Raw genomic sequence first — 446,408 nt, forward strand, 5'->3', positions numbered from 1 at the left:
TCGGTGCTGTTCAGAGCACAGGTGAATTAGTGCTGCTCAAAGCTCTGTATAGGAATACGGGCTACTTAAAATCAGGTCCTCTTGCTGACTCCTGCTTTCTAGGAACCCAGCCACAGGCACGCATATATGTCCCAACAAACACTGGGAAACCCAAGAAAATTACCATCTAGTTTTCATCCTCACAATGAGATCTGCCTGTTCACGAGGCCCACCCATTGCATAGCCAAGAAAATCAGGATGTTAGTGGTGTTTTTTAAAGGAACAAGCAGCAGACGTGTAACACCACCCAGAATTATGGAGGTTTTTCTCTATTCACAGCAAAACAGCAGGCGCAGCACTGACTGCTGCCAGGAACTGAGTGCCATGCTCATTGCTCCGCCAGAAGGGCCACTGGCTTCTCATTGGGGCTCTGCCTGTAGCGGATGCCCAGGTCCAAATCCTAAGCCCTGTTTTTAACTAAATGATAATACTGAAATTGTCAGGGAGAAAGTTATCTTGAACAGAAAACGGGGTGAGGTTTATTGTGATGTGAATCGGGCAGCTCTGCTCATGTGCACGTTCATTGGAACTTTGCCCTCTGCTTTGGTTTGGGAGAGGATATTCTCGTTCCAAATACCCAGCCTGGTATTCGGAGACTGTTGGGCCATGCTGGCATCATTTGAAATGTGCCCATTAAAGATCATAAAACAGGTAAGAGAAAAAGAGCTTAGAAAAGTTCCTTCAGCCTTCACAACATGGCAGAGAATCTGGGCCACTAGCAATGGCATTTGGCTGTGGCTGGTAATGTTTTGTCTAAATCACTCGTCACGTCCCAGTTTCAGAAACAGCATTTTTGCTTCTGATCTTAAGTCATAGCTCAGGACATCTGAATGATGAAACGGAGACTGTGTTGGAGGGGAAATGAGAGACATATGAACACTGACTTGGGAGAATTCATGGAAGGAAAGCGCCACGTGCCGACATTGACAGGGTGCTCGTTACACGGCCTGAGTCGTGTAGTGGTGGTCCTGCCTTTGAGCACCACTGCCACTGCTGTTCACCTCAATGGGAAGAAGAGTGAGATCCATGTTTAGTTCACAAATATTTAACATAAATGGGGTTCCATAATGCTTTCCATTTTCAGTATTTTAACACCACTGAAAATAAATTCAATTTGTTTAGAACTCCAACTCTCCTTGTACTCCTGAATAATTCAGACAGTGCTCTATTGTTGTCTCCTCCTCTGTACCAAAAGAAATGGAGGGAAGGATCAGATGCTCACTGTCTCGGATCAGTTTCCCTATTCATGAACAGAGAATGCTGGATCATGGTTGCCTGTGCACATTATTCACGATGGAGCAAAATTAGTGCCACAAAAGCCAAATGTAGTCCTTCTGCTCCCTCTCAGACAACAGTGTTTGCTCTTACCTGCAGAGCAAGTGTCTTGGAGGTTCAAACATCCAGCTCTTCATTATTTCTGCAGCAGAATTGTATTCATTTTCTGTCTGTAAAACCTGAGAACAGGGCTCCCTTTCTGTTCTGGGCACACGTGTCTAATACCACTATTCAACACCAGCGGAGTAACACACAGGGAAAGACATTTGTCCCCTCAGCAAACAACTGCACTTCAAAACAGGAGTATCAGCAGACTGCCAACCACAGCGACACCATTACACTAATCTTATGAAAATGTGTATTCAGTAATGGATACTAATCCTACAGAGGAAAAAGGTAAAACACATAAACTGCTCCGTAGTGGTCCAATATAGGGAAGGGAAACAGAGAAAAGTCTGCCTTCTACGTATCCTGGTCTCCAGGGAAACAGAAATTCACTTCGTTTCTGAAATGAGGAACTTTAATAAAAAGCTAACTTTTACCATCAGTTATTCCACAAGACATCTTTGAATATAATTCTAACTGTACCTCTAAGAGGAAAAATGTGCAGCCTGGGTGACAAAGGGTTATTAGGAACAGACTGTTCTTGAAATCACCAAGAATGTTTTGAAATTACTTCTTTCTTAATTTTTCCTCTTCCTGTTTTCTATTCTTTTTGTTTTATATTTTACTCAGCAACAGGCATTTAATGAGTGAAAGTTTTGAGGATACTTTATGCATGTCTCTTTGTCCTTGGAACCCATTAACATGCCACAGATCTGATGATTTTCTTAAATGAGAGAAGAAGGGAGAGCTGGGACTTCTCCAGGCTCTGTTCTTCCTGGAGAAAGCAGGAGAGAAACCTTAAGCAGCCCAGAACCGCTGCAGCCAGCAATGTTCAGCAGCGTGTACAAAGCACACCCAGCCCCCTTGAAGGTTGCTGGCTAATGCCAGATCTTGCAAAAGGAGAGCAACTGCTCTGGAAGAGTTTGTCTTCTCAAATTTGTGTTAACTTCTGCATATTCCCTTTTTTTATCACTGATTTCAGAGGTTAGAATATTCTTGCACTTCACCAGCCACGAAACCATTCCTGCTCCATGGAATTGCACCTGCTGAGCCCAACTCATCAGGTTTGCATACATTCAGTACCACCTTTGTTGTGTCTCGTCAAAAGCTCACAGACGTGCACCAGGAAAAGCCTATATGCATTCATTTAGCTGGGAAATGTGATACCTGTTCTGCTCTAGGCCAGGCCAAACAAACCCCTTATGAAATTCCAGGATTATACTTTTAGTCAAAGGATTTGTATCAAAAATCATCATCCAATTATTCTCAAATGCTTGAGCTCTGGAAGTGAATGAGTATCCTTTGGGGTGACTGATTGTTCTCATTTCCAAGCACTGTGAGCTGCATATTTTACATTGTGCCAAAATTAGCATGAGGCAAACTGAAGATAATATTTTATTTTTTGTTTCTTAATCTCACACCTCAATTAGCTGCATGGATCCTGCAGTTTACCTCTTTATGTTATTCTCTACTGGTAGCTCTAAGTTACAGCTCCCTTTCTGTCTTTTTGCTGGATGCACGGAGCTGTGATTGTTTCCTTCTTTCCACAGTTCAAATCAGGATCAACTTCCCTAGTATCAGTGAATTTATCCTGAATAAAACCATTGTAAATAAAAATAGAAACGCCTGAAGTATCGTTAGATTCTTTACGGTTATCTGTTCTCAGTGAGCTGATGAACATTTTGAAACAAAAACGCTACCAATTTTCATGAAACTGAAAAAGAGGCAAATATTATAAGAATTGAGGCATAGACACAAGGGGCCAACATACGCTGACATTACACTCCTATTAAAAGCCCCTACTGATTATAGTGGCGAGAACTGCAATGTGTTTAAGATGATGAATGGTCTATTACTATGATTCTTAACGTTCACAGGGCTTCCTCACCAAGAAAGCCTACTGAGAAAAAAGCTATGTTTATTCTGAAAAGATTCCCTGAAAGAACACATAATTCTTTCAATAAACATTACATAGAGGGGAAATTTCATACATTTTCTCATCATTAGCATTTCTGTAAATAGTACCAATTTTGGTTTTAAAGATGCTAACAGTAATCACCAATCCAGCTGTTTCAAAGTCCTTTAAAGTCACTCCAGTTAACTAATAATGTTCTCCTGTTAGGATCACCTGCAGAGGCCTGCATTAAGCGGGAGCAGGCACCACCAGCGGTGATGAAGCCTTAAAACTAAGATCTCGTTCAGACTGGTAGAAAAAGGGTTACACATCTCATTGCCAGTGCAGGTCTCCTGCTGGTTCCACAGGTGCAGGCTGTAGTGCAGATGGATTACATGCATTTTACCAGCAGGTGTTCAAACCCTACAGAGTGATAAAAGTGCCTGCCTTCTTCCCAACTAAACTCCTTCCCTCGAGCTGGTGAGGTAGCTGTGTGGTAGTTCAATTGCTTATTTTGTTTTCCCCTTTTACAGCCTGAAAGGGGTGTTCTGTTTAGTTTTCTGTATAGTATAATGGCTTCTCTTGCCTAACTCTGCTTTCTCCTGTGAGAGAGGGAGGAATTTATTTCTGGAACTGTCTGAACAATTCAGCTCTTCAAATTGTTAATGACTTCTAACTTTTTTTCCTTTTCTTTGTTTCCTTTCATTTATGTGTCTGCTCCCTTTCTGCTTATCCATTTAAGTTAATCAACTTTTCACTAAGAAATCAAGAGCATGTGTTGATATTCTAATAAGACACTTGTAGAAATCATTCATCTATTTTCATTTACTGGAATATTAGGAACTAATAGAAAGTAATGACTTCTTTTGTATCTTTCAACATCTCTTTAGAAAAATGAAAAAAAAAACTTCCTTCTAGACTTAGTTGATGTCAAATGCAGATGAAACTTAAGTAATGTAGGTGCCTACCAATCTGAAGAAATAGCTGAGCAGGGGGAATGCTTTTCTCTGAGATTTTGTCACTTCTATGTTGAACTCTGTAAAATAATGCCGGGGGCAGTATCCTTAAAATCTGTAATCAAACAATTAATCTGCATGAGGATTTATCTGACACCACATTAGCTGCATCTCTGTGGCACAGTGGAGAAGTCTTGTTACATATGATCTACATATAGAACAGCATTAAAGGACTGTGTGCACCCCAGTTCTACTTTACCGTGCCCCAGGGAGGCTCTCCTACGTGTGCAGAGGGGCCTGCCCAGGCTCGTAGGAGCGACTCTGGTGCCAGGGCGCTCATTGCGTGGTGATGCATGGGGGCAGCTCCCTCTGTTCCACGCGTACTGATGCTCTTGAAGTGCAGTATCTCTGTGTCAGCACTAGGGAGGAAGGAGGGCTGTGATTCAGAGTCCACCTGAGAATATCTGACTCTGAGCTCTCTCTATGAAGACTCAACAGCTTAGGTCCTGACAAGAGAACAGTGCCAAAGCCTGGTCTTCCCAGAGACCGGCATTCTCTGAAGAAGACAGAGCTTGTGATTCCATCAAATGAAATGTGTAACGCTTCTCTTATTACCCAGCAAAACAGGGGAGCCTAAAAGTAAAGGCTAGCACAATTTTGGAGATGACATGACATTCATTTCAGTCTGTTGCAAATTATGTTAATGTCTCTGCAGCTGAAGGAGTAAAAAACACTCCCCAGCAACTATGGGAAACTCTTTCAATGTCCCAGCAGGTTCTCTGTTTGTCAGAAGACTGCTTTTCTGGATAGAAGAGCAGACCTACAGCTAACCCACTCAAGCTCGTTGTTTTCACTGTTCTTCCCTGTTCTGACATCGCTTCCCTGTGAAGTGCAATCACTAGGATGACTGTTCCAGATGCAGACCTGCCCTAGTATGCTAGGTCAAGATCCCCTCAAGGCTAGACAAGGTTGTTATGACAGCCTGCCCTTGAGAGATTTCTATCTGCAGAGCAATTGTATGATGTTTTTGTACTTTCACTTTGTTTTGATCTTGTTTCCAGGAGAGAATTCCTTTTTTAAAAAAAAAAAAAAAAAAAAAAAAAAGAATAAAATGAAACATCCTTAGTTATACCTCAAGATCAGGAAAAAAAAGCATACAGTTTGTTGCTTGTTTGCCATCTCGCATGCAAACTTTTTGTTGTTTAAGTTTTAGTCATAAGACAACTGAATTTGAAGGAGCACAGAAATTCCTCTTCTAACGTGATTCAGCTAAGTTGAGTAGCTTTCTAGATTCACTTTCTGTGCCTGAAATGCTCACAAAAACATTTGCCGATTACTGTTGTGCTAAAGGATTCTAAAGAAGTTTTGATCTCAATGTCCAGCTGAAAAAAACAACACTGCTTAAATTAATGTCATTAGTTTTAATCCTAATGTGTTTCTTACGTAATCTTAAAATTATCCTAAAATACTTTGGGTTTTACATAAATAAATGCAATTCAGTACTACTTTCAGTACAGCATTTCCATTGATTCCATTTTAATGTTCATAAGTTTTGCCCTCTGGTTTACAAATATTGCTCATAATTAGAATTTAATCACCTAAGTAGCCTCAAAGAATATCTGTTCCAGGAACAGCGTAATGAAATTACCAATCATACCTTTTTTCTTGAAGTCAGCAGTAATAACACAATTAGTAGAATCTGTATTTTCAAGGTGAAGATTAATTCAGGCTGAGCAATATGTGCCTTGTCATCTTCAGCCCAGGTACCACTATGTTTTCCAGAGGCTTGTGGCCCTGCAACAAAACAGATGTGGAGGTTAAGGCCTGCTTAGTTCCAAATTTAAGCAAACTGTTCCTGTGAAAATGAGAGTATGTTGTTTTGCAGTTATCCACCAGACTATTCCTTCAGATTTCCGATGTTTCCTACAAAATGGAAGTTTTTAATGTAGTCTTTGGGAGTCAGAAGCTTCTGAGCAACAGGATTGATGATTCAAGTGAGTGCAGGTAAGAATGTTTCTAAACTTTTTTTAGCAGAATCAAAGCTTTGTATTATATTAATGCTTGAGCTATTTCAGCCTCCGGCTGTTTGTTGCCAGGCACTGTGTAGGACCTAACAAGGAATCTACACTGAAATGTACACGCCTGCCCCAGGATGTTACCGCTGGGGCTGTTTGGCCGTGTGAAGGTTTCTGCAGTTGGATGTTTCCTGCCGGCTGGCAAGCCCTGTGCACGCGGTGTTCGGCCTGTAACGGGGTCCTGTCAGTGTTACTGTACAAGTGAAATGCAGCAAGGAAAGGGGCTCTGAGGGAAGCCCCATGAGATACCTGGAGAACTGGTGGTGCTGAATGCGACACCGGTAGCCTTGTTCCCCAGGGAGTTTGTCATCAAGTAAAAAAAAATCTCCCTCACTGAACGCGGCTTGTATTTCTGGTGATGAGCGCTGGCAGTAGTGTGGTAACACTGCCATCCCACCTGCTGTCATTCCTGCAGTAGGTTCAGGCACGTGAAGACCTCCGGAGCACACCGGTACTGGGCGTTATGGCCCTGGCTGCGGTGCTGTTGCCGGGGCAGCGCTGCGGGGGTGCCGGGGCCGCTGCTGGGCCTCGGTGTGGGGCCCACGGCTGGAGGGCTCAGGGAAAGTGTGGGTGATGCTGCAGCACCCGTTAAACCCGTTGGAAATTAATGAGATTTTAAATAAAGGCGTTCTCGTGCTGTCTGTGTGGCAGTGTGCCACAGCTGGGCAGGGCACAGGCTGTGGAGGGGCCCCGAGCGCCCTCGGGTCTGGCTGGGGGAGGTAAGGGAACCGCTCTCCGCCACCCCGAGAGGGTGGCCTGGTGGATGTACATACACCTTATAACATATATGTGTACGTTATAAAGTTATATATATGTGTACGCACACACGCAGTGTGCCTTTTGTGTCACAATACATTCCTAACACCGGGGACAATCAGAAAATAACAGAACCGAGCTCGCTTTGTAGACTCTCTGTTTCCAAAATATTGTGTGGTTTTTCTCAGGTCGTGACCTGCCTTCAGTTGATCAGTCTGAATTACTGAGCCCGTGTTTTTGGCTTGCAGACAAATGGATGACAGCTCTTACAAAGGGCTTAATGGCAGTGGTGATAACTCTGGAGATGAGTATCGCAAACAGAGCTCATCTGGCTCCAATTCATCAGAAGAGATCAGGAAGGCCATTGAAGAGTGCATGTCATCAGCTTCAAGTACCCTTGATGTTAGCAGAAAAAATATTAAGCACCTTACCGAGGAAATATATAAACTGCCTGATGTAAAGGTGTGTGTGCTGTTGTGCTTTAAGACCTTTGCCTGAATGTAGCGCAAGGCAGTAAAGGGTTGTGGCTTTGCCAGATGAATGGGAAAACCACAGATTCTTAGATATAATCTTTAATATGTGTTGTTTGTTTGTTTGTTTTTTTTTTTTTAATGTCCTTAAATCATCTGTGAAACTTAGAACCATGTATCCCTTAATTTCCTTTAACTGTTCTTTTTGTAAAAGTGTAGAGCAGTTTACAGTTTCCATGTTCAACACTGTGTGCCAAGGAACAGTTCCTCTATTTCTGGATTTAACACATGTTTATGTTTTTTCTCTATTAGCACTTTCATCTGGAGGGAAATGCCATATCGATGATTCCCGAGGATTTATTTCAAAAGCTGCCACATCTTGTTTGGCTGGATCTCCGGTTTAACAAGATTACAGCTCTTCCCCCTGGAATTGGTTACCACAGGTAAGACCATTGGTCATACAGGCAATTTAATAAAAAATGTATTTTTCTTCTATTTGTCCTACTGCAATTTCATTGTAACAGTCTGACTTTTACATGGTTTTGTTTGGCATTAATCTTGGTGCAGGAGAACACTATATAAGCTTATTTTTGTTTACTAAAACACAGATGAAGTGAGAGGTCCAATTAATATTATGTTAGTGAATTTCTAAACACTTAACTTCAGAAATTTACATCCTGTTAGTATTTTTCTCCTAAGACTGAGTAAAGCTTACTGACTGTAGCTGACTAATGTTAGTGCCGCATGTGAGGTGAAAACATGGACTCATAGATACAAACATCACTTCTCTTGTACATGATAATGAGGGACAGTTTAGTCAAAGAACGTTATCCATTAATCTGTTCTTGCTAGTCATCTGACATGGTATTTAACTGTTGGAAGGATTGCTTAGCTGTCACTGATTTATCTGGGGTGTGCAAAGAAGGGTGTCCACAATGTTGCTGTGACCCTGAACGATTCACTTGCTCTCGTGTTGCTGAGATCACCAAAGCTAATTTCTCACCAGTTTTTCAATGTGCTTGGACAATCCTTACTTCTCAGTTGAAGTGGAAGACCACAAACACAATCTATAGTAATTATTGGGAACAAAGGAATGATGTGTGCCCCAAGGAAAAGAAACTGACACAGGAATGCGTGCACTTCTGGTTCTAAAAGAAACTTTTCTGTGAAGAGTAGTAAGGAAAAGAAGACAATCCTTGAATGGTATATGCCATGGAATTTTCCAGAATTAAAAATGTGTGGCATTGAAATAAGATGCTTAAGGTTATTTTAAGGTCAGTTGTTTGGGAATGATTATATATTCAACTCCTGATTAGAGAAATACAGTAAACACAGGCTATGCCTCTAAAAATAGCTGAAAAATGCCGAGTCTAATGTCTTCATCTTTTAAATAGCTTTAATAAATTATTCTTAAAATAGATGGGAGTGATGTTATAGCTTGTGAATTATATGGTCATCATTGTACAACTGGTTGAAACCCTGTGAGACTAAGGTATTCACTACGTGTCTTCCTAGAAGATACCATGCCAGCCATTTGTTCCACCGTGTGATACACTTGTTTGTATTTTTTCACAGACTTTGAACAGCTCAGATTTAGGAAATACTTATTAGAAATATTCACTAAATATTACTTGAATTCCTCATGATCATCACTTCATTTCATTGTTATTAGTTGCTGGAGTGTAAAAGTGCGTTTTACCTGGTATACAGCAATGCCTAAATTATTAACGAATTCGGGGCTTGAAGTGGGGAGTCCCTTGCTGCTTCCAAGTTTGTTTTAAGCTGAACTGGATGTTTTGCTTTACAAATATGAAAATGGTGCTTGCATTTTTGACTGAATTGAAATGTCTTAAAATATTGCCACAAATGTTAATCCAGTGTTGAGCAGCTGCCAAAATGTTTGTTTTGTTTTCTCTTTACTAGAGGTAAAGAAATATTATGACAATCTACCAAGCTTTCTTCTTGATTTTGTTGAATTTTAACAGTAAATAAGTCAAATTGCAGCACTGGTAAACAAAACACATTAACTTTCCTAGTAGGATGATGCTTCATTTATGGCATGGACAGTGCTTTGTCTGTAGAATATCACTTGATCTGATACATTGCCGGATATTAAACTTAAAAGCTACTGAAAAAAAAAATCTTATTAAAATGACAAACTGAAGCAGTCAAAATTAGGAAATTCTTACTGCTTTTTTTCTAGTAGTCTCCATTTCATAGCTGCTTTAATGTCAGTACCTGTATGCTACAAGGGGAAAACAAGACAACCTCCCTGCTTTTGGACAAAATGTCCACCCTATCCTCAACGCTTGGTAGCTCAAAAGTTCACATCAGAGACGCTCTATATAGTAGTGCATGCAGCAATTCTGGACACTTCACTTACTAAACAATATCAATTGTTTTCCAAGCACAGGCAAACTGATAGTTTTTCAAAAGCTTTGGGTTTGTCTAAATGTTAGAAGACTTCCAAAATGTCATGTGTGACATAAACCCCATAAATGTTTGTATTTGAGATGAATGCCTGACCCATGCCAAACTTCTAGGCTGCTTCCAAGAATAAGAAAATGAGCTTTTAAAAAATAAAAATAGTTTATGAAATTAAATACAATTAGGGCATATTTCTTTCTAATATCATTATCAAAAATGGCTGAACAGTTTTAGCTCAAATGTAGCCTGAGGAATGTACTCAACAAAGCAAACAGTTGCAGCTCAGCAAAATCATAAACAACTGAAAATGATGAGTTTATAATTGGAACAGTCAGTATCAGAGTTTAAAGCGATAAGCTTTGCAAAGAAAGATCAAATACTAAATACTGAAGGAGTACATAGTAATTCATGGGCATAAAAGCAAACTTCAGATTGCCATACCAGAAAGCTTCGGGGGTATGTCATTTTTCAGCACTGATGGACAGCCATGGATTTGCCTCCTGGGTTCCCTTCTGTAGTACAAAACAAGCAAGAAGAAAATTAAGGAGGAAAAATATTCTCATGTTTCTGCTTAATTAAATGAACTTTGCTTTTACCATCACAACTCTTTTCTGTTTTATTGCAAAGGCAATTGAAAACTCTGCTTTTAGAAAGGAATCCTATAAAAGAGCTGCCCACAGAGCTTGGTAAGTACCCACTGATGTCATAGACGCTCGATTCTGTAGTTAGACTTTAGAATACTTTGATGGGTATCTAAAGAATGATGTTGAAAACATGGGGGTGGGGAGGGAATTAGTTTTGTTAGAGCACACATAACGATTCTCCTCACTGAGAAGGAAAAAAAGTAATCAAATGTCTAGGATTTTGGTCGAAAATGTTTAATATTGTTTCTCTGAGTAAAACTGAAGCAAAAAACATTTCAGAACTCTCAGAAATTTTGGGGTGTTCTCACAGTCAGACATTTCTAAGTGCAATTACATTTGAGAACTTCTGCAGTGGCTTTTTACAGTGTCAAACTTTAAAGTCATCTCTAGCATTATAACTCTTCTTGCGTCAGCAGTTACTACTTGGGAATCACAAGTATTTCCAAATCAAATGCTCCTAAGGAACACTGAGCAGGTTGTGTAGGTTCCTGGATTGGCCTGAGGCTGCCCCTGGTGAGCTGGAGCTGAGAATGGAGACTTCTGAGGAGGGGTCCCTACTCCTCGTCCTGCCCCTGCAGGGCGCAGAGCCCAGCACCCCTGGGACTGTCAGTCCTCACAGCAGAAGTCCTGACTTTTTGTTGCTCAGCACTGTTTGAAGTTGTCTGAGCTTTAAGACTGCTGTTGTACTTCAAAGACTAACCTCCAAAGCTACATCTTGATTCTGGGCTTGTCACCAAACAACTGGCATGATCTCAAGCTGGCCACGCAACCAGGCCCAACTTCCTTCTGCTTACAGAGCTGATGTTTGGCTGCCTTTTGCCAAGGTCGAGCTGAGAGCTGCTCGCTGTCACATACATCCTCACAGTTGTGTAAGATCAGCCACGTTGGCTCCTGTGCTTCACTAGACTCCGTCGTTCATGTTGAGTTCCCTGTACTCTCTGCACAAGGTATCCTACCTGTCTGAGGTGACATCCCTGCTAGCAATCAGGGCATTTCCAGGTCTGTTCCCACCTGCTGGGGCCAGCTGGCATGAAGTGACCTGTTCCTACATAACCACACTGCCCCAAACAGGGTGCCAGTATGCAGCACCCCCTGGGCTGGAGGTCTGCAGATTTAGAGCTCCTGGGCTGCCTGCAGGCAGTGACAGGGAGAGAGACGGCTTTGTTATTCGTATTAAATGCTATAAAAGTATGTTCCCTTCCTGCTCTTTGGGCAGTGCGTTAAGAAAACAAGCAGGCGCAGCAGAAAACACCTCTTCCTCACAGCTGTTCTGGGTTCAAGCACTGTACCTTTGCTAAGATTTTGGTGGAAAGCATTGCTGGTGCAATGCTGATGCTTTGGCTTTCTGTGTAGCAGTTACACTGGGGGACTCCTGCCACGTGCAGGGTATGTGCATCTCTCCTGTTCTCACCGGCTGAGCGACTGAGGGGTACCAAAAAGGATGCCAGCCTTCCTGCTGCATTTGAGGTCTTTGTTCAAGCCACAGCAATTGGAAGAGAACACTGCAGGTTTTTTCAGGGCAGGATTTGTTGGGCAGCAGTGAAGCGGTGACAGATGGCTGGAGGCATTCCTAGAGGCTGGCTGCAGCCAGGCCTCCCGAAGCTGTGTGCTCGTTAGCGGGCGGCGCAGCGACACCCCGACTGTAGGAGTGGCCCAAGCCATGCAGCTCTGCTCTGCCAGTTCGGGTAGCACAACTTCGGCATCGTTTGCTTAATCACTTGCCCACGTCCACGTCAGGATTTCTGAGTCGCAAGGATCTTGGATGCAGCTGGCAGGAATGTTGTGCTGGGGTGATGCTGCCCTGCCATATGCCTTGCTTTGCATGATCCATCAGTTCCCTTGGCAAAGGCTGTGTGTCCGTGGCATTGCCACCTACAGGGTAGTGTTTAGACACAGATAGATCCATACGAGATGTGCACAACTATGCCTCCTCCAGCTCCACAGCAGCTGAGCTGCTTCAGTCTCGACTCTTTACATAGTGGACAGCGTGAGACTTGGACTGGCACAGGCACAGTGGTTTGAACCTTAGCTAAAGGAGGGTGGAGGTAATTCCTGGATTTGGCTTAATCCAGGTTACTGAAGTCTTCTGCTTTCCTGCGGTGGAGCTGTGCTTCTCAGAAGTCCCCTGCATGTCCTGGGCAGCTGGCATAGCAGGCTTCCTCTCCACAGTGATGGGGACATCAGATCAGTAAGCAGTCCACCTGGAAAGCTGGGAGGAAAACCTGGGAATTGTGCCTGTGACAATGTGAGTCGTTGTCAAAACCTAGTGTATTTTTACAAAACACTCGTGTTTTGACAAGACAGCTTTTTCTTACAATATCATGTTTCATAAGCTAATTCCCAGCCCACTCTTCCTCCTACCCTTCCCTATTGCTCTCTTGTCTGTACACTTGCCATCCTAACCACCTATATCAAGAAACAGAGTAGGAGCTAATGCTGACAGCTTCAGCACTAACTTAGTTACCATCCTGCAGTGTCCATTCCAGGGCTGTTGTCTTCTCTTTTCTTAGTACGAACCCCGGGTTTCTGGTGCTTGTATCATAAATGCCAAAGTTTGTAATGTAAACTGGGATGAGTTGGGAGGATGATGCATGATAACCCTCTCAGCTGTTAAGTCTTCATCTCTTGTGTATGTTTCTCAACTACATCTGGAATGAATTTGCAGTGTTTACCCTCATTTATTGATTTTTTTTTTATTTTTTTATTCTTAGAACAGGTAGTTTTTAATTTAAAAAAAAAAAAAAAAAGCTTTGGGAAGGGAGCAGAAGTCTGAGTGGTAACAGCAGTTCTGTTTCATACCTGTGGCTGTTCCTAGAGCTTTTGTACGGATTCACCTGATCTGTGCAGAATTACCGTGAGTTCTGAATTTAGTTATCAGAGGTGAAAAATTCTTTGTCAGCCACCTTGTTCTCAGAGGTGATCTTAAACATCGGTGTGCTATGTGCTTGTTGGGAAGTGTTGTGGGGTGGCTGACACTTGGTGTACGTGCCTTCTTTTTTCAGTACTGCCAGTGGCTCTCTGGAAAATTCAGGTAGGCTCCTGAACTCGGGATAAGTCACCAGACTGCCTGTGCCTCAGTTTCCCCTGCTGTAAAATGGGTACAGTGATACTTATTTTAGGAGGCTTAAAAAGTAAAAGCATAGCATAGGAGCAAGGTAGTATTACTGCATCTAAGCATTCTTTAGAGTAATTTAGGAATACTTCTAAATAATGAAGGATCTCAGCAAGTGATGCAGGCTTAAATTTAAGTAGACAGTTTGGAAAAGGATGCTGAAAGGTAGAGAGCTGATTTGCCATCCTCCCAGTTATGCAAGTTGTCAGTGCACACTGCCACATCATCCTGTGTGCGTTGTAGCTGCATGTCCTGTGTAGCTCTCCCACTACAATCAAGTCATGTTCAACCACGAGTGGTTTTCAGCGAGATAAAATAGACTTCACTTTTCCAATACTGAAGTCATCTGTATGATTCATTTTGATAATTTGTTTAAAAATAGATTGAGTTTCTTCATACTAAACTATTTTAAATCTAATTGTATTCCCAAATAGTTCTTTACATGCTGCATCTTCAAAGCCGTTTATTCTTGCTGGTAATGTAACTCTTCCACTTCTGCATTATATTTTATAACTGTTTGAAGTAGTTTTCTAATTTGTGAATCATGATTGTATGGGAAGGCATTTTGGTAATTAGCTCTCTCAGAAAGCTTGTTTTTAGAATGGTAGAATACAGTCGATTTGCTAAGCCTCTAAACTTCCACATTGCTCACCATCACTGCCTCACTGAAAACAATCAATACAACTGGAGTGTTGGGAATGCTTGCTTTTTTGACAAAGGTGTGCTCATACACAAGTTCTTTGGACATATTTCTTTACAAAACCAACAGCAGTAATTGCAAAACAGCGTAGTCAGTCTGCAATAAACATGGATCTTCAGTGTTATGCATTTTTGTTGCTACCTAATGTAATTACGTACACAGCACTGCTCTTCTCATGTGTTCTCAGTTTGTAGTCAAGTCATTCATCCTTTACGCCATTGATCTGTAGCACCAAGTAATTCCTCTCCAAACCTTCCCCAGAAGTTTCCTCCTCCTGTGAGACGCTGGCAGGCTGATCCAGTTCTCTTCCCCTGAGTGACAGCAGAGCAATGTCTGGCAGCCAGCGCATGGTGCGCATGCAGTGCAGTTGTTTCCACCTAACCTGTTTGGGTGCAGTTTCTCTAACTCACCTTAGTTGCAGTTTCACTGCCATTTCAGAGTAACTGCTCAGGCACTTCTGGCTTTCACTGGCTCCCAGTTTGAGTTCAGCTTTAGCAGACTTCAAAACTGTGAGGCTTCTAGTTCTAAATAAGGTCTGTGGCAGGGAAAACATAAGTTTTAAATGTTTTTGGGAAGTGAGTTGAATTTCCTTCAACTCAGTAAATAATTTTGACATTGGGATGGGAAAACTCAACTTCTCCTCTGCTACTGCTAAATTACCTGCCAGCTCTGCCCCTGTGGCTGGTCACAGAAAGATTAACGATGAAAGAAGCAGAATGGAGTTGGAAAGTGCCAGGTGTTTGTTGGGCAGTTCAGTGAAATGGAAACAAATCTGCTTTCCCTGGGAGTAACAGGTTGTTGCATTAAATACTGCAGAGCTGCCATGGTCCTGCAGATAGCAGGTTGTACACACCCTCTCCCTGAGGGGGAGAACCCCTTTGTGCATGCATCTCAAATCTTCCGAGGGACCAGACCCAGGATCCAGCAGATCTCAGAAGAAATTCCATGTTCAGCAGGTTCCAGGAGAGCCCTGCCACCTACTTCAGCTGCTCATTTCCTTCCATTACTTTTGTGCTGGTTTTTAGTTTTTTTTCCTTTTAAGTGCACTTTGTCAATATTGCTGTAGTTGACTTTTCTAAAGAACTAATGTCAAATGGAGCTGTTAATCACATTGTAAAACTTGTTTTGTAACATTTCTTTCATCTTTAATTACTGGTAATTTAAAATCTAATAGCATAGCTATTAGTAATGTATTTGGTATTTCTGCAAGATTTTACAAAAACATTTTAAAAGAGCGAATACACCATTTTATGCTGTAACAAGTAAAGCAGATTTGCTTCCTGCAGGCTGACTGCGCCTAACAGATGAGGCTGGAAGGTCAAGCTGTGAGTGGAGATGTGGTGTGACTCCAGTCACACTGCAATACAGTATGGAAAATACAGACCCTGATTGACTGGGCTGTCTGTTCTCAGTGCTGCACTTCCTAAATACCTAATATAAACTGCATGTCTGTCTAAAATAAATGTCAAGACAAAATATTCCACCTTTCTTTTAGAGACTTCGTACATACATGTCTTTTTTGAAAGATTTAAGACAGGAGCTCTTGTATTTTTGCCTGGATCAGGAAGTTAAAGCAATTTTTTTTTTTTTAAACCTGACTGAAAGCATTATGTAATTCTGCAAATGTGTAGCTATTAGGGAAGGCAAATTTGTTAATTTTGTCTTACTTTAATGAAGCACAACTTTTTGGGGAAGATGATAAATCCAATTTCTGAAACTGTGCATCTTTTGTTCCTATTTGACCAGACAGTAAGCAGAATATGAAAAGAAAGAAGACCCTATCAGTCATTACCTCTTTCCACGTGTAACTTTATGCTATGTAAAGAAGTCTCTATATATAATTTTATATATATATATGTCTTGGATGCTGTGCCTTTCCTGAGAATCATAGGATAAGGATATGGGCAGATGCCCTTTTGTAAGGGATATAGGAGTAACTCATAGCACATATTTTGCTTGTGAGAGAAGCAGGAGACTGCAGCAGGCCTGCGGGATGCCTGAGCTCAGTTGCCCCTGGGAGGCTGATGATTGATGTCACGTTTCTTTGCTGTTGAGAGGCGGTAGCCCTCTGTTTCCTTGGGCAAGAACAGCTAATGGCAAGACTGGAGTGAAAAGCATTGCAAACCCAAAGATTACCGAATTAGAAAGTTAGAACATTACATTAGAAAAAAGGGAAAACTTGAAATCTTTCATACATTTCCTTTTATATATAAAAGTTATTGTTGGGTAAAAACATTGATCTATCAACACCATAAATTCCACACATTTGAGAAAGCACAAGAGCAGGAGCTGAGGGATTGTACTGGTTACCTCAGCTGTAGTGAGACCGTTCATTTTGTCTAGGCTAATCTCAGATGGGGAGAACTATTTGCTTAGAGAGAAATTAAATAGTTAAAAATAAAGAATGAAAAAAAGATCGCAAAGATGCTTAGCAACTGGAGAATATATGGACAAAAAAAAAAAAGTAAAAGAAAAAGCTACAAATAGTCACAAGAAGAATGACGATCTGTTTTATACAAGGTCATGTGAACCATCTTAGAAACCAAAGTACAAAATCCCTGCAGTCATCAAGGGGCAGAATACATGCCAGATGCGTGCTGTATTTCTGGTTCAGCTCACAGATGCATTGCCTTGCTGAGCGATGGTAGAGGTTCTTGGTAGAAGATATGATAGCTCTGAGTTTGAACTAAAAGTATATGAAATGATAAATACATGTTTGGTTCTGCATACCTCTGGTGCAAATTCTGGAACTGGGTTTGAGCTGTTTTATTTATTTTCCACACAGAGGACTCAGTTAATTTGTAGATAGTCCTATCTGAGTACATCAAGTCCAGAACGTTAAAGTTGTTAAGAATTACTTTGAAGTAGAAAGCAAACATTGTAATGTAATTCAGTCTAGTTTGTCTTAACTTTCTTGAGTAAACTGAGTATTTTGTTTGTTTTTAAAGAATAACATAGCCCCTTGTGAATTATATAAGTAATCTTAAGTATTGCAGTGTTGGCAACGCTAGGTGTATAAAAAAGGATCAATTGTAGTTCTAGAAAGAGCAAGCTAAAAATGTTTGAGTTGGGCAAGTAAATAACTTAAGGCAGTCTATAGTACCTGCATATGTGATAATGGTAATTATCACAAAATCATTATAAACGCAGTGAATGCCAGTAATTTACTCTAACGCAACTACTAGACGTGTCCGAAAACTCATCCATCTTTCTAACTGTTTGCTAAATTACGTTGTTTGTACAGGAAGCTTAACTTCATTGACAGCCTTGAATCTGAGACATTGTCCCCTTGAATTTCCACCTAAAGATGTCATAGAAAAGGGAGTAAAATCTATCCTCTGCTTTCTTCGGGCGTCTGGGAATGACAGGCTACTCTCCATGGAGCCAGCCACTTCAGGTATGTTGGGGACGCATGGATGTGTATTTACTGTATTTTGTTGTGGAAAAAAGCGTGGGCCAGGGAATGCTTCCCTTGTTGGCTTTTCGCTAGTGAGTGTCATCCTGCTCTGTACCTGAAAGGGACACTGCAAGCTGCAATGGATGAGGAAAAAAATGCTTTGTTGTGCTACAAAAGCAAACACTGAATCTCAAACCATTAAGCAGAGAAAGAAAAGGCTGTATTTTGTGTAATAAGAGGATATCTTAATTATGTGCGATGTGAGTAGAGAAACAGGACGCTTACAGCAGGGGCTGTTCTTCAGAGTCAGCAGGGAAGAAGCATGAACAGAGCTGGCTGGACTGCTTCATTAAGTTGACAAATGGCTTGTGTGCATGCCACGCACGCAAGCATAGGGTAAGTGTACAGGTAGACGACACTTCATAAGGGAGACAGGAGTAATAGAAATGTTAGGGAAATAAATTATGTAAAGAGCAGAAGGCCAAAACACACCTGCCTGTAGTCTCTGGGTAAGAGGCCAGGCCAGCTGCAGGAAGCCCTGGCAGGTCAGCTGGCTCCAGGCTGAGTTTAGAATTAGCTTTCTTCCTGTTCTGCATAGCCAGTTGGCCAGGTCCTTCGCAGGAGGTGAAGGGAAGGGGGAAATACAAATGGAGGAAGCTCCTTCTGCCTGCCTGTGTGTCATGAGGAAGGTGGGGATGTAATTGGTAAATTACATACAGTCTGAAGCACAGACCTACTTTTTAAAAAATGTAGTACAAACACACATACTGTACACCATACCTGTTGCTACAAGCTGTTGGATGCTGTTTGTCCACGTGCAGAAGTCTGATGGCATTCTCAGGATTTTCACGTGGTGTTTGAGTTCACGTTCTTCAAAGACAAGTACAGCCTGCCTTCTATCTTCAGATCACATTTTCTTTTTTTTCCCCTCATTATTGCAGCTATAAATTTACATTAGGAGGGTAAAATTTAAAAGCTGTCAGCAGAGAGGAAAAGATGCAACATCACTTGCAGTATTTATGGTCAAATAGATTCCAGAAGTCATTAATAATAGAAATACTACTCATATTCCCACAGAAGACCTCTTCTCACATTTAATCTTTCCTATAATGAAACCTAATGACTATGAATACCATTGGTATCAGATTGGAATTAGGGATGCCAAAATGTGCTATTGTTAATGGGAACTCCGTAAATTCAGAGTATGAATGAACCACTTAAAATTCTAAGCAATATGGTGAAATACTTTAAAAAAAAAAAAAAATGGTTTGAAATATCATGATACTGAAAATGAAGACAAAATATGTAAGGATGATGACTGTGTTTCTTTATCAATCTCAATTCCACATATGGTGCTACTGAAAAATAGTTCGGAGTAAGAATAAAATATCAGATGCTTACCATTCACTTTCAATGAGAATTAATGCTGCTCCTGGATATTCAAAATTATGCCTTTTATGGACATGAAAGCATTTTGTTAAGCAATCTGTGTCAGGGTTGAGATGTATTGGAATACATCAGTCCAATTAACTGCACTTTCTGTAGCTTTCAGACGGACTTCTGGTACGCAAAATATTAAAAACTGTGGCAAAATGCTCAGTAGAGCACAAATTCTTACTGATCTGAATTTGCTTTACAATTTGGAAATTAATTTCTTTGAGCATTTTTTCTTGTTACTTACCATTGTGTGTGTTTTTGTTTTGGTTTGGTTTTAATATGATAGTAACAAAAAAATGTCCCTTTGTGTGAGATTAAAGAAGTAAACCCCCTAACCACAAGAAAGTGCTCATTTAGGGACATCTGGCTAAGTATATTTAGATACTCTACAACTAACGGTAGCAGAGAGTTAGGAGTTCAGTAATGAACTAAAAGAGGTTTTTTGGTTTTATTTTTAAGGATGTGTAGACTATGCAAATAGGCTGTCTCCTTTTTATCTGTGTAAGATGAATCTCTATTATTTTTCAGTTCTCTCTCTTTACTCGGCAGTAGCAATTAAGAATTAATGACAGCTGATCACCCTTGAAGCTTGTATGGGAAGTGAGAGTTCTGCCTGGCAATTAGCAGAGTGGTTTCCAACAAGGGTGTATTGTTTTTATAGTAACAGGGACTTATACAGATGTCTCTCCAAGTTCCCACATACATTTATTATATGCTTTCTTTCAAAAGGAATAAGTAATATACTTGAAACACTCTAGTTACTTTGTTTTTAACTCCCTTTCAGTGGTACACAATATTGAAAATTTTGTGGATTTTTAGTATTCTTCAAAATAGCAGATCTGAGGCATTTTTTCTTCTGCCTTTTTTTTTTTTTTTGTCTGCATAAAAATATGGGATTGCATTATGTTCTACTTAATTCAAGCACAATAGATTATAATGACAAAAAAACTGAAGTATGGCCTGCATAGCTCTATAACTTTATTACGTTATGTTTAATGTTAGTTTAGGCAGTGGTATATTTTAAGAAAAATAATCCCATGGACTTTAATATTTAGAATCTGTGGGCATGCACATGAAGTTTGGGAACCTTCTGTAATATGCAGGAGTTTTTTACTCCCTCCCACGTGGCCCATCTGTTCGTGTTGGATGGGAGCAGTATGTAAGAAGTAGTATATACATACTTCATGCAGAGAGGATGACAGAATGTGCCTTGGAATAGTGCATTCTCTCTGAACGCGAGAAGAGGAGGGATGTGAAATCCAGAGCATTCATTCTCTAGGAGTCGGGAACCTCCTCAGCCTGTCGTCTGTGTGGAGCCAGACCTTTGTGCACCTGGTGCCATCTCAGCATCGCAGCCAAGGGAGAGCCGCGACACCAAATCACAGCTGCTGCTGGGGCAGCCAGGGCTGGGGAGCAGCCAGAGGGGTGGCTGAGGTCTGAGCTGGGCGCTACTGCAGGCACCTGGGGGCTGCTCCTGGGAGCTGCTCGGTGCCTGCGGGCTGTACACACAGGGCAGCGTGGGTATGCCCCAGAATTAACCATTGTCATAGAAACATGGAAGGTCTGTGAAAAGATGTATGAAAACTAATACTTACAAAGGGGTAGCTTGAGATAATGCTGAATTTCTTTAACCTGAAATGCCGTTTGGGATGGGCTTTGATTTTGTAATTCCACTGCATATTTAAATTGGTTATGTTACAGTCACTTCTGATTTGACTCACAGATTGCATCTGGGCACTTGTAGCATGTTCACAGTTACGTATCCGTTTGCTTTGCCTTTTTGCTTCCTATGATACATAGAACATACTTTAACCAGTCATCATGCAGACAACTCTGAAGTCAGTCATGCACAGTTCATGTAGTAGTTATTTATACACAAATCTACACTGAGACACTATAAATGCTGCAGAAAACTGTAGAGAAAGGAAAAAGTCGGGATTATACAGCCTTAATTCAATCCATATATGTACACGTATTGTATTAGTCTAAATTTCCATTTTAATTTCATCAAAGTGGAGATTTCAGTGCAAAGCAGGGTTTTACATCTTTCATGTCATACTCTATCAGAAGGCATTGTCATTTATACAGTATTTGTGGCAGGGCCATGTTTAAAACTTGCTGGGGTCTGTGGCAGGCTCTCTGAGTTGGGCAGGTTTCAGGACAGACCCAGAATTGCCTCATTCAGGCGGCTCCTGCAGTAGTAGAGTCCCCGTAATGCTGTGTGTACACAGTGCAAGCAACCAGAGACCTTCATGGAATTAGAATACGGACACTATGCTGTGAATTGATTTCTGCAAGGTGTCGAGGACACACAAACTGTTAAACTGTTAAGCGGAAAGTACAAGCCAAAAGCATGAAGCACTTGAATATAATTGCACTGTTGAATCAGCTTCTGCATACTGGTATTGACTATTTAAATAAATAATAAAAAAAAAAAGTAAAAAGCTGTCTGAAGAGTTTGCCATACTGAGATCTGTAAATTATCGGTCAGAAGGAGGCCACTATGCTGCTCGCATGTGTCAGAGACTGTGGGTTCCTCCAGAATACAGATAGATTTTTCACAGTGTTTAAAGCTAAGAGAACAGAATATATATTAAAAGAAAAAATGACCAACAAATCCCACTTCTGTTAGACTGACGCTATCTAAACACTATGTTTTTCTTAGATAAAAATCTGACGATGTAATTGATATGTAGGATTACTGTAAATTCTTTTAATCCCCGTAGAAATACCACCTGTTGAAAAGCTAAACCTAAGTGAGCTGTTGCAATCCAGTTTGGATGTATCGGATGATTGGCCTAATGAAGAGGAAAAGCTAAGATTTCAGAAGCTGAAAGAAGAAATTATAAAAGATGAAAAAGAAGAATTTCTTGCTGACCAAAGTTTAAGTACAATTCGGGATCTCACCAAAGCACAGAAAAACCATGTAAAGAACAGAGAGCTCTACCCAGAGTCAGCTGGTCTTTGCAGGTGACTAAGTTTTCGTGTAATGGTACATGGCAAGGGTCTTGCAAGTGCTAGGAAACTGCGTTTCTAGTGGAAAATGCAAAAACATTTCACTATGTGGCATTACATGCAGTGTCAAATATATATTTGAATAAATGGTATTTATGACAAGTATATAGAATGTATTTTTTCATAATTGCTGTGATTGTAAATATTTTCTCCAAAATTAACACAATCCATTTTTTATATTTTCCCATTTAATTCCTTTTCCACTTGTATTTTGTTAATTGTACCCTTGAGAGAATGTGATAATACAGAATAACAAAGAACTGTAGAATCTTGCAGATATCTTATTTTTTATTTATTTTTAATATATGTAATGTGATAAGTAAGTATAAATGCAAGATAATACATTAAACTCATTTGCATTTTGACATATTCTGTATTTGTTATATTTCACAATATGCAATTAACACAAGCCTTCTTTGAGAGAATTTGTCGGTGAATCCTTTTTGAAACATGGAAGTAACTTTTTGTATAAAGGACAGAGTAAAGACAGTAAAAATATTCCTAATCTTTTTTTGTTCAGAATGTTTCAGTATTTATGATAGGAGTGATTTTTTTCTGTCAGTATTCAGATACATTTTTATTGTTACTTGAAAAATATTTCTCAAAAGTACTTTTTTGGTAAACTGGAGCAGACCATTTTATTATTTTATTTTTTTTTTTTTAAGTGCTGGCCTTTTTCATCAGGTTTCACACTTCAACCAAGCAGGAAAAGGGATTTTTATATTAACTGTGAACTTTCCTTCTGTTTTCTCTGTGTCACTGCTTGCCCTTTCATGTTTGAATCCATACGTCTGTGATGTCACTCCCAGAAAAGCAATACGATACTGACTGTAATTTAATTAAAGCCATGTGCTTAACTAGCACTGAAGGAATAGGGGGGAAATTTAGAGTTATTTATTTCTTTAGTAAAATTACTAATTTCCCTGTGTATATGTCCATTATTGGGCCTACAGCTTTTCTTACATGAAAAGAACCTGAAGGTGGCAGTGTGTCTTCACTATATGCCTCAATGTAAACTTCTCTGAAATCTTGCATTTCCCTAATTCTCATTGTTTTCTACACTTTATGTAGACATAATTATACATTACACGGTTTTTGACACCAATATTCTCATTGGGTGCTTTTTTGTTTCTGAAAGCAGAATAAGGACAGTATGGAAAAAAAAATCTTGTAGAATTCATACTTTGTGCCTGCCTTCTTATCCTCATAGTAAATCATTGGGCTTAGAGTATTTTCTATGAAGTAATTCATTTGGTAAATTATTTAAACATGTTTGAATTTAGATATTTTTTGTGCTTATACTGAAATAAAACCAACTGCGCATATGCTTAATTAGGCAGCTCATTGAAGTAGGATGCTTTGGGAATTTGTTGCACTTGACGTTCTACCAGTTGTGATTCCTGGATTGTCTTATGCTTTGACAAAAGATCGCTAGCAAATTAAAAAGACTGTTTTTGGAGTGTATTTATAGCTCTATTACTAAATATGCAATATCTAATTAACAATATCAAACTTTACATTTTAAAAGGAGGATGTCCAGACAAAGGAATAAATTCACTGAGCTGCTGTCCTGCGATAGGATGATTCAGGCAAGGCGAGGGGAAAAGAGCAGATCAGCAGCAGCACAGGAGCTAAAAGAAGAGCAAGCTTTATTTAAGCAAAGGAAAAAGCAAGTATTATGTCACTGTTTTTTCAAAGTCATTACTTAGTTTCTTAACAGATTACTTCTTTCCTTATAAATGGTGAACTAGGCAATTTCAAATATTTTAACTTGCAAGTGGAAACTTGAGCGAGCTTTCATTTACAAAATACAGTGCTCAGAGGCAACAAGAAAGGTGTCTATCAGATTTCTTGCAGGCTTGCCCATGGAACTCCATGATTTCCCATTGGATTGAGTAGAAAATCCTTTTACAGTTAATTCATACTTTTTGTTACATTCCATATAAACATAAACTAAGGATAATGTATATTATTGATATTGTTTGTTAAAAAATTAATCTATTGGGTATTATTATAGTTGACAAATAGTTTTAGAGAGACAGTGGAAATAAAGGAAGAGAATTATTGTTTAATACCAGACAATGGTAGTATGAAGAGAAATAGTCTGAAGCTTAAAATAGAAAAAATCACCAGAGAAGCACTGTGGACATTCAGAATCAGAGTAAATATAGTTTTAATAAGATATTTACTGATGAAACTTAAAAACGTGATGGGTCAAATTGTTACCAAATAGAATTTTTTCTGGTACAACTGTGTAATTTTTCTTTATGTTCACTCAAATTTACTCAGTATCTCAGCTTGCCAAGTTTAAACTATAGGTCAGAGATGAAATGTTTACCTTGTTACCAGTCCTTTGGGCAATTTAATTACTGTGCTTGGTTTACTCGGCTTTTGTTTGAATCTTTGTCCTGCTCTTTGATGCTATATTCCTCCACTGAAGTCGGAAATGACGGTGCATCTTGGCAGTTTTCCTGCTCCTGTGGTAAATTAATATTTCATAAAGAGGCTCCTGGTTGTTTGTTTCTTATTGTTAGGGATCACCTCTTTAAAAGTTTGCTATAAATTAACTTTTTCAGCAATAAAGAAATGCGTCAGGACTCTCGAAGCTATGCAAAGTGGAATAAAGAAAAGAAAGAAACATTTAGATTTTCACCTCCAACTGCACATATGGTATGTACCAGAGAATAGCAAGGTAGGATGTTGGCAAATACAATCCATTAATTTATTTTCTTTGTAGCCTGTATACTGAAGTATAAAACTTAAGAGGAGAAAGCCAGAACTTTAAGTGCCAACACTTCAAAGTCTCTGGCTTTGCAGACCCCTTCTCAGATGTCTGTGTGGCTTGTGACTCCTGCAGCCCATGTGCAGTGTAGGAGTTGCTCAGTTCTGCACGCTGCTACTCAAAATCTGTAGTGGCTCCAATAACCAGGCTACTTGGAGGCGTTAAGACAGAAGGGCGTATGTTTAAGTATTTATTTTTTTTTTTTTTAATTATTGAAAGCCTCCAATATGAGGTGTTGCATCTGCCAAACCAAATTTGAAGTGGGCTGGATTTTCTGTAATTTGTAAGCTGGTAGGACTGCCGGGAATTTGTAAAGGCTGGTGAACGAAAGGAGGGGACCTCGCTTCAGGTTCTTTTTGAGGTGTGTATTAAAGGCCTGGCAAGATTTTTCCCCAAGGTAACAAACTTTGTTAGAAATTTTTATTTTAAATTGTGCCATTAGTTTTGCTATTAGATTCTCATTTCTTATATATATAAATATTGGAAAAGTTGAAATACTGAAAATGAATGCACAACATTTTTCCAGTGCTCTGTTATGAAAATGAACTGTAACACAGAGTAAGGCGTTTGGAGATAATCATCTAAGGAACCTGAGATGCTGTAATTGTTTTTCTCTTGCTTTGAGGAAATCTTTAATCTCAGTTTTCATGATTTCTGGGCATGCTGCTGCTTTTCACTGTGAAGGTGTGGAAATGTATACAAGTTTTGTCTGAAATTTCAGCAGCTTTTAAATTAAAATGAATTACATTCCTCCATTCTAAAAGAGATTTACTCAGGTTTAATGTTAAATCCTATTAATATCTACTTAGCAATACCTGGTGTTCAAACAGTGAAGGATCTTTATATTACAGATTACAACTTTTCTAGAAGTGTAAGAAAAATTGAAATTCAAAATTTACACAAACATTTTTCATATTTTAAAAGTAAAAACAGGACTGTTGCACTTCGAGCCTGCTAGGGTTTTTTTTGTTTGTTTGTTTGTTTTACTTTTCTTTAAACTCGTGTTTTGAAACTCAGCCAAATTACATTGCTATATGTACCAGTGCTTGGATAAATGTTGTTTTGAATTGAAGTTTATCAAATAGAAGATTGCAAAGGTTTGCCGTGTAACTATAGGCAATGTAGGGTCTTTGATTTGGCATAGAAGAGAATTGAATTTTGAATGACAAGAGAAGGAGTAAGCATATTGTTGCATCATACTTTTAAATAATCTTTATCTATTTTCTATTCAGCGTTCCTATATTTATTTAAATGGGGAGAGTAATGTTTCACTACCAGAGAATAATTCTTTAATTTCTCCTGTAAAAAAAAAAAAGGGGGGGGGGGGATTGGAGGTGGGGAAGGTGGAGGAAAGTAGTTACTTACACAACGATATACAAACGATGTGTTTAAAATGACCTTAATGCTGTGAGTTTGGGCTTTTGCAGGTCCGTAAGTGTGTGCGTACATCTGACCTGACACGAGGTGGCACTGTAGCACAACGCACACCTTGCACAGGGACGCTCCTGTTGCTGCAATTTGTATGAGTATTTAACAAATACTGAAATCAGAGCTGTGAAACGTTCTCGTAGTTTTGTGCTAACAATCATTAGTCTTTGCTCTTATATTTAGCTTCTATAGTTGTTCTCTGGTCTTCTTTGTAGCAGTTTCATACTCCTTGAGCATTACAGAGACATCCTGTATTTAACGTAAAGATTTTAGTTTTCAAATTCTCTTTTCACTAATAAAAGTGCAGTGCCAATAAAATACTTCAAATCTACCACAGTATGTATTTAGCAGTGAATTTGTCATTTAAACAATATGTTCTGTTACACCCCCTCCACCCCCGATCTTGGGGAAATGACTCCTGTAAGTAAATCTAGAATAATTCTCATTTCATCTGTGAATGTTCCAACGTCATTGAAGGCAATAAAAGCAGAGAATTACAAGGTGCAGAATTCAGTTCTAGGACTGCGACTTCAGCCAAACTCGTGAGCACAGGCGTTGTGTAACTCCTGTAGGCCACTCCAGCGTTGTTGTTTTTTTTTCTGATTCTGTTTGTACTCTAACCAGAATCTAAGTGTAAAGTGTGCAAACAGATGTGTTGTGTTTTAAAGGTTTGCTATTGGTTTTTGACTGAATAACAAAATGATCATCTAGGAATTCTCACTTCCTGGTAGTGAAGCATATAGTCCCTGTCAATAAGCCAGTGCTTTTAGGATCAGAAACAATTTTCCACAAAAAACATAAAACTATAAAACTTCTGAAAAGTAGGAGCTCTTTGCCTTTATCTACTGCAACGCACATACTTCAAAAATTGGTTGGGCTTTTTACTTTTATAAAAGTTATTTGAAAGGCCTTCATCAGAAGATGGGTTTGCAGTAAATCTGCCCTTATCTGGAATCATCTCGCTGAATGTCAGCGTCTTGTTCCTAAGGCTATTACCAGCCAGAGATTTGCTTTGGACTATCTGTTTTGGTGGAAGGGGCAAGGACTTTTTTATTATTATTATTATAAACAATCAAAAAAGTAAAACCCAATGCCATATTTGAAGGTTCACTTATTTTTAAACTGCAGCATCCTACAGGTATTCACAGATGAAAGGACAGGCACTAGCTAGCCAAAACTGGGCTTTGGATGCTGGCCTTCTGGAAGGGGTGGGGTTTGGGGGTTTTATCAAAATTTTGTTAAAACCACAACTTTGCTCTGTGAAATTTTTCTGCCTTTGCCACCTGATGTACTAGTAAAAAAAAATGGTTTGTGTTATCCTGCTCATGAAATGTTTCACCAGGCTTATCTCTAGCCTGCCTTAGCTTTACGCTCACTGTTACCCAGAAGCACTTAAATCTGTGTGGGACTTTCAAAGAGAGAGTGTTTCTTGGAACTCTTACATCTACCGTGTTTTGAACAATTTACTCACAGGTTATGCACTTGGGTCTCGGTGACTGTTGGAGCTCAGTTTTCACCCATTTACCGTGATTTTGAAAACTACTTTGCAATTACTTCCTTTACCACAGAGAAAATTCGTATAAAAAGAGATGGTACTCAAACCAAGCCTTCTCACAGCCTAAGCTTCTGCTGTCCTGGACTCTGTATTAAACCCTCCTACAGAAATGTAAGCATATTCATACTATGTAACAAATATCATAGAATCATCAATTTGGGGTTTTACAGCTTTATATCATACTCCCTGTAAGCTGCACCTGGCTGCTCGGAAGCTGCCATTGCCTCTGAGTTGCCTGAAAAGATCAGAAGGCAGTTAGAACATTTGTCCAAGTCACTGAGCACTGGCAGTGATTTCAAATGACAGCAGCCTTTACAGCATTAGAGTCTCAATATGAAACCAATTTCAAATTCCTAATGTTTCCATATAATGTGTTAGCATTTTGTTTCATTGTAGATGCCCCAAACTGCATCATATGGTACTGATAACATCAGTTACTATGCCATGAAAGAGGCACCCGAGAAACAGAAGGACCATACACCTGAAAAAATGGAACAAGGACTGCTGAAAGTGAAAGATGAAACTACAAGGTTAGTGCTAAAAAGATACAGCTGTGAACTGCTCCTGTGTAATGGTACTGATGGCATCTGCTAACTTGCTATTATGAAAACATTAACTTATTTTCTCTTCCGTGAAGTAAAATCAACAAGAATCCTAATCAATAAATTGTGACTAAAAAAAGAAATTAATACAAGCAAATTCCAAGCTTATTAAAAAAAAAAAAAAAATCACTAGCACTTCAAGATTTGTAGCTGGAGCTCTGTGCACCTGCTCCTTCCCTTGCAATGCAATACCCAGGCAAGCACACTGTTGAAACAATTCTTATCTTTTAATAGCAATAATTTAGTTTGATAAAACAACTATTTTATAGTACCTTTATATCATCTTAATATATTTTAAAACACTTAATGAGTGTGAGCCAGAGGGCTGACTAGAAATTGAGTACCTCTGATCCTTTTTGCAAAATGAATTAAACAAATCACAACTGGCTGATGTCCTAACCTTGAAAAGCTTCGCCTGGATTATAAATGTGCGTAGTTATCTGAGCTGGAAAATACTTGAAATCATTCGTCTTTGAGGGCTGCACACACACACACACACACACACATACTGAAGAAAGGGGAGAAATGTGAACGTGTTCCAAATTTTTAAGAGCATATACAATATCTGATTCGACTTTGGGAAGTGTTCAGTTTAAGTTTTTTCTTCTATTTGGTTTTAACTTTTACAAGGAAAGCTTGGAATGTTCTGAGATTCTTTTTTATTCTAATTAGATGCCATTTCATTCCATTTTGCACTCCTCAGAATTAGTCCCTCTTTATATGGGGCCGTAACTTGAGTAGCTGGCCAAGCGTGTTCCAGTTGATGCATACACCACCTTCCTCCCCGACAGATAATTTCTTGGGGCATAACCACTATGCAAATGTCTGTAAGTCAAGGAAAACTTTAATTAGCTTCAAGTAACACTACACTGCATTATACCTTCTCATAATGTGGAAAGAGATGGTTACAGGTACCACGGCTATGGCCAGACGGGTCTGATGGCCACAGAAGTAAAGTACAGTAAATACGTTTATTTAGTGATCACTGAAATTTCAGTCCTGTCTCGTATTTCCTTTCACAGTTGCATGAGTGTCTCAGTACGTTGGGAAGGGCTGTTCTATAGTACTCCTTTTCTGTGTTTCTCCTGTCCCAGCATGATTTTAAATCTACAGTCAAGACCTTTGAAAAGTAGTTTATATGTGCTGTTCGACCACTTGCACTGGAGACAGTTCCACTGCCTCTTCAAATTCTTGTTTTGCTAGCATGCCTTCCACGGTATTTCCTTTAGTTTTGCTTTCTGGCTGTGCTGAACTCCCCATCAGTGTTTCCTTCACAGTCACATACTTTGAATTACGCACTGTGCACTGAAAGGCTTCCAGCTTCTACAGCAATTCTGCAAAGGACCCACCAAAAGCAGCCTGTGCCGCTCCCACACCCTGACCTCTTCCCGGAGTACCACTGAGCTTATGGACTGAACAAGGCAAGGGTTAGATTAAAATAAGGTCCCAGTATTGTAAGATACAGTAGTGTAAGAGCACCACATGGGGCACACGTGCATATTAGCGAAGGCAAGGCCACAAGATTTCATTCATTTTGCTTCCCATCGTGCAAATACTTTTGGAGGAAATGCGTTAAATACTTGAAACCAGAAATGGAAGGCTCGGTGATTATAAAGGAACTGAAATAATACTTCCATCATGTTTACTTAGATCCCCCAGAGAAAAGAAAATGGAACAAGGCCTCAAATGGCACACGCAGATGGTGAAAGCGAGAGAAAAATTAAGAGCAACGCCCCCAGAGGAAAAGCAAGACTTGGAAGTGGTGAGCATCTTCTCTTTTGGGGGGAACTGCAGTAAAGGCAGTAGTGCTGTGGGCTTATTAACCATTGTAAATTTGTCATTTCATTAATTTCACAAGTTAATCTCAGGTAATTAATCATCTCAGGTACCAAATATTTTAAAACTAAAATCATCAAAGATGGAACATTTATTTTTATGTTAAAGTTGTTTGTGTGTACATGCACACAACATGTAAGTATATGAACAGGTCTACACATTGGTAGCACTCTGAGTCTTTCAAAAGTAAAGCCAGAATTCTAAGATAGAAGACAGAAATCACAAAAAGCGTAAGAGATGGCCAAAGGTTGATATGAAGCTCGCTAGACAAGAATGATGGTTTTTGTCATGTCCTGTGCAAGCTGTTCTATGCAAGCGGTTAATGCAGCAGAAAGTTGAAATTCAAAATTATCCATTTACAATTGGAAAGAGGACTCGTAAATCTATACCTGCCTGCTAAGGAAGAAAAACTGAGAGCTGTGTTAGTGCAGGTGTGACATTTATTTGTTTATTGCAACATTTTTAGGGATTATTTTGTTTCGACTGAAAGTATTACTTCAGCTTTCCAAACTGTGTGGCTAGTCAAAATACATTTTTCAATAAAATGAGTTAGTGCTTTGCATGTAGTTTGATTTCTGTGCATAATCAGGTCACTGCACTCAAAATCAGTTTTGCCTCGAGAGCCTAAACTGGTTTGATTCACATTTGCATGAGGTCACTAGATAGTGACTGAGCTTCTGCAGGGTTTAAATGGCATTTACTCGACAGAGACCAACTAGCCAGCAGTGGGTCTTCCCATTTTGCTTTCTTTTCGCCTTTCTGTTCTGCCTACCTCCACGGAACCTGCTGAAATGATGATTTGGTCAGATTCAAAAAAGGAAGCTGTCTTAGAAATAAGTTTACTGAGGGCAGAGCAAGCACACATGTTCGATACGTTTCTTCCGAATGTGACAGTACGTTGTGTACTTATCCTGCATTCTAATCAAGCAAGAAATCGAATTCATTAATGTTGTAGGGATATCACCTGTACTACATTTGGCAATGCCTTTCCCTAGTAAAGACTAGTGTTAGTAATAAACACCTTTTATAATGCCCAGGGAATACAGAACAACTCCAAAATTGTTTCTTACTGCAAAGAGGAGCAGCAGTCCATGAAAAGGCAGTTCCTTCACAGCTCCTCACGTGGTAGTAGAAACTTGTGCCTGCTGTCAGCCAGCTGCACCTGAACCTTTGAGTATGGGTTCCATGTCCTGAGGTGTCCTAGCAGTCACTAGGTAGAAAAATTGGAAATGTGCAAGTAGCTATAGCTGTGTAAACTGACAGGGTAAAGGCTGTGGATTTCATAGCCTCATTTTTACAGTGTTTGCACCAATTTATAGCACCCGCATTTTTAGAAAAAAAGGAAATCCTGATGTTATTCAAAGCATCTTTTGGCCTCAAAACCAGTGATGTAGTGCACATGAGGCACATTCCCCATACTATACATAACAGGGCAAACAAGCTCCACGCAGTGCGCCAAGTCTGTCCCTGTGCCAGGAAATCATGACACTGTTCTATAATTACCCTGCTGCGTAACGCCACGCACAGCCAAACGCAAACCCTGCGCTCCCAACATGGAGCTCATTCCTCAAGGTGGAGGTGCAGGAGCCGGGGATGACAACGTGACATTTAGGAGGGGACTTCTCAGGGGCTCCCCATGCCCCAAACCGTGGGCCCCGAGCGCTCCGGGGGCTGTGTGCTCGTGCTGGGGGCACAGCTCCGGGTGGATGTGGTTGCAGCTCAGGGTGGCTTGGTTGCCCTGCTTATTTCCATGGGGAATCTGCCCTTTGGTTTCCAAACATGCATTCAGGAGTCTTGACAGCCCTGACTGGCGGAGGAGCCCTATCTCCTGACTGAATTCTGCTGTCACAGTTCCTCCAGAAACAGGATTCCCCAGGGGAACTGCCAGCACTGCTGCGCGCAGCAGGAGCAGCGAGGGCTGGTTTTCATTAGGGGGAGGTGGGGGTTCTGGTGAACGGAGAGCTGTTTGTAACTCCATGTGACTATGTACCCATTCTCTATTTGTTTATTTTTAAATCCAAGGTTGCAGACCTGCAGACCAAGCTAGCACAACTACGCCAGCATCGCTTTATGGCCTCCACAGGAGAGCTTCCAGCGGGTTCCCTGGGACTGCAGACTAAGAATGTGCTTTCCAGTAGGAAGTTCTGAGAGCCTGGAGTTGCAGAAGCATGAAGTATTTCCTTCAGAAGATGGGAATGACAAAGATCTCCGTATTCCTGACTGCATTTAGCAACTTGTAGCCTCTAATGATGACAAACGCGCTCTAACTGCCCATGGAGCTGTCCCCTCACAGCGCCCCTGTGGCGCCGCCCTGAGGCCCCTCACAGCCCCCTGAGGGGGGCAGAGCCCCGCCCCCCGCCCCGCCCCCGCACGTGCGCGCGGCCCCTCCCGTCCCTCCCCTGCCCGCCCCCGTGACGCGGGGCGCGGTGACGCCATCTTGCGGCGCGGCGCTGGGCCCGGCAGCATGGCGGAGGCGGAGGCGGAGGCGGCGGCCGAGGCGGAGCGGGCGGGGGCGCCGCGGGTGGGCGCGTGGCTGGCGGTGCGCGTGGAGCAGGCGCTGGGCGACACGCTGCTGGTCAGCCTCAGCTGCGGGCAGCGCCGCTTCGCAGGGGTGCTCATCGACTGCGACAGCAAGTACGGGGCGGCGGGGGGGGGGGGGGGGGTGTGGGGGGGGGACGGCTCCCCTCAGGGCTCCCCTCAGGGCTCCCCTCCCCGCGCTGGCCGTGCCGGTAGCGAGGCGCGGCGATCCTGGGGTAGCTCAACCCGTAATGAGTTGTTTTTTTTATAATTATGCATCAGTATAGGTCTGAGGGCAGCGCCTTCCCTTCCACGGGGAGGCCGGGTTGGGGTAACGTAATCCGTAATCCGTAATCTGTAATCCGTAATCTGTAATCTGTAATCCGTGAGCCGCCTGCCCCGGGGTGGGGGTCACGGGCGGGCTGAGGGCTCGCCCAGCGCCAGCTCGGTGCCTGTGTGAGCGCCCTGCGCTGCTCTGCCCCTCACACGAGAGCCCTCGCATCATGGTCTCAGTTGGATGGCTCCTGGTGAGCAGAACCGACAGTGACTGTAAGGAGATATCAGAAGCACGCGAATTGCATCCAGAGCTGAACAAAAGGCAGGGGGCTGTGGGGAAGGCTGCTGGAACGAGTGGCTCTCCTTCAGGTAAAAGCACGCCGCTGTTGGAAAGCAAAGCGTGCCAGACCAGGCACTTCTCGGTGTGCAGGAGGCGGAGGAGCAGCAAGGGGAAATCCTCCTGCAGAGCTGTGCCCGTACGAGAGGCAGCATCAGGCTGGGACACGAGGGGACGGGACCGCGGGGCCTGGCCCCACAGCCGGGCTGGGGAAGCCTCGCACCTCCCCGGGCACCTCATGGCCACGGGACGGGCACTGCCAGGCACAGGGACTGAAAGCAGCCCGGGTGGCAGGAGGCTGGCAGGAGGCTGGCAGGGGCAGGGTGTCTCGGGGCTGCTTCAGCCCTCAGAGCTGCCTCCAGCATGAACAAAAGGGGCCGGAGGCCGGCGCTGGGCAGCGGTGACACGCGGCCGCTGGGAGCAGGCTGCTGGCCACGGCACGGAGCTGGGGGCTCACAGCAAGGCCCCCTTCCGAGCACAGGCACCCACCCTGCCGCGAGAGGAGCTGCTGGCCTGGCCTCCGAGGCCAGCTGGGCTGGGGCAGCTTCCCGCAGGGCTGCGGGACCCCCGTGTGCCGCACAGATGAGCTGCAGGTGGCGGGGGACACCAGGCTGCTGCCTCTCCTCCCCTCGGCTCCATGTGAGCCTGGAGCTGCCTGACCAAGAGGGACCGGGAGCAGCCTGCTGCCAGCCCCCCGTGTCCTTCACAGAAAGTTGCCGTCCCTCAGCACCGCAGCTGCCCCCGGTGCCGTGCCCCCACCGGGCACCGAGTCGTGGGGAGGGAGCTGGGGCAGCCTGTGGGCAGTGGGCCCCAGCAGGGCTCAGGAGCAGGGGAGGCCGGGCTGGTGTCCACCTGCTGAGCAGAGGGGGTTCCTCTCGTGCTGTTCCCTGGTGCAGCTGAATTGGACAGATTTGTTGCACGAAATAACCAAAATTTATAGCCAGAGCTTCGGCAGTGGGACCGCTCCCAGTTGTTTTATGGACTGTGCTGATATCTTTGGCTGCACAAAGTGTGCTTGCTTGGTTGTCGTCTGAAAGATACCTACGTTCTCGATTGTCTCTGTTTTAAAAGAGAAAAAATCTTACAACAAAATTATCTTCCAAACCTTGCCGTTTCAGCAGTTCAGTCCCCTCGACTCTCTAGCAATCCAACATGGAGCTCCCCGTCCGTTGGTCAGTCCGTGCTCCTGCTGTCTTACTCTTCGAGTAATGGGAAGGGGCTTCTCGTGTCAGGGTGCAGGTGACTCGCCTAACCTTTTTGTTTCAGCTGGAGAAGAGCAGTGACTTGGTGCCAGGATCAGATTAATGCCTCTGTTTAATTGATGTAAGCCTAGCCTTAAACTTCAGAGTCTTCACAGGAATGAGGTTGGTATGTGGCCATCGGTAACTGCTCTCTGCTGATGCTTCTGGGAAGGAGAGGTGTTCTCGTCTGTGCCTGGTGAGGGCAGGTGGTATTTTAGGTATTTTAGCATCTTTCTGCAGCAAAGTGATGCAGCCCAAGGCCAGGGCTGGGAAAGGTGCTGTCAGCCCCAGCACCTGGGTGGAGGGAGGAGGCCCCTCCTGCTCTGCAACCCAGTAACGCTGATTTTTAAAGTCAGGATGTGTGATTGAGGGTGCCTTAAACTCCTCTTCTCTGGGCAGTGGTTGCCAGTCTCCGGGCGATCCCCCTGTTGTTTGAGGAGGGGTCCTTCTGGGAATTACACGGAAATGACGGGAGGGTCGGTGGGGATCGTGGCAGCCGGAGCTAAAGCTGTCTCTGCTCTGTGGCCGCGGCTCGTCCATCAGCGTTCCAGTCACGGGAGGTGCTGGGGCAGCTCGCTGCGGGTCTCTGCAAGGCCCAGCCAGTGAGCACTGCCCGTTTGGGGGCTGTTTCGGGGCAGGTGTGTGGTGAAGCACTGCGCTAGCACAGCATTTCTGATCGTCAGGCTAAGACCATACGTTCCTGTGCAGAAGCCCGGAGTCAAGAAGCGTGGCTATGAGCCCTGGTGTTTTGGAGGATTTGCTTATGGCAGTATCTGGGCAAGATATGGTGTCTGGGCTTGGACAGCCCGTAATGGAACCGGGCACTGAGCAGCAGTGAGTGCAGCATCACGCTTAATCCTGCTCTTCGGAAGCAGCAGCGTGTTTCTTATTTTAACAACTGGTCAGGTGTGCAGAATACCTGGGGAGAACAGGACTGTGTACTGGTGAACCTGGGGCGTGAGGGTGTGGGATGTGCCACAAAACCAAGCTGTTGGGTTTTGAAGGAGAAGCTGAAAATCAGCCACAAAAGTGCAGCGTGGAGAAAGGAGCTTTAATAGCTGCCAGGGGGCTTGCTCAATCTGTATCACAGGCTGCCCTGTGGCTTTACCGGCCTGCTGATAAAATAAACTGCTTTGCCTGATAAAACTTAGACCTTCTTAGAGCAAAACTCCTTTTCTGTGTAAACGGTATGTGGAAAGAGATGTTGATCTCCGCACTTTGTCTGGCAGAGCAGCAGGACACCTTTCCTGAACTCAAACGCTGTGATTTCTTTCAGCAGCAGAATTGGTTGCCCTGCCCTAAAGGAGAAAAAGTTGCACTATTAGCATGTCGAAGTTCCGTGTGTTCTCGGGAGCTAGCACGCTTGTCACAGTCTGCCCCGAGAAGCGTCTGTCAAACACCCTGACTCTTTGTCTCTTTCCCTCCCTGCCCTTCTCGCCCCATTTTTAGGTCTGGGCTCTTCTGTCTTCCGTCCTCCCTCCCGAAGCAAGAGGAGCCTCCTGCCAGCGCCTGCGCTAACGGGGTTGCCGACGGCGGAGACGCTGCGCGGGGCGAGACGGAGCCGCAGCCCGGCGCTGGGAAGCCCCCCAGGGGCAGCGGGGATGAGCAAGTGCCCCCGCTCCTGCCCCCGCCCGGCAGCATCCCTCCCTACCCGCCCTACTTCGAGGGAGCTCCCTTTCCTCGCCCGCTGTGGCTGCGGCACACGTACCACCAGTGGGTGCCGCAGCCGCCGCCGCGGACTATAAAGAGGACAAGGAGGCGTTTGTCGCGGAACAGAGACCCGGGAAGGCTCATCATGAGCACCATCAGGCTGCGGCCCAGGCAGGTGCTCTGTGAGAAGTGTAAAAACACCCTGAACCCCGAGGAGGAAAACACGGCGAGGCAGAACGCTAAAACGAGGAGGAAGCTGAACAGTCAGGACAAAGAGCAGAAAAAGCACAGTGACTCCGACTACGCGGAGAAAAGGAACAAGAGAGAAAAGAGAGAGGACGAGAAATTTTCTGGGGAGCTAGTGCACCGAACACCGGTCATAAAGATATCCTACAGTACTCCGCAAGGAAAAGGCGAGGTGGTAAAAATCCCTTCCCGGGTCCACGGCTCAGTCAAACCGTTCTGCCCGGAGCGAGTACCGCAGAACGGAGAGGAGGACCAAGAGGAGATCCCCGACTCTGAGCGATGTCAAGAAACCAAATGTTTAACGGACAAGTCGGCAGGCAGCCAGCTTGCTTCCATTCCAAAGCTGAAGCTGACGCGGCCGGTGCATTCCAGCGCGGATGTTCCACCTCCAAAGATAAGGCTGAAGCCCCATCGCATCAATGACGGTCAGAGCGTTTCAATTTATAAAGCAGAACTTATTGATGAGATAAACGTCCTTCAGAACAGCAGGGAGACCAACCCTGCCGCCTTTTACAACGAGGAACCCACAGACAGGGGCTTAGCTGAGATCTCTTCAGGGAGTTCAGGAGAAGACGATGACTTCAAAAGGTTTCCCCAGGGCAAAGATGGACACGATAACCTGGCTTTCCTCATGAATTACCGGAAAAGAAAAGCAGACTCTTCTAGTTTATCGGTGTGTAGTAACGACAGTCTAGATGAATCCAAGTCCTCTAGTTCAGAAGTAACATCACCAGAAATGTGTGACTTTTTGCCTGGTGATGACGCGTCTGTCTCTTCATCTTCAAAAGATGAGCGTAAAATTGTGCCCCCCTTAACAGTTAGGCTGCATACCCAGAGCGTGTCTAAATGCGTCACCGAGGATGGAAGAACTGTTGCAGTGGGGGACATTGTTTGGGGTAAAATTCACGGATTTCCGTGGTGGCCGGCACGTGTTCTGGACATAAACCTTAGCCAGAAGGAAAACGGGGAGCCTTCATGGCGAGAAGCGAAAGTGTCATGGTTTGGTTCTCCAACGACTTCGTTCTTATCTGTTTCAAAACTCTCTCCTTTCTCTGAGTTTTTCAAACTGAGATTTAATCGCAAGAAGAAAGGGATGTATCGGAAAGCTATCACAGAAGCTGCGAAGGCAGTAGAGCATCTGACTCCAGAAATAAGAGATCTCTTAACACAGTTTGAAACATAACTTTGTCGCCAGTATCAGGTGAGTGCTTGCTGGACTAATGCTGCCCATGGAAAAAAACCTCCTTGCGTTTTTTAACCAACGTTCCACTGTTTGCATTTATTTTTCCATTAAAAAAATGAGGTCAGCAGTTATTAAACTTAAAAGCCTGGGTGTGAGTTGGTGGTGGCAATTTCAGAGGTGATAAGAGCCGTTAGCTCCAAAACTTTGGGAGGACCATGGGAACGGGAGCCCCGGGGCTCGGGGGGGCGCACAAAGCGATTGGCACTGTGAGGAAGCAAGCCTTACTGGTGTTGTAGTAACGTGTTAGGGCTGTTTGCAGTTAGGATGTGGTGAGTATCGATGATAATTCACTTGCGATAGGACTAATCCCGCGTGGTGGGAGGACTGACAGCCTCTAGGCCGTGTTTTGAACTGCCTGGTTCAAAGAACTGGAACTTCTTGGGGTTGAGATGACACGTGCCGTATGTGGGTGCTGGTACCAAGCAGTTGCCACAACAGTTACGTGCTCGTGGAGGCCCTTTGCCTCCCTTGCATTTACTGCTCCCCCGTGGTGCTTAGTTGTGAGGGAGGCTTTATCTGACTGATCAGCATGACAGCCTGTAAGCTGCCTCTGTGGGGGAATGCTGCTCGCAGCAGTTGTGTGGCTCCTGTCTGAAATGGTGGGGACTGGCCTGGATCATCAAACGCAGCACTTCTGGTCCTCACCTGCAGCCTCTGTGAGGACAGAAAGCGGGAGCTGATTCCTTCTAATGCCTCCATAGTTTGCTGTTACTGGTTGCAGGCACAGAGTGGGATGGGACTCCTTCCTGGTCAATAAAATAAAAACTGCCCAGGGTGAAAATGTGGTGCCTGTAGAAGCAGGACGTGCTGTGACTGGGAATGGGGCCACCACGTGTAACCTTAGCTGATGCTGCACACTGTGCTGCCCTCAGTGAGGTCCCCGGGGAAAATACCATCAGCTTGAGAAAGATCCAGAATGGTTTTGTTGCCTTCCAGCTGTTGGTATCTAGATAAAGCCTCATCTGTGATACTGTTAGACCAGGCAATGCAGTAACTTGTTATCTGAAAACCATAGCTAATTAGGAAGAGTCTCGTTGTCAGAGCTCTAGCTTCATGTAGTGTCCTGGGGAGGGTTTTTATCAGTTCACTGTGCTGTGCCATAAGCTTTTCCCTAAGTTTTCTCTCTCATGCCAGAAGGGCTGTGCACACGCCAGAGCTGCTCCTGCCATCGGCTGATTCACTGCTCTGTATGGGAGCAGGGCAGTGGGGCTGTGATGGCCAGTGCTTTCCTAATCCTGTCAGGGGGGAAGGACTTTCTGTACCCTCTGCCGTGGGGCTTCGCTGTTTGCTTGAGAGGGATGAAGGACTCGCTTTGATGGCGTTACTCCATCCCTGCAAGCTTGGCCTGAGCACGCAGTGAGAGTGTGGCACGTGCCTCTGCTGGGCTCACGGGGCTGGACAGCTGGGCGCTCGGGCAAGTACGAGTGTATGGCTGCAGCAGCATTTAAGCTTCATCCTTGATCCTGCCTCTTCAAATGCTGCTTAACTCCGGCTAAAGGCTTTATTTTATTGAGAGTGTTTGGACTGGGCCCAAATTCGTATTAGCTAGATCAGGAGTATAAATAAACCCGATGCCCCGAATGTGCTGTCCTTGCCAGCCAAAGAAAAATGGTCACAACCCACGGCTCCTTCCTGAACTGCGACTGGAAGGAGCAGCAGAGCTTTGTCCTCTGAGCTGACCCCGCTGGGTTTCTGCCTGCAGTGGGGCCGTGTCAGCAGGGGGATGTTGTGGCTGCTGCTGTGCCACTGCTGGCTGCTGGGGAGGACAAGGGGCAGGGTGAGGCAGCACCTGATGCTTCAGAGCAGGTTGGCCGTGCCCGTCAGTCCGTGCAGAGCGGGAACCTTGGGACTTTCTTTGCTCCTTTTGGCCGCAGCCTGGAGGTTGAAATGAGGATGCTTCCCGGTGACGTGGTAGCCTAAGGCAAACACTGCCCCTTCCTGCCAGCGGGACCACTGCCGACGTGATGCTAGCGGTGGTGCAGGGTGAGAGGTGACAAGCGAGGCCCCGAGGAGGAAAGGAAGCACTTGCTCCAGAGGAGACCTGGCTTACGGCAGGCACAGCAGGAGGGATAGGACAGGTCTGTAAAGGGAGGGGAAGAAGGTGATGTGTGAGGGAACGGTGGGATGGGCAGGGCTGGGCCAGACCCTGCCTTCCCTCTGTGCTCTGCAGCCAGACCTCCCCGTGCACCCGGCTGTCCAGGTACATTTCATGCGTATTGCTGCTTCCTCGGCCTCCTTCCTGGGCTTGCTGAGCGGGGTTTTCTGCCGTGCTCGTGTCTGAGTGCCAGCCCGGTCTGCCTGCCTGGAAATCACACAGTAATTGGATAAACAACTGCCTGCACTCAGAAGAAAACTAGAAAAGCAGAACAGAGCCACTTCCCACCTCCCGCATGTGTCACGTTTACTCAGTTTTCCTGTTAGACCAGCGAGCCCGGTGTCTCGGTACGTCACTGCCTGGCAGCTCGTTGTTTCGGGGCCTTGCCCTGTACCTGTGCTGTGCTGTCGGGAGGACTGGATGGTGCTGCTTCCCTTGGGTGTTCTGGGGTCCAACTGAGACGTTCCTACCGGCTGCTAATCGACTGCTCTTCCCTGAAGGGCGTAACTTAAGTTTTTGCTGACGTTTGCAATTTCTTAGTCCCAGGACTAGGACATTGGACATTTGAGCAACAATTAAATGTTCCCAAGAGCAGGCATCTGGCTGGCACTATTGCACCTTGACACTGTAAAATCTGCTGTGCTGCCACCTCAGCAGCAGCTGTGCGAGAAGGGCCGGTCCTTGTGAGCAGACGAGGAGCAGGAGTGCAGGAGATGCATCCAGCACCTGCGCTGGGCTAGTGCTGCTCCTGGTCCTTGTGCCAGCGTCCAGCCGGGACCTGGCCGTGCCGGTGTGTGCTTCCCCTGCTGCCCTGTCCCACGGGCACCTCCCCAGGGCAGCCTCCTCCTCAGGAGGGGAACGGGGCACACGCTGCCTCCAGATCCCAGCCTTTTGGGGGAGGCTGCGGACAGCTGCACCTCGAGGCCCCAACACACTGCCCGGAGCGCTGCTGGTGTGTGTGATCTCTTCTCTGGAAGAGTTTTCCTGACGCTTTGTGGGACGGGGGCTGCCCAATTGTGCTGAGCACAGGCGCGGTGCTGGCGTGTGGCTGAGCAGGGAGTGGGTGCGAAGCCTCCTGCAGCAGCTGAGGTGGCCTCGTGGTGCCTGGGAGGCCTCCCTGAGCCGCGGCGATGCCGTTCCTCCCAAATGGTGCTGCGGGCGGTCTCGCACCTCCCCTGGCTCTCGCAGCACCCTGCCCCGTGTCGCTGTGATGCTGTCTCTGGACATGGCTGGGCCCTTCCCTAACCCGTCTGGGCTGCGGCACTCATCTCCGGAGGGGGGGCGGTCAGAGAAGCCTCCTGAGACGGGGCGGTGCTGCCCGCTGGGTGCCCGGGGCACGCTCCTCAGCAGGCCCAGCTGCAGGACCAGCGCCAGGAGCCCGTCCAGGTGTGCTTTGGTGCTCCAGCCTGGCTGTGTGCCCTGTACCTGGTGCTCTCTGAGAGCAGGAACGCCTCCTGTGCTGCTTCCTGGGCTGTTGTTTGCTTCCTGTTCCCTTTCATGATGCTTTCTGTTCACTTTGATGATACCTCCATATTTAAACTTGCAGCTGCATAATCATCCAGTTCCTTGAGCTCCTGGTGGCTCTTCAGTCGTCCCGCGCAGTGATGCACGAACCCCAGCTCCTTTCTGGCTTTACAAGCAGCCCCGCTGCCGTAGCAAGGCGCTGAGCGTGGTGGCCAGGGAGCTGTGGCGTGCTGCCCTGCAGGCGGAGGAGGAGCAGGGCAGGAGAGCCGAGCTGTGCCCCCCCGGCTGCCCCCCAGGAAGTCCAACAGGGGCTGGGGCACTGGGCTGCCACGGGGGGCTTGCTCTCCGGCCCTCCCTTTCACGTTGCAAAGCTCTTCACAAAAATCGCCTGTTGAATTTGGTACGTGCCTCTGTTGGAAACAGCTTTACAGCGCGTATCTTCGTTTGCTTTTTCAGGCTGGAAAGCCCTTTATTCTCCCCTTCCCTTCCCCCCAGCCCCCAGGCTGTGGCTGTGAAACCATTAAACTTTAAAATACCGGCTTCTTGAAGGTTTTAATTTTACTGCTATTAGCTTAATAGACCCTCGGTATCTGTGCGTTCAGCCATTCATCAAGCGAGGCGCAGTGCTGCGCCGTGCGGCAGAAATCAGCGCCTGCTGCCCGCCTGCTATATATAGCGAGCTCTAATGCAGGGTCTGGAACGCTGGGTTATGACTTCACCTTCAAAGATGTTCGGGGCTTTGTATGTGCATGCAGCCAGATCTGCTTGCCAGCAGTTTATGAAGCAACATAAATCATTCCCTTTTTCCTTTCACCCCTTCCTGTCTGCTCTGCCAGGGGCACAGAGGCTATGTCGTTTGGTGTGGAGCTGTGGCGATTGCTGCGATAGCCGGAGCTTTAAACCACCCACCTGGTCATGTGAAATATTTCAGCCCAGAAGATGAATGCCTGAAATTTTTCTTGGCCAGGTTTCTAAATGGCTCAGTCAACTCAAAGCAAGCATCCAACATAATTACTGTTTCTCGGCCTTCCTTCAAGCAGCTCGCAGTCAGCGTCTGCGCACAGCAACGCAGGGCAGGAGAACAAGTCCGGAGCAGCCTGCACTGCGCCCTCGTGCACCCGGCGCCGGGTGCCTGGAGCTGCTCGCCTGGCGCTGTCCTGCTGGCTCTGTGCTCCTCAGGGCTCTGTACAGTTGTGGCCGCTGCCTTTGGAGACCTCTCGGCCCGTGCTGCTTCTCCTGCTCGTGGTATCTGTTGGCCCCTTCCCTCCACTCCTGCGGGCCCGTTTTTTGGAAATGCCAGCGGGCCATACATCGAGCTATTTGTAACTGCACGCAGGCTGCGCAGATGCCCAGGAATGCGATCTGCTTACGTGAGCTGTAACTTCAGCTGCCAAAGGAGCTTTGTATAAACCCGAGGGCTTAGCAGCTCTCCCTGGGAGAACAACAAGCTGTTCCCCCGTGCTGCAGGGACCTCCGTGCCCGGCTGAAGCTGCAGGCGGCCGCTTGTTGCAGCAGCAGAGCGTGCGGGCCAGGCGGCCGGTGAGCTGTGCAGGGGGCTGGGTGCCCTCCTGCCCGGCTGCTCCGCACCCAGCTGCTGCACGGGCTGGGCCTGCCAGGGGCACGGGGCAGCCAGCACCTCCAGCAGAGCACGTGGGGAAGGCAGGGCCTGCAGAGCCCCGTCCCCAGCTCTGGGAGGGAGGGAGAGCCTGTCTGTGCAGCAGAGCTGCATCTGGGTGAGGAGCCTGGAAACTCGCCTCTTAGAGAGCCCACCGATAGCGCAGCTTCCTGGGAGAAGTAAAAGGGACATGTCTGGAGCCTTTCCTGAGTGCCATTTATTTACTTTGGCTGGAACTCAGAGCTGCAGCAGGGCTTCCCTCTTGCAGTGAGCACGGCGAGGCTGGCTGGGACCCTGGGCCCGGGGCTTGCTGGCTCTGGGGACGGGCAGTGGGGGCGAAGCCCTTGCAGAGGTGGCCTTCCTGCTGCTCCGGGCAAGGTGCAGGAGTTCGTCCTGTGCCTGCTGTAGTTACACAGATGTGAAAGCTTTTAAACGTTGAAAAACGTGCAACATTGTTTTTCAGCCTTGATCCATGTTTCTGTTGGTGTTCGTTGTGTTTTTTTTCCTGGAAGTACCCAGCGCTGAGATCGGGATTGGTGTGAAAGGGAGCAGTGCGTGGGCTGAGGAACGGTTTCTCTTAAGTTCTCCCTAAAAATGCTGCAGAAGCGGCATGCCTGTATCCTGCAAGCTAGACAAAGATGAGTTGGTGCCTGGTTTATTGGTTTTAGTCTGCTTGATGGATCTGTTCCGTTCTGTACATGCCGTTAGAGAACACGTGGGCTTCGCATTAGCTGGTTTATGGGCTCCTGCGCATCCTGAGGTTGCGTACATCTGAGGCAGCGATGCCAGTGATGTGTCTGATGCCCGAGTTCCTGGCGAGCTTGTCCTCCTCACCCCTGCAGTCCCTCCACCCCCAGCCCCTACCCCGCAGCCAGCTGCAAAGCTCCTCACTCCCCGGGGCAGGGGCAGCGCGGGGTCCCGCTGTGCACGAAGGGGGCGTCCTGCAGCCCGGGAGGGCGAGGGCTGTGCCTGCCCTCGGGGCCGGGCCCTGGTGCCCGCGGGCAGCAGAGAGCCCGGGGTGCTCGGGTCCCTGCAGGCACAGCGTGGACCCCAGCTCCGTGCATGGCCCCAGCTCCACACGGGTGAGCTCACCTCGTCTCGTGCCTCGTCTCACCAGAGGGCCATAAATTGTCCCCAGCACCTTGTGCCGAAGCCTTTCCCACATCGAGTCTGCTGGCTGCCTTGCATTAGTTATACCATCATCTCTTTGGCTGCCGGTACGTGTGTCTCTGGAAGGGAAGAGCAGGGTATTTTTTAATGAAGGCTTTTTTTCATTAAGTTGATTAATTTCTGAAGGAATGAATGCTTTTAACCAACGTACCAGGTCCTGTTTGATCTGCATTGGATTTTTGCTGTTGTAGGATCAAACAAACTTGTTTTCTTTATAAAAACACATTTCCTGTGTGCTGTCTGCAGTTGAAGAAATGAATTGCAGCAAAATTACTGGTTTAATTTCCTTTATGAGTGATGACTTGCTTTGTTTTGATTCAGGCCAATAATCCCAGCTCCTTCTTCACGCGGAAGGCAGCCCTTCCTAAAAGCAGAAGGCCCTAAACCTGGTGCTGGCTCTCCGCAGAGGTGCTGGGCGGTGGGTTTGGTCCTGGAGCAGCCGCCTGCCGGCCCGCTGGAGCCAGCCGAGCCCTGGTGCCTGCGGTGTTTCGGGAGGCAGGGCTGCTGGCTGCGAGGCTGCGGCAAGCACCGGGCCTCTTTGCCCTGCTGCCACGAGAGAGGCTCTGCGGGACGAGAGAGGCTCTGCGGGACGGCCGGGGCTGTGCTGCTGGGCAGGGCCCTCTGCGGGGGGAGCGCCTCGGCTCCATCCCGTGGGACTTTGGCACGGCGTTCCCCGAGGCCAGCAGCTCTCGCGGTGCGGTGCCCAGCACGCTGTGCTTCCTGGGGGTGGGGGATCGGGGTGTCCCCGTGCGGGGGCAGGCTGCAGGGTGCCTGCGCTTGGTGACGGGAGGTGCGGAGCCTGCCGAGCAGGGCTGCCGGCAGAGCTGTGGTCAGGGTCCCCACACGCAGGCACAGTTGGGATGCATTAGCCTCAATTCAATTTTGAATAAAATCAATTTGAATTAAAAAGATAAATCAGCTGCCGGGGAGCTGAGCCCCTGGGGGCTGCTTGGCACCGGGCTTCTCTCCTCCAGATACTGCTGGTGTCAGCACAGGGAGAGACTGGCCTGGGGGCTTGCTGCCTCCTGCCCAGTGGAGCGTGGATGTTCTGCTCAGGCAAAGTCTGTCTCTGAAGGGTCAGCTTTTTGCAAAAAGCACTTGAGGAATATTCTACTAAGTCCTGAGACCTCTCTAAAAGTTTTTGGAAGATAATAAATGTGCACACGAGTTAGTTGTGTGCTCTTGAAAATCTCAGAAGGCCAGTGGATAGCTTACCTTACAAAGGTAAGCATGCGTTTATACTCTGTTAACTGTGGGTACTAGGGCCTGGACACATCCCAGTCTCTTCAGAGCAGGATAATTCTGCTGAACACTGAGTTTGTGGATTTAAGGATCGCAGTCCTCTGAAATACAGCTGTTAGGACAGGTGTTCGTGGTGCTCTTAAATGTGTAGGCAATACTGAAAGTGGTTCTGGGTGCTGGGGCTGCAGGTTGGTGTCACTTCGGTCCCAGGCTGCAGAGGTGTTGGTGCATGTTCAGCAGTGCTGGAAATGCGATCGTCTTGCTGTCTGCTGGTGGCATTCTTGGTTTAATCGGGTTCTGAACTTCAAATCACAAGGCTCTGTGAGGGGCTTTTAAGAGTGTTTGATCTTTTGCTTCCTGGCATTGATCCCGCTTGTTAGGAGCACAGATTTTAGCCTTCCGTGTCCTTTGGTTTTGACTCAGCCCGTGCAGTTGATTTGACATCGACACGTGTTGGGACTCCTCAGACTTCCGAACTGTGTCAAACTGAACTGCATTTGAAGCATGGTGCAGCGATGCTTCTGCGATCGAGAAGTACAGGTGTCGATCCCGGTGCCACCTCTCACGTCTATCACTGAGCTGTTCCGTGCATCTCCTCTCCTGGAGGACAGCCGGGTGCTGCCTTTGGACTTCCCCTCCTGATCTGACTCGCGGGGCCGCTGCCGGTACCCGCGGCGTGCAGGGCTGTGTGTAAGGCACCGTGCAGCAGGGTGCAGACGGGGACTTCTCTCACTGGAGGTTTTTTCCTGTGGCAGGCGCACCCCCCTCCAGCAGATGTTTTTGGAAGCCTGTCACCTGCCCTGGCTCTTAGTGGCTGGTGGTCAGTGGGAAGGCCAAATGACCAGAGTGCCACGTGCCAAGCGTGAAGTAAACTTCATTGCCTTTTGGTAGCTTTCTGTTGGAGTGTGTTGTTTTGCATTTCTGAATTCAGAAAGAGCATCTCCCTTGCCGTTGCTGTCCAAAGACTGCCCAGATGCGGTCCCGTGTGCTTGGTTCCAGCCCCTCTGGGTGGCCGGGTGGCAGGGGAGCCGCGGCATCGTCCTGCTGTGTGGTGCTGCCATGGCTCTGCTGTCCTGTGGAGCCCCAAACAAACACCCAGAGTGGAAAGGGGGCACCCGTGGGGAGTGGGGGCGTGCGAGGGGCAGCAGGGATGTCTCACCGCTGGAGTCAGGTGCAAGGTTTGGCTGCTGTGCCTCTTCACCTGGAGCATGGTTTGGGCAGCAGTCCATGTCTTGAGCAGCTGCGGGTACTTAGGAAAGCTTCTGTAAGGCTTGCTCTCGGGAGGGAAATAATCCTATTTTATAGATCGAGTTTGAAAAGCGGAGGCAGGACCGAGCAGATGCTCTTCACGTGGCACTCTATAGAGGGACTTGTGGCAGATTAGCCTACGGTACCCACCTGTAGAGACTAAAAGGTCTTCAAGGCAGAGACCAAACACCTTTATTATACTGAAATTCATATCACGTCTCCCTTGGAGAAAATGCCCACTTTTTCTTTAGCTCTGCTAACGTGACAAGTTTCTTCCCAAGCCGTAGGCGCTGTCCTGCCGTGGCAGCAGCAGCGTGCCAGGCTCCGCTTAGCCGGAGCACGCCTCGCCGCTGCGCTCGGCTCTGTGCGCCTGCAGTAACCTCTCCCTCTTTCACTTTCTTCAAGGTAACAGAAGATAAGAGCACAGCTGTTCTCCTAGAGTGTCACGAAGTCTGTAAACATCCTGACTTGCTCCCCAGGAGAATCTGGAGGTTGCCACGCGCAGACAGGAGGACGGGTTTCCTTGTCAGATTGCTCTGCTTACCATCGTGAAAGGTGACAGGCACCGGGACGTGGAGCTAGGTGGCTCTTCTGGCGTGAGGCTGGCAGGAAAGTCTTAAGGATCCCTTAACCTAAGATGAGAATTTGACAAGTCATACGGCAATGAAGTAGGAGAACAGCAAAAAACACAACTTGGAATGTATTTATTACCTAAAAGTTAGCTATTCTTGATAAAACCCCCAAAATTATTGCTGCTGCTTTATTTTACTTACAGATTTCACAAACTTGTTAATTTTAAAGCTACCAAACTTTTACTCAATACTGTATTCTGAGAAATGTAATTGGAGCAGGACATGCAATAGAATGGAATCATTGTAGTGTCTTAAGTACAATGGACTCACTTTTGTGTCTATTAAAACTTGGAAAATGTGCAACACGGAACAATGTGGCTGTCATTGCATATATTGAAGCTTTCTAATGTTGTTTATTGCAGAGCTGAGAGAATCAGCGTTTTGAAGTACACGAACAAGCAGCCAGCTGGTAACTTGGGTGGTTGTGTGTCCTAAATGTGTGCTTTCTAAAGTCACCTGAAACAGCAGGCAGGACAGCCTTGATTTGCTTGTGCTGTGTGTGCAGAGGTGGGTGGTTAGCCTGATGGCACCGAGTGGAGAATGAACTCTTGTGTCTACAACATCTAGTCAGTGAGTGGAAATTAAGGCCTCTTGAATACATGCTGCTGGATAGAAGGAATCCTCATCCTCACATATTACCAGAAATGACCATCAGTCTTTAAAGAAAAAACAAAAACAAACAAAGAAAGCAGCTTATAGCTTCTGTGTGTCTAACTTAGAATAGAAACTGTTTACAAACTAAAGTGAACTGTGGCCAAGCTTTTGAAACAATCACTCAATTTCTTCTTATTTTTGAAAAGTATCACTTAATTTATTTGGATTTCTCTGGCAGTAGTCTCACTTTCCTCTAGATTCCCCCAGTGTCAGAATTCACGATAATCTATTGCTTGCAGTGCTGGGGAGAAGAGTTCAGAATTGCCCCTGGTAGGTAAAATGTCGTCTGCATGTGCTAGAAGATTAACTTCAAGCTAAAGGAGCATTGCACAGATTCCGCTTCCTGTTTGTTCTTAATCTGTTGCAGCAAACACTGATTAACTATTGTTGAATTCAAAGAACACAGAAGCTCGTATTTCCTGACTCATGCTTGTTCATGATGCGGTCTTCTGAACATCAGCAAGAGAGGTCAGAACTTCCCTTTTCTGTGTAACAACAACAAAGTTTAACAAGAAAAGGTAAACACCAGAAAAACAAACCACCTTTTTCTCAGTCTCAATAAGAGCACACAGCCAGTCAAAGTTGTTTGCTTTAAAACAGTTGGAAGACTAGTAAAAAAAAACACACACAAACACCAAAAAAAAACATGCAAACTGAAGTGCATTACTAAAAGAGGACATCTGTCTCCCAAGATGAATTTTGGCCATCCCTGCAAACAAATAATTTTCCTGTTTTCCAAAAATAGATGTAAAAAGACTGCAGTGTATAGAGAAGGGATGTGTTCCTGCACCTTGTGTAAAGCCTTTGTGAAGTAGTTGTTTACCTGGGCATCCGCTGTGCCCATCCCCAAAGCAGTCTGCTTTGGCAGAGATGCTCTTGTGCAGTGAGTGCTCGTGCTCATGGAGAAAACAGCTTTGCCTTTCTCAGCTCCTGTCTGTCTGTCTTCAGAAATTCCGTGTGTTTTTTTTGTGTGTGTGTGTGTTTTTTTGTTTGTTTGTTTGTTTGTTTTCCTAGCATCTTCTTGAGCTAGGCTTAGGGTTAACTGATGGCTATGTGAGGTAGTTTCTGTATTTTATACTCACAGAGCTCTTCCTTGTACAAAGCCCCTGCCAAAACGTCGCGGAGCTTTTTGGCTGTAATGTTGCAGCAGTTAGCTGAAGGGAGTTACAAGTGGCCTTCTGTTCGTTAAAAAGAAGGTCAAAATGAAAATAAGCAAAGCCCCCTGCTCCACGAAAAGTGCCTGTCTGTTCCCTGGTGACGGGCTGCTGCTGCCCCTCTTCCTGAGCGGGAAGGCTGCTCAGTGGCTGGCGTGGCCAGGATCAGCAGGTGACTACTTGCTGCTTCCATGAGAAGGCGAGCAGATGGCACTCAGTCTCACGGACAGGCCGGGTGTTGGAGTCTCTGCTGGGTACGAGAGAGTTACAAGTCTTTGTGCCTGGTGCCAGTGTTTTTCTCTAGCTCGTGTCAGTGCTGCAAGCGACAGGAGGCAGGTCGGGAAGGTAAGATCAAGCCGTGTCCCTTCCCTGTTGCTGGCTGTAGTCCTCAGGGTAGGGTAATTTCAGAGGGGACGGCCCAATGGAGGTCCTCTGTGATCGTTGGGCTCTGTGGTGAGACCTCTGGTGCATGTAACCTCTGCCAGGTGTTACTCAGTGGAAACTGCCCGTCCTGTGCTGCAGCTGTGGTTATCACTGCCAAACGTGGGGGCTCAGGGCAGCAGCTGTGCCCCACAGGGCTGGTGGGGGAGTGCCCGGTGTCACAGGCCAGAAACCCTCCCAGTCTTCCCCTAAAGCTCACTGCGTCCTGCTGCTGCCCCGTCACCAGGGCACGCTTCACGTCTCGCAGAGGGCAGCAGCCTCCTTGCACCTGAGCGTGTGACATTCCTGAGATCGCTGGGCCCTTTGGAGAGCAAACACTTCACTACCTGGTACTGCGTGCAAGCGGAGAGGTAAAGGAAAAAGGTTGGTTTGAGCCCTCACTGGTCCTTTGCCAGCAGCAGGGACAGAACTGGTTTGGTGCCCTTTCCTGCCGGGGGGAAGGGGAGGCGCTGGGGCCATTGTCCCCGGGGGACTGGGAGGTTGCATCTGGTGGCCCTTTTTTTTCTTTCCTTTTTACCCTGGGGACAGCCAGGTGGCCTGACACCTGACACGTGTCTGTGTTAACGCCAGCTTAAAGGATGGAGCAGATGAGTGAACCAGCACTGCAGGTGAGTCACCAGGTTGTTGATCACTTTGCTAAGAACTGCTGCAGAGATTTTCAATAAAGACAAAGAAAATAGTGCTTAGGGGGCATGTGAGCGGACTGAATGTTAGCATACTGCTCTTAATCAGCGGCTCAGTTCTACAAGAGGGTTTACACACCAGCCGTAGACAATATCCCAATAAAAGGCACAACTTCGGACCTGCGTATGGGAATTGAAGAGGCTGGCTCGCTTTGCCTCACTGAAAAGATTATTCTTCAGTTTTGGCAAGGCTTAAAGTGAAAATCCAGCAGCAAATTGCCTCTTTTGCCTTGGCCATTATGCAGATAAATTACAAGAATTTCTCAGCAAATGTAGAAGCATAAGCCAGGAGCACACTGACATTTCATTTCTTATCTGACTTTAAAAAGTTTCTGTAGAAGTTTCTAATTGTCATTTTTAGTAACAGAAAGTTTCAAATGGTTTATTCAAGTCTTTTATTCCACCAAAGTAAAAGCTCCATTAGGCTAAAAGCTAAGTGGAAATTCTTCCAGGGTAGCAAGCTGTCCTTCATATTGTGTGCAAATTGTTTTTGTGCTGCCCTTTGAACACCACTGCCCAGTTCCTGTGCTCTGTGACGTTCAACTTCTGTGCAATTCCTGAGGCTTCCCTTCGTGCACTTCTAGAACTTGTACGTGGCTCGAGGAAATGGTGGGCTTTTTTTGGTCCATCTCAGTTCTTGTTACACTAAAGGCTTTTTATAGTCTCCTCTGCTCCACACTGTGGTTTTGGAGGTTTCCTCCTGAACACTACAGCTGTGCTTCAGCTCGAACAGCTGATTTCCTGAATGTGAGCCCTGCAGATTTAAGCTTTTCTTTTCTTTTTTTTTCCTAATATTTTATTCTGACTTGAACAAACACTAAACTTACCAGTATTTATTTATTTTTTTTTGTAATAAGGTGTTTTGTTAATATTCTGAACCTGTAGATCGCAGCTATATGTGCATAATCTACGTTCCTTTTATTTAGCCTCATGTCTAATGCATCTTGAGAAGTTTTTCAGGTCTTGAGAGTTTCCTTGACGCCCTTGGTATAGAAGGCTCACTCTCAGCTCGCCCTGCCTGGTAGGATTCACACCTTGTCAAGGGGAAGCTTCATGCTTTGTAGGACTGGAGAGTGAGTTTGGTTATTTTCTGTTCAAAACCAGCATTTTCTACCAAATTTTTTACCCTAGCTTCTCTGGCTTACACACAGTTACTTCTAATAGGCCTAGTAGGTGGCCTGACCTAATAGCTTCTGGTGCTTTGTGAGCTGTAGGGTGACTCAGAAAATCAGCAGGTGAGGGCCAGGGACTGCAGAGATGCTGATTTGGGAAGGGAGTGCTGGTTTAGAAAATGGCAGCGTACATCTGTGCATTCTGCCTTGGTCTCCCCAGCAGCTGGCCTGCTTAATTACCTAGGGTCGTGCTACCTCCTTTGGCAAGGAACTGGAACGGAACGGGTCTGTCACCCACTTGAACCCACTGCTGGGCACCCTGTGCCTCGTGTCCCCGTACCTGCGGCTGTGCTTTGGGGTGGCAGCGCCCGGCAGCAGGGTGCCCTGCGGCTGGGTTAGCTGACAGGAAGGGAATTTGGCTGAGCTCATGTCCGAGTTGTAGCATGTCATGGGGCACTACGTAGGTAACTTGTATATTCCAACAAAGCCATCACAGCGGCTTACAGAGTAAAAAGCCATGTGTTTTCAGTTCCACTGGGGATCCTAAGCTGTAGATGGGACTCAGCCGGTTGCCTGCCTGGCTCGTGGCTGGCTTACTGCCAGTTCGATGTGGTGAGGCCTTTGTGCCTTGCACCTTGCCCTGCCCTGCCCTGCTGCCGGCTCCGGCTGGGAGGCTGCGGGCTGGCGATGGCTGGCGAGCACAGGGCCGCAGGGGAGGCGGCAGGAGCTCTGTTCAGGCATCTCCCTGCCAGGCCGTGACCGGGGGCACCGAGAGCCCGACCCCACTGCCACCAGGGCAGCCGAGCGCCCGGCCCAAGGCCTGGGCAGCGGGGTGGCCGCAGCCATCACAGAGCGCCCTGCGGACGGGGCCGTGCTGCTGTCCCGCTGCGTGCGCCCGGCTGTGGGGCTGGGAACCAGGCGTGCCCTGCTGCCTACGGGAAAAAACCATGCCAGCCCTTTCTGTAGCATAAACTGCTCAATTCCTTGGGCTGTTTGGTGACCTGGAGTAAGCATTTTGCATAGTCTGACTGTGATATCCAGCTTTTTTGTGATGTAGTATTGAATAGAGGAAAAGAAATTTTAAAGTGAATGGGGTGAAAATCTGTTTCGCAAACAGCTCTGCCTTTGTCATTCATGACAGACCTGATGAGACCGCTTTCAGGAAGAGGATTTTGCACAGTTGATTTGTGCAGCATTCCTTAAGGTCCTCGTTTCTGAGCATTTCTCCTCACTTTTTCTCACTAAGAGAAAACTTCCTCCCCACTTCTTAAACAAAGCAGAATCACAGCCACCCAGCTTTGCCCATCACGCCCCAGCTGGCTGCTTGTGATTCCACTTTTGGTGCTTGGATAAATGTCACCTTCCTCCTCACCCTGCATCTCCATGGTACAGGGCCTCGTCCCGGCAGCACCATGGGCGTGGGTACCTCAGAGGGTGAAAGGCAGAGTGTGGCTGTGATCGTTTTTTGTGAAATTAGGCTTTTGTTGGTATCTCGCCCACAATTCTCAAACACTGCCCTAGCGCGCTTGCTTAGCGCAACAGAGGGTTCAGAAGGCCACAGGCAGGTGAGGTGTTCTGCGGACTGTGCTGGCTGCTGCCCGTGGGCAGCTGGAGCAGGAGGGTGCTGTGGGGCAAGGGAGGCCCCAGCTCCGGGGCTGCTGCGCTCCCCAAGGAGGGACCCACCGGCAGGGCAGGGGCTGCAGGCAGTGCCGGTGCTGCCATCCTTCACCCTCACGTCTGGAGGGGGCTCAGCCAGCAGGCCGCTTGCCTGCACGCGGCAGCCCCGGGGATGTGCCCAGGCCTCTGAGACGCGCCCTTCGCCGCCGCTGGTGTGGGGCCAGGCTGCCCGAGCTGCTGGGAGGGCTGAGCAACCCCGGCCGGGGGGGGCTGGTGCTGAGGGGGCTGCTGGAAGTGCGGAACGAGCCCCTGGGGTCAGGCCTTGGTGAAAATCAGCACCAGAGCTCCAGTCGTGGCTAGCCTGGTAGGGCAGCACCGCATTTGTCCTTGTTAGTTTGGTTTAGTCGCTCCTGGCACCGGTCTTGTTCTTGTGGGGTTTTCTACCACTCCCTCGGGGAAAAAAATACAACTATCTTTATGGCTGAATTCACTGCACTTCAGCAATAGTTGTTTCGTGTTTATATATCCTGCTGGCTCGGCTGCAGCCTCGAAACAGAAACCCTTTCTGGGGCTGCAGCTTCTCTTCATAGGTAGGAGAAATTGGGAACCTGAGCAGCCATCCTTAAAGGTGAAAGCAGCCTTATGATGGCCAAAGGCATGGCAGCTATTCTGGTACACAGTAATTTTCTTATTTTGCTGGGTTTTAAGATTATTATTACTATCCATTTTTATTCCTACTTGCAGCAGAGGATTTCTAAGCAGCATTGATGAGTTCTTTCCTGTGTCTAGGGATTAATGGTTATTTTGCGAGACCTGGTGGCTGTGTGGGACACGGATGGGGCCTGGGCTGCCCCTGCCCTGTCCCTTGGGGTGTCTGTGGGGGCTGCAGTGCCCGGCTCACACGGCCCCCGTTCATCAGCCCTGCAGCGGGCAGGGCTGCATCCAGCTGCAGAACCTCTGCACTTTCAGCCTGGGCTCAGGTGCAGCAGGAGGCTGGGTAAGGTGTGGGGCTGTTCGGGATGGGGTCTGCCTGTGTTAGTACAGGGCAGGGGGCTCAGCCGCACAGCCTGGCGCTCCAGCCCTGCTCCAGCCCTCCCAGTTAAAGAGGGAGCTGCTCCAATCCAATCCAATCCAATCCAATCCAATCCAATCCAATCCAATCCAATCCAATCCAATGCCAGTCTTGTACAGAAAATATTTTCTTTCCCCTGATTTTTTTTTTTTTTATATAAGTGCATATTATAGAACACAAATTTAGGCAAGATGTTTTTAAAATTATTATTTTATTTTGCGTGGGGGGAACACAAATTGTGAGTTCCTTTGAAATAGATATTAAAGGCGAGAACATTTGGCTTTGGTAACAAAAACCTAGTGTGGGCTAAAGAGATTTTCTATTTCAAATATATTCTAAAGTGCAGCTGAACTGACCCACCTGAGGGTTTCTGAGCTGAAGGTTGTGGTTGCTTTTCCTGATGGAGATGGCGACGAACCCGAGGCGGGTGAACACGAAGCATTAGCACTGCAGGGCACGGGGGGCTCCTCCTTCCTGGCACTAGGGGTCTGGCCAGGCCAGCAGCTGTCCCCCTGCCTCTGCCAGCCCCACGGCACAGCCTCACCCATAGCCTGGGGGAAGGGAACAGGGGCCGAGCCCCTGAAACAGCTTCCCCACAGGGTGCCCGTGGGTGAGCGTGGGCTGGGATGCAGAGGCAGGTTTGCAGGAGGCGGGAGGTGAGGGCAGAGCAGGACGGCACCCGGTGCTGCTGGGGGGCTCCTGCTTCCAGGGGGGCAGGCGTGGGGCTGTGGCACAGGGACCAGGATGGGGGAGCTGCAGCCCCCTGTGCTCGGGCGGCTTGCGAGCAAGCTGGACCTGGGTCTGCAGCCATACATCTACCCCGTCCCTGAAATTTGGTCTTGTTTTTCATCTTATTCCTGGTTTGGGGGTGGGGGATCTTTCTGCTTTGATTCTCTTTATGACTTTCCTCCACCCCATAATTTTGCTCAGCAATATTGCTTGCAGAAGCCTGTAATGAATCAGTATGGTTTTAATTTGCTTATGGGTGTGAGCTAATGAAGGGTTTGGGATCAGGCTTGGCGGGCTGGCGCTGTGTCGCCAAGTGCCTCTGCCCGGCCGGGCGCGGGGAGCAGCGGGGAGCAGCGGGGCCAGGCAGCTCCCTGCTGCAGAGCACCCAGGCACACACCCGCACCGCTGCCGGTGTCCAACACCGACATCAGTATCGGTGAGATTTAAGTAAGAGTCCTCACGTCGCTGTAGCCTCTCCTTATTTATAATTTCCACAGCTGAAGTTCAGTTGCTACAGAAAAAATGAATTTTCCCAGCGGCGTGGAGGCTTGGTTGGTGAATCACCGCACTTTGTTAGCTAATCTTAGATCTGCTGTGAATTACTCAGTGGCTGCTGATACAAAGTGAGCTGAGAAAATGCTTGGTTTGAGTCGTTTAATTTTAGAATTTGGGTCTCTTCCCCAGCAGGGAGGGTGTGAGCGCCTGTGGGCTCAGAGCCACCCGTGTCGGTGTGTGCAGCTCCACCAGCGGGCCTGGGAGCACAGGCAGATGTTAGAGTATGCGTGGTTTTCTCAAGCTAGATCCATGCGTGAACTTCGGTTATGTGAAGGTACTTTTAAATCCAGGAATAAACGTGTGTAATTAAGGATGTATTTAATTAGATGGATTATGTAGTTGGGCTAGAGAGTGGGAAGAAGGGGGCTTGTATTACCAAAATGAAGTGCTAAAATCTGGTGGGAGGGACCACAAAAAGGTTTTGTTTGGAACTCACTGGTTTTTAGCTCTTACTCCACAGACATTACTGGTTTCTGGATACCCTCGAAAGACGAGTGATAAAGCAAGATCACACATGTCCGCATTTGGAAAATGTGAAGAGTCCTAAATCCCGAATGCATTGCCCCGGGTGCCATGCTGCCGAGGGCTCGGCTGCCAGAGTCAGCCCGTGTCAGAATGAAGAGCTGCTGACATAGCATCCGTCTGCTTTTAAAGGAAAATGAGAAAATATACAGGAAAATGCAGAAACTATTCTCATGGACCACCACAAAATGCCCTGACTGCTAAAGGGGCTGCCCAAACATTTCATGGCTAATCTACAGCCTGAAGCACAAGGATCGACAAGTTGTTCTGCGCAGCAATTGCTGCTTTTAGCTGTAGAAATGTTTACCCTGTTTTCTGAAAGTTTTCTTTTCAACAGAATATCTTGCAATGTGGAGTTCCACAAGACTAAAGCATTTTGAGAAGGATTTTATGGCCTTCGTTTCCTCTGTTTTCAGTATTTAAATAAATACAGTAAAGTTGAACAGTTCATTACTCCCTTGTCTCAGCTGGTTTCTAATCTTGGTTGCTTAATGGATTAATGCGACAGATTTTGTAAAAAGATGATGTTGCCATACAGACTGTGTCATCAGGTTCTTCATCTGATGTTTGTTGGTTCAGGTTTCACCCCAAACCTCTTTCCATGACTGTTCCCTGCATGTGCACCCAGAGCTGGGGCAGCCTTGGAGGGGACACCACCAGCAGCACTCGGCCATGGCAGGGGTCCCCTCCACGTGGGTGCTTTCTGGGCAGTGGGGGAACTCCCGGGGGAGCTGAGGAGTTTATTTTAGTGTTGTGCTTCTTATCTTTCCCCTTAGTAGGGCTTGCGTGAGCACCAAGAATTGTATCAGCGAGTTTCCCAAGCGGCAGTTTCCGCTGTGACTGGAACTAATGAAGAAGTTTATTTTAATGTAGAAGTTTCTTTTTCTCGTCCTAGCCATGGTCAGCTCCTAATAAATGCTGTCAGACTCAGCCCTTGTGGTTTGTCCCTGACATATGAAACACTTCTTGGTATGAAAATTGCCTCAATTTCAAGAAATGGGAGTAGGGATCTGGACAGGAACTGCCATTAGAAACATCTGTTTTGCCTTTCTATCTGTATGACCCCTTTCCTTAAATAAAATAAAATAAAATAAAACAAAATAAAATAAAAAATCTTTTTTAAAAAAAGTTTACTCAGTGTGTAATACAGACGCTAGAGTTACAAGTGACTGTAAAAGTTACATTAATGCAGCTTCATGCTTACAAACTGATGCCCAATGGGAAGAAAACTCCGGGTCCTCCATGTGCAAACACTGTCCTCCAGCAACTCAGCTTTGTAACACAAGTTTTTCTGAGTTTCTCCTTTCCTGATGCTGTGTTTTCCTCTGGCGGTGTTTATCTAGCCTGTAGTGCAGCCAGGGTGCTGCCCTGTATGAGGAGGGGTGTCTCCATTCGGCGCAGGCTGAGCAGGGCTGTGGTCACGGTGAGGAAATGCCCCAGCAGCCCTTCTGGGACAGCATTTGGGACAGTGCTGCGGACAATGTGGGTGGCTGCTGGGAGGCACAGGGGCTGCAGGTGAATGAGGAGCACTTCCGAGACAAACACCTGCTCTGGGTGACGCTGCCAGGAGCAAGGGGCTTGCACGGGGCAGGTCGGTGTGCGGTTGCCTCAGGCAGACCCCGGGGCAGCGCCGTGTGGCCGGGACTGTGGCACCCAGCAGTGAGCGGGTGGCACGGGCTGCCATGGGGAGGCTTCGGAAAGGAACCACAAAGCGGGGCAGCAAACTGGAAAAGTTCAGGAAGGTGAGCACGGAGCAGCGGCACTGGGTTCTCTCACGAGAGCTGCCCCAGCTGAGCGCTGTCTGATGTCCCCGTCAGTGCTGGCTCTGCACGCCTACGGGGAGGATGCACTCCTGGTGAGGAACGGGACGTGCTGTGCAAGTGACTGGAGCAGGTAATAAACTGAGGAAATGCCGAGTCTGAAGTGTTCCCACCTGCTTCAGTTACGCATTTGTAACTCTGAAGAGTGCCCATGTGTCGTTCAGAAACGTCTCCTTGCTGCCCTGCACACTTAGCTTCTAGGTGGCAAACAGAGTTCTTATTTTCGCTCAGTTTCACTGCCTGTTTGAGACTGGAAAACCAGGAATGCAACCACAGCGCTCTTGCCAAATGAGCGTAATTCATTGCCTAATTCTCTGCTCTGTGTGGGATCAGTGAACACAGACACAAGAGAGGTTGCAAAGGTGCTTTGTGCCCCAAAGCCTTGGCTGAACATCCCTGCACTGCACCACAGGAGCAGCGGCTGCTGAGATGCGCTGGTGTGTCCATGGAGTAAAGCAGCCGAAGGCACTGCCTGTCCCTGACCATCGCCTGCTCAGCGCTCCCAAGCTCGGGGCGATGGCCAGGACTGGGAGCTGTGTCCATCCCCACGCCAGGATGTGTCCCCAGTGGGGCACTGGTGCTGTGGCTGTGGGGCGGATATGAGGTGACGGGGTGCAGACCTCCCCAGGACCCCAAAGCGCTGAGCTGGGCTTTGCTATGGAGCCATAGCCATGCCTGTGCCCCCGGGGCTGGAGGGGGCTGGGGGACGGGATGTCTGCAGGCAGGATGGGCTGGGGAAGGAGCCGTCAGGTAGGGCATTGTGTGGTGAGAATGCCTTTGTGCTGGTAGCCTGCGGAGTAGGAAGGGTGGGTGCCGCTCCTCAGGCACAACGGGAAGGGAGCGGTAAGCCCAGCAGCACGGAGCAGCCCACCCCAGCCCGTGGATGGAGCGGGTTTCTCGCCTGGAAGAGCCTGGGTCTGGTGCCAGACCCACAGCCCTGTTACACTCAGGGTCCCAAAATGCAGGAACCCCACAGCAGGAAGGGGGCTGTCAGATAGGACGGGCCTGACTTTGCTCTGCCTGCAAGCTTCTGCTGGCTTTGGCTCAGACTGCCGTGCCGGGCAGAACTGGGTTCTCCAAAGGAGCTGAATTTGGCTCTGTTTAGCACAGCGAAGGGGGAGCGTGAGGCACGGGACACCCCGGGGCTGGGGCCGAGCTCCCGCACGCAGCCCCTGCACTCACACAGTGCTCCTCGGGAGCTGCCGGCATCATCTCCCTTTGCCACCGCACCACGGGCAGGATCAGCAGCTCCCTGACACGCTGAGTGGTATCGCCTCCCTGTATGCACTGTAGAAAACTTTGGAGGCAAGCTAATGCTTGCCGGGCTTAATTAAGGCTGTTCTCTGTTAGCCTTGCTGTTCGCTGTTCCCGTCCTCCAGCCCCACCTGGGAGCTTGGTGCTGCTGCTCTCACTGCGGGCAGCTCCGTGCCTAAATTTAACTCATCCTTATTTCAAGGTTAAACGGTTCTTCCCACCACGGATGTTAATTACCAGCTGTAATTAATGCTTTGTCCTCCTCCCATCGCAGATATGGGGATTAGTTGCTCTCAGCCAGTTACGATCAGTTGCTTGCACTGAAGGATGTGGCATGCACTTCGAGGTGCTGTGCTTACCGTTTCCTTTGCCATGAGTCACTGTTGTCTCCCTGGGAGGCGCGGGCAGGCATTCTGTTTAGAATAGCAGTTTTTGTGCAGGGATCTGTGTTTTTCCCTTGGCTACAAGTCAGCAAACTAAACTCTTGCTTACCAGCACTGCCCACACACATCAGCACTGCAACGCTGGTCCTGTACCTGTGGGAGCCAGTGGCCGTGGCCAGCAGTGTGGACTTCCATCCCCTGGGATTTGATGGGTACAACAATCATTCATTTTGGAACCATTTGCATCTTCTGCAGAAGAACAACCAGACACGTTTCACCCTGAAACTGATCGTGCAGATTTTGTTTCTGATGGTCTCAGTTTAGGCTGGACCTGGCAGGTGCCAGCAGCCGGTGACCTCTGTCAGCCCTGCTGAGCGCTGACACGTGCCCATCCCCAGGGGTGTGCGATGAGAGTGCATTTTGCAGGTCTGCTTGCAGTGGGGGCCGCAAATTGCAGCCAGGACGGAGAGCAGTGGGACTGGGGGCATCAGTGAAGGAGCTTCCCCCGAGCTCCTTCAGCCTCAGCCTGCCCCCAGGCAAGCACCAACAGGGTCGTCCTTTGGCAGAGCAATGGTGGTCTTCGGTGGGAAGCAAGAGAAACACCAAGGAGCTGACATAACCGGGGCCACCTTCTCTAGTGCTGACCTTGCCAACCCCATCACCTGCTCTTCAGTGTTAGGGAGAAAAAAAAAAAAGCTTATGGGTGGAGCAAGCCCAAAGAGAAAGGTTTAGGCTTCACAGGAGCAGAGTGCAGGAGGGAAAGTTGAGAAGCTGACGTTACCGGAGGCAGAAAGGGCTGGTGGCCTGCGGTGACTGGAGGTGCACAATGGCCTGGAGAAACTGAAAATAAAGAGGGGTGAGGTCATGCAGAGCGAACAAAATAGAAACACGTTCCTGTCCAATTGTTTTTCTTCCTGTCTAGAAAACATGTTCTGAACGCTCACGTCTGATGCTGGCAGTGGGGCAGCGTGCCCCTGGTGCCAGCCGTGCCCCCCGGCCGTGCTCCTGCAGTGCCTGGGCTTGGTGCCCCTGGAGCAGGGGGCCCTGGGCCCGCACCCCGACCTGCGCTGCTGCAAACCCAGCACAGCGCGGCGAGGAGGGGCTGGGCAGCCTGCTTCTGCACAGCGGCAGCTGGCGCTCCTGCTGCCTTCATTAAATCTAGGAAACCCTTTGGTGAGGTGACAGAAGCACCTACTGACTCAGGCTTCCTCCGGTCCCCACGCAGCATGGCTGAGCTGGAGGCGGTTGGTAACCACAGGGCAAGGAATCAGTCGGGGCCAACAAAACAACACGTGGCTTCCCTGTTGTGATGCCAAAAATGGTGTGAAACCAGATGGTGAAAGCAGCAATGGAGAGGCCAGAGCAGGACTGAAATTCAAGGCAGAAGAGCACTGTGCTCATCCCTCAGGCAGCAAGAAGGGCGGCTGTGCTCGGGACCCCCAAGCCCTGGCCCAGGGGCAGCGCTGGGTGGAGGCCAGCTGCTGGCGGGGGCCCTGCCCAGCACCCAGCGGGACGTGCCACAAAGCCAGCGGCTGCTTGAGGCCCTGCAGGGCACTGGGGCACGGGTGTCCCTGTAGGGTCAGGGCACAACGTGATGTGCATGACTGCTGTTTTGCTGTTAAAGCAGTGGGTGCACGAATACTTAGGTGTACCGCTATTATAGAGCCTGGTGAATATAACAAACCTTGAACAAAATTTGAAAAAAACATCTAAATTTCTTTAAAAAAAAAAAAAAAAACTAACAGAAAAAATAACCTATTTTTCAGAAGACTTGAGCCTTTTCAGGAGCAAACATGGCTCCCAAAGGCAGGAGCAGATTAACAGAGGGCTGGAGGATCGAGGTGGGTGCCTCGCGCTCCCTGCCCAGCCATCCTCCCCATGTCGGTGGCTGCCTCCTGGGCTGCTTGTGGGCAGTGGGTGCTGCAATCCTCATCTTCCTGCGAGTCCCCTGTTTCAGTAAAAGGCCATTTCTGGGCTACCACATGGTGGAATTGTGCTAAATCTGCTCCTCTGTCATTCTGGGGGAAGAACATAAAGCTCCGAAGTGTCGCTTGAAGCTCAGGCTTTGCCACTTGTGGGAAGCCAGCACAACAAATGCAGAGGTGAGCATATGAAAATGTACGGAGAAGCCACTGGTTCCCATTAGCCAGAGAGTCACAAGCTCCACAGAAGCTGCATTGCCCTCACACCTAGGGCAAAGCTCTGCCAAAGTTTGTAAGGGATATCGCTAATTAATTACTTGTCCCTAAGAGATTTGAAAACAGCTCTGCAGTCCTGCAAAAATTGTATTAGTCTACTGCAGTAACTTGCTCCACTCCATTGACTTAAAGTTCAGCCCTGTGTAATCAAATCACTAACGCAATGCTGCAGAAATGCTTAAAGAAGAAGGTGCCTTTTATGTCAATAAGATTTTTTTCAGCAGAATTTGAAAGCCAGACAAGGAGGAAGCCTGATGCTCCAGGAATTCAGATCTTCTGTTTAAAGGAGATAAGCAATCAATTAGAAATTTGGGATCTCATCTCAGGCATTTGTTTTGGCTTTTTAATTACATTTATTAGTTCTTGCTAACTTAATTACAAGCAACAGTGACGAAGTTACCTTGCAGAGCATTCCAGATGGGGGGGCTCCAGTGCCCCCCGGTTCAGCGTGCTGCCCTCGAGGAGGTGCCCTCGGTGCTTTGCTGCAGGGGAAGAGGGAAAGGTGCCGGGAGCTCAGCCCACCAGGCCAGCATGGACACAAAATGGACACATTTCTCTCTTTTCAGCTACAAGTCTGCAATATACATGCTAGGCTGGTCGAGGCAGCAGATCCCAAATCGATCCCACAGCGCCCAGGCACAGCTGCCCTGCTCTGGTTTCACTCCTTGCACTGAGCCAGCATCGTCAGCGGTGGGATTTGGGAGGCGATGGAGCAGCACGTCAGCCTGGCAGCAATTGCCTCTGCCCTTGCTCAGGGCAGGCAGCAGCAGCACCGAGCCCGGGTGCATCCCTAGGGGCACTGAGCAGCCAAGAGGAGACACCAGAAAGCAAAGGCGTGGGGAAAGGGGATGGAGGGGTGGAGAAGCAGGAGGAAATGAGTGGGTTCTCACTAGGAGGAGACAGAAAGGTGGGGAGGCCGGAGCACAAAGCACACAGGGGGTGCAGCATCCTCTTCTCCTTCCCTTAGCAGTCAGGATGTGCTGATACGCATCCTCGAATAATCATCGTCGGTGTTTACAATTCATTCTTCCCTTTCTTCCCTCCTTCACAGACACAAATTGATCTAGGAAGGTGCTTGCTGGCATTTCCCCTGAGGGGTTTGAGCAAAGGATGGGAGGGTGGGGGGGCCCATGGGAGGGTGGCACTGCGGCACTGCCCCGGCACAGCCTCGCAGCAGAGTCCCATGCTTGTCATGGCATGGTTCGGCTCGTCCCCCATGGGACAGGAACTCAGCTGAGTCCAGAGGAGATCCTGCATTTTGTCTTAGTGCATTTATGGGTTTTTCTCTGTCCTGACACAAGGCACATATGGCAGCCCAGCAACAGCAGAAGGCATTCATGGCATTTTTCTCAGCGTAGGTGACACCAGTGTAATCTGGGGAGCCTTTTGCCTTGCTGCATCCAATGTACAAGCCCCAGCTGGGATCCATGCTGCATCATTAGTTGCTCCTTAGCTGCTGATAATTGCATATATTTCTTTATTAGGCAGCTACTTGTAATGTGTTCAAGGCTCCTTAAGTAATAAAACAGGCAGGCTTGAAGGCAGAACAGCAAATCGATGCATTATACAGAAGACTTTTTGAAATAAATGGAGTTTTCAGACCCAACCCTCTTAGAAGAGTCCTTCAAAAGTTCATGGAAATCGGCCGTCTCCAGGGCGGGGTGAGCCAAGCCTGCCGTGTGAAGAGCTGCCCTGCTCACAAAGCAGGCGGTGGTGTCTGCTTTTCCAGCTTAATAAACATGAGGGCATTAGAGATGGAGGCCAAACCCAGAAATTGCAAGGACTGTGTTCTCTGACCCCTTTAATACCTGTAAGCGTAGACGTGCAGTGCAGGCAGCCCTGCAGAGCGGGGTTGCGAATTAAAACACCCCCAGGGACGGGACGGGGACTGCACCACCGCCCCGGGCAGCCCATCCCAGCGCTTGGCCGCCCTCTGTGAGGAAATTCTTCCCGATATCCAATCGAAACCTCCCCTGGTGCAACTCGAGACCACTTGAAGTGATTCAGAAAAGTAAACACCAAGGTGCAGAGAGGCTCGGGAGTGTTCACCAGAAGCTCTTCCCTCCAGCGGGTCTCCTGAGACGCTCCTGTCTCCACATAGTCACTGTTTCCTCTGGGCTGAACCCAGGGACAATGAGGGCCATGCTCACATGTCCCTGGTCCCAGTTTCTCCTGTGGGGTCTCTTTGCTCTGCTCCCGTGGTTCCTGCAGCCCTTCGGTGGGGGTCCTGACCCTGCCAGTGCCAGGGCAGAAGGGCCGGTAGCTCAGGGAATCGCATGGAGTGATGAACCCCTCTGCTGCTGGCCTGGGAGGCTGCTCTGAAGCTTTCTGTGTGGACAGAAGCAGTTACGGGACCTATGAATAATGTTCATATGGCAGGACCTGCCTCAGGAGCAGTGGAGCTTTCCTTCAGGCAGGATCCCTGCCTGCAGCCACAGCCCCGAGCGATGCCAGCCTGCAGCTCAGGGAGGGTGTGGGGCTCCCCACGGGGCACATTTTGCACAAAACCCTTGTCCTTGCCCTTTTCTTTCCTCTCATTTTTTCCTTCCAGCAGAGGGGCTATGCTTGTGTCTTGCTGAAATGTAATTTCCAGCCTTTTTGTACCATCTGTTTCTTCCCCAAACTGTGAGCCCTGCTTTGTGACCTGCAGAATACGAGGGGGAGCTGTGGCAGTGAAAGGCCTTTGCAGCTGACCTAGACGTGAACAAGACAAAGTCAAAACGTGCGATTTGCAGCGCCTTTGTGCTGCCCTTCAGCTGCTCCTCCCCACTCACGGGGCTTGTTGGTGCCAGGTGAGTGCTGTACCTGTTCCAGACCCAGCACAATGCCTGGAGAGGCTGCAGAGCAGTTCAGCCTCTTGTTGCTGTTTAATTTTGGTTCAGCGTGCCGAGCTGCCAAAGTGAAATTCAAGGAGGGCTTTGCAGTCGTCCCCATCTCATCTCAAGTAACCCTGCCGCTGCAGCCAGGCTCAGAGCCGCCCGTTCCAGCGCTCCTGCCTCTTGGCTGCTCGCTGACGTGTGCCTTCAGCTTTTTCAGAGCAAACACGGGGTCAGTCCCAAACGTGCCTCAGTGCCTCATCACCTCCTGTCTGCAGAGACCCTGCCTTGCTGCAGCTGTGGGGAAATGCACACAAATTGTTTTGCTGCGATGCTTTTTTGGACCTCCCCAAATTTTCCCTTGCCATTTTCCCTTGGCTGCAGACGGTTCTGATTCTTGCCACAATTGTGCAGCACCGCGAGGAGGTTAAACGTGGTGGCTGTGTGCAGGGGCTTCTGGTGACCTTTCCAAAGCAGCAAGGGCGCTGCTAATGCCCTGCGCTTGCTGTGCTCCTCTGTGTATCAGCTGAGATTTTTTTTTTTTAATCAGCTAGAAGCAGGTGATTACCACAAGGGGAAGAAGGCAGCCGTCAGCAGCATCCTAATTAGCACCAGCCAAGAGGAGCGGGAGGATGGGTCACTCACACAGAGTTAACCCTTCACGGGAAGGGTCCCTGCTCTCAGACCTACATCTGCAGAGCTTTAATACCTGCACCTAAGGCATTGGATGCTCGAGCACAGGCAGCCTACGAGGGAGGAGCATGTCTTCAGATATATCTGTGCATTTATGTATGTATCATATAAAATGTGTGGATATGATTACAGTTCTTACAGCCATTTAGGGAGATAACTTTAAAAGCCATTTAGACACCCATGATTTCACATGCCTGAGTATTTAAATTACATTACTAAGAGGCCTTTAGGTTCAGCCACGTAGGGATATTGACAATTTCTTCTTGGTCCCCTCTGGAGCACCTGTGGAGCTGATGTGGGCAGCCAGCAAGGGTGTTTCTGTGTCTCCCCAAATCATGTTTCCACAGCTCCCTACATCACTTCCATCAGCCCATGAGCCACAGATTGCTGTTAAAAGGGAAATTAAGACCAGGAATGAAGATGGAAATGCTGCTATTGCCCTGGGGGAGCAACTGGCCAGGCCCCAAAAGGTGCAGCTGAGCACCAGAAAACCCATCTGGTGCAAAACCCCAGGACTTTAATGGGATACCTGCTCAGCTTGTGTTGTAGGAGAGCAAACACCTTTGGCCAGCATTTGTACCAGTATGACACATGAAAAATTAAGCCAGTCGTCTCCTCTGCAAGCCAATCTACGGCCTCATCCCTCAGACAACCTGAGCACAGTTGTGAGCTGTGATCCTGCCAGTGACAATCTCAGAAAAGGAAAATGAAATTGTCTCCCGCTGCAGCAATAGCCCCATTTATTACTAGGAGGAATAAATCACTCCTCGATGAACTCCCGATTGCACAGGCTCTTGTAACCTCGCACATTTACAGCCAGCTCTGCAGACTGGGAGCGATGTCACCTGGCAATGCGCTGGCCACGTCAGTGCAGCCACTGGGTGCCCTCCCCTCGCCGTGTCGTTCTGTGTCAGCCCCTAATTAATGTCAGCAGAGTGGTGTGTGGAGCCTGGCATTTTGGATGTTGGAAGCAGTAGTGATGGGAGAGGCTTGTGTGGTGACTCCGTTCCTACCTGCCACTTTGGGTGGGATCCAAGGTACTTCTAAAGTCCTTGGTAGGAGTAAGACTGCAAAGTGTCCTTTGTGCCTCTGAAAGCTTCCTTCTGTACCCTGCTAGTCCAGGAGCTGAAAGCAGTGACATGTCCTGATACTGCTGTGGCACAGGTCAAAATATGCCCCTGGTGAAGATGGGCACGTTGCCATGAGGTCCTGTCCTGCAGCGGCCGGGGCCTTGGATGCCCAGGAGGACTCCATCGCCCTCTCACTTAGCTCCTGTACCCGTTCCCATGCCCCTTTATCAGGGTGGGACATCAGTCTGGAGCCGTGACAAATTTTTTTGGCTTAAAATGCTTTCAACATGCTTTAGCAATTGGTAACCTTGGGCTGAGGTGGGGACAGGCGCTCACAGGGCAGAGTCACCCCCAAGGGGAGAAGGTGGTGGTGGAAGGGGGTAGAAAAAGGCAGAGGTGCAGGAAATTGGGGCTGGTGAGGCTGCCCTCCTGCTGCAACGAGGCACGGGGAGCAGGGCAGGGCCATGTGCCGGCCTGCTGGGTGCAGTGCTGCATGCGGCCAGTCAGGCCATGCGGAGGGGACTGTGCACGTCCCAAACGTGGGAGATGCTGCCTGCTGTTCCATAGCAGGTGATGCATCTGTGCAGTTTGCTTGAACTGCAATGGAAGCTCCCTAGCTACATCTGAGGCACACTTCTTTCCTCCCTGGTGCTTCCTTCCCCTGCCCATCCCCTGCCCGCCGCCCCCTGTGACCAGGCGAAAGCCCCCCGGCAGCTGGGAACCAGGGAGCAGTGCCGGCAGTGCTGCTGCCCGCTGTGAGAGGAAGCGGCCTTCCCGGCTACTTGTGTTTATTTTTCAGCCTGTCAGAATAAAAGAGAGACGTCATCAGGAAATTAGTTATGATGATTTCTCTGAAATTAAAGATTTGCTAGTCCTGCCGTCACATGGTGAGTTAATAAGGTACCAGGGCTGACTTCAGAAGGGCAAACAGGAAACACCGCGGGGCTGAGGAAGTACTTTAGGTTTATCCTTGCCTTCCTCTACAGGGGAGAGACACCAGGCATTCGCCGCTTTGGTTCATTTCCCTGAGCTGCTAGCAGTGGGAGCGCTGAGCGGAGCTACTTCGTTCTGCAATCACAACCGTCCCAATTTACAGCACCACACATTGTGCTAACGGGGCACCCTGCTCCTGCACGGCCACACCGTGTCTGTCTGTCCTGCAGCAGCTGACCCAGGGCTTCTCTGTGCTGCAGTGCACCTCACACTGGCTGGGTGCTCATTTTGCTGCCCTGGAGCCAGCTGACGCCGCGTCTTCAAGTAACTTAAAGATAAAAGCAAACAGCCTGTGTCTCTTCCAGCTTAACCCTGGCCTAAACAACTGCAGGCCTCTCCTTAGTTAAATCATCGGTTAAACAGTTTGCGCTGGAGAAAATGCTCTAACTTTGACCACTGTGGTAAAACTAAGTGATTTACTCTTTTTAAGGTGGTACAAAGCCATCATAAAGCAGTACGAAGTCGGAGCCTTGACATGTTTCAGATGTCAAGTTTTCCTCTCATATGTATAAAAGACCATGAAGTCCTTCTCAAGGCAGTTTCCTGGGAGCTGGGACAGTTGCACAGTCCTGGGAGGCTCAAGAGGAAAATATTCTGAGTGCAGGATGCTGGAGGTGCCAGCAGCGGGGCTGGAGGTGCCAGCAGTGGGGCTGGAGGTGCCAGCAGCGGGGCTAGCGATGAGCCTTGCCATTATTTCACATTTCAGCCACGGAGCAATCTGTTCCTGAAGGAGCCGTGTGTCTCCCCCCTCACAGCAGCCCCAGCCACCGCAGGGGCAGTGAGGCCCCGCAGGCTGTCCCTCCGGGCTGGGCTGCCCCACGGAGCTTCGCTGAGAGCTGCTGGAGGCCGGCACGGTGGGCCCAGGCGCTCTGCATGCCCACAGCCCAGCGCCCCAGGCTGCCCCCTGCCCCACAGAGGGGTCGGGGCCGAGCTGGGGCATCCCTGCCCCACGGCTGGCAGCCCCACTGAAGGGCGGCGTGGTGGAGGAGTTTTGCATTCTGCTCTTACAGGCATATCTGCTGGTGGGCAGGGTGCTTCGCAGTGCTCTGGGTAGGTTCTCATTGCACTTCTTTTTGTGATATTTAAGCAACAGCCACAACGAACCCATCTTAGCAGAGGGCTGGTGAGGGGACGTGAAGAGCAACGAAGCACTGGGGTGGGGGCCGGGAGAGCCGACAACTGCCATCATCCCCCAGGCAAGCAGTCAGCCCGCTGGTGATCTGTGGCAAATTGACGCTTCCTCCAAAGCGGGCATCAGATGGAGAGCTAAAATTAGACGCTGCTGCTTGGCCGGCATGGTCCATGCGGGGCTGCATGCTGCCTGCCCCCGGCCCTCCCCGCAGCGGCTCCTGCACTGCGGCAGTGTGCGGGAGCTGGTATGGGACCGGGGCTGGCGGCCGGGAAACACGCTCGGACGTGATCCCTGGGTGATGGGAGCAAAAGCACACAGGGTTTTCATAAATCACAGGTTTTTAAAGTCACGGCTCCTGAAAGGAACAGCCGCCTGTGATCAATCACCAGCAGAAGCGAGCTGGAAGCCGCCCGCTTCCCGTTGCAGGGTAGCTGCCAAGCAGCCCCAAATGTCAGCCTGGCCACAGCGATCTGCGGTGACTCACACGTGCCTCTGCAGGCAGCAGGTCCTGACCAGGAAGGCATGGCATAGATTTTAGGGTGATTTTCTGCTAACCCACGCAATATGCGTAGACCACATAGACACGTGTCGCTCCAGGAGTTAATGAACGAGGCAGTGGCAGCTGGCTGCCCACCAGCCCACCCAGAAGCTGCACCTTAGTCCCAGAACACGTGGAGGTCCCAGTCAGAAAGCTTTGTAACCTCAAGCAAAAAGCTCCTTTCCCTTCTTCTTTTGCTTCTGTTTCTGTTTTTTCCCTATTCGCTTTTTTCTACCCTTGCCCACCCCTCATTCCCTCAGCCCATAACTGCACCCTCGTCTGCACAGGGATGCTGGTGGCTGGAGCTCCCCAAATCCTGCCTGGGGCAGAATGAAGCCGGTGGCAGTGGATGCTGTAAATCCACCCGTGTGCAGCACCCCTCGGCTACCCTTCCTCCTGCGGGGCAGCCTCGCCTCTGCAGCAGCTCCAGGAGAGAGGTCTTGGGAGCAGGGCAGTGCTGTGAGACCTGCCGAAGGGAACTTGGCCGCTCCCGGAGAGGCTGATCTGGGTTGGACCTGGGCTTGGTTTTTGTAACTCAAAAAGCAAGTCAGCTGAAGCATGCACAAGATCTGATTTCACCAACAGAATGTTCTCCATATTTTGCTTTCTGGACACAAGGGATGCTGCAGTTGGCAGTCCTGGTGGTGTGGCCGTGTTGCTGTCCCAGAGGTGTCTGCATGTTACATCTCTGAATGAATGCCCTGAATGCAGAAGTAATTGTGTTTAAACAGGAAAAAGGGCCCTCTTCCAGCTCCTGCCTGTTCTGGGATTGCCCTGCCTGTAATTAGGTGGGGCGTGCTGACGAGCAAGGCAGATTACATGCACATAAACTGCTGGCAGGGCACCTCTTGTGCTGTGCCTCGATCAGAAAGCCTCTTGCTTTGGTGTACTCTGGCTTCATGAGCACCCAAGGCTTCCTCTGATCCCACAAAGGAGCTCCGTTAACAGGTGATGGGGCTGGTGTGGGCATTTGTACCTGTGATGATCCCTGCAGGTGCAGCTGTGCAATTTTGTTGGGTTTTGTTCTTTATTTTAAAGACCTGTGTTGTTTTTACCTGGCTGCCAGCACATAGGGCCCTGCCCTTGCTGAGCAGTGACAAACGGCACCTCGAGAGGCAGGCGGCCCCGCAGGCAGCTTTAGGGGTTTTCTCATTTCAATCTGTCTTTCGCTACAAGAGAAGTGTGAGGCACCCCTGGGAGCACAGGGAGATGCAGGCACCGGCTGCTGGTGAGGCTGGGGGGCTGCTGGTGAGGTCGGGGGGCTGCTGCCCCTGCCCTGCTCCACCAGTGCACCTGCAGATGGGCTGCAGACTGCCCAGGCACCCCTTTGTTAGCCCCGATAGCGGTGTTCAATGCACACTGTTCTGGGACTGACTGCAGCTGAGGGGTAGCTGCAGTGGGGTTTACAGGCTGGCAGCATGACAGGAAAGCTATTCAGAGGAGATCGTCACAGCTCGTGGGCGTGCGCGGGTTGGCACGGCCATCGTGCCAAGCAGGAATGTGGAGGAGGGCCAAGTTCTCTGACACTCGTGTTGGGTTCCAGCCTGAAGGCTAATGAAATGAGCTTTTTTCCCTCCCGATCAGCTGGAGTCGCCCATCCATCAGGTGTCTGCGTGGCAGCCCTGCTAGCGCCTCAAGCTTTCACAGACTTTCCTCTGCCAACATTTTCTGGGTTAAAGGGAACAAATATTTAAGTTCCCAGAGCTGGTAAGAATTAAAAATCCCGAGGTACGGTCACACGTGAGCTTTTAGGCAGCCACTGGCCAGGCAGCACAGGGGACCATGGGCACTGATCCCCAGCCTGGCACTGGGGGCAGCCGCTGGGTGAGCCGGGCACACGGGTACCGAGGGGCTGTGCCACCCAGGCAGGAGCTCGGTGAGCGGGCGAGGTGCTGGGTGGGCGCAGGGCTGCAGCCTGGGGCTGTCCCGGGGCGAGGAGCAGCCTCCTGCAGGGCTCGGCCGCTGCGGCACTGCCCCGGCCCCACGGGGCTGGCTCTCGTCACTGCTCACCCCGACAGGACGAAGGCACGCTGGCACTGCTCCCCTTCCAGCACGGGGCTTGGGCATGTGCTCTGTGTGCGGCTGTTTGTCACCACGCTGTGCGCTGCACAGGACACCTTCATTCCCCACTTCTTAAATCCTGAAATGGAAGCAGAAGGGCACCGCAGGCAATACACTGAGAGGTCAGGTGGGAATGCAAGCAGGCGAGTCGGGTAGTGCCACACGCCTACAGAGCCACAGGTTGGCATATCAATACCCACTGGGCCTCCAGAGGGGGGACAAATTTAATCAGAACAGGCAACAGGACTTTTATGGGAGAGCCTGTCCTTCCTTCTAAAAGAAGGCTCTCTTTCAGTAAAACCCCATTGCTCCTGAATATGATATTTAGGCCTACGGGTTACAGGTGACTTTGATATTTCAACACCTTTAATACCTTAAATAAATAAATAAATAAAAGGTTGCACAGCTTTCTAGACACACAAAGAGCATTTCCTTTATTAGCAAGACATGTTGCAAAAAAACATTTGCACTTCCAGCTGGACAAAGTCTGCTGACCACAGAGATTTAGAAGTGCATTTTAGCCTCCTGACAGAGCAACCAAACTCCTTCCCTCGCTTGCTTTTCTTGATCGTTTTATGTCATATTTTGTGTTCACACTAGACGGTACAGAAGATGATGGAAAACATCAGAGTCCAGCTCTTGCAGGGTGCTGGCGGGCTCGGTGGCTTTGTCCCTGCTGCAGCCACCCACAGCGCCTCCCTGCAGGCAGGGCCAGCCCCAAACCCTGTCCCCCCACAAGCCTGACCGATGACAGATGACATTTTAGTAATAAATCAAATGATAAACTTCATCAGTGACCAGCATAACAGCCTTCTGCAAAGTCTGGGCTTCCCTCTGTCAGTGAGCACACATCCTCCTGTGCGCTGTTCCTGGCTTTGACTCGCCGTGCTGCACAGCGCATCGAAACAGCTGCGGGGGTGAAGAGAAAAGTGCCCCAGGCCCTTGTAATTAGCCATTGCCTTGTTATGGGGTGCAGTAAATTGAAGGGGGGATTTCAGCGGGCCCAAGGGAGCTGGAGTAGCCCCTTTCACTGAAACGATCCTGGAATTGGATCCCTAACGCTTCCAGGTCTGGTTGTCACAGCACGGTGTGAGTCTTTACCTTTCGTTAATAAAGGTAGTCCCAGGCTCTGGTCTTGATAGCTAAATCATGCATAAATATTCACAGTATTAGGACTTTATTTTTCTTGGACGTTCCCTTTGAAATATATATATGGTCAGACTAATAACAGAGACCCGCTGCGATGCCTGATGCTTTCAGTTTGTGCATGCACAGAAGGGCACGGTGCCTGCAGCAAGCAGCTCGGGGCTGTTCCACCCTCTGACGGCTAGGCAGTACACTGGCACAGCAAAACCTGAGTCTGTGCAGCGCTCACGCTTAAACCACCAGAAATAATTATCTCCAGACAAGGGATGGTTTATTAGTGGTCTGTAATCACACAAGTGTTCCTCTTCCTCGGTGGGCTGCGGTTCTCACAGGGTCGGCTCCTGCAGCAGGAGCCCCCAGCGCAGCGCTACCATGGGGGGTCGGGGCCCAGGGGTCGGTTCTGGCGTAACCTGCACCATGGAACAGGGAGCCCTGGGCTGCCTTCACTGCTCTGCACCACAGTTTGGTCTCGGGGCTCCCTCCCAGCACGGTGTCCACCCCCGGACTGAGTCACTGTTGCCTTTAAGTAGATGGCAGAGCTGAAGGATGCGGGGCAGGCAGGAGCTGGAAGCCCAGCTGGTGGGTGGCACGGGGCGTGAGAGGTGAGCAGGCAGGGCAGGGCGACTTGCCAGGGTGATGAATATGGGCATATGCTTGTTTTGTCTCTTTTTGATGCATATAGAAAATCCATGGAATTTTTATTTTTTGCTTCTATTTTATTTTCTGCTATTTTTTTTTCCCTCTTTAGATGTTGAGTTTTCATCTGTCCAGGAACTTAGTGCAGAAAACTATAAATAATTATGACAGGGGACAAAAGCTGAGCAACTGAAAGCAGAAGAGATTTATAGTCAAATTGTTTTAGCACTTTGCTTTTTGTTAGCACCTATTATACTTCAGTGCCATAAAAGCATGTGGGATAAGTAAGCATTTGGTGCAGGATTTGACAGCCCTGAAAGCGCCGTTCAGAAATAACCTAATGTTTCGGGGTGTGCTCCGTCTCCTTCCAGGGACGGGAGGGGGTGACAGGCCACAATTCCCAATACTCTCATCAGAAGGAGAAGGAGGCTTTGCCATCTCATTTTGCCTCTGGAGTTTGTGCTCTTTGGCAGTAGGCCAGCAATCTCTGTGCCTGGGCTGCTTGCTGGCAGGGGGACGTGGCAGGGTGCGGGGCACAGCCAGAGGGTCTGCAGGGCGCGTCCAGGGGCAGGCAGGGGCTGCCAGGGGTGGTGTGGGGGGGCTGCAAGGGGCAGGCAGGGGCTGCGAGGGGCAGCACAGGGTGGCTGTGAGCAGAGGAGCCACCATGCAGGCACAGGGCAGAGGGTGCTGCTCTCCAGCTCCACGTCCTTGCTCTGCAGCAGCGGCCCTGGGAGGCACCCACAGCTGCCTTCCTTGTCTCTTTGATGTGCACCACAGACCTGGCTACAGCTGGGGAATGAGCACAGGGAAAGCAAGTATTTACTTCTTAGAAATGGAGTAAAAAGCACAGATCAAGGCACGGGCCTGAGAGAGTCCCCATATTTGTGCCTCAGGATATGCCCGATGCTGTTAATGCCCCATAAGGAAGATGAGCGCGAGGCACAGGCACCTGAGAGCACTGCAAGTTCTCGTCTGCCTTGGGAATTTAAAGCTTTTGTTCTTGTTAGAGTAATTGAAATGGAGGGTTTGGAGAGACCTCGCTAATACAATGCATAGCTGACATATGTGGCTTGAAAACTTACCCAGGAGAAAACCTGCACTGTAACGGGCATTTAAAGCACATGCTAATGCTTTGCCATTGCTAAGTCCTGAACTAATGCATAATTGGTCCATCTAAAAATATTGGTAGCATCTGACTGCCATCAGATGACTCGGCTGACTCAGAGGAGGCAGTGGGGAAGCCTTCAACATGCAGAGGGTTGTTCCCCAGAGCACAACATCAGCTCTAGCAGCCTCCAAGGCTCTCTCTCCATGAGCAGCTGCAGAAGGTTTTCTCCCCCCCACCTAGGCAGGTGATCCAGGGCAGCAGCAGGTCTATGCACGCCCCGTGATGTCCCTGTCCCTGGGTCACACTGCAGGGCTGGTGATGGTGCCTGGTGCTCGTGTGAGCAGCCCTGTCCCAGCTTCCTGATGTCCCGAGGGATGCTGTAGCTTCCAGGGTGAAGCTGGGCCCTTTCTGTTTCTTCTTTGTTCACCTGAGGGCATCTCTGAAGTGAGAGCGAGCTGCTGCAGAAACTGGGGTGTGTGTGGGTGTGTGTGTGAGGGGCTGAACCAAACATCTAAAGCTTTGTGGAAGCTTAGCAGTGATGTTTTCCATGGCTGGTTTCTTTTTTCCACAGATGTGAGCTCCCTCAGTCAGATGCTTGTTCATGGTAAGTTTCTTGGTTATTTTCCCCCCAGTTCTTTGTGTGTGTGTATGTGATATACTTGTGGTATTTAGGTACCACATCCAGCAGGTAGGACTTCCAGTGTGCCACCTCAAACCTTCCTAATGAGCACTTTGAAACAAGAGGAGATGGTTCGTTTGCTGGTGTCACCTTTCTGGCTGGTGCCTGGAGCTCCGGGCATGGAGCAGGTGCTGGGATATTCAGGGGGCGTGCTGGGCACAGGCTGCCCCCACCCGGGCCTGCCTTGGTCACCATGGGACCCCGCAGCCTGCTTTGCTGGGCACTGCTGGGCATTGCCCCAGAGAAGCAGACGGGGTTAGAAATTGCATCTCTGGGGCTGCAAGATAAATGCCAGCTCTGGCAACTGCTTCCAGAATGGGGAATGCTTTGGGTGCCTAACACAGCCTGAGTTCAAAGGCTCTCATGGGAAAAGTGCTCCCAATGCACCCAGGGTGAGCACTGCCTCTGTGGCAGCAGACGAAATGATTTCCCTGCCTTCCCATGAGCAGACAAAACAAGCTCTACCATCCAGATCAGAGATTTACATTCTGTTGGTTTTCACTCACGCTGCCTTCGGCTTGTGCTCAAGAACCAAGCCCTCAGGGAAAAGCTTCCCCTGGTACCCATGGAGGTGAGCTCCGACCCTGCCCTGTGTCCCCACCTCTGCCCCTGCGGCTGGACAGGACGCGGCTTCACTCCTGGCCTGCGCCTCTGTTATCTGGCAGCAGCTGGCCCTATCAGTCAAGTAAGTGCTTGGCGACTGCCAGGAGGTGGAAAATACCCTGTCATCAGCTCCCCAGAAGACCTCCTGCCTGCTGGCTGCTGAGCAGGGATGGAGGCGCCCCATCGGGCAGCATGGTCCTACAGCCCCGTTCCCATCCCTTCCCTGCCACCGGCCCCAGACACAATGCTGCTGGGAGCTGCCACACTGGGGGGAGAGATGGGGGTCCCTGGGCACCCCCAGGTGCTGGTAGCCACCCCTGGGGCCTGTCCTGTCCTGGCTTTGCTCCCATTTCCTGAGCCCGTGCAGCAGGGAGCAGCGCTGGGTGCCCGCCTGGGCACAGCCAGGACCCGCCAGGGGCATGGCCCCGGGGCACACGGTTTTGCCCATGCCCCTGCATAATGGGCAGCTTGAAACCATTTTTATGTTCTCTGCAGGTTCTGCAGCCACTCAAAGAAATGCCTGTCTTGAAATATTCTGTGGGAACTTGGGAAAGGACAGTGGCTACCTTTGTTTGTTTGTTTATTTATAGATAAGGTTGATTTGTCTCTTGGTTATCCTATGCCATAACCCACCTTGTTTGTTGCAGTTCTCCGTCAGGTGTTATATTTAGCTACGGGTATGTGGTGGCCAAATATGCTGTGGTTTTTATTTTCAGTGGTAGCAACAACTATTCCTAAACACTACATATTTGCGGACACGTACAGCGAGTATTGAAAGCCTGGGGAGAAAACTGCAGATCTTGTTTTTTACAAGATAGTTTCCAGGTATATCTTGATTAAAGAACACGGATATGCAATTAAAGTTTCTCTTGAAGCCTGAAATTAAATTTTAAATGTCTCAGCTGTTGGAGTGTGATGTGACCTATAGCTCTAACAAAAATACTGCTGTTTAAAGGATGTGGCTTCAAAGGACATCAAAAGAAAGATTTTCTGGCAAGAACAGTCAGAGTAGCCAACACAGCCAGCAGCACAGGGACTGTGAGGCTACAGTATTTGCTTGCATTATGATTAATTTTTGCTAATGGCAATACGTGTAAACTAAACATAAAAGGCACCAGGTCCACGCACTAGAAATGCACGCAATCACTCCCACCATGCTCGGCCACATACGTGTTTGTGTGAGCTTGGAGCGAGAGCATCTTAGTGCCAAGGTACAAAAACATACATACAGTTTCAGAACAATGCAAAAAGAATGGAAAATTAGCAGTTTTGAGCCCTGACCCTGCTCCCCCACATGCGGTGCCCTGGCTGTGTTACAGCGGTCATGGATGGCACGTGCACCGCAGAGGATTTCCATGAACCTTCCCCAAAGGTCGCCCCTGCGCCCCCCCTGCACACTTGCTGAGCACGGCAGGGCATTGCTCAGCAGACGTGCTGGCCAAGGGGCTGCAGATGAGGCTCGTTACTGCTGTACCTTGCTATGTGGCAGTTACATTTTAGGCTCTTCCTTTCTGCCTTCTTTTCCAGAGCACGGGACTGCGTCGCTGCTCAAGGCTCTCGGCAGAGGTCGGTGACGGGTCTGTTTCTGGGGAAGCTGCCAGCTCCACGGCCTCCTGCTGCTGCCTTGTCTCATTTCTGTCACCGTGGCATTGCTCTGCACAGGCTGGAGCTCACCTGACTCATCATGGCCATTGGACTCATAATTTTATACATAGCCTGTGCTCAAAACCCAGCCCCGTGCACTGCTGTTCTCACTTGCACTTGGAGTATTCAGCACCAGTTGTGGTGTGGTTTCTGTCGTTGTTGTTGTTAGTTTGTGTGTGTGTGTGTGTTTTCTTTGGTTGTGCTTTTTTTTTTTTTTTTTTCCCCCTACAGTACGTGTGTCATCAGATGTTGGTTGATGATAGATCTCAAGGACAGGTTTTATTCCTGTGCTGTGAGTGCAATGCAGACAAAGAATGAACCTTGTTTCAGTGAAGTCAGCAAGCCCATGCTCTGCCAGCTAGGGAGTCAATTACACTGAAGCTGCCTTTTATATTTTTCTTGTACATGATATTACCGCTGAAGAAGATTAAACATAACAGAGGTGAATTTTTCATATTTCTGAATGTGTTTGAAACTTCAGCTTTCACTGCAGAGATAAAATGAACCGAATTTTCCACATGGCTGGTGGTCTTGATAGTTATTTTTATTCACATATTCTGCACTAGATGAGGAAAATATAACTGTATATGGCATATTGATCTTTTTTCTTAGTGGTCTATTGATTTCCAAGGACAAATCAATTGAATTAAAAGATCAAAGCAAGCTAAGACAGCATAATATGTTTTTAAGTTGATTTTCAAATAATTCTTTGAAAGACTCACGCTGAAGATCCATGTAATTTTTCAAGGTTTTGCGTTACTCTTCATTCTCAGTTAAACCCAATGGTTAAAATTCAACACATTTTCAGTGATCCAGTAGTAATAATAATAATTAACCAAAGTATTTTTCAAGAGGCCACGTACAAATTGGAAGGTCAGTACATGAGGAACGAATAAATGAAACGTTCCCACAGAGTATTGTATCTCTCTGGAATTCACTTATGCAGAAGATTTAAACAAATAGTTTGGCTGGAATAAAAAGAAAGCCTTTGGCTGGATCATTTTGTGCCCATGCATAACATCTGTGTCTGTGCAGGCCCCAGCCAGTTCTATACAGCTGATGGGGCGTGCTGCCTCGGGGTGCAGGAGGGCAGCGGGATGCACTGCACATTACCCTCTGCTCTCTCCGGGGCAGGGAGCAGGCACGGGGCAGCACCACGGCCGCTGCAGGCTCCTGCTCTGCCGGCTGCCCTGCTGGTGTGTGCCCCGGCACCCCGGCCACGAGGAGATGTGGGCTCCCAGGCAGCGTGGACACGAATGCACAATTCCCCAGGGCACAGGGCAGCTGTGCCCACCGCAGTGCTGCCGGCTCCTCCGGCACAGGCATGGCCGCACAGCATCGCCCCGGCAGCCCCTGCCTTGCTCGGGGATGGGGATGGGGATGGGGACAGGGCTGGGGACGGGGACGCTCCCTGCGGGATGCCCAGCACAGCTGTGGGTGCGGGAAGGACGCTGTGCACTAGCAGCTTATCTTCTTATCCAGCCACAAAACAGCCTGGCCAGGGTGCCTCATGCGTGCAGCTACTTATCAAAACATATGCCAGAAGAAGTGCAATTAAACTGTCCTTGCAATGCTATGCGTGAGCGGCTCCTTGCATGTCTGGAGGAGCGAAGCTCCTACCAAACAAAGTGGAAGACTGATTAGCACCGTATTCTTCACATGCATTTCAACTGGAATAGGAAAAGGTGAACATTTACTTCATACAGAGCAAGCACGTTTTTATCCAGGCTACTTGCTGTAAGTTTCCCCTTTTTATCTTAATTGCTGGCCCCAGAGCTCATATATTATCAGCTAGGAGGTGAATTTAAACACTGAAAGAGAAGGAAATGGTAATAATAATAATAAGCTATTAACAAAGCTGAGAGTCTGGAAATGCTAACCATCTTCTGCTTTCTGCAAAGTGTAAAACAGATATTTTGACTAATGAAGCTGAATTGGAGCTCACTGATTTTTTATTTTATTTATTTATTTATTTATTTATTTTTGCTGTGAGATATATGTGATTGGGGCTTTTTGGAAAAAAGCAGTTTCAATTAAATCCATTTTTGTGAATTGCTTTTGTTGTTGTTTGATTGATTGATTGTTTCATTGCAATGAAATTTCTGGTGGGAAAAATCAAAATGCATCATTTTGCTTTAGGGAGGAAGTATTTCAGCTATCGCTTGCAGCCCAGAAGGCCAACTGCATCCTGGGCTGCATCACCAGAGGGGTGGGCAGCAGGGGAGGGAGGGGATTGTGCCCCTCTGCTCTGCCCTCGTGAGGCCCCACCTGGAGCCCTGCGTCCAGCTCTGGGCCCCCAGCACCAGGACGTGGGGCTGTTAGAGCAGGGCCAGAGGAGGGCCACGAGGATGCTCAGAGGGCTGGAGCACCTCTCCTGGGAAGACAGGCTGAGAGAGCTGGCGATGTTCAGCCTGGAGAAGGCTCCAGGGTGGCCTCGTTGCTGCTTTTCAATAATGAAAGAGAGCTTATGAAAAAAAGCCACTCCTCACCAGCACCACTTGGACACAGAGCCATCGACCACCACTCTCGGGGTGTGACCTTCATGCCAACTCCCTGTCCACGGAGTGGTCCTCTCTCCAATCTGGAGACCAGGACGGTGCTCAGAGGGTGGTGAGGCACTGGCCAGAGAGCTTGTGGCTGCCCCATCCCTGGAGGTGTTCAGGACCAGGCTGGAGAAGGCTCTGGGCAGCCTGACCCAGTGGGAGGTGTCCCTGCCCATGGCCGGGGGCAGAACTGAGTGACCTCCAAGGTCCCTTCCAACCCCAGCCGTTCTGTGATTCTGTGATTATATGGAAAGAGACTGCTCAGGTGCTGGGTCAGACCTGTGCCATGGTGAGGACAGCAGGGCCACAGGGTCACTGCGAGCTGTGACCAATGCCAGCAGCAACCGCAGTGGCCCAGTCCCCTGGCTGCAGTGCCTGAGGCGTGGGGGCTGCTCCCCCTGCTCCAGGCCCTGCAGGTGGCTCTGCACAGTGTACTGCTCACTTCGTGTTATTGCTAAAGGCTGTCAGCCCGTGTAACAGGGAACAGCTGGCAGTTTCCTTAAAGATGCAATGTGCAGGCCCGGCCAGCAGCGTGTGGCTGTCCGGCTCCCTGCCTCACGGCCGGCTGTGACATGGGCACTGCTGGAGGCAGAGGGGACGGGGCCGAGCCCCGCTGCCTGCTGGGGCAGGGGGTGCGTGGGGAGACTCAGCCGAACCTCGGTGGTGGCCTGGGTTGATGGACAGGAGAGTAGGTGGTCTGCTGCTTTCACGGGTGAAATGAGAAAAAGGAAAAGGAAAAAGGCTCTGTTGTTCCTGCTGTGCTCACCTCTGGCTGAGGTCTGCTGCGGGGTGCAATCTTTCCTCTCTTCTGCCCCGCTTCCGCCCCGGCTGCTGCTGCGCTGGGCTCTTTTGGTTTTATTTGCTCGGAAAGTAGCTCAAGTCTAAATGATACTTTCCTGACACGGAATGTTATATTTTTAGCAAAGTTGCCAGTTTTTGCATCAAAAACAGAATGAATTTGCTTTCTTTTTTTGTCCACAGCCTATCCTGTTCCCTGTGCTGCTACAGAAATTTGCAGCTGGTACGTAGGAAATTACAGCTTCGCGTGTCCAAAACTTGGTGGCACATCAAAGCCACCTTTTGGAAAAGTACATTGAGGTGAAACAAACCAGATGTGCATTTCTAGTCTTTGGTACTGCTGCTTTTCTTCCAACTAACCGAGTCTGGAAGAGGCAGCACTGCTGGGAAGGAGCGTGCTCACCTGCATGTGCACAGAGGCACCGGCACCGCGGGTGCCAGCGCAGGGGCAGCTGTCCCCGCAGTGCCCAGGCTACAGGGGCCAAGCCCTTGCCGAGGTGTGGGACGGTGAGAGCAGCGACCAGGGCCAGGCTCTGGTGCCCCGACTGGTGCCCCTCTGCTGCGAGGGAGCTGTGCCCAGGCCGGGGCAGAAGGGGCTGGAGGTGGAGGTGGCCGTGTGGCAGGGCAGGCTTCTCGGCATGGCGTGGTCGCTGTGACAGCAGTGGTGCAGAGCAGGCTGTTTACAGGGTATCGCGCACCCTGACAGTTCTTTGGCTTCCCTTTTTTTAGCACCACGTGGTCACTGTCCTGTATGATGGGCGAGAGACACCCGGGCACACCTGGGACGGCTCCAGCTCACGTAGTGCCTGGAGACATTTGGGTAAATCCGAGGGTGGGAATTCACTGACTCCTCAGGTGGCTGGCGGCCAGGGCAGCCCTGCCCTAACTGTCAGGCTAAAGCAAACACGACTAAAATTATACTGCCACCTGCACGCCTCGTTGCTTAGAGCTGTGTGATGCTTCCAAAGCACTGCAATTCTTGCCGGTTAGGGCGAATGTCATGAAACTTTCTAAATTAAACACGCATCAGGCTTCAAACTGTGAAGTGCTCTGCATGCCCCCAGACAGGAGTCTTGGTCTGTGCCTCTGGGGGCTCAGTGACTGCGGGATGGCAAAACTGAGACCTGTGTCAGGGCTGTCCCCGGCAGGGCTGCCCCTGCCCCAGCCCCCAGCCCCAGCCCCGGCCTCGCCAAAAGCATGGGAGCTGCAGCTCGCCCCAGGCATTCAGGTTTGTGCCGGGAGCGTCCCTCCTGGCTTCCCCCTCGCAGCATTTCTCGTGTCATTGTCTCCTCAGCCACCCCTCGCTGTTAATGGTTTTTCTTATGAGTCACTCTGTAATGTGTAATTTACACATCTGTATTTAGTGTTTGGAATAGGCATTTGGTGTAGCAAGCATGACAAAAGAAGTTTAGGATTTTTGTAGAAATAAGTCTTAAAAAGCAACAGAGGTGATATTGCTGTAAAATAAGCAGAATGAATGCCATCTTTTTGTAAATATGCAGTGCCATGTGGGTGAGCTTCCTGCTTTAGAAAGGCTTTAATTCTCCATTAAATTCAGTATGATTTTCCTGCAAGCAGAGTCCCATGCTATTCCTGCATTCCAGACTGCAAGCAGCAACTTAGGCTGCTGGCACAGGGTGAGCAATCTGAAAGGAAGGCACGTCTGAGCAGAGCTCTCCATCACCATCACCCCCTGCAACTCCTGCTGCTGCCGGGAGCAGAGGGGATCGCTGCCACTGCGCACGCCCAGCACCATGCCTGGAGCTGGTGGGTTCCTACTGCACGTACCGGGTCCTCTCCATCTTCTCTTTAACATGCACGTGAAGTACGAACATCATCTGAGTGATGAAAGCCTAAGAGCCCACCCCACTGGCAGAGCCCGTGGCAGTGAGGGGCTGAGGCAGGTGGCGGAGCCTGGGGGCGAGGATGCAAGGCAGCATGGCATGGGAGGCAAAATAAGCAACTGGGCACAGGGGAAGCGGCTTGGGATTGTAGTCAGGGATGATCTTCAGTCAGCGTTCACACTGTGCTGAGGTTCATCACCTCTCTCTGTGGCTGTACACAGTCACCTTGCAATGAGAAAAGCTGGCAGGGACTGGGGCTGGCCAGAACTGCCAGGAGAAAAGTCCAGTTTCAAACTCCATCTTAAATCGATGGGTGTTGCGGGCTTTTGTCCAAGGTGAAAATGTGTCTGCAGGCTTTCAGACTGTACCAGCCCCGCCACAGCCCAGGAGCTGTTACCCACTGCCAGATCCCTGCAGCCTGCCAAAGCCAAGACGAAGGGCAAGCTGCAGCTGGTGGGGGGCTGGAGGCTGCAGCATGGCAGGCGGGGGCACGGGGCTCACTGGCCGGAGCAGTGCTGCTGAAAGGCACCAGGAGTTCGAGACGGCGCTTGCTGAGCATCTTACCGAACTGTAGCTGCAGGGGTCTTGAGACAACAAATGCGGGAGTAAATCCAAGAGATCACCTTGCTGCAAGCTCAGCCTGTGTTTGGGGGAGGCCCTGACCCACAGCTCCCAGCAGGGCCGCTGCTGCCCCGCGGAGCAGCCCCTGCCCCACGCAAGGCACCCGGCCATAGGGCGCAGGCTGGGGATGGGCATCCCCAGGGGGTGGCAACCCACAGAAGGCCCCGTGCCAGTGCCAGAGCGGGCAGGAGCTGCCCCACCGGCAGCCCAGCTGTTCAAGAAGCCACAGTTTTTTAAGTGGATCGGTTAAGATCAGAGTGTAGGAAAAGCTACAGAAAGCTCCATGGAAAATGGGCTTGTTCTGAACTCTAGAAAATGGAGCCAGATTGGATTCTTTTTACTGCTTTGTGCCATCACCAGCTGGGGAATGAGAAGCCCTAGTGCAGTTCCAGCTTCCTTGCTGGCTCCTTTGCAGATTTAATAAAGTAAATGAATTGCTTGGCTTTACTTCTTCTGTCCTCGGATAGGCCTGAGGACTTTTTTTTGTCTTTCCTGTAGCTATGATGAGAGCTTTAGTTGGTGCTAAAATTCAGGTTTGGAATGCATCCAAAACCTTCTGGCAGTTCCCAGAGTCACAGTATATTTAGGCAAAATTTATTGGATAATTGTGGAAAGGCCCCACAGCAAGGAGCTGGACTGCTATTTCCATAGCAAGAGGCAGATGTTAGCAGGGACAGATTTGAATGCAGATTTATTTAACACACATTTTTTGCCGTTATTAATACAATTAACTTGAGGTTTCCACTGGAGATGCATCTGGCGAAAATTCTGCAGACTAGTTCTCGTGTATAATTATGTGTTCCTGCTGGGCTCAGCTTGGACTTCTTTGGACTCAGAGAGTCCAAAAACATTTCACAGCCCATGTAGAAACTGCAGGATTGACTCAGGGTTTGGGACGTCTCATCTAAGCCTTTGCTATGGACTCTTCACTTGCTTGTTGTTTCTTCCTAACTTTCTTCCTCCTTTCAATCAATAAAGTACAATATTTTGAACAACGAAAAGATGTTCCAATTCATCTTATTGATGTTCTTATTTATAGGCCCAGAGAACAAGATGACTGCATGGAAGGGCCCCAAAGCTCCATTTCTTTGCAATAAAAATAGATTTAGGGAACACGCTCTTTAAAGTTGTTTTTCAGAGCTATAAAAAGAATATGGCAATGTTTCCCTTTGGTATGTCTACATCCTTTCCACTAAATAAGTGATTTCCTTTTTAGCTTTGCTGATTAGGAAGTTCTCTTCTGGAGGGTTCTGCTTTGATGCTTCTGGAAAAAGAAAGTCAAATTAGCAAATCTACAGGAAAGAATTAACACAGCATTGTTCCCCGTGTCTAAAATGTAGGGATTAACCTTCTGATTTGATTTAGGCGAGTTTCAAACAGGCTAAGAAAATACGAACGCAGAAGCTTATCTTCGGCTACAACTGTGTTACCTGCGAGGAGTTCCTCTGCAGCTCGGCGTGGGGCTGTGTGGAGCTGTGTGGGGCTGTGCAGCTTGTTGTGGGGCTGTGTGGGGCTGCATGGGGCTGTGCAGCTTGTTGTGGGGCTGCATGGGGCCATGCTCCCTTGTGGACCCCTTGCCTGGCAGACCCTGCTCTGCTGCGGCAGCCAGCCCCTGCCAGGCCTCTTCAATGCACAGACCAAAGGCACAAAGGGGCAGGCTGCCTTGCCAGAAGCTGAGGGAAATCCCTGTTTAAGACGCATTTGCTGTCTTTCTTCTCACTGGAAAGCTCAGGTGGATTAGTCCTACTTAATGCGTCAGGGTTTCTCAAAGTTAGTGTGACACAGGTCTATGCTGTGCGTATTTCTGAATAAATACCTTTGCTCCTGCTAAAATCTGCCCGAATAGTGCCCAAAGCATCCTCTCCCTAGCTCTTGCTGAAAGCAGGTTAAAGCCCGCCAGCCCCTCTGCGTCACACAGCAGCAATTCTCTGCAGGGTGGGGCAGGAAATGCTTTCTTCTCCCATTAAATTTTTAGAGCAGGAAAAAAAAAATCCACTCAGCATTTGTGTGAAGCCCAGAAAAGCCTCGGCTGCACCCACCCCCAGCAGCAAGAGCCCCGCTTGCTCCCAGCGGTGACTGCAGCATCCTTGTCCCTGTCCCCGTCCCTGTCCCCATGCCGCGCTGCGCCGGCGGTGCAGGCACAGGGCTGGCGGGCAGGGCAGGAGCCAGCCAGCCTTCCTGGGCCTGGGCAAGGGCAGTGTGTTCAAGGTCTATGCCTTAGCTCTATTTTTCCATTTCCTTTCGCTCAGCAAAACCCTTTACCTTGTTTATCTCTGCTATAAATAGTTTCCTCTGTGCCTGCTTTCTCTCTTGCTGTGGTCAATAACATGCTGTGCTGGGGTTTGGGGTTTTTACTTGTTTAACTGATTATTTTTTTGCCTATCACCAGTGTCAGAGTGGAGTGCAAAAACAGATTAAACCAGGAGAGATTAAAGTGAGAGGAAAATAAATGGGTCTAAAAATAAACCCCGGGCTCCTGAGGCCCACGTGAGTTGGTTGCACATCGTGCAGCTCAGCTCCCTTCCAAGCAACGAGCCCCTTGATTTCTGGTGGCGATAGCAGCAACGTGCATGAGGAAACGTGCACCTGGGGAAAGCCACGCTTGGCTGTGTGCATGTGTGCACGTGTGTGTCACCCCCTGCCACACGCACACACCGGTGCTTTGCTGAGTGGCTGCTCTGCCCTGGTCCTGCTCTGCTGGGGGCTGGAGCTGGGGGCTGGGGGCTGGCTGAGGCGTCCCGCTGGGGCTCACTGCCACCATCACCGGGTGCTGCCCGTGGTGCCACCCCCAAACCCGGGGGCAGACAATGCCGAGTGGGTGCAGGCTCTTCCCCAGCTCTGCAGCAGCTCCTGGCCCCCCTAGGGCACCGGCAGGGCAGGGAGCCCCGCACCCATGTGGGAGGGACAGGATGCTGTGTGGGATGGGATGCTGCAGGACCCAAACCCCCAGGCTTTGGGGACTTCACCAGTCACTGGCAGTTCTGTAGTGACGAATTCAAAGCTTTTTTTAACCCCCTCTCATGTAAGAGATGTAAGCGAGATGCAAAACTCCTATCAGCAGGCTGGAGGCTGTAAGAAACCCAGGTGTTGAGGCTGTCATGGTTTCTGTTCTGCCTTTTTTGCCTTCCTGGTCAGGGACACCTGGGCTCAGGCAGCGGCCTGTGCTGGGGATGCTGCTGCGGGAGCCCTGCACGGGCTGGGGAGAGCACGCTGCGCTGCCGGGGTTAGGGTGGTCTGCCTGCCCCTCCTCTGGCAAGAGGGATTTTGGGGGCAAGTGGCAAAGGCAGAGCCGCTCGGGGTCATTGTGCAAGACCCGCACAAGGAGGAAGTGGAAAATCACAGATCAAGGGAGACGAAACCTGGTTTCCAAATAGGAAGGTCATGCCTGGATAAAGCAGAGGAATTTCAGCTGATGCCGGGCTCTGCGTGGTGACAGCAGCGGGGCGGGGTGACGGGCCCAGCAGGAGTGTGTGCCAGACCCTACCCACGGCACCGGCAGGGCGAGAGGTGTGGAGTAATGGAAAATGTGGGGAGCTGGCACGCTGGCTTGAAAACCAGCTGAACACGAAACGGCCCCGTGCTCCTGTAGGTGTTTGAACGAGGCGCGGCGGGCGCATAAGAGGATTACTGGGTTACAGAAGAAGACTTCTTTGTCTGGAAAAATTGCTAGCTGATAATGGAGATATTCCCCTCCCTGCTCTGTTATGTAAACAGCTGCTGTGTGTTGGCATTGCCTCCTCTCCTGTGACAGCAGAGATGCATTTCATTTGCCGGGTGTTGGTGCTGCGGCACCGCCAGCCCCGCACCCCCCGCTGCCTCCCAGCCCTGAGCCTCACTACAGCGGGGCTGTGCCCCGGGAGGGGGAACCAGCTCACGAGCCCGTGCTATCACTGCCTGCTGAGAGCCTGTGGAAGACATTGTATGTAGATACGGCACAATAAAAGTGGTCCTTCAGTATGAACGTTAATTCCTCAGTTCGATCACACTTGTACTGCCAGTGCGAGCATCGGGGTGGTGGCAGCCGTGAGGAGGTGTTTGGGACTGAAAACCTGGCTGCTTCTCCCTCCAAAGACCTGGCAGCTGAGTGCGCCCCGTATTTCCTCTGGGTGCTGGGTGCCCAAACAGTCCCACAGCCACCGAGCTGCAGCCACCACGAGCTCCTGGCCATGGGTGGAACAGGGCCGGGGCTCGGTCGGCTGCATCGCCTCTGGAACGGGGGCAGAGGCTCAGGGAGCGGGTGCACCCTGCTTGTAAACACAGCTTGCCCCAAAAAGGCAGAAATCGTGAATCTTTCCTGAAAGTCAGAAAATGTTTTGTAACTTTAATGATTTTAGGACAAACTTTCAGCACCCTGTTTGCATCCCTGCTTTTGTTCTAAGGCTATGACCCACACTCGCTGACCAGTGAGGTTTACCCCTAACTCAGGCAGGCTTGAAAACAATCTTTGGAAAATCTGGGCAAAGCAAGATGCAATTTTGACCCCAAATGTATGTATGTGTGCATATTGATACTTCTCTAGCATTCGTCTATGAGCAGGAGGAATACCTTCATTTACTCGTTTCACAGGGCCCCGCTGTGGGATTGGTTTGTATTTATAGAGAGCCAAGAGAGCGCAGAGCAGTAGATACTCACTGGAGGGAGTATAGAAAGATGAGAAAATTGCCCCCATGTGCCTGCTGCTCTGTCAGTCCCACGCCCTGTGCATACAGAACGTCAAACACTGACAGCATGCACGCTGTTCAACAGAAGCAGGCATTATTAAAAAATAAAATAAAAAAAAAAATAGAAAAAAGAAGTTTGAGTGTGTGTGTCCCTGTATATGTGCAAATATTTACATCTAACTTGCTATGGTTTTACAGAGAAATATATTATGAGAACTTCTGGCCATGGTCAGTCTGCAGTTTCAAATACCTCTATTCAGAGACTTCAGGAAATAATTTATGGCTAATTTGATGGCAGCAGAGCTGGACTTCAGTTCACCACAGGGCTTTGGCTGCCAGGCCCCACTCAGTAGATGTTGTGTTTCCCCAGCAGTGCCTGCTGCAGCCACAGACCAGGGGGACAGTGCTCAGGGCTGGGAGTGTCTGCACCCAGCCACCCCCCCACCAACCCCTGCCCAGGGCACTGGTTTGCAGCATCAGATAACCTTTAAAACAAGGCATCACCTCTTGTACTGGTTTCTAGTATTTTCTTTCCAGTTACAGGTCCCTGGAAGCTTTCCATCAGGAGCAGGTGAAATCCTGTCTATGGGAACAGACCAGAGGTTTTGGCTGCCCCTTACACACCCCAGGCTGTCGCTGTGAATCCAAAGCTGCAGTCCAGTAGCTACTCGTGTCTTGGGTAAAAAGTCCTCTGCTATGTATGATCCCCACCGAGGGGAACCTTGTTCTGCTCCAGGTTCCCCTTTCCAGATGCCGTTACTTCACCATACAAGGGCAGAAGAGCAAATATCAATTACTGAATTATGCTTCAGGAGAGACATTAGGGGATGTGGTTCCCATCTTGCCTTTCAGGCTGAGAAATAATTGCTTTGCCTAATAGACACTCCCCTGGGATTTTCCTATGCATTCCCATTAGCTGCAGATGTAGGAAAATTACCGGCGGCAGAGGGGCCCATTCCCCTGGCAGTGCTGTAGGGCTGCCACGCATACGAGGCCCTGCCTGGGGAGCCCCTGTGGCCAGGGCTGTGGGGCAGCCCCCCGGCAGTGGGTGCCGTGCCACCTTGCTTGCACTGGCCCCAGAGCAATCGCTTTCCCCCTGCTCCGCTGCAGCCCCTGCCATATCCTACTCCCTTAGATACTCCCTGTGCCGTCCCCGCAGGGCACCTCCGTCCCTGGGCGACGTGTGGCCGGCGAGGTGCAGCGGCACCCGGCCATGGGCGCTGTGAGAAGCACACACAGAACCCAGAGCTGTGCCACGCTGCAGGGCCAAGCGTCCTCTGGGGAGTTCATTACAGGAAACGTGCAGGCAGGGGCCAAGATGCACAAATCAGGGTGAATCACAGCTGCTAAAAAGAGACGAGTTTCGGTGTCCCCGTGACTTTGGGAGAAGTGTGCTCAGGTGCTTGGTCTGGCAAATGCGCCTGGGACAGCGAGTTTGGGCCAGAGCTGAGTCATTAACATTTACAAAAACTGTATCATCTCCATGTAAAGTCTCAGCCGCAGAATCCAAAGCATCCTTTGTATCAGAGGTGGGTGTTTATTGCCTTACATCAAGTCTCATACCATGCCTTATTGTCAATCAAGGTGCTGTTTCACGAAGTGGGTTTCCACACGGGAAAATGCAAATTTCATTTTTTGTGGAAGACAGCTAATGAATGCTCCTCAACACTTACCCTTGTTAATAGCTCTTTAATTCTCTAATGAATATTTATGAGTCGTTGCCTGAAAGCAATGAACCTTGGTGTGTACAGGCTGATATTTCATAGGGATTGTGTTTGAAATTAAAATAGCAGTTTAGTTTTTTTTCTTCTCGGTGAAGAGTGCAGTGAAACAGCTGAACAGAATGAGAATAGCAACAAATTCTTTTTTTTTTTCTTTTCCTTTTTTTTTTTTTCCCCTTCCTTTATGGCAACTACTGAATTATTCAGACGCCTCTTGCCAGAAGAGGTGTATTTGGAGGGTGGTTGGCAGCATCAGCAGTGCTCACCCGTATCAGGGTCCGGCCTCATCCCTGGCCACGGCAGGGATGTGCTTGTGACTCGCCCACCGCCACCCGCCGCAGGAACCACTGCTGCTGCCAGGCCCTGCGCTTCTGCTCCGCGTGTGGCAGACAGCACAACGAGGGGGCCGGCAACTGGGCCCGTTCTTGGCCAGCTGGCTGTGATTTCCTGCACGGAGCTCATGTATTGTAGCACTGTGCTGGTGGCTGGGTTGTGTTCTCATCCTGTGTATGCCATGGGCTGTGGTGATCTCCTTATCAGCATTGTAGTCATATATCATAACAGCTCTGATTCCTGTCCGCTTGCCTTTGTTCATGTGCAGACTGCAAAGATGGATTCTGAGCAAACAACAAACAAACAAGTGCAGGGAAGCATCACCTTTACTTATGTAGTGACATAATAATTGGTGAGATAAAGCAGAGTGTAACGCATAAAATCCTTGAGGCCGATGACGTTTTCAGTGGCTTCCCCTTGCCCATCTGTCAGCCTGTGTGCCACAGGAGGATGCCGTTCAGAGGAGCCCTGTGTCCCTGTGCCCACAGCACTGCCTGCAGCATGGCAGCTCGGTGTCCAAAGTGCCGTGTTTCAAAGGTCTCTCACCTGTGACAGGCATTCGTGCGACATTTCCCACACACTTCTGCATCCCCAAAGGTTCCTCTCCCATTTGAGTAAGCATTGGGTAGTTTCTTCAGCAAACCTTCACCTCTTCCCTTTGGAAAGTCTCATGCTGGTATTCAAGAAAAAACGTACTGGTAGCATCCCAGACAACTTCCCCCATTTAGTGACTGTGAGCTGCAAAAATGGAAAACACAAATGCTCCCCTCTGGGGAGCACAGGAGCCCTATGGATGACCTGGGTTGTCGCGGCTCCAGCCCTGGTGTGCAGACCCCGCAGGACCTGCCCCAGCTCCCCCGTGCCCCCAGAGCGGGCACCCTGTGAAAGGAGGTGCTGGACAGCACTGCGAACGTCATGCACCTCATGCAGGTCTGTTTGTCTGGGGGATTTTCTGCTCCAGCGTTCTTGTTTCTTCTGGGTTTGAGCATAAAGAAAGCAAAGAGAGTGAGAAGAGAAACATCAAAGCCTTTAACGCTGTTTATTCAAGGGAAGCAAGATGAGCTCACTTGCAGGAAAGCTTTAACCAGCTGGCTGTGCGAGTTGCAAATCTGCTGCGTGGGGAGAGCCAGCCCCTGCCAGCCCCTGCCAGCCCCTGCCAGCCGCTGCCAGCCCCTGCCAGCCCCTGCTTGCCCAGAGGCTGCTGGCTGCTCGGGGCGCGGGGCAGCCCAGGGCCGCCAGCATCGCCCAGCACATGGCACCCAGCCCGCTGTGCACTCAGCATCTCCAACCTTCCCTTCTCGGTGATCTCTGTCTGCTGTGCATCCTCCAGCAGACACAGAGAGGATGCTGAAGCAGAGTTCTGTTACCAGGTATTGTGCAGAGTGGAAGAGAAGCTTATCGGAGGGGGTTAGTGGCTTCCTTACTGTGTCAACTTGTACAAAATAGTAACTTAGAACATTAGTAAATGCCAGAAGCTGACACTGTGCTCCAATGCTTTGTTCCAGCGTATTCTGGAATATTCCACATGTGGAACACTTTATTCCAGAATATTTTTTCCCTCTGGGACATGACAACATACCAATTTGTATGTGGAAAGCCACTGTTTGCAAACAAGTGTGGCGCGGTTTGTAGTCATGGCTGGTACTAATCTCCAGCTTTAGATGTTCACGATCAATACAAATTAAGTTCGCAATGGGAGTTGATTAAACAGGACACAGTCAGCATTTGTGAGCATTCATCTGAATTTCAGATTGTGTTTACTGTCGTAGCATCCACCCGTATTTCCCCCAGTTTCCTTTGTCTGCACAGGACTTCATGGAAGAGAGCTGTGAATTAGCTGCTCTTCAGACGCCGAGCAGCACATTTGTGCATAACCAAATTCATTCTCTCCTGTTTAGCTCTCGTGTATTCACTGTGCATGTCAGCTGAAGCATTTCTCCCTGAAATTGTTTCAGCTGGAGGGCATAGCTTTCCCTAAATTGTTCCTCCAAAGTGGTACTTTGAATTGAAAGATTTCAAGTCAGTAGTTCAGCCTGAGATTTCAGAGTGGCAGGACAGCTCGCTTAGCTATTGTTTGAGCTGAAACCTCGCAGAACTACTCGGTGCCTCAGCTTCTCACCCTGACTTTGGATAAATCAAACGTCAAAATGACAACATTTCCCACAGCAAATTCCTTTCTCTGGACAGATTAATTCATCTCCTGCCATACATTAGCTGATGCCAAAAGCAGGTCCCTACGTGCCAGTGCAAAAAATACCAGCAGCAACTCCAGCAGCCACTGGCTGGAAGCCTCACTGGGCCATCACTGAGCTGTGGGGCCACGGCAGCCACCGGGGTCACGGCAGTGCCTGGGGTCAGGCAGCTCATGCCTGGCCTGCCTCAGGCAGAGGCACGGGCACCACGCACCCTGTGCTGCAGTGCAGGCACAGCCCTTCTCCTGCCTGACCTTCCTACCTTTCTTCCTCAGCATGTAAGAACGTGCATGGGACAGCACCACAGAGCGCCTCACACACTCACAGGACACCCAGTGTGGAGGGGCCATGGGAGACCACCGGCTGCCCTTGCTGGAAAGCATTCCTTCTGCATGGTGGGAGCAAACCCCTGATGGTGCGACTCGCACCCCTTGTCCCTGGTCCTCTCTGTGTGGCTGCCTGTGAAGACACTCAAGGAAAAAAGCTCACTTGCAGCTTGGCTAATTTGCACTGCACCATACGACCAGCTCTGTTCAAATGCTGAGTTGCTAAACTAACTCTGCAAGAAGGAACTTTTTCCCTAAAATATTAGCCAGCTTGTTAAAGTTAGCAATATGAAGGGGAAGTAAGGATTGCATTTCGTATGGAACAAGTTTATCATAGTGCTTTACAAAAAGGAAAAGAACGGCACCAGTAGCTGCAGTAGCTAAAATAAGAGTAACACATAATCATAACGGTGGTTCTTCCTGATTTGGGTCAGTAACTGCTCACCAAGCCTAAGAAAGGGATCCCTCACTTGACAAAAGGCAGATAAAGAATTTGGATGAAATGCTACATTGTGACAAGATGCAGTGAAGATCACACACAGGTGTTACCGTTTGGATGTTGTCTGTGCAGCCTCGGGCGCAGCAGGGCAGGATGCTCTGTGCCGGGCACTGCTGCAGCCGTGCTGCCCTGCTGCACGCCCGTGGTGCTGTAACGAGACCAGCCCGTGGCTTGCTGAGCTCCTGCCTTGCCCGGCTCCTCAGCCTTTCCTTCCTCCACTGGGACCTCGGCTGTGCTGGTGCTGACCCAGCACACGGCAGTGCTCTCTCTCTCCTGGCAGCAGACGGGAGCTGGTTTATGGGCCACCTTCACGGGTTGTGTGTGCAGAGGAGAGGTGGCCATGCAGGTGACTGCAGAGAGGCAGTGCTGCGGTTATCTGCCCCACCTCGGGGTTTATGGAGGGCACAGAGTGACAACAGCTGATGAGTTCAGTGACAATGTCTGGCACCGTGTGTCCGGCTGTGGAAATGCCACGCAGTGTCATGAAGGCTTTTGATACCCATCCCGTGCCAACTCAGCGAGGGGACAGGCAGTGCCCTGGCTGCTATATCCGAGCAATCTAGCAGTTCCTCTGAGGGCATGAACGTCTCCTCCAGCCTGAAGTGTGCAGAGCAGACAATGGCATGGTCAGAATAGTGATTAGTCTGCCAGTTAGTAACGCCCCCACAGCGCCTGTCACGCAGCTGATGCATTTATGACACAGCAGCTCCTGGGATGTGCAGCCGGCCAGCGCAGGCGGCACCGCGCTCCTGCGTCCCCTCCAGGCACTGCAGCAGGTCGGCGAGCCCTCACCAAGAGCAGAAACCATCCTCCTGGTGCCAAAAGGTCGCTGTCTGCATTTATTGTATTTGCTTATTCCAGGGGAGGCCTGCTTCCCGTCCTGCAGAGTCAGGAGGATTTCCTTGTTGAAACGTCACCGTAATAAACACCTGCATAATATTTATTGTAGCTTTGCTGCATTTTTAACTCTTGTGTGGCTTTTTTGATTTCTAATGACTCAGACAGGAAGTGACCCAAACTTCCCGTTCTTTATCCATCCCAAAGTATTCAAGTCTAGACAAAATTTGGAGATCTAACAAGGCAATGGCCATCTTTTATGCTCTTGTTTTCTAATCCCTTAACTATCAGGGCTCTGTCAGAAATGACAAAATCTGTTCTTGAAAAAAGTCTGCTGTAGTTACATTATATTCAGCCTGGAAATACTGTGGTACTCAGAAGCATTTTTCTCTTGTGATCCCAGAAAAGAGGAGCTGAGGTGATTTCAGTCAGGGAGGCATCTGGTGTAAATGTTCTGACTGTTGTGGGCTGCACCACTGACTTCTGCAGACACGTTTCGGACCATGAGCTGCAAGTGCCAAGGGCTGTCCTGCAGGGCACCCACTGCTGGCAGACCACGTGGGGACGGGGCAGGGTGCCGTCCTTCTGTCCCCTGCAGCAGCGACGCTGGGGAACTGCCCTGCCCTGCCCTGATGGATGCCCTGCTCCTGACCGGCTGGCGAGGGTGCTGACTGTAGCAGCAGTGGAAATTTGGGGCTGAAGGGAAGGGCTTTTGCAGGGTCAGCACCAGTGGCCAGCCGCGGGCTGGGCTGCAGCAGGCAGCAGTGCTGAGGTTTGGCTGCCCCTGGGTCAGTCTCTTGCAGAGTTGTGCGTGGGGCTGCGCTCACATTTGGGAAATAAAACATTGAGGCTGCAAGGCAGGCTGCTCTGGCATATTGCTGTCCTCAGGTCAGAAGGACAGGAAGCATTGACATGGCTGTCTCTGCAGGTACGGACGTGCAGGCCAGACTGAAGTTACTTCCAGAATCCCGGCCGTATGTGCATTCCCATCACATTGCTCGTCTTTTTGTGTATGCTCAGGACTTGAGAAATAAGCTATGACATTTAGCAAAAAAAACAAAACCAAGCAGAAATCAAAGAAGAGATTACTGATAAAAAGGAGTGAGCAGAGACAGAGGAGCAGCTGTCAGGCTAGACAATGAATGCTGCACAAAGGAAAGGACAAATCTGCTGCAAATAATGCCCAGAAAGCTAAAGCTTCATGGCTGCTAGATGGGACACAGCAGAATCGTGTTTACTGAAGCAAATAAATAAGCTGTTTCAAAATGTCCAATATTTAAAAACAGAGGACAGAAGTCCTATTTTGTTGAGCTATTTGAACGTGCTGCATTTACACGCCAGCAGCTGGTGTGGGCTGCAGTCGCCTGTGCCTGCCTGTGCTAGCTGCAGGAACACTGTCAGGGTACAGCCACGCCGCCCTGGCCAGCTACTGCTGAGCCATAGCTATCACTGATGCCAACTCATTTTGCAGAAAAAAATAGGATATATTTTTAAAAATCTATTAAAGCTGTGACTTTGGCAACTTGTTAGTTTTGCCAGGGCCTTGATGGCACTAACGATCCCTGACGTCCCTGCCCAGCCCCACCTCTCCCCGCGCAGCTCCTGTCCATGGGCAGGACCCTATTTCACCCAGCCCAGTGATCCTGCAGGATGCCGGTCCCCAGGCACATCTCATACCCACTGAGGTGTGAAGGACCCCACTCGGTAACCTCCAGGTCACAGAGAGGTTTCTGCAAGGACCTCTTTACATCCAGTTTTCACCTGGGTAAGTCAGGCATGACCATGCCAAACTGCAAGTTTTGTAGTCTGTGTCCTGCCACTCCCATCTGCGTATCTAAACGTGTCCGAGCTGGTTTGTCCTACACCGTTACAGTGTTCGCTGCTACCTGCACAAAGACAGGCAGGTTCACTGGGGGAGAATGAGTACTGGCTTTAGGATGTGCGACACCTGTGTGTGAGAGCACTGGTGAATCCGTGTCCCGCAGCTCTCGAAGTCTGTTTTAAATGCTTTCAGAAAACCAAAGTGCAGGAGGTAATGCTGCCAGAAGATTCTCCTTTTCCTGTCATTGGGTTAACTCATAACGACAGCAATACAAATATCAGATGTGAAAAATGAAGGTGTAGGAATTGCATGTTCCACAGAACCCCCCAAGAAAAGTCTCCTCTTGCTTTCAGCGAGGAAGTGATGGAATCAAGTACCTTTTGTAAAGATTATAAGGGAGACCTTATGCAGCATGTTTCTGTTTCAAAAACAGGGAAGGCTTTCCAGAGATTCATCTCAGGGGAGTCCTGGTAATTGAGGCCACCTCTTAAAACAAGGCTCAGAGCTAAGTTATAAAGTGTGTGTGTGTTCTGTGATTTGGATGAAATGCTTTAACCTGCGAGCTCTACTGTAGATGAATTTATAACATGGGGGAGACTTGTTACTGGATTTCCTCAGCCTGCCTTATTTATTAACATACTGAATCTCTGTATGAATGGCTGTACTGATTTCTGAAAATTACTTCATAAAACCAAAACTAGTTCCTAAAAATAGGAAAGCAAATAGGCGGGATGCTGGGATCTGCACAGGTAGACTTTGATAGAGATGGTAGGCAGCTTTTGCAAATGAGTTCATTACATTTTACTTTATATTTCTGTATGTTTCTGTCACTATTTTTCCACTGAAAGACTGAGTTTGCCTAATAAATATTGTTTCCAACAATGCAGTTGTAATAGCTCCCCTTGTCACTGTTCAGTGTCAGTTCTTATGAGGACAGCTGGATCCCTTTTGCATCCTGTCCTTTATTTTGTTAGCTTTCCCTCCTCTGCAGAACAAAAGCCCTTGGAAAATGTCGAAGAGCAGGCCTGCTGCATGGAGGCTGGACACAGCACAGGACTCTGCAAATGGAAAAAGGGCAGAAGTCTGGCTTACCAAATGCAGGATGTTGAAGAAGAGGTAAGTGATCTGGAAAGCTTGTGTCCCGGGTGCTGTGCCACCCTCATGCCACCGGTGATGCATGGCTGTGAGCGTCCCCAAGAGTGTGTGAGCACAGCTCCATAGGGCATCCCTGCTTCGCATCTCCTTTGTGTCGGGGTCCAAAATGCCAAGCCCCAGATTCGCTGCCTGGGAGCTGATCCACCCCGCTGGGACCTGCCTGTTCTGCTCTGCTGGACTGGCCCTGTCACCTGGGTACAGGGGTAGGGAATGGCGAGGAGTCTGGCTCTGGGACTGTTCCTGTGGCCTAAAATGGCCCGAAGCTGCCCTGAGCAGTGCCCACGACCGGGAGGCAGACTGGTGTTTCCTGCCCACTAGCAGTGCCTCATTGCCAGCCCTGTACGTGGGACAGGCACGGTGCGCACCCCTCAGCACCCCGGCACCTCTGCTGCCCCGCCACCGCAGCAGTTGCTGCCAGCACCACTTCCCCCACACAGCACCTATTGCAGCAATGCCTTGCTGAGTGCTGCTGCATCGGTCCTGCTAGAGAACAAATCAAAATGTGCTGACAAACTGGAGCACACTGGATCAGAAGATTTTGGCCTGTTTCCCAGCCAGTGGCTGCGTGCCTCTGTGTGACTCCTGGAACCCAAATGTCCCCTGCTCAGCTCACAGCTCATGAACACCAAGCATCGTTTCCCCTTAGAACAGCAACAATACCTCCTTACTGAGAAATGCTGATAGTAACCATCGCTGGATTAAAAATACCCCGAATTTCAGGGGTACCTTTCTAAAGCATGGCTTTGTGTTATGAGCACATAGCTTCTATTCTCACCAATGGTGAACTGCAGCTGCCCGTGTCCTGACCATGGGTAAAGGTCTTCACATTATGGCTCTCATGAGGATTTGGAGATGCTCTGGAGACAAAATCAGTGAGCAGCTGTTGGCAAATAAGGACTACGTGCCAGATTCTGTAAAGGGTATAAGGCAATGATGACAGGCTGCATTTTTATAGCAGTGCAAAGAACCCTACTTCTTTACTACACTTTCTGTTAGTATTCATTTTTTTAAGAGATCGGAGATCATGCAACTGTGATAAAAGAAAGAAGCTAACTGTGACAGGATTTTCATCACTAGTAAAAAATCTGTAGAGGAAGAAGTTCTATTACTAAATTTGCTGCAGTATCTGTCATGCAGGGGGAAGGCAGGGTCAGCCCTCAGGATGAAAGCCCAGATCAAAATGTGCTGCCTCTGCATTTTGGCATAGTAGGATGCTAAATATATGAACTGTCACGCAATCGTGAAATGCATTACACACTTCTTCAGTCCCATCAGCCTCTCCATCATTGTCACAATTTCCAAGGACTGACTTGGATTAATAAGAGGATTCTGATGCCAGTGCAGGAAAACATCCTGTTTTCTTTCAGCCTGGTCAGGGGTTTTCCAGCCTGCCCTTGAGCTGGACCAGAACATGAAAAGGTGATTTTATGCTGCTTCTGCCCTTCCATGGCACTAGAGCCAGGGGAGGCTGACCAGCCCCAGGTTTAATTCAGTGTGTCCTGCGGGTTTAAGTCAAGGAAGTTAAGGTGTTCTGCCTTTGGTTCCCTGCCCACACAGGGCAGCGTTTCCTGCGGCCCTGGGGCTGTGCAGCACCGCGGGGTCGGTGGCAGGAGGCTGTAGGTCGGAGGCTGGCGCTGTGCTCAGTGGCTCTGAGTGTGCCTGGCTCCTGCTGCAGTGCCCATAAAACACCTTGAAGCCACAGGCAGCAGCACTCCAACACGTAACGGGCCTGGCGAATGTGTTGGGTCACGAGCCGACACAGTGGCACTGATCTAATGCCAGTGCGGGTGGAAGGGGATGGCCTGGGTCAGGCAAACCCATCACTGCCTTTGGGCCTGACTCTGCCACTGCTTCGGTGCATAGCAATGAACCAAGTCCAAGCAGACAAAGCCAGAGTTAATTTCACTGCAGCCTGGTGCATCAATGCGCTAATTATTAACCGCTATAAATCCTTTCTATGAGATTCCAAGTAGTAGCATCTCCTGTTCTGAAAACACACCAGGACAGCAAGCAGAGCTACTTGGTAGTGCATGTGAGGGTAGTGTGCAACCTGAAATAACACCAGTAAGCTGGGGAAATTCGTGGGGAATTGGACAGTGACAGAAATGTAGAGGACCTTTTTCAAAAGGACTAAAAAGAAATTTTTCATGGGTGGTGGACAGCATTGAGATTAGAGCTGTAACTGTTGCTCAAAAGCCCTGAAAACTGTTATTCTCTTACAGATAATCAAAACGGATTCCAAACGAACAAGCTGGTTAAAAACCCACGGTATTGTTTAAGATGTGTATGTGCTTTGAGATTAAAACCCAGCATTATTCTAAGCTCTTCTAAAACAAGAGAGTGATTCAAGCAGCAAAGGGGGATAACCGCTGCATATTGCTTGGCTCCAGGCTGAAGCCAAGAACTGGCACTGAGGCTCGTAAACTTTTCTTACAACTCGGCCGGGATTCACAAACCCTGAAACGTGCGGCCCGTGTGGCAGGCCGGGGGCACACGTGCAGCCGGGGCAGCCCCCGTGCGCCAAGCGCTCCGTGCGGCCGGGAGCTGCGCTCCGCGCGGTGCGAGCCCCTCTCCTGGCAGGACGGCGTCACAGCAGCACCACCAGCCGCGCAGACCGAAAGGACTGCCGAAAGGCACTTTTTTCTTTCTTTCTTTCTTTCTTTCTCTCTCTCTTTTTTTTTTTTTTTTTTTTTTTTTTTTAGCTTCCATATAATTTTATTTCTCGGGAACATGTCACTTGCTCAACACTGAAATTTTGTGCAGGAGAAAGAGCGGGTTTGCTTCATCGTCTCACACACAAAGATGTTGAGGAAGAACTTGGGAGTTGTCAAAACCTTTTGTTCTGGCCTTTTCTAAGTTGGAAAGGTCAGTCAGTGCATTTCACAATGATTCCTGGTTTGGGGGATTACTGACTAAGAGCCCATTTGCAGCTGAAATCCAAGCACAGACCCCCTGCCAGCACATTGGGGTGGTGGGCAGCCAGCCCCAGACCGGACATCTTCCCTCTGCCTCCCCCTGGAGCAGTTCTGGAGGCACCCTGCACCTTTTGGAGGCACCCTGCACCTTTTGGAGGCACCCTGCACATCCTGTGCACTGCTGGGGCTGGGGCTTTAGCTGGGGAATCAGCATGTCGAGGAAGAGATGGCTGGGAGCTTTACTGGGATGTGGCTGCGTCCTGAGGGGAAAAGACCAAGCTGTGAGTGTCCATGCCAGGTAGGGAGGTGCCGTGGCAAGCAGTGGGTTTCAAGGCTGGCCTCTGCAGTCTGGGGCTGGGACACAACGGTGGGGTCATGCTGTACCCCAGGGACCACAGGGACAGCACCACCCCGGGCAGCGCTCAGCTCCTGCTCACCTGCCAATTAGCACTTTATAAAGTTCCTCTCGTGCTGCAAGGCCAAGTGCATTGAGCTTCAATTTTGGCACACTGAATTTCCTCAGTCAGTGGTGGTGCTGCAAAGCAGCCTGTTCCTGGGCCTGAGGAACCTGCCAGCGTGGAAGCAGAGTGGCTACCTGTGGCAGGGCGCAAGGCACCTCTTTCCTTCCCATCCCTGCAGCCTGACGCTTCCCAGTGAGCTGCCCACCTCCCCCAGATTTCCCTGCGTTCCCCACAGGCGTGCTGGGTGGGTCCTGTCGGTGGATTAGCCTGCATGCATTCAGCAAACACGGAGGCAAAGAGAGACTGGGCTTAGAAGCCCTGCCCTCCTCCCACCCCATCTCCGGGGAGGAGATGCACAAAACCAGGAAGCTGACACTGGGAGCCATAGGGTTACGAAGAGAGAGCATCACTGGTGGTCTTCATTGAGGGGTGGATGGGGACAGAAGACCATGCAAGTGAGCAGGGCACAGCTCCCATTATACGAAGCAACGTGGGGTGATGGAGAGTGCTTCATCCACCCCGGGTCTCTGACCTCATGTTGGTATTAAAGGCATGGCCTAGCTCAAGTGATGGTTTATTACATTCAGGCAACATTTTGAAAGGCAGTTTTAATGTTTGGTGAGTTTCCACGTAGGAAATCCAGGCTGTGTTTCATTTTGTCCCTATAGGAGAGTCGCATAGGGTTCCTACTCTCAAGGCTGCAGAATTGTTACACTTGAGTATAACAGGAAACACTGGATATATCAAAAAGATAGAGGGCAGGCATAGAGCTGTCAAACGTAAAGCACCTGGCAACAACCGAAACAGGGCTCTGCTCTGCTCGCTGGGGTCATTTCCCATGTTAGGCTTACAGCAGCCAGAGGCTGCCAGCGGCAGCGCTGTCTTTTGTTGAAACTGGTTGGCTTTTCTTACACTTGATCAAACAGCATATGCAATCTGCTGAATTAAAAAATCATGGATAAACTTCCAAGACTGCTTGGTATGTGAATGATTCTGCCACAGAGACCTACAGAAGAACGGAGCAGTGGATAGCTCGCTATCTGTTGCTTTGATTTACAGGGAGCTGGAGACCTGTGTGCTGATGTCAAAGCCAAGCCCCCGGCTGTCATTCTGGCAGTACTAACTCATGGCTTCTCTATAGGAAACAGGACTGACTATTCAGAGCCTTGTGTCTTCGGTGAGTAACATGCCACAAACACTAATTCCAATTGAGATGATATGTGTTTTTGAAAAAGCGACTCTCAGTATGTAAAACCAATAAATTTTTGTGTTGGAAGGAGAAAATAGGTGCAGAGGACATTGGAAGGAGCAGCTCAGCAGCAGAAGGCACAACGTGTGCTACCAGAGCTGTGACGCTGTGCTGTGTGAATGCAAACATACGATTTACAGCGCTACATTTTAATAATCTAGGACAAATGCTGAAGATCTTTAAAAAGAACAGAAGAATGTGTACACAAAGGCAAGACGTGCTATTTAGATAAGCACACCTTGACCTTTAGAGCTGCTGGCAGCCAGCTGGGTTCTGTCTGCTCACCAGATCCAGGGGCAGCACCGAGGGCTCCAGGCTGGCGGATGAGGAGCGCGTGCCCCGTTGCAGCCCCTGCTCTGCCGCCGCACGGCGGGGGCTCCTCTCCTGCAGGGCACATCCCATTCTGGGGCAGCCCGTGCTGTGCCCACCCGTGGGCACATATGTGAAGGATGTGGCTGCTCCACATCCTTCCACCACTGAAGGTGGTGGCACGGGCTCCAGCTGCACACCCCAGAGGGGAGCCCAGGGGCTGGCAGTGTGCGGCGCCTGCTGTGTGCTGGGCCCTTGCTAGAGCTCGGAGAGACATAAAGATCAGCACTAACCCACAACAGTTATTTATATTTTATTTATAGTTATTTCTTCTCAAGAGCTCGCGCTATCGCACATGCATGTCCATTTTCTTATTATTAAACTTTTGAAAGAAAAAGGCAGTTTTGTGATTGAAATGAATCACCGGTGTTATTCACAGTCACCAGTGTTACTAACAGAATCATTTAATTAGCAGGCACGGCTGGTAAAACATGATTGCTGCTTAAATTCTTAATAACTCAGTAAATCAAATATTTACCCTGTTAAAAGTGAATGTTGGTAAGTCCCATGGCAATGCACCAATTTAAGAGGCCAATAAAAACATTATTTTTTTCTACCATGGTTTTTTCTGAAGCATTACAACGGCATTCACTTCAGGCAAATAGCTTTTCAGAAATTAGGAGATAGTTTTTCGTGACCTTTAAAATACAAGTTCCAGACCGTGGCTTATCCTTCGGTCTTAACAACATCGTCTTTGTCTCTCAGAGCAGAGCCAGGGACTGGAAAGTAGATTGAAAGATTCCCCCCATGTACACAGCCTGAGACAAAGGGAATTTCATCAGCACTTTTATCTTTTATCAGACTTTTATCAGACCTTTTATCTGGGAATCTCTTAAATTATCGGCAAATCAGTATGGCTAAACCACTCTTCTGTGACTGAGCTCCTGCAAACCACAAATCCTTGCACATTTGCGGCAAAAGCTGTGGTGCTTCATAGGGGAAGGTGGTGGCAGCAAGTTCCAAAACTCAGTATTTTTGCCAGCCCAAGAGAAACATTTTCCAATTAGGAAAAGCACCTTGGACTAGCACAAGCTGTCCCGAAGCAGGGGCACGGGCTGCCGGCCCCACAGAGGAGCTCATAGGCAGAGCACTTGCAAGTGTCCGTCCCCATGCAGGACGCGGGATGGCCCCTTCCCCGCGAGCGGCAGGGACAGAGTTAAGCCAGGAAGGAAAAGCTTTTAATCTTTTCCTTCAGATGATCTTGGCTAGCTGGAACCTGTTGTTGAGGCTGTGGCTGAGGAGGGTGGAGATGCCTAGAAGGTTTTTGGGTTTTGTTGCATGCAGATTGCCATTTACGAGCTGCAGGATGGAGGCAAACTTTGGGTAGGAAATCCTGGGTCTTGGCTGGCACACCCGTGGGGAGCAGCTCGCCCCGCGGGGCAGTGACGGAGCACAGGCGGGGGAGCTCCCTCCCTGCCGTGGGGTGGGATGGGGAGGCGAGGGGGAGCAGCTCCTGCCCCAGGTGTGCTGGTACCTGGCAGCACGGGGCAGCTGCACTGCCTGAGTGCCACCTTCTGAGGCAGGGTCGGGCTGCACAGCCTGCTTTGAAAATTGCAGGTACCAGCTTAAATGGGAGTGTGGCTTCTGCCATGGGGTCATTTTCTGCCTGAGGACTGAGTAAAAGCTTCTAAAAATACAGAGGAAATTTTCAAAATGAGAAAATGGTTTATACAATGAAGCACATCACACTGAAGCAAGAGAAAACATCAGCTTTGGAGCTGAAAACATTTTGTTCCTGGAGTCTGAACACTGGCAATGTATGTACTCAGGGGGAGGTGAGATCAAGCTGCTGGGATGCAAGGATAATTGAAAAAAAAAATTAATCACTTTTCTTTCTTTTGCTTTGTGTTTTTACAGAGCTGCTGTGCTCCAGGCTCATAAAAGCCACACCGTCCTCTCAGTCCCTCTGTGGGCAGCACGCTGTGGGAGCAAGGCCGCCAAGGGCTTCGCCCCCAGGAACCTGACGGGAAGCCCACATGTGTGCAGGGGCAGCAGGCGCCCAGGGCCTGGCAGGCAGCATCAATCCTGCCCAGACATCGGCAGGGCTGGGTGCCTGTGGAAGGGCTGGCTTGGGGACCACACGGCCGTTCACTGCCCTCGCGCAGCGATGCCTAAAATCCCTTGGGAAAACAAAGCTCCCAGCGCCTTTCCCGTCTGCTTAGCCTCCTTCGTCTCAGGTTGCTGCGGGCAGCTGGTCGGGCGTGAGGTGCTGGGTCACGCCAGAGCAGTTCCTGCAGCCTGTGGCTGCTGGCCTCCAGGAGCTCGCAGCGAAGAGCTGTGCTTCGGGGTCACGGCAGCAACGGGCTGCTTGCCCTGCCAGGAGACTCCGTGTAGCGACGCTGAAGGCAGCAAACACCCTCCTTAACTAGCTTACAATTAGCACTGAGGGGAGAAAGAGAAGCGCTCTGATCTGGGAGGAGCCTGAGGCTGTTCCAGCACCACAGTGCTGCCAGTCACGTCTCCCAAAACCTCCACGGCCCGGGACAGCTCTGAAGGGATGTGGCACTGCTCCGCCGGCTCAGGGCGAGGCTCGGCCGTGTCTCCAGGAGCATCACTCAGCAGCCATAACGTATTAATCCTTCAGCAGTTCCTAATAACTGTAATTACTGCTGGTGCACTGCGCCGAAGGCTAAAGCTAATAACATCCCCGCATTCAGAGGGCACGGTGCTCTCAAACCCTGGCACGTTGCAGTGGCCACGGTGCCCAGGCAGCGCAGGATCCTGCTGCAGGCCCTGCGGGGCTCACGGCAACCCCCAGCCACACGCAGTGCTTCCAAAATGCAAAATCGGTGGGAGACAGAGCTGCTGGCTGGGATTCCCCTTCTGCTCTGCCTCAGGCATCCTCCACACAAAAAGCACGTGGAAAGTGCTGAGGAAGCGGTGCCGATAGCTGCGCTTCCCAGCTCAGCACTTTGTCCATGCAAAACTTCCCCAAAGCGTCTGGAGGCTGCATCTTGTCTGCAGCAGCTCAGTCTGGGGCTGGAAGTAAAACTGCCTTTTACCCAGCCGTGTCTTCATCAATCATTTTGTTTGTTCCGGTCCATGAAGTAGGAGCAGGAACAAGTCCCTCAGGAGACCTCCTCTTTCCCTTCCTCAGGCACGACTCTAGCAACCACAAGGCAGTGCAGATAATTAAAAATGAGCATCTGCAGGAGAGCGGGAGGCTGGAGACATACCAATTACACCTCTCTGTCCCACAGCCCACCATGCAGTCTGAAGTCCAATTGTGCCACGTGCCCCAGGACAACCACCCTGTGCTGCACAGCCCCCTCTCTGCCCACGTACCGCAGCTGGTTTGTAAGAGGTGTGTCCTGTTTTGGGAAACCTGGAGGAACAAAAATAGACTTCAAAGCATTTGAAAGTAGGAGTGGGGAGATTTACATCCACAGCTGTTTCTGCTGCAAGGACGACTTCTGGGAAAGAGGTCCTCCTACTGCACAGGCTCCTTCAGCCACCTGAATGGCATCACAGGTGACCAGTCATTTTCTGGTTACTGTACACTCAGTTTTAAAAGCCCATGAATTATCTGACACTCCTGTGACACACAGATCTGCCGAGTTTGGGCAAAATTCCATGTAATAACTGAAATGAAAACAAGCACTGCAGCTGCACGCTTGCATATAAAGATCAGACTTTAGCAAAGGGCTCTTTTAGCCAAGGTGACAGGCTTTTGCCTCAGCTGGGCTGAACTCAGGCCGTCGGCACGGAGCAGCCCCTGGCCAGGCGGGCAGTGCAGGCTGGAGCCGGGCTGGCCGTACTGCGGCACCCTGGGGCCACGCTCACACCCAGCACCCGGCGCCCACAGACCCGGTGGCTGCCAGAGAGCCCAAAATGGGGTGGAAAGTTCATTTTCTGCTTTTCTGCCTGGGCTTGTAGGGTGCTGCCTAGTCCTTCAGAAAGCTGAGGCCAGGCCCAGCTCCTGCCTCCAGCCTTCATTTTTGCCCGATTTCCATTTTCCATATTAAGTTCTTTATCAGGTGTGAACTAAAAGACCATTTCCACCCTCTCCAGTGGTCCCACAGCTGCCAGCATTATCTCAAACACTTCCAAAATGTCTTCTTTGGAGCCGCTGTTAAGTGATGTTGGAAAGAAACAGCCTTGAGCAAGGTCTAGAGCTAATTTTAACAACTTGAACCGCAGGAACGACCTCGCACCCAGAGAGGGTGAGCAGATTTCCAAGTGGCAGCCTCTGAATCCAGGCAGCTTTTTCTTCCTTAATTGTGGCAGCACACTGCAGGTTCTCTGCTCTCAGAGCACACACAGGCACATGTAAATGGGATTCCTGTAATACCATTAATGATGCAGAAGTTGTAAATGGCCCATAATGTGAGCATGCTGTGCCGTGCTGATCAGGGAGCAGCCTTCCAGGAAGGTCTACTTGTGCAGAAACGTAATTTATTGAAATAACACTACCCATTAGAGACCAATATAGCAAGGAAAAACTCAGATTCTGGCTGGCAATAAGCTAGCATAAGCTAGCTGCCCACAGGTAGAAACAGCCAACATGTTCCTCAGTGCTTTTGCCAAACAAAATGAGCAGCTAGCGGTCAGAAACACGAGCTCCTCTGGGGAAGGAAGCAGGAGGCTTGCTCCTGGTGCTCAGCAGATTTGAAAGAGAAGCAGCAGAGATCAGGGCTTGCTCTCCTGCCACTCTGTACACCATTATTTTTCTGTATTTCAAGGGCCTGCAGCATTTTTGATGATGGAAAACCCCTCCCTGTAAAACAGTGCACATCACCTTCCCCTGGTGCGTGCTCCCTTCTTCAGATTAATTCCTCCTGGTGCTCCCTAGCAGCCCGCAGCAATGTGCTGCGGGGGCAGCATCTGCTACCTGGAGCCAGCATCTGCTCACCGAGTAAACTGGAGAATAATAGCTGCTTCTGTTAATTATGAATAGCATAATAACATAATGGCATAAAAAGAGCTCTACACATGGTGAGAACCTTCTCCATAGAAATAGCTCAATCTCACAAAAGAGAAAATTGTTGAGCTTTGAGATATTAGGCTTGAGACTCAAAGAACCTGGATTAAATTGTTTTGCCATAAACCTCTCCTGTTATTTCAGATTACCCACTTACATCATTACCTTCTTCTTGCACACGGAGTGGGAAGCAGGCAGCTTCCCAGCCTGCCCAGCCTCCCCAGCCTCCCCGCCGGCCTGGCTGCAGCACCAGCAGGGTTTGTGCATGCTTTGGCTGCGAGCTTGGGTGTAAGTGTGCATTTGCTACGTGCTGCTGTAGTATGGTGCCAAACTCCAGCTGCTGCTCCCCAGTCATATGGCTAACACTAATCAAATAATAGTTGAAACTTGACCCCTGAAAGTCCCCCAGTTTCTTCTCCCTAGCTCAGTGCTCAGCTCTGAGTCAAGCAGCTCCCAGCAGCTGTTGGCTCTTGGCTCCCTCCCGCACTTCAAAGTGTGACTTTCTTGTGGCTAGCATGGCAATTGCTTGCACATGACAAAGCAATTCGGGGATGGAGCTACGTGCTTTTGAGCCATGTTTCCTATCATCATTGTTGACTGTCCCCATTTTATAGAATAATTTATCACACTGTTGACTTTTCATTTAATCTCCTTTCACAACCAATCAGTCTGGAAACATCTGTCTAAAAAAAAAACCTCCTCCAGCCTCTGGTAGATGTGATCTTTTCCATTCATTATCATGTTTTCCCTCATTTCTGTGATTACAAAACTCAGGGGTTTATTAGCACCATATGGTAAAGAAGATGCGAATCTAAATTTTTCAGATTCTTTTTATGAAATGCAACCCTGTTGAAAAAATCTGTTTCTGGATAGGACGGAGAGTGACAGCAGAAATGCAGACTTCTCACACGCGGAACAGAGCAGGCAAGTGCCAGGGCCACCACACCATGCTGCAAAGCCAATACAATGTATACTGAAATAGTTTCACATAAACTCTGCTGGAATAAGGGGACTCACCAGAGCATGTGAATAACTTACCAAATCAGGTAACACTTCTTGGAGTTGAGTAGCTGCTTCCACAGCTGTGACGTGATATACGTATGCAGCTTTCTATATACAGCACTATGAGAGGCTGCTGTGATTTATTGGCATGCGCTAATAAATCTGTTTCTTTGCACACAGGACCATGCAGGGTGGTTAGAGAAGCCGTAAAAGTAATCCCATGCAAGGAGACCCCCTGCAGCAAATTGTCACGGCTCACGGGCCGGTTCCAGGTGACTCGCAGGTGCCCGGGAAAGCCCCCACACCGCTGTGTGGGGCAGCTCGTGGCTCTGGCAGGGGCCGTGGGGAGCTCGAGGCCAGGACCTGGCGGTGCAGCTCCCGACACCGCCGCCAAGCGAACATGGCCATCAGGGTGCAGGGACCCAGCCCTCAGAGACCGCGCTTCATTGACTCACAGTGGTAACGTTTTTCTCCTTAACATTTCCAGTAACATTGCAACACATTCCACAGCATGCTATTTAAGGTCATATCCTCTGCTGTTTGGTACTAAAACCTCCCAATTGTAATTTTCCACTGCTAAGAGCAAAGCTGTTGAGAAAAGGCTTTGATGCAGGCAGGGGAGAGGTTAGGAGCATGCAGATGTTTCAGTGTGGAAAGTATTATTTAAAACACACAGGTATCACTTTGTGACAGTGTGTACTAAGCAACACTCACGGGTAGGCTGGTATCTGAGCAGGACATTTTCAGCACCTAAAATGTGGTCAAGCTCAAAATGAATCAGAGCTTGGTTTTACAACCCTTTCCCACAGTTTGCTTCTGAGCAAAGAAATTCATCTCCAGTTGCATGCTATCCTTTTATGCCTGTCATATTTAGCTTGCCCCAAAACAAAAATCATCAATGAAAAGCAAACCCGCTGCAGGCTGCCTTGTTTGACAGGCTTGACTCGTTAAAATGGGGGAAAAGAAGTGTAGGCTGCCCCATTTTTTCTGTGGTTTTCCCCCCCTGCCCATGGCCAGGAGGGGCTGGGAGGCAGCGCCAGGCTCCTCGCTCCTCACCCCAGCCTCTGCTTGGGAGCCTCTGGTGCGTGCTGCCTGTATGTGCCTCCAGCATCTGCACGTGCCCAAAGCCTTTTCTCACAGCCACTTGCAGCCTCACAGCTATTCCTGCTGTTAACCCTGCCTTGTGCCAGCCAAAGAAAGCCTTTCAGAAGCTCAGTCCGCACCCTCATCCTACTTTAGGTGTTGTAATGTAATTCCACGAGTTCCCTGGACAAACAGCAGACTACTGAATACCAGGCACTGCTCGTTTCAGCTTAGCCATTTAGAAAAAACATCGTGTAGCCACAGCCACCAATCTCTGCAGAGAAATTCGGTTCTGGAAGGCAGACGGGACATTCATGGTGCTTGGTTATTTCATGCTTTGTTCCTTCCCTCGGCCCCAAAGCAATCTCCTGCCGGAGCACCCGTGGCTTTAACATCACTTCCGACAGAAAGTGTCTGCTCTTCAGGAAAAGTTTGCACTACCCACCACAAGCTTTAATTTCTGGCATTATATAAAGCTGACTTTCCAATGTTAGGGAGATGAAATGTATATTTCTGACTCCGTTTTGCAAAAGATAAAGAGCTAATAACATGCATGACATGACAAAACCTCAAAGTTCAATCTAGCCTCCTAGTCAGACATTATTAATAGTAAATGCATATCAGGTGGTTTTCTGATGACCTTGAGAGCAAGTAAGAAATCTTGTCTACCAGGTCACAGTTCCCCAGGCATTTTAGAAAAGGAAGTCCTTACTTTGATTAACTGTTTTTTGGAAAATAAAATTTAAAAAAAACAAACAAACAAACAAAAAAAAACCACATTGTTCTGTGCACACAAAAATTTATCCAGTGTCAGAAAATGACTTACACAAAAAAGCCTGCTCATCTTGGTGTTTTACCTGTAAGTACTATATTTACTATGGACAAATGAAGAAGAAATAAAATTCAGCTTCAACCTCATTTCAATTTGCAAGTTATGAAAAATGTTTCTAGAAGGGAGCTAATAAATATGATGGATGTGCTCAGCGGTAATTGATCATTTATTTTAAAAAAATCCTGGCAAACATTTAATTCTACTATTCATTAAAATGTTGCCCTTGTGAGATGTAATCCATAAAAATGATCTATCTCGTAACTATGATGTCAGTGAACTAAGACAGAGGGCGAAGGTAAACTAGGATTCCTAAGAGGAAAATTACAAATGCTAATTCTCTTGCAGGTTAATGCAAGTGGTCCGTGCATCCATTCGGCCCCTCTATGATATATGATGACTACCCTTTCTCCCGCTTGTTTGGAGCACATTATTTTTAAATGCTCCTGCACCATTTCAGTTCTGGTGCTGGGAAGAGCAAAGCCAAGTGCTGGGAACGTGCTTTCCCTGTGGGGCTGCTCGGCTCCATTGCAGCAGGTCCTGCTGCTGCTCTCAGCTCGGCCCCAAGCCCCCCTGGCCTTAGCCCCAGCTCTGTGTGACCCAGGCGCCCCAAATCTCTGCCTCCCTGGCTCGCTGCATCCCTCCCCTGCCGGCAGGGAAGGGGCATTTGGTCACAAAGGTCCTTCTGGGCTTGGTGCCAGAGGGACCCTGCGGAGCCCAGGCTGGGGAGCACCTCCACCAAGCTGCTCCAAAGGGCTTGGAGGTGGCCGCAGGGTTACAGGTCTGGCAAAGCGAGGTGCTGCTCACACCGGGAAGGAGCAGCACGGGTGGCACAGGTACTGCGAGCAGCACCCGGGGCAAGGCTCTGGCCAGCACACAGCCATATGGTCCCCAGGCGATGCTGGGGCTGCTGTGCTGGGCTGTTCACAACGCCCGGCTGGGGGGGGGCTGGCCTGGGATTTCTTCCTCCTAGGGGAGGGAGGAGAGGAGCACTGGGAACGGCCATGTGTGCAGGATGCTTGTGCCATTAAAGAGAAAGCCCAGGCTGTGGTGGGCCTCTCTCTAAGTGCTGAGCATGTTCCCAATCACACCCACTGCTACCTTTTAAGCATCACAAGCAGAGCACAGTTTTTGTCAATTTTTCCCGTTGTTTTGCAATTGCAGCTGCCTCAGGCATCTGGCAGATTCGGAGTGCAGTAATAGGAACTGGAGCAGAAAGGAAAGCCAAAACCCACCAGTAAACTACAGCTGGAGTAGATGGTGCAAGGCAGCTGGTCAGAAAGTATTTTTACTCTCTTAGGAAATGCTGCGGGATGTTCATTGATTTCTGATTTTGGATGAAGAACAAACACAATCATCAGAACTGCCCTTTCTGCAATATTTTTTCCCCCAGCGGAATAAGATAGTGAAATGTAGACGAACAGCTCAATTGCTGAAATTAAAGTGGAGATTAAAGCCAGTAGCAAGGCTGCCTGGGATTTCCAAAGGCAGCTGGTTCGGGCCTGGGGTAATACAGGCAATCAGTGTGTGACTGCAGCCTGGTAAAGCAGCCGTCCCTCCGTCCCCCTGTGCCGCCTGGCAGCTGGGCCCACGTACATGCAGGGCCCACAGACGCCACCCGGACAGCCTGCCCCAGGGCTGTGCACCACTTTTGCATATTTAGAATATTGAGATGATTTCATGTCCGTGTGCAGTTTCCATGTTTAGTCTCATTTCTGGGCTAACACCCTCAGCGAGCTAGCAGCCTCCCTGCCACCCCACGAAGGCAGAACCGAGAGGTGGGGCTGGGTGTCCCCCCAGGCAGGGAGCTCTGCGGGGCACCCCTTACTTCTGACATGGCTGTGGGGTCGGCACCCAGGGCACAAGGCCCAGACAGCAAGGGCACAGAGCCGGTGGCCCCCCTCGGGTCCAGCCACCCCGGTGGAGCTGTGGGAGGGCGAGGCGGTGGGAGCCGGGCAGCTGCCAGACCCGCGGGAGCCTTGGGGTGCGTCAGAACGTGGCACACACACGGGCACCCGGGGTCTGCTGCCGGTTACGTAAATCAAAACCCTCATTAAAATGAGCAAGCAAGACATTTCCATCTAATTCTAATTAGTTTGAGTGACAGGGAAAAAAATAATAGCAATTAAGAACTAATTGAACAGTCGCCCTATTTTAGGAGGTGGTGATCTGTTTTTGAGCAGATAAACAATAAAGGTGAGGAGCTGATCCTCGCGGAGGAACCACAGTGAGTTTGGGAGAGATGCAGTACCTGCGCTTCAGCATCTTATGCAAAAATAAGCAAAAGCCTGCTTTAAAGTTTGGTTTAGAAAATGTGACAGAAACCCAAGTGCAGGCCTAATTAAGGACCAGCATGTGTTAGAGCAGCACGTGGCTTTTCAGTGCCTGTGTTGGACAAGAAATGCAGACTCCGCGGTGCCCACATCACCTCTGCGGCATGCAGACCCCATCCCCTTCACTGGGCACCCATGCACTGCACTGCACTGCCCAGCACAGCACAGCCCCTGCCAAGCCCACAGCTGCCCCCCATTAGCCCCCAGCTGCCCACCGTTAACCCATAGCAAGGGCCTCAGCTTGCCAGAGGGCCATAAAAGCAGCCCCACGAGCACTGCCCTCAAGGCTGCAGGGGAGACTCTGCTTTCAGGTGGGCAGTTTCAGGTAGGTTTGGCTTTTTTTTTTTTTTTTTTGTATCAACCAGCTTGTGACGGACAGAAGAGCTGGTGATGGAGGTGTGTAACTCTACGGAGAGCAAAGTCTTTGCTTGTCCCCTGCTGTGTGAGCGGCAGACCGGGGTCCCCTGGGCGCAAGGCTCTGTTCCCCGCGGGGCAGCAGCGGCTCAGGGCAGGGCAGGGCAGCCGCCGAGGGGCCGCGGGCTGCGGCCGCGCTCCGGAGCCCCCCGTGGCCTGCAGGGGGCGCTGCCGGCGAGGGAAACCCGCCCCGGGGTGGTGCGCGGGGCCGGGAGCTCGGGGGGTGCGGGGGCGCGGGGGTCCCGCAGCCCGTGGGCACCTGGTGCTGTGAGCATACCCGCTTCCAATCCCCCTTCTGCCGTGTGCGGTGCTGTGCTTCTCATGGGGGTGTTTTGCACCATGCAAAACCAAAACGCCTCCATCCGCCCCGGTGGTGGTGTGGCAGGGGGGCTTTCGGGTACTGGTGCTCTGCGTGTGCTGCTTGCGTTTTGGAAATTCATTGTAAAGGTGATGGGGTGGTGACTTCCGCCATCCTTGAAGTGTTTGTCCGCACCTGGTGACTTAGCTAACTGAAATGAGCCCTGCAAAAGCTCTTTAAACAGTGCTGTCATCAATAATCTTACAGAACTGCAGAGCAGCGGCAGATGAAATAGAAGTGAACAGCAGATGGCTAGTCAAGCACTACAAAACCAGCACTGGAGTCAGTCCCTTACAGGGCACCCAGACAGCCACCTCCCTCCCAGGACATGAGCTGCCCTGCCCTGTAACATCTTCCTCCGTGCTCCTGGCTCTGAGGCTCCTGGCTTTGTTCAAGTCTCTTGCAAATTTGAAAATTTAAATTATCATTTGGGAACTTGCTGCTTTGCATTCTCAAATCCCAGGGCAGCAAACTTGTTTTTTTAATCTGAGCTGGACAGAGCTGAGTGTGTGCAATGTGCAGGTATCGCCTGGCATGTTGGACCCTGCTGCCTCATCAAGGAGGTAAATGCATCACTTCAAAATGAGACTTTGTCCTCCTGTTTGTCCTTGTTTCCCAGTCTCCATTCCTTATGGTCATTTTTTGCAGTATACCTGTGTCAAATGATGGTTTTCTCCCATGCTGCGTCTTCCCAGGGAAGCATGCCTTGTCAGCTGTGGGAGTGGGGTTTCTGTGGCCGGGGCTTTCCTCACAGCAGGTTCTCCCGTATGGGCACTAATCACAAATGGTTGCTGCTCTCTGTTAGGAGGTCTCAATAGGCTTTTTTCCCATGTAAGAAGGAAGACAGGTCCAAGCACTACAGTGGCCTCTATATGTGTGTCAGCGTGACCCCAGGGTGCATTTAATTCCTGTTTTTTCTGTAGTTTACAAAGGCATTGTTTTGAGAGAAGAGAGGAGTGAGGCTGGACATGGCAGGAAGGTTCATGATCATTGCAGGATTTCAGACCGCACGGGAGAGTTAATTAGCTCAGATCACTGTGCAGAAATGTCCTGCAGAGTATTGATTTCAATAAGTTTTTGCTCAATTAGTGTCTCGCTCGGGGAGGATGCCATTACCCTCCCACCTCGCGGGGCACCAGGAGCCTGCCTCCCAGACAGGGGTGCTGTCACACACATTTGTTTCCCTGTGGCTCCAGGGCCCCTGGGCTGTCCCTGGCGGAGGTGCTGGGGGTACTTTTCTCATCTTTATGCACAAAGCTCCTCTGTCCCCCTTTTCTCCAGCACTTCCCCCTTTCCTGTGGCCATGCTGTTCACAGAGGTGGCTGCTGCATTCATGGTCCCCCCGGGTGGCTGGGCCCTGGGAGCTGAGCATGGCTGGGGCTGGTGCTGGCTGTGGGGAGCTCCTCATGTGGGAGCAGCTGGGTGCTCTGCCAGCATGGCTGGGACTCCCCATCCCTTAAAAGGATTTTCCAAAGTCTTTTCGTGCCGTGCTTACTGCTGTCCTGCTCAAGCACCCTCGGGATGGAGAGGTGCTGCCGGTCCCCTGCACCTCCGGTGAGCATCCCCAGAAGCTGCAGCACCGACACTGGCTGTGGCCCAGCGCCTTCAGCGGGGGGATTTCTCAGCACGGGACTCCTCCACGTGCTGCACTGAGGAGGGGAGGTGGGAAGTCATTGTGGGAAGCTTCAGGGCTCTGCTATGAATACATTTTCACTTTCTGCCTTGCTGTGAGGCAGCCAGCAACCTGCCCACAGGAGCGCTGCCCAGGTGTGAAGCCTTCACACAGGAACAGTCTTGCCCCCAGGGCTGCTCCACTAGGAATGTGCTTCGTGAAGGAATGACTTACAGGGCTGGGAGAAACTGCAGTGAGCAGGAAGGCCAGGTAATGCCCAAGCAGGCTGCTGTACTCAGAAAATGTCAGCTAAATGGGGGAGCTGAGATACGGCACTCACAGGGAGCGTGCTTCAAATAAAAGCTTTCAAGCTGAAGTAGGCAGAACCTAGGCAACCCCTGGAGAGCCCCGGGGCTTTAGGAATTCACAGGAAAAGACATCTGCTACCAGAAGTTCGCAGCCTCTATGTTCTCAGATGCTTGTTTGGCCAGCCTGTCAGTTACAATACTCCCACACTGCCTCGTCCTTGGCTGCTCACCGCTGCCCCTTGACTCATGACAATACAACTGTTCTGCCAGTTGCACTTGAATAACTCAGCCTGAAGGAGGAAAAAAAAAAAGCTGGGTTATTGCTGGGTTTTGTAATTCAGCTGGAGCTGCTCCCTGCTCTTGCTCAGTGCGCAGCCCTGGGAGCAGAGGCTGCAGGGATGGGGACAGCGAGGTGCTCCCAGCAGGATGGAAGGGGCAGTGGGAGGGGGGGCTCGGCAGGGCTGAGGCAGGCAGAGGGGCGCAGGGTGCCTGGTTTGGCTGTGCTGGCACGGAGGGAGGGCAGTGGGAGCTGTGGCAGAGGGCGAGGTGGGAAATGTCTGAGCAGGCAAACCTGAACTGGCATGCAGCTCTGCTTTAATTCCTGAATGAGTGAAAGGGCAGGCTTATTTTAACAGAATTCATTTTTTCCTTGGTTAAATTGTTATTTCAGGGCTTTATGAAAAACAAATATGAATATCCGGTTGGAGCCACTGTTTGTCATTATGCAACTGTATTACGGAGCCCTGTTACACAGATTTCATGTTTTTTTCAGAATAAATCCTTCCATATGTAGACTTAAATTCCTGATAAGTGTATTTGTTTGAAGTCATAGAATTTTCTAGAAAAACTCAAGTCAATTATGTGGATTAAGTGAATTATAATCCTGAATGACTACATGAGAACAAAGGGTGTAAAAGACCTCTGAAGAAAGCTTATTTGCTGGGGCATTTCAGGCTGAGGTTGCAATGGAAGCTGACCTAATTAGACAATTTATAGGTATTTAGTCACCTAATTTAAAATGGCTGCACTGTAGGTGCCAAAAAATCCCATTTTACCTTCTCTCTGCCAAGTTTGTTTGCAAATTTATTAGGTTTTTAAACAATACTGGAGCAGCCTTCTGGTTTTATTTTTCAAGGCTTGCATTTTAAAGTTGTCATCAGTGCACTTCAAACAGGTGAATTATGGCCTCATTTCGGGTAGCAGAAAGTCAACTGCTGTGACTCACCTCTGCTTCAAGTGAAGCATCCTGGCAAACAAGGTGTTCCAGTGGGCTTCTGCGATTTACCCTGCAATTCACGAGATGGAGATTGGGGGTGCTTCCTAGGCACCATTGCGTGTCCTGTGCTTCATGATGAGCATGAAACCAAGGCAGTACAGTGTGGATTGTATTGTGACAAACCGATCCCATCAGAAATGGAGATTATTCAGAGTGGCTCCTCAATGAGTAACAGGTTTTGCATTGCTTTTGTCTGATGTTTGGTAACCTGGGTGCTCTTTAGGGTTCTTTTGGTTCTGCCACGTTTACAAAACTCTTTGAAAATGTATTTAATATCTAAATATTTGTGTTCACCAGCAGGACTTGGTAGACTGCAGGACTGTTGAAAATAAAGGCTAATCTGGCTTTAGTTGGGCCACAAGACTGCAGCTCAGTAGCTTTTGCACCACAAAGGTGCTCTTCAGATATTAAAAATAAATGAATAAAAAAATCCTGGTATTTACAAGCTCAGCTATAGCATCATCTGTGCTGAGAAGAACCATGTTTGTGGAGAGGCAGGAAGTCAGCCTGTCCTGCCGGCACTGAGCACAAGCAGTGAATCACTGTGCTGCGTGCCCCTGGCTGGTGAGATAAAGTTGTTTTGCAATGCAGTATCTCTTGTGTGGTGTGAGAGCAAAGAAGTGTCCTCTTCCCAGAGCTGTGAGGACCTGTTCCTGTTTCAGATCCCTGCACCTATGGCTTGAGGCACAGCTGCTCTTCTGGAGGGAGAGCGCTGCCTCCAGACTCATATCCAGCATGAGCTGCGTAAGGATGGGTGCAGTCCCCCTGGCACGGAGCAGGCTGCCTGGTGCTGGGCCAGAGCCACTCCCTCCAAGATGAGCAGTCTGAGTGCCATGTCTCTAAGAAGGAGTTTATGAAATCCTTTGGGCAGCTGGGGTGGGTGGTCAGTCACCCAAAGGGCTGGCTCTGCCTTCTGTTTCAACTTTTGCTGATTTCAGCACCTGCCCACTTGATGCCACATGCAATGCTAATTCTCTCTCTGCCATCTGATGCACCTGTAAACATGTAAACACCTGTAGACTGTGGCTACGTTACCCCACAGGCTCCTTTCCCAGCTCTGTAACTGGTCCATGGTATTGTTTCAATGCCCCTTCGCCTCTTGTTGCCTCTGTTTTGTTGCTAGGTTCAAGGGGAGTAAGCTTGGAAGTCATACTGTAAATGGGCATTAGATATGGAGAGGTTTAATTTGGGAGTCCTGATGGATATCCTTGATATGAGGAGCTTAATGTGTTTTTATATTTAGCACTGGTACTGCGACTATTCTAATCTTCTTAGAGAAATTGTGTACAAAAGGGTATGATCCATATAATGAGGTGAAACAGGCAGTCTCACTGGGAAAACAGCCTGGTGCAAATGTAAATTATAGCACTTTCATTAGTCTAGTAAATTACCCCATTTAAAGGATAGCATTTTCCTCAGCAGAAGGAACTGGTGGGATTGTAGGAACGCCATTGCCCTGGATGAGAGGAGCTGCCCGCTGCCTCAGGGCAGGCAGGTTCTTCCTCCCCCCGCTGCTGGGCTGTGTGGTGCTGGTGGTCATCTCGTGCCAGGAAAGAGGAGCACAGGCAGGGGGTCCCAGTCACCCCACTGCTGTAAGGAGAACGCTGATGTGAGTGCTACGGGAGCAGTTACCCACAGCGAGTGCTGGCTAGGACACATATGATAAGCAGCTATTCTGTAATGTAATCTCTGGTGTTTAAATGCTGCGAGAGAAGCAGCTGACAGCTTGGATTAATGCAGGATTTGAGGAATGAATATTATTTCCTCTGTGTTGCACCACCTCGTGCTCTCCCCACAGGCACCAGCCCAGGACATTTGGGTCTCTGTCAAGTTAGGCTGGCCAGAGATGAAAACAGAGGAAACCTCAGCTGATGCTTTCTTATTGCAGTTCTCACACAGCGAAGTAGTTGATGGGAATGCAGTAGAAAAATCAAAAAGCAGCCCAAGGCAAGTCACAGCTGCGTTTGTGGGTGACAAAGCTGTGTGCTTGGGGTCCACTGGACACCTCCGCAGTGGGCAGCTCCTCTGCTTCTGGCAGCACAGGTGGGAATGCTCCATGCGGCAGCCCTCAGCTGAGCACTGCTGCCTGGGGACTCCCCGCTGGTCCCTCTGCTCCTTGCCCTGTCCCCGGGTGCAGAGGTGCCAGTAGCACCATGAGAAGCACTCTGGCTGCTCCTTACACCCAGTCCCTAGGCTTCCAGAGCAGTGTTTGGGTGTCAGCGGCTGGGGGCCTGCTGGGCTGTGCTGCATCCTGCTGATATTTCTGCTGCTCCCTGAAGACTTATTTCCACTGGGTGCTTTCCTCTCAGCTTCAAGCTGATGGTGCCTGCCCCTGTGGCCCTGGTGCCTGTGAAGGCCGATATGTGCAGTGCCCTGCACTTTGCACCTCCCTGGCCTGCAGCAGCCAGGGCAGTGGTTTCTGAAAAGCCCCTTCTCCACACTCTGCGTGTAGAAAGGGCACAAGAGGCAGAGCTGCAGCCAGGTGAACCGAACTGATCTCTCCCTGGTCCCACAACGTGTGGGGACGTGGCTCATGGGGGCAATCTTCCCTTTGGCCCCCGGCATGGAGCCTGGTGGGGCTGAGCGTGGGTCAGAGGAAAGCCTCCAGCCACCACCACATGGCTGCAGCACGGCGCTGCCAGCACTAGTGCTCACCTGAGTGCCTCTGGGAAGAAGCAAGGGCCTCTGTGGAAGCAGCATGTGTGTTCCCACCTCCCAGCCACAGCCAGGTGGGTCTATAAAGACAAAGGTGATTCGTTTCTATTCCCTCTCTGCTTGAAGCAGGAAGAAACAACTGAATGGAGACAGGCAGAGTGGCACATTGCAGCAGGAGAGGCAGAGATGCTAAGCAAACACCAAGGATCTAAGCATGGATTTCCATGATCCTAACTGGCGGTTTACAGGACAAGCAACTGTGTTGCTCTGATTGCTCTGCAGTAAAGCAATAAATCATAAACAGTAAATCCATTTCGGGAGGATGTTACCCTGTCTTGTGATGGTTTGGAGAATCCTGATAGCAAAGACAAATGCTTTGAGGCAGAGGTGACTCAGCTGCAGCCACTGCCAATACTGATGTGTTTCCCTTCCCAAAACTGAGCCTGAGTACAGCTAGCTCCGTGTCAGTAATCCGGTGCTGCTGTCACTGTTTCCTTTTCGGGTTAGGCAATACTGATAGTCATGCACAATCGACATTACATGGTCCTGTGCGCCAGCATCTCCATGATCCTGACGTGTTGCTGCTGGTTAGATCTCCCTGTGCTGACCTGAGGCAGGGCTGATCTGCGTAGGAAACTGAATATTTGCTTTTATGTTGCATTTGGTTTTATCTGAAAACTGACAAGCAGGAGATTAATATTGAAATGCTATGATATTTTTGAATTAGCTTTTGGCAACTTTAGTATGTACTAGAAAGTAAGTCTGTTCAGTTCTTAATGAAAGTCAGTGATATAGCATACTGTGTATCTTCAGTTTGACATAGGAGGTAGCACTTCCATATTATAAATAAAAAATAAATCTTCCTCCTTTCTTAAGGCTCTATAATCATTTAAAAATTACAGAAAGGAAGACAGAAAAAAGGGCAACCAGAGACAAAGAAGAAGCACATAGAAATTACAGGGGAAAGTGCTTAAACATCTGCCTTGAGCCCTAGGCCTGTTTCTGGAAGTACTGGGTGATCTGAGCATTAAGAAGATGTGGCGTCTGAATGAAATCTGTTTTATGGCTCTGGAAACAAAAAAGGGAAGATGCAAAAGTGGTAAAGCATGCATACTCAGATTCTCATATATTGCCCATTCTAAAAGAACAAAAAGTGACTCAGACCAGTCTTGAAGTTGGTCTAATGCCTTAAGATTGTTAGAAAATGAATTTGTGTGCTTTGCTATAGCTGAACTTGGATGGATTTTGACCACCTTTTCAAGCCTCTCCTCTGCAACCTAAGAGCTGTAATCTTGCTTTTAAATTCAGAATCATTTCCAAGACCTTACACTGCACCATCATGAGTGTGATCGCAGCTGAAGTACTGGTGATGTGCTTTCTGCTGGAAGCATAAACAGATTTAATCATCTCTGCTCTCAAATTGTTGTGTTTGCCTCAGAGGGACAAACTCATACCAGGGCTCAGATCCGTGCTGGGCTCTGGCAGGGTTCTGTCTGCATCCCCATTCAGAGCTTGGGGAGGAAACGCCTCTGCTTGCTAGATGCATTTATGTATGGCAAGCTGCGTGAGGGGGCCTGGGCTGGTATCATCGCCTGGGAAAGCGAGTGAATTCCCATGTGAGTACCAAGTGAAACATGCTGTAAAGACAAGGACTATTGTCCAGGGAAAAATGTAGGCTGAGGATGTGGAGTGAGGCCACACAAACACAGAATGAAGCTGTGGGGCTGACACAGCCGGTTCCTGCTGTGCAGCTCCCTGCCTGCACCCCAGGACGTGCCCACCTTGCCCTCTGTGTGGGCTGGATTTGGTGAGGAAGAAGGGGCTGTCATCATCAGTCACACTGTTTGCTAAATGTGTGAGTGCAGGTGTGAACCGGGTCCTTCCACAACTCTGAGCTGACTGTGGCTGAGGTGAGAACTCTTGCTGTTAATAAAAACAGCTCTGTTTTCTCGTAACGTTGACTCTGAGATGCTCTTGCTCAGCAGAACTGCTCCTCACTAGCTACGTGCTTGTAAATGAATTCACTGGTAGGGCTGTTAACTGGTGTGCTGAATTTTAAGTGGATGCTGCAGAAAAGTCATAAAGTGAATTTTGAAAATTTCATCTTATATCCACTATAACGGTTGTTATAGTCTGTATGATACAAAGATATCATGGGCTGCATGCAAGAAACTGCATTTGTTTTCTTAACTGAATAGGGGGTAACTACAACGAAATGTTCTCAGAAAAAATACAAGCATGTAGGCAGTGATTTGGGGAAGAGGGCAAAACCAGAATCATAACAGCAGATCCCAAAAGAAAAATATGAAAGTGAGTAGTTATCAGGTGTAATGGGTAATAGCATAAAGCTGAAGTCAAGCCCTCATATGGTACCTGTAGTACCCTGGTTCTTGCATTTGTTGAGATGCTGATGTGAGTTTATAGACTTTAACATTTTTTTTCCATTGAGCACAGTGTGGAAGGTTATTTTTATATCATATTGCTTCCAAATAAATGCTTGGAAATATGCAGGTGCTAAATGGGCATCTACTGGTTTAGAAATATTTGGAAAAAAATCTTGGTTGCCATTTGCTATTTTGTAGCTGCTGTTGCAGCTGCTCCCCACCAGCATTGCCAGGGTAAATAGCTGATGCTGGTCAGCATTTTACAGAGCTCAAGCCAAGGCTTCATTGTGGCACTGGGCAAAGCTCCGAGGTCTCTCTGCGCCCAGGGAGGGTCTCCTACCCTGCACCCCTGCCCAGTCTGGGATAGCAGAGCTGGCAGGGGCTGCAGGCCGGGTGCCCCTGCCTTCACACCAGGGAGGTGGCTCTGAAGGAGCCAGCAAATGGCTCTTGGGGGTTTAACAAATCGAACAATCAGTTGTGCCAGCTCCTGCTGTGCTAGTATATTTACTTGGGTAAAATGAAGGCAGCAATCGTTAAAACTAACTTTGTGTCAGATGTAAATGAACGACTTCATTACACCAGTGTTTATTTAACAGTGTTGCATTTGGGCTGCCAGCAGGCATCGATACGTGGTGGCACTGTGCTCTGTGCTGGGATGCTGCCTGGTTCCTGCTCTGTTGTGGCTGTGCTGGGAGCCAGCACACAGCTGGGCTGGGAACCACACTTAAAACTTTCTACAAAACTAATGCAGTGGGGAAAGTAGCATGTTAAATTGCTCGCCCCCACTTCACCGAATTCTAAATACAAGTCTGCCCTCACAGCCTTCCTCTCCCATGTATTTGATTTTCATGAGTGTTCATCTGCATGAAATGAGGCTAACAGGCCTGTTCAGTTGTGGGCCAGCCTCATTTCTCCAGGTGGACAGGAAAGCTTAAAGCCTGCTCAGGGAAGAGCAGCCATAGCAGTGCCAGCAGCCCACAGTTACAAAATCCCAGCTCCCAGGTCTTGGGGCATTACTCCAAGCAATTACTTGGAGCAAATAGTCCACAGGCAAGCCAATATTTGTTTGCTGAGGATGCTCAGGGTGCAGCTTATTTGCATAGAGTCTGCATTCTTTTGGGGGTATTCTGTAAACATTTAGCTGTAATTTGTCCAAATTTAGTAACACTTATTAGATCAGGTCATGCCGTTAAAAGCTGTAATGGTTGTACAGATTCCAATGGAAATGTTTCTTTTAGTCTGAAGGTGCGTTACTAGCTCTTAATTTGAGAACATGGTACATGGCAGGCCCCTGTGGAAGATGTAGTTTTAGAAAAGACCTTGAAATGTTTCCTCTGATATTCTGCCCCAAAAGGAGGTGCCTGTTTGAAGGGGACAAGGCTAGCATTGCTCATACATACTCTGCCAGCATAGTAGGGATGCAGCAAGAAAGAAAGAAAGCAGGTTTAGCACTGAAATACTGAACTCTTCTTTCTAGCCTGTGGTGTTTACCTTGATCCCCCCTAACAGTGTGTAGGGGACTATAAAGCACTTTATACGCTCCTATCAAGGAACTGATCACTTAAAAAAAAAAAAAAAAAAAAAAGGCTTCAGACCCATGGGGCAGTGGAAGATGCTTGGACACTTGGGCACATGTAAACTTTTAAAAGCCCTTCCCCTGTTGTAGAGGGAGGAGCCCACCGGTAATGAAAGTGTCTATGGTTTGAACATTTCTCTGAAAGTGGGTGTAGTCCATGAGTACCAGCCCGAAACCACCAGGCCAGTGCTGTGCAGACGAGTCTCTCTTTGGTGCCGCAGAAGCAGCAGTTCTCAGCATGCTGCATCCTACAGCTGGTTTGGGAGTTCTGCCACAACCAAAGGTATTGGATGGGGACCAGCAGCACGTGGGTCTGTGCTTCGTGTGGTGGAGGATGGCAAAGAGTAGCCTTAGCAGATACACGGTTGGGTGATGTAATGAGAAAGGCACAACCTTGGTTTTGTAGGGTGAAGCTATTTCTTGTAGGTCTGACAGTGGTCTCTGAAAGAGTCAGTGAGAGGTGGTGGGGTCCGCATGATAGCGTGCACTCAGTTTTGTACAGCTCTTAAAGGTCTTGCAGCTCATGCGTGTAGATGAATTAAGCTGCCAGCAGGAAGAGTTAGTGTAATAAAAGCAAAATCTGTAAAAGAGTAAGGAGCACGGTATCAATAGCTGCTGACAACAACATGGTATCTAGGTAGCCAAAAACTAAAAATGGCTGAGGAACTGTGAGAAGTGACTCTGCAGAAAGGAAGGCAGGTACGGCAGGTTACCCGAGGACAGCGAGTGATGAGTTGAGAGGCAGTGTGCATGCATGGTGTCAGCTTGTGGGCTGGCTGCGGCCACTTAGGGAAGAGATCTCTGCATCCATCAAAGAGCTGCTTGCTGCTGAATCATGGTCACACAAGGCTAGGGAAGTGCTGCCTGCAGGCAGGGCAGGGGCAGTGTTGGCAAAGCCCCCACAGTGCCCAGGCAGTGTGCACAGCTCTGCCTGCAAAGGCAGGGAAATGTCCATATTCTCCCTCTTTCTCACCTGAATTTCTAATGTCCTTCTGGCCGTAACACAAGCAGGCAGGGCATAATCCCACAGCAGGACAGACTCCGATTTCACTGTGGCACTGGAGAAAATTCCATTTTTCTTTGCAGAATTACTGGAAACTTACATTATTTTCAGCTAGCTTTACTACAGCCTTTTAATTTTCACAGTAGTATCTCCTGGATGGATTATTTCCTGAAAAATCTCCCAGTTACTATCTTGGCTTTTTATTTTTAAAGTTTGCATTTCTAGTGGAACTTCATTCCTCTGCCAGTCAAAATGCTTCTGGCAAGTAATCTAAGTTTTGGAGCTTACAGGCATTTATCTTTTGGCACTGTTAAGCCAGGGCTGTGATGTTGCATTGGTTGGTGTTAACATCTGGTTTGTTGCTGGACAGAAAAGGGCATGTTCTGCACACCATGACTTGCCCTGTATGTTCCTGAAAAATACAGCTTTGAGATGGTGACTGTCAGTCCAGTAATAGTAAAACTGAAAATTGCATGAGACCTTAAAAATCAATCTTTTAATCAGTATTTTATCTTGCATGCATGCTGTACTCAAAATAGCACAGGATGCTCAGGTACCTGTCTCTGTCCAAGTGCAGTAGATGGGTAACAGCGGTGGGGCGTCATCTGCACAAAGTGAGCTAATGGGGGGGGGGGGGGGGGGGGGCGGGCAGAAGAGAAAAAACTCCTTTTTCTTCCGGCCTAGCAAGGTATACAGGGATGGCTTTCCACCTATTCACAATCCACATAGATCGCTGTGATTTTTATTTGGTAAATCTTCAAAATGTCACGTTTTGTCCCAGAACATCAATCCTGAGGGCATAGCTTTATATCATCTGCTCTAGCTAGTGGCTTTGTACCATTCATAGGTGCTGGTAAGCTTCCTTTTGCAGCCATAATTTCTCCTCCCACCACAGACCTGCCACTGTGAGCAGCTGAGTCCATCACTTCATCCAGGTGTCAAGGTTGTCACTGGTACAGGCTGTTAACTCAGGGAAAAATTGCAGGCAGAGCAAGCGCTGCATTTGTAATTGCCTCACCTCTTGGCTGTCCCTCAAACAATCATTTGGCAGTTCAATTATTATTGATCAGCCATAGGCTTTTGCAAGGAAGGGGTGCAGGGGGCACCAAATAGGGGCCAGGAGCAGCAGTTCCAGGTAAGAGCCACATGCAGCCATGCACTACGAAGGTTTCAACACCCTCTGTGTTGAGTACGTTGACTGCCATGTTACAGCAGAGGGGAAAATCCAGTGAGGTCCATGCAGATTGCTTTGCACAGAGACAAATTCTGGTGTAATGCTACTGCTTTTGATTCAGCTCTTACCTGTGTGGCAGAGAATGTTACTTTTCATTATTAAATACGATGGAAATTTACTCAGTTGGAAATTTACAACCAATTGGAAGGGACCCTTCAGACTGTGGACAGGTGAGTGGTCTGGGATGATGGATGGGCTGCAGCAGGGGGGACTACACGTGTGTATTTATATGTAAGCAGGCGAGTGCTGGCTTCAGTTTCAGAGCTCGCTACTCTCTTCTGTGCAACATTTTGAAAGCCACAAGCACGGTACTGAACGCACTTAGCACCTGCTGACAGATAAAGAGGTCAAATCTGAGCAGCACGGGGAAGTGGGCTGAGCTGTACTTGTGTAGTCATTTGCATTAAAAAAGCCTGATCTAGTCATCCTTACCGCGTTCTTACACTTCTTTCAAGCAAGCATTTAAGCACTTTTGTTTTGCTTGTTTATGTAACTAAGTTCCAATTATAGGGATTTTATTAATGCAGCCGGTATGCCCGAGACATGGTATTAAACGTGCAGTATTCCCTTTCTGTATTCCCTTTCTGCATGGAAGGTGTTCTGCTGTGGATTCCAGGCTCATTCATTTGGTCACACAAGGAGTGCTTCGGGTTCTTTGGAAACTGCACTGTTTTAAGAAACAAATTTCTTTTCATCCATTGCCTCATTTTTTTTAAAAGCGTGCATCTCAGTAAATTCTACATAAAATCTATGTAGCTCGTGCATTAGACTGCTCTCCTGTCATTACTCTGCAAATCTGTAGCCTGCTGATAGGATACTTATTTCAGCTACAACTCATGGGTTGATGCAGTTGCATCACACCTTTTGCAGGAACCAGAGGTACTGTCAGTACCACTTAAAGTGCATTTAACATCTGCCATCCCACTGCTGCCCTCGGCAGCACTAAGCCTTCCTGTCTGCAGTTGTCCTGAGCAATATGTATGGCTCAAGATCTGGAGAGAAATTGTAACTGCTTCTTGTACAGGGAAATATCTATTTAGAGCATGAGGGTTGTGGCTGATACTGAAGCACGCTTACTGTGTGTGTTTAACATCTCTCCTGCTGTGACTGTGTTCAGTATTTATGACAAACACCAATGGATGCTATTTGCATGGCTGCTCTTTAGCCATTAAGAAACTTTATCAGACTGCTAATGACAAGATTGCTACTTGTGTAACAATTCCCAAGTCTTTCACTTCTTAAAATCCTGGAAGGTAAGGTCAAAACCTTGTTACATTATTTGTACAGTTTGAGCCAAGACTACTGGAAGACCACAGTGATTTGGCTTCTAGAGAATGTTTCTGAAATATTTGATACTGACACCATGTGAAGTTACCAGCAAGTGGGGCAACTTTTTCTTTTTCTGGAGCATTTAGACAGTCCTGATTGCAGAGGTGTAGCAAATGGGCAGTGGTCTTGCCTAAGGTGGCAGAACAGAGAGCGAAACACTCTTTCACGAGAAGTCACTTGATTTTCTGCAGGTGAGCAAAGAGTCAAAAATAGCCTGCATCAGATTAGTATTTGCTTTTTTCTGCCCTCACACTGTCAGGCAAGCAACAAGCCAAGGCTGGCTGCTGTTGCCTTTGAGCTCACACCACGGGGGCTGTGGCAGGGGCTCAGTGGGAGCAACTTGCATGTCCCACAGCCACTGGGCACCCCTGGCAGCTTGGTGTTTCACTTGGGTTTTAGCCCTCTGTTTCACAGTAATCCAGTAGCGCATATCAGTGCAGAAATTAGCACAGGTCTGCTGCCAGGAATGCTGTTGTACAGCACTGAGCCTTACTGCTAATCTGAGTAGCACCCTTAGACCAGAAAAATGGTGAGAATTTATGGCAAGTTTAAGTTCTTTTGTTTTTGTTTTTAAAAATAGCATTGCATTGTTCCTGCGTTCATTCTGAAGTGAGTTTAGGTGTATTAACACAATAACACATGCTAGTGAAGCAGGTTTATAGGAGAGGTTCTGTGGCTCCTGTAGCAGTCACCATACACAGAGGGAAGTTGGTAACCTGGAAGCACTGACAGAGGGGAATGAAACGTAATTTTTCCTTTTTATGGCATACAGCCCATTACAGTCACTGGGGAGCCCCATGGACCTGGCAGTGTCCTGGGATGTCCCATGGCTCTCCAGGCCCCTCATGGGCTGGGGTTTGCCCCCCAACACCAGGGTGTCCTGGTGGAGGGCAGCCAGAATCTGAGCTGCAAGCACTGGAAGAACAAGCTCCATTTTTTTGCTGAAAACTGTGGCTGAGCATGGAAGACCTCATATTCATTTCTCACAAAATCCTAGTGACTTGGAGAAAGTTTTGACTGAATTTGTTTCACATACCTGAGATGGTTTTGTATAATATTAGAATGTAGCAAAAAGCATAAATTGCACCATGCTGATAAGCTCTAAGGTTGGGTCTACTCATCTGGAAAACATGCTCTCCCTTGAAATGCAGTGAAGATCATCTTAGCAGAAAATTTTAAAGTGATACAAGTAACAAATCTGAGTCTTTGGATGCAAACATTTATAAAGTATCTTTCTCCTCTCTGTCAATATTGATAAAAGTTACTTGGGAAGTACTGAAGGTAAAAAAAACACATGACAAAACTTGAAGAATTCCTAAGAATTTAGGCTGGTTTAATTTATATTTATAGTATAAAACAACCATAAAAAGCTTCTTGTCATAATTTATTCTTGAAATGAGCCTTGCCTTGAGGGTTTCCATAGCTACAGATGTTTCTGATCCTGTAATGTTAGCACAACTGACATTTACTGCACGACGAGAACCTCTAATTGATTTTTCTATGTGTAGAGGAGAAAGCGAGCACTGGGAGCCACGCGTGGTCCTCGGCTGTCAGCTTCCAAGGGATGTGATGAAGTAATCGTGCACTAAAAGGTTGCAACTATTTGAAAAACAAACAATAATGCTCACAAATCTTCCGATGCATCTCAAGGCAACCCTATCAGCATGGAGCAGCAGCAGAGAGAAGCAGCTATGGCACTGCGTGTTGTGTTTGCGTGCCCCAGCGCCCCTCAGCCTGCTCACACTGCGCAGGGCCATGACCTGCGGGCAGCTCGCTGCACCATTGCTGTGGGGAGCCGCAGGATGCAGGTGCCAAAGACCTTTCAACATCAGGCCTGGAGCCTTCGAGCTCTGCAGGGGCTGTGAGGCTGGCGGCTGAACCATGTCCCTTAGGGAGGCAAACCCAGTGACCAGAGGCCTGGGGCCCTGCCTGCAGCCTCCTGCTGCCGGGAGGCCCTGCCCCAGGCCCTGCAGTGCTGCCTCCATGCCCGCTGTGCTGCCTGGTGCCACTGCACGGCCACTGCTTCCCTGCGCAGCAATATCCATGCCTTGCAGGCCCTTCCTCTTGCCTGAAATGCTGCCATCAAGGTAAAAAGCAGTGTTGCCATTGTTTTTACAAAAGTAGCTTTCTTAAACATTTGAGCCAAGTTAACTAAAAATATCATTGTCAGTAGAGCTATTTATAAATGTGAAGAGCTGGTTGTTTTTGTATTATATATAATATATTTTTCAGAGTTGCCTTGTTTTCATAATAATGGAAAATGATCAAGCCATTGTGGAGAAACATCAATTTACACCAAAAGAAAGCAAATCCATTCTCTATTTCTCTGACTTGTGAGATTGTCATTTCAGTTAAATATGAAATCTTTTTAAATTTAATCTCATTTTCTGGAATTGCTTCTTACTAGGACACTCTTCATCCTGATTCCTTCACTGTTCGATTATTTTGATCTACTTTTAATCAGGCAGCAACAGGATCAGGAGAGAACTGAACTATCTGGGAGAGAAAACAAGCTGGATTAAAGTGTTAAGGCTGTAGGAAACCAGGAAAGATTACAAATTTCAATTTATAGTACTGAAAGCTAATGCGCCTGAGATTTGTAAGAGCCATTTAATGGTCTGATGTGAAGAACATTAGGCAAAACTTCTTGTCTTTTTAAATCTATTTGCCTCATCTCCTGCTGTTACCCAGATATAGCTTTCTTTTACCATTTTGAAGAGATTCAGAGCATGAGATGAAAGCAAATTATGCAAAGAGACATATGGTGCAGTGATTTGTGGAATAACTCCTATTTACAGACTGCTCTGGGTTAGTCTAGTTTCTAGTAAACACATAGTGAAGTTGTAAGTCTGCCCTTCTGTCAGGTAAGCAGATTTCCTCACAAAATAAATACATAAATAAGAAAAATTATAAAAACACCTCTCCCAATATCTTCCATTAATTTTAGTTTTATTTAAAGCTTTAAAGTGTGGCAGGGAAATGCACAAACTTAAACTAGATTCTAGTGTACTTTAAGAATTAAGTTATTGAATGATAGCAGGGTCTTGTTTCCCATATAGGGAATTACTCAGGAGTCCACAACGCCCATAAATTCAGTGAAGTTGGATATTAACCACAATCTGATAGTCTAACAGAAATAATGGGAAAATGGAGATGTAATGAAGCTATTCTCTTACAGAAGCCCTGGTAAAAATTGGAGAAACAAAAACAAACAATCAAAACCCACCTAATTTCACCTTCCTGTAGTGAAATAACCACTGAAACATGAGAAAGAGCTTTATTCTGATGTTTTCCAACTCTAAATGCAAGTGAAGGCATTGAGCTGGAGGCAATTAGAGTCCATTTCAAGAGACAAAGAAATAGCTCAACAGAAACATGGAAAGCATTGAAATATTGATCAAAATGCCCATTTGAGGGGACTGAAAGGGCAAGCAGTTAGCCATCAGTGAGATTAGTGCCTGTAAGAAAAGGGTGTAAAATACCTGGTGGAAAACAAAAGTCTAAAAATAATGTTACTTGCTTAAGCAGGAACAAGCTGCACAGGAAAAAAAAAAGTTGAGCAGGTGGGCAGTACATAGAAGAGCATCAGGGAAGGTGACAGATCTCTGTTACCTGAGGAAATAGAAATGCATGCTCTGCATCAGGGAGGGGAGAAGCTGACAACTGCACGAATGGCACAAGAGTGCCCAAGAGGGCAAGTGGGGCAGCATGCTCTGAGCACACAGCCCAGTGCTGGGACTGCTTTGCTATGGATTTGGCAGCCCCAGGGTGTCTCCAATGTCTCTGACTACACAGGGCAGAGTGGGGAGAAAGTAGAGTAGTCCTTCTTAAATTCTGAAACAGACAGATGTTGGGGCCAGAGCTGTATGCCAGTGGGACCCAGGATTCAGCATCCTGATGGGCTCTGTGAGGGGTATGGAGAACATCAGAGGAGAAAGCAGCTCTCAGGTTTGGAAGGGAAAAAGAGGGAAGGGCAAGAGAGAGCAATGAGGCTGAAACATTACCTTTATGTATGTGTCCTAAGAGTCTACAGGTTTACTTATGTCAATTCCAGAGGCTGTTGCTGGTATGGTATTTGATAGACTCCTGCTTGAACTCTACATCGTGCATCTCAAGATCCGAGCTCTCAGCTACCCAGCAGAAATACTGCCAATAACAGAGGATGAAAATTTTCTACTCATTTCTATTCTGCAACTTCCATGCATCATTTGTTGCCTACAGTAATGCAAACCAGGGGGTTATTACATGAACTAGGAAAGAAACCCAGGTAAGCCAAGAGAAGCACCCACTCCCAGCACCAGCCCTGGAAACAAGCGGCAGGACCCTGCCCTCTCCAAGGACCTCAAACAGGACCGCTGCGGTACCAGCCTCTCACAGCATGTCCGTGGGACTGAGCACGCTCTGCGGAGGGCTGGCAGAAATAAATCACTTTCCAGCAGAAAATTGAAGAACTTGCTGCAGTAACAATGCTGTTTTTAGGCTTTTCCATGGCACTGTTTGGTTGGCTCTGGTCTGCTGTCCTCGCTGCTGGCTGCCTGGGCGCTGTGCTCTGGGCAGGGCTGCGTGCCTCAGCCCAGCAGCAGGGAGGTGGCTGGAGGTTTCCCAGCCTCACTTTCCTCACCAGATCATGCATCAGATGTTCGACCACTATTTATTTAAATTAGTTGATCATAGCGGAATTAATTTATTTTGAATGCTCAGCCAGAAAGTATTTGGCAGCTGGATGGGAAAATCTAAAAACAAAACAAAACCAACAAACCTTAAACTGTAAAGCATTGATTAATTCTTCAGCTTTAAGCACAAAAACACCTGAGAGGAATCATTAGTTCTGTAAGTGTAATGAGGCAAGAGTTGTTTCATTCCCAGACTATAGTCTTAGATTCAGTTTGTTTTTTTTTCATGGTTATTGCTCTATATTTGGCGTTGAGCTTATGCCTTCACTGAAATGGAGTGCCAAGGATCCTTGGATGTGGTCCCCGTGGTATTTGTTAAAAGGCAGGGTATCTGAGCAGCAACCACTGACCATCTTTGCCTCTGTATTAAAAACAACTACAAGACAAGAGAAAGTATATCCAGAGCTTTAATCTCCATTTAAAGAACATTGTATTATTTTAGATATAGATCTAAAATCTATATGCATACAAAATGTAAGTGTGGAAAAGGCCAGAAAATAGATGAAAGAAAATGTTAAATGTTTATGTAGAAAACAGCTAAAAGATAAATGCAGTCCTTTGTGAGTTTCATGCTGATTTACCTAAACTCTTTATCTGTGTACTGAGGTACTAGGAGGGGCTGAGGTGGTCAGCAAGATGGCAGAGCTTTTTGCTCCCCAGGAGCAATGTCCCAGCTGGTGTTCATATAACCACAGCATGGCAGCTCTGTTGCTGCTACTGCATGGTTAGGAAGTTGCTGTGTGGTAGGAAATGTGCCTGGAGGCAGGCAGGAGGTCGTCCAGCTCCTACTTCTGCCCCAGGGCAGGATCAGCTCTCCCTGGCCAGCCCTGCATGTTCTTGGAAAGCCCTAACAATGCTACCAGGCCCTGCGCAGTCTGTTCTGGCACTTCTCTCAACTCACCACCCAGCCACTTCTCTAGAGTCTGAGCTGAACCTTCCTCGTGCCAGGCCATGCTCTGTTCTTCCTGCTGGAGGGAGCAGACTGTCCCTCTGCAATTTCTGTTGGCATGCCTGAGGGCTGTTGTGTCTCCCTCTGAGCCTCTAGCCTACGGCCCAAGCCATGCCACCTGTCTGTTCTACCTCCGGGGCTGTGTTTAGGTCTTTCTGTCACCTCTTCCTGACCCCGCATGTTGCCACCTTCTCATCACTGTGCCCCGAGGTGCCCGGCTGTCCCAGGAGCTGAGCTGCGCTGTGCAGTGCCCGAGCTCCTCTGGGCAGGAGCAGGGGTGGCTGCCAGGTACCCTGGGCAAGCATGGCCTCTGCATGCGCATGCGTGCTGTGCCACTGGGTGGCTTGGGAAGGGTGCATGAGGAAATCCTGTGTTAGCACTGCTGGATGGGGCGGCTCCTGCGCCTCTGAGGCATGTGCCTGCTGTGGCTGGGCATGGGCTGAGCCGTGGTGTTAAGGCTTCCCCGCTCGGCACTGCCACTGATGCAGCCTCACCTGGTGGGTCAGAGCTGGGATGCCTTTGGGAGAAAAACTGCTGATGCTGCAAAAAAAAAAATTTGCCATACATCCTCATGCAGATAAATGGCTCCAGGCTGAAAATCCCCTTCTGGTTTTACTTGTGTCCCAAGACACTTGAACAAAAGTTTTCAGAAGGGAAAGGCTAATAAATCAAGACCGTGCTTCTCTGGGCCTTTGCTCTGAGCCGCTCAAGGGAGCTGTTTAAAATTAGCAAGGAATGTGGGACGGATGAGCCCTGCCTTGCCTTCGCAGCGCCCTGCAGCGTGTGCTGCGTAGCACGGAGCTCGTTCCAGCTCTTCCGAAAAAGGAGACAAACAGCTCTCGGCACAGAGGAGGTTGCTTCATGCTCCCTGCCGTAACCAAACCGGGATACTTCGGGCAGATGTGGGGCAGGTGTCTGCTGTGAAACAGAAAAGTGACTTCTCTGGCAGTGAGAAAGGAATTCCAGAGTTAAAATTCAAACTCCACTTTAAATGTTTGGGAGGGAGAGGGGTGAGGCACCTCAGGGCCCTTGTGGATTTTATTTTTTTTTTGGTAATGTTGTTGAATATTAATGGAACACTCACCCGGAAAAGGTAAATGGAGGCTAAGTGATTGATCACTGAGAGCTTGCCATGTCCCAGAAAGGAGTGTTTACTGAGGGAGCATCTTGTCCGCAGCAGCTGCTGCCAGTGTGCAGCAAGGCTGAGGAAATATCCCCTGGAGGCTGTTTCAGAGCAAGGTCCTACAATCTGAAGCACGCAGAAAAAGTCAGCACAAAACATCTGTTATCATAATACCAATGCAGCTAAAATTAGGGCTGGCTCCCAGGGCTCAGGGTGCAGGGAGCATTCCCAAAGGCTGCCCAGAAATCACTGCTCCTGCTTTTTGAAAACAGTGCGGACAAGGATGTCAGGGTACTACCTAGCTTCAGAAACTGGCCCTCCAGATGGGCACAGGTGAGCAAAGTGCCAAAGCAGGGTGTCCCTGATCACCAGCGCCTCCAAAGGACGTGCTGGAGTGCACAACACACACCATCTAGAAGCACACTGTCTGCTTCTGAGCAGGGGCCCTTCTGCAAAGCTATGTGCCAGTTTCTCTTGGTAGTTCCCAAGCAACAAATCATCTGTGCTTCAGAAACCTCCTTCTTTTTCTTAAGGAATGACCAAGGTGATGAGCGACCCACAAGGGGACAATCCTCGATAGCTGTGCTTCAGTGCTGACTGGTCAATGCGTGCTCACTTTGTAATACCCAGTGTGTCACAAAGTACCCACAAAGGCACAGGAAAAAAAATGAGAAAAACACCCATATTGCGAGGTAACCAGGCTCCTGCTGAAGGTCTGGATGACGGATCATCAGCTAAATCACTTCATTCACCTTTCTCCTGCCTTGTCCGTGTTTGGACCATAAGCTTCACACAGGTGAGACTGGCTTACCTCTGAATGGCACAGTGGAATAACAAATATTTAGCTGAAACACTCCAACATGTAGGTAGTTTATTTTTATTTTTTCCCCTGGGCCCTCTATTTCTTTATTGTAGGAGTTCAAAGCAACAGCACTCACGTGAGCAGCACTCAGTGGTAAGCCAGAAGCCAAGGGCTCTCTTTTACTATTGCCATTCTATTTTAAGAACAGGGCATTATTGTTAATATATTTCTTATGTTTGGTTTCTCTCAGAGTCAGTTTGTTTAACTAATAGGCAGATTTATTTACTGGAAGGAGGAGGAAAGCAGCAGTTAAAAGGATGCAGCAAACAAAGCAAACATTAATCTTGTCCCTGGCAAAACCACTGGCAGCACCTTGGAATTTTTTCAACTTTTCTACAAGGTCTTTAGGTTGTAGTCAAAATAATGCCTTAATCTGCACATTCCCAACTCCAAGGTCTGCTCTGAAAGTCCTCAGGAATAAGGTCTTGTGCTGGAGAAGGCTCTGCCGCAAAGAGTCATGGCACTCCCTTGGCTGCTCAGGAACTGATGCCAAAAGAAAAAGTAATTCCCATATAACCCCGCAGGAGATTCCTTACAGCTGCTCAGGGCCTACAGTACAGTCACTTTCCTGATTTGAAAGGTAAAAAACAAGAACAAAATCTCCAGCTGGAGAAAACAATTATTCAAGTTTATTTTTTTCTTCTCATTTTTATCAAATGACATAGTTCCATTCCATGAAGACCACTAAAATCAAGATTCTCCCTTTGCTGAGAGGTAACATAAACTCTAAGTTTCCATAAAAATGGAATTTGATCAAAAGAAACATTTTCAGTCTGACAGCTCAGTTTTTCCACTTGGGCATTCCCATCTATCTCTCTGAGAGTGATTCAGACCGAGCATCCCACATGGTGAAGATACACTTGAAAGAGAGAAATCCCAGTGAAATATTTTGACTTTGATCACATTTCAGTGAAATGTCATTTCCCTGAAAGTGTGCCAGAGGCTGAGGAGTGTTGAATCTGGAAGCAGATCCCTGCCTCAGGGTCTGTCCCACCCCGCGGCGCTGTCACGGGCACTGGCGGCTGGAGTGGCCCCAGGACAGCACAACCAGGCTGCACTGCAGTGCCCGAGCACAGCTCTGTGTTTTAGAGTGCCCACTGGGTTTTTGAAAATGCTCTGAATGCCAGATTAATCTTGGTGAAGTGCTGGATTTGGGTACATGTGCCCACAAATACGCGTGTTATCTGTGGATTACAGTGATGAGATATAAGAAGTAGACCATCTGGTTTTTTAGTTCTTGGTGGCCTATTGCTCTACATGCTTATATCTGTGCAGAATAGCATTTGATTTTTTCCTGCAGACCTCCTGTAGTTAAAAAATAGTAATATTTGAAATGTTAAAAAAAAAATAAATATTGCCAATGTGAATGTGAGTTGGCTGGACAATTATTTGCTTTTAACCTTAACATCCATGGTTCTTATACTGAAGCTAACACTGACAACCTTTGACCATCCTGACAGTCCCACTAAAACCAGTAAGACTATTCACATCACAGAGGATAAGAGATAACACACGTGATTACTGCAGTTTATTTGGGGGTTAATGGCTTATACAGTGTAATTTTAGGGAATAATAGAATATTTGTATGCCTTTTTCAAAGCTGTGTGAAGCCACAAGTTTTGAGGAGCTTGAGTAATTAGCAACACCAGAAATGTTCCTTATCTTTTGACTCATGAACCAACCCAAAAGGAGAATGCTTGCTCAGTTTCTTACTCATTTCCCTTGTGATCACCCCTGGACCCAGTTTTGCATCTGGGTTGAGATCCAAGAAAAGTGAGATTAATTTGTTCAGAAGGTAAACCAACACTTTCTTTGCTCACAAAAATTGTCAAAGAGCTTGCTTTCTTCTCCTTTGTTTTACAAAATGTTAATTTTGCTTAAACATCAACACATAGCATTTTGTCAAAGAAAAGCATTTTAATCTCACTACAATGTGTATGGCCACAGTGTCCTCCGCCCCCTGGAGCATCCCAAGGGTGAACCTATCTTCAGCAACAACTACTGATTGCAGTGCTCAAGCTGTGGGCATTCGTTGCCTTCAGGCCCCGTCTGGTTTCCTTGATGCTGGTCTATGCTCATCTCTTGCAGGTACACTTTGTTCTCGCCCTGCTTTGTGTGTTCCCTGCCTGATGCTGAGAATGAAAGCCGATGGATTTGGCCCTCCCATGCCTAGTCTGTGTGCCCACCAAACGCCTGCTTTCCCGGGAGCCCATCTGGCTGACAGGCCAGGCATTGTGCGCCCAGCCCACAGCCGCCCTGCCTCACCATCCCAAGACACCGCTGCCCCAAAGATCTTCCCTCAGTACCTCTCTGAGGTGAGATGGAGACCTCTGGCTGTCCCGTGTCCATCCTCTCTTCTGACACCTCCAGCCATACTAGTTAAGTTAAAATCATGACAAATTAAATAGGATTGGGTCTTGCTCTTTCTTGAGCGGGTCTCTCTAGAGATCAAGATTCATCAGTGATTCAAGAGGGGAAACATTTCCTCCTGTAACTACTAAACAGAATCTGGAATCCCTTCTTCCAGCTAAAGGACACCGGAGTGCTGATCTTTAGAAATCCAGCAACCTGGCTTGGTAATCCTGGTCAAGTGCTAATTTGAGCAGCATTTTTCTATTGTCCTCTGTTATCTTCTTGTACCCTCCACAATTTCTCACCATCCTTTACATTTCTCTCCCATAGGGGCTGTGTTGTAAGAGCAGATTAAACCTGTGTACATGTAGTTATCACAGAATCACAGAATTTCTAGGTTGGAAGAGACCTCAAGATCATCAAGTCCAACCTCTGACCTAACGCTACAGTCCCCACTAAACCATATCCCTAAGCTCTACATCTAAACGTCTTTTGCTAGTATTATAATTTACTGATTTGGATCTTTTTTTCACTTGATCCAGCAAATACTTCCTAATATCACCATATTGTAAAACAGTGGGTCAGTGTTAGCAGCTGAGAGAAAAGTAATGTGTTCCTTTTTCATAGAAATCATTAGCTAACCTTGACTGTGCCCTGAGAAGTCTCCCTTCCTTCCTAGCAATGTCTGTGAGAACGTATTGCCCATCAGCACTTTTAGTTCATCTTTCGTGAAAAGCACTGCCTGTGTGTGAAACGCAACCATCATCAGTGCAGGCTAGTCCAGCAAGTTCCATCTGAAGATATGTTATCATCTTCCTTTACACATCTTGATTCTTCATTATTTGTTTGTTTGTTTGCTTCCTTTGCTATTGGTTGTCAATAAGAGCTGATAATTGCAAAAATAATTCCCTGAGCAACAAATTGCCAGAGGGCTGGTTTGTTTCTGAAATAAAACTACGAAGTCGTAGCATCCAGATGTCTGCTGTAGTTACCCTGCTCATGACAGGCTGTTTCTGCAGAAAGGCAATGTCTGCCACAAACCTTTTTTTAGCATCCTTTTCAGCAGAAGTAATGAAGGCATCACAGGAAAGTTTTTTTAGGACTCATTCCCAGCAGCTTTTTGAACGAAAGTACTACAGCAGATCAGCAGCTGCGGGACTGGAGACATGCAAACCAGCCTTTTACAGAGTGCCCGTGCCAAAACAAATGTGCTCCTACGGTGGGAAAGCATGGGGCTGCATTCCAGGGGTGAGCCCTTCCCTTGCTGAACCCTTTCCAGGCAGCAAGCTTTCATGGCAACATAAATTTTGCTTTACATTTATTTCAATGGATGTTCTGAAAAGCCAAATTCCCTGATATTCAGGTGCAGTTAAAACCCCTCTTGCTTGTCATCATCAGTTGGTCTTCACCTAAGAGAATAAGTTAAAAAAATAAAAAATAAAAAAAAAATAAAGCAAACATCTACAACAACAACAAAACACAAAGCAGAGATGACATGAGTCTACACTAAAGTAGTCACAGAAAAGAGCATAAAAATAATCCCCATAACAGCACAGAACATCAAAGGCAGTATTTGACAAGAGAGAGGTGATAGAGAGGGAAATTAGACACAGATAAAAGCATATCTGGGGGAGAGGGAGAAAAGAGAAAACAGAAGAGCATGGTCACAGCAGGTGTGGAGTTGACTCCAGAGACTGAAAATCCCCATCGACTTAGAAAATAGTTGAAGCAGAAAAACAAGCATTCCTAACCCACCCACCATTTTTCTTGGAAAAGATGCCTGGCAGTAGGATATAAGAGTAGCTCAGTCCGTAGGCTTTCCTTGTCCCCTCTGCCACAGCTGTGCCTGTGGCTCAGCTGTGGCAGCATATTTTCCAGTACTTGCATATCTGCCATGGGAAAACCCCAACAAATGAAACGCCAGAGCCTGTCCTGCACCGTGCTGTGCCTGCTCGCTGCCTGACACTGGGTTTGGTGCTCCCTGTTTCCGATGGCTGTGGATTAAAATGCCAGGTCTCGTATGCTGGCTGGGGACTGTGCTTGTGCCCAGTGACGCTGCTGTCAGGCACAGGAGCAGAGCAAGGCAGCAGCCCCCATCGGGCAGGGGCCAGGCCGTGCAGAGCCCCCGCCGGCCGTGCCCACGCAGGGTTGGTGCAGCCGGGGGGCGTGGGGACGTGGCCACCAAGGGCAGGGCACCGCAGTCAGAACTGCCCGAAATGTACCTGCTGCGCCTGTCAGCAACTGTGCTGACTTGCCAGAAGAGTGACAGAGGCTTTCTGTTCTGAGTACTACAGCTATTGGAAGAGCACCTGTTTTGTATGAGTCAGAAAAACGAGGGAAAAGCAGAACACCAAGTTTATTTGTCAACATCAGCCCAGAAGTAAGTGCAGAGAAAAATGTAGTTAAGTCATGGTATTTGAAGGATTCAATGGGGAAATAGGAGGGCTGTGATCTAGGAATATTTGAATCTTTTATTTATTTTTTTTTTTTTTTCCAGAACTGTGGGTTGAACTTTCCTGTTTAAATGTGCCTTTAATGTCTTTATATAATTAATTTCTAAGTTGGTCACCATGGCAGCAATGGCAGACTGACATGAATGAAAATAGAAATTAGCAGAGACGAGGCTGGAGCGCAGCTGGCTGTTGTTCTTGCTGTCTCTGTTGGTCTTGGACGCGCCGGCTCCCAGGGGAGCGCGTTCCTCAGCCGAGGGCTGGCTGCAAGGCGCGGGCAGCAGAGCACCCTCTGGCTCGCTGGGCTTGCCTCCCCGGGGACACGGCCGTGCTCTGCCCACTGAGCTGAGCTCAGGGCCCAGACCCAATGTGCTGGCCAGGGAAAAGGGACAACCCTGTTGCCATCTCCCCACATTTTCCTCTGTGGCCAATCAACACAGGTAAATGTGGCTCCCATGGCCATACAAAGTACCTGCTTTGTTTGTTTTGTCTACAAATGTGTAAGAAATAAGTGACCCCTCTCACTGTGTGCTCCTAAATTCAGTGTCTCCATTTCCTGCTGTGCCTTAATAAAGCCACAATTTAATTTAAGGGTAGAGCTACAAAGTGATGCTGCCTGCCTGCATCTCTGCACTCAAAAGAGGGAACAAGCATTTGCTATGACATGCTCAGCAGTATGTTTATAACCTTCTGCTTGTAAAGTTTATTGTTATGTTACTGTGTTACCCAGACTACTTTCTGGATTGCTGTATGACTCTGCAGCTCTCATAGCCCTCTCTGCCCAGTGAATGTAAGAGAATGACCGAGCAACCTGCTTCATGTATGAGAAATGCCCTGCACAACTACAAAACCCTCTGGTGTGAGTTCTTTATGGGGACAGTTCTTTTAATGTCTAAGGACCATCATGTGAGAGCCACATCGCACCAACAGTGATTGAAGGCGTCCATCTAAGTACAGGGCTCTGGAGCCTTCTGTGGCTTTGGCATTACTGAAGAACGAAAGAAACCAGCAGCACGACAGCGTTGTCTAATGTAGTCACAGTGGTAACACTCTGGTTTGAATAACTCTTCTTATAAATTAGTTTCCGAGGTGACTTTGGCTTGAGATCGAGCAGCCCTTCTGCCTGCATGCTTACCAGTCAGGGCTGCCATTTGTCTTACTGGTGCACTGAACTCAGACTTTCTGCTTGCTGCTGCTCTCGGTTTTGCATGCATATTATTAATTTTATTAGGCATTTTTTCTTTCTCACTCACAATTAAGCTCAGTCTGTTTCGCCTCTCACTGTGGGCCCAGGTGAGCTGCACCATCCCTTTGCCTGGCAGCACGGCCCCATAGCCTGTGGGGCTCCTCGAGAATCCTCGTCCGCAGCCCAACAGAGGCTCCTGACGCAGTGCCCCCAGTCCCAGGGGGAGGCCACGAGCAGGGCTGGGATGAGCGAAGATGGGCAGCAGCCACCAGCCCTGCCTGAGGCCACCAGAGGCTGGGAGGAATTTGGTCCCGTGGGCACCCTGTGCCTATGATGGGAGGTGGGAGACTGGCTGGTGCCAGGGCTGCTGCCCAGCAGGCAAGACATCGCTTCCAAGCAGAAATTAAAACCATACAAAATCTGGGGAACTAAATTAGCTTGGACTCGCTAGTGATCACAGAATCACAGAATCACAGAATCACAGATACTGCAGAGAGCTCTCCAGTGAGAGAACTAAAATGTTGCTGTGGGCTCGTGGCACCCACCAGGGCTGCAAGAGGACAGATATGAATACCAGGCTGTTTCTTCAACAGAAAAAAGTTCCAGGTTGCTCCTGGAGTGTCATGAAGGGAACCAGGCTGGGGATACCGCGGGGGACAGCAGGGAGAGCCGTCCTTGTGGGAGCCATTTGAACGGCACAGCCAGAACGGCTTTCTCTCACTCCACGCCTTGACCTCCTCCTTGAAGGAAATTTCTGATGGAAGCATTTACATACATCTACGCTAAAATAAACAGAGAGTGGAAAAGGAAGTTTATACTAAATGGAAAGAGTAGACAGTTTTCCAAATACGCTGTTTGCTGAGCCTTATCTAAATTAACCAGCCACACTTGGCCATCCGAGAAAGGTCTGGGGAGGGAGCACTGTGCGAGCATGTATTTGCCAGACGTGGAGGGTTTCAGCACTGCACTCAGATAAAAATGATTGAGATCAGAGTCATAAGGGATTAGATAAATAAACTGTTTTCCTGCTCTAGAGAAAGGCTGGATGTTCCAGTCATTAGGCTGAAAAGGAAAAAAAAGAATAGCTGAAAAGGAAGGTTGTGTCAGTCATTTATCCATTTCTGACCCATGTTTAAAAAACAGAGTAGGAACTACATTTCCAGGCTATCAAGAATATATTTTCTGAGAGAGATGATCTTAAGAGCAAATTACTGCAAGCACCAGTGTGCTGCTCCGCAGACGAAGGAATGCCCTGGAGAGCGGGGGCATGCGGGACGCCGTGGCCGGAGGCCAGGGGCACCTGCCCCGAGCCTCCCCAGGGCTGCAGCCGGCACAGTGTGGGCACTGGGTGCACAGGGCCCAGCCGTGCAGCAGGGATCCGCTGGCAGAGCTGCCATTAGTTCTTCTCATAAGCCTCCTGTGAGCTCACAGCTTGTGGTTTTCCTCCCTCATCAGTGTCATAACTATACTGCAAACAGCAAGCCCTCAGACAGCCCAAGTGGGGCTCAGAAAGAAAATTAAGAAAACAAATTATTTCACTTGTCTTCATTTGCTTCTAGGAAGTTGAAAGACAGTCTTTATCAGAGAAGATATCTGTTTCCATGACTATCAAACTTTCTGCCAGAGGCAGATGCAATATTTCTAGGAAATGAGGTTCATCCAATCACTCTGTGGGTGTTTTTTTCCACACCCATTGCACTACTTTTTTAATCTGTTGGCCAATCCAGCGTGCTTTGATGGGACCGAAGCATATCGGCAGCGGCGGGTTCACCCGGAGGTCCCGCAGGAGCCTGCTGCTGGCCGCAGCGCAGGCCCCGAGCAAGGATGTCTGTGGGGCGCGGTCCCACTGCTCCGCCGAGGGTCTGTGGGGATGTGGGGCTGGTGGGATGGCCGCCAGGAGCCCGGGTTCTGCGGCCGAGCTTCGGCCCGACAAGTAGAGACTGAGCACCGAACTATTTATGTTCCAGTTAGGACGGCTATTTTTAATACAGCTTTAGAGACTTGCTGTATTATCCTCTTCTTTCCTTTTTAGAGTCTGCTTCTTTTCTTGATCTCATCTCATTTTCCCTGCCCTTTCTTTATCTTCAGATCAATTTCTACCATCCTTTTTATCACGGTCTAATCAGAACACACTTTGCGATTTCAGATAAATGTAGTCACAGTAATTTTCCACTCCATTTAGGTCAAGTTTAGATGAAACAACTTCTTTAAATCTTATCTGCCAACCACCAGAAATGGCTCCCTGTTAAGCTATTTGCTCTCTTGCTTTTCTAACGCGGTTCGATGTCAGTGCCAGGCGTCACTCAGCTTGGGATGTCTCTGGAGCTCGGCTCTGTGCCACAGGCTGGGCTGGCGGCCGCCTGTGAGCAGGGCACCCGGGGGGCACCGAGCATGCGTCGGGAGCCAGGGGGCACGCAGAGCTGCCTCTCTGAGGGCTCTCTGGCCAGGGCTCCATTACCTCTGGGCAACGCGTGCTATCTGAGCCCATAATAATATTATTCTGACTCGAGCAAGCTAGCAGAATGTTAACAATCTTTTCATTTGATATTGCCTGATTACAAAAATATTTATCTGCCAAATTGCCGTATTTCTCCTCTATTTTTTTCTCTCTCTGAGTATGGTGCGGGTTCCAGCTTTGAAATGCAAATATTGGTCTCCGTGCTCTTTCTTCCCTTGCAAAGGTTAAGAATACATCTATCATGCTGTTCCTGGCTGGTTTGAAAAGGGCAGGAGATGGGGACTGGGATGAGGACTCCAGCAACATGCAGCTCCCAGCTCTGCCACAGCAGGCTTTGTACCCTTACACGCTTATATTGGCCAGCTACATTTAGGTCAAATTCAGTTTATGTATGAGGCAATGCTTTGATTGAATGTTACAGCTATTGGCAAAGATGTGTACAAGCCTTATGAATGCGTGTGAAGTGAGTACAAAAGTATTCAGTATAAATATTATTTTAAAACCCCAGAGTAATTAACATGCTTAAACATGTGAACTCCTCTAGAATAAAATACAACCTGTGCTTCCCATTAGCCTGCATGGTTTAAATTCCAAGAATTATGCTATGGAAATTACTGCCTAATAATTAAAGGTGGCAGCTCAAACTAGTATCAAGAGTGCTAAAATCAAAGTGAAGGAAAGGAAATTACCCAGTGATGCTTTTATTGGGCTCTAATAGATGTCAAAACCTCAGGATAAAAAAATTGGCCTTTGTAATTTCTACTTTCAAAGTGAAACTAAAATGGAGAAGAATGGACCCTCTGAGCATGTATTTCACGCCTTTCATTGAGTTATCTAAGACACCTCAGGACACTCAGCACCCCAAACACCTCTTCTGGAGGATCTGCCAGGGCTGCACAATGATGGGACATGGGCACAACGCATGGTGACCCAGCTGTAATTTAGCCAGGTCCTCAAAGACCACGCAAAGCTGCCTGCAATTCACAGTGCCACCCATGTTTTAGTGCTTGCTTTAACACAGCCTTTGGTGTCTGTGCTTTTAGGTTGCGTTAAGGCTGTGAGGCCGCTTGTCCCCGCGGGGCAGGCAGCCAGGCTGTATGGCTGTGTGTACTGGGCCACTGTCGGCAGTCCCAAAGCATCACAGCCTGCCTGAAGACCACAGCAGCACGTGAGAAAATAGAAATGCCCCTCACCAGGTTGTGCCATCAACATCCCAACTCGCACTGGGTCAATACAAGGATCGTAGAGCAATTCTGGAGGGATGGGGCCTCAGGAGATGTGATGCCAGTCAGCTCCGGGCTCAGCTCAGGACCTTACAGCCAAGGATGGAGGCTACACAGCTGCAGCAGCTCTGCTTGACCAGCCTCATGGGGGAAAAGCTTTTCTTCGGATCCACGCTGAGCCTCTTCTGCTCCCGTTTCTGCCCATCGCTGCCGTGCTGCCCTGCGCCAGCAGGATGAGCATGGCTCCAGCTCCGCGGCCCCACAGCAGGACCCGGCTGCTCGGCACCAGGACCTGTGGTGCAGGAACCAGCACAGCTTCCCTCCAGTGCTGCTGACTGCCTAATGTGTACGTGTTGGCATGAGGACCAGCTTTTCTCCTTTTTACAGTGAAAGGCCCAGAGAAGGAGGCCAAAGCATGAGAGGGCTGCCATGTCTAGCTCTTGCAAAGCTTCCTATGCCCTGCTTTTACAGGAGAGAATAACTGCACGTTTCGTTGTGCCTTTTAGCTTTTTTTTACCACAAAGGTGTCATTTACACTTAATGTAGGGAACGTCCTGTGACAAATCTTCTAATATGGCCACAGTTACACAGAAGAAAGTCTACAGGAGCATAACTACTGTAAAGGCTGCTTTAATAAGTTTTAAGCAATTAGCTGCTTGTTTTGTTTTGTGCTTTAATAGGGAAGAAGGGAAATATTTGTTTGTTTTTTAACATTTCTTCTAGGTACAAGTTAGGAAGTAAACAGTCTTTAAAGAAATGAAGCGAATGTTATCAAGAGTATGGTGCTCTAATTATAATTACATAACTCATATTTCAATTTGATGGGAATATTAAAAGGATTCCTGGGAGAGTTTTGAGCCCTCTAAAAGTGCAACAGCATGAAAACCAAAAAACCTTGCAGTCTTTTGGAGGACATTTCCTTAAAGGGCCAGCTTCAGCTTTCGGCGCTGCAGCAGAGGTGCAGTTGCCTCCAGTGCTCTGAAAGACAAACCTACATTCGCACTGGAAATTTCTTCCGCCCTGGCAATGGAGTAATGATAGTTTTCACTGTCGTCAAGGCTGGAATCCAGAGGACTGTGCAATGAATGCAGCGCATAAATATTTCCTGTGCACGCCTTATTTGTATAGAATACAACGTGTATTTATAGCCCTTCTGAGAGCGGGATGGACATGGGTCAAGAGAGAGCTGTGCCTGAGAGCGCAGGAGCGCTCGGTGATCTGCGCGGTGGTTTCATGGGGCTCTGGGGAGGGCCGAGGGGCTTCTCCCCGCCTCAGGTCCTGGTCCCACCACACGGCAGAACTGACAGTGGGGTCTGCATCACCCCGGGGCCGTGTGGGCCCTGTGTGGGGCTGGGAGGCAGCAGGCGGGCGGACAGGCAGTGCTCCATCGGGGGACAAAGTGCTGCTCTGCTCCTAGCACCCGCTCCATTGGGGGGACAAAGTGCTCCTCCTAGCACCCAGCGAGTGCTTTTCTTGTCACCCCCAGTGTCGTGCCCCTCTGCTCAGGCTCGCCTCTTAACCAGATGCTTCCCAGCCTTCCTCCCCCCTGACTGCCAAGTACGCAGCTCATGCACCACCCTGCTGAAAATAGGAGAGGGACGGCATCAGCAGGGTGCCAAAGACAAAATATTAAAGCTGTTTCATTCCCACTAAGCAGAAAAAGAAAAAAAAAAAAAAGTGGCCTTAGTATTTGGGCTGTTGTCATCTTTTAGATGTCTTTAGATGTCACCATTTCATGATTTAGGTTTTTCGTCATTTAACTGTTTCCTATCTTGGAGCACTTTCTGAAATAAATTAATTTGGCAACCTTACCTTTCACAGACCACTGGTGTTAACATGGGATAAGACAAAGAAATCTTTGGGAATACCCTGACTTTTTCACACTTTCAAAATTATTTTTAGCTTTTAGATTTATTTTACTTTTCTGGGTTTCCAGTGATCATGCTAATGTAACTGTAACATACATCTTGGGTTATTCATTTTTATTTCTCCATGTATTCTCAATGTTGGCTCAGTCATAGTGTTATTTTCTCCCTCGGATTACCATGTCAATTAGCAGAGTTTCTGTTTAAAACCTCCATGCTCTGAGGGCTGTAACCCCTTACAGAAAAATGTCACAAGCAAAATTACCCATAATATTAAAGTTAGGATGGTGGTTCTAGTATGATATTTTTTAAACAAAATAGGGAGTGAATCTTGCTGTGCCACAGAATGTATTGCTCAGTATCAAGTTGAGAACCAGAGGACTAACTAAGAACTGAAAAGCCTTTCCTGAAACGTGCACTTACTTGTAAATGGACAGCACCAAACATAGGAACAAATGTACGCATAGGAAAATGTTCCTGTGGCATACTATTTATGTAAGCTATTGTTTGAGGGACCGGGTTTTAGACCTGACTCTGAACCCTGTTCAGCCAGAGCTTTTCCATAGACACCCTTCAGAAACCGTTCTGAGGCTGCACGGACACAGCTCACGGCTGCAAAGTGTGTCGCAGGGACACTGAGGATCAGCCTGGGGAAAGGCTGCTGGCAGGGCTGGAGCGTCGGGGCACGGGCCCTGCTTGGGCTGCTGGTTCTGTGAGTAAATAGCAGTCAAAGTGGCGTGAAAAGAGATTTCCCTGTTAAAATGCTATTATTCGGGAAACGTACTGACCTCACAATAAATGCTTTCTGCCTACAAAGCAACCACTCACACAACCTTCTGCACTTGTGCCAAAACACCTATGTGAACCCTTCTGCTCAAGTTTCCCTCTTTTCTTTCGCGTGGTGCCCCAGGCACAGCAATATCTGCAGTACGGGGGCTCTGCAGCACTGCCAGGACATGTGCCCTTCCCTCTTGCCTGTCCTTATTGTCCCAGGTTCACTAATGGAGCGGGGTGTGGTGAGCTGGCAGCACCCATGGCTCTGACAAAGCCTCACAGAGTGGGGGTCTCTGCTGCACCTCCTGGGCCCCTGAATCCATCCCCCACCCTTCCAGGGAAAGGAGTTGGAGAGCTATTGTTTAGCATGGAAGGGCAAATCCTGAGAGCTGAAGAGCACTGTTGCCTGAGAGAATTTGATTTAGATTAACTATTTTTAGCTGGATCTAGTGGGAGTTGAAGAAAGAGAGTGTCTTCCAGGAGACGCAGAATACCACGCCATTGTGGGCACTAAAATAGGAACAGATGCTTCCAATTACACTTAATTTACCTCAATTATAGAAAAAGCCAAAAAAAATCATAGTATCACTAAAAATATCTTTTTCTGAAGTTACAAATATTTGGCACTAAAAACTGACCGTGTTAAAGACCAGTGACACCGCCGGTGTCAATGAGCTGCCGTGAGGTTGGTGCCTCGTCACAGAGCTTCTGCTGTGGGATGATGGGCATGGCTGTGGAAGGGCTTTCACCCAGTGAAACCTGTCTTTGGGACAGGTTATCCTGTTCCTGTTTCCCAACATCAGCCAGCTCTGTGGTATGTTAGTATGGCTGCAAAAGGGTATTTTGTTAGGCTTTACAATGGCGTGCAGTCTGACGCTAGTCCTAAGCCAGGCAGATTCACAACAAAATGCCAGATCACCCTGTCCAGGTAACTAGAGGCTGGCATTAATTTCTGTCTTACTAGAAATCATATTAAGGCTGAAATCGGTGCAGCTCACAGCACAGTGAGAGTCTGCCCTGAGCCTGGATGCTGTGCAGTGGCGTGGAGCTGCCCCGGGCCCTCTCCGGGCTGAAGCTCTGCAGGGCAGGGAGCTCCGGGACGAAGGAGCTGGCATTTGCACGGCCACGGCTGGTTCTGCAGAGAAACAAAGGTTTGGATGGCACTTTCTTGGCTGCCAAGTTATGAGTAACTATTTCCTTTGGCTTTCCTTACTGAGTAACTGTTTCCTTCAGTTATGCTGCTCCATTTATCAGCTGGAGACCGCCACCAGGTCACGGGGCTGCCACCCGCTCCTCCCCGGGGCAGGCGGCTCCCAGTCACAGCACGGGGGAGCCGTGCTCGGCTCCTGCTTGTTCTGGGGCAGCGGGGCTGCCGGGCGGGGGGCTGTGTGCCGGCCCGGTGCTCCACGGCACCCAGACCCCGGGGCCGCTTGGCCCCCCAGGAGCCAGCTGCCCCCAGCCCCCATCCTTGTGCTGCAAGCTGGAAAGGCTCTTGGCATTTTGTTGGGCCTGAGGGAGGGAAAAGTCATTCCTTCAGTGCTAATTTCCTAATTCAGTGTAACCTTTTTGTTTCCAAGCTAAGGACAGCTTGACATTTCCTGTGCATCCCAGGGAGAGGCTGCAAAGCTGCTCAGCTTTGACACTGACGCTGCTGGCTGCACATCCCCGGGACACGTTGTGCATTATCAAATACTTGAAAACATTAAACTTGTTTTTAAAGCCCTTATTCTCTGGTTCACCCGCTCAAGTGACCACCACTGCAAACCATGATGCGTGCAGCTCTGCTCTGCCCTCTCCCTGCTGTGCTCCCTGCTGTGGCCGTGAGCCACTGGGGCTGATTTCATGGCAAGGGAACCCAGAATGAATTCCTGCTGTCTTTCCAGGCTGTGCCCTCGTTGCCTCAGCAGTGAGCTGCCAGCACCCCAGCACGCTGCCCGCATGCCTCTGGCGGTGCTGCACTGTGCCGCTGTGCCGAGCAGGCACTGGAGCAGCCCCACGGTCGCGCACATCACTGCAGCAGGGAGTGCCTCGGGGTGTGGTGGTTTTACTGTGCTGGGCAGCTAAACCCCACAACCACTCTCTCACTCCCCCAGTACACGGGGTGACACTGCTGCCCTCAGCTGCCCTCGGTTCTGGATGAAGGGGCCGACTGCACTGGCACTTGGCACTTTTTTAGTTTTTCGTTTCTTGGAGACCAGTCCTTAAGGAGACCAAAAGAAGTGCTCCCGTCCCCAAAAACTTCATGCTACTCATGACTGCCACACCAGGGAAGGAGAGACACTGCCTGTGTCTGTGAACCTGCAAGGATCCATGCATAGATTTGGAGTGAATGAACACATCGAGAAGATGCAGTGTGGCAGAAGAAGCTACAGAAGAGACTTCTTTTTGTAGCTCTTCATGGTATGAGTGATAGTTGCTTTCAGTGTCTTGAAACATTTCCCCTCTTTTCATCTTGTATTTTCCCCCATTGTATATTGTCTATTATGGCTGGTATAACACAGGATTTACACATTGGTTACTGACTGTGGGCCGTGACTGAGATTTCTGAGAGTCTGCAGCCAAGAGTTGATGTGAATTTGTGATGCTGTAGCTCCTATGCTCATTACACAGACCACTGAGACTTGATTCAAGTCATAACTAAGTGCTTGATGGAGTGGGAACACGTGGCTGTATGGTTTATGGCAGCTGCAGGACACATCTGGTCACACTTTGCCCATACCATTGCTGAATAATAAAGTCCCCAAACATGATATTTCTGATCCTGCACTGGGTGCCCAAAATCCAAAGGTGCCATCTCCAGTCCTGAGCAACCTCAGAGTAAAAGATTTTTTTTTGTTTGTTTGTTTATTTTTTTTTTCTCTCTCTAACTTAGAGAATTTCTCTGAAACATCAAAATTAATGTTTCTGGGATAGGAAAAAGAGAAGGTGGGTATTACACTTGAAGACAGCACCTAAAGTAGATCAGGTCCACTTACATAACACTGTAAGAGCTTTGTAGCAGGAAGGGAAGGAAAAGTCAGCATTCAGACATGGACAAATATTGATCCTAGATATCTTCTAATGGCTTTCAGCGTGTCCATCACTCTTCTCTCTGAGCACCCTCCAGTGACTTAACACATGACCAGTATCTGCTTTTCATACTTCCTTCCCTATTGCTCTTCCCAAAGGAAAATATTATTTATTGAGGCATAGAAGCCTCTGTAAATAATGTCTCGGATGACTTAGGTTTCCTCTCTGTGCTTGATTTATTGTCCCTAGATAATGTGATGGGAACAAGCTCTTGTCAGGCTCTTTCGTATAGTCTTAACTATAGCCAGTGCTGAAAGGGATTGTGTGAACTTAAAAGAATACCTCTGTCTGAAAACCTTGTAGTTACCATTGCTGCAGAAAAAGCAAAATTGTCTTTTGCTTTGCATGCAATTACCATGAGAAGGATTAAAAAGCTTTTTTTTATTATTATTTTTTTCTTTTCCCAGCAATTATTCTCAGGAAATTAAAAAAGAAAAAAAAAAAAAAAAGAGCCCAAATACTATAGGTTACTATACTTGCTAAGATGTATTGTTCCACATACTGTCTGGAGTTGTTTCTGTATTAATAACCACTTTTCAAGCTGACAGCAGCTCTTAAAAGTAGTCTTGGATTAAAAAGGAAGGAAGACATCATCCCAGGACTTCATGTTTCTAATTATGCTCCCAGAGAGCTTTCAAATGACTTTCATGAATTTATACCCAAGGCAGCCAATTCTCTTGCTGCTCACACAGTTTTTATACTGATACAAATCTATTCATTTTACTGGGACTATTACTGTTTTTAACAGGCTTACATAAGAGGAGAATGAGATCCAGTGGGTGGTCTCCATCTCCTCTTTTCCTTGGTTTCAAACAACCCCTGAAGGAAGAAAACGAAGTTAGTTAAAATGAGGCCAAGAAGTCACACCTGTCAGAGAAACAAACAAACAAACCAGCACAGCAGATGCCCTTCCATCACTTGTGCTTCAGTTCCAAACATGGGACCACAGTGCCGCAGGTGCTGAGCTCTCGGAAGCCAAACGACTCCCGATGGATCCCTGATGCACCTGTGCAGGGCCAGGGCCAGCAGCGTCTCGTAATCCGATAGAAATGGTGACACCGCCTAGCCAGGGACATATGTGGTCACGTTGGCTGTGCAGGACTGGAAACCTAGCCCTTCTGAGTGTTGCCAAGGGTGCTAAGCTTAATTTTCTGTTTTCACAATTTAGGAGTTGTGTCCTTGTAACAACTTCCCTTTGGAAAGCTCCATATAGGAAGAGGAACTTTGCACTTAATCATGTCCTGATCTTAGCCATTGCCATAGTTCTCCATTGTACCACCTAGGTACAACGATCCCATGCATAAAGCTGATGCCATAGATACTAGCCCAACACTTAGGCTATGAATATAGCTTCTCGTAGATCTTCCACGTGAAGTGTTGAATATTATTGTCAGATTAATTTTCATCTGCCAGGCTTCTTGGACAAAGCAAGAATGGGCTTATGGGAATATTTTTCATCTGGTTATCTATCTTTTGACAGCTACTGAAATAGAAGAATACTGCAGGTGCTTCTTTCAAAATGAAAACACAATTTCAGCTACAAGAAGGGCAGTGAGCAATAATATTTCATATAGGAATTGAAATACATCTCTGCAAATGAGTTTACATTGAGACAACTCTTCCAACAGCTTCTTGAGAGGGAACAGGAGTGGGGAAATACTCTTTGAAAATAACCTGCACCTTGAATTACTCCATTTCCTATTCTCTCCAGTTGCTGCTCTCATGTCCCAGAACAGAGGGCAGGGAAGAGCAGTGGTTGCTGCTGCTGGTCCTGTGCCTCCCCCAGGCAGTCTCCATCTCCTCCCTGGGAGCTGTTGGAAGTCAGAGCAAGCCAGTCTGCTGCCCAGCTTCTTCTCAGGGTGCTGTGCAGGCAAGCGCTGTGCAAAGTTCTCCCAGTGAGGATGAATAAACATTTAAAAGCAATTTGCAAGGTTTTATAGTTGTCAATTTTATTGCTGCTATAGTATTTGAAGTAGTCTGAGGTGGAAAATCCTGTTGGCAGACAGCTGCTTTTGCACTTGTACCTCACCAAACAACTATATTTAGCTTTTATTGCATATTCTTGGCCAGATTGTATGCATGAATAAGGATCACCCACTTTGCTCCAGGACTCGTCTTACTGACAACGCGATTCCCAGTTACTACGCCAGCTTCTAGGAAAAATGTTCTTACTCTATATAAACATGTTCCAGAGCATGAGAGACGGAGGAAGACAAAGTTAACCCTTTGGAAGATTTCAGACTCAATAAGAGATGTTTTCTCTTTGGCATGTTCCCTCATTCTCTATCCATATATCTATACAGAAAGTTTCAATACAAAGCACGTACCTGGTGTGTGTTGTACACCTGCCCAGGAGCTGGTGTGGGATAGCTGTTCTCAGATCTCATGCTGCCTAGCTTAAATCTGAACATACAGCTGCTACATCCAGGTTGGGTTCACATCAGCTGCTGAAGGAGCACAAAAATTAAATTGCAAAGGGATAGGGTGCTTGCTAGTACCCATGAGTGCTCTTATCCTGCAGGGCCTGGTAGGCTTCCCCACGCCGTGGGAGACACAGAGCAGATGCTGCAGGACCAGTGTGGCAGAGAAGAGGTTAATCTGGGTGCTAATTAACGAGTAGCTGGAAGGAGACCCATCTGCAGAGGGTGCCCTGAGGGAGGCAGGTAGCAGATGTTACTGAAGCGTGGGAGGCAGAGAAAGGCCAAGAAGAGCAGACGAGCACAGAGGTGGAGCTGGCCGGGGGGACGCAGCGAGGTGCCCGGCTGCGTGTGGCCCTGGGAGCCAGGGGCAGGAGATCCGGGCAGCGAGGGGCAGAGCTGGGGCCACCTCCTGCGGCAGCGCCCCGGGCAGGCCGGACATGGAGCCAGGCTGAAGAGCTCTTGCCCTGGCCATCAGTTTTGGCAAGGAAATGTGGTTCTGACCTGGGACGGGACAAGCCCATGGAGCATTCGCTGCTCTGCCCAGCTTTCCTCCCAACGTGCCTGCACCAGGCCCAGGGAGGAGCACGCATCCTGGGGCTGCAGCAGCGCAGTGCTCAGAAGCCTGGTCTCCGGTGGCGTGGCACCGCCTGAGGGCCCCTGCTGCTGGCCAGTTGGGGTCTGCACCGAGGGCATCGCAACCGCTCCAGTGCTGCCATTAACACACCAAGCTGCGAGGCAAGGGCTGACTTTTCCTTGCTGCTCAAGGTGTGCTCTTCCTTCACAGTGGAAAAGAGAAGTAGGAGGGAGGCACAGCAGAGCCAGAACAGAGTATGGGCCACCAAATCTCAGAGTGTCTCTGAGCAGCATGTGCTGAAAAGTGCCACTGAGCATGGCAGGTGCTATGGACGTGGGCTGCAGCACGTTGCCCTCCGCTTCCCAGCTGCAGTGTTTTCCTCCTGTCTCTTGAGCAAGGCCAGTGCCATTACAGCTCTGGTTTGGAGCTCCAGGTGAAATTTGGTATGATTTTTCAGAAAGTAAACACATCCAACCTCCCAAAGTGCAGACTGAACACAGCAACCTTTCCTCTGATGGAAGCAAATTGCCGTAATGGGTTGCCAGATCATTTCAGAAACAAGTGTCGGCAGAGGTTCTGCAGAAACCCAATGTAAATGCACCAGAAGTGAGATCTGTGACACAAAGTAATTTCTCACCCTGGCGCATTGATATGTAAATACTTCAGCTAAAATTCAAGCCCAAACTGCTGGAGGGCAATGCCCATGGAAAAATACACTGCATCACGCTTGATAGATGAAGATGTCGGAGCACAAGAAACTCTGGTCTGCCTCAGGCTGCCATAAACAGCAAGGACAGAGCTGCCTCCAATGCATTGCAGCAGCAACCTGAGGTCGGCGGCCAGCTGGCAATCACCCACCTGGGTGAGGGCACTCCATGGCATCCCCAGCCCCAGCCCCACTGTGCAGACACCAGCAGCACGCAGCCTGTGGCACCCACAGCTGGGCAGCGCCATCGCCGCTGGGCTGCCAGTGGGTGAGCAAAGGTCGGCCCGCGAGGCGGTCACCTCCCCAGCTGTCCCATTGGAAACGAAGGCTCCAGGTTTGGGCCAGCTCCTGAATTCTCTGCTGCGGAGCTCCATGGGCTGATGAAACCAGCTGGTATCGTTGCTGCTCTCTGACATGCGAGTTACTCTTTGGTTGGAGAAAGCTTAAGTATTCTACAGCAATGACACAATACAGAGCACTCCTGGCTGCGCACAGCTGCTAACCTGCACATGCCTGCATGGGCACCGTGTGAACAGAACAATCACCATGCAAGACCCAGCTGGTGTGAATGTTTGCAAATAGGGAGCAATAAAGAAAACCAATGCTGACTAAGGAAACAGTCACTCAGAACTAGAGCAAACATTTGAGAATGCTGTTTGAAGCAATCTATTGTCTCCACTATGGCTTGAATAAATAGTTTATCCTCAGCATATTGTTAAGCTATAGTGCTTTAAATAAAATTACACAAGTGAACCTGAACAGTTCATTGACATTTGCTGTCAGGATTGCTGTAATTTATTTATTTTCAACAGATCCCGCTGCAAAGCTGAGGTTTCCAGCACAAGCTAGCAAGCAGGCAAGGTCTGTAAACTTGCTGGGAGGAGTTTTCGGAGCTAGAATAGCAGTAAACCATGAGTCATTCTGGTGGGTCTCCTTTGAAGCGTGTGTCACACAGAGAAACAGATGGGTTCGATTCCCCACACGGGGAAACTTCCTGGTCGCCTCTCCTAGCGTGGCTCGCTGCTGCCGTGCCCTTTCTCAGCTTCACATGGTTCAACGTCTGCAAGTGCCTGCGATGCCTTCGCTCTCTGGTACGTGCATGGTTAAACCTTCTGGCAAACACTCACTTCCTAGTGGCTGCCCAGCCCCCTTGCTATTAACAGGATTTGGATAATTAGCCGCAAGCAGTGCTGTTCTCCCTCAGCAATGTAAAGGGTTTACTATTTTTATCTGACTCTGGATGTTTTTGGTTCCTAGGGGATTAAGGTCAGAGGGCACATATTTATTCAGGCGCTGGAATTCTTACATCGTTTTTCCATTACTTGGTTCAGAAGGAGGAGCCTTGGCCTTTCAGCTCCCTCTTTTCTTCTCCTCTCTCTCCCATCCCTCTCGCTGCACCCCAGGCGCTTGCTGCTCTCCCTTGCTCCCTCCTTGGAGCGGGAAACCAGCTCCTCTGGAAGAGGAGCCTGCAGCAAGAATGTGTTTTACTTTCACTAGTGGTGCAGAGGCATGTTAACCAAACATTTTATATTTAAACACGAGTGGTGTCCAAGGAGAGTGAAGGAGTCCTGGAGTCACTTCATACAATGCGCTGTTGTTTATCTGCAAGCAAAACAAAACTAAAAGTTTATTCTAATGCATTTTTGAAGCTATTAGCTTTGTGCATTGCTTGAAAAGAAGTGTGTTGCCTTGCAGGACAATTTTATTTTCCCACAGAACAATTCTGCTGGGTACAACCACAAAAACCTCCATACACTGAACTTGGTACTTCATATGGTATTTAAGTATTTCCAGTACTTTGAGGAATTGCTTGAAAACATTTCCAACACAGGCACACCTCTGGTTAGCTGAATCCCACCGTATGCAATGCCTTTAAGCTGGACTGCTGAATAAGGAGTAAGTTTTCATCGCTAGTTTTAAGAACAAGAAATCAAAGCATCTTCTAAAGAGTTGTCATGCTATGGTCCCTGTTGTTTCAGGACTGGTTCCCTGCCAGTGCTTAACTTACAGTTAATGAAGGGATTAACTGCTGTCATTTTGTTTGCTTTCTAGTGGAAAAATGCATATTATAAAGCATTTTCTTCTTGTGTGCACTATTTTAACATCCTCATGTGATACAACAATATAAAATGAGCAAGACGCCACTTCAGAAATACACCTCCTGCAGAAAGATGATGAGATTTGTGATGAGCCTTAGATCATGTAGGAATTTCTTCAAGAGTCTCAAGCTGGCCCCCAAAATTATGCTTTCTGCTCTTAATTTAAAGCTTTGCACATGCTACAGACAATCTATTTTGCCAGAGCAGCACAGCTGCTGATCACGATCTTCACCTCATGTGAGTTAATCTGGTGGATATGTAGATGCTAGGTAGTGGAGGGCCTTGTGAGATGACTGGAGATGCTGAGCGTGGCTGGACAGGAGCTCCCCGGAGGCTGGGTGGGACGTGCTCCTGCCACCCAGGTGGGACGTGCCGCACGGCTCGGCTCTGGCTGAAGTTTCCTGCGGGCTGATGGCCCCATGCTCAGGTATGTGACATCGCTGCAGCGAAGGTGAGCAGCAGGCCTGTGTATAACAGTGGGTATCAGTTTGTCTGTGGCAGAAGTAGCCAGAAGAAACAGCCCTGGGAGAAGGGGCTACTGAGCGGGCACAACTTGCCTTGCTGAGCAATGCTTGCATCAACCTGCTGGGCAGCCAGGCAAAGCCCTAGGTACAGACCACATCTACTGGCTGCTGTAGCACAGATCTGGAGATACCAAAGGGTTGAGAGCTTTCCCAAAGTGATTTCCCTCGCCTCCCTCCCCTCTGCCACCCGTGCAGGCAGGGCTGGGATAGGCAGCACTCTCCTCCCTGGCAGGCTCTGCCGGACGGGCGGCGGTGACGTGGGGCATGCGTGGGAAGGAGGAGGTCCGAGCTGCGTGCGGGCTCTGGGCTTTGGGCACGGTGCCTCCGAGGCGGAGGAGGGCCTGTGAGCTTCTTTTTGCTGTGGGCCAAGAGGGGAGGTGCTGGGGTTGCTCCAGTGCAGAAAACACCCGTGGAGACAGCCCCTCAGTGCGCCGAAGGCTGTAATTAGCAGCATGCAGAGGAAGCTCTGTTTGGCCTTTTCTGCACAGCAACTATTGCAATGATTTCGGCAGCTCCAAAACCAGGGATTACCCGAGTGTTGGTGATTCACAGGCAGGGCATGAGATGTTAGTGTTCCGTTTGTCTTTTGCAACACATTTTTGGCTGGAAATCTGAAACCTCAACAAGTTACGCTTAGGCAGTAATGAGCATATATGGATATCGGTCCTGGTTTTCTTTTCATGCTAAACTCATCTCCAGTGGTGAAGTAATTTATAAATTCTGACCCCTTTACTCCCACCGTCCCACACAGTAATGCACAGAGGTCAATGGTCTTTAAAGCCTGCATCAATTCTGAGCCGTCTTTCTGTGTTGTTCATGACTACACTGTAAAATACGCCACAAAATAATGTTTGGGCACAGAAGGGAGAGAAATATGGTACACATTTAACAATAACATTTCTATATAGAATTCCATAGTGTATTGAACCTATTTAATGAGTTTTCTAGATTAAGCTGAAGTCTGGGGAATTTTTATTATAATGCCATATCCCATAAAAATATCTATGGTCCTGTGAGAACAGACACCGTATTAATCTTTTTTTTTTTTTTTTTTTTTAATGCTAGGTGATTAGGTAATAGAGATTTTGCTCAGATGATATTGACACTAATACTCTTTGTGTGATTGAGTTATAAAGTATTCTGTCCCTCAAAGCCTTCTCCACCTCAGACCCATGAAAAGAGTGTAAATGCAAGTGGCTGTGTAATCTGTGGGGTGTACCCTAAAGAGAGTCCCTGCCTTGAACTATGTCAGGACACATCACATTTATATTTTGATACCAACCAGGAAGACCTCACGGACAGCTCACAGTGGAATGGAGACTGACGGATTTGTAAGGAACAGCCCACACTTTGCCAACCCACTTCTGTAATGGGCCAAGGTTTTGTGGCTCTGTCCAGCTTTGTCTTCTGCAGGAGCTGTGGGGAAGCACATCCTGGGATCTGGCCTCCTTTGGGATGATTTCAACACGCAAGGATGATGCACAGCCTGCCGCTGTGTCCTCTAACACAAGATCCCATCACTCTTTTATAACTCAGTGTTTGAGGTTTGCTTAACCTCAGGAGGTTATTTGAGGAAAAACTTTACTAGGAAAAAAAAAAAAAAGGCACAGTAAAAGAAAAGTACCTGATATCAGGTGTATCTGGAGGTTCATCTCATGCACAGAAGGGTCAGGAGCCCCATGGAAACAGCAGAACTGGCCTCATCACATGCACACTCACCCAAACCACATCATATTCCCCATCTGAAAGAAATCAACTTCTCAGAAACATGAAGTGGCATAAATTATGCATGAATTGTTTCCTTGCAAGGCCCCGCCTGAGTTGTTTCCTGGTGAGACCTGGAAAGCTGCAGCCGCGGGGCTGCCCCAGCGCCTGGCGGGGCACAGCGGGGCGGCCGGGGCCAGCGGGTGCAGGGGTGATGGGAGGTGGAGGTGGAGGTGGGGGGCCACCAGGGAGACCCCAGCCCGGGCCAAAAACATAAAAGGACCAGAGGGCGGGTAATGGTTTTCATGCTGAAAATCACTGGCCTTCTGTGATGAGGGTATTTTTATGCTCATTATGAAATTGCTTAAGATAAATGTTAATTCTCTTAGCATGCCAACATGCTCACGGGCCCCTTGTGGATTTCTATTTTGTTTTGGGTTCTTTTTTTCCTTTGCTTTTAGGAAAATGTTTGTCTTCCAAGGCATAAATATAATAAATACAACTTTTCAAAAACAGTCTTGCAATTACATTCTCCTATTCAATGAGCATTTCATGCTCAACAAGCTATGATTTCTCTTACCGCTTTCCTCCATGCTTGTCTCTTGATGCTGTGGTCTTTTTTGTTTGTTTAGTATTTTGTTTTTGTTTTGTTACCATTTTGTATAAACATGAAGGATTGATACCAGGGACCAGAGCTTGGTATTTCTTAGTGTCCCCTCTTACACCAGTCTTCATCTGCTGTTTCAGCAGAATCGGTTGAAAGTGCTCAATGTTCTTCTTATTCTTAAATAAATAAATAAATAAATAAATAAATAAATAAATAAATAAATAAATAAATGAGAGAGAGAGAGAAAAGCTAGCTATCCAGTACCCACAGAAACTTAGGTAAACTTTCAGAAAGTACCTTGTTTTTCATAAATACTTAAGAAATATATTTCAAGATGCTACTTACTGGCTTACTTCCTGTGAGAAGGGACAACAAAAGCCACATACTTCTTGGCTCCTTCAGGTAAGTGGCATTTCTCACTTCTGACCTTTGCTACAGTTGGAAATCTGTTTCATCGTTCCCAAATGGTGGTTTTTCTGTGTAGAGCAGTGAGGTTTTGCAGTAATGAAGTAAATAGTAAGTGTGTGTGTGTGTGTGTACACACGTGTTTATGTATTAAAAAAGGAGCTGGAGGAAATGGCCGTTCACGAACTGTCTCAAATATTGTTGCGGTACTCTGGGAGGCAGGTGTGCAGAAGAGTAATCAGTAGTTAGCTATTTATATCCTGCTTGCTCTAATCTGTTCCATATATTTATAAAAGCTTTCATATCACACCTTCATATACATCGCTAAAGCCATATAATAGAAACTGACCTTTAGCAATGAGAAAATAAACCTAGATTATCACCAGCAGACCAAGTGATATAAACCAAATTGAAGTAATTACCTCTGAATGATCTCCACAGAGTGACTGAAAATTAAGTCTGAGCTGCCCTCTGTGCTCTACAGGAGAGAGGGCACTGCGAGAGCACACAGCTCCTGCCGATGCTGTCAGCAAGTGCCTGCCAAGCTCCCTCATCACCGCCGCAGCACTTCACTCCTTGCAAATTCTCTGTCTACTTCTAAAACGTATTTAGCTACTGTACTGATACTCTAGCAAGGTAAATATATTTGCCTTTGGAAAGTTGCATGTCCTTACTCTTTCACTGAGCTGGTGATGGTCTTTAAATACTTTTCCATTTTTGTATCAACAAAATATTTTAGAGACGAGAACATTAGTTTCACATGCTGCCTTACAGAGGATGGAGACAAAAGCTCCAAGGTTTTCCTCCCTGTCCTAAAGACTGAGAATTTGACAGCCAGGATGCTGCATGCAGCAGCAAGGAGGTTCTTGCCCCTCTGAGTCTCTGTAAGTGATAAGCCACAGATGAACAAAAGCAGATTCGGTCCACGAGAAACAGGTTGAGGGGGCATATTCCTCTGCCACCGAGCATCCATCTGTGACCTCGCTAGTTTTCTCCAGCCTGAGGAGGTTCAGACTTGGGAAGCCTGAAGCAAGCCCCGGTGGGTCAGAAAAGCATCGCAGAGGCATTGACTCGCGTTCTTCGCGCTGGACCAAAGGCGCAGCGTGACGGCACCACAAGCCCAGCATCTCCCACAGCCTCTCCTCCCGGCTTGCCGCGAGGCCCCGGCAGCACACTGGAGTGCCAGCAGGCCTGGTAGGAAGGCAGAACGTGAAACACCGAGGGTATCCCCAAAGCAGCACGGCAGCTGTGGTATTTACTGCAGTATGGGGATAGATTACGATGCAAGTCAGACTCAGACTGAATAAATTAACGGTGCTGCAGCTTTCCAATGCTACAGGCCTAACCTTTCCCAATTCCTGTTGTTCCGAACGCAGCTTCCTGCCTCGGCGTGTGAACAATGCTGGGAATGATTCTCGTGATTTCCTGGGGCACTGTCTTCCTATCTGACACAGCTTTTAAAGGGTCAAGACCATATGATAAACAGCCATTGCGTTCTTCTCCAGGAATAGCTGCATTTCACTTGGAGATGAACTATCCTGACACATAAAGTTCATGCAGTGTTTCAGGGCTTCTCAAGAAGTGCTTGCAAGGTATGACTGTTTATTAGCTGTACGAAAGTAAATATTTGGATGGCCTTTAACGCTGAAATAGCACACCAGATGGATCTATCCAGAGCTAAATCCTCATAGGGGAAAGAACTATAGGAAGAGAATAAATAAGAGAAACAAAAATATGAGAGCTGGAAGATGGGATATGTATATATAATTGTGCAAAAAGATTAAAAGCAGATGTTGGAAACAAGTTTAAAATTATTTTTATTTTTTGGTGGTGTAACTTCTGTAATAGTATTAAGATTGTCTTAAGTTTAAAAAGGACAAAATTCTCTGCTACCTTTCTTTAGTGAATGATAAACAATAAAAGAACAAATGACTAAAAATTGCTAGGCAAAATTACCCCTCAATTATTATAAGAATTCAATTAAGTTTCATTTGGAAATTTGTGCTGTAACACTGCAAAGTCTGGTAGAGATTAAGAACCCAATAGAAATTTATGACAGCATTAATATTGCTCTAAGAACACTTGTGGAATATCTTATACGCAAGAAATAGCGCTATAATGGCAGAACTAAGCTTTAATGAAAGACATTATTAGTCAGCAGTCTAAAAGGCCTTAATCAGGTTCCAAGAAATACAGCAACAGACGTATCACTGCTGCTCTGTCTCACGGTTTAGACCCAGATCGTACTGAGGGCTGCTCATACAGTGTACCAGTAATCCTAACAGTGCTAACCAACTGATGTTTTGCTGGAAGATCCTTTGAAAGATGGAAGAACATTGTTCCTTTGCCCTATCCTCTATCTCACATTAGCTAGTCCCAAAGCTTACAGAACCTCATCCTTGTGCTTTGGAATGTCTCAGTACAGTAACAGCGGTAACGTGACCAAGGAAAGCTGGAAAGCTTGCATTTAAACACAGCTTCCTCGTCAGTGATATACAGCAGTGACACAGTGCAGTGCCACTCCATAGCAGTGCAACCAGATTCAATACGTTGTGAATCGCATGGCACAATGACTGAATAAATATTCACAAACATAGAATGGCAGTTGTTTTCTGACAACTTTTCTGCAAAAAGTCTAGACTGAAGAATGACTTTCGCATATTGTGGTCACCATGTAAACATCATAAATATCTGTGTGGAACAGGAGAGGTAGAGCATGGTCCAACTGCTTTATCTTGGATATATTCAGAGGGGGAAAGAGATGGTGTTAATCCTGTCGTATATCAAATAAAAGCAGGTGAAGATGCTCATGTACACATGACTATCAGGAACTAACTAACAATCATACACTTTCCTTCTTGTTCAAGATAATTTTGGCACAAGGCCTTTAAAAGAGCCTTGTGTAATTAAAAGAAGTCATCTAATTGGAGTTGATATTGCAGTACCTCTCTGAGATCCTGTGGCTTATTAGCTGCTTATTCTGATCTGTCTGTTACATACACACAAAAGTATATATACATGTTTATTATCTGCTAAGGCATGTTTCATACAACTTACTGCTGTGCCAACAGCAGCAAACTGACGTCAGCAATCCTTGAGAATGCCACCACAAACTGGAACTGTTCCAGGCACAGAAGACAACCCCAGTCCAATTCTTTGATCAAAGTCTGAAGTCTGCATGGCATAGAGCCATGGAGGAAACTGTGAGAAATGCTTGGTCCTACTCACTGATTGCCAAAATGAAACAAAATCTGTGCTCATCACATTGAGCTTCCTTTACTTCCCCCAAGTAAACAGATAAGTAGATAGACAATTGGTATCTTTTTGTTTTGTTTTGTTTGTTTGTCTGCTTGCTTTTTATACCAAAGAAGAATGCATTTCTCTGCAAATGAAACATTTTCTATTTGCAGTGAATAAGGAAGATTGCTAGCTGAGATTTTTCCTTGTTAAAAATGTGCTTTTTTTTTTTTTTTTTTTTTTTCCTGCAGGCTGACATAATAAAGAAGGAAGATCTTTGTGATGTAAACCTCTCTGCACTAATGTAGATTTCCTCGCACCATTTTACATGTGGCATTTAAACTGGCCATGTCCACTAGGGACTTTTCAAGCCTGCTGGCTCATACCACACCTGGAAATGGAAATGCTTTTAATTTTTGCAGTGCCACAGCTGTTCTATTTTAAATGGACCAAACTTAAAACAGCAACATGTGGTGGAGCCTGGCACATGGAACATGTCTGTTGAAGAGGCTGAAACTTTTAACACAGTGTGATAAACAGAAACTAAATACCATGAAATAAAATGTGGTCAATAAGTACTTGCTCTTTTTTTTTTTTTTAATGTTTTCTTTCTTTCTTTCTTTCTTTCTTTCTTTCTTTCTTTCTTTCTTTCTTTCTTTCTTTCTTTCTTTCTTTCTTTCTTTTTTTAATTATTCTGATTTCTTTTGCAATGTATATATTTTGATTATTAATAAAGTTTTTTCTTACACAATGTTGACATCCATTTTTCAATCCCACATAAACCAATTGATGCTAATAATGAATCTTTTTAAGCTAAGATAGTTATTTTCTATACATTCTCAAATGATTTTGTGAATCTGAAATATGTTGGACAAAAGGGAGTCACTTGGTCAACATCCCAAGCTGCTGCCAGAACAGCATCCTGCTAGGGACAGAATTAATTCGGACGTGCAGGAGCTCTCTCAACCATTCCACCTGCCTTCACTACTGGCATTCCCAAGAAGAGTTCCAACAAGTGTAAATGGTGGGTGTAATTTGGGTGCCAGAAGTGGACTAAGAACAACCATCACATGCTCTGCGGGCTTCTCTGCAAGTGAGACCACAACAAATGGGGTTATAGGGATAAGTGCGAATTGAAAAACTGAAGTCTCTTTTTTTATATTACCGTTTTCCTGGGGTATATATTCTGCTTCTCATAAATAAAGTATTCAATTATATTTTATGCAGGGCACTGGAATCTTGAAATAACACACACGTGTTGCAGGAGAAAACACTACAGCTCTTTGTGGTTAAAGGAGCAGATTTATATGCTACCAAATTTTATTTCCTTGCACACTAGTCCTATTCTAGAAGATTGTTTTAACTGTGAACTTTGTAACTGCACATTAACAAATGCTGATATTGCTGCTCGGGGTAACAGCAAAGGTGAAAACTTTGCTATTTGCACTTTGATCAGCTGTTGTACCACTGTCTGCAGCTGAGCGAGCTCCTCACTGGCCTTAGAGCATCACATTGACCTAGCTGCAAGAGGAGCAGTGGAGTGAAAGAAAGAGCTTTAGCTTATAGGAGAATGGCAGCAGAAAAGGTAATAAGGGTTTCACCTACAGAGCAGCTGCAATCTCCACCTTTCTTCTGGAAAGAAAAAACAAATTATACCTTCACTTCATAACAGTGAATTCCCCAACATACTGCCCTGAGCTTCTTTCCTTTCAGAATGGACATAAGGCATAAAGAAAATATAAAAGCAAGTGCTTACAGAGGCCTACTGAAAGGAAATAGTTTTCTATGAACTTACTTCTGCAGCTCTTGAACAGCTGAAAGAAATAAAATCTCACTGAAGATACTAGCCCATGATGTCTTCTCTGTTCTGATTTACTCCTACATCTGTATGCCTAGCATAAATTAAATTATATCCTATTACTTGCGTAAATGTGCACTGCCTTTTCTGTGATGATGTAAATCCACCTTGCTACAAGAACATGAGAACATCAACATTAAAATCAATTGCAGACATGTTGGAAAACATAACTGTGTATCTGGATTTATTTTTTTTCTTGGAATAACAAGTTCTGTAATAGCTTTTCATTTATTTGTTTCTTGAGGGTTTTTTTTGTTTGTTTGTTTGTTTGTTTTTTTCAATGCACAGCACAGAGTGTCACTGGATTTAGTGCTCGTTGGGATAAGGAAGTCCATGCCAGGAAATACAAAGAATCTTTACATCTGTGTCACAGACGGAAGACCTCTGAGCAAATAGCAACGTAACAGAATTTTAAATAAAAGAAACTGTGTCTGTAAGCATTATAGCAAATAGTTTATGGTCTGTCCAAGGCTAGAGTTGCCTGCTTCAGTATCAAAAGTAAGACTCAGTAATTATTTCCAATGGGCTGTGATTCACAAGTGGGCAGAAATGATTAGTTTGGAGGACTGCAACAGTTGTGAGGGCTGTAACAGCTGGGGCACAGACGTCCTCCTCTCTGGTCACAGACACAAACTAACTGTACGTGAGCTTCCCTCTGTCACCTTCAGCTGCTTGGGCTATGGAAGCATACAGTAATGCCAGTGCTGCTACACAGCTCCGTCAGTCTGAAAGGGAGAAATGAGAGATCTGATCGCAGTGTGACCAGCAGCACTGCGGTGACCCTCTGAAAAGCTCCTGCTGCTGCCTTCACCACTGGGCAAGGCTCATGCTGCAGCTCGCTGGCATTGGGGCTGCTGCTGTGCAGAGCCCCTGGGCCCACGGCAGCCCTTGGGAGAGGCCGGATTTGGTGAGGAGCAGAGGAAAGCACCGCACCGAGCCGTGCTTTCAGCACTGAGGCCTGGGATAGCAGCGAGGCCAGATGGCCCCAGGGCTTGCTGGTGTCCCATGGGGTGCCCCTGCCTCACATGGAGTGTGACACTGGGGGAAATTGATCCCAGGCAACAAGCTCGTGCCAAAATCCACTTGCCTCAGCCTCAGATCAGTTTCACGTTACTTGTAGCTTACAGAGATGCTTTACAGCCTTGACATCCCTCAAGAGCAAACCTGGAAGCAGCCTGCATGCGTGTGCCCATCCATTGCTTGAATAACACCCTGCCACCACCGAGGGGGTTGCTGGAAGAGGTAGACCAGGCCTCCCTCCTAGCCAAGAACTGTTGCAGTGCAGAGCTGGGCAGCCTGGATGAGCAGAGCTCAGGGACAATACCACAGCAGGCAGCCTGACCTCCAGCTCATCAGATCGCTATCATGCTTGGCTCACTAACCTTAAGAAATCTGATTGTAACACCTGCATGTGATTTAATGCAGACCTGGCTAAGCAGTTACTGACTAGGCACAGCTCTACAAAGGTGCTGCACCTGCCTGCAGCAGGCCCTGCCCCGACCCAGGGAAGCTCAGAGAGCACGTCACTCATCTGTGCCATCTTCCAGAGCCAGAACACATGGCACATATTTGCTGAGCTATTAACAGCTTGAATGTTTATCAGCTGTAATTTCAGTGCTAAAACTGATTGGCTGCAGCTGTACAGAATCACAGCAAAATGCTTTAAATGTAAAATGTAGCCCAGGTGCGGGAATGTTAGGACAGGGGCTGCTCCCTCAGATACAAAAATCCTTGTGGCTCACAGGGCAGTCCTCAGGACTGCTGAAACGCATTTAGGCCCCACAACACAACTAATCCAGAACTGCCCACCTTGTAAGGGGTCATTGCTCACCAGAAAGGTGAAATCCAAGCAGCTCTGAAGATATTTTTAGATATGCAGGAGTTTGAACATTGCAAGAATACAGAAGCTAAGGTATGTCTTAATGTTCTGTTATCATTAAAATGCCATGCAGTGTGTGGAGAGTTATCCCAGTCATTGATATCGCGTCAGCTTTAACAGCCCACTACACCGTTAATATCAATGATAGTTCCAGGGCCAATGTGACTCTAATCAAGTATAATGCAAATAATGTTTTCTTACCTATACTTACAGTTTCCTCTTCCCTTCTATTAAGGGGGTCAGAGTGTTTTTCTCTGTTCTGCTGCAATTTTCAGGATTAATGATATGGCTGTTCTCTGCTTGCTCACTTGGAAATAGTTATGAATTGCATTAATGTGCCTGCTTGCAAGATTTGCTCCCTCTCCAGCCCTAGCTTCCAGTAGAGACAGTACTTGTGTATGTAGGAGCAATGAAGTGGTTTGAGGAGCGTGCAGCAAGTCTCTGAGGCACATGGGATCTGTTTGGGCCTTGGGGGCAATAACAAGCCCTAAGGTCCCTGACCAGCCCAATGGCCTGCCCTTGGCCACAGACCTGACTTCAGCCAGCCTGGGCTGCTGGGCTCCAGCCCCACCACAATGCTGCTGTGCCAGGCTATGGGCCCTGAGCTGGGCTGTCCTTGATGCCCCCAGTGCCCTGGCTGGGGTGGTGGGATGGCCCCTGGGCACCAGGCTCTGCCCTGCCAGCAGTCTGAGGAGTAGGGGAGCCCCCAGCCCTTGTGGTGCCCTTGCAGTTGTTATCGTGTTCATAGCTAAGCATCCAAGATATAAAAAATTGGTTAGAAAAAGTCATCTTGATTATTGTGAAGTTTTCCCCTATAGGGCTCCAATCAATTTAAAATTGTCTTCCTGAAAAACTGGCAATTGTTATGGTCCAAGGTATGTATTTGAAGCCACAAATAATCTAAGAATATTTATGACTGACCTTCAAATTTCAAAATTTAGATTTTGAATCTTGGAGGCTTCTTTACAAAGAGTCTGAGTCCACATGGTGTAAATCAATACGAGATGAAGTGATGCAAGTGAAGATGCTGAGAAACTGGTACTCACACTTGGAAAGCTTATTTCCTGCTCTATAACCTAGGTAGTAGCAATGAGAGGTACTCATCAGTACTTGTTTCAGACACTTTAGCTCCTCTGTTTCTTAGATAACTGTTCTGGGCATTTACCACAGCAGCTAGATAGAGTTTGTATCCCATAATGGATACCGATAGATTCCCTTTAATAGATATAACTGGAGCTGTACTCTGGTTCAGAAGTAGTTCAGAAGAATTTCAGATAAGTTAAAAATTAAGGGTGTGTATCTAAGACGGCATTCTGAAATCTACCAAACTCAGTTTGATACCCTTTCATTAGAAACTAGCAATGTGTAGTCTAAAGTACTGTGTATCAGATTTGGGGTTTTCCCAACTCTTTTTCCCATAGTTTCAGGACCACAAAAAATTCAGGCAGCAGCCACTCATGGAACCATTCCACACTTCCAAAGTAAACTAAGAAAAGACAGCAGCAACTCTGAGAGCTTCCTTCAAGATGTTTTGTGCAGTCTAGAAAGCACAGCATGGGTCATTCAATCAAATGCTGGGATAGGCTCACAAAATCCAGTAAGGTCAATCTCAGAGAAGAACAGAGTCTGTCCCTCAGGGTTATAAAAGAGCTCTCGGGCAGCAAAATACTACATTGCTTTTAAGGGTTTTAATCTAATATAATTTATTTTGTATGTTGTTTGTTTTTCCTGCCATTATTAAAAAAATAAATAAATAAAAAATGCTCTTCTTAAAGATCACTTTAATAAAAACAATAGTCAATTAGTAAAGCCATAAAGCCAGCAACAAAAACAGGTGAAACATGATTATAGAGGAATTGCACAGCTGGCTTATGAGTGCTATATCTGTTATCCCTGCACGATCGGCACGTACCCTTTCCAGTGGGCCAGCTCCACGTGCTGCCCTCTGCGTGGCTGCACCACCAAGGGAATTTCATCATCAACAGCTCTGCTTGCTCCTGGGGAAACATTCAGAGAATTAGGTGTCCCATCTTATGGAGAGGGGACACAGTGACATAGTACCAATGACAAGCAGCATCTGTTTAAAAAAATATTCTGTGCCTGTTACAATGCATTATTTTATTCAGGTCAGAGATACATTCACATTTTTTTTTTAACCAATATCTTTTGTTTCTCAAGCATGCTGCTGTAATTAATATCTTACATATAGCTTTGAAAGGAGAACATATCAGAGTTTAAGGAATCCATAACCATGAGCAAAATTAAGTACACATTGCATCATTAAGGTTGAATGTGTTGAATCTCCTGTCTCCAGCCCTAAAGCCTAGCTGAAATGAAATCTAAATTAAACTTGTGAGCACTTTCCAGCTGCAGATCAGCAAAGAGCCCAACTCGGGGCATTGCCTTGTGATGGGTCAGCATCATGGAGCACAGCACAGGCTGACAGCCTAGTTTAATCCTGTCCTATGCCCTAAATCTAACCCGTGCTCACCTCCCAGTGCCAACCTTTTCCTGAACACGCTGTGTTATTCCTGCCCCAAGTGGGATGTGGTCAAAGAACCAGCTGAAGCTGAAGACTCAGAACTGCTGCAAGGGCAAAAGGAGGTGTGAGGGCTTTTCTGAGGCGGCTGCAGGGTCAGGGTAGAAGGCTCTGTCCTTGCATAACTGGTGGGCAGCAGGGAGAGCTGTGCCACCCGTGCTGGGTCAGCAGCTGTCAGCCTCTTGAGGGCCAGCTCTGGAGGGAGTGAAAACAAGAGTTGTTGGTGAGATGTGTGGTAGAGGAGACCAAAGGAGGAAAAAATTGAGAAATGAGACTTTCTGAGATCCAGCTTTACATGATAGGCTGCAAGCAAATCTAGCTACCAGCAGCATCGTTCAAACCAACAGCTTAAAAGCCAAGCAAACTAGAAGTGGTTTAAAACAACTTTGTTTTGTTTTTAAATATAATGACTTTATACTATAAATGGACAATGTGGTTTTCACACGCCCATGCTGAGAGCAACAGGATAAGACAGTGCTGCAAAAATAACAAAATGTGGCTTTTATTTGTCTGTTTCTACAGAATGAATTAAATCTGTTTTCTCTTAATATTCTCAGTTCTCTTGCATGGGGAGCAGGTCTGACCAAAGCTTTTAGGGGAGGTTGAAACATTTATTTATCGTGGAAAAAACTATTTTGCTCCGAGCCAAATCTTCACCAGTAGTAACCTCCACAACCGGCCATATCTATCTTCCACCCCCCTGCAGAATCTGAAAATGTAAAATCTTCCCTCTGCCTAGTCTGTAGGCTGTGCTGGCTCCACTGTTCCCTTCTGGCAGCAACTGATGCTCTTCTCTCACTGCCCGTTATTGTCCTTTTCAGAAGGTGCATAGGTAGACTTGAGGCAGAACACATCTCTTCTTGGTGCCAACTTCATCCACTTTGTCTATGAATGTGCCAATAAATAATGCCAAGTAACCCTATGTTATCTTCTACTTCCTGTTCAGTAGGGAAAGCTGTGAAAATATTGCCACTCAGGTCCAAAACGCGGTAGCCAAAACCTACGTGACAACTTTTCCACGGTGTATATGCAAGTTGTTATATTATTTTCCAAGCTGTGTAATGAAAATTCATGGGAACAGTAATGTTGTGCACTTCTCTGACCTTCAGGCTTATTTGAATCATTTGGCATCAGGACTATTTTTTCTCCTTGGAGTGGCAAGGCTACTTAGTAAAAGCTAACCTCATTCTTGAGCCATCTCACTCAAACTTAAGATTCAAGACAGGCACCGAGACTGAAAATACTCAGACTGCACTGTCTGGGTTACAAGTACTGGGAAACCAGGAGTTGTTGCAGAAAATGTTAGTTAACATCAGTTAGCGGTGGTACTTTCCCTCTAATAACAACAGCTTGGATGTTAGGAAGAACTTCTTCACTGAAAGGGTTGTGAGGCATTGGAACAGGCTGCCCAGGGAAGTGGTGGAGTCACCATCCCTGGAGGTCTTTAAAAGACGTTTAGATGTAGAGCTTAGGGATATGGTTTAGTGGGGACTGTTAGCGTTAGGTCAGAGGTTGGACTCGATGATCTTGAGGTCTCTTCCAACCTAGAAATTCTGTGATTCTGTCATTCAGTCCTTTCCTTGAAAGAAGGCAGACATCTCAGTCACCACACTGGTCATTGTTTTGCTTCTGTGTGGCTGTGACACTTTTTTTTTTTTTTTTTTGCTGTAGTGCTTCCTCTACCAAATAAATGGGCAAAGTGTATCTGCACTGCAGTTTGGAAATCGCTGCCTGTGTCCTGTCCAAGTAACTTCTTGTGGTCTACAGACACTTCCTATTGCAGTTTCCTGTTCTTGAGCACTGCCAGACTTTTCACCTGGATACCATATGGCTTGGGATCCCTTTCCAGCTGGGTGTAATTTGACACAGCTTCCTCCAGCATACCGTGACTTTGATGCAATCACTGTGGGCTGAAATGTGTAAGGCTTGTGAGCTAAACACAACACCGAATCTCTCTCTCCCTCTCTCTCCATGCCGTATCAGGACGGCATGCTTGATTAACTCATCGTTAATACCTCTGAGGGCTGCATCCAGGTACAACAATGGAGTCTACAGGGCAACTTTACACAGCAGTTGTCTTGGGAGTTGTACAAAATGTTCAAGTAAATTGTGCAGCAATAAGCAGTCCAGCAGTGCTGAGTATCTCCAGCCACAAGCATGTTCTGCATTGCTTTTCTCTGCATGTCCCATCTCATGGGATGTCGGCAAGAAAGAGGTGGATTTCCGCAACTGCAATTTGCTTTTATTTAGTTGTATTTCATTTGCATCTTCTAACAAAGAGGGCCAGCAGGCATCATCTATTAGACCTTTTGTCATTCCACTTGCATGTCCTGCCTGAGAACCTTTCCCACAGAGGGGACGTGTTTCAGGGCTCCCCAGCCCAGTGCCACGGGACAGGACCACCTCCTGGAGCAGGCTCAGCAGTGCTCGTTGCCCCAGCTGCTGGTAGCACAGAACTCTGATACGCTGATGAGCATCACCACGGTACAGCAAGGTCGGCACCTCCCTGGGTCAACAGTACCTGGCTGTGTTCGCTGTGGCACACTGCAGGTGGTTCTGCCTTGCCTTTACCAAGCAGCAGCTTTCACACAGGTGTCTGCTCACTCCTCCAGCAGCCGGCACCATGCTGCCCTGGTGGTTGTCCACCCCCTTCTCCACAGCTCCAGCAGTGCCGCTCACCCCAGCCTCTGCTCCTGAAGCACCTGTGAGGCAGGGCCTGCTGTGGCTGGCACGCTCCTGAGACCTGTCCTGTGTGACTGGGTGCTGTCAGCTTGTTTTATGCTTGGATTGTTGCTGGGATCCCTTCTTCTGATGCCTTATTTCGTGAACCATATTTTTTAGGGGAGCGTAGTTCCTCCTGCATGGTCAGAAGTTTGGGGCATTTTTCCCTGGCCCTTGGCTGATAACTTTGATTGCCATAATGATAGGGAGAATCCCCTCAGAACTGAAGGCTGGCTTTATTTAGCTCTTTTTCGTTTTCCTCGGTGCTGAGGAAGTCGTGCAGCCTCGTGCCTTTGCTGATGTCAGCTGTAGCAGTTGGGTACCAGTTCCCTCTTTGCCTGCTGCCGCCCTGCTTGGAAACTGGCTATTTTTTGGTCATGTCCGAACCATCGTTTGTGGCAAGCAGGAACAGCTGAGCTGGGCTGCCCGAGAGCAGGGGGGCTCATTAACTGACCGTGAGCAGGCTCTGTCAATTACTGTGTAAAATGCCATAATTTTGCACAAGCCGTACCTGAAGGCTGATGAGGAGACGCGTTTACTTTGCCCGCTGTTTGGAGCCTGTGGTTGTTTGCTGCCCATCAGCCACCCTGGCCCCCCGGGTGGGATGCAGCCAGGAGGGGAGGGGTAACCCGGCCTTTCTGGGGAGCAGCACCGGGCAGTCCTGGGGCAGGAGCCCGTTCCTGGCTGTGCCCCGCTGCTCAGCGCTGCCCCGGGTGCTCCGTCCCGGCGGCTCCCCCTCCCCGCTGCCCTACGGCCGGCCCTCGACTCGGTCTTCCCCGGGACGCGCGGTTTGTGCGGCTGCACGGGCCCCGGCTCGGTGTCCCCCCCGCCCGGTGCCCCGTGCCCGTGCCACCCGCGGCCCCCCTGGCGCCGCCCGCCCGCCCGGCTGTGCCCCCCCCCGCGCTGCCCAGCCCTGGCCGGGGGCCGCGGGACCCTCCGGGCCGTGCCGGGCCGTGCCGCGCCGCCCCGCGCCGCCTCCCGGGGGCGCCTCCCGGGGCCGGCGTTGCCCTTTTAAGAGCCGCGCGGTGCCGCGGTGACGTCGCGGGCGCCCGGCCCCGGCCCCAGCCCCGCAGGCGGCAGCGGCGGCGGCAGCGGCGCGGAGCGCGCAGCGCCCAGAGCCCGGCCCGGCCCGGCCCGGCCCCGCCGCCGCCCCCAGCGCGGCCCAGCCCCGCCGCCCGCCCCGTCGCGGCCGCCCCGCCCCCCGCCATGCGCCGCGGCCCGGCGCCAGCCTCCGCCGGCGGGAGCCGTCCCGGCAGCAGCGCGACGGCGGCGGCGGGCGAGCGCTGAGCGCCGCGGCCCCGCAGCCCCGCAGCAGCCGCAGGGCGGCCGGCCCCGGGCGGCGGCGCGGATGTCCGCGGGCTGCCCGCGCCGCCAGGACTCGCCGCCGCCGCCGCCCGCGCCCCCCGCCCGCCCGCGCCGCGCCGACGGGGCGGGCCCGGCCCGGCGCCCCGCTCCCCGCAGCGCCCCGCGCCCGCCCCCGGGCTCCCCGCAGCGCCGCCGCCGACACCGGGCGCGCTCCGCGCTTCCGCCCGCCCGCCGCCAGCGCCGGCGCCATGGCGGCCAAGGGGGCCGCGGCCGGCGCCGGGGTGCTCCTGGTCACGGCCAACGTCGGCTCCCTCTTTGACGACGTGAGTACCGGCGGCTGGGGACGGGACGGGACCGGGACGGGAACGGGGACCGGGACGGGGACAGGGACGGGGCAGCGCCCGCCGCGCCGCTTCCCGGCCGCCGCGCCGCGGTCCTAGCGCCCGCCGCCCCCGGCACGGCTCGGCACGGCACGGCCCGGCGGCAGGTGCGGGGCCCGCGGGCGGGGCGGCCCCGGCCGTCGCGGGCAGCCCGGCGGAGGCCCAGCCCGGCCCGGGGCTTCGCCTGCCTGGGGCGCGCGTCCGGGACCGTCCCGCAGCCGCTCCGCCCGGCCCCGCGGAGCCGTGCCCCGGTGCGCGGAGCCGGTCCTGCCGGGCTCCCGGTCCTGCCGGGCCGAGGCGGAGGAGCCCCGCGCCCGGCCGCCCCGTTACCGGCCCGCACGTGCCCGGCTCCAGCGGGGCCTCGGGGCAGGGGCTGCCCGCGGGCCGTGAGCCCGGGTGGGGAGGGTGGCGATGAACGCAGTGAGAGCAGTGATCTGTCAGGTACGGGAGCGCTTGTCCTGGTGAAATGGGAAGCACGGGGCTCACGCTGCCCACCCGCGAGCGGGGCTGCGCGGTGCCGGGGTGCTGCTGCCTGCCCCGCACAGCCCCGCGGCGATGGCCCCGGCTGACCCCCGAGGCTGGGCGCCCCGGGCACTGGTGCGTGGCACTGTGCTCCGCTCCGCTCCTCGGCGTGGCTGGCGGTGATAAAGGCAGCCGCTGCGGAGCACTGTCATTTGCGAAATCCCGTGCTGTGAGAGTAAATAATTTCCTGGTTGTTCCTAATTGCTGGTTGCGCCTTGCTAATGTTGCTGGAGAAAGGGAAGTGCGTGCGTTGTTCATCGCTCGGCGTGACCAAAGGGGGGGACGCCTGTGCTCTAGCAAGTTACTGCCTCGCGCCCAGGAACACGCTTTCTGCAGCAACAAAGACGGGCTCATTTGGATGTGTTCCCTGCAGGGTGGGGAATGGAAAGACTGCTCTGAACTTTGTTGGTGATGTTCCTGGTTTGTTGCTGGTGGAGTTTGGGCTGGGACTGCCCAGTCAGGTTTCTGGAGCCCTGCTGATGCAGCGCAGGCACGATGCAGAAGACGGTAACGTGCTCGGTGAGCTCAGCCTTCCAGCTGCACATGGGAGCTGTCAGCCGCTGTTTCTGCGGGTGGGGCTGTTCCGCCTCGGCTGGGGGTGAGCGCCTCCGCTGTCACCCCGACTGATTCCAGCCATGGACGAGGACTCGCGTGTTGGTAGCTGCCGGCCTAAGCTGGGCTGGAAGTCAGCTTTTGGTTCCTTTAGTCCTTTTTTCTGCTGTTGTTCTCAACTTTCAGCTGGTGATATGTATTTAATTAAACTTCCCCCATCTTTATTCAAGCCTTGCTTGCCCCCAGGGTAGCGCAGTGCTATGAATCTTCACCATACGGGGCAGAAGCCCCAGGCAGGCCAGGCGGCTGGGTCTGAGCGCCCTGTGCTGCTTGGCTGCGCCTCCCCTTGCTTGTGCGGCTCCTGCTGGTCCCGGGCCGGGAGTCCTCCAGGACCTGCCCGCAGCCCCGGGGGCACCACCGGGCTGTCTGCTGGCCCGTGCTGTCTGCTGGCCTGTGTCTGCTGTGGCCGCAGCCATGCGGTCCTCCTGGGGCTGTCCCGGCTCTGGCCTGCAGCAGGGGGATTGCTCCCTCCCGGCCCGCACCAGCCCTGTGATGAGTCTGATCCTGCTTTGTCTGAAGCAGCCTGTGTGCTGCTGTGTGGCAGCAACACGGTTTGTGCTTCAGAAGGGCTTGGTTTTAAAACATCCTTGGTAGGCAGCTTCACCTGGGTGGGATAGTCTGGTGCAGATCGCTGGTGTGGCTGATCGGCTATGCTTGTGCCAGGAGGAGAGAATTGCTGGTTTCTGATTTCTGCCTGCCAGAAGCAAGTTACGATAATGTGCTGGTTTGCTCCCACCATCCATCCACATCCAGGAATAGCCCATTGCAGCACTGACCTGGGAACTCATGCATAAACATGCCATCAGCACAGAGGGACCGTGCTGGGTTGGCTTCTTTCCTCAAGTAGTTCAGCACCTCCATTAAAAATGTTAATGCAGTATTTCTTAGGTCTACAAATATTGGATCAACAAATGCATTTCATAAATATGAATGCATTTGGTTTTTTGGTGCTTCTGTATTTACTTAAGCATTTAATGGTTGTCTTGCTGTAGAAATATTTCCTGTTTTTTATAACAGTCCACTCTTGCTGACAGCAGAAGGAGTTCATGTTACCTGTGGGTCAGTGCTTCTTTGAGCCAGTGTCTCTCCCCCCCCCCCCCTTCCCCTTCCCCTTTTTATTTCCCCTTTTCCCCCCTTTTTTTCCTTTCCTTCCTTTCTTTGCTTCCTCTGGCTGCACTGGCAAGATTTCGTATTGACCTTTCAAGGAGCCTGGTGGCCACAAATTGAATCTACCTGTCACTTCGCTGCCTGCACTGCATAGGGTGTTAATTACTTCCAAGTGCCTTTTTTATCTGCTATATCCTTTCTGTTCTCTTCAGTTACTTTTCAATGGCTTAATGCTGTTGTGTTTCCCTTAGGACAAAGAACTGGGAGTTGTGTGAGCTAATGGTTGGGGCTTGTGAGCGTGATCAAACTGTGAGCTCACCTTCCCCAGAGCTGCATAGGGGTGACCACGCTATTTGCTGCAGACAGAAAATTGTGCTGAAAGCCTGAATAAAACGCTTTGAGCTGAAGTGCGAGAGCTTCCTGCGAGGAGACCCCGCGTGCCCGGCCGGAGCACGTCAGCGGGGCCCTGCGGCCTCCCAGGCCTCGCACCGCGGGCAGAGCAGGCTGCGTGGCGGGGGCACGGGCACGACTTGCAGGAAGCACATTGGTCCCTTGTTCAGGCCAGCACCTAGAACCTGTGTGCAGACAGACCCCTTTCCCTTCCCAATGCATGTGCTGGGGAAACTCTCCTTAGCACATATTTAATTGTTGGTGCAGTCGTGACCTTAAATTCTGATGTAGTAAACGAGGTTTGGTTGTTTCTGCTGGTGGAGGCAGATGGTGATCTTCGGAATTTAATTTTTGTTGTTGTCTCAGAAGTTCTGTTACTGTCTGCTTCGTATTTAGCAGGGCGCAGCTGCAAATATTGAAGAAACACCTTAGAGTAGGAGGCTTATCAAAAACACATGATTTGGAAGCGTGAGCACCGTTTCAGTTTTAGATGACTAGCAATCCATGTTGTTTTAAACCTCTGTGTGTAGATTTTCAGGTTAAAAATTTCAAATGTGCCTAGCAGACTTAGCCATTTAAGTTCCAGTACTTCTGATTGGGCTGGGAAATAGTTCATTCAAACTGGAAAAAGTGAGCCCAAGTTAGGTGGGCACTTCTGAAAATGTTTCCTTCTTTCTTCTTACCACTGAATGTATGTAGTCCTTTTTTGACAGGAGATAGGTGCCGTTCCTGAATTCTCAGGACAATCCTAGGTCAGAAACAAAGCATGATGGAAGGAAAGGTAAAAGCTAAACAGATTGTGTAGTTTTATTAGTTTAAAAAAAAAATAAAAAGGTGGACGGATAGGCAAAGTCTTTAGATGATGGTGATGATACAGTTCAACTCTCTGGTTGCCCTGTGGGGAGTCAGGAGTTGGACTGAGTGATCCTCCTGGTTCCATCCCTTCCAGCTTGGGATATTCTGTGATTCTGCATGGCTGATAGTACTGCTATCCTTGCTTCTCTGTTTATTTTATTCTTTTTGTGCAACCTGCATTTTTTATGACTGTACCAAATACTGGCCTTCATGTGTCAGTGTCTAGGTAGGGCAGCAAGCTTTCACATTCCCAAGTGGCCTTAGCCTGCACTCCTGGGTGAAAGCCTCCCTCATACAGAGCGGGCGGGGGGGGGGATCTTTTGTTCCAAGTCCCGTGTGCGTTGTTACGAGTATGCTTATTGCTCTGAGTATGAACTTGGAATACCCTTCATTTCCGTTAAAACTAGAAATCTGTTGACTGAATTTGAAGTAGAAATACTTCCCATCATCATTTTTAAAAACAGCACTTCTATCTAGTGATCACTGTGCAGAAGTCTGTTTTTATCGCATCTGAGCTTAATTTTCCAATCGTGAAACAGTGGCTGTAGTTTTATTATGATATTAGATATCTGTGGACTGAGTTGGTGTTAGGTGATAGAGATAAGGGTGGTGTTTTTCTGTTGTGTTTGGTTTTGGGTTGGGTTTTATTTTATTTTCTATTATTTTTTCCATCTAGGAAGAACTATTTGAATTTTGTGAACAGTTCAAATATAACATAACGCATTTTCCATCTTGCCACAGTTTCTAAGTAGGTATCAACACTAGCATATTGCAAATAAGTTGCAAGTTAAGGCACCTTCTTTTCTTCAGATCATCTCGTTTATGGATGAGAAGCACTTACTCCATCCTTACTGTCAGGCTCTTTTGATGTTACCTGGAATGGAAGAGAAAACTAAACAAATATGCCCAGATACAGGCAATCTTTCTGTGAGATACTGAAATGTATAGGGAGTATTTCTGCAAGATGCAGCGGGGCTAACTGAGACTTTAGGCACCTTGCAGATCAGGAGGGGTTAGTGAAAACTTTTAATCTCTGGCTGAGGAAAGACAAAGAGGAATTGAATTCTGAAAGAAGAATGGTAAAGAGAGAAGAGCAAGGAGGGTCCCGCTCAAGTTTTGTTGGTGGATTCACGTGCTTTGGAATAAACTCGTCTTTTTATGGTTCTCCCAAAGCTTGCAGGTAGCTGGGCGAGGAGCCCTTTCCCTGGCCGGCGTGCAAACCTTCCCCATGGCTTCCCGCGGCAGCGCTGTGCGAGCCTGCGTTCGGCAGCTATGGCCAGCTCCGGAGGGCTCTGCGCCGACATCCCGTGTTGTTTATTGGCTTGCTTTCTGGGATGCTGTAAAGTTGTGCTCTCAAACTGAGGACTTCCATTTTAGGAATACATACTCTTGAGTGATAACATAGAAGGCCGCTGAAAAAGCCTTTTTAAATGATCTCCCTTATAGGGACCCTAAAAAAAGTCCCCTATACCTTCTCCCTACTTCTGCCTCTGTCACTTTGTATTTTCTGGTTATTGTCGTGTCTTTCTGTGTTTGTTTTTTTTGTGTGTGTGTGTGCATGCACCACTGGTAATTTCTTAAACATTGTTACCTTCTTCAGTTTGTTTGGTTTTCTATGGCAGAATCTCAAATCAACATGTTTCTTAAGCTTAAGGACAGCAGAAACTATGTAGTTTTATTGGAAGTCTTGTTTTACTCAATTCTAAATGCCCCTGCAACAGGTGAAATCTTGAGGTAGATCAGAATTCTAAAACTTCCTGAGTTATATATACAAAGATGATGATGGGGAGGAGAAAATGTTTCTTTTGCCTTTTGCAGTGCCTGTGCATTTTGGTCTTACTATTTTTATTTAACAGCTGAGGGATCCATTGTATCTTGAGAACAGAACTGTTGGTAACACGTTACCTGCAGGGTGCAGCTGTCGGCCCAGATGTGCAGCTGTACAGAGCTGAGTGGTGGCCCAGCGTGGTGATTGAAGTACGTCTGCTGATCGCCCTCACTTTGCATGTAACTCTTAATCTACTGCTGTGAGAAGGTGCCTTGGTTTGAAGGTGTCTTGGTTTGAAACTCTTTCACTGCCTCTTGTTTTGTTTTGCTTCTGTGGCTACAGGTGAGCCATGGATATCTGCCTGGACAGCCGAAGTGGCTGAGGTGGTCTGATGGAGCTGCACCAGCACCGATGCCCATGCTAGTAATTCTTGCAAAAAACCTTTTTTTCCAGATATAAGCAGTTTCAAGTCATAGCTGTATAGTCATGTTCTGAAAAAACAGTAGGATAGCTGGGGAGAGGGTTGCACCAGCTGGTAGCTTGTTCTTCGTGTAGTCCGTAGGTGACAGCGATGTACAGCAGGAGCGATGCACTCGCAAGCGTGTGGTTTTGACAGGGTCTTGCTTAAATCCTTTGCAGCCTGCTTGAAGAAGAGCTAAGTGTTCATAGTGAGTTAGTCTTCTCGGTGTGTTTCCTGAGGAGCACAGCTCTGGGTGCCCCGGCTCGGACGAAGGCCCGCTGGGCTGTGCACAGGCAGCGCAGCCCCCTGGGGGGCTCCTCCAGGGCTGCCTCCCCGCTGGGCTCGCACAGCGGCTGCACCGTCCCGCTGAGCCCTTCCCTTCTGTCCTGTAACGGGTGGGAAGCTGTGGTGGCTGGGAGCGAGCTACAGGGCAGAGCAAATTCCTATTGTAGGCATAAGATAGAAGTAAAGCAGTGATACATTAGTGTGTGTACGCATACATTTTAAACTTAAAAGCGCTTTTTGTGATTTACTGAAGAAGTTTGGAGCAATAATAATGCAGGCAATGCAGAGGGATTTTTTTTTCCTCCAAGATGGAGCTGTATGTTCAAAAATATCCTTTTTCCTTTAACAAGTAATAACAGTTTTTCTTTTTTAGCAGATTTTTTAGTCCTCTAAGCAAAAGGGTTTTAATTAGGAGGCTGTGAAGCCTCCCTTAAGCAGGAAATTCAGAAGATTATCTTGTAGACCATCTTTCCTCTCATCGTGATTAAGTGTTATCATTAGCGGCAAGAACATATGTTTACATGAAGAATTAATAATGGCAAAGTGCATTGTATGATTACAGTTTTCTGTTACTGTGGTTTTATAGCACGTGGAGTAGAGTTAGCAGTTTGTAACTTGCTGGGTTTCCACAAACTGTCAGTGTATCAGGGTGATGGCTTAAGAGGATTTAATTTCCAAAATGTTTGAATGTGAAATTACAATGGGAATTGGATACTATAGGAAGAATGTTCTACACTTGAATCTGTTAGTTCATTAGTTGTGCTAGCACTCTCGTGAAAGTATTTTTTTTGTTGTTGTTGCCTGTTTCAAAGTCCTCATCATAAATTTTCTTGCCACAGAATTTGACTTCAAAGGTTTCATGTAGAATACAAATCAAGCCCTCGGATCTTATGATTTTTGTAAAAGGCTGATTTGCCATTTATTTACTTTTCCCTTTCCTGTCATTGATATCCTCATGCTGCTTGTATTTTCCACGCCCTACAAATGTATTTCCTCTTTTCATCTCAAATGTGTTTTGCCCCCTTTCTTGTCCTGTGTATACTTACCTCCTCCTGAAAGCTCTCAGGTTATTCCTCATTTATTATTTAAAGTGAGGATGTCTCTGAGAAAAGCAGCCTTTTCATTTGCAATTTTGCTTTCTTGATGGATTTTGAGACATAAGTAAAGTTGATTGCACTGAATACGTTGTTTATTGCCCCGTAATATAGGAGCTGCACAGCTGCAGCAAGGTTTGACTGCACATGTAGAGTGATCTAATTTATTAATGCATATCCTCGGGGCCCCAGCAGCATCCGGATAACAAGCCTGGTAAAGGCAGAGCCAGAAAAACATACTACCATTGAAATCACTCCGTTGTTACAAACGGTTGCATGTTTAGTGTGGGGACTTTATTTTTGGCTTCTAAATGCCATTTCACTGCCTTTAATGCAACAAGCATCTTGCTGCCTGTTAAAATGGTGATTCCACAAGTTTAAACTCAAAGCATCGTTTCTAAAAGGGTAGACCGACACGCGATTCCTCGGCATCCATGTGAGAAGAGGAAATAAAATTACAGAAGTATCTGGAAAGATAGAGTAGCTCTCAGTATGTGCCCTGAGAGATGTCTCCTCCCCCAGCCCCAAAAGGCCAGCCTCTTTGATCGTGGCTTTACTGTTGTCCTCTGCCTCTAAACTTTTACCTTAATTTGGGAAAAAGAAAAAAGGCAGGCAGGTCTGACTGCAAGGCCGGTCTTAATACTTCAGTATGTGGAAGTTACCAAAATATGTCTTAATTGGTGGAATTCTAACACTATTTTCACTCTTTTAGTAGAGAATAAGAAGCAGTTGCAGGATGAAAAAAAGACAGGTCTTTCTGCCTTGGTCATAGCTTGAGCAGCCTATCGCTGAATTGACCGAACATCCTTTCTGGGTTTCTATTGAAGTTATGAGGAATCTTCCTCTGATTAAAGGTCTGAGGAAATATGTTATTTCAAATTGTGGGAAAGGCTACTGTAAGCACAGTAATCATCAGGCTGGGGAAGAGTGAGTATTAAAAGCAAAATGTTTCTTTTACTGCCTTTTTTCTAGTGGTACACAGTAGTTATTCAACATGTTCTTCTCAGTACTGTTTGTGTTACTTGTACATTATTTAATGTAATATTACTATTTCATCACTTCAGTTTCTAATAGGAAAAGATACTAAAATTAAACCATTTATTGGTAGCAACCTAAAGTGATCATTGCTTTTATATATTTTGAAGTCCTATATAATTAAGTCTTTTCATTAGTGCCTTCAAGTAATGAAGTGCTTGTCTTCATTAGTCAGTTTTAATAGATAGTGTCCTATGCAAGGAGAAAATTAAGTCTAAGAAAAGTAATTTAAAAAAAAAAAGACAGCACTGAAAGCTTTCTGTCATGGTATATATAGGTGATGTAAATGCTGTCTGAAATAGCTTCTAGATGGTATGACTGTTACTGATACCTAGATAATTATAAAGCTTTAGTTCAGTGTAAGGCCTGTTCTCATACTTCCAGGTGATACTTACAGCTGCAAGATGCACTTACACATTCAGAGTTGTGATTGGAAGAATTTTCACTTTAAGTTGTGGCTTGTGACTAGCAGGATTTTCCTTTCACATTCTGGCTTGTCTTCAGTATTTTCACCTCGGAGTAAATGGCCTTCTGGTCTTTTCTTGCACCTTGTCACAAATCAGGCAAAAACTCTTGTAAGGAGAGCATTTAATATGATACAAAGTTGTAGTGGGAGTAGAAAAGCCCCATAAGCGCATGAAAGCGTGGTTTCCAGAGAGGAAGCAGAACCATAACATGGTGGGATTTAAAAATCTGCCTCCAGTGTACAGCCACTTCATGGAACTGGGGCTTGGTGCTGCGACTGAGCTGGGTGAGAGCTGAGGCGTCTGGTGGAGGCCCCTGACAAACCCGAGCTTCACGACTGGGGTGCATCTAAAGACAGGGAAGCCCTGCCTGCCCCTCACACGCCTGTCCCTGGTTTAAGGCAGGTCTGTCTCTGCAGTCACGCACTTCATCACCCCGTGCTGAGGCGGACAAGGCCGCTGATGGCGGTGTTCGGAGGAGCTGCACCTGGTCACAGCTCCCGAGCCCAGCCGCCATCCCCGGCCGCCTGCGGGTGCCTGGGCCCTCTGGTGTGGGGCCTGCCACCGCCTCGACGGTCGCTCGGCAGCTCTCGGCGGCGTGTGGCAGGCTGCATGTGCCACGGCTCTTTGGGGCATCGTGGGGCCAATGCCTCTGGGCAGGAGGCCGGCCCTCACCCTTCCCTCTGGGAAAGGCTGGGGCCGACCAGACCTGGGTCATGGAAAAGTCACTGGCAGCAATTGGAAAATGTGCTGGTAAAGACAAACAGGAAAAGAGCATCAGTGTGAATAAGGAGTACTGGAGGCAGCAACGGGAGGCTGTTTGGGTGTTTTCCTTCCCTGTGGTACCAAACACAACATGTTCAGCTGAGATGCAGAAACCCAAGTCATCCTGCTTAAACTTGCCTGTTAAAGAGTTTAAAGAAAGAATCCAGAATTGCCTCCTGCTCTCAATGCCTGTCTGCTGCTTGCTGTTCCACAACTCCAGAAGCATCAGCAGCGTGTTATTTAGTCACTTGGAGGAGCCCACGTTTGTTCAAGCTTCAGAGAACCAGCATTAAAAAAAAGTTGGTATGTAATGTTTCGCTGATGTGCACACAGAAGCCGTGCAAATCTCTTTTCAGTGGAGCAGGAGTGCAGTGTACTGAATGGCACTGAAACGAGGTTCTTTGGGCATTTCTTTGCAACGCAAAATACATGGCATTAAGTGAAGCACAAGTTCAGAACCAACAGTGTTAGACCGCAGAACTCATTGCTGCAGGTTGTTGTCTGGGGACGCTGGTAATTGACAAAATGCAGAGATGTACTAAAATGGTGTAGAGAGGCTATTGTGGAATTGGCCTGAATTTGTCAGGTTCTCAAAAGAACTTAGAGAAAAGGTAAAACCCCTTGCTTCAGGGCAAAAGGCATTTTCCAGTTATTATCAGGAGGAAGGGTGGTCGGGCCGGGGAAGCCATGGCTTACTTTGTGCTCAGCCACAAGCATCCTGAGTGACCCCAGCTAGCTTGCACCCAGATCCTGCTTGTGACACACTGTGGACACAGTGTCTCAGTGCCCCCTCGGGAAACTGGAGGTGTTGTTTCTGCTTTGCTTTAGCAGGGTGCTGTGAAGGCTGCTGGGTTCAAGATGGTAAGGGGAGCAGTTCGGATGGTAAGGAGCCAGGTTAGAGCAGCTCACTGGATGAGATGGTAGGATGATCGCCTCTGACAAGGCTCTGTGCTTGTGTCTGGCTAGCTCTGTATGAGTAGGGTAACAGGACAATATGGCTCGTGGATGAGACCCAGGGTGATGATTCTTTTCATTCCCACTTACCCTGAGGAAGGCAGAGAAGCATCCCATGTTGATTTCAACACAGCTTGTACGGGCATGCACCACATTTTATTACTGCACAAGTTCCTGGCTAAACAAAGGGTTAGTTAATACAAGCTATATGAACCTCCTGTTTAGTAAGAGGTTTCTGTGGCTTATGCAAGCTCAAATGAATGACAAAATTAGCTCTTTAAATAGACTTAAAAAAATAATAAAATGGAAGAGCTACAGAAGTAAGTGAAGGCAGGGAAGGATGTGCTGTCTCAGTCTGCGTTTTAGTGAGGTTTACAAATCCTGTTAATAAGATGTTGAGTAACATTGCCTTTTTCTAGAAACTTCGTATCTCTTTGAAAGCCTTCACTAATACACCGCGGAAAGAGCGGTTGATCACAGGCATTAGGTGCCATGGGAACGTGCTGCATCAAAAACTCATTTGTTGTACTGCGTGTGAGGTAGAGATGCCTCTACTTGTTCTCTCCTTGTCTTCCAGTTTCCATTGCATTCTTGAAAAGAGATTTTTATTGCCTTGGAATATATTGGCAAGCCACTGAGTATTAATGGGTTCTGCGCGACGATACGCCATGCTGTTAGGAGAACTAGCTCTGCAGTAGATGGACAGTGAGCGGTAGGCAGGCTTTGTGAGCTCTACGTAATTCTGAATTCCTTCTTTAAAGTCCTTTAAGTGAGCCCGTGGGAGGTTGTTTTTAAGTTTTTGCATTTATGGTGTGGCTAACTCTCTAATTTTAGAGGCTTTACCAATCCCAGTGGGAAAAGCAAAACAACTTTTCCCATAGGAACATCTCAGAAATGTATGCTGAACTTTTTTTGGCAGTGTTTGTTTATGTGTCAACCAAACATTTTTAAAAAAGTCTTTCAAAAATCACTTGAGAGAATTCTGTATTCATTAAGTGCCATCAGCCAGCATCCAGCTATATCTTAATTACTTCATAATTCTAGTTTAGGGAAAGAAATGCAGCTTTTTGTAGCACTAACAGGGCAGTGAATACCTCTATAATGCTGGGAATACAGTTCTCACTGGTTATCATTGCAGTGGATTTGCACAAGCAGGGTTCTTTTTGATGAAGATATTGGCTGTTTGTGTCCATAGCATCACCTTTCAAAGCACTTTTTAAAAGTTGTTCAAAGTGAAAAAATATCTATCTGGAATTACTGTAACACTTTTTTTTTTTTTTTTTTTTACTGGAGGAAGAAATGGAAGTTGGTTGTTTTTTTTCCAGACTTCAAATGTTTCCAGACACATGAACTGGTAAAGGACTGGGTGAAGTAGTATGATACGATGAACCAGCTCACTTCCAAGAACTGGATGTGACCCAAAATCTTCTACTGGACACCTGCAGCAGCAAGTCTGTTTTCATAAACTTGGCAATGTTTTTCAGGGCTGGAGCAACACACCTTATCCAAGCTTGTTTGATTACAAGACTGTTGCTGATTCTCATTTGTTCTGTGGCATAACAATTTTTAGGAAAAAAGGCAGCAATACCTTTTTTTTTTTTTTTTTTTAGGTAACCTTACTAAATATCAAATTATTTGTGTTTGATGACTGCTACACCTTTTACTTAATCTCAACAAAGTTCTTTAATGTAATTTAGTTCTTTAATGTAATTTTGTTCTTGGTATCCTTTTCTGCAGGGTTGTTCATTCGTTGCCTCCATGGCTTGGCTGAGCCATGTATTTCCTCTGTTACTCTGTCCTAGAAAGTATGAATTCTCATGCTTCTGAGAAGCTCTTATCTCCCTCCTCAGAGAACAAAACAGGTTACTGGTTCCTGTTCACAGGAAAACTCATCTCTGTTGGGAGAACACCTCTCTTGGAGGTGGTTACACCCAGGCTTTTTCCAAGTTACCTGTGCAGTCTGAGGATATCCTTCTCGATTTGCTTGTTTACTGTCTTGTAGGAGGCTTTGTTTCTCAAAGAAACTAAGGTGTCTGTTGTGTCTGGTGTTCATTCAATGCTGGTCATAAAATCTGTTTACTGTTCTGTGAGAGGGTCATGTTGTTGCCTGAAATTTATCTTTATCAAATTTAATATTTGTGAATATACTTTGTACGTGTTTTCACAGGCATCTCCTTTAATCTTCAGCAGCTAAGGAGTAACAATATAGCTTAGTTTAAATGATTTACAAAAAAGTCATTAGGGGCCATCATGTATTCTACCCACATGATTGGTAATTCATGGCAACTAAAAATGTCTTGATGTATTTATCATAAATCATGAATCATAGAATATCCCAACTTGGAAGGGACCCACAAGGACCGTCGAGTCCAAATTCTGAGTCCCAAAAGGACCATCCAAAAAATCAGACCATGTGTCTGAGAACACCGTTTATGCTTGCTGTTAAGTCTCAAAGGAAATATGTGAATAAAAGTCTAAATTTGTACGCAGTGTGTTCATTCAGTTTACAAGAGAGTAAGCAAGAGTATGGTATGAAAAATGAGGTTGCATACCTCATGAAGTTTCCCTTGATAGACTTTTTTTTCTTCCTGGCTCTGCAACTTCCCCAAACTCTTGTATTCCCATAGAGAATTTTTAGATTCCTTTTATTGATGTTTTTCGCTCTTGTGCTGCAAGACCCTGTGTCCCTACAGAGAACTGTGAGGGTCGTGTTTCTCCCTGGCTTGGCCAGGCAGTGGTACTGCCTTTGGCTAAATGTTAGCAGAGCATTCAAAGCCGGCAAACATCGGGCTCTTTAAGTCCTCTTCTCCACGAACTCTTGTTGAATCTAGTAGTAATGGTGTATTTCCATTGCTAAACATTGGCCTGGTGTAGTTCTCCAAAGCGCACCTGATAGAGCCCATGGACTCTCCAGATGTTTTGCAGGGTGACTTAGGTCTAGGCGCCGCAGTACATGCGCTTGAAAGCAGAGGCTGTTCTGCTCCCCCAAACCTGGGAAGCACAGGCTGGGCAGCAGCTCTCAGAGCCTTCTGAACGCTGCCGCCTGTGCCTGGAGCGTGCTAATACTGAAGCCTCTAAGTCAGGATTTCAGTTTTGATTTGTCTTTGTTTTCTTTTCTTTTGACACTTCAGTAGTGAATAAATATGCTATTCTCGACTACTTCAGAACTGCTGAGGTGGTAAAAACACCAGAGCCAGAACACAACCACAAGTGACTGGGATGGGAAGAACAGTGAATGTACAGGATTCGCTGACACCTAATGAATATGGATTTTTACCCCAAAAGAAGCAGCAGCAAAGACTGAGTGATGGGAAGTGATTAGATAGCAGGATGGCTGCTTCGCTGCTGTGTTTCAGTTGTATCTGCTGTGGCGTTTGCAATGTAACTGTTACTTGAAGCATGATTGCAACAGAGAAGAACTAAGAATTTGTAGAAGGTGTTGTTGTAGCACCAAAAAAGTATTGAAAAATGAATATTCCTATTCTATTCCTTTTTTTTTTTTTTTTTTTTTTTTTCAAATCATTTGATAATGCAAAGCAAGGTAACTGCTGTTTGTATTTATGGTAATTCATGTGGCGTAGTTGGAGTTTACAGTCTCAAAGCTCAAAAGCAGTTTTGGTGTTTGCAGCGTCTCAAAGGAGGGAATATTACCAGAATCTTCATTAGAAAACCTCATTGTGCTTTTCCTTAATGATCAACAACTTGTAAACAAAAACATTTTTTATATAGCTATGTGAATTCTTTGCTGTCTCATATTTGCTTCTTGAAGTCAACAGGTGTGATTTTATCCTGAAAGCTTGGGGCTGGGTGACCCCACTGTGCTGTGCACCATAAATGTGCAGAAGACTGCTATGTTCTGAGTTGTATGCAAGTTTTAGGTTCAGCTTCTGTAGTGGGATTAAGAAGAGGGGAATAAGGGCTGGAGCAGAGAAAAATGGTCATTGTTTCTATTCAGAATCACAGCCATTTCACTGGGATGTCACACAAATACAGATATCTTAATGAATATCCTGGATCTGAGATGTCTGATTAAAAAAAAAATGCTCAGTGTTGTATAGTTTCATGCTTGGAAGGAATATTGTTAATGTTTTTTTTGTTGTTGTTGTTCTAAATAAACCTTTAGTGGGTTTCCTTTTTCCGTTGATAAAAAGCTGGCTTTGCTAAAGAAACTGTAAATACTTGGAACACTTAACTATACTCTATTGCTCCTTAGAGCTTTTGTTGAAAATCGGGAATTGTTCGATAGAATTATAATTATATTCACTTGAAATGTGCAGATGCGTTTCCTTGAATTGTATCATCCCGCGACAACTTTATTCTGAAGTTATGAGGGAAATTCCTGCAGTCACTTTAAATTTTCACAAGGTTCAAGGGTATCATAGTTTAAAACAAAACAAAACAAAACCAACCAAACAAAGACCCAACAGACTTTATTTTGAGATCCTGGCATAACTGAAGTTCGTACTTTGTCTTAACAGAACCTCCAAAACCTCTTAATCAAACCAGTGAACTCAAAAATTTTACGGACATGGAAATCGCTGATTTTTCTCACTAAATGGGTATACAAAAAAGCATGAAAATTTCTGAAGGTATATGTTGTGTTTTTTTTTGCTTGTTGGTTGTTTATTTTTAATGTGAGAATATCCAAGAATGTTTCTGGAACATGACATTCATGCAAACAACTTACTAAATCATTCCATGTCTTCTGTTTCATTTCTCAAGTTTTTCCCTGCTTAAAATGGGAATTTTCCCCCATTGGCATTTTTTTAAGGTAAAGAATGAGATGTTTATGGTGGCCATTTAGAGATGTTCTTGAGCTTCCTGTTCTCTGACATTTCAGGACAACGTATCCTTTTTATTCACATACCCAAATTGATGTATGTCATTTTTAGTATAATCATATTTTCTGTAAAATTACTGGAATTGTGCAGGTATTTTTCTCTAGGATAGCAAGTGAATCATAATGTGAAAATATAGTAGGTAGACTTAAAACACATTTGAAATCAATGGATTTCATTTAGTTCACTTTTTCATATCTATCTAAACACTGGCTATGACTTACTGGAGTGAAGTGTGTGCTTTTACAAAAGCATTTAATAAGCCCCTCCCAAAGTGCTTGGTTCAGTATTTAAGGGAAAATACAGTTTTGAGTACTAGGATTTATTGATAAAGGATCTCACACATCAGCATACATGTACTCTAGGGTGATTTGCCTGGTAATTGAACGGTGGCGCTTGGCTGCTTCTGGAAAGCTTACACCCTGTTTCACTTCCTTCAAAGGTGGAAGGAAGAAGCTGAATTCAAGCTGAATGAATATTTTGGGGAAAACAGGCGTATGCTTTTTTGTTTTGGTGTGGTCTTTGGAGTGCTTTCATGAGGCTCTAACAGCTTTCTTCTGATTACTGAACCAAGTGAGGCAAATTTGCTTCTAGAAAGTATTAAACCACATAGGCAATGGGAAGTCATAAAAGTTAGCTAGAGAGAGGCTATGCAGTTTGTTTCTTAAGACAATGCATAGAACTTCTGAAACAGTGCCTCAATTAAATGTTACAGACCCTTCCCAATTAAGTGTTACAGACTCTTCTTTCAGTTCAGAAAACTTTCTGTGAATTGCAGCTTTTTGTTGCCTTTCCTATTGGTTCGAGGGGTTTTGGTAGTGATGGTAGAAACTTGATACAAGTGCTTTGAAAGAGATGTACAGAAATAGTCTGAAAACTGGTGCTGCTCTGTGCATTTACATCTAATTTTTTTTGTCCTTAATTACATTTTGGGAATGAAGGGTACTGCACAGGCAGCTTTGCATACATGCTGTGATGTCTTGAACAAGTACATAGTGAACAGGGTGATGTTGATTACCTCCGGAGTTTAGAAACATGTTTGTCTTGTGGTTTTTAAATTATTTTGAAAGGGACTGCCTGCTGACGAGGAACATTAGGCAAATGTGACATGACCAGGTGATGCTAAATCCTGCCACGGTGAACTTCCTATGTACTACTAGAGCAATAGTACAGCTCTTCAATCCTTGTCATCCTCAGCTGGATTTGAAGGATAACGTAGATTTTGTGGCAGTGTTCTCCTGCAACAGCGCTCTTCCTTCCTGCCTCTCTTGTACCTTTTCTCTTACTTTTATTAATACCTGAACTCCAGAGATGGCTAAGATTGAAATTGTCAGCAGCTGTGTTGGGAGTATTTCCAAGGTTTGTTGCAAGATCTACTAGCCATTTAGAAATCTAAAATGGAAGTAGCAACAGACCTGCATTAAGTATAGTGACTGTGGCACACGGAGAGCCTGGTGATAAGTGTAGTTTGCACTACAAATGCATAGTAAATGGTAGTGTCTTCTGGGAAGATGGCCTCAGTGTGGGAAAACAGAGGGTTCGTAAAACCTGCCTAAAATTTACTGCCTGGTACAAAACCTGCAGTATAGTAAACTGTTTACTTTGTGGAAAAAATGCAAAGCAAATGCCAACAGATGTGGCATTAACAAAGCTCATTTAAATTTCCTGTGCACCTGACAAGTAAATAATTGCCATGTGCTGAGTTAGCAGAGCTATAGGTATCTAGTCCTGTAGAGAGTGTGCTATAGATATATATATTTATTTTGTAATAATAATACAAGGTTTTGCTTGTGTAATGTAACTGAGAGTATAGGTGAGATTGCTTCAGTGAATGGCTGCACCATCAGTAGGATGTCAATGATCTGTATCAGCAGATTGTTAGCAGATGAGGTCCAGCATGCTGTTGGCTTGGGATGTAAATATTAAAGATGGTAAGGACCAGTTTTTAGAAAGCCTCTACTCTTTGCAGGAGTCTGAAAATGGCTGCTGTGGATGCTTCCAATTAATGGCATAAAACACTGTACTATTTTTAAAGTAATTCAACAGGTCAACAGGCATACTGATAAAAAAATAAATGTACGGTTGTCTGAATTGGCCTTTATCTCAACTGCCTTATTTGTGAGAGATTTACTGATCTCTGTCTGATAAATTGCAGAGCATGAAGCCCAGGCACCAAAAAAATATGACCTTTTTTAATTTAATGGTGCTTCAGACTTCAACTGGAATTTATTGCTGCATCTTGTTCATTTACTTGCGTGTTCTCCATAAGCATTGATAGCAGCAGATTTAGTCTTAAAAACCGAAGATGTGCTATTTTTGTTCTACCTGGTCTTTATTGTTTTATTTAATTGAATGTTGTTTGAAATACGTTTGCCATCTTCAGTTGGCAAGAGCTCCTTGAATCTCTTGAATCTCTAGCCATGAGAAGCACTGCTTGCCATCTGTAAACTGTGAACTGTTTTTTTCTTTTATTTTTTTTTCTTTCCTAAGTTGCTGTTCTTTTTTAAACTCTGTGTAGACATTCCCCGCAATTATGGAGAAGTGACTTCACTTCTGACAGCAACCATACAACAAAAACTTGCTGACTTGAGCAAGTTCAGCCCTGAATGTGAGCAGCTCATTTCCCGTGAGCCGGAGCACGCTGCGTGGAGCACTGTTTCTGCAAGAGCGGTCACTTCTGTTAGCATTAGGTGCTTTCTGTCGTGGAGCATTGGAGGTGATGTGGAAATGAAAACATACGAGTTTCTGGATTTGAACCAAATAACTGCCCTTTATGCTGGTGGAACAATATTTGTGACTTGCATGCCTGGAAATCAAACTTTTTTAGTTTTTAAAACAGAGTGGGTTGTTTTTAAAACAGTCTTTAAATTAAGTTTAATACTCTGCTCATTTTTGAACCTAGCAAATAACTAAAGAGAACAGATCCCAAGTGTGATCACAGTTGGTTATCTTTCTTTGTTTTATCTGATTTTTATTATTTGGTATGTTGGAGCAATATGTAATCATTTATGCTGAAGGTAGTCCTTCCTATCGGCGGGGAAGGTGAACTGTCACATCCTTTTGTTTAGCGAGAGAAAAGCTTAAAGTGCATTTAGTTTCTCAATTTGTATATTTTCTTGATGTCCTGAACCTATTCCTCAGTGTTTTAAAACTACTGAATCTCACCATTTTCTATATGGATTTATCCGCAGATTGAGGAAGAGGAGAGAGATGTAGGTTTTTCAGTTTCCGAACTGTGGTCATCTCCAAATGTATTTCCAGGCACTTAGTTGATTGGCTCCTCAAAGCTGCATGGCTTAATGGCATTTGCAGTGTTAGGTATGAATTTGTGATGATGTTTCTTCACAGAAGGAGTGGTTAGGCGTTGGAACAGCTTGCCCAGGGAAGGGGTGGAGTTGCCATCCCTGGGGGTATTTAAGAGATGTGTGGATGTGGCGCTTGGGGGCATGGTCTAATGATAGACTTGGTAGTGTTAGGTGTCTGGTTGGACTTGATGACCTTGCAGGTCTTTTCCAGCCTAAATGATTCTATAATTCCATGACTTAAATGATTTCACATTATGATTCACATAAGTTTTGTCCTTAGCATGGCTGCCTTCATTTCTCAAGCAATTTAGTGGTTTTCATTAAATACCGCAGACACTGTGGGACTGCGTACAAGGTAAGACTGTAACAGGGAAATGTTTTTTTGTAACTTGATGATTGGCTTGAGGCCGTTACGTCCAACAACAGTTTGTCAAATAATTTGTTTGTTTTGATGAGAGATTTTGTAAGCTAAAGACATCTGTAATGTAGTGAACCCTTGAGGCTTTCAGTATGAATAAAAAGAAAAGGATTTTCCACAAATATAAATGGAGAACCAAAAATAGCTGTTTTCAAAGGGAAACAGCTTAGAATTGGGGTGGAGAATGAGAAGATGTGTATTATTCCAGAAGGAAATAGCAAGTGTTGAGAGAAGTTGTGTGTGAATTTTCACCCTTTTATGTAAGGATAACCCACAAGGGTGATGTTTCCCTATATCTGCAAATATTTATTACATTGGATGGATTGATATTTTAAACAAAGTAAATGTCCTGATGAAATTCAGTGCAAGTTTCCATATGGAAACTATGTCAAACATAATCAAAGCAGACATGCAAAGTATTAACAATTATGCTTAGTAAATCCTTTAAGGCTTTGACAAGACCTTTTCTGTGAGGGATTAATATGCCTTTTTCAGATACTCACGGAAATAAGACTTTTTCTTATTTAAGTGTGTTAATTACTTGAAAAGAGGTCTGTGAAAATGGTCAAAGTGTGGTTACTGGTTGCGAAGGACTTCTCGTGTGTTTTTAAAACACTGCTATTCCATTTCTGCACTCCATGTGAACTTCTCTTGAACATATAGTGCATTCAGATACAATTTATTGTGTTTTTAGAAATCATACGAATTTTCAGTTGATCTTCAAGCAAAGATGTTATGACTACAGTGCTATTTTAGTAGCTATTAGCTACTACTAAGCTACCTGCAAGTGCTAGTAGATTTTTTTTTTTTTTTAAATTTCCTGAGCCATCTTCTTGGACAGGTTTTTAAAAACTGTTAGACCAAATTTTATACTAATAGTTTGATATCTTTGTTGTGTTTTGCTTGCCTTCATCAAGTTTTGTGCATGAGGATATAGGACAAAAGGGAGCAGCCTCAAGTTGTGCTGGGAAGGTTTAGGTTGGATGTTGGTAAGAATTTATTCACAGAGGGGATGGTTGGGCATTGGAACAGGCTGCCTGGGGAGGTGCTGGAGTTGCCATCTCCAGAGGTGTTTAAGAGACGTCTCGACGTGGTGCTTTGGGATGTGGTTTAGTGGTGGATTTGTAGTGTTAGGTGATGGCTGGACTCAATGATCTTAAGGGTCTTTTCCAACCTAAATGGTCCTGTGATTCTATAAATGTTGAATGTAACATATCTTCAGGCCAAGGCTGTTATAATTTAAACAAAAATGTATTTATAACAAATGCATTTATAACAAAAATGCAGGAGCAAGACAGTCATTCCTTCATGTTTTGTATGGAGGTGTGTGTATATTGCCTCTCCTAGATAAAGCTGAGATGTCAAAGACTGACCAGCAAGTGGCATTTTAGGTGACGGGATGCAGTGTTTAACAGTTACAAGGGATCTTTGTTTCCCTGAGCCCGTGTAAGGCAACTGAAGTTTTCTGTGCAGGTGATATATCCTGCGTGATAGAGTTAATGTGCTTGAGTGGCCTTTCCCACTGTGCTTACCTCCTGCTTTGCTGAGGATGGGGATGAAGAGACCCCAGGAGAGAGGATGTCAGCTCAGCCATCCCCTCCTGCCACCCCCATGAAGAGCAGCCCAGTGTGACGTCTGGTCTTGTGATTCTGCGCTGTTGCCTTTCCTGCTAAAGAAAGCACGGGCTACAGGAGGCGATACCTCAACGTTATTAACGTTACTAAAATATTAACATCTTAGAGCTAATTTTGAAACCCTGTTGCTGTTAACTCGTAGGTGATGTGACGATTGAAAAATGAGGTTTCTTGGTACTCCAAGGAAATGATGTAAACTCCTTCCAGTCCTCCGGTGGGTGCTGGTGCAGTCGTCTTCTGCCTGTGTCTGCCGGAGGACATTTTGTGGCCTCCCAGCCGGTCCCTGGCGTGCTGCCCCTGTGCTGCAGGCTGCAGGAGCAGGAGGGTTGGGGCAGCGCGTGCCCTGCTCCTGCCAGCCTCGGCTCATCGCAGCGGGGGCCTTGTCCCAAGGCAGGGGCGCACTCAGGCTGACAGGGTTTGTTCTGAGTTAGAGCAGCTCACAGCAGCCCGAGAAACTAATCCAGCAGTTTCCTTGCCTTCTATGAGCGTGTTATTTTAAGTGTGTGAAGTTGGCATGTAGGGTGATGCTAAACACTGCGTGACTTTGCTCTGCTCCTAATTTACGTTCAGAGCTGCTTTTGCTGCTGGTGTTGGTTTTTACACCTTCTGCAAAGGTGGTTGTGTGTCAGTGTCTGCTGAAATCCTGAGAAATCCTTCTTTGTGGAAAGTGGTAGCAGCAGCAGCTATCTGTGGGAAATGGTGAATCTTAACAGATTAAATCTCTAGTTAAATTCTGCAAAGCAAAACTCCATATAAAACACTGTTGATAGGTACAAATGTTACCTGTTTGAGATGTGCTTGGTGTCATACAGTCTTTCTGGATAGAAAACAACCTTTTTCAGTCAAAGTCTATTTTTTCCTGACACATCTGGAAATAACATGAAGCCTTTTTTTTTTTTTTTTTTTTTTATCTTCCATCTTTCCTTCCCACTTTCTCCCTTTCTGTATTTCTTTCAAATATGAAGAACAGCCTTCACTGGTAAGCTGATTCTTTCCTTTTTTCATAGAAGTAAATATTGTCAAAACAGGACAATGAAAACAGGTCCAACTGGATATCCAGGGCTGTTTTCCAGGTTCATCCTAAGATGCAGATCTCCATGATAGTAAATACCAGTGATTGCAGAGGAGATAGGATCAAAACCATTCCCAAGGCACTGGAGAGGCAAATGGACAAGTAGTCTGATTGCTCTTTGCAAACACATAGGCATAGGAGATAGATAGCCTGAGAAGCCTTCCTTCTTGCTGACAATGGGAAAAGAAGAGTGCGTTGGACTTGTTTTACAAGACTTTCCCATTGCTACACATATACCTGTTTCTCAGATGCCTAGCCAACATGTTTTATTCACAAGTTTTGGGGTTAAATTAATTTTCGCATTTGGCAGCAGATAGGCTTTGCAAAGTTCTTCAGTGTTTTTCCCCTTTATCTGTAGCAAGGCATGTGGATTGCTTTATATGATCATCTTAATTCTTATCTCACTGAATTAATTCCCAGACATTGCAAGAGCCCTGGGCAGTGGTGATGCTTCCAGCTCTCCTAGCATCTGTTTTTTCTCAACAATCTAATCTGCTGAGAATAGAAATATTTAACTTATTAATTCCTCTGCAGCCAATATATGAGGATGTGAGTGAAATCTATCATAGGCTAGCTGTGATCTCATGGTCCTTTTTGAACGTCGTGAAAGCTATCGTGGAAGCTTTGTGTGTAGTGAAAGGAATGAGAAATGCTAAAAATAAGAGCTTCAATTATTGAAGAATGAGAATCTAACTGGAACAGAGCTGCTGGGTTTTTAGAGTCTACAGGAATATGGAAGACTGTGAAGTTTAACAGCATCATATTCAAACTATTCATACATGAAAGATTAATTTGAAAATTTCCATTAGATATGCATTTTAGTAAATGGTTCTGGATGCTCAGTTTAAGAAATCTTGGCTGTTACCTTCCAGGATAAATGATGCTGTTGCTGTGGGCAGCTTGTAAACGATTTGGAAACTAAGCAAAGAAAGAACGCTTAAAAGTGTGACCTGTGTAGCTGTTCTTCCTTGCAGAGCTGACACATTTCATGACTGTACAAGCGGGTGTTACCTAGCTTTAAAATGGCAGTTGTGATTTCCACTCCTCTATTCAGTGTTTGCTGCCACTGGATTTTTAAATGTAAGGGAAGAACTACTCCTGTTTTCAGTGTGCATAGAATATGCAGCCATGATATCTGTAGACCTATCAGGAATTTATTAAATTATCTTTTTTTTTTTTTTTTCCTTTTATCCTTTAGATGAGGAAATGCATAAAAAGTTTGGTATGCTAGGAGAATTAAAGTGATTGCCACTGTTGTTACTGATTACTTCCCTAAAACTTGACTGATTAAAAGTCTTTTGAAATCAGTGATTTTAAAACCAGGTCCAGTAAATGCAGGTAATGTACTTTCTCTAAAATTTGGAGCTCAGATGAAGGATGTCTCTGAGGAAATGCAGAGGGATATGACCTGTTAGCTCCACGTGTTTACCTGGTCAGGGTCACAGATTTGAGGAGAGGGGGGTTGATTCTGTATTTGTTTGCTTCTTATACTGTTGATCTGCTTTGAAAATCGGATGGTTTCTTCATGTAAAACCATTGTGTTGCCTACTTCTGATGCAATACTTTTGTATCTCTTACTGAAAGCTCAAATGCAAAGCTTTTTGTTGAGGCTGCTCAGGGAATATATTAATCACTTACGTTTTTTTGTCAGACTTCTATGCAGTGATTTTTTTTTTTCTCTGTTTCTCTAGGTATCCTCTCATTGTAAATGTCCTCATTTTTCTGCTCTACTATTCCTCTTAGCATTTTTTTCTGCTGTTCACTTATTAATAGAGCAATAGGACTGTAATTTTCAAAACCCCATGCTGAAATAGGACAGATCTTTCAGAACCATACCGATGACATTTTCTTATTGAACTTTAGAAAAAATCAGTACGTGTCATTTTGTATTGCGAGGAACAGAGCTTATTATATTTGTTCTGAATTTGATAGCATTGTCTGTTAGCAGCAGTATTGCTGCCTTTTCAGAATTACTGTGTTTTAACAGTAAGATAGGAGACGAAATGGGTTCTGAATAGTGGACTCGTCTCTCTGGATTGATTGTTGAGAAGAAAGGTCAGGTATTAAAGTACTGGCACTAATAACACTTCATGAAATACTTTGTTATAAAGACATGCCTGTTTTAGGGTTTGCTACTACAGTACAGAAAAAGAAGGAATATGTGTGTACTGATTTAAAAAAATAAAAATAAAAATTGCTGATACTTGATTCATCAAAGACACATGCATATAGGTGCGTGCATGCCACAAATGCACGGCTCCTCAGCTCGGGTGGGTGGGCTGCTCCTCACGTGCCAGGTGTTCCGGGTGAGAGGGGCGATTGCTGCCTGGGGCAGCCCTGCGTGCCGCTTGTGCCGCTGCAGTCACAGGGTGCCGCTGCCCCTGGGTGGCCCTTCTGTCCAGGCCAGGCCTTTGCGTTCCTGGGTGTGCTCAGAAAAGCCTTCCAGAACCTGGAATGACTGTGTCAGGGGATGATGTTGGGGAGTGGTGGACAAGGGGAATTGCACCCAAGAACTGAGCTCATGTGCCATGAGCAGCGAGGTTCCTGCTGGCTTGCTGCTCGCAGCAGCGAGTTCCTGCTGGCACGAGGACTTCGAGCTTTGCCTCGGTGATGGACACCAGTTCTGCTTCAAGCAGCTCTGGAGGAAGAGCCAGGGTACGTGCAGGGGACTTGTTCTGTAGTGAAAGTCTTGGCTTCATAAGATCGTTTCAAGGACCCTGTCCATCCCGTTCCAGTTACATAGACCAACTCCCCTCTCTATGGTGACAGCATGATAACATCTCTGTGGTAACTATAGCTATTCCTTATATGGCAAAGTCATTTTTAGAAAGTAAAGTATTTTTAGCTTTCCTTACTGTGTTTTAGCAGCAGGAAAGGTGAAGGAGCCAAAACCAGAGTCACTCGAAATCCTTCTGTGAGTTATCTGCAGGTGCTTTGAGGACACCGGGTTCCAAACTTGCCAGCGCCTTTCCAGCCCTCTCCATGCATAAACAGAACCCTTTTCGGCGTTTTCTCAGGGTGCTGGGTCCTGGACACGGCCGGTGCCTGCAGTAGCTCTGCCCACAGCAGGCTCATGCTCCTGCTGCCTTCAGGTGGGGCTGGTGCTGCAGCCGCACAGGACCCTTCAGGGAAAGCAGGTGCCTCCTGCAGGTCCAGGGTATGGCCAGCCACTTCACAGGTGGCTGAGTGCCTCACCCCTGGCCTCAGCAGGGCAGGGGAGTCATGGATGGAGGTACCTGGGGAAGTGGGATTTGTCCCAGGAGCTGTTGAAGGGACATGGGAAGGGGTGGGAGTACACGTATGGATTCCCCAGATAAAATGGGGTCCAAGGAACTGCTGGGCACTTTCATCTTGGTAAGGTTTAGTTGTCATCTTCTCCAGTCCTTCTAAGAAGGAATGAGCTGACAGGCACAGGGTGTGGATGGGGTTTCCAGGCCAACACGAATATCCGCCCACAGCATCCCAGCAGCAGCAGGCAGCCCCCTGCCCGGGCCTGGGGGAGCACGAGGCGCCCCTGCTTCTGTAAAGCAGCCTCTCGGCTGCGGGTGTTCTGGTTAGCCCATTGGCACTCAAATATTTACTCCTTCAGATGTTTTCAAGGAGGTAAGAAGTCCTCTCTAGCGCAAGGATTATTCTTGTTTTCTGATGGATCGTTTTTTAGAATTAATTCTCAGTAGTACTTGAGGAGTTTTTAGTGTCCAACTCATTAAGAAGCTAAAGCTAGCTGCCAGTAAATAAGTCTAGAAAGGATACTTCTGTTGCTTCTAGGGTATAATTTTATACTGCTGTAATTAAGAAATTGTGTTCAAGAGCTAAGATTCTCAATGTCAGATATAATTTTAAATCCAGTCTCTGACATTACGCAAAGATAGGGAAACAAAAGAAGCTGAAACTGAAACTGCATTGGAGCAGGAGTGGCTGGAGTTCCTTTGGGCAGTTTTCTTCAAGCATATTCGTGCTCAGGATGTCAAACTTTTTGCTGTTTTTAGCTGTTTTAGAGCTAAGGTTTACATACAGGAGTGTCAGAAACCATTTGAGTATAAACTGCATGCTGGATGTTGACATCACAGGAAGGGTTCTCTGTTAATGCTGTCAGTGAAAAGACACTTCAGACAAGCTCAGGCTCTGAATGTGGTCATAAAATCCAGATCTGTTACCTGTTAAGTTTTCTGCCTTCTTTTCCCTCCTTCACTGGAGGCAAAGTAAATTAGGAGGGCTCCTGAGTTCGGGGCGTATGTGATAATCTGGCTAATGACAAATTAGATTTATTAATATAATTAGTATTATAAATATTATTTATAAATTAGATCTAGACAAATTAATTCCAAATAGGGGATATTTCTGTGGGGTTTTTTGTTTGTTTGTTTGGGGGGGTGGAGGGGAATTATTGTTGTTCTTTCTTTACATGAACTGTCACATGGAATATGAAATTATTGTGAAGTTTGCATTCTCTAAAGCTAAGGTAATTTTCAATACCCAGTTTTGTTTCATTTGCTTTTATGTTGCATTCACTGTGCGATGATACAATATCAGAATATTTTTTATTGCTTATTTTATATGCAGATCTTAAAAATGTTTCCACATTAGACATAAGTATCTAACAGACACTTTATTTTTCTCCTTTCCCTTTGGAGTTCCTTCAGATAAACATGTGCGTACCAATTACATGTGCCGAGGGCATCTTTTTTTCTACTTTGGGTTTGAGTACCATCACAGAAATGTTTTCCATGTGATGGAAACCAGCTGCAGTTACAGTTGGTACAGGCATAAAGTCACTGGGTGCTTGGGGGGGGAATTTTTAGGGCAGGCCTCTTCAGCTCGTGATGCGTGCCTGTCCCGGAGGCTGTGCTGGTGGTGGCAGTGAACTGTGAGCCTGGGCCATGCCCGTGAGCGAGGCAGAGCAGGAGCTCTGGAGGGAAGGCAAAGTTGGTGGTGGCCGGCAAAGCTTGCCGAGGGGAGGTGGCCGCTGCCCTGCAGAGCTGCAGCAGGCCCGGGTGTGCGCAGCGGGGTCGGGCGGCCTGCTGCAGGCACCCGTCTGGCGGACGGGCTGTGGGCCCGAGGGATTGGTATGGGGTCAGCTGAGTGGGTGTCCTGTGGGACTAATAGAAAGCTTAAATGTTTTATGAGATCTGAAATAAGCGACTGTGGGGATTAATGGTCTTAAAGGAAGAGCAGAAGGCAAGTCTGGGGGTGTCTCAGAGCCCGTGTTTCTGTGCCTCTGGCTGAAGGACGCCAGAACTCCCTCACCTTCCTGCCTTGTGCTGGTGCCGCTCCGTTCATTTGCAGCTTGTCTGGTGGGGCTGTTCGCTTGGGAAAGGCACGTGTCGGAGGAGCACTTCGAAGTCTGGCCTGTAAATTTGATGCCTGCTCTAGCTTAACCTTGGATGCTGTTAAATTCTATGCATTTTTGTGGAAAATAACATGTATTGGATAGTTCAGGGTAAAATGCAAGCTACAACACTTCAGAAGTACCAGAGTAAGTTTGGAACCTGAGTATTTTTTTTTTTAAATTATATTAATTGCTGTATTTGCTTTATTTCCTATAGTGGCAATGTGTGTTTAATGCATAGGGCTGCTTAAAAGCTTAAATCACACTAGAAGATCTCACAGAGCTTTCAGTTAAAAATGCTGTCCTTCCATACTTTATACCGTATTTGCAAGTAATATAATAATGGGTCAGGAGAGGTCAGTTGATTTTGAGCACCGATGTTCAGAGTAGTTCTAGTTTGGCCTTGTGGGCTAAACATCTGTTTAAGGCTGGGGTGCACCTTACTATTTACCTTCATTCAGGAAAAAAAAAAAAAAAGTAGCTGCACTCCTATCAATGTGAAGTGGAAACAATCAGGGTTTGTTTATAAGCATATATATATATATTATTTTTTAATTTTTTTTTTTATATGAAAGCCTTCTGAAACTGAAGTAAAAATATAATGACATGTTACATAGCTCCAGAAGGCATTAAAACTGTAACTCCATGGTGCTTGTGTTGTTAAGTGTTTGCTAACATATTCACAGTATGTGCAAGATTTGGTCAATGTGGAAACCATGATGCTTGTCTTCTTCACTACTCCTTTCTATTAATAGCTGTTCTATTTATCAGCTCTGCTGAAGAGCTCCAAGTGACAGTCTTTTATATTTAACAATAGCCTTCTGTTAGGATATTGTTATAGGACTTCTATAGTAGGACTTCTTCCAGGATCACCTCTGCTGGAATTAGAGTGCGTTTTATGAGTGACCTTGACTTTGGATTTTAAGCTACTAAGTGAAGTGGTTTTGTTTGTGATTATGCTGGAACTATGAATGAAGTAATCAAGTAATTAAATCTTTAGTTATCCAAGTTAATTAGGAAACTGAACTTATTAAAAAGAAAAATATATTTTAAACTAAAATGGAACTATTTCATTTCATAAATATGGAATAATGGTCAATAGACCCTTTCTGCTCATACTTACCATATAAAAATCCAACCTGAAATGATGTATAACTGGAAGTAAAAATGATTTATTGGAACTTTGCCCCTACTGACTTGCTTGCCTTTATAAAGATCTTTGAAATCCTTAGCCTGGAGTTGGCAATGCCGACTGTAATACTCACTTCTTCTGTTGTTCCTTTTAAACTTTTCAAGGGTATGGGAAAAATGCTTTCAAACAAACAAACAAACAGTTTAGGCAGGGAGCATGTGCAGACCATGTACAGCATTGTCTTGCCAGAGTTTAATTGCTTAAAACAGCCTCACTGAGAGCCACAGTCATGACAACCCCTGGTGCTAGCACAGTGTGTCCCTGCTGTGTAATTAACAACAGCCTGGCAACACAGCAGTTAAACTTGTCATTATAGCAATAAGTGTCATTCAAAACGCATCCGTGGCCAAAACCACACCTCGAGAACTTAATTTTTCATGGGACATTATCTGTGTGTATATACGTGATATTGGCATATTGTTCCTTTTGTGTGAGTGAATTTGCAGAAGATAATTGAAATTCAGATTGGTTAAATCAAATTGCTCCCCCGAGAGCCACTTCTAAAGGTGTTTAGCTAAGTATTCATGATTAATTTTATGTACGTGCTAGGAATCTGTCTGTGTCTAGGTTCTGAGAATTTGCTTGTGTGTGCTCCTATTGATCTGTAAATATAACAGATTGCTTAAAATCCACGCTTATCTTTGTTCTGTAGTTCAGCTATGGATAATCTAGGCAGCTCCATTAATTCATTTTTGTCACAGCCATCTGATCTTCATGGTAAATGTAGCATTATGTTTCAAATGAAAAGCCAATAACAACAAAAACCAAGAACAGGGATACCATTCTATTAATGTTTAACTAAAAATGATATAGGAAACTGCTATACATTATAACATACTAACAGATACATTATAACATTATAAAGGCATTATATATACATTATAACATTATAATGTGTGTATATATATATATATATATATATAAACATATACATCATAACATTATACATTATAACATTATAAAGGCTGTGCTGAAGTCTTGATGCTATTTTAGCATTACAGGGCAGACAAGCCTCTCATTTCTCCATGAAGACTGGCTGGATGTGCTGCAACTCATCTCCCTAGCACCGCAATAGCCTGTCCTACTGATTCAGGAGCATCATGTGGTTCTGAAGCTTGATCACTTGCCAAAACTCAGCAACAGTTCAGGAAAGCACTGCCATCTGGGAGCTAATTAGATGCATCTCTGCCTGTTTTGGCAGAGCAGCATAAAGCAAAGCTGAGTTATTCCCATAAAAAAGAGGGATTGTGCTGATGAGAAGTCAGGTCTGAATGGTTGGGGAAACTGGGCCGGGGTTTTGCTCTAAATCTTTTGTTTTCATTCTTTTTTGACTGTAAACCTGTATGTGATGGATATGTCAGAAGAAGCCTGTCAGAGCTATGTTGTTTTGGTTAGAACAGGACAGGAATAAGCATGCATCTTTGATGTGCACGCTGCAGTAAACAGGAGCAGGGTTCCTGCGCTCTGGCATGGAGTCAGTGGTCGTCTGCTGCTGACATGAGGTGCGGCCAGGCTGGCAGAAAGCTCGGGAGCAAAACGAAGGCACCCAGATGGTGAAGGTGTGGGATGCGTCCTGAAAGGCTACTTGCAGGCTGCTTTAATGAAGAAGCTAGAAATAACCAAACTACTTCTCCAAGGGGAAATTAATTGTTCTATAATGATATCCTCGTTTTCCCTAGCCTGGTGAGATTTCCATGTCATTGTGTCCTAATTTCTAGTTCAGGGGCTGCTGCTGTCAGCTCTGAAGTCACATACTGCAGCTGAATGTGTCAGTGATAAGAGAGGACTTGAGAAGAGCTGTTGTCTCCATAACCCTCTAAGCCCTCAAGTGCTCACAACTTAATTGCGTCCTATCTTCTGTACGTTAGTACGTACTGCGGAACAGCCACTGTATTAGTTCTATTAGTTCTCTTATTCTTCTCTTAGTTGAAGGCTGAACATTGGAATATTGGACAAAAATTCAGGTGTTCCAGTACGGCTCAGAAATTTGAGTTGTCTTTTAAGGGTCTGTGACAGACGAGTTATGGCTGAAGCTGAAGGTGGGTTTATTTAGGGCCATTAAGCTGTGCCCTGCCACTTTGAGCTGTTGGCTCTCAAACTGAGTGGGAAAGCAGACGCAGCAGCGCTGTGCTCTGGTGCCAGCACCTTCATGGCATGCTTGTCCTGAGAGGACACCCGGGCTGACCAGGTGGGTGCTACATTGAGCTCCCTGGCTCTAGAAAAAGCAGTGTGAGAGAACTGATGTTTGCTACGGGGTTTGGGAGGGAGCTTGAGATTTCTTTTGATGTTAGTGTGGGAATCTCTGAGGTCAGACAACAGACCAGGATGTATGTAGCTAACCCCATTTTACCCAAACCTCCGTAAGTAACTATTTTTAGTTTAAAATAGAGATATAAAATAGGTATATAATATTCTGCATATAGTGGATACTAACTAGGAGTCCAGTTAGTTAATAAAACTAAGCAGAATTATTTATTAACCCCTAACCACATTCAAGAGTAAACGTTATGTAACTACAGAGAATACTTCGTAGGAAAAGCTAAAGGGGGAGAAAGACAATTAAACATGTAGAAGGGCTGTAAAAAACAGAGTGGGAAAAAAATAATTTAAGTCAGTTTTTAAAATACTGACTCAGAATGGTGCCTTCTTTTCAGTTTGGCTTTATAGATTAAAAAAAAAAAGTTTGGCAATCCCGTATGGGGCCTATTTTTGGGAAACTCCATTTCTCGCTAGGATCTGGAGTTATCACTTAACGTCCGGGTCACCTGTTAAAGCTTCGTGTCCTCAGAAGGCGGCCCAGACCGTGCTCCCCCAGCTTCAACATGCGAGCGTCCCTTGGGTTCCCGGGAGCACGGGGAGCGCGCGGCTGCGCTCGGCTCTGCCGGCGTCCAGCAGCCCTCGCGCCGGGGCCGCCAAGGTTTTTCTTGCTGTGGGTGTGTTTATGCAGTGTCAACTACTGGTCTCATTCAGAAAGGCCTGAATTGGTGAGAGACCAAGTTTTTAGTGCTGACCTTGCTCTGAAAGCTCTGATCTGTTCCAAGGGTGGAAACAGATTGTAGTTGTTGTTCTGTAAACCAAATTAATAAGATGCTGAATTATTTGCTGTAGGATTTGACAGCAAAAAAGCTCCCCCCTGCCATCCAGAGCTGCCTGTATATTGGTGCATGGCATCTTAAAACATTTTTCTACCATCTCTTGAGCTGCAGGCAAGGGAGAGCCATTTGTGCCTCTGGGGAGAGTTTTGAAGAAGTAAGGGCAGAGGAGTGCTGTGTTGCCTCTGTGTGTCTGTGTGCCTGGAAGCAGGGCGTGATGTGTCAGCCCAGCGTGGGCTGGTTTGTGGCCATGTGCTCTGCCACACTGGCCAGCTATCCTCTGCCTTGTCTCTTTCCTGACTTCTGTGCCGTGGGTACCACTCAGATCTCAGCCTGAGTGCAAATGAGGATGCGGATGGGGATGGAATGAGCTGGGCCTGTGGTCCAGCCTGGTGGTCTGAGTGTCTGGATGTGTTTTCTTCCTTCCTTTGCCGCTGGTCCAGCCTGCCTTGAATGGGTTGTTTTAGGGAAAGATAGGGCTTTGCTTATTGATGGGTGAGGTTTGCATGTTCATTGCAATTTTTGTTCTGGTGGGGGATGGCTTTTTTCTGCCCCCTGATGAGGGAATCACTCCAGAAACATGTGCTTGTTTGCAGTGTGGGTGGGTGATGGTGTTGGTGGGCGGGTTTCTGGAGGGATGTGGATGCTCTTCCCTCACAGGGCAGCAGCCCGGGCAGCCCCGAGAGGGCCCGGCCGCAGAGCTGTTGGCGTGGCCTGTCGGTCTGTCTGAAGGAGAGGGCCTGGGAGCGTGCTGTGCTCCGGGATGGGCCCCAGCGTGAGCCTGGGGCTTCTGCTCGGACATCCACTGTGTGAAGTCAGCACCCTGCTCCGCTTTGCGTAAATATTCAGTGCGAGTACCTGGAATCACAAGGTTTTTGCTGTTACTGCTACCTCTGAAACATGCTAGGACTGTTTATTGACGAATCTCTCTCCAAAAAAGAGAAACCGCAGTTCAGAACCGCTTGATTCTGGTGGGCTTTTTGTAAAAGTTGACTTTGAGCCTGTAGCTGTTGCGAGAAATTCAACAGAGTAAGTTTTAAATACCTAACATTACAGTGCAATTCCTTTTGCTTGTCTGCCTTCCAGCTCTTCTTTCATAATGGATGCACGATGTTAAGCTGTTCGTGCCATGCTGCAGAAGCATTTTGCCTCTAAGGGGGAGAAAACAAAATCTGTCCTTAATTAGCAGGGAGGTAAATCCCGGGAGCACATGCCCTGCCTCATCAGCCCGCTCTGCCTGGCGATGATGTCCCTGGTGGCACTGCCCGTCCCGTCCCTGGCAGTGACTGCAGGCGGGCGGTGTGAGGCCAAGGGGCCGGGTGTCTCCTCGCCGCGGGTGTCTCCTCGCCTCGGCTCCTGGGCTCTGCTGGGAAGACGCTCCTGCAGCAGGCGTCCCGCGTCTGCAGTCGTGACTCCCAGCCTTGAGCACGAGGGCAGTTTTGCTTTTGCTTTTCTTACAGCAACTCGTGTTGCAGCAGAACTATGTGTTCCCAGGGCTGTCCGAGAGAAGCATGTGAAAAATGTTTACAGCTGTCCTCTGGAGTGTCCTCGTGTGCGGCGCTCTCCTGAAGTGCATCCTCCAGTAGTGGCACCCCACAGGCAGATGCTGATCTTGCTCGAGTGGCCAGGGAAGACTCGAGGTGGCTCTTCCCACTGTGACTTCTTGCACGTTTGGAATGCTTCAAAATATGAAAAATATGTCAGGGGAAAAAGTCAATAAAAGCAATCTTTACTTTTTGTCAGGATTACTCAAGTTTGAAGCCCATTTTCCTAAACAGGAAAAGAACAATTCCAGCTCAGTTCAGAAATGTTGATACTAGGTGAAGTGCACTTCCTTGTGACAGAGAAAAATAGAGGTGTTACCTCATTGCAAACAGGATATCTCTTAATAGTTAGGTTTAAATATACAACATTTTCCATAGTGGCTTTGAATTTCTGGAGCCACAAACGCAGAGCAAATTTTGGCTGTAACAGTATTGTTACTGGCTGGCTGTCAGGAGATTTCCACCGATACCTCATGGTATTGCTCATTTGGGTTTAATGTTGAATCAAGCCTACCACTTCACTGAACGTGTCCACACAGTGTTTGTGGAGGCTGTCTAGTGTTTGCCGTCGTGTTACGTGCATGGGGCGGGACCGCCTTACCCACTGCTGGGGGACTGCAGGCTCGCGGGGGGCGGCCGGTGGCACAGCAGCCCTGTGTGCTGCGGGCATCTCCTGCTGGCCGTGAGGCAGTGCCTCTTCAGCACGGTGCTGGTGGTGAACGTCCCACTGCAACACAGAAGTGTTGGCTTTCTGCTGTAAAGCACCAAGGATAAGTAGCGCTCTGAGGGCATGTTTTGCTTGCAGTTCTTGCGTTTTGTTTAATTGTCAGGCGTGTGTTTATTCTAGTCTAGTATGCCAAACTGTACAGTAGGTCAGGAGTTCAATAATTCTGGAAAAATGTATGTAACATCAGTTCTGCTGCAGCCTTGTTTCTTACTGGAGTGAAAAACGTGTTACAGTAAGAAGAAACCTTCCGTCCCCGCAACTTCTAAATAGCAATCCCCTATTCCTGGCTATGGTTTATGAATAATTCCATAGAGCGTAGAAAACTAAGTGAGCGGGGGGGGGAAGACCAGACCTTTTCCCTTCTCGTTTGCATCAACTTCTGTATTTTACATGTATGAACAATAGTCTGTCTTCAGCCCCAGCCTTTAAGGTGAGGACCTACAAGCTGAGCAATCAATCGCTAACTGCGTAGCTCTCGTCACGTTTTTGAAGTATAATGGAGGGGTGAGGGGGCAAAGGCGGTCGGTGAGTTGAGCATACCTTCCCTTGGCAGATGGGGTGCCATGAGATCAGGAGTTTGCTCTACAACTTTACTAACAGTCACTGGCACGCCACCACTGCTTGTGTGCGCTTAGTGAAGCCTCAGAGCTGGTTCCTGCCCTTTCGCCTCTGTATCCGTGTCCCTGCTGGGAGGGCAGGGGTGCGATGCAGAGCTGTGAGCTCATTCAGAAAGCACAGTGGCTTAGAGCTTTCGCTCTGGTGAGTGTTTGGGTCTGGGAAGAATGGCCTTAGGAGGCTACAGTTTTTTGTGGAGAGCAGCAAGAAATCGTGGAACTGGGAGCAGACTCCCTTAGCGTTGAACCTCGTAGCTGGTAATCTGTGTACCCATTCTTGTGCAGGTGGGTCTGACAATAAACTGTACCCAGCGGAGATTCTGGTGTTGGGATTTGCAAAAACATTTCCAAATCCATTGCATTTTTTTATGCGTATATCTGTTCCTTTGTGTGTTGTTAACTCTAGTCATTTATATTTTCACCTCCACCTCTGTAAAGCTTTCTACCGATAGCATCTTCCCCCATGAGCTTACGAATCTTCCCTGGAGTCCAGCACAAGTGATTTTATCCACATTAATGTGGACAGTGGTTTTTCTAGCTCCTCAAGCTCAGGATCCGTCCTGATCTTGCTAATACTTTGCAAGCAGTCTGGGCTAGTGGTCATTCCTGCTGGGGAACTCTTGATCGGGTGGTTGTCCTGCATCCCGATGGCTGTGAAATGCTTTTCCATGCCTGTGATGGATGCAGGCTTGTCTTGAGTATCATCCATTCAGATTGCATTTGCACAGATGCTTTCGTCTCTTCACTTTATGAGAATAGCTGCTTGACTTTTCTGTGAAATATCCTTGTTTTTTGTAGCCATTCTAGTTTATTTTTGTTTGTTTCTTTGTTTGCTTGTTTTTTTTCCAAATAATAGTGGGAGGCTGTAGTTTTTTGTTTTGTTTTCTTTGTTTGTTTTCCCCTCCTCTTATGGCTAGAGTTTCCAGTTTCGATTGCTCACATACTGGATTTGCCAGGAAACTGTTTTTTTCTTACCCAGGATGCTTCTAAAAATCTACAAAACTTGCTTGAAACTTTCCAGGAGTCCTATAAAAACTTTACAGGGGTTGAATGGGTCATATACGAAGAAAGTGTTGATGCTGGCTTATAAGTCAGCTGATTTCCCTGAACTATTTTAAAATATTTTTTACACCTCCTGTGTGTATATATATGTTATTCGTATCTGTGTATGTGTATATATATATATATATATATATACACACACACATATATATATATGCACTCACGCTCTAAACATGTGAGTGTAAATTTCACCGGGGCACAGGCTGTCTCTTTCTCAGGTGTGTGGGCAGTGCCCAGCGTGCTGGGGTGCCGGTCCCTGCCAGCATTCCTACCAACAGCCGAGACCTGGGATTTCACACGAGACGGGTGAGCTGAGGTGTGTTGCAGGCAGTGTCTGGAAGAGGAGAATAGGAGGTGCAGCTGGGAAACGCGACATGAGAAACTGCCCTGAGTCAAAGCAAAGGTGGATGGAGGAGTGCAATCAGATGGGAAGCAGATCACAGAGACCGGGAAGGAAAGTTGCCTGGGGCAGTAGACTAGGTAGCAAAACTTGCTCACCTTCTGCTTTAATAGCTAAACTGTTTGTTGTCCCAACCACTCTGCTTCTTCCCATATCTGCCATTGTTTATGTGAGAGCAGTCTTGCTCCGTATCCAGATTACTGCCCTACTTTCCCCGTCATGACTTTATCTGCATGAAATCAGTGCTACTTAAATGTATTTCTGGCATGCTTAGTATTACAAAGCATAGTGAATAAACTGTTTTTCACTTCTGCCAATAAGAAATTTTGAAGAATAATTTTCCATAAGTAATACCCCGATCACCTCAGAGCTCATCACAGCGGTGCTGTCAAATCACTGCTCATGCTGTGAAAATAGTTTTATTTTCACGTCTGGGGGTGAAGTTGGAGGTGTTTCTATCCTTGTTGTGGACTGACAACGGGAGCCGCAGGATAGGTGGTGCGGCATGGGGGGAGTCTCCAACCCCCAGCCTGGCTGGTTGGAGCCAGGACTGCAACTGTAACTTCTGCAACAGGCGGAAAGCATGAGCTTTGCAGGGTTTTTTAGTTTGCTTTCTGGGTATTACGCTGTAGAGAACACAAGCATTATGTTTTTAAGTTTCTTTCTGTGTCTGGCAGTGAGAAGTCACTTTTTTCATAGGAATAGTAACTGAGGTACTCAGTTATTACTCCTGGCCTTTGGAGTTTAAAAGAAAAAAAATCCATGTATACCACAAGCCCAAGGCAAAAACTGCAGTGCACTGTGAGACAATCCGTACGGCCGTGGGAGTGAGCAGATCGTGCTGCTGCGCGCCTGATGCCTGTAAGCTGGTTGTCAGTGCCATGCTGCACGGCTTGAAGAGCAGCAACCGAGGTTCTCGGGTCATCTGCGGCTTTGCAGGCAGTCAGTTAACTTCAGTGGGTACGTTGTAAAAATGTTTTAACCTACTGACTAATGTGATCCTTCACTGTAACGTTGTAAAAATCTGCATTGTAGAAAGAGATAATCTGGGCCCTAATTCTGTATAAAACACAAATCATGAATGTGAAGTCAGGTGTAGAACTAGAAATGCTTTAGCTCAATTTCCATTTTTTGTAGAGATGCATTGAAAATTGCAGAAATAATACATTATTACTAAGGGAAAATTCTGCAGGACTGAAAGCTATCAGCAGTGCCATGGAACTAACGAAGTTTGCTTTCGCGTTATTCTTGAAATGTCAGTTTGGTTTTGGTAGTTCCTTTCCAGGCATTGTTTTTTCCCAGGTGAGGTAGGTATTTAATGCTTTTTACACCACTACTCACTGGTCGTGCTTGTTTGAAAACAGCTTAATCCATTGGTTAATCTGTCCACGCCAACAAGTATATTGTCAGCATGAAAATTTTATGCGAAAAAGAAGTCAATAATATATTAAAATGAAACTTTTGTTCAGGTTATGCCAAGACTGTAGATCCTCCTGAGTGAGTGATAGCTTCGATACTTCCCTCTGGTGGTAGTCGTCATAATCTTATCTCTTGTATCCATAGTGATACTTGGGGGGGGATATTTATGGAATTTGTTCTGTCCTGCTAAATTCTAATTTAATGTAACAGTTTTTGAAGTGCTTCCATGAGCCAAAGACAAGTGGAAATTGGATAAATGTATCAACATTTTAATATTAAAAGAGGAAAAAAAAGGTCTGTGAAGACAAAGCCAAGATCGTGGTTTTTAGGATGCAGCATCAGAGCTGAAAGGTACAGGTGGGAGCAGCTGTGGTGACTGCACAAGTACTCCTCCCCTGCCACACAGGAGAAGGTCTGTGCTGGAAATATTGTTGCATGTGCTGATCTGGAAAAGTCCATTATTGGGTTAAAGTGTCACATTTTAACCATATCTGGTAGAATCAGGGAACAAATTAAGCTTCATTTTGTGACCTCTGATTGTACTCTGCCACCATACTGGAGTAACTCTTACTGGACCTTTTGGGTGAGAGTACAGAATTCTGCACTGGCTCTTCGTTTTGAACGCCAGTAGGTGCTTGCTTTACGGAAGAAAGAAACGCTGCTTTTCTCTGTTTTTCTCGTTGAGAGGTCTTGAGCATGCGTCCGAAGGCTCGGGAGCTGGGGAAGGCTCTGTGCAGGGATGGGCTGGAAGAAGCGTGTGCGGCATGCAGGGGGTGCTTGGCGGGCAGGGAGGGCGGCTCTGGGCACGGCCGTGGCGATGCTGCGGGCGCCAGCGCTGGGGCAGCCTGGCAGTGACCCGACGAGTGCAAACAGCTTGCAGCTCCTGCTCACTGCTGCTGCCTGACGTGAACGTGATGTAGTGTGAGGGCAGAGCTTAAATCACCTGGTGCTGTCCACGGTGTGGGTTCACCCCCGGAGTCACACCACAGACAGCTCGCGCTGTGTAACCCAGCTACACGAAGGTTTCGCTTTCCCAAGTGAAACTGCACGTGCGCGTGTACTCGGCTGTGCTGCGACTGCGGGAGTCTTGTGGGGAAGGGGGGACACCGGTGGTTGTGTGCTGGAGGCTTGTCTTATTCAGCATGGGGGACATCCAGAAGCAGAAACAAGCAAAAAAACAAACAAAACCAAACAAAACCCACAGGCGGGTCACACAGCAGCTGCCTGCAGAGCTGCGTTAGGTGTTCAGTCTCTGCTCTGCAGCTGCAGAGCATTTTAGGTCAGTTCAGAGAGATGAGATGTTCCGTGGCCAGCCTGGAAAACGCTGATATCTGCAGACTCTATGTAAAATAAACACTGCTCATGTAAATAGGTGAACTATCCGTAAAGGAGCAGCATGCATCTGTCCAGGTCATGCAAATTAACTGTGAAGTTTCCATTTTTGGGGACAGAAATAGCTTAAGTCTGTGCTTAAAAATGTGAAGTGTAAGAAGTTTATATGGCTGTTATCACAGAGTATCGGTCAGCCTAATGAAGTGAGGCCAGGTGCCAATAAGGTATAAGGTATCTTTCTGAACTGTGCGTGCTTTTTTTTTTTTTTTTTTTTTTTAATTTATTTTAAGCTGCTATTAACTTTTTCTCAAAGTAGAGAAGTGCTCAGAATCTGTATTGTTCATTGGTCTGCAGTTTTTTGTTAACACTGCATGTGTTCTCATACTCAGGGCTTTTTTCAGAGTCTGCACCATCTGACACAGTGCACACTAATGTTCCTAGCTTTTGTTGCCTGCCTAATATTTCCTTCCTTGAGAATCTATATTTAGTACTTAAAAAGCATTCACTGTGGCATAGGACTAAACACAGTTGCCTTTCAAACGAAAGGAAATGGTTCTCTTTAGGGATAAGAGTGAACGAAGGACAGGATTTCCTGTGGAAACTCATGCACATGAGAGTAGACTTTTACTTTGAATGTAATGGCAAAAAATGTTAAATGAGAAACCTGGATAATATCCACTAGCAGAAAAGATTCCTGCTCTCCATAATCATCCCCTTAATAATTTTTTGATGTGTTTTTTGTAGCTGGAATTAGACCTTTTGGAAGACGGGGAACACCACCACTTAAAAATGGTGTTTACGACTACAGCTGTCCAGAACTAACCAGCTAACGTTGCTGCACGGTTTTATAGATGCTTACAGATCCGTAGTGCCTATGCTGAGGTTAGCTGCCCTACGTGTGCCCCACATGTCTGCAACACAGCTTTGTGCCACATAGCATAGGGGAAATGCTGTAGGGTCCCACCACGAAGGAGGAAAGTCGGCTTTCACAACGCAGGAAGACAGTGACAGGACAGGCTGCGAGAAGCAGACTTGTTGGCTGATACTGCTAGAAGTTACTGAATGTCAACTACTTTGCTCACCCTTATTAATAGCTCTGAGAAGAGTCTTCAGGATAAAATTGCTGAAATGGCAAATCTGTCCCAGTGTGGGAGAAAGGGGACAACACCAGAGGAGCTGTGCTGTCTGCCAAAGGATGAGAAGTTCTTACTTCTGCTTGTGCAGTTTCATGAATGCCGGTTGGCTGCAAGTCCTTCATCTGGGGTGGAAAATAAATCTCTCTTTAAATACATGGACCGACTGATTTGTTTAGAAAGTAGGAACTTGGGAAGTTTTGCATGTTATTTTAATCCACCCAATGGCTGTGCGTTTCCCAGCCCGTGGGTATGGCTGGAGTGACGCAGGCACGCAGGGCACTTCAGCTCTGCTGGGGCAGGAGCCAGTCACACCCTGGGGCCAGGACGAGTGCTTGGGGCAGTGACGTCCCGAAGGGAAGCCCTGTGCCTGACGGCTTTGGAATGGGGTGGAGGACGAGAAGCCAAAGGCTGCCCTTGTGCCTTGCAAGAGGGGTAGAATATGCTCCTGGCACTGGTGGCCAAGGGGCTGGCCGTCATCCCCACCAGCCATCACAGAGTACTTTGGGTAAAAAAAAGTCCTCCCCATGGGCAGGGACCATCCCCCCACCACCACCACCAGCCCAGGCTGCCCAAAGCCCCATCCAGCCTGGCCTCAAACACCTCCACAGCTTCTCTGGGCAGCCTGCTCCCCTGCGTGGTACTACGTCGTCAGGCGCTGAGGAGCAAGCCAACGAGGCAGCTCAGACTGTTCACCATGAGCCTGCAGACTGCTGAGGCAGAGTAATTTACCCCCCTACTTTTTTGTTTTGTTTTGTTTTTGTTAGAGGACTTTACGTCCTTATTAAGGCAAGATCCTCGATGCTCCTTGTGTTAATGTTTTATGGTGGCTGAAGGATGCGTTTCTTTGTATCTGTCTGGCTGAGAGCACCATGGGTTGACCTTCTTTCTGCTTAAAAAAAAAAAAAAAAATCCTTTCTGAAGGAAGCTTAGTTTTTGTCAGCGTTCCCTTATCTCTGCTACGACAGTAAATGAGCAGGAGCCAGTCTCTGCTCGGTGGTGTCCCGTGTCAGCGAGAGGTAGCAGGCACAATCTGAAACACAGAAAGTACTATTTAAAGATGAGAAAAAGCTTGTTGTGTGCTGTGAGGCTGCCCGGCAGGGCTGTGGTGCTCTGTCCCTGGCAGTGCTCCAAGCACCCAGTCGTGTCCCTGAGCCACCTGCCCTGGGGCCTGCAGGGAGCAGCATGGGACAGACCCCAGCGGTGCAGCAGGTATTAATTAATCTGTTATAGCTGCTGCGTTTGCATTGCCCCTAGTCCCTGTGGTCGGTGCTGTGAACAGGTTAAGGGAGCTTCCTAAGCCAGCAGAGCAGATCTGGGGAGAGCTGTGGTGAGGCGGTAATGCAGTGAGCACAGCGACCGAGTGAGGGGTGCAGAGAACGCAGCTGCATCAGCAGCCTGCTTCACCAGCAGTCTTTGGAAACAAACAGGAAATGGGGACCAGTGATAAGTGTCACAATATTTACTTGTTTAAACAACTGGTGGCTTTTTTCCCCGATTTAGCTTTTGTGGAGCCTGAAATTCGGGCAGGAAGAAGGAAAAAAAAAAAAAAGTCATTCCTGTGACAGCAGTAAATTTCACTTCTGCCTCTTCCTAACAACAGGAAGAGTGTTTGAATGGAAAAGCTATCTGTAAATATCTAATTATCTTACAGAATCACAGACTGGTTGGGTTGGAAGGGACCTTGAGGACATCTGGTCCAACCCCCTGCTTTAGCAAGGACACCCAGAATAAGTTGTCCAGTACCGTGTCCAGGCAGCTTTTGGACATCTCCAAGGAGGAGACTCCACAGCCTTTCTGCGCAACCTCTGCCAGTGCTCCACCACCCATGCAGTGCAGAAATGCTTCCTGGTGTTTAGTGGAACCTCTGCCTCTGTCCTGGCACTGGACACCACTGATAAGAGCCTGGCTCTGTCCTCTTTGCACCCTCCCTTTGGGTATTTGTAGACACCGATGACATCCCCCCCAAGCCTCCTCTGCTCCAGGCTGGACAGTCCCAGCTCTCCCAGCCCCTCCTCATAGGAAAAGCACCCGGAGAAGCCTGGTCTGAACTTACTGCCAGGACAGAATTTGGCACTGCTGACTCCTTTTCCCACTGCTAGTAGCAGCCCGGGAACAGCATAAATGCCCCTAGCCCCTGCGTGCCGTGGCGTCGGCTCGCTGGCACAGCGGGCTGCGGGGAGCCACGTGCCAGAGGAGCTCAGCTCTGCGTGCGTGCAGAGGTCCTTGGCCTCACCAGAGCTCAAAACCAGCTTTGTGTTTTTGGTGGTGAGGCAACAGGTTTGCCCTCCGTCTGTGTGGAAATAGGGTCCTGATACCCACCTGAATTAGCATCGCTTGGTGCCCTGTTTTTCTGGTAGATGATGGTGACTGGGACAGAGTGGCCCTAAAAGCAGTGCCTCGTGCCTGCCACTCGGGTGGCTCATGAGCCCTAACTCCACAGATGCTTTGCTTGGGGTGTCCGGTGCTGGGAATTTGGTACCACGAAGCTCTTGGGAGTCAGCTCTTGTTGAGCTCCTGATGAAGCATGTGTGGCTCACTGACCTGCGCCTTGCAGACAGATGGACTTTGTCTCGGCAAAGTGTTACGCTGCTCATTTGTGGGTGGTTTGCTGGCAGGGAGTTGTCATTCTTCAGCAAAATGCTGTCCAGTTCTAAGTACTCGCTGCCAGACTCCCTCTCTGCAAAGCCAAAACAACTTTGGCTTTTCTATGTTGTAGTTCTGAATAAAACTTTGAGTAACCTTTGTGAATTTTAGGACCACTGATCAAAGATGCACATAGTACAGAAACATTCACATCAGTTCAGGAAAAAAAAAAAGACCCACTCTCAAATTGAAATTCATTTCTAAATATCTTCTTCAGTGCTCTGTTGCTGAAATAAGATGTAAGCAGGTTTCTTACGGTCGCCTCTGCTATCGCATGCTTATGTTTAGATCACTGTGTATTTCTTTATCGGTGTGATGAACTACATTTTGGCATCTCCCATGCTTCATTTGGCAGAAAACTGACAGCCACCCTTAGGACTACGGTATTTTGGCACAAAAGATCTCTACTGATGTAATAGGATATGTTGGAGCTGCATCACTGACAGCTTGCACGTTGTTGGTGTGTTAGTCCTGGAATCGGTTCTGTAACAGTTCTAGGAAATCTTTGGACCGACACTCCCAGTCAAAAAGTACTTACCTCATAGGTGTGGGCATCTTCTCAAGGAGAGATCATGTATTGCCTGGAGTTGTTGGTGTGCTTGTGTACGTAGAGCTGAAGAACTCTATGGGCTTTACCTCGTGGAAGTTCCTGTCTACAGAAGCGAGCAATTGCGTAACTTTGCATTTTTTCTGCATGTAACACATTCCAGCTTCTTAGTTTAATCAAATTAGCCAAAATATCCATGAAGCTATTTTTAAAACAAAAAAGCTTATTTTTACAAATGGAGAAGTAGGATTTTATGTCTATAAACATAATGACTTGGCCTAATCTTTCTCATACACTGGAGTATTCAGTCCATATTTAGACTTTGGTCTGCAGATACTGTAATGTTACAACTTTTTGCTAGGTCTTAGTTACCCTTTGGATGGCAGACATGTAAAATCACTTTTACCAGCTTATGTGTTAGTTTGCTAAAAATGCCGGAGCTGAGGATAATGTGCTGTTACAAGAATTACTTCCTCACGTTTGCCTTGTGGTTGGCAGTAGTGGGATTTACGTGCCAAGGTGGGGATTTTGTGTGTTTAGAAGTTTCTGTCCCAGAGGCAATAACTCCACGTCAGAGTTACACAGCTGAAGTCAGGTTTTGAATATTTGTTTCTTCCATTTATGTGATGGAAAATACTTTTTCAAAAGCTCTATCTAAATGTTTTTATACAGCACTGTAGGTATCAATTTTGTCTTTTTTGTTTTATTTGTGGATGGGGGAACTATTTAAAAAAAATAGTCCCTTCCAGTTCTGTAATACAAAGCAGGGCACCATTGATTCAGTTTCTTCCTTAGGGTCAAATAAGATGTGGCACAGTTGGCAAAATCCATGTGATTTTGGCCTGGTATCGGCTTGGTTTGCTCAGCCCCGAGCAGAGCAGGCTGAGGGGAGGCCTGATGGCGGCCTGCAGCTCCCTCACAGCGAGCGGAGGGGCAGGCGCTGAGCTCTGCTCTCTGGGGACAGCGACAGGACCCGAGGGAACGGCATGGAGCTGGGACAGGGGAGGGTCAGGCTGGGGGTTAGGGAAAGGGTCTGCACCCAGAGGGGGTCAGGCACTGGGACGGGCTGCCCAGGGCAGTGATCACAGCGCCGAGCTGCTGGAGTTCAAGGACCATTTGGACAGCGCTCTCAGAGGTAGGGTTTGGGTTTTGGGTGATCTTGTATAGAGTTAGGAGTTGGGCTCAATGGTCTTTGTGAGTCCTTTCCAACTCGGGGTATTCTGTGTTTCTGAATGTGATTCTGTTAGTTCAGAAGACGTGACTGTAGTTTGAATAAAGGTAAAGCTAAGGAATCTGACGTGTTTGTTGCTGCAGTCTGTGTTAGGTTGGTGTGTTGTTGGTTTTGTGTGTGTGTGTGTAGGGTTCTTGTTTTGTTTTGTTTTTCTTCCTTTGTTTTTCCAGTATTGCTTCCAGTTTGCTAGATTTCACTTGTTAGTTTGGGGTAAGAGAAGTTTGAATGTTCTCAGATTGGAAATAAGCAATTCACTAACAATGTTGGTGACTAGTTTTGGAAGTGTCCTATAGTGTCTGCAAGGAAAAAATCAATCTGTGAAAGGGGGGAAAAAGTTGCTTTCACATCTTCCTGTTGAAAGGGAAGCTCAAAATGAAATTTGAGACCACTGTCTAGCATTTGCCTTTCAGGCAAGATTTTATACTAGTGTACCACTGTCACAGCCAACAGACTTTTATTGAAACACATAGGACATTCTCAAGATGCCATAAAACCTAGCCTGTGGGAAGGCCTGTTTTGGTCTTCAGCTTTAGTGGCCGTTCCCACTGTTGTGTATTCTACGCGTTAGGAACTCTGCAGATAAACATTTCTGGAGTTTTTAACCATGTCCTTGTCAGTGACCAACATGGATTTTGTTTTTCTTTTTCTCTCTGGTTCCTTTATCACTTCTCTTGCTTACCTGGCTTGCTAGGAAGCTCTCTGCTTGCTGAGCTCCTTGGAGGTCACTGGGGTCACCTGTGGCGGGCAGATCTGGTACCGCACAATGCAGACCCATTAGTTACTCACCACTTGACTGTGCAGGATCTGGCCTGGGGTGCTGGGAGCGAAGCGAGGCTCTCAAAAACTGGTGATTGACGAGTAAATTCTGCTTGCATTGCTGCTGGGGTGCAGTGGCTTTGTTTGTCGTATGTCATTTTTCATGTGGGCTTTGGAGAGAAAGTTACTGGATTATGTAGTAGATTTAACTTCTGAAACTGGTTCCTAAACAAAACAAACAAGCAAACAAAAAAAAAATACAAAACACAGCTGTTTTCATGCCATGTACAGTAATTATCTCCATAACAACTTTTTTTAAAATTATCATCTATATTCAGCCTGGGTAAATTTTTAAAGATGTAATTTAAAACAAATATACGAGATAGACCATGGTAGTGCTTATTATTGTGAATATTGGCAGAGCTTGAATTTTTTATCTATTAATGTGCAGGAATGGATTCATTTTATTTGACCTTATTTTCAGCATAATGCCCAGTTTTCTTAGGCCATTCCAAGATCAAGATACCAAATAATTGAAAACTTGAGTGTATTAATACAGTTAATCCCTTCTATTTGTTAGCAATTATAGTTTGCATGGGGTTGTAAATACAGGGTGTTGGATTAGCTGCTGTTGTTAATACTCTTAATACACCAGTTATTCAAATATCCAAGATCCTTTAATCTTTCAGTAAGATGTTGGTAATAAAAGTTAAATTTGAAACATATTTTGAGTTCGTTAGTATAAATATATTTTTAACGTTCATGGCTTTTTTTTAATTGTTTATTCAAGTCTTTGCAGTTATTTACAAATCATAGTATGGTAACTACCAATGTTCAGCAATATACTTGGCTGGATTTCTCTTACATGTGGAATGCGGACAAAGATCAGACCTTCAGTGCTGAGATCTGGTCTTTGCCTTCTGTTGTAAGCTGTGCTCAGAGGAGTGATGCACACAGAGGATGTAGCACTGCTGTGAGTATGGTGCATACATATTCACTGCCATTCCTGGCAAAAAAAAAAAAAAAAAAAAAGTCCAAAAAAAAGTTATTGAACGTCTGTTCTTGTAAGGATAAATTCAGAAGTGTGTAAGACCTGCATAAATTGTAGAGACATGGTTTAGTGGGTGACATTTGTGGTGGGGGGATGGTTGGACAAGATGGACAAGTCGGGGGCTTTTCTAACCTTAATGATTCTGTGATCCTATAAATATGGTCTTGTTGCCATCAGATATACAATATTTTCTACACAAAAAGTTCTGGAAGCCTGAAACTCCTATGTTGCTTTGTGGTGTAACACAATCTTTAAGAAAATTACTTTTTCTAGTAGAGTTAAATTACGGGCATGAAAGAATGTGTATCTTCGATTAATTATGGAGTAGGAATTTCCAAATTGAAAGCTGAGCTTTACTGGCATTGAGAGAAATCTGTTGTTGTTGTTGTTCACAGATATTGGATTAACTAAGAAAGCCGTAGGTTTAGGACAGACACCAACACTTTGTATGGAATGTATACACACGTGTGTATGTGTTTTTGCTTATCGTGCACCTTCCTGAAATCTCCTGCTTTACTAGGTTTTCATTCACATGTGTGTGTGTGTGTATATGTGAATAGTATTAGTATCGTGAAGGAAAGGGGAAATGTTTGCTTTTTTTGTTTATTTATTTGCTTGCAGCCCAGGAGTGGAGTGACTGTTGCATCACCATTGCCCACAATCAAACAGTCAAACTCTATGAGCTGAGGAGAGATGCTGTCTCTAACGGTGTTGGCTTACAGCTTATCAGGCAATTAAAAAACTCAATGATTAAAGCAGCATGTTGGCTAATTAAGTCTATGCCACAGCACACATGAAGAGCAGAGTATCAGAAGAGCGTTTTGGTGTTCGGGAGTACGGCTGCGTGCTTTCAGCACCCAGGACCGTGTTTCCAAGGGCTCGGCAGGCGTGCTGCTGAAGAGCTGGGGCGGCGCGGAGGCAGCTCAGTGCCTCGGCCCAGGGCTCGCTCCTCGCTGAAGGCGCCCTTCCCAGCGCCGCGTGGTCGGGGCGTGCTGTGGGCACTGCTCCGCGATGGGGGTGCAGCCCTCGCCTTGCCAGGCCTCAGCAGCGCCCAGAGGCTTCTGCCGGCCGCCAGGAGAGATGTGCGGGGTGGTGCCACAGGCCTTCAGCTGACAAATGGGCTGGCATGGCCTGAAACCGCTGCAAGTGGGAGCTGCTGCCCTGGTCTCCTTCTGCAAAGCACCCCAACGCTCCGGCACGATCTGCTGCTTGCAGCAGGGATGGACGCAAACTTGTTTGAAAGGAGTTGCTGAGCTGGAGCCCTGCTAAGTGCCAGCACGTAGAAATGGCACAGAAATGGCTGCTCTGTAAGGGTGCGGGTGGTGCTGCCGGCAGTCGGCGGGGTCCAGACCTGTCGGAGGGCGGCGCGGTGCCGTGCTGGTGCCTTGCTGCACACAGCGCTCGCTGCATGCTCCAGGGCTGCATTGCTGCGATATGCCTGGTGTGCAGTTCTGTTATCGTGCTCTGGAGTTACAGATGCTGTGCTGCTAGCCTGTGGATCGTTGTATGCAATTCATAGGCTTTTCCTCAGAAGTAGCTGCCCATGTGAGTGGTAGGTTCCTTTCAGTCACTGCCTTTGAATCATCCTTTATTAAATTCAAGCATTGTTTGTACGCTCATACCAACTTAGGTCACCACTTCCAAGTTTGTCATGTAAGCTATTTTCTTCTGTTGGCAACAAGTGGTTTGCCTTCTTTTTTTTTTTTTTTAAAAAAAAATCTTCTTTGAATAGTATTCTTGGCTGGACTTTTTGTTCCCTTATGCCAGTGGACTCTAGGAGGGACTCCTGAATATTCAAATTGAGAACCCCGGGGCAGGAAAGAAAATTCACAGTCCTGTTCAAAGTGCAGCGCGTTCGTGTTGCTTCCTCCCCTCGCTGTCATACCCTTCCTGTACGGAGCTGCTGTTCACCCCCTTGGTGCTGCCAAGTCACCGACTCCCGGCGCTTGTGCTTGCGGGGCGCGGAGCTGCTGCCATGGCCGGCCCCTGCGGATGTGCGGCGTGGCCTGGATGGGGCCCTGAGGAGCTGGGCTGCAATGTCGGGCCTGCCTGCGTGTCCCGACAGCCTGTGCTCTATGCTAGTTAGAGTGAGATGCGTGTGCAGAGACATGAACTGATGTATTATTTTCCAAATTAAAAAAGTATTTAAATGGTCTTCATTGTCAGCGGTCAGCTTAGGATGACCCAGGTGACCAAAATGCACTAACCTGGCCACTAAATCTTCCTCCCGTAAGGTGCGAGGGCACTGGCTAGCACATTCTAGATACCCTGGCTCCCAAAGATAAAATACATTTGGAGACACTACTGAGAACAGATGCTTTTATTCAATAAAAATCACCTATTGCCTTAACTCATGTCTATTTGAATCTTCACCTACGTCCAGACAGAGGTTTGCTTTGTGTTAGTGCTGCGTGGTGTTGTTGTAGGGACTGTGCCTGTGTGGATGAGTGCTGTGGTGTTTCTTTCCTACTCAGTGACAGCTCTGAGGGCTTTCTGGCATCCAAGCATATTCTGTATTTCATGCCAGAAGTCCCCTTCATCATAAGGCCACACCATCAGGGACCATGTCCTGTTGCTCATGAGCTGGTTTGATCTGTCCTGCGTCTCTCCAGTGATTTGGGCTATCATGCTGCTGTGATACGTTGTATCAGGAGTTTTCACATCACACTGCCTTGTGTTTTCTCCTGGAAGGATTCATCCTCACCACGGTGAAGTCCCTGTCGTTCCGTGTTCAGCCTTGTCTCCCTGCTGCATGACTCTGGACGTGAGGTGCCACCCAGGCACCGTGCAGGGGGGCACCTGCAGCTCCTCCAGCCCCAGGCCGCGTGTGGGCTTGCTGCTGCTGCTGCTGTGGGTGTCCGTGTGGCTGCTGCACCCACGTTCCCCAGGCACAGGCCCTGCGGGCGCTCGCTGTTGTGCGTGCAGTGCCGTGCTCTTGCTTTCTCTGGAATTGTGCATTCAGGCACTCAGATGTTACCCCAAAGCGGTTTTCTGCAGGTGACGGAGCCTGGTGACTATTTCTGAGAACAATCCTGGGGGCGCTGGTTGTTGGGCTGCCCAGTGGGGTTATTCTAACAGCCGATGGCAGCCGTGTGCCGGTGGCTGCTGCTGCGGGTGGCCGCATGCATCACGCGGGTCCCGGGGCAGTGCAGGGTGCTCGTTCTGGCACTGCACGAGGGCAGCGGCCCCGGGCCCATCGTCAGCACCAATAGGCACAGCGGTGCTTTCCTGCCCCGAGCGGTACAGGGCTGCCGTTCAGAGTCCTTTTAAAATCTCAGCTCACTTCTGCTGTCCAGGTATTTTCTACTTTCAGTGTTAATCCGTTCTCTGCAGAAGGCATCTCACAGCTTCCCCTTGAAACCCAAAGACTTAAGTTCATTCTTTTCTGCTTCCTGTAACAGAGACCATGTCTCTTTTGTTACCTTTCTCGTGCTTGCTGTTTTATTTCTGCACTCTGATACACGGAACGATCTCCGTTTGCGTATCGTACAGAGGTCTCCAGAGAGCGTTCCTTACAGGCCCGTGTTCTGCATATTTCACTGTCAAACTGAACCTTTGTACCTCTGAGGTCATGTTACAGTATCTTGGCAGCTGGAAGTTTGTCAAAAACCTTTGTTTTTGGCAAGTGCTCAGTTGGTTCCAGTAGGGCAAGGTGCAGTCGCTGAAGTCTAGTGTCAGTGGTGAGGTTTTTTTTTTTTGGGGGGGGAGGGGGGGAGAGCATGGGAAGAGGGGCAGTGCTATGGCATTGGCCTCATCAGCTGAAGCTGCTGAAGAACTAGAACTTCTTTTAGCTGCTGCTCCTGGGGTGTCCACTTCTAGGCTTGTTCCTGTAGAGATTTGTGGGTTTGGTTTGGGGGTCTTCTCACGTTAGATTGGTTTCAAGGTCAATGAGGTCCTCAAATTTTGGAAGATCTTGTCTTCTAGTTCTACCAGCACGTGCTACCATTACTTTTTAGTTAGAGAAGGAGCTCTTTCCCCTTCCCTGCCTTGTGCTATTACAGGTGAGGCTGATATTGATCTTGGTGTCAGCTGTAATGCATCAGTTATTACCTCCAGCTCCTTTCAGAGTGCTTGATCACTGCTTCACCACTTTCAGTTCATTTACATCATTCCTGAAGTTTCCCTGAGGTATGGCCAAACCAGGATATTTACTCTTTCTAACAGGCTACCGTTTGCAGTGGTTGTTTTAGGTTGCCTTTCCTGTGTTTAAGAGTGTGACTGGGTTTGGGATGCACCATCCCAGGCAGGGAAGCTCTGTTTCTTAGTGTCTCCTAAAATTTAGGTACATGCAGTTTCTGTTGTTATAAGAGGTGCTGGTTTCCAGTGTGTGAGATGTAGGTTGTACATAGCTTCAGTTTTTTTGGAAACACACAAGCTTCCAACAGGCAGTAGGTGTTTAGTATTTTTCTTGGAGTTTCTGATGTTTTTTCATGGGAGGTCCAAGCTCTAGGTTTTCTTGCTGTTTCTGCTGGAGATGCATGCTAATGAGTGCAAGGCTCTCTGGGCCATCCATGGTTCATTTATCTGTCTCAGGTTCTCTAGAGATCTGCTTCATCTGTTTTTCTGAAGTATTTGTCCTTGCCGAGGCTGTGAGCAGTATGGTTTCTGCATTATTCCACAGGAAGCTTCAGTTGCTTTTTGTATTCTCACCGTGTATTGTGTCTTGATTTAGACCCATTCACAGGAAAGGAGATCAGCAGAGAAGAAAGTAAACAAACGAGGGATTTATTTCATTTTTAATAGATGCTCATCTATCAGCATTGCAGGTTAGGCTGGACGGGAGAGACTGAGATTGGTGCAGTGACCTCTCAGAAAGGCACTGCCAGCTCAGTCCTTAAATACCAACCAAACACTTCAGGGCCTGGTGTTGCTGAGCGTTGCTTCATCCCATGGGGGGCAGTCATTAGTCTGTCCCACTGCACTGCTCCCCTTTGAATTCTGCCACCTTCCCCCGTGACAGCACGTACCCCTTCTTCTTCAAGCACAAGGCTGCCACAACAGCACAGACCTTCTTTTCTTCCTGGTGTTCACCTTCTGCATTGCTCCTTTCAGCAGCTGCAGGGCAACCCAGCCTCCCAGGCACTAGGAGGGGCGGGCAACAGTCTCTTCCTCCTGCCCTGTAATACACTATTTTGTCCCATCTTCTGTGTTTATTTCTTACTTATTTCTTTTAATTCAGCATTCAACAAGCCACTGCTTTTCGAAGTCCAGGTGCAAAACTGCCTTAAACTTATCTTAAAGTGTGTGTATATAAAACCCCATTTTTTTCCAGCTGTGTTAATTGATCTAATATTCTGTTACTTCTCCCATGCTTTTGTGTCTTAAACTTAGTGACGCTCACTTTCCGTGCGTCAGGATGACGGCAGCTAGAGGGGACTGTTTTGGTACTGCTACTTGGGAAAACTGCGAGCTGTCAGAAACATTGACCTGGGCGGCACTGAATTTGTACTTGGAAGTTGTGCGAACCTATGCAATAAGCACATAGTATTTAAGTAACAGTTCAGATGTGGTAGGATCTGTGCTTTACCTTAGACTTGCAAGTATTTTTTTTCCTTGTTTGATTCCAGTTGGTTTGTCTATATTGATTTTGAAATATGGTGTGGCGACAATACAAACATAATACACAGGTTATCAGCCTTGTGTTGGTCAACTATGAATGTACGCTTGGTACAAAATGCCACAACAATGCTACCCTCTTGGTGTGGATTTGCCTTAGCATCATCTGTAGGGATTGGTATTTACAGCATTGCAGTGGGAGAACGTGAAGGGTCACTGGAAGATGAGCAAAGATGAGCAAGAGATTTAAATCAAATGATAATAAATAAATAAATAAATAAAATGGCAAGGAGTTGTCAGTACACTTTTAAAGATGCTGTAGAAGATAAAAAATCTTAGTCTAAAATCATGATCTAAACAATTCTAGCAAAATATCTGTAATGGTAATATTGTTGGACCTGAAACCAATGATTTGAATAAACCTGGAAACTGTGAAACAGAGCTATATTAGAGGTTTTGTTTTCCAATTAATAAGTAGAAAGCCAAATGTAGAAATAGAGGGTATTTTTGCCTGTTTGCACTTTTTTTTCTTTTTTTGTCTGAATGCAGCATAGGTTGAAGGGAAGAGATTAAAACGGCTCTGGGTAACACCTGAGACTGCATACTTAGAATATATGACTTTAGCAGGGCCAATTGTGTTGCTATATAATGCCAAGAAACCTTTCCAAATTAAAGGTTGTGGGGAATCCTTCAGTTAACATAGGACTCTTAGAAACATTTAATTCAAGCACTTAAAATTTAGTTTGTTTGTACCTTTTGTTCAGCTCGATATGCAAAGTCCAATCAGTCAGTTCTCCTCTATGTTCCTTGGAAGCTCAGCGAGTTTTCACTAAGTGAGTCAAGAATTTTTTTTCCTTAAAAAATGAGACTATTATTAGCTAAAAATAAACTTCACAAAATAGAACCTGCTTTCTATAATTCATCTACTTTTTTTCCATTTTCCACTGAACGAAACTGAAAAGAATTTTTCCAGGCTGTTAATTTGGTTTCATTTCATTCTCTCTCCTTTTATTTCTTATCTTTTTTTTTTTTTTTTTAAATGAAAGATTTCTTACCCTGCCTAATTTTTTTTTCCTTTATTGAAAAGACTGTTTCCCTGTATGAACATATTCTTGCAACAGACTTAAGGCTTTCTTTTGGCTGCAGGGTATAATTTTGTAGGAAATGGAAACACTGGGGAGAAGAGAGACTACTTGTATGTTCATTTTGAAAAGCTGCTTGTTTTCGGGGTATTAGCAACTCATGTGGTATCCATGTGTTTGAAAGCCTACTACTTTTCCTTATAAGTCTGACCAATACAGTAACCAGTATGACACAAATAGACTTCAAATGGAAAGTCAGCATGAAAAGAGGCCTTAGTGGGATTCTGAATTCCAGGAAAAGGTCAGAATGGCTTTCAAGTGAAGGGAGCGGCCACGCGTGGTACATGTGTCCTGTTATTTTAACACAGATCCCGCATGGCTCTGCAGTCTAGACTCAAGTCAGGCTTGGTTTTGGGCGTAGGGTTTCTATTTGTGATTCTCTGTACTCAGAATGTGTGCAGTTAGATGAAATGGTAGGATAAAAATGGGCTCATGCTCCCCAAGACTTTGGGCTGCTTGTGGGGCTCAGCTGCAGCTGCACAGCCTGAAATAAAGGCAAACTTCCCAAACTTTGTGCGTATTGGAGTGGGCGGTCTGTGCACATCTACTCGGCTCATGGACGTCATGCATAAAGCAGGCAGATCTCTCGTAACAAAGCCACCCCGAGCGGTCTCGGTGCGTCCCTACCACGAGGACTGGCGCAGGTAACGCCAGGCCTGCGCCCAGGGGCTGCGCGGGGCGAGGAGGGGGGCATGACAGAAAATCCCTTCCTTCTCAGGAAAGAGAAACTTCTTCTGAAAGGATGTGTAAGTCTTTTTCTGGCATCTTTCTTCTGTTCTTCCCAATGTCAGCTGAGCACATTGCTCTTTGGCTGGATACCAGAGGCATGAAATGAGGCTGTGTGGGGATGGGAACAGAGGGCCCAGAGCAAACAGCTGCTTACGAAGAACTGGAAGTAGGAGAAGCCAGGAACGAGAAGGCTGATAAAGCTGAGTTTGGGTTAGTGAATGGTGTCCTTCAGTGAATGGGAGAATTTGCACTAGAGAGGACAAAGAAAAGATTAATTTCAGTTATATTACAAAATGAATGAGAATTTTATGAAGGGCAAAGTATGGAAAAGATGGGAAGAAGGCCAAAGAGTCTGGAAGACATGAAATGTAATGTATCTAGTTTTAGACAGAAAAATAAAACAGAGATAAATGATCTTTCCACTTGGTTGCATCTCCAGTCTTTCAAAACTCTAAATTATTTAACTTACACAGACATGACTGGGGAGAGGCTGGGGGCTAGATCACAGAATTTTCCCACAAGAGTGGTAAAAACAGAAAGCGAGGACGTGGTCAGGCCAGTGACTGCAGGAGAAGGGCAGGGTGGCTGAGGACACGATGAGCTGTGCCTCGCGGACAGGAGGGGTAGCGGGGCCTGGTCCGGCCCTGCAGAGCTGGAGGCTGCGTGAGAAGCTGGCTGCGCTCGAGGCAGCAAGGGCGCGAGGCACCGCAACAAGCACCAGCCTGGCAGGAGTCCCCCTGCTTTTCGTAAAGCAGTCCTTGCTAGCAGCCCCAGTGACCTAGTTCGATGGTATGTTCCTGCCACCGCTTCTTCAAACCTGCCTGTTTTCGTTGGGTTCCCAAACAACGTTACTTTGGAGGTTTGAAAGCTTTATTCTGCACCTATCAATGGTTTTTTTTCTTTTTTTTCTTTTTTTTTCCCCCTTGGGCTTTTGTCACCTGCTGTCATCTATTTCCAAAAAGTCTTAGCTGTGAGCTCTGGTTTATTGACTCATCAGTTCTTCCTCATGATGACATAATTAACAACCCCTTACGGAATTAAATTGCGTTCAGAACTGTCCCTGGGCAGTCGGTGTTCAGCCACAAGTCCATGCCTGGTGTCTCTTATGCCATCCCGTGGGGTCACCTGGGACAGCAAGACATGGGGACAGAGATGGCATCGCCCTGCTGGAAACGTTAGCTGTGCATCTGTGGCTCTTGCTACAGCAACGTCCCAGAACACCACAAGGACTGGAAGCCCAGGGAACAAGCCCCGTGTCCTTTCTCAGGGGAGGACTGGGTGTTTTTACTCTTCCTCCTTGTCGTGTGGAAGATTTGAGAGCTACATGGACAATTGATCTCACAATACTGCCCTCCGCCATAGGTTGTCTTTTGGGGGCTGTCCTGGGGCAAGGTGGGGTGGGAGGAGTTGGAGTGCACCCCCCACCCCCCAAATAAAATAAAATGAAGTACTAGAATTGTGTTAGCTTTGGGTCACTTTGCTCTGTGATGAGCCTCTGCAGGTTGTTCATCAGAGAGATTGCTTTTTCTGCTTGTGCTTCAGTTTGTCTAGCCAATTTTTCAATATTTGATCCGATTTCGTGACAACAGTCTCGGCTGGCATATGGGAGGTAGGTGCAGAGCTGTTGCAGGGCCCTGCAGCAGCCTTGGCATCCCTTGGATGTACTCACTGGTCTTGATGTTTAAGCTCACAGCATTGGCACTTAGTCATGGAGCAAATGGGGAGCTTCTACTGCTTAGAGTTGCATTTAAAAGCAGAAATATCGTCGCGCTTTTTATCCTCTGAGATTCCTGAAGTATGAATAACTTTCTTTAAATTTCATTACTGGTAGTGCTTCCTACTTACAGAAAAAAAAATATAGGTACTATAATCTGTAGAGCATGTTCTGTTATTTACAGATTTGCAAACTGATTTAACTTAGAATTTCTAAACATGATAAATAAAAAGTTTAGATTTATGCATAGCAGAGAGAGACAAAGTAGGTGAGGTTCTTAGCGGAGACTCCCACGCTTTGTAGCATGTTTACATCAAATTCAGGTTTGGGGTGTTTCGGATGTTGTGAGAACTTGTCAGTTAGTCACTTTCTGTAAATCCAGGCTGTAAATAAAAGTGGGATTCTCTAACAGGCTTTCACAAATGACTGTTTTCTGTCAATTTTGGATTACTTTTGAAACTTAGTAGGTCCCTGAGGCATCTTGTGACTCGTATAAATAAAGTAAAGAGAAGTTAGGAGTGTGTGGTTTTTGGTTGGTTTTCTGTTTGTTTTTAAACAAAAATTGCCTATTACCTAATAAGACCATACTTTCCATTTTGAAAACAAACACGCAGCAGTGTTGAAGTCTGCTTGTGGTCTGATGCAGGACTTGCTTATCTAGCTTTCATAACTGCCAAAAATGTTTAATTAGAAATTTCACAATACCCAAGGTCTTGCTTTCTTGATAGTTTGAGTTTAGCCGTTTTGTTTGGATCATATACAAATCATATACAAAGCATGTGTGCAAGTTCCTCATACACGTCTGTTTTGTGGACTGATTAAAAACCTGTAGATCCCGTGCTGTCATCATCATTTAAGGTTAGAAACCGGCTTGAAATCACAGCAGCTCCTGGATTGTTTTCTTCTTGTTGCTTCTATAAAAGTGCCAGTTCTTACCTATTAGTCACTGGCTTGACTCATTAAGTTCAAAATGAGTAGAAAAAGGGTTAAGTTGTGAAAACAAGCAGTTACGAAGTCAGCATTCTTCTGGAGGGAATATTTTATCCCTTGCTCGGTTGCCTACAGTTCTTATTTGCGTCTGCAGCTTCCTTATTCTGGCTCTGTGTGATGTTGTTCGGTTGAGGGGAAGGGCATGGGTGGGAGACATGGATGTTTTGTTCTGCATGTTTATTAATTTAAGACGTCCCTGAACGCGGGCCAAGATCCATCCCGGTTGGCTTCAGGCGCGGCGCAGGGGCCTCTGCTGCGATGGTCGTGGTGCCTGCGCTCAGCCGCCTGCCCCGGCAGCCTCCGCGCGCGCAGGGCCCGAGCGCAGCAGCCGGCTGCATGGGGAACGCTGAGGCGTCATCGCGAGAAACAAGGATCGCTCCTGCAGAGCGAAAACTTGGCCTTCTGGACCAGTAAAGTCTGAATTCCAGAATCATCAAGGGGTGATCAACAGAAGGGGGGCAAGGGAGAGCAGGGGACAAAAGTAGCACTTTTTCCCCCCTCAGCTTTCAAAAAAAAAAAAAAAAAGTATTTTTTGGGGTCAGCGCAGGGGGAGGCTACTCAATTCTTTAGCCACCTGTGAGCGAGACTTCATTCAACAGGCAGTCAGAATAAATGAACAATTTTAAAGTTGCATTCAACTATTTGAAAACAGCACATACGATGGGAGAATAGAGCAAAATGGAAATTTTCATGCCAGTATGTTTGCCTCTGACCGGCTGGTGTCATCCTCCCTTTAGTTAACAGTTCTGAGGCATCTCTCTGGTTTCCAGTGTAATACATTCTGCTGCCTCCAACAAACACTGTGCATTCCGGCTATTTCTGTAAGAGAAGAGGCTGATTTGGGTCTGTGTTCCCTGCTGTGATGCAGAAGTTAGCGAATCTTGTTGACAATGGAACTCAATGAATGTCGTGGCTGTTTCTGTATTCAGCATGTGGAAGTCAGCCATCTACCTTCATAATTGTATCTGTATGTTTCTTAAAAACGCAGAACTTGGTGCTTTATTATGTTTGTGCTTCTTCAGGTTTCGTAACTCATGTAGCAATCTTGAACTCTTCTCCCAGCTCGTCTTTGACAGGAGCTCTAATGTGCTTGAGCATCCTGCAAAAGCACAGTAGTGCCTCTGGGCCAGTTTGTTAGAATTAAATGCACGTAATTTGATTTAAAGCTGTATCCTCAAATTGCAGAAACTGGGTATCAGCAGTTCGTATAAAGTTGTTGATATTCAGGCAATGAGCATGTACTTTAAAAGCACATATTTTGATATTAAATTTTAGTATTAAATCAACATGCTTGATTGCTTGATAAGCTTGTAAGTACACGAACATAGTGAAGTCATACACAAAATGCACCTTCTCAGTGAAACCCTGAGGAGACTCAGAAATCAAAAAGGAAAAGTCTGTCCATTAGAGCTCCTGGAGGAACATTTAAATGCCCTTTTTTCTATAACTGTGGGAAAAAACTACTCACTTGAATGCATTGAGGAAAGTGACAAGTACTGGGGTAATATTATAAAAATACATTATTCTTATTCTTATTTTTTTGTTTTGTTTTGTTTTTCAGCCGGAAAACTTACAGAAGAATTGGCTTCGGGAGTTTTATCAGGTAAGGTAAAAGTTATTTTCTCTTCAAGTGCTATACTTGCTTGTTTGGTAGCTTGTTTACTAATGTAAAGATCTTCTGCTTTGTGAGTTTGAAGTCACTATTTTGTAGTCAAAACCAGTCTTAAAAAGTAGGTACCTTTTTGTCTTTCTAGGTAGTGAATAGTGTATAGGCATTACGTTTTCTTCTTGACAGTTGTCTAGCTAAAAAGTCCCTGACACTTTATAAAAATTACTTTAGTCTCACATGAAATGGTCTTTTAAGTCTCCCGAGTAAGAAATCTATTTGAGTAAATTCAATAAAATAAAAATGGTGACAGTCTAGTTTGTTTTTATTAATATTTAACATTTTTTTATGTTGGTTTGCAATAGATTATCCCTCCTATTTTCCCTTTATTTTTTTAGGCAATATGAAAATACTGAACTTGGACCCATATTATAAAATGTTGAAAACATAACTCTTTTGAGCATAAAAGCTGCTCTAACAAATTCTGGTTTTGCAGTAGAGATTTGTTTTACTTGTTGATCTCATGCAGAAACGAGCAAGTAAGCAATGGAAAATGAGCACTAAAGGAACACCAAGGTGTTATGCTTTCTGTTTAGCATTATTAAGTGCTGTTTCACCGTGACAATTTATATCTGCCAGAATTGACAGATTTTCAGGTTCCTTTAAGCATGCTTAAATCTCCTATATAAAAATGGTTAATGTAACAGTATTCTGCTGTTCGAGTTTTAAAGTGAAACCACATCATACAGCAAACTTGACTTTTGATATTTTATCGTTGTTTTTTTTTTTTTGTAATTCAGAACATCCTGTAATTATTTACAAGGTCAAGTACATGCAATCTGCAATATTGTAAAACAGTGCAGTTCACTTTTTTTCTGGCAAGTTTAATGTAATTACAAAAGCCTGAAATTAAATAGCCAGTCTTATATTCCACACTATCTGTCAGCTTCGCAAAAGATTAACCTGATTTATTTTTCTTCTTCCGTCTTGTTTAATTACTGCCATATGTATGTGGTGCTCAAATGGTGGAGGTTTCTTCAGCTAATTCTGATTTGAAACCTCTGCACATCTTTTGAAAAGATTCTACGAAGAAAATATAAAGTAGATATAAATAGATAAAACCCATATTTTTTCAGATCACTGCCTATTTTGTAGCATCACATTACTTCTGCATATTTACTGGCTACTGGCAAGACTCCGTACACTTCCAGTTGTTACTAAAGTGGGGTGAGCACTATGGAAACGTCTCCAAATACTTTGTGGAAAACAGGAAGAGGAGGGGAAAAAGAGAGCTGCTAGTATCCCAGAGCAGAGACCACTAATGTGTAACTGGACTTGGTCTGTCTTTGCTCCAGTGAATATCATGTGTATGAAGTTCAAAATAGGGAGAAAATGATTCATTGACACTCCCACGTGGCTGGACAGGTCCAGGATTATTCTGATCAACTGAAGTGTAACTGCAGCAGACCTGAACCCATCTCTCAGCTACAGTAGTTTCACTATGTCCTTCCTCCCTCTCCATTTCTCCGCCTTCCATATCTGCAATCTGAGAAAGCTATATTTAAAAAAAAAAAGTTACCAGTTCCGCTTGTCACCAGCAGTAGTGTGAGACAGGCAGTCCTCGGCTTGTTTTGAGGAACAGTGCAGTCCAGGAGCCTTGAACCCTTCTTCGTTTCATCCGTGTGTTCAGTGGGATTGCTGTTTATACTGTGTTCACGAATGCAGTAGGAAGTGGAATTATAGGTTATACAAAAAGCTTTTTAGGGAAGAGACTAATATGCTTGTACTAAAAGTAGCACAGCACAGTCCTGACACTAGACTACATAGCAACCTAGTAAACGTACGACTTCAGAATTTTTTTTAACTTTGTATTGTGCACGCTTGCTGGAAGCCCTCTACAAATTGAGGTGCATCAGAAGCACTGGAAAATGACTTACAAGAAGACTCTTAATACTTCTTCATAAACTCGAAACCCAGATAAACCGCAGACCACAATTTTTTTCCATTCTTCTGAGGAATTCAATTTGCATATGTAGTTGTGTCAATACAGTTTGCATAACTTCTGAGGATGAAGTCCTTTTGCAAGCAGTCAAAATAATCTCCACAAAAAGAAAGCACTCTGGTAAAAATGTTTCTAGAAACAAAACCCCATAATGGAAAATGTCTTCATCTTTGAATAGATGTCAACATATTAATGAAGGAGCATTTTTGTGGCTTGTTTTTAAGTTCCAACAAATTAAAATAGACATTTCAATTGCTGTGAAAGGTAGATGCAGGTCATAATCTGCATTATCATGGATTATTTGCTATATGCATTTCCCAGAATGTGGTAGCATGTGGAGGACTAAAATAACATTTACATGTCACATGCTGAGATCTTTAAACTTCTGTCATTGTTCTACAAATATCTAGAATTGTTAATATGAATTGTTAATATGTTAATGTGATTGTTAACATGAAAAATCTAATGCTGTTAAATTACACAGTCTGAGAAATGCAAACGGAAAAAATATTTTAAATTTCACGTGTGTTTTTAATGACAAATTACAACATAGTAGCCCTCAAAGTAGCGTGCTATTTTATTGCCTTTGACAGCACAATTGATACGGCTGAGAAATGTTGCTTTGTCTGGTCTGATTTCCTTGGATACATCAGTCTCTGGTCTTGCAAAATTGAAGTCTGCATTTTGGATGACAGCCGACTTTGTATTTAAAAATTGATTTCACTATCAAACACTGGGTAGCCTACTGCCAGTTTTCTACTATTTGCTAGTTTCCCCCCAAGGAAAAATGAAACAAAACGGAGGAGCGGTCCGGCTGAACTGAGTTCCAGATCCTCACGGGTATCGGCTCTTGGCGTGTTCCCCGCGAAGCAGTGGCGGAGCCGTTCCCGTCTGTGTCCTGTAGCACTGAACGGGCAGCGCGTTTGATGCGCCTTTGACAACTGGCTGGCTGCTCAGAGGAAAGGAATGGCCCCGGTCTCAAACTTGCTTGCTTTCTTGTTTCCCATTGTCAACTTTATAGTACAGCTTATCCTCCTCGCTATGCTACATTTTCCCATCAGTGAATACGTGGTGTTCATTTTGTGGTTTCACAACACTTCTTATGATATATGCAGCAGGTATTGTGTTCTCATTATGTGTAGATATGCAAGAAGGCTTCAAGCTGGGCTAGGTGAGCTTTCACACACACAAAAAGCAACACATCAGTGTCTTTAGTAGTGAGATATTTTAAGAACAAGAAAAGGCTTCTGAGGAATCCATCCACCTGTCCATTAATGCTTAACAAACTGGTCAAAGTACATCGTCTAATTAAAGCATAATATCACCATAAAATTCCCCAAATGACTGAGGAACACTGTGTTCCTTCTCTTCCGTGGATTACAATATTAACTTTAAAGTTAGCATATTTTAAATTACCTATAAAGTAAATAAACAAATGTCACCTCTCCTCCCGTGTTCCTCCTCTTTTCCCCCATGCTCCATCCCCTACCTGAGGCGTGGTGCCGCGGGGACCTGTGGCCCAACCTCACGGGGTGTGTGAAGCTGTAGCCAGGAATTTGGCTGCTATTTTGTGGCTTATTTTAGGACAGCAAATTATATGTTGTTGGCCTTGAAAGTTCAAGGAGCTCCTGTATGCTTTTTAAAAAAAAAAAAAAAAAAAAAAAAAAAAAAAGGAACCCCGCTCTTCCCCCCCTTTGGTGGAGAATGGAAAGTGTTTTAATGAGGCTGACAAAGGCCATGCTGATTTTTTTTTCTTTTTGTGGCTCTCTTTTTGCTGCAGTAGAGAAGGTACAAGCTGTGCTTCGCTTTTTAGCTGAACAGGAGGAAAAAGGAGCACTAAATGAGCTGGCTGCCAGCTGAGACTTTGCTTTTCTGCTTGTGAAGCTTGGAGTTGGAAAGGACAGCGAGTGGTTGTGCTTTGCTCAGTATTTAAAGCATGCTTTGGTTTGGGGGTAGGGGGCTAGGTTCAGGACTTCCAGTCTTAGGTTAAAGCTTTTCTTCGTTCATCATTGCAGCCAGTGCCTCCTCTCTGCAAAGAAGCCATCAAGATTAAGGAAATGATTAAATTCCCATTAGTAGCCATAGACATTACAGAAATCTACTTTTCTCCTCTGTGTGGTGCTGCTGACTCAAATGGTTGTGTTGCCATTCTTCATATCTATCCTTATGCGTGAAAGAGGGTATGATTTTTCTGCAGAAACGAGATCATACACAAAGCTTGCATTTTGAGTATTTTTTAGGTGGAGGTGAGGATGCGGAAGGTGATGGCAATTCCTGTAATTCTTCTTTCTTGTGGCCGTGGCAGGGAGCAGACCTAAACTGAAGTGAGAATTGGGCACGTTTCTTGAGCTGCCTTACTTCGGTGGCGAGGTCTGGGTGCTGCACGAGGCGGGGGCGGTGGGGCAGTGCCCTGCCCGGCGGCTGCTGTGCCCAGCCGAGCCTGTCTGCGTTCCCTGACAAAACGCTGGGCTGCCGACGTGCCAGCCCTCTGGTGGGTGTATCTCAGCTCCATTTGACAGTTCTCTCAAGGGTTTGTTTTCGAAGTCCCTTTCTTCCAGGGGCTGGCCACAGCTAACTTAGTTGAAAATGTCTTCGCCTGAGCAAAGATGTGCTTGTGGTTGAAAAGGCGTGGACTCCTATGTCAGAGCGAAACATTAGGCGTTGTCTGTGACTTCAGACCAAAAAATAGGTCGTATGGAAAAAAGTGATTTAGAGCAACTTTCAGCGTTACAGGTAGAACTGGTGTTAAAACAGGCAGCATAGTTTTCTGATACTGACTAAAATCACAGACTTAATGTAAATAATGTCTGATTTTTCAGCGTTAGGTTATCAGTGCACATATCAGTGAAACTTAGCTGTAACAACCTTAAAAACATTATTTTGTTCTGAGAATTAGTTTGCATATAACCCTCGTGAATAGCATGAAAAATGATTTAATATTTTATAGTCATGTATATATTAGTATATATATACACTAATATATATATAGTCATAATATATATTATATATATATATATAGTCATATTGTGGAAAGTCTTGTTATTCTTAGATACAGAAATTACAGTAACTTGCACATTGAACTTGAACCAAAGTTGATAGTTAAAACCATTATTGATTGTTTAACTGACATTAATTTTCCCCCTATCCCTATGATTACTAAATAATTCACTGTTTTTCTTCTCTAATATTGCTCTCATCGCTGATACTCAAAATCTACTAGCTTAAGCTGAAAATTTCTATGTATGTGCCTTACTCTGAGTTTTGGAGGAAACATCCAGGGGAGAAAAAAAAATCTTTATTCTGTAAATGAGACCTAGAAAAATATTTAATTTCTGATCTGAAAAAATAAACATAGTCACATGCTGGTAGTGACCGCTTCTTTACAAAACTGTACAGCCTGCAGGTTGCAGAGTAGGGACTTGGAAGCCCCCCGTTTTCAGTTTTTAGCCAGTTAAAGAGCTGTGCTTTGTCCTTCCTTTGAAGACCATGGAGGTGGAAGCCACAGGCTGGGGCTGCAGGGAAAGAGAGCCGGGGAGGGCAGCCAGGGGAGGAGAGGCACCGAAATGGGAAGCAAAGCCCCGCCTGCAGCGGGGGCTGAGGACAGGGACCAGGAGCCGGGCAGCCGGAGCGCAGGCGTCCCAGGGCTGGGGACCCCTGACCTGTGGGTGTCGCGGTCCCGGGCCCTCGGAGCACCTTGGGGAGCAGCCCAGGCGTCCCCCAGCCCTGAGCCGTGGGTGGGGAGAGGTCTGTGAGTGCCCTTTCTCCAGGTCTTAAACCTTGAACAAGTGGTAGAGGGGAGTGTATAGCTGCTGGTGATAACATATTGCAATGTTACTTTGAAGGGTTTTAAGAAAAATCTTTCAGGAGTTGCTGAAGAATGGCACTTAGGTATCGTGAAATGCAGAGAGCTCAAAATGCCGGTCATGGATTTACCTGTTGTGAGCCTGTGTGATGAGTAATCGCAGATCAGTTTCTTCCTGTCCCTAGTTTACTGTGTGCTATTAAACTGTATTAAAATTTAAGTAGCAATTGCTAGGCAGTGACTTGCTCTGCTGTGGTCACGCTGCGGTCTAATAATACCCCAGCAGTAATGCTCAGCTGTGGATATTCAAATCTGCGTTGAGGTCACGCAGCGGTAACCCCTTCACCCGGCCTTTCTTTTTCTTTCCTTAAATAGCTCTGTGCCCTCAGAGCACAGCCCTGGCTTGCAGCAGCAGCGGGGGACCAGTTCTCCCCTGCAGGCCAGACACCGACCTTTACCTCCCCCAGCAAGCGAAGAGCAGCGAGGCGCCAACCATCCCCTGCGGCAGCGCTCGCAGTCCTGCCTGGCTCCGGCCGTCTTGCCGTGGGAGCGGGGCAGCGCTGGGACCCCTCAGCGCCCACGCTCTCCTCGCCATCCTCTGCCTCGAGCACCTCGCGGCACTCAGCTGCTCCATGAGCTGGGAAGAGGGTTCACTGCCCGATCTCGTGCAGCATAACCTTTGAACAACTCGGGCTCCACAGTGTAAGAAGGATACAGAACTCTTAGAGAGTGTCCAAAAGAAGGCAACAAACTGGGTGATCGTTAAGGTCCCTTCCCACCCAAGCTGTTGTACGATTCTGTGTAGAAGCTGGATTTTCTGGATGACTGCTGCTTGGTGGTGCACTTGCAAAAATTGTATGCTCAAAAACATAAAATATAAAGAAACTGCAAATACTTTGAATGCTTTAGAACTACAGATGCTAAATTGATTGCATCTTCTACAGTGCACAAGAAAATGTAAACTACAAGAAAAGCTTCAGTTCGATACTTTAACTACATGAATAGATTTTTAAGTGATCCTAGCTGTGGAAGTTAGAGGTTCAAGTTCCTCGTTTGCCTTGTTTGAACCGAGGTGTGAAAGCAGTGCCCTCATCCCTGTGCACACAGTACCCCTTCTGTGAGAGGCTGGCCTCTCTGCTGCATGGCCGTAAGGGCGTGCGGTGCTGTGTCCTCTCCCAGCTCCCCGCAGCACTGCTGCTGCTCCAGCAGCCCTCTGCCCTGAGCTGAGGCAGGCGTGGGGCACCAACAACGCGGGGCCGCTCTCCTCTGTCCCATCCCCTCGCCTCTCTCCTGTCAGCATAGGTTAGAAATAGGAATGGGAAAAAGCATCCTATATTGTTGACCAGTTTTATATCTATACCAGTTAGATACCCATAATTATAATAATACTCGATTACCCATATCCCCAAAAAAGAACTTTTCATTGGTGCTTCCTTTACACTACTTTTGTGTATCCAGAAATTAATAATGCCCAACTTCTTAAAAATACTGTTCCACTGCAGATGCAAATTCAGTGTTTATGTGATCTATTATATGATCTGTAACCTCTGGCAACTGAGAGTTTTCAGCTCTGAAGCATTCATTATTCATTATTATGTACTGTTTGTTCTTTCATCACAGTAGAAAACTAGTAAAAGGTAATGAAGCAAGGCCAATTTGCTCATAGTTGGAGGGTATTTATTATAAGAGAGGATGTAGCTGGTATTCAGGTATGTTTTTGTGGTGTAACCTCCAAGGAATGCCACTAAGGCCTCCCACTGCTATTAAGCCACTGCCATTTCCTCATTTTAAAAAGTGGCGTATATATGTTTTTGTTGTTATTTTACCTGCTGTGATTTCAGACTCTCAGGGATTTGAATATGAACAAAAATGTGTCCTGCATCTAAGTTCAGACTCTGGAAATTGCTAGACTTCCATATTTTCTGTTGTTATTGCTGTAGCACAGCAAATAATTTCACCAGCATTTTCTCTTTGCAAGAATCCCATGCTCAGGGCTCCCCGTTACTCATCCTTAATGCATGTGGAATTGCTGATGCTTAGATCCTCTTTGAAAGCATTCATTTTACTTTTACCGTAACAATGTATTCATTTTTTTAGCTTTGTAAGATGAGATCCTAATACTATGCAAACTATTGTAGCACTAAAAATGTATCCTGTTTTGTGACAGTACTTTTTTTGCTTTGTTTGCAGTTACTAGATGTGTTACTTTGAAACAGTTAGACTTGGATTTGTTTGCTTTACAAGATTAAATAGTCACAACTGTTTCCTAATTGTGGTAACTTCATAGAGCTCTCCAAATAGGTAAGATCAGTAGTTGGAAGCCAAAACTGATTTGGAGCAATAAACTGGTTTGGACATTTGGAGCAAAACTGATTTGGAGCACATGGAGAGTTGGGACTGCATGCTGTTTAGGGACCGCAAACGAGCTCTGTTACGAAGTTTGACTTCACAGCCTGGGTTTAGTTAACAGTTATCTCCTAGATAGTACAGAAAATCAACTAAGCAATCAAACTTCACAGAGATCTTTGTTTACTCCTTGGTTGTTACTGGACTCTGACGGTGGGCTGCTGGCTCCCACGAGGCAATGCTACCCCTGTGCTTTTGGATGTTGCGCTGTTGTTACTTCTGTAGATGCTTGGTGTTTGGTTGGATGGTGTACTTTTATAGTGATTGTAAATTGGACACATCACTTTGCAAGATAATTAGCACAGCAGAAGTGTCCATCTCTGCAGGAGAGAGAGCACTCAGGAGCTGAAGCAAAAGCGCGGTGGTCCTGCCTTGCACAGCTTCAGACTGGCGGTGTGGCTGTGAAGCACAGCTTGCTCCCTGTCCTGTGGGCGAGGCTGGCAGCTCCACAGTGTGTTATCCTTGGGAAGAAAGGGGCAGCCGCACGGGCTCGCTCGTTTTACCATGTGTGCTGTGCAGGCAGAGCCCCCAGACAGCCTGGTCAGCTCCGCTCCCTCCTGCCATTGCCCACCACTCGCTGGAGAGGTTTGCCTGAGATTTTGGTCTCCAGAGCCTTTCCAGAGCCTGGCATTACTGTCTAACTGGTCTTCTAAAAGGAAAAGCAGATATTCAGACTTTTGGAAACCAAAACCTGTCTCCTGAGTGTTGGTAGCTGTACCGAGAAGGAGCGTGTTCACAACCATGTTGAAAGATGCGTGTCCCATTCAGCACCAAGTGTGGTGTTGGACAAGATAGATGAAGAAAAACTTTCTCCGTGAAGCTTTCTCTTGTAATTGTAAATCTATAAAATCAGCTAGTATTAATGTAAGCTTTCACAGTTACATCAAATGTACATCAACAGAAAAGTAGGTGCATGTGCCGAGTTGGTTAAAACTACACGGGCTCTGGGTATTTTTATCTATCCTATCTGAACTTTGCTTTTTTTTTTTTTTTCAGTTGAACTTTTTATTGGTGCCTGTTGTAGTTTGTCCTCAGTCCTTGCTGATGACAGCCTGTTTTTAAAACAAGATTGCTGTGTAGCACGGTTTGTTCATTAACGCCAGTTTGTGTCCGAGTGAAGTGCACGAAGATCCACAAAATACATGTGGGAGAGGGCATTTACTTCTCCCCTTTACACTTGTCAGTACCTTACTTCAAAAAGCTTCACAAAACAGACCTACACCAAGATTTGTTTCAGTTAGGGGGAATCTCAGGTTTGGAAGAAGAAGTGACTTGTCAGAAATCACGAAGAAGCCAGCAGCTCTTCTCATCTTGGTTTTGTGAGCTGAGGCTAGCAGCCTGGCTACTTGAGTTTACGGGGCGACCTGTAAATGGGTGCGTGCTGTATTCCCACCGGCTCTGCCATTTGTAAGCCCCTTTGGGCTTCTTGCGGCCGCCAGGCCTGGTGCGGCCTTCACCCTGTGGGGTGAAACGGGGGCCTGACGGACGGCACGGCACGGTGCGTGGCATCGCGTGGCCATGGCACGGTCATTGCTACCTGCCAATGTCCCCTGCGTGCCTTTTGGCGAGTCGCTGTGGCAGCAGTGCCCGTGGGCTGCAGTGCAGTTCGGTGGTCGGTCCCTCGTGGCACGGTTATCTTGGTGCACCGAAGGGGCGTTAGCTACAGGTACAGCAGGAATACAGCTCATCTTGCTCGCTGGAAGGGAAGGCTGCTGCATTTCAAATTTTGCTGCTATTTAATTTATTTTGATTTCTGATGAGGTTATTTGCATAGTCAGGAATTAAGGAGTTTAGCTTCCTGTCATCAGATCAAAAGAAAAATTGCAACGTGGTTTAAGGGAGAAACATTTTTAAAGACTCTTTACTTGTTGGTCATTGTTAGTTTGCACCATTAAAATCACAACGGCAAAGGTTTATTGCCTCGTTCCCTTTTCAGAGTTGCAGGGTATCAGCAGCAAAAAAAAAAAAAAAAAAAAAGTCTGAAAGGAGGGATTTCCCTGATGTTTTTTCAGCTACTTACTGCACCGAGTTGCAGTCGGGAGGCCCTGCAGTAGTCGTGTGTGTTTGCCTGGCACCGGCAGCCCGGTGCCAGAGTGGGGCAGGGCGCGGTGGGCTCTGCGGTGGGGAGGTGAGGCCTGGCCGGCAGCCCCAGCAGTCCCAGTGCCAGCGCCTGGAGGGACCGGAGGTGGCTTCTTGTTCTGCTCCAAGTGGCTCGCCGAAACCAGGCCGTCCCGCCACTGAATGGCTGTGCAGACAGCGAGGCCTTTGTGCCGGCTGGGACCTCCGAGTGCCAGCGAGTCAAAAATAACACCCAGTCAGATTTTTAACTTGTTGTTTGCCTGGTGTGTTCGCATTGGTGCGGACTTGGCTAGTTCATATTTACCGCTTCAAAAAATTGAAGTGGTTCTGTAGCTTGTGCCCGTTATTTTGCAAGATGATAAAATGTTAAATATGAGTTGTAGAGACTTAATACCAACACAGAAATGTTTTTTAAACTGGTTGTTTGCAATGCTGGATGGAGTTAACACAGAGAAAATTTACAAGGGCAAAATAATGTGTTTCAAACAGCAGCAAGCATATAAATGCTGCATGTTAGACTTGATGCATAGCAAAAAAGCGTATGTTCTACTTCTTTAAGCATGATTGTATCCTAGGGCTGACAATTTAATATTGAAGATACTTGTGGTACACAAGACTAGCTTTTAAAACAGTGTGATGGCTTTATGTGTCTCCAGTGTTAAATATGTCCATATATATAATTTCCACTCTGTGCTGCGCTGGTGTGGCCTTGCCGCAAGCACCGTGTGCAGTTCTGGGCACCACAGCACAAAAAGGGCGTGAAACTGTTGGAGAGCGTCCAGAGAAGGGCTACTAGGATGCTGAAGGGCCCTAGAGGGGAAAACTTAAAACATTTGAGATTATTATTGTGTATTATAAATCTTTTATGTGTACTAACAAGTGATGCTCCACTTACTGCTTATTACTGCTCTGCCAGTTGCTTCTCAGATAATAGCTGATATTCCTACTTTCAGAAAGAACACATCTGGATTTAGATCATTTGTTCTGTCTGTTAACAGTTGTGAATGCATTTTTTTAAAGATTTGTTTATCTGTTTGTTTCAGGTTGTACATACACACAAACCCCACTTCATGGCTTTACACTGTCAAGAATTTGGAGGAAAAAACTATGAAGCTTCCATGTCTCATGTGGACAAGTTTGTTAAGTAAGTAGCTGCAAAGTTGCTTTATATTGCTAGCATATTATTCCAGGCAGAAGTCATTAAGTGTGCAGAGCATTTCAAAGTGTATAGACTGAAATTTTGACGTCATATGACTTTGCAGGAGGAAGTTACTAGGCATATGTGCTTCTATGCAGTAGTTGGGGTAGATGTTTCCCAGCGTCTTCTCATAACGGTGATGTTTTAAATAGCTGGTGACGGTGGGAAATTGGTGTGAGTTGGACAGAAGTTGATATAAGGCAAGCAATACTGAAAGCACAGATGATTTACAAAAATATGCAATGTTTATAAATCAGGGTGAATAGAGTCCTAACTTGAGCATTTAGTCAGAAGGAATCCTGTCAAAATCATCAGCAAATCTAATGTGCAGAGTTTGAGGAAGTAAGAAATAAAAGTCAGAAATAAGTTATTTGTTACGTGTGTAGACTGGGGATGAATCTTAAGGCCAGACTGTATTAATTTGTTAACTTTCAGTAACTGCTGTTGCTGCAGCTCCATTAGAAAGTTCTCTGTAAATGAAATAATTTTCTATAAAAATACTTCATGGATGCAGAGTTAGAAAATATGGATCAAAAAATTAAGTCACTGAATTTAAAATCCTCGCCTGTTCGCACTTGCTCCTAGATGCAGGAGGCAGCAGTGCTCCACGCCTCCTGCTGAAGTAATATAGCCTGTTGGTTACGTGAGTGATGTCAATAGCTCCAGTAGTCCTTTCTTAGCTTTTCTTTATCCCTCTTTCTGGTATCCAGAGAGGTGCAGCATATACTTGCAGAGGGTGTTTTTACAGTGGGCACATGCGATGTAATTAAGCGTGAGGATGGGGCTCGTGGCGCCCGGCTGTGGCAGTGACAGCGGTCCAGCAGTGCCCTCTGCTGCTCCTCTTCTGCGGGCTGCGCCAGTGGCTTGAGGAGTAAATGCCACCGAGGCAACCCTGCATTTGTAATGTGTACGTGTAGCATAAGTTTGTGTAAAAGCTGTCTTTCTTTTCTTGACACCTGGTCTATTTTACGCATTTACAATGAAATCGTGGTTTGAAATGAGCAGACTCTCTAGCATGTGAGCTGATGAAGTGCGGTGTTGTTGCATGAGTTCACGTGCCAGGCTGTCAGCTTCCTTTGTGTCAGACAGAGGTGGAAGGAGAGAAATGTCTCGGGCCCCTCCGCTTGCTGGGGGATGAAGGGCCATCGTCCCCACGGCTGCTGTGTGCCAGCCCGGGCAGGGGGCAGCAGGGAGCTCCTGCAGGCACCCTGGAGCAGCCCACCCACCTGCTCGATGTTCGCTAGCTTGGAGCATGGCTCACCAAGTCTAGCACAGAGAAAATCACCCTTTGGGTCACAAGGCTCAGCAGAAGCCTGCCTGACTTCCAAAAGATAGCTGTACCAAGGGCTTGTTTTGTGGCATCAAAATTCATCTGAATACTGGAGGATTGTGTCCCTTCATACTCCCTAACCACCTTCAGATGAGCCTCATTTTCTTAAGTCACCTACAAGAGCACCTGGACCAGCATCATGTACCACTCCAAGGCACAAATGGCAAAGTCCTCAACGAGCTGCTTTTAGAAAGCCAACTTCTATCAAGTCAAAAGACTGCTTTCACCCTGCAAGTAACGGAGTTGAAAAAAACAAAGCTCTTAAGGTTGAGATCATGGAGTGGTTAGCACAAGTTGCCCAATTTTATGTAATTTTCAGGTGTCCAGAGACTTGAGTCCTTCACGACAGTGTCCAAATGGCACTTAGACATTTTGGGATTTTGTGTTGAAAGTGGAGGTGATGTTCTCAGCATGTAAGCAAATGGCCGTACCACAGGAAACTTTTATTCCAATATGGGTTGGAAGCCGGCAGTTCCTCTGTGTGATATTGAGGACATTTCAGTACAGAGAATGATGCTAAGGCAAGATAATATGTTTGCATGTCCTTTCATATTTTCAATCTCTTGTCTTTTAGAGAATTATTATCAAGTGATGCAATGAAAGACTACAACAGAGCTCGAGTTTACCTGGATGAGAACTATAAATCACAGGAACATTTTACGGTAAGTTTCTTTATTAAATAAGTTTAGTTCAACAGACAGTGATTTTATTCTATTAAACTGTTGAGGTTTTTAGGTTGGTGTGTGTATGTGAGCAGTTTACATCATGATGAGGATTACATCTTTACTAAAAGTATTTACTCTAAGATATGTAAATGCTGCTTTCACAGAAGTGCATCCATTGAAAAGTACATAGAATAGTATGATTCACAGAAAGTCTTTTCTTTTGTTTAAAATGATTGTCTTTTTTTTTTTTTTTTTTTTATAACAACCTTCTCGGTGGATCAGAATTACCTTCTGTTGAAGAAGCTGTTTGACTGTCTGACAGTTAGGTGGTGCCAGATCTGGAGCACGATTAGCTGGGAGCAGAGCTTGCAAGTAGTCCAGACTTGTTGCAGATCCCTAGAACTGATTCACAGACTGGCTCAAGTGTGGGAATGTGAGAAGAGAGCACAGGTTTCCACTGGTATGAGAGTGATGTTTAGGTGTAAATGTACACATGAATGAAGCATACGTGCAGTCGCCTGTTACACAGAGCAGGCAGGAGTGTATGGTCATCACCAGGATTGCACAACATGTAGATAGACCTAGTGTTCTATTTAGTTAATTGCTACTAGATTGTACAAGAAAGAATGGTCCTTTAGTGGTTAATTAGTGACACCTCCCTTCTATCCAGTACAGCAGCTTCCTTTTCCCCTGAGGTATTTCTCAGAAACTTTTGTCAGGCCCTGATGTCATCTGGAGCTGGGCTCTCGTGTTCAAAGCAAATGACAAAAGGGCAGGGGGGCAGTGGCCAGATGCAGCACTGAGGACATGGAGTTCAAACAAGTAAACAGCACCCCCCATGTGCACATAAATCCCAGTGTGGTAGCGTGTGAAGGTGAATAGAAACTAATAGGAAATATTTTTATTCATTTTTGAATGACTGTGGCTAGAAGCCCAGGGAAGCTGGAACTGGAGGTAGGATACTTAGATTTATTTTTTTTTTCTCATTAAAGAGGGAGAAAAATAACATTATTGGCTTTACTGAATCTTAGTGGACAGATCTCATGTCAGTAGCATTAAAACTGTGGGCAGGAGGTGTTCAGGAAGCCCTGGAAGATAAAGAGCAGTGGGACAGAACTGTGTTTTGCAGTTGCTTGTAGCTCAGAACCATGACCTAGCAAAGAGCCCCTGGAGGAGCTGTCACAGGGCTGTGAGGACCCTGCAGCGAGCACCTCCCGCGAGGGCAAGCGGAGTGCCGGGGCTCCGCAAAACGGATCCACTTCTAGTAGGGGGTCTGACCCCAGGGATCCCTGCCAACCTAGGCTTTTCCATGATTATGAGAAAAGGGAATAATCATCAGTGACTTGAATTTGGGAAAACTGCAGTGAGACTAATGCAATCTATAACAAAGTACCTGTAACTTTCTTCGTTTAGTAAAGATGGCCATGATTCTCTATAGTGTTTTAAGTTTTTGTACATAACATGAGGTATGCTCTTTTGATGTCCCTGTGGCAGATAAAAGGTTCATAAAGTGGTTGACAGCAATCCTAGACAGAATATTTGTCACTTGTGTCTCTGAAGAGCTCTGTATTTTACAAAGGTCCAAATTCAAGAAATAACATGGTTTCTTCTTTCAGATACTAGCAATTTTTTCCAGGCACGGCTTTCTTGCAGGATTCCATAGCCACCATTGTAACTCCCCCTTTCCTGTCATAAACACTACCTTGCATATCTTTTTCTTTTCATCCTGTATTTTATTAAAACTAGACCTATCTGGAAAAAAAAACTTCTGTCAAAATAGTCGGTCAATAAAGGAGGGAGGGAAATAAGTAAAGGATTGCTTGTACCGATAGTTTCCAGTGAAAATAGGCTAACCAAGCAAGTGTGTATTTATAAACCGATGAAATTACTTTGTTGAACTAGTAACTAAATCTGTTGAAAAGTAAGATATAAAACAAATTTCTTAAACAGTGCATGCACGCTGTTTGTAAATAATGCTACACGTGTCTGCAAAGCAGTGCTGAATGGCTAGGAAGTGGCTAATCAGTTTCAAATGGAGATCATCACAGTAGGAAGGAACCCTCAGATCTTCTCCAGATTTAGTATCTATCATCTGTATTAGTAACCTGGCAGTAAATGTAAAATTAGTGCTGATAATCTACAAATAACAAAAGTATTGGGAAATAACAATGAGTGTAGGACAATTGCATGTTGGTATGGTGTCTGCAGTTGAGAGTGGGACTCCCTGACTGGGAAGGAACAGTTCTGGAAAAGATTTAGAGGTGATACTTTTGCAAACAAGAAATGAACTCCCCTTGCATGCTGTGGCTCAAGAAGAAAAGCAGTCCTTGAAAATGTAAGTAGTAGAGAAGGAGTATAATTCAGATGGTGATTTTTGCCTCTGTATACAACCACAGTAAAGTCAGCATGGGTGTTTTGGCATCCAGTTCTTCAGTGGAAATTTTAAAGCCTATTTAAAAGACAGAGGTGATCCACAGAAAGATATTTCTGGCTTTTTTCTGCATGTCATTCTTTCTAACCCTTGAAGAACCTTTTAGAGTTGAATGAGTTCAGTGTGAAAAAGGAGTAAAACGAGGAAGGAGAGGTGATTTAACTACATTGTATAATACTATAATCAGGAGAAAGTACGGCCTGATAGAGCGGTATTTTATACCTTCCTCATTGGATTTCCAGTAGCAGTGGCATGGAATTGAAGCCAGAAAACCTAGAAAAGAGCAATTGGGATGCACCTTCACGCTAAGCTTCATAACCTTTAGATTTCTTATAGTCTGCTTGTTGGTGTGTAATGTTGACCAACCATGTACATACTTCTTAAGACTACTGTCTTAAATCAAAGATTCATATAAATGACGTTTTACACATGTGATTTGAACTGGCAGTGGTTCAGCTCCTAGGTTCAATGTTTGTGTGCGTGTAACTTACAGACTGGGTGACTATCTGAACAGGGATTTTACCACTGTGTTGTGTCCATGTAGGGTAAAGTTTTATTCTTATCTCCAGTGTGGCTTGGCTCACGCAATGTTATGCGTCTCCCTGTTTCCTCATTAGTTCTGTTTGATTGCAAAGGTCTTATAACTTTTGTGGGCTTTTTTTCCATCCCTTCTAGGGCATGGAATTGGCAACAGACGCTACCTTATAATTATGTTGTTACCTCTCTCTCTTTGAAATATAAACATTTATCACATATATTGTTGCATACGTTTTCTTTAGAAGTGGAGAAGCCCAAGTAGTTGTAGTTTGGCTAACCTTTAGCCCTGCTGCTCTAATATCCCCTTTTCTAGAAGTTTTGGCAACATTTCTTCCACAAGACTTTCCTTGGCTTGGCTCCTTCAAAGCTAAATCAGGTTTTGCTGCCCACAGTTACGCTGCTTGTCCGCACTAGGACTGAGAGTGAGGAAATGTATTCTGTAGTCTGTCCCTTCAGCACACAGCCTCTCTCTTCCAGTTGAAGGGAAGCAGAGGGTGCAAGTTCCACAAGAGTCCTGTGAGACGACAAAAGAATGTGATATCAAAGTGTCTCTTGGCAGTGATTTGATTCTGAAGACTGCAGTAACTCACTATGTACTAAGGACTAAAATGGTGCATCCTACATGCAAAACTTAATAGAAGTGTCTGTTACTTATGGTCCTGGATGTCAAATCTAGTTTTAAAACGGGCTGGTTCTAGGCTCAGGGTCGTGGGTGCTCTCATGACGAGGGAGAGAATGTGGTTTGGTTGGCTGGCTTTTGTTGTCCCATAGGTGACGGGCTGAAGCTGCTGGGAATTTGTTCCACTCTTATCTTAATTAATGTGCACCAAAAAATTGAGATTGCCGTAGAAAATAACAAATAGGGTGCGCGGGGTGGAGCGGGCTGGGTCCCGCTGGCTGTAGCTTGTGGGCATGGGGCTTGAAGCCACCGGGCAGGGCTGGGAGGGGAGCCCAGCCCCAGGCCTCAGGGTGAAGCTCGGGAGCCTCCCAGCAGGAATCGCGCCCGGCCTGCGGGGCAGCACGCGCGCATATGTGAGCCAAGTAAGTCATGTCACGCTTCAGCGATGCGCGGTTTTATAAAATTTTAAAATGATCTGGAGATTAATCTCTTGGCAGAAAGCTGCTACATTAGAGCTAATGCATATCAGCTCTGGGAATATGACAGTGTCAGAGCTGAGAGCTCCCAACAGTTATGAATGAGGTCTGTGGGCGACAGCCTCTGCAGGCAAAAAGATGGTTTCTCAGAAGGTTCAGGTGAACCAAAGGGGCAGCTCCAGTAGTCCGGTTGTGACTGGAAATAGTGAGAGCAAACCTACGTGGACAAAACTGACTCATGTGCTAGACAGAAATGTGCAGATAACCAAATAGCTTGCTAAATGCTATTTGCAGCCTCCTGTACGTTTCTTTTAAATTCACCTAAATTTTTAAACCAATGATTTTTTTTTGTCTCATAAAATGTAATCCAGAAGGTACAATTTATTTTCTGCTATAGACTATATAATTAGTGAAGAGAGAAGGCAAGTCAAATACAGAGATTGGTAAAAGCCTGGAAAGCTAAGAAGTTCAGTACAATTGTTCTATTTATTTCACAGTCTAAGCATATCCAGTGGACTTCACTCCTAGTTACACAGATCTCTACAGTTGTGTTGATCTTTTTTATTTTTTTTTATTTCCAGTTTCCTAGCATCTATCTTCTGGGTTAATTTTATTGTATATTTCATGTAAGGGGTAGATTATAAATTTTCCAGCTTCTCCACCAGAAGAGTTACTCAAAAATAGTTGGTTTTGATGAGCTCCTTGTCTGTGGATGCTTCTTAAATAGTGTAAGCTAACTGTGAATAAGGCACTTTTATTCTGGAATAAGAGCATTCATGCTGAAGCAACATAAGTTGATGAAGTTTCAGCTGAAAACAAGTTGATGTTTTCATCAAATCAATAATTATTTTTATGGGAAAGCATGTCAGTATAATCGGTGACATTTTCTATTGTAATTAGATCAAAGGTAGCTTTGTTTGGTGCTCTGTATTTATTGATTTCTGGAACATTCGATTACAGTTTTATACTGCTTAGCAAATGCATTTTTTTCATTGTTAAAGGAAGGCAGAAGAAATCCCTGAACATCTTCAAACATAGTTTCTTTGTTCAACACACATTTCAGTAGATGGAGAAAGAATCTTCATTGCAGTAAGTCAAATCCTGAGGACTCCCAGCAAAGCAGACCTCAGAGAGCAGGCTTGTCACCAGCTCGTGCCTCAGATTTGCAGGGAGCATATTAAGAGTTGTGTGTGGTTGTTATAGATCTTGCCTGATTTGTGGAAGCATCTACCGAGGAAGGTGGGTGCTTTACTTCTCAGTATAGATTTATTTTAAAAAATAAACAGAATCCTCAATTACCTGTCTGCTTGTCATCTGCTCACCCTGATAGATAACCTTGCAATGAAAAAGATGCTGCTGGGCTATACATTTGACATGTTGAAGTTTCAGCTTGCTCCTCTTTGTAAGGATGTATTACATAGCAGACTTTCTTTCAAACTAAAACAAACAAACCAAAACAACTTTTTTTCTGATATTAGGAAGAACTGTTTAAACAACACTGAATCCACAAACCACTAAAATATTTTGCATGGCTAATGTAAATAAATTGAGAGGAGGGAGAATGCTGTTCTCACATAGTTGCCTTCTTCCAAAGCTCAAGTTCTGTGAGGGAAATTGCTGAAATTAAATTTCCCTTAAATAACCACCCAGGAAATCAACAAAGGTAATAATTAATGGAGAAGACAGCAGCTAAGTTTGTGTTTGTTTTTTGTTTGTTTGTTTGTTTTCCTGAAAGGCATTAGTCCTCTGCCCGTGCTTTGTGCATGGGTTACTGAGATTGATAATTGCCTTTCTGAAGATAATGAAAGCACGTGGTCGGTCAGGAATGTGTGTGTGGGTCTCCTGGTGGGCAGATCTCTAGCAAATGCTTGGGGCTGCAGCGGCACCATCTCTTTGGGGCACAAATCCCACGTGTTGCACAGGGGTTGCTTGGGCTGTCTGCTGCCTCCCTGCTGTCTCTGTTCCATGATGTCCCCACCCGGCTGTACACGAAGCCAGCTTCTTGCCCCCCGAAGCTTTCCCAGGACTGAGGCGATGTGTCCCAGCTGGGCACAGGCAGCTGCAGCAGTGGCCCTCACTACAGACTGCCCTGGCACTGGCTTGATGCAGGCGTGGGTTGCAGCAGTCAGTCAGGTGGAACAGCAGAGAGAAAGTGAGGATAAACAAGCTAAAAGAGGTGAAATGCTCAAATGCTGCAGGAACACAGACATTTTCTCTTGGACTATGTAAATACATACGTGCATCACCATAATGTACAGATGGTGGTTAAGAATATATTCCTGATTGCTTTTACTTGGCTCTGTGCACTCTATACCAGTAATTTTTAGTTGTAAAATGACTTCTAAATTAGGTGAGATAGAATCACAGAATGGTTTGGGTTGGAAGAGACCTTAAAGGTTATCTAATTCCAATCCCCTGCCATGGACAAGGACACCTCCCACCAGCCCATGCTGCCCAAAGCCCCCCAGCCTGGCCTTGGGCACTGCCAGGGGTGGGCACCCACAGCTTCTCTGGGCAACCCGTGCCAGGGCCTCACCACTCTCAGAGTAAAGAATTTCTTCCTTAACATCTAATCTAAATCTCCCCTCTTTCAGTTTAAAGCCATTCCCCCTTGTCCTCTCACCACCCACCCGACAGAGTCCCTCCCCAGCTTTCCTGCAGCCCCCTTTAGGCACGGGCAGGCTGCTGTAAGGTCTCCCCGGAGCCTTCTCTTCTGCAGGCTGAACACCCCCAGCTCCCTCAGCCTGTCTCTGTAGGAGAGGTGCTCCAGCCCCTTCATCATCGTCGTGGCCTCCTCTGGACTCGTTCTGATAGGTCCCTGTCCTTGTGTTGGGGGCCACGGAGCTGGGTGCAGGGCTCCAGGTAGAGCACAGGGTGTTGTAAGGTAGGTTCTAAAGAGGGAGTTTTGGTCAAGTCATTACCCATAATAATAATAACCTGATTTACGGTGACTCAGTGGGATCCAGTGGCAAGCAGTGATCCTAAAAATAAAGGCAGAAAACATTTTATTAAAATTCATTATTTTACCTTAAAATTATATCACCTCATTACTAAGAGAATAGTAAAGTTAATTTTTGTTAGATTAATGATACTTGAGTAATATTTTTGGTTGAGCTGAGTTCGAATAATTGGCCATTAATTGAAAAAGGAAATTGAATTGAATTTATCTTGTACATAAATCCTGTCATAGTTATTAATGGGTCTTAGAAAATATCGGCCTGTTCCCAGAAATGAATGGTGTACACTGATTCTTCTGAGCTTATTAGCAGTGGCAGTTTAGAGTTTTGTTAAATAAAAAAAAAATGATTTAGGAAGAGAGACATAATTGAATTGAATATAGGGGAAATTCACATGCCTGATTAGTTCTCAGACCATTTTTCCATTAATAATTTTTAAGGAGTTTTTAGTTTTGCAAAAATGCAGATTTTCTCCAGGAGGTGGAGCTGAAGTACTAGTTTGCATTGTTAACCCATGTCTCACTGTTGAACGAGTTTGTGGGGAGCCTCATTTGATAAGGACACTTTTGCACCGCAGCAAAACGTTTAAACTTTGCAAGCAAAATACTGTGAGTGCACACTGAAACCTACACACAGTACGTCTGTCCTTTGCAGCCTTGGCTGAGAAGAGCACAGCTTTCTGGGTTACGGAAAAACCAAGAGGATGCCTTTTTGCTACTGTGATGTTGAGAATAATCTTAAATTTATTGCCAAGCGGGAGATTTTGGAGTAGGTTTTCTAGCAAGGCACATCTTTTACTCTAGTCTTGCTTTGAATTTTCTTGTTCCTTATGTGAGCATCTTCCCATCTTCTAATTTTCTTCCCCTTTATCCTTTCCAATGGACTTTAGTTTGTATTTGAGTTTGTTTTCTTAATAATATTTTTTGAAAAATAAGTCAAGCTGGGGAAGTAAGACTTCATTTCTAGTCTTAAGCCATAGTATTGTAGTAAAATGAAATCTCCCAGGCACTAATGCACATGTTTCTGGAGGTATGATTACAGCCTTGCAGCTTTTCCTTTCCCTCTGTTGGCGTTACTGTTTGTAATGGGACTCGGCCGTCCACCTCACTGGTCTTGGTGTGTTAAAGGTTAGAGGAGCCAGGATGCTCCTTTGAGGGCTTCCTTGGAATTCCCACCCTGTTTTTTCAAAAGGTCTGGGCATATTTCAAGCTTCCTAAAAGCAATACCTTAGTACTGTTGATTGTGTGGTGGTGGCTTTCCGCAGTGTGCAGCAAGGTGTGAAGGCAGAAGTGGTGTCTAGCAGACACACTGCGTCTGGGGGTGCATGAGAACAGGGCTGTTCTGCAACAAAAGGTCACACCACGGGAGGAGCCAAGGGGGTGTCATGCAGCTGCTTAGGCTTTAGCCTGAAATTAATGCTGATGAGGTTCACCTGGGGAGCCATCTTTGAAAAATCCATGGACGACTTCTTAAAAAGCACAGGCAAAAAGCTACAGGTATTTTCAGCCATACGTCATTTTTAATCGAGTGTTTCCCTCTGCTGCCTCACTGGGTTTGTTTTGGTTGCTTGCTTTTTCTTTCTCGGAAATGAATTTAGTATACCCTTTTTTAATTAAGTAACAACTTTTTAAAACAGATTTTCTTATGCAAGTCTTTTGGGATGTTGGTTTTAATATTCAAGCACATAGGAATGTGTGTAATAGTGGTGAGCTGCAGGATAATGCCTGGGGATGCCCTCTGGTGAAATGTGAGGCAAGCGTCTGTACAGCAAGCTTTTGAGAAGCAATATGAAGGGAAAATACTCAGTTTTGTGTTGTTGCTTGGTACTCAGATATTATTACTTTCTGCTAATTCTGCTAAACATGTGAGAATAAAAGGAGTAAAACAATTTAAATATATATGTTAATCTTCCCTATAAACACCCCTACAATGGCAGGAGCAAATCTACAGCAACGCATGGAAGTGCCTTCTCATGAGTTGTATTTGGTAGAAAAAGTGAGATGGAAAAATAAAATTGAGACGGTATTTGTATGGAAATACCTGTGATGCAAAACCAGATAAAGCCTCATGGTGGCAGTGTCTTTCAGTGATTAGATTTGCCTACTGCGCTTGGTGGTGTACCTGGTGAGACACGTTGCTCCTCCTCGTTTTCTTGCAGTCTCTTTCCTCAGGTTCTCGGTTGTAACACAGGATCTAGTTCCTTTACAGCCTCTTGGTTTTTGACAGTTCTTGATAAAATACAACATTGTGATGTGGTTCTAAAAAACTCCCAAAATTTGACCTCTTCATTTGCTCTTACCTTTTTTTAATTGAAAAAATGAGTTCATGAAGTGAGTTGGTGAATGTAGAAGTTAATCGTACTGCTTCTGACAAAATTGTGAAAAAAATGGTGTATAAGTATTGTCATTTTGTGACATGGACATGTATTTACAACCACCTGAAATGAAATTTCCCACTTAATTTCTTAGGGAATGAAGATAACTGTCGGGTAATTGCTTCCAATCTCTTCTGGATGGGAAATGGAACCTAAAAGGTGTTGGGTGCCACAGCATTTGCTCCATTTTTGACTTTTATTTATGCATTATTTAAGTGAATCTTAAAGCCTATAGACTATATAGAGTTATTGTAAGGAATTTCATGTTTGTTTTTTTTTTTCTTTTTTTCTCTTTCACCTGCTTTCTGACACTTCTATGTGCTTGGGAGAGGAGGAATAATTATAAACAGAGAAATTTCACAAATCAGTCTTTTCCAACCTTTATGATTCTATGAATAATGCAGTCTTGGGTTAACTTCTGTTGTATGCAGATTTGCTAGTGCTGATAAAATACATTATATGGCAGCTTTGTTATATGCAGAATTACTATACTGTTGTTTTCATTAGCTGTGGATTCACAATTTATGTCAAATTGCATTTTCTATGGCTTGTGGATTTTATGTTAAGAATTTCATACTGCAGTCATGCAACAGACTGAATGTGTTTTAAAACGTGGAATTATTTGCAAATAATCAACTATTATAGTAGAAACCCTTACATCTAAAAAAAAAAGCTGAAATATTTGAAACTATAGTATGTAAGCACAAAGGGAAATAAACTATTTCTAAGGGTAAAAAGAAAGGACTTTATAGAATTGCTAATTACAGCTATAAAGGTAAGGATAAAATAATGAAACTTTTTTTTTTTTTTTTTATAACTATAGCTATCATGTAGTGCAGGACATGCTGTAGTTACTGTCTACTTAGGCAAATATCTTCATGGCAAGCGACTAACACTTGCATGCCACCATCCTGTGCGCTGTGACTGATGTTTCAGTCAAGTTTTGGTGAGCTGGAGTCCTTGAAAATCATCTGTATGAGCTGTTGTACGTAGCACTTGGGTATCAGCTTATCGTTGCACAGCTCCCTGGATGCTGAGGCTTATCAGGAGAGCCTGGCTGACATTGTGCAGCTGCAGACTACTGGAGAAGCCTGCAGCCTGGTTGGGGGTGCCAGGCCACCCTGGTGCTTGTGGCCAGAGGTGCTGGGCGGGGAGGCTGCATGGCGGGGAGGCCGTCCTGCACCAACAGGCAGTCCCGCTTTGAGGACAATGTAGGAGAGAATAGCAAATTGGTGGTAAATTTTTTAAAAACCTGGATTGGACCTTTTCAGTTGTGCATATTGCGTCCTTCCTTGCTTTGCAGGAGTTTTCCACAATGAGCAGTTCCTGGTGTTTTGCTCCCCGTGGTGCCCTCCAGAGCCCCTCTCCCTGCAGGGGTTGAGCCAGGACATGGGTCAAGCAGCGAGCTCTGCGAGGTGGCGACCACGCTGCGTGGCCCCATGCTGGCGTTTGGTGTTCCCTGATCTGGGAGAGTGAACCATCAGGAACTAGCTTTGTCTCAGTTTAGGAGCATGTTGCATTTTTGTTTGCTTCTGCTTTGTTGCATATTTAATTGTTGTGTGTTCTTAAAGGAATTTGTCCAAAGATTTATAGAAAGAATTATTGATTGGCTTGACACATACATCAAAATAGTAAATTTTCACAATCTTGCTCCATGTATTTGACGACTCCGCTTTTGACAGTTCAGTGATTCTGCTGAGGCTTTAGCTCCAAACCAGTTGCAGGTTGGTGTTTGCTACCTGCCTTCTGTGTGACAATTTGCTCTCAATTTGTATTCTGTTTCTTTCCCTTTACTGTAGTAGTTAACGCTTAGATTTTATTCTCTTCAATCCTGTGTCTCAGAGAGTGAATATAATTCAGCGTGAGCGATAGATAAATTTGTTGCACGCGAGTAGTAAGGACCTCTGAGAAATGAATGGCTAATAGGGATTTTCACTTGCTGTGAATGTAATAAGGGTCCCGCTTCCACGCCCTTGTTGAGTTTCCTTCTAGGAATGCTTCTTTAAGCCTGAGCGTGCCGCAGACCCGCGCTGTTAGGGGGAAGTCCACCCCCAGTGCTGCAGCGCCGAGGCCGCGGGCAGGCCCTGGCAGTGCCCGGTGGGGCGGTGAGCGTGGCCTGCAGTGGGGGCACCCTGCGGCGGGCACAGCAGCGTGAGACATGGGGTGCAGGCAGAGCCCAGCTGGTACCCGTCGCTAGCAGCTCATCTGTGGCTGCCTTTGTGACTCACAGGCAGCCGCGGGCCCTGTGTAGCCCTTTCCCAGCCCTGCGGCTGCTGCCCGGGGCCTTGTGTTTGGGCTGCGGCCGCCTGGAAGAAGCGCGCTGGAAGTGGTGTGTTCCCACAGAGAGAGCACGGGCACCACAAACACAGGACGTGCCTCGCTTTGGAGCTCGCCCAGTCCTGTGTAGGTCACCTTTAGAAATGTCGGGGCATAGTCGCTAGTTCTTTTTTTTTGTTGCTGTTGTTACCAAATAATTGAATATTAAAGCATTTGGCAGTCAGATGCCGTTCGTGTTTATATGTGGTGGGGCTAAGGGCAGGGCCGTTACACACAGCTCTAGCGTGGCTGCAACTCCAGTAGCAGCTCTTTTCAAGTAATGTGTGTGAGGAATTTTGTTTGTGTGAGTGAAATGTTTGATTTGGAACAGCCTTGAGCTTCAGGAAAAGATGTGAGATTGGAAAATGTGAAAACAATTGCTTAAGAAATTATAAAACGCTGTTTAAGGAACTTGCTAATGTGTTTGCCTGAGGCATTGAATTCGTTCTTAAATAAGAGCAGCATGACTCTCTAGAAAAATAATATGCATGCTATTTACTGATATAAACTAATGGGTTTATGAATGTTTGAAGTAATGATATAATGTAGTATTCATTCCTGAAAGTAAAGCAATACATGAGTCTACTCATTCCCTTCTGCTAGTATCATATGGCAGTCCAGTCTCACTGCATAGCTTACCAGTTTTACATTTCAAAAAAGGCTTGGAAATGCATCTTGGGTTTTTGTGATTAAAAACAAATGGATAGAAGAAAAAGCTTTTGGTTGCATTATACAATCATAATCTAAAGATATTACTATTGATGTGAAAAGGCAGAAAGCTTCCCTGTTTCCAGGAGCGGAAAAAAAGCAGACAAACTGCAGAATCCCCAGTGAAGTTGAGCTGGGCTGAAATCTGCAGGCTCTGCAAGCGAGAGTCTGATAGATTTTGGCAGTGGGGTAATTGTCCAATGAGAGGAGATAGTTAAAAACCACCCAGTGCTGACAGAGGCAGTGGTATCTCCTCCCATAAAACCATCATCATGGTGGTAATGGCAAATGCATACCAAATATCTAATGGTACTTTTAAAGTAAAATTGACTTCCTGCGATTTTGATGCTAGTATTAAAATGCCACAGACACACACTTACTACTCTGTTAAACTTAACAATGTTTGCAATGTACAAACCCAAACTAGAACCCTTTGACACTGAGGGAGTGTTTCCACTTAGTTTTAGAGGGCTTTCCAAGTGTCTATTGATCAGTGTTCTCTAACAGCACAGAAATAATGTGTCTAATTTAACTGGCCACATGGAGGAGTATAGAAAAAACATTAGTTATCCTGTGAAAGGCTTGGAACATCGATAGAGGACATAACATTAATGACTTTCCTATACACGAGCCTCAAAAATGGCTAAATGAGGAAGAAATTACAAATTTATTTTCCTATAATTTCAGCAGTTGTCTTGTTTTACTGCACTAGTAAAGCATTGACAATGAATTGTCACACAAGGAGTATTTTCCTGATAATTCTTCTGACATGCAAATAATATAAAACAAAGTAGAAAAAGATGGAAGTGTGGACTTTATTCATTTTGACAAATTTAGTGATTTTTGCTCCTGAAGTTTGTCCAAGAGTCTGCGGCATCTGTCCAAACACCTTCAAATATTGCTGTTCTCTAAGTGGCTCACTGTATCAGGAACATTTTTGTTGTTCAGTCTCTACCCCGAACACAGATCGCTAATTTTGTGGTAAGTTATTATCAAATAAATGTATGCCAAAGATGACTCAGATCTTAAACTCTTTTTGTTTTTCAAATAAACAGGTCAAATGCCAGGTCTCCAGAGGTGAATAATGACAGTCTGGGTTGAGAAGAGACATACTGTTACCGGTTCCTTTCCTGTACACTTAAATATTGCGTCAACAGAAGTTTGTGGTTGGCTTCAGTTTACTCCATCCATCCTGCCCCATTCAGTTAAATTGAAGATTTCTTAGGGAAAAATAATTACAAACTCTGTTTTGTGAATGGACTAAAATAGCCTTGAATGTTCATTCTCGAGCTGACTGGCATTACTCCCAGATTGTTCACAAATCCTTCATATACTGGTGTTTCCTATACAGGATTATCTTCTTGTCAATGAGTGTTGAAGCTGGAGGCTAAACACTTCTGATTGTTGATAAGAGTAGATTTGCATGTGGCATTCAGAAGTGCTTGCGCAACAGATGCTCTTTCTTTGTTCTTCCAGCTTGAGTGCTCAGGTTGTGTATTTTTCATGTCAGGATGTTTATAACATCTTTGTGACAATGAGTGGGTGTACAGGTACTCCAGTGCTAGTGCCAGAAGCTTGGTGTGTGTTTTGTGCCTGCCCTAAGTCTCAACCTTGGAGCAGGCTGAAACAGCTGGTGGTCACAGGCAATACTGCACGTGATGGAAGATAGGGGAAAGTGGGCTGTCAGAAGCGGGCAGGAGATCGGGTGATCTTCATGTTAAAAGTTCATAGATAAAGGTTTCAGCACTTATATTAGGGCAGTTAGGGGGTCTAGAGCACAGAGAAAGACATTGTCTAAGGAAAGAGAGTTTGAAGGGATGTGTAGTTGATGTCAGAAACAAATTACTAACAGGGAAAATATGGACCTTGCAGGTGGGAGAAGACAAAGTGAATGATAACTTTAACATACAAAAATTGGGGAGGAGGGAGGACTGGGAGAGGAGGGGGAGGGCAGCAAGAAGTTATGACTATCTCATCTCAGCTAATTATTATAATGAGTTATTAGTGATATGGTTTAGTGGTAGGACTTGTTAGTGTTAGGTCCGAGGTTGCACAAGGTGATCTTGGAGGTCTTTTCCAACCTAGATGATTCTGTGATTATTAATTTCAGGATCATAAGACCAAAACCTAAAATATCTTGCATTCCTGAAAAGGTCTCCAAAAAAGATGATTATTTCTCTGTTGGTTCATTCAATTGAGAAAGCAACTGCACTCATAAATCCTACATTCAAATATCACCATTACTTACAATCTTCTTTTATGCAAATTTTCTTTTAAATGACAGTTAAACTAATGCTAGATCATTTTAAAGCTTCCTGTCTCCTTGATATCTGATTACCAGGTAAGAATTTGAAAACCAGTCACTTTGACCAGAAGGAAGCAACTGCACCAGCTGTAGGTCTGGATCTAGTTGATCTCCTACAAAAGAGAAAAAATACTTCAGTGCATCCTAACCTTTTATTTCTCAAGCACACCATGCCTGGTGTTTTCACTTTGTTTTGTTTTTAATGCTGATGCTGAATGGTATCAGCACACCAAATCCTCCACTGAGATACACGTGCACGGATACAAGTGCTATCAGATTATATGCATGTCTTCTTTTGACACACCACTTTTCAAAAGCTGCAGTCTAATCCCTTAGTTAATATGGTACATGAAAGCAGATAATACACTGATGGATTTTGTATGTGCATGGGGGGAGGATTTAAGGTGTGATGAAAACAAAGCATGGAGTAACATTTACAAGGTACTAATGGCATTCTGGATATCTAATAGGATATTTTTATATTGCAATTATACTTCTAGAATTGAAAAACAGTATTTCCTCCAAACACAGAACAAAAATCCTAATGTAATATAGAAATAAAAGCGGGGATTGCAGGGTGGGGGGTGGAGAACTACAACTGTCATTGCTTTATCACTAAGTGAAAGTGAATTTACAGTATACAAGCTTCCCTGCAGTTGTTTCCTGTAGCAACTGTGCACTCAGCCATCGCACAGCCTTTGCACTTCTACTCTTACAATAAGTTCTGAATTCAGTTTAGATCCCTTGCACTTAGTGTAGGCCTGTGCCCAAGGTATGTAGTTGCCTGAGACTAGACACTCTGTAGACAGAGGGCGAGAGTCGCTTTCTGGTGGTAACCATACTTATCTTTTGACAGTAGTAAGAGAATATTCTGTGTGTGTCAGATGTCTCAGATGTATGGGGCAGGAAGGGATGAAAAATTAATTTGGAGGCTGCTGTTTTCCATGGTCGGGTTGAGTGCAGAACAGCTTCTGTGGTATAAATTCATTCTGAGTTATTTCTCCATATAGATAAAGATTATTCTTCTGTCTGTGGAATTGATCTTTTGAGGGAGAGAGGAAAAAAGTGCAACCACGTTGGGCTTGGAAGAGTGAGAAAAATCTGAGCAAAAAACTTAAAGCACTTTGAAAATGTAATCTTAAATAAGCTGATTCATGTTGATAAGTACTGGCATGTTGCTCTGAGGTCCCTTTACAGAAGATAAAGATTGACCTCTGTGTCTCAAACAGTACCAGAGTTGGAGAAGATGCTGGGCAGTGTTGGGCTGTGTGGGAAAGCATGGCTTGTTTTACACTGACTGCAGTAAGCGTTGCTTCAGGGTTCCCCTGCCAGGGTTAATAACCAACAGGCCAGGAAGGGGTCTTAGAGCACCTCTTCAGGAAACGGGCATTTCCATAGGGAAGCAGTTGGCTTTAGGTTGTGAGTTTTGGCATTCCTGGTAGTTCTGGTCCATCTGTGAGCGGTTCTGTGGTTGAGAAAGAGACCCCTCTCTCCTAGGAAAGAGATACGACTGGGATTTCTTCCTGCTGCGATGGCTGTCACAAGCCACATCCGTGTGCTGTGTTTATTGAGACAGCTGCTTTCAGCAGAGCTGGCTGTGTCAGAGCAGCACCTCTCCCGAGCAGGGGCAGAGCCACCTGTCGGGTGCTGAGCACCACACTTGCCGTCGGGACTCTAGTGGTCTTGCTGCTCTCATGTCCCTTGCCTCTGTGAGCTTCATTGGATATTTAAAAATTTACTATTATTACTATACTAACAGTAATACTTTTTTCCAGTTTGTTTTCCTGCATGATATTTTAATAATGTACGTATGTATGCAAAGAGATAGGCTATTACTTCACGGTAGTAGAAGCCTTGGTGTATAGGTTTGAAGATGCTCTCTGCCAGAGTTGTATCTCTTGTGGACTCCAAATCATTATAAAGTCTAAGTGGGTTCGATGATGTGAACATTATTTAAGCAGAACCTGACCTGAGTAAATCTATTTCCCGTTCTGCAGTTGTATGTACCCTTGTATTTATACCATTAGTTCCCATGCCATTGCAATTCATGAAATAGAGTGCAGAAAGCTATCGCAATGAACCACGCTTAACAGAACGATTTGCTACATAAGAGACATATTTTGATGTTTGCAAAAAGAAATGTACCTAATATTAGGTACAGCTCCCCATTACCATGGAGTAAATAAAATATATTTTAAATATTCAAACTCTTAAAGAGAAATGAAGGCAAGTGAGGTGTTAAAACAAGAGAAACAGCAACTTCTATATGCAACCTTGTGAACAGTTTCTCAAGTCAGTCATCTACTATGACTGTGACATTGATAAGATCAGAACTTGGCAACAGTTCTTCAGTTGGATAAGTATTTCTCCTTTTTATCATTTACCAGGAGTTTCCAGAGTCTGAGAAACGTCCCATTCTGTGTACTGTTTACACTTGTTTACACTTCCGTGTACACTTGTTGGCATCTCGTAATGCATCTTTGGCTGGACATCCTGTTAGTCGAGTGCCTGGAAAATACTCTGTTTGTGGTTGGTAGCAGGTTATTGAGTGGTCTTGGGAATTCACAACAGGCTTGAACCACCAGGAGGGCTATGGCTGTTCTCTGCATAATCCCGAGAAATCATCAGATGATGAGAATTATCATCTGTATTTTGGTCCCTGTGTTGGCTGTCTTCCTCACTTGGAATGATTTCTGCCCATTTTCAGGTTATTTTTTCAGACAAATGAAGTGGGACCCTAAGCCAGCAGAGGAGCACATGCTACATGTCAGCCTTCACAGCCAAGGTGGTCCAGGTTGGCACGGAAAAGGTTCAGACTTCCAGCGAGAAATATGTGGTTGAGAATTCTCAGTCATTTAAACAAAAGCAAACAAAGGGTTGGGGAAAAAAACACAGGGCACTGTAAGTGATATCGTAGGGCTCTGCATCATTTCAGCCCAGAGTAAATCCAGTTCCGTAGGATTTTGTAGGCATACTAAGAACTGGAAGCTTACTGTTGTGCTTTAGTATGTTTGTAGTATGTTTATATGCTGACAGCCTATCTGGTAGGGTCAAACAGTGAATCTGATTAAGTCCCAAACTGGTTTGTGGCTCTGGAGACAACATCACTTGGAGAACGTTCCTTAAAATTGCTAGTACAGTAGAGGTCTACTTACTTTTTTTTTTTTTCCCATTAATTTTGTACCAACAAAATATCACTTCCATAAAACTTCTTTAGAGATAGCAGTGGATGTTCAGACACTTTAATTTTACAGAGATGCCTGACTCACAGACCAGTAAAGCGGTTTGTGTTTATATTGGCTGAGTGGGGACGGTGATGTTCCAATCCAACTGCGGAATGGTAACGGAGTGGTGAAGTCCGGAGAGCTGCTGTCCAAGGTTTGCATCTTCCTCAAATCATATCCAGACCTATTGCTGTTTTTCAAGGGGGCGTAGAATTTGTCTTGAGTCCTAGGCCTTCTCCCAGGTGAGAAGTTTCAAGTCAGTGCTTGTTCTTTCTAATCCTTCTGTCAGACTTCCCAAATAATCGATGAGATAACCAGGATGCTGTAGCAAGTCTCATCCAGCTCTTAAAGTATTTGTTCACCGATTTCCTAATATTAGAGTTAACTATCATTCTTTGACCTGCATCCAAAGTTGCTGTTTTTTTTTCATGATAGGTGCTTTGGTTTGTGATTGACAGAGATCAAAGACAAGGAAGTTTTCTTGAGTTGTGGAGACGTAATTGTGAAATTGTGTGTTTAGGAGTGAAATGAGAGGTGTATTGTTTCTGAACAGTGTCACGAAAGCACAGATAACTGTTCGTTCATTTGGATCATTTGCTAGTCAGCCGCAGTTCTCTGCTGTTACCCTTCCAGACCTGGAATTTAAAAGCAAGCGTCTTCCCTTCTTCATACAGAACAGGCGTGTCAGGAAGACTGCGTGCTTGATCACAGTGCATGTCCCTGTGAGTGCGAGGTAGTCTCCTTACCCTGACTTTGCAGTGTTGTTGTCAGGAAGCCAGGAGCTGCTTGGCTTTCAGTTAATGTCATTACATAATGCTGCTCCTTTAATATGACCTTTAGCTCTGATACATAATTTGGAGAAATAGTCCTGCATTTAGTTTTCAGTTAGTATTCTGAAGCATATTCCAGGAGAATGACTATCATTTATTGCTCTTCCAAGCACAGGGCTTCATGAGGGTGATTTTTTAAAAAGCATGAGCTATTAATTATACCAAGAAAAGAATAAGCTACTTTGAGCAGCCTATCCACAGTCACATTTCCTCCTTGTCTCTGCTTCTTGTTGTCTAGTACACAGAATATTGGATTTCCTGAGAAATCCTCCTTACTTGTAGGTACTTTTCTCATTTTGGTATCTACCGAGTTTCACATGAGTTTTCCTTTTAAGGAACTGATTACAGGGCTAAATGGAAAATAGCACCTATTTTATGGAATTGCCAATGACTTCCTGGGGATAGATGCTAATGTTTTAAGAAGTCCCTCTGAGGTGTGCAATTTTGTTCTTCTTTTTGAATTGTGGTTCCTTGGCAATGGGAATAGTCGGTCCATTGTTACGACATGGTCTGACCAAAGCAGTTACGTTACGTATGCAGTGCTCCCACGTGAAGGTGAGCTCAAGTCTTCCAAGCCCTGCTGGCTGTGAGTCCCATGGCTGATGGACTTCGTCCTTGTGCTGCACACCTCTGTTCCCTAACCTCCATGCCACTGGCTTACGCACAGTAAAACCTGCAGGCATGTTCTTCTGACTACTTAGAAATAATCTTCCCTTTTCTGTGATGATGTGCTGGTGCTTGTGTATGATTTCGGTCATCTTGTCCTGGAAGGATGAAAGCCATTGTGAAAGGGAATTCTGGAGCACTAAGGCTGTATGTAAAAGGGGCCTTTCAAGTCAGTGCATGATAGTGGAAAAGAGAGAGCTAAATTCAGACCGGACCGAAGTTAGCTGTGACAGTGCAGGACTCAGTACGTGCCTTTTTGTATGGCTCTTGGAGAGGCAGCACGTCCTTAAACTGCTGCAATGAAAGAGATGTCAGGGCAGTGATCCACTGGCTGGGTCCATAATTCTCCCTGCCTGCCTCCATCAGCCTCGGTAGCGGCGATCAATAGAGCCACCGGAGCCCAAGAGTGATGCCTCTTACCGCAGGAGATCCTCCCTCCTGCTCTCCCCGCGCGCTCTGCCCCTTTCAGCTACCAGAACAATATTTTGAAATTTATGGAAAATTAATTATCGATTACAGATGTGCCTTGGTTGAAGGAAAGTAAAAACGAATGGATGCATTTACGATGAGAGACGTAATCTGCTTTACGAAACTGATTGTCTTTTGCTCTGCTCCTTCCCTCCCTCTTTTTCTCTTCTCTCTCCTCCTGCCCCCTCCCCCTTCCCGTACCCTGGATAAAAGACAGGCCTGATAAAGTGAGAGGAACAAGATTGGTTTTCTAAGGGCACCAGGCCCTTCATGATCAGCTAAATCATGGGCTGTCTGGCTCTCGGGCTGGGTGATGACCTGCTCCCCGTGCCGTGGCACTTGCACCCCCCTGCGGGATGTTATGATGTGCACCCAGGCGACTGCAGGGGGCTGCAGTGAAGGTGAAACTGTCATATCGATCTTTTTAGCACTAAAATATGAGCCACTTTACTCCACTCCCCGATGCTGTGATGTGAAAAATAATAACTCGGATCCAAATTAAAAATATTGATCTCTGGAAGGTGTTGAAAGTAAATAAACACCTTCCGAAGTTTTCGGGTCAGCCAAGAAATGGTATTCAGCAATAAATGTGTCGGCATGTCAGAATCCAGGGTTCTTGATCTGTTTTTCCTTTTGAATTGATTTTTCATTACTTACTTCCTAAAAGTGTTGGAATTTGGTCCTCTACCGTTAAATCCCAGTGTTTGGGCAAATTATTTCTTTGGGGCTTATGAGGTGCTCCTAATCCACTCACTCATTGATTGATTGATTTTTGACTCAATAAACTTGCATTACCCTTCCTTTATTTAAGGCTTCCATCATAATTTTTTGTACATTTAGGCTTGACTTTTTTATTTCCTTCTAACAGATGAGCTGACATTGGTCTATCAAACATGTGGGAAAACAATTGCCACAAGGTTAATTTTATTGCTAGCTCCATGCATTTTAAGTAGGTGCCAGGTATTTTCCACTACAGGCTGATAAATTGCAGTTGAACCACTAAAGCATAAGAATGAATAGAAGCACTGTAACAACAACAGAAACCCCATACGAGTGCATCACATAGCATAAGCATTAAATGGATTATTTTTGCTTCATTGGTTTAACTTCATTTTCTATCCAACCAGAAACAGGCACACAGTAATGTAATGAGCTCTTTAACTGTTACTCTGTTCATGTGCTAATGCTGCAGTGTTATGAATTGTGTTGGTGTAGATACTTCTGAGTAGTGGAAACAATAAAATTACAGTAACTTTTTTTTTTTTTTTTAAGTGGTTTTCCTTTACAAAACAGTCAGTTTACTTCTAGACAGCAAAACATTATTCAGGAACAGAAATACGGGCATTACTATTCTCTGGCAACTTTTACAAAGCTGCTTTTTAACGTTGTAATAAGAAATGGCAGTGTGCCTGCTCTACTATTAGAGGTGGAGGAAAAAAGAAAAGTTCTGATGAGAACGAGAGTAGCTTCTTCCATTAGTATAGAGAGAAGCTTTATCAATGTGAAAAAGCGTGTTAAAAAGCCACTGAAGTGATTGTGCCTTTCCTATAGATTCTTGAATGTATCAGCTGAGTCAGTACTCATACTTTTGCAAATTTCTGTGCATGTGAGTTGTCGTCATACAGTGTTCCTTTACTCACTGGTTCCTGTTGGTTCATAAATAGTGAGACTCATGTTTATTGTGCTTAATACAAAGAGATATAATCAATTAAGAGAAATAAAACTAGAGTTCCGTAAATTACTTTACAGAGCCGATAGCATTTTAGTCATTGTCCACTTCTCTGCATAACTACATTTCCTCGGCCAGTCTTTTGCTTTTGTTTATGTGTGTCTTGTTAATGTCCAAATACTCCTTGGAAGCAGCCAACAGATTTATGGTTTTCTTAGTCGTTTTAGTCAGATGCTCTCAAATGTCTCCACATGCAGGGGTTTGATTAAAATCCATGAGGTTCACGCTGTTTTTCTTAAAGCGTGGATCTGGTTGTCTAGTGTTCATGTGGTTTGACATGTAAGGATGCTTCTTAGCTCCCAGGACTATAACATGTATACATAAAAATATGTACATACTGTCACCTGTTCAGTGAATACTGACATAAGACAGTTCCCATAAGTTTTGAGTGTTTGATAGATTTTTTTTTTTCTTTAGTAGTGTCATAATTATTCCTATAATAAATATGCATGTGTATATTTTTATAAGTGTAGCAGTCAGGTTGTCATGAAAATGGGGTGGCTGTAGCTATTCTGTTTCTAGTGACCCTGGGGGCAGGAACAGCAAATGAAGAGCCTGAAATACCACAGGTTTTTGAGCTCTCAGGTGGAGACTGCTTACTGGCCATTATCAGCTCACTGACAGTTCACCATATCTTGGAAAAGCCATTTTGTAACCTGCAGAATGCTTCCTGTGCTCTCAGATCACCTGTGATGGAACGGGGCAGGGGGGTTGGGAAGATGCATTGACTGATAGCAGTCCTGTAAATGCAGGCTGTAAACCTGACATCCTCCTGTTTAGGGGTGCTAAATAGCAAAGATCCTGCATTTACTTCCAGGGTAAAAGGGCTACTTAAGTAATCGTAAAAATGGAAAAGGTCCAGTTTTATACAAATGTAAGCCAAAAACAGTAAAATAGTAAAAATACAGGTTAAAGTGCTTTCTTAGTAAGTAACACAGAGATGTAGAAGGAAGAATTAGTAGTAGTCTTAAACACATCTTCTTCCTTCATACCTTTAGACATTTTCCTGTGGTGGGCCTGTTTGTTGGCCATGTCTAGCACAGCAGTCACTTAGACATTCTTCCTTTCCTATTCAAAAGTATTTCCAAGTGGAAAAAAAACAAAAACAATATTAGATATTTTCTGACCTCTCAGAAGAGTCCTTTGTGCCCTGCACTTCAGGAGGAGTCACACAATACCTGCTCAGCCAGGCTCGACAGCCACCCAGCCCTGAGGAGGGCCAGGATGCTGTCTGCACTGGTGCCCTGCTCAGCACGTGCATTCACTCGTTCACACACCGCAGTCAGTGCTGAAGGAGGAGCAAACTCTTTACCATTCGTGGGGGTGGTAAAGAAAGAACTTACTTGAGTTTTCCTCTTGGAAAACTATCATTTTTTTAATCCATTAGTTTGCAAAACAGCAAATGCCTTATGATCCTGGCCAAAGTGCAGTAAAATTGTATGATTTTGTGATAGATAATTTCTTAACATGATCAGGATTTACTTTTTTTTTTTTTTTTCTTTCTGTTTTGCTGGTGGCTTCTGTGGGTCACCGTATCATCTGCTGATTTCTGTCTCACAGGAAACATTCACATGATGTGTCAAGACTTTTAAGGCTTTAGGGGCAGTTTCCTCCTCAGATAAGCAACCCAACTGAAACCCAGGGTGTGAGCAGACTGTGTCTGAGCAGTGCCTCCTCTTTCTGAAGTGGCAGTACTTTTGTCCAGAATTTAGTTTGAGGAGTTTGGAGAAGAGCAGCGAGACTTACTGGAGCTTGAAAAAATACCGCTGTGAAGGGAGATAATACTGGGGAGTAATACTGGGTATGGCTTCTCCATATAACAGACAATTGTGGGAGTTGGAGGGAATAAACTTAAACCCTTAATCCCTCTCTCAAAAATAAATAAATAAATAAATAAATAAATCCTTCAAATTTCACACTGGAAGCTTCTTTGAGCACGTTTTCCAGGCACCAACTGTGAATGACTGGCATACTTTTGGCCCTGCTGTGGAAGCAGGGGATAGACTTTCGAGGGCCAACTCTCTCTTTTTTCATAATTCTGTTTTATCTTGAAAATTAGAGAGCCTCGTATTTATCTCTGTGTACAAAAGTCTTGTGTTTCATTGGAGAAAAGTAGAACTTTGAATTTCATCAATTCAAATAATCCGGACACTTGATAATACTTACTAATTGATTCTTTTAAAGAGCTTGTTCTACAAGAACATCAGAAGCTGCTGTAACACTGTCATTATCTTAATCACCTCATGTTATCCTGGGCATATTTCTACTCATGTTATTTAATGCAAAAAAAAAAAAAAAAAAAGTCAATAGCAGTTTTAAGTATTACTAGTTGCAGTCAATTTATCCTTTCAAGTTAAAATGAGAGTTTTGGCCAGAATGTCTTTTAACTCAATCACTTGTCGCTAGACTTTTTCAAAGAATAAAACAAATAAATAAATACATAATAAAATAAATGTAACTGACACGTTGGCAAAGGTTTGACCAAGCTGTATTGTGGCTGAACTGTATATCAAGGTGAAAGACAAATATGATCAAATGCTATGTCATAACGCCACATGTGGGAAACAAATATTCTGCAAGAAATCTATTGGTGAACAAACTGAAAAATTGGTAAGCGCTTAAAGGCTTGTTAGCATTTTTTGACAGAAAACCACTGAAGCAGTGAACATAGACCAAAAAATACATAATGGCTGATTCAGAATTTGGATTTGTGTTTCTGTTCGTTCAACATACTTTCTCTGTAAGGATCTTTCTTTTGCTGGAATTGTTAAGGAAATGTCTTCTAGCACATGTGAGCCTTTTTCCTGCATAGTTTGATAACCACTCTAATTACTCAATTTTCAGTTGTGCTCAGAGGATTTATCAAGTCAGCTTTTGTCAACACCAAAGGAAAATGTTACTAAGGCTATATATTATACATATACCTTATACACCGCGCAATACCTTGTACAAACTACAGTTTACCTTTGGGTCTTTAGACGAGTTTGCTGATGGGACTGAGCCCAGAATGTCTGGGCCTGATACGATCATTTAGGACCCAACAGGATGGTGTGTTTGTCCAGGACTGGTATCTGATGCGAATAGCATTTTGTGTAGGTACCAGTTTAGGCTAAAGACTTAACTGATCATCAGGATGAAGCTCCCCTTACTGTAACGTTGTGTGTGAAGCAAACATGCATAGGAGAGATGAAGTTCAGATTGATAAGCTATTAATGCACTTAAGTTTTGTGTATCTTATCACAGCTTGACAGAAGCATAGTAGAAAAAAAGTTATACGATACTAGATGTAGTATAAAGCAGAGAAGTTATTTTCAAACAGAATAATCATGAACATAAATATGAATCAACTCTCAGTAATGCTGTTTTTATTCCTACTAACATTATCTCTTCAAAAGCTTATCAAATAAAATTTTTAAAAGCAAAAAATTGAACGCTTATCCTACCTTCAACAGTAACGATGTGTTTAATAATTCTGAATGAGTCTGTCAGTTGTGTAAATTTTACTGATGCTTTCTTAAAGCACCAAGATCACTGATAATTAATAAGCTATGTTAAGCAAACACAGGTCAACTTGTGCATGATAAATGGAGCTATTATTGTACATAGGGAAACAATTAATTTGTTGCTCCATATGGTCTTATGTCCATTAACATGCCCTATTAATAATGCAAACCAGAAAAGCTGTAATAGAGTTTACACAGGTTTTAGATTATGTACAAAGGAAAGTAATATCTATTTTAATATCTATTCAGACACTAATTTGAATGAAGTATTTTTCTTTCTTTCTTTGCAGCTAGCAAGTAATGATTTCATTCTTTGACAGCTAGGTTAGACAGCTGTCGTCATCTTTACTGCAGCAGAATTGCTTTCTACTGCTCTGCCTTGAAAAAGGGGGCAGTTTTCTCTTTTGCATTGAATGCCAGGAAACCCGTGCAAAACATCTGCCTTATTAAATTCTCTTAACATGTTACTTTTCAAAAATACACGTTCTATTAATTTGGTCAGCTGTAGAATATATGTAGTAGAATATAGTCAGTACTAGTGTCCGACTTAATTTCTGGCACTGCTTATTGGAGAAATATTTTGAGATGTTAATGCATATACCGCATAAAATTGTCAACAGTGATAATTTTGGTCTGGTGTGAGAACAGTGTTACTTCATGTTCCCCAGCATAATTAAAAAAAAATCCTTTCTGAATGTCCATTTGATTTCCTCATCAAAATGTATTATACCTGCTTATCGTACGCTGTGGCAGTAGTTCAGTCTTTGTTTCTGTCATTATAAAGAAAAAAAGAGTAAACGTTTAAAAAACCACGGGAATCCTACAGCAACAATGCTTGCTCTAATTTGCTGTGGTTTCTAAACTTCTTATAAGGATAGCAGTGTTTGGTTCTGTTCTGGCATGGTAAGTGTCTGTATTAACTGTAATTTAATTTTTTCATAACTGTAAGAGCAAAATATTACTCATAGTCATATTTAGTGTTTTGAAATAATAAAAATCCCGTTGAGTATAGTCTGCTCCTTCTGAATGTTTTCTTCTGAGTTTTGAATCTGCTGCTATCCTTTTAGGAGGAAGCCAATTTTAATTAACAATGAAGGGACGTTAGGGTTTGGATTTGACTTTTACCATGCTATCAATTCTTGTGTTTACGGAGTTGGCAATGAAACTTCAAGCCTATGGCATCTGGCTCAGCATTCTGTAATTTTCATACCAAAATTCTGTTTGTGCTATAGTTAGTTAATACATTTTAAAAGTTAAACTTCTGTTTAAAGTTTAGTTATTTTCTTCATTGTTTTTGGGAAAAAAAATGGTCTTTTGTTACCATTTTAGGTAACAGGCCATCTAAAAAAAATCTGTGATTTGATAGATTTTATGATGAAATACACGAGACACAGTAGATATTTTAATTGTCCTGAGATATATTTTTCTTGTGTCTATGGCCATCTTCAGTCTGCTTTTTAGAAACATTGATTGATGAATTCTGCTGTAATTTAAACTAAAAGTTAATAAGACAGGCCTACACGGATCTCATGCAAGTTATTAGACCCACAAGGCACTTTAATATACACCATTTATTATTCAAAGAAGTGCAAGCCAAAAATGTTTCATGTGCTCTAATAAAAATTGAATATAATTATTTCAGAGAACTTCAGGAAATGCAACCGCTCAGATAAACTGAATTTATCACAAACAGCATCCAGCGGCAGGACTGCTGATTGACCCTGTTAATGACAGCACAGTAGGCTTCGCTTTGAGCTGTTGTCCCTCTTTCAGCTGGAGTTTGTTACTCCTTGAACTGACTTGGCTGAAGGAGTTTTCCACTGTCTTTTATCATTGAATTAAATCTGTGACATTCAGTGTTTCACTTTTGCTATCTGCTCCAAAATGCCAAATATTGATAGTTCACTCAGTGTTTTGCCTAAATTGCCATGTTTTTCTGTATCCTGGAGTCCTACAGATGAGTTCAAATAAAGATAGCATGGCTACATTTTCAGCTAGTCAGACTTGAAATTCAAACCAAATCCTATGGCTGTCTCATAAAGTTTAGGGTTTTCTATTATTAAAATCTTCCTTTGAAATAATAAATGACTACAGGCTGTCATGGCAGGGTCTAGAAAGGCCAGCACATAGAGCGGGCTGAGATTTCATCTGAGCGTAGTTGAGTTTTATAGATCTATTTATGAGATCCAATACTGTAATGATGTAATTTTACTTGTCTAATAAATGTAGCTGTACAGGCAAAGGATAGCAAACATTTCCATTGTGACCAAAATCCTTTAAACTGCAGCCACTTTGATCTTAGAGCTCATGCTATTTAATAAATGCTGGCTATTCTTCTAACAATCACAATTATTTAAAGGGTTTTCAAAAGGGATAGAGCAAATCAAATAAAACAATTACTGTTGTATCTCATTCTGAAGTTAAGTGTATTTTTTATGTGGGTCTTGTTTAGTGTCTCCTCCCAGTTTTCATCCATTATCACAATAATTGAGTTTGTAGCTAGAATTAAATTTATCAAATTGTGTTATCCTCTTTTGAAATTGGATAGGTATCCTGGCAGTGGGAGCTAGAAGTTAATCTGCTTTGCTAAAGCCTCCAGTGGCACAGCGGCAACAGGATTGAGAAGGCTCAAACATTTTCCTGTCACCCTGGACACGATGTAATTTCTCCTCAATCCCTTGTGCAAATAATGACATTTGAATCGAGCATTAACAGGCTTAATTACTTTAAAATTGTCATTTTAATTTACACTGATATAGTATTGATCATACAAGCAGAGATTAAGCTGTTCACTGGAGCAGATGATGGGGAATTAAACATTAAAGGGTCCTCGTGGGGCTGAGAGGCCGCCCAGAGAGTGCCAGAAGAGGAATGATATTTCTCCGTAATGAACTGGCGGCATGCAGGGACATGAATCTTTGGCCTACTGGAAAAAGGGAAATAATGGGGTTTGGGAAGCATTTGCAGGTTATTCATTCGCTGCCATGCACCAATTCTCCAGTGATTCATCCACCTCACCAACATTTATTTATCTAGCAAATTCAGGAGCTCTGACCTTTCTGCTAAGTACATTTAACATAAGACGGAGTGAAATATGTTAGGTGTAACTTTTTATAAATATTAGTTATTGTTTCTTATTTCTGGCTTATATTAAACAGATATTTAATCTGCCATACATATCCGTGCCCATTTCCTCTATTCATGATGATCGCGTGGACTTCATAAAAAGATCTAAGCATTGTGGGATTAAATGAGGTCTTCCAAAGTCCTTGACCTCATTTAGTTACAGTCTGATTTTCTTCTTTGGTAAACCTGAATTCAAGTTAATTTAAAGCACCCTGACACAAGTGTACATGGAAGATTATACAACATGTAATAATAAAAGTTACGACTGTTCCTTGTAAAAACTTGAAGCTAAAACTGTCACTGATCTTGTAGGAGGTATACTTTATCAGTCCAAGAAGATACAGTGAATAGTTTGACCAAAGTTTTTATTTCAGTGTTTTGGATTCACCTAATAATTTGTTTGAGATATGATTAAGAAACAAGTATCACTAGTTTGATAATTTACTGATTAAAAATTCACAAATGCATATTTTAAATAATAAAAAAGTGATGTCGTATATTCCTATACAGCAGATACATGTTTATTTTTTTTCGACTAGTAGGTTAGTTTTTCTAATATGCATTACCTTTTAGGCTATTTTGGACAGAATAAACAGTAGTGTGACAAAAGAGGATACTAGATGAGTCAGAATACTCGCAGTCGTTACAATTTAAAATGTCCTTCATAAAAATTGACGTTTTCCCATGTTAGAGAATGTAGGACCAGAACACAGGCTATTGATTACAAGTATTAAACTCTGTTCGGTTGGTAAATATGTAAATTCTGGAGGAAATCCACTGAAGTTAATAGCTTCAAGTTAATAATCTGCTTGAAGTAGCAGATAAATTATTATTAAGCTATTAATAATATTATTATTATTAAGCTGTTAAGCTATCAAGCTATTATTAAGCTATTAATAATAGCTTGAAGTTAATCTGTGGATTTGTTAGTGCAACTTTCTTAGGGTATCATTTTTCATGCATATAACTAGGGGGACTGTTCGCTAAAACTGATGATGATACAACATGAGAAGTTGAATTTCCTCACTACCTAAAATTTTTGCTCTTAAAACAGGAAAATCCTTTGAATAAAAATCTTATCTATTGCTAGATTCAAAAAGACATGGATTTGGGATTCTGAAATATATATATCAATGATTTCTATGTGTTTTTTTTTTTTTCTTAATTAAATAAATTACAGCTGTTCAAACGTCTTTTTGCATCAGAAAGGATGTTTTGATTAGTTTTGTGTGGGGAAGATTTTAGGGCTTTTTGTGTGTGTTTTTCTTTTTTTTAATTACAGCCTTATGCACATACTTGTTCGTTTCAATTATTTTCTTTTTTTTTTTGTTTCCTTTTTTTCCCCCTGCTACTACAAGTCTAGTAGTTTTTATTTACAAATATTACCATTTTCAATAAAGATTTTTTTTTTTTAAGTCTTAATACTTCCTGTGTTTTTTTTTACATAGTAGTATTTGTTTTCATTTTGCAATCCTGCTTTTTGGCTGTTTTTTACTTCCAGATGCAGAAATGCAAAAATGTTGAGCTATGTAGAATGACGTGTACTCTGTGTGAGAAACTTCTGAAGCGTTGCACAGCCTGTGGCTGACATTGCCTTAGGAGCTGAAGCAACTGAACGGGCATGAGAACACACAGAGTCATTGCTGTTTCAAAAATGAAAGATAAAACCAAATGGCTAGTTTGGAAATTTGCATGCAAGTGAGGAGGTCTTTGCAACAATAAAGTGTAGCATGGCTGGAGGTATTCAGCCTGTATGAGTGGAAGCAAAAGAAAATGAAAGGAATTGGCAGTGTATGTAAGATGAAGTGGAGAGAAGGAAAAAACTGAGATAAGCATTGGGAAGATGTGTACTTTAAGAAAAGCGGTCCAAAATATGTTGAAGGCTCATAAGGTCTGTGTTAATTTGGACAAAAATGTCCTTGTACCAGTGTCACAGAATAGGAAGGTGGTTAACTTAACCTGAACCTATGCAGAAGAAGCTACAGTATGTTTTATTTCTTTTCAGGATATTTTTACATTTACAGTTTGAGCCATCTATTTGGAGTAATATAAAAATGATACCCTAGGAGAAAAATGAGTTGAATCATATTTTGAGTTGTATGTATTTGATCACAACTACTTATATTGAATATAAACATCATCTGACATAAATTTTATAGGCTGTTATCTTACACCACTATGTACATTTTTAGTAACTAAGACAAAATAATAGTATTGCAGATATTTGCTGTGTTGCAAATCAGGTTTGCTGCGTTTGGTAGATGTGTACATGGCCACTCTGTCTTCCTGGGCTCTAGTTAGCATCCAGAATTTCCCTGGGAGCGTGAAGGAAGTGTAGTTCCCCACTCTTCTTTTCCCTCTCGCACTCTTACTGATTTTGCATGTATGTACGTGCCCATCCTCCTCCTCCTCAGTTACACTGAGTATCTTTAAGAAGTGGAGGAAGATAGGAGGGGTTTTTTTGTTTGTTTGTTTGTTTTGTTGCATTGTTTTTTCCTCCATAATGCTCTAATTTTGTTCTTTCTGAAAAAGTAGGTATTTGGGATTATATTGTATTCTTGCAGGAGGCTATTTTCGTTTGGAGAGCTGTAGTATGTATATGACAGCACAGCTCTGTGCAGAGGTACCCCAGCCAACCCAGAGAGGAGAAGCGCTGCCCCGAGCTGACCCCCCCCTGCAGAAGCTCCCACTGTCTCTTCCCAGCCAGCTCAGACTGACCTGTCTCATGTGGATCGTGTGTGCTCCCACCAGGGGAAGCGTCCTCCCATCTCCTGCTGCAAGGAAGTAGGCGGGAGGTGGCCCGGGGAGGTGCTCCGACAGGAGCTCACCTTGTTGTTGGGCTTGTTACTGGGTCACTGCTCCGCCGCCCATGCGGGTTTCTAAACCCAGGTTGCTCTCTAGGTGGATTATCGGTTTCTGTTTTAACAAGGTAACAGTCTATATCCAGTTCTTCGTCTGCTAATGTATCATTGCAGACACTGATACAGACATTGAAAATATAATTAAATGGCAGGAATGCTCTATTTGTCTAAACAAGACAAAGCATGGGACTGGTTCATTTGACTTGAAACATGTAATTAACATAACCCTTCTGGATGCTTGTTTTATCATTTGCAATATAGTAAAAGATTGATTATAGTACTGTACCTTTTGAATTTCATTAATAGAATTGTTTTGTCCACTTGATTAATACGTTGCCTCAACCCTAGAATAATCAGATTAAACTAGGTTGCCTTGCTCCTTTTGACTTGCAGCATTCGTATTTCTATACGCTAACTTTTCACTAAGGCCCTTTGTAAACTGTTCTTTGCACTGCGTTTCAGCACACATCCAGTCTTGAATCTCTCCTGATGGTTTAGAATGGCCTGTTCACATGTAAGCTAATGAACTGATGTCTTTTAAGTTTACAGGCAGGGTGTCTTAACTATGGTTCCTTTGACAAACCAAATGTCTGGTATTGATATATGTAAAAGTCTCTCAGATGTGCTAGGTATTATTTCAGATATTCACATCATGGATCCCCCGTTATTAATTTCAGTAAGTCATGAGACATTAATTTTTCTGAAATTTTTAAATGTAATTTGTAATTTTATAAAAGCCTCTCTCTTCTAGTGCAGTTAGATTATTGCAGTTAAAGCGCTTTAATTGTGAAACAATTTTTACCATTTGCATACTTAACGATTTATCAGTTGTCAGCTGCATCAAGTCAGTGAGACCACAACAACTGAACAGGTTTTCTTGTACTGAAATTTGCTGATCCTATTTAAAGAAATGTTTCATATTGTTGAACATACGTATTTTAAGATACTTAGAAATAGTTTGCCTATTCAGTCATTCCAGAATGGTCCAGGAGCACCAAAGCAGCTCTAAAAGGACAGGTAGTGTGCAAAGCAAAAGCTAGACCATAGAAAAACCACCAACCCGTACCACTTTATTTCCTGAGCTGTCCAAAGAGGAATGCAAACACTTACTTTCAGGAGAACGTTATGGACACAGCTCACAGAAATCCTTTTGTTGAAAATTATGTTTCAGTTCTGAGGAACTTAATGTGAGGAACACATCTGTATGTACATGTACGTACAGATTTCACTTGAAACTGTCACCACCCACATAATGTAATAAAAGCTTTCAAATTCGAAGGGTGCATTTTCTTCCCTTACCTTTCTTGCACTATTTTCCATTTGCTCAAAAACGTTCTTCTGCTTGATTAACAATATGTAGATTTAGTAACAAATCACTAATGCAGCAGCGCATTTTACAGTCCTCAGAAGAGGCAGGAGGGCTGACTGGTTTGGTTTTGCTCAGCATCTAGTAGCTCTGCTGCAACCCTGCAGACTTGGATTTCACCATTTTGTTGGTAACCTACAGAATCCAGCAGCTTTACTGTCTAGTGCAGCATCCAGCTGTAATGTTTTATTTTCTGTCCTCCCTTCCTGCCGGGGGCTGCCTTTGGGTTACATGTCCTTAGCCAGCTCCCAGCAAGAAGCTGCAGCCCAGCCTGCCACCTTGCACCTCTGCACAAGGACAGCAGTGGATCAGCAGTCAAACCCTGCGCCGCTTGTAAAGTTCAGATCTAAATGCACAGCTTATGGTGTTTAGAAAACAGCACAGCAGTAAATGCGGGGGCAACACAGTTACCTGTAGTTTTCTGCCTTCTTTGAAACACTTGAAGATCTGTGAGGCTTTAACTGAAGTGCCTGGACATCTTGCAGTATCTGGAACTTAGAAAACACTTAAAAAGGATTGATCGCAAATGTTCTAGTGATTATGACTATGCATATTGATTTTTTAGCTATTAGCCATATTTAAGAGTTTTTGTAGAGTCTGGGGAATCAGTATGAATGGTGTTTTGCAGTAATGGAATTAACAAAGACCTATTAAATTTCAAAGCTCTTATCTGTGCTGTGAAAGGAAGATTTCTGTGTTAAATTTTGGTTTTGGCAGTCTGGCAGAAGATGTATGTCAGAAGAAAGTTACACTTTTTTAAATACATTCATGAAGTTTTCATACAGCCGTTCCCAGCTCCTGAAGGAGTACCTGTTTTGGCCCTATTTGGGCAATTCTGTGACTAATATACATGTATGACTAAACAACATCTGTGCTTTCAGGATGATTGTTGTTCGGCTTTTGCTTCTTCTGAAGTCATATATTCATGAACAATACTCATAATTCCTGGCCTCAGTGAAAGTATCCCTGCCATGTTAGGCAGCATCACTATGTTCCTTATGGAACTCTTCATTGGCTTCTTACGTTCTGTATAACTCCACAACTCAGTATACATTTTCTGGTAGCTGCACTCACGTAGCTTGTAGCAATGAGCTACAAACTCTGGGTTTCTCCAGCACGCAGAACCCTCCCAGCTGGAGGAAACTCCTTTTGGTGCCTCTGCTGCCTCTTTCACCTCTCCTGCACCAGGGGACTTTCAGCCAGTGGGCTGTGTTCAAGCCAATGCGAGATGAGACTAGTATCATAACTAAGCCTTTCCAAGGCAGTAAATAAGAGATTTCCAGATGAACAATGCTGCAAGTTTCGGAAAGAATTTAGGCATCAGCAATGAGCAGAAGTGAAAACCTCTGCCATTTTATCTATTTCAAAGCAATCACCTTGGCCAAAACTATCAAATGGCAGTACACTGAGAAGGCATATATCTGATGGTGAAGCCCATCTCCTCTGCCCTATTCTACATACCCCATGGTGTGCAGTCTCAGAAGTCAATGCAAGTACTACTGGCATCATCATAAATTCTCATTACAATTAACTGATGGGTACCAACTGCAGGTCCTTTGTATATCTGCATCCTGATAGCCTGTGGATACTGATTTTTTAAAAATATTTTTATTTTTTGTTCATATGCTCTGTTCATATGCTAACACAAATATGGAGGAAGTTAAATTAAAATTCTGCTGGTCACGAGCATCTTCAAGTCTACTCATCATTTTATGATTCAAGTGTGAGATAATTCAGTCAGTGATGACAGTGTGCATCTAAGTGAGGTTGGCAAGTATCGGGCTCATGTCAGATGGCCACTGCACTGCCTAAGAGTGTGAGTTCAGAATGCTAGTTGTGAGAAACATCGATGCTCAGGCAGAGCACTGCTCTCAACAGCAGATCCAACTCGTCAGTCAGGGGAATGCTTTCCAGTTGTCTGCCATGAGTGCTGGTGCTTACAAACCCTGAACAGGATTCTGTGGAAAAAAATTCAAGTTTTCAGCATGATATTTTTTTAATTTTTCATTGCAGAGAAATCTGAAGATGGAAAAAGAAATCTGCTTTAGATTTGCCTGAGCACCTCTCTATTTCTAATCAACCGTCCTGAGAGGCACGGCATATCATGATAAAAGGTGCTTGCTTTGCGTCTTTTCCCATGGACATCTCGCTACATGAAAGCTGTGTACTACATATAGAGATTATATATACGTACATGCATGCACGTATATATGTAAAATATGTATGAAAATTCAGGCTTTCTTAACAAGATGTGAATGAAGCTTAAACCTGTGTTCCAGGACTAAGATTTAAGTTTCTGTCTACCTGGGTCAATGTTTGAGGTTACTAAAGTGTTTGAGTCATTGAACTTTAAGACTGCATTCATCACAGCTTCTTAGACTAATATAAATTTCTTCCCATTAAGTCAATAAGCGTGGTTACATCAGACAGCAGTTCTGTCTGGAAACTAAGATTAATGTTCATCATAAAAGTGACATGAAGACACAACTTGTTTGATTTATACAGACTATTTTTGTCTTCTCAGTTTTAAAATAAAATTCAAGTTATGACTTTTATCAATATAGAGTTTTTCTTTCTTGCTTTTACTATTACTAAAACATTTTCAAATGGTGGCTCCTCTTGAATTCAAGTATTCAGAGTTCTGCCTCTGTAGGTAGACTAACAGCACAACTGATTAATATTTTTCACTTCTTTGGAAAAGACCATTTTTCACTAGAGTCTCTAGTTGATCTTTTGATGTTTTCTGTGAGAAAGTATATTCCTGCTTAGAAATGGAAATTGTTTTTATTTGTAGTCAAATACAGACATAAAAATACAGTTTATGGTACTGCACCAGCAAAGCATGGTTCTTGAGCCTTGCTGTAACTCAGCATCATCTGAATAGATGTCCTGGGCTTTCGAGTTCTTGTCAAAGACATCCTCTAGCCCTTAATTGTCCCACTTCGTGCCATGGGGTACCATCCTCAGCTGCAGCTTCATTCAAAAGTGATCACGCTCAGAACCATAGGTCTCTTCCGACTCGAGATATTCTATCTTCAAGTCCAGCTCCTGGCTCCACACAGGGCCACACAGAAATCAGACCGTGTGTCTGAGAGCGCTGTCCAAATGCTCCTTGAACTCCATCCAGCAGCTCGGTGCTGTGCCCACTTCCCTGGGGAGCCTGTCCCAGTGCCCGACCCCCTCTGGGAGCAGAACCTTTCCCTAACCCCCAGCCTGACCCTCCCCTGTCCCAGCTCCATGCCATTCCCTCGGGTCCTGTCGCTGTGCCAAGAGAGCAGAGCTCAGCGCCTGCCCCTCCGCTCGCTGTGAGGGAGCTGCAGGCCGCCATGAGGCCTCCCCTCAGCCTGCTCTGCTCGGGGCTGAGCAAACCAAGGGACCTCAGCCGGCCCTCATATGTCTTCCCCTCTAGACCCTTCACCAGCTTTATAGCCCTCCTTTGGATGCTCTGTAACTCTTTTATCTCTCTCTGAAATTGTGTCTCCCGTAGTGCCCATACATAGCATGCATATATCTTAAATTAATTACATTGAAAATTTGTAAGGCAAGTTTTGCAAGTTTGTACAGTTTTCTAATCTTATATACTACCTTTTAGCAATTTTCATATGGTAAAAAGCCATGTTACAGAGCCATGCACTTTGTCTCCACAGCGATCTTTTTGTTAAGCATTAACTTCACAAAGTGCCTCACGATGCTATGCTTTTCTTGAAATGCTTAATTAAATTTTCTTTCTACACTCACTAGCTCAAAGCTAGACAGTGATGGTAATATGATGATGCCAGCAAGGCCAAAAACAGGATATAGGCATATTTTCTTATGTTTTGTTATTTTTTATTGGATATTTTCTTATGTTCTATAGAGACTTCTGTTGTTGTTAAAGAAAAAAAAAAAAAAAAAAAAAGCAGGGATATTCAAATGCTGCTTTTGTAGGGAAAAAACAAAAACAAACAAACAAACAAAAAACCACAACAACACAGTTTTAAGCATTTCAGCAGAACTGTGTTGTGCTGAAGGTTCATCTGAGACTTTGAAAGGTAAAGTATTACTAGAACCGATGAATTACAAGTCCACGTAAGATCGGGCAAACATACTTCTAACAGTTTCTATGTCAAACTGTTTATGTTGTTTACTTTGCGAGGTGAGCTTTTGCAGCAGTGTCATTCTTCCAAGTTTCACAAAGCTGGAGTCCAGCTTTATGATAAATCAAGAGCTGGCATGCACAGGTTGTTGGTGGGGTAAGGTGCACTCATCCTAATCTCTTGTTCAGCTCATTGCTTTCTCCAGTAAAAAATGTGAGCCAGCATTTACTTTCTTATGACTATTTATCTGATGTCTGTCTAAATCTTGGGGTAGCCGCATGAAATGAATTTACCTGGTTAGGAACAGAACATCAGCAAGCATCTTACCTAGTCTAGCAGAATTGATGAAATTTCTTTTATTAGCATAAAGTAAAGTCTGAAGGATTTCCATGTGGAAAATAGACCTTTGCTCAAGACCAAGCCTCTCCTTCATATTTACTTCTCATTTCCAGGTTTGAATCAGGTCAGACCAGCTTTGATCACAGGACTGTACTGGTCAGATTGCCTGAAATGACACCCAGAACCAAACATTGTGGTCTATGCTCGGAAATTTAGATTCACAGAATCACAGAGTTGTAGGGGTTGGAAGGGACCTCCAGAGATCATCGGGTCCAACCCCCCTGCCAAAGCAGGTTCCCTACAGCAGGCTGCCCAGGTGGGTGTCCAGACGGGCCTTGAATATCTCCAGAGAAGGAGACTCCACAACCTCCCTGGGCAGCCTATAAATTCACACCCACATTGCACCTAACTTACAGAGCAGTAACTGAAATGTACTCCCTGTAAATGGAGAACCTGTAAAATGAATGTAATATCGTTTCAACTGCAATAGTCATAGTGGCTGGAGAACAAATATAAGGAGTGTAAACATTTCACTCAACTTCAAATGTAAGCTCTGCACTATTCCAGTGGTTTGCACTGGTGGCCCCAACAGCTACTTCAATTCTAAAAATATGAGTACATGACGAGTACATATAGAGTACAAAATATATCATATTATTGAAATTTTGAAAATCAATTAAAGCTTTTCCGTAATTGTCTACAGACACTGAATGCTCCAGATGAATGACAGTGGGTAATTTGTAAACTGTTTAGGTTCATTGTTGGCCATCTCTTAGAATTGATTATACTTTAATTAACTTATATCTATCATGCATGTAATGTGATTCCAGATAAAAATTACCAAATTTTAATTGAAATTGAAAAGTTCTGAAAGGTAGAATTATAAATAGAATGTATTATATGTGCACATAATCCAACTTACGTGGGCGTTCTGAAGGGATTTTAATAACAAGGCAGGTTTTCCACATGATTTAATTATCAAAATACTTTATGGAGTATTTAGATTAGTTGAGTATAATTTAGTCTGTTCCATAAATAAATGCTTTACATCTTTCTCTCCTTATTGATTCACTAATCCTATTTAATGAGATTCAATTCACAAAAGTTTCATTAGTCAAAATACATTTTTTGAATTGGTCAATGTAGCTTTTGGAAATAAGGCCACTTGAAGGAAATACTGAGCATATTCTAACATGAATCATCACAGACTATTACTCCTAAGTGTACATGAAGACATGCAAAAATGGCAGCATTTTTTTACATACTATCATCACAGATAACTCCAGGAGAACAATTTTCCTTCAAGTAATTCTGATGTTTTCTTGTGTTTGCTAAAACAAGTATTCTAGAAATATGTTTTCATTTATACTCTTATTTTAGTGTGTATGTACTGTATATTTTGGGGGGATTCTTGCTAGCTCAATTTTCAATATTTTTAATGAACTTCAACAAGTAAACTTAATGTATTATTGCTGCTTGGTTCAGTATCATATCATCTATGGAATCTGTGTAGCAACTGGTACAAAGGGTACAAGGGTGTATAATATTTAATCACATAAATCATATTGCTCTTCTTGAGTGAAATGAAACCTATTAGGTAGGAGATACTGGGTGTGCCCCCTTGTTAACAATAATGATTTACAAACTTATAATATGCTGCTTCGTCTCTTGCTGAAATGGCAATGTATGGAGTAAGACAGTGAAGAATCATCGCACTGAATCAGATTTATCTGCTCAGCATGTCAGTGAAGTAACACTTCTGATTTTTAATACCAGCTTTTTGCAGCATTGGATAAAAGACAAAAGATGAGGGAGAGACTTTTCTTCCTAATTTTTAAGGTAAAACGTGAAGTATTAAGTCAGGTAAAAGCCAGTAGAGATTGTTTTCCAAACGTGGGTAAATCTCATTGTATTTGTTGTTCGATACATAACCACAGTGATATAAATAGGTATTGAAAACCCTACTTTTTTGGTAGCATTTTCAGAGATTTCTGACTTTTTCTGCACATTGCAGTGAAGCCTAAGAGTGCAGGTTCAGGCAGGGTATAAGATGAGGGTTGAGAGCACGTTGCGCTTGGTGCAAGTGCCACTGCCGTCACACTCTGTGTTACGGAAACTCAGCTTTCTTAAAACCATGTGTCCTGCAGGCCTCCCAGCTGCAGCACGGTCATCATCTGGGAGACAACAGTTAGAAATGTTTAGGGCTGCTGATTTTAGATAGACTGACTACTGTGGCATACGTCATGAAAGGCTGCTTCTGACTGAATATGAAAAAGTACATTTGAAAATAACACTTCCATGCAGGGTGCTTTTCTTGTAGTTTCCACTCAGCCACATAGTTATTTTTTTCTCACACAGCAGGTAGTCTTTGTGCTTAATTCTAGCGTTCTGCTCATTTGATGGCTTCAGTGCTGTTTACAGCAGCTTCCCTGGGCTTGAGAAGTGTGCTGTTACAGCTACTTGATTTGCAACTGCATTATCCTTATGATTGTAAGGATGCTTAGAAAGACTGCTGCACGGGTACTGCATCTTTGTGTCTAGGCCAAAAGTGCAAAAGTAGTATAGTTTAAATTATTAATCTTTGCTTCTCATCTGGTTCCAGTAGATTGCCATGTCATTATGGTTTCCTTCCTCCTTTCATGCAAGAACAAGAATACGGTGATTGCAGTGTCCTCAAGGTTGATGCCCTTGCAAGAAGCAGTTCTCTCCCTGAAACCTGTGTCCCTTTTTTAATGCTGTCTTGTTATACTGCAGTTCATCTTTGCTATGGTAATTTTAAAACTTAACAGGTTTATTAATCCTACAGAATTTATTATAGTCAAACATGAGATATTATTAAGTTGCTATTGTACAAAGCATTTACCCTCGCTGTTGGAATGACTTGTCCTCTGCATTGGCAGACATAGAAACATTCATTTTGTTTCCTAATTAGGAGAGCTGCAATCAGGAACCATGACAGAGTTCAGCTCCTCAGTGTACAGCATGCCAGGTTCCATAGTGCAGGCTTTATAAAATTCTCTTTAATTCAGGAACAGAATATCATTAACTTTGTAAGTGGATGAATACAATGGACAAGCAATTTAATTAACTTCTAACATTGGATGTTGGACAGGAGACAAAATGAAATTATGCACATATTTCTTATGCAGGCAGTCAACCTTGAAAGGGGCTTGATTGTGATGGGTCAGACAGGGGGACAGCTTTGTCCAATTATTTGATGTTTAGTCCTAGAATATGAAATTTGAAATTTGGTACTTTGTAAATCAATCATCTCTTATTTTGAGGCAGTTACAAAGGTTCTTTGAGATACAAAACAACCGCCAGTGACTGTGACATGCTAAATACAACCTTTTACCACATGGTACTGTTCCTATTTGGAGATGGCCTGTATAATACTAAATGAAATGGGCATTAATGCCTCCTCATCAAATTGAATTTGCCATCCTGAGTGTATTATGTAAGAATATATCCATGAAATACTGAATTGACTTAAAGGTTGGGGAATTTTTTAATTACAATTATTTAGAGTCAGCTAAATGTGGCAAGAGTCATCTAGCTTACCACTTTCCTACAAATAAAGATTTTTTTTTTATTTTTTAAGTAGAAGAAAAATACGGTAAAATGTTAAATATTCAGCAGTCTCTTCCCATCTGACCAGAAGGCATCCAGGTTGCATCCCAGTTGCCATAGCACTGCCAAAGCCTGATCATAAATCATGTACTATAGCTGGGAGGGATTGGTCACTGATCATGAAACTACAGTGCAGATCAGCTACCTTACCCAAGTGCATGAGCAGTGAGAGACTGACGCAGAGCATTTCATTTTTTGCCTCCTGGCCTGGAATAGCACTTGTCTCCCTGAGTTCAGTGGGAAGATCTCCTGTGTACAGCTCATTTATTGACCTGAGGAGTGTGCCAGGGTTTGTCTGGTAGTGAAGGAGACGCTGGTTAGCAGGAGCAAAAAGATAGAAAGAAGTTGGCGTGGCTTTCTTGCTGGACTCAAGGAAACCTGATATGTTTCACATTAAAACTTGTTAGGATTTTTGCCCTCATAGCATCTCCCTTCTGACCCTGCAGATCAGGGTAATGTCCCTGGAAGGATATTCCACGTATTTAGTCTCTTAACGGTTATCAGATACCTCTTAATTAGTCTAAATTAATTTCTGTTCAGTTTGGATCCATTTTGTCCATGCGTCAGTGTTACGCTTTAGTTTACATACATGTAGTTCTTTCCGTTCCCCAGTGCTAGCCACCTGTGATTTATTTGCAGCTTTCTTTTCTCTTGTTGGGATACAGAGTCAAGCTCTTTTAATCTCTTCTTGTGTGACAGGATTCTGTTCTCTCACCCTAATGGCCTTTTTCTGTGTGGTCAAACTTCTACATGGGAGATCCAAATTGTTCATGTGGTTCCGGATGATGCAGCAGCATCACACTGTATGGCTGCGTTAATGCTTTTCTAACTGCGTTGCTGTATCACATCTGCCTTTTTCATGGCTCAATCCCTTTGCTGGTTTGTGCAATGCACTCACTCATGCTGTTCTAGGAGGACAGAAATATATAGGAATAAAGAATGAATTTCTGGAAGAGGTGAAGTGCTACTTTGGTCTCTGTTGCTATTGGTTGCACTCCTAAAATGCTGACAAAAATAAACAGAATATAGAATATAGCTAGCTTTCTGAAAAATAATATTCTGCCTTTGTGTATTCTCTTCTGCAGTCTAAGGCTCGGTTTCTCTCAGTTCATGAGCCATTACCAATATCCACTGAATAAATATGCCATTCAGGTTCTAGTTACAATATTTTGAACTCTGTTTATCAAGAACATAAAACTGCATGGGGAATACCTTTGGTTCTGCATGAGGTTTAACTCTGAAATAAGCATTTAGTATTTAAGCACTTAACTGCATGCCTCTATCCTCAGTTCTGCTTACAAATAGAAACTAGATTTTACTTCTGTTTCTTCTCGTGCTGAAGAGCCCGTGCATATTCGGAGCAGTGCGATGGACTTTCTTCCGGTTTTGAATCCTACAGTGGCGTCCTTAGCAGACATTCTGGCCTGTTGAACACACACGCTTCTTGTGGTCAGTCCCACTAGGAAGTTGCTAGGGCAGAATTCAGAGTGTGGCCCTGAATTATAGTTCTGAATCCTGTATTCAGACAGCCTGCTTTATATTGGTGTGGAGCCAAGCTGTGTGCCTCTTACTGTGATTGGGGGCCTCTAAAGTGCTCGCGTAATAGAAATATTAAATAACAATGTGATTAATGACTTTGTGAAGGTTCTACTGTGTGTTCAGGAATATTGATAGTTGGCATTTTTCTAACTGTTCACCATACATACTCTTTTCTTAACTCATGAAAATGTGTTCTTTGTTGTTGTTGTTCATTTGCTTTATGCTTTTTTTGTTGGCTCCTTGTTCTGTTTTAGGGAAAATAAACTGCATGTTTTTTTAATTGAATTGATTTATAATTAAAATGTTAAATATCTTTGTGAAAGAAGTATCAAAAGCAGTACTATATTTTCTTTGTCAGCATGGTAGGTTACACATAGATGATTCATTTACTTACTAGATATTTTTATACATAGCTCACATTTTGTATTTGTTCTGTTCTCCTTAAATTACGTAGTCCCAAAGAATCTTTCAAAAATAAGATTTTTCATTTGCTCTGTTGATGCATTAAGCAAAAAGAGAAGGTCATATAGGTGGATCACGGTAACATAACATCACTCATTTTGTTAAGTCTTCAAAGTGAATGAGAGATGGGACTTTTTTTTTTCTCTAAAAAAATACTGTTGGTGGTTGCTGCTAGCCAGAGAGACATCTCTGAGGTATCTGTAAAAAACACGTTTGTAAACAAGTTATTTTTATCATTGTTTCTGGATAAAGCATCTAAATGACGGGATTTTTAAAACAATTAATCCGATTAGTCATGTAGACAGATTGCAGCCTTCTTAGAAACCTATACAGTTAAGCCAATCTAAAAATATCTAAGTCTTTGTAATGAGTCTAAAAATAAGTAATACAAGCTATAAAACTGTATAAAAAACACTCAGATAAGCAATTGTTTCCTGAATTACATTTAATTTGACTATTACAGAAACAAAACTCAGAATTCATTTTTGAATGGTTAGGGTTTTTTTTCAGTAAATGTATAATGACTATTCCTCTTCATAGCTCAGTTATTACTGGTTTCACACTTAACTGTGTTGAAGAAATAAGGGAAATAAAGTGACGGAACACTGTTAAAAGTATGTTAAAAGATGTTTAAAGTATGTCTAGTACTGCTAATCGAAAATTTAGCAGGAAAGATTGTGGCACTAAAAGTTAGTTAAGGATGTTTAGAAATGATACTGCATGTTCTGACAGCTCATTGAAGCTAGAAACATGGAAAATGAGAGGTTATTCATCTGGCATGAAGTAGGCAGAAGTATAATTTCACTGCCTAGCTGCAACAGTATGGCTCAGAGAGTTAGTTTGAAAAATGGGCAGGTCCATAAAATAAAAAGATTACAAACAGATTAAAAAGGTTTAAGTCAAAACCAGCATGTGGAAATTAATCTAGAAGTATGGAAGTATCTTTGCAGGCAGATATGGATATAATACAATTACAGTAAGCAAACGACTGGGATTTGGGTAGACCTGCTTGATAGCCTGTTTTTCTGCCAGCTGTACCTGCAGGTTTCAGGTAACAGACATCTCCTCTGTTCTTGCCATATTGACTTAATTGGAAATGGTCACAGGAGAAACTGTTAAGATACCAGCAACTATGTAAGCAAGTTGTGGTACTACAAGCTGTCTCTTTACCACATGGGTATGTTTGTATTATAATAAGTAATGTTATTTTAGATGTTAGAGAGTATGGGAATCTTCAATACCAATTCTGCCAATGATTTTACATTTTTCAAGTAATTCCATTTGCCTTAATGAGAGAATCGTGTGTGTAACTAGGCATATATTTCTAATGCGCTGTAGACCAACTTTTCATAACCAGAAAGAGTTTGTTTTTTTTTAAGAGTTAATACAATTTGAACACTTACTCATCCTTAGATGGTATATGAGCTGTCTTTAGATAGGGTAACAGCAGCTCAGCCTTCCCAGCAGTGTGCCTATGGCCAAGAGCCAGAAAGTGCTTTGGCTGTTTCAGAAAGGTTGGCAGCAGGAGAAAGCTACGACTTTCTGAAATCCTGTACCATTGTGACCAGGGCTGCTTTGGGCATTCATGGATGTGCCACAGACATGTCAGTGGATGGAGCGGCAGTATGAGTATCTGTGTACTGGAAAGCCATCTCTCACATCGGCTGGACAGGAGAGTCCTGCTGCACGTCACCCACTGTATTTCTGTATCGAGATCAGGAGGTCTGTTACCTCTCATCAGCTTCTTTGTGCGGGAAGCTTGTGCATCTTGGGCTCAGAGGAATCGGAGGTGACCAGTGACGCTCATTGCAGGTACCAAACAGCGACTGAGCCCATGCCGCTTGCTGGCCCCTCCTCATCTGCTTTCAGGGCATCCTCAGGGTGTTTAGGTCTATCACTGAATATTTGGAGCCCAGTCACTTTTACACTTTTGGGTGTAATTTTTCAAACTGATGAAATTACGCTGGTATCTGTGTTTGAGGTATGAAGCTGCAAAAGCACTGCGCAGTTGTTTGAGGCAGCATGGGCTGTTCAGGGCTGGCTGCCTGCACGTCAGGTGCACGGGGCCTGTTTGGGGGGAAGCTCAATAGCCGTTTAATTGTATGTACTTTAGCTGATAAGTCTAATTCAGGAAATGATAAATGGCTGGACACCTGATTTGTTTGCAAATAAAAAGTGATAGATGATTTTATAATGAGTTGATCAGTGTACCCAGCCTGGGTTTTTAACCTTGAATGAATAATAGACATTTAGTGTTAATTTAGCTATACTGGATCAGGTAATCTATGAACAGAGTTGACGAGCATATGCTTTAACGTTGTTCGTTTGTAGCTGCTTTGTCGCCTGGTGCTCAGATGTGCTACACCCAGCCTGGCCTCGCATCGTGCCTTCTCTTCATTTCCTGGGAAGTGGAAGTTGTATCAAAGCTAAAATTTCAAGCGAGTTAAAGGCTGGTGTTTTCAGCGAGCTTCTCGAGGCTGTCGCGGCAGTCCGAGCCGGCCCGCGGCTCCTCTCCGCGGGGAGCTCCAGGGCCCTGCTGCCGGCGCCACCCCCTGGTCGCGCCGCACGCCAGCGCTCGGCGGCCGGGGCCCGGCCGGGCGCCCCGTGAGCCTCGGCCGGCCTCAGGCACCCGGGCAGCCCCGCAGCCCGCCGCGGCCCCGGGCGGGCAGGCGGCGTCCCCCCGCCGCAGGGCTGCGGGGCCGGCGGGGCGCGGCCGGGGGTCCGCGAGGGCCGGGCCGCTCCCGGCGGCTGGGGCCTGCCTGCCCCGGGCCGAGCGGCCTGAGGCTGCCGGCGCGGGGCTTCTCGGCTGCGGGCTCTTAAACTTCGTTGCGACGTAAATGAGTCTGGATAAGGCGTCCCCGCTTAGTACCCGCTAACAGCGCTCGTGTGTTAAAATTATTGTCTTCCTGTCTGAAGCTGCTGCAACTTCGCGTTTGCTGCCTTTCCCCTGACTGAAATGTGGCAGCTAATAGACTCCATTTTACTAATGGAAAATTAATACGTGCTCTTGATGTTCGGGTTTATAAATATGTAAAATATTTTTTAATTGTTGTTAGCAAAACAGGCAGGGAATCAATAATATCAGGCGTGACAAACACCCTGTTGACATGCAGCACAGCCAAAAGCCCTGGTAGGAGATAAGGGCTTCCTGACAGCAGTGCCCCGCGCTAATTAATATTCAGACATTGTCATGTTCGATGATAAATGAATTCCTTGAACTATATTGATATAGTAGGTTAAACATTGAAAAAGTTGGGTTGAACTTTGACTTTAAATATTCATTAAAGCTAATTATGGATTTTATGACTACATGAATTACAGTTTCTGTGTCATCATTGGCAATTTATTTCGAATTTATTTAAAGCAATCTTTATATATTAGCCTTATCACATCTAGTGAGGTAATGCAGTAAATGTTTACTCTGTATAGTAATTAAACTTTTATTCAGGTATTTCCTTTATGCGTTAAATTTCCACAATTGAAATGACGCACTTCAAAAAGAAATTATGTCAATTAGCTGTTAAAAGAAAATACAGCTATTTAAATCTGCAGACTTTTGTGGCAAGATTTCTGTATAACAAAAGGCATAGTGGTTTTAATGCCAGATGTGTAATGCAACAGAGCCAAAGTGTTTATGTTGCTATCAATAGCAGTTTTCGCAGACGAGTCTCTCAGCGTGGACTTGGGTTGGAGGGGACCTTATAGATTGTCTAGTTCCAGTCCCTGCCCCCTACCCCCCCTTGGGCAAGGATTCAAATAATGAAAGAAATTTCCAGCGTAATACCGAATATTATTCTAGAACTTAATTAACAGTAATGATCATTTAACTTCAGTTTGTTAACAGGTAAAAGATACCTAGTTTTTTCCCCAACAGTATATTCTTTGGGAGATACGTAGCTTTTCTGATTAACTTGTACAAGCCGTAAGTTAAATTCTACCATCTGTTTCTACATCTGGTGATACGGTTCTATAGGAACATGGGGTAAGAACAGTCAGGTACTTCATCACTCCTAAAAAAATGCATTTTGTTAATTACACCATTCCCATGAGCTAATTACCCAGCCTTTTCACTGAGTTCCTGAATGTTTTCCTAAGGGCCAGTCTCACAAAAGCTTTCAGCAGATAGGATGTATTTGACTGTGTACACTATAATTAATGGTTGCGATACTGAAAAAATTTCTAGGAGTCCACAGAGGAAATGTTTCAGAGCTAGGAACATGATACAGAAAGCATTGTGTGTTGAGAGCAGAGCACAACAACCAGTGTGCACAGGGGAGCCTGCTGGTTCCCCCAGGGCCATGCTGCTTTCCACGTCCCTGCAAGCACTGGCACCCTTTGCTGGAGGCATCAGCAGCAAGGCCCTGGAGCGCAGTGCAGTGCCGTGCAGCTCGGCCTGGCAGTGGCTCTCATTTTAGATGGTGCTTTGTGGAGTCCAGCACTCTTCTTTCTATTCATCTCTCTTGGTTTCTCTCAATCACTTCATGATAACTCCTGCTTTAATGGTTTACCCTACCCTACCTTTGGGATTTTCTGTGCAGGTCTGTTTGATTTTAGAGTGTTAAAACAAAATAGTTTAGTTTCAGTGTGGAGGGAGACAGAAGAATAATCAGGAATCAGTTTTAACATTCTTGTGCATTTCTAAGATACTTGTCCAGCCTAAAAATTACCATCATTCATGTCTGTCCTACCTGACTTTTCACTTTGACACTTGCCGCTATTTTATTTATGGTGTATGTGTGTTTGTGCCTATTCAGAATACTGAAACTTCTCTATAAACCAAAATGTGAATAAATTTAAATTGTAGAACCACCAGCAGTGATTTTGTAGTATTTCCTCATGGCCACCAGTATTGTTTTGAATTGTGTATACATTTATGGGAGAAACTGAGTAACTCAGAATCTGGTGAAGCCCTTTCCCTTTATTGTCAGCTCCTCTCTTTGCTAGTAGGGGTAGAAAGCCACCTAGCTCATCAGTCCAGAGAATTACACAGACTGTCTCTGTGACCGACCACCTGAGGTCACTGGGCTGTGCTGATCTTACTGAACTTTAGAAACTTCTGTTACTGTTGAATGCCAGTGATGTTCATAGTTACAGACCCGTGTTATCAGGTTGGCCTGGCAAATTAAGAACTTTCTGATCCAAGCCTACCTGTGAGCTATCCATTCACTTATCGCTCTGTGTCTGCATTTGTGAAATACAGCGGCTGTGGCTGTTCCTGTCATCTGTGTTCAGAAAATATGACAGAGCGTATAGCATCTCCTAGTTTATTTCCTGGCACAGTACCTCTAGGGTTTGGGTTCAGAGTGGCTAGCAGGGGCTTGTCCTGCTGTGTCTGAGATCGCATTTTAGTAAAAATACCTGTTTACAGATTGTATAGAATTAGTGCTTATAGCAGAAGTAATACATTTAAATAATCCTTAAAATTGAACAAATAAGGAATTTTCTTCTTTACATTTAAAAGTTGAATAATTTGGGGAAATTTTATAATTGTCATGTGTTTCTGTATTACATGGCTTAGATACTGTATATACTACTGCTACCGTATGTAGCGCTAATACTTTTTACGAATAGTATTAAAAATATGAGTAACAAAAGTAAAACAAAGTTCTGGACTTTGAATTGCTGTCATTTAACTTTACTGTTGACATGGCCTGTAATTATATGAGAAATAAATTGAATTAACATAATCTTCTTAAGAAAGGGGCCTAGGCATTCAGCCCTGGAAGTTTTTTACTTTTGTTTCATTGTATTATAGCAGTGGATTATATCTGCACTCCATCATTTTACAAGTTAACATTTATGTACATAAACCTGATTAAGTCTGTAACAATGCGGAAGATAGTGATAGCTGTAATTTCCATTCCATTAGAGTTGTACTTCTTTTCAATAATGTATTTAGAATTACACAGCAAAAGCCTATCTTTAATGTCGGTAGCAGCAGTTCCTGAAGCTGTACAGAGTTACCTAATGACTATGTCTTTGTGCACAATTAGTTGACACTCAATGCTACAAATGTAGACTATCAAATGAAACTTTTGCTGCATAATTCTTCAAAATTAGTTTGGGGAAAAAAAAAAAAAAAGGAGATATTAAAATTTTAAAAAGTAAAGCAGCCAGCAAATCAGGTTGCCCAGAAATAAATCTGGAGCTTGAACACAAGTGATAGTATTATTTTTAATAGAATTACGGCATCTAAATAAAACAGATTTTTTAGAGCACTTCATTTCTTCTTGTTTTAGTGATGCATGACATACAAAAGCCTCAGGATTCACAATTCTGTCACAAAAATCCAAATTTTCACCCATCTTTAAAATTATTTGTGCCTGGCTTAGATAGATCACTTATTTCCAAATTTTTGTTTACCCTTATATTTCCATATCAACTAGAGTTGGACTCAATGATCCTTGTGGGTCTCTTCCAACCTGGGATATTCTCTAAGTGCGTATGAATGAACTATGACAAGGGAAATTCCAGTTTGAGTAAAGAAGGAAAAAAGTTTACCCTAAAGGCGGTCACACAGTGAAACAGACGCTTCAAAAGGGGCAAGGGGGTGCAGTCTCAAGCTTGGAGATTTTTGAAGCTCATCTGGGCAATGGCCGGAGCAGCCCCGTTGTCAGCCCTGCTTTGGACAGGGGTTGGCCTGGACACGCCAGAGGTCCCTTCCAGCCTACGTGATTCTGCTATCCTAGATTATGAGAAAAAGAAAAGTTCCCTTGAAAACTGTTTTTGAATGTTATAGGTAGGCTGAATTATCCACACATTACTGATGTAGTCCAAGATTTCCCATTCCAGGATTCCAGTTTCATTTGCTTTTACATTTGTCAGACTTCAGGCATGTGGGATGTTATTTTCCAGGTACTTTGCTAGGCTTTTCTTTCTTCCTGTAAGGAGCAGAAACAAAGCTGTATCCTTATACTAAGTTCTTAGAGTGATATCACATAACAAAGTGGTATCCTTATACATGCCAGATTTTGGCCTATGCATTGAAGAAAGATGTAGGCCAGCTGGGGAGAATTCAGAAAGAGCAAAAAGTGACTCAGAATCTAGAGAACATGACTTTAATTATTTCTATTAAGTTAATAGAAGCTTCTGGTAAAACAATCATGTTTAACTGGATTTTATAGCTGAGAACATATTGAGCTGTTGTTTTTTTTTTTTTTTTTTTTTTTGTAGCATGCATATATCAGATTCAAATAATTTAAACTTAGTACAATACTTTTGTTGTATGTTTTTGTTTAAAGTCAGCTCTCTAAATAAATGTGCAGGTAACAGCTCACTTTCTAGAATCCTTCCACTCAGGTACTTTACATAATTGTTACCACTGATTTCAGTAGAATAAAGTCTGCGTATGTATAAAACACCTCGATGTTAGCAATAGTGGATGCTTATGCATAAGATAAAATGCCATGATACAGAACTGTGCAGTGAGGTGCCCGCTTATCTGAGCATTTACCACATTCACTGCCTTTCCAAGTCAGTGTGAAGCAAAGGTACCGCAGCTGGGCCCCATGTGCCAACCCCATCTGAAAATAATAACAACTTTCTACCATCTGTGTTTTTAATCAACGACGATGCCTATGAGTAGTGCCTGTGTGCGTTCTAAAAACAAGACACTTCTAATATAAGATTTGCCACTTTTCTACAGGTGTAGAAGTTGTGGCAGCATATATTTTTCTTTCTTTTTTTGAATTGTGGGCTTTCTAAGTGTAGTTATTTTCAAGTACAACAGTTGAATTTTAACTGTAACTTGCATTAAGACTTTTAAGCACTTAAGACTAATTACTAAGTCATTTTAAGACATTTATCTAGTTTTATCTAAGAGATAAAATGTACTTTCCCCCCCCCAACAATACTCTCTATATATCATGTAAATATTTAAAAATAATCACTTACATTTTTAATAACCAAGGGTCAGAGTATAATCAAAGTTTAGTTAGAGACAGCAGAGCTTTATTAATTGCTAATAATACTGTATTCAGTATTTATTATATTCAGTTAGTTATTAAATAGCAGGTTGCAATACTTTTGTATTGGGATTTTTTTTTTTCTGGTGGTGTGTCCTTGTTGCAGGATAGTTAACCTTGAGTCCTCTGCAAGAATGTCTCTTGTATTTTCTTATTTGCCTCCTCCATATTAATAAAAAAAAAAAAGAGGCAAACCAAAAACGGAAAGCAAGCTGACTGGGTCACAGGGAAGTTACTCATCAATTAAATGTGTGACAGTGTTTTCTGTTGGATGGACTAATATGTCAAGGAGAGGGGCTGGACCTCATGTTTATGTTTTTGACAAATCAGCAAATGTTTCATCTCTGGATGTGCAGAATCTCATAAATAATGCAGCAGTCACAGAACCAAAACAGTATTCTGCCAGGAGGGTCTCTAACATTACAGGGGTAAAAAGACAGAAAGAAACAAAATCATCCTTTTTGTTTAATGCATTGTTTCTTGTATACTTCTCAGTAAGACTTTATGTAGACACAGGATACTGTCTTTTCTCCACTTCAGCTGCTTCTGTTAGGTGAATCATATGTGTTTAAAGGCTCATCAAATTTTCATTTAAAATTCATTCATTTTTATAGTATGTTATAAGCATGTCTCAGAAACAGTCCAGCTAACGCAGGTCTAGGACTTGCTGGGTCCTGTCTCAGTGCCACGTGCTGGTCTGGAGGAGGGCCGGCCAGCTCATCGCACTGCAGCAGGACACACAGCGTGTGGCCAAGGGCAGCAGCCCAGGGCCCTTCACCAGGACCATTGCTGGCAGCTGCTGGTGTGGGACCATAGGCATTTCACCAGGTCTGAGAGCATCCTCTGGTCTCTTGCACTTCAGATTTTCATTTCTTTATTTTTCCTGCATAAGACATTGTGATTGCAATAAGCATTATTTTCATTCTGCTCTCGTTGTCTGAGTGTGGAGCACATTGCCATGAGTGCCTGTTGCAGCAGAGTTCACTCAGCCCTTCTGTAAACTGGATTGCAGCCATCTGAGGCTGGGTACCTGGAGAATGAGAGACATACAATTATTGGACATGGGAAGCTTGGAGTGGGTTACTTTTATCTTAGGGGAACTCTGTGGCAGGGAAAAAGGTCCTCAAATCAATGTCTATAAATACCCGAAGGGCTGGTGCAATGAAGTCAGAGCCATGCTCTTTATAGTGGTACCCAGTGCCAGGACAAGAGGCAATGGGCACTGACCGGAGCACAGGAGGTCCCACCCAAACCTCAGGAAGCACGTCTGAGCTGTGCGGTGATGAACCACTGCCACAGGTTGCCCAGAGAGCTAGTGGAGCCTCCTCCTTGGAGATCTCCAAAAGCCTCCTGGACGTGGTCCGGGGCAATCTCCTCCGGGTGGCCCTGGTGGAGCAGGGGTTGGACCATATGGACCCAGAGGTCCCTGCCAGCCTCAGTCAGTCTGTGGTTTGGGGATTCTGTGAATCCATAGCAAGCTGGCCCCCTTTTTCACCAGCTAAACAACACAACCTGCATTGCAGTCAGTCTGAAGATAGATAGCATTTCACCCAAGTGCTTTAGCCTGTAAAAGTAAGAGGTATGCTTAAGTGGTATCCTGAATAAAGATGCTTTCTTTAATGAGGGACACAATAAACCTTAAATAAAAGCTTAAGATCTCAGAAATCTGCAGAAACCAGTAAAGTACTTAAGTATTTGTAAGGGAGAGGTACTAATATCGTGCTAAATATGGGTGGACTTCATTATGCTTTTAAAATCAATTTGCTGGGATGGGTGGGAGTTTATATGTTTTTCTGAACATAGTAGATATTACTTGTATGTTTACATGCTTTATTCAGTCATAGACTGAATCATGAAAACTCTTACATAATTCCACAACTGGATTAAGTCACTGTTTTGAAAGAAAATAAGGAAAATAGGTGCTCAAGACTAGATCAGCAGAAGGAGTTATGATTACACATGCTGTATAAATCCAAACTATTAATGCATAATGCATAATATTTTAAGTGGTAGCTCTTTATTTGGGGAGGGAGGAGGAGAACAGGATGCTAAACTCTACTTCTGCTTATATGTAATATGACACGCCAATCATGCTGGTGTCAAGAAACTTAACATGTATTCAAGCAGCTAAGTCCCTGCTAGATATTTTTATATTCTTTCTCTTCAGCTCAGTGCATCATAGGAAAATACTTGACTCTGTAGTCTTCACACTGGCAATAGTAGTAGCACTTGTGCTACCAGGTGTGACTAGCAGAGGACATACTGTACTGTTCAGTCATTGTAACTATTGTCAAAACACTTTTTCACTAGGAAAGTTATATAAACATGTACAAATATTCCCAACATTCTTGTCGGATTTTCAGTTTTACGCCCACTCTGCAGTTGGCAGCTATTGAGTCTGCACAGCTTAGTAGGAAGATGGAAATCACAGAATCAGAGAATTGTCTAGGTTGGAAGAGACCTCAAGATCATCGAGTCCAACCTCTGACCTAACACTAACCAGTCCTCCACTAAAATGTATCGCTAGGTTCAACATCTAAACTTCTTTTAAAGACCCCCAGGGATGGTGACTCCACCACTTCCCTGGGCAGCCCATTCCAATGCCTCACAACCCTCTCAGTAAAGAAGTTCTTCCTAACATCCAACCTAAAACACCCCTGGCACAACTTTATCCTGTTCCCCCTTGTCCTGTCACCAGGCACATGGGAGAATAGACCAACCCCCACCTCGCTACAGCTTCCTTTAATTCAGCCGACTATCCACCATCACTCCCAGGTATTTCTCCACCAGGCAGCTTTCCAACCATTCCTCTCCCAGTCTGTAGCTCTGCTTGGGGTTATTGCACCCCAGGTGCAGGACCCGGCACTTGGCCTTGTTGAACCTCATGCAGTTGACCTCATCCCATCGGTGCAGCCTATCCAGATCCTCCTGCAGAGCTTTCCTACCCTCAAGCAGATCAACACACGCACCTAACTTGGTGTCATCTGCGAACTTACTGAGGGTGCACTCAATCCCCTCATCCAGAAGAAATGAAATCACAGAAATCCTGTGACTCATGCTCAAAGGCAATTGACTCTCTCAAGCCTTCCCTTGTTTCTGCACTATGCAGTCTCCTAAAGCATTTGTTTTGCACTTGGTGTGTAACAGAAATTGTCAGAATTGTCACAATTCTTTTTATTGTAAAAGAACTGTGGGGAAGCGATCTGTGTTTAGAAAGGTGCTTGTCTGTGTTACTAATTATGTCCATTCATTTAGTATTTCTAAAAGTATGCCTGATAATTATGTCCTTACCATGCTTAGTCAAATGTTAATGATCTTTATAATAGTATACAAAGCTTCAGAGAAACAGCTAAGGAAATTAATATTTTTATAGATTTTATGAAATGCAAAAATCATGTTTTTATTGCAGAGCATGATGCTTTAGTTTTTGTAAGCCAAAGTAGATATTTTTATAATTTCCTATTTTATTGCTTTTTTTACAGGCTCTAGGAAGTTTTTACTTTCTTCATGAATCTTTGAAAAACATCTACCAGTTTGATTTTAAAGGTAAGCAAAGGAATTAAATGCCATTAATTGTCTATTGGCTTTATACACGAAGGCAGTTTTCTTGTCATCTTTTCCTAATAGTGGTACCTAGCAGTTTTTCCATGATATGCAAACTTCTGTATAATGCATGCAAGTCTACTGATGGTAGGATTTCCTTTTCTTACCTTTTATAGACCTCTTAGAAGAAGTCAATGGACTGGCCACAGGTTGAAAACTGGTGCATTAATCATTCACATGCAAAAGGGACCTTTGGGTCTATAGAGATCCCTGATGATTTCAAAAGAACTCTAAATACCCTCAAGGTTCTTCTATGTAGATCAGATGTAGGACCAAGACCTTAAATGTCCAGCAGTGATGGTCATTCTGCAAAGCTGCTGAGCTAGATTTATGGCTCAAATTACTTTGGAGCAGTACAGGTCAGTAGGAAAGTGCCACCGTTTCTAACCCGCATTGATCCATCAGGTTAGAAATCTTGCTAAATCTCAGAAGTTTAAAAGTAATGCAGACTAGGTACATTAAATATTAGAAATATCATAGGTGATTATTGAATGCTTCCTGAAGATGTATATAGCAAAGACTACACAAAACGTTTTTACAAACATATTTCAGTTCAGAACTGTCTGTACATGTAATACAAAAATCTTGCGAGCTTCATTTAGCTTACTGAGCAAAATCACATTAACGTTACATCTAGCATCCCATTAATTTGAGACACTGTTAAAATGATGGTAACTATAGAGCGAACTAATTGTCTTAATTATATAGATTAATTAGTTTTTTTCTCAGTAGAGACAAATCATCTCTGCTCATTTAATCAAGGGTACAGGGTCTTCCTTTCTTGAAATAGTAGTTCTTGAATTTGGTTTCTTGAATAGTAGTATCTTGAAGAGTAGTTCCTTGAATGGTAGTTCAACATATATAACAATTAAAGGTTTAACCAGCGTTATTCTGTCTGTCATCACTGATTTCAATGCTGAAGGAAAGTTTTAGATCTAATATCATAGGCAGTCCAGAACATATTTTATTTCTGAGCGAGCATATTGGAAAAGTCAATAGTGATGTAAGGACTTCTAATAAGCGGTCAGCCTGCATGTCTAGTCTTTCTCCCAAACCAGAACAGTTCAGCAGACACTTAAGTAATGACTTATAATAACTATGAAATAATGAAATAATAACTGTGTGCAGGGTTTAAATATTGGAGGAAATCGACTTTGTTCATGAAACTGGGTGTCTAAGATGTTGCCCAGTCCCCAGATTGAACAACCTACTGGTCCACTGTGTGTGTGAAAGAGAAAGAGCCAGTAAAAGAGGCAAAGAAGCATGCATTTGTGTCCAAGATGAAAGCATTCATGAATGTTCATTCATTTTGCCTTATGAATGGCTTTGTGTTATAATTTGTGAACTATATCTGCAATTCCTGATTAGGTGCCACCACAATTTCACAGCACCAGTGCTGGAGGACTTAGCAGTTTCTCTCTGAATTCCACCTAAAGCTTCCTCCCCTTTTATCATATATGAGAGGTGTCCAGCTCTAGCAACATTTGACAGAGTGAAATGATGGTTGTGTTAGGAGAAGGGGAGCATTCTGGGTCTATTCATCATTGATTGACAGCTTATTTTGCTACTGTAGAGCTTTTAAAAGAAAATGTAAAAATTAGAAAAAAATGAGAAAACAGAAGACAAAAGTCTAGATAAAAATAATAGATGTAAAAAGAATAAACAGGTACTTGTTCCAGAAAATAAACATTTTAAATGTTCAGTGCCTCATTTTGCTGAGCAAAACCTGTCATACACTCTTTAGCAAAGCCAGTTGAGGTGTGAACCATGGACATAAAGATGCGTTTGGCCAACTCATAACTTGGAAAAAAAACTCTTAAGAAAAATCAAAGGAAATCGGGTGCTACACTGGAAAAGTGTTATAAGTCACCTGCTGTTCTCCTAATGTAGAGTAAAATCAGTCTCCCAATGTAGTGTTTGTAAAATATAACCCTGAAGGCTCCCATCTTTCAGGCAAAATGTAAAACTTGCCTCCTCTCTCATGACTATTGACATTTTCACGGTGCTTTAAGCTCTTAAATCAGAGGTAAAATCCAAATGGATACAAATGTTCTCTGCACAAAACTCACTATGAAATTCTGGTTCTACTCAAAAGCATGCAAAAAATCCATGTTTAAATACAATTTAATGTTCCTGTAACATAACTGTATCTTTTCAAAATTCACTACCTGGTTAGATGTGGCTTAATACAGCCTTTAGAAGAATATAGATTGTTTCTGGTTTTGAGTTCTCAAGAAGAAATATTTGAGTTTAAAAGTAAGAACAACTTTTTCCTACAGCCTCATGCATTAATTCTACAGCATAGAAGGTGTTGGACTATTTTTACAGTTGTCAGAGGCCCAAAAGTTTGCCCACAATTTAAACTACTGAAAAGCTGTGTGCTCTGCAGAGCCATCATGTAGCAGAGGAGTTTGCTGACTGGGGTGTTAGGCTGACTTCAGTCCATCTCTCATCTATTCAACAGTGCCACAGCTTTGATTAGCAGAACAAATCTTGTTTTCTCTGGTGTGAAATCAGAAACAGTGTGAAAGTATTTTTACTTGGAAATTGATTAGAAGGCACGCTTCTTTTCTGTTGCACTGGTTTATCAGCAGTCATGTAAATGAATCACTAGTTCATATTTAGCATTGATGTTAACATAACTTGATGGTAAAATTCCTCCTTTTTGCCAAGTGCTACCTTTTATTTAGGTTCTCACAGAAAAAGCCTTCAGTCCTTACAGATCTGCCAAATGTATTCTGTATCCTGAATGACGTCAGGATCTTTTTGCTGACACTGTTAAACTTGTGAAAGAGGCACATCCATCCATGATCTACTTGGAATGATGCTGCATTAGTTTATCGGGACATTTGTTTAGTCTTCCTATGGGAGCCAGATCTCAAAGTGATTGGCACATAAAGAATGATTTCTTTTTCCCCTGAAAGAAGTATTGCTACATTACAGTAAATGCTTCCTCTGATGATATAAAATACTTTATCTAGACAACTTAAAGTGACAAGTTTTTGTGTTGCTTGGTATTTTCACCAGATATCCAGTAGAACTAGGCCATTCAGGGCTCTTGACAATAGCGGTTTGGGAGTTTTTCTCTGATGCATACCTAGTCAAAACTCAATCCAGTTGGATAGTTCCAGCTTATTGTTAACTGTCAGATAGCTACCCAGCTTCCCATGTCAGAGGAGTTTGATAAATTTGGTCAAGTTCTCACTTCTAGAGATGCCAGGACATTGCCCTGATCAGGAGAAAGGCTGAGTACAAAGCGGTTCAAAAAGCAGAACTGCTTGTTCATGGTCCATATAGATCCATAGATTGTTCTTTAACGTTGAAAAGTCTGTGTTATTTCTATCTGTGATGCAACCGTTCATTAAAAAGTTCTAAAGAGCTTTGCTTTACCACTAAATCTCTTCTACAAACACAGTACCCATTCCAGCTTTAAATTCACATGTCAACCTTGTGCTGATAGCAAGAAATCGATAATCTGAAAGAGTTGGGTGGCTACATTGTCACAACACATACAGGATTTGGATGAAGCGAGTCTCATTCATCTTCTACATATTCCCACATTAAGATTTTTATTTTCTTGGTTTACAAAAGACCTATTTGTCCTGAGGTCTGATTTTTATTTTTTTAAATAATTTTCACTCTCTGAACTGATTAATGGGCATCAAACTAAAACTAAAACTTGTTGATTACATTACTGGCCTTCTTGATTGATGAAGGCTGGCATGTAGCAGTAGGGACGTTGGCAGAGTTGGAAACTCTTTCCACCTATGCACATAGGGACTGCTGTACTATATCAGACCGGTAACTGTTTTTAAATATGGCAGAGATTCAGAGGAAGATGAAGGAAATCCTCTGGTGGGCAGCTATAGAACAGTTACATCTCAGGAGTCAGTCAAGGTTAGACCTTAAAGTTTAACAACAGTCCTCTCGAGGGCTCTGCTCATGCATGTATGATTTCAGTTGTAATTCTGGGTATTTAAACAGTTACGAATATCCAGTATTTTTCAGGATCTTGCTCAAGTCTGACGGTCTGGGATAATAAGATGCCCATCATCAAAATAATGCATTAGGTAGAGAATAAACTTCACATTTATATTGTGTTTCACATAGCTATTTCTGAATGTAATTGACTGTTCCCATTCCTGTCTTGGGACATAACAGAAGAAATTTCTGATTTTCCTGCTGTAGGCCACTCGGTATTTAGTTTCAGTGCAGTTTTCTGCCTGCTACTCTCACTTCTTTGAGGAAAAACATGCACTCTCTCCATTATAAGTATTTTTTTCCCCATTTCTTGTTTTATCTCAGAGTATGGTAGTGCTGCAGTGACTTCAGTGGATTGCTTGACCATGTCACCTTTCTTTGCAGGAGAAATTGTTAACCAAAAACAGATTTAAGTTTCACAGAAGAAGCTGCCTACCTGTTTTTCAATTTCTGCTTTTCTAGGAGGCGTTTGAGAAAATAGTGAGGAGGCAGTTGCACACTCAGGCTGGTCAGATTTAGATATTAATAAGGAATTGTACTAATGCTATAAGAAAGACCTGGACATACTGGAGCAGGTCCAGCAAAGTGCCACTAAGATATTGGAGCATCTTCCATGTGAGATGGGGATGAGAGATCTGGGACTGTTTTTGTCTTGTGACATGAAGGCTGGAGAGGGACCTCATCAGTAAGTGTAAATACCTGCAGGGAGAGTGCAAAGAAGAGGCAGCCAGGCTCTTCTCAGTGCTGCACAGTGACAGGACAAGAGGCGACAGGCCCAAATTTAAATACACCACTTAAATGTAAGAGAAAATATTTTTGATAGGAGGTCAGACACTGGAGCAGGCACCCCAGGAAGGCTGTGGGGTCTGTGTTCCTGGAGAGGCCCAATCCTGAGCACCCTTCTATAGTTACCTGCTGGGAGCAGGTTGGGACGGGGATCTCCAGAACTCCCACCAGCCCCACCGACCTGTCTACTGGTGACTTCTTCCCACCTTGCTACAAAACTGAGGTGTTCATACTTAAAAGCAATTCACTAAAAGATTTGTTGACCTGAACCCTGAAAAATAGCTTTCTTTTTTTTTTTTTTTTTTCCCTTGAGAGTTTGAGGAGGTGGTATTTGGGAATTACACATCCTTCAGTAAATCCTGGTATTTGTACTCATTCCTACGAAGCTTCCTGCAATAGCTGGATTATTACTCCTGTGCTAGTCAGCTCCTCCAGACAGACACAGCTTACTGTCTAGTATCCTTTATTTTAGTTTTTTAACTGACACAGCTAGCCAAGCAGCAGACTTAAATATGGCCAGACTCTAAGTAGATGGTAATTGTCAATATTGTTGATTTGAAGCAGCAGGCCAAAAGCTGAGATAATTTTAATGACTGCATACTAGTTTGCTGTGTAAAAGTTGTGATTACAGATGTGTTACAAATGTGATGACAAATGTGTTAACAAGCATAAGTTGATGTTCAGATAGGTAGACTTAAAATCTGAAAAAAATAGTTGCTAGATAAACCATGGAGATAATCATCACTCATAAGTAACACTTTTCACCTTAATGTGTTTTTTATTAATTTTCCTGTTAATTATCCAGTGTGAATTGCTGGATATTGGCTGAGGATGCAAATAGGTGTTTCTCTGAAGAGCCATGTCAGGAAGTGTGAGTGCTTGAGGATACAGAGGCTGAATTCATAATTAGAGCTCCAACACTTCACATCGCTCTGAGTAGTAAAAATAATAATAACCCTAATTGTATAGCTTGAGAATGTCAGATGTAAGAGAGTATGTTTATACGTTTTAGTGGTCTCAATTTTGTTTTGTTTTGTTTTTTTCCCAAGAACAACTCAGTGCTTGCCTACTTCTGCTAAGACCTTACCTATTACACAGATGCAACAGCTTTTCCAATGAGTGCTGTAAGTTGCTTGTAACACTGAATATATGTATGTTAAGTTTGTTTTATATCTATTCCTAGCTAAGAAGTATAAAAAGGTTACCGGGAAAGAAATCTACTCAGACACTTTAGAAAGCACGCCCATGCTGGAAAAAGAGAAGTTTCCACAGGATTATTTCCCTGAGGTATGTACATTCCCAGATACCAGGTTTCATTCTGATTTGCTCTGATTACTTGAGTAACTGTTCTAAGAATGTAAATAAGGTCAGTATTGAGTCTTGATTTTTTTTTTCTTTTCTTTTCGGTGTATCCGTTTCTTATAACCAGTTTCTTATATAGATGTCGGTTTCTTATATATATGTTTTAAACCAATGCATGAATTTACTAAGTTCAAATGGAGTTCTTTGTGTAGCAGAAAATGGTTGTGAAGGATGGAGACAGTGATGAAAAGTCTTGTTTATACATTTAAAACCAAAGAAATAGCACACAGTGCCAATTGCAAGCCTGTTTCAGGGGGTCTTAACTCCCTGACAGGGTGAGACACAACTCCGAATTGATTCCATTTGTATTCAGCTGTTGCAACTCATGGTTGCAGTGATGCTGGCTTTTCTTTGGCACTGCTAGGTACTGCTGCAGATATAGGGGGAATTCTTACTGGCACAAGAAAGCACACAATTTTCAAACATACAGATATTTTTCTTCACACTGCCATTGTATTCCCTTCTGTTTCTGCTCTCCTAAGAAGAGCGTACTGTGCGTCTGGACTAAAGCCTTTTCAAACCCAGAAACACAGGATAACCTGATGCTTTCCTTCCATTGCAGCTGCAAGTGCAATTGCACGTGTGACTTTGCATGCAGTTCTGGTACTTGATGACCTTAATTTCTTCATTTTTTAATTTTAAGAACATCTAGATCATGTCTAAGTGTTTGACAGTTATTGTTCACTACAAACCAGGTGAATACATTTGTTGAATCAACGTACCATTTGTGGATTAAATTGGCTCACTTTAATATTAGAAAGAACTAAGTAAACTTTAAAAATTACTTAGAATGTGTAAATATCCACACTTACAGACACTGAAGTAATACATGTGTGCTTGGAACAGGGTTGCATAAATAGTTTGAAGCTGCTGGGATGTTGGTTATTCTTTTTTCTTTTCTTGGATGCTAACCTTATTTTTGTAATGTTTTTTATCTCTCTGCTGGAAGGGAAAACTGCCTTTGATGTAATTTTACAAGTTTTTACTTCTTCTAATAAACATCTTAAATATTTTTTGGAGTTAAGTGTTACATCATGTTGAAGGAAATTCAAGTGGTTACTTGGATATTTATTTTTCTCCTCTATCAGCAATAAACTGTAGCAGTATGGGTCATTGACAGCGTAAGTAGGACATGAACACTGCTGTTGAATGATTTTATTGTAATACTGAGAGCACTGAACAGCAGCATGATTTCTGTTAACACATGTAGCAGGAATAGGCCAAATTAGGAATTGTTCATTGATACCTAGGAAGAATTATTTCCATCATTACTTCAGTACTGTTGTTTAATCATGAGACTGGCAAATTTGTAACTTCATAGAATCATACAATGTCTCGGGTTGGAAGGGACCTTAAAGATCATCCAGTTACAACCCCCTGCCACAAGCAGGGATGCCACCCCCTGGGTCAGGTTGCTCTGGGCCCCATCCAGCCTGGCCTTGAACACCTCCAGGAACGGGGCATCCACAACCTCTCTGGGCAACCTGTGCCAGTGCCTCACCACCCTCTGAGCAAAGAATTTCCTCCTAATCTCTAATCTAAATCTCCCCTCTTCTAATTTAAAACCATTCCCCCTTGTCCTATCATTATCTGATTGATCAGAGTCACTCTATCTTTTTTATAAGCCCCCTTGAAGTACTGAAAAGCTGCAATTAGGTTATCCTGGAGCCTTCTTTTCTTCAGGCTGAGCAGCCCCAGCTCTCTCAGCCTTTCTTCTTAGAAGAGGTGCTCCAGGGTACCTCTCATTTCCTCCTCTCCCTTCTCCTCCCTGTCCTGCTGAGGACGGGCAGTGTGGTACTCAGCTGCTTCCTGACATTAAACCGTGCTCACTCGTAACTAAGACATGAACAAATCCTTGAAAGGTCTGTTCTCGCACACAGCACAATACCTGGTAATAGTGTTGCTTGCAGGACGTATAGAACAGCCTGGGGGATTAATTTGTTTTCTTTCAGAGCTTCACACAGTCAGAGAGGAAGCTGCTAAGGGCTCTCAGGAACTGCATTGATGAAGATAGCAGCAGCATTGATATCTACAATTCTGTGACTTTTTGTGGTCATTCAGTGTATAACCAGGCACGCATCAAGCCAGCATATTTTTTGTTTGAAAAATTAGAAAACTTGAAAAATTAGAAAACAATTGTGATCATTTTATACTACACTGTTTTTCATTTTGGACTAAAGACCAAGGAGTCTCTCAAGCATACATAAGCACAGCAAGAACAATAAAAAAATAACAGTAACATAATTTTGGTTCTCTTATACACATTTGATAATATTTTTAAAGCTAAAATTAATTCCTGATATTACCTGTTTTATTCCTAGCCAAATGCTGCTAATAATGATACTAATTTAAAGACCACAAAATAATTTGTATTTTGAAAATGAGTTCACACAGCAGAATGCATGAACAGCATATCACATCAGATACTACATTTACATGCTCTTGCATGTTTTAGCCAGACTTCTCATATCACATTTACAATATTTTTGTGTGAAAAATGGTTTAAGACTGATTTCTTTTCTTTTTATTACTGCTGTTTAAGGATGATCTAAAAGTAATTACAATGATTGAGGCATAATGCAATTCAAAATAATTACAGCCCACTGCATATAAAACTAACAAAACTTTCTGTCTTGATTTATGGGGCCTCTTGGCTAGGCATAAGACTCAAATGATGCCTCTGGGAGCAACACTCCAGATAATGTTAGGCCATTTTAAAAAAAGCAGATTTGTGTAGTCTATCAGGCCTGAGTAATTTTTTTTTTCCCATAGTGAGAAATTGGTTGTTATCATAGATCACAGATACTGCTCAAAGCTCTTATGAAAGATGAATTAATTTCACTAATGCTTTAATGCAAACCTTTCATGGAGAAGGCTGTATGGTGATAACCTTACTGCGGTCTCTCCTTTCTCAATGATGATTTATGTTGTCTTTTAGTAGATGAAACTGCCTGTATTCACAATCCATCTGCTGGCTAAAGGAATCCTATTAACAGAGGATCTGAGAAGAGACTTAATATTGTAAGGTGAAAGATGTGGTATCCCCTTTCTGGGACGTGAAGTTGGATGTTTTTTTCTTATTTTAAAATGTAGATACCTCTCTTAGAGCACAGATGATCTATATCATCTCTACCTGGTTTTATGTTGTTTTACAGATGGTGGATCAGCTAGTTAATATATGTTACAGTCAATATAAAGATAATTTCTTTAAAATCTGGAATATGAAACAGTTTTTTCTTTTTGCCTTTCTAGGCTATAGTTCTTTACATTCTGTTTCCAAAATTTTCTTCTTTCCAAGCACTGTATTTGAGAATATTAAAGCACATCAATGACCCAAAATATGTGAGGCACGTTGCTCATCTGCAGTACGTATCTAAGGTGAAAGACAACATTTTTATATTTAAGTTAAACAATTGTTCACCTATGGGGCTGTATTTGGTCCAAAGCCTACTAACTTTTCCTTTCTTAATGTTAAATGAATTATTAATGTCAAGCATGTGAATTATTTATTGAAGCTAAAGGAATTAATTGTTTTCAATCTATCAATATCTAAAGGTAATTTACAGGTTTTTGTGTGGAACACACAAATTACACACTAAAACAAACGCCATTTGATGAAGTAGAGGCATAGGTGTCCTTGCTTTATTCAGCCTAGGCTGAGTAACGCATTCATCAGATCTCCAGCGCAAGCTGAAGCACCTCCCCGGTCTCCTGTGCTGGCTTTCTCTAGGGCTGGAGTCTTTTGATTAGGCCCAACCCATCATGTTTCCATCCACCATTGCTGTTTTTGTAATTATTTTAAATCATATGTTCCAGTAATAATATAATTTTTCTGTATAAATACATCCAAAAGAAAGTCATACGTGGTCAGTTGCTGAGTTAGGCTTATCCTAACATTAACAGCAAAGGCACTGTGAGATAAGAGTTCCAATTTTGGCATTTGGGACAAGTCATGTCACCTTGTCATGACTGGCAGTCTCATGTATAGCTGTCATGTTATCACCATGCTACTATTACTTTAATAATGTACATTTTGTTATGGTAGTTATCTACCTTTAGTAAATACTGCATTCTCAGGATACTTCAGGTGAAATGAGCTTCAGAGTTGCTATTGTATTTTGGTTTGGGGGCCTAAAATTTAGGTCCTTTGTTTATACTCCCATCAACCCTAAATTCTGCTGTTTGAGAGAAAGGAACTCCTGTAGATTTAAATGTTATTTGGAGAGTTTAGTAAAATACGGGAGAAAAAAGATGTCTTGAAAGAAAACAGAATAAATTGTATCTCTGTGGATATGAAGTGTGAGAACAGGCTGGTGGTTTGTGTTACTCTTTCTCATCATTGTTTTATACGTATACCTGTACCCATTGCTTCCACAGGCCTTCTGCCAACTTGACATTGTAACTTAAAACTTTCTTACAAGTAAATACTTAACTCTGTCTTAACATCAAAAGCTGCATATTATTGTATTTCTGTTTTCTAAAATAACTTTCAGTGAACAAATTATATATTGCTACTGGTTGGTTTCTTCACTGGTGATGTGTATACAAAAAAGCCAACAGCAATAACGATTGAAATGTTACATGGTGTTGTATGTGAAAATAAGTGGAGCAAGTGTATGTTTTATCATGTATTTATTATATTTGTTTACATCATACACAGACTTAAATTTGGTCTTCTGGTAGATATATTATTAAGTACAACTCTATGCTGTATTCTGGTAAATAAATGGTAATCAAAGCAGTATGTCAAAAAGCAAATTATCACTTAAATTACTGATATTACACTACGTAGTAGACTTTGTCACTCGATGATTAACTTCACATTCTTGAGGTCTCCTTATACATTTTTTGATAAGTGAACTTTAAATTTATATAATGGCTCTTAAAAATCTTTTACCAGTAAAAATATGACTGAATAGTGCTGTTCCAATATTTGTTTAGTGTTCAAAGGCTGAGTTAGGGTTGAATTTGCCATGTACTATGCAGCATTCTGAAATACAGGACGATCAGAAAGAAACTTTGAAGAATTTGTATACGAACTAATAAAAACACAGTAACATAAATTCTTTAATTTTGTGAATTGATCTAAGGAAAGAAAGAAAGTCATTTGGGAGCACGAGCTGCCTTCCACATGGTTTTTATGGAAAGTTGCCCCAAAACATGCCTTTTCTGCTGGTCAGTAAAACCTTAAGCATTTTATGAGTACATGAGATGCAAGTTTCTGCATGAGTTCTCATTGCAGCGACACAGGCCTGTTAATACCGAACAGTGCTAGGTGTGTCGGTTGTTCTTCCTGTTCAGTGCTTGGCTGGCTCACATAGGAGATTTCCCATCTTCGTCTGTGAGCTGTGGTGTCCCTTTAAGAAGCTGCAATTACACTGCAGTCATTGCCACTTTAATATGTCTTTCCTTCATGCCCCTGTTTTGTATGGTTGAATAAACCCTTGCTGGGTCAGTATTTAATTTGATATGGTCCCTCTCAGTAAAATGATGGAGAAAAGATGAATTAAAGCTCTGTGCTAGTCATTATCAATCATGGTTTGTGTGCATTACTTATTGCTCACAGTGCTTTTTGACATTAGCCCTCTATAACCTCTCTCTTCATGTTAATGTTGTCTGGAGGTCCTTTTACCCGATGTAGCAGAGGTTATTTATGTAGGTGGTGTTTCTAGGGGGTTTTAAAAGGTCAGCACGATCTCCTGAGAGACTCTATTCACAAAGAAAAGGCTGATGGAATGTAACTACAAGTTTTCAAATTGTAATTTTTCTTAAGGACTTCTAATACGGATTTGCTGGAATTTCAGTTACACTTATTAAAGCAGAAAAGTGGCAAAGTAACATCTACGATATACTACTGCCCTTAAAACGAATATTCGCAATGCATGCATGAGGAAACGCCAAACTACAGTAAGAGATTCCTGTGTTTTACCATGTCATGAAACAAATTGTGTAAATACCTTTTAATTGGCTTGTATCAATGAAGGCTTGCACGAAACGTAAGCTCTGCATCAGAGCTAAGGGCTGGGCATGCTTTATTACTGGTATTGCTTGTATTGGTGTGGTAGTCGGTGACAGAGTCAGCGTGAAGGCCTGTGGGATGGCCTGTTGAAGAAGTGTGTGATGATTGACAGCAAGACTCTCAGTCTCATACGCTATGGTTACACAAAACCTTAAGCTAATTGTACATACTTGAGTCTATGGCAGCAGGCAGGACACATCCCAGGGAGAAGGGGATCCGGCTGATGTCGTTGTGAGGCCTTTCTTTGCTATTGGAAAAAGGAGAGCTTCTTGAGGGCTGGGAAAACATGAATGTCACCGCTGTTTTCAAAAAGGGCAAAAAGGAGTCCCAGGCAGCCAGCTTGACCTCAAATGTGGGAAGATGATGGAGCAAACCTTTCTAGGTGACCAGTTGCGTGGACATAAGGGAATGCCCCGAATGTTGTTTACACTAACACGAGCAAGGCTTCTGATAGTTTCCCATAGTACCCTTGAAGCCAAACTGGTGAAATGTGTCTGGAGTAGACGGACTACAAGATGACTGGGAAGTTGGCCATCAACCAGCCTCAGAGTGATGATCTGTGGTGCAGCTGGTGGCTAGTTGCTGGTGGTGTTCCTCAGGCTGATTCTGGGGTCATTACTACTCAACATCTGTGTTAACAGTTTGGACAGTAGGATGGAACAAATGCTCAACTGCAGATGATGTCAAGTTGGGGTAGCAATAAAGGCGGTAGAGGGCAGGGTTGCTGTTCAGAGGGACCTCAACAGGCTGAAGAAGTCATTTGATGGGTATGTTTGGCAAAGGTCGATGCCAAGTGTCCCCTAAAGGGATGGAATAACCTGTAAAGCAGTACAGGCTGGAGGTGACTGTCCAGAAAACAGAAAAGGACCAGGATCTTGTTGGACAGGAAGTACATGACCCAGCACTGTGCTTTGGCTGCAAGAAATGACAACAATATCCTAGTTACATTAGGTCCCAGGAAGGGACTCTTCCCCTCTATTTGGCATCATGTCTCCAGTGTTTTGTTTTTGGGAACCCCTGGACCAGACAGATGGGGGCAAACTGGAGCAAGCACAGCAGAGGCACCGAGCTGGTTGGGGCTAAACTGGGGGATGCTGGAGGAGGATGAGAGAGCTGGTCTGTGCTGCAAGGAGAGGGTGGTAAGGCGTACCATGGCGCTGGCTGCTGTGGCCAGCTGCTGGCTTTTGAGGGGTGCAGCCAGGCTCTTCTAGGTGGTGTACAGCAGAAGCACAAGGGGCAGTGGTCAGCACTTGCAGCAGGGGAAAATCTGACTAAACGGGGGGTGGGGGGGTAGGGGGAGACACAACACCATAAGGATAAACAGATAAACAGTAGAAGAGAGGCAGGCCCAGGTGGGTTTTGGAATCAGTGTCCTTGGGGATGCTCAAAACCCGACTGGATATGGCTCTAAGCAACCTAATATAATTGGCCCTGTTTCTCTTTTACATCTTTTGAAGTACCTATTGTGTTGCCAAAGAGGAAAACAGCAAATGAAAAATGACAGCTCAATTTAAAGCATTGTCTTGGACCACATTATAGGCTTGGACTATTTGATTTTAAGTTCAATGTATTATTTTTCAGTAATTAGGAGTTTGATACAGTTATTTTTAGGAATGAGATGACAGAAGCCCCTTTTCCAGTGAGATTATGTTTAGTGCAATGTTGGATGCTTTTAGCATTTAACTTTTTTGAGTGTTTTCATTTTGAAAAAAATGTTGACATTTTGCCAACTCTCAACTTGTAACAGTATTGCCATGGTCATCACAGCAACCCTGAATGGAAGGGACCTTATTGGGTTATGGGATTTGTAGTTCAGATGTGAAGGCTGAGCTGTCAGGAAGAATTGGTATTATCCCTCCAGCCTACCTTTCAAATTGACCAGTGACTGCAAGAACCACAGAAAACATTTAAAATAAAGTAGATAATTATTCGTAGCTACCACAGAGTTCTTTTCAGGAGCTGCAGTTTAAGAAAAATTAAAAATTGGGACCTCTTAAGGGAAAATAATAGAGATTTAGATTAATTATTTCATCTTTGAATGTATCCATTGACTAGATTTTAGAATAGTGAACTGTTGGGGTTTCCTCCCTAAATACAATACAATACAATACATATTTTTTGAGTAATGCTAAAGATATGTATCCCAAGCCATATGATTTCTTTTTCTGTTTCTGACCAGAAACCATATATATGGTTTTCTTTCTTTACTACAATGCTTCAGTTGTACCTTCACCTTCTGTAATGCTAATAAATGAATATGCTTGGAAAAGGAAGGCATAAGAAAAGATGAAGTCTCTAAAGAAAGTGGAAGAAAACATGTCTTGACATTCTGGAGTTCTTTCCAGGGAGGTCATGGACAGGGAGATGAACAATTTTATTAAAAAAATCAAAAATATGAGATTTTTGCAGTCTGGGGTTATCACAACTGGTCTCGTCAAAAACACCTATTTCAACCTTGTGTGGAGTTGCAGAACTGATGCAGTCAGCTGCCAGCAGTCACCAGGTGGTGATCTGCATGGTGGCACAAGGGATGAACTTCACGTGGGCTCAGAGGTGAAGACCATTTACTCTGTACAATCTCTGTTTATAAAATTTTTCTCTTTTTGTCTGTAGGAAATTCTTACATTTGGCAGAATATTTTTTAATTTATTCTTTTCCGTCTTATATATGTCCTGTGATCACACTGAAAGTTAACCAAGTACAGACATAAGTCAAGAACAGAAAGTTCATTTTGTCTCTATGGTATCAAATACAAATTTTGGTTCACTGGATAAAGGACTTTGTTGTTAGCCACTGGTCTTGGACTCAGCAGTGTCAAGAGGACCATTTTCTTGTGCTGTCCATTGCTATAGTAATGCAAAGCTGATAAAACTCATTCAGGAAGAGCCTTGGACCCTCCTTCAGTGGGGTCAGCACAGCCAGGTCCTCAGGTACACAGCCAAGCTGCAGTTTTTCCTGCAGCTCTCATAGTAAAATTTGGCTGTAGAAGTCTGTGTGGGAAGGTCATACAAATCTGCAGGAAAGGTGGTTCTGTAGTTACCACCTGAAGTAACAAATACTAATATCAGGTTTCCCAAAGTTATAATACATAAATTTGGATAAAGATATGCTCTCGATTTTTGTAGACAGTTGTTTACTTCTTAGTTTTGTAGCATGCAGGTAATTTTTTTTTTTTTTTTACAAAATTATAAGCTCTAAAGTTGAGTGTGGTCAATGAAATACGCTGTCATTTACAGATAATTTTGCACATTTTTCTGGGTTTGAATAGAAGAGAAGAACTGTATATAAATGGTTTTCACATTCAAGCTTTCAAGAATAAGTCATTTACTCAGTAAAATAAACATTCTTATATCTTTGTAAGCATATTGTGAATCTAGGGAGAATCCTCATGGAAAAGGGGCCCTGGCAAAGGAGTTTTATGTCTGGTTGGTCTTGATTGCAGTTGCAGAAACGAAGGAGGTTTTTTGTTGTTACTTTGTTTGTGCCTAACAAGGGGAGGAAGAGGTAGAAGATACGTAACTGTTATCTGAAAGGTGATTAGAGAACAGTCCATTTAGATTTTACAAGGTAGTTCACCGTCTTGGGAGGATTTTGGACCTTGACATTTCATAAGGACTGTCTATTCACAGTGAGACAGATAAATACATCTGGCGAGTCTCTGAAGACTATAGGCAGTGCATTAGGAGAGGCTTAGGGAGTGATGCTCCTAACTGTGGGAAACACATTGCTGTGGCTGATGTTTTATTAGTAATAAGTGGTTGGAGTCTTTTGCTACAGAATCATTGGCATCATTATTTAGGCCTGTCTGGGACAGCAGTCGTTACCAGTGAAGGTTTACCTAGCCCCACATTCATTGTTGGTGAATAAAAAGGATGCAGAATCATGTCTTTTTGTGGGATGTTGTAATTCATGGCAGCAGTTTAGGAGTGGTGCTGAAAAAATCCTTTTGCTGTACCAGAGGTATGGTATATTGGCAAGAGCTGATGTGTGGCTTTCTCACAAATGTTACAGTTTTGATAAATGTAATGTTTTACCATTATTTAAATTCCCTTTAACTTTTATAGAAATATTAGGTGGGTTGGCTCAGCAGGAGAAATAGCTTTCTAGCACATCTCATTCATTTTAATTTAATGTAAATCTCTGACGACATTTTACAGGTCAGGTAAAATTACAAAGGAGACAAGACATTTATGCATAGGCAGTAAGAATTTGTTGTTTTAGGACAAACATAAGTATAAAAAGCTATCCTAATTGGTTATCTAAACAACTACCAGGGCTTATATTAATTTTACACATAAGTTTATAACTGTATTTCAGAACCAAAAATGTAAGTAATTCCAGGAGATGATGTATGTTTTCAAGCTTCTTCAGTCAGTGTGTAGTGCTTTTTAGTTATGTTGTATGATGAACTTTGTTTTACTTGCTTCTCTGTGTAAGTACATTTCACTTTCACAGTAATCCTTTGCTTAAGATGACTGATTCTTATTTGCTTCTTTTTCAGTGCAAGTGGTCCAGAAAAGGTTTCATTCGAACAAGGTGGTGTATTACTGATTGGTACGTTGCATCTTTAAATTATTTCTGATGATGTGCATTAAGTGTATTTTTATTAGCAACTATTATGGAGAAGGTATTCATATACATAAAGAATTGATTAGTTCCAAAGCAGTTACTTGAGTTTATTGAGCACATAACACTCAATAAGTCATAATGATGCACGACAAGATGTGATTTGAATATTCGTAGGTATGTGCAATTAACACGGGATAATTCAGGTCATAAGCAATCTCTTGATCAAGCATAATCAAAAAGGTCTGGTGTATGTGACTAAGGAGACAGGTATGGAGTCACAGTGTGCCACCTAAACGCATTCCCCAACCCCTCCCCATCACACCTGATACAGCCAGGGGTCTACAGCACATTGCACAGGTCAGACACTGGTCCTGGGTGAATGCAGCCCACACTTCTTGGATTTGTGAGAAAAAAAATGTTGTTCTTTGTGAAGTCTTTAAGCTGGCCATTTAAGGCCCCATCAAATTTCCACTGAAGTAGGTGGAGGGACCCTACCATTAAGGAATGCAGCACTGTTACACCAGTTCTTACTATATTATTTTTACTGGAACAAAACTTTTTATCTCTCATATTCAGGTCAGGATTCCCATTTTAAATCTAAGGCATGGTCCTGTTCTCTGTGAGCTTGCTTATTTTCATCCCAGAGCAAAGTAAAGCACCTGGCAGCCCACCACTCTCTAACCAGGTTTGATGAAGGGGCAGCAGAGAGCTGGTAGCACACTTTTCATCTTTGTGCTCATTCAGTGCTTAGGAAGTGACTCATCAAACAGGTAGAGTGTAACCTGTCTGTTATGAATACGGAGTCACATGTAAGATATGCTGTGAAAATCTGTGGAAGAAACAAATGGTTTTTGCTCTTAGAATTATCTATCAGCCTAAACAAACCTTAAAGAGGGTTGAGGGCAGCAGACAACTGTATGAATATAAATGTTGAACATCATTATGATGTTGTATGTTAGAAGACTTAGGAAGAAGCAGTACCAACCAGTATTGACAAGAGGAGTTTTTCATAACCGAAGATATTTAATGCGTTTGAAAATTCAGATTGTATTTTGTATTCTGTATTTAATAACAATAGTAGTAATAGTATATGTCAGATGGAGAAGTTCATCGTACAAAACATTATATATGAGAGAGCTTGAATATTTTCCTTGTCTTAATACAAGGAGAGTTCAATAAATCCACGGATAGTTCAGATTTCTCTAGCCCCACATGGAAATCTGACCATACCTTTTTACCATTTAGTCACAGTTTTGGTCTTTATTGCTTATTTTTGTTATAGCAACTGTAAAACGTGTGACTGTACAACAGTTTTACATTCTTCCTGTAGTCATTTCATGTTTTAAAACCACAAGTTTGATCTTAAAATCTGATAAATGTTCATACAGCTTGACATCTGAGTGATTATTAGTGTTCTTGCTTGTTTGCATAAGCATGTTCATTACACTAGGCAAACAAATTGTGAAAAATGAAAGAGCAGCAAATTTTCTCCCTTTATAAAATTTGTTTTGACTCAGAAACCAGGCAGGCAGCTATTCAGTAATTTAGGTTCTTGTTAATTTTTCTGGATCCATATGACATAGCATGTGACTCTACCCGTAAAGATCTGCAGAAGTAGGTAGCATTGCAGAGTCAATAAAACCATAAAATCATAGAATGGTTTGGGTTGGAAGGGACCTTAAAGATCATCTAATTCCAACCCCCTGCCATGGGCACAGACACTTTTCACTAGACCAGGTTGTCCAAAGCCCCCCCAGCCTGGCCTTGGGCACTGCCAGAGAGATGGGGCACCCACAGCTTCTTTGGGCAGCCTCTTCCAGTGCCTCACCACCCTCATAGGAAAGAATTTCTTCCTGACATCTAATCTAAATCTCCCCTCTTTTAGTTTAAAGACATTTCCCCTTGTCCTATCGCCACACTCCTTGACAAAAAGTCCCCCCCAGCTTTCCTGTAGGCCCCCTCTAGGTACAGGAAGGCTTCTGTGAGGGCTCCCCAGATCCTTCTCTTCAGGCTGACCAAACCCAGCTGTCTTAGCCTGTCTTTGTAGGTGCTCCAGCCCCTTGATCATCTTTGTGGCTCTCCTCTGGGCTCGTTCTAGTAGGTTCATGTCCTTCTTGTGCTGGGGTCCCCAGAGCTGAATGCAAGGCTCCAGGTGGGGTCTCATGAGAGCAGAGCAGAGGGGGACAATCACCTCCCTCACACTGATGGCCACACTTCTTTTGATGCAGCCCTGAATATGCTTGGCTTTCTGGGCTGCAAGTGCACATTGCCAGCTCATGTTGAGCTTCTTGTCAACCAACATCCCAAGGTCCTTCTCCTCAGGGCTGCTCTCAATACCTCTCTGCCTAGCTCATGTTTGTGCTTGGGACCTTGACCTTGTCCTTGCTGAACCTCATGAGGTTCACACAGACCCACCTCTCAGGCCTCTCCAGGTCCCTCTGGATGGCATCCCTCCCCTCCAGCATGTTGACGGTATCACAAAGCTTGGTGTCATTGGCAAACTTGCTCAGGGTGCACTTGATCCCATAGTCCATGTCACTGACACAGATGTTAAATAGTGCCCATACCAGTAATGATCCATGAGGAACACCACTCATTACTGATCTCCACTTGGACATTGAGCCATTGACCACAATTCTTTGAGTGCAAGCATCCAGCCAATTCCTTACCCACCAAGTCATCCATCCATCACATCCGTGTCTCTCCAGTTTAGAGACAGTGGGATATCATGAGAGACAGTGCCAAATTCTTTGCTGAAGTCTAGGTCAACAATGTCAGTTGCTCTTCCCCTATCCACCAGTGCTGTAACCCCATCATAGAAGGCCACCAGATTTGTCAAGCATAATCTGCCCTCAGTGAAGCCATGTTGGCACAATTTGCTATTCTGGCCTGTTGTCTTATATCATGGGAGTTTTCTCTCAGATATCTCTCTCCTATCTTCTTGGATTTCCTATTTTTAAGAAAAAAAAAAAAAAAAAAAGGTTTTGAATTTAATTCTAGGCCTTTATGAGGGAAAAAATCTCTTCAGAGATAGCTTTAAAAGAAATGTTTACTTGTGGATTGATACTGCAAAGGGGTAGTTCTTGGAAGGAGCAGTGTGTAGCTAGATGTTCAGATCAGAAAACATACTATGCTTACTTTTCACAAGGGTATGTTGCAAATTAAGAGTGGGGATTTTTCTCATCTATAATGAGGTGAGCTATGTTGGTAGTTTCCTGTATGGAATAGTCTATGATGATGATCCACATGACCCAACAGTACCTCAAACGTTTCTGAGGATAAGTTAAAGAGGCAAGTTACTGTGAACAATTGCTGGAGAATGAAAGTGAAATATTATGGAAAATATATGGGTTTAGAAAGTAAACCTTATTAGATCTCAGTGTATAATATGTCTATTTGTGGTATAAGTGTTTAGACCCTGTCTATACGCATATACATATAAAATAAATAAATGATTCATATAACAAAGTATTTTTTTCATTTATATTTGAGGTGAGCAAAGTTCTGGCTGTTTTCATAATTGTGACTTTTGATCTATACATCTCTGTGTGCTAATAGTTGAATTAAAATATATCCAAGGGATTTGTAAATGCTTCCTTGTGAATCCTTGAATAGAAGCTATTAACTTTCCCTTCCTGGGAAAACATCATCATAGAGTGTACCTCATGCCAAAAACAGAGGTGACCTTGAAATATTTCAGAAAAAATGTCCTCTTTTTCCTTCTTTTCGATTTGGTGATATGCCCCAGTTGAGGTCCTCTGTGGGTCCAGATTTTTCACATCCATTATTCTTCATTATCTTATCTTTAGAGTAAACAAGGAGCTAAGAAATTCTCTAACAGGAATTTATGGGGCACTCTGAGATTTTATTTCAAGAAAAAGATAGAACACTTCATTTTTTAAACTATTTTGAATATAATCAGTTTGGGGTTTTATTATTATTTTTAGTTGATTTCTATTCCAATAGTTCTTAGTCCTACTGTATTAATGAGTACAAGATAGCACCCTGCATACATTACAGTCTAAGTACAGATTTACATGTGCAGTTTATGTTTGCTAATGATGATGGAGTAGAGAATGCAGTTATCAAATGTAGGTATGGCACCAATCTGAGAAGAACATCTGCAAGTACATCAGAGGTCAGAATCAGTAATCAAAGTTGTTTTCAAGTTTTAGATAAAGTAGGATTGCAAGCTTAAATTCAGGGAGGTGTAAAACATTGCTCTTTGAAAGGAGAATTCAAAAGCACTGATACAATATTGGGAATAACTGACAGATTATCCATACAGTAGAAATAGATTAAGGGAACAGAAATTGAATGTAGTTCTTTCTGAGATGTGTTACAAGATACATCAAGGGAAGGGCATGAATGGGTGAAGGTATGGTTATTATTTAATTCAGCTCCACCAAGCCCTTCGATAGAGTATTCTGTCTTGTTTTGAGTGCTGTGCATTAAGTAAGTTGGAAAAAGAACAGTAGAGTCCAGAGTGGTGAAAGTATTTGAGTTGGAGTTGAAAAAATTGAGCTTGCCACATCTAGGAGACTAGTTGTTGTCTGTCTCCCCTGTGGAGATGGCAGATGGAAATCAGTGTCATTTGCAGGAAAACAGACAATATGATGAAAAATAAATTAGGACAGGACAGGTAAATTGTAGATGGAAGGTCCTTCAATAGCAAATTGTAAGAACAAGTGGTTTTGGACAGATGGTGATGGGTTAGAGGAACCTTCACCTGTGACACGAGGTTTTTCCCATCGCACAGGAATTCTTTTTGTTCGTTTGTCAGGCAGACAAGAATGAACATCTCCAGCCATCATCTCCAAATCATGTTTTGTAGTTATGGACTAATTATATCTAAATACAAAGGTTAGTAGGACTACTTTAGCATAACCATGAGTTCATTCAGCAAGATACACTGTTGCCCATAGACAAGAAAAAAAAAAAAAAACAACACACAAACAAACAGAAAACAAACAAACAAACAAACAAAAACCACCAAGAATATCTTTGGAAGAAGCCTGTATGCCAGCTGCTTGGTGACCAGTGTGCCTTTATCATACCTTTGTTGATTTGACTGCCATTAACTGCTATGTCCAAGTACAATTCCTCACTCCATCGTTATCTGGGGTATTTCCCTGTGCAGCAGGGGGGTTCTGCTGGACACTGCTAGCTGACAAAATCCATTCCCATGTTCTTGGTGGCAGGCTGCAAACTCTTTTTTGTAAATGAGGTACGTTTGCCATTTCTGTTCCTGTTTACCCCCATGCTGAATTCTCAAACAGAGCAATGGCAGTTTCATTTTGCCTCCATTCTTCCCATAACTTTTTTTCTGATCTAAGTGCTGGCTACTTTTGACCAGCTACAACCAAATTTTATCAGCCTTTTTTGTGAATATGAGAATAAAGCATTTTAAAAGGCACAGGTGGAGGTTCACTGACGTTGGGAAAAATTTCTTTACCATGAAAGCGGTCAAACACTGGAACAGGCTTCCTATCAAAGTGGTTGATGACCCATGCCCATCAGTGTTCAAGAGGCATTTGAATAATGCCCTCATTAACATGCTTTAATTTTTGGTTCTTCCTGAAGTGGTCAGGCAGTTGGACTTGATGGTCTTTGTAGGTTCCATTGAACTGTACTGTTCTGTTCAGTTCTTTTCTATTCTAAAAAGTCTAGTTTCTTACAGCAGTCCTCTAGGATAGACTTATGTCTCTGGCATGTAATTTCAGTTTCTCTATAGTTTAAAACATGTTTAAAGGAATCTATTCAGTTGTATTCAGGAAATAGCCCACACTTCTCAGACACATGCTACTGCAATAATTACCATCAGCGTTCATGACCTCAGATGGTATGAACCAGCGTTCATACCCAAACTTTATTTTTTTTAAACACTAAGCAAAATTTCAGCACATCACAGTATTTTGCATGTAGGAGCTGACAGGGCATGCCACATTTCCAAGGTGCTAGAGAGGCCTCCCTTCCAAAACATAACATAGCCAGTACTATTCTGTAACTGTTCTTGGGAGCTTTGTAGGAACCAATGCAGGATGCAGGAATTTTTGCTTATACTAGTTTGTTTTGTGGGTGGTTTGTCTGGGGGGCACAGGTGTTCTATGGGGAGAGGAAGGCTGGGATTGTTGTTGCTTCATCTGTGGGCAGAGTATTCAGGGTTTTTTGGTTTCATTGTGACTCACTGTGGTCAATCACCAAAAGATCTTAATCGCAAAGCAGTGAGAAGGTGTAGTTTTTTAATAATACAGACCAGGTCTCTAGAACACAGAAGGGCAAAAGTAGAGCTGAATGCCAGCTTGAACATAACAGCTGGATAGCTTCCTGTTTGCCACTCAGGTGGATCCTTTCAGTGAGCAGTGGAAAACCAAAGTTCAGAAAGACAGCTTGCCTTCCAAGTGACTGTTAGCCCTCTAGAAGTGACACTTAGTATGTGATTAATGTAGTAAAAATCATAAATTCCTCTGTGTGGTCATAGTTATAACAGCAAACTCCTATGTGAAGATTTTCTGCCACAGTGAAAAGTGGGAGTGTATGAAACAATGAAATAAATAATAATAAAAAAAAAAGTTTCATACAAGTATGTTGTAAGGCCATTATCAGCCAAAATCAGCCAAGTGTTGTGCAGTCTTACAGCAAATTCCAGTCTGTGTCTCAAAGAACTTAGTCTGTAATACTGGATATGTAGTTACAAATATCTGTCACAAGTGGACAGGAAAACAGGGTGGACACATAGTGATCAGAGGAAGTCATTTATCTTTTATGCAGAGGGGCAAAGAAAGGTATTTCTGTTTCACGGGAAGTTGGTTTCATTCACTAATACCCTTATTTCTCCTTTTCCCCCACCCAACCCCAAATCCATAGATCTTCCCTAGAAGGAACATGCTTCTATTCAGAAATCTCCTCTGTCAGATTTTGGCCATCCCACAAGGCAGATGCTGGGCATGGTAACAGCAGTCCTCAACTCCCACTTTTTCCTCCTGGAGGACAGGGGCTCCCAAAGCCCAGGCAGTGTTTCCCAGTCTGGTCTGTTTCCTCCCAGAACATGCTACCCGTAGCTGGTACAGGATGGCAATGCCATGGGCTTCTGGCTAAGCCAGCCCACAGGCAGGTGAAGGGACTCACTGCAGAGTAGCAAAGGATGAGTTAATACTCATGTCTTTCAGGTTAAAAAGCAAAGCAGTAAAATTTTACAATTTTTACAGGTTTTCCGAGGCCAGATCCTCATCCTGCAAGCACAGTCTGAGATGGACATCCTAGTGTCCTTTTCCTAACTGGAATTTGTGTGCAGATTGACCACTATTATCGTGGCATTCTCCATGCAGGGACAGAGAAAAAGTTACAGTTGTATGATTTATCTTTTAATGTCAGTAAAACTATGCAGTCAGTAGCTCTTCATTTTGTTAATTAAAAATTCACAGTTCTGCTAGGTGTTTAGCTACCACTTCTAATCATGAAGTTGTTTGTTTACACATGCAATTTTCGTCTTTAATCATTTTAGTGAGAAAGTACTGCTTAATTTATATGGATTGTAACAGTTGAATAGCTTTTCATTTTCATATTATACATGTTTTAAGAGAAGCCTTGATTCAATCTTACCTGTTTATGACTTAGCATAAGTTCAATGACAATTTTCTGGTGATGATAGCTTAATTTGCACAGTCAGTGAGAGTAAATATTAAGGTAACAGTAGAGAGAATATAAAAAGTGTTATCATGTTGAATGCTTTGGTGAATGTAATAAATGTTTTTTTTCTTTTACCCTGAGTCATTTTATTTTTTTCCTTTTTTTTTTTTTGTCATAGTGCCTTTGACTTGGTAAACATTCATCTTTTCCATGATGCTTCCAATTTAATTGCTTGGGAAACAAGCCCATCGGTTTACTCAGGAATACGGCATAAGGCTCTTGGCTATGTACTTGATAGGTATGTATTAGCCTTTACTAGCCTCTCTCAATCTTCTTTGTTCATAAGCAGTTTATAAAATATGTTTCAAAAGGCACACTCAGAAATGTAGAGATTTTTATTCTGTGAACTGAAAATGGTCAGTCTTTATAAGAATTTTCTACACAGTACCAATTACAGATCATTTTATAATACTTACTCTTTTAACATAAATTACTGAGTTTGGATAATCCTTCTGAAGTCACCAAAAGTTGTGAAGAAGAAAGTAGATTTATTTTTATAATATGTTAGCTTAGTTTCTTTTTAGTCTACATTGAGTCTAATAAAGCTGTCATTTGTGTTTTCAGTTAAGGAATAATAGAATAAGATTCGATATTAGGAGGACTCTCTTCACTGAGAGGGTGGTCAGGCACTGGAACAGGCTCCCCAAGAAAGTGGTCACAGCATCAAGTTGCTGGAGCTCAACAAGTGTTTGGACAATGCTCTCAGACATATGGTCTGATTTTCAGGTGGTCCTGTGTTGAGCAAGGAGTTGGACTCAGAGATCCTTGTGGATCCCTTCCAACTTGGGATATTCTTTGATTCTACAATCCTAACAGCTGTGGTTGGAAGGGACCTCTGGGCATCTTTTGTCCATCCTGTTCAGAACAGTACTGACTTCAACATCCAATCAGGTTGTGCAAGGCTTACCCAGCTGAGCTTTGAATATGTCCACATACAGTGATTTACACTCTCTTCAGGCCACTCATTTCTGTGTTTGACCACCTTTTTTGTGTCTTTGTTTTCCCTAACTCAGTCAGAATTTCCTTCAATGCCATTTGTGTTCGTTGCCCCTTATCTTTTGGTGTACGTTGCTGAGGAGAGTCTGGGTCTGTCTCTTCTGTAACCATCAAATAGATAAAGCCAGCAACAAAATCCTCCCGTAGACTTCTTTTCTGTAAACTGAACAAATCCAGCTCTTCCAGCATCACAGGCTCAGTCCCCCTCAACATTAAACCCTGTGGTGTTTCAGTCTCAGTACCGGCTCAGTGCAGCAGGCAGCTAATCTTTTTAAAGTGACAAAACAGCATTTGTATGCAGTCATCATTGTTATTAATAACATCACGGTCTATAAGAGTGTTACAGATTTGATTCATATGATGGGTGATACAATACAGAGGACGGCGTATTCGGTGGTCCCAAAAATACCCCAAAATTTACAGCTGCCCTATTTAGCAGTTATAAAGTCAGAAATAAAGACCACTTTCCTTGAGAGAGAAAAAATGATTTCTGCATGGGCATACACGTATTGGTAATATAAGCAGGTATTTCTCTTCCAAGATACTGCTTGACCTCCTGTTTGTCTGAGAAATGGAACTTTAAAGAAGCCATGGCATACTTATAGCACATGCTGCCGTGTGTATCTGTGGCATAAAATGATGCTTAAAACAAACCACATAGGCTGGGAAAGATAAAGGCAGAGCAGTTTGTGTATTTTTTTAAATGCACTCCTTGTATCTAAGCATTTAATTTTCTTTAAGTACATCTGAATGGTTTGTGGCATCTTTGGAAATTGTGTATCACCCTCTCGTCATCGTGCCTTGGCAGTATACCTGTCTCCCTTCTCTTAGATTTTGCATCATCACCCCAGTGTATCTCCTTTTACAGATGTATTTACATGAGGAAAAATGTTGCATTTTAACATGAGATTTAAAAATATTACGTGCTCTGAGGATAACAAAGCAAGCAATAGCTTCCAGCACGTGCTAATTTGCTGACTGCACTGAACATAGGGATTTGGATCAATAAGGGTGAAAACTATTACATGCTAGTTTGTCTGCACTGAGACTTCAGGATGTGCTAGTTGGTACGTGGAACCCTTGCTCCGACAGCTTGGCGTTGTGTGCACTTGCTGCTCATCCCATGAAGCCCCGTTCCCTGTTGTCCCCAGGCAGCTACCGCCCGCACCCCAGCGCCATGGCTCTTGCCCGAACAAGCCCGGTGCCTGCCTCCATGGCACCGAGAGCCCCTGCACGGCCACTTCCCCCATGTTTTTTCCAGGGACTTCCACAACCCCTGGCTCCCCCCGCGTGGCGGGGCTGGCCCGGCCGAGGTGCTGCAGGCTGTGGCCAGCCACCGACAGCAACCCGAGGCCAGGCCTGAGGGAGCAGCAGGGCTGCTGCCGCCCATCCCCACAGCACAGCCATGCCTCCCAGCCCCACACATTTCAGGTTAGCAGAGGGGAGGAGAGCAGGTGAGAGTTGTTGCTCAACCTCAGACTGTGGCCAAGCGGGCTGAGATGAGGGACATGTTGACGTGCTCCATGTGTCTCTTCCTTCTCACGTTTGCCTGTAACCTTCCCTGCATGCAGTACATGCAGCATCTCCCCAGAGAGGGCTCCTCACCAACAAGTTACAGTTTACTCTTCTGGCTGTCTCTTGCAGCAGCCTAGAAATTAAGGCTGCTCCTGAACCAAAGTTATGCACTGAAAAATGTCTTTGTGTATGCAATGTTGTCATTGTTCAGCCTGGAGAAGAGGAGGCTTAGGGGAATCTTGTCAGTGTCTATAAATACCTGAAAGGAGGGTGCAAAGAGGACACAGCCAAGCTCTTTTCAGTGGTTCCCAGTGCCAAGACAAGAGGCAATGGGCACAAACTGGAGCACAAGAGGTGTCATCTAAACAGCAGGAAATTTCTGTGCTGTGCAGATGACAGCACTCTTGCACAGGTTGCCCAGAGAGGATGTGGAGCCTCCTCCCCAAGGAGGAGACTCAAAAGCTGCCTGGGCACAAACCTGGGCAACCCTCTCTGGATGTCCGTGCTGAAGCAGGAGTTGGACCAGATGACCTTCAGGGGTCCCTTCCTACCTCAACCATTCTGTGAATCTTGGATTCACTATCCAAATTTTCACTGAAAAAAACATTCTGAAATGTAGTATGGGGTATAAATACCTTTGCAATCACTTTCTATCTAAAGGTTTACTTCTTTCTAGAAGTCTTGTCTTAGTTAGGATGATACTTAAACAAAAGATACTGGTTTTTTTTCCCACTATATATGTGCTTTTCCTGTGTACCCCAGCAGAGGGCTAAATATGAATTTCTCCAAAAATAGACATTTATTTTCACTTTGGGGGGATAATAAAAGGATGAAGAGGAATAATCCAGTATGTCTGGTCCTGTATCCGTTTTTCTGTGATACCACAGGTAAAAGCTGTTCAAATCATCAGAAAACACTAGGCTCTTGGAAGGTTTGTAAATAGGCGGCAAACAGTAGATTACAGTAAAAGATCTTTTATTTAGAGGACAAAGCCACAGTTAGTTCAGGTTCTACTTCCAGTAGTTTGGGAGATTTGTGTGTTCTGTTACATACATCAGTGTGAAAAAGGCCTTTTTTTTTTCTTTTTTTTTAATCTCCATTGGTCTCCTCTCCTTTTCGTATGCTTTGCACTAGGGAACTTTAGCAAACCTGTATAAACCTCTTGCATTATATATTGTACACTTGTTTACAGCATACAGTGTGCTTCATTAGCTAATTTTGGCTTTGGACCTCCCACGATGCCCTGGCAGGGGTAAGGTAATACGACTGTAGTATTAGTGTCAGCTGTGGGTCAAAGATGTCATGATGGTATATCACTAAAATGTGACACTGCCAAAAACTGCCCCAACTCCCCTGTCCTTAGAAAAGAAAACCTTCAATTTTAGGTTGCACACTAGTACTGTGAGTTTGCATTCAGATGAATTGTTCATTTTGAGAGAGCAGCCAGCCGCAGATCCGGACCTCCATAGTGAAATGATGGGCTGACTCGCACAAAAGGGGAGTTCTGTAAGAGCAGTGAATAATGGGAAACCCCTTTCATCGGCATTGCTAACCTTTTGGCAGCCACCAGCAAACTCTATTCTGATCTGCTGATTGGGGAGGACAATACACTGAAGCTCACTTTGAATGCATGCTACCACCAACAGTGTCCCCATTCAGAGGGTTTTGGGAACCATCTTTGACCATTGTCTGCCATCACTCCTTCAGACAGTAGGAAAAGGGAAAGTGAGAACGTCTATAGGGGGAAAAGTACTTCTTTTCTTGGCTTTAATCTCTTTTTAAAGCTTCATAGATCTACATTTCCAGCTGAGCTACTGGAGCTATGCAGTGTCAGATAAATATTGAAGAGAGAGGTTTCAAGCTGAGCTTTTAAATCCCCTTATCTGCATGAACTAATAATGCAGATTTAGTGCTGTTAAAAACAGAGACTGATAAGTCTTTTCCTTTAAAGCCTTTAAACTGCTAAAGAGCATTTAACAGAAATGCAGTTCAAACCCAGAGAACAATGCTGAGAAGGAAAACAGTTTAATGAGCTAAACCTTCACTGAATGAAGCAAAAACACCTTCTCACAGTTGATTTAGGTCACTGTGGGAGTAAGTGAAAGCTAGGTTCTGTTAACTCTGCATCTTCATAAACATGAATTAAGTACAGCCTTTTCATGTAAGGTAAAAGCTATCACAGGACTTTGAAACACAAAAAACAAGAAAGTTTGCAAATACAGCTTGGATAAATTACCTTAACTATTAAAATCAGAGAAGTTGGTTTCCCAAAATTATTTTAACACAAGGTTTTACCACATAAGCATGAAGCATCTCAGTATATCTAAATTACTGAGAAGGGGAAGTGTTAGAGGAGAAAAAAAAAAAAAAAAAAAAAAAGACAAAAGGGAATAGGTGCAGAGTGAATGTTTTAAAGTTGTCTTTAGAAGTTTCCACTTGAGTGAATCTATTAATAAACGTAATAACATATTTAGAGAATAGAAAGGTTTAATCTCGCAATGGTGTTATGAAGTGATTTACCTTTAAAATTAGCTTTTTTGAAATTAGAAAATGAATAATACAGCAAGGAGAATGTTTTTAAAGACAACTAGCTGGTGTATGCTGGGCCAGATTGTTTTTATCATTTGCCACTTAGCAAATGTGAAGAAAATATGGTGATAAATAGATTCTTTAAGAGAGCTAGAATTACATCAGTGATGAGCAAATATTTGTTTATTTACAAATACATACACAGTGTATATGTATAAAATTGGTCTCTGTAATGAGTCGATGCTGATGTAAACCCAAACTAAATTCCCAGAAGTCAATTATATTGTTCCAGATACAAATGCAGTCAAATCTGAAGTTGCTTTATAAATCAGAATATAGAACACCAGTAGTGTATTTTCTAAGACAAAAAGAAATTCTTCTAGACCCATTTTGGTTAATTCACATGTACCGTTATCCCTATTTGCATCATACTTGCATCTTTTTATTTTCTAAAGGTGGAAAGTTCAAGCTATATAAGAGATTAAAAAAGGAAATTATTTTATGTTTTACTTCAGACTTCCATACATCTCCTGTAATTAATGCTTGTGCATGTGTATATTGCTGTATTAGTCATATACTTTAGATCCTTGCTAGGGAAAAATGTCTGCTAAATTTACAAATTGAGTAGAAACCATAGGATAGGGTCCTTTAAAAGTATTAGAAAATAGTATGTGAAGAATAAGAATGTCAGATATTAGCCTGATAGCTGTCATTTTTGTTGTGCCAGCCATTTAAACTTCCTGAAATTATCTAGAGCATTCAGATCCATAAAATGAATGTTTTTCTTTCTTTTTTTTCTTTTTTTTTCCTTTTTTTTTTTTTTTTTTTTTTTTTTTTTAAGAAAGTGACAGTGCTCTTCTGTTTTCCTATTGAAATGTTCCCTGGCCTAGTTCAACAGAAACATTTTTACATTACAACTGTGAAATCTTGGCATAAAGCTCCCCTTTGTGCCCTTCATTATTTTCTCACAAATATAGTCCATTGTCACATAGCTGAAGTTAATTTGATCAACATTGGGACATTTAACTTTTATGTCCGGTCAAAGGAGCTGTTTCATGCTCATTTTGGGTATTCAAAAGAAATGATTGCCAGAAAAATAATGTTACTATTAACAATTCAGAGCAATTAGTTTCCCAGGGAGAGGCGATGTGATGCACCGGCTCCACACAACTATTCTTTGTCATTTTATGGATGCTCATCAGTCAACTGTCACATCTTCTCAAAGACCCCTCCAATCTAAATGTTTCTTTTTGGGCTTTTCCCAGAACTAGCAGCTGAATGAGCAAAAGAAAAGCCACTTAGTTTCTAGGCAAAGGAAAACTTCACTCTAAAGATCTGGGTCATTTGAGAAGATTCTAGGAGTAGCCTGCTTTTTTTTTTTCTTTTTTTTTTCAACAGTGATTTTAATGTCAAGTGAAAACTCTCTGTAATCATGTGTCTTCAAACATTTAGTGATTTTTTTTATGTATTCAGAAAGAATGCACTCCCAGGGCAAATAAACCTTCTATCCAAATGTCGTCTAACAAAGGTTTAAAACCCTAGATCACATTCAGAAAGACAGCTTTTCATTAAACACCCTGAGGCTCATCTCATTAATATTTAATCATCCCCCCCTTAAAGTAAGGTTAAGTGCTCTCAAAATTAACGTGTTTGTATAATATGCTCGTTAAAGAGCAAATCCAGCAAAATTATCTTGTTACTTTCAGCCTGTCAAATAAAGTCGAAGACACTTTTTCCTTGCTTTTTTTTTTTCTATTGGCTCAAACTTTTACTTGTTTGATGTGGTTGTCAAAAAATTAACTCATGTCCTTCGTGTTTACACAAACAACTTTTGAATTTGATTTAGGTTATATTTTTAGCAGAGAAATGATTTTCTACTTGTATGCATTGTAACAAAAAATACACATGGTTATAATTTTAAGGACATGCTAAACATTTATACACTACATGAATGATGATTTTTGATAGTCCTAGTCGGCAAGTTTACCTTCATTCAGTTATTTTCTGTGTTTGGGGCTTTTTTTTTTTCTCTTAATAACTAAACAGGTCCAGGGGTTTAGATTATCAAGACTATTATAACAAGCCTTTCTGGTGTTTGTTATTCATATTGTAAATAAAAGATCTCTTTTTTTCTCTCATGTCAAACATAAATCTGTAAAAGCAGAAACTGGTTTTCAAGCAAAGATCTAATTGGAAAATTAGCAATCCAAAATCCAGAACTTTAGTAACTTCTAGAAACATGTCACTTAAACAAAAAAATGTGTGGATATGCTAAGTCACACTTCAATTTGCCTACCTAATGTGAGCAGAATTGTGTCTCTTTCAAAAGAGATGTTAAAAATATAAAGCACTGAAACTTCCTGGAGTTTTTTTGTTTTGTTTTGTTGTTTCGTTGTTGTTGTTGTTCATGTGTGCGTGTGTTGTTTTTGTTTGTTTGTTGTGTTGGTTTTTCTTTACAATAGTTTTCACAAAGACAAACTCACTGTCTAATGCTGTGGATTGCAGTAAAGGATTTGCCAAGTCTGCTTGTGAGGACTCTTAAGACTTCACCTCATCTTTTGTAAGGGTTTTGCTCCTTTGTACCTGTTTTCCATTAATAGGTTCTCCTGGAGCTGCCTCAGCTGTGTACCCCGTCTCTCTAGCAGAATACAACTGATGTAACTACAGGCTAGACTGGATGTAGTATGAAAAGATAATTTGTGTAATTAAACAGAGACAATTGAAGAGAAAAGATAAAAACTCTTAAAAAAGAAACCTGAAGCAGTGGCTGAAAATAACTTGTGGCCAGTTTGATTTTTCTCTGAAAGTGCCTTTATATAAGAATTGCAGGGCATGTCACATTCCCATTGGATTATTTTTCTCTTTTTACTGTAATTTGTTCCTTAGAGATTTGGAGGCTAGATAAAGAGCAGTCATTAGTGTCTAGCTAAAGGTGACACTCACATCAGCATTCATTGTGGTTTGTGCCTTTTGAAATGTTCTATCGTATAGTCATATAATCTTCCAGGATAGCTATGATTTAATTAAAAAGAATCTATATGGGCTGTTGATCCAATTTTTATTCATTTGCAGAGAAATGAAAATAAATTGCTATTGTGATTTTATTTACAAGCCACTGAATGCTCACTGTAAAATGATGCTATGAGCTGATAGTTATAAAACGAAGAAATGGTTGAAAGAGCTCCATTCTGCTACCATTTGAGTCTATGGGCACTAAGTGAATAACCATCTTTCATCGTTTTTACTCCCATAGGGAAGGTAGGATCACTGTAGGAGAATGGTTGTTTTCTTTTGTGTGCTGTGTTCTGGAAAGATACAGATTATGTTTTACAGGTAAATAACCATATGCAAGTTGCAGCATTTTTAGCTGCTTGTCTGTGTGTCTGTACAAGTGCTGAACTACCTGTAGATGGACTTTGCAGAAGTTCTTCGTGAACTGGCAGGTAACTGCAGTAACTGCTTCACATTTAATGAAAGCCTCTTTACATTTCTTCCATCAGTGTATGGTTTAAGTTGCAGTTAAGATGTTTCAGTTTCTTACTGCAAAGAAGGATTGGTCCTGCAATCTCTGTATCCACCAGAATTTTCCTTGGCCAAATGCTAGCAGCTCTGATTTTTCAATCTTTTGAAAGAGAGGATTTTTCCTTCTCTTTAGCACTTCAAATATTTGTGTCATGTCACCCTTTGTTTTTTTCCTTTAACTAAGTAGTCCACTGTAGTGTGATTTTCAAAGGATTAAATGCCCAAGCTAATAATTAAGTATGTAAAATTTGTTACTTGTTAGCTTTTTTTCTTTTTTTTTTTTACATCGAGCATTTCTGAGTCCTTTGCAAGTGAAGACTTTCTGTGTTTCTAATAATTTGTATTAGGCTTTTCAAGAGCGGGGTTGTTTTTATTTTTGATTCACACTCTGTCTGAGCCTAGTTGGCTCCGCAGGCAAGCCGATGAGAACATGTTGGTTTCAGTTGCTAGCAATGCCCAGTGGTGTGATATGGCTGGCGTCCTGTCACCTTCTGCTGCCCCCTCTACCCATGTAGCCATCCCCCGGAGGCTGGACAGGGAAAGGCACCTGTGGCCAATCTTGGGAGGGTATGGCAAGGTACAAATCTTCCAAGATTTCGTAATTATTCTGCCACTGTTCCCACTGGTGAACTGTCTCAGAGGTACAGTGCCTGTCTTTGGAATTTTTCTAGAGTTATCATAAAAAATACTTTTCCCAGATTTTAAAGAGTTAGAGGATCAGTATGCTATTGCCGTGGATCCTAGTTATTTTAAGGCTTGCCATTAGCACTTTCAACACTAAGTGAACACAGGGTTTGTTTTACTCTACCACATCCAAGCTGTGCAGAACTGTAAACAAGAATTGCTGTGTGTCAGTCTTTACGCAGATGAAGACATGGCAGTTATCTGCTGTCTGCTTATGACCACGTGTTACCAACACTGAGGGGATTCAGAAGTTATGTGTAAGAATTTTAGTCTTCCATGATAAAAGATTCAAAAAGACATGTGGTTTCTGTTTTTTTCTTGTTGTTTTCTTTTACATCAGTTGGAGAATGAGAAAATTTCTTTGTAATGGAACGCCAGTGCCGTAGTATTGTATTTTCCTGTAGCAAAATTGACAAGTACTTACATCATTATACATGGCTGCTATTTCATTAGGCGAATGTCAGTGTCAGGTAAGATCATGGTTTTATCAATATAATGAAAATACCAGTCAAGTGAGGAAAAAGTCACAATTTTCCAGCTCTAAAAATTGATTTTTATTGCTCTTCTTGTAATCCTTTCTTTGGATTAAGTATTTATTATTGATGTGGTCTTTCTTTTAATCTTAATAGATGCTGACATTGTAATTAATTAAAAAATACAGCATTTTTGCCCAAATGGCACTATATTGAAATTAAAAGTGAACATCACATATTAGTTAAACAGCCCTGGCAAATGCCTTGAGTGCTAAGATGATTGCCTAAGCTTCTTGACAATTCCCTTCATCTTGCTGTATGCTGCTTGACCTTTTGAGATGTTTTGGTGTTATTAATAGGTTTGAGCCATTATATCCGAAAGAACAGGGCACAAAAATATGATAAAGTTTATCTTTCTAATGACAGTGCTACAACACCTTAGGCATGCCAATGAAGTCACTTGCTTCCTGTCTTTTGAGGCACACTTACACATTACCCAGGTAACTTTTATTCAGGAAATTATGTTTTTTTCTGGAATTCGTCTCTCAATACGTACCTGGGAATGCAAGGTGATGCAAGCTGAGTGCTGACTGTACTGCAGAAGGGAAGCAATGCTCAGAAGAGCTGACAAGGTCCTGTCTTTCAAAGTTCTCTCTAAAGCTTTTGGTGGAGAGGTTGCGATTGTTTACTGAGAATCTCCCCAGGCCACTTCTCGAGGTGTGGATGTGCAATCTGAACTTTATGTCCAAAACTTAAATGGAAAAAGTAACAAGGATAGGAATAACAGAAATCTGACAGACCAAGTAGCAATCCTGTGCCTTTTTTTGTTGTAGCCAAAACCTAACATTTCCAGTCTCTTGATCTTCAGTGTCAACACGGCGGTGTTGTAGAAGACAATTTTCACTGTCGTCGTTCCAGGCCTTTCCACCAGAAGTCACTGCAGGAGTTGTTATTACCTCTGGCACTGTAGATCTACGTAAAAGAAAGTGCATATAACCTTCTTATCCATAGTTCTCCTGCTGCTTTCATACTACCTCTTAGCTTCCACCAACGGGACAGTCAGGTCACTTTCTGCTTTTATTTTATCCCGTTCTAAATGTTCTCCTCTGGGGTAAGATCCTTGCTTGCCATGCAAGTTGTGCATGCCCTCAGCCAGGTGCAGGGCTCCACGGAGGGGCACAGGCCAAGTGGCATCCATGCTCCCCAGTGAGCCTGTGGGCAGCCCCACGGTGCCAGGCTCCTGGCAGTCCCTGGGCACTGCACCCATCCATCAGCTGAAGCATGGAAAGGTTTTACTGTCTCAGGAAGAGGCTCAGGTATGCCAGTATTGATTTTACTGAATTTGGATCAAAATAACCATTGGTCCAGAGCTGTGCTTAGATTAACGGTTAACAATATGAGCAGTTTAACCTGAGAAATGATTGCTGCAGCTAGACTGAGCTGTCGTGTACATAGCTGTTTGTGATTTTTATCATCCTTTAGTTAGGAAAGGGCACTATATATAGGCAATCACATTTTCCCTGTAAAAGCAGCTTTCATGTCTTTAATCCTTCTGAATGAATAATATGCCAAAATATAGAGATTGCAAAAGGATAACTTCTTACCTCATAAGTTGTATGAGAGATACGGAAGCTTTCATACGAGTTAGTATTTAGCTTAAACGCATTTAGTTATTACATAAATGTGCTCACTGAATAAAATATGGGTTGACCTTTGGATTGTTTCTTCCCAAACAACGTGACAGTGTCCCTCCTTCTCCTCCATTCAGCCTGCTTGGCAGAGCTGCGAGTTTTTTTGTTTTGTTTTGTTATGTTATTGTTGTGTTTTGCTTTTTTTTTTTTAAAAAAAAAAAAAAAAAAGAAAAGAACCCTCAAGCCCTTCTTTTCAGTGGTGTCAAGTCAGGATGAATTGGCCAGGGAAGCATGTTTATAGACTGTGTGAAGAACTTTGTCTTTGTGTGGGAACGCTGGTGACACTGGTATGGCTTGCCTGAATGAACTGCGATGACGCGGCTAATAAGGTGTCCTGCTGAGTGCCGCCACAGCCTTTCTCAGACCTCCCACTTAATGCCATTCAGCTCCAGCTCAGTGTAGCTAATTTTTCCCATTCCCTCAATTCTTTAGGCCCCCTTACAAACAGAAAAGTCAACTTTCACACCGTGGAGAAGATAAGTGCTTTAGGAAATAATCGTGTAAACAGAATGTTACCTTCTGACCTGATGCTGATACCTTGGTCTGGGACAAAACCCAGCTGGCTATTGCATTAGACATGGCTATTAAAGGAATAATGCTGCTGATCCTCCTTACAAAGTGCCCTGAGAAATGGTTTAGCCAAATCACAGTGCCTCTTGTCACAGTGAATCATGTTCAGCTGCTCTCTTCCATGATCAAATTGCTGATATTTAGATGCTCCCTTGTCTTCTCCTTTCTGGTGCCAGTATGGGAGGGGGATAAGTAGGAAAGGAAGTATAAGTCTATGCTGTTTCTGCTTGCCCTAGTATTTTCTGCCTGAATTTCAATGTTGTGAAACATGCATACAGTACACCATATCACTTTTACAGAAGAGGGTACATTTCATAAAGTATCTTTATTTGCAGTGACTGTGAGTACTTCAAAATGGCAAAACTAAATTACAGAAGGATTTCAATGATTCCAATAACATGGAACTGTTCATTTTAAGATCACACTAACAGATTCATTTAGGTATTTCATGTAGAGAATAAATTTAATAACTAGTCCCAGATCTCCAGGAGTATCAGGAAGAAGAGGAACCTCTACCTCTTATTTATTTGAGTCTTGATAAGAATATGATATCCTCATAAAGAGCTTTGAATCAACTTAACCTTCACAGTCCTTTTACTTGATACTGTCACCCAGACTTAGAGGTACACCCTTTCATTGAAGTAACTTGACATATACTGGGTTCTAAGACCAAATCCATTTGCTTTTACTGTGGCATTTGTTTGACTTTTTTTAGGTTTGCCAATTGCATGGGTCTGTGGTCTGAACTGGGAGGTGTGATCACTACAGGCAATTTAGCTCAAACTGAAGCTGTTAAGCTTCATCGCTCAGATGGTTTGAGCATTTTCTCATAATTCTCCTGGTACATCCGAAATAACAGGTTTTGTCAGAGATCTTTTGGAAAATGTGTGAGGGGGCTGCTGGGCTACAAAGCACTGCTCAGTAGTAGGTAGCTTTCCTAGAAGTCCTACTGAGAACAGAATGACTACATGTCCAGTGTAGCACCAGTAACCTTTCTGGCTTTGTAATGTAGTTGCTGATAGCCAGTGTAAGACAAACTGCAGTTATTGGACCACAAATAAAAAAGAAAAAGGAAAAAAAAAAAAAGAGTTAAACATTTATTTTTCAGCAAACAAATTGCTATAGTAATTTCACATTAATTTCTACCCTTACCAGTGAAGTTTACTCCTTCCTTATAAACAGAGTGAACCATGGATCTGAGACATCAAAACGTTTAAGCATGTGACTTTGACTGGAAACGTTACTTGAAAGTTACAATTGCTTGAATGTTTTATTCTTGTGTCATGTCTAAAAAGCTATTCATCACTGATTCAGAAACCATCTGTGGATTGCTTGTCTCTTCTGAAAATACAACAAATTTTAAAAAGAACCAGAGAATAGTCCAAGCAGTCCAAAAGACTTTCAGTGTTGCACCATGACTTAAAAATGTAGAATTAGTTGGAAATAAGCAAAATAGTTAAGGTAATGTGTTCCAAGTGTGAGGAAATGCTCATCTGATGATATTATCAAGGAACACCAGTGACAGGACCCGTGGGAACGGGGTTAAGCTGAGGCAGGGGAAATTTAGGCTTGACATCAGGAGGGGGTTCTTCACAGAGAGGGTGGTTGCACACTGGAACAGGCTCCCCAGGGAAGTGGTCACTGCACCGAGCCTGTCTGAATTTAAGAAGAGATTGGACTGTGCACTTAGTCACATGGTCTGAACTTTTGGGTAGACCTGTGCGGTGTCAAGAGTTGGACTTGATGATCCTTAAGGGTCCCTTCCAACTCAGGATATTCTATGATTTCCTATGCAATTTTAAGCACTGTGTATTTGGAACTAGTAGAAGAGAAATAATCTATGGCATTTATTTTTGCACACTTTAGAGTTTAAGGCGGTCAGCAATAAATCCTGTCATAGGTGGGAATTTTTTCCGGTGGTCTGTATTTACCATATTCTATTTGTTATTTTGATTTCTAAATTGCACAGAAGTTTTTGGGTTTGGTTTTGGTTTTCATGTTATATATGCAAATAAACTTTTTTCATAAGCAATACTTTCTGCAGCAAGAACAAAGGATTAGAATAGCAAAAATGTTCTTCAAGCCATTACAGAGGAAAGACATCTTTCTGTAAGGGAAGACTTGTAGTCTGTTTGAAAAGTTTTCTGTATTATTTGTGTTGGGTATGTCATGATTGCCTATAATCTCTTAACAGCCTGGTATGGTCACAATAAACAGCACAGTTAGTTGACAAAAGTTAAGTACTTGTTGGTTCTCATAAGTTATGAAATTTTTAACTGAAAGCCACCTATTTTATTACAAGCTATTTAGAAGAGTTGTACAGGAATGTATAGAGTCTTCAAGAACATTGAAGCCCTTCTGGATAATCTAATAGTCAGCAAGTGCAAGATAAAAGAAATAGCGCTAGGTACTCCCAATAAAAGCATTAAATTAGTGCTGGTGACATAGGTTGGCTGCTTTCTTTTTATATGATTCAAATTTATCACTCCATTGACTGATTCATGGCAACATTTTTAAAGGATTATTTGATTCATGGTTAAAGCAAGGGTATTGTTTTAGCAACGAATAACAAAGTAAATAGCATAGATTTTGAAGCCTTCCTACTTCATTTGCAAGTGCTCTTTCTTAAAAAAGCAAATATAGTCTTTTGAGTTCTCATTTACTTTTACACTTTATCAGCTATATATTTGTGGCTTAGAATGCAGAAACAAGGAATGGAACTTTTTTTTTTTCAGTTCTTGCTCCAGTCCTAACACCTTCTTTGTGCATCCTTGGTCCTGGTGAAACTGTTTTTCACAGTACAGTGCACAAGTTCTATCCAAATCCCCCTAATGCTGGATGTTATTCCTGCATTGCTGCTGGGAGAGGAAATATTGCTGTACTTTTCTTTATTGCTGTCTCCTTTGCTAACTTGATTCTGATTCTAAAAGCATAATTGAGATAGTTCTTGTGCTATTGATTCAATGGAATTACAGGCACCAGTAAGTATTTCAAATTAGAGCTATCAGAGTACCACACTGCTGAAATAATTCTAAAATTCGGGAATTCTTGAACTAATAATAAGTCCCAGTGTCCAGGATAGTATGTGACAAACATAAACATCTAGTTGAGTCATTTAAGGCATTTTTATTGTTAGGTATCCCAGATCATTTAATAAGTACGTATACATGTATATGCCTTGTACCACTGTTGTTAATTTTACTGTACACCTAAATTTCACCACTTGTGAAAAGGAGATACATCGGAAGCCACTTAAACATCATTCTTGAGAAGTAATATTTGGACTATTTTATTTCAATCTGTAATGAGATACTTTTTCTAAAATATCCATCAAGAGAAACTACAAGGGGAGCTACTGGTTAAAACTATCCATTTTAAAGCTGGCATTCATTTGTATGCAAATCATGTGTAAATCAAGTAATCAAGTAATGTGTAAAACTATGAAATGACTGAATTTTAATTAATTGTTCAGGAGCAGACTAATAAGCTGTTTTGTTCATCAGTAACTGTTTGAGGTTTTTCAAGTTAATTTGGTTAGCAGACATTTTAACTGGCTATTTTTGGAACAGACTGTTTATTTGGAAAATCTGTCTTTGCATAATATAATCTCAGACATCATCCTCATAATATCAATTTGCTTTGAGAGGCCTTCTCTAGACCTTGATGTCATTCCTGCAATATCTCTCAGGTTTTTGTCAGCAATAAATGGCAGTGGGCAAAGGGATATGAATCAGGAAAGTTGCTGCAGAAAAATCAGTTTTTCTTATGTACAAGTTGCATATCAGATCTAGCAATTGTAGTATTAGCAGATTAAGGTAAAGTAAATGGTTTAACTTTTAAGTTCTCGTTTTCCTTTAATGTGCCAGGAGGGCACTAATCAAACTAATGTTACGTACAGGTCAAGAATGACAGGTTTTTCTTGATGCTTGCTAGGAGTTGACAGTAGACAGTATTTATTAACAGTACCTGCAATAATTTGTCAGCTGAATGGAGGATTTGAGATTTTCATACCAGAAAAGTCTTTACAAGAGTTTTCACTTCAGATGATCACTACCTTAGGTCCAATGCACATTAATTTTTCAATTGAATAATGTTCCTTATGCAATAGATTACAGTGAACTAAAAATGTGAGATAGTATAAACGGAGATAAAAGGAGTAGTATCTCACTGTAAATCCAATGTTGTATCTTTCTTTACAGCTTTGAAGTATCTAAATGGATGTAATACATTGAAAGGTTTAAAACCATTTAAAATGAATGCCTCCTTTCTGGGCAATGTTGTTCCAGAAGGCCTGCTTACTGTGTACTGCTTTGTCATTATTTACCTATCTATTTGCATTTCTGCCTCTTTCTCATTTGGGGTTTCTGGCATCATAGTGCTTACATATTTATATATTCCCAGAATGTACATAATGTATTGCCTTGCATTTGTTCCTTATTTCTTATATACTGTGCATCTAGTGTGTCAGTCCATTTTTTGTGGGTTTTGTCTGTGTATTTTATTTGTAGCTGTAACAGTCACATTTCACTCCATATCGTCCTTGGCTACTGATGGGAAATTAATTGTATTGATTCTTGTTTTGAAATTAAGCTTGACTCATTGGATTTCTGAATGTCAAGATCTCTGGAACCAAGTAAAACTGTACATTGTTAGGAGTACCAAACAGGTGTTACTAATAATAGATAAACTAATAATACAATAACAATTTTTAGTAACACAAAATTTGTAAGATGAACAATAATGCCTCATTTCCTTGTTTATTACTGAGCAAAGGCTTGAGAAAAGAGTTAATCTTTATTCTGCATCTGGAAAGATCACCTTTTAGGGGTTAGCTACAATCTCAGTGAAAATTTGCTTTCAAGATAAGAGAACTGCCTTTCAGAGAACCATAGATAATCTAGGAAAAAATGTGTAGTTTAATCAGCATCAGTAATGTTTAGCACTAATAAATCACTCTTTTTAAAGTCCTTAGAATATTAACAAACACTAGTAAATGCTATGATCACAATCTTACAGATACATAAATACACAACACAGAATTGAAGGTAGGTGAATTCTGAATTTACTACCAATTTGGAGTTTCTAATTTAGTTGCCCATCCCAAAGCACATATACTTAACTTTTCAAAGGTGTGGAGTACCTCTAGGATGCCCTCAAGGTTTCTCTCTTGCCCAAGTGCTGGTTTTGTATTGATTTTTTACTAACTTCTGCAAACTAGCATTCCTCTAGATTGTTCTTTCAGACAGATAGGGGAATTCAAATGCGTTATTTTAATGGGGTTGGACACAATTGCCTGAGCAAGGATGATCAGTCCAAAAACATGGTTAATGTATTGAGAAGATTGTTTCAGTATAAGCTGATAGTTTTGATCATTCCAATAATTATTTCTAAGGTAGTACTTAGAAGTAAGATATGCGCGTTTGTACATGTTCACATATACATAAAGCTGAATGGCAGTTCTGTTTGTGTTTTGTTTTTTTGTTTTTTATTTTTTTCCAGAATTATAGATCAGCGGTTTGAGAAAGTTTCATATTTCGTCTTTGGAGATTTCAATTTTAGACTGGATGCCAAAGCAGTAGTAGAGGTAGGACTTTCATTTTTCATTTTCATTTTTGTGGAAATGTTAAAAGTGACTTAATGAACTAATCTTAATGTTAACATCAAGCTTGGCTAAGAATACTGTCAACAAGAACATCTGACAGGTACCTAGAAATGACTGTGCTGGGAAACTGCTGAGGAAATTGAGAAAAACATAGTTAACATCAGCATTTTTTCTAAGTAGTGGTGTGTAAAGTGTTTCTTACATGTAGAGTGAGATGTAAATGCGAATGGGCTTAAGAGTCCATACTACCTGTTTATGGTCCTGTGTATAGAAATGGGAAAAACATGGCTACCCATCTAAGATCAGACTTGGAGTCTTCACATTGCATAGAAGAGTCTCTTTCATTGATAGGCATCTTTGAAATCTCTTTTAGCTTCAGCAACGGATACCACATTTGTATTGTATGTTTGTGACTTTTGTCATACATTTGGAGCTCACAGTGAATCTCACAATCTTTTACTGTAATTGGTGGGGGAAAAAATGAGAAATTTCCTAAATTTCTGTAATAGAATTCAACACTTTAAAAATAAGAACAGACATTGGTGCAAACCTTTGTGACAGTAACATCTGAGTGTGGAAGGGTGAGTGGAAGATTTGTATAAAGGCAAAGGGAATATAGTAAACCTTTTTCATCATGAGTTGAGATTACCTTGACCTCACTGCTAAAGTTCTGCTCCAGGTAGCTTGGGGTCAAAAATAATATCCATGTTGAAAAACAGTTAATCTCATGGATTTCCCGCTTTTCTCAGAGTAGCTGCAGTGTCTTTTTGGTGTCCTTGGGGATAGGCATGTATCTTCTAAACCAAAAGCTTTTATTTTGTAAATCAAGTAGCAGGAAGTAAGTAAGCAACCTGTATGTCAAAGGCTGGATACCTTTCATACAGGTACAGTACAGCTCTCATTCCTTACATAATGATTAGTCCTTCATCTGTTGAAAAATACGAGTTTGACAGCACAGTATATGTAGCTAATAACTTCCTTCTCAGAATCCTTTAGACATTGTAGTCATTTAACCAACAAACGTAAAGCATAACTGAACATGAACTCAAGTCAATGATTTAGAATATGCAGCTTCATATCATGAACATATAATAAAGACTAAATCCTGCCCTCTGACGCTGTTGTTCCCATAGTTATCATCAATGTTATAGGCAACTTGTTTTTGAAATGTCTGGTTTTTTAATTCACTAGTAGTGCAGTATTATTGAGAATGTGTAGTCTGAGAACATCTCTATCAGTCATGGTCCAGCAGAATTATCTTTTACACCCTGCATTGACAAAGAGCACTGTAAGTTTTTCCAAACTTTGTGCATCGCAGTTTGCAGGACCGAACCTGCAGAGAATGCTTTCTTTATTAACAATAAATTAAGACCTCTACTTTTGTATTTGTGAGCTTCAAAGCAGTCTGCTCCTAACAAAATAACGTCACTAACCACATAGGATGCATACTGAGTGTATTGCACAATGGTAAGGTGGTAAGGGTACAGGAGATTCACAATCCTGACACTGCGCTTTTCATCTTACGAAATGCTGCACCAATGTCAATTAATGTTGTTATACATGAGTACACAAGGTTATGTAAAAGGTGTGATTTGAAGATGAATTAAACTCTCTTACCCATTCTTCCTAGATAAAATGTATGCATGTGTGAGTTCAAAAAATGTTAGAGTAATGCACATTTTCTGTTGTTTCTGTTGTTTTATTTGACAGGTAACATATCCCGTTAAACAGAACTTGACTCAGCTAGATCATATAATGAGAGACCAATTGCAACATCAGTTAAACATAATTAAAGTTGGTCTAGAAACTTCCACTTCCACATATACATATGTAATTAAAGTTGCATTAAGTCTGCATTTGGTACAGTTTATAAACTGGTATGTCAGAAGATACAAAAGATTTAAGAAACGTATGGCTCATGCAGTTTACTACACAGAAGTGGTGGTACAAGCTGAATGTCTTTGGCAGCATCTTGACACCAGAACTGTCATGAATGAATCAATAGTAAGTGTGTAGCATACTGTTTTGACAATAAAGTCTTGGCACCGATGAAACAGATCAGTTTCTAAAGTATAATTTGGAAGCTTGGAGTTACATACCACCTCTAGTAGGTATTGTACCAGATAGGACTTAATGGTTTGATTGTATATAATATGCAATCCCAAATCACTTTACAAACTAGTTTACGAATGGTGCTTCTCAGCTGTGCCATTTTTCCAAAGTCAACAGAGGGCGCAGTGCCTTGAGCAAGGCCATAGAATTACAGAATCAGAGAAGGTTAAGGTTAATCACGGTTAAGGTTGGAGACATCTGTGGGTCCGTCTGGTCCAACCCAGAGAAGGTTGCCCTGGACCATGTCCAGGCAGTTTTTGAAGATCTCCAAGGACAAGACTCCACAACCTCTGTGGGCAACTTCTTCCAGTGTTCCATCATCCCCACCATAAAAAAGTGTTTCCTAATGTTTAGATGGGTTAGAAAACTTGGTTAAGGTTAGGGTTAGCCTTATGTAATGCTTAGTGCAAGCCAAAGTGTTAGCCTGTGCCTGTGCATAGACAGATCGTTTTCCTGGCCCCTTCTGTCATTTTAAATGTGTGTCTGTGCAAACTGCTGATATGAAACATCTATTTGACTATCAGCAGTGGAGTTAATGCTAGGAATTTTAAGGGTTAATCCATTGAGCTATCATCTTTGTGTATATATTACTAAATTTATCTCTGCTTTTCTTTTTGACCTTTTGAATTCCCTCTTGAGACCACAGTGTGCTGAACACTCGGACACTGGAAGATGCGTTGATAGATGTGTTGTAGACTGTGCCTATACCAAACACAAAGAATGAAGTATATTTCTAAAGAATTTCTCTCTTAAGCCATTGAAAGGGAGAATCTGGGAGCTGTGGAGTCCAGACACTGAAGGACTGGGTGCTAAATCAGATGCTAAAAATGTTGCACGTATTAATTCACAATTAATAGATAATAAATCATTAATATATAATTTATTAAATATTTTATGGGAACTTTAATTTAAAGTCATTGATTTCCTTGCTAGGAAAATCTGCTTTACTGTTGTTGGAGTAATCCAGGGGGGATCAATAAAACAGGTAAAGGCTTCTGGCAATTCTGAGATCCATATGTACATTAACAAGTGTGTTGTCCAGAGGGATAAACCAGCAAGAAAGAAATACGATGTCAGTAGCATAACAGGCATAGCAAATACAATTGTTTTACAGTATATTTGAATTATAACTTGAGCATAATTTGCTGCTTGGTATGATGGTGTTCAGGGAACTACCTACAGCTCAGCATATTAAAGCATTTCAAAGTTGTCCTCATTCTGAAACAGGCCAATGAGAAAGTTCCATTTTAGTCAGGTTTTCTGGGGAAGAAGTGTATGGCCAAATGTGGGCTTGAGGAGATTAAGTCCTGCTCAACGTCAAGCATGTGGACTTTCCCGGCTCCTGTCAATGTGCATTTTAAACCTCTTGGAGGGTCTCCGACCAGGTTTTCTCAGGTTTGTGCAAACAGGAGCTGCATGGCAAGAAATGGGGAATGCTCTAGTCTGTCTGCGTGTTCAGCTTACAAATGCCTATCTGACGCTGCTGGAAGATTCCTTTCATCTGTAATATGTCTAAAGCACTGACAACATTGTCATTGGCCAAGCAGTGCTGAGGTAGCATGAGTGCATCTTCCTAGTAGATGTGCTGAACCAGTTCCCAGTGTGCTCTGGTCATTTCATCTGGGGGCCTGATCCTTACACGTCCTGGTGTTTCTACATGGCTGAACTGTGATGTTCATCCCTCTGCCTAAGGACAGACAGAGCTGATAAACGCTACTACTGTGTTACTGGAAAACATCCAGAAAATCTTCTGTTTGTAGTTTGTAGTCAAGCCTCTTAGTAAGTACCACTTTTTTGAAGATCAATTGTAGATCAGTTCAGAGCAACAAATTACACTCTTGCACTGCTGCTTGTCATATGTCATGCTGGCATTGCATTCTTTTAGTGCTAGACATCCTCAGCTCATCATCTTTCGTACTCTAAGCATTTCTAAAAATAAGCCTAGTAAGTAGGAAATTCCTTTACCAATGCAATACATACAAAAGAAAGATTTAGTTTTCCTCAGGTTTTAATCCTTTTAAGGTATGCACGCACAAAGACTTTATTTTTTTCTGATTTTTTTATGACTTTTTTTTCCTAAATTTATTTAATCCTACACTTACAAAGTTGACCAAGTTTTAGTATTTTACTGATGTTTAAATTCAAATATTTGCCTACTGATTATTTTTTTTTTTCAATGCCAGATCTCTTGGATGAGATAGAGTATTCTAGTTATTTACCCACTGCTTCTGGGTGTTTTCTAGCACTTTTCTTACCAGCTTGTTGTAGATGTGTTTACAACATATACAAAATTATTGTAAGCTTTTATATCTGATCAAATTCTAGTTTAAATCAGCTTGTCAGTGTCTCTAATTCAGGCATTGTCACAACATTTCATAGAAACATGATTTTTTTTTTGTTTCTGTATGTAGGTGATGGTTCTCCTATACTTTTTCTGGAAGTTTTGCTCTCCCTGTGTTTTAAACATAATACAGATAGGCCATTGTAAGACAATGGTTATCAGAAATGCAATGCGTGTATGTCTCTCACCAAGAGACACAAAAGCATGTGTGTGACAAAGGTAGTTTTTCTGTTGTTGAGAAATTATCTTCTAAAACTGAATTGCAAGGAGGCTTGATGAGGCTTGACTTGAAAGAAATCTCCAGCAGCAACAAGGTGTACTCCAGGCTGACGTTGAAGAATATTCTGGAAACATAAAAATCATGAGTTAGTGTTCTGGTTCTTCAAAAAGTGTAATAGGGTAAATATTAGGAGGTTCTAAAATGAAGCAAGACTGGTTGTCTATCAGCTTCATAAAATTAGGATACTAAAATCTCTAAACCACATTAAGGGTGAAGAGGGAACTAATGTTTGTGGAGGGATAAATGGGGTATTTTATTACTAAGAATTGAGGAGGATAGATTCTTTTTGATGATGTGAGAAATTAAGGAAATTAAATTACTATAGGTGAATGAAATAAAATGTCTAACTGCAAGCAGTAAGTTAATTCTCTTCTGTCAGTCCCTAAGATCAAGCAGTTTATCACCTGCGACCTCTGTAGATGACACAAGGCTTCAGGCTGCCAAGGCCATTCAAATCTCCTCTTTTAGCATTTTTATATACATATGTATTTTTTTTTAATTGAAATAACTGATTAGCATCTGTTATTTTCTGTAAGCTCTACAAACACTTACTAGAATAAATGTGGAAGCAGAATTGGCCCTATTAATCTCTCCTTTCCTCTTAACTCACATAGATCTATGGAAATGCAAGTGGGAGGGTCTTGACCCCCGTTGGTAAATTTGTGGGGCTGCCTACACACTGGCATCCCACACGGGCTGTCATTTTGTGTCTTTAACATGCCGAGGTGCCCTTTCCCCTTTGTTAGGGCAGATGTTTAAAAAGGAAAGAGTTCTCATTCGTACTAGCCTGCCCACTTGCTAAAACTTGGCGGTTTATGCAGAGCATCATTCAGGAGATAACTCCTGTCACTATTTCACTGCAACAGCCAAGAGCATCGCAGATGACAGCTTTGGTCAGGCTGTTGGTAGAGATATTTCTCCTTCTGTTCTTTCTAACTTCATGAGAGACAGTTTACCAGGGTTGTTTTATTTAAATCACTTTTCAAGTGTTAGGTGGTTCTGCCACTAGGAAGAGTATTTTTGCTGTCAGTTGGCCACAATAACTGTCTTTATTAATCTTTAAGAATTACTCTATTTTTGTATTTAAAACAAAAAAAAAAGAAACAATAAAACAGGAACAAACAAACAGTTATCCACTGAAACTCTTGCCTATACGTCTAGTTAGTTGTGGGCATGGACAATTCTGCCTCCCTTTCAAAATCCAAATTAGACATCATATCTTCTAGGCAGTAATGAAAGTCAGATGTCTATACATACAGGATCTCAGCTATACCCAAGTGGTAAACTCTTGTAGGTCTTGCTGAATTCTTCAGTGCAGGATAAGCGAACCATCTGTAGTATGGCAGTGGACAGCATAACACTACTGAAGCACTAAAGTATTTTTAGATCATGTTCTATATCTTTGGAACATTGTTCTCTTTAATACAATTTATTTTATTTCAGAAAACAAACTTTGCATATGGCATTTCATCCAGCTATAACTCTGTTTACATACATGTATTCTTAAGCAATTTAATAAATTGAAACAAAAAATTAGAAACCTTTTTCTTTAGTAAATCCATATGATAATGATACTTATTACATTAAGCGTTTTAGAATATTTACAGAATATTTTTAGAATAGCTGATGTTTCAAATCTGTAACTTGGGAACTAAAAGGCATTTTCAGAAATGGAAGTAAATATGTTCTGGAAACCTTTTTCAGAAATGGAAACAAATATGTTCAGGAAACCTGTTCTTAGCAGATGTGCTCTTTCAAGTTCATGAGTCTTTAATTATGGTTAAAAATCACTATGTTAGTTCTACTCTTCCAACTAGACTATGAACCTGACTACTAGTGCTGGTCCAGACCTTACTTGTATCTTCAAACAGGCTGGATCTTCAAACAACTCTAAGCAAAGAACCACAAATTGTTTACAATGGGAGGGACCTCTTAAGATCTAGTCCAACCCCCTACTTAAGCCAGGTCACTTAGAGCAGGTTGTTCTGCACCATGTCTAGTTGGGGTCTGAATATGCTCAAAAATGCAGACTCTTGGGGCATCCTATACCAGTACTGGGTCCCCATCACAATTGAAACATGTTTTCACATGTTCAGAGATAACCTCCTGTGTTCCAGTGTGTGCTCATTGCCTCTTGTCCTGTCACTGGGCACCACTGAAATGGAGCCTGACTCCATCTTATCCATTCCCTCCCATTGGGTCTTCAGACCATTGATAAGGTCCCCCTGAGCCTTGCAGTTCCAGGTATCTCAGCCCTTCCTCATATGAGGGATGCTTCACTCCATCATCATCTTTGTGGGCTTGTTCTGGACTCTCTCAAGTATGTCCATGTGCCTTGTGTGCTGGGGAACCCGGAACTGGACACAGTGCTCCAGAAGTGGCCTCACCATTGCTGAGCAGAGGGAAGAATCACTCCCCTCAACCTGCTGGCAACACTCCTCCTGATGCAGCCCAGAATGTTATTGGTGTCCCAAATCATTCCTAAATAGTAGGGTATCACCTGTGCATTGTAGTAACCACACATCTGGTTTATGTGAACAGCTGAGACGTCTCAAACTTTTCAGTTGGATCCTTTTTCAATAGAAAAATGAAAATACATCTCAAGTATGCAATCCGCATCACAGCTGTCTGGTGCTGGGCAAGTAAAACCATTTTAAGGCATGAAAAAGGGCCTTTATCCAAAAAATCCTTAGCCAAAAAATATGAAAAAGATGAAAGTCTTTCTTTTCCCTGCTTTAATTATGATTTCTCCCACTGCAACATGCAACAGAATGAGAAAATGAATAACTGCGTAGTGATTTGGTGCTGCAATTACAGAAAGTCTTGGCTCATATGAGAAATGGACAATTGCTAGCAGAAAGCAGAAATGTGTTTAAGAAGGTGAACAGGTGACATCTGAAGCACCTCAGAGAATGACAGCTTGAGAAATGACACAAGGAAGGAATCTTCCCAGCAACTGGATCAGATGTGGCAGTGAGATTTAACTAAACAACTAAATCAGTTGTTGCAGGCTCTTGCACAACTAGAAAGTGCAAGAGCCTGCAAAGATCATTCTGTATGTTGAGTCAGCTGCCTGGGTAAGGATTCCCCATCTCAGCCCTCAACTATTACTGTTTACCTAGGTGCTTTCTTGTCCCAATCCTGAACTGGTATATTTTTCTGCCTTTGGGGCCACGAAAAAATACACTTTGCTTCTCTCAAGACATTTATTTTGTTTGTGGCTGTGCTCACCCAATCTTCTCTCTAGCTCATTTGTTCCTTTTTTCTTCATCCCTCTTAAGGTTTTGCTCCCAATTCCACAGCTCCACCCCATCTCTCCATTTGCTGGATGGGATATGAAGAACAGCTGTATGTCTACAGTTCTCCACTAGTTCTTATTTAACAAGTATTGAAATTAGGTCTTAAAACAATAAAGTATATGGAAAAGTCTTCTTTTTTATTGATAGAATATCAAAAGCTATACTCAAAAGTTGCTGATGTAAAGTTATTAATAGTTTGGATTATGAAGTGTAACTTCACAACTATGTTTCAGTCTTTGGTGTTTATGCACATAACTAGATGATTTTATTCTCCTTACAGCTGCAAAATCTGCAAGAGAAACTAACCTGTTGTACACATTTCACAGTCTATTTTGTGGTTCCAGAACAGATACTGAATATGCACACAGCAATAAAAATACGTTTTCAGATGCTTTGTGCGTATTTTGATGCTGATCTCAAACTTTATTGCTCTTTAGTGATGACTTGTTGAATATAGTTGGGAGGGTTGGAAAAACTGATGAAATGAAAATTGTTGACAGCTAAGAAAACTATTTCTGTCTATTCTAGGCTTACACCAACATTTGACAGTCCAATTTTTATCTTTTCTTTCTTCTGCAAGAACTGAAACTGATTAACAAATCTTTTTAGACAAACAAAGGTGTCATTTCACACACAATAAAACACTGCAGTAATGCTTCTAAATGGCTCAAAATCTGACTCGGACAAAAAAGGCCTCTTACATATTTCTGAGACAAGGTTATACATGTATGTCTTCTGGCTGACTGCAGCACTGAAGAATGCTTAATTGTGCTGAGAAAAGACAGACGCTCTTCCTGTAGCTTTTACAGCAGGACAAAATAAAGAGGTACAGGTATGCAAATGCTGTCACAGACAGATCCCTTCTTACAAAAGCAACAAATTAATGAAGGCTTGCATAAATCTGACTGAACCAAGACTACCCAAACTTCATAACATCCTATTAAATCTTCAAGTAGTTAGAAGAGCTTCTAATAATGTGCTACAAATCATGAAAAAGAGCCCTTTTATGAAAGGAATTGTTCTTTCTTTCTTGTATTTTTCAATTAATGTGTTCCTTGCTCCATAATGACTGTCAGTTTAAACTGTAACAGGATTCCCTTCTTCCTTTAGTTAAGTGATACTAAGCCATCCTTACAAAAAGAAAAATCACATTGCTTTATTCTTAAGATAAACCTGCATTTAATTAAATAAATTATTCTTAATAGCTTGCAAACTTCAGATCGTGTTTTTATTCTAGTTAGAAATGCTTAAAATGCTAGATTCTTTTTCTCTTTTCAAATAGGTCATTGTAAATAACTGGGTCTCAAAGCTTTTAACTTTCATTACAAGTTAAACTGATTCTATGACATCTTCAAAACAAAATCAAATGTAAAATGAACATGTAATAAAGATTTATTAAATTAAAATGCATAAAAGTTGGGGTCTAATAAGGACAGTTTTATTAATGAATGTAAATTGCAGCAACCCATCTGAGGCACCTGCTAAACGTTCATTATAAATTACTCTCATAGACATCGTGATGAGTTTCATATTGTAGCCAGACTTATAAAAGCATGTAGATTGCTTCCCCAAGGGACTTTATATTTACTTAACAGTGTAGTTAATTGCAATTATTTATTTTCCAGTGATCGCAAATGGCTTCTGTATTAAAGATATATGTGGCTATTAGGAATTATTCAATTACCTCTCTTTTTCTCAGTAGTCTAAGTCAAACCTGAGCTTAGATTCCCAGAGGTAAGTCAGTAGTATATTAACTCAGTATGTTCCTTTGCTTTCTGCTGGGGCTGTAACACTGTAGTAGTCGTAAGTCCTCTCAGCAGAGCTAGCTTGAGAAATACTGATGACCCATCTCTCCAACTGATTTTTCAACATTTCCAGTTCCATACTGATGCTGCCATGCTTATTGGCAAGATTCATAGGAGGTTAATTAAATCCATCTTCAAAACAACGAGGGGCCAATGAGCCATATCCCCGTTGCAATAGTAAATTAAATGATGCAATTGTTTCTACTTCCATCATGGATAAGGGGAGGGATGAGTGAATGAATTGTTCTCTGGCTGCCTTCTCTGGGGCCCTAGAGGGTCTAGTAGCATGTGGTCGTAAACCTGCTTTTAATTTGTGGCCACAGGAAAAGATGACACTGTTATCAGCAGGCAGAGGTCTTGCACAGCGTCATGATGTGAAAGATGGCAGTGTTTAAAAACTAAAAGGAACACTATTCCCAATAGGGTTTAGCAGCTCCTCCTGTTTCAGATGCAAATTAATACAAACATGGTTACAGAGCAGAACAGAAAAGATGATACGTTGATCAAATTTGGCACTGCTTGGGCCATAATTAAAACGTACACAAATTAAATACAATTATCTTGTGCTTTCTAATAGGGCTGAGCGTCATTAGACTAATTAATAATGCAGCCTATAAGCTCTGCTCTGCTGCTGTGATTGTTCAGAGTGTATGTTTTATGCCTTGCGTGGCAGCAGCTGGGAGACTCAGCTGGCACTGGCTGACGGCGGGTGACAGCGGTACCAGCAGCGCCCGTCTCCGCACAGCCCGGGACAGAGCTGGCTGCTGCCACACCTGCCATTCATCACCTAGCTTACAGTGATGGTGATGGATGACATTTTGGGTGTCTGAAACCTTCTTTTTCACTGGTTGCAGGATATACCTACTGGCCCGTGGGGCTGTTTTGGGAGAAGTGGTGGTTTCTGAGGACAAACTATTACTGAATGGCTCAAGTTCATAGATTTGTGCTATATACTAAATGGTGGGGAAAGGTGCAGGGGGAAGAAGAAAGTTTCTGGAGAGGGCATATCTTTTGTCATGGGCTTGCGGATCACTTTTAGCACAAGGATTATTGTTCCTGGTACAGAAGAGAAAAATATCCAAAGGGAAACCTTGAAGCTTTACTCAAGCTGTCTAGTTCAAGAGGCTGAAGCTTTCTGCAAATTCACATATAAAAAATGTCGTAGCAGAATGCCAGATTCCAGGTCTCCATTGCAACTTTCCAAGATTTAACAATGCTCATCTACCTGATGGGATTGCAGGTTACTTCCTGCTTGATGACATGCTAATTACAAAACAGATCCTGACATTTGCTTGCCAAATACTTTGACAGTGCCCGGGGTCTTGTAACACATGAAGCATTTGAATCAGAATACAGAAAGCACTTTATTGCATGCTTACCTTTCACAGAATCACAGAATCACAGAATTTCTAGGTTGGAAGAGACCTCAGGATCATCGAGTCCAACCTCTGACCTAACGCTAACAGTCCCCACTAAACCATATCCCTAAGCTCTACATCTAAACGTCTTTTAAAGACTTCCAGGGATGGTGACTCCACCACTTCCCTTAAGAGTTTTAGCAATCAATTGCTTTTTTCACACAGGGCAAGAGGGTTTATCATATTGCAGGGGCTGTAGCTAGAAAAAACATACATATAAGTAAACATTAATAATTTCCTGACTTGAAAATTATTTCTATAAAAGAAGCAATAATTTAAATAATTAAATGAAGTATTATAATGCATAGTGAGAACCCTTAATGTATATTTAACTAAAGCCAATTATGATTTTTTTTTTCTGCTTATACCCAGTATAAAAACTTATCAACTGAGTTGAGGCCAAATATCACCCGAATAGATGCCATATAATATTTTTTGACCATCCCAAATTTATGTAATTTTTGAAAAAAATTGGTGTACCTGGAAAAAAAAAGAAAAAAAAGCATTCTTTTGAAATACGTGATTATTACTGGTTCTTACTGTGACACAAAGTGTTAATGTCTATGGACAAATTACACACTAGTATCTAAAAGGCACCCATTCATAGAAAAAAAAAAAAAAGTGTACATATATGTATTGTGATTGTCATTAGTAGAAGCCTAGAAGGGGAATTTGGGAATTTTCAAAATTACAGCCTGTGATCTAGAATGATATTTTGTTTGCTTATCAAAAACTAAATGAAGAAAGATTTGGGCATCCATATGAAAATCAAGGAACAGGATCATATCTGCCTCTATAGGATACACAGAAACACAGGAATCAAGATTGATATTCAATCAGGGTAGGGAGGAAGATTTTTATTTTGATTTAGGCACAGATTTAGTGCTGGGGGATAGGGAACTGTCATTACTATAATGGGAACAAAAAAGTTGATAGTAGCACCCCCTTGCCACTAACTAATGCTAAATGTAGTATTTATAGAGAGTGGACAAATTGTAATGTTCCAGATATACAAAGCTTATTTGTGTAGGCCATTTGTATGGGGTAGGCAGCAACCACCTTTGTGTACAGACACTTGTTTGCTGGTGCACTTGGCATTTAACTGTAACCCTGGTCACTTTCATTTCCTGTTGGGACAGATAAAAATCTTTATATTCATATGGCTTTCTTTTTCTTATGTAACAATGGTACCTGAGCTTTCAGAGTAAAAGACAGATACCACATCTTCTTTCACAGAGGCCCAGTTAATGCATCATCTTCCCACAGGACAAACTGGTTTGTGTGAGAGCTGCAAGACACAGTATTGCTCTGCATCCATTGTCACACCACAGTGCTGCCTTAAGGCCTTGCTGCAGCTGGAAAGCTGCTCTGCTTTGTTCAGCTCAGAAGAGCTTTACTGTGAAGTTTAATGGTTAGAAAGGTATTTATTGACTCCAATATTAAGTAGTTTAAGCACTATTGCTGTATCAGTGACTAATGGCCACAGGACCCCATCATGACTTGATAGTATAGTATATGACAAAAATATACTACTATTATCTGTAAAAGCTGTCAGGGATAGAGTACCTCAAGTTTCAGCTTTTTGAATGGTTACAAACCTTATTCATTCTTTCTTTTCAGGATCCAGGTCATTGCCTTAAACAAAACAAGATATTGATAAGGTTTAATTGAAATAAACATTATAAATAAGAGCAAACAACATGTGCAGTCTTCAGTCAAAAAATCTTCCAATTTGAGTTTAAAAAAAAACACATACCAGAACAGAGTAACTTTCCAGAATAAATCTTTCAACTGTGGTAATTTAAGCAAATTCCAGTAACTCAGTAGACAAATTTCTACTAAATTCATTGTGCTTCAGTATATTTCCTTTCCTTTTATTAACACCTTTCTAAATATATAACTCCATAAATCCATTTTGATATTATTTCTATTTGTTTCCATCCCACTCAGACTTGCATAAAAATTACAAAATGCTCATTTCTGTTTGTATATTTCCACAGTTGTATATTTACTTATCAGCAAGTTATTGAATCGTCCCTTGCAGAGAAGAAGCAAGGTTCTTCTCTGAGGTTCTCCTGAGTTTGGTTCTGAATGGAATTTCTGTCGTGAAGTCATTAAGATAAAGGTGTTGACTACATTGTATGTTGGCTTGTAGCCTTACAGTTTAGGCCTACACATAAAGCACTTGGGCAGTGTTAGATTTTTAACTATTTCTCTTTCCTCCAGCTTCTTCAGAGCTCTCTGCATCAAGATTGCCATACAAGCGAATGTTATTTAGTTCAAGCTTTCTCGTCTCCCCTGAGCAGGGAATGCCTCCCATGGCATGAGCACCTGTCCCCAGACAGTGCCCAGCTCCCTCTCCTCATATTAGTGCCTGGACCGTTTCCTTCCAGTCTTGCTCAAGCATCTGTGCAGCATAAAGGAGATGGACTGTCACAGAAATTATGTTGTTCAGGAGAACTATAGTTTTGTCCCAGCCAAGGGCAATGATGTCTATCTGGCAAGGAGCAAAGGCCAATCTGGTTAGCAGGGAGTGTACCTGTTAAGTCCTGCTGAGAGATGGGGGCTTTGAAGGAGGGACCCATCTGTTCTGACTTCATAAACATGTCCAGTGTCTTCTTGTCGCTTGATTCATATAATCAGCAAGTAGTAAATTGCCTTATTTTAAACTTCATCCCTGAGGCTTAGGAGAGGAGATCGACAGTGCAGCATTAAATGTTCCCCTCATCCAAAGGCCATTTGTTTTAGCTACTTACTGAAAAGGTAGAAGGATTGAAATTATGTTGGGACCATTCTGCTTTCCATATGTCCTGTCTAAAGACTGAAGGACCACTAGGAGTATATCTTGTGCAAGCTGCATTTGTGAAATAGCATCACCTTGGTCTTGGTAATACAGTGCCATAGAGGTTCTGTATATCCTGCACTGCATAAAACATCTGTTAAATTTACAGGCTGACCATGGAAATCAAATTAGTTCCTTCTTACACCAAGCCCTACAAATAGGCTTTCTTGGTGAAGAGGGTAGGAGGTTGTGACAAGTTCTTGGTGGTGACTGATACCTTACGTCTTGTGAAAATTTTTGCATTTAATATTTATGTTATTTAAAATTTAATCATGATTTTTTGCATTACTGCTTACATAAGAGCTCTGTTACGATATTATTTAGAGCTACTAAAAGCCTTTGCAGGGCTCAATAACGTCATAATTTAATATATAAAGCCATTAAAGAGTTAAAATGAATTTTATGAAAAGAGATTATAGGATCTTTATCACATGTTGTTTATCTGATCAACAGTTAACAATTTAAGACAGCATTATTCTAGTAAAAAGAAGATTTGTTTCAGACACTGACATAAACATCCCCTCATAATAGTGGCTTTTCATTTACTGCATTGCAATGTACCATAAGCTTAAAGGCACAACAGCTCCTTTGTGTGTCTCAATAATGCTTGTCCAGAGTGATGTCAGTCAATTTTTGACCTATACAGTCTGATGTTATTCTCAACAATCATATAATAGATTTTTTTTTCCTTTAATGAGTAAAGAGTATGCCAATAAAATACTCGAAAATTATCATATTCCTTTATGGTGTCTTCCTATGGAAGAACAAGGTAAATTGCCCAGATGGACATTTCTGGAGAGTCATTAGGATCTTTCATCTGGCTTCAAATGACTTTTGCCATTTCCTTGGATTTTTTTTTCCGTGTCATTGGGTAGTTAGAGGACCACTTCTCTGGTGCTGACTTTGCAAATGCTTTTGTAACTTCCTGTTCCAGTGGGATGAATATATGTTAACAGCTGCACAGCACTTTCTAATAGAGGTTGAAAAAAATGTATACATGAAGTGGCATTGCGGTAAGAGTGAATTCTGAGTTCAGGCTCTGTTATGGCACTTTTAGTCCCATAGAATAGCACCCAAAAAGCAGGTGAAGAGTCTGCCCCTTTGTGCTCCCCAGAAACTGCTCCTCCAATGTGGAAGAAATGCTGTGTGACGGGCTGGGGCTGATCAAGATGCACGTGATGCCACGGGTGTGGGGGCTAGCCCTCCCACCGTACACCATTGCGGAGCCAGTGCTGCCTCAACCCCGTGGGCTCCCCGTGGGCACAAGGTGGCAGAAGGGCTTGGAATTGGATGCTCCTTCAGGTCCCATCCAACCCAAACTGGTCTGTGCTTCTGTGATGCTATGAATTCTGCTCCCTGGAGGAAAAACTTCTTCCTGATCCCCACTTAATGCAGCAGAGCTCTGAACAGCGTGTAACTTTGCTTCAGTGAAGTTTAGGGATGATGGATGGTGGCTATAGGAAGACTCGCATCATCTGTCAGTGATACCCTACCCATGTACTCTATACCAGCATGTAGCCCTCAGACAAGTAAAAGTTTTTAGTTTACTCTCCAACCTCACTAAAAGGTATTCTTTACAAAGTCTGGTATAGATTATGGTACCATTGTTGATAGATTAAATTCCTGTCTTCTAGCAAGTCTTTTATGTCGCATTCAGATTACCTTGCTTTCATAGAGACAGTAAAGAAATGCACATACTGGATTAACCTCATGGAAATCTCTCTGTTTCTGTAATGCTATTTCTAGATTACTTTTATTCATACAATACTAACATTTTCCTGAAAATTTAAACAGTTTAATTTTTTGATTTATTTTCAGCTGAAGACAGTGTACCTGTAGTACTGTCATTAAGCTTGAGAAGCACAAATATAACCTAGATAGATTTGGTCTTTCATATGAATACCGTGTTTCCTCATCAATGTTTTTTGTTGTTGTTGTGGGTTTTTTTTTTGAGTCATGCAGTCCCTGTGGCATTGCCCTGAGCTCCCCTTAGAGGCACATCTCCAGACTGTAACTGCCATTGCTATTCTTTCTGTGCCCTTCAGTGTGAACCATACAAGTATCGCAAAAGATAGCATTATGCAACCCAATCTTCACTTAGCATTGGAGTAGTCAAGTATATGCTAAATGTTGAAGAGTGACAACAACTGAACTTAAGCACGCCAAAGGTCAAGAGTATACAAGAAATTTGAATTAGAAATTGCCAAGGTGAGATGGAATTTTTTTTTTCTTTCTGTTTAGTGGATATTTTACATCATATAAAATGAATACCAGATAATTGCGAATCTGGTGTCTTGTATTGATTTAATTCAATAAGCAGCTTCACCTCCACCTTTTGCATGCACTTGCCTTAAAACATATGCATTATGAAGACAGTGATTCAAAGTCTTTAGCAAATCAATATCAAGACAGGATTCTGTTCTTCAAATATTGACAGCAGAGTAACTAAGAAACAATGACAAACAATAAAAGCAGGGATAGATAAAATAAAGGCTGTAGTTCTACTGTAGTTAGGCTCTGTAGAAGTCCCAAACAGTTGCCTGGTATTGTGTATTGTATGTGCTTTAGCAAATAGTTTGAGTTGACCATTTGCTGTCAGAATTTCTAGTTGAAAACCTGTGACCATTGAAATGAAAGGCTAGTTTTGACAATGATCTTTATATAGTTGGCTGTTTTGCTTGATTTTTTTGCCAATAACTTGCACAATAGTTTTTTCAACTATGAATGTTCACTGAAGATACGGAAGGGTATGCGTAGGCTGCTACCATTAACTTTGTTCTTGCCTTTGATAATTTCCTCAGAAGTAAAATAAAATTTGCACTGAAACCTGTAATATTACAGTATTTAAACTAAGCAACTCTGTGTGCTAATTTATTGTGGTTTAGTAATGGTAATTTTAAAATCCATGAACACTGACAGTTGAATTTCCTGCACATTGAGTATCATTCCAAGAATTTATAGGTGTCTTTTGTGGAGTAAAACGTGTTACAGTTAGTTCAAAGAGTACTGGTTGCTTAGTTGATACAATTCTGAAATCAAATTATTATATATAGTTCAGTACTACAATGCATAAATATGTATAGTGTTAATATCCATCAAGAAAAAAATATTTTTAAATGCCATTCAAAACCCTGATCTGTTTCGATTTTCTCTCTCTGAAATATCCGAAGACAGGCCCAAAAGTCTAGAATAATGTATAGTGAATATCCTCTATGTAAATATGAGAATTTTTTACTAGGTGTTGGAGTGAAAGTATCAAGTATAACACTTTCAAATATTATCTCCTTGTAAATGACATTGAATAAAACAGCAAGGTTTATTTTTAATTGTCTTTGGTTTTGCAGTTTTAACAAGCGCTAAATTTCATGCAGATTATCAGTGTTGGACACAAGTGAAATGTTTGAGAGTTCTGTTTACATCTAACAGTAAAAAATTCAGAGTTGATGTTTTCCTTGGATGTGCTGAAAATCTCTTTCACTTGACGTGTTTCTGTATAATTTAAAGGAAGAAAGCTTTGCGCCTCCTGTCCCCTGGGTGGTGTGTGCTTAACATTAAATCAGTAAGTGGGAGTTGGGTGGCTCACTGTCTTCTGCTCGTTGTCCACCTTCACCATGGCTGTGACAGCAGCATTTTGAGAACACACAGGTGTGGTCACAGCATGTTGGCTGAAGCAAAGCTTTTGTGAGATTTAGAGAGGTGCCTGAACAGGTTGTAGACAGGAGACGGTCATCAAGCAAAAAAAAAAAAAAAAAAGTGGGTTTGATCAGTAGGACATTGGGTTCTTCCTGTCTTATCACTCCTGCAGTTTTGTTGTTCTTCATTATTCTTTACTTTATTTGGGAGGGCTGTTTGCTATGTGCATGACTTTTAGGCATTTACATCCGGATCAGTAATTCACTATATCTAACCAGATTCCATTTAGAAAGAAGAACAAAAACCAGTTTAAGTCTTTTATTACATATACTTGAACAAACTGAAAATGGTGTTTCAGAAATACCAGACATGTTCTGTATGTATTTCTGCTCGATGTACTAGAAGAAACAGTTGAATATGCTCAGCACATGAAGATTATGAAGCGTATAGTAGTCTTACTAATAAGCGAGGATGATTTTAACTAGAAGGACTGGACAATTTTAATTGTCCATCTTTAGCCTACAGTCTTTAATGGTGATTGAGAAGAAATTGGAGTACCTGGGGCATTGCAGAATGCTAAGAGAAGGACAGATTTGTACCTGTGGTTAAGGGTACAAGACTAAAGGAGGGAGCACCAAGCAAGCCCCTCATTAGCTAAAAGCTCATTAGCAAGACATTCATTTCAGACAAACTAAAAGAAAAGTTGCTAGTGATAAAAGAATTGAAAGATACAATAAAGTCAGATAATGAGTCTGACAAAGAAAGTTTGTAATGAGATTAACAGCTTGGGTGTAAATGATAACCAAGTAATCATATGGCAAAATAAGTTCATCAAAAATATTGTTTAACTTTGCGTTTGGTTGTGTTTACATGTATAGAAGCTCTGAGAAGTCATTAGTCATAAGGACATTAGGTCTTACTGAAGGCAAACAGGTCAAACTCAGCTCCCATGATAATGCCATAGCATATATCATTAATGCATCTTTGGATACATTTTAAAAAAAAGTAACACCAACTGTGAAGTTGATTTTACATGCGGATGCAAAGCTATTACAATGAATTGCATCAAGTTTCTTCGCTCTGTGTATTTAAAAAGCATGATTTGGCATGGGAGGAGAGTGAGGGGCTCTGCATTTTTTCAGAGACCCTAGGCAAAGTCTGGATGCCACAGAGGAATTATTTTCACAGGTAGCATCAGGTTTGCTGTACCTGGCTTCCTTAGATAACCATTAAACCTACCTTTAACAGCCCTGGCTGATAGGTCAGAGAGGGTGTCCGAGGAGATTGTAGTTAGAACACTGGTCTCCACAGTCTGCTCTATTTACAACAATGATCCTAGTCCTATCCCAGATAATATTTAGGAAGTGGTAGCAAAAAATTTTGAATTAAAAATCATGCATGAGGAATCAGCCACATAAGTGATCAATGAGAAGTTTCTTTCTTGGAATGATTGAGGAATTGGTGGATGCTCCATGTCTTATCAAGAGCTAATGTCTTTCTGAAGATTTGTTTTAGTCAAAGATGATATTTGCTTCAGTTCGGGAAGAACTTGGTGCAGCGTAATGATCTGTTCTTTGTATGATTAGACAAGAGAAATGCATGGTTACTTTTGGCTTGAGATTTGACTGATAATTTTTTCAAACTTGCTAAGCAGATTTAGATACCTTCTGTCTCAGATATTCTTTTAATTAAAATTATTTCTCCAGATTTCCATGTTGGTGAAGTAAGATACCATTTCTTTATTTCTTTATCATCTGTATTTCATTGATGCTAAAAATTAACAAGTTAAATCTGCACCTGACCACATACAGATGATGAAACATTTATTTGAGTTATCCACTATATTTTTGATGCAGACAATTAATAGGTAAAATCTATGCAAATGTGCAGAGTTCAAGTGAGGGCTATCCTAAACAGGACTTAAGCTATGCACCCGCTTTTGTGCCAATTTTTTCAGTTTTTTTTTTCTTCTGTAGTGAATACATGTATTTTGTGCATTGGAGCATGGCACAGGCCCTTTTGGATGGCAGACTCTTCAAGAAAGAGGAAGAGAGTTTTAATCACAAAAGCAGAAACTTCAGTCAGACAAGTGACTCTACACTTTGTTTCGTTTGTAAATGGTGCATATTGGCTTTTGTGAAACAGAACCCTGGTCCGATTCAGGACAGCGCTTCATAGATTCTTTACGTGGGTTTTTTTTGAGTGTGAAATAGTGCACATGAAAAGAGAAGGAGATTGAACATAATTTGTTCCAAGAGGTAGTCTAAGATTTTTTCCAGTCAAGATTCTTTCAGCATATTCCTCTTTGTTGAGCTATAAGCAGCTTTTGAAATAATAGCATTAGCCTATATTACAGGACTTCACTGGGTGTTCCCAGCTAAAGTGATTAGTTACAAGAAACTAAAAATGCATGCATTGTAACCTTTTAATGAATATGGGAGACTTGTAAACTAAGATGAGGTTTGAGCTATTTCAAAATGAGCTGTAGAGTTCACTGAGAAAAAGAAAAATGCATCATTGAAATTCATGGTACCACTTTGGTTTTCTTTGCTGAGATTTATCATTGAAAGCCATATTGCTTTCCTTTTGCCTTTATTTAAAGCTCTTCAATGCATTGTTTTTAAGGTCCATTTCTTTTACAAGCTTTTCCTTTCAGCTTGCTCAGGGTATCAGGACCTACGAACATCTGTTTGTGGCTAAAATCAGCCAGGACCTGGACTGTATCCTGCCTCCCTACTCCCTTTTGTTTCCAAAGGCTATTGTTTCCGATTTCATGCTATCAGAGGGGCTGCATGTTTTCCTGTGTGAAGTTGTCAGACAGATAAAAGCACAGGAGCAGGGTCACATTTCGAGGGATGGGCATGAAAAATTGGTAAAATGTATCTTGAAGGCCACCCACAAGACTTGCTTGAAGAAATTCAGAAAGAGGGAGCAGAATTATAACTTTAAAATTGCATAAATTCTGAAGTGGATGAAATGGTGATGAAAAACGTGTTTAACTGGCAGAAATCTCCTAGTCAGATTTATGCTTAGTTGACTTAGTCTTCTTGAGAGTCACCAGTTGGACTTCCTTAGAAAGAAAATACCCTCATCTTCATTACAGTGCTTGTCTTTTCAGTATGGGAATGAAATGCCAGAAGATGAAAAACAAGTGTGTTACACCTATCAGTCATCATTGCACACTGGGGAAAAGAGAAACATTAGTAAAGGTAGGCCTTTACTTTGTACCTACCTGTCCAAAATTACCAATATGGTACCAGACCTGTGAAGGTAAAATAAGGATGATAATGATGTGTGGACAAATATGAACAATGAACTTAATTAATGGAATACATGGTCAGGGAAGAGAACACAGTACTAGGCTTGTAACTGTGGCTGTGGTTTACAGTGCTGTAAACCACGGTTAGCCAAAACATGCTTCTCCTTTTGTCTCATATGAAGTCCAGAAGTGACATCCTAGTTTTAAAGGATGGAAAATTAATTCTGTTGGTGGCAGGAGCTACGCAGTTACAGATACAGCTGATTTAGACAGTTCAGTAGAGCATCCTCTCAGAACTGTGTATTAACACAATGGTAAGTTTATGTGTATTTCTCTGAAAGTACTAAAAAGTATCATATGATCTTAACTGTTTTCATTTAGGTATTGACAAGATAAACATGAAAAAAATGGTTTTAATAGTACTGTTTTAGGTCAGTGATTCAATAAGATGTCTACTTTTATTTTAGGAACTGCTAATGACAATTTTGTTGAGGAGTGTGACAAGAAAAAAAAAAAAAAAAAAAAAGAGATATGTCAGTTGTAGCTTTTTCCACAAAAAAAAATAATTGTAATTTTTACAAAAATTTTTACAAAAAGTTACCAAAAAAAATACAAAAAATTTGTAATTTTTCCTCAGGCAATTGGATAGATAAGGGATATCACACAAGACATCATCTTACTGCCATAAGGCTTCCAGTTTAGTAAATAATGTTCAGTATGCAAGTCGGTGTAATACTGGAATTTTAAGGGATTTCTTTTATATAGCTTTTATCAAAGATAAAGTCTGTTATTTTTCTTAAATGCAGAAATTATTTGCAATTTAATATAAGAAACTAAATATATATTTTGATTTTTGTTGAATTTAACAACATTCTTGGCTATGGAAATTCAGAGGGAGTGGTAATACACAGGTTTTTTGCACTTCCTTAATATATCAGAAGACAACTAAATATATTTTAAAATTACAGTAACTGCTGAATTTATATCCTCTGAGGTAGTATTTTTAGAGATAAATCTGTTTATAAATAGAAAAAGAATAAAGCAATAGGTTAAGAAAACTCTGCAAAATGTTTAAGAGTTCTGTAGGTGCACTTAATGAAGAAGTACCGAGTGGGTATTTTTAAATGCAAATATCACTTTTTAGCATTCATATTTAGGGCTTGTGGTAGCTTCCAGTGACCTCGGTCACATTTTGGGTCCCGGTGCAGAAGCCGCATCTGAGGCAGCGTTTCTTACCCAGGCGTGCCCCTTAGTACTGAGAGCACCTTCCCCTTAGGACTGCAGGATCAGCATCCTCCCTGTGAGGTTTCTGTTGAACTTAACAAGGGCTGCCATAAGGGTCATGCAAGACCCACTCGAATTTGATGTGTGCCTGTGTACACATACGTAAGGTAGGAAGCAGAGTATGCACGTCCTCAGGCTGGCCAGCACATGTGAGGAGGCAGATGTGCAAAAACTCATACAAGCACAATTTCAGTTTTAGGGGGGAAAACCATTATACATTTATTTAGTTGCCACAATGCTGACAACCATACTGTCATATCTCATGTTGCCTCAAGGATTTTGGAGAGGAACTTTAGCTTCTGTGGTGAATGTTGCTGATAACATCCCTTTCTGGTCTTACAGGTATACCTTCTTTTTGAAATTGTAGCCTTTTTATACCAGCGGTTTTCTCTGGCATACCTGTCTGATTTGGATGGGTAAAAGAATTTACTTTGTCTCAAAAGGGAGAAGAGTAAAAGCTAGAGTAAAAATTAATAGCACATCTTAAAATCCATTACAATATCTCCCCTTTTTTCTGACTAAAAGTGAGAGAAAAAGGCCTCTCTAGAGGAAATAAAGAAGAAGTTATTACAGCTTTCACTTTTTGTGGAGTATGAAAAAGCTTTCTGTATGTTAAACAGTCTTGTGGACATCTGGCATGATTGGTTTTAATCTGCTGACTAAAAAGTCAGGATTAAATCTTGCTTTACACCTCTTTGTATTGCAGTCAGTAAAGTGACAGAGCTGCTCTGAAACAATGGCTCTACTTATTCCACCCAATATGCCATGTGGTAGATCACCCCCTTTTTCAGCACCACTTCTCTGAAAAGACAATGAAGCATCTGGTGGGGTTTTCCTGTGTCCAAGATATTTTTTGTCAGTAATTTCACTCAGCCGGTCTGCTTAGTTCTCCCTTGGTGCTACTTTTTGAGACAGGGTTTGCCAAACCCAGTGGCAAGAGGTCAGGAGGCCAAAGTGATGAATTTTTATGTGCCTGTTTCTTGTGTTTCTGCTCAGTCATGATTCTTTGCGCGCTGTACTGCCTCTGAAAGGGAGCCACAGTGAGCAATTTGTCCTCCTGGGCTGGAGAGAATGGGGAGGCAGATGAGTTAAAATAGCATGTATGACTTCGGACAGAGACACACACAAATGTTGTCTTATGGCAGAACAGAATACTCCTGTCACTATTCAGCGCGAGAGGTGCTTGGGAGATTTGTAGCCTGCTGGCTTTCCATCAAGTGACAAATGAATTTAACAGCACTTAAAGATACAGCGAAAAGAATGGCACTTCACTAACTAGTCCACAGCTGTTAGCTTTAAAATTATGTTGCATTAACACTTTTGAACTTGCATTATTCCATCTCTCTCCGTAATTGGGACTTCTGTATATTTCTCAGCATGTTTGAATACTGTTTTGCTTTAAGAAGAAAAAAAAATATCTGTGTTTCAGAATTTTGTAAAATATGCTTTCTGGTTGTTTGCCCAGTCAGGCCCCCATCCCCTCCAGATGGATCATTGATCCACACGAACAGGAGGACTGTGGAAGCTGCATTTCTGGCAGTGCTTTCTGTTCTCTCAGTGGTGCTGCGCAACACCCAGTGGTGTCAAATGAGCCAGGGATCTGCATTTGTTGCTGCATTAAATCCCTCTGGATCCCCAGCCAGTGGTATGAATATGCTCTTCCTCCAAACCCTCCTCCTTCTCTGACCAGCAGTGTCACTCTAGTTGGTCAAGGGCTGCATTCAATTTGTTCTTGGTCAGCAACTAAGTTTTGAACCCATTCAGTGAGGGTGGTGTCCTTGAGAAAATTCTGAATATCACTGCAATGCACAAACCATTCTTATACCATTGAAGCCTCACTGAAGAGGATGCAAAGCTACAGTGCAGCATGAAGAGAGACACCCTATTTCCTGCTCTCCACATTGTCTGTTTTATCCCACAACTGTTCTTTATGTGTTGCCAGTCTTTTATTGTGTGCAGTATTTATGTCATGCACATACTGACTCTGCCAATACATCTTAACCTTTTATGAGCAAAAACATGGTAAACCTTGGGTCCGTACCTTGCACGGTATTTTACCAAAATTTCCTTCATTTGTTTTATCCAAAAGGCATTTATTTTAATGTGTGAATAAGATCTTCTGGAAATAGGGGTACTTTGTGATGTCTGAGTCTTGCCAATGACAAATGAACTTGCTGTTGGGCAGTGTGGCTCCCCCAGGACCTGCCGCAGCCCTGGCTTCTCAGCATCTTCAGAGACCAGGTGCTGCTGCAGCCAACTGCTTGCAGGCTGCGTGACAGTCATGATGGGAGAGGAAGACAATTCAGCAGTCCCTTGCCATCATTCTTAGAGCTATTTGAACATAAAAGTGGCTAGAAAGGATTATTTGAATTTACAAGCTGTTGTATTCGTATTCCATTTTCAAAAGTGAATAAAGGAGCAAATGGTGTGGAACCAGACAGGGAGCACAACCAGTGAGAAGTGAATGAGATATGGCAGAGTGAAAAGAACCAAGTCAGGGAGACTAGACAAAACGAAAAAGGTGAGGAGTACAGTAAGGAAGTAGTACATGTGCCACATCAGCAAGGCATCACCTGATCAGCCAAGTTTTGTCTCATAACACTGTGCAGCACATCACAGTTATTAACACAGTGAATTTCATTTTGCATTTGGAAAACATGTGCAGGTCAAAAAAATGGATGCAGTGAACTGAGCATGATTTTTGTGTTGCATTTGCTGTACGGTAAACTCAGAGAAAGGGTGTTCTTTTCCCACAGAGAGGAAACAGTAGGGGAGCATGAACATCTCTCCTACTTCACAGTGTGTATGCTCATGGTCATTTGATGAGGCGGAGGATGGATTTCCGTCTCACATTTGTGCTTAGCCTTAGCAAGAGCACAGCCCTGAGGTGCTGACAGCCTGAGATGTACGCTCCTGCCCCATGCTGTCACATTCATTCTCCAGGTCTCAAATTCCCTCTTTGTTTAAGGGACTGGTTATTTTTGCTGTTATGCATTATAGGAGAGAAAAACAAAACAAAAAAAAAGGCTTCATACTTCTCTATATTTACCACTTTGTGATTAAAAAAACAAAACTTTTATCTGGCTAATGGCATATAGATTTTAGGTAGTTTTGTAGTTTGATTTCAGAGTCACCCAACACTTCATGTTTTAAAAGTCAGCTCCAATTCTCATTTCTGAGGATAAGCTCAATAGAAGTCAAATGCAAAAATGTTGTTGAACAGTATACTCCATAGATTACATAGATGATACCCTCTGTGTAAGTCTACTTTTTTGGAAGCCAAAGGTTCACATTCTTCAGAAGCTAAGTCTGGATCTTGATCTGTGTCACACCATTGATTTTGTACAAAATGCCCTGTATATTTAAAGGGCAAATTTATTCCAGAATTTGCCTTTTTTGGCAGTGCTTGTCGGTGGAACAGAATACTGCATGGGAGTGTTTCTGAGACACACTGCTCATTCCTAATGAGACAACGTGGAAGTAGTCTCCTGTGCAGATCACTGTGCAGCAGCTGTGGTCTGGTAGTAAACGCTCTCGTCTGTCCCCAGCAGGCTGTATCAGTAAGCGTACTCTCCGGAAGGGTTAGGAAGAATAAAGCTGACTGTCTCCGGTTATTTGGAACCCTGCAATGTCCAGGTTTTCAGATAGTGAGTCAAGAAGCACCAAAGAATTTTGCTAGATGTTGGCTTACATTTTTGCTACTTCATGTTACTGCTCTGAGATTTAATTTCTTATGGCTGTAAGAAGCCATTAAATATGGAAGTAGCAGAAACAATAACACCATCAGCACAAACAGTGGCAAATGTTACTACTCAAAACAAAGGCAATTGCAAGGCACAGAGGAGCAGATGGGGCTCACTGGCTATTTCACTCCTAAAATGAAAAGAAATAGAAAGCTCTTAGTCTGAAAGTTAGATAAAAGCAAGCTTAGCTATAAGGAGAGAAGCTGTCTCTTATTATTTCTTCTGAACTCAAGGGAAGAGGGGGTTTTACATTTCTCTGCAGAAACAGATTTACATTAGAGATCTTGTGTGCTTCATCTAAGTCTTTGCTTAATGGAAACAATGTGTACAGTCCTCTGCTTAGTCAGTTGGAGTAAAAAAAGAGCAAGCACTGTGAGGGTGTCCAACAAGTAATGTTTCAAGCAGGTATTCCTGCTTGACCAAAGCAAGAAAAAATAATGGGATAAAAGGAATAGAAGAATGTGTGAATAATTCCCAAGAGGTTCACAGACTATGGGACAAGACAACATATTTTCAGAAGATTTCCATAGGAACAATTGACTCTTCCAGTTCCTATAATTATGGAAAAGTGAGTCATTGTCTTTGAAAACTTCCCTGTGACCCTACTCAACATCAAGTGATGATGCTAAATAACTAGGAAGATGGACAGAGGAGAGAAGAGATATTTCTAGCAGACCACTTCAAAGTTCCAGATTTTCTGGTGTTACAGGTTTTATACAGATCTAATGGAAGTCCTGAATGAATTTGAAACTTATTATCTTTTATTGTCTGTGTCAGGAAGTCAATTTAAACTGAGAGCTTAAATAGCAAGGAAGAATAGGGTTGGTGGGGACAGATGACACAAGACCCTTCACCTGAAAACTTCACCTTTGTTTGCAGAGTACTTTTTGTGTTCCTGACGCATGCAGGTGACAAAGAACTCAGGGCAAATTATGAACCAATGTGTAGGTGCTCAGCTGAACTCAAACTTGGGGATCTCAGTCAGGAAAATAAGAGAATCCAAAAAGATGGAACCTGACCAGAAGGAATCAGGTAGAGGAAACTAGAAGCTAATTACCATGCAGGTGAATACATGTGATGGAAAAGAAGTTCTATCCTGATTTTTGCATTTCTAGAGATATACTTGACTGAAAAAGCAAAAGCAAAAGCAAATAAATAAAAAGAAAAATAATAAATAAATAAAGGTTCACTTAACACCAGTATTGAAAAAAATAGTTACAAAATGGGGGATGACTGTTAAATTTGCAAAACTGTTCAGGACAGAGCACCACAAACTATATAACGAAAGTTTCTTTTCCAGTTTGAAAAAATCAAGTGGTAGAAGATGCCATGGGGAAAAAATTAGGAGTGTGAGAAACTAGAATTTCTTAATCTTTCTCTTTGGACATACATAAGTGAGCAAGTAGTAATCAAGGTCCTGTATTTGAAAAAAATGTATATATTAAATTGGCATGTACAAAATAACAGCTGGCTGAATAAACTAGTTAATTTCAGACTAAAACACTGTTTAGGATAGTTACATAGCCAAAAATTAGATAAATCAGATTTAAACATCAGAGGTTTATAAATTGAGCACAGTGTCTAAGTGGCTGAGTTGGATTATGCTGAGTATCTCATAAACAGGCTAAATTTTATTACGGCTAAACGTGTAACAAATGCCAAGAGGGATTTCTTTCAAGTGCCATCAGAAGCATACATTCCAGATGAACAAGACGCTAGTAGGCAGCTCTTACCAGCAATGTAGTAGTCATGTCACCAGGGACAGAGCTGTACTAGCATATTCTTTCCAAGAAAGTAAGGTTTGGCCTTTGACAGTTTCTTCAGGATCTGTAATCTCAGAAAATCTTAGCGTAGGCTTTTGAGCTTAATTCATATTCTTTTCTGATGAAGAGAATTAAAAAGAGAGGTGTCGTTGCGACCAGCTGTTGGCACAGAGGAGAGCTGCAGGGGCAGGTCCGATGTCTCGGGGGACCAGAGGTCCCAGCCCTCCCACTGCTCGCTCCCACACCTCCCGCAGCAGCCTGGGGTCGCTTGGGGCTGTCAGTGGGCAGCAGAGTTCTGCTGGGACCCTGCCCCGCTGACTCCCTTGCAAATGCAGATACAAATCTTACCCTCTACTGCCAAAGGTAAGTTCATAAGAGCCAGGTATTGTTTTCATGAGTAATAAAGCAGTCAATGGCAAGAGCGTGCACCCTGCAGAGCAGGCAGTTACATCTACAGCTGGACAGAGGTTGTGCATTAAACCGAGGTGTCTCAGTCTGTTCAGCATGGTGGTACCTTAAAAACAAATGGATATGGTTTTGCATTGCCTAGTGTTACACTTTGATAACATTGTCATGAATGATCTAAGGTTTTGGACAAGAAAATGCACTTAATAATGAACTTCAGACAGCTAATTTGAAACTGAGCCCAAGGAAATGAAAGTTGTTCCCAGCAGGGATCATTTGTTTTAGGGACGGAGGAGAACTTTGGAAGCATGAAGGTAGGGTCTTAGTGCTGAGAATCTTTTGTCACAGACAGTACCCAAAGAGGTATTTAAAACCGAAATACCCCTGTGCAAATCAACATAGGGGTCCTACAGTGGAGACCAGCATCCTGGTGTGATTTGCATTGACTTACCATCAGAGGATGTATTGTACACATGCTACATAAGAAACATACCAAGGAAAGATGGGAGTGGTGCAACAAGCCTTTGTTCTCCATCCCACCCAGCCCTCCACCATGCCTGCTCCCCTGGACATGAGCTCGCTCCTTGTCAAATATTCAAAAAGAATGTAATTTTTCATATCGATACTTAATGTCACATCTCATTAACACTTTTTCATATTTCTTCTTCATTCAGCTGATGTTTATCTCACTACTGAGTTAAATTCCTGCTCCTGGAAGCTTATCAGTATAAAGAGCACAGATACTTCAAGATACTATTGCTATCTCTATGTAGTTAATGTTAACATGAGTTAAACTATAATCTAAGGGATATTTTTTTTCTTTTTTTTTTTTTTTTTAAAAAGTGTCTCCTGTTTCAGGTGGGTTTTTATCACCTTACACTGGGGAAATTAGCTCTGTGATTTTCCTAACTACTTGCAGCAGCTGAGTGGGTGAATACCACTGCACAGTTGTGAAAAATCAGCTAAAATGAGTTTGCATTTCAATGGCAGTTTAAAAAATATGGTGTTAGTTGTCCTGTAGCTAAATGCACATCTTTTACTGACTCAGGTACATCTGACTTCATTTTCTCACTTGCAAATTTTATTTCTCTTACACCATGTGATTTGGTGAATTTAATATTTGTACACTCCTAATACCCAGAAAAATATATCAACCCTTTCTAAAGTGAGGAGGAGCCCAAACAAGACAGATGTTCCTGTTATTCCCAAAGTAGCAAGTCTTTTACTTGGCTGATTGTTTCAAATACAATTTGCATCCAGTTAATAATAAAAAAGCATTTGATTATCCTAATTTAATAAGTGTCAGGTTGATTTTGTTTTTTGAGCAGCATTTCAGAGGAAGTATTTCACTTTCATAATTAGATGATACATGTTCCTCTGTCTTTTCCATCTTGCCAGAATGCACAGAGTATCTAACTGGAATAAAATTAAATATCTTAAATTTAATTGATTTGGTCGCTCATGTGTTCAAGACTTTGCTTCAACCGCCTTATTTTAGCAGTCTTCAGACTCTCTCATGTTCATTTTAGCAAGAAATACTTCTGCTTCAATCCATGTGGCTTACTAGAAATTGCAATTGCAATCACAGAATCACAGAATTTTCTAGGTTGGAAGAGACCTCAAGATCATCGAGTCCAACCTCTGACCTAACGCTAACAGTCCCCACTAAACCATATCCCTAAGCTCTACATCTAAACGTCTTTTGAACTTTGTCATCATAAAGTAACAATATATTATTTTCTTTTTGTTTAGATTTCAAAGTAATAATAAGTTGTAAAAAGATTTTTCAAACCATTGGGAAAAATAATACACATCTCTAGATTCAGTAGACAAAGGCAACTGTAAAGTTTTAATCACTGTGTTCTTGGATGCCCTATTTTTTTTTCAAAACAATTTTGTTGAGGTAATTGCAAGCATGCAATAGTTCAGCTCACACATGAAGAGGTGGACTCAAGTCTAAAGAATGCTCAGAAACTGGGTGTGCAGGATGAAAAAGCTGCAATTTTCAACAAAGCACTAACAGTAAACAGTAGTGTACTTCACAGCAGTTCAATGTCTCCATACACGTGCAATATAAAACGCAATTATATAATATACGATGTATTACATAACATAACATTGTGTGTGTATGTAATACAATTTTGTTTTAATACCTTTTAAATATAAGTATGCAGAAATACAGTCAAACATTTTAATGTGTTGTGTATGTGGTGGAGCAGATCTGTTTTGAAGGCTGCATTTATCTTGTAAATTAGAGGGTTTTCAATATCTAAAGACTGCAGAGTTTAGAAGAAATTCTAGATTTGTCACTATCAATATCAAATACTTTCTACATAATACGACATTTTTATTATGTTCCAAGGCAATTATCAGAGGAGTTATTCCTGTGTTTTACAATTCACTACACATAAACTATTGTAAAGCATTATTAAAAAGATACTATGAAGTGTTTGCCTGCATGGACAGTACATGTGAAAACTGTAATAAGACATGTCTGTGTTTGCTAAGCAAAGGCTGAATGCTGAATTCTCTCTGAGCTCTGAATTCAGTTCTGCTGCAAACGCTTTAGCCAAATTTTGTTTTTAAAAAAAGTGTAAAAAAAAAGATAACTTGGGTAGAAGAGTTTTGACATCTAATTCCCATATTCTAACTTTGCAAAAGAGTACTTTTGAGGGAGTACCTAAAAAGAAACAGTGTGTTTTCATAGCATTTTAATTTTCTTTACCAGCAACAAAAAATCCCTTCATAAGTAGACTTGTCTAAAAAGGCACATGTTCCCGAAAGTTTTCTGCTTGGGTGACTACGACTTTGTAGAAATTGAAAGGAGGAGGAAAAAAGGAATGCTCCAGCTTGTATAAGAAATGAACCTTTGCCCAATCACTTTTTGTCTGTGAATAAGGTAACTTTTTGTGCATGTGAAATTTGAAAGTAATAAGGTATGTGGGTCCTTTCTCTTTATTGGTTCTCAAGAGTCGATCGCGTTGTTTTTGTTGTTTTTTGTTTTTTTTTTTTTTTTCTTTTAGAGCAGGCCTGAAGTTGTGAGATAAAGCAGCTCAGAAAAAAAAAATGTTCTCAAGCAGATGCCTTTAAGAGACAGAAATCATGAATTTCTTGAATTGCAACCACTCCGGGGGTGGCTACAATGACTTTTTGACAGTGACAGTAACTCTGCCTTGTCTTTTCGAGCCCTTCTTTGGCCCATTCACTCTGGAAAGCTGCTTAAGCGCACTTAAGCGCATTAGCATTTGGATGCTAGGGGACCGTATTGACCCTCATTTGGAAAGTTTAAATGAGTGAAAGATGGAGCGATTTGTTAGGGCTTTAGAAACCAGCTTTAGAGAGCGGTGAGTTTTCCGCTTTGGTTTGTTCGGGTGCTTGTTCTAATCTGGTGTGCTTTTTAAAGGCGACCAGACTGATTTGTGACACATGAGCCCAAAGCGCTATTTTTTGGGGTTTGACCCGATTAGCTAATCTGTGCTTTGAATTTCAATAGTGGTATCGGAGGGAGTGCACATTGGGAATGGCTCGCTTGTGGATTACCTCATCGGGAATTGCTTGCGGACGCAGATGGCAAAACGATAATTACGTGTAGAAACAGACAAAATGGGTCCAAAGCTAAACTGGATATGAGAGAGAGAAGCGATGAGGTCTGTCCTCAAAGCAAGGGACAGCAGCAGCGTGCTCCCCAGCAGCTTGGTGTGCCTCTCCGCTGCCATCCCAGCCGCAGCAGGTCAAGCGAGCTATTGCCAGCACCTTCACTTTCTCCTCCAAAGCTATTTGGAAAACACCTCAAAATTCTGCTATGCAGATGAAGCTTTCAAAGAGCAGCCCACATCTGCATTCATGTGACCAACACCTTGTCCTCCAGCGAAAGTTGTGACTCCACATGCACCCGTGGCCCTGTTTGGGCCTTGGTTGTGCCAGGTTTCTTAGGATAAAACTCGGAGGTAGATCTTTGTAATCTGTAGACGTGGTGCTGCTTGTTTGGGAAAGAAACGATCAAGAAAAATCTGTAAGGCAAGGGCATAATCTCTTCAGTAAAATGGGGATTCGACACCTGTTCAGTTCACAGACATGAAGAAAAAGATGAGATTTGTATTTCGCTTTTACTGAATCACACTCAAGTTACTATCCTTTAAAAATGGAATTGCTCACCTTTTCACTTTTTGTTTGTACTGTGGCAACACACAGAACCCTTTATCAAGGGTCATTTTAATACCTTTTTGTCAAATGGAAAGAAAAAGTTTTTGGACAGATAATTCCCACTCTAGCACTGATAACCTCAGCTGAATTTTGGATTATTTGGAAGCAGGTGGACTTTTTTTTAAATACATGCTTCGCATCTCCTTCAAAAGAAATTCAGAATGGGAAATGAGAAGTAAGCTCTAATTTCATGATACTGTGCCTGATAGATACTGTACTTCTAATGATGAATCCCAATATATGTTGTTATATTTTTGAAGGAAAGAAGGATGCGGTCAGATGTGAAATTCTCCATTACCAAAGGAAATACTTATTTTATAAGGGAATAATATCATACAAAATGACAAACTGTTTTCTGGTCATTAAGAAAAGGAAGAGAACACGCAGAGCAGGGAAATCACCTCTTTCCCCATTCTTAACCTAATTATATTCCTTGAGGAAGCTCTTTATTCAGATGGATATTCTTTACCAAATCTTATCCAAGGCTGTGCACAGATGCTATCCATCATAGGTGGTTAGACTAAATCGAGGAAAACTGAACAGCTTCCCATGTATGAGTGCCCATCTTAGCCATTTTCTCTCTGCCTTGGAGTAATAATAAGCTTTCCACAATGCCCCTTTTGGCCTTTTGCTTTGTGGCTTCCAGAAGCCCAGGCAGATGGGTTGGAGAAGCATCAAACACCGTCTGGAAGGTTTGCCCATGTTGGATAACTGCAGAGCACCTTGTGAAGCCTGCTACCCCACAGTGGAAACAGTCTGTCTGCATTATAAGCATTTACCATAGTTATCATAGTTAAAGTTAGCTAAAAGTACAGGTTCCGTGTATCTAAAGTACGATTTTAGGTTAAATACATCCTTAACCGCTTTGCTGAGGGCTTCAGACTTTCACCTCTTAAAATGTAGCAGAGCAAGCCCTTTAAACAACAAGTTCTGTATTACTCTCTAGGTCAGCCTTCCTTACTGTTAAAACTGGGCCACAACTAGGTTAATATCTAATAAATCATGGCCTGACTCTTACTTTGAAATTCACACCTTGAGCCCATTGAACTGTTGATTTATAATACATCTTAGACACCCAATCATCAAAATATCTAGAGATACGATGTTGTCTTTTTTTTTTAAAGAATGGTGTATGAGCAATTTGCTATCAAGAATTAACTTTGAAACTTGATGTCAGATCATTAATTAGTGCTAGGATTTTCAAATTATACTTGGGGCACTAATTCACAAGGCCGAAGTTTTGGCAAATGAGTTAAGCTGCAAGACTCTAGTGCCAAGGTACTTATCAGCTTTTTAAAATGTGATACATAAATAAGCAGTGCTGTGGAGTCATTAGCTGTAGGAAGTGGCTTTTGTGAATGTTTACAATAATGTGTGATACAGTGTCAGACCTATGAAAGAACCTATGCACATGGTAATAAGTTAAATGAATATTTGCTTTATTTGATTGATACTTTCTTAATATCGTCTGTTTCTCTCCAAACAGTAATTCAGTGTATTATTTTAAATCCATCATGAGAGGAAGTCACTTAAATAAGCAGTGCTTCATATTTTGACCTACAACAAATCATACTTTCAGATGTCATTGGATCAGCACTTGAAGACACAAAGATTGATCAAGTTCTATAAAATGTGGTCTCATCTTTTGTTTAAACCTGTTTCCCTTTCTTCCTTTGTGTTTTTTATTAGACACTATGTGCGAAGGCTACAATGCAGACTATCCGGGCAGCTGACACAAATGAAGTAGTAAAGCTAATATTTCGTGAATCTGATAATGACAGAAAGGTAAACAACTTAATGCCCTCTATACCTCCTGTGTAAATAGAAACTCTGTTTAACGTTCACTTTCTTTTCTACAAAGAATGAATATAGTTGTTTCAAACTGATGATTTAAAGGGAGGGGTGGGATATAGATTGTCACACCTAATGCGCAGTTAATTGGATTTTTCTAACTGATTGCCAGTCAACCAAATGGCCAAGCTGACGAGGAGCTTTAGACACTTAGAGACATGTAGTTTTAAAGGGCTGCATGTATCTAAAGGGGTTGCTTCCAAGAGCAGTGTGTTAGATACCTGAATCCCAGAGCTTTGCTAACCTTTCTCCTCTATTTTTTTAGGTTATGCTACAATTAGAAAAGAAGCTTTTTGACTATTTTAATCAAGATGTTTTTAGAGATAACAATGGCACTGCGGTAAGTTCGTTACTAAACACTGTTGAAGAAATAAATTGGAAACTCTCATACAAACTGTGTTTTTATCATCCCTTTATCCTTATCAGTCCTCCTGTCTACAGAAAGAAAGGCTAATTCATCCAAGATGGCAACTGCTCCAACTTTGTTCCTTAATTAGCCAGTTATTTTGATTGCAGCTTCTTAATATCTTCATAACTTACCTTGGCCACTCTGTCCTCTGTTTCCCATTTCTTCAAGCACACTTTCTTTACTCGTTCTTCTCTGTGCACTTCCTTAACTTAAAAAAAAAGCCTTTAATGCAAAACTGCTCTGAAAATATCTGTGTCTTCTGAGTATACAAAGAGTATACTCTTCTGAGTATACAAAGAATAATAGAAATATGTGAATAAATAAAATAGAAAGGTCAAACCCTTCATCAGGCTAGCACTGTTTGGGCAATCATATGCAGTTTCGTAAGCAGAGAAAGCAGAAAGGGACCACTAGCCTTTTGATTTGTAACGAGGACTAGATTTTTTCTGTGGAGAATGACTTTATATCTTCTTTTTTTAAAAGTTATTTTATTTCAAAATATAGCCACTTCGTTTTGGAAAATCTCTGTATCATTACTTGGAGTTTTCTCAATTTCATTAAAGTTTCCTAAGAGTTTTGTATCTAAAAGAAAAACATGAAGCACCCATAATGATAAGTGAAAAAAAAAATAGATGAAAAAAAAATAGATGAAAAAAAAAAGATGATAGATACCTACTGCATATGGGAGCCTTACTGAAGATTTCACTGACCTGACCCTCTGCTTATGGAAATTGGTCCAACTTCACTGATATCAGAACTAAGCTCCTTGTTTCAGATAAAGGTCTGTATATGTATGCATAAACTAAAAGCATTCATATGTTCAATATTCTGAGCTATACAAGTAGGGCAGGCTATGCCAGACAAACAAAACCTTTAGAAAACTGTGTGTTCTATGGAAATTGTCAACACAAAAACTCTGTGTTGTGCAGGCTGACAAGCTAGCCCGGTTTTCACATCTTTCCACATGGCACAGAATTTTATCTTCTTTCCTCACACCCAGAATAAAGAAGACGTGGGATTCAGCTTCTGTGTCTCAGCTTCTTGGAGAGTCCTCCAACTCTAGTTTTTGCTGTAGTCTCTACCAATTTCACAGTGTGCCTGCTCACAAAATCTATTGCTACTTATTGCATAGGGAGGGGATGTATACTCCCTTATCTCTGTCTTCTCTTCTACCTACAGCATGTTCTCTTGCTGTTCATAGACAGACAGGTTGTTTGGAGATCTGTCTGCAAGGATCCAGGGCAAGGAGGATAACCAAAGCCCCTTTACTCACCCTCTCTGTTTATAAGTTAACTCACACCTAGAAGGTTAATTCCATTAGAGAATCTGAGATCTCACTCATTTCTGAAGTCAGGAAAGTTGGATGAGTCAGATTCATGAGGAAAGTGAAGATGTTTCCTGTTTAAGCATTTGTTGATGTCCATCCCATTCATTGGGACTGCTTTTCTTACTTAAAGCACATCTTTCATATGTGGGATATACCCACCACAAGAAATATCTGTGAGGCAAGGTATCTCAAAAACACAGTTACTGTGAGATAAGTGGTTTTTGTTTTGTTTTGTTTTGTTTTTATTTAGAAGGTGAAAAAATCTTTGGGAAATACATAGCAATTGTTTTTTCCTTGATGTTTTTCAGTTTGGGGGACATTTAATAGAGAGTAATAACACTAATCCCAATTCCAGTTTCTATAGGTAAATCATACGATTTTCCTCTACATCTATTGCTATTATATTTTAGCTTCTTTTGAAACAGCTCAAATATTTGTCATGTTGATTTTTTCCCCCAATACATTGTTGAAGCTGAGCAAAGCTATTCTTTTTGCTGCCATTTTACCACATCCCTAGTGGTATTTCAGATGACTGCTAGTTGGCTTTACATATGTGGACACAGTGTGCAAAAGCACAGGCAGATTCCCACTTAAGCACATTCCATCTCAAAATCAGCAGTCATTTCATTCATGCATCAAGAAGCAGGAAATCTTCCAGATCAAACATGGAAGGAAAAGATAAACGATATAATGAGCCATTGGAGATAATCTAATCTTCATGGTCTAGTTAAACACGCAGCACCATGATCACTAAAAACAAACTACCTATCTAAAAGGATAAATGTCTCTGTGCCGAATTCAACCCAAAAAATCCATCGCATCCTTCATCAACCACCGGTCTTGTACCAGCCTGACAGAAATTTAATTCAAGCTGGCTCCTGAAAATAATTATTGTATTTTAAGAGTAGTAATCATTGGTCGGGACATGATTGAATGTGTCCATGCCTATTGACTTTTTCTATGATTTATAGCTTTGTTTAGTCGATATTCCCATCGAAATTGTATAATTAATTATAAGTGGGGCTGTCAGGTCTGCAGGATGGAGTGCCCTGATGAGTATTTGGGAAGATTAAATTTTCCTTAGCTGTACCAATGCAAGGCTTGGGAATTTTCACAGCACTATGGCTGTTGGATAAAGATGTTTTCTGTGTGTTTAGCAACTGCTTTAGCTCAAAATCCATTGATTTTTTGAGTTTTTTTTTTTTTTTATTAGTGTGATGTCTCTTCAGTAACAGTGGAATGTGTACTGATGTGACAAGACCTGACAAATATTTATTATCAACAGGCTACTTTATCATTGTCCATACACAGTTATTCCTTCTTTTTTACATTGTAATCAACAAAAAGAATCTTATAGATATAAGATATATTTATAGAAATAAGTATTTTTATGAAAAATATGATGTAGATACAAATTATCTCTTTAACAGAAATTCAGTTTGAAACTCATGCAGTCATCTGTCAGGTCTAATTTTTCCAGACTTATCTGTACCTTATTCCAAATTTATCTTAGCAATTATCTGTATTTATCACTTTGAAGTGCAATAACCATTCTGTATCATTTTGTTTCGAGAAATAAACACCCAGATTTATTAAACTGTTTAGTGACAGAAAAAAAGAGAAAAGCTACTTGAAAGGAGCTGTAACATAATGCAGAACCAGCTTGATACTTAATTTGTATGTTCAGAATTGTACATCAAGGTCGTAGTACCTCAGATGAACCAGGGCATAACTCTAGTAACTACTACAGAACTACCATGTCTAGATGCTATGGAGAAGGGAGTTACAGAATGGCAATCGAAATGCAAAAAGTGGGACGAAAGGAGGTACAACATGCAGCGTTTCACCTTAGTGTCACAACAATTACAGTTGAAGGAGTTGCTTTTGAGTTAAAAAAAGCTTAACACTTGTGACTTTGACAGTAGCATACAGCCAAGCTGTGCTGTACAGCATTGTGTGTTCTGCTCCGGAGACTTCCTGTGAATGGTGGGCAAAGAAATGAGGCATTTCTAATCTGAGCTGGCTTCTTGCACCTTTCAAGAGGTGGAAGTCTCCAGCTGGTAACTCTGACCACATCCTAGCCACAGCGCTTCTGTGCCCTGTTCCTCATCCACACAAAGAGCATGAGGTGCTCATGCATGAGGGAGAATGTGGGGGATGCCTAAGCCTTCTTATCCGGCATCCTGAGTGGATCTGCAGTGCTGTCCACTATCCCTGACCTTACGCTGACTCACCAATATGTCATTCACACAAAACTTGGATGTAGCTTTGGATTTGCCAGCTCTCAATTGAGTAAAATTATCATGCCAGTGGTTTCAGGAGAGTAGCATTGTGCAGGGAATTCATGAATAAATCTACACTTTTACAGCATTTTTTTCATATTCCTTAATAATTTGTGATGAATCAGTCTATAACTGCTTTTTGGTTTGTTTGTTTGTTTTTAAAAAAAATCTTCTATTTGGGAGTTCAGCCTTAATTTTAAAATACTCAAAAGAGATAGAAGGCAGAGATAATAATTTAATGGAAAAAAATGATCATGTTATTGATTTATGCAAAAGAAGCATGAGTTAAATGCTATTTCTTCAGTAGTCAGTTAAATAAATATAGAAGAAGACCTTAAAAACTCTTTATGACTACAGAAGAATGATTAAATCATTAGGAATCATTTTATAATCTTTAACCACAGACAGAAATGAGAAATGGGTCATACATTCATATATTTCATATTAAACATATTAAGGAATCAATCCAGATGGAAACTAATGTATTGTCCTTAAGATTTTGACCATTACTGTGTAATGAAAGTAGTCCGTGAATTAATTTTCTTAAGAGTTAGACGTGATGTTATTTCCACTAAAATCATAATCTGTTTTGTCTGTTGATATTCATGGAAACTGGTGACTAATTACGTATCTCTGCTTATGCTGGCCTTCCCTGCTTCCTGCTTGTTCCTGAGCAGGTGGCCCGTCCTATGCTGCTGGCTTCAGCTCTCACAGAGACACTTACCCTGACAGTCCTTTTTGTCAGCTGCTCCCCCTGCCTCTCTTACTTGGAGGTAGAAGAAGTTAGGCTGAGGGTGCCAGCTGTCCAGTTACTCCTGGGTAATCAGATAGTTCAGAGGACACTGTTGCATTATCACACACTGTCAGCATTAATTCCGAAACAGATGCAAGATAGTTATGCAGGAAAGCACAGTGATCTCCAGCCTATATATACCACAAAATGGAAGTGGTTCTATTTATTACCTTGTTATTACAATGAAAAAAAAAAAAAAAAAAAAAGAGCTTCATGTTATCAGTGGTCAAATATCTTTTAGTCATCCTTATATTGCAGAGAGCAAAAAATAAATTTCTACAGTGAACACTGTCTTTATTCAATGTCTATGTTATGAGCAACAAAATCAGTCTTTGAGGGTAGATTCCCTTTATTCCGTGTGTCTGTTTAGATTTGACAGATAGGATACAATATGAGAAGAAAATTGTAACGTGATATAAAAATGGGTTGAATTATAAAGGTTTTGTTCTCCCTATGCCAAGTGATGATTAAAAGGGATCTGTTATTATACTAATTAACCTAGAGGTGTTTCTACAAACAGTTGAGGCAAACATACTTTTAAATGATGAGTAACTTGATTGTGTTTTTTATTTTAATATTCCTGGGAAATCCTGAAAGGATCAAGAAGAAAGGGTTAGTCCATCAGGGACCTTTATTAAGCTTTTTGTGAGAATACGTGCACTCATGAAGGTTAAGGATCTGGCATCACTGAAAATGTATTAATCAACAGACAAGATATAGCACAATGCACTCTTCCCAATGGCCTTGGCTCTGACCCTTTTAAAGATAATGGGAATACTGTCCACTAAGAACTAGATTAGGACGATCAAGTGCATTTCATCAGGGTTTGACTTGAACCATGATCCCAGAGGTGAAAAGGCAGAGGTTTATCCACTGAGCCAACCAGCCCCTGTCCAGATAAAATCCTGAATATGATGTATAAGGGCAAATTAGGATGAAGGAAGGAAATTGATTGCCTAGAATCATTGTTACCTAGGACTGGTCATAAGAAAATCCCATGCATCCTGAAACTGCCTCTTTTATTTAAGGTGGTCATCTGAGATGCCTGATTTTCATAAAGATGCAGGTAGGAAAATGGCTTTATACTCTCCTCCTTTACTCATGAAAAGGTATTCCCATGCTTGGAACTGCATTTGCTTATGCATATTAGTGTTAGTGTTCAATTGACATGCCATTGGATACACTGCAGAATGAGTAATGACAGAGATCTGGAATATTACCAGTAAATTCTTCATACTAACAAACATTAGTGTACAGCTAGCGTGCAAGGAGGAGTCAAACTGGATGTGCTGGGTTAGCAGTTCACTGCCAAATTTCTGGTCCAGGTAAATGAATTATTTTGCTGTAGAATTTGCCCATATTACAAAGGTAGATATCATATTTCATGACCCTTTTTCCTCTTGTCCTGTCCTACACAGCTAAAGCAAGTCCAAAGGCTAATTCAGGTGTACTATATGTATTTTTTTAGCCATTGGTTCTTGTTTAAGTATTGTCTAAAGAGCAAGTTCAACATCTGTATTGGCGCTCTGTAATCTAGCCTGTGGTCAGCATGATCTGCTAACAGGGTTTGGCCTAAGGGCACTCCTTTTAACCTTTATGGGATCTAAGAGGATATCCAGAGAGGCACTGTTTGCATTTGTATTATGGTCCTCAAGAGTTTATGGAGCTCACTGTCATCCCTTACAGGTAACACTTGCACATATAGAAAAGCATCCTACCTGGGCTTTCACATCTTGCCTGAAGTCTTTGGCAATCCAAATAAATATAGAAAGGTACTTAATATTTTTTACCCCGGGTCTCTGCAACAGCCAAATCCTTTTGCATTTTCCAGGCATGCCTGATAACCTCATTGTAGTTTTACATGAGATGTAAAACTGAAGGATACTTCTGTACAAAAAGTACGGTTGGAGATGAGAGCAGGATGTCAGTTGCAAGGAAGTAGACATGAGTTCACACCCTGCTGCCCCTCCCTGGGCAGCCCTGCCAGCAGGCTCTGGCAGCTCCAGAGATGTAAGAGTATGAATTTGAATCCCCTCTGGGAAAGAAGCCCTGCAAATGCAGGTGTCTGGAAGTCTTGGGTGATGTTTCAGGGTGCCCTGTTGCCTGCAGGGGCAGCAGGGCCGCTGACCCCGCAGCAGGACTCCAGTCACACCAGCAGCTCTGAGGTCCAGCCCGTCCGCAGGACACACAGGTCAGCCCACCCTGCCAGGGGCCTGGCTCAGGGGGTTCAGCCTCAGTGCGAGTTTTGCCCAGCTGAGAAGCGAGGGTCTTAGTCTGTACTCAGAAAAGGTTTTTCATCATTCTGCAATACTAAGACTGTGTTGTACATGTTTTTATGCTTTTGTGAAATTGCAGTTGCAGACTGGCAGCACAACACATGCCACTATTAACTGCCTGATGGTACAAATTCATGTTACATTTCACAGTAAGAGATGTAAAATTTAACAAAGTAATACACTAGATCTGTCACATTTGCAAGCAGGATACCCCTAATTAAAATCTTTTATTGTTAAAGGTGGCAACAACCCAGTCTTTCTTGCCATTTTGAAGGAGGCATATGTTACAAGCTGTTGTTCAGCTTATGAATTACAATAATGTTCAAGTGTCTGTTTCTGTAAACTTTTGAAAAAAGGCAATTTGCATAAATGCAGTTTTGCAGAGTTACTTTTTTTAAATCAGTGCAAGCACAGGAATCCCAGGAGAGGGAGTGACAAAAGCCACTTTTTGCTATTAGAAGATAAATTGAGTGCATGCAGACTTTCCCCAGGTGGTAAAGAACCTGAGAACTGATGCTCACCAGGAGGCCCTGGCTGCTCTCACCTTGCATTGGTGTCCAAAGGATCACCCAGTACTGGCTGGGGCACAGGATGATGGAGCTGTAGTCACGGTGTTTGAAAGCAGTGAAAATACGTGCAGTGTTTCTGATGCTTGGGCTCTTCCTTGGGCATTGTGGAGCTGAGGGGCAGAACGCGATTTGCTTCTGCAGAGCAGTTTTGGTGAAGAGCTCTGGGGATGTCAGCGGCCCTTTTGGGGATATATAAATGGGGATAACTGCTGCTGCGTGGTGAGAGTTTGTGCTCAACCCTGCTGAGTGTTTTTAACTTCTTAACTAGGTTTAGTCTTTGCATGTGGTTAACTGTAGTCTCCTTACTGAGAACTAATTACCTGAATAATACAACAGGATTCTGAGTTAGTTTTCTTAAAACAAAAAAATATCCCAGAATGAGATCTGGACTCTGCTGCATGTTACTGAGCAGAGGGATGACTGAGCACTGGGGAACTGCTAGCAGGGTGTTGAACTTCAAAGCTTATCCACGCTAGTGGTTTCAGCATGAAGTCAATGTACTTGGATTCAAAGGGTCCAGACAGGACAATTAAGAAAAACAGGATAATATGCAGAATGCAAGCATATGATATTTGGACAGGGGCCACAAACTCTGCTGGAAAATTTAAGGTATATGTAATTAGAGAAGTTTGAAGGAGCTGTTTTATCCAAATCAGTGTTGATGTGCGTGTGTATTACGGGACCAACAAGGTACTAAATGTCTTACAGAATGAAAAATGATGCTTTACATGAACTTCTAGAACTGCTTGTTTTAGGCCCTTTTTTGCTAGCTGAAAACACAGAGTCTCAAGCACATTCCTCTGCAACTCTGCCCTACCCAACAACTGAACATGTCACCGCTTTGCAAATCAATCACCGAAATCAAAATCACCACTGCTATTCCACAGCTGCTCTCACAGTGTTTCTCCACCAGGAAAGGACTGGTTCCCGTGTGGTGCTCAGGACTCAGGCTATGTGAGCACAGCCCTCTGCCTGGACCCTGCAGCGCAAATCAGGCTAGGGGAGCAAGAGGAATGTGCAAATTGGAAACTCAGAAAGGAAAAGGGAGCTGCAATGAGGCAGAGCCAATATCAGTCTCCAGTAATTTCTCTAGTGATCAATAGATTTCAAGAGAAACTATGGTTCTTTCTAAACATTTTAAGCAACCTAAATATTTCTGTAACAGAAATACTATTTTAAAATACATTTTCCAGTCCAGTTGTCAGAAAAAGTTGGGATACTTGCTTGAAAATACACATATCCTTTAAAGTACCAGAATGTCTCCTGAGAGAGACAGATATATCGTCAAAACAAGAACAAAATGTTTTTCTGAGTGAACTTCCAGTGAAATAAAAAGTTTTCTGATTTAGAACAGGCGCAGGGAGCCTTTGGCACCACATGTGCCTAACTCTTCTAATGCTAAGAAAAGTATATTTGATGCAGTTTTTCTGTGTGCCATATATCCACATTCATGTGCAGTTGATGATTTGACAGCACTGCCATTCAGGATGTACAGACAGATTCTCAGAAATGTGCAGAAATGCAATGAAATACAAAAGTAGTGTTAAGTGGTGTGTTTATATTCAATATATATATATATTTTTTTTTGGTGTGTTTATATTCAATATATATATATTTTTTTTATATATATATATATATATATATATTTTTTGCTATGAAACCTGATTTTAAAGAATGGCTCTATGAGAAAAAGAAAATTAAGATTCAAAATAGATAGTAATGGATAATTTTACTAAGTCAAAGCTAGAGAAAACAGTAGCTTTAAATAATGCCAGAGCAGAGTTGTGTGTAATGTTTTCACAGATAGATGAGAGGGATCAGTATATCCAGACCTTTATTTGAAGTCAGTAGACTGCTGAATCAGTTTCTATATATTTTTTTCTCAGCCAGAAAGCTGGATTAGATTGCTATATTTCCAAAGTCTTTTGAAAAAAGTGCATGCCATACAAGTCTGACAAAGGGGTTTACAGTGACCACTGTCCATGTATTTAAATTCTCTAAGGTCATTTCTGTATGCTTATCTACTTTTTTTTGGTCTGAAACTTCATTTCCCTTTCACAGCTGTGAATTCTCTGGTGGGCACTGGAGATGGATTTGATAAATGCTGCTAATATCACCTTCTGATCTAACAATGCTCTGACTTTGGTCTGTAGGTCTTGATGAGTAATTGCCGTTGTTCTACTCCAATGACTGAATTAAGTTGCCCCGTTTAAAGGGTTCATACTTGTGTGATTTTAGCCAAGGTGGCCTACCAAGCATACCAATGGACATTGACCTTTTCAGAGTGCCTTGTTGTTTTAAACTGAAGCAAGCAAAATTACCTTGATTTCTACAACTGGCTAAACTCTGTTACAGTCCTTTGTTTTCTATCAAGCTAAACAATACGCACATTTAGTGTTCCAGATAGATGTTATCTTTGGCCAGAATGCCCACTGCTTTCTATATACAACCCCAGCAGCTACAAGGACAGTGGACTGAGCTCAGTTCCAGCCCTGGGGTGATGGAGTTCACTGGAATATCCATAGGAAAGATTGCGGTGTTGAGCCATCAGTCCAGTCTCACCCACTGGCACATGGGTTCTGCAGACTGTGCCTGTGCAGGACAGAAAAACAACAGTTCTGATAATTCCCTTGGGAGGTGATGGGCACATGGGCACTGCAGCTGATACAGGCAACAGACATAAAGGTTTTTAATTCTACTTTTATTAAATAGGGAATATCCTTTAATGCAAATGCAATCATTCCTTGATTCTGTGCAAAGAACTTCAGTGATATCAAGTTGATTCCCATGTAGGTCAATAGGAGCTTGAGTATGCAAACTAATTGAAGTATTTAGCTCATGAAATTTATGAAACAAAAATATATAACTTCAGACTGTGAAATCCCATTGATAGATTTAACCTGTTTTTTTAAACAATATTCTTCCCTATGATTTTTTTTTTGTCAGTCACAGGCCAGTGGATATGTACTGTGTGCATTCTTAATCATGCTGCATCTGTATTCCCCGAGGTGTATCATCTCTTTGTCTCACAGAGTATCAACTAACTATAGTTGTATTACTCACATGTACGGATGGCATTTTCATTTGGAAGATGTTAATCAAATGTTCATGTTGGGCTGGTAGCTGGATATTGTAAATGAAATACCTTGACAGAATATCAGCAACTCAATGGTTAGAGCAGATAAAACAGCCCTTACATAATCCTTCAAATATTTTATGTATGAATACATAGGTGAAATTGAGTTTGGGGGGAAAAAAAAAGAAAAAAAAAAAAAGTCTTCTGAACTGCTTTGAACTGCTTATGACAAATAGTTCTAGAATTAGCTTCCAGACACAGCATTTTAAAATCTCTATGCAATTGTTCAAATTACCCCACAACATCACGTAATGCCATAAAGGTTTGCTTCTTAAAGATGACCATGTAGTGAGTAAGTTAAATGGAACAGTATATTGATTTTTTAGGCTTTAAACTGTTTTGTTTTTTTGTCATTTTCAAGTCATTCAGAGTGAACAGACATATTCATGTTTACTGTTATGGCAATGATATTCACAATGCTGTTTAATGTACCATATGTAAGTAAGTGAGAAATTTGTGCTGAAAATATCCATGAATATTTTTTTTTTAAATATGGTGCATATGCTTTAAAAATAAAGACATTGTCCTGTAATATTTTGACTGCTTTTCTGTATCAGGTGGCGTACGTTAATTTTCATTAATTATCTGTACTGCTAAGGAGCACCAGACACCCATGTACCTGCCATAAAGCAAATGTAATGAATTGGTGCCTGTGTCAAGTCTCTTTCCTTCTCTTCAAGTTGAGTTGAAGGAAAGTAGCATCTATAATTGTGATAAGACCTCGGTTTTCTTCACCAGTAATCTTGCGTTTTGAGATTGCAGGCTTGAATGAGAACCAAAGTGCTTTTAAGACAAATATCAAAAAGAAAGTAGTGGTTAGAGCATGCTCTTCTACTGAAAAATTGAGTTTTCTCAAAATGCACAATTCAAATTTTCATCATTTCTTGCCCTCATGTCTCCCACTATCTGAAGCGGAATCGGGTAAAGAAAAGCTCTTAGGTGGGTTCACACTACACCATCCTGAACACATGAAGGATTTGCCATTTCACTTCATGAGAATGAGCAGATGTCCCTATGTGTGGTTTGTGGACACATTTGTGCAGAAGGTCACAGCTATTGTAACTTAATCACTTCATATCTAGGAAAAAATACTTTGTTGAATTTAAATAATTATTAAAATATAGCAAGGCATAAAAATATGTGCAAATAATCCGCTCTGGTTAAAATATTTAACTGTTTTACATATGAGAATGCATTGTCAACAATGAACATTCCCTATGTATCTGTTCTAGGCACCTACTTGGGTTAGACATTCAGCTAGGTCATCATGAGGTTTTGGCTTTATCATTATTAGTTTAATGATGTCCATTTACCTGGGAAAACTTGGAGAACAGATAGAGTCCAGCACATAATACAGTCTTGTTCCTATTATCAGTCCTCTGTCACCAGTGTCAGCATCTGCATAGCACAGACACAACTAAACAAGCAACTGCAGCAAATAAAAATATCAGAGAAACTTCTTTGAATGATAATGCATGTCTGAATACTTAGTCCTCCAAATGCTGGCTTTCATTTAGTTTGCAAATATCATTATAGCAATAACAATCTGAATGTATAAAATTTTGAAAGTGTGAATTGGTGTGAGAGGACAATGGTTCTATTTAACATCTCTATCCCTTGGAATGCTCATGAGTAATTTATACCATTGTGTTCTATGGAGCATTGTTCTTTTATTCAGTTCTTGCAGTTTTGCTCTTCAGAAATAGCCCTGTTTTTCCCACTGCCTTCACTTTCATGCTCTGATATTTTTTACTTGGAAAGAACAGGGGAAAAAAGTATTTGTATTGTATTAATATGTAAGTATTTCAAATAAACGTTTTTACTGGGGATAGTAAATCTTTTTTACTATGATAGATTCATTTTGGACAGATAATTAAACAAGTGGGAACATGTGGAACAGAAAAGTGACATTTGTTTTCATAGCTAACTTGTATTTATATGTAGTGGCTACACATCTATCTGTACATACTTAAATAAAGGATCACAGTCTAGAAACATGCATGATGAATCATTTTTTCCTGAAGTGTGTTGATATTACTTCATAGGAGCAGGCTGAACTGTCCCAACATTTTTAGGATTGAGCATGTTATTAGATAGATAGATAGATACATGAGATGCAAGTTCCTACACAGACTTTATAAGCATTTATCCAAACGTCTTGATTAGCAGGAGGTTTGAACAGGTGTTAAAATATGCAAAAATTAACTGCAATTATTTGTATTGTTACATCTTTACTAGCATACCATCTCAAAGTTTGGTGTCAGTTTGGCATCCTGAAATAGGGAAAGCTACCCGTTATTTTGCATCTGTGCGTAGAAGTACATACACAGCAACACGGCAACTAGAAGCCGGGTGGGCCTTGGAGAGGTAGCTAATCAGCAGTGCAGGTGGTTCAGGTAGCTGCCTTTCACACAGATAATTAATGTGTACAAGTAGCTGCTAATTGCACATTTCAGGAATGATTTATGAGGTGGCAGAGGAGAGAGAGGGACACAATCTAATTTCTTTGGGAACCTCTGCCATTCATACAATGGTATCAGCACAGCTGTGAGATGGGACATGATTAATGAACAGTGGGCAAACACACCACCATCATACAGGATACTGTTTTGATGACATGCTTGTCAAAATAGAAAGTGGCACTCAGAACGACAGCCAGTAACAGAGTAGATTATGAGCTTTTTGTTTTTTACCTCACTAATTCACTTGGACGTCAGACTTAACACCAGCCGTGGTTTTAAAATAAGGTTTTGTGTCCATCAGAACAGTTGTTGGTTTAGCATGGACTATTATTATTGACTTGTTATGAGCAGGTTTGTGTTCATAAACAAAGCCTAGAGACATTTATTTCCTCTGTCATGGTCAAGGGAAAACAAATTTGGCAAGAAGTAATATTTATACAAGACATTAAATCTAGACTTATGAATACCTCTGTGAAATACCTTCTTCCAGTACTGCATCTTGGCTGCTGCCTGGGAACACATTTTACCTATTGTCACATTTCCCTTTTTCTGCTATCTCACATGCACCGCCCAAAATAGGTGTACAAAAATGCTGCTTGTCTTTGCTTAGGAAGAGTGATTTGCACATCCTTGTATTTATTGTACCTTCTTATCTGAGCTAAAGATAATATAAAGTAATATGATACTTTTGCTGGTGTTTTTGTGGGTTGATTAACATATCAGTTTGCTGTACTCTTTTAATGCTAGCCTGGTTTATCTCTGAAAAGGTTGCTAATAAAATTAAAAAAAAATTTGCCATCTTGAAATAGTAAGTGTACATAAAGGTCACTGATGTAAAGAGCCAACGTTACGTGTTTCACTGAGATGAAAAGGAACATTTTGTACACTTTCCTCAATGAACTGTTTATATATCAGAATAGTATTGAGTGTTTTGCATTGTTTTAAAAACTATTATAAGGGGATATAGCTAAAGCTGTTTAATCAAGTCTGTTTATTTCATTTTTCAAAATGTAGTGGGTTTAGATTGCTTCAGTTCAACATTAAAGAGTGAATATATTTATTTCTATCTTTTATAGCTTTTAGAATTTGACAGAGAGCTGTCAGTCTTTAAAGACAGATTGTATGAACTGGACATCTCATTTCCTCCCAGGTAAGATTCATATATAATCCATTTATTTAGCTAGTGAGATAGCTAAAGCATAACTGTTACTAGCGCAGCAGGTAAAATGTGAGTGTTTCTATACATATTGTAGAAATCATAATGATCTTCATTCCCTTCACAAATGTTTACAGTCTTCCTACATCCCCTCAATTACTACATAAATTGTGCTCAATAGCTCATTGTTTGGATTTCACTGATGCTGTATTTTATAGCTGCATTTGAAATAAATATGACATGCTTCTATGGTAAGAGATGCATAGCTACTGTTAAGCATTAAAGCCAGATAACCTATTAAAATACTTGATTGTAACCATTAGGACAATCTTTACCTACAGCTGTTGAAAACTGGCGAGCAAATGGGACTCAATGGAAATAGACTTGAAGTGGAGGTGAAAAGCTTAATGCCTTTGCTCAAGGTGGGCTCCAAAGGGAGCAGCTAGAAAGAGTACAGGAACTTAGATTCTGTTTTTTTTCAGTTTCAGTAAGCATGTTATATATAACTGAGTAGACTATTAACTATATAGACTATATAGACTAGACATTTTTGCTTTTTTAATATGCATGCATGATTTTAATCTGATGTATTCCCTAGATGAATTTTAGCCATGAATATACAAGTATTGTTATAAAATAAAACCAAGACTTTTGCAAATGGCAGTCCTGTTTAGGGGAAATATATGGAAAATACTATACATTTTAATATGTGTGTAGACCCTTTCCAAGAGTAAAGAATTCAAGTCTCACAATTAAGGGAAAGAAAAAGTGAAAGCTATAGTAAAGTTACAAGAAAGTTAGAGTAAAGTTACAAGAAATCATTGTAGGGGTAAATGTAGGAAACTATTTTTTTATATATTTAATACAATATTCTTGAATATTGCTATTTTGTCCTTTAGGAACAGACAGAAAGGTGTGATGTTTTGGCATACAACAGGAAAAAATTTGGAAAGCTTGCCTATTTGTTATCATAATCTCATTACTTCTCACCAGCCATCTGCGATACTGATTATATTGATCCCTTGGGACAATGGAAGTATGCATGGAGAGGTTACCAGTGCTCTAAATTGTTCTTATTGATTGAGTATGATAACAGAAGACCAGCAGTGTGTACATCTCTGAGTGTATTTCATTAGTTGTGTACCTGTTGGGGGTAAAAGGAGGTGAGGGAAAATAGATTATTTTTTTTAACCAGAGATACTTTTCCACTGGATTTCACCAACTTAGTCCTTTTTCTAAAAGGAAGGTCAATTCCCTTAGTTTTCAGTGGAAACTTCTATTTAAGATCAGTTTCTCTAATGATATCTGATAAAACAAACACATTTTCTCAGTCAATGTAAGTGATTGCATCCTCAGTTGTAGGAAGTCCTGAATTAAGTTTTTGGCCTACAACAGCAAATTGCATGGCACACATTGTATGTAAACAGCCTGGCTAGGCAAGATTGAGAACACTGCTTATTGTTAAAGCTCTCTATCATTTGTGCTTGCTTTTGCTACTTTCTGTCCTGTTTTGTGGGAGGGGATTTTGAGGGGGAGGGAAGAAGTTTGTGGTTTTGTTGTTGTTGTTGTTTTTCTTACTTAAAGCTTTACCAACCTTGGGTTTAGGTTTTCTGCCTAAGAATGAAAATTCTTGGGAAAAAGTCAAACAAAACTGTGCATCAATTTGCAAGCAAAGTGCAAGTCCAAGGACACCTTTCAGCCACAACCAGATTTGGCAAAAATACCTTGTTGCTTGAATGGTTTGCAGATTCTTCAGACCTTTCTGCTAATACGGTTGTGTGTCATTATGCTGTAGATCAAAGATCAGACGTTTGGTGTGAGTAGTCTTTGTATCTAAGTTATACTTTTAAACTCTGCGAAATGTGAACCTTTAGCCTAGCTTTGAAAAATGTATGTTCACAGATTACATCAAAATCTCATTAGATATTTATTTTTTTAGTGGCTAGGTTTCTTGCAAATAAAATGAACACTTCTTCCCTTTACATCCAGTTGGAGCAAGAGGCAGGGGGAAATATTCAAGAATAAAATGCAGACAAAACAAAATCTGGAACCAAAACTGTTCCTACACATGCCTACTGTGCAGGAGCAACCTGGTAGGCATGCAGGAAAAGGCATAACTCAGACTTGGGAAGGTGGAGCTTGGAGCCAATGCTGGGTGTCCAAGTAAGGAGGCCAAGATTTGCACAAGAAGCTGGAAGAGGAAAGCTTTAGCAAGTTAATTGCTAAGAGACTAAGGCAATGAGCCAATGCTGCTGAGAAGGGAGGACTGTGCGAGTATGATCTGGAGCACTGAGGGAAAGTGATGGAAAGCTCTAGAAAGAGTGAGATGGCCACAGGAACATGACAGAGAGTTGGTCTTGCCTTTCTCAGAAAGGGTAACTAGGAAAAAGGTTTTCTGTGTCCCTTTCTAGCACTGATCCACAGTGTGATCAACTGCTCCTGTCAGATGACAGGTGCCAGAGTACATAGGAACCCCCATCAGGTAAGGTAGCACCATTTCTTATTGAAATACAGCTGGAATGGAGCTTGGAAGGGGCATAATGTAAGACTATGTGAAGAAATCTTGGGAGAAAATGGAAGATGTTTGTGAAAAGTTAAAACAGGAGTAAATAAGAGGGCTGCGAGAGCTGCACATGAGAACTACTGGTGTTGCTATAGTACAAGCAGTGAGCATCAGGACGGTTGAGGGAGAGGGCCAAATTAATGGGAGCAAGAGGAACTAAATTAAAATGTAAGTCAGCTGCATTTATTCTCTCCACAGCCTCTGTATCTGAATACCTTGACACAGAGCATTAACATCCAAATGATGTATTTTGATCCCATTAGCATTTTAAGCTACTGTATCTACAGTATGAGGCTGTTATTACCTTATTTTAAAATATTAAATAAAACATTACACCAGAGATGAAGCTCTGGTTTAAAAAAAAAAAAAAAAAAAGCTAGACCAGATGAAAATGTTGCATCCCGGAACTCCTTGTGGTTGTCCAGACTGTGGATGGAACCCAGATTTTGATGTTTTCTAATCAGTGTAATGAGTGAAATTAAAGTATCCTACAATATGAGCTAAGTGTCTCCTCCCCCCTCCTTCCCGCATGCTTTCAGACTTCGATAACCAATTACAGGAGAAGCACTGTGAGGCCACAGTGCCACCAAGGAGGGCAGTCACCAAATTTTGATGGCAACTTATCCACTTCCAACTCCTTTCTCAATTTTATTATTTGTTTTTGTTTCCTTGCAAAATCAAAGCCAAATCTGCATCATGTCTCTGTTTTGTTTTTGCACACCACCAATATCAGAGATGAAATATTTCATGAACCACGATATTGGCTTGCAAAGTTAAAGTCAAGGCACCTGATCCCCAGGATCTGCATTACAGGAGCTGATGGACTCAGGTTCTGTGCTGGGGTCCCCCTTGTTCCTGCAGCACTCGCTTCTCGTGCTGCCTGCCTTGTGCATCTGGGGGAGCTCTGTGGAGGATGGCAGGCGGCCTGTCTCCAGAGCCCCTGCTGACCGCTTCCCTGGGCAGCAGCCAGCCATCACACTACTCTTGACTCTGTTGCCTTCCAAGTCAGATGAAAAAACAAGGTCCTGACCACTTCTTGCCATAACATTTTTGTACAGATGTCTAGACAGAAGTTCTGGCCAAGCTGGTAATTGGATTCCCCCTCCCCAAGCACACTTGGGTTTGGTGGTATTCGTCGCTTCCTGCTCCAAACCGCTGTGGAGCGTGCTGGTGCCATGCCGATTGCTGTTCCCATTCAAGTGGTCTCTGCGTTGCAGCAGTAAAGGATGCTGACCTCTGCAGCTCTGCATAGACTAGCTCCTTACCTCACCCCAGCGTCTGCAAATCCACATCTGCCTTTCCAAGGTGGAGCAGACACTTCAGAGCAGGAACCCTGTCCAGCTCTTGGGAAATGGCTGTAAAGGGTCATTTCCAGATTCACCCATTCCCTCTCTATTCCCACCCTGTTCCCAGCTTTGGGAGCTTTGTGAACAGACTGGAGAGTGTGACTTGGGGGTACAGCAAACCCTTCCTCAGCCTCCAAAGGCCCATGGAGAACCAGTCCCGCAGCTGTTCTCAGCTGTGCCAAAGGGCAGCAGTGCAAGGAGTAAACATGCATCTTTGCCTGCTACTTACTCTGTTCCCTTCGTATAACTAGTAATAATAGCAGTGATAATAATAATAAATAATAATATTAAGTTTTTATATACTGAAAGCTGGCACTTTGTTTGGAAAAGATGCTAACACTGGGTTATATAACATGAAATTTCTTTGAATTTAAGCAGATTTTTAAAAAGTTAAAAAGCTACTATGAAAATATTGATAAAAAAATAAGATGTAAAACTGACCAGCTAAATTAATGCATATTCAAAGAACAGATTGACTTTATGCTAGGGTGTTTTTTTTCATCCATCCTTCCTTTGTGTTCTGGATCTTATGACAAGGGAATCCTGCTTTCTGTTCTGTAATCCTTTCACAGCCACCAGTGTCAATGAGAAGTCTTTCCTAAGTGGAGTACTGCAGAACTGGATTCACTGTTGCTAGAATTGCTTCAATCAGTGCCCTGTTTTTATTCATGAAATGAAGCACATTGATTTTCTTCCGGGAAGAAATAACATAATTATTTATTTTGAAATAATTGCACCAATGTGCTATTAACTGTAAATTCTGATAGTTTGAATGGGCAAAAAGCAATGTATTGATGTAGGACTTTTCAACCTAGAGCCTAGAAAAAAAAAAAAAAAGAGGAATACAACATGAATGTTTTGGCTTAATTTACCCTCTGTTTCTCCTCTCCTCTCCTCTCCTCTCCTCTCCTCTCCTCTCCTCTCCTCTCCTCTCCTCTCCTCTCCTCTCCTCTCCTCTCCTCTCCTCTCCTCTCCTCTCCTCTCCTCTCCTCTCCTCTCCTCTCCTCTCCTCTCCTCTCCTCTCCTCTCCTCTCCTCTCCTCTCCTCTTCTCCTGAGGAAAAAAAAATAAATTACTTGGCTGCTTTTATATGTTGTTTGCAAATATAAGCTTAATGTATAGGAGATTTATCATACATCCAGTCATACTAGATTTTCTATTTTTAAACAAAGGAGGATATGATCACTACTGCTGTATCTTTAGAAACTACTTCGTTAAGTTTCTTGGTATTCTTAGCTGCAAAGTGTATGGTACACCAGTTTGTTCTGCAAATGCAATAAGCAAAGTGTTTTTCACTGGAATAAGAGACAGAGAAAGATCTAAAGTCACTTTTTATGTCAGGCTTATGGGCTTAATATGGGAACATTTGAATTTAGAAGGAACCTGTAAGCAATTGTAATGATAACCTTAAAGTAGTATTTCAGAATTTGTTAGCAAATCCATGTTACCTTTCACCACAGCAAATGCTTAAATATGCTTGGGATTTACGAAGTTGAGCAAAAACTTATTAAGATAAAAAAAAGTCCATTCTACTGTTCTCATTTTTCATCTTTCTCTTTAATCCAGTATTTACTTACACAGTATTTCTTAATGTGGGCATTAATGGGTTATAGAAATATGGAAATATAGAAAAATGGGTTATAGAAATTTCTGACCAGTCTAAGTTATAAGTTATTATAGTTAACAACTAAGTTATCCTGTGTTTTTTGATACAATACATTAATACAGTTCTATCAATGTTGGGTTCTGTACTTCATTTCACACACTCAAATCAGATATCTGAGATTACCCTACTAAAGCAAACTTACAGTAGAGTCTGTATGACTTGGTCAGAGAGTACATGATATTTCAGTTATGGTCCCATGATTCAATCTATGAACTGCTCTCTCTACTTCTGTTCTTGATCCATAGTGTTATGGTCTTACAGCAGGGCATGCTGGCCAATGACTGAAGGCAGAGTATCTCAGATTAAATGTATTGAATACGTTCAGTAGTACATACCACATCTTAAAAAAAAAAAAAAAAAAAAAGACAATTTTTTTCTTTCTTTTATTTGCCTCATTATTTGTGCATACAATTCATTGCCTAATTTGCACAGAGGTCTACAAATCAATAGCATAGTTGCATTCCTGGCTTACTTGTAAATTTTCCCCTCAAAAAGCATGTTTGAAATTCAGTGTATAATTGAGATAAATGGAAAAGGTCACATCCCTTTGAGTTGCAACAGACTAAGTGACTTATAAATTCATTTTTTATAAGCATAAACTGTTTATTCTCTGAATTTTATCATGAGATCATATTGATACACTACCATAAGTGGCTTGAGGTTGAAAGCTTTACTCTTTTCGAGTCAGTGGTATTTTGTGGTCAGTGTCAGTGGAAGTTCTGGAAAGTATTTGGAAGTTTTGGTGTCCTGCAAGGGCTTATGTCCTTAGAGTACGAACTGAGAGAATAATCAAATCTGATTCTTGCATATGCTCAGTTTCATTAAAAATTGAAATCAATTCTTCCACAGTAATAATCAACAGAGTTAATTTCCATTTTCCATATTTTAATTGTTCAGTATTTGTTAGTGTTTTTACAGTGAATTTCTCTGTAAATTTCAAGCGAAGCCATGACAGTTGTGTAGGCATATACTTTTATACTGATAAGAATTTATTTTAAAGGAAATCACAGTACTTTGCTCTTTAGATGAATATTATGATAAGTAAGCCATTGTCCAAATTTTTCATACTCTATTTTGAAAGTTATAATACCTTCTTGTAAAGCACCATTTGTCCTGCCTGACATTATGGTACTGAGCTGTTTACTGGTTCCCATTTAGTGAAAGAGTCAGCTCAGGGTAGATGTTGAGCAGCTGAACAGACAGCACCCTGGTGTCTTGCATTTCATCGTTGAGAGCACAATGCAAGCAGTAAACTCATGGCACTTGTGCTCAAGAAGTCATCCATCATGCTGGGTGTGACAAGCCTGTTACTGCTCACCCCCGTGATGAATTTGGCTCTCCCCTGCTAGCAGTGGCCCAGAGCCTGGGAGGCGCAACAGGGCCCTAAGCAGGCGCCAGTTCTTCCGCCAGACAAGGGGCGAGCAGGCAGCCTGGGTGCGGGAACAGGGCACCCATGGGACACAAATGACAAGACAACAGTGAGCTGGGCTGGCCAGCGACAACAACTGCTAAGTGGCTATAAGGTATCAATAAAAATCTCACGTTTTTGAATACTAGGGAAACTGACCTTCATGAGACTTTACAGGTATGATAGGTAAGAGTTACCACTCTTGCTCCAGAGTATGCAAAAATGCAAATAGCCCATTAAAAAAAAAAAAAAAAAGATTCTCTGTATTATTTGTATCTTCTTATTGGGGGACCTAAAATTGATTGCTTGCCAGGCCTTCGTGTTTCCAGTTTTTCATTATACTGAGATGGCATTTCAATATAAGTTATAATAAAAATATTGCCTTTTTCAGTGGTTTTCTAACTGCACGATGTTAAATGAAATGAATATGTGTCATAGTATTTCTGTAGTTTTTAATTCTCCTCCACTGTACTGACAGTTGTTGATTTCATTATCCTCTGCAAAGTTCATGCACGGTGTGCCTTTGTATAGTTTGTTACCATCTCTTTTCAGTTGATTGTAAGCTACATCCAATAATCAGTGAGAGCACTTGACTCTTATCACTTGTAAGAGAGAGAAAACATCTCAGGAATCATTATTTACAGGTCTTGGCAAAAAGGAAGGTCTGTATATTTTCAGCTAATGTTGAATCATGCTCTTTAATAACTGCTTTAAAAACTTAATTTTATATAAGTCTTTTCTTATTTTTTTCCAGTCACAGTGCTAATGATTCCTAAAAGTAAAATTTTGGTATTATAATAAGTGCCAAACAAAAAGTTACTTTTTGATTCTGTAGAAAGTGGGATCCTGTGGAATCCTGTACTCTGAGTCAGGACCATTCTTAATTATTTTTTTTTTTTAATTAACTGGTACAGATAATTCTTTAAAGAAGTAGAAGTACCAGAGGGCTCATGCCCTGCATTGTTCTATTTGACAAGACTGGACAACCATGGAGAGAAGAAGAGCATTGCTGCACAGCTGTCTTTCACCATTTGGTGTTTAAAGGTTAACTGAAACTGAGCTGATACCCTCCATAACAAGTTAATGCAAATCTTCCATGCTTTTCGATGCTTTGAGGGAGGACTTCCCTTTGCTTAAACCCTTTGTGGGAAGGTGTGTTAGGTTGACTTTCCATTGTGGAAGACTACATAAAAACACAGTGTAGCTAAATTAATATAAACTTAGAGCCCTGAGGTAGATAACCAAAAGCCAGGACAGTCAATTTTACATTTTGAAAAGCTATTTCAGGGGAGTAAAAGTGTAAAAGTCCAGCCATCTGCTTGTAAGTGGAGGAACAGAGATGAATTCTGCTCTCAGGGCTGCTTCTGCGTTTCACAGCAAACAAACACTAAACAAAATAAATAAATAAATAAAACAATGCTAGGAGTGGAGACCAGAGCATTTGCATAGCTGATAAGATGGTGGGTAATTTTTTTCAGAATCACCACTTCAGTCTTTTTTTTTTTTTTTTTTTTTTTATCTAGCCATTAATCTGCAATTTGGCATTTTCCCTACCTCTTTGAAACTACAGTTCACTTTTAAGTTTTCAAACTACTAAGGAATGTGCAAATTGAATTTGCTGGATTTTACGTAAATACATTAATATTACTAACTATATATTAATTTTGGTATGTATGGATCATAATACATATAATACATACTTGTAATAATGCTTTAATGGGAATTTATAGTATATAATAGTTATAAATCAAATTTATAGCTATAACATCAATGGTGTTAAGGCAACATAGTACCTTCCTGATAGTTAATATGCAAGTAGGTTTCCACAAGGTCTTGGCAGTCTTTGTTAGGGAGCGTTAGCTTCAGGAGACTTTTTCCAGTCAATTTTGTTTGTGGGAAGGATTCCAAGGCAACCTCTTAACTCTCCTACTACTCACAACTAAGAATAGCGTTTCTGCAGGCATACTTGTGGAACCAAAAACAAACAGAACAACTATTGTTCTTCTCCAGTACAAAACTGTAATTCAGTTAAGAACATACGCCTGCTTGATTTTATGTCAATTCTTCATACCTTCCTGCGTGGTCATCCTGCTGCAGCGGTGAGGGTGTACATGGTGGCCAGGCAGTCATCCCCCCGGAAACATTCAGAACAAAGCCCTGGCTGAGCGTGGCACTTACAGCATCTGCTTCATTTGCAGGGTTCTCAATTATCTGCTCTCTGTTCAGCATGGCACTTAATATCTAGGTATTTTTTCTAAATTCTTCTTAAATTGCAAGTTCTTTTTAATTCCTTAAGTATGAGCCTACCATCCTGTGCAAGCCATACATCACAGAGAAGCATACTACTGATGCAGTGAATGAATTTCTGAGGAAAAGTCTTGACCTGCTAGCTTGACCTGTGTGTGCTGAAGCTGTTTTGCCCCAGGTCAGCAGTCTCTGCCCAGAGGGGTTCCCAGGCACATTCTTGCACTTCGCAGTCGGTATCACCAGAAACGTGCCAAGGGAGTGATGTCTGCAGAAAATGCAGCAGTCTGCCCCAGCCAGCGAGGAAAACAGAGTTGGTTTTTCATTTCTCAGTGAAGAGGCTAGCCCACCCCTTTCATCATTTCTCTGCCCTTGTGGTTGAGAATAAGAGTAGTAACAAACCATGCTGCCTTCAGCCACAGGAAATCCTTCCTCAGTCCTCCCAAAATTTGCCAAAAGCAAAGGTAAGCTGAAAAAGGAATTGCAGCTTAATATGAAACCACAGGCTGCATTACAAGTTTGCTATCCAAAATAGAATGAGTCCTGCTTACAGAGTATTTTTCAGACATTATTCACCCATTCCTATACTGCTATATTTTGAGGCCTTTTACTTTATATAGTGAATATTCATGTTTTCATCTCATTACCCTTTGTAATCTAATGTAGCCCATAGCAACCTTAGCCATTAGAGACAAAATACAATTCAGAATTTTAAACTCTGTAAGCTCTGTCAGTCACAGGTTGAACAGCCTGGTCATAAGCAAACAGCAAGCCCAGCATGAGGCTGAAAAAGTTTGTGGTAGTCAGCAATCATTGCAAAAGGCAGTAGGTGTGAAAAAAGAAGTAACGACATTGTGGTCAGCCAATATACAGGTGGGCAATTGTTAACTTTATCACTGCTCTCCATTAATTATTATAATTATTCTTGTAACTGTTGTATAGCAAAGATAGGAACTGACTTTAGCAAGGGTTCACACCCACCTACAAGGTTTGTTTTCCGATAAGTCTGCATGCACAGTAATCTCATGTATTAATCATTCTCTTAAAGTGACCTATTCTTGTTTGTTGTTGCATTAGGCTGTCGTGTAATTTACTGGTTGGACATATGTTTGTGTCTTAGATAACCTCTGTGTGATATTTTTCTCAAGTAGACCCTCTGCATTGACAATATCTTGGCTTTGACACCTCACACCAGGGGACAGGCTGATCTCATTTGCTCTCGGAAGAGTGTTCCTCTTTTGGAATTCTCTCTGGCTCTGGTAGTTTATTCCTCCCGATTCCTGCTTAGTCTATATTCTACTTATTCTCTACCCTTGCATTTTGTCCCATGACTTTTTTTGTCTTTTTTTTTCCCCACTCTAGTAGGTTGCACAATGATACATATATTTTTTCTGGTCTAATTTGCACAAGAGAGTGAGCTAGTCTGTTCTGCAGGAAGCAAAGCCCTTTTGCACTTGTTTGTTCCTTCCTTTCTGAAGAGGCAGTCCAAAGAACAGTTCTGCCTTTTGTACTGAACCCTGTTGGTGCCATTGTACATATTCCAGTTGTTGCCCTTCCATGGGAAATGAGGAGGCAAGATTTTGAAGGGCTTCCTTTAATTATCAGTGTCCTCCCCAGGTGCCCAGTATGCTTTCAGAGCATACAAGTCAACTATCAGTACACTACTTATGTAGCAAACAGGATTCCCATTGCATAAAACATGATCTGAGTAATGCTTTTGGGTCCTGTTGTCTCATAGAAGGGGGAATTAGGCACCTGAAAATTGTTAAGTTGTTAAACCAGTAGGTGATTTTTATTCTTGTTTATCAGTTAGTTTTATAGCACCTTTTTTTTTTTTTTTTTTTACTGCCAATGAAGTAGCATTTGTGCTTTTTTGATGAAACAGAAATACTTCATAGTCGTTCATAAAAAGTAAAACACCTTATAGGTATTGGTCAGTTATCTTAAATTATCAGTGGATCCCTCAGACACCAGGGAACAAATTCCTACAGGACGTTTGTGTAGTTGTTCAGATTCTTCTAGCATCCTAGGGTGGGGCATGGAAACTGCTTCCCACATAAAAGCAGAACAGACAGCTGCCATTTTCTCTAGAACATTAAAATATTTTTTAAACAGCTCTTATCCCCATTTCTCTCCTTGGATTAAACCAGCATAGCTCTCACCATCATTCTCAATTAATTTCTAAATTAAATAAGGTGTTTCTTTAATTTGTGAGGAACTGGATAGAATTACCAAGTATGCAGTTCTGTTTGTTTTAAGGAATTGTGGCAAAGGAAAATAAGAAAATTAGTGAAGACAAACGGTTTCAAGCAGTGAATACTACTGTATGCTGTGTGTAAGGTGAAGATTATGAACAGTGCTGCAAGAAACATGTAAAGCAAATTCTGAAAAGGTTATGGTCTTTGCTGTTACCTGGGTCGTTAACTGTATTCTTTTTTCCACTAACGCATCATGCTGAGGTCTGAAAGTACTTTTGAAAAGGCCAGTTGTTTGGAACCTGAACCCCTTCCTACCTGTTGTCTCAGCTTTGCAGTAATTTTTGTTTTCTGTATTAGAATTTGTATAAGCATTGCCCAGAAGTGACTTGCTCTCAGTCAGGCACATTCCCAGAGAAGACATCTAGCTCAATCCCAGTCGCATACAGTAACATCAGACTGCTCTGCTGAGACAAGCCTCCGTTGGGTCATTCCCAGCAAGCCATTTGTAATAGTAGCAGTATTACATACATTTGAAATAAGACATTATTGTTATTAAAGTAATAGAGCACATCACTTCTTGTCTTCTCACTGAGGCGTTAGTATTGCCGAATAATCTATTTTCTTCAGCTGGGTCTCTCCATGACGTTCTTTATTGAACAGCAAAACGTGTCATACCGGTCGCTATTAGCTATGTGTCAGTCTCTCACTCTTAGACAGGCTAAATACCCTACAAAGGGGCACTGAGACAGTAGGCGTAATGGTACAAGAAATAATGCATGTTCACATTATCACTGTGCTTTAGCAGTGGGATGTTTGTAATCAATGAGGGAGGATTTTCACTATGGGGAACACTAGGTAAAAGAGATGTGGCCAGTTGCTCGCTGGAAAAAAGAAAGCTCTGAGTGTCTTTTTTCTTTTTACTAGAAGAGGGCCAGAGTTGCACTGCTGATACAGAAATGTTAACTCTGAAGCATATTCTTGACATATATTACAGCAGCACAATGATTTTCTAAAGAAGCTTGTTAATCCAAAAAACAATATGCCCAACATAAATCCATAAAAAAAAGATTCAGAGAAAAGCATCGTGTCATTAACCTTCCTGCTTTGTGTTGAGCCTGGAGTTATGGCTTGAGTCCTGTTTACCCTTCTTACCCTTTGCTACTGAACTGCCCGGGTGACCCCCCTTTTTATTGTCACCTTTGACTCTGATTGTTGGTTTGATCACCATGGTGTTAGTGTAGCATTTGCAAGTAGCAGCTGTTTAACACATTGTACTTTAACTACTGTGTTTGCAGGACTCTGTTTACCCTCCTGATTTGGCTTAAGTGAGATGCATATCATGGCCAGTTAGCTCCACAGAGCATCATGAAGGCTTATGAGTATTTTGGTACACGTGAAGCAGCTAATTTAATTCAAACACCAATGTGTCTCATGGCTTAGCTTTAACTATCTGCTGCCTTAGATGAGCATATGAAGATTAATTACATGGGGTCATTTGTTAGGAGGAGACCTAGGAAACCCAAATCTCCCTTTCAAATTGAGAGAAATATAAAATGGTAATTTAATTTGGAGGAAGAAACTAATGATCTGGAAGCTGACAAAAATTAGCAATGGCATATTCTGATTCCTACATGTTGTACTTTGATTGGTCAAATGACATTTTATTGAGATCTTGTTCATGTACCAGCACACATAAATGCTAAGTTAGGACTTGTAAAATGAAAATATAAAAATATTTTTATTTATATCTTTGGCCTTACACATTTCAAAGTACTCAAAGTTTGAACTGGCAACCTACATGCACAGTCCTTGCATCTTGTAAAAGTATATCTCAAACAACTTGAAAGTACATCAGAGCTAAAGGCAAAACAGTCCAACATTTTCTTTCAAAATGTGAAAGTAATATATAATTTTTTGATGGAAAGTGGTTGGGATTTTTCACCTTTTGAAGTTCTCTCTCAATATTACATGAAAGAAGAAACTGAAAGTTGAAAATTGAGTACATGAGGATATGAGTACATATCTGAATTCAAAAATAAAATGGACCAAATCAAAACTTGTATCTCAGCTCTTCTCATAAAGTGCTCAGTTCTCATCAATGCTTTATGATTCCATCCCATTCCATACCAACAAAACATTTTGTGTCAGAAACAATTCAGTGATATAAAACGTGGGGATAACTAATAGATAAGAACAAGTGGACTTTGAATAGCAGGTATTTCCCAGCCCCTGAAACATGATAAAGTTTTCCTAAATATCTGCATATAAATCTTGACATAGCATGCATAAATTTTCAGAATGACCATTTTTTGTACTAAAATAATACAAAGTAGTTTACTTTTTCCCCATTGTTTCCTAGTGGATGATGTCACACTTTCTACAACACTACCAGAAATGTCTTTACCGTAGAAGACAGAATGCCTAAAGTAGCACCAAAATGTGTTATCAGAAGCAGGGCATACTCACTGTGTTTGCTATGTGCAAAAATGAGCTAGAAAGCAGAGGTGCATGTGACAGACAGCTTTGAAAGGTAGTAACACTCCAAAGTGAGTTGTTTCCTGTTAGAAAGTACACTTCACCCATCTCAGTAAAACATATTATCCCTTCTTGCACAAGAGAAGAGTTCATTAGGAGCATTTTTCCTGACCGGAAATGACAGTTAAGGAGACATATTTATACATAGTTTTGTTGGCTTGTGTTTTAAGTTAAGACACTGTTGACAGGATGGTTTATGATGTCAGAAGACTTTTCACCCTGCAGTAAGTATTTTTGTAAAGGTGTCCAATCATCTTTGACATTACCTGACAACAGCAGAAGTGAAGTAATATTACTGACGCTCTTAATGTTTTATTTTCATCAAACAGGTGCCAAGTAGCTCTCATCCTTATTAATTGTAATACCAGTAGTTCATTTGACAGCCTGTTCCTAAATTAAGTTAGTTTATGAATCCTTGAAGTGTTCAGTTAAATTTTGACAACGTATAGCATTATATCAATGATGATGCTCTCATTAGTGCTTTTGGGGAGTTTTATTCAGAAAATCCACCTGACAATAATAATTCTGGTTAAATAAAATAAGTTTAACTGAAATGAAAGTTTGTGAAAGAAGGTGGAAAAGCAGCTAGAAGTAGTATTTTGAGAAAAAAATAAAAATCCTGAACAACTGGAGATAAATTGAGCAAACCACTTGCATGGATGCTCCAGCTCTAGAACTGCCTGTCTATCCATCATCCAGAGGCATGTGCAGTCAAAGGATATTTTGCATAACTTCTGTATGCAAAGAGAACAGTAGACTATTTTTGCTATTAGTTCTTCAACTAACTGATTAAGGTCCTCAATTTCAACTTTACAACTGTTTTAAACAGGAGAGAAAAGTTGTTCCACATGTAATTCTTCCTTTCTCCATTTCTATTTTTAAATATATATGTTATAATATATGCAAAAAGTGACTATACTGAATATTCAAGTTACAAAGCATGTCCAGTCTTAAATTATTTATAGTGCACACATATTAGCATTGTATCTATTTATCATTTATATTTCAATGGTACCCAGAGGCCTTTATCTGTTACGCTGTCATTTTTACATGAACATTCACTATTCGTTGTCAATATCACAGTTTTCTATATATAGAACAAGATAGGTGGTGATTGAGGCAGAATGCTACAGAAATGAAGAAAAAAAAAAAAAAACATTCTTTTGTGTCTAGTCATGGGACTTAGAGAGATGGTTCTCCCTTTTTCTCCCTTTTTGTCACAGTCACAACTTTGATGGTCAAGAATGATAACACCCAAACCTCCCATGACACTTACCCATTAGGAGATTAATACTAGAATTTTTAACTTTTGATTATTTGTTATAGAATCCTTAAAAATGTTTTTATCAAACCTATATAATTCTCTACACAATTCATAGATCAGAAAAACTGTTAAATTATTAAATGAGTTTTTAATTAAGAACCGTAAGCTTCTTACTTGCTTGGAATGTGTGTGTTAAAAGGGGCTGGAGATACCAGGGGAAAAAAAAAAAAAAAAAAAAAGCTGTATGAGTGCACTTGGGCCCACAACCTAGGTTTAATGTATTTTGGAAGATGTCTATTAAAAGAGTAGCTCTGTTTTTTGCATGCACGCAAACTTAAATTCAGGTTAGCCTTTGAAATAAATTATTTATGCTTTATTTTAAAGAAGCTGTTGAGAAGTAGGGTTGAAAGAAAGGAAAAGAGGATAGGAAGTGTGAAGCCTAAAGAAAACAATTAGTTAATAGTCAAATAGAACTGTGTATTAGCACAATTATATCTTGGTTAGCCCACTGACATTGGAAGTATTGCCCAGTTTCTTGAGTACCATCTTGAGTCTATCATACGTGGGCAGTTGTTATATGGGAAGAAGCAAAATGAGTTTTGTGCCTTTATTTCCTGGTTTTGCTGACATACAAGCACTACTACTAATTATCTTATTAGGCGCTCTGCATGCAGCTTTCATGGTTGTGGGCCCAATCTTGCCAACTTCATGATACTTGTCTTTGCAGGGAGTGAAAGGAGCACACCCAAAGGCGGCATTCTTGTGACAAATTTTGTGTACAGGATTTAAATGAATGCCATTGTGTGTAGCAGCTTTGAGGTTTGGGACATTTTTGTGTGATAGTATTTTGCAACATCTTTCTGTTATAGCAACACGAGAATCATTAGCCTGGCTTCCTGAAATGGTTGTGCGTCTGTCTGTCTCCTCCTTTGATTGCTCCTATTGACTTGTTTTAAATCACAACAGCTGGTGGGAAAGTATCTGAATTAGCTGACATCATATAAGACGCCAGAGTATCCATAGAGGAGAAAACCTTTGTAAATGCTCCAACTAAGTAAAAAGCTTTAGAGTTCACAAAAAGAAGATTGAATTCAGGAAGCAGTCATACTATTTTAATTCCACTATTCATTTAACTACAAAACAGGATGATAGAGACATTCACTGACACGTATGTTATTTGAAGTTCTATTCTGAGATACTATACAATCGGCAATACATTTCATGAAAATTTATTCAGTTGCAGTCTTATTCCAGAACCCTCTCAGAGTTTTATTTGCTTTATTTGAAAATAAATAAATAAATAAACTATCTCAGGTAAATAGCACATAATAAACTAAGCTGCCCTGTCCACAAAACGTGCTAGGTTGCAAAAAAAGAATCCCTCCTGGCAATTCCCAGAGTCATAATCAGCTATAGTCAGTTTTTGAGCCAACCTACAAAAGCAGCCTGCTTATTCCAAAGCATATGTGACCTGTCTACAGCATGACAGAGGAAAGCAAAGAATTTTCCCTTCTTCTTGGGGGGTATATTTAGTTAATATTTTTTACTATATCTCTGTCAGCATTTCACTGGGAATGAGACTGGCACAAGGCAAAGATACGGTGATGGTGAGGGAGAAGCTTTAGTCAGTGGAGTGCATCAAGACAGAATGCTTCCACACTTGAAGGAAGCGCAGAAGCCTGAGGGAAGAATGCCAGCTTATAAAAAGTATATCTAGCCCCACTCTAGCATATTAAACTATTACCTACAGACTGGATACCTTTTGTCTGGATAACTTTTGCAGCATTTCGTTTCATCTCTGTCCCCAGACATCAGAATGTTTATTTGTCAAATATATTTGTAAACTACCGTAACTTCACTGGGCAATCAGCACTAAAGACCTTGAAAAACTGTCAGAAGTTTTCACCCTGTGAAAACATTAAGATCAATAAAACAAATTGATAAATAGCATTTTACAGAATATAGGCTCTTGGATGAAATGCTCTGACATAGCAGTAACAGATCATTCTACATACAGAGCATCATACTTTAAAAGCCATATAGCTAATGCTGTAAAAGGAAGGATTATATGAAATGGGATTGATTCTTACACCTTATGTCATAAAAAGTAGCTTCTGTTGTACGGGGTTCTTCAGTAACTAAAAAGAGGTTACCGGAAAAAGTCAACCCTTAAATTGCAGACAAAGAGCTACTACCAATAGTATTACATCATCAGAATATCTCACAGACACTCAGAAATAAGCTGTACTTCTGTATGTCAGTGAAGCAGCAAATTGAATTCTCATAATATGTTTTGAAAATGAGTCTTGTTAGGTTTGATGAGGTGGAAAAGGTACTGAGATCACTGGTTTGTTCCAATACATTCAGTACGCTTTTCTTGGATGTTTGCCATGGCTAATCTTTTTAATGGCACTGTAGCTTGTAAACCCATTTGGTAGAAAGCAATACATCTCAGTTTCAGAGTATCACACCAAGTAGGGTGGTAAATAAGTTTCTCTTCAAGCATGCAAGCCCTTTTGTTACAATACCAGAAATTTTATTTCAATGCACATATCTTGAAAACCTCCATATTTCGTTTATGAATTCAACCATGAGAAAAAAAATATACATATATCCTTACTTTAAGTACACACACACATATATGTAGATAAGTTGCACTAGCTAATGTTCTTGTTTAACTGCATTTATTTGGAGAAACTTCAATTAGTTTAGGTCCAGTATTCAAGAAACTGAGCTTTTCACAACCCCTTTGACTTCCCTAAAGAGTTAATTTTTAGGCTGTTCTGTTGGTTAAAAATAAACTCTTTTTTTGCATTTTAAAGCAAAGACAGTGTGCACTGAGGAACATTTGCACTCCTATTGCACATTTGCAATCCTATTGCACTTTTTTAGTGATCTCACAGCAGAACTACTATTTTATCAGTTTCTGTTCCAAAGTTTGTTACAAAACAATTAAATTTTTGTTAACACAGTTTCATATAAAGTTACAGGCTGTAAATATATATATAAATGGCTATATTGATTTTACTTCCTCCATCTCATTTTCCTTATACTACATAGCTAATTCCTTGGCTCTTAAAAAAATCTCCTGAAAAGCCTGCTTTCTTGTCATATCTTCCTTTCTGTCATCCTTAGAGAATCCATACAGGTGGGTTTTGTGTACAGCTGCAGAGGTCCCAGTACTCTGAACTCTGTTTTCTGTTAAATTATCCCTGAATAGCTCTCCCTGAAAGAATCATGCAACGAAATCCCATGAGATGAACATGTTTCCGGAGTTTCCTATTGCATCTTCTGCCTATTCATTTTTCATGGTCATATCCAATAGCCTACTCAATACTTGAGTTGCTGTTGAACTGATTTTCATTCTTTCACATCAATAAACAGTTTGCTGTCTTAGACACTCACACATGCAAAAGTGCAATATAGGAGGTAAGACTTTTGAAACTGTCTTGGCATGTTAGCCTAAAGTAGGACTGTAGATAGGAGAAATGGAGATAGAGCATGAGAAAGAAAGAGGGAGAAGGATAAGAGAAATGTAAGTAAGTATGAGAGGTATTCAAAAGAAATGTTTTTTGCCAATTAAAATTTTAATTTAATGTTTTCATTTGTGGCGAAGGTTTCAGGATGCTTTGCAAAAAGTTTCTGACTTGTGATTGTGATTTGTTTGCAGTTATCCATATAGTGAGGACTCCAGCCAGGGAAAGCAGTACATGAATACGAGATGTCCAGCCTGGTGCGACAGAATCTTGATGTCCCACTCAGCCAAGGAGCTCATTCTGAAAGTAAGTATGGGCCTGCAGCCTCTCTGCTTCCCTTGCATTGCATTTATCTTCAACAAGGTTAGGAAGTTCTGATATATTTCTGCTTTCTCTGAATTTTCAGTCGACTACAGCACACACTCACTAAGCTGGAGAGGGCATACCATGGCAATATTAAGCGGTTATGTCTCCAGTGCCTTTTATCTGAGAATGTGGATTTATCCCAGTTAACCTTTTGACAGAAAAGCATGAGCATTCCCTTCCAACCCCTACAATTCTGTGATTCTGTGATTCACAAACTTCTCATTTGGTATCTGAGCTGTCAACACTGACTGCCCATTGGCTCTCCTGTGCTCTCTCTGTACTTGTCAGGGCTGTACTTGTCAGTGCCCTCCTGTGGTGTTTGTGAACCACACTGGGAAACTGTGCCCAGTTTAAAAAAGAATAAAAATAAATATGTAACCTTCATCATTCCACCAATCCAGTCCCCTATACAGTAACTTAAGTAACAGTACTGCCATTACTAAGGATTCAGCAGAGAGGCAGGCGAAAGCAGCTAGGAGTGGCTGCTGACTAAGGAGTCATGCTATTGAAAGAAAAATCTATGAAGCAACAGCTTGAGGACCCTGAGTTACAGGCATGGTAGATTTAGGTTCCCTCTGTTGTTAATGGTCAGAACCGCATTTCCCGATAATATGTCAGGTCCTAGATAGGCCAAATCTCCTATCACTGTCCACTGAATGAAGACAGAGCCTACAGCAGGTGGGCTCCTAACTTTGGTACACCAATTAAGTTGCTAAATTTAGACATTCCATGAGAGTTTTAAAAATACTGTTTTGCAGCATTTTTAGAACATACAGTTCTTCTTGGGTTTATAAGTGCTTTGAGGTAAGTTAAGCTTGGTAATGCTCTATCCAAGGTTAAATGAGCTAATTATAGTTCAGGAGCCTTCCAGTTTTCCTTTTGTCTCCTATTCTCTCTCCTTTTTACTTTATTCTGCTCTCCCACTTTCCTTAGAAACACTGAACTGGATCAGCCAGTTACATATGCCAACTTACACTGTTTCTGTTTCTTCCTGTGTGCTTGGTTATGGCAACTGTAGACCTGTCCTGTTATGTTGGCTAAGACCAAGAACACAACAGGAAAACAATGTATGATATGAGGAGATCTCACCCAAGCCTTTCTGCTCTAAGCTAAACCTTTCCTGCTTGCTAGCAGTGGCCGTGATTGCCCTGCAAGTATGTATGTGCTATGACTTTTCAGCACTGTTACACTGAGGTTACCTTGCTGAACAGATTGACTGTCGCATAACAGACTTAGAGACCCCAAATTGCCCAAAGTCATGTGTCTGTCTGTATTTTCCTGTATCACTACTAAAATTTAATGGGAAGTAATCTTTGTATATAAATCCATATTCTACAGTTTCATGGTTGTTGGTTTTGGTTGTGGTTTTTTTTTGTGTTGTTTTGTTTTCAGTTTAAAGTAATGAAACCCTTGAAACTTGATTTCCTGAAGTTTATAACCTCATTCTCTCTCATCAGGGTTTTTTATCTCATGATTAGACTGTTTGCTTTGCATTATATAACTCACTGAAAGGCTGAGAACATTTTTTTCATAGCTACTCAAATTTCAGTCCAACATACTTCTTTACACATTTTAATGTATAATTATCTGCATGATATCTTGAAGTTTCACTCAAACTTTTAGACCATAGCTGTATTACAGTATTTAATGAAAAGCCATTGTGAAGTGAAGAGGAATATAAGCTTTATGGTAAGAACAGTAATGTCAAAATCAATGTTATTCTATCTTCTTGCACAGAAATACCATGAGAAAAAGTGAGGCTTTACCCAAAATATTACAGATAGTACTTGGCGCCCATGGAATTCCTGAAGAACAAAGGATTAAAACCATGGAAAGAGTGGCCAATGAGGGAAGTTTTTTTTTTTAGGCTATGAATAAGGAGATAGAAGTGTACACAAAGGCTCGAAGAGTGTAAACAGTACAGAGGGAAAGGAATTCTTTCAGATTATCTGGGGGGTATAACTTGGATATAATGGGAGAAAATTAAACAAAGGAAAACAAAGGTAGAGCATTAAAGAAATTTGTAACTGTGAGGTCAGTTAGCCCACTTCTTAGTCTCAATGAAACAGAAGCCCAGTCAGTTGGTTGATTCAAAGCTTACATTTAAAAAATGCATATAATTTTGTCTCTGCAGTTTTGCATTTGCAAATTATGGGCATGCAGTTTGGGACATCTCCAAAAATGTACATGAAAAATTACAGACATAGATGAAGCCAAACTGGCATGGTTGTTTAACTTGGTGAGTTTATACCAATGAAGGAGATAGCTTACCCAGCTCAAAAATAAACTAATTTGGGCACATAAGGTTTATTGAAAAGATTCAGTAGGAATGATAGAGGGAAGGGGAAAATGTTATTAACTAGTTTTCTTGGCTTTACACATCAAACAGCATTTGCCTTGCCACTCAGAATTTTTTCATTGCAGAGCCTTAAGCACTGAAGCTTTTAAAAGGATCTGCTACTGCTAAGAAACTAAAAGCAAATTTTAATTAACAGATTGCAATATACCAAATTCTTAAAATTTAAAAGTAAATCAATTTTTAAAGATCTTTTTTGTCTAATTAGCTATTGGAAATGCTTATGCAGGCAATTATTTTGCTATATTAATTCTCATAGGCAAATTAAAAAAATATTTTTTGTTTTAGCAAATCAATATTTTATTTTAAATAAAAATTGTAGTAAGTCTGCATTTTAATCTTATGTAAAGAAAGGATAGTATCCACAAATTGCCACACTGTACGGTGTGTTCAGCTACACAGTAGGCATTACAGATTGTACAGACATGGGGCTGTAAACAGCTTTCATGCAACATCATCTATCATGCTATGGTCGGTTACCTCACCATCATGTTATTTTATGCCTCCTGAGCCCTAAAACACCAAAGGTTGCCCACTGCTAGGGAGTTGCGTTGATGCCTGATAGCATGAAGTAATGAATGCTCAGCCAAGTGTATATTGTTTCTGCTTGTGCACCACTGTAATTTGTTTATCTGTCTAAAGATTATGCAGTTGAAAATCCACAATTTTATGCTGCCTTTGTAAATTATCAAGTCGCTTTTGATGAATGTATCCCCACTTCCGATGCTAGTGGCATTATGATCTTGAAATATTGGAAAGTGCTCATGCATACAATGCAGAAGGTTATGTTTTTATATTTTTGGCAGACAACCATGCTATAAAGTAAATCTGACCTTAAGCTTCCTTACTGCATTAAAGATAATTCAGTTTTAACTTTATAGTCCTAAATGCTACTGTTTATATAAAGTTATTGCCCAGTCAAACTTGACTGATTACAGATGAGAAAGTCTTGACTGTTTCATACAAAATAAATTAGTATTGCCAACTAGTTTAAAGCACATCTACAATTGTATTAGAAACTTGAGAGTGTGCAGGTTGCAGATTTAATTAGCTTATAGAAATTGTTTAGCATAGTAAGAAATTGTTGTGTATGGCAATGTGTTTGTATTTATTCCTGAAGTATTGTGTTAGAGAAACAAAACATTCTGAAAATTCCTTTTTTTTTTTTTTTTTTTTTTTTTTGCAAATGGCGGAAAGGCTTTATTGTTATTTCATTATTCATAAAACTACAAAAGCTAAAGTCATTGTATAAGGATAAAGTTCAACGCAGAACAAAATGAAAGCAGTTCACAATGGAGACTAGAGGAATGTCATATTTCATTTACTGCTGATTTTCTTAAAATTACTTAATGCTTTTTTCTGATGGAGGAACATAGCTCATAGAAACGATAAAAGATTATATTAATAAACTACATCATTAATTCGTACGTCTTAACATTTAAAAACAATTGTATGAAGAAATAAAACACTCTTATGAGGCAATGTGGATTACATTTAATCCAAAGTACAACATGTATCCTACCTAATTCTATAAAAATTGTGTGTTGTTCTTTAAAAAGGAATGGTGCCAATTGCTGTATTTCAACATTCAAACAGCAAAAGGTTTGAACGCAAACATAAATTAATGATTAATTTAATCTATCCAAATGTTAGTCACTAAAATTTCTTAATGTCCTAGAAGCCAGGAGTAGGTTTAGTGATTTCATGAGCTAATTTATGTGGAAAAATAGCACAAGTTACTGCAAGCAGTATTGGACATAAAGATTCATTCTGTTCTGTCCTCCTCTGGAGAAGCCAAGCAAAGATGTATTCCTGCGTTAATATCACCTGTTCTATGATTCTGTTGCCTGATTCTATGATACTGTGAATAGCCTCTCATTCAGAAACTGCTCTGAACTATTTGTATAAGTCATTTCCTTATGTCATTCTGTTTCTGTAATCTGGAGTAGTTGAACTAATTGTTTTTTTGTTTGTTTGTTTGTCTTTCTTTAAAACTAGTCAGAAAATGATGAGAAGATAGTAATATATGACCACATTGGGCCAAATGTCTGTATGGGGGATCACAAGGTAACTAAATTAAACTTTTTAGCATTGTGTATAATGTATCTCTTTCATTAGCAAGGAGAATGTATGCACTAGTCTCTTTTAATTTTATATTTAATTCAATTATTTGTCTTTCATATTTTTGATTTAAAGCTTGGAAAGTGTTTTAAATTTCAATTCAACTGAAATCAGCAAATGGAGTAGATACTCGTATCTTGAAATAAATTAAAGAACACGATGTTGTGCACTTGAAGAAAAATATGGTAAACACAAAATCAGTAGGAACTAATGTATGTGCACTTACACACACCTATTATTCCTGTAAAACATTTTTTTCATTGTGTTATAAAAATAGCTTCCAAAACATAATTTTGATTAATTTGGTGCCTAGCTGATTATTGAAAACATAACATATTGGCAGATCCATATTTAAGCATTATGTGAGAAAAAGAATATTGAATTATGTAATAAATACCAGTTGCTAAAGCAAAGAAAAAGACAAGAATTTGCAGACAATTTTCTCTGCTGAAGATACCAGATGAAAAGCCAAGGTAGAAATACAGCAAAACTGTATTGCTTTGTTTGAAAAATCTGATCAAAGAGTAGGGGGTAACCTCTGAAGGGGTTAGAAACTTCTGAAAGTTTTGCAGAATTTTATGATGGAGGACCTGTATAAAAACAACTAGAAACTTGCACAGCTTACAAGTTTTTGCATGCAACAATGATGATGTATCAATCCTAGAGACAGTGTTCAGGCTCTTGAATGATAATTCCATGATGGGTAAAGACTAAATCCATTTATGTATGCATACATACACATAAATCTAAATCCACAAATGTATCATTATATTTACTTCTATTGGCCAGTGTTCTTGTGAGACAGAGTACTGAATTTCTAAGAAAGAATGCATTTAAGATATTTAGTCCAGTATCATGCAAGTCAGATTTTAAAATTCAGAGATTTACTAACTTCTACAGTAAAACAAAAAGTTCAGCATGTCAGCAGCTTGCAACAGCCAATTCAGAAATAATAGTTTTTGTTTATTTTGTCACCAGTGTACTTCATATGTTTTTTTTTTTTTTAGCATGGTGCTTTCAGTTGAGCTAAATCTGTGGTACATGAGAGTTGTGTGGAGAACCTCTACCCGCAGAAATCAGTGGGAAATTTCCCCTTAGATTTCAATGGGAGAAGAGATCCACAAGGAGCTGCTGAAGTTCTTGTGTGCATTTTGTAGTTAGGTTAATCCATGAAATCATTGCGTCATTTTGTTTCCAGTCGTAGAGGAATTTCTGTTGTGTTTATTACTGATTGTAAAAAAATGTTTGCATTTCAAATGTATAACTTATATTTTTCCCTAACTTGCTGCAGCCTGTGTTCCTGTCCTTTCGAATAGCTGCTGGGGCAGGTAAACCTATTGCAAATGTGCACAAGTGTTGTGTCGTGCAGTGATGTGGTGGTAAATATCATTTTTTTTCCTTTACGTTTATATTTTCTACATCATTTCCCCTGTGTTTATTTTTCTTTTTAAAAAAATGCCAATTCTGCAACAGGAAAAAGATGCCTACGAAATGAGAAGATTTTCCGTGAAACTACACTGTAGCAAGGAGGGGAAGGAATGAGCAGTATACTGAAATACATAATCGTAACAACTGTATCGATAAATCCAGTCCTGAGTGCCACATTTTTAGACTGCTGATCGTACACTATGCTTCAGCATCTGGACTCTGTTTGAGAAAAGCCTCACATACCTCACTGTCTTGTATGTTCATGTGACATCAAGTAGAAATGTGGAATTATTTTTTATATATATGTCACAATTCTGTTGCCAAAACTCTAAATAGACAGCAGAGATGTTATGTATTTTAGATTTCACAACCTTCAACTTTTAATAAGTGTTTGTCAATGTGGAAAAGCTATTTCAGCATATTATAAACTTTTAAAGGTGTCATGCCTAACATTATATATCTTTACCACTTTGGGGTTTTGTACATTGGATTGTATAGATAGAGATATCGATGGTTTTAAATGGTATTTTCATTGTCAACCAAGGATTTTGGTTTGTGTTTTAGTTTTAGTATTTTGTTTTTTCATTTTTATATTTTTTCTTGTTATTTACTATACTGCCATGTTACATGGTTTTTGAATCACACAGCAGCTGCTTTCTATACATACATATATATGTGTGTGTATATATATGTATGTATGTGTATATATACACAGATATATAAATAATTTATAAACCTGACCAAAACTTATGCTAAATATACTTTCCAATATGAATGCTTGAGCGTGCCATATCAGCAGTTAGTGTTGGAGTCTTAGCAGGTTTAGTTAAGTGTACATCAACAACCAACATTTATATAATAATATATAGCAGTGCCATCCTGGATACAGTTATATAGCTTACTATATAGCACATATATTAGCAGTTTCACTTTGTTACTCCTATAATCCCTTCTTTCTATGTAATATTAAGGATTGAATGTGAAGTTCTTAGCTAGGTTTGGGTGTAACTTTCCAGAATTTTGTAAACTGTTTTTGTCTGTCTTTTGTTACTGTTTTATGGTGCCAAGTATTCTATATTAAAACATAACAACATGGGAGAAGAAAATAATAGTCTGCTTCAGGTAGCAACTGTATTGGGCACGGACTGTATCCATACAGTGTTAAAGAAAAAAAAAAAAAAAAAAAAGACTGTAAATTTTCCTGGTTAGTAGCTCAGTGCAGCCTACGATATAATCTTGTTTCTCCCACCACTAAATACAACATTAAAAGGTGATTAGGGAGTCTGTTGATGAAACACAAATGTATGTTTTATTGATTTAATTTAGAACACTACAGAGTTCATGGACTGCGTGATGGCATTAGATTGATGCTTGATTTTGGTATAAATCACTACCGTTGAAAATGATTTGATGTCTGCTTGCAGAATGTTTTCTCAACAGTACAATCTGGGTTTGTATTAAGTACTGTTGCCCAAAGGATGTCTGCAGCTCTGTATTGTTATTGTGCCATGTTGCATTATAACCACACAATAATTCTATTTAAGCAAACTCAACTCATGGTAACTTTGAAGGCCTTTAGAAATGAGTACTCTGGTTCTCAAGCAATAAAACTGATCATGGTGAATGTGATTGTGTCTGTCCCGTTAATTTGAGCATTGGGGATTACACAGAAATTATTAAATTGTCAGATTCCTTAATAATGAATTACCTTTTAATCTCCTGCCAATTAAAAGGGGCATTTTTTGAGTGAAAACACACATAATAGAATGTGCTAGTAGTGTTAATCAAAACACAATAAAAACTGAGAAAAAGGCATTTAGGAGTCAGTATCAGAGTAAGTGTTAACATACAGAGAGTAATACAATTTTATGAGCTATTGATGAGATGCCAGTCCCCAGTAGTTCAATAAATATGCCACCATAAACTCCTTCATGATTATCTCTGGTTTTAGGGGAGAAAAAAAAAAAAAAAAAAAAAAAAAAAATACTGCCTTTTCAAACTCAGGCTGAAGCTTCATTTATAGATAAATTCACCGGAGCTATAAACTGCAAGACCATGAAAAGTCCTACCCCATCTAGAGGAGTTAGTTACACAGGTGACTTGTCAAGGTAATTTGTTGAGTTGAAAGTCTCAAATTTAATTTATAAAATGCAACTTTAGCATTGATAGATAGATAGATAGATAGATAGATAGATAAAGGCGTTATCTCTTGAAGGTGCGAGGCTCACACGGCGGTTAGGGCTTCGGAAACGCTCCCATTTGCAGGACACTACAAAGGCCAGTAAATAAGAGTTCCGCCACCGAGACGTATCGGGTTTCCGTCCGGTAACCCACCCGCAAAGCCTCTCTCCGCGGCGCGCCCGCATCGCCCCGTGGCACCGCCGGTGACCGCGGTGCGGGGCCCGTCCCCTCGGGGCAGCCCCTCGGCTGCGCGGCGGAGCCGCCCTCTCCTGCGGGAAGGTGCTCTGCACCGGGCAGAGATTTCGAGCTCCTCGGGGCACGCTTCTTTTTAAGAAATACGGAAAGGAGCGGGGGTGAATAATCCCGACTTTCAAGTGTGGGATTTTGTTGTAGTTTTGGTTTGTTTTAAACTGTCATTTTCCCTTAGGAGCCATGGAACCGGCTCCGGTTCTTCGCTGCGATTCCAGCGTCGTGGCTCAGTGTGTTCAAAGCCGAAGCGAAGATTAATTTATAAATTTGATTTACTCCGTTGGTAGACGTGGTGCAAGTTGAGCGATGTCTCGCCAAGCCCCTGCTTTCAGTGAGTAAGAATTTGCGGGACCCCCCTGCCCGGCGCAGCCCTGCAGCAGGGGACGCCCCGACGGAGGGGTCGGCTCGGCTCAGCGGGCGGGGCGCGGCCGCGCCGTTCGCCGAGCGGGGCCGCAGCGGGCGCCGGTCCCGTGCCTCCGCCGGGCCCCGCGGCGCCCTCCCCCGGCCCAGCCGCAGCTGCGCGGGGCGCGGGCGGACTCCCCGCCGGCAAACCCCGGCACGGCCGCTGCGCGCCCGGGGCCGTCCCCGCGGGCCTCGAGCGCTGCGCCCCCGCACGCCGGGGCGGCCCGGGGCTGGCGGCGCGGAGCAGGGCCCGGCCTCCGTGCGGGGAGCGGGGGAGGGGGCCGGGCCGGGCCGGGCCGCGGCAGGCGGCTGCAGGCGGCGCGGGACGGCCGAGCCCCGCTGGAGCCGAGGCGCTCCGGTGGCGGCGGGATTGCTTCCCTCCCCCCCTGCTGCCGGGCAGGGCGCCCCGCGGTTCAGGCTGCGAGGCAGGGGCTCGGTCGCAGGAAGAACGCCCGGTCCTCGGAGAAAACAAACAAACAAACAAAAAAAGTAGCAAAGCCGAGGCAGCCGGACGGTCAGGCTTCACCCACCAGGCCTCCAATATGCCCGCAAGGAGACCCGCGGAGCCCCGGCAGCGCGAGGCTCCCCGCGGGCCGCTCTTTGCCGGCCCCGGGCGGTGCCGTGCGGCCGCTGTCCCGGCGGGCCCGAGCCGCCTTCCCGGGAGCTCGGCGGGCCCCTGCGGGGAGGGCGCTTGCAGCCTCCGCCGCCGTGCTCGGGGTTTGCCTTCGGGGTTCCTGCGGCTGCCACTGTCCGCACAGCGCAGCGGGTGGTACCCGAGCCCCTGCCCCTCCCATCCCCCGCGGCAGAGCCCGTAGCGCCCCGCCGGTGCTCACCGGACCCCTTTCTTGCCAGGAGCTGGCTGGACCCCGGCCCGCGGGCGCACCCCCCGAGCCGCGCAGCCGCTGCCGGTCCCGGTCTGGGGGCAGCGGAGCGCGGCACAAGTCGCGAGTGTCTGTGCGGTTCCGAGCCCCGCTCCCCCCGGAGCCGACGCCCTCGCCCGCAACCGGCTCCTGGGGCCGCCCGGCCCTACCCGAGGACCCCACCGCGGCGAGCAGGGCCGTCCGGTGCAAACGAAGGCCCTGGAGCAGCAAGGGGGAAGGCAGGGAGAAGCCCCTGCCCCGCGGCCACTCGCGGCGGGGAGAGGCGCAGCCCCGGGCGGCCGGAGCAACGGTCAGCGCAGGGGAAAGGCGCTAAAGGCGAAGCTTGTTAAATAATTTATTGATTTATACAAAGTCTTTCCAACCCGTGTGGAGACAATATTATTTGAATCCGATTTAAAATCAAGTATCTATTTTTACTCTCACGCTTTTTTGGGGTTGTTTTCTCTTATGGTATTATTAAGCGTAAAATCCAGAGGCAGGAGAAATCAAACCGCCAAAAACAGAGTAGAGGGAGGGAGTGAAAGAAAACATCTGTTTTTATACTAGAAAGATACGTCACAAAATCTGAAGTTTACTATATACAAAGTGACTGAGCGTGGATCTGGCTATCCATACAAAACAGTAACAAAATCTGATTGTTAGGAGCAGGAATACGGCAACAAGGCTGAAAGAAAGGCAAGGGGTGGGGGCAAACCTTAAAGGAGCACAAAACGAAACCCAAGAAGTTGGAAAGATTCCTCTGAAATTTACATCGATGAGAAGGAAAATAATTTCATAACTTATTCTGTAAAAAATATATACATTTCACATACATCTTAGGCTGTACAACACACCACTTTAAACATCCAGGTACAATTGGTCTCCGTCGCAGTGCCTACCGTGGCGGCTCACCTGGCCGCAGGCGCCCAGAGCAGCTGTCAGTGCCCGCGCCCTCACAAGGTGTCCGAGCTGGTGCTGCAGGGGCTGACGAGGGAGAGGTTCGTGGATTTGTGCTTTTTCAATAGCCTCGTGATTTTTTCATCGTCTGAGTTGGGGTCCAGGGGCTTGTTGTATTCATCATCGTCCTCATTGTCCGAGCTCTCCTTCAGCTTCTCCGTCTCGGAGTCGTGCTTCTTCTTGGCCGAGGCCATCTCCGCCGCATGCCGCTTCCGCCACTTGGTCCGTCTGTTCTGGAACCAGACCTGGACCGACACGGGAGCCGCTCAGCCCCGCCGCCGCCGGCCCGCCCGACAGCAGCCCCGGGCCCGCCGCCCACGGCCGCCCCTTCCCGGTACCGGGACCGCGCGCAGGGGAACGCGCGGGAGCAGGGCCGCGGCCGCCCCGGGCCGGGGGACACCGCGCAGAAGCGGCGGGGCAGCAGCGGGAGGGGGCTCGCAGGGACACGCGTGGGTCACCCCTCGGCTCTCCCGGACCTGCCGCCAGCCTGAGCTGGGCGACCGTAGCACGGTGGCTTCACGGAACGAGCAGCCGCTGAGAACCAAACAGGGCGGCCAGGAAAAGGAGCGCGGCACCTGAAGTCTTTCCTAAAAAATTGAGTGGCTATACAAAGAGTTGTGCCAGTCACTGGACAGGGTCTCTGTGGGAACCTGACCTATTGAAACCAACTACCTGCGTGGGGCTTTTGTTTTTTCGGCTGCGTACGTATATTTCCTGAAATCGTTTTCAGCACAAAGAGCCCTAATCATAAAAATAAAGTTATGTAGAAATTGGTCTACAGTTTATCCAATATCTAGATGTCGTAGCTTAAATTACAAGCGACTTCAAAAAAATCCCGTACGGCCCTTCGGCTTTGAATGTTCGCCGACAGTCAGCGCAGAGAACAGCGGCAGCGCTGCCTCGGCGGCGAGAGGTGGCGGCCGGGGAAGGCCCGTGCCCGGCCGGGACCCCGCACCCCGCGGGAACCTACCTTCACTTGGCTCTCGGTCATCCCTAGGGAATAGGCGAGGCGGGCTCTCTCCGGTCCTGCCAAGTACTTCGTCTGTTCAAAGGTTTTCTCCAAAGCAAAAATCTGCTGCCCAGAGAAAGTCGGTCGCGAGTGTTTCTTCTTGCCGTCCTTGTCCAAAACCATCCCCGTCTGAGCTGAAACCGGAGGAGAAACAGCTCTGTCAGAGACGGGGCTTGCGCTCGACGCGAGCTCGGAGCGAGGTCTGCGCCCGGCGCTAAACGGGGCCGGGCTGCAGCGGGGCTGCCCCAGCTCGCCGCCGCCGCAGCCGCTCGGACGCCGCTGGCTCCAGAGCGGGGTCCGGTCCGGGGACGGCTCCGGCCCTCTCGGGGTCCGCCTTCGAGGCGCCAAGGCCTCCGCCGGGCCGTTCGCCCCGTCTGCAGGGCCGCGCCGCCCGCCCCGGGCCCGCCGGCCGGGAAGGCTCAGCGGGCCGCGCACCCCGCTGGCACCGGCCGCACTTACCGGGACAGGCGAGCCGAGGGTCTCTCCAGGGAGAGCCCTGCACCACTCCCGGCCAGAAAATGGGCGGCCGCCCCGGCAGCTCCGCCAGCGGCTTCGGGTACCGGGAGACGGCCGCGGGGTTGAAGTACATCCCCGCCGAGGCCGCCAGTCCGTTGATGCGGGGCAGCCCGCCCAGCAGGTTGCTGGCCGTGCCCACCGGCCGCCCCAGGATGTCGCTTATTCCGTGCGGCGTCCCCAAGGGGAGCTGCGTGTTGAGTCCGCCCAGGGCCGGCGCCTTGAAGCCGGAGGGGTTCTGCAGGGTGTAGGGGAAGAGGGAGGTCTTCATCTCGGCCATGTTGTGCAGCGCGGCCAGCGGCGTGCTGCTGAGGACGAACGCGCTCTGGCGATTAGCATCCATCTGCCCCACCGCTAACATTTGCGGTCATCAGCGAGCGCGGGCCCTTCTCCAGGCGAGGCGGCAGCCACCCGAACTCAGCCCCGCCGGGAGCGCCGGCCGCGGGCGGGTCGCCCTCTTCTCCGCTCGCGGGTCGGCAGCGGCAGCCGGCGGCAAAGTTTGCTCAGCGCAGGAGAGCCTCGGCGCTGCTCCGCCCGCCCCCGCGCCTCGGCGCCGTGCACCGCCAACGTCCCGGCCGGAGCGCGGAGCGGCGCGCGGCCAGACGGCACCGCGGGGAGGCGAGGAGCCCCGGGAGAACGGTCCCGCGCCGCCGGGGCGGCCCCCGCAGGCTGCGGCTCCCGCGCGGGATCCAGCGGGAGAGGGGCCCGGCGGTGCGCGCCCTGCGGCTGGGCTGGGCTCCGCTCCGCGCCTCGCCCGCGCGTCCCGGCGGCGGCAGCACCGGGGACGCTCCGCGCCGCGCCCCGGGGCGCAGATAACCGCGCGGGCACCTGCGAGCAGCGCGCCCATTGGGCGGCCGCCGCCCCGCGCCGCCGCCGCGGCCCAATCGGCGGGCGGCGAGCGCCCCCACCCCGACACGTCACCGCCGGGCCGGGCGGCCCCCGGGCGCCGTGGGGGCGCGCGGCACCGCACGTGGCCGCGCCGCCGCCGACGGGACCCCGGAGCCCGGCGCGGCCGCCTCCGCCGCGCCCGCCCCCGCCCCGCGGCTCGCTCGCCGTTTCCGCTGCCCCGGGCTCCGCCGCACGGCGCGGCCGTGCTCTGGGAGGGCGGCGGCACCGTCCCGCCCGCCCCGTCGGGCCCTTGCCGCCGGCGGGTCCCGCCTCTGAGCGCGGCGCGGCCCCGGGAGGCCGGCCCGCGGCGGCGGGGCCGGGAGCGCGGCCGGGAGTGCGGGAGGAGCGCGGCTGCTCGCACCCGATGTCTTTGGGCGGGTAGCGAACGAGCTGTGTCTGCCGTTGCGCCTCGGCTGCCGCCTCCCAGTTAGAGTCGATCCCTTAAAGCGTGCCTGTAAAAAGTGACCGCCCGTCCCGGGACCGTGCCGCTCCGGCTTGTTACCCGTCTTAAAACGCGCTGGCGCCTGAGAGGTCTTCCTTCGGGACGTGACGGACAGGTACACCGCCTCGCCTTTAGCGGGAAAAAACGGCCCTCACATCACTGCGGCACGAAGCTCGTTTGCGCAAATAAAATTGTCACGGGTATTCCTCCCGACCGAAATGTTCTCACTTGTCAAGACAAGAAGAATTCCGATTTGAGACTTTCATAGAAAATATTTCCGGAAACGGGACTCGTAGCGCGTTCTTTGCCTCACAAATGCCTTCTCCTGTGTTTTTGATGCATTGTTAATCAAGAAAAATACTAACCATAGGAAGTGGGGAATTAAAATTTTTCAAAGTGTTCACAAAGTAAGCATGAATCGAATGGTTACTGAAAGGCGTGGTCATACGGATCTAATTATGCCTTTCGTCGGAACCCTTTGCAAGTGCATACGGTTTTGTTTAATCTGAAACAACAGCCCTCGTGTCAAAGCTTGGGAAGCGATACTGGGGCTCGATCAACGATCTTTATTTTCAGTCGCTGAAGTTAGAAATGATGCAAGTGTCCGTCTTCTTACGCGCATCCTCGTAAAAGCTTAACGTCTGAATGTGAGATTAAAATCGACGCTGCCCTAAAAGAGGCTTAATAAAACGCTTCATTGTTTTTTCCTCTTTCTGTTGTAAATAACACCAACAGAGAAAGCCGTAAGGGGTGCGTCGGGCTCTCCGCTTCCAGCCCCGTGAGCTCTCTGCCCGTGTGCGCGGGGCAGGAGGTGCCGGGTGCCACCCGCGCTCCCCCGGCACGCGGAGCTGCGGGAAGGCGCCGGGCGCGCCGCGGGCTGCCTCGGTCTCCGGCTCGGCGCGCTCCCCGTCTGCACAGCGCCGGTTTTCTGCCGCGGCGGCCCGAGCTCTGCCCCCGGCCCGCTGCCCCGATCGCGGAGCTCGGGGCGGTGCCACGCCAGCCGCGCCCGCTGCGCGCCCTCCCGCGGAGCGTGGCGCACCGCCCGCGGCTCTCCCGCCCCTGCACGCCGGCTCTTCGGCACGGACGCTTTCATCTCGGCTGACCGGAGGCGAGCCGGGCCCGTCGGCTAGCGCGTACCCTTTGCCCGGGCAGAAAACAGCCATGCCCGCGGAGCAGCCTCCCCGGCGGGACGCCGTTGCCTTGCACCGCACCGGTGAGCAGGGTAAGAGCGCGGCCACCACCGGCCCTGGTCCCGAGGCGCCGCTCCGCAGCGGGGCCGCGGCAGGGGAGGGACGGGACGGGACGGGACGGGACGGGACGGGACAGGAGGGGCCGCGCTGCCGCCTTCTCGCTGCGAGGCGGCGGCAGGGAGCGCCCGCTCCCCGGGGACACGGGAGAGTGTCCGTGTCCGTGTGCACCCCCCGCCTCCCGCGGACGCTTTCTGGCTCCGGCGCCGCACGCACACCCGTCGCAGCCCGCTGTCCCGGAGCCGCTCGAGCCCTCCTCCCGCTGCCGTCCTCTGGGTTACTTCGGGACTCCACTGTGAGTAGCCCCCTCCAGCATCCTCGTGCTTGGGCTAAAGCAGTGTTCTGAGGCCGCCCGATAATTTATGCAATCAGTGACCGTTGTTAGGCATTAAATGTGCATTTTTCCCTGTGCATTGGCTTTACTGCAATCTAATACCCCATTTTTTCCAGGTGGAAATAAACGTTTTTTGTTTTGTTTTGTTTTGTTTTTGGTTGGTTGCTTGGTTTGGTTTTATCTCTGCAGACTCCGCGGCGCGATAAAAAAAAAAAAATGCTTTTGTGTCTTTTCCCATGGCTTTTCGATGACTGGGCACCGAAGGAGCCCGCCCGCTGCCCTCCGCGGGAACCACGAGCGGGCCTTGCCCGTACAGCCCCGGCCCCCGGCCACCGGGCAGCACCTCCGGGACCACCGTCCCCCCCGGTTCCATCCTCTCGGCCGCACTGGCTCCTCCGGCAGGGGCACCCCGGCTGCACACCGCTGTCCCAGGGGCTGCCGCGGTGATCCGCGTCCAAGCGCTCCGTAGGTTTCGGCGAGAGCCCCGCAGAGGCCGTGCCGCTCGGGGCTGCTGGCGGCTGCGCCGGGCACCCCGGGGCCCCGGCCCCCCGCGGGCTGCCCGCTCCCCTCTCCGCGCCCGGCCCGGTGCCCACGGGCGCTGCCCTCGCCCCGGTGGCCCTGGTAAGCTGAGCTCGGGCTCCGCCGCCAGAGGAACGAGGCCGTCCCCGGGAGCCCGCTGCCAAGCCCGGTGCCAGAGCGGCGAGGGCTCCCCGCCGCCGGTACTGGCGGGCGCCAGGACCCGCCGAGCCCGCTACCTGCGGCCGCAGGCGTTTTGGCGGAGCAGGTACTGGTCTGAGACGTTTCTGACTACACGCAAATTGCGCTGCTGATAAGGCCCCCTAGCTGGGTCAGTCTGGGAGCGCTAACGCCCGCTGCGGTGCGCTGATACCCGCACGTTTGTTTTCAGAAGAGGTCGCTTCCCGGAGGTTAATTCCAGTGCAGGAACGCGGGCGCGGGCGCAGCGACCGCGGGCACCGCCGGGCCACCTCGCCGGGCCGCTCCCGCAGCCGAGCGGCGCCGCCACCCCGCGCTCGCCGCCTTCTGCCCGCCGGCCCGGGCACGGCGCACGCGGAGCGCGGGGACACCGGCCTCCGGCGGAGCGCCCCGCCGCCCCCGCCGCGCTGCCGGCCCGGACCCCGCCGCGCGCTCCCGGCGCCCCCTGGCGGCTCGCGGGGCCGGTGCGCGGCGCGGACTCCCGGAGCCCAGGACCCCCGGACCGGGGGCGGGACCCGCGGCGGCGCGGCGCGGGGCAGCGCTGGGGCTCCCGGCTCGGACGCCTGCAGAGCGCCCTGCGAGCCGCCCCGCTCGCGCAACACGGCGGCGGGAAAACAGGGAGCGCAGTTTCCTCGAGGGGCTGCTGACGGCGACATGCTTTTATCGGGCGGTTACTGATAATAAAGACCGCATCTTATGAGCCTAAGTGGAATCGTTCCGTAGTGGAACTGTTTTGCCCCTGTTTTGAGTGCCATTATATTCAGCATGTAATCTTATCAAATGCTACAGGACAGACAAGTTCTGTTTAACCCATCTGTACTTCTTTTTGTTATGCACATGGACAAATCACCTTTTCTTGTAGCTTCTGTGCAGCTGAAAATGTCTGAGAGGGCGCGTACTACCACAAGTAAGAATAATCTGTGTTTACATTTATTGGTGTAAATGCATGTGCTCTCTGTCTTACTTTATGGTCAATAAAGAAGTCACGTGCAGTGCACGAGAGCATCCCTCACTCTGTTGCATGTTCTTCCAAAGTGCAGATGTAAATGTCCGTGTCAAAACAGAGTGATCAGGAAAGGGGGAATTCAGGGCAGATCTCCCCACAGACTTCCTTTGATGAATTATTCTGTTTGTTGTGGCAGAAGTGGGAGTGAGGATATGTAAGTGAGGGAGAAAGGGTATTTCTGCATAAAGCTACTTAGAGCGTTGAAGGGAGAGAACAGGGAACAGGAAAGTCCACACTGAGGTCCTGTAATCACACTGTATCTCTGCATTCCTCACACTGTGGATGCTGTTGCTTTGCAGCATGCCTATAAAAAGTCCCTAGTGTTTAAAAATGAGAGGTGTTGGGCTAGTAATGGAGCCACCTGAAAACAAAGTCATTTTAGACTAGATGATCTCTGTTGTAGCATTTTCACAGGATGATATATGCTCTGGGACAGGATATATTTAATATTTTTCATAATGATCCCTGGCACAAAAAAGTAGGAATATGATAATGGTGCAGAGTCCTCATCAGTATAGAGTAGCGCACAAGAGAAACGGGATGACCTTGAAAACAGCATAGCAGAAATGTGTAGAAACATAAAAATGAAAAAAGAAGTTAGTGTCTTACAGTACAGTAGTACTTCTACTAAGAAGTTTTACGCTAACAGCCTCTTCTAACAGTCTCTTGCATTTTAATTTTCTTTTTCCCCTTTCTATTTTATTTAATCATGTATACTGTCCAGTCCACTCTTCCTCCTTTGGAGAGGCACCACAGAGCCCAGAATAGCAGAGGAGCAGAGAGTAGCTGTGGAGAAGACCAGCCCTTCACACAGTACATCTGCAAGTGGAAATGCTCTGCCTGCTTGAGTATCTGAGGTCTTTCAGCACATTCAGTGTTAAGTTGTAAGTGCCCAGTATTATTTATTTATTTTTTTTTTCTTTGAACAATTCAGGGCTATGTCTGGTGCTAGGGCTGCATGTAGATGTAAGGCAGAGTGCCCCAGACATGGGTCATACGTTGACATTGTTAGCTTTATAATGAAGTCCGAAGAAGAGGGAAGAGCACACAGCAGAAAGCACTGATTGAATCCCATGGCTGGGAGGAAAACTTCCCTGTTTCCTATGCTTCTCTGATGCAGTCAAGTATCTTTATCCTTTCAAGGACTTATACTGAAAATTGAATCTACTGGTAGAGCAAACTTGATGAAGACCAAAATGCACAGTAGAGAAATGCTGTTGGTCCTTGCGTACCACAGAGATAGAAAACACACAGAAATGTCATCCAAGCAGTAAATTTATAGATACTAGGCTTTGCCATTAAAGGAGGAACACTTGGAAGAGGAAACAAAGATTTTATTTTTCTTTTTGTGATGGCTGGCTGAATCACTCTGTTTATACACATAATAATGGAGGCCAGTAACAGAGTACCCCAGTGGTCAATATCAGGTCCCATCTTCATTAGCAATCTGGAAGATGGGGTAGAGTGCACCCCCAGTAAATTCGCAGCCAACATGAAAATGGGGGGGGGGGGGGGGAGTGCCTGACTCACCAGAAGGCCACAGAGCCATCCAGAGGAACAGTGGCACAGGTTGTCCAGAGAGGTTGTGGAGTCTCCTCCTTGGAGATGTCCAAAAGCTGCCTGGACATGGTACTGGGCAACATATTCTAGGCATCTTTACTAGAGCAGTGGTTTGGACCAGCTGACCTCCAGACATCCCTTCCAAACTCAACTGTTCTGTGATTCTGTGAAAAATGTCTAAGAAATAACAAACCTTTCCAGGATTGTGTGAAAATTAATTCTCAAAGGATTTGGAAAGAAAAAACAGCAAAAACGTGTCCTCGCTCAAGTACTTGTGGTTTAGCTGCTTAGTTTTTGTTTGTTTGTTTGTTTTGTTTTGTTTTTGCTTGCAATCTGTCATTATCAACAAAGCAGTACTAAGTATTTCTTTTTAACATCTATGTCATAGGCTCTATTTCCATTGCATGCTTATGCTATGCTCGTAATTATATCCCTAAATATCTATATTATGTTACAAGGTTTTATAAATAAAGCAAATGAAGAACTCATTTATATTTTGACTTCAACTTGTTGTAACACTTAGTTATTCTTGTAAAGTTGGAAGGAAGCTTTGCCTATATCTTGTATTGTTCTGCTTAATGATAAATCCTTACAGAATCTTGGTGTCAAAAGCTACTTATCCTCACTGCAGTTTAAGCATGAAATTCCTAGCTGGAAACTTTGTAGCCTTGCATCCTGTCCTTCATCAGTGATACCTGAGAGTTAATCGTTGTGCGTTAAGAAACTCATTTGCAAGCTGGCCTGCAATTGAGGGATACAGTTCCCTATTCAGAGAATTTGATATCTGATTTTGTGACTTGTGTCACAAAACTGAAAAAAACAATCTGTAATGAAGGTTTTATGTTTTGTTACCACCCTTTTAGACTGTTACAGAACTAGAAAACACCTTTGAGTTACAGTGAGACTATTGCTAGTGTTGCAACCATGGTTGTGATGGGCCCCAGCAGCCCCTTCCCTGATCAGCCACACCTGGGATGCCCCAGCATCCTCTGCCCATGGCCAGAGCCCTATTTAAGTTTAGCCCCAGAAAGGTGCTATTGTTTGCTGCATGTTCTGTAGGACTGATGGGAACACAGCTTGCATTGCAACTGCCCTTGGGTCCCAGTGCCAATCCCATCTTCCCTGACAGACAGTTGTGCAAGGCTGAGAGACAGCAAAGGTCTAAGTTATGCCAAAGAGCTTGCTATTGCAGTAGGTGTCGTGGTTCCGCTCGAGTGGGCAGCCGAGCTCCACCACAGCCACTCTCTCACTCCCCCTCCTCAAAGAGGAATGGGGAGAAAATATGTGAAAAGGGCTCAAGGGTTGAGACAAGGATGAGAAAATCACTCTAATTATTGTAATGGGCAAAACAGACTCGGCATAAGGAGATAGTAAGATTTATTGCCTATTACTAACAAGCGAGAGAAGTGAGAAAACAAAGGAAGAAAAAAAAAACAAAAGCACCTTCCCCCCCAACCACCTTCTTCCACCTCCTCCCCCCGAGCGGCACAGGGGAACGGGGGAATGGGGATTATGGTCAGTCTACAGCGCTTCTTCTCTGCCGCTCCTTCTCGGTCACTCTTGTCCCCTGTGCTGTGGGGTCCCACCCACGGGTTACAGTCCTTGATGAACTGATCCAGCGTGGGCTTCCCACAGGCAGCAGCTCTTTCAGAACTGCTCCAGATATGGGTCCATACCATGGGGCCCATCCCTCAGGAGAAAACTGCTCCAACCTGGCTCCCCCACGGGCAGCAGCTCCTGCCAGGTCACCTGCTCCTGCGTGGGCTCCTCTCCATGGGCTACAGGTCCGGCCCGGAATCTGCTCCGGCAGGGGTCTTCCACAGGCGACAGCCTCCGTCGGTGCAGGGCCACCTGTTCCACCGTGGTCTCCTCCACGGGCTGCAGCGTGGAGCCCTGCTCCACCGTGGTACTCCATGGGCTGCAGGGGGACATCCTGCCTCACCATGGTCCTCACCACAGGCCGCAGGAGACTTCTGCTCCGGTGCCTGGAGCACCTCTCCCCCTCCTTCTACACTGACCTTGGCACCTGCAAGGCTGTTCTCTCACTCCCTTCACTCTCCCGGCTGCTGTGTGTCGCAGCGTTTTTTTCCCTGTCTTAAATATGCTCTCACAGAGGCGCAAAACAACATCGCTTATTGGCTCAGCTCTGGAAAACAATGGGGCCCTTCCCAAACATGGGGCAGCTTCTAGATCTTTCTCACAGAAACCACTCCTATGGTTCCCTGCTACCAAAACCTTGCCACGTAAACCCACTACAGTAGGTCATACCTGCCAACTAAAGTTTGGTTGCAAGGCTAAATCAGAGTTGTTTAGCTTTAGAAATAATTTATAAATATATATATATATATAAAATGTAGCTGAAAGCAAAGTGATGTTTAAAAAAAAAGAAAAAAAAAAAAAGAAAAAAAAAGAAAGGGGGAACCATATAGATAAATCATTTCAAATTAAAATTAACTTATTTCTGATGAAGGCTAAAGTATGATTTTGAAGGTGTCAGCAGGAAGTATTCAATGCCTTCATGTGAATTCATTATTCTGCTTTGGATTGTAAACATCAAGTTTTTGAAGCTCTGGAAAACATGAATTAAGTTTAGTAAGAAGTATTTGCTGTGCTAAAATTACCAGATATTAAAGAAAATATGGTTATTAATAAAAAGTAGCATGCACGTGTTTATACAGGTTTTAGGACAGGAGATGAACCTGCTTTTTTACAGGTGGAACTTCTGAAGGACTTAAAACTAATAACTGCTTATTCTATCTTTTATATCTCATGAGAGGTACTCTTGATGACAAGGTGGGCAGCCTCATCTTGGCTTGATGTCGTTTTCAACATAAAGGGCTCATTGGCAGCACAGCTGCCTTTCCCTCCCTCAGCGGAGCTCAGAGTCAGTGTATTGCAGTTTGTCATTGACTAAATTGCTCACTGGTGTTGCTGAAGTTCCTGGGTCTTTGTTATATCTATTTATTTTTGTCTGGAAACGCTGTCTTACATGCTGCTTTTCTCCTGCCAGTGGCATAGTTTATTAAGAGCATTGCCTTCTTAAGTCAGAGATGATTGTTCACTAGTCCTCACCCCCCTTCCCTCATTCCACCAATGTTGTTTTTTCTACATGTCTCCATTCTAATAGTTTATCCTTTTAACGAGAAAAGGCTACAAGTTACTCTTTTTTAAGTGAGATAAGCCCTTGTGAGCTCTATTTTATCTAACCAAGACTGGGAAATCGTTTGCCCTTATTTGTATTAAACAAATGTATATACTTTGCCGCAAGTCATTAGTGCTATAAAGAGATTGCCTTTCTATTGATAGCCTTGATGGGGGAATTCAGGAGCAAATTGCCAATAAATAGTGTGCTTGTAAGCGCTATTGATTCTTTGAGCCACAGAGAAGTGTTTTGTTAGTAAAACTCTCCCTGAATGTACAAGTGAGATTCTTTGGGGGGGGGGGGAGGAGGAGAGGAAAGTAATTAGTGATTTTAAAAACCTGGTGGGGGACCACCAGGTGAGAAGCTTATATTGTTTTTTGTTCAAGGATATGGTTTGTAAAGGTAACTTCTACAAATATAATGGCAATTCTTCCGGCCACCCTCAGAAATCCTGGAGGCTTTCATTAGAAAACTGTAGAATCAGCACAGCATTTCATCATTTCATGTAAAATATAATTTCAGAGTGGTCAGGGAGCTTCCTAAGCTGTCATGAAAGGAATAGAAAGTATCATTCCAACAGAAAGCAAAAGACTAGTGGGATTCAAATTCCTGTTGCCTTGCTCAGGTTTTGGAACAGTCTGGAAGTGCCCATTCTGAGCGTCTGGGGAGTGTGTTAATGTACTCTATTGGCTGACCTAATGTCCTAGGCATTAAGAGCCAATTCAGGAGCAGAGGTTTCTGAGCTGGTATGAGGATGACCACAGCATTTAGAAGCAGAATCTTTCCAACGGGAGCTGGAAGAACATTAGATCAGTGAGGTCCTTGGTTACTATATAACCATGAATCATAGAATGGTTTAGGCTGGAAGGGACCTTTAAAGATCTAGTTCCACCCCCTCTGCCATGGGCAGAGACACCTTTTACTAAGGCTGGTCAATGCCCTGTCCAACCTGGCCTTGAACACTTCTAGGGATGGGGCATCCACAACTTCTCCTGGAAGCCTGGTCTGGTATCTCACCACTCCCATAGTGAAGAATTTGTTCCTTCTAATGGAAATCTACCCTCTTTCAGTTTAAAAACATAACCCTTGGTCCTATCACTTGTGCTGTTTTATTTATGCATTTTTCCTCACTGTTAAGCCATATTACATGTGAATGTATTTAAGAAATAATACTGTTTGTATTTTTAATCTCTCAGATTTTGTTCTGAAAAGCTCTTGTTGAATTCATTCCCTCCTCTTGCATTTTTTATTTGCTAAATATTTTATTCTAGTTACCTCTGTTCCCATAATCGATGATGTTACTTAAGTTTTCTTTGGGACAGTTGGATTTTTTTTTCCACAGACAATTAAAAAGGAACAATTGTCTTTCTAGAAGACAATAGGACAGAATTGAATTTACACCACCTGGGGGCACTGTTATACTGTTTCACTTCATTTTAAAGAAATACAACGGGGTAGTGTTTGAAATGGTCCCAATTTTTCTGACTATTATTAACTTCTAAAACAAGTATACCACTGATATGAACGAAACTCATTTCAATTAGATGTTGTAGGCAGGTGTCTTGGAAATAAGGTCATTTTTCTCTCATATCATTAATATTTCACTGTGTTTACTGAATGAAGACTAATTTTAAATATAATGCTATTTTCAATGACTTATTAGTGTAGCAGCGATTGCAGTGTGCCTGGTTGTGCTGCAGTTTTGTTGCTTATGTTTGCTATGGTCTGTCTGTATGAAAAAACTGGAGGGCTGATGTAAAAACATCAAATGCTGCTGCATTTATGTGCTTATACAACTTAACTAGGATGTGACAGTGAGAAATGAGAGAAGTAAACTGCTCCCCTGCAGTTTAGATGGTGCTATTTTGTTTACTTGCTTTGTCTTGCCAGGTTTACCTTCTGTCTCTTCCTACACAGTCATCTCTTTTCCTTCTGTTTCATGTTCTTCATTTCTTTTCTCTACTCATTTGATTTCACCATCCTCTTTTTTTCTCTACTCTCTAGTGTGTGTGGAGAAGGGCATCAAGCATAGTTCAAATAAGAAGGGCCCTGCAAGACAAGAATTTCTATGCCAGCAGGCAGATGGGCTTCCAAACTGAGCAACTTCAAGTGCTGGTCAGTGTACTCTACTTCATGAAGGTAGTGGCAGAATTCTTCTAATATGTGTTCACTTAAGCACTCCCCAGAGCCTTTCTGCTCTGTTTGTACAGGACAAACCAGTGAAAACTTCATGTCACAGACTATATGGTACTTCTAAGTTTATTAGAATAACCAAATGTGCTCCCACCAGAAAAAAAAAATAAAAATAAAAATGGTTTGTATGAATGCAAGAGGCTGACTTACCTCTAATGAGGAAGAAAGCCATGAAACTGTTTTCAGCCAAACTGGGTTCCTAAAGTATACATACAATTTCATGATAGAAAATACTGTCTTGATTTTGTGCATTTAGATTTTGAGTATTGCAACTCCAAGTGTTTAAGAGCAAGTCAGTGTTCAAGGGGACAGACAAGCAGCTAACAGTCCTGTGATATGAGCATTCACTTTATTTGGTTGTTTTAGATATCCAGGAGTACATTCAGAAATAGTTCTATAGATAACGTTCTTCAGTGAATCTGCTAGTCTGACACAAGTAATGTTTCTAATTTGCGTATACAAATTGTGTATACAAATTACTGTATACAAGATACTTGTGTTATATATAAAACACTGGCACAGGTTGTCCAGAGAGTTGTGGAGTCTCCTCCTTGGAGATGTCCAAAAGCTTCCTGGACATGGTGACATGGTACTGGACAACGCATTCTGGGTGTCCTTGCTAAAGCAGGGGGTTGGACCAGTTGACCTCCAGACATTGCTTCCAAACTTATTACAGAAAAACAGAAAGGTTATATTGCTGTTTAATGGATCTAACCTCTTCTCCAATACAAAACTGTGGGAAAGGAATTCACAGGTGGCTTTGCACTGTTTCACATGTCCCTGAATTAGAGATAATGAGGAAACAAGTGGTAGAAATAAAACTTGAGCAAGGTTGAGCAAGATTAAGTAAATTTGCTACAGCGTTAAAGATGAGCTTTGGGCAGTAGCCAATTGCTGGCTGGCTTGAGGCGTGTGTTTGAGGGTCTCTAACCAATTGTATGACAGATTCAGGCGTACGGACAGCATGTGGGGCTACAGGGAAAGTATATGTAGTGGTGAAAAAGGGCAATAAATGTCTCCTGTTCAAGAGCTGTCAGGAGTCCGTGTCTTGCATCACTTCATAAAATGACAAGAATATCTGGTGTTAGTAGTGTTATTATTTTGTATGTTTAAAATAATGTATACATACACTTATGTATCTTGGCAGCATTGAAATGAGCTTAACCTCCTGCAGAGGCTTTCCTTTGAGATTTGATCAATCCAATACATTATTTTCTCACAGTAAGGTTATCTATAAGAAATATGTATTACATTCCTGAAATCTGACTAGGAGCTTAATTTAGTCCCTTACTAGTGTAAAAAAAAATATTTTAAGATGTTTGCTTTGTTGTGAAACATGAATAGTAGGGGTAGAAGAAAGGCAGTACTTCATTTTAAAGCCCAGTGTAGGGCAGAGATACAAGATAAGTACTCCAGTGACTAGGAATGTCAGGTCTAGAGTGTGGTTGCCTGTCCAGCCTCTGTTCCCCATCTGAAATACTGATTTCCAAAGAACCTCAAATGTTGAAAGGCTGAAAAGGAGATGAAGGAGATGAATGAGGGTGTTTTGAGGATACGTCCCATCTAGAAAGTTGTGCCTTTCATCTTTGGGATCCAAGATGGGACTTAGAGGTGAGAACTCCCCCAGCATAAGGTTTGCTAGCAGTTCAGTAGCTTTAATTTTTTAGTTTTTAGATTTGAGGTTTTGTTTAAGTTATTAATTGTGCCTCGTTATAATTGGATATTAGGTTACAGACCATTTATGGGGTTAAATATAAGAATAAATTAAAACTATGAGCTGGGGTACACTTGCTGGTTTAAAAAAACAAAACAAAAAAAAACAACACTGGAAAACATTGAGTGAACACAATCACCACAGAAAGGCAAGCAACCAAGATTTAAGGCCTTGTAACAGGTAGGTAATAGCCAGAGATATTCTTTTATGCTTATTAAAAATAAAACTTCAATTTTCTTAATCAGATGTTTCTTGATTTTAGCAGTAGATGTTGATACAAATGAGATCCAAACCCTTTCACAAAACTCTAGTGAATGGTAGATGAGAACAATAAATATGAAGGTAAAGATGCAGCAGTGTAAGGCGCCTGTATATTTTAATGTTATTTCTCAGCTCCAAAAAAAACCAAAACAACCAACCAAACAAAAAAAAACCTTGCAGAGAAAATACCACACATTCCATAACAAGTATTTATTGAATAAAATAGATGTTGCAACACTTTCTAGCACATTTTTCCATATGTGATTTTAGCAAACAGTTGTCTTGTGATATTGTATCAGCATGGAACATTATGCTCTTAATTGCATGTTTTAGCTTTGGGTCAGCTCTGAAGTAGTTGGATAGTTGAACTCTGCAGGCTTTGTGAGTCTCTTTCCACTGGAACTATTCCATTTTAAAAACAACTTTTTAAAACATACACTCTCTCTGTAAAATCACAAGGCTTAACTTTATTTTCATACAATGTACTGCACACTTGCTATCCTCTCAAATGACCAATATTCTATTTTTTCTTGCTGGCATTATTTTTTGCTTATTTGACATCAGATTTGCCAAATGAATGATGACAGTAATCCTTTCTTTTACTGTTGCTTCACCTTATTCCACATCATATATATATATATATTTTTTAATTTTTTTTTGAGGTCATTCCCCCCTTGCTTTGTGTTCTATAGAGATGAAAATTTGGATTTAATTATACTTATTAGACTAGTTCTGATTTTTTTAACCTTCAGTTAAGTTCAGATAAGCTGAGTTGCAGTTATTAAATTAATTTGGTAAGTACTTATGCAGGACTTAAGGACTTTTTTATTGCTAATGCTATAGAAAAACTTCATGAACTTAAGCATCTTAAAAGTAAGGATCAGTAGTTATAAGAAGGTATGGAAAAAGTTCAAAAGAACTTTGTCAAAGGAAAAAAGGTGGATTTTTTTTTTCCTGAAAAAATACAAACATTCAGAAAATGTCTAATTTGATGGGAAAAGTAATTAGAGTGACAAATTAGAGGAAGGCAAAAAACTTCATGATTTTGAAGGGAAAAAAAAATCTATTTAACAATATTTCTCTCAAAATACATGAGATATACAATTCTGTGGATAAATTCAGGTACAGTAGAAGGTGACTGCTGACTCTCCTGCTCACTGCATGCTTAAATTACTGCTGCAGAAAATGAAATGTCTTACTAAGTATATGGATATCCACCATAATACAGGAGGTGTGCTTGCTATCTACAAGCCTGCCAGTGTATTGAGGCCACTTCCAAGCTAGAAGTCACATAAGCATGTTAGTGCTAAATCAGATTAGTGAAATCTACTTATTAGTCATGTATCAAGTTGCATAATGTGTGGAGTTTTTCCATGAATTGAAGAGCTTACATTGTGTTGGATCTCGGTCTTGCCCTGACTGTTCTGAGCAGACACTTATCTATGTTCACGGCAGCCAGTGCTTTTTGCATCTACTCATGATCATACATGGAAATGATGTGCTAGGGTACAATACTTATAGAAGAGTCAGCAAGGTAAAGCAGTGTCTTTGTACATTACTTTTCACCACAGGAAGTTCACTGACTCACCTTGCATTCTGGCATAAGAAAGCCTAATCCTTCAACACATGTATCCTTTGCTTTTCTTCCCAAAGCAGCCACTAACAGAGGAGTGATGGGGTCTCATGCTCAGAGTGTACCAATAATATTTGTTTTGATTTGGAAAGTGTGTCTGTAAGTTTTCTACACACATTCTGAAGCTCTGTGCAGTTATTGCTGTTTTGGATCTCAAGGACTGCTTAGGAAGCTTCCATCCACAATTTAACATTACTCTTCCAGGCTGGAGGTCAGCTTTAAGAGAGCTGCTGGCAGTCTCTCCAAACCCTACTCTGATCATGTGCTAGGTGCTAGCGCAAGTATTGTGTTGCCATCTGTGCGGCTTCCACAGCAAAAGAGGCAATGTCAATGGTTCTCTGATATGTTCATACCAACTCCCTGCATCCAAGCACACAACTTTCTCTGTTATAGTCCTGACTTAATGGGACACAATTTTGGTAATGAATTAAATGGCATTCAGATCAGTCTAAGCCTTTCTTTTTAACGGACTACAAGAGATTCTAGCTTCTTATTGAAGACTGCAATAAATACTGTGGTTTAAAAATTAACCCTTAACAATCTGGGATACACAGGAATATAGCTGGGGAAAACATGCTGAAAAAGTTTACTGAACTGAAAAAATGGTTGCTCTTTCTTCAGCCAGCTCTGTATGACGTATGTGTAATACAGGTTGGCTCATACGGTACCTTAAGCTCAGCAAAGCAAGTTAAGGTTTTATTTCAAAATGGTATTTCAGAACACTCTACTTTTTGTCACTGGGAACTTATGAGAAAATACTTTCTATTCCACTCTAACTAAAAAGTAAAAAATAAAAAAATTATTATCTAACACCTGATTCAGATGGACAAAAGTATATAAGATGCTATGTCATCAGAAAACTCCAGTCATGGGCAATTATAAGTTAGAAGATGGGAAAAAGAACTGATTGTCTAATTCTCTGGAAATACCTGGTTCACGTTAGAAGTAATACAGCGCATGGGTTAGTGATTTCAAATAAAATAATTAGGACATTGGGATAAGCCACATTCAATTGTGGCTGAAGTCTCTTTTAATGATTTTGTCTATATGGTGCTACTTTACTGTGATACTTCAATTGTTAGATACGTCCTGTTGATAGAAACTGGCAACCAATACTCGAGTTGTACAGTTCTCGATGTTGTAAATACACAACTGCAATTGCTTAATTGTTGAATGGTGGTTTCACGTCAGTTGTCTTTTACCCAACCTAAATGTTTCAGCTAAAATGGTCAGATAATGATTTGAAGGTAAACGTATTCAAATTGAGAAGCCTTAGAGGTTCTGTAAATTAATATAAAGTTTAGCAGGGAATTATCACCTGAACTTTTTTCTTTAGCTGTAGGATATCTATCTTGAGCTGTTGCCAGGAGAAGCTGACCAACTTTGAGTAAATTTAATCTTTAAAGAAAACAAATTTAGTTCATGTGTAGGTGTATTTCCAATGGTTTTCTTCTTCAACTTTTTCTTGTCATTGTCATGTCCCATCCTGACACCCCCCAAGTTGATCTCCCCTTTCTCCAAAAGCAAATTACAACTTTGCCTCTGGTATTCAGAATATGTAGTAAATCCCTAGGTTACCTGGTATTAAGCAGACAAGAACAAATCAGCACCATGATGTCCACAGGAAATATCTCAAGGGGGACCCCAGAAGGCCCAGAATTGCTGCCTGTTTGCATATTCTGCTCTGAATAAATATATCCTGCACTGCCTATTTTTTTCTAGTAGTTTATATACTTTGAACCCTTCCTATCAAAAATAGAAATGGCTCTGATTATTTTGATAATGACAAGGTATTTCTCTTGCAGAAATAGATTCTTGTGAAATAGATTCTTTTGTCTGTGCAGCTTGCAGGTACTTTAAAGTTGCTTTAGGTGAAAGGCACTGAAGTTAAATGTTTGTTATGGTCTGCTTTTTTTGTAGCATGCCATGGAGTTCTGGCCTTTGACACAGCATCAATACCAGTTGTAATGTATAGCACTTGACAATGATACCAAGTAGGAGGGAAGATCACTCAGGTAAATGTGTACAGTTTTTATTTATGTGTGCTAAATGTGAATAGCTGCTGAGCAACAGAGTGGGTATAATTTTCCAGTGGGGACAAGAGAACAGCTGTTTTACTATTTCTCCTCTGGTGTTTTCTTTGATATTGAAGTTCATCTGGAAGAAGAGTTTGTGTAAAACTGGAGGAAAATTTTTTAGTCTTGAAGTCCATATTTGCAATTAACTTTCAGTAATGCCTCAGTTCTTATTCTGTTAAATTCCATCAATTTAATTGGAGCTTGGATGGTGCTAAAGCAATGAACTGGCAAATTCTGCCAGCACATCCAAGACTTAAGGTCGGTGATCTGCAGTCTTTTCACCAATCACTTGGGCTGCACAGGAATTATTTTGGTCCAATTTAGATTCAGCTGTTGCTAGGCAGCAAAAGATTTGTCTGCTTTTGCTTCTGTTGATGTTGAATTTCAGTTATTAGTATCATAGTGACACTTAATTGGCTTTCAGGAAAATTTTCCATCTTCAGTTAATCTAAGTAAAACCAGTTTTCAAAAGTTGAGCTAAAAATAATGCATTCTGTGGCTAGGGATTAACAGAAGAACTTTGCTAAGCTTTGCTAAAATATAACATATATAATTCTGAAAACCTCATAACCAAAACCAATTCTAGTAGTGTTGTCATTAATGAGGCTTTTACTATAACTTGGAAAATATTTTAATGTCTGCCAACTACCTGAATACGTTCCTTTTTTTTTTTTTTTGTAAGAATGTTTTCCTTTTTCCTTCTTCAGAGCATTTCTGTTTGGGTCAAGTTGGTAGTAAGTATTGACTCATATGGAGTCTTTAATCCTCTTACAATGTAATTTAACTACTTCATGTTTGTGAAAATCTGTAAAAGATTTAAATTCATTACATGCAAGAAAGTGCTTTGTAAAAGCCTAATGCGGGCATACAGAACTTCACCAGGAAGTCTAAATAAAAAGAACTTGAAACTCAAGTTCTTTAACATCCTCAGTAAAGTATTCACAAAGAATTTATGCAGTGAAGGAGAGGCACAGACTACCTGAAGTAAAAACTTCACATAAAAGTAAGGGAAAAGGCAAAGCCACACTCAGTCTCATGGACTGCAAACAGGAATTTTGATTGAGTGCACATAGTATATTAATGAGACAATAAAAAATGAGTTAAGGCCTTTCTAGGCTGAAAACTGGTCTCTGTGGGGAACCTATGGATATTCAGTGCATTGCAAAATCAGATCCATTTAGTCTACATCAAACCTGGATACTGACTTACATCTAAAGAGAAACAGGAAGCCAACGAAGGCACGGAATTAATGTATTAATGTTTAAAAAAATGACAATAATTTTGTTAGATAAGTGCTAGTAAACCAGTGCAAAGTGTAAGCAGTCATATTATCAAGGCATGCATCAATATTTACTAGCACCGTGATCAGGTAGCTAGACCTAGCAGTGCTGACAAAAGCAGACGTGAAATTTCCCCGGAATCATGTTCCACTATGGGAATATACAGGGTGTATAAAATAAAGTTTCCCAGGAATCATGTTCCACTATGGGAATATACAGGGTGTATAAAATAAAGTGACGATTGTTTGAAGAAATGTGCTTTTTTTAAATCAACAGTGGACATTGCAAGAAGCATCTGTTATGTACTCTTTCTTCTCAAAATGAATGAGCTCTGTTTTCATATCACAAAGTGGTTGATGTTGGAAGGGACCTGGAGGTCTTCTGGTCCAATGACCCTGCTCAAGCAGGGCCACCTAGAACAGGTTACCCAGGGCCTTGTCATTGTAAACGGAGCATTTCTGTTTGTAAAGGGAAATGGCAGATATTGACTATGCTCTGAGTTTTGGAAATCATTGCAAAAAGCAGAAGGCTTGACAAACAGGCAACAGAAATTATGTTGCAATTTTAGTCCACTGGATTGTACTTGAAGATGTATGTGCAAGATGGCAATTTGTTAGAAGTGAACTGTCAGCACTGTTTGGTACCTTTTTTTTTTTTTTTTTTTTGGACATGGCACTTTAATGAGTTCTTGTGAGTCAAATTCCTGCTGAAGCTGCAAAGAATAGAGACTCTAACACCTCCAGAGAGACCTCATGAGCATCCTTTACAGACCTCAGTGTTTCAATCCTACAAACTCCAGCTGACAGCTGGAGTTTTAAATTATCTAATTCTCCATTTTGCAATTAATGTAATGTGAAAGTATTGTCTAAACTTAAATCATAAACTGTTCTCAGATTGCAAGAGAAACGGTTGCTCATGAAGGGAAGGCAGTGGATGTAATCTTTTGGGATTTTTAGCAAGGTCTTTGATACAATTCCTCACAGCATCCTTCTGGATAAATCGTCCAGCTGAGATCACACTACACAGGGTGATGAACTGGCTCAACAGCAGAGCTCCAAGTCATAGTGAATGGGGCTACATTTGGCTGGCAGCTGTTCACAAGTGGTTCACCAGGGCTCAATTTTAGCATAGTTCTGTTCAACATTTTTATTAACAATATGGTTGAAGGAATGGAATGCATCCTTAGCAAGTTTGCTGATGATACTAAACTGGGAGGTGCTGGGAGTATTGGGTAATCATCAATGGCATGAAGGTCAACAGAGATAAATGCTGGGTTCTGCACACGGGATGGTAATGCCAGGTACAGACTGTAAGACAAGTGGCTGGGAAGCAGCTCTACAGAAAGGGATCTGGGGTGCTGGCAGCATCAGGCTTAATGTGAGCCATTACGCTTAGTTTGCCCTGACAGCCAAGAGAGCAAACTGGATTTTGGGGTGCATAAAACTCAGGATGGCAAGCTGGTCAAAAGAGGGGATTCTCCTGCTGTATTTAGCATTGGTGTGGCCTCACCTTGAGTGTTGTGTGTAGTTCTGGGCTCCATAATTTTAAGAGGATGTTGAGGTAATTGAATGCTTTCAGAGGAGGGCAACAAAGTTGGTGAGGAGAGGCTGGGCCACTGGATTGTCTAGTTTGGAGAAAGAGTCCAAGAGGCAACCTCATTGCTCTCTGCAGCTTCCTGAGGAGGGAAAATGGAGAGGCAGGTGCCGGTCTCTCTCCCTGTTCACTGATGACAGGACACATAGGAACAGCACAAAGCTGTCCCAGGGTTGTTCAGACTGGACGTTAGGAAAAAAATTCTTTACTGTGAGGGTGGTCAACCACTGGAACTGGTTTCCTAGCCTGTCAGTTTTTCCCATGCCTGTCAGTGTTCAAGAAGCATTTGGATAATGCTCTTAACATCGTTTAACTTTTAGTTAGCTGAAGTGGTCAGGCAGTTAGACTTGTTACAACTTAAATATTCCTCCATGGTAGCTGTCCGCATTCACTTTGTCACTAAAAGCATTCAGGAAGAAGTATGCTTCTTTCAAAGGGAGTAATCCAAAGGTGTAAATCTCTGAAAAGTAAATTTCACATGACTCACATTAACTAGTAGAATCATAGGATCATTAAGTTTGGAAAAGACCTTCAAGATCATCTGGTCCAACCATCACCCTACTACCACTGTCACCCACTAACCCATGTCCAACCAGGTCCAACCTTTCTTTGAACACCCCCAGGGACAGTGATGCATTAGAACAGATGAAGAATCAGACTGTAAAAGAAATGTAGTAGATAATCAAGTGGCATGCTCACCAGGAAATTTTGCCCTGGTCTGGGGTGCTTATCTTTTAACACTTGGCCTCATCACTTCTTGTAATTCTAAAAGATGATGTTAGTGATGGCATTCTTGTGCTTTGTGATACTCTTTTGGGGGGGGGAAGACGTGGAGATCATAACTCACTTTACATAAGATGCAATACCTGGACCAAAATTTTCCAAAGTATTTGGTTCCCTTTTGGGCTAGCAAGATTATTATTTTTTTTAATTTAAATATTTTTATTAGATACACTGTAGTAGCACCAATGTGCTACATTTAAGCATCTCTGTACTGCTGTACATTGAGCAGTGATCTGAAATACCTGTTACACCATGTGCTGAGTCCATTGTGTCTTAATGCAGATGTGAATACTGTTGCTGGTAGTTATCCTTATATATTTATTGAGTTGCAATTAAAACTTACATTCTACCAGCCAGGGAGAAAGACCTGTATGTCTGAATATGCATCACAGCTCCTTACAGTGTGTGGGCTGGATTGTTCCTGCTTCCAAAAGTGCTAGACTGTGTCTACAATCGATAACATAGTGTTAGCTGTGTGTGTCAAGTTATATAAGGACGATTAATAACAAGTGGCAAAAAAGAAAATAAAATCTATCACCAGTAGACAAACTCATAAATATAGGAATCTGTTTTGATAGTGTGTTAGGTTCAGCATTCATCAAAAGTTCCTTCTTAGCCACTGAACTGGTGAATGCTTCCTGAGATATAAAGGCTACTGCAGATGGTGCTGAAAATGAACCAGGACAAATCACAATCAAGAGAAAATTAGCAAACTGGCACAAATTTAACTTTGTGACACAATGCCAAGCTAATGAACAACAACAACAAAAAAAACCCCTTTAATTTTCATAGTATTTTAGCAATCTTTGTCTTTATACAAGGAACCTAAGTTTCTACACTATAATCAGTGATTTGCATTAACATTTGGTTTTCACATTGACCTAATTTCCTTCTTTACTTTGCACTAAATTCGATTCCCGATCAACTGCCAGAATTTTCTCCTACTTACTCTTCTGCTTTACATGAAAAAAATGTTATTTCCAAATCATGTAGAGGAAAACACACAAGATACACATTAATACTTCAGTACTATAATTCTATTAACTCTTAACTAGAGAAAATTTTAGTTATTTTATAACCTGATAAAACTAACTTGTGTTGAACAAAACAGCAAGTTAATTATGAGTAGATGACCCAGGCGTGAAACATGTCCTTCACTGTTGAACAGAAAATTTATTAGATTATGATTTGCCTACTTTATTTTGGTCAGAATATATTGATTAAGCCCTAGCTCAGCTCATTCAAGCTAAAAAATAGCTCTTTGGTTGTAGTAATATTTTGGACAGAATTTTCAGTGCAGTCAGTTCCCATGTGAGCTCCTTCATGCTGCAGTGTCTGTAGAGGTCCATCTGGCCTGTTGGCTAATCCTTGTACTCGCTACAGAAGTGACTTGCCTTGCTGTCCACTGAAAGCCCTATAGCAGCTTTTCTTTTCACTTAGAAACAAGGTTGTACATAATTCTTTGGTCAGCACTGCCAATAGGAAATGCTTTGGGACTCATTCCTGTAGAACTTCATGCTGCTTGGCTGACTACTTAGCCTGATGTGAGCAATGATGCAGGAACCAGACAGACACCACTCCTGGTTGTGGCTTTGGAGCAGCTTTAAAGGCAGAAAGGTTGAACAGCCTGGCAGGCAGTTCTGTGAATACTTTAGATTTTACTTGTATGTTTTCTATGCATCACTTAAATGCATCTTATAACGAAATTTAGAGAGCAAGTAAAAAAATTGCATGTGGAAATATGTCTCTCTGGCCAAAACCTTGCTAGGCATGGTTTTAAAGGTGTGGTTTTAAAGGAGTAAGATTTATTTGGGTGTAAATGCAGACATTTCTTCTCAGAAAGAGTAGCCAGGCATTGGAACAGGTTGCCCAGGGAGGTGGTGGAGTCACCATCCCTGGGGGTGTGTAAGGAAAGGTTGGACGTGGTGCTTAGGGACATGGTTTGGTGGGTAACATTGGTGGTAGGGGGATGGTTGAACCAGATGATCTTGGAGGTCTTTTCCAGCCCTTCTGATTCTATGATCTTCAATGACTATCAGGAGTGTACGATCCAAAATAATGGACAAGCCAACTTGAGGCTGCAACTGGTATATGTAAGCTGTGTCATTGTATACCAACACTAGAAGCTATTAGAGGTAATTGTGCAAGACAATTTCAACATCACAGAAATCAGCAGGTGGTCTGCTATCATTCTGAGGTCTCCAGAGCTATGCGTTCAGCCACTCTAACACAGGAACTTTAAAACTTGTAATGAGATAAGCATTGCTTAAGGTTAACTGAAATGCTTTAATAACAGAACTGTTCTCCTTGCCTCTCAGCATTTTACTTCCTCTGAATTCAAATTCTTATTATAGCTCTCTTCCAGAGGATACTCATCAATGGGAATATAGCAAAATGTGAGGTAACAAAAGAGGCTTTGCTGCTATAGCTCTCCCCACTTTCTATACTGTGGGAGCTCAACAAACACTTTATAAGGTCTAGATAGAGATTTAAGTGACAGACACTGGCACTGACTTTCAGAGACCTTTGTGTCTAACTGCTTTTACAAAACCAAATGAAGCAATAAACTTACAAAAGGTAAATAAGGGTTGTTTTGTTTTTTTTCTTACAAAATTTTTTTACAAAAAAAAAAAGTCTTGGGGGGCTGTCTCTCAAGAGTTATCAGTAGTTAAGATGAAGTGCCTTAAAGTGAAAAGGTTTAATGCTTGTGTCCTATCAAGGAAAACACTTGAAGACATGAAGGTGTCTGAAGGGAAAACTTGTGTTTGCTCTTACAGAAAATCTGAGGCTCCAGTGGTCACTTCCAATTTCACTATAGAAAAATTAGTGGGTTAACTGCAACAAGAGGTAAGCATGTTTATATGGGTGCAAATCTGGGAGGAATATACAGTCTACAAACTGAGGGGAAAAAAGTTATAAGGAAAAGCTGAAACACATCAGGCTCATGATGAAAGCCTGCCACACATTATAGCATTAGGATACAAAGCAGTAGAGTAAACATCACACCCAGCTACCTTTGGCTTTTTAGCTCAACAGAAAACATACAGATTTTACAACCACAGTGACAAGGAGTGGGGTATAGCAGCACTCAATGCAGTGCTTATGTGCTCACCTCAGGTGGGTGTTATCAGTATACCTAGCCAGTATACTGCTAGTAGGAACACTTTGTGACTGGGCTGAGACTTTTGGTGCCTGATATGTCTTTCACTTTCACCCTCTGCATTCTTCTGAGACTTTTTTCCTGATTCTTCTTTGACACTCCCTCAGTTCAGAAAATAAGGTAGAGAAGTTTCCTAGCTATATTCAAGTGGTTGCAAATATTTTTGCTGCATACCAGTTCCTTCTTTTTTTTCAAGAGCAGCTGCTCTTCCTCCACTGTGTGGTTCATTTAACAATGAACAAAGCTTTCACCTTGAAAAATATTTTACAAAATATTGTGGTCTGTACAGCAATAGAAAAGATGCCCAAAACAAGCCCCAGTGTTACAGAAGCCTGTTGTTCTGTTTCCTACAATGACGGGGCCAAAAGCCTAGGACTGGCTTCAGAAAGAGGTGTCAGTGGTGCAGCTGCTTAATGAGGAGCACAAGCCTGAGTCAGGGCAGGAGCCCTACAGGGCAGCAGTGTTGTGGCTCTTGGCTCTCCTTGGCTGGAGCAGCTGCTAGCCTTCTTTTGATCTGGAGAACAAGATTTCTGCTGGATGTTGGGGGTGTAGTATTTAATGGACATCCAGTCTGTGGAAGTAATTTGTGTCTATTGTGGGAGTGGCAGAATTAAATTAGGTCTCTGTTTCTGAGAAGCCCGGAGCCTCTCTGACCAGGGCCAACAAGCTATTGAATGTAATTATGATTATCTTCTGTGGGAGATGAGTGAGTGCAGTGCGTCCTGGATGAGGCTCAGAACTTTGCATCACCATTCATGTATTTTGCTCTCTATAGAGGTTCATTAAGGTTATTTGAAAGACATTTTGACACAATAAAATTGGTGTTTCAGCCATACTTCATCACAGAACAGTTATTTTTAGTGAATAAACTCATAACTCAATCTCAGTTAGGATCTGTTTTTTTTTTTGTTTTTGTGGAAAAGCTCTCATGATCAGCATCCATTGCAGCTTGTATGAAAACATTGCAATGAACCCAAAAGTGAGGACATTGTTTAAAGTGATCTACGGTATTGAATGCATTCAAAGCATTATTATATAGTTTGCTTAGAGTGTTTTGTGGTCACTTTGTCTGCACTGTGAATAAGCATAACATTAAATACTACTTTTTAATGTTTGAAAATTACTTGGTGCTGAGTACCTATCAAGCTTTTGTAGTGTTAAAGACCTGAAATAAAGAGGTGGGTCATTTTCCCTAAACTCACGTTGAATCTAAAGTACAGAGGATGACAAAATTCCTGTTGAATCCTGATGCCCAAGATTAACATTAAAAGACTGGGAATCCCATGGATGGCATGGTTTAAATTGATGATCTGTAAAGCTGTGGATTAATGATGTAAGGTGCTTGACTTAACACTTCTCCATCTCTCCTGTCTATGCATTGTCTGCAGCTGGACACCAGTCTCCAGCTCCGTGATCTCATCTGCATGGCTGCATCCAGGGCCTCTCACCTGTGCTAGTTCTTGTGCTGTCAAACCCTTCGCAGGCACACTTTGTCATGGTAAAACGATGGAAACTACTGACTGCATTTCTTGTCTGTTTTCTACATTATATGGATATCCCTGGTGAGTGATGTTTAAACACAGCAGATCTTGGAACAAAGTGAACTTAGGTGTGCTTTCTTCTGTAACTGTCAATCTATATACCTTCTTCAGAGCAAGTCACCAAAGTTCAGGAAGGAAAGAGAAGTGTTCTGTTTATCACGGCTGCTCAGTAACAGCTTAAAACTCAGATGGAGATGCAGAGTTGAGCCTTTGATTAAAAATTTCAAAAGTCTTAAGAAACTTGTGGCTTTGGATGAAAGCTGTTTTGGCCACTATGTCATGATTAATGTATTTGTAACTCCTGCAGATAAGTGTTTTGTCATTTGAATAACCAGTTTCATTGGCTTTGCTAATGCTTTCTTTTCACATATTTTGCCAAATTACTATACCTAGTTGCAAAATGTAACTAGGTTTTGTTTTTATAGCTCTCCTTTGAGGGGTAATGTTATAAGTAAGTGACAATTTAATGAACATATTGAGTGTTTCCTTGCAACGCTTCTGAAGTCTGAGGCATGCATTATTTTCTACAAGGTAATAACTAACACACAGTTATTTTCAGGCTGTGGGATCTGTGCCTGGTGGTGGTTCAGGGCAGTAACACCATTTTGTATTATTCAAATAAAAAAACTATTATGTGACTGGTGACAGAAAGGATTCCTAGTGCACTAAGCAAACCTGTATCTTCAGCACGTTAGAGGTAGATTAGAAATGTCTCTTCCTTTTAACTTGCTTCAAAAGTTATTTAGTTGCTGAGAATCTCTGCAAAGTGGACTGTGCCTAGAATTATCCAAGCAAAACTGTAAATTCCAACAAGCTAAAAGATGGGGTGGTTTAAAGTTTTTATCCACTGCAGACCAGGTAATGATGATGTGGCCACAGAACATAGTATAGGAATATTGGGCCATGAGAGCTCAGTGCAGGCAAGTGATGCACCTGCCTTAGACTTCTGATGGAAAAATCCATTAATCAGTGATAGCGAGTGAAAGGCTTCTGACAGGTTTCATGGGACTTGACTGAAATCTTAACTACATAAATGTTATACTCTACAAGGATTTCTCCAACTTTTTCTGATCTTCTGTTTTTCCTCAGACTTCTCCCTAGCAAGGGATCACCTTCATAAGGCCTTTATCTGGTCTCCTACATGATGTTTCAGTAGCATTGTGTTCATAAGCCTAGGCTTTAAAATCAATTTCAGTGACAGTGAGAGAAGTTTCAAGTTATGCTTATATTGAAAAAGAACCATACAGAAATGAGGTTAATTTCTTGTTCCTGAGGAAAAATCTTATAAAACATCCCCAACCAAAGATAGATAATGGATAGATGCAAAGATATGGTGTGTTGTTTAATGGCAGATAGGGATTTAGTGTTTCTCCTCTTTCCTCAAGAATCTCTCAGGGTAAGTGCTAACATAATACCATCCATCTGATGTCATCAAATTTATCAATGAGAGAATAAAAGTTAGTTGCTAAAGAAATATAAATAAATCTTAGTAGAAAGTAAGGTCATGCTATGTTTGAATTATATCTAATGAGATACACTAATGTGATACAATTGTCTAGATAGGTAGCTTTCATTGACTGTTTCATCAGAGAATTGCTTTGGAAAACTACCTGAGGAACTGGAGATGATCATGAGGCTCGGACCTGAATCCAGAGATAACTAAAATGCATACATTTTCAAATGCAGATTAAAGTAGAAGGCAAGAGATGGCTACTATTTCTCATTACAGAACCAGTTGTAAAGTTCTAGCTAAACAAATAGGTATAAACAAGTACATAGGCCAGTGGTGTGCTTGCTGCTTTAGAATAGGTTTTTATTTTTAGAAAATGCAATAAGTACTGAAATAATGAAAACATTTACATAACTTTCAAGTAGGATTACAGGTACCATAAAACCTGAAGTTTTGATAGCAGCATAGCGTCATCTTTCCTGCACTGGGATATGTAAGCAAGTGGGTGTGCAGGTGAGTATGCAGAGTGGCTCATTGATATTCTGCTGTGTGGATCCTGGACCTTAGACCATACAACAAATTAAAGTACTCTTCATTGACTGTCACCACATAAGACTAATAACGTGGGCCAGGGTACAGACTTGAGCACCAGAATGCAAATGTCTTTAAAGATTTGATCTCAATCTAGTACCAAGTTTAAGGCAAATCCTATATGCTGTCTTCAGAAACTGCAAAACAGACAAAATGTTTTTGATTTAGTGAATAACAAACTTTTGAATAATGTTTATTAAGGCAAAAGAATATCACTTACATGATCCCCTCAAGACAGTATGATTGCTTGCACAATTCAATCCTCTTTCTACTGAATGAGGATTTCAGAATAGAAAAAAATGCTTAAATGAGAACTATCACATGAAGAGTATTTTTGAACCACCAGGTGAATATAATGGATAAAAATTCACACTGATTTTTTGGGGAATATATAGTTTCTGAGGAAAAAATTAATTATTGAAGATTTTTCTTGATCGTAATGACATGCCCAGCACTTCCAATGCAAATTTATTTTATTGATCATTGTTGAAACAACTATTTATTTTACTGGAGTTTTAAAATTCGTATCATGTCAGTGAACCTCATGAAGTTCAACCAGGATAAGTACAGGATCCTGCACTTCGGGAGAAATGACCCCAAGAACCAGTACAGGCTGGGGGTTGACCATCTGGAGAGCAGCT

General features: G+C 43.7%; 4 protein-coding genes and 6 long non-coding RNA genes across 12 annotated transcripts; 9 read left to right on the plus strand and 1 right to left on the minus strand.

Annotated features, from left to right (window-relative positions):
• The first annotated feature begins 5,023 nt into the window (after window positions 1-5,023).
• Window positions 5,024-32,785, plus strand: LRRC27 (leucine rich repeat containing 27). Its single transcript, XM_084526323.1, has 13 exons — window positions 5,024-5,237; window positions 5,477-5,542; window positions 6,155-6,273; window positions 7,349-7,562; window positions 7,883-8,013; window positions 10,625-10,683; window positions 17,698-17,850; window positions 22,014-22,257; window positions 23,831-23,971; window positions 24,879-24,972; window positions 28,464-28,597; window positions 30,320-30,431; window positions 32,528-32,785. The coding sequence occupies exons 3-13, from the start codon at window positions 6,200-6,202 to the stop codon at window positions 32,651-32,653; spliced, it is 1,482 nt and encodes a 493-aa protein (XP_084382449.1). The 5' UTR covers window positions 5,024-5,237; window positions 5,477-5,542; window positions 6,155-6,199; the 3' UTR covers window positions 32,654-32,785.
• Window positions 32,786-32,856: 71 nt separating this feature from the next.
• PWWP2B (PWWP domain containing 2B) lies at window positions 32,857-56,473 on the plus strand. 2 transcript variants are annotated; one of them, XM_084526322.1, is made up of 3 exons: window positions 32,857-33,139; window positions 36,326-37,973; window positions 55,959-56,473. In XM_084526322.1, exons 1-2 carry the CDS (start codon window positions 32,970-32,972, stop codon window positions 37,953-37,955), a joined length of 1,800 nt encoding a protein of 599 aa, XP_084382448.1. In that variant the 5' UTR covers window positions 32,857-32,969; the 3' UTR covers window positions 37,956-37,973; window positions 55,959-56,473. The 2 variants fall into 2 exon arrangements, with proteins under 2 accessions (XP_084382448.1, XP_084382447.1); XM_084526321.1 differs by lacking the exon at window positions 55,959-56,473 and adding an exon at window positions 47,255-47,791 and having other exon boundaries at window positions 32,869-33,139.
• A 10,747-nt stretch (window positions 56,474-67,220) lies between these two features.
• Window positions 67,221-67,946, plus strand: LOC311440054. Its single transcript, XR_014695184.1, has 2 exons — window positions 67,221-67,861; window positions 67,904-67,946. It is a non-coding gene; the product is annotated as an uncharacterized lncRNA (long non-coding RNA).
• Window positions 67,947-73,867: 5,921 nt separating this feature from the next.
• Window positions 73,868-77,706, plus strand: LOC311439974. Its single transcript, XR_014695124.1, has 3 exons — window positions 73,868-74,340; window positions 74,440-74,472; window positions 76,678-77,706. It is a non-coding gene; the product is annotated as an uncharacterized lncRNA (long non-coding RNA).
• A 10,881-nt stretch (window positions 77,707-88,587) lies between these two features.
• On the plus strand, window positions 88,588-104,215 carry LOC311439975. The gene is made up of 6 exons (XR_014695125.1): window positions 88,588-88,790; window positions 94,709-94,934; window positions 95,966-96,107; window positions 98,369-98,414; window positions 100,582-100,699; window positions 102,998-104,215. It is a non-coding gene; the product is annotated as an uncharacterized lncRNA (long non-coding RNA).
• A 7,376-nt stretch (window positions 104,216-111,591) lies between these two features.
• LOC311440002 lies at window positions 111,592-127,835 on the plus strand. The gene is made up of 2 exons (XR_014695147.1): window positions 111,592-111,633; window positions 126,966-127,835. It is a non-coding gene; the product is annotated as an uncharacterized lncRNA (long non-coding RNA).
• A 25,303-nt stretch (window positions 127,836-153,138) lies between these two features.
• LOC311440003 lies at window positions 153,139-161,292 on the plus strand. The gene is made up of 3 exons (XR_014695148.1): window positions 153,139-153,232; window positions 158,857-159,072; window positions 160,969-161,292. It is a non-coding gene; the product is annotated as an uncharacterized lncRNA (long non-coding RNA).
• A 9,830-nt stretch (window positions 161,293-171,122) lies between these two features.
• Window positions 171,123-413,610, plus strand: INPP5A (inositol polyphosphate-5-phosphatase A). 2 transcript variants are annotated; one of them, XM_084526367.1, is made up of 16 exons: window positions 171,123-171,342; window positions 228,745-228,786; window positions 240,122-240,222; window positions 242,181-242,268; window positions 296,260-296,323; window positions 302,331-302,434; window positions 313,030-313,082; window positions 320,905-321,024; window positions 338,266-338,350; window positions 372,445-372,540; window positions 372,872-372,946; window positions 386,937-387,010; window positions 405,910-406,021; window positions 410,436-410,504; window positions 411,850-411,937; window positions 412,032-413,610. In XM_084526367.1, exons 1-15 carry the CDS (start codon window positions 171,268-171,270, stop codon window positions 411,928-411,930), a joined length of 1,239 nt encoding a protein of 412 aa, XP_084382493.1. In that variant the 5' UTR covers window positions 171,123-171,267; the 3' UTR covers window positions 411,931-411,937; window positions 412,032-413,610. The 2 variants fall into 2 exon arrangements, with proteins under 2 accessions (XP_084382493.1, XP_084382492.1); XM_084526366.1 differs by having other exon boundaries at window positions 411,850-411,886; window positions 412,032-413,167.
• Window positions 413,611-416,016: 2,406 nt separating this feature from the next.
• On the minus strand, window positions 416,017-418,733 carry NKX6-2 (NK6 homeobox 2). Its single transcript, XM_084526562.1, has 3 exons — window positions 418,104-418,733; window positions 417,606-417,778; window positions 416,017-416,880 (listed from the first exon to the last, which is right to left on the minus strand). The coding sequence occupies exons 1-3, from the start codon at window positions 418,516-418,518 to the stop codon at window positions 416,632-416,634; spliced, it is 837 nt and encodes a 278-aa protein (XP_084382688.1). The 5' UTR covers window positions 418,519-418,733; the 3' UTR covers window positions 416,017-416,631.
• Window positions 418,734-420,599: 1,866 nt separating this feature from the next.
• LOC311440006 lies at window positions 420,600-443,843 on the plus strand. Its single transcript, XR_014695149.1, has 4 exons — window positions 420,600-420,709; window positions 435,212-435,306; window positions 441,803-441,872; window positions 443,574-443,843. It is a non-coding gene; the product is annotated as an uncharacterized lncRNA (long non-coding RNA).
• The last annotated feature ends 2,565 nt before the right edge of the window (window positions 443,844-446,408 follow it).

The sequence above is a fragment of the Aythya ferina genome (assembly GCF_964211825.1).
Source record: "Aythya ferina genome assembly, chromosome: 7".
NCBI lineage: Eukaryota > Metazoa > Chordata > Aves > Anseriformes > Anatidae > Aythya > Aythya ferina.

Coding starts and splice junctions, on each gene's coding strand:
- NKX6-2 (XM_084526562.1), bottom strand. CDS start 418,518: ATGTTAGCGGTGGGGCAGATGGATGCTAATCGCCAGAGCGCGTTCGTC. Junction 417,779..418,103: donor CCCTCGGCTCGCCTGTCCCG/GTAAGTGCGGCC, acceptor CTCCGGTTTCAG/CTCAGACGGGGATGGTTTTG. Junction 416,881..417,605: donor TGACCGAGAGCCAAGTGAAG/GTAGGTTCCCGC, acceptor GTGTCGGTCCAG/GTCTGGTTCCAGAACAGACG.
- INPP5A (XM_084526366.1), top strand. CDS start 171,268: ATGGCGGCCAAGGGGGCCGCGGCCGGCGCCGGGGTGCTCCTGGTCACG. Junction 171,343..228,744: donor TCGGCTCCCTCTTTGACGAC/GTGAGTACCGGC, acceptor TTTGTTTTTCAG/CCGGAAAACTTACAGAAGAA. Junction 240,223..242,180: donor CATGTGGACAAGTTTGTTAA/GTAAGTAGCTGC, acceptor CTTGTCTTTTAG/AGAATTATTATCAAGTGATG.
- PWWP2B (XM_084526322.1), top strand. CDS start 32,970: ATGGCGGAGGCGGAGGCGGAGGCGGCGGCCGAGGCGGAGCGGGCGGGG. Junction 33,140..36,325: donor CTCATCGACTGCGACAGCAA/GTACGGGGCGGC, acceptor CCCCATTTTTAG/GTCTGGGCTCTTCTGTCTTC.
- LRRC27 (XM_084526323.1), top strand. CDS start 6,200: ATGGAAGTTTTTAATGTAGTCTTTGGGAGTCAGAAGCTTCTGAGCAAC. Junction 17,851..22,013: donor CATGGAGCCAGCCACTTCAG/GTATGTTGGGGA, acceptor TAATCCCCGTAG/AAATACCACCTGTTGAAAAG. Junction 28,598..30,319: donor GTGAAAGATGAAACTACAAG/GTTAGTGCTAAA, acceptor ATGTTTACTTAG/ATCCCCCAGAGAAAAGAAAA.